The 421330-nt window shown below is 44.0% G+C and overlaps 2 protein-coding genes across 6 annotated transcripts; one reads left to right on the top strand and one right to left on the bottom strand.

Annotated features, from left to right (window-relative positions):
• Positions 1-33108: 33108 nt before the first annotated feature.
• On the bottom strand, positions 33109-47147 carry cldn2 (claudin 2). 4 transcript variants are annotated; one of them, XM_067997040.1, is made up of 3 exons: positions 47006-47147; positions 36436-37123; positions 33109-33405 (listed from the first exon to the last, which is right to left on the bottom strand). In XM_067997040.1, exons 2-3 carry the CDS (start codon positions 36992-36994, stop codon positions 33377-33379), a joined length of 588 nt encoding a protein of 195 aa, XP_067853141.1. In that variant the 5' UTR covers positions 36995-37123; positions 47006-47147; the 3' UTR covers positions 33109-33376. The 4 variants fall into 4 exon arrangements, with proteins under 4 accessions (XP_067853141.1, XP_067853138.1, XP_067853139.1 ...); XM_067997037.1 differs by lacking the exon at positions 33109-33405 and having other exon boundaries at positions 35777-37123; XM_067997038.1 differs by lacking the exon at positions 33109-33405 and having other exon boundaries at positions 35777-37117.
• Positions 47148-92278: 45131 nt separating this feature from the next.
• On the top strand, positions 92279-364091 carry nhsl2 (NHS-like 2). 2 transcript variants are annotated; one of them, XM_067997035.1, is made up of 8 exons: positions 92279-92558; positions 320284-320436; positions 331501-331634; positions 333012-333207; positions 336684-336815; positions 346783-349608; positions 350800-350941; positions 353352-364091. In XM_067997035.1, exons 1-8 carry the CDS (start codon positions 92279-92281, stop codon positions 353698-353700), a joined length of 4212 nt encoding a protein of 1403 aa, XP_067853136.1. In that variant the 3' UTR covers positions 353701-364091. The 2 variants fall into 2 exon arrangements, with proteins under 2 accessions (XP_067853136.1, XP_067853137.1); XM_067997036.1 differs by lacking the exon at positions 92279-92558 and adding an exon at positions 254280-254441.
• Positions 364092-421330: the final 57239 nt, after the last annotated feature.

The following is a 421330-nucleotide window of genomic DNA, read 5'->3' as shown; positions in this document are numbered from 1 at the left end:
TAGTGATAATGGGGGACTTCAATTATCCCCATATAGACTGAGATCTCCCACCATCAACATCCTGGGGGTCACCATTGACCAGAAACTTAACTGGACCAGCTATATAAAGGCTACAAGAGCAGGTAAGAGGCTGGGTACTCTGCGGCGAGTGACTCACCTCCTGACTTCCCAAAGCCTTTCCACCATCTACAAGGCACAAGTCAGGAGTGTGATGGAATACTCTCCACTTGCCTGGATGAGTGCAGCTCCAACAACACTCGAGAAGCTCAACACCATCCAGGACAAAGCAGCCCGCTTGATTGGCACCCCATCCACCACCCGAAACATTCACTCCCTTCACCACCAGCGCACTGTGGCTGCAGTGTGTACCATCCGCAGGATGCACTGCAGCAACTCGCCAAGGCTTCTTCAACAGCACCTCCCAAACCCGTGACCTCTACCACCTAGAAGGACAAAAGCAGCAGGCACATGGGAACAACACCACCTGCACGTTCCCCTCCAAGTCACACACCATCCCGACTTGGAAATATATCGCCGTTCTTTCATCGTCGCTGGGTCAAAGTCCTGGAACTCTCTTCCTAACAGCACTGTGGGAGAACCTTCACCACATGGACTGCAGCAGTTCAAGAAGGCGGCTCACCGCCACCTTCTCGAGCAATTAGGGATGGGCAATAAATGCTGGCCTCGCCAGCGCCGCCCACATCCCATGAACGAATAAAAAAAATATAAAGAGCAAAGAGGGGGAGGAATTCCTGAAATGTGTACAAGAGAACTTCCTTGAATAGTGTGTTTCCAATCCAATGAGGAAGGAAACAGTGCTGAATCTAGTTCTGGGGCATGAAGTGGGGCAGGTGGAACATGTTTCAGTGGAGGAGCATTTGGGGAACAGCGATCATAGTATTATTAGGCATAGGATAGTTATGGAAAAGGACAAGGAACAATCAAGTGTGAAAATGCTTAACTGGAGGAGGGCAAATTTCAGTGAGTTAAAAAGGAATCTTGCCCAGGTGGATTTGCTTCAAAAATTGGTAGGCAAAACAGTAATTTAACAAAGGTTGGCCTTCAAGGAGGAGTTCATTTGGGTACAGAGTAGGCACATCCCTAAGAGGAGGAATGGGAGGGCATCCAAAGCTAGAGCTCCCTGGATGACTAAAGATTTGGGGGCTAAATTCAATAACCCCCGAATCCGGGCATGGGGGTCACAGTGCACAATTGACCCACGCCCGGTCATTGAGATGTAGGCAGCATGTGAGATTCATGCTGCCTGGTAATTTACTTGATATCTGCAAGCAGCCACACCCAGCTGCGCTGTTGAGTTGCTGCGCACCAGCGGGGTGGGGGGGGTGGTGGAAGGGGAGGGGATGGGCGCCAGGCGCCTGATGTCGTGCGAGTGGCTAGCACCACTTAAAGGCAGCCTGCACCTCTTATTCGCAAAATGTAAGATCTGGGCTGCACGGAGTCTAAACGGAGATCAGGCATCACACACGTAAAACACAGATGCAGGTCCTGTCCCTATGTTTACAAACTGTTGAGTTATGTTGAAACACTGAATAAAGGTTGCGCACGACTGAATCCTGCATCCTCCAATCGGCACGCCAGTCCTCGCTAACCTGCCGATCTGATTTTGTACCAGGCCTGCGAGAGTGTGTGCACCAAGGTTCTCTGCTGATGCACTAGATGCCTTGATGCAAGAGGTAGACAGAAGGAGGGGCATCCTATATCCGCAGGGGGACTAGAGGCCCTTCAGACATATGCTCAAGAGGCAGTGAGAGGCAGTAAGGGATGAAATCAGCATCAGGCACAGAGCACCACAAACATGGATGCAGTGCAGGAAGAAATTCAATGCTTTGACACGAGTGATCAAGGTGAGCAAGGTCAACTGTCAAGTGGCATCTCCCACCAACTGCACCACTAGCCGCATCCACTGCTCCACACACTATACCCCCCATCACCCACATACCAACAAACTCAATCAGTACTCAACTCTTCCAATCAGATGCTTCTTCTCACCCTCATGCATTACCACCATTGCAAGCCGCACACCCACAACTCACAGGTCACACGCACTGGCAGCTATTCAACTATGACAGGCATCCAAACATTCTGCAGGACACTCACCGACACACGTCCCACTTTCTTGCAGGAGAAGGTGGCGCATAACAAAAGGCAGCAAGTGGCAGTGGCTCCATGGATAACAGCATTCCTGTCCCATCCCTGCCACTCTGCCAGTGCCCTTCCTGTTGCCTGTCAGCTAGCCAGCTCACTCCCTGTAGAGTACTGAAACTTTATTATAGGAAGATAGGAACAGGAGTAGGTCATTTAGCCCCTCGAGCCTATTCCGCCATTCAATGAGATCATGGTTGAACTGTGACCTAACTCCATAAACCTACCTTTTTTTTTTATTATTCGTTCACGGGATGTGGGCGTCGCTGGCAAGGCCGGCATTTATTGCCCATCCCTAATTGCCCTCGAGAAGGTGGTGGTGAGCCGCCTTCTTGAACCGCTGCAGTCCGTGTGGTGACGGTTCTCCCACAGTGCTGTTAGGAAGGGAGTTCCAGGATTTTGACCCAGCGACAATGAAGGAACGGCGATATATTTCCAAGTCGGGATGGTGTGTGACTTGGAGGGGAACGTGCAGGTGGTGTTGTTCCCATGCGCCTGCTGCCCTTGTCCTTCTAGGTGGCAGAGGTCGCGGGTTTGGGAGGTGCTGTCGAAGAAGCCTTGGCGAGTTGCTGCAGTGCATCCTGTGGATGGTACACACTGCAGCCACAGTGCGCCGGTGGTGAAGGGAGTAAATGTTTAGGGTGGTGGATGGGGTGCCAATCAAGCGGGCTGCTTTATCTTGGATGGTGTCGAGCTTCTTGAGTGTTGTTGGAGCTGCACTCATCCAGGCAAGTGGAGAGTATTCCATCACACTCCTGACTTGTGCCTTGTAGATGGTGGAAAGGCTTTGGGGAGTCAGGAGGTGAGTCACTCGCCGCAGAATACCCAGCCTCTGACCTGCTCTCGTAGCCACAGTATTTATATGGCTGGTCCAGTTCAGTTTCTGGTCAATGGTGACCCCCAGGATGTTGATGGTGGGGGATTCGGCGATGGTAATGCCGTTGAATGTCAAGGGGAGGTGGTTAGACTCTCTCTTGTTGGAGATGGTCATTGCCTGGCACTTGTCTGGCGCGAATGTTACTTGCCACTTATGAGCCCAAGCCTGGATGTTGTCCAGGTCTTGCTGCATGCGGGCTCGGACTGCTTCATTATCTGAGGGGTTGCGAATGGAACTGAACACTGTGCAGTCATCAGCGAACATCCCCATTTCTGACCTTATGATGGAGGGAAGGTCATTGATGAAGCAGCTGAAGATGGTTGGGCCTAGGACACTGCCCTGAGGAACTCCTGCAGCAATGCCCTGGGGCTGAGATGATTGGCCTCCAACAACCACTATCATCTTCCTTTGTGCTAGGTATGACTCCAGCCACTGGAGAGTTTTCCCCCTGATTCCCATTGACTTCAATTTTACTAGGGCTCCTTGGTGCCACACTCGGTCAAATGCTGCCTTGATGTCAAGGGCAGTCACTCTCACCTCACCTCACCTCTGGAATTCAGCTCTTTTGTCCATGTTTGGACCAAGGCTGTGATGAGGTCTGGAGCCGAGTGGTCCTGGCGGAACCCAAACTGTGCATCGGTGAGCAGGTTATTGGTGAGTAAGTGCCGCTTGATAGCACTGTCGACGACACCTTCCATCACTTTGCTGATGATTGAGAGTAGACTGATGGGGCAGTAATTGGCCGGATTGGATTTGTCCTGCTTTTTGTGGACAGGACATACCTGGGCAATTTTTCACATTGTCGGGTTGATGCCAGTGTTGTAGCTGTACTGGAACAGCTTGGCTAGAGGCGCAGCTAGTTCTGGAGCACAAGTCTTCAGCACTACAGCTGGGATGTTGTCGGGGCCCATAGCCTTTGCTGTATCCAGTGCACTCAGCGGTTTCTTGATATCATGTGGAGTGAATCGAATTGGCCGAAGACTGGCTTCCGTGATGGTGGGGATATCGGGAGGAGGCTGAGATGGATTATCCACTCGGCACTTCTGGCTGAAGATGGTTGCAAACGCTTCAGCCTTGTCTTTTGCACTCACGTGCTGGACTCCGCCATCATTGAGAATGGGGATGTTTGCAGAGCCTCCTCCTCCCGTTAGTTGTTTAATTGTCCACCACCATTCACGACTGGATGTGGCAGGACTGCAGAGCTTTGATCTGATCCGTTGGTTGTGGAATCGCTTAGCTCTGTCTATAGCATGTTGCTTCCGCTGTTTAGCATGTTCCGCTGTTTAGTCCTGAGTTGTCGCTTCACCAGGTTGGCACCTCATTTTTAAGTACGCCTGGTGCTGCTCCTGGCATGCTCTTTTACACTCCTCATTGAACCAGGGTTGATCCCCTGGCTTGTTGGTAATGGTAGATGTGAGGAATATGCCGGGCGATGAGGTTACAGATTGTGCTGGAATACAATTCTGCTGCTGCTGATGGCCCACAGCGCCTCATGGATGCCCAGTTTTGAGCTGCTAGATCTGTTCTGAATCTATCCCATTTAGCACGGTGGTAGTGCCACACAACACGTTGGATGGTGTCCTCAGTGCGAAGACGGGATTTCATCTCCACGAGGACTGTGCGGTGGTCACTCCTACCAATACTGTCATGGACAGATGCATTTGCGACAGATAGATTGGTGAGGACGAGGTCAAGTAAGTTTTTCCCTCGTGTTGGTTCGCTCACCACCTGCCGCAGGCCCAGTCTAGCAGCTATGTCCTTCAGGACTCGGCCAGCTCGGTCAGTAGTGGTGCTGCTGAGCCACTCTTGGTGATGGACATTGAAGTCCCCCACCCAGAGTACATTTTGTGTCCTTGCTGCCCTCAGTGCTTCCTCCAAGTGGTGTTCAACATGGAGGAGGACTGATTCATCAGCTGAGGGAGGACGGTAGGTGGTAATCAGCAGGAGGTTTCCTTGCCCATGTTTGACCTGATGCCATGAGATTTCATGGGGTCCAGAGTCAATGTTGAGGACTCCCAGGGCCACTCCCTCCTGACTGTATATCACTGTACCGCCACCTCTGGTGGGTCTGTCCTGCCGGTGGGACAGGACATACCCAGGGATGGTGATGGAAGAGTCTGGGACGTTGGCTGAAAGATATGATTCTGTGAGTATGGCTATGTCAGGCTGTTGCTTGACTCGTCTGTGGGACAGCTCTCCCAATTTTGGCACAAGTCCCCAGATGTTAGTAAGGAGGACCTTGCAGGGTCGACTGGGCTTGGTGTTTTGCCGTTGTCGTGTCCGGTGCCTCGTGGTCCGATGCCGGGTGGTCCGTCCGGTTTTATTCTTATTATGACTTTTCGTAGCGAGATTTTACAACTGAGTGGCTTGCTAGGCCATTTCAGAGGGCAATTAAGAATCAACCACATTGCTGTGGGTCTGGAGTCACATATAGGCCAGACCGGGTAAGGGCGGCAGGCTTCCTTCCCTAAAGGACATTAGTGAACCAGATGGGTTTTTACGACAATCCGGTAGTTTCATGGCCATCATTACTGATACTAGTATTTTAATTCCAGATTTTTATTTAATTAATTGAATTTAATTAATTAATTGAATTTAAATTCGCCAGCTGCCGTGGCGGGATTTGAATTCATGACTCTGGATTTTTTAGTCCAGGCCTCTCGATTACTAGCCCAGTAACATAACCACTATGCTACCGTACCCGTATCCCTTAATACCTTTGGTTAACAAAAATCTATCAATCTCAGATTTAAAATAAACAATTGAGCTAGCATCAACTGCTGTTTGCAGAAGAGAGTTCCAAACTTCTACCACGCTTTGCGTATAGAAGCATTTCCTAACTTCACTCCTGCAAGTCCTGGTTCTAATTGTTAGGCTGTGTCCCCTAATTGTAGTATTCAAGTATAGGAGACCTCCAAAAACAGGTACAAATGCATCAGCAGCCAGAGGCACTAATCCAGCAACTAACCTGTAAATCCTGTATAATCCATTTAAACAGGGGTTCTCAATGCTGTTTGTGACCTGTTCAGCTGTGCGAGGTTAAGACAGTGCGTTGGCTGGAGCGTTGAGTTCCAAAATCATATCTGTCCCTTTAAATCAGCATTGCTTACCGATCTAACACATATTCTCCTTTGCATGCTGCCGGCGTTCATTATCTGTGCATGCGCAAAAGCTTATTTGAAGATGGCATCTGGCACAGAAGCATGCGCATGCATTCCAGACGCCATTTTGGATGCTTAGGAGGTCGCGTAGCACCTATAAAACAGGCACTATGTGGCCCAATTAATAGCCCATAGAGATTAATATGAAACAGAAAATGGAAGCTTATGACAAATGTATGGTTCATAATACAGTAGAGAACCAAGCTGAATACAGAAAGTACAGAGGAGATCTAAAACAGTAAGTTAAAGGGGCAAAAGAGAGAATATGAGACTAGATTAATGGCTAACATAAAAGGGAACGCAAAAGTCTTTCATAAACATAAATAGTAAAAGGGTAGTCAAGGGAAAGGTGAGACCAATTAGGGACAAAAAACGAGATCTTATGGAGGCAGAGGGCATGGCTGAGGCACTAAATGAATACTTTGCATCTGTTTTCATTACAGAAGAGGATGCTGCCATTGTAGCAGTAAAGAAGGAGGTCGTAGCTATATTGGATAGGATAAAAATAGATAAAGAGGTGGTTCTTAAAAGATTGGCAATACTCAAAGTAGAAAAGTCATCCAGTCCAGATGTGACGCATTCTAGGTTACTGAGGAAATAAGGCTGGAAATTGCGGAGGCTCTGGCCACAATCTTCCAATCCTCCTTTAGATATGGGGACGGTGCTGGAGGACTGAAGGATTGCAAATATTACACCCCTGTTCAAAAAAGGGGAGAGAGATAAATCAACAATTACAGGCCAGTCAGCCAAACGTTGGTAGTGAGGAAACTTAGAAACAATAATCCGGGACAAAATTAATTGGCACTTGAAAATGTATGGGCTAATAAATGAAAGTCAGCACGGATTTGTTGAAGGAAAATCATGTTTGACTAATTCGATTGAGTTCTTTGATGAAGTAACCAAGAGAGTTGACAAGGGTAGTATGGTTGATGTTGTGTATATGGACTTTCAAAAGGCATTTGAGAAAGTACCAAATGATGGACTTGTTAGCAAAATTAAAGGCCATGGGACTGAAGGGGCAGTGGCAGCATGGATACAAAATTGGCTAAGGCACAGAAAACAGAGAGTAGTGGTGAACAGTTTTTCAGGCCGAAGGGAAGTATACAGTGGTGTTCTCCAGGGGTCAGTATTAGGACCACTGCTCTTTTTGATATATATTAATGACCTGAATTTGGGGATAGAGGGTATAATTTCAAAGTTTGCAGATGACACGAAACTCGGAAATGTAGTAAACACCGTGAAGGATAGTAACAGACTTCAGGAGAACATAGACTGACTAGGGAAATAGGCAGACACATGGCAGATGAAATTTAACACTGTGAAGTGATACGTTTTGGTAGGAAGAATGAGGAGTGGCAATATAAACTAATTTGTACAATTGTAAAGGGAGCGCAGGAACAGAGAGACATAGGGGTGCACATACACAAATCTTTGAAGGTGGCAGGACAAGTTGAGAAGGCTGTTAAAAAAGCATAAGGGATCCTGGGCTTTATTAATAAAGCATAGAGTACAAAAGCAAGAAAGTTATGCTCAACCTTTATAAAACACTGGTTAGACTTCAGCTGGAGTATTGTGTTCAATTCTGGGCACCACACTTTAGGAAGGATGTCAAGGCCTTAGAGCAAAAGCAGAAGAGATTTACTAAAATGGTGCCAGGGATGAGGGACTTCAGGTATGTGGAGAGACTGGAGAAGCTTTGGTTGTTCTCTTTAGAACAGAGAAGGTTAAGGGGAGATTTGATAGAGGTGCTCAAAATCATAAATGGTTTTGACAGAGCAAATAAGGAGAAACTGTTTCCAGTGGCAGAAGGGTTGGTAATCAGGACACAGATTCAAGATGATTGGCAAAAAAGCCAAAGGCAACATGAGGAAACATTTTTTTATGCAGCAAGTTGCAATGATCTGGAATGCACTGCCTGAAAGTGTGGTGGAAGCAGATTCAATAGTAACTTTCAAAATGGAATTGGATAAATACTTGAAGGGAAAATATTTACAGGGCTATGGGGAAAGAGCAGGGGAATGGGACTAACTGGATAGCTCTTTCAAAGACCCAGCATAGGCACGATGGGCCAAATGGCCTCTTCCTGTGCTGAAACTACTGTGACACCAACCCCATGCAGTAGTACCTTCACTTATCCATCCATCAAATGGAGACTTTGGGTCCTGAACTGAGTCATCCCTTTTCCTGCCTCCACATTTTTTTTGTCATCTGGAATTCTTTTGTCAGCCAAAAGATTTGTGCCATCCACAGATGTATCAGATAAAAACTTTGTGCCCTGCACATTTAGCCAATTCCCTTTAAGTGCCTGCTTACGACAAGCAGGAGAGCCCCACATGGAAATTCACTTCCACTGTCTTTTTCTTTTCTTTCCTTTCCTTTTGGGTGGAAGGTGGTGGGTATTATGGCATGGTGTGGCAGTGAAATGTTTCACCAACTGTTGCATGTAGCATTTGCAGCAGGATTACAGGGAGATATGGCCCTCAACACCTCCCTGACCATCACCTTACCCAATCACTTGTGCTTGTTGTCTTTCTTCTATTCTATCCCCTCTTCCTTCATTTTCCCACTACCCATTCCACTTCTAATAGCCTCCTCACTCCCATCACTACCGCTACCTTGTCTGCTTTGAAATTACCCTAAGATTGTGCAATCCAGTCTCTGAGCTCCCATAAATCATTCAAAATGCTTTCTGAAATTTTTTTCATTCACCATTTTTTTTCTCAGTAACTGCAATTTCTAATATCCAAAATAAGAATTTCAACAAAATTTTAAAAATTCAAGAAGAGCAGCTATTGTGTGTCGCATAATGTGATACCTTTAACATTGAAAATATGTATCACAGTTTCACCTATAGCTGAAGCTTTTTACTCTAGCTGGGGCTTTATACTCTAGAAAAGCATAGACTTCAGGGAGATTTAATTGAAGTATTTAAAATGTTGAAGGGACTAGACTGCATCTTTGTAGATAGACTATTTGAGCTAGATGCAGTAGGGAAACAAGGTGTCACACCTGTAAACTATGTAAGAATAGGGCTAAGTTAGTTGTCAGGAGGTTTTTCTTTACGCAGGAGGTTGTCGCCGCCCAGATAGTTTGTCGGCTGGAGTGGCGAATGCAGATTCATTGCAACACTTCATAAAAGAATTGGATGAGTTCCTCACTGTGGCCAATATCACTGCATATAGAAGGTAGCCATGATGTGGAGATGCCGGTGATGGACTGGGGTGGACAAATGTAAGGAATCTTACAACACCAGGTTATAGTCCAACAAATTTATTTTAAAATCACAAGCTTTCGGAGATTATCTCCTTCGTCAGATGAATGAATGAAAAGGTTCTCAAATCGCATATCTTATACTATAGTATAGTATAAGATATGCTATAGCATAGTATAAGATATGCGATTTGAGAACCTTTTCATTCATTCATCTGACGAAGGAGATAATCTCCGAAAGCTTGTGATTTTAAAATAAATTTGTTGGACTATAACCTGGTGTTGTAAGATTCCTTACATTTATAGAAGGTAGGTGGGACTAGGGTTTGTACCTAATGGTCACTGTGATCTCCTGAAACTTGTTTTTAATCGCTTTAGGGGATTGGAGAAGAATTTCCCAGACTTTCTTTCATTAATTGGCCTAGGGTTTTTTAATCATTTTTTTTTCTCAGGAGATTGCATGAATACTATTGGGAGGGAACACTGGGAGTCACAGTGCTTTTTTGTGTTGTAACTGTTTGGATCAGGCTCAATGGACTACATGGTCTTTTCATGTCTGTTTGTTCATTTGTTAGTACATTCATGACCAGTACTAATAAGTTTTCAATGAAACACATGCCCCATTTACCTATTTTAATATATAATAGATTGTTTTACCAGTGGAAAAGCCCTTAACACAAATTCTGTGAAACATAACTTAATAAAGGCCAATTGACATGATTCAAAGTCATGTTAATGCCCAATATAATAAACTTTGACTTCCCAGATATTGAGAAACGTTAGGAGTGTCTGGTTGAAGCATATTTAAAAGTTCCAGGATGTGGAGTGTGAATTTAATGTACATCAGCTGGTGACTATGCCAGCTGGTAACTTCCTGGCCAGTATGGATAACTGCTACTAGCCAGTGCCTTTAGTAAGTGTGGACTTTTAAGTGATTTACTCAGTGAGGTGGCATTACTAAAACTATCAGCAGCAAGTGGAGAACACTGGTCAAATTGTGTGTACTATTTGCTTGTTATAATGCTGCAGTTTGTCAACCAAGTGGCGCTGTTGCTCTGTGCAACTTTCCTCACTACAGAACCTAACTCAAAAATTACTGTTTGCAATATTGGTGTACAATGCCTAATGTGTTCCTATAAAATTTCTTTGTCAGCTTCTTTAACAAAGGAATTAACTAGTTTGTTTTAAACTGATAAATCCCCAATGGAATTGTCCACAGGTAGTTTGGGACCCTGAATACAGTTTCTGGTGCTTACTAAAATGCCACAACACCCTAACTAATATCAGTTTGTCCATTGCTGTAATACAACAAATTTACTGAATCAATATATCACATGACTGGCACAAAGTCAAAAAATTCAAGTCTCACTGATACTGAAAGATACAAGCCTCAAAGATATTGGCCCAGATTTTGCTGGAGCGGGGCATCCAGCGGAGTGCTCCATTAGTTAAACTTTCTCCCTCACCCATCAGCTCGAAAAGTTGTTGCCTGTACGTTCCTGGAAATGCGAGCTGATACCGGGGCGGTGAGGGCAACAGCCTTGGTGAATGGCGGGAGCAACAGTCTATCTCCTTAACCAATGAGATTTAAGGATTGAGAAAGAAACAGAGGAATGACAGAAAAGGAAATTGGGTGAATTAGAGTCAAATCAGGTACAGAAAGAGAAATGAAGAGGGAAAGAAAGATTGGAGCAAGAGAAAGAAAAAAGAGAAAGGAAATGTAAGAATTTTTTTTAATTGTTAAGTATTAAAAATCTCTAAATGATTTACTACCTGTACCCCAATTACTTGTGCTTCCCTCCACCCTTTCACTCTCATTAGTTCCCTACCCCTTTAGTTTCCCACTACCGATTCCCTCACCAACCATCCACTCAATTCCATTTCTGCCCCTACTTTTTCCCTTCGAACTACTCAACTCATATATCTTCCCTTCCCACTTGTTCCACTGTTACTCACCCCTAACCCTCCATCCACTCTCTCCCACTCTTCCAACAGTGAGTGCCAAGAGGCCAGAGATCCCCTCACACTCAATCAGTTTCCCTCTTTCCCTTCTACTCTTACTTTCTCTTATCTGTTTCTCTCAGAGATTTCTTTGCTTTAACATTCAACTTATTCAAAAAAAAGATATATTAGAATGAGGGAAAAAACTGCCTGTCTGCCTTTCTCTCCAATCTCAATTAGAATCTCTGTCTCATCGGGTGTAAATGATTAACATTAACCTTTTCTGTCTGGCTTCAAAATTCAATGTTATTTTCAAATTGAAGTAACATCACATGAAGACATTTCTGTCTCTGTCTGTTTAACACACTTTTTAAAGCTAATAGAACAAAAAAAAACAAAAGCTAGAACAGTTATTTCATCAGAACATTATCATTTATTGTCTCTCACACACAGACTGCTTTTTATTTTAAATAAAGACTCAATATAAAATTTACTTCAGTAAAGCTTTTGAAATTTGACTTCTTGTTCTTCAAAATTATTTGAAGAAAAGCTATTGCGTAGAAAGTGCTAGGAGCTAAACAAAAACATCCCATCAGTGCAGCTGACTATTGGTGCATCCAGGAAAATTAATTACACAACACATGCTCAGATTGTACAATCCAAATTCAGCTCAGAGGGTCACAACTCTGGGCCAAACATTAAGTTCAAACCCAAGCTTTTTGGAGATAATGGGGCCCTTCAAGTAAAAGCTATAATGAAGGTATTAAAAGACAATTGGTTTAATCATGTAAATTTGAAATATGTATTTTTTCTGATCAAACCCACAATGTGAACATTGGACATTTTACTGTTTTACAATTACTGTGGAAAAAATGTTACTTGATGAAAAGATTTCAGAAAACATTTTACGTCATTTCTGGGAACTTGGCACAAATCACAGGGTGATATACTCTCATTATAAAATAGCAGTTACTATGGGCTATAAATTTGGCCATGTAGCGCCTGTTTTGTAGGCGCTATGCTGCCTCCTAAGGTCCCAAAATGGTGTCCAGAATGCGAGCGCACGCTTCTAGTGTGATGTGCCTGGATGCCATCTTAGTAAAGGGGTTTGTGCACGTGCAGATTACGAACGCCGGCAGCATGTCAAGTAAGGAGAATATGCGTTTGATCAGTCTGCAATGTTGATTTAAAGGGATAGATAACATTTTGGAACTCAACGCTCCAGCCAACGCATTGTCTTAATCACTACCTGATGAAATGCGAGACGGCCCAGAGGACCCCCCCACCACTGCTATTTAAAGGGACTACACAGGATTTACAGGTTAGTTGCTGTATTAGTGCTTCTGGCTGCTAATGCATTTGTATCTGTTTTTGGAGGTCTCCTATATTTGAATACTACAACTAGGGGACAGAGCCTAACATTTAGAGCCAGGACTTGCAGAAATGAAGTTAGGAAATGCTTCTACACGCAAAGGGTGGTAGAAGTTTGGAATGCTCTTCTGCAAATGGCAGTTGATGCTAGCTCAATTGTGAATCTTAAATCTGAGATTGATAGATTTCTGTGAACCAAGGGTATTAAGGGATATTGGGCTAAGGCGGGTATATGGAGTTAGGTCACAGATCAACCATGATCTCATTGAATGGCGGAATAGGCTTGAGGGACTAAATGCCACTGCCACTTGCTGCCTCTTGTTATGTGCCACCTTCTCCTGCAAGAAAGCGGGACATGTGTCGGTGAGTGTCCTGCAGGACATTTGGGTGATGTGCCTTTCATGGTTGAATAGCTGTGTGTGACCTGTGAGTTGTAGGTGTGCGGCTTACAACAGTGGTAATACGTGGGGGTGAGAAGAAGCATCTGATTGGAAGAGTTGAGTACTGATTGAAAGAGTTTGTTGGTATGTGGGTGATGGGGGGTGTAGTGTGTGGAGCAGTGGATGCGGCTAGTGGTGCAGTTGGTAGGAAATGCCACTTGACAGTTGACCTCACTCACCTTGACCACTCATATCAAATCATTGAACTTCTTCCTGCACTGCATCCATGGTCGTGGTGCTCTGCGCCTGGCATTGATTTTGTCTCCCACTGCCTCTTGAGCAAATGTCTGGAGGGCCTCTTGCCCCCCCTGCGGATATAGGATGTCCCTCCTTCTGTCCACCTCTTGCACCAAGGCCTCTAGTGCATCAGCAGAGAACCTTGGTGCACGCACTCTCGCAGGCCTGGTACAAAATCAGATCGGCAGATTGGTGAGGTCCGGTATGCAGATTGGAGGATGTGAGATTTAGTAGTGCGCAATCTTTATTCAATGTTTTAACATAACTCAACAGTTTGTAAACAAAGGGACGGGACCTGCATCTGTGTTTTACATGTGCAATGACTGATCTCCGTTCAGACACCATGTGGACCCATATCTTATATTTTGCACACAGGCTGCCTTTAAGGGGTGCAAGCAACTCATGTGATATCTAGGCTGTCCTGCTGGTGAGAAGTGAGAAACTGGTGAGAACATCGCAAGCAAGCCTAGTTGATGTGCTACAATCAGGTAAGTGAGGAGGCAGCATGAATCTCACGTGCTGCCTGCATTGGAGCCACCGGGCGTGGGTTAATTGCGCACCACGCCTGGATTCACAGGTGAACCAATTTAACCTCCTGTGTGACATCTTTAATACTGATAATGCCTGCCATAGCACCACCTCCAGGTGTAGCAGGTACTTATCATAAGTTTGCAATGAAACTTACACCATACATACTGAATTTAATATAAAATAGATTTACCTAGCTTTTTACCCATCTTTGTTAAAATGCAAATAACTTTGCCCGTCCTTCCCTCCCCAAAATCTTTTATTGGCACTTATTTACATTATAAATAGATTTTTTCATCCTACCGCCTACAGTGGATTTGCAGTGTTTCCTTAAGATGTGAGTACTTACTTTGTTTAGTCTCCTTTCCCAAACCCTTTTTCTCAGTTTCTTTACATCATTATAAAGATAGTTTTCCCCTTACTTCCACCAGTGGATTTGTAATTCTTAATGAAGTTGTCATTGGTGTAACATTGCCGATTTTTCACTACTTGTGTTTCTCAGTTTTTGTGAATTTTTCTCCTGGTTCTGAATTGGTATGGTTTGTGGTGATACATTCTCGGTATTATAGTTCCACAGCACTCTCACACAAACATACACACTTAATTTGTCAACAGTAGCTGTATCTCCCGTGATACATCTCTCTCGCAAACAACCCAGTTAAAGGAAACGTTTCTGCCTCATTGTCATGTGACATGGGGTGTCATGGTAAGCTCTGGGTACTGTAGCTTCAGAAGCGAGGGGTGAAAACTACAATTCCAAAGATGCTTCTCTCTCTCACACAAAAAAATTGTCGGCAATAACTATAATCTCCTGCCCAGTTGAAGAGCCAGAGCTCTGGGACTAGAGCAGAACTGAAGCTCCAGAGTTCAGAAAGGCAGAAATCTATGTGCAGAACCTCCTTGGAACCATTTCTAATATACAATGGGTAACTTTGGGTAAGTTTAGTGTTTTATCATAACCGTGTAATTCTTATTATAAGTTGTCCCATGACAGTGTAGGACCAGCTGGTATCTTCCTATCCATCATTTTCATATGTTTGTATATTACTGAATTTATCATGGTCCCAGTTTCATTTTTGTATATATGTATCTAATTACATAGAATATACAGCACAGAAACAGGCCATTTGGACCAACAGGGGCCGGTGTTTATGCTCCACACAAGCCTCTTCCCTCGCTATTTCATCTAACCTTATCAGCATATCCTTCTATTCCTTTCTCCCTCCTGTGTTTATCTAGCTTCCCCTTAATTGCATCTACGCTAATCGCCTCAACTACTCCTTGTGGTAGCGAGTTCCACATTCTAACCACTCTCTGGGTAAAGAAATTTCTCCTGAGTTCCCTACTGGATTTATTAGCGAATATCTTATATTTGTCTCCCTTGCAAGTGGAAATATCTTCCCTATGTCTACCCTATCAAACCCTTTCATAATCTTAAAGACCTCTATCAGGTCAACCCTCAGTCTTCTCTTTTCCAGAGAAAAGAGCCCCAGCCTGCTCAATTTTTCCTGATAGGTATAACCTCTCAGTTCTGGTATCATCCTAGCAAATCTTTTTTGCACCATCTCCAGTGCCTCTATATCCCTTTTATAATATGGAGACCAGAACTGTTCACAATACTCCAAGTGTGGTCTAACCAAGGTTCTATACAAGTTTAATGTAACTTTTCAGCTTTTCAATTCTATCCCTCTAAAAATGAACCCAGTGCTTGGTTTGCTTTTTTTATGGCCTTATTAACCTGCGTTGCTAGTTTTAGTGATTTGTGTGTACCTGTACCCCCAGATCCCTCTGCTCCTGTATCCCATATAGACTTTTATTATGCAAGCAGTATCTGGCCCCCTTATTCTTCCTACCAAAATGTAATACCTCACACTTATCTATATTGAAATTCATTTGCCATTTACACACCCATTCTGCAAGTTTGTTAATGTCTTCCTCGGTAGTTGTGGTCCTCCTCTGTATTAACTATACCCCCCAATTTGGTGTCGTCCGCAAATTTTGAAATTGTACTTTTGATTCCCAAGTCCAAATTGTTTATGTAAATGGTGAACAACAGTGGTCCCAGCAATATAATATTATTGTGTAGCCTCCAAGACATTACAACAGTTATATATGCAGTGATAAAGAGAACATAGTGCAGTACTGCAGAGATAATGTTCTGTTAAAATGCAGAAAATTGTATCAAAGCTCAACAGCACTAAGCCTAGTGAATCAGCTCCATCATGACAATACATGCTGGAATATGTAACAAAACCCCGTGCTACCCAGTTAGCTTTACATGCTGAATACTTCCCATTGTTTTCCAACTAGACAAAGTGTCACTGCTGTTGATGTATGGCAGAGAATAAAATGTCTCCTTGTATTTCGTATACACAAGACTGAACGTGGTATTTTGTACAAAATTTCTAGTGCACACACAGAAAATGGGTGGAAATAAGAGGACCTCTCAGTTATATCTATAGAGGCGGCACAAGTATACATCTTATTTTGTGCAGTAACACAATATATCTTAATCTAAGTGCTCACTGTCACCTCTCTCCATTGCATTACCTTCTTCAACCAAGGAATAGGATGATCCAGCTCACAGACTTTCTCCCTGCTTTCATCAGGGTCAGCTTCGGGTGAGAGCGAGGAGTGCAATTATCTTGTATTTCATTTCATATCATAGTTGGCTGCCAGTGAGATACAAGATACTAATTCAAACAAGGTGGCTCATACCATCATCAAAACCTAAGTGCCAAGCTGAACCAATTTTTAAGGTCATTGGAAGTTTAATATTGCCTTGTATTTCTGCCAGACATTATATTCTTTATAAGTCAATAATTGTTCTCCCACCACGTTGCTCACAAGACAAAATGGTTGTGTGAGAATAATATAGTTGCTCAAAGAACTTGAACAAAATTGTTTGAGCAATTTGATTTGGTCTTGTGGTATTTGCTAATTCTTGAATGCTACCTTTCAGACAATTGAGTAATGTGATTGGTTGATTTTGTGGTTGTTGATTTATAACTATCAGTCAAGTGTATGGAACTGGTTTTGATCGGTGCTCATTTAGTCAATGGAATATTTGTGCCAAAAAATCATTGCAGTTACTTTGCTTTGTAGGTATGTGATGCCTTTGAGGTGCAGTACTATGGATATGTGCTTAGATGCAAGACATTTAATTATGGGCTCATGGCTGTGTTAAAATAGTGATGTTGATATGTCATATGAATTTCTTAATGTTCGTATGCTAATATAATTTCTATGCACACATTCTCAAACTGGTTCACAAAGTAGAACAATGTTTGGCTCCAGATAAACAGCCCAATGCAATCCCACCCATGCTGTATTGGTAGACATTCTTCATATAACTGAGTTTGTTCTCATCATTTATACTTATCATTCATCCATGAACAATGGGCATGACCTGAGATGGGGTTCTCACTAGCTTTTTCTCAAGAACCATAATCCCAACCAATGCTTTGAATGACAATTATTTTCCAGTTGTTGCACCATGGAGTGAATGGGATATGTGTCTAATTTGCGATTTTCTACACAGCGTGCTCTTTTTTCAGTCAGGCCACTGTGGGCATTTCAGGAACATTTTCCACAGTGTCCTTTCACTGGGAAGCTGGGATAACCTTGCTTCCTAATAGCATTCCTTTGCTTTTCTTAGCGAGCAAGAGAAAGGGCTGAATCTTAGCTCAGCTAACATTCCACAGCTAAGCAGACTGTGAACAGAGTTCTACGGATGTATGAAGCAGCAAGTCTGCTGAAAGCCACAGGTGAAGGGCAGATGGGCCACAAATGGCCTTCATTTTGAGTACCAGTGAACTACACTTTAGTGCAAAAACAAATTTATTTGGTAATATGAAAGTCCATCATCAGGACAGTGGTGCCAAAATGATTCCAGGTGGGGTGTACCAATGCAAGCCAGCTTCCCCTTGTGACCCATAGGGCTTAAAACTACTGTAGGCATAATATGTAAACCAGTGTGAGCCTACGGTAATCACCAACTGCTTCTAATATTCCTCATATAGTGCTGAAAGCAATGTTAATCCCATTTTGAATCAGTCCACAATACTACTAGAAATATTTAAAATTTATTACACTTTGTTGCCTTTCTTTTTAGCTGGAGATGGCTGATGTCTTGTTCTTAGAAGGGCAGTAATCTGTTGATGAGAAGTATATAACCACCCAGCCCCAAATTATTGGGTCAGATACACACACTTAGCTTCACCACTGACAAGATGCATGACTCTTGGCTCTTAGTGAATTAAAGAATTCAAATAAATGGTTCTGACCAGACACCAAAAATCCTGATTAATTCCTGCTGGTGATAAAGCTGTGGGCTTTGAGCTAGGCCTCATGTTGTTTATATTTCTAAGTTTAGGCCAGTTTTTGACAGGGAACTTGTTTAATGTTTACCCTGGCTGAGTTCCAGTTCATAGATGAATAATTTGCACATTCTCATTTCAAATGCTGAGTCTGGAAATATGGTTTGAAAAAGCTATACAATCACCAGAAACAAGTTCCTCAGAAACGAATCAGGGGAAAGACATATTCAAAAAATAGACTGAACATTTACCAGCAATAACCAAAGTGACTTAATTTACTTTATCCTGTTTATATTTAACTTAGTCCCTCACAGAGAAATGGCTGTGAGCAGAAAATGGAGTGAGATGGAGCTACATCAAGTTACATCGAAACTACAGCTCATAAACAGGCCATTCGGCCCAACTGGTCTATGCCGACGTTTATGCTCCACACAAGCCGCTTCCCTCCCTACTTCATCTAACCCTATCAGCATACCCTTTTATTCCTTTCTCCCTCATGTGCTTATCTAGCTTCCCCTTAAATGTGTCTATGCTATTTGCCTCAACTACTCCTTGTGGGCATAGATTTAAGGTGAGCGGGGAGAGATACAAAAAGGTCCAGAGGGGCAATTTTTTCACTCAAAGGGTGGTGAGTGTCTGGAACGAGCTGCCAGAGGCAGTAGTAGAGGCGGGTACAATTTTGTCTTTTAAAATGCATTTGGACAGTTACATGGGTAAGATGGGTATAGCGGGATATGGGCCAAGTGCAGGCAATTGGGACTAGCTTAGTGGTATAAACTGGGCGACATGGACATGTTGGGCCGAAGGGCCTGTTTCCATGTTGTAAACTTCTATGATTCTATGATTCTATAGCACGTTCCACATTCTTACCACTCTTTGGGTGAAGAAGTTTCTCCTGAATTCCCTATTGGATTTATTAGCAACTATTTTATATTTATGACCTCTAATTTTAGACTCCCCCACAAGTGGAAACGTTTTCTCTAAGTCTACCCTATTAAATCCTTTCATTATCTTAAAGACCTCTATCACGTCACCCCTCAGCTAAGAAAGCACAGAATGTCTCACAAAAATAATCCTGTTAAACAAGCTAAAGGTGTGGCATCATTAATAAGGAATGATATAACAGCTAACAAAAGGGTAAAATAAGAGCATAAGGGAGAAGGCAGAAACAATATGGAAAGCCATTAATAAAGAAAAGGCAACATAGTTAAAATTAGCAACTGCTATTGACCATCAGTTCTGGATGAACACGTTAATAGTGAGCTGATTGGGCAAGTGAGAAAAGTGGCAGAAAATTAGAATGCAATAACTAGTATCACAAAGGTAAAAAGGATAAACTCGTGACAGACAGAAAGGATGGGTGAATTTCAAAGAGGTAATCAGTGGTTGCTTTTTAACGCAACACATGAAATAGGGTGATTGGGCGAATGCCAAAATGGATATAGTATTCAGCAGTCCAGCAGAAATGATTAGTGACTGAAAGTGAGTGAAAAGCTTGGTCCCTAAAATCATTAGATAATATCAGATATATATCATAATTAGATCAAAAGCAATAACACAGATGTGTAAACCTTCAGAAGAGCACATTTTGGGGATTTGAGAAGAGCTCTCGGGAGGATTCAGTGAGAATCAGAACTAAAAAGTAAAACAAAAGAAGAAAATGGAATGTTTCCAAGGATATGGTAAGGAAATATGTCCCTGAGAGAAAACAGCCAAACAGCAAGACCCATACCGCAACAGCTGAATAAAGAGATCAGACATAACTTCAGGGCAAAGCAGAAATATTTTAAAAGACACAGGAAACAAAAAAGTGATGAGGACTGAAAAAGTGCAGTTAAGGAAAACTAAGGAGTATTAGAAGGGATATGACACATTAGAAAGGGAAATCAGAGAGCAAGAGGAATCCAAAGTTTTTATTAACTATGTGAAAAGCTAATGGAATAGTAAAGATCAGATAGGTTCGTTAAAATATAAATTGGGTAGAAATATCGTGGGAAATCAAGAAATAGCAGATATGTTAAATTCTTACAAGCTTTCATGATTAAAGATTATGGACAAGTCTCAGATCCAGTCTCACTGGCTCAGAAATCTACAACACAAGTAGAGATCAGTAAAGCATATGTTATGTGGAAACTCAAAGGTCAGATTTACCCTAGAATCCTGCAGGAAATGAATGAGGAAATAGAAAAGGCTCTAGTTATTATTTTTGGGAGCTCTAGAAGTAAAGGACCTACACCTGAGAACTGGAGAATAGCAAATGTACTGGCATTCAAAAAAAGGAGTGAGACACAAACCGGGAAATGATGAACAACTGAACCTAACATTAGTGTTGGAGAAATTGCTCAAGGGCAATGTCTGGGATTAAAGTTGCATGGCCCTATTTTATACAAAGATGGTAGGACTGTGGGATTGGGCTAAACCCAATTCTACTGAACTTAAAAGCAAGCCTAGCCACACAGGCCCAGCAGGATACAATCAAGTATCCCCCTTAAAGGGGCAAAACCACTAAAATTTCCAGGGAGTGTTGCTCCACCTAAACTGATTTTTAACCAAACAAAATTAGTATCGGCAGAATAAAGAGGTACTATTTTGTAATAGGCCAGTGGAAATGTAGAGCCAGACAAAACTGGGTCTACAGGGGCACAATCAAGTGCCTCCCTTTAATAGGGCAACATCACTAACATTTGGGAGGCTCTGGCCCATCTAAATTGATTTTTAAAACAAATTAAATTAAAATTCTCTGGGGTGTCCACAGACTATGTAAGGCAGCCAGTGAGCTGGTGGACAGCGCATATGTTTGTTAACTGGTATTTAGAAGCAAAGGTGGGAAAGGAAACAGGCACGGGTAATCATTTACTATTCACGGAAAGAATCCAGCAAATCTGAAGCTGATATCAAAAAGGCTAACCAAGTAGTGGGATGTATTTCAAGGGTATTTGAGTATGAATTGAAATTGATTATTTTAATTCTGTTATGAGTCATTGCTAAAAACACATTTAGAATGTATTGAATCATAGGCAACATCCTTTCAAAAGATCACTGATACATTAGAGGCAGCTTAGAGAAGAGCGACAAGAATAATTCTGGGAGTCAAGAAAGATTCAAAGAATTGAACTTATTTTCATAGAGAAGAGAGCATTGAAATGGGCATTAAACCGCAGAAAAATATAGATAATATGGCTGTAAATGTGTGTGTATATATACACACCCATATACTTATTTAACTTAAACTATGATTGCAGAACCAAAGAGATGGGTATGCAATCAACAAACCTCAAGTAACTCTACAGATTAACAGGATTTTGTTCTCCCAGACTGCTGGATATATGCAATAAACTCCCAACAAATGCAGTTATGTTAACTGATTAACTCCTTTAAAAAAGAGCTGGATCAGTATATGGTTATGAATGCAGTTGAATATTTTACTAATAAGTATACACATAAATGAATAATTACCAAATGGAAAACAATAGCGGAATACAAGTGTTCAAGGTTGTATAATGTAGGTTATAATGTTAGATTAATATTTTAGAGTTTAACTTAATTACCTTTGAGCTGGCCAGAATTTTATCTTCTTGAATGAATTACTTCTGGTTAGTTACATTCCTCACAAAATTAAATGCATTGGGTAGAGTCCACAGCAAAGCATATTGTACAAAGCATATGGAAAAAACAAGCTTGATGGGCCAAATGCCATTCCTTGTTTCCTCTACTCTTGTGCCTGCCAAATATCACCGGAGCAATAGTCTTTAAAGATTTTAGGCAGTGATTTGTGCATGCACTGGCCTCATTAGCCAGGTGGAAACTCTGCTCCTTACAAGGCCCTGTGGGAACTCTCAGGGCAGGCTGTGACCCAGTGTGAACTGGTGCTGGCAAGAAGAGGAGTTTCAAGCAAGCCCCTTACATGGTTGAGCTGACACAGAACAAACTCTTCTTCGCCCACTCCCTCAATTGCCTCCACCCCAATTATATGTAGGGCCTGCTATCCATCACAGGTTGGCTGGTCTGCAACTAATTTATGTTCGCTCATGATGGTTATGTGCAGCTTTCTGCATTGAACAGAAAATAAAGAGACCATTTGAGCTTGAGAAGGTAACACAAGGAGCACCTTGGTGAGCAGCCTACATTGTACCTAATGTGGACGAGAATGCAAGTAGTTCTAGGACCCTGTCACGTTTCAGGATTGTTTTTCTCACAGAAAGAATTTAAGAATCAAGTATGCTTAAGTGTTGAGTTTTAAAACAAATGATTTTGTTTAAAACATTCACAGGTTGCCGGTATTGAAGATGTGTGGCAGATGGCAGTCAACTTCAAATTGAGACAATGTGAGTCAATTGTCTGATCCCAGTTGTAGTGTTGAGCAAATATATTGGAATGTAGGCCAAAAGGTGAAGTTAATATTGGAATGTGAAATGAGTGCACTGGAGAAACATGGGACAAGACAGGCTAGTGCTGGCAAATACAGAATTAAAAACAGGCTTGGTAATCGACTGACTCCCAAGGATGAATAGTAATCAGAGATGGAAAGATTGGGTGATAAGGTAGTTGGCAGTGAATAATATGTGTATATGCATGTCTGACTCAAGAGCATGGAACCCAAATTATATTTAAAGACAAGACCTGATATCCTATTGGTTAACACTGACTCATTCATTCGGGATGCCCCTATTGATTTTGAGAATAGCAGGAGATGGAGGAAATGTAGCCAGTTCTATTGACAGGTCTACTGGCAAATCACTGAACAGGGAGGAAGTCAGAGGACAGCCCTACCACTTCCTGTGAATACATAGAGAGAAAATGGACAAAGAGACTCGTGAGCAGTCAGTCAACTAGACCTGGGGAGTAAGCCTGCCCTAGTGAAGGGAAGTTTGCTCTTCTCAAGCTCAGAGACAGTCAAGATCAGAAAGTGACCAGGAAAAGTGAAATGAGCCCACTAACAGGGACAGTGTGGTGTATTTTTATGATTATTCTTGTCCTCAAGGAAGGTTCAGTAGTTATCTGAATTGAGGTGAGATTTGATTGCTTCTGGCTTTTGTATATTCACTTGCTGCCTGTAAAATAAAGCAGCTTAATTCGTATCTGACCTCATCTCACCAAGTGTTTCTCAACACCATACAGGATAAAGTAATCCGTTTGATTGGGACCTCGTCCACTAGCCTAAGCATCCACTCACCCCACCAGCAGCAAACCATGGCTGCGGGGTGTACTATCTTGGCATCTCATCAAGGCTTCTTCAGCAACACCTCCCAAACTCGTGACTTCCACTATCTAGATGGACAAGGGCAGCAGGTGCATGGGAACACTATCAGCTCCAAGTTCCCCTCAAAATCATATACTATTCTGACTTCGACACATATCACCTTTCCTTCATCATCGCTGGGGTAAAATTCTGGAACCTCCTATCTAACAATACACTGTGAATGCACTTTCACCACATAGACTGTAGCAGTTCAAGAAGAAGGCCCACCATTACCACCTTAGGACAACGAGCGTTGGGTTTGCCAGCGAAGCCCACATCCCGAGAATGGATAATAATTTTAAAAATTTGTCATCAGACCCTTATAGCCAGTAGACAGAGGACAGAGTCCATCACTCTGGGCTCATTAAATCTCAAGGTTGAAAGGCTATTAAAACCCAGTGTACCACCCAGTTAACGTCACTGCAGGAAATTCATAAATGCTGTAAGATGATAAAAGTTTTATTTTCAAGTTCTGTTTGTGCAGGTATTAGAATCATAGAATCATAGAAAGGTTACAGCATGGAAGGAGGCCATTCAGCCCATCGAGTCTGCGCAGCTCTATGCAAGGTCTAACCACCTCCCCTTGACATTCAATGGCATTACCATTGCTGAATCCCCCACCATCAATATCCTGGAGGTCACCATTGACCAGAAACTTAACTGGACCAGCCACATAAATACTGTGGCTACGAGAGCAGGTCAGAGGCTGGGTATTCTGCAGCGAGTGACTCACCTCCTGACTCCCCAAAGCCTTTCCACCATCTACAAGGCACAAGTCAGGAGTGTGATGGAATACTCTCCACTTGCCTGGATGAGTGCAGCTCCAACAACACTCAAGAAGCTTGACACCATCCAGGATAAAGCAGCCCGTTTGATTGGCACCCCATCCACCACCCTAAACATTCACTCCCTTCACCACCGGTGCACAGTGGCTACAGTGTGTACCATCCATAGGATGCACTGCAGCAACTCGCCAAGGCTTCTTCGACAGCACCTCCCAAACCCGCGACCTCTACCACCTAGAAGGACAAGAGCAGCAGGCACATGGGAACAATACCAACTGCACATTCCCCTCCAAGTCACACACCATCCTGACTTGGAAATATATCGCCGTTCCTTCATCGTCGCTGGGTCAAAATCCTGGAACTCCCTTCCTAACAGCACTGTGGGAGAACCTTCACCACACGGACTACAGCGGTTCAAGAAGGCGGCTCACCACCACCTTCTCAAGGGCAATTAGGGATGGGCAATAAATGCCGGCCTCGCCAGCGATGCCCACATCCCAGGAATGAATAAAAAAAAAGAGCAATCCAGCTAGTCCCACTCCCCCGCCCTATCCCCATAGCCCTGCAAATGTTTTCCTTTCAACTACTTATCCAGTTCCCTTTTGAAGGCCATGATTGAATCTGCCTCCACCACCCCCTCAGGCAGTGCATTCCAGATCCTAACCACTCGCTGTGTAAAAAAGTTTTTCCTCATGCCACCTTTGGTTCTTTTGCTAATCATCTTACATCTATGTCCTCTGGTTCTTGATCCTTCCACCAATGGGAACAGTTTCTCTCTATCTACTCCGTCTAGACTCTTCATGATTTTGAATACCTCTATCAAATCTCTTCTCAACCTTCTCTGTTCCAAGGAGAACAACCCCAGCTTCTCCAGTCTATCCACATAACTAAAGTCCCTAATCCCTGGAATCATTCTAGTAAATCCCTTCTGCACCCTCTCTAAGGCCTTCGCATCTTTCCTAAAGTGCGGTGCCCAGAACTGGACACAATACTCCAGTTGTGGCCGAACCAGTGTTTTATAAAGGTTCATCATGACTTCCTTACTTTTGTACTCTATGCCTCTGTTTATCAAGACCAGGATCCCCTATGCTTTTTTAACAGCTTTCTCAACCAGCCCAGCCACCTTCAATGATTTGTGTACGTATACCCCCAGATCTCTCTGTTCCTTTACCCCTTTTAGAATTGTGCCCTTTAGTTTATATTGCCTCTCCTCATTTTTCCTACCGAAATGCATCGCCTCGCATTTTTCTGCTTTAAATTTCTGTCACGTGTCCGCCCGTGCGACCAGCCTGTCTATATCCTCTTGAAGTCTATCCTCCTCACTGTTCACTACCCTTCCAAGTTTTGTGTCATCTACAAATTTTGAAATTGTGCCCTGTACACCCAAGTCCAAGTCATTAATATTTATCAAGAAAAGCAGTGGTCCCAGCACCGACTTTGGAACAGATTGGACTTTAACACTGCTCTATAATATCTAACCGCAAGTAGCATTTTATGTTTTAACTTGGGTGGAACTCAAGTTTCAGATGTTTAAATTCTTTTGTAACTTTGTTTATGCTAAGTCCTGGTGCCTTAATCTCAGACTTTGTGGGTGGGAGAAGAAAGGAGAATAGGTCAGTGGTCTCCTGGAATTTGGATTTGCCAGTATTCTTGCCAGTTTATATTGGCAAGTTTCCATATATGTTCGAATTGGACCCATATTCAATATATGCTTGCTGGAATCTGGTTTACACCAGTACTAGTTCAGAATTCACAATTAAAGGCAATGGGTTAGAAATTGGTTCTTGTTTTGCTCATTTTCCAGGAGGAAAATGGGGGCAAAAATTAACAATATATATTTGCAAGTCTGTAATAGACTCATCTTATCTCTGGGTTGTTTCCATAGCAAAAGACATTTTAGGTGGATAGTCATTAGGCTGATGTATAATACCACAGGACTTTCGACCTGTCTGGCTTGGGTGGTCCTACCAGATGTTACAATCCTACCAACATAGCTTTCAGGGTCATAGGAGCCCGAAAGGCTTCCCACCACATCAAGGCACAGTCCCTAGGAAAGGTCACATTACTAGGCACTTTGGTTACACCTGGGAGAAGCACTAGAATTGGAGTAATCAAGGCACAGTTAGGCACCCAGAGAAGCATGCTGTTAGGAAAGTGTAGGATGGCATGTGCAGATTTTGGATTTTGTTGTATTAAAATAGAATGTGCACTTACGTCGTGCTTTGTTATTCGTGGAGATTAGAATCGTATAGGAAAGTGCACTTATTTCTTGCTGATATATTCAATCAGGTGATTATTATTGGCATGGTCATTTAGGAGCAAAGAGGTCTGAAGTATTGTCATGTTCTAGGATGGGAAGGATTGTAAGATTAATCCTTTATTTGAAGGTAGAGGAAAAGGAATAAAGGCCCTGGTGACAAAGGTAGACTATGTTAAACAGAACAGAACACTTCAGTGGTCAGTTGTGCTCTGATGCCATCTGTATCAGTCACTGAGGAATCCACCGAGTTACAGTCATCCTGATGCTATGCTCCAAAGTCCCAGGCCTTTTTGGAAGGTGAAGTCTTGCAGTGCACAACAGGCTGCAACTATGCAGGACATACAAGCTGGAGCATTGTGTGGAACCCCTCCCAACTTGGCAAGCTGCAAAAGAGCCCCTTTAATACCCAATGGTTCTCTCAATGACCACTTTTGTAGAGGCATGTGCCTCATTATAGCACTATTCTGCTCCTGTTTGGGCAGCTCTAAGTGGGCTCATTATCCATGGGAGCAGGGGGTAGGCCTTGTCACCTACAAGCCATCCATTGACATGATATTCTCCCTTGAAAGGATCAGAGAGGGCCAAATTGTGAAGGATGAATGCATTGTGACAATGTCCAGAATATCTCGCATTGATGTGCAAGATCCTTTCAATGTTGTCACATACAATCTGTACATTCAGGGAGTGGAAGCACTTCCCGTTGAGGAAGTTAAGGGGATTTTCTGTTGGAGCTCAAAAGCAATGTCGCCTATTATACCCTGGACCTTGGGAAAGCCAGCAACGCTGTAAAACTGGCTGGCCCTACCTCACTACTAACTTGCTGTGATGTCAAAGTCGATGAATTGCCCAGCATTCCTGTATGTCGCTCACCTGATGAATGCATGCCCGCACTGCTGCTTGGCTGATATTACACACATCCCCTGTGGTTGCCTAAAATGATTCTGTGCCATAAAAGTTGACTGCAGTTGTGACCTTCATAGGCACGGACAGAAGAGAGAGCAGTGCAAGGAGATGAGCGTGGCTGCAGATCCTCATGCAGTAGCTGGCAGAGCTCCCTTCTTGCCTCTTGGTAGAGCCAACCTTTGTAATACACACCTCCTCACTAAGGTCCTCGTTGGGCCTTTGTTGCTTGAATGTTTCTTGGGGGAAGTAATATCTTATGCAGTGCACCCTCCTTAAATGCTGCTTGCTATTCTCCTTTCACTCTAACTCCTGGCCGTCCTCCTCCTTCATGATAATGACACACAAGGGTATGATCATAGGGAGGCCGCAGCACCAGTGGCCCTCATTACCAATATTATAAAACGCTGGCCGGGGACTCAGCAGGTGGAAGGGCTAAATCACATTAGGAAACTTGAGGGGATCGATCTTGGGGTGGAAAATGTGAGTTAATAGCTTCCACCCCATTTTGCTGCACAGAAAAAAACCCACTGAAAATGGTGTGGGAATTCAGGGCTTTGGCCTTTTGCCTGTAGAATGATGCATTGAACTGGGGAGTTCTAAAGATGGTTAGAATATGGCTCTCCCAATGGGTCAGTGGTATAGTACTGAACCATACAGATCAGCAAGGTGCCAGTGTGATGCGTGGTTTCAAATGATCTGATCTCAGCCAGGATGGTATTATAGTTGGCAAGTCAGTGTCCCCCAGGTAGAGATGTGAAAATTAGCCAGGGTACCCATTTTTGTTTATTATTTATTTGCCCTGCTGAAACATCTGATTGATTTATTTGATGAAGTAACAGAGAGAGTTGATGAAGGTAGTGCAGTAGATGCTGTATATATGGACTTTCAAAAGGCATTTGATAAAGTACCACATAACAGACTTATTCGGAAAATAGAAGCACATGAGATTAAAGGGATGCTGGTAACTTGGGTACATAATTGGCTAAGGGATAGGAGGCAGAGAGTAGTGGTGAACAGAAGTTTTTCTGACTGGAAAGAAGAATGCAGTGGGGTCCCCCAGGGGTCAGTATTAGAACCATTGCTTTTCTTGTTGAATGACTTGGACTTGGGTATAGGGAGTACAATTTTGAAGTGTGTGCATGATACAAAACTTGGCAATGTAGTAAATAGTGAGCAGGATAGTAGCAGACTTCAAGAGGACATAGACAGACTGGTGAAATGGGCAGACACATTCCAGATACAATTTAATGCAGATAAATGTGAAGTTATGCACTTTGGGACGATCAACATGGAGAAGCAGTATAATCTAAATGGTAATATTTTGAGTGGAGGGGGATGCAAGAGCAGAGGGATCTGGGGGTGCATATTCACAAATCTTTGAAGGTGGCAGGGCAAGTTGATAAGATGGTTAAGAAAGCGTATGGGATAATTGGCTTTGTAAATAGGAGCATTGAATACAAAAACAAGGAAGTTATGCTAAATCTTTACAAATCACTGGTTAGGCCTCAGCTGGAATATTGTGTACAATTCTGGGCATCACACTTTAGGAAGGATGTCAAGGCCTTGGAAAGAGTACAGAGGAGGTTTACTAGGATGATACCAGGGATGAGGGACTTCAGTTATGTGGAGAGATTGGAGAAGCTGGGATTGTTCTTCTTAGAGCAGAGAAGGTTAAGTGGAGACCTAATAGAGGTATTCAGAATTATGAAGGGTTTTGATAGAGCAAGTAGGGGGAAACTGTTTCCTCTGGCAAGTGGGTCACTGATCAAAGGTCATAGATTTAAAATAATTGGCAAAAGAACTAGAGGGTAATGAGTAGAATTTTTTTCACACAGAGGATTGTTAAGATCTGGAATGAACTACCTGAAAGGGTGGTGGAATCAGATCCCATAGGAACTTTCAAAAGGCAATTGGACATGTATTTGAAGCGGACTAATTTGCCAGGTTATGGGGAGAAAGCTGGGGTGTGGGACTAAATTGGACAGCTCTTTCAAAGAGCTAGCACAGGCATGATGGGCCGAATAGCCTCCTTCTGTGCTGTAAGATTCTATGATTCTTTGATTCACATGTGGGTGTCAAGTAAGAATACAAACTGACTCAACTTTCCCCGTATCACAATTGAATTGGCTGATTACACTCATTGTCCACGCTCACACATGGAGAATAGGTACTTGGGTGAGATACTGTAATGCTGTCACTGCCTATAGTCCTGTACACCAGTGTGAATCACCTTCAGGAGAGGAGGAAAGAAAACAGGGTGAGGATATAGCTTAGCAAACGGGAGCATAGTGTAAGGCTTTTCAAATGCCGCAGAACCTGTGAAGATGTGAATACTTTAATAAAAGTCTTGCTCTCAACAGTAAGGTGCTTCTCCAGAATATTTTCCACTTAAAAAAACAGCTTTATGTGTTTGAGCTTTTTGTTTCCATTAAGGAACCTAAGTGAAGGGCCAGGACTTGTACACCATCAGGACTAAAAAGAATAAAGAAGAAGATAAGATAATGAGGAACAAGAGGAAAGTTCAACAGAGCAGTGGCCTTAATAATGTTGATAAAATAGGGAGAGGAAAAAAAGATTGTGATGGAGAGGTTATAGGCTAGAGGTGAAAAAGGTATTGCTTGTACAAAAATGTCCCTGGAGGTCTCACAGGATTCAAATAGTACATTGGCACTATCGCATTGGTGGTAAAAAGATAAAACAATCATTAATTGTGATTTTATTGATCAATTCACATGAATTGGTTTCTCATTTTCCTGTGTGCTAAATGGCTTTTCCTCTGCAATAAAACAATCCAGTCTCAGTCACAAGTCTGAGAAAGGTGATAAACCAATTTGCGAAAGAAATAAAATCCTATTGGTGTGATTGAGTCATAACTGGAGTTTTAAAAATGTTACATCAATTTAACTTGGTATGTTTCTTGGGGGTGAAAGTTGTTTATGTAAAACAAAGAGAAAAAAGTTCATAGTAACCAAATAAAACTTCCAGTCTGCATCAAAATTTGTTCATTTTAGAAGTTTCTGATGCTTTCACGTCATTTTTTAATCGCATGTCTTGCTCTATTAGAATACACTGAAGCTGTATTCATATAATCATAGAATTACGCAGCACAGAAGGTGCCATTCAGCCAATTGTGCCCATGCCAGCTCTTTGAAAGAGTTACCCAATTAATCCCACTCCCTTTCTACGCAATCCTGCAAAATTTTCCTTTTCGAGTATATATCCAATTATCTTTTGATAGTTACTATTGAATCTGCTTCCATTTCCCTTTCAGGCTGTACATTCCAGATCATAACAATTTGCTGCATTAAAAAAAAATTATCCTCGACTCCTCCCTGGATCTTTTGCCAATTATCTTAAATCTATATCCTTTGGTTACTGACGCTCCTGCCAGTGGAAACGGTTTCTCCCTATCTACTCTATCAAAACCTTTCATAATTTTGAACACCCTCTATTAAATCTCCCCTTAACCGTCTCTGCTCTAAGGAGAACAATCCCAGTTTCTCCAGTCTCTCCACATAACTGAAATCCCTCATCCTTGGCACCATTCTAGTAAATCTCCTCTGCACTCTCTCCAAAACCTTGACATCCTTCCTAAAGTGTGGTGCCCAGAATTGGACACAATACTCCAGCTGAGGCCTGACCAGTGATTTATAAAGGTTTAGCATAACTTCTTTGCTTTTGTACTCTATGCCTCGATTAATAAAGCCCAGGATCCCATATGCTTTTTTAATAACCTTGTCAACTTGCCCTGCCACCTTCAAAGATTTGTGTATGTGAAGCCCCAGGACTCTCTGTTCCTGCACTCCCAATAAAATTGTACCATTTAGTTTATATTGCCTCTCCTCATTCTTCCTTCCAAAATGCATCCAAGTCATTCTCTGCAGAGTATGTTTTGCAGTGCTGATCATTCCACTAATGATTACATTGGCTCCTAATGGTCTCCCTTCCTAAATAACAAAAGTGTTTGTCAAAACTTTTTTTTTCTATGCACTTGAGAGCATTTTTCCCTCACAAAAGATTCAATGGGTTAAAGGGAATTTTATGGCATATGTGCATTCCAGTGTTTTATTTTTATTGATTTGTTTTTGACACAGTAAATGCCTACACATTCCAGTTTTAATTGGCTGTACAAAAAGTTCCTATACAATTGCAACATGCACTCTGATTCTCTCTGATGATCTGCCTCTGATTCAAATGTATTCATTAACCCTTCCCTCCCTAGCTGTTCCATTGATCTACTGGGTAAAGGCACTTCTCCAGTGTGATACTGAACCACTCAGACAATGAGGTCTCAGGTTTGATCCCCTGTCTATGCTGATTTACCTGATCTCAGCTGGGCAGTAACTGGGCATTACAATTGGCCTCAGTGTTTGAAAGTATTGATATTCGGTGAAAACAAATGGGACTTGGCTATGATGCCCACTACGATCAACTGATCACTAGCTTGCTGACATTTAAGACTACATTTTGCGAGGTTCTCACCATCAATTAGTCTCACATATAGCCAGTGTTGGCTCCAAAATCAGGTTTTTTGACCTTAGGTACAGATTTATTTGGCACCCAATTTGGTCACTACTCTGGGACCTGCATCTGAACATATCACAGGATTCCTGTCTTTGACACCTCTAGTTCACAAATGATGCTGCCATCTGCTGCCCAGTGATCTGCACACATCTGGATCAGGGACTGCTCATCCTGTAGACATGAAGGTTGGCGTAGCATGAAGCTTTCATTCCAATGCATCCTTCCCAAGCGAGGAAAAGCAGGAGCAGCTGCCTCATCCAGTGTTGGATGAGCAGAAATTTCCTCCAATTAATTCTTGGGAAGACCAAAACCATTGTCTTCAGTCCCCACCACGAACTTCATTATCTAGCCATCGACTCCATCTCTCTCCCTGGCCACTGTCTGAGGATGAACCAGACTGTTGGCGTTGTAATTGACCCTGACCTGAGCTTCTGACCCCATATCCTCTCCATCACCAAGACCGCCTACTTCCACCTCTGTAACATCGCCCGTCTCTGCCTCTGCCTCAGCTCATCTGCTACTGAAACCCTCATCCATGCCTTTCTTACCTCTAGACTCTACTATTCCAATGCTGTCCTAGCCGGCCTCCCACCTTGCACACTCCATAAACTTGAGCTCATCCAAAACTCTGCTGCCTGTATCCTAACTTGCACCAAGTCCTGTTCACCCATCACCCCTGTGCTCGCTGACCTACAATGGCTCCCGGTCCAGCAATGCCTCGATTTTAAAATTCTCATCCTTTTTTTTCAAATCCCCCCATGGCCTTGCAAGCCCCTATTTCTGTAACCTCCTCTGAAAGAGGTCAATCCACCCATAATCTAACTGATTTAGGTCAGTCTATCTGACTTGGCGATGGGGAGGCAGGCTGGGCTTCAAGCCCCCAGTATATCTGACTAAAGATAGGCAGCCCTGTAGCTTTAATTCATGGTCTACTCACAGCAAACCTCTCCAGAAATCCAACCTAAAGTTTATCTGATTGAAAGAAGCAGCACAAGGATTCCAACCCCTAATTCAACTAAGTGCAGGCAGTCTGGGACTCTAATCCCTGGTCCATCTGTAGTGGCAAAGAGGAGTAGATTCAATAAACCTGTATCCACTCCAATTTAAGTGGTCAGTGACAGATACACAAATGACTCAAATGCAAAACAAGAACCTTGATTAGAATATTTTATTACTATCAGTAAAATATTGTTGATTACAATTGCTGATTTATAATGAAGTTTTACATTTTAAAACATTTTATACTCTTAACAAAAGTGTCAAAAAGTGAAAAAAAGTTACAAAACTACAAAGTACATTAATTTCATATTACAACACAACCTGATAAACAAGCCAATCAGCAATAACAGACGATCCCACAGCAATTTACAAAGTTTTAACAGAAAAATATTTTTAGTCCATTTTAAAATGTTCTGAAGTTAATATCTTGAAGCTCCTTTTCTTTTGCCTAGAAAAAAGGAACATTTTGATTTTCAATCGTTCAAATCAAATGTTATGAAAAAAAGGATCAGAGCTTGCAGAATAAAGTAGCGTAAACCCCATATCACTTAGAACTGAAAAGTCTTGAGAATGCTAGTCGTGGACTCAAAATCTACAGAATCTACATTATCAACTCGATACTGTTTTGTTTCCCTGAGGGATTGGTCATGAGTATTCAGTGTTGGATTTGTTGTCAGAAGGCCTTTAAAAAAATATTCATGAGCACTTAATTTGATTTTTTTTTCTGTATTTTTTTAAAAGAAGATTTATACAAATGTTAAGAAGGTACACAGGTATATTCAATTCCACATGAGAAAGGCTTTTCTCAACACCCACACAAAACAAAGAACATCTCAGCCTCTGAGCTTTGGAGTATTGTGATGGCACACTCCTGGCAAGGAGTTGAGGATTCCATTTGTGCTGTTGGAATGTTACAGAACAGATGCATGCCAAAGTACTTCTTTGATGTTTAAGAACACCACATAATATCCAAATTAGATTCAGCTATAACATGCTGTTTTTTTTAATAATGGATTGAATTGAAGACAATGGTGTTATTAGCCAAGGTGTTATTGGTTGAGCAGTCAGCTCATGTCACTGTGACATGGGAATTCCTGTGAATAAACTGTGGTGCAGGCTCTCATTATGGAATGCACATAGCATGATAGGTGCCCTGCAAAGTTTTATCTTGCCTTTGACATTATTCTGCCACCACAAAGCACAACAACAAAGGCTGAGTAATTTATGAGGCTCATCTGAATCTATGGACACGTTACTGCTTCAATAACTACACATGTATATTTGTTCAAAAGCTTAGTTCTGACACAAACATATATATCAAGCATTACCCGCTCTTCAAAGAAGCAGTCGGGCTGGAGTACAGATCCATAAGTACCAGAGCTCTCCAGTACCTCACCTAAGTGGCTATTCTTCACATGTTGTCCTGAGCAGTGAGTACTGCCAGGCTATTCAACTATAGCAGCCATCGCATCAATTCTCATCTGTCCTCACCCAGTGTGCATACCCATGCAGTTTCAGAAGAAATAATTGGACAGGAGTCTTGTTGAGTTTTTCTCAGCTAACTTCCGAACACTCAAGCCAAGTGTAGCTTACATACTGCCACCCCGGCTAAGATCAGCTAAGTCAGTACAGAGCAGGGATTCAACCCGAGACCTTGCTGGCCTGTATGGCTCAGTACTGTACATGCAGTTCAATTACCCACTGAGCCATTGGGAAGCTCTCCAATGCCACTTCTATTATGTGAGTAAAGTTTAATTTTGTGATAAGATATAATGATTATTAAAATAAAAATGGTCTACTGCTCTCCAATAAGACACCATACCATTGAACTCCTGCATCATTGTACAAATAATATCATGGATGACCAGTTCAATTAATAGAACATGAAATGAAGAAAAAATTGATATTCCACTGTTACATTCAGAGATCACGTAATTTAAAAGATTAATTATCCTTTTGTATTGTCGGATAATTAACTTACTTTTGAATAATCATCTATGGAAGGCACTTTAAGATTTCCTATGAGACTACCTTGAACTGCCTTTGTTGAATTATCTGTTTACATATATTAATTAAGGTGGGATATTGGTTGTCCTACATTGTAAGATCATCAGATACTCTTCATTGGAAAAAAAAATAGTCAAACTGTTAACTGAAATTTTTTAAAAACTAAAGCATTTAGCCCTGGACTCGGCAGGGTTGAGTAACTTAGGTGGGTAGGGGAGCAAAATTGGTAAGGGAGTTATTCCACTGACTCTCCGGCATTTGACACCACTTCCAGGACTTTTCACCAGAAGTGAAGTTGGTTGTATAATATGTCAGGCCATAAGGGATGACCTTATTGTGTATTTATAATATATAATTATTGAATAATTATATAAAATATTAAATGACATACAGATAGGGTAAACTTTGAATATTCAAATTCAGCCAGGAACTTAGAAACAGAGGATATAAATTTAAATTAACATGACAGTGGAAAAACCTATTTGCTGAAAAAAATGCTAATTGTTTAGAGCTGTCTCTCAAGTAGGAAAATAGAGGGAAATTCATTAAGGACATTCAACACGAAGCTGCTTGTTAGTATGGGAGAGTTAGTAAACTAGAGGGATGAGCTTAAATGGGCCAAAGGGGCCTTTTTTTCCCTTAACTTTTCTATGTTCATTCCAAAAAAGGCCAAACAGTATCTCATGAAGACATCTGAAAGAAAAATCTATTTTTAAAATTGTCTTGTACATTTTCAGATTAGACGCAATGCTCCCCCTTAACTCCTCCCCCTCACCCCCCCCATCCTCCCCCCCCCAACCCCCCCCCCCCCCGAGTAAAAACACATCCACAGAGAAAATCTGCACTAAAATCCATGATTTTTCCTTGGGAAAATGAAAGAAATTCATTTTGTGGCCACCTTTGCACATATCCTAAAGCTATTTCTACGATCTTTGGGCGCCCTGAGCTGTTCACCCACCATCACTCAACTTAGCAATGGTGTGCAGTAAAAGCAGGATCTCAAGAAAGGAAGAAACGATAATACTTCAAACTCCATTCTGACCAACCTGTTATACTCCAATCCTAGTAAATTATTTCTTTCAATTTCAAATACAGTGAGATGACAAATTTTTTATTGAAAAAGCTGTAAGTATGCAATCATCTGTATGCTATATGGGTAGAGGCAATTTTTAATCTTTTTCATGCAAAAGTTTTGACAGTAAAATTATGTAAATTATTCCCTCAACGAAAGCTATCGTGTTATAAAGAATAATCTTTATAATTACTCTATTAAGCACTTTCACTGCGGTCCCTACACTGTCGCTAAATACACAATTCTGAATCTACACATAACCAGTCAGGTTGTAAGAGTTGAATTCCGATTTTGCTGCTTTTGAGTGCAAAGATGCAGCCGATGCTGCAGGCATGGAACGGTTCGCTGCGTGATTCTGGTAGGACATCGGCCGTCTACTGTAGGGCTCATTTCTCCTACCTATAAATGACAGTGACAGCATTACTCCTCCGATGATGGTCAACATGGCGGCAACGACCCCGAGGTACAAGGACTCACCAATTTCAAACTTGAGGTCACCTGGAATTAAAGGGTTGTGGAAATTCAGTATCACCCCATTCATTGTCCATGCCACTGGCACCAAACCCATCAGTCCAGCTAAAATAAAGAAAACTCCTCCAGTGCCAGCAATCTTGTCTTCCAATGGAGAATCCTTGACACACACAGTGCATTTCATGCCAACCACGGAGATTGTTATAGCGAGCAAAGAGAGAGCAACTGAGATGACCATCATGGCTCGAGCAGCCTGGAGATCTGCTGGAAGTTCTAGGACGGAGTTGTAGGTCTCACATTGGAAGACGCCGGTGCTGAACATGGCACATGCCCACCACAACCCCTTCATATACACAATAGCAGTTACAACGTTTGCTCCAATGTGCGCTGTGATCCTCCAGTGCGGCATAATAGTAGCTGACAATGTCCCAACCATGCCCACTATGCACACGATCAAGGCTACCAATTGCATGGCAAAGTTAGCCATTTTGGAACTCAAAAGGTTTTACTCCAAAAAAGTAGATCTTGTGTCCTTACAGCATGCTTCCAATACAAAATTCCGCTTCAAATGTCTGTTGCTCCCGTTAGTCACCAGGCTTCATGTACCTATCTGAAACTATAAAGATTAAAGATTTACTGATAACAGCTGAAGAAATGACCTTGCACCCTCAATTACCTGGACTAACTAAGCTTTGCAAATAATAACTGTTCTTTATAGAACTTCCACAAAGAGTTGAAATTATGTTTAATTTCATATTTAAAGTCGCAAAGTTTTAAAAGGATATCTTGCTTTTTATTGTAGTGATGGTAGCAGTAACTCATTTCACTTAACTTTAACTTTAAATTTAACTTCATCATATTGAGGGTGCAGTGTACCACAGTCTGTGATGGTTGTTGCCAACTGGCAATCCACTTACATCCATGCAGCTTGCATTTAGCATTTCAACAAGTGGATTCTCATTTTTTATGTTCCAAGGAAGTGTCCCATCGGTTACCACAACTCCTGGAGCATGGGAAAACTGAATCCAATAATTTTAATACATGCACAGCATCACTGCTAACTGACTCCTGGCCCCGAAGAGAGTCCGGCTCATTCTGGCTGCGCCAGCTTTCAGATGAGACGTTAAACCAAGGCCTCATCTGCCCAGACAGATAGGGATGTCAGCTGTGGCTCAGTGGTAGCACTCTCGCCACTGAGTCAGACGGTTGTGGATTCAAGCCCCATTCGAGGGACTTGAGCACATAATCTAGGCTGACACTCCAGTGCAATACTGAGGGAATGCTGTACTGTCAGAGGTGCCATCTTTCGGATGAGATGTTAAACCGAGGCCCTGTCTGCCCTCTCAGATGGAGGTAAAAGATCCTATGGCACTATTCGAAAAAGTGCAGAAGAATTCTCTCCGGTGTCCTGGCCAAGATTTATCCCTCAACCAATATTAACGAAAAAACAAATTATCTGGCCATTTATCTCATTGCTGTTTGTAGGACCTTGCTCTGTGGAAATTGGCTGCCGTATCTCCCGATACTCAGTTCAAAAGTCCCTGCATTAGACAGGTAGGCCCAAAGTCCACCTGATAATGGGCCTCGGGCCTCAATTACTTGAGACCGACAAGCTGCAGACACCTGCTGGGCCTTCCCAGGCAGCTCATCGGCAAAGAGAATTTCAATTTCAGGCTGCTGCGTGGCATGCAGCGGCTCTCAGGTAGATTCTGGGAGAGGTGGGGGGTAGCAATCGGGAGGAAGGAAGCGATCGAGAGAGGGGCGGGGCCGATTGGGGTTCGAGGAGCTGGGAGGAGCATTCCTGCACATTCAGGTAAAGCTTACCCTGTTGGTAGCGATCTCCAGCAGTCCTTTTAAGGACCACTGGTTAGGCTGCATATAGACCACATTTTCCTGAATGAAGCTAGCCTGGCGCCGTGACCCACAATTCGAGAGCTTCCCGTGGAGGCACAATGAGCATCGGCAGCTTGTATATAACATGCTAATTAGGCCCGAGGCCCAAGTTGAAGCCAGCCCCGGGACTCTTGGTTCAGCTGCACCCTGCCTCTGCAGTGCTGAGTCTGAGCTCAAAAATATGTGCAGACGAAATTGCAACCTTCAGCTCCTCGAAACACTTTTATTGATGCCTGCATAGATACATTCTTCCTTCCTCAGTGGATCCATCATTGCTTCCCTCTTCTTCATTATTAGCTTGCTGCCCATCGATACCATCACTCATACTCATGTGGTCACTTTGCATATGTGCACCAATGGCACCCAGCTTTACTGCTTTGCCTCCACCATCAATGCATGGGGAGCTGGATACATGGCTAGAGATATGTCAGATCCAGGGCAGGCAGAAATCCCACCACTGAAGATCCGTCGCCTTTGTGGCATCCATCCCTACAGCTTATAATATGGGATGAAATTACAAAACACTTGGAGTAACAAGTGTTAATCAGGGCTATTCATCAATAATTTCTAAAAGACAGTTTGCATCTGACCAACCTTATGGGATTCTTGGAAAAAATAACAGAGAGGATCGATGAAACAGCCTCGAATTGGGATTTAAATATTAGAAGTTGGCACCAACAGGCGGGCTTGCCCTCTGTTTCAGAGGGGCATCCTGCTGCTGAGAAGGGGAACCAGACGTCAGTCTGGCCGAAGATGAGAAGGCCTGATTCTCAGCCTCATTTGCGACCCAGAACTGCACCAACACCTGCTATCAGTAGGCATGTGGTTTCACTGGGCCAATCAACGGCACATCTGATGAGATCCCTGAAGTAGCCTGGAAACACCCTCAGATTCACTTCCAAACTGCTGTGAGGACGTAAGCAGAAGAAGCATCTATCCCCCCCCCCCACAACCCCACCCAGAGTGCAATTTGCTGTGTAGTTAAAATTCTGGTGGATCCAAATTCCGCCCCATTTTCTGTGCACTCCCTGTCAGAATTACACCAGAAGTGCACGATTTCGATTGTGTAATTATTTCCCTAGGAAATGCATTGCATGTCGTTTATGTGGATTTTAGGAAAGCTTTTTGTTTTGAAAAACAGCATAGGAGACTTATTACAAAAATAATGGCTCACTGAATTAAGTGAAATGTGGTCACATGGATAATGAGATGGTTTGAGGGCAGAGAGCTAATAGTAGGAGTAAAGATATCATTGGGAGCCGTCTAATTTGCATGGGGCAGGTAGGCGCAAGCGCCAATGTAAATGCATCTCTGACACCCACCTGCCCCATGAAGCCAGAGACTCCTGCGCACACCCACCATTGCTCTGTATGTCTCAGTTCCACAATGAGCAATGTATGTACCAACTAAGCCTTTGGGCAGTTCTTGAAATCATTGATCTTGATCATAGAGTGAACAGAAGATGGTGGTCAGGAACGAGCAATACACAAAGGGTGCACAATGAAGAGGCAGAATGTGGAATAGTTGGGAGCATAAGGGATGCCAGTGTAGTATATGGGAGATGCGCAATGGGTATCAATAGTGTATAGGGAATGTGAATGAGGTGATACCGAATGAGGAATAACAACAATTTGCATTTATATATCACTTTTAACATAAAAAAGTGTCCCACAATGCTTTACAGAGAGGGGGAAATAAATAAATAAGAGAAGAGGATTCCAAGTCATTGTGGAAGAGCTAGGAGAGATGGTTAAAAACTTGGTCATAAAGATAGATTAAGAAGCCTTTTAAAGGTGGAGAGAGAAGTAAAGAGACTAAGTGGGTTTAGCAAGGGAGTTCCAGAAAGTAGGGCCAAGGCGATTGAAAGCTCCACTACGAATGGTGGGTGAAGGGAATGAATATGAACAGAAGGTCAGAAAATCATAGGGTATAAGAGAGGACTTAAGGCTGGGTTGCAAGGACTTGGGGGGATTTAAACGCTTTAGGGTCGGAGAGCAAGTTTGTGTCAGTGAGCATGGCGCTGATAGGCAAGGTGGACTTTGTGTGGGAAAGGATAGAGGCAGCTGAGTTTGGACAAGTTGGACTTTATGGAAGATCCATTATGGGAGGCTAGCAAGTAAGATGTTGCAGAAATCGATTCTAAAAGTGGCGAAGGCATCGATAAGAGTTTGGTCAATGCTGGGGTGAGGTAACGGCAGAGGAAGATTATCTTGTAGAGGTGGAAGTAAGCGCTCTTGGTGATGTATATGATCTGGGGTTTGAAGCTCAGCTCTGGGTTGAACAGCCGGACAAGGTTTCATACAGCCTGATCCAGCCTGAGCAAGTGACCAGGGGAGGGAGAGGGAGACAATAACGAGGGAGAAAATTTTATGGAGGGGATCAAAAAATGAAGGCTTTGGTCTTCAGCTTTGGCTCAGTGCTAGCACTCTCACCTCTGAGTCAGAAGGTTGTGCGTTCAAGCCCCACTCCAGAGACTTGAGCACATAAAATAGGCTGACACTTCTGTGCAGTACTGAGGGAGTGCTGCCCTATCGGAGGTACCGTCTTTTGGATTGAGATGTTAAACCGAGGCCCCCTCTGCCCTCTCAGGCGGATGTAAATGAAGAAGAGCAGAGGAGTTCTCTCGGTGTCCTGGCCAAAAGTTATCTCTCAACCAGCACCTAACACTGATGATATGGTCATTCATTTCATTGCTGTTTGTAGGAACTTATTGGCTACTGCTTTTCCTACATTATAATAGTAACTACACCTTAAAAGTACTTAAATTTGCCGGAAAGCACTTCGGAACATCCTGAGGACATGACATGGGCTATATAAATGCAAGTCTTTCTTTTTTATTCTGTTCAATTAGAGGAAATTTTGATGCATCCACAACTTAAGGTCCAACAAGCAGTCTGACAGAAAAGGTTGTGGGATAGAGCTGCGTATTGTCAGCATAGGTATAGATGCTGACCTGATGCTTTAGACGATGTCACTGAGGGACAGCACACAGATGAGGAAGAGGGCCAGGGATAGTTCCTCGGGAGACCTCAGAGGTGAGCATGCAAGTGCTTGAAGAGAGACACCGCTGGAGATGCACTGGCTATGCTGGGATAGAAAGGAATGGAACTACATACGGGCAACTTCGCAGAGCTTGGATACAGAGAACAGGCAATGGAACAGGATGAAATAGTTGACCACATCAAACTACAGTGGAGAGTTTGAAGAGGTCAAGGGATTTGAACAGGTCATTTAGCATGCAGAAAAGGTGCCACGGGTTGTCCTTGCCCTCCAGGATAATCCTGGGGTAACACAAGGATTTTGCTGAAGAGAAGCAGGCACAGTAATGTTTAACATAGTTGAGCCAATAAATGACTAAACCAGTTTTGCTCCAGATGCATTCAAATTTGCGGCCCTCAAAATTAAGGAAGCCAAGATGTAATATGGGAAAGGGCAGGGGCAGACGATAGTGAGTGATTTGATGGAATCAAGACCTTCAAAGGCAGAGGCAAGTGAGCAGTTGAGCAAGTCAACAGGGGCAGAGGTGCTGTAATGGGTGAAGGGCTAAAGGAGAGGAAGCTGGATATTTGAAAATGAGGGAGTTTGGGGGGAAGCTTTTTTCAGGGGTGGATGGTAAGGTTAGTGGAGTTCAGGGGAGGCAAGGGGAGATGGGTGGTAAGAGATGATGAAGTGATGAGAGAATGCTCTTATGGTGATCAAGACCTTGGAAGTTGAGAGGCTGCAAGGGAATGGTTGCCATGGGCATGACTAGGAGTGTTTATATGTTTATGTGAAACTGAATAGCAACGAGAGATGAAGGGACTAGTGGAGTTTAGTTGTAGGTTGAAGTCATTGAGGATAAGGAGTCACTCAGCGCTGATGTTAAGGGAGGAGGACTCATTGAGGAAGTTGACATGCAGCTTGGGAGAGGAGTACATGATCACGATTTTAAGCGAAAGGCAAGTGGAATGCTAAAGGGTTGGGAGGAAAGGCTGAGGTGGGACTTTGCAATCAGAGCTATGCCACTGCTACCCACACTGTCACCAGAGATGGAATGTGTAGCCAGGTTGTCAGGCTTCAATGGGGGGAAGAAGCCAGCACCTGAAGGCCATAGGGATATTGCAGGACTATTCAGTCTGGAAATGCATTTACATACAGTAGTGTTGTGTTGAGATAAGTATCCATCAGTGTTTCCTACCATAAAAGATCCATGCCACTATGCGAAGAAGAGCAGGGTAGTTCCCCAGATCTTCTGGCTCACCTTTATCCCTTAACCAACATCTCACAAAAAAAGATTAACTGGCTATTTATCTCATTTATTGTATTTGGGACCTTTCTGTGTGCAAATTGGCTACCACATTTTCCTACATAACAATGATGCCTACACTTTAAAAGTAATTAATTGACTGTGAAATGCTTTGGGATGTCCGAGAATACAAAAGGTGCTATATAAATGCAATTTCTTTCTTTCTTTCTTTCTTTCCCCTTGTTACCTACTAATGTTGAAAGACACACACACTGGTTGTAGGAACCACAATTAGAGTGTTGATTTTATGTAAACTGAAATCAGTTTACCCCCCATGTCCAAAGTTAAATAGAAAGCCAAATTCCAAAAGGAAATGGATTTTTTTTTTATTGTAGCTAGTATTATATTCTGAGCCCAGAGTGCACATACATTGTACTAAAGCTACAGTATTCTTCATCTGTTGCAAAATCTCTCTGTATCTAGCTAGGAATTTTAAAAACATGTCTTTCCCATCTCAGTTGACACAGCAGTAGGGATCCCTCAATTAACCACAGTTTCCCTAGACTAAGTAGGGGGGAAAATCAGCCAGGGATCCACTCTTGTTTATTATCACTGACCCTGATATCTGTGGCCATCAGTTGAAGGCAGGATTGGGATTAGCAGTAATACCCTTGATGTTAAAATAGCCTCCTAATGGCAGTAAGAAATTGAAGAGATAAGGCATAGCAAGGCCATACGGGGATTCAATGATAAGAACAAGGATTTTTAATTTAACACATTGGGAGACAGGATGTCAGTGTAGGTCAGTGAAGACAGGGGTGATGGGCAAGCAAATATAGTGCTGAGCAGGAAACGTGCGGCAATCTTGAACAATTTATTGAGGGAGGAGGATAATAGGCTGGCATTAGAGTAGTTGAGTTTGGAAATAACAAGGAAATGTATAAGGTTTTCAGCAGCAGAGGAGCTGGGGCAAGGGCAATGCTGGGCAATGTTGCAAAGATATGTGGTGATGATGATGGATAGGAGATGAGTTTTAAAGCTCAGCTCAGAATTGCACAGGACTCTAAGAGTACGAATTAGGTTTAGAATAGTTATGGAAAAGAACAAGGAACAGTCAAATGTGAAAATACTAAACTGGAGGAGGACTAATTTCAGTGAGTTAAAAAGGGATCTTGCCCAGGTTGATTGGAATCAAAAATTGGTAGGCAAAACAGTAACTGAACAATGGGAGACCTTCAAGGAGGAGTTGGTTTGGGTACAGTAGACACATCCCCACGAGAAGGAAAGGAGGGACATCCAAAGCTAGACCTCCATGGATGACTAAAGATATAGAGATTAAAATGAAAGAGAAAAAGGACGAATGTAAGGTTCATTATACAGTAGAGAACCAGGCTGAATACAGAAAGCACAGAGGAGATCTAAAAAAATAAATAAGAGGGGCAGAGAGAGAGTATGAGAATAGATTAGCGGCTAACATAAAAGGGAAAGCAAAAGTATTTTATAAACATATAAATAGTAAAAGGGTAGTCAAAGGAAGGATGGGACCAATTAGGGACAAAAATGGAGATCTTCTTATGAAGGCAAAGGGTGAGGCTGAGGTACTAAATAAATACTTCACTAGAGAAGAGGTTGCTGTCATTGTAGCAGTAAAGGAGGAGGTAGTAGCAATATTGGATAGGATAAAAATCGATAAAGAGGAGGTATTAAAAGATTGGCAGTACTCAAAGTAGAAAAGTCATCCGGTCCAGTTGGGATGCATCTTAGGTTACTGAAGGAAGCAAGGGTGGAAATTGTGGAGGCTCTGGCCACAATCTTCCAATCCTGCTTAGATATGGGAACAGTGCTGGAGGACTGGAGCATTGCAAATGTCACACCCCTGTTCAAAAAAAGGGAGAAGGATAAACCGGCAATTACAGGCCAGTCAGCCAAACGTCAGTGGTGGGGAAACCTTTAGAGACAACAATCTGGGTCAAAATAAATGGGCACTTGGAAAAGTATGGGCTAATAAATGAAAGTCAGCATGGATTTGTTGGACGAAAATCGTATTTGACTAACTGATTGAGTTCTTTGATGAAGTAACCGAAAGAGTTGATGAGGGTAGTGCGGTTGATGTTGTGTATATGGACTTTCAAAAGGCATTTGATAAAGTACCAAATAATAGACTTCTTAGCAAAATTAAAGCCCATGGGATTAAAGGGACAGTGGCTGTGTGGATACAAAATTGTCTAAGGGACAGAAAGCAGAGAGTAGTGGTGAACAGTTGTTTTTCAGACTGGAGGTAAGTATACAGTGGTGTTCCCGAGGGTCAGTATTAGGATCACTGCTCTTTTTAATACATATTAATGATCTGGACTTGGGTATAGAGGGTATAATTTCCAAGTTTGCAGATGACATGAAACTCGGAAATGTAGTAAACAATGTAGAGGATAGTAACAGACTTCAGGAGGACATAGACAGACTCGTGAAATGGGAAGACACATGGCAGATGAAATTTAATGCAGGGAAATGTGAAATGATGCATTTTGGTAGGAAGAATGAGGAGAAGCAATCTAAACTAAATGGTACAATTGTAAAGGAAGCGCAGGAACAGAGAGACCTGGGGGTGCACATACACAAATCTTGAAGGTGACAGGACAAGTTGAGAAGGCTGTTAAAAAAGCATATAGGATCCTGGGCTTTGTTAATAGAGGGATAGAGTACAAAAGCAAGGAAGTTATGCTCAACCTTTATAAAACACTAGTTAGGCCTCAGCTGGAGTATTGTGTTCAATTCTGGGCACCACACTTTAGGAAGGATGTCAAGGTCTTAAAGCGGGTGCAGAAGAGATTTACTAGAATGGTATGAGGGATGAGGGATTTCAGCCATGTGGAGAAGCTGGGGTTTGTTCTCCTTAGAACAGAAATGTTAAGGGGAGATTTGATAGAGGTGTTCAAAATCATGGACGGTTTTGATAGAGTAAATAAAGAGAAACTGTTTCCAGAGGCAGAAGGGTCGGTAACCAAAGGACACAGATTTAAGGTGATCGGCAAAAGAGCCAGAGGCGACATGAGGAAACACTTTTTTACGCAGCGAGTTGCAATGATCTAGAATACACTGCCTGAAGGGGTGGTGGAAGCAAATTCAATGGTAACTTACAAAAGAGAATTGGATAAATACGTGAAGGGAAAGAATTTACAGGGCTATGCGGAAAGAGCAGGGCAATGGAACTAATTGGATAACTCTTTCAAAGAGCCGGAACAGGCATGATGGGCCAAATGGCCTCTTCCTGTGCTGTACCTACTATGATACTATGAATGGTCTTGTTCAGAGAATGGCAAGAGAGGGAGATGAAATCAATGGAGGGAACCAAGTCTAGATCCCTGGGGAATTCTAGAGGTGATGATGTGGGGGAGAAGAAAAGCCATTGCCGGAAATGCACTGGCTACATTCAGTTAGGTGGGAATAGAATCATGCAAGGGCAATCTGATGGAACTAGATGAGGGAGGAGAGACATTGGAGAATAGTGTGGTCAATGGTATCGAATACTGTGGAAAAATCGAGGAGGATAAAACTAATAATGCACTATTGTCATAATCACAGACGATGTCATTCATGACATTGGCTTGGGCTGCTTTTGTGCTGTGATATGGTAGAAGCCAGACTGGATGGATTTGAATCAGGAGTTCAGTAAGAGTGTTAACATACAATACAGTTTTTTAAATTCTTCATCCCAGTTGCAGTTTAAAGAAGATATTTTAAGCCCACTCGTCACGTCCAGCGGGAACGGTGCAGTCGGGGTGGGGGTGGGGCGGATTAAGATGGCAGGGGAAGTCCATGCCATGCTCTAAATGCGTTCCCGCACCCCCACCACCTTAACTTACCTGAAAACAGACACAGGAAGGCCGCTCAACGCAGAGCGATGTGCATGCCATTTTAGCTGTACGCCGACTAAGGCCCACACGGTCTGCAACCCTTGGGGTTCATTTCCGTGGGTCACCATCAGTGGTCTGACCCCCTGCAAATTTCCACTCCCGTCCACTGGCATTGTTATCACCCCCACCAGCTTTGGGCAGAAGTCAGCATCGGGGCATTCAAATGAAACCTGGGAGTTAAAATCTCCTGAGCCTTACGCTCCAGGGGACCGGACAGATTGCCGCCCTCTTCGGGCCTCGCACCCTCAATTCCCAGCCCAAGTTAAAACCGGAGCTTTAGTCTTAGTTTTACAGGTAGGCTAATAGGTTACTATCAAACCATAGTCTGGACACAGATATCAATTCACTCTAACAGTAAATGCTTCATTTCTTTCCTAGTTTGTACATACCAAACTATTGTCAAACTTAATCAATATCATTTCAATCAGTTCATCATTCTTTAAGTATTTTTTCCAGGACTAATTCTTACCTTTTTTCAATACCCCTCCAGCCCTTTCGGCTCCCAAGGCTGCCAGTATCCTATACTCTACCACTTGCGTACAAGCTGTATTCAGCAGGGCGTCCCCTAACACTGTTCTTTGCTGTCACTCCCTGTCCCACGCTCACTTGGCGCTGTTATATTAGTTTCCGCCCCAGTGCTCATCTGGTACTTATTAATCAACCTCCCTAGTGCTCGTCTGACACCTTGTTGCTACTAGTTACCTCTCTTTGATTTGATTAACATACTGGTAACTATTAATCCCCTCTTTTAATTTAAATTCCAAGTGTTTGAAGATTTGCAGGTTTATCAACTTTGATATAGACACATGGCTGTTTTTCACAAGGATCACTATCCCTGCCACGGGACTCAATATTCACCCCATCCATCATTGGCATGCTGTGACTGCAGTATGTACTATTCCTAGGATGCACTGCAGCAACTCACCAAGATTACTTTGACAATACCTCTTTCACCTTGGACCTGTACCATCAAGAAGGACAAGAGCAATTGGGCGCTAAATTGGGCCGTGTAGCGCCCGTTGCTTCGGCGCTGTGCGACTTCTCGAACAACCAAGATGGCGTTTTGGCTGCGCACGCATGTTTCCAGCATAACGTGCGCCGGTTGCCATTTTGGTATAGGAGTTGCGTAAATACCGAACGCCGGAAGCACGGAAAGTAAGGAGAAAATGCGTGCAATCAGTGTGCAACGCTGATTTAAAGTGATAGACACCATTTTGGCCTTAACTCTCAACTCAACGCACTGTCTTAACCACGCACACCTGAATGTTTCTTAGAGTGCCTGGAGGACCCCCCCACTCCAGCTTTATTTAAAGGGACCATGCAAGATTTACAGGTTAGTTGCTGGATTATTGCTTCTGGCTGCTAATGGAATAGGAAGTGTTTTTTGAAGCTCCCTATACTTACTGAGAGTTCCTAGAGTACATTTGAGAGAGGTTTGGCAGGTACTACCTTACAGTTTGGAAAGTTGCAACCGTAGTTGAACAACATTCCTGGCAACGATGAGTGGTCTGCTAGGGCTCCCGCTGGGCATTGAGCATGACTGGGAACATGCAGAGAGGCCACACAGAGCTGCATGGAGAGGAAGGACAAGGAGGCACAGGGCACTGAGCAGGAGGCTGTATCCAATGAGGGCCTTCCGGGACCAATTCTCTTACTTCAACATGACCAAGGAGAATTGCATTCGACGCTTGAGGTTCACCAAGGAAGCCGTCACTGAGATCTGTCAACTGGTGCAGCCACAACTGCAGCCCCAGAGCAGGGCAAGGACAGCATTGCCTGTGGCTGTGAAGGTAACCACGGTGCTGAATTTCTACAGCTCAGGATAATTTTAGGCCTCTGCTGGCAACATGTCCAACATCTCGCAGTATGCAGTGTACTGCTGCATAAGGGAGGTCACAGACGCACTGTACCAAATGAGGAACAGGTTCATCACCTTCCCTCTTAACAGAGACAAGCAGAATGAGCGAGCATGGGGGTTCGCCCGCATTGCCGGCTTCCCCATGGTGCAGAGTCCCATTGACTGCACGCACATTGTCCTGCGTGCCCCGCATGTCAACTCGGCCTTCTTCATCAACCGAAAGGGCTTCCACTCCCTGAATGTGCAGCTGGTGTGTGAACACATGCATTGCATCTTGGAGATCGATGCCCTCTACCCTGGGAGCAGTCATGACGCCTTCGTCATGCGGCAGTCTAATGTGCCAGCTATCTTTCATCCGACTCGGCAAGTCAAAGGCTGGCTAGTGGGCGACAAGGGCTATCTCCTCACGCCGTGGCTCATGACTCCGGTCAGGAACCCACGCACACGTGCACAGCAGACCTATAATGAGACCCATGCTGCCACACGCAACGTCATGGAGCACACCATAGGCCTCCTCAAACAATGCTTCCGTTGCCTGGACTGGGCTGGAGGAGCCCTGCAGTACTGCGTTGAGCAGGTGGGCAGATTCGTGGTGGTCTGCTGCATGCTGCACAACCTCGCCACCATGAGGGACCAGCCTTTGCCACCAAGGATCGGAGAAAACCCTGAGCCAGAGGTGGAGGAGGAGGAGGCTGAGGAGGAAGAGGCAGAGGAAGAGGAGGAGGAGGAGGAGGGACAGGTGAGGAGAAGGAGGAGGGGGGGGAGGAGCCGGAAGAGGAAGTGGAGGAAGACGCAAGGGTGCAACAGGGACCACGCACCTTGTTTGCAAAGGCTCTACGTGCTCGTCTGATCCATGCCCGCTATCAATAATGTCAACTACATCCCCCAACTCACCAACAGTCCTACATATCCCACCTTTCTGCTCCCACAAGACAATCAAATCGCTTTCCATCTGATTACACATTGGTTTCCCTCTCAGCTCATCGCACAAATAAAAACCACCACCAAATGCAAATTCAAAGTCACTTTTATCAATGAATAATTGAAATTATGCAAACAGACCAGAACTATTCACCCTTGTGCATTCCCTTAGTGCCTGTTGTTCATGTGCCTTTACCTATCCAAGTGCTCCTACGAGGTGCTTCCCCAGTGGCTGGAGTATGGGTGGTGGGAGGCTGCTGGCCTTCAATGGAGAAGCGTGCAGATGGCCTTGGAGGATGACCGTAAGCAGCTCTGGACCGGGAGAGCCCGGCTTCAGACTGCACCATCTCAGCATAGGCAGCAGTCTGGCGTGGTTGGCCGATAGACAATAACAGGGGCACTGGAGGAGTGCAGGGGTGGGAGCAGGAATGCTGTCATCCGGAGAGAGGACAGCAGGTCCGTCTGCCATGGCACCACTGCCACTCTCCTGGGGCGGTGCCTCAGCAATCCTGGTGATCAGCTGGAGAATGGATTGCTGGAGTGCTGTGACGCCCTGGAAGCCCCGTTACACAGTGGTCCCCAGACCCATGATAAGCAGCAGTCTGATCTTCCATTGCAGCAGTCTGAGCATCAACCATAGCTTGTAGACCTTTGATGACATTGGTCTGTGCTGCAATGGAAGCCGCGACATTGGCCATCAGACGCTGCATCATGGTGGGTTCCACAGGTGTGCTGATGGAGGTGACCACGTTGGAAAGGATGGGCTCCAAGGTCTGTGCAAAGCCCCCTGCCAAGTTGGAGCTGGACTCCTCCATGCCCCTTCTCATTGAGCGCAGGCTTTCTGGCAGGTTTACCAGTGCACTTAGCATTTGGTGGTGTACGCCCATTAACCGTCTTCTGTAGCCTGGCCCATCAAAGTCCTCATCTGACTCCCCTGCAGCAGAACTAGTGAGGGACCTCGCCCTCCGGCGAATTGGCACCTGCGGTGTCCGTTCCCCCACCCCGGCTCCTGCGCACTTGTGCTCGGTGTCTCACCCCGTGCAGATCCCTCCTCTAACCTAACATCTAAAGGATGCGCAGTGTCAGTCTCTGAGCTGGTGGAAGTGAGTGTCAGATCGAGTGACGGTGTGGCTTCAGTGTCTCCCTCCTCCTCCTCCTCCATGGACGGTGCCACCACATGCTCTTGGGCCACTGCAATGACAAAGGGAAGCAGATTGAGTTTTGGAGCAGGGAAAGGAGCAAGTAAGATGTGTGTGCCGACAGCATCTGCAACACGTGAGTCAGAAAAGATTATGGGAGGAGGGAGATGTGGGAAATGAGAAGGAGCTTTAGATATGCAGAGACCCCCCCTTCATCGGGACCTCCAGCACGGAATGTTGTCACGGCTGCAGCGACTGCCCGCCCAATGATCTGAAGCTCTTTCTCCTCTAGGGGGGTGAGGACGTGCAAGCGTCCCTATCCACCCTCAGGTCTCTCCTGCTGCCGGCTGTTATGCGCCCCCTTCTCCTGCAAGATAGAGGACAGTGTGTCAGTGAGTATCCTGCAAGGTGTGAAGGTGATATGCCTGTTGTGGTCGAATAGCTGCCAATGTGTGTGACCTGAGAGTGGTGGCCTGCAAGTGTGGTACTATGTGTGGGTGAGATGCAGCATGCCAAGTGCAGCATTGCGTATGGATGGGTAGTGTTTGTTGGTGGGTGGGTGACAGGGGGTGCAATGCGTGGAGCAGTGGTGCAGTTGGTAAGATGTGCCACTTGACACTTGCATTCGCTCATCTTGACCACTCATTTCAAATCATTGGACTTCTTTCAGCATTGCACCCACATGCGTGGTGCCATGCTCCTGGCATTCACTTCCTGAGCCACAGCCTGCCAATGCCTGCGGGGCTGCAGCCTGGAGGGTCGCCTGCCACCCTGTGGGTACATGTTGGCCCTCCTTTTTTCCACCCCTTCCACCAGGGCCTCCAGTGCATCATTCGAGAAACATGGGGCCCTCTCTCGCACCGGTCCTGCCATCCTTGTGGCCATCTTTCCCTCCTCCTAGTGAGCTGTGCATGTCCCATTTAAAATGTTCACCTGCACCTTTAAGAGGTGCAGGCTGCTGATGATGTGCGCTGAACATGCCCCATTTCGGGCTTCCACATTCTCCAGGTAGTGGTAGTGCTGGCTGCACACAGGCATCATGGTAATGAGCAGGCAGCTTGAAATTCATGTGCAGCCTGCATAGGGGCCATTGAGCGCGGGATAATAGCGGATCATACTACCCCCATTGGAAAATGGGCCCTATCAATTTTTTTCTCCCAAGTTCCCCTCCTTGTCACTTACCAACAACAACAACAATAACTTGCATTTATAAAGTCCCCTTAACATAGTGAAACATTTCAAGGTGCAGTACAGGTGCATTTTCAAACAAAATTTGATACCGAGGCACATAAGGAGATATTAGGACCGGTGACAAAAGCTTGGTCAAAGAGGTAGGTATTAAGGAGTGTCTTAATGGAGGAGAGGGAGGTGGTGAGGATTAGGGTGAGAATTCCAGAGTTTAGGGGCTAGGCAGCTGAAGGCAGGGCCACTAATGGTGGAGGGATTAAAATCAGGGATGTGCAAGAGGTAAGAATTGAAGGAGCACAGAGATCTTGGAGGGTCGTAGGGCTGGAGGAGGTTACAGAGATAGGGAGGGGTGAGGCCATGGAGGGATTTGAAAACAAGGATGAGAATTTTAAAATCGAGGCGTACCTGGACCGGGAGCCAATGTAGGTCAGCGAGCACAGGAGTGATGGGTGAACAGGACTTGGTGCGAGTTAGGATGAGGGCAGCAGAGTTTTGGATGATCTCAAGTTTATGGAGAGTGGAAGGTGGGAGGCCGGCCAGGAGAGCATAGGAATAGTCAAGTCTAGAGGTAACAAAGGCATGGATGAGGGTTTCAGCAGCAGATGGGCTGAGGCAGGGGTGGAGACGGGGGATGTTAAGGGTGTGGAAGTAGGCAGTCTTAGTGATTAGGTCTTAGTGAATGGATATGTGGCCAGAAGCTCATCTCAAGGTCAAATAGGACGCGAAGGTTGCGAACGGTCTGGTTCAGCCTCAGACAGTGGCCAGGTAGAGGGATGGAATTGGTGGCTAGAGAACGGAGTTTGCAGCAGGGACTGAAGACAATGGCTTCGGTCTTCCCAATACTTAGTCGGAGGAAATTTTTGCTCATTCAGTACTGGATGTCGGACAAGCAATGTGACAAATCAGAGACAGTGGAGGGGTTGAGAGAGGTGGTGGTGAGGTAGAGTTGGGTGTCGTCAGCATTCATTTGGAACCTAATGTGTTTTCGGATGATGTCGCCAAGGGGCAGCATATAGATGAGAAATAGGAGAGGGCCAAGGATAGATCCATCCTGACTTCAACATATACCACCCTTGGCTTCATCGTCACTAGATCAGTGTCCTGGAATTCCCTACCCAACACCATTATGGAAATACCATTACTTTCAGGGCTGCAATGGTTCAAGGAGAAGGCTCACCACTGCCTTGATAGGGCAACTAGGGATGGGCAATAAATGAGGCCTTGTCAGCATTGGCACCATCCTGAGCAGAAAAAGAAAGGAATGATGAGGTTTGCAGTGTGATGGGGAAAACCTCCTTGAGCTGCCACACAGTGCTGAGATGCAAATTTGATACCTCCCAACAACATAACCAAGACTGGGAACTCACAATGTGAAGGATTGTAGGCAAAGAACCCTGGTTGTACACCGCTTCACAGTGAGTGATTACATTCAACTTTCTCTCATTCCAACTTTAAGGTAAGCCTGTTGAAACACAATATTCATAACATGCACAAGGCTTGTTTTACAAAATAAAAGATGTCACCACTGGAAGTGCAATATGATAAATATCTCAACAAGCTGAATAACTCATGGTAAACATTGTGATTGGAGACATTTCTCATTATGTGTCAGCTCGGCTCAGTTAGTAGTACTCTCACCTCAGAAGGTTGAGGCACCACAGCCCACGTTAGGAGATCAGCACACATAATAAGTGCCGTACTGAAGAAGTGATGCATTGTCAAAGGTGCTATCCTTCAGATCAGATTTTAAATTGATAGCTGGGGTGGACATTAAAGATCCTATGGTGCTGTTTGAAGAAGAGCATGGAGTTCTCCCAATATCTTAGCTAACATTCGTCCTTCAACAAACATCACTAAGAGCAGAATTGGCCAGGTTGTCCTTTCCCTGGTATCACCAGCATTAAGGCATTTCAGCAGGGTTTGTGCAACCCGACTGACTTGCTGCTGACCCTGGAGAATTTTAAGGGGTCAGCCATATGTAAATTCTTTTGCCAGACACCCGCCAATGTTTTTAACCATTCCAGGGAGGGTAGGGAGGAAAATTATTGATGCTGCAGGACTGTGATACTGTGGTTCCTGCAGAAGCTTAAAGGGGTCAGCTGCCACTCAGAAGCCTGAAGCCTCAAAGCCAAACAGCCAAATCTTACTGGGGAGGCACCATTCAACTTTAAATCCCCTCTGCTGGCCCTAACAACTCTGAACATGAGTGAAATGCCACCAAAGCTAACATCCAGCATAGCTAAGGCATCAGTGATGTCACTCTGCTGTAAGAATTCTGGGAATTCCACCTTTTCCCTGAGTATGTAAAACTTTGGCCATTGACCAAAATCTTAAGATAGAAGGATAGGTGAGAGGTCACCAGACGAATCAACAACACACACAGTGGAATATGGGAGAATTACTCCTTCAGACATGTCTCTGTTTTAATGCAAAACCTACAACATGTGGTCAACGATCAGCACTAATTCGAGAGGCAGTGGGCTATTGAGAGAGGCAACTGCTCCAGACATTGCGAAGCCATGCCTCGGTTCTGATGCAAAACCAATCGACACCTAGGACATGGGATGAAAAGGGAGCCTTGTGTGGCAAGTGCTCGACGATCGGAATGAATTCGAAGAACAATGGTCCATCGAGAGAAGCAATTGCAACATGATGAGAGACCATCAAAAGCCATCAAGGACTCTTAAGGACTTTGTAAGAACTGTTTAAAAAGACATGGAAGTGCCTCATTTAACGACGAAAACTATTGTAAGAGAGGGGTATATAAGTGGAAGCTTGAAACCCCTCTGGCCTTTTTTTTTGGTCTCTTGTTTTTTTGCTCTTCCTTGCTGTCTCTGGTTCTTGCTCTCTTGTTTCTTAGCTCTTGTCTCTTTTCCAGCTCTCTCTCTCTCTCTCTCTCTCTTTCTCTCTCTTCCTCTAAGTTCCTGCTTGTTTTTTTTTCCACCCGAGCTCTCCAGGGAGGAGAGCAGCTTCCAGCGAAACCAACAAACCCTACGTGAGAGAACCGGTCAACCAGACCTACAAGTGCACAGGATTGGTGAGCCTCGACCATACGTGTGTGTGTGACTCAGTACTGCACTGAAGTATCAGCCTAGATTATGTGCTTAAATCTCTGGAGCAGGGCTTGAAACCATGACCTCTGACTCAGGTCAAAGTGCTACCATTGAGCCAAGGCTGACATTTCAAAATAACTAATAGTATTGAGTGCTTTGAGGCATTTCTAAGATTTGTGATAAAGTGCGATATGTATAAGTCTTTCTTAAATCATCATAGTGTTGGCCATAATTTATTTATAACACTTGAAAGAAAAATTATTTTTAGAAGCTGCACTGTGATGTCACTTTGTAATGATGTTGTATAGAATTTTTAAATTCTGCTGGTTTTCTCCACATTTGTTTTATGTTAGTTTTGAAATGAGGAAATAAAATTGGGAGCTTCAAAGCTCCCATGCTGAGTTACTTACGAACATGGTTGAGCTGATTTGGAGAACATATAGTCAGTGTCACGCGGAAACTTGACAGTAGTGCCAACAGGAAGTGAAAACTCCTCCCCAACCCAAAAAAGTCCAGCTTTAATGATCAGTAATGCAGATGTGTTTACAGTGGCAGGATATTGAAAATAAGCATCTGACTAGAAAATTAAATCTTTCTATAAAGGGAGTTCAGTGTTTTAGTTTTTATGTCCGAGTGATTATGAATACAGTTAGGTTGAAAGCTGGGTCACTTATTGATACGCCCATAGTGGCAGTATTTAAATTAAAGTCCCATCAGGTGACATAGTGTTGTAATAGGCTAAATCCTTTCCAACAGAAAAAGAAAAGCTGATTGAGGCTAGCACAAGTACATCTTTGGAGGGCATGTCATGGACACCTATAACAAGGACCCAGGACTAAGTTCCAGGCTGAGGTAGGAGGTCATTACAACATTGTTTCCAAAAAACATTTCCCACATTTATAGATGATGTTCCTTCTTTCCCATTAAAGTTAATAAAGTCATTTCACAGTAACAGTTCAGACCAAAGGATAGTCATTATAAGCTGTGTAGCCTTGACATCACAAAGTCTCTTGGTCTTGATGGGAACTCACTCCTGGGGAGAATTTTCCTGACCAAAAAATGGGCGGTCTCTGGACTCGATAATCAAGGAAAATAATCTTAATTTAGCTGGCACAGAGGGTAGACACAATGGGGCCAACTTTCATTTATAGCACACATTGGGCGAGAGGTGGGCGGAGTAATCGCACTGTCCGCGCAATAGCACTAACGAGAGGCCCAAACCATTTTCATGGTTACGCTTCATTTGAATGTGATTGGCGAGCTGCCAGGGCTGAATGGAGGAGGAGGATGGGAAATCCATCTGAACCGAGCAAGAAGTATTCACTAAAGCGTGGGGGAGGCAATCCCGGGGGACACAGAAGGACAGCAATGTTTCTGGAGTGGTCTCCAGTGGTCCCGGGTGTAGGACCCGATTTAAATATTGTAATATTGCACGCGGGATTTATTTCTGCCCATTTCAAGGCTTGCTCAAAAATGGATTCAGGCGGGCCTTGGTGGGCCAGTGGCTGGTAGTTATTTTTACATTTTCGTACACATACTGCTTCATTTTTCATCATAAAGAGAGGGTGAGCCAGATGAAAATGTCCCCCAATGTTAAGAAGCAGTTGTAGAGTTGTAGATACAGTCATTAGAATTTTTGGCACTTTTTGGTCTGTAATGTTGATGGGTGAGGGGCCCGGTTGGCATTGATTAATTTGTCAGAAAACACTGACAGACCGGGTCTCAAAGCGCTGACTGCCAACATTAAATACTGATGGAGACACGTGATGTTATGGAGGTGGAAGAAGGCGGTCTTGGTGATGGAGCGGAAGCTCATCTCAGGTTAACGTCATGGTATTTGTAGCCAGTTGCGTCATTGGATTAATTCACATTTGTCAAACTGTTCCAGCTGAGCTGCCATAAATGGTTCAATTCTTACAGCATGTGAAATGAATGCTGGTATTCCTCAATGAAGTATCCTGGGGACAACCGCTTTTGCTGTGCACTTAAATGGCATCTGTCTTGCGTTCCGTCACTTCATAGGAACATAGGAACAAGAGTAGGCCATTTTACCCCTCGAGCCTGTTCCACCATTCAATGAGATCATCGCTGATCTGAGACCTAACTCCATATACCCGCCTTAGCCCCATAACCCTTAACACCTTTGGTTAACAAAAATCTATCAATCTCAGATTTAAAATTAACAATTGAGCTAGCATTAACTGCCATTTGCAGAAGAGAGTTCCAAACTTCCAATACCCTTTGCATGTATAAGCGTTTCCTGATTTCATTCCTGAAAGTCCTGGCTCTAATTTTTAGGCTATGTCCCCTAGTCCTAGACTCCCCAACCAGTGGAAATAGTTTCTCTTTAACTGCCCTATCAGTTCCCTTTAATATCTTGAAAACTTTGATCAAATCACCCCTTAATCTTCTAAATTCCAGGGAATACAACCCTAGTTTGTGTAATCTCGCCTCGTAATTTAACCCTTGGAGTCCAGGTATCATTCTAGTAAATCAACGCTGCACTCCTTCCAAGACCAATATATCCTTCGTAAGGTGCAGTGCCCAGAACTGAACACAGTTCTCCAGGTGTGGTCTAACCAGGGCTTTGTATAGCTATAGCATAACTTCTACCTCCTTGTATTCTAGTCCTCTAGATATAAAGACCAGCATTCCATTAGCCTTTTTGATTCAATCATAGATTCAATCTCGTAACCTATGCTTTGCTCAGAAAAGTCTGTGTTGGATTTGAAGCAGCATCCCGCAGCCTTCTGCCAGTGAGGTAAGAGGTGGAACATTGTGTTTGAAACCACAGAATATAAAGTACTTACCATTACAAACAAGTCAAATGACTCATTATATTTGGCGATAAGGTTGTATGTAAAAGCGATGAGGTGGAACTACAGTGATTGAGTTTACTGCTAAAATGTGCTGGCTTGTCCATTTATTACAGGTTATCAGGAGAGCTGGCTCACAAAGTTGCATCGGTTTAAATGCTAAATGGACAAGAGTAGCTATAAATATTTTATCTGAAATAAACGAGAGCATGTACCTTTTCCCATGGTTGTGTGCTTATTATTGTTCAATAGAATTCAAAAGTGTTCCATGTTTATAATTAACATTGAAGCAGGTACAACTTTGTGTAGACGTCAGGTTCAACCATTGGCCCAAGATACCTGTTTTGAGATTTCTTTACCAGGCCCTGCACAGTTCTGCACCTAAGCTGGTTTAAATGTTACATCCTGGAAGTCTACCAGCACTGGCATGATGTAGTCAAAGCTTCCAGCAAAAAGAAAAATACACACTAGTGATCCGTTACCCTAAAGTTGTTCAGTAAGGGCATCACCTTCCCATCTATGATTCACCTTTTCTCGTTCAACTTTGCTGTATGGGTTTCCCTGTTTTGGGTTTTGTGTCTTTTAAGCCTTCTTTTCAGCAAGTGGTTATTCTTACTGCTCAAAAGTTAGCCTGAGCAATGACTCTCTGTCCTAACTCAATCAAGGATGCAGGAATTCCTTAGCACAAAGGTCAGTTGTCTGCACAGTTAGCATTCACATGAAGAATCCATTGCAGCTGGTCACAGTCAATTTGTAAATTAAGCGAGTAGTATCTCATTCTGTTCAGAAAATTCAAAGCGTTCACTGCTGGAGCTCACATGGCAATATGAGTGTGAGCAATGGCATCATGAACCTTGTGGAGCATAGCGACATGATAAAACTGAACAGTCCTATCAGGCTGATACCTTACAGGCATCCCAATGTGAATGAATTTCATCAGTTCTTCTGGAGATTGTATCTGTCACCAGGCAAATGCATGCCCGGATGGAACCATGGGTGATATGGCAAAGGTCCTCTATTGCAGCTTGAAAGCAGCTGGTAGAAAAAAAATTGAGAGAGGTGGTGACTTTGATATCCACCAGCAGAGTTATTGAGGCTGATGGTCTGAGCTGAATGGCATCATTCAGAAGCTGGAAAAGTTTATCAATGGCCTTTTTAGTGAATCTTGGTCTTCTCATGTGGAGTTCCTCACTCAGATCTTGATCAGATCTGTACTCTTATATGCTCTTTATATACTGTACATTATATACTCTTTGTTGGGGGGGGGCACGGGGGTAACACCTACTGGCCTCATCCTCCAGAAATACTGCCTCACTCTCTTTTACTGCAATCTATTGTCCTCCTCCTCCTCCATTATTATTGTGAACAGAGCAAATCCCACAGGGAAATCCATGCTACTAACTAAGTAGCCCTTAATCTGGGCGGGAGTCGAAAATTTCCAGGGAGACTGACAGACACTCAGTAACTGTAAGAACTGTAGATTCTTTTATTTGAAACAGTTAACTCTGTTTGAATGCATTATAAATTTGATTATTGTATATTGTATATTGCCTGTACCTCTATTATTTTATCTGTAAATAATCTGGATAGTAGTTTTAGCCGGTATACAACGGTCTAGCAGTGTGGTATTTTCTGCCATTTGAGATGACAGGAGAATGTGATGGTCATCCTATCTTTTCTCCAGTAAGAAATTTATAATGATAAGGTTTATGTTTACCCAAATACAGCAGAGAATAACTACACGGGTTTTAGATCATGGGAGCCTCTATCTGCTAATGGAAAGTGTAAACAATTTTACAACACCAAGTTATAGTCCAGCAATTTTATTTTAAATTCACAAGCTTTCGGAGGCTACCTCCTTCGTCAGGTGAACGATGTTCACCTGACGAAGGAGGTAGCCTCCGAAAGCTTGTGAATTTAAAATAAAATTGCTGGACTATAACTTGGTGTTGTAAAATTGTTTACAATTGTCAACCCCAGTCCATCACCGGCATCTCCACATAATGGAAAGTGTAGTTAAGTCACAAGCATGAGGAACGGTGTTGGGAAAAAGCCTAAACTGTAACATTTAAAGCATTATATATTTAAAGTGAAAATAACAATTCTCATGAATTGTGAATACACAGCTCAGGCATGGTTGTTTAGTGTCATAAATCTTTTCTTTCCTCAAGATTTTGTCCTTTTCTCTCCTGAAGAATCAGATCTGTTAACTTAGAACAGATCGAGAATCAAACCTGGGGCCTTCTGGTCTATATGAGGAAGTTCGATATGCAAACGTTTGATTATTCTGATCAGTATTAAAATGTTTTGCACAAAAAGATCGCTGAGATTTTCCTCGGCAGTTCTATCGATCAACAGCCATAACTTTGGTGGAAGATTGTCAGAAACCCCAAGTGGATGTGTGAACAGGGTTTCCGCTGATCTTCCGCTTGAAACTATAGCGACTGATTGGGAGGTTCCTGGAGAAATTCCCGCCATATGTTATCTGATTGCTGATCTACTCCATACGTAATGTATTTTTAATTAGTCCCCTTACAGGAAGAATATTAAAGCTTATCAAAAGCATACGATGTAGATTCATCAGAATTAAGCCAGAAATGGGAAATTTTAGTTATCAGGAGAGACTTTAAAAACTGGGACCACTGGTTGAGAGGAGGATAAAAGATTTAATAGAGGTTTTTAAAATTTTGATAGGGTGAAAATGTAAAGATTATTTCCTCTGCTTGAGGAATTAGGAATGAGGGGTCATCATTTTAAAATTGTCACAAAAAGAGTGAGGAGAGATGTTTGGAAAAAATTCTTTACTCTGAGGTTTGTCGGAAAATTGAATGCTTTGCCACAAGGAATGGTTAAGGCAGAGACCATTGCATGTTTAAGGGATAATTGAATAAATATCTGAAGCAGAGGAAGATGCAGAACAATGGGGAGAGAGCGGAGCAGTCGGATTAGTTTTGGAATGCTCCAGCTAAGAGTTGGCACAGATGAGGTCAGCCAAATGGCTGTAGTTCTGTGCTGTAAACTTTTATAATTCTAGAGATATCAAACAAATTCATTTTATCACTCCACTTGTTTCATGGATAGGTTGGTCTACATTGGCAACTAGAATTTGTAACTAACAAATAACGTTTATCAATATAATCTGCACAGTCATAATAATGCAATATAGGTTATGGTCCATGATGTCCAATCAACTCCTAATGAGTGTGATATGAGTTATTTAAGTATGTTAATTATTCTTAGGAAGCTTGTCTCCCAACAGTTTGCTCTTCTGCCTAATGCACTCAAAGCCTTCCTGCCAATCCAGCTCTCTGACACTGTTTGCTTTCTCCCTTATCTTCGGTTTTGCTATTTGTCTTTCAAATTAAAAACCATGGGATGGGCATACATTGCTTGCTTTCCTTCGACTGGGTGTAAATCATAGTTTCTGTCCTGAGCAACTCCTTGGGCTATTTTTATTTGGACTAGTGGAGGACAGGTTGTTTGAATGTAATAAAGAAGGTGTTTTTCTTGAATTATGCAATATTAGTCATTGCAGGTGAAGTTGAATACATGTGGGACACACTGGGTGAGTTACTAATACATTGCCACTAAAATTTGAAGTACAGTTTGAACAGTGGTCTCCAGTATGTATCTTCAGTACATGAACTAAATCTCGAATCTCATGCACAATATAAACTGCTGTACTATATTTCCGTAAGAAACTGACTGTAGAAAGTATAAACAAGCAATGTGATTTCACAGGACAAAAGAAATGTTAGTAACGGCTTTGCTTCTGTACTCTGAAACCTGTGTATGGACTGCAGTCTGTGCAGCCAGAGCAACTACAGGGGTGATTTTAACCAGCCCACCCGGCAGAAACTGGGCGGGTGAGCAGTTAAAATCGGCCGGATGACTTACCAGCTGATGTCCTACCTGGATCCCGCCATTTTCCACTTTAACGCAAAGGCACCTATCTGAGACCGGCGGGATCTTTCTTTAAATATGCAGATCAGGGCCTGATGATGTCATTGGTCTCCGAATGCAATTTTAACTATGGCCTGAGTGGGAAAGCTATAGCACCCGCCAGTAAATGAATGCATTAACCAGTCTTTGCTTCCATAGGAAAGACATAACTCTTCCTTATGAGCTACCATGAGTTCAGACTGATAAGTTGAATAATTTGATTACGTTCTCACTTCATGGTTAATAAAGTAATACTATAGTGATCCCTGTCATCTCTACTCACATTAGTTTAATTAATAATTGATATCCAGATAGTCTTCCCCATTAACAAGTGAATAAACTAATTTCTTCTACAATTTCATCCTGCACTTAATAGTTACTATTCCTTCTGTCCATCTTTGGTGCAAAATTAAATAAAGGCATTTCCCTGGCCAAATAACTACTTTGCAGTTAATCAGTAGATTTTTTACGACCGTGATTTACTTACTATGAGTGAAACACTGAGTGAATTATTGTCTTCTCCGATAGTTTTCCATTTAATGTGTAAGAAGAAATAAACGGATACATTTTTCCACATCTGGTAACCAATCAGTATCTAGTTAGTTTCACAAAAGCAAAATAATGCAGCTGCTGAAAATCTGAAATTAAAACAGAAAATGCTGAAATAATCAGCAGGTCAGACAGTATCTATGGAGAGAGAAACACAGTTAACGTTTCAGGTCGATGATTATCACAACTGGAAGAAGTTAGAAATTTGACAGTTTTTAAGCAAGTACAGAGCCAGGGAAAAGGGAGGGGAATAGGAGGAAGAACAAAGGGTAGGTCTGTGATAGGGTGAAGGGCAGGAGTGATTAAATGATAAAAGGGGATGATGGTGCAAGGCAAGGAGGGTGGTAATGGTGACGATCCGGATTCTTTCCCCTCAGTCTGGTTCAGTAATAACTGAAGTCGAATACATTTTAAAGTTCAACACATCTTTAATAGCAGGGTTCTTAGTCTGCAGCATTGACTTGGACTCCTGATAGAGTCCCTCTATGCTGGCAGAGCAAGAACAAAAACATACAGAAATCCACACGTTTTTATACAGATGAATAGGGTTGGAACATACTTAACGAGGGTCAACACCAATCATAAGCCGGGCATAGGTTGCCATGCGAGGTTACATTATTTCCGGCCAATCATAAATCGTCCATGTGCTGATCATGCTGCTGTTAGACATCAAAGGGGATAACTTCCTCACTTTCCAACTTAGAATGTTCTTCCCTGTCCCTTCTGTTCCTTATCTCCCAACCTGGAATGTCTTTCAACTTTGGCTAAGCTCGTTCCCTATATTGATCTGCCATAAACATGGAGACATTCAGACCAGTCCTTGACTCACATCAAAGACCTATCATTGATAAGACAATGCAGGCCTGCTGACTAAGCAAACATATGGCCCAGCAGGGGGGCCAGGCCACTTGTATCAATCTCAGTTACTAACTAATTAACCCTTTCTAACCATTTTGCATTCTGCTTCTTTGCCACGTAGACATTTTAATATTTTACCGAAAACTGACCACGTAGGGATTCTCATTGGGACAAGTAAAGACACAAACAATGAGTCCAGAGGAGGTGTAAATGATAACAGCAGAACTATTAGCAGCACCTGCTATCCGAGAAAATGGGGGTGGTGGTTATGATCTGAAATTATTGAAGTCAATGTTAAATCCGGAAGGTTGAAAAGTGCCTAATTGAAAGATGAGGTGCTGTTCCTCGAGCTCCATGGAACTTCGTTGGAATAGTGTAGGAGGCCAAGGACAGAGAGGTCAGAGTGAGAGTGGAATGGAGAACTAAAGTGGCAAGTGACCGGAAGCTTGCGGACTGAACGAGGTGGTCGTACATTGTTCCAATGAAGCTCAATGGAAGCTTGAGGAAGAGCACCTCATCTTTTGATTAGGCACTTTTACAGCCTTGTGGCCTCAACACTGATTTCAACAACTTCAGATCATACCCACTGCTCCCATTTTCTTGGACTGCAGGCGTGGGTAATGGTTCTGCTGTTATTATTTACACCTCCTTTGGACCCAAGTCTTGTGTTTCTACCTGTCCCATTACCACCTCTTTTTGCCTTACACCATCATCCCTTTTTGTCATTTAATCATTCCTGCCCTCCACTCTATCACAGTCCTACCTTTTGATCTTTCCTCCCACCCCCTTTTCCCTGGCTCTGTATTTGCTTATAAACTGTTAAATCTCTAACTTCTTCCCGTTCTAATGAAAGCTCATCGACCTGAAACATTAACACTGTTTCTCTCTCCACAGATACTGCCTGACCTGCTGACCTGTTTCCAGAATTTTCTGTTTTTATTCCAGTCAGTTTTATTTTGGCTTTTCTAAACAAATTACCCTTGCCTTTCTCTGTTTGGCCTTGACGTTTTACTGGTCCTCTTTCCTAAGCACCTTTCCCATTCTGCTTCCCAACCCACAGTTGCAGATACACTTAAACCATCTTTAGTTCCATTGTAAATATTGTCTTTGGTCCTTTACTGAATTGCTTTGGTCTCTCCACAGCTGAGAGTTCCAGCTCATGCACTCGCTATTTTCACATCTGCTCTTGCCTATTGCGTTACTTGGTTCCTTGGTTCATGTCATTACCGATGATGTCAGTCTCAGCCTGACTGTAGATCATCTTCTTGAGCTCTGTTCACATGCTATGTTGGAAGGACCCAGTGCTGACTTTACAGATCGCAATCTATGCTACAGGATGCAACTCCTATTTTACACACTATTCTTGCTTGCAGACAGTGGAATATTGTTTTCTTGGGCCCAGGACTGCCTTCCTACATCAGGATGTTGCTCTATTCGAAACATTTTAAGACTTCCTCAGCTGTCACTGTAGAGCTGTTCTTTGTTGGTCCACAGATGGTATATTTTCCTCCAGTCATTCATTTTATACTCTTTGACTCCTTCTACTCACAGGCAGGATCAAGGAGACATATCCGACATCAAAAACCACATAATTTCTAATGTGAATTCTTTAGAGAGGAAATCTCACTGTTAGGACTCCTTTCAAAAATTTATCAGTTGAAGAGAACTGACTTCAGTTAATTTATTCCCAGTCTCATTTCTGTTTTTTTAATATATATTTTATTTCACAGCAAATCCTGAGCCTAACAAGTTGAGGGAGCTCACACTTAAATCATCCCTGGATTTATGAGTGCCTCTACTTATAGCAGTTCATCTCCTTCAGCAGCTAGGTTTATTAACTACTGATGATGTTACCAGCACTCACTATTTAAACAAAATATATTAAAAAGAAATTGTCAGATGGTTCAGTGGGTACTAATAATGGAGTGGAATTTCTTGTGTATTTGCGCCCAGAGATACACGTAATTGGGGTGTAAATCAAATACCCAGTGCAAAAGAATGAGGAAACTCAGACGCAAGTGTGTTACGCACATAATTCTGCTACATCCGAATTTCCTCACTCTTTTACGCCCATCTATTGATCCCTGCGCCCGAATGCATCTCAGCCCATTATTAACGCTCCGCTCCCCAGGATAAAGAGTCAGACATGCAAATTTCCTCCAATCACGCTGCTTCAAAATGGGTATAAAATTAAGCCCACAATTCTGGCCGCAGCAGGAAGCAAAGTCATTTTCCTGATATTTTACTGCGATTTTTTGAGCGATTGTTAAAGATTTATCCTCACTGAGACCTGCAATGTATTTTATTTTTCTTTGAATGGTATCAGTATAAGTCAAATTAAAAATTGAAAAGTTTCCACGATTGTATATTCTTAAACATGCTGTGCCCAATGTGCATGAATGATAGTTACATAGCTTGAAACTTTAATTTTCATACTTAAAAAGGAATATATGGTGTGAGTTCGGTGCTTCCCTCAGGCCTTAATTGTTTACACCATTTTTACGCTCCGGCATATGTTCATGCGATTCATAGAATCATAGAAGTTACAACATGGAAACAGGCCCTTCGGCCCAACATTTCCATGTCGCCCAGTTTATACCACTAAGCTAGTCCCAATTGCCTGCACTTGGCCCATATCCCTCTATACCCATCTTACCCATGTAACTGTCCAAAATAGATTGGCAGGGAATTTGGCTGTAAATAGACATCGACAAAATGGGTGGACGAATGGGCATAATTTCGGGTGTAACTTCCCAATTATGCCTCACAGGAAATTCCACTCCAATGTTAGGATACAATATGACCTATTTTCCTCTGCTCTCCTAAAAGGCAACCAAAAATGGGGCAATACAGAGGAAGAATGGGTGTCAACCCTTTGCTCTCATTTTGCTCTTGAATAACATTGCATTCAAACGCCTTCCATGGCTTATCTGGTGTCCGCACCTGAAGAGGGCACAGCAGTAAATTTCATGCAAATGAACGTCAGAGACCTCTGCACTCAAACTTCATTTAATAGAATTGGGTCCAGGTCAGGAGCAAACGGCCCAGAAAAACCTGGTGCTACTGATTCCAGGGCTGCCGTTCAGTTGGTAACTGTCTTTTATTTTTGGTCTTTTGAATAAAAATGGTTTTACTGCTCCTGTTCTTGTTGCAGGATGCTGTTAGTAATTTATACTTCGTGATGGAGGCAATGTACTTAGTCCTGTGCAACCTGCCCATGTGTGATCTGGTTTATGTGGAGGTAGAGGAGTGGTAACAACCACAGTTGCTGAAGTCATTGGCCCATCCATCTCCTGAGACGCAAGCACTGTTTCCCCATCATAGAGCAGGAAACCCCCTTCTCCCCGACTGCACATATCACTTGGAATAAAAAGAGAAGTCTCACACTCAGTCCGTAGCCCTCCTCCTCTTCCTACTGCATCATTCTTTATACCCACACTTGATATCCCTGTTCCTCCACCTACTGGTTCCACACTCTTAATAGCTCCCACCAAGGTAGACTGTAGGGGCACCCAGACAACTACATGGGGTGCTGCAGCTGTGGCACAGCAGCATGCACTCATTCACAGCAGAAGGAACCTTTAATAAAGGTAACGATCACAGACATGCAATTTACAGCATATGGCACAAAAACAAACATTTATTTAAAAACTTAACATTCTTCATCAGAAGATGTAAAGATAATAATCCTGCCTCATTACCTGCCAAAAAAAATCCTTTTGGCTCTGTCATTGGGCATTAACTGTGCTTGACCCTCTAATGCTTCTGGCACCTTTATGGCACGGGTTGCGGCCAGACATCATCTTCATTTTATGCTGGAGCCAAAAGCATACCCAGGTGGTGCCTCGTTTATTTAAACTATTTCTTAGAACAAGTTCAGTTGCTCAACTTCTGGTCTGGTGGAGCACTCTTACGGTATGTTCCACACTAATTGATCCCGTACAGTACTGGGAGAGGAAGGTCGGCCCTTATATGTATTGATGGTGTTATTTACTGGTAATCGTGGAGATTATTGTTTGATAAACTTGCAGTGGTTACATCAAAACTGCTGTCATGCACCAACTACATGAGCGTCTTGGCTATCAATGTCCCCTCTACATAGGATGCTGGAGAAAGAGGAGTTTATGTGGCTAGAACCACTGTATGTATTGGAAAAAACAACATCTGCATGGGAAATACTTGATGTGTTAAGGGTTTTATTTATTGGAATTAAGAAGGTTAAGTGTTGACCTGATAGATGTCTTCAAGATTATGAAGGGTTATGGTAAGATAAATAGTGACAAATTATCTTCTCTCTTGCAGTCTATCGTCTCTCTCCAAATTTCTCAGAATCCTTACAGTTTTTCAAACTGGGCTGTAAAATGTAAAAATTCTACCCTAAATTAATGTTAAAAATGTTTACTTTAGCATCAAAATTGTCACTGTGTTTCTTGAATTCTCCTGTTGGTTCAGCTCACAGTACAGGGTCATCACAGCAAAGAATCTCAATGAATGGGAATCAGATCCAGAGATGTATGGGTAACATTGTTCGATAAAAATTCAGCAATCGATGTCAGGAGAAAATTCTCATGCAAATAAACATTTCATGTAAATAAGTGTATTCAATTAGATCAGTTGGGTTTATATAAGAAACAAGGGAGACAAAATAGTACCTCATGCAATTACCTGGGTTCGGTAATGAAGCAATACAAATGTTCAATGGGAATGCATGGTCCATCAAACCTCTCACATAACACTGCAGTTATAAGCAGTCATGGAGCTGTAATTCAATTTACACTCTCATCATTTGAAATGACCTTTGCAACTGGTTGTAAAAGTTAATGTAACCATGGAGCAGTGATGTTACTGTTTCAGCCTGCTTGGATGCCTTCAGGAGAACAGTGCAAGTGTTGTTTTAAAGATCCTGAGAGGAAGCACATTAATCACACTCAGGACGGAAATTCACCAGAGACCAGGTAGTTAAGTAGAAGGAGCTTTACTTTTCATCCAAACCAGGCTGTACCTAAGAGTGTTTCATGGGTTGAATAGAGGAAGTCTTACCCTGCATCTAGCCAATACTGTACCTGACCTGAGTGCTTAACTCTAACTCCGATGGCCAAAACCAGAAATGAGAAAACTACTCCTTCACGGCTATAATAAATCTGCTATATTTTAGCTTTTTGCACTTCATTCCCTTGCCTTTATGAACATAAAATTCATCACATAATTTATAGAGGAAAAAAGAGGTTAAAAAGATTTCCAGAATAGCTTTGTTGTTACCCTGATGAACTCTGTCAGTCATTTACCAGTCCTGCGGTTTCTGATTGTCACATTACAAGATGTGCTGTGTCTTTATTGCATCGAAACAAGGTGGTGATGTTTACAGCTGGTTTTATGGTTTCATGCTTATAAACTGCTCCACGTTGTTTTATAAGTGCTACCATGGCTACTGCAGCAAGGTGCTGGAGAGCAACAGGCCATCATGGAACCATACCGCAGAAAGAATTCAAAGCAAGGAATTAACTGTATGCCAGGAGGCAAGGAAGGAAGGAGAGCAAACAGGCAATAACAGAGAGAAAAAATATTTTTAAGAAGATGTTATGCCGTTGTCATTATTGGCAAAGCGGTCCAGCACAGGTAGGTAGGAAGTGCCACAATACTACATACATTGAGTTCTTGATCTAACTGAAGGGAGGTGTTGAGGGCAAGCATGTGTTTTCCTCAAAAGAGGGAGGAAAAATTGGAGGAAGAGTCACCCCAAGATTCTCCCGTGCCTCTCCTAGGAGATGAACTCAGAGCAGCACTGGAGCTGGTCTCCTGCCTGCCCACCTCAGCCATGGGTAGTGTCTAGCACAGAAATACCCAAGGAAGAGGAAAAGAAGAGATTACTTTTAATAAAAGAGAATTTCAACCTCAAAGATAAATAAATGAATTATTTTTATTTTAAATATTACGAGGAAGTTTTTTAATGATTTTTTGGTGCTCATCAAGGTGAAGGGCTCAATACTGGGAAGTCTGGCGTTTTCATTTCAGGTATCCAGTGCCAACATCAAACATTCACAGGTCAGATATATCAATGGTTAACTGCAGAATGAAGCTCCCTCTACTCAGCCCCCAAAATATGCCTTCGCTTCAATTCCAGAGGAGCACTCCATACTGCACCAGTGTGACATTCTCCATTTTCCACAACAGCCATCTTTGTGACCTCTCTGATTGAGATTGCCAACATTGTGCCAAACTAGGGAAGCTTTGTGCTGTAGGCCTGTACTCACTAGACACCTCTGTGACTTAAGACACCTAATCGGAATGACTCACACCAGCAAGATAAGTGAGTGAGGTATTTGTATTTATATAGAGCCTTCATGTCCTCAGGATGTGCCAGAGAGCTTCACAGCCAATGAATTAGTTTTGAAGTGTAATCACTGTTGTTTGGTAATCAAATGCAACAATCAAGTTGCACACAGCAAGGTCCCACAAACATCTCAAAAGTACTTAATTAACTGTGAAGCACTTTCGGACATCCTGAGATCATCGAAGGATCTTTCTTTCTACATACATGCCTGCCTCTTGCCCTCTAAAAATTTTTCACTGATGTCTCATGTTAATTGTCACACCTCCCAAATCCTCCATTATTGTTCCGTTGGCCTCACTCAAGCTGCCTCCAACTTCCCTCATGCTATAATAAAACTTCATTAATGGTTTCTATTATCTCATCCATTAAGTACCTCCTCTCATCCTGCCTTTACTCCCTAGTTAACCTGACTTCTCATGTGGTTTCTCCCAAATACCTGTTATAGAGGTCATCACTCAAGGAGTCCTGGTACGGCAGATAATGAGGGATTATTGTAGTGGCACCCATTATCCCACAGGATGTGGACAAACCCTCCTGTGTGGCAGAAAGTTGCACTTGTGGATTGTAATATGACTGGATACCAAAAAGGTGCTTGTTGGTTTTATTGAAAAAAGATATTGAAAAGCAAGAAAGATGTACATATCTGAAAGCACGTTCTGCTGGATGGTAGATGAGAGGAAAAAATTCCAGTAACAGTGATTGAATCATCAGATGCTGTCTCCCCTGTCCTCCCATTCAGTTTATTAGTCAGTAGTGTCATGGCTAAAGCATCAGCACTGAAAGTGGGCAGTCAACCAACCCTGCAGGTCTGAGAGACCTGTAGCAGCGTAAATGATCACCAGTATTGGGGCTTTCTGGCTGACGTCTGAAAACAGCTGGGCTTTCCAGTCCTCGATAGTGGCCTGGTGAAAGGAAGAAACTTACCTTCTGCTGGCCACAAAATGTGCTCTGATCTGAGCAGGCTGAACTGGAGTGAGTTTCACTATTAGTGGGCACCCCTGCCAAATGGAAACCCAAGAAAATGAGGCAAAAATGTGGTGATATCACTCATACCTCATTATCTTGACATCTGCATGTTTGCATGGGAAGCCTCCAGGCAATTCAAAGAGAGTAGTGTCACAACAACAACAATAACTTGCATTTATATAGTGCTTTCAATGTAGAAAAACATCACACAAGTGGAATCAGATAAAAATGGACGCTTAACCAGGGTTGAGTTTGATAACGAGGAGGGACTTAAGGGAGGAGAGGGAGCTGGAAAGACTGAGGGAAGGAATTCCATAATGCGGGGCCTAGATGGCTGAAGGCACTGCTGCCGTGTGAGGTGACATGGGGAGATGCACAAGAGGGTAGAGTCAGAGGAATGCAGAGTTCTGTGGATGATTGTGGGCTGATGCAGATTACAGAGCTCGGAGAGATTAAAACATGAAGATAAGAATTTTAAATTGGATGTGTTTGAGGACCAGGAGCCAATGTAGGTCAGTGAGCAGGACTTGTTGCGGGATAGGATACGGACAACAATGTTTTGGATGAGCTGAAGTTTATGGAGGTTAGAAGATGGGAAGCTGAGCAGGAGACTATTGGAATAGTTGAATCTGGGGTTGGAAAATGGGAAATGGCATGGATGAGGGTTTCAGAAGCAAATGGGCAGAGGTAGAGACGGAGGTGGGCAATGTTATAGAGGTGGAGAGAGCATATGGGGTTGGAAACTCAGCTCGGGGTCAAAAAGGACGCTGAGGTAGCGAACAGTCAAGTTCAGCGAGTGTATGAAGACGATAGCTTGGTCTTTCCAATATTTACATGGAGGAAATTGAGACTCATCCAAGACTGGATCTGGACAAGCAGTCTGACAACACAGAAGTAGTGAAGGGATTGAGACAGGAGGTGGAGAAATAGAGAAAGCCTTCACCTCCTTTTCCTCTTCTTTGTGTCCAGGAAATAAGCATTTCTTGGACACAAAGTGGAGAGAAATTGTCTCCTTTTTGTCTCAGTAATAGATAGTGTCCATTGTGGCTGCAGTATTGTGAAAGTTCAGATTGTTCTCCAGATCTTTCATGTGATTCGTACATTATATCAAGAAGAATAACCAACTGAAGTTAGCAAAGTTATTTAATGTCTCATATCAAACTCATTTGAGATGAAACATTACTTTGTCAGGCTGAGTTGGTCATTCTCTGTCTCGATTTAATATACACATTACATTAATGAATTGGAAAGTAACCTGAACATTTGTAGCCAGTGACTTTATCACCTTTGTCACTAACCAACTTGAGAGGGCAATGCAATTCTGCAGAGTTTTCATCCACATTCATGATTATGGTAACTGATGCCAACTTTAAGCAACCTCCTCCCATCCCTGGTGCAGCTGGTGCTTCTGTGGCAAGAATGGGCATCAGTGCCTTTAAAAGGATGCCTTCTCTGCTTCTTTTTTGGTCAGTTATAGTGGCTTCTCTTAGTAACATCCACACATACAGTAATGTGGTGAGTGATCAGCCAGCTTTGCCTTCCTAGTGATGTTTCAGGTGCTCACCTGTCTCTTAATCGCTGCTCTGAGCTACTTTAGAGAGTTTAACTCTGCTCCTTCTCATTGGCTGGTTTACTATGTGGGACTGATTTGCACCATTTTGGTCTACAGACTGAAAACAGGATATTCATGGGTAAACCAGCAAGGGAGGTCACTGCCAAAAGGTTTTAGTAACCCAACAGTTTGCCCACGATTTGCACACAAACTGGAGTTTCTGGGCTTTAGAGTTTAAGCACCAATTTACTAGTTCATAATTCCCTTTCAATTACTCATCTAATTAAGATAACAACTTTTATTACACCAAATTACTGTTCCATCATCCTGAAGAAAAAAAACTTAATAGGGAGGGGTCAGATATATATATGGGACACTTAAATAAGGAGAATGCAAAGACACAACATGTTATAAGATAGTACTTAGTACAAATGAAGATACAGATATTAATACCATAATGAAGTAGTTTGGATTGCTGCAGGTAAGCTATAAGTGTGAATTTGCTATTGTGACTAACATGGCAGTTGTTTATCAGATTTTTTTTATACTGACTGTTCCACAAACTGAAATTGCATGACATGGTACCCTTATAATGGAGTCTAGAAATCCCAGGAGCATGCTAGGATCTCTGGGTCACTGCGCTATTTAACAATTGTTTGCAATGACAATGAATAATAAGCCTATTGTTTGTTCTCCCAACTGCTTAAAAGAAACACAACAATAAACAAAGGCTGTTTTGTGCTAAGGTGTAAAGATATTGTAAATATGAGTCATTGATAAATCTACAGCAAGGTGACGATATCATTTGTACTTAGTCAAATTGACTTTTAGATACAATGTGCAAAATTGTTTAATGTAAGGTAAGCATATGTATTAAAATGTTATGAAGTCAATACTTTGGTGTGGGGGAATTACTGTCTGCTCATGACTGAGGAAGTATTTTTGAGTGAAATGTTTGACGCGGTTGGTATATCAGTAAATGAAGGAAGAAAGTCAATCATTCACCTGACTTTACTGAATGGCTGTTAAAATGAGAGTGAGACAATGGATATATACTTGTCACTTGTATGTCAAAAACGTAACACCTCCCAAGGCACCAAAAGGGATTAAATACTTTTCTTTTTCCCATTTGAATTTTCCCTCCTCTCCTGAAGGCACTGATTCTCGCAGGAGTACAGTTCCACAGCTGCCAGCTACCCTCCAGTATCTCACCTAAGTGATCATTCCTCATGTGTAAACCCCGCACTGACTTTCATGTGACCCTGCACTGTGAGTGTCAGCAGAGTATTTGGCATGGGTTTGTCGCACTGATCCTGTTCTCACCCAGCGTCCACAGAGAATGCAGCAGGGGACGTGAAATCTGAACAGGATCAGGAACCCTGGCCAATTTTTCCCTGGGCTCCAGAAGCCAACTGTAGCACTCCAACCATCCCCCCCCAACTGAAATCAGATAACCCAGCACAGTCAAGGCATCAAACTTGAATCTTGCTAATCTATGTAGCTCAGTTACACACTCAACAATTAAGGTTTTCTTAAAATAAGGATAAGACTCCCTTTTCTTTCAGGAATTTTCTCTTGTTTCACAGTTTCTTCAGAAAAATTCTGGAAAATAATTTTTCCCTCAGAGACAGATCCAAGCTTTTATAGATGAAGCCTGTTCCTTGTCCTGATCTTGTCAAAATAAATTCAGGTTTTCCTTGGCCCAGATTTGCATTCGTCACTACAACAAAGTCTAATTACACATGCCAATCATCATATTTCAGTGTTTTGGAGGCACCATCAGAGTTTGCTGACAAAAATCAAAACAGAACAAACCCTTCTCCTCCCCCCCCCCCCCCCCCTCCCCTCAGACCCACTCCCCCCCTCAGACCCACTCCCCCCCTCAGACCCACTCCCCCCCTCAGACCCACTCCCCCCCTCAGACCCACTCCCCCCCTCAGACCCACTCCCCCCCTCAGACCCACTCCCCCCCTCAGACCCACTCCTCCTCAGGTAGAGCTGCTAATGCACCGGAATGGGCCCCTTCCTCCTCTCTATGCCGTTCCCAGCTTGTCTCTTTGTGCAATGCATCAACTGTGGTTGAATGGGCAGGTATACTTCCAATCTTTCACCAATAGCATTAGGAACCAGCTGTAGGGAGATGTGTGAGAAAATTCAGGACTCACACTCTTATTTTCTCACTCCCTATATTTAAAGTAACTGGCCTTTTTCCTGGAACAGAAAGCCTCGAACATAAGCCAATTGTTTAAGAAAAAACCAAGACTGAAATTTCTCCACTGGCTTAGTAGGTAATTACTCCTCTTGGAACTCAATATCTAAATACATCATGCAGTGTGGTACAGGGACCAAACCAAGAAAGTCCCAGGTCAATCCCTGGCCTGTGGTAAATTAGCTGATCTCTGCAGGGGTGACTGTAGGAATGTTAGAATTGGCCTTGGACCAAGAAAGGAGAAATCAGCCAGGGTTCCCACTCGTGATCACTAGTGACTCCTGCTAGAACATGTATGTGGAGAATACCTCCACACAAGAAGTTCCTATCTCTTCCTTAAGTGTACATTCGAGGACCTGCTCCCTTATGTAATTTTTTGCATATCTTCCTCATCCATACTATAGTTGGGTGCACCTCTTTCAGGGTCACAGTGACTTAACTCTTGTTCTGACCCAAACAGTCAAGAAATGGATAAGTCATCTATGGAAATATAAGAATGATCAGCCTTTGTTTAATTCATGTTTGACTATACATCATCTAAAGAATAATAGGACAATAAACCATGGCAAAGCATTTGACTATCAAAGACTTTTGCACTTATGAAAAAGAAACCGTTTGTGGAGAATAATGATTTAATATGCTTTCAAAGATTCCCATTCTATTTGGCTGAGACGTCTGCCTTCTCAGGTGGACTTAAACAATCCCGTGGCACTTTTTGAAGAAGAGCACGGGAGTTCTCCCAGTGTCCTGGCCAATATTTATCCCTCACTAAAACAGCTTACTGGTCATTTATCTCATTGTTTATGTGACCTTGCTGTGAGCTAATTGGCTGCTGTGTCCTTATATTACAACAGTGGCTACACTTCAAAAGTACTTAATTGGCTATTAAACACTTTGGGATGTCCTAAGGTTATGAAAGGTACTATATAATTGCTGGTCCTTCCTTCCTTCCTTTTTCTCTTTCTTTATTAGTGTCAGCTTGGTTTACTGTTAGCACTCACACTGCTTCCTTTGGGAACCTTAGTGTCCATATGCAGATGTCTTCAATTATATCCACATATAGGGTCCTGCACACATAGCTGGTGGTATAAGGATAAGTCCTAATGAAGTGTTGAAGAACCTGCAAATGGACATATGTCCAAACAGACACCTATAGCTCCTCGTAAATCAGCATAATATGATTGATCACTACTCCAAACGGGTGCAAGTGACGGAAGCAGTATAGCTTTAAGAAGTCATTGGGAGGGGGGGCTCCAAGAAGATTCCTATCTTCTTTTGTCCAACAACAGCAATATAACAAAGAAACATATACACCAAAAACAACAATGTACTTCTAAGGACTTCAATTGAAGAGAAGAGGCCCTTCTTGCAGAGCCCATGTAATATGGGCATTTAGACTATGGATTATCATTTAGGCACTCCATTCATTTGCATCAAAATTGGGCAGGCTCCAAGCAGCTCAGGTGCTTTCAGGTCACGTTATTGTGCACTATATACAACTCCATAGCCCTCAAGTCTCAGTGCCCAATGCACCGCACAGCAGTTTGTATTACCAGTCCTGTGGTAAAATAATGAAAATTAGTGGAGTCAGGTGATGAATCAGGACCTTATTCCACTAGATTTTGTTTGATAATTGCTCTTGTGAAACACCTTGGGACGTTTTACTACATTAAAGGCATTATATAAATGCAAGTTGTTGTTGATGGAAGATTTGGGTTGCACTGATTTCTCTTTGAAAACATCTTTGACTTCCAGAGAAATCCTTTTTGTCTGACCATTCACCATAAGTCACTGATGTTCTTCCTGCAGTTCCCATTTTCTTTGCACAATTGGATGGCATCGCCCACATTCTCTATCATCAATTAAATGGAATCTTGTCCTCCCAAGTGAGGAAACCGTACCACTGGAATTTGGCAGCAGAATATGGAATAGACACAAATTGGGACTGGGTATGGATTGTGAAGCCCTCAGCAGTGGCGATCATCATAAAGTTTGGAAAAGTAGAGATGTGCCAGGATATGGCAGAAAATGTAATCCATAGGAGCAACATTCCATTCAATAATGAATTGTGGAAGGTATTGAAAGAGATGACACTGCAAACAGTCAATGTCGGGATGTGGGAACTGGAATCCCAATTTGGATAAAATGCATAAAAATTGTAGAAAATGACAGGATTCAAAACAAAATTATGACCAGCTTTAGAATTTTTATTTTTGTTTAGTTTTATTGATGTCATGAGGGAATTACTGATAAATTCTCCTCTGCCGTTCTCATTGATGCAGTATAGAGAGTCATAGAGTCATAGAGTCATAGAGTACGGATAGAGGCCCTTTGGCCCATCGTGATATCTGTAGTATCACCAAATTAATAAACTTGTTTAACTAGAGCAAAGGGACTGTTACTATGCCTTTATCCACTCTGCTTTCCCAATGTATATTCTGCTATGACTCTTTAATATTGCAAGCACCTTAGAGATGTGATTCTGCAGTGCTGGTTCATATTGTGGAGCTAATTGACAGCAGTCTCAATAACGTAAAAATAACGGAGTATGTGTAGTAGTTTTGCTGAGGTTACTGCCACTGTCAGGGCAACGTGAAGCTGCTTCAAATATGCATCACTACAAAAGTTTCAGTATCACTTGCTTGTCAGATCCTGATCCTGAGAACATTTAAAACTTTATGTAGAATACTTTTTAATTTTATGACCGAATGGACACTCCGACCTGTTGCTTTTTATATGCAGTGGGCCCAAAAATCCACAGCTGTTCTGGCAGACTCCCACCATAAGTCCGGCACGGGTCCACCAGAATGGCTGGAAACTCAGCTAGGACCCAGATAGGCTGGGTTCCAGTCTTCAACTTCAGTTTCCTGGAAGGCCTTGTGAGGATGGAGCCTCCATCCTCCCTTACAAGACTATGAGCATAAAAGGAGTGGGGCCAGAGACCGAGATTCCGAGTCAGGAGCACTTACTCCTAAGCCCTCAGTCGGGACCCAGTGTAGCATTGGTACAGGCACACCTGGTCTTATCCGGTCTCAAGGAGCTTGTGGGGCCAGAATCCCCAAAGATTGGTGGGGGAGAATAATTTTTAAGGGGTTTTTAAAGCAGCCCCTGACACAGGGAGCCACTTGGGCTACACTCAGCAGTTTTTTGGGGAGGGGGGCCACAACAGTCCCACCCCCAATGGATTTTCGTAGCCCCCCCGCCAGGAACGCACCCGATAGCGGGTGCTAAAATGAAGCCCAATGTTTCTAATGCTGTGAGGGAATGGACACACTCATCCATTCATTTCTAACTTTAAAAAACAGCACTCCTAGGAGCAAACATCTAAATGCACCCATGCACAGCTCCTTACTACAACCTGAATGCTTGCTGCACCTTTCCTGATGGCTGAGTTTCAGAAAATACAGCAAGGCCTTGTACAGGCAGGCTGGGCCAGGAACCCAGAAAATATCACTGCTCCAGCTCCACTGCCAAGCCTGGATTCTATTAATATGTTATCAGGAGAGGTCCTGCCTCCAAATATTCCCATGGAAACCTTTGTATTGATGGTGCACACGGCCAACAGAGGCAGTGTAGGTACTTCATTTACCTTATTGCACTGTTACCTTCCCATATATCAGGGCTGCGCTTGGAAATATAACGCAGACATGCCATTAGTCTCTCTGATGTTTAATTAATCTTTGGCTTCCACTACAGAACCATCAGGTTCACTACCATAAATTACAGGACTGTTAATGAATACCTGTACAATTGATGCTCTGCATTAATAACTAACTGGAGCCTCTCTTTTGGACTTGAAGTTAATAAATACTTTTAAACTGTCTTTCATGGTTCAGTTGTGCTGAACAAATTGATCCAGAATTTAATTAGGTCACTGTCTGAAGGCAGAAATTTTGGGAAAAAGAGTCTACCTTCGCCTTCTGATCCTGTTTCTGTTTCTGTCTAATCCTCTCCTCCCACGCCTCACCTCTCCTCTGCGTCCAGGTGTTTCAATAGCTCCAGGTGCAGGGACAGGAAAATGTGTGTCAAAGGGTTCTGATGACTGAGTTAGTAAGGGTGATGTGTAACTGAGCCATACAGAACAGGAAGGTGTTGACTCTTGCTGGGGTACTAGTGTTCATTTTTGATGTTCAAACATGTGGCGCTCATTCTTTGCAAACCCTGCCCACTCGCACTGAACAGAACACAGTCAAACCAACATCCCATAAAGGGATTGTTGGATAATGTTCAGGAAAGGTCAAAAAATTTCCTGCACCTCCACAGAAAATCCTGCCAGCTGGTGCCTAACTTTCTGCTACTCCCTGATAATCAGCCTGGCCCTCCCCTTTTAAGGTTGAACTGCCAGATCAGCTCCGAGATGGGCCGCTAGATTTTCCACTCCTCCCTGATTGGCGAGCTGCTTATTGGCACTCGTTTAGCACAAGCAGCTGACTGATTCCATTCAAATGAGGCCCGACCATGAAAATAGTTCGCGCCTCAGGTGAGCTTCATTGGGCAGATGGTGGGCTCACTCTGCCCACCACCCACCCAATGAATGGGGCCACATGAAGATTGCCCCATACATGCCCTTAGATGCACTTCTCCAATCTTCCACTAACAGACCAAAAATACTTTCGTCAGATAATAATTAAGCTGCTTTATTTTGTAGACAGCCGGTGAACTACATAACATTTATAATCAAAACTCACATTCTCCAAATTCCTATTTCTCATAAAGGGGAAAAATAATAAACCATTGCTGACGATGCTTGCTTTGATCAGTCTAACATTAAAACAGGGCTTGGTTGACACTAATCTTACAATAAACTGCCTGGGCCTACCTTGCCTTTGCCTTAGCAGACCATCTCAACTTATTGACTTCACATGTGACCCTTTCGCCAGGAATTTCCTCACGGGCTCTCCAGATTGGCCGCTGTAACTTCAGCGGAAACCCCAGATACTCACGTAAACTGAGTTTCTGCCAAAGTTGTGGTGGCCGATCAGAAAAGCCCCAAGAAAATTCTTGGTGCTTGTCCCTTTTTGTCCTGTGTTCACAAGGGGTGGGAGGACTGTCTGGCTGACTTCTTCTCCATTCAGGAATTCACCAGTTAGCTCGTCAGACAAACAGCTACCTCCCTCCTAAGACTATATTCTCAGCAGACAAATCTCTGCTGGGTACCGAACAATATCATCTCAACAAGTAGTCTGAAGCAACATTATGAGAGAACGCTGGTCATTGTGATAAACAGAAAGGATAGTTGACTGATTAACATCATCAGTCTGCTCTTTGTCTCAACAGCTGCAGCATGTGGCTGTAAGGAAGATGTTAAACCTTTTGAGAACTCACTTTTATAACACAAGACTTAAACATAAGTCATTCAAAACCTTTTCCATGGAAAATGATCAAAAATCCTGAAAGGTGACCGTGATCATGGAAGCCTTCGAGCATCATTCTGAACTGGACCTCGACGTGAACTCCATCATTTGTTGCTGTCAACTAGCACTGGAATCTTAAGGCTCAGTGTGAGGTCTGGATGTGCTCAATGCACTTAACGCTATTCATCATGATCATGGGCAATACATAATATAACTAAATAGGATTAAAAATATATGTGCTTGTGTGTAGGGGAAGGACACTGACCTAAAAGGTAATTGTGTAGGTATGTTCCTTGTACACTGGGTGGCAGTGTTATACAAAAAGAGGTTTAAAATGCTACATCAGGTGACATAATAGGATGCAACCATTGGACTTCTAACAAGGGAACGTGTCACACATTAATCTGGTTAGTGTTGCTGGAGTGTATTGACATGTAAAACTGGGAAGTGGTTATTGCCATCTGGTGGCTGGATAGAAATAGAAGTTAGTAATCTGAGGAGGAAACATTAGTTTGACCCAGACGTGTAAGGGAGTAGGTACTGATAGATGGCAGCTTCTCCTCCTTCGAGCACCTCATCTTGTTTCAGCCCTCTCACAACTCCTATAAAACGCTATTGTCTATCATCTGCAAGCCCCACTCAGTGAATATGCCAGGGGCAGATTACCATGATTAGAGGGCCACCTTTCTCGTGTAAGCCTTCTGTGGAGCATTTCGATAGTTGGATAGATAAACTTAGTCAACAAGGCAGAGAAGCAAAACTATCAAATTTGTGTTAAAAATAGTCGCAAGGACATGTACAGAACGTCCATCATCACAAAAGATGGATCAGTAAAGACCCTACATTGACGATCTGAAGATGGGTTTTTACTGTTTCTGTGTGGTACAGTGCATTACATGCTGGCCTCAAGCACAGGTACTTGCCCAGCCCATACACCAGATGGTGCTATTCCAGAAATCCATAACTACCCTTCCTGTTAGCAATTCACCTTGCTGTCTCTCTATTTTAAAATCTGTTCATTAATCACTGCGCTTCAAAAGTTCAACATGACTAAAGTAACGAGATCAAGTCCTCTTGCCTAGCATGAACTATAATAATGACTATTAAGTATTGTGTATATTTTGAAGTAAGCAATAAATCACAAAGTAATTTTTTTAAGATGAATTGGTCCCTTAACAGTCTTGTCATGATTTCTGTTATTTTGATTCATCCTCAGCGATGGAACAGATATCCAGGGGGCTGCAGATACTTTTTCTCATGCCCAGCACAACAATCCAGGTCTAAAAGCAAGTCCCTGCTCCCTACAAACTGAAACTTGACCCAATGTGTGAAGTAATCTGGGTTAATGGGCTGAAGTGTGAACAATCAATCCTTCTACTAATGAAAACAGAAAATGCTGGAAACGCTCAGCAGGTCAGGCAGCATCCGTGGGGAGAAAAACAGAGTTGACATTTCTGGTCGGTGAACTTTCGTCAGTTCTGAGAAAAGCTCTTGATCTCTCTGACTAATGGACAAATAACACATGAGGTTTACTGCTGGTATCCTTGCTACAGATGATAAAGCTCTGTCCTGTTGACCTGTCACAAGCTGAGACAGTGGTCCTGGGTCATTGGCCAGTAGGTGTGCCAATGTCCACTGAATGGTTTGGTGCCCACTGATCTCCCTGGTATGTCTTCTTTTAGCTGGTATCACCATAACCATGAGGTATTGTACTTGAGGTGCTTTAAAAACAAACTAACCTTCAGGTGTAAAAACAAATGGCTGCTAATTTTTAAAATTAATTATATTAATACAAATTTCAGAAATATAGAAAAAAGGTTGAAACAAGAAACACTTCACTAAAAAGGTAATGTAAATATTACAAAGGAAACCCTTCCAAGTCTATTGGAGAGCACGGAAGAGGTCCCAGTCACAATTTTTCATTTTCGAGGTAAGAATGAGGAGCTATCCCAAAAACAATTGAGAGTGGACTGGATGCAGTCTATCCATTCACTCCACACTAGAGTAGAAGGTTGCTTGAGAAAATCATATGAATACACTAAGGATGATCACAGAACTGAAAGGTTACTTTGAGAAATATGATGGTTGTTGAATAGAAATTAACAACAGAAGAGAATGTGGTCCATTCCCAGCACTGATCTTCCTCATTTTATTTAACAAGTACATCCAGTTAGTTGAATGCAATGTCATGTACTGCATATCCCCTCTTGCTGCAGATACTGTAATACTGTTTTCCTGGAACATTTCAGAGGTGTTATCGACCACCAATTTTGTGTCAATAGCAACATTAATAGTTGCACCAAAAGCTTCTATTGCCTGTGACACATCTACAAAGTTCCGGAAAAAACCCAACAAACTAGGCAGCTGACCTGGCACTCACTAAGAGCACAAGTGAGGAAACCAATGAAGAGCTGTATAGAAAATGCTGGAAACACTCAGCAGGTCAGGCAGCATCTGTGGGGGAGAGAAACAGAGTTAACGTTTCAGATCAATGACCTGTGTAGGTGTAATGATACAGTATGAACATCCCCTTACTTCAGTAAGTGGCAAAGTTTGATGTCATTTCCAGTATGAGCATTTACAAATATCACCTTAACAATCAAGATGTGACAATGTATCAATTAGGCAGAACCAGCTAAATCAGACTGGACAAAGTGATCTGCAAGGCACAATTTGTAAGTAGGGGGGAAGCAGCTGCGTGTTGGGAGTCATTTTCAGTTGGGGCTTGGGCGGAAAACTGGTATTTGTGGATCGGCTGCCTGTTATACACCCCACCTGATTTTCCTTTCCATTGATTTCAAACTGAAAATGACCCCCGTTAAGTTGTTTTGATCCTTAAATCTATTTCTTTTTGTAAGTACCCTATGATTTTAACTCATGGCGTATTTGGGGCTGGGTGAGGTGTGTTGGCTCGGCAGTGTGTTGGCTCGGCAGTGTGTTGGCTCGGCAGTGTGTTGGCTCGGCAGTGTGTTGGAGTGGGCGCGGGGTGTGTGGTGTTGGAGTGGGCGCGGGGTGTGTGGTGTTGGAGTGGGCGCGGGGTGAGTGGTGTTGGAGTGGGCGCGGGGTGTGTGGTGTTGGAGTGGGCGGGGTGTGTGGTGTTGGAGTGGGCGGGGTGTGTGGTGTTGGAGTGGGTGTGTGGTGTTGGATTGGGCGGGGTGTGTGGTGTTGGAGTGGGTGTGTGGTGTTGGATTGGGCGCGGTGTGTGGTGTTGGAGTGGGCGGGGTGTGTGGTGTTGGAGTGGGCGCGGTGTGTGGTGTTGGAGTGGGCGCGGGGTGTGTGGTGTTGGAGTGGGCGCGGGGTGTGGTGTTGGAGTGGGCGCGGGGTGTGTGGTGTTGGAGTGGGCGCGGGGTGTGTGGTGTTGGAGTGGGCGCGGTGTGTGGTGTTGGAGTGGGCGCGGGGTGTGTGGTGTTGGAGTGGGCGCGGGGTGTGGTGTTGGAGTGGGCGCGGGGTGTGGTGTTGGAGTGGGCGCGGGGTGTGTGGTGTTGGAGTGGGCGCGGGGTGTGTGGTGTTGGAGTGGGCGGGGTGTGTGGTGTTGGAGTGGGCGCGGGGTGTGTGGTGTTGGAGTGGGCGGGGTGTGTGGTGTTGGAGTGGGCGGGGTGTGTGGTGTTGGAGTGGGCGGGGTGTGTGGTGTTGGAGTGGGCGGGGTGTGTGGTGTTGGAGTGGGCGCGGGGTGTGTGGTGTTGGATTGGGCGGGGTGTGTGGTGTTGGAGTGGGCGCGGGGTGTGTGGTGTTGGAGTGGGCGCGGGGTGTGGTGTTGGAGTGGGCGGGGTGTGTGGTGTTGGATTGGGCGCGGGGTGTGTGGTGTTGGAGTGGGCGCGGGGTGTGTGGTGTTGGAGTGGGCGGGGTGTGTGGTGTTGGAGTGGGCGGGGTGTGTGGTGTTGGATTGGGCGGGGTGTGTGGTGTTGGAGTGGGCGGGGTGTGTGGTGTTGGAGTGGGCGGGGTGTGTGGTGTTGGAGTGGGCGCGGTGTGTGGTGTTGGATTGGGCGCGGTGTGTGGTGTTGGAGTGGGCGCGGGGTGTGTGGTGTTGGAGTGGGCGCGGGGTGTGTGGTGTTGGAGTGGGCGGGGTGTGTGGTGTTGGAGTGGGCGGGGTGTGTGGTGTTGGAGTGGGCGGGGTGTGTGGTGTTGGATTGGGCGCGGGGTGTGTGGTGTTGGAGTGGGCGGGGTGTGTGGTGTTGGATTGGGCGGGGTGTGTGGTGTTGGAGTGGGCGCGGTGTGTGGTGTTGGAGTGGGCGGGGTGTGTGGTGTTGGAGTGGGTGTGTGGTGTTGGAGTGGGCGGGGTGTGTGGTGTTGGAGTGGGCGGGGTGTGTGGTGTTGGAGTGGGCGGGGTGTGTGGTGTTGGAGTGGGCGGGGTGTGTGGTGTTGGAGTGGGCGGGGTGTGTGGTGTTGGAGTGGGCGGGGTGTGTGGTGTTGGAGTGGGCGGGGTGTGTGGTGTTGGAGTGGGCGGGGTGTGTGGTGTTGGAGTGGGCGGGGTGTGTGGTGTTGGAGTGGGCGGGGTGTGTGGTGTTGGAGTGGGCGGGGTGTGTGGTGTTGGAGTGGGCGGGGTGTGTGGTGTTGGAGTGGGCGGGGTGTGTGGTGTTGGAGTGGGCGGGGTGTGTGGTGTTGGAGTGGGCGGGGTGTGTGGTGTTGGATTGGGCGGGGTGTGTGGTGTTGGATTGGGCGCGGGGTGTGGTGTTGGAGTGGGCGGGGTGTGTGGTGTTGGATTGGGCGGGGTGTGTGGTGTTGGATTGGGCGGGGTGTGTGGTGTTGGATTGGGCGGGGTGTGTGGTGTTGGAGTGGGTGTGTGGTGTTGGAGTGGGCGCGGGGTGTGTGGTGTTGGAGTGGGCGGGGTGTGTGGTGTTGGAGTGGGTGTGTGGTGTTGGAGTGGGCGCGGGGTGTGTGGTGTTGGAGTGGGCGGGGTGTGTGGTGTTGGATTGGGCGGGGTGTGTGGTGTTGGAGTGGGTGTGTGGTGTTGGAGTGGGCGCGGGGTGTGTGGTGTTGGAGTGGGCGGGGTGTGTGGTGTTGGAGTGGGCGCGGGGTGTGTGGTGTTGGAGTGGGCGGGGTGTGTGGTGTTGGAGTGGGCAGGGTGTGTGGTGTTGGATTGGGCGGGGTGTGTGGTGTTGGAGTGGGCGCGGGGTGTGTGGTGTTGGAGTGGGCGCGGGGTGTGTGGTGTTGGAGTGGGCGCGGGGTGTGTGGTGTTGGAGTGGGCGCGGGGTGTGTGGTGTTGGAGTGGGCGGGGTGTGTGGTGTTGGAGTGGGTGTGTGGTGTTGGAGTGGGCGCGGGGTGTGTGGTGTTGGAGTGGGCGCGGGGTGTGTGGTGTTGGAGTGGGCGCGGGGTGTGTGGTGTTGGAGTGGGCGGGGTGTGTGGTGTTGGAGTGGGCGGGGTGTGTGGTGTTGGAGTGGGCGGGGTGTGTGGTGTTGGAGTGGGCGCGGTGTGTGGTGTTGGAGTGGGCGGGGTGTGGGGGCTGGGCGGGGTTTGGGTTGGTGGGCGGGGTGTATGGGCTGGGTGGGTGGAGTGTGGGTTTGGTGGGTGGAGTGTGTGGGCTGGGTGAGTGTTGGAGTGGGCTGGGTGTGGGGTTGGGGGCGGGGTGTGGGGATGGTGGACAGGGTGTGGGGTTGGGGGCGGGGTGTGGGGATGGTGGACGGGGTGTTTTAGTGGGCAGGGTGTATGGGCTGGGTGGGCAGAGTGTGGGGATGGTGGACGGGGTGTTGGAGTGGGCAGGGTGTATGGGCTGGGTGGGCAGAGTGTGGGGATGGTGGACGGGGTGTTGGAGTGGGCTGGGTGTGGGGCTGATGGGCAGGGAGTGTGGGCTGGGTGGGCAGAGTGTGGGGTTGGTGGGTGGGATGTATGGGCTGGGCGGGTGGAGTGTGGGTTTGGTGGGTGGAGTGTGTGGGCTGGGTGAGTGTTGGAGTGGGCTGGGTGTGGGGTTGGGGGCGGGGTGTGGGGATGGTGGACAGGGTGTGGTGTTGGAGTGGGCGGGGTGTGGGGATGGTGGACAGGGTGTGGGGTTGGGGGCGGGGTGTGGGGATGGTGGACAGGGTGTGGGGTTGGGGGCGGGGTGTGGGGATGGTGGACAGGGTGTGGGGTTGGGGGCGGGGTGTGGGGATGGTGGACAGGGTGTGGGGTTGGGGGCGGGGTGTGGGGATGGTGGACAGGGTGTGGGGTTGGGGGCGGGGTGTGGGGATGGTGGACGGGGTGTTTTAGTGGGCAGGGTGTATGGGCTGGGTGGGCAGAGTGTGGGGATGGTGGACGGGGTGTTGGAGTGGGCGGGGTGTGCGGATGCTGGGCGGGGTGTGGGAGATCCCCCATCGACTCTGGGCCATTTTAACTCCCGGGCCTCATTTAAATATATCAAATGTCTCCCACCTGAAGCCGGTGGGAAAGACGTTAGGCATGGTGGGCGGGAGTCGGAATTCAGGTGGCTCCTGATGCCGCCATGGACCCAAGGAAACAGTCCTCAAGGGAGAAGCTCTAAAAGGGATGATTTGACCAGTGAATAATCCTTACATTTGAGTGTCTTACAGTCCTCACAGTTGCCTGAACAGTCTGGGCTTTGAGTCTGTGATACGTTCAGATGTAGCTAGCTCAAGCACTGTAATATGAATCACTGATTAACTAGCTTAACTCGGCTGTTTACAAAAATCTGTAATTTTAAGCATTATCTCTTTGTTTACAGTTACAAAATCAAATTATGTTGAAGTTAATTGCCTTTACAGTACAAGTGAGCTTTATTTTCTTGAGACAATTATATGTGTCGAAATAAAAGTCATTTGTTTTTCACTCTAATACAGAGGAAAATTGTTAAATGAATAATGATTTTGCCAAGTAATTTTATTCACTTAACCATTCTATTCTAATGCCTAATTCAAAACACTCCAACAACATTGGATACTTATGGATCATCTAGAGGGAGAATGCGGTTGGATAACCAACTTTAATATATTGCGAGATTATGACAGGCCTATTAGCTGAGTTTCGGTGATTGATGGGATTCCTATGTTGAGTAGTGTTTGTTTTATGAAATAATAAGTTCAATCTGCCGTGGATAAACGAGGAGCTAAAAGAGAGCCTGCTACAGCTTGTGGGATTGTGATCTGGCACCCTACAAGTTTGGATAATTTATCCTGGCCTAGAATTTCCTCGCCAGTTTCAGCGTAATTCCAGTGTATAATTGAGGCAAGCAGCAAAATAGGGTGGAAGCTGTTTACACCACTTTTCTGCCCCAAAATCCAGTTCCTAGTGGATATGGTCCTAAAACATAAAACTGCCCTTAATTTGGCACAAATTGACACTAAATTGTCAGTCTTACTGTGAGACACCACTGATGTAAACTATGGAAATATGCCACCCTAGTTTAGTGTGGTGAGTTTTTCTGAGTTTGGGCTGAGGTACATTATTGGGGCAGAGTCAAGCCTCATAGGATTCCAACCCTCCAGGATTGCTCTGGGCTCTCCAGGAATTAAAGGTTCATCTCCTGGACACTGCTGCAAGCAACCCAGGAGAAAAATCTTCAGGGCATTAAAATAAAATTGTGCATTTTTTTTTCATTTTCTTTGAACACTTCATTTATTAGTAATAAAAATATTGGAGATGGGGGGCGGGGGGGGGGGGAAGGCTGTTTGACTGGGCAGGGTGGATGAAGGCCGGAGGTCACGTGATGAAACCTCCAGGAATACATCTAACTAGAGTTGGCAACCCTAGAGGGAGCTTTTCTCTGAATCTAACCTTGGTATACCTGACATGGGAGAGAGGTAGTGAAATACCTCCTGCTACGAAAAAAAGGAGAATGTCTGTTTTTCTCCATAATTAATCACTGGCTAATTATATTGATTTGTGCAATTTCTTAGAATGTGTTGTCATGGAAAGAGAAATTACATCTAATTGAAATTCACTAACACTCCTCACACTTGGTGAGGACAAAAGGAGTTAAAAAAGTTTCTTTTTAAAGTGACATATCACTTTAGCCAGATTTGTTGCAGCAGTGAGACTATGAGGTGAGTCACAATGGTCTAATTTTATTAAATTGTTGCTAATTCTACTCAATGGTGTTAATTACATATATTTAAAAATTGATGAAAAGAACGATATAAAAAGAGAGGCTGAGTCATGTGGTGTGTATCTCATCACCAACACCTTTTCTGTTTAAATGTTGTGATATGACTTTATTTTGGAATGGTGGGAATATGTCAATCTGATTGCTGCTCATCCAGTGAAGATGAGCAGCAGTCACCTCATGCTGGTAGGATGTGTTCATTCGATCCTTGCTAGCCAAAGAGTGAAGAAAGTGAGGACTCATGACTGGGGATGTGGCTTCATGTTAGGGGTGGAGTATGTCAGATGGAGAGAAAGATCTGAGGCCTAGTGGTGGATGTTTAGCTTATGCTGGGATCTGGGCAGCTGAGTTTAATAACTTAGCAGGGAGGGGTATCATACTCACTTCCTGGTCTGTGAAACTACTTGCTAACGATCTATGTACTATGCCACTGCAAGGGCCTTTTCAATATTAATTAAATATAAAAGACACAACCCTGAGAGGGAACAGACCAGAGATTCGGGATGTAAACCACATTAATAGTGTGCTATATTCCAGATTTGCAATTTTTTTCTATTTGTATAAAGCATGTCTCCATGCTATAATACTCATTTTCTGATACATGACATCCTCAATATAGGATGAAATGTTTATAGTTCTTTCACAGAGGAAATAGTGGGGTCGATTTTGACTTTTGGGTGACTGACTGGCAGATCACACTTGCGTTAACGCCCGGTGAAGGCACTCAAAATCGACCCCAGTCACTCTATATAACAAGTTTCTCTGTGGCTTGTGAAAAGCATTCTAAAGAGGGTCTACCACATAATATAAATGAGAAAAGAATAGCTTGGCTTTCCATTTTCACCAGATCCTTCACTCACCTTTAGCCTCCACTTTTTTTTTCTCTCTGTCACAATATTTCTTGTCTTCTTGTCTCCCTATTTTAAAAATATTGCTCCGATGAACATTCCTTTCTTGTGCCTCCTAAAATGTAAGCTTAGCATTACCTCACCATTACATGTTGCTTTATTTGATCTTCTTTCAACCTCGACTGTATTCTGTAACATGGGCCTTGGTCCTTCAGCTAGATTTCTCTTAAAAATACAGATTGGTGAACTATTTAGGTATATCTACATTCTTTGTCTTAAACAGTTTGCTTAGGGTATGTGAAAGTAATTCAGGGATGACTTGTCGTCTGATTTTATCTCCCTCCTTGTGAGGAAGCACCTAACCTCCCTTTGCCAGCACGCATGTGATTGAGAACTTGCCCTATATCGAATTGTGGAGATGAACCCAGATTTTACTTAAAATGTATTTTTAATGACTTGTCTATATTAATGAGGTGCCATCTTCGTGAAAAATGTTTGGTAACTCCTTTTTATTTGTGAACAAAACACAATGACTTAAATTGTATAAAAACGTGTTCTCACATCTCTTGTGCATACTGTCATTGTGATTTTTCTTTTCTCTCTGCAACTAAGTTTCCCAACATTTTTGTCATTAAGACAGTGTTCTTTTAATTTTTAGCTCACATTAAACAGTTACTAGAACTTTAACCCTGGGTAAATGAATAATAAAGAAAAATGCCTTTGATAGAGCCAGTGGGGCAGGGAAGAGCTGTGACATAACATGATGGCTCAGATAAAGCAGCAAAAGAAACAGCAAGGGATCAGAGACACACTGAGAATCAGAGCTGTCAATATTGAACAGATGCTAGCAGTGTGATTATCTGGCATGAGCCATATACTTGAACTGTTGGCTGGTGCCAGAAACAAATATGACTAAAAGCGGCAAGCTGCATCTGTCACATGGGCTGCAGGGACATCCCAGTGGCATTAATGCATTCTTCTCTCCTTTTTTTCTTATGCACTTTATAACTTGTCTTTCTCTTCTTCCGACTCACTTTTTTTTCCCTCTCTTTCCCTTTCTTCACAGCCCACTGACTGTGGGATTTGGAAGTGTTTTATCTTGCTAGAGAGGAAGAAAGAAAGAGGCAACTATGGAGGTTGGCTATCCCAGCATTCATAGCAGTACTGAAATCCCTCTATCAGTCATATAAGAGTTGAATTTCCTCTTCAGCACTGGAGCATAAGGGCATGGCAGGATAGGGGCATAAGTGCTTGGCAGGATAGACGCCCTTATTGCAAAATCAAACCGGCTGCTCACGGTTTTCCATCGATTCATTGTAATGGATGTAAAATCATGAGCAGCTTGTGCCTGATTTTGCAAAAAGAGCTTCCACTCCACCAAGCTCTTATATGCTGGCACTGAAGAGAAAAATCTATCCCGTAGTTTAATAGTGGGTTAGCTTTGCCCCATAGTGATCTTTTGCTATCTCTCATTCTCCAGCAAAAGCAACCTAGGAAAACATTGGGAAGCATCAACACAGAGCAGACATGCAGGTGATGAAATCTTCAGGTGGGAGGTTCGGACTCGTGACAAATGTAGAGTACGTTGTTATGAACAGGAGAAATATTTTGCTTCTGATATTACCACTGATGAGGGAAACTCCTCTGCTGGTTCACTCGGTAAATGCACTGTATGATGTATGATTAAGCATCCAGATCAGAAATTCAGTCTCTGGTCTATGCTAAATTAGCTGATCTCTGCTGGGATTGCTACGAATTGGCCTCAGTGTCTCTGGGCGAGGGAGAAAAATGCCAGGCAGAATTCATAGTCATGATCATAATCCAGGGACTTCTGTTGTAAAATGCACATGGATGGACATCGAATGAGGACAGGATTAGATTTGTTGGTGATGCCCTCGTTGTCAAATAACCATTGTCTAAGCTCACATATGAAGAATGGTCGCTGGATGGTGTGCTGCCCACCTAGAGTAAGTGCCATGAGAACAAGAGGAGGCCATTCAACCTCTCGAACCTATTTTACCATTCAATTAGATCATGGCTGATCTGTAGCTTTACTCTATCTACCCACCTTAACCCTTAGTGCTCTTGCCTAACAAAAACATATCAATCTCAGTTTTGATATTTTCAGTTGACTCAAAAGCTTTTTTGGGGAGAGATTTGTAGATTTCCTCAAACCATTGTGTGAAGAAGTGCTTTCTGACCGCCTCTGAATGGCCTGGCTCTAATTTGAAGGTTATGCCCCCTTGTTCTGGACTCCCCCACCAGAGGAAATAGTTTTTCTCTATCTACCCTATCAAATCCTTTAATCTTCTTAAGCACCTCAATTAGATCATGTAAGGGAATACAAGCCTAATCTATGTAACCTGTCCTCAAAATTTAACCCTTTTAGCTCCGGTATCATTCTGGTGAATCTGCGCTGCACCCCCTCCAAGGCCAATATATCCTTCCTGAGGTGTGGTGCCCAGAACTGAATGTAGTACTCTAAGTGGGGTCTCACCATAACTTCACATAACTGTAACATAACTTCCACCCCTTTTGTATTCCAGCATCCTTGAGATAATGGCCAAAATCCCATTATCCTTTTAAATTATTTTTTGTACCTGTGCTATGCTAAATTAGCTGATCTCTGCTGGGGCTGCTACAAATTGGCCTCAGTGTCCCTGGATAAGGGAGTACAGTGATTTCTGTGCTTGGACCCCTAAGTCTCTCTGTTCATCCACAGTTCCTAGCTTCTCACCATTTAGAAAATACTCTGATCTATCTTTCTTAGGTCCGCAGTGGATGACCTCACACTTTCCCACATTGAACTCCATCTGCCACAGTTTTGAATCGATGGAAAACTGTGAGCAGCCGGTTTGATTTTAATCTATCAATGTCCCATTACAATGTTTTGCTCCCATTTACGCTAGATATTGTGCCACCTAACTTAGTGTTGTCAGCAAACTTGGATATATAAGAACATAAGAAATAGGAGCAGGAGTAGGCCAATCGGCCCTTCGAGCCTGCTCCGCCATTTAATAAGATCATGGCTGATCTGATCCTAACCTTAAATCTAAATTCATGTCCAATTTCCTGCCCGCTCCCCGTAACCCCTAATTCCCTTTACTTCTAGGAAACTGTCTATTTCTGTTTTAAATTTATTTAATGATGTAGCTTCCACAGCTTCCTGGGGCAGCAAATTCCACAGACCTACCACCCTCTGAGTGAAAAAGTTGACCTTCAGGGATGAGGGGAACTTTAAAAAAAAGATTGGGTGAGGCGAATTATTGACTGCCCCAAAGTTACAAATTTGTGTTGTTTGGGTAGTAAATTGCTGCACACTAAATGTAAAATTGTGTGGATTTGTTGCACAATGTTGCTCCACTCCAAATCACTTCTAGTCATCAAACATTCTCGTGAAAACTTCCCTATTTGCTTTAGAAAGGGGCATCATTCAAAAAAAAATTGGGGAGTGAATGGTGGCAGAGCGAGGACCACAAGAGTGACACACGTGACTGGACAATATGTGGTATGCTGCAAACAGCAACAACAAAAAAGTTTTGTCGAACGCATTTTGTTTTTAAAATAACGAATTAGGAGGCTACAGAAAAGACGATTCTGTAAACTGCTTGGAACTTGCAGCCCTGAAAGGGATGAAGCTATCACGAGTATACACTTACGTTACTTTGTATAAACTCTGTCTCAGACTTCCTGTTGCTCTGATGCGGGAAAGGGACTAATACTGGGAATGTTATAACATTGTGGATCCAACTCAGCTCCCTGCTTAAAAGGAAATGTCAAATTCACCGCCTCATTTACATTATATAAAAACATTCCACTGCAGTATTACAGGCAAATGCTGGGCAATCCGGAAAAATAAACGATGCTGATTCTTTATTTTAGAGAGAGCTTGTTGGGTTTGAATTCCGAATAGATTTGTACCACCCCCACATCTTATTAAATAGTTGTAGTCCCCTCCCCTCCCAGAGAAACAGCGCTCTCTGGAGGCTAGTGAAAGATCTGTCAGAAAGCAAAGAGCGATCCCATTCGCAGCTCAGGCTTGTTTTATCTTGACAGCTGTGTGATTGCATTGCACGCCTCCTATCATTTACTATTTTTAGGTAGATTTTATTTTTTTTTGATTAAAAGAATGCCTTTCTGCAAGAGGATCGTGCGCCCTGTGCGAGTTTGCCGTCTGCACGGTGAAGGGAGAACGCTGTCAGCGTTGGAGAATCTGATCGATGTGTCCAGTTTTACTTTGGGAAGTGTCCTGAGGCAGCTTTCGGCTCTGGCGAGAGAGGCGGTGAGCGTGTTGGAAGAGATCGAGCTGGAGATCGGATCTATTAGCCATCGGGCGCTGCTACTGGAGGTCAGAATCATCGGTTTGCACAGATACGTGTCAGCCCTGGCTCTCAGACCTGCTGCACCCTGTGAGTACCATGGAGCAACTTCTGTCCAGTTTCTTCATTAGAGGGAAGGGTGGGGCAATGTCTTCATGGAGAAGCATTTGCCAAACTTTCTTGTGGAGGTAGAGGATCCATGTGCCAATATTATCAGCATGGTATTGTGCCTAGGTACTGGGGCATTTTAATGTGATTTACATTATCCCACAGATACTTGAGTGATTATCTGCCAGCTCTGTGTTATTGTCATAAATGTTTAATGAGGACCGTGCACAGACTTGTGGTGGTGGTTGCAAGTTAACATTAAGAGCTATTAAAGGAATCACAATGACATATTTGGGATGCACTGCATTGATTTAAGTTAAGGAATCTTACAGCACCAGGTTATAGTCCAACAGTTTTATTTGAAAATCACAAGCTTTCGGAGATTATCTCCTTCGTCGCGTGAGTGAATGAGAAGTTCTCAAATCGCATATCTTATATTAGGCTGGGACACAATCACACCAATCAAAGGTGTCGTTGGTGTTCAGACAGGTTAGCCACGGAAAACAGTACGTCCCAGTATACTGAATACACAATGGGTCAAATTACACAGACAAAGAGAGAAAGAGACCCGAAAGGCAGAGAGAGAGAATGTCCAGCTGTATTAAAAACAGATAACTTTTTTTTTCCTGCTGGTGGGGTTACGTGTAGCGTGACATGAACCCAAGATCCCGGTTGAGGCCATCCTTATGGGTGCGGAACTTGGCTATCAATTTCTGCTCAATGATTTTGCGTTGTCGTGTGTCTCGAAGGCCGCCTTGGAGAATGCTTACCCGAAGATCGGTGGCTGAATGTCCTTGACTGCTAAAGTGTTCCCCGACTGGGAGGGAACCCTCCTGTCTGGCGATTGTTACGCGGTGTCCGTTCATCCGTTGTCGCAGTGTCTGCATGGTCTCGCCAATGTACCATGCTCCAGGGCATCCTTTCCTGCAATGTATGAGGTAGACAACGTTGGCCGAGTCACAGGAGTATGAACTATGTACCTGGTGGGTGGTGTCCTCTCGTGTGATGGTGGTATCTGTGTCCATGATCTGGCATGTCTTGCAGAGGTTACCGTGGCAGGGTTGTGTGGTGTCATGGACGCTGTTCTCCTGAAAGCTGGGTAATTTGCTGCGAACGATGGTCTGTTTGAGGTTGGGTGGCTGTTTGAAGGTGAGTAGTGGAGGTGTGGGGATGGCCTTAGCGAGGTGTTCGTCGTCATCGATGACATGTTGAAGGCTGCGGAGAACATGGCGTATTTTCTCGGCTCCGGAGAAGTACTGGACGACGAAGGGTACTCTGTTGGTTGCGTCCTGTGTTTGTCTTCTGAGGAGGTCTATGCGATTCTTCGCTGTGGCCCGTCGGAACTGTCGATCGACAAGTCGAGCGTCATAACCCGTTCTTAAGAGGGCGTCTTTCAGCGTCTGTAGGTGTCCATCTCATTCCTCCTCGTCTGAGCAGATCCTGTGTATTCGCAGGGCCTGTCCATAGGGGATGGCCTCTTTGACGTGGTTAGGGTGGAAGCTGGAAAAGTGGAGCATCGTGTGTTTGTTCGTGGGCTTGCGGTAGAGTGAGGTGCTGAGGTGCCCGTCTTTGATGGAGATTTGTGTGTCCAAGAAAGGAACCGATTCTGAGGAGTAGTCCATGGTGAGTTTGATGGTGGGATGGAACTTGTCTGTGTAATTTGACCCATTGTGTATTCAGTATACTGGGACGTACTGTTTTCCGTGGCTAACCTGTCTGAACACCAACGACACCTTTGATTGGTGTGATTGTGTCCCAGCCTAATATAAGATATGTGATTTGAGAACCTCTCATTCACTCACTCACCTGACGAAGGAGATAATCTCCGAAAGCTTGTGATTTTCAAATAAAACTGTTGGACTATAACCTGGTGTTGTAAGATCCTTACATTTGTCCACCCCAGTCCACCACCGGCATCTCCACATCTTGATTTAAGTTGTACTGCATTGCTATGTGAACAAGGTGCACTGTTGGCTTACATTTGGGAGCAATGATAGAATCATAGGTTACAGCATGGTAGGCGGCTATTCGGCCCATCGAGTCCCTGCCGGCTCTACGCAAGAGCAATCCAGCTAGTCCCACTCCCCCACCCTATTTCCGTAGCCCTGCAAATTTTTTCCTTTCAAGTACTTATCCAGTTCCCTTTTGAAGGCCATGATTGAATCTGCCTCCACCACCCCCTCAGGCAGTGCATTCCAGATCCTAACCACTCACTATGTAAAAAAGGTTTTCCTCATGTCACCTTTGGTTCTTGACACTTCTGTCAATGGGAACAGTTTCTCTCGATCTACTCTGTCTAGACCCTTCATGATAGTTCATCTCTGAGATCTACAACAATCAGCTGGGATCCTTGGCAGAAATTGTCATCAAATTGAATCATATAAGGTAAAGTGGAAGAAACCTACGTTGGAAAATCTGTCAGCCCAATTGCTAAAAGTGCTGCCTAATATGTAACTGATTCACATAGACCAGGAAGGTCACCGAGTTAGTTTGTCTCAGCCAGCATGGTGATAGGGGAGTGACAAGTGGCTTCAATTTCCCCTGTACTATGGAGGGGGGAAAAAAATCAACCAGAGTTCCTGCTCCTGATCGCTATCCAATGACCATTGTGGAAAGTGTTCAAGTGTGAATGTAAGGTGAGGTCAAGACCTAAGTTGGCTGTGATGACACCCTCCATTTGGTAAAATAGCTTGCTGACATTCTCAATCTAGGTGCACACATGAAGGATAGTGCTTAGAAAAGGTATTGGAGGGCAGCTCGATCCCAAGGAACTGTACCCAAGTGAGGAGGGGAGACATTGGACAAAATATGTGTCTTATCTATCTCTAAATCATCCATCTACGGATTGGATGGGAATATTAGTTTGAATGCCTCTCTATGCAGTTATCCTCTCCATCACCAAGACCGCCTACTTCCACCTCTAATATCGCCTGTCTCCACCCTTGCCTGAGCCCATCTACTGCTGAAAGCCTCATCCATGTTTTTGTTACCTCCAGACTCTACTATTTCAACGCATTCCTGCCTGGCCTCCCATCTTCCATCCTCCATAAACTCAAGCTCATCCAAAATTCTGCTGTCCATATCTAACTTGCTGCAAGTCCCGTTCACCCATCACCCCGTGCATGCTGACCTAGGTTAGCTCCCGATCCACCAATGCCTCAATTTTAAAATTCTCATCACTGAGTTCAAATCCCTCCATGACCTCGCCCCTCCCTATCTCTAATCTCCACCAGCCCTACAATGCTCCAAGAAATCTGTGTTCCTCCAATTCTGGCCTCTTGTGCATCCTCCACTTCCTTTGCCCCACCATTGGAGGCTGCACCTTCAGCCATTTAGATCCTAAGCTCTGGAATTCCTTCCCTAAAACTCTGTGTTTCCACCTCTCCCCCTATAAGATGCTCCTTAAAGCTTTCCTTTTTGACCAAGCTTTGTTACCCGTTCTTTGGCTTTTTGTCAGATTGCACTCCTCTGAAGCATCTTAGGACGTTTTACTACACAAAGGCACTATAAAAATGCAAGTTATTGTTGCTTAAAGGCACCGAGACGGATTTCTCACTTTGGTTGTATTTATGCTGAGCTGCCAGCCCTCCATCCTTCTCCACACTATTGTCCAATATGGACCAGTCAAGGGCAACTCTTCCAGCAGAGATGTGTTGATTGAGGTGAATAGTATAAATGAAAACCTTTACCTTTTAAAACAAAACAGCCAGCAGAAACAGCTGACGTGCCAGTTGGAAACAAAATAAACAGATAGTACTGTGCTCTTTCAGAGGGAGTGCACATAGTTGATACACACCTGCTTCCCTCTCCAAATGGGACCTGACTCTGGGATCCACTTGGTTAGACTTCAGCAGCAACTGGATCAGCTACAGCAGCCTTTGAATGACTCAAACAGAGTTGCTGAGTTTGGGCATGACAGTATCTCTGCTTCCCTCCAAAACAGGCTGACACTCCATGGAAGGTCACCAACCAAAAGCAATCACATCCTTCCCACTGTAAATATTAATGTGAACAAAAAGCAAAAAATGCAGATTCTGCAAATCTGAAACATAGAAATTACAATGTGGAAATAGTCCATTTGGCCTAACCAATCTATGTTTGTGTTTGTCCTCCACATGAGCAGCAGTTTTCATCCAATGTGCTTGCCCTGTTTCCATATCACTTTATCCCCTTCCCTCAACCACTTATCTAATCTATTGTTAAATGTTGACATGGTCTCTGCTTCAATCACTAACTCCAGTAGTGCAATTCACAGCCTCACAACCCTCTATAAAAAGGTTTCTCCTGCTCTCTGTCCTAAATCTCTTACATTTAATCTTTTTTATCTGTGCCCTTTCCCCTAGACCCCTCAATCACTGGAAACAGCCTGTTTCTCTCTACTCTTTTCCATCTCTTCATAATTTTAAATACCTCTATCATAATCTTCTCTATTCTAACAAAAACAGCCACAATTTTCAAGTCTTTCTTTGTATTTGTATTTCCTCATACAAGGCCGTATCTGAGTGAATCTACAGTGTACTCTGTATTGCTTCAACATCCTTCCTATAGTGTGGAGCCCAAAACTGCACACAATACTCCAACTGTGGTCTTGCTAGGGTTTTGTATAAATTCACAATTACATCTCAAATTTTATATTCTACACCTCTTTCCATAAAACCCAGTATTGTACTTGCTTATGTTATGATTTTGTCCATTTAAGATGCTCCTTTTAATGTCACAGAAAAAGCAAGAAACACTCAGCAGGTTGGTTAGCATCTGTGGAAAGAATAGATAAGTTAATGTTTCAGGTGTGGACCCTTCATCAGAACTATATGACTTGACCTTTGAGTAAATGGAAATGGAAGAAAGACTAAAGTATGAAAGGAAAATCACTAAACAGCAGTATTTCATTGAAGGTACCCCTGAGTGCTTAGGACATTGAGTCTTTTTGCACCATTTTCCCTTGCAATGGTAGCAGATGCAACACCTGTTTGTTCATGCCTTCCCACACTATTGCCCTAACCTGTGTGAGTCAACAGTTTACATGTGCTATGTTCACTGCTCATTGTGCAGCCTCCTTTACAATGGGGAGACCAAAGGCAGATTGCCAAACCCATCCATTCTGTCCACAGTTGTAATCCTGACTGTGGCTTGGCATTTCTACTCTCCCCTCCCTTTCCTACTCTGACCTTTGTTTCTTACATCGTTCCAAACAAGCTCAATACAGGCTTCGGGAAAAATACCTCATCTTTCTCCTGGGCATTCTGCAGTTCACTGGTCTGAATATTGACTTATGTAACTTCAGACCTTGGTTATCTTCCCCCATTTTCTCAGATGCTGGGGATGCATCTGGGCAGAGGGGTGCAATTGACATGAGGTGTGGACTCTTCAGCAGAACACAGTGCTGGCAGGAGATCTGCTCCTAGGGCTTTGCCCTGTCCTTCCTGTTTTTACGTGCTGACGAGCCTTTCTATGTGTTTCCAACATTTTTCATTTCAGTTTTTCTTATTTCTCCCATTTTCTTTTCTCCCATCTCTTTCCACTTCATTCAGATGCATTTTGGAGTGTTTTTTCCATGTATCCTCACCTTGCCTTTTCACTGCCTTTTTAAATGTCCTTTTTGTTTTTAGTGCCTTCTCAGTGAAATGATCTTCCTATATCATTCGCCAGTTTTCTTCTCATTCCAGCTTTTCAAAATCCCTAATGTAACCCATGAACTTCACTCTGACAGAACTCTTGACTTTTGCATGTTTTGTTCAGTCCAATTGAGTGGCTTGCTTTTCTTCCAGCTCTGATGAAGTGTCAGCACTCGAAGCATCAACCTGTCTTTTCCCTTTACAAATGTTGCCAGACTTGCTGCATATTTCCACCATTTGCATTTTTTCTTCTTTTATTGTCCGCTGTATAACTCGAGTAAAAGATGGGATCAGTTTCTCTTTAAATTTATTTTTAAATTTCCGATTGGCACAGCTCAATTACACAGCTGGCATTATTACCATTCTTACAAGAGCTTTATTACCATCACTACAACAGGAATTTCACATTTGTACTGTTACAAACTCTTTCCTATCACTGTGCCAGGAGTTTATCATACATTAGTGATACAGAAAGTGTGTGGTTCAAAAGAGTCATTAAATGTTGAGATCACTAAATAGTCATTTGTTTAATCGTTCAAGACAATTGTTTAGCGCTTAATCAGGACTTGCACCCTCAGGTATTGAACACCCTCAGCCCTGGGGTTGTGAACTACCTGGATTGATGTAGTCAGTCCATTCTCTCAGTAGTCAGTTCCAGTAATCACGATTACAGCTTCCTCATGGGCAGTGTGCAAGGGGAAAAGTGAAGATCTCCACACAACTCCAAGTATAAACCAGACTCTGTTTATTCTCACTTTTATATTTCTACATGAAATCCGGGAGAGCAACACTTAAGTAGTGACCCTTGACCTTCTGCTGGATATTGTGGGCCCACTGCAGACACTTGTTTTTCACACCTTGGGACTTACAAATAGTTGGGTCCCGAATGCCACTAACGGTATTGCGATCACCTCTCTTACATTGCAGTGTGCTGGCTCCTGCCACTCACTAACAATGTAAAAATGCTGTAAGATCCTGTTAGCAGAAAATCACTAAGGATATAGTGGGTAAAGGACAATTCAGTGCTCATGTTTAATCCCTGACCTGCACTGTGTTAGCCAATTTCAACTGGGGCAGCAGCTGGGATGCTATAGTTGGCATCAATGAACCTGTGCTGGGGAGGGGAAAATCAGCTAGGAATTATATTCCTGTTCGCTATCCAGCAACCCATTCTGGAAAGAATGTGTATGTGGATGACAGATAAGAAGATCATCAAGATTGGTTCTGATACCTTCTAGGGTTAAATGGAAAAAAAGAATGAAGAAGGAACTTACATTTATATAGCAGCTTTCACGACCTTAGGACGTCCCAAAGCACTTCACAGCCTAATGAAGTATTTTTAAAATGTAGTCACTGTTGTAACGTAGGGAAACCCAGCAGCTAATTTGCACACAGCAAAGAGATAAATGAACGGATTTATTTTAATGATGTTGCTTAAGGGATAAATGTTGGCCAGCACGCCTGGAGAACTCTCCTGCCATGGGATCTTTTACATCCTCTTGAGAGGGCAGACGAAGCTTCAGTTTAACGTCTCATCCAAAAGATGGCAATTCCGACATTGCAGCACTCACACAGTACTGCACTGAAGTGTCAGTATAGATTATTTGCTCAAGTCTCTGGAGTGGGCTTGAATCCACAATCTTCTGCCTCAGAGGTGATAGTGTTACCGCTGAACAAGATTGACACTTAGCCTGTCAACAATCATTTTTGCAGGCTCAAGCATGACATGTGGACATTTCCCAATCACTGGTCTGTACCAATCTTCTTGAGCTTCCAGAAAAGATCCAGGAGCCAGAAATTAAGTTGCAAATCATGAACTTCAAGCCACTGTTTGGTGCTCCGATGCTAGAGTCTTCCCTGCATTGTAAATAGCCTGGGCTCAACAGCATCAGTAGCCCAGGTAAACAATGGTGATGTCATCTAAAGGGGACATCAATCCTATAGGAGCATTAGAGCTGTAGTTTAAATGGTCGCCACTGTCAGATTGACCAATTGCTCAGTATACTGCATCTTTTATGCAGATAATGGGAGTTTTGGAGCAGTAGAAGGTACTGCCATTGGCTGATATTCTGGAGGAAAAGGATCACAAACTTGTCGACAAAGCTCTGGTACTCATGAATTGTTTTAAACAACTAATTATTGGCTATGATATTGCTCGTGTAATTTTTAAAGAATGATGTCTGTTTCTTGCAGCAACTGCATCTCTGTTTCTCTTCCATTCTCTGATTATATGCGTCCCTCTCTGTCCTTCTGTTACCTTTACTCTTTATTTCTCCCTATGGTTCTTACACAATTTTTGTTGTCTCTATATCTCGGTTTGTTTTCAACTCATTTTATCACTTCTTCTGTTTCCTTTTTGTGTGTCTCTATTTCTTATGTTTTTATGTCCTTGCCTCCTGTTTGCTTCCCATTGTCTTTGTATGACTTTCACATTTGTTTTTTTCCTGCTTCATTTCTAAGGCCAAGGGAACAAGTGGAAAGTTTAGAGAAGTATTGAGCATTGTCACATTGATTTTAAAAAAGAGAGGCAAGAAAGACTGTGACATATTTGAAAGCTAAATGTGAGAGACAGATTGCTTATCAGATGACTTTTCTTGTATCCCATTCAGAAGTATGAGAGAACCACTGGCAGAGTTTTTTCAGATGTGGAAGCAGTATTCGAATCTTGGATGGATTTGGGCTTTAGGTCAAGTTAAGGGTTGTTGAGAGGCAAAGAAAAATTATCGTGATTGAATACACAGCAGAGTTTAAGTATACAGTAATAGAAAATAGGTGGAGAGGAAATCTGTATGAGTCATGCTGTGATGATACTTGTCCCCAGAGTAACCCTCATCTTTACCGAGGTTCATTAATAATATATAATGACTGTATTACTTCCAGATGCAGATTCCCTCAGCGAATGTACATTGCAATAGTTATTTTCTCATTGTGGACGTCATTACCCACGGAGTAGACTACCACTGTGAGAAATGCTGGAGCAGTAAAAATGGATAGAAGCTGGCCCCTTGAGTTCTGTTACATGTATTGTAAGAATATTTGAATAAATGGGAATGATTTTATGAACCATAGGTGAGATCAATGGTAATCATCCTGTTATATTTGATATTTTTTAATAGCACACTGGTGGGGCTATCATTAAATCAGCTGAATACAAAAACATCTGTGTATGGTTGTTACATAACTTTGAAGGTTGTGTCAAAATAGGATTTTTTTTGTCTTTTGTTTTAGACAGTTAAGATAAATCTATTAAAATAACATGAATCAGCTGTGGCTGTATGAATTTTTTTTTGTTCTGTGGCAATGTTACTTTGTGGCTGATGGTCATGCAGATAAGTTTTATCACTATTAAATGGGAATTACTTCACCTAAACTTAACCGGTAACAAAATCCTTACAGGGTAAATAAAGCAGTGGGGGAGGACTTATACTAGTGAGGCATTGGATATCTTAGAGAATGTAGTGGAGGAGTTAAGAATAAGTAAAGTGAAGGGACAAAGGTGTCTAAAATAATAAGTTCAAGTGGGGATGTGAAAAGACCTACCTTAGGGAAGATAGGAGAGAGTTTAAGGAGAAGGGTAGTGAAGGAAAAGGTAAGAAACAATAAAATGAAAGGAGTACTGAAGATTATAAAAGGATCTGGGTTGCACTGTTTACATGCAAATGTGCAAAACATTAGAAAAAAAGTCAGGGAATTAAAGGCACTACTTAGAACCGAGGGACATGATGTTGTAGCCTCAATGGCAATTGACTTCAGTTGGATGGGCCTAGAAAATAAAAACTTCTGGCTAATTTCAAGAGAGATAGAAATGGAGACAAGGGAGGAGGAGTGCCTTACTAGTTAATGACATGATTACGGGTATAGAAAGAGTTAACTGATGATGGTGCTTAGATGGAATCTGTCTGTGGTAGAGTTAGGAAATAATAAGAAATCTGTTGCCATACTGGGAGTACATTATAGACCCTGAATAGTGGAAAGGAAATGAAGGATCATATTTGTAGGCAACCTAGAGAGGTTTGCAGTGATAACATTCATTATAATGGGGGACTTCAACTATCAGACTAGGTAGGATAAGGCAAAAATTTCTGGTCAAAACAGGGGGGAGGGTGGTTTCACCTAGAACTAGTTCCCTAATCAGTATGTTGTATGTCCAGTAAGGCAGGATGCAGAGCTAGATTTGATTCTGGGTAATAAAGCAGTACAAATAAGTTACCTTAAGGTAGGAGCACACTTGTGTAGCAGTGACCATAACCTAAATAGGCTCACATTGAAAATGGATAAAGAAAAAGTGGAGTCAAAGATAAAGACAGTGGAGTAGAAATGGGTTCTAGCCCAGATTAGTTAGTTGGAAAAAATGGCAGATCAAACGGTGGAGCAGCGATAGGAGATATTTAAATACAAGCTGCAGAAGGTATAGGTTAAATATATTCTGAGTAGGAGTAAAGACTTTGGGGGTGAAATTGATCTTTGGCACTAGCACAATATGGGCAATAGCAAATCGGCGGCTCGTTTTATACCCTGCCCGATTTTTTTTTCCATTGAAGCCAATGGAAAGTAAGATGGGGGCAGGGTATATAATGAGCGGCTGATCCGATCCCGTTAGTTTCCTGCTGGGCAGGTAAGGTTAAAATGACTTCTATGTTGTTGAATTTGCACAAGATGTTGGTTAGGCTGCAGCATAAATATTGTGTGCAGTTCTGGGAACCCTATTAGAAGAAGGGTTTTAGAGCCATGGAGAGGGCACTTTTGAAGATTTACCAGAATGATACCAAGTTATAACGAAAGGCTCGAAACTGGGGCATTTTTCATTGAAACACACAAGGTTAAGGGGGAATCTAATAGAGGTTTTTCAAAATTATGTCTGAAGTTTCCTCATAATTCTCATATCACCTCGTAATCAGTAGAGCCTTTAAATATTTGGGAGACAGTTGATTTCAGTGCTGGCTTTCTTTTTATTTTTTTTCACAAATTGTGTGCTTATCTAGGTAAGGGATGTTCATGGTAGGAATGCAACACTTCCCTTGTTTTTCCATATCTGAAGAGATTCTATTAACACCTCTGTCACATAGTGTGTGTATATCATGTGTGTCTATATAGTGTGTGTGTGTGTGTGTATATATATATATATATATATATATATATGTGTCATCTGATAGGTGATCCATCTCCACCTCTGACCCCCAACCTCCCTCTCTCCTTCACAATCTTTCTTATCTTTCTCTAGTTTATAGATGCTAGTATGGCCAATGTTTCTTTAAATTTTCATTTTTTGTTCCTTCTAAGCTCCAAATACACCATCATACATTGCTTCCTCCTCACTTTATCCACATTGGGCCAAATCAAGTCTCCTACTCTAACTCATTCTTGACCAGGACCTTAAAACTGGAATTGCTGACTTCACCCAGATTTTTGCTTCATGCTGCAATCTGCATGACTGGAAACTCAAATTTAGCGTCAACTATTCACTACTTCCTGTTTTACCTCATTTCTTTTACTCTTTTCACGCTTAGTGATGTCCTGCAATATGACCCTTAATCCTTCACCCTGATTGCTTATTTCTAGATTAGTATTACATGGATAAATGTACAATAAAATTAGTTCTGGACTACACTAACCATGTGCATCAACACTAGCCTCAGAACAACATCCTCTACTGCACCAGTGACATTTTTCCATTTCCTAAACTACCTATCCTGTGGTCACTCTGAATGAAACTTGAGAATTAACTGCTAATTGTGTTCATTTTCTACTGTGGGCCTCTGCGTAATCACAGCAACTCCTGTGATTGTCACCTAAATTCTTAAGTCCTGTTAAAGAGGTATTGTTGACCAAATCATTAGTATAGCTCTCTGCATTTAAATAAACAACAATATAATGCAATTCATGATGCAACCATAGAATTCAAGGTAGAAATAGTCATCACTTCACTTGCGCATGACATCATTGTTAATGTAAACTAATGTGACTCTCCTGATCTGTTTCCCTTTCTGAAACTGCAACTATTTCCCCCACTCCCCACCCTTGAAAGGTTTTCCTTAGAATCGTCAATGTTGGAATTTTGTGGAGGTGGGCTTTTGCATAGTTTGTAGGTCCTGTCATGCATCAATTCCTGTTTATTTTGGGTATTGCAGTCTTTAAACATCTGCATACCAGTCTGGGTTGCTTGTTATCATTCTCAAGAAAATTCGCATATTCTTTTACACACAGCTTAGTAACAGCTTTTGACTTTTGGCCCATTTGGCACACCCTACTGGAGAGAAGTAGCTCTATAGGAGTGTTCTCTGCTACATGCATCGAAATCAAGGCACAGAATCCCTGGCAAGCAGGACCAGCAAATGAAAAACACATTGGTTCTAGGGACTGGGTTTGCTCTTACACCTGGAACCTGGGTGCCAAAGTCGGCCCCAATTGATGGAATGCAAGTCTCTTTTCTCTGTTGCCTATAAGAGCCCTTTGTGAAATGTGTTTGGAGCAGTCCCTGTTCAGTTCATATTGGGTGTGGTTCCCCAGCACAAAACTGTCCCCTAATTTGAAACTAATTAGCATGAAATTGGCAATCTCACTCACAGCAGCCAAAAAAGATGGCTAATGTGGGAAGTGGAAAGTGTTCTTCATCTGGCTGTGCTGCATCCCATCTGGGAGCGCTTGGTGCTTATGTTGGGTGACCAAATATTCCATTCCATTTCATTCACCTTGTTGAGCAGAAATATTCACCACAAAAAATGTACACTGAATATGCATTGCCTTGCCTGTGCCTTATACAGAAAGACCTATATTAGGAGTTTTTCCGATGTGACAGCTTTGGTATTGGAATGGGTTAACCATCCTGCCAGACTAGACGAGCCCCTTCTTATCACATGCGCATGGCTACATGGTGTGTTGATTTTGAGCTGATGATTGGTTTGCATTCAACCTTGTGAATAAAATACATGTGACTATTGAAAACTGAAAGCCACTCTTGCACCATTGCAGTGTTAATATTGCTAACACACTCTTGTCTGAGCAAAACTGAGAAGTCTATTTAATAGTGTAGTGTTGTTAAACAGATCTGATCCATATTTTTCATTGTAGTAGATCCGTTTCATGTTTTGGTAAGACACCCACTTCATATTTGTGACAGATGCAGTCAGCTAGGTGGTTGCCACAGGAAATATTTGGAGAGGGTGTGAACGAGGAGCACATGGCTGAGGTAGATGATGCAATGAACAGCATGCACAGTATGTTGGAGCTGTTTTGAATAGAAGTATGTCCTATGTTCCTCTGTTCACTGCTGACAAGTGTCCAACCTTGTATTCTTTCACAACAGTGCTTGGCAGAGGACTGGCTTTTCAATTGCTGACATCTGTCGCCCGGGTAACCATTCTATCATCCTTTCCATATGTTTTCGAACAATATTTGGTTTGCAACTTTTTTCCATTTTTATTATTATTGTAAAGCTTTGTAATTTTGAGACTCTGTCTTCTTTTCTGAAGGATAGATGCACACATGGAACGATGAGAGATTATTTAAAAAATTTCATACATTTTCCCTATCTCTCCTCAAGACGTGAACTCTTGCTGGGGTACAGTTCCATGGGCTGTAGCAGTACCTTATTCAAGTGGCCATTTTTGATGTGTGAGCATGCCTAGTAAGTGTTAGCAGGCAACTTTTCCCAGTGAGGCCTCAATACTTATTCCCATCCTGTCCTCACCTGCTGAATATGTTTTCCAGTAAGTTTTACTGACTGGCAATCAGGAACGGGAATCCTGACTGGTTTTTACCGTCCCGAGCCTGAGAATGCTGAAGCAAATTGTAGCACCTCCGCCACTGTCCCCGGATGAGTTCAGTTAACACGGCAGAGACCAAGAATTGCACCTGGCACCTTCTGGCCTGTGTGACTCAGTGCTGAACTACATGTGGTCCTGGGCAGCTGGCAGCATCCGTATAATCCCAGCATGAGTTTCACCTACAGCAGAGGAAGGGAGAAAATTAGCCTGTGCCTTGCAGAAGCAATCTGACAAACACAATTACAGTTCAAAGTAAGATATTTACAGAATTAGATAAAAGCTTTGTGCAGCTCCACTAAAAGAAAATGTGAATGATTTCACATTGGTAACTCACAGGTGTCAGAGGTCAACAACAACAACTTGCATTTATATAGCGCCTTTAATGTAGTAAATTGTTCCAAGGTGCTTCACAGGAGCGTTATCAGACAAAATTTGACACCGAGCCATGTTAGAAGATACTAGGAGGGAATTCCAGAGCTTAGAGCCTAGACAGCTGAAGGCACGGCCTCCAATGGTGGGATGAAGGAAATCGGAGATGAAAAATAGGCCAGAATTGGAGGAACGCAGAGTTCTTGGAGGGTTGTAGGGCTGGAGGAGGTTACAGAAATAGGGAGGGGCAAGGCAAGACACTTAGGGGGTTAAATTGGTTAACCCCCATAAATGGATGCTGGGATCGCGGTGCGTGATTAACCCACGCCCAGTGGTTAAGATGCAGACAGCATGTAACATTGGTGCTGCCTGCTGTTTTACATGATTGCTGCGTGCAGCCAACACTACCTGCGCTGTTGAGTGGTTGCTTACCAGCAGGGGGCCCAGATAGTGCGACTGACTAGCACCACTTAAAGGGTGGCTGCAGGAAATGGTGGGAGTCAATGGTGAAGTGAATCTGTGCTGCAATATAGTGAAGTGTGGTGATGATGGGAACTCTGGAATTTTTAATGTGGAACAACTTGGCTGCTCCAAGTTTGCAGTTTGCATATTTTCAAAATATAAGATATGGGCCTGAACGGAGTCTGAATGGAGATCAGACATCGCACACGTAAAACACAGATGCAGATCCTGTCCTTATGTTTACAAACTGTGAGTTCTTTCAAAACATTGAATAAAAGTTGCTCACAACTACATCCCACATCCTCCAATCTGCACGCCAGACCTCACCAATCTGCCGATCTGAGTTTGTACCGGGCCTGCGAGAGAGCATGCACCAAGGTCTCCGATGCACTAAAGGCCTTGGTGCAAGAGGTGGTCAGAAGGAGGGGCATCCTATATCTGCAGGGGGGGGCAAGAGGCCCTCCAGACATATGCTCCCGAGGCAGTAGAGGACGAAGTCAATGCCAGACGTGGATGCAGTGCAGGAAGAAGTTCACTGCTTTGACACGAGTGGTCAAGGTGAGTGAGGTCAACTGTCAAGTGGCATTTCCTACCAACTGCACCACTAGCCGCATCCACTGCTCCACACACTACACCCCCCATCACCCACATACCAACAAACTCTTTCAATCAGTAATCAACTCTTCCAATCAGATGCTTCCTCTCATCCTCACACATTTAACACTGTTGCAAGCTGCACACCCACAACTCACAGGCCACACACACTGGTAGCTATTCAATCATGACAGCCACCTCACCCAAACATCTTGCAGGACACTCACCAACTCACGTCCCGCTTTCTTGCAGGAGAAGGTGGTGCATAACAAAAGACAGCAAGTGATAGTGGCTCCATGGAACATGAACCTGCTGTCCTCTCTCAAGATGACGGCATACCTGTCCCACCCCTGCCACTCTGCCAGTGCCCTTCCTGTTGCCTGTCAGCTAGCCCCACTCCCTTTAGAGTATTGAAAGTTTATTATAGGAAGATAGGAACAGGAGTAGGCCATTTAGCACCTCGAGCTTGTTCCACCATTCAATGAGATCATGGTTGATCTGTGACCTAACTCCATATACCCGCCGAAGCCCCATATCCCTAAATACCTTTGGTTAACAAAAGCCTATCAATCTCAGATTTAAAATTAACAATTGAGCTAGCATCGACTGCCATTTGTGGAAGAAAGTTCCAAACTTCTACCACCCTTTGTGTGTAGAAGTGTTTTCTAACTTCACTCCTGTAGCTCCTGGCTCTAATTTTTAGGCTATGTCCCCTAGTCCTAGTATTCAAGTATAGGAGACCTCCAAAAACAGGTACAAATGCATCAGCAGCCAGAAGCAATAATCCAGCAACTAACCTGTAACTCCTGCATGATCCCTTTAAATAGCGCTATTGCCCCCCCCCCCCCCCCCCATGTCGTTTAAGACCTGTTCAGCTGTGCATGGTTAAGACAGTGCATTGGCTGGAGCATTGAGTTCCAAAATCACATCTGTCCCTTTAAATCAGCGTTGCACACTGATCTACTGCATAATCTTCCTACTTTAGATGCTGCTGGCGTTTGTTAAGTACGTGTGCGCAAACACCTTTACCAATATGGCATCCTGTGAATGTCATGCCGGAAGCGTGTACACATATTAGACGCCATTTTTGGTGCTTAGGCGTCCATGTAGCGCCTCCACAACGAGTGCTACTTGGCCCAATTTAGCCCCCTTGAGATTCTGAGGACAGCAGCATCGCAATGGCTAAAAGTATAAAATAAAAATGAAAACCCATTGTTGTTGCCAAGTTTCAGCAGATTCTTTAACATTTGCTACAATGACCACACGCCCGGACAGCACAACCCCATACAGAGTTGAACCCCTTGTCTGCAAATAACACTTTGTTCCTGAAGTATCTGACTTCCTCTTGTCCCTTTTTTTCTTGCTTTACCTCATGCTTTCTTGCCTTCCTCTCTCCTATTCCCCATTTATCTGTTCTCTTCCTTTCCTGTATCTTGCACTTTTTTATTTCCTCCTTTTCTCCTCCTGTCCTCCTTTTTCTCCTCTCTCCCTCTCCCTTTCCTTCTTTTGCCTTCTGCTCTCTTTCTTTGCCATCTCCCCTCTCCCTTTCTCTCTCTACTTTTCCCCCATTCCTCCCCACTTAGTGTTTTCCCTTCAAATTGTTCAACAGACCCTAGAATTGCAAGCAGTAAATGTAAATAAAAGATTATCCTCAGTGACATAAATGAAGTGTTGAGTTTGAGGATGCCTTCATTTGATGCCCTTGCAATTGTTTCTCAGAATTGCGTGGGCATGAGTCACATATACTGTCTGTTGGAAGTTAAAAATCCTGTGTGCCTGTCAGAATAGGAATGGTCTGATTTTTAAATGATAAGAGAAATAAAAAACCTTCTGAGCGACAGCAATCAGAATTGTGAAAAACAACAGATTTTTCTGAATTTTTTGTTTTTTGTCTTTACAAGATATTGGAAGGCATGGATCCTGTCCTGGAAAGTATGCAACTACTTTTATTTCAGAGTGAGTGGGCCTGTTTCTGTTCAGTATTTGATGAGCTGCTGGCCTGGTCGAGGGGAGGTGGGGGATTTGCTGCAAATGCAGGTGAGGAGCTGTGTAGGAGGATGATTAGCCCTGTGAAGCTGAAGGGGGCAATGGGATGCATTTTCTCTTTGACTGCTTCTACTCCCCCTCCCCCCCCCCCTCCCCCCTACCCACACCCCCATCCCCAAGCCTGGGGAGAGGAGGGTTGCCACCTAAGATCCAAGTCCTCCCCATTTCCACTTACCAGTTCTAATAATGTCGATAAAGGTTTTAATTGCAGTTGCTTGTAGCTAGGCTAGCATGAGTGAAAGCATTAATTATCACACTTGATGCTGTCAGTGCTGACAATTTTTTAAATGGATCTTGGCAATTAAACCTATGTCCGATAGCAGATTCTGTGACAAGTTGTTAATCCTCTAGCTATTAACTTTTTAATCATGATGGCCCCTGTTTCTGTGACCTCCTCAGCTCTGAGTTACTTGTACAGATTTAGCTGAAAATGTGTAGAGACTGGGTTCTTGTCACTTAATTCTTTTTTTTCCCCAGTCATCTTCCCTCCTTTCCTGAAGGTGCTGACTCTTGCTGCTACCCATGGTGGAGCAGCCTGCCGACCTTCACTACCCAGGCTCATAGATGAAGAATGGACACTTGAGTGAGGTACTGGAGGGTGACTTGTGTCTACAGAACTGCACACAACAGGAAGTCAGCGCCTTCAGAAGGGAATTAGGGGTTACGGGGAGTGGGCAGGAAATTGGACATGAATTTAGATTTGAGGTTAGGATCAGATCAGCCATGATCTTATTAAATGGCGGAGCAGGCTCGAAGGGCCGATTGGCCTACTCCTGCTCCTATTTCTTATGTTCTTATGTTCTTATGATAGGGAGGAGATTGGGGTAAATAAATACATCTATTTTTACTTCTGATTATTTTTGCATCTACCTTATCAAATCCCTTTGATCATTTTAAACACCTCGATTAGATCACCTCTCAACCTTCTAAGCTCAAGGGAATACAAGCCAAGTTCATGTAACATGCCCTCGTAAATTAACCCTTTAGGTCCTGCTGTCATTCGGGTGAATCTGCGCTGTACCATGCCACATGATTCTAAAGAGGTTATGATAACTAAAATTAAGGTTCTATTTAGGAAAAATGTATCAATTTGTATTAATTTGAAACCAAGTTGTCCTTGTTTCTTTTGTCTGTGCTAGAGACATGAATTCTGCCGGTATTGTCCAATTGTAATTCTGAGGTAACAAGGTTCCTCGTGGAGAAATATGTGTACCTAACTAAAAATTGATACAGTGGCCTCCCTAATATTTACTACCTGCTAAGTCAGCTGGCTCACTGAGTTAGAAGGTTGTGGGTTCCAGCTCTACTCCAAGACTTGAATACACAATCTAGGGTGAATCTTCAGTGCAGTAATAAGCATTATCGGAGGTCTGTCTTTCAGATGAGATATTAAATTGAATCCCTGGCATAAAAGATCCATTGGTACTTTTCCAAAGAAGAACAGGGACTTATCCCACCATCTTGATTAACATTCATCCCTCAGCCAATGCCATCAAATCAGATTAACTGGTCATTCATTACATTTGCTGTCTGTAGACCTTGCTGTGTGCAAATTGGCTGCTGTGTTTGCCTGCAAAACAACAGTGACTACATTTCAAAAATAATTCATTGGCTTTGAATCAGTTTGGGATATCCTAGGATCATGAAAGGTGCTATATAAATACAAGTTAAATCATTCATTCTTTCAAGTTCTTTATCCCTTCTTTCATTCATTAAAGGTGCTATATAAATGCAAGTTCTTTCTTTCTTTGTTTTATTTATTTATTTCGTTGTTTCATTCCTTCTGTTTCTTCCTTTCTCTTTTTTTCTTTCTTTTGTTTCCTTTTTTTCCTGTCCAAGATGCTATATAAATGCAAGTTCTTCCTTTTTTCTTTCTTACTTCACTTGTATAGTTAGCTGCAAATTCACCATGTGTTTTGTTTTTAGAATTTAGGCAAAAGCTAAGACCCATAGTCCAGGACATCTCAAGGGCTAAAAACAAAAGGAGAGAAAATGAGACCGGGAGGCCTAAAAAGTCGGCCCCACGAATTTAGCAGTGGGACCAACGTCTACGCAGATTGGCGCAGGTAATCCCACTGCTAAATTGGTATACTTTGCACCCATTTTATGCCCTAAGAAACGGGCACAAGGCATACCCTTGAGAGGAGACATTTACTGCTTTGGCACCATCATTTACAGCCTTTGTCGCCAGATGATGTTGTCACACTGCTTGCTAAATAGGGGAAGCTATAAATGTCAACATGCTTTTAAAATGGATTTTACCAGTAAAAAGGAAAGTCCGTGATTTTAACTCTATCATTGGAGGAGTGCTCTGTAGATTAAGATGAAGTTGTTCAGAGGCCACAGTCTCCCTGTAATTTCACTGTGACCTTACCTTTTAGGTTTGCCAACAATAATAGTAAAAGAAACTCGGGAGCTGAATGAAATCTCTGCATTGCTGCTCCGAGCCTAGGACTGAGGAACATAGCGGATTTTCAGGAACAGGAAAGAGCCATTAAGTTATTAATTTATTTGTGTTATTCAGCCAATGTTGAGGCTGTTTGATCATCACTTTCCCTTTTTAAAAAATATAAAATAATGACCCATGCAGTGTCCTGTAAGTGGTGGATCCTGAGTTGTGTTTCACACTCTCTGGATTTGCTGCTGTTTCCTTTGGGTTGTTGTGTTGTTGTCCGATCCTGCTGAGATCCTGCCTCCTTTATTTAGAAGCAGGAAATGTCGAGGTTCTTCGCACAGGGTTGGAAGTCTTCCCAGATGAGCTTGGCTTTAGTACAGTACTCCTCTGGCTTTGCTGTGAAACAGATAGGCTTGTGGTTTCAGGAGGAAGGTAATTATGACATGAACACTACCTTTGAGTTGGAGCATAAGAGGGAGATACTGGGTAGTGGCCATAAGACAACCAGCTTTTCTCTGAATACTGGTGTCGAGACCAACTATCCTCAGTACAAGAGTAATATTTGAATTTTGGAGTGGAATTTGCACTGTCCATCTCTAACGCTGGCTGGACCATCACTTTTTATTTCACCGATTTTCTCCTTTCCCCTCCAGCTGACCCTTGTTCTTGGTGCATAGTGATCTTTAGTACATTCAGAAAGCATTAAGAGAGTCGATCATGTAGTTTGGATTAGTCATGTATAGAACAGACCAGTTAGGGATAGAAGGTTCCCTTCCCTGAACCAGTTAGGTTTTTCTGACATTTTGCAGCTTACCAGATTTATTGACTTCAGCTTCACAACTTGCCATGGTGGGATTTGAACTTACAACCTCTGAGTTGCTAGTTCAGTTCCAAACCCATTACACTATCTTACCCACATCATGGGCTCGATGTTACCAGGCCTGCGGGTTTCCGGCGGGTTGGGTTTCGGGAGCGTGGTCAACACGCTCGGTGAAATTAGTGGGTTGCCCGCGCGATCGTAGCAGGCAACACACTAATAGGAATCAATCACCTGCTCCTCCGGGGTCCGCGCTGCTGGTCTGCGTGTCGGGCGGGCTGCGCATGCGCAGTACGATCTGTCAGCTGGAGGCGCTCTAGTTAAAGGGGCAGTCCTCCACTGACAGATGCTGCAACCAATGGAACAAATTACAGCATGGAGCAGCCCAGGGGGAAGGCTGCTCCCGGTTTAATGATGCCTCACCCCAGGTATCATCAGATGGGGTGAGGAGGAGGGCGAAGACAGAGATCTTCCACCCGGCGGGCGGGAGGAAGCGGCCAGCCTCTGCCACCAAGAAGGCCTGGCTCGAGGTGGCAGAGGGGGTCACCTGCGCAACCAACATATCGCCCACCTGCATACAGTGCGGGAGGCGCTGCAATGACCTCAGTAGGTCAGCCACAGTGAGAACACGAAGTCTTTCCCCTACACTCCATCTGCCCCAACCCCACATCTCCTTCGGCGCCGCCAACACTACTCTGTCACATCACCCCTCATACCCACTCAAACCCCATCCTCATCTTACCTCCACCTACTCACCTCGCCAGTACTCATCCTGCCACTAACACGCGACCCAATCCTCATACAATCTCATGGCTCTATCCCATACTCGCCCTCTCGTGCATCTCCCTCACAGTCAGCCTCACTCAACCTGCCACCACCTGTGCTGCAGCCACAGGGCATGCATCACATATGTGCAGTAGGCAGCGTAAGGCAAATGTTTCGTGAGCATGAAGGGGGTGCACAAGGGTGTCGGAGGGTTTGCCATGGGTGTTACCTATATTGAATTTCAGAGCAACAAACAGCACACATTATATTGGCACCACCACTGCCATGTCTCCGCGAATCCTGTCTGTTGTGTCCAATAATGCCCGCTCCTGGGTATCACAATGAGGACCCACCACTGATGCCACCCATCGTGTTACTGCAGAGTAGGTGCAGGTGTATTTGCAGGGCTCTTCCGCGCAGACGACTGAGAGACATCGGCGGTGTACCCGGCTGCACCCTGGAAGGATGCAGAGGAGAAGTTGTTGAGGGCAGTGGTGACTTTGACAGCGACAGGTAAGCAGTTGGTGCTGGGGTCAGCCAGGAGCAGCTCGGCATGAAAGAGCCTGCAGATCTCCACGACTACATGTCGAGCGAATCTGCGCCTCTGTGTGCACTGCTGCTCGGAGAGGTCCGGGGAGCTGCGCCTCGGTCTGTGGACCCTGTGGCGAGGATAGTGCCCTCTGCGATGCGTCTCTCTCTGCGGTAGCCCTCCCTCCTGCTGTGCAGGTGGGCGTGCAACAACACCGTGTTGGGGGGCTCCACGTCTCTGCGGCGGACGGCGTGGACTGCGAGGCTGCTGGGGCTGGTCATGCTGTTCGTCCTCCGAGGGTGTCCACGCACCACCCATCTGGCAGGTGTTGGTCTGAGGGGTTGTGCAGGGTAGGTGGGTGGTTCCTCGGACTGGGGCTGCGGTTTCGTGTCGGTCTGTCCTCTGGCTTGGCGGGGGGTGGTGGGGGGCAGGGGTTGCCCTATGTGACGCGGTGGCCTCCTGCGTGGGTGAGGGCTCTCCCCCGTGGAGTGCACCTTGGCAGCTGCCACTGGTTGGAGAGAGACTGTTTCCCCCAGTGTGTGAAACACTCTGCGATGCAGGTAAAATCCCACACTTCCTCTTTTGACAGCTGATTCAGCTCATTAACTGACCTCAACAAGCAAGGTAAGCACTCTCAAGTGGAACCCCGCTGGCGTTAATTGCCTGCGGGATTCCCACCAGCGGGGGCCACGCACGCAGCCCCGCACGTCATCGGGGAACCCGGAAGTGGTCGGGATCGCGGCGCGATCCGGTCACGTGACCGCATATCGGGATTTTCGGGGCCCCCCCGCTGGAAACCCGACGGAAACCCGACCCTAAAATCGAGCCCCATATGTCTAACAACTTGTCTTATTGTTTTCTGCTCTCACTCGCCAACCTGGTGCTTACTTTATTTATAAATAGATAAAACCAACACAAAGGAGATTGAACTTCCTCACTCATTCAATGAGCTGCTCACTTACTCGGAGTTTCTTCTGACTCTAAGATCCTCATTCCAATCTCCACCTCACTCCAAGCCTCTTCACTCGGAACTCTTCAGTCACTCACTCAATGGGGTCGATTTTAGGATGGCCGTGGGGGCCGGGGGGGGCTCATAAAATCGGGGAATCCCGGAGCGGGTCCAGAGCCCGGCTCCGACCTGCCCACTTCCGGGTTCCCCAGTGATGCGTTCGGATGCGTGCGCGCGCAGCTCCCGCATGCGGGCCTCCCACCGGCAATTAAAGCCGGCGGTATGACAATTTAAATACTTACTTACCTAGTTGAGGTACTTGACAGACCTCATTGACAGGAGATTTTGGCAGGGGTGGAATTTTCAAGTCTTCTCAGCATGTTTCCTGTGCTGTGGGAAACACTTCCTGTTTAAGCAGACGTGTTTCAGCCAGCATCCAGTGGGAGATGCAAAGGATTATTTGACAGTTGGGAGAAATACCTCATTTATTGCAGCAGGACACTCTGTCACTTCAGACAAAGTTTTGGTTGCAATACCTTTGTCTTTTCACTCAAAATTATTAATTTATACCCTAATCTCTGCTGTGCAAACACACATTTACCTACTTTACGGACCCCCTCAAACTCACACCGTCAGGATGGGGGGGGCGCCATGGCTGCATTCTTCACTTCATCCGAGGACAAGCATCATCACCAGCCTCGCCAGGCACGCCGTCCACCTCTGCCACGTGGAGCTCCGCAATACAGTGCTGCGCCACAGGCACCTGCACAAAATAGTCGTGCAATTACACATACACCCACTGTAGGGTGACCCAATGGGTGGCATCAAGTGTGAGTGTTCATGGAGAACCTCATGAAAGGGACTTATTGCACAAGCCAGTCAAGAATGGCCAAGACGTGGCAGTAGTGGTGACAATAATAATATTTAATGTGAGTTGAACCAAAATCAAATATAAATAAAAAGCATGACAAACCGTCAAACACCCTTGTGCATCTCCTTTGTGCTCACGAAATCTTTGCCTTACGTTTCCTACTACTCATAAGTGATGCATCCCCTGTGGCTGCAGCAGAGGTAGTGGCAAGTTGGGTGAGGGTGATCATGAAGGAGATGCATCAGAGGGTGAGTATGAGACAGAGCCATGAGATTGTATGAGGATTGGGTTGAGTGGTAGTGGTGGGATGAGTACAGGGAGGTGAGAAAGTGCAGGTAAGTTGAGGATGAGGCTTGAGTGGGTGTGAGGAGTGATGTGATAGAGCAGTGTTGGCAGTGCAGAAGGAGATGTGGGGTGGGGGCGGTGATGTGGAAGATGGAGTGTAGGAGAATGAGTAAGTGTGTACACTTTGGCTGACCTAGTTAGGTCATTGAAGCGCTTCCTGCACTGTATCCAGGTTCGGGATATGTTGCTGGTGCTGCTGACCTCCTCTGCCACCTCGAGCCAGGCCTTCTTGGTGGCAGAGGCAGGCCACTTCCTCCCGTCCGCCGGGTAGAAGACATCCCTCCTCCTCCTCCTCACACCATCCAGTAAGACCTGGAGTGAGGCATCATTAATCCTGGGAGCAGCCTTTCCCCTGGGCTGCTCCATGCTGTAATTTCGGCTGTTTTCTGCAGGAGCAGCATTGGAGGTCTACCCCTTTAATTAGGGCTCCTCCAGCTGACAACCTGCGATGTGGGTGCGCAGTCCACCCACTGCGCAGGTTTCCAATAGGAAACCCAGAAGCCAAGGTAAGTGGCCTCAATTTCTTGCAATCGCCTGTGGAACCCACCAATTTTACTGGGCGGATTACCCACGCTCGATGTCGACCCCCCCCCCCGCTGCCAACCCGCCTCCCTGGTAACATCGGGGCCAATCACTCGAAGCTCCTCACACAAAGAGCTTCTCACTTACTTACTCAAAAAACTCATCTTTCAGATGTACTCATTCACATATTTGAGCTGATTAGAAAGAGCCAACATGGATTTGTAAAGGGTAAGTCATGTCTAACAAACCTAATTGAATTTTTTGAGGAAGTAACTAAATTAGTAGACAGGGGAATGTCTATGGATGTAGTTTATATGGACTTCCAGGAGGCATTTGATAAAGTTCCACACAAGAGACTGTTAGCTAAAATTAAAGCTCATGGAATTGAAGGCAAATTATTGACCTGATTAGGAGATTGATTAGGCGGTAGAAGACAGAGATTAGGGATAATGAGGTATGTACTTGAATTGGAGGGAAGTGACTAGTGGTGTCCCACAAGGATCTGTGCTGGGGCCTCAACTATTCACTATATTTATTTATGCCTTAGATAACACAATAGAGAGCCATATATTCAAGTTTGCTGATGAAACAAAGATAGGTGGCATAGTAAGTAGTGTAGACGGGAGCATAAAATTACAAAGAGACATTGATAGATTAAGTGAGTGGGCAAAACTGTGGCAGATGGATTTCAACATAGGCAAGTGTGAGGTCATCCATTTTGGACCAAAAAAGGATAGATCTGAGTATTTTTTAAATGGTGAAAATCTAGGAACGGTGGAGGCCAAAGATATTTAGGGGTCCATGTACACATCACTAAAATATAGTAGTCAGGCACAAAAAATAAGCAAAAAGGCTAATGGAATGTTAGCCTTTATAACTAGAGGGCTAGAATATAAAGGGGAGGAGGTTTTGCTACAGCTATACAAAGCCCTGGTTAGACCACATCTGGAGTACTGTGTACAGCTCTGGGCACCACACCTTAGAAAGGATATACTGGCCTTGGAAGGAGTGCAGCGCAGATTCACCAGAATGTTACCAGGGCTCCAAGGGTTAAATTATGAGGCAAAATTACATAAACTAGGCTTGTATTCCCTGGAATATGGATCTTTAAGGGGTGATTTGATTGAGATTTTAGGATTTTGAAAGGAGTTGATAAGGTGGATAGAAAGAAACCTTTTCTGCTGGTGGGGGAGTCTAGGACAAGGGTACATAGCCGTAAAATCGTGAAGAAGTTAGGAAACATTTCTTCACACAAAGGGTAATAGAAGTGTGGAACTTTCTCCCACAAACAGCAATAGATGCTAGCTTCATTAATAATTTTAACTCTGGGATTGATAGATTTTTGCTAGCCAAGGGTATTAAGGGATATGGAGCCAAGGCAGGTAAATGGAGTTAGGATACAGATCAGCCATATCTTAGTGAATGGCAGAACAGGTTTGAGGGGCTGAATGGCCTACCCCTGTTCCTATGTTCCCATATTCACTGTTCTTTCTGGATCTTTCACAGTTAGTATGGGGCTTAGAGAATTAGGATGACACTCTGGCACTTTTGGGATACATGTGTGCACTGTAGACTGCCTGAAATAGCAGATGTCCCTTGCAGTGACATGGAAAGATTTAATAGTATAAAAGTAACCTTCACTTATATGGCACTTATGTTCCAGATGTTATCTGCAGGCTACTGTGCTGCAGCTGGCACAAATCTACAGCAGACTGTCTTGTGACGTGGAGGTAGTGAAGAGAGGTCTCCTTTGACATGTCTAGATGAATTCTCTAAATTATGGAGTGCTATTGGAACGCCCCCCCACCCCCCCACCAAACGAATTCCCATCCTCACCCCTTTGTATTCTTCCATTTAAAATAGAGAAGGAAAGTATTGGAGTGGGGGTGGGGAAGACAATAAAGTACTAAAATGGCAGACTACCCAGCTTATGCCTGGAATAAAATGTAGCAAAATGTAATTACAAATGCAGGATAAATATAGTACTTGAAAATAACTCAACTGTGATCTCCATTTAAGAAACCTACTTGAGCAGGCAAGGTCCCAGATTGAGTAATGTCTTGATTTTACTGCGGTGAGGACATAGGATGGCACATTCGGAGCTTAGAAGGAACAACAGAGTAAAGTTCAGAGGAGCACTGTATTGCATCAAGAAAATAAAAAAGCCATAAGAAATATTGTGCTGGAGAGAGAGGTTGTAAGTTAAAGGTGAGAGTGAGATACTATTTAAACAGTTGAATTCTGTTTCCAGCATCCCACCTTTAATTAATTGACTTTTAAATGGCATTCTGAGATCATCTCTGCAGGGACTAACTGGAAGGAGTTACTGAGTTCAAGTGTGAGAGATTTAAACTAATATTACTCAGTGAAATGCTAAAATCGCAAAAGCATTTCTACTGGTGCGAATTCTAGCAAATAACTCCTCCCTGCTAGTTCCCTCAGTAATGGCATCAGCACTTACTGTTTAAAGTAATAAAAATAGAGACACAAACCTGAAGTTAACCTGAACTTTTAATTGTCTTTTTGTAGCTGAAACTCTCTCTTCCCCCATTCATTTCCCACTCCACACATCACTCCTAGTGAAACTGTGCATTGGAAACCTAATCCAGGTCTCTGGCATTGCAGCTCTGAAATTGGAGGTGTGCAGGAGTGGCCGGAGAAGGGTGACTTTGACTCCCCTTTTCCTTCAATGTGGAAGATCACAGACCTAAACTTGCCTCCTAGCTGTTCTGTGGTGTAACATGTTGGACTCCAGCATTCTGTGGCATCCCACCTCTAATTGACTTTTAAATAGCATCCAGATGGTAAGTCTCCAGTTTTTAAGCAAAGAAGAAATATTGTCATGATTCTGGATATGAATCATTGTGGAGTGCAAAATGTTATTCCAGATATTTTACAGTGATAACACAGTACATGCTAATTGGAAGAACGACAATATGTTCAACACCTTTGACCCATGTTCTGTAAGTATTTTTAAATTTAAATGAGCACTTTATACAGCTGGAAGTAATATGAATAATTATTCTGGATTTGCAAGAAAATATTTGTTGTGCTTCATTTGAAATTCTTGCTGTCAGATACAGAGGCGTCACACTGCATGGAGTCTTGTTTAGCAGAGTTTGTTGCTTTCAATGCTGCTAGAACGTAATGTCATTACCACACTTTACACTCACTCGAGGATAAGTGTATAACCTCAGTAACATGTTTAATTACACGGTCAGGTTGGTTAGCAGTTGTTTATTTCCTCACAAGCAAATGGCCAAAAAACAAGGTAGTGAATTACTTTTTCTGGCAACTTTCTCTTCTCACTGTTTCCTCTCCCATAGGTGAGTACTCTGCTGAGGTCCAGCTCCATGGATACCAAATCGCCTTTTGCACAACACCCAAATTAAAAATGTGAGCCTATACCTTGTTGGCAGGCTCTTCCACTATTGGGGCCATCACATCCACGAGCGATGCTGTCCTCACCTAAATCCACTCGGCTGTTTTCCAGTCAGGATTGCTGGATAACGAGTAAGACTGGAACTCTGGCCTATTTTCCTCCGCATTAGCTGAAGGGTGGTCAGGCCATTTATTGCATCTTTACCATTGCTCTGCCTGTGATCTACTCAGACCAGGCCAGTTGGAGCCTTCCAAGTGTTAGCTTGGCTCAGTGGTAGCCCCAGGATTTGACCACATAATCTAGGATATTTGGTCCTGAAGGAGTTCGGTATTGTTGCAGTTGCTGTCTTTGGGATGAGGTGTTAAACCAAGGTCTTGTCTATCTGTTCAGTTGGACATAAGAGATCCCATGACACTATTCAAGTAAGAGCAGGGAATTCTCCTGGTATCCTGGCCAACATTTATCCCTGAACCAATGTCGCCAAAACAGATGAAGTGGTCATTTATCTCATTAGTGTTTGTGGGACCTTGCTGTGTGCAAATTGCTGCCATATTTGCCTGCGTAATAATAGTGACTTCAAAACGAAATTCATTGGTTGTGAAATGCTTTGGAACATCCTGTGGACATGAAAAGAACTGTACATCTACAGATTCATTATTTCTTTCTAGCTACTCACTGCCTTAGCTAGTTGAGCTGTCGGGAGAGCCGGACTTAATTGTATCCCTAAAACATTTGCACATGTGGAACTTTGAGCATGCACAGTTGTTTTTCTGTATTCTGTTTATTGTGGCAATGTGGAATCTGGTCCGCAATATAAACAGGAGTGGAATCCATAGCCCAAACGCCTTGGGTGATATTACACAATGAGCTTTTGTAGCTGTTCTGCAGAACAAAAAACATCATTAACCAATATTCCAGCCAAAGATTGTTCCCTTTGGACTGTGGCCTTCAAATGGCTGTTCTAGGTACAATGGGATTGAAGGTTATAGAAAATTATAGAATGAGATGATTATATTCCCCACAGGACATAGTAGCTCCTATATTCCTGGTGAAGGTGGGGGATGTTGTCTGGAAAACAACAGAGCAGTGTTGAATTCCAAAAATAAAAACAGAAAATGCTGGAAGAAAAAATGGCAGGTCAGCCAGCGTCTCTAAAGAGAAAAGACAGGTTAATATTTTGGGTGTAACGTTTCATCGGCAGATGTGAGAATGGACGAATATTCTGGAAATTTGTTCGATTACCTTTGGGAACCAGTCAGAACTTGCCCTCGGGGCATTAAATGGGCTTTGTCGAGTCTATAATATTGTAGATTGCTCATGGTATGTGGAAGAAGCATGATTGGACAAATGACCTTGTTCCTTGGTGTTCCTATGTTCTTTATGTATGGACTGTCCTGGCAGAGTTTAAGTGACAGCTATGACACAGACTGAGTATAAATACCAATGCAATATCCAATCCAGCCTACTCTTACTTTCTTATTCAAAGCTTTGGCCTGGATTTTTACCCTGAGCCGTGGAGAGAGCGGCGGGTGGAGCATTTCCGGACGGGAAACCCGGAAATACGGGTTTCCCGGATGCCCTGATGATTTTGATGTCAGGACATCTTTTAAATTTTTTCAGCAGGTTTCCTGTGTGACAGCTAGCCAGATTGACAGGCTGGCTGTCAGGTGGGAAAGAAGCCGGGGAGCAGATGCCAGGTAAGTCTGACATTGGGGGGCTTGGGGCCGGACATCGGGGTGGGGGGTGTCAGTCATGGGGAGGGGAGGGGGTTGGAGACATGGGTGGGGGGTGCGTGGATAGATCAGGGGGTCGGAGACATCGGGAGGTTGGACATGGGAGTTGTCGGCCAATTGCCTGTGTCAGATCACGGCAGGTAAGCTTGTTGGGCCTGAAGGGAATACTCCTGCTGCTCCTGGCCCACCAGCGGTGTAATAAAGGCATCACCTGTTGATCCGGGCCTGCTTGCCTCCTCTTACATGGCGAGAATCAGAAGGCCTGGGAATCTTGGCCCACAGGAGCTAAAAATAAAGAAAGCTGTTAAAATGGACGCACACAAACTCCTTTAAAAGATTTCACTGACCGACCCGCCTCCTGAGAACGGATTGGTTGCCCGTCCCCTGACCCGCCTCCCTTAAAATCTGAAATGGGCAGTTTGGAAGCGGGTTTTACATTTTTACAATTTTTACCTTCCCACTCGCCCCTGACCCACCCGTCCTTGGAGGTTACAATTACCCCCTTTGTCCCTGTCTGTCTTGCTCCTCTCCCACTATTGTGCTACGTAAGCACACATAAGGTTCTCAGATGCAGTCAGCCGTATCGTGTTGATAGGTAGGTTGCTGAAGATGTTATTATATGTAAAACAGTTTTATTTATTTGATTTTATTCTTGCTTAGTTGTATTCAGAATGGAGCCTGCTAAACCAGGCTGCAATGTGTTTTCCATTAAAAACTGAAAGTGCTAGAAATATGCACAGATTCTTCATCAAAATCCCAGTAAAACATTCATCTATAGTTTCTGTTTTTAAATGCTGACTGACATGCTTATATTTTACTCAGATATGACCAGCGCACCACATAGCAGCTGAACTTAGTAATTAAAATGGAGAGAGGGCCAAGCTACCTCTGAAATAATCAGACTGGAAAGATGGAGAATCCCCTTGAACTGTGGACCCTTTGATAAAAGTTTTATATTACCTAGTCTGGTGTTCAGACAGTGAACACTGCCTGCTGAGTTTCTTGATGATTGCTGCTATGCTTCTCAACCTCTGAGATCACATTATTGACACAATCATTCATGCCTTCTCCAGTCAAGTTCCTGTCTGGTTCCACTCCATCCCTGAATCCAAATGTCGATAAATATGCTGTGGCACATTATATCCTTTAAACCCCCAGCTGTCTAGGGAAAGTGCTCAAGATTGCATAGTTCCTCACCTCCATTATCAGGGTAGCTGTGCAGTTGGATGACAGAGGGTGATATCCTTCTCTAGGGTAGCACCTGGTATAGTTTCAAGCCTTTTAGCCGAGTATACAGAAAATGTTACTCACAAGATGGCTGATGCAGGACCAACTTTATTTGCAGCCTGACTACTATTCAGTAGAATTTGTGATCATGCTGAATAACCACACAGTCTCTCTTCATCTCAATCTCTATTCATGTGCATTGCAATGTAGTGCTGTGTGTAATACACCATAGGTGGGTTTTTTCCTGTTAACCTACTCCAGTGCCTGTTTCATCTAGGAGCTCAAGCAAAATTGGCCAAAACTCACTAACAGGGGAGAAATAACAATTTCTAAAAACTACCCTTTTTATACACCAGTAAGAGATGAGAACGCAAAGCAGCAATGAGTTTATTTTAAAAATATAGTATTATACACTGGTTTTAGAATGAAAAAAAAATAACAGGAAAAAGCCATTAGGCCCAACAAGTTTCCTGCCTAATTGTCTTCATAATCCCTTTTCTCTACATAAATGCATCTCATTGCCTCTTGAGCTCTTTGTGCTGCCTAATTCAGTAACCTTCCCCGGTAATATATTCAAAAGCTCTATTACTCTTTGGGTGAAAACATTCCACCTGATTTCTCTTCTTACTCGGAACTTCCTAATTTTCCATTTGTGATCCTGGTATTTGAACTCTTCGCCATATGGAATAATTTGAATATCTGTCCCCTTCGTAATCTGAAAAACATCAATTAAGTCACCCCAATGTCTCTTCTCACAGGATACAGGTCACATTACTCATAACTTTAATCCTTTTTGTGTGTGCAAATTGGCTGCTACATTTCCCTACATCACAAGCGAATACACTTCAAAAAGCACGTCATTGGTTGTGAAGCACTATGGGACATCCTGAAATTGTGAAAGGTGTTGTATAAATGCAATCCTTTCTTTCTTTCTTTCTTTCCTTCCTTCCTTCCTTCCTCCCTACCCTCCTTCCTTCCTTCCTTCCTTCCCCCCCCCCCTCCCAGCTTTACTATCTGGAATTATCTTTATTGCTTGCCTTTGTTATTATTGCTGTTGCTAGTTTCTGATAGCAAGATTGGTAGAAACCAAGAGCTTATTTTTGGCACTGCTAATTTTGGGGGAGGAGTTAATAGGTCGATCACTCTTGGGCCTGAACATTTACACTAAGAAAATATGTTGGTCGTGAGAGTTTCTGGACATTAAAAAAATTCTAAACATGTGGAGTTGATAAGAAGCTGAATTGTCTTTTTGATGGGAAATTCTTCAAAATTCCATTCATTAGTGACCACTCCAAAAAATAAATGTTTCCAATAACAACCCTGGGAAAGACAACAATTACGTCTATAAATAGACAATGGGTTCCAATCCAATAGAAGAAGCTGAAAATTGAGGCTTTTGGGGTCAATCACATAGAATAAGCTCACAGCACTGCACTTTCCCAGGAATAGTGCTGCAGTGTAATTTTAACCCTCCATCAGACATGTTACGACAGCAAAATTGCAATTGTATTTAATGCCATAAGATTTGTTTATTCCCTCTGATTTTTTCCATTTACTCTCTTCTTTCAAAGGCATTGAATCATGCTTAAACTCACTTTAGCAGGCACTGGCTGCCCTCTGGTACCTGATACAAATAGCTATTCTCCGTGTGTGAACCTGAATAGAGATTGCCAGCAAGCCATTTGACGATGGCTTTCAGCTCCACCCCCAACCACTACTTTCTGCCCTTTTTGCCCTTTTGTAAAGTGCTCTTAGATGTCGTCTTCACGTGAGATACACTCAAAAAATGTAAGTAGTATGGGAGTATCACAGCTCGAGCCCAATCTTATCCTCGCTATGGAGGTGATTTTAGGAGGCAAATGCGGGTGCGTTGGGGACGGGGGGTTCCGAAAATCGCGCAAATCCCGTTCGGGTTCGGAAGCCGGCTCCAACTTGCCGAATTCCGAGTTTCCCAAGGACCCACCCGTGTGGGCGCGGGTGACGCGAAACCGGAAGCCTCGCCGGCAATTAAAGCCGGCGGGATGACTGTTAAAGAGCCAAATATATCTCATTGTGGTACTTAAGGCACTTTACCTGTGACAGAGTAAGTGATTAGAAAGATTTTTAACTTAACTGGGCGGCTTGCCCACCACTTCTGATTCACCAGGGGTGAAAGGCCGGATCAGGGAGAAAGAAACTAAATAAATTAAAAAGAAAAACATGCAATGACGTTAAAACACTAAATGCACCTACCTTTGAAACCTGCTCCGATGTCTCCCATTCCGATGTCCCCCTCTTCACCATCCCGATGTCACCCCGATCTTCCCCTCTCCTCCTCCCCCCTCCCCGGTCTTCCAGTCCAGCGCCGGGTGGCGTCTGGCTCTCTCTTCCCCGCAACCCCCCCCCCCCCCCCCCACCTTGCGTTGTAGCTCCGGATGGTAGCCAGCCTGTCAGTCAGGCTGGCTGCCGGATGCGAAACCCGGAGAGGACATTAATTATCAGCAATCAACGTGCGATCGCATCAGAAACAGTAAGTTTGGTTCATGCAGGTTTGCCTCGCGCCCAATCGCCCCCCCCACCGCTGCCAACCCACCTCCCCCGGCTAATATCGGGGCCTATATGCATGCACGCACTTTTCTTTTTTTTATTCGTTCATGGGATGTGGGCGTCGCTGGCGAGGCCGGCATTTATTGCCCATCCCTAATTGCCCTTGAGAAGGTGGTGGTGAGCTGCCTTCTTGAACCGCTGCAGTCCGTGTGGTGAAGGTTCTCCCACAGTGCTGTTAGGAAGGGAGTTCCAGGATTTTGACCCAGCGACGATGAAGGAACGATGATATATTTCCAAGTCGGGATGGTGTGTGACTTGGAGGGGAACGTGCAGGTCACTGAATAGCAATCAGAAGTGGAGACCCTGGCTGACGTTTGTTTCTCCCACTCTAACCCAGGGATGCAAAGGACAATTGTCGTTCCCTAACTACTTCCCTGACTGAGATCAGCTAACTTAGCATGGACCAGAGACTGAACATTCCTGGCCTGTAAGGTCACTATCACCGATTGCACTTATGATCTGAGCCATCGCAAAGTTATTACTTTTATAGCCTTTTAAGATTTATTTTAATGTTGAGGACAAATCTATCACATTGTTATAGAGTTTATATTTTTTAAAAATAGAAACATGTTTTGTTAGACCCTTGGATAATCCAGTACTTGATACCTTCCATTATAACTGATGGGGTTGATCTGCGTGCCTTGTATGCAAAACTGCATCAATACTGGAGTTTTAAGTGATGATAAAATAACATCATAATCAGCCTTGCTTTGGGAGGTGAGCCAATGTTACCAAAACATCCTTTAAATATTAAATTGGGGAATTTCTTGATAAAATGGCAACTACATGAATCAGGATGTCTGTGTCCAAGCTGCCATCGACATTATGCTCCCCCCACCCCCACTTCCTCACTGAAGGATGGTACTAGGATACTGTTCTGTGAGTGCCACTGTAACTGGCACCTTATTCACATGGACACTCTATATTTGTACCATAGACAATGAGTGTTGGCAGGTTATTCAACTATAGCTGAATGTCAACATCTCTTTTGCATTTAGAAGGAGATTGTGAGCCTGCAGTCTCCTGCCCTCTGTTTTCAAGGTTGCAGTCTCTCATGTGTAAGCATTGTGCCAGTAATTTCCAGCAATTTTCTTACTGGAGAATAAGATGAACTGGAATTTTGTATTTATAGCAATAAACAATGCCTTCCATGAAAACTATAGGAATTATAGTTTTAATAGAGAACTTTCAGTATTGCTATGGATGCTAGGATAGCCCTGTCTTTTGCTTTCTGTCGCTGTTCAGCAAGTGGAAACACTTGCAAATCCCACTCCTAGTGGGCAGTGATGGGAGAGACAAGGATAGAAAGGATGAAAGGGAGAAGAGAAAAAGCAAGCATTGATGTCACTTTGCAGTCTCCTGCAGCCCATGTAATGAATGCAAGCTGCTGCTTTTAACTTTGTTTACGTTTTGCCATGAGTTAATGTCATGATTTTGCCACCAACTTGCAAATGAAAATCTCACACCTTGGATTTTTTAACTGTCAGAGGAATTAAATGTGGGTGAACACCTTGGCAGTAGTGACCATAATATGATGAGGTGTAAGGTCCATATAAAAAGGTAAAAATGGACAGGGTAGATAGAAACAGGAACCTCGATTTTAATCTAACCTGACTGGCGGGAACGAGGCCGGTTCGATCAGATACTCCATTTTAAACCCTGTCCGATTTTACTCTCCATTGACTTCAATGGTTAAAATTGGGGTTAGACTTTCTCCAGTGATTGACGGATCTGGATCAAGGGGACATAGGTATAAGATTAAATGTAAGAGATATAGGATAGAAAGCAGGAGGGCTATGAGGCTGTGGGATGTACTGTGGAGTTAGTGATTGAAGCAGAGACCATATCAACATGTAAGAATAGGTTAGGTAATTGAAGGAACGTGGAATGAAGGGTTATGGAAACAGGGCAGGCACATGGGATTAGGACTACTGGTCATTTAGGGAATAAACACCAACATGGACTGGTTAGGCTGAACGGCCTGTTTCTGTGTTGTAACTTCTAAGTAACCTGATTGAATGTAGAGGAGGTTCATTAGATCAGTGCTCCAGGATTGCAGGAACTGGACCAGGCTGGGAGAAACATGATCATTCTGAGAAACCGCATGATCTGCTGTAACTGGGTTATTTTGTAGAGCACTTGGATCCATGCAGATTGTTTTGGCAATTCAACTGGCATCAAGTAAACATAAGAAGAGTGGTGCAGAGGAGGACATGAAAAACCTGGGAATTTCAACTTCTATTTTTAAAACACACTTTTATTTAAATGAATAAAACAAACATTTTGTTAGGAATGTTGGACAAATCCATTAGGGTGTAATTGTACACATGTTTGATATGTAAGTAAGCATAAGACATAAGAGATAAGAGCAGGAGCAGGAGTAGGCCATTCGGCCCCTCAAGGCTGCTCCTCCATTTAATGAAATCATGGCTGACTCTGATTTTTACCTCAACTCCACTTTCCCACCCTTTCCCCATATCCTTTGACTCCCTTGCTGATCAAAAATTTGTCTAGCTCAGCCTTGAATGTATTCAGTGACTCAGCCTTCACAGCTTTCTGGGGTAAAGAATTCCAAAGATTCATGACCCTCTGGGAGAAGAAATTCCTCCTCATTTCCTTCTTAAATGGGCGACCCCTTATTCTGAGACTATGCCCCCTAGTTTTAGATTCCCCCATGAGGGGTAACATCCTCTCAGCATCTACCCTATCGAGTCCCCTCAGAATCTTGTATGTTTCAATAAGATCTCCTCTCATTCTTCTAAACTCCAATGAGTATAGACCCAACCTGTTCAATCTTTCCTCATAAGACAACCCTTCCATACCCGGAATCAACCTAGTAAGAGGGGCAGGGTTTTTTTTGGCATTTCCCAATCGCCCTTTTAGTGATATATTCATCATAATGATACTTTTGCTTTGCCTTTCCCAGATAGGTTGAAAATCAGCAATAAAGCTATATTTTTTTTTCATTGAGAAACTCAAATGAAGGGCTCAGGCCCACCGTGCAGGACACCAAAGTTGAAAATAGTCGGAGAAAACTTGAGGTAAATCATGAAGTAGTGCTTAGGTGATGCCAAGCTTGGGGTTTGAAAGTATGAAAATTGTCATAGAGTCATAGTTATACAGCACGGATAGAGGCCCTTCGGCCTATCGTGTCCGCGCCGGCCATCAAGCCCAGTCTAATCTAATCCCATATTCCAGCATTTGGTCCGTAGCCTTGTATGCTATGGCATTTCAAGTGCTCATCCAAATGCTTCTTGAATGTTGTGAGGGTTCCTGCCTCCACAACCCTCTCAGGCAGTGAGTTCCAGACTCCAACCACCCTCTGGGTGAAAAAGTTCTTTCTCAAATCCCCTCTAAACCTCCCGCCTTTTACCTTGAATCTATGCCCCCTTGTTATAGAACCCTCAACGAAGGGAAAAAGCTCCTTAGTATCCATCCTATCTGTGCCCCTCATAATTTTGTACACCTCAATCATGTCCCCCCTCAGCCTCCTCTGCTCCAAGGAAAACAAACCCAATCTTCCCAGTCTCTCTTCATAGCTGAAGCGCTCCAGCCCTGGTAACATCCTGGTGAATCTCCTCTGCACCCTCACAAAGACTTGCATTTCTACAGCATTTCCTCACATCTTTGAGAAATGGCCTCAGCTGTTTCATGTGCAGTGAATTACTTTTTAGTCCAGTCATTGCTATGTAGGCAAAGTGGCAGCCATCATACACAGCAAGATCCCATAAACAGCAATGATGAAAGACTTGTTCAAAGGAAAAGAACGCTAAAGATTCAATTTAAAATATTCTCAATAATGGAAGTCCATGGATTCAGGATTCAGGATTTGATTGTCTTGGTTTTAAAAGCTTTCCAAGATACTTTGCCCCTTAACCCTGTCTTAACTCCCGCTAGCCTCCCACCCCAGGAGGTATTGCGATGTAATTTCCCACACAAATGTTGGGAAATGTGGTGGTGCAACTTTTAGTTTCCAGCATCAACTCCTCCTGTTCTGAAACCCGGATCTTATCTGTGGTTACACAGCAGCTGTAGAATTTGAGAGAATATTCATTGGATAAAGGACCGCAGCCAAAGTTTGTACAGAGTAACTTGACTTACAAAAACACGATAGCAGAGTCCATATGAGGACTGTAAAAATAAGCATTTTTGTCTGATGTTCTTTTCTTTCCATCATTGTACATATAGGGATAAATTTTAACCCCACGAATGGGTGGGTTGGGGGCGGGTGGGAAGGTAAAAATTGTAAAAAAAAAACTAAATCCCGATCCCAACTCGCCCACTTCCGGTTTTAACGGAGGCGGGTCATGGGGCGGGTGACCAACCCGCTCTTAGGAGGCGGATCGGTCAGTAAAATCTTTTAAGGAGGCTGTGGGCCTCCATTTTGACAGGTTTTTTATTTTTAACTCCTGGGGGCCAGGATTCCTGGGCCTTCTACTTCACACTACGTAAGAGGCCCAGCTCAGCAGGTAAGTGCCCTTATTGCACTGCTTGTGGGCCAGGAGGAGCAGGAGTGTTTCCTCCAGCTCAACAAGCCTACCTGAAGCGATCCCACGCATGCGATCAGCTGATCCTCCCCCCCCACCCCCCCCGACTGATCTCTGACTCCCCCCGATCTCTGTCCCCCCCGACGATGTCAGACCCCTCTGTTGACCGCCGACCCCAAAGACCCTGCTGATGACTGAACCCGACCCCCGATGACTCCTGACCCTCCCTGATGACTGAACCCCCCCATGACCCCCGACACCCCTGATGACAGTCCCTGATGACCCCCCGAAGACCCAAGACCCAAGACCCCCCCCCCCCACCAACCTAAGACTTACCTGCTGTCATCTGCTCCCTGGCTGTTCTCCTGCCCGACTGAAAGCTGTCTGGCGGGAAACCTACTAAAAAAAAATAAAAGATGTCCTTACATCAAAATCATAAGGACGCCCTGGAAACCAGTACTTCTGGGTTTCCTGTCAGGAATTTCCCCCTACCCCCCGCCCAATTCCTGGCTCCCCGCTGAAGTTTACCCTATGGAGTTAAAGCCAAGTCACTCAGAAAATGTCCAAGATTTATTGATACTGAACCAGATCTTATCAATTGATCTGGTATCAAAAGGGTTAAGCCTTTTACTTCACATACAACCATCTGGTGGGTTTTGTTTGTATGTTTAAGAGAAACATATTTAAATTTTATTTGTCCTCATAATTTTTTGAAAAGCATTTCTCAGATTGTCTTGTAAAATTGACTAGACCTTCTAAAGCCACCAAAGAACAAGAGATAGGCAGAGAGACTCTGTGGACAGTCAGCAAAAAAGTCTTCATAAGGTTAATATTTACCTTGCAGTTTAGTCCAACTGTTCGTTGTCTTACACCAACTTGAAGAGAGATAAATCTCTTTAAATCTTCAGTGTCTCATTGCAATTATTCATTTATCTACTTACTGTTTAATAAATCTGTTTGGCCTAAGTCAAAGTCCAATAGAGAGTTTGCTCTATTGCCTTGCAAAGTCAAAAAAGATCATGAGTGCATGTGACATAATTAATTAGCGAAATATAATAATGAGGAATTTCTGTTCCTGGACACATTACAAAATTATCTAGATATTGGAGTGAGAGTTCACCTATGGGAGTGGTCTGAGACCAGGAAAGAAACCCCAAAGTATGACAGTGATGGTGGCACAAGATGAGAAAGAACATCACTGACCGACTAACCAGCTAAATTTCAAGAATGTGGAGCAGTAGCAGACAATAGTAGTTAAAATTTTCTACAAGACTCAAAGACAGAGGTGCTGAAACTAAAGGCTATGAAGGAACAATGCAAGACTATGAAGGAACTCTGAATATATTTTTAAAAATGATCGGGATTCAGAGACGGGGTGGGGGGACAATTTGATAGGGCCTATTATTGGGCATTGGAAGTGTGTTCCACTATTAACCAGCGCCCAATGGCCTCTGCACAGGCAGGACGAGAACTTCGGGCCTTGTATGTCGATTCAATGTAATTCACACTTTCCACCAGCAGAGAGAGCCCCAATCACTTAAAGGGAGGATGTCTCTTCAAATCGCTTAAAGGTAGCCGGTACCAGTTATTTGCTAATGTGTTATTTGCATCCGTATTTTACGTGTGTGATGCCTGAATGGAGATCAGACATCGCACACGTAAAACACAGATGCAGGTCCCATCCCTATGTTTACACATTGATGAGTTATGTTAAAACATTGAATAAAGGTTGCGCACTACTAAATCCCACATCCTCCAGTCTGCATGCCAGACCTCACCAATCTGAGTTGGTACCAGGCCTGCGAGAGAGCGTGCACCAAGGTTCTCTGCTGATGCATTACAGGCCTTGGTGCAAGAGATGGACAGAAGGAGGAATATCCTATATCCGCGGGGGTGGGGGAGGGGGGGGGGCAAGTGGTCCTCCAGACATATAGCCAAAAGGCAGCAGGGGATGAAGTCAAGGCCGGGCGCACAGCATCATGAACATGGATGCAGTGCAGGAAGAAGTTCAATGCTTTGACACGAGTGGTCAAGGTGAGTGAGGTCAACTGTCAAGTGACGTCTCCTCCTACCAACTGCACCACTAGCCGCATCCACTGCTCCGTGCACTATCCACATACCAACAAAGTCTTCCCAACAGTACTCAATTCTTCCAATCAGATTCTTCCTCTCACCTGTACACATTACCACCGTTACAAGCCACCCACCCACAACTCTCAGGCCACACACACTGGCAGCTATTCAACCATGACAAGAACATCATCCAGACACACTTCTCGCTTTCTTGCAGAAGAAGGTGGCGCATAACAGGAGGCAGCAAGTGGAGTGGCATTTAGCCCCTCAAGCCTGTCCTGCCATTCAGTGAGATCATGCTGGACCTGTGACCTAACTCCACATACCTGCCTTAGTTCCATATCCCTTAATACCCTTGGTTAAGAGAAATCTATCAATCTCAGATTTAGAATTCACAATTGAGCTAGCATCAATTGCTGTTTGCAGAAGAGCGTTCCAAACTTCTCCCACTCTTTGCATGTGGAAGTGTTTCCTAACTTCACTCCTGCACGTGTTAGGCTATGTCCCCGCATCCTAGTGTTCAAGTATAGGAGACCTCCAAAAACAGTTACAAATGTTTTAGCAGCCAGAAGCAATAATCCAGCCACTAACCTGTAAATCCTGCATAGTCCCTTCAAATAGCGCTGGTGGGGGGGGGTCCTCCAAGCACTCTAGGACACATTCAGATGGTCAGGGTTAAGACTGTTCGTTGAGTTGCGTGTTAAGTGCCAAAATGGTGTATCACTTTAAACCAGCGTTGCACACTGATTGTATCCATTTTTCTTTATTTTACATGCTTCTGGTGTTCGGTATTTGCACATGCGTTAACTCCTATACCAAGATGGCGTCCAGCGAACATAACACTGAAAACGTGTGTGCGCAGCCAATACGCCATCTTGGATGTTTGAGAGGCTGTGTAGTGCCATAACAACGGGCACTACATGGCCCAATTTAGCACCCACAATATCAAAATTTGCAGGTGACACAAAAATAGGGAATGAGCGTATGCAACTTCAGATCACATGGACAAATGGCAGTTGAGGCAAATATACGTCAGATGAAATTTTAAGGTGGAGAAATGTGAGGTGACACATTTTGGGAGGAAGAAAAGAAGATATACACTAAATTTAAAACTTTAAAAGGAGTAGAGGAACTAAGATGATACCAGAGATGAAAGGTTTTTGTTATGAATAGAGACTAGAAAAATTTCTTTGGAAAAGAAACTTTGGCCTGATTTTCATACAGTGTTTACACCAATGTACAAAACTTTTCCTGCCTGTGACAAATTTATATTTAAAAAAAAACCACAGGCAGCCTCTGCAAAAAATGGGCTCTCCAGCCAGAAATGGGTAGGGTGTAACTCTGTTGGGCAAAATAGCCTTTTCTCATTTTCTCAAATTTTCTTATGATATAGAACTCTAGGATCAAACTATCAGCATTTAAAATCTTGTTCGAGCTTTTAACAAATAAATAATAACAGGGTGCTTGACTATCACAGTGCAATAAAGCCCCTAGCACTTACCCAGAGCATTCGTTTAGCATTTCAATGATTCCTTTAGCCTCCTCTTCTTCCAGCTTCTAATCATGTAAATAATTGTCATGTGTAGTTTGGATTCAGGTTGTCCTTGCAAAATTTGCTCAATTCTAACATTTATTTGCATAAAAGGATTATGATTTTAATTTCTTAATCTAGTGATGACAGCAAGTACATATATCATCCCGACCCTTGTTTTGGCTTTAGGCTTGGCAAAAGGTAACAATCCTATTACTGTTTAGTAATTGGTTTTCCAATGGGCTTTGTCGCTGGCATGACAAAAGCACTAATACATCCATGTTTCTTTATTGTCTGGTGCTGAGCAGAGGCTAGGAAAGGAGAAGTTTCAGTGTTCAGTGAGAGTGATCTCAGCCCACTCTTGCAGGTTGAAATCAAGACTCATCATCTCACTGTCTCCTACTCCATCTCATTTTCCGGAAGAGCACAAAACTGTGCATCTGCTTATTTTCCTCACTTCTCCCTTCCCCATACAATCTACAGGCTTTTAAAACCCAAGCTTAGTGTTACGTAATCACTATTTCCTGATTTATCTGATCTTCTCTCCTACTCTATTCAACCCTGGTGGTGACCTGCACCTGGGGCTTTAGCCCTTGGTCCTTCACCAAGGGTTCATTGGGTTTCCCAATTTAAAAAAAAGTTACAAAGTGCAATCGTAAAATTCCAGGTGCAGGTAGTCTCCCCCCACTCCAAGCAAGGGACTAGTTTGTGGCTTGGGGACAAACCTAACAAATGGAGAAAAAGCAGATATTATAGAATAAGTTAGAAACACAGGCCACCTAGAACTGGGACTGCTGCACAGAGGGTCTCTTCCTGTGTGAGAGCAATATCCTGTAAACATCAGATTACTGTTCACTTGTGACTTATTAGAGTTGGTGGGCGCTGTGTGTTTTGGATATTTTTAGTAACATTGACTTAGAATAACACTTTTTCACAGAAAAATAATTAATAATTATTCCCCAGAGTTCTTAATCTGTCAACAGAAAACTCGTGCACATGAATCATTCATGAATGTATTTCCAGCTGGCAGTCACCCTGGGGAATCTAAGCTGTTATTTTTTGGGGGGACCTTTCATGATTTTATTGCGTTCAGAGCAATGACTTCTGCGCAACTTGCTTGTTCGGAAGCCGATTCTCCTCTCAGGAAAGGAGAGCAAGTTACTTTAAGGATTTCCTGTCCTCCTGTATGCAGTTTGACTGCTCTGAAGTTCTACTCGCAGGTGAAAATTGCTACATGGATCCCCCAGATGAACTAACATAATTTTATTAACATCTATGGTAACACGATTACTACATCATAAGATTAAGCATTGACGAGTACGCAGGGTACTTCGTCAGATATTAACTGACAGAATTTTACTCAACTACTGCTCCAGCTGAGATCAACTAACTCGATATAGATTGGAAATTGAATTTAGTGCCACACCACACAGTGCATTTACGCACTGAGGTATCAAGGGATTCACTAACTGTTGAAATTCAGATGAAATTGCCTCCCATTTTAAACCCTTTTGCTTTGTACTGTTTTGTGTTCTCTTCCCTTTTGCCACCCTACCCGGTATCTCCTAGGCATGCATCATTCCCCACTGCCGATGGTAGCAAGACAGCCTGCACCTGGACCTTGTCCATTGCTGCTTAGTAACAAGCCATTGGTTGATGGGGAAAGAGCAGACCTCCAAAATTTCCCTTCATGTAGGAAAGCACCTAGCCTCCACTCAACAGCTCTACAACTGAGATTTCAAACTCTCTGTGGGAAGTTGCAAGTGCGAACTCACTTTTGACCATTCTGTGGTACCAGTTTTCCAACGTGTTCCACCATTGCCTTCCATCTCTGAAAGAAATGCATAGCTCGAAGACCAGACATAGTTGAGGATGATTTTTTCTTAATCCACTGGTCTGATACTAACTCATTCACACACAAAAAAAAAAAAATTTGAGTAGTTCATTCAGAAACAGTATCTTCCATTCTCACCAAGTGTGCCTGTGAATTTTCCTTGTAACGCTGCATATGTTTCCTGGAAGAATGTCAACATTCCTTCTTCTCATGCCTGCTGGCCTGCCTGATGTCTCAGCAAGAGGTTCCATATGCAACAAATCATCCAAAGTACTTTACTGTCCAGTAATCTGACTAAAGCTAATTAATGTCCAACAGTTACTTTGTAAACTCAAACCCCTTGTAATGTTTCTCAAAGATGATGGACAGTGTCATTGTCACTAGTTATTATATTGACAGACTAGTGAATTACAATCCAGTGTTTGATAAAGGACGTCCTGTTTGGGAGCATGTTTGCATCTCTAACACACTTGTTGGTCTTTCTGTTAATTGCTAGAGCTTCTCACTCAGTCTCTCTCAGCGCAGGGAATGGTGCACGCCTTTTTGAGTTTCTCTCTCTTGGACATTGTTATTAACTAACATTTTGTTGAGGGCTGTAGTCATAGAATCATACAATCTTACAGCACAGAAGGACGCCATTCGGCCCGTCGTGCCTGTGCCAGCTCTTTGAAAGAGCTGTCCAATTTAGTCCCAAATCCCAGCTTTTTCCCTATAACCCTGCAAATGAGTCCTCTTCAAATACATGTCCAATTGCCTTTTGAAAGTTCCTATGGAATCTGCTTCTCCCACCCTTTCAGGTACTGCATTCTAGATCTTAACAATTCTCTGTGTGAAAAGATTTCTTCTCATTTCCCCTCTAGTTCTTTTGCAAATTATTTTAAATCTATGACCTCAGGTTACCGACCCACATGCCAGAGGAAACAGTTTCTCCCTAATTGCTCTATCAAAACCCCTCATAATTTTGAATTCCTCTATTGGGTCTCCCCTTAACCTTCTCTGCTATAAGGAGAACAATCCCAGCTTCTCCAATCTCTCCACATAACTGAAGTCCTTCATCCCTGGTATCATCCTGGTAAACATCCCCTGTACCCTCCAAGGCTTTGACATCCTTCCTAAAGTGTGGTGCCCAGAATTGTACACACTACTCCAGCTGAGGCCTAACCAGTGATTTGTAAAGGTTGAGCTTAACTTCCTTGTTTTTGTATTCAGTGCCCCTATTTACAAAGCCAAGTATCCCATACGCTTTCTTAACCACCTTATTAACTTGTCCTGCCACCTTCAAAGATTTGTGAATATGCACCCCTGGGTCCCTCTGCTCTTGAACCCCCCTCAAAATAGTACCATTTAGATTATACTGTCTCTTCATGTTGTTCCTCCCAAAGTGCATCACTTCACACTTATCTGCATTAAAATGCATCTGCCGTGTGTCTGCCTAATTCACCAATCTGTCTATGTCCTCCTGAAGTCTGCTACTAATCTCCTCACTATTTACCACGTTGCCAAGTTTTGTATCATCTGCAAACTTTAAATTGTACTCCCTATATCCAAGTCCTTAGCAATGTTTTGCTTAAGGTTCACTCTGAGGAATGCTGCAACATGCACACACAGTGATGAGTTACATCTACAATTTCTCACACAGTGAGCTCTTGATTTCTACTTTGGGCAGTTATATGTGGAGGCTAGGAATTCTCTATCAGGAAAAAGAAAAAAAATACTGCAGGACTGGGATGGGAGGGTTGTCCTATGAGGAGAGACTGAGTAGAATGGGCCTATATTCTCTGGAGTTTAGAAGAATGAGAGGTGATCTCATTGAAACATATAAAATTCTTAGAGGAATTGACAGGTTAGATGCTGAGAGGCTGTTTCCCCTGGCTGGAGAGTCTACAACTAGACGTCATAGGGATCGGCCATTTAGGACCGAGATGAGGAAAAATTTTTCACTCAGAGGGTTGTGAATCTTTGGAATTCTCTACCCCAGAGGTTGTGGATGCTCAGCCATTGAGTGTATTCAAGACCGAGATCGATGGATATTTGGACACTTAGAGAATCAAGGGATATGGGGATAGAGCAGGAAAGTGGAGTTGAGATAGAAGATCAGCCATGATCTTATTGAATGGCACAGCAAGCTTCAGGGGCCGTATGGCCTACTCCTGCACCTATTTTTTATGTTCTTATGTTCTTAGGACTGATTGCTCTACTATAACTCTAAGTCCTGTAGCATTAAGAGAGCCTTTTTAGTGTCTGTAACTCTGCCTCCTAGTACCATTCCCTTGCATTCTTGCAATGGACAATAGATTGAAAGGAAATAGCACTGAGGAGGATGAGTCATGAATAGAGATCCAGGGGCTCTGGTGAAGGCAGAGGCAGGTTACGAGTGGCCCCAGGCTGTATTACAAGTACCTGTTTTCAGTGGCATTAGCTGAGCCTTTTGAATGTATTACAGAAAATACTCCATTCTTTTGACCAATAGAAATAGATATCATTGTGAGTCTAGGTGTATTCAAGTTCTACCACCTATTTCAAGTTTGCATGATGTGCCTCGATGTATAACTGGTCTATTCCCTCTCTGATCTGATAACATAGACCCGATTGTAAGCTGAAAAAACCTTGAGCTAAGCTACTTTTCACGAATATGGCCGAGTCCAGATGTGGAGCACGCATAGCAAAATGTGTGCAGTCAATGGCACCCTGCACCATGGGGAGGCCTGCAAAGCGAGCAAACCCTCGTGCTCACTCCCGCTGCATGTCTCTGGCAAGAGGGACTGAGATTAATCTGTTTCAGAGTGCGTACAGAGCCTCAGTGACCTCCCTTGTACAGCAGTGCACTGCAAACTGCGAGATGTTGCTTATATCTCTGGCAGCAGCTTGAAAGGAGCCAGAGCCGTAAAAATTAAGCACCACTGCTACCTTGACAGCCACAGGCAATGCTGTCCTTGCCCTGCTCTGAGGCTGCAGTTGTGACTGCAGCAGTTGACAAAGTTCAGTCACAACCTCTTTAGCGAACCACAGCCGTCTGATGCACTGGTTGTCGCTGAAGTTGAGGTAAGAAAATTGGTCCCTGAAGATCCTCCATGAATATGGCCTCCTGCTGCGTGCCCCGTGCCTACTCTTCCTCCTCCCTCTTCTTGCAGCTTGTCCTGCTCTGCACGCTCCCAGTCATGTTCAATTCCCAAAGGAAGCCCAAGCAGGTCACCCATGTCTGGATGCAACTTTGTTCGGCACACTATTTTAAATGCTTCTAACAGTACTGCAAAACTAGCCAGACCACTCTCAATAGAATATTGCAACTTTATCCAAGTACAGGAAAGTTCCACAAACATACAACTGTACCTGCAGCCAGAATAACTAATCCAGCAACCAACCTGTATCTCCTGCATGCCCCCTTTAAATAGCACTGCTGGGGGTTCCCACATACCATTTAAGTCCTGTTCAGCTGTGCGAGGTTAAGACGCTGCGTTGGCTGGAGCATGGAGGTCCAAAATGTTGTCGGCTGCTTCAAGTCAGTGGTGCACACTGATTCACATCATAATCTCCCTACTCTACATGGTGTTCGTTAGGTGCGCATCCGCAAACGCCTTTACCAAGGTGGCGTCCTGCGCACTTCACGGCGGAAACATCTCAGACGCCATTTTTAGGGCTTAGGTGACCATGTAGCGCCTATACAACGAGCGCTACGCGGCCCAATTTCACCCCTATAGAGTTTAAAATGAAGCAGAAAAAGGAAGCTTATGACAAATGTAAAGTTCATACCACAGTAAAGAACCAAGCTGAATACAGAAAGTACAGAGGAGATCTAAAAATGGTAATAAGAGGGGCAAAGAGAGAGTATGAAAATAGATTAGCGGCTAACATAAAAGGGAACCCAAAAGTCCTTTATAAACAGATGAATAGTAAAAGGGTAGTTAGAGGGAGGATGGGGCCGTTTAGGGACAAAAAAAAGAGATCTTCTTGTGGAGGCAGAGGGTATGGCTAAGGTACTAAATGAATATTTCACATCGGTCTTCACTAGAAAAGAGGATGCTACCAATGTAGCAGTAAAGGAGGAGGTAATAGCGATATTGGATAGGATGAAAATAGATAAAGAGGTACTTAAAAGATTGGCAGTACTCAAAGTAGAAAAGTTACTCGGTCCAGATGGGATGCATCCTCGGTTGCTGAGGAAAGGAAGATTGGAAATTGCAGAGACTCTGGCCACAATCTTCCAATTCTTCTATTAGATATGGGAGTGGTGCCAGAGGACTGGAAGATTGCAAATGTTACAGCTCTGTTCAATAAAGGGGAGAGGGATAAACCCGACAATTACAGGCCAGTCAGCCTAATGTCGGTGCTGGGGAAACTTTTAGAGACAATAATCCAGGACAAAATTAATTGGCACTTGGAAAAGTATGGGCTAATAAATGAAAGTCAGTACGGATTAGTTGAAGGAAAATCGTGTTTGACTAACTGGATTGAGTTCTTTGATGAAGTACTGGAGAGGGTTGATGAGGGTAGTGGGGTTGATGTTATGTATATGGACTTTCAAAAGGCATTTGATAAAGTACCAAATAATAGACTTGTAAGCAAAATTAAAGCCCATGGGATTAAAAGGACAGCGGTAGCATGGATACAAAATTGGCTAAGGGATGGAAAGTAGATTAGTGGTGAACGTTTTTTTAGACTGGAGGGAAATATACAGTGGGGTTCCCCAGGCATTGGTATTGGGACCACTGCTCTTTTTGATATATATTAATGACCTGGACTTGGGTATACAGGGTAAAATTTCAAAATTTGCAGATGACACAAAACTTGGAAATGTAGCAAACAATGTGGAGGATAGTAACAGACTTCAGGAGGACATAGACAGACTGGTGAAATAGACTGACACATGGCAGATGAAATTTAACGTAGAGAAGTGTGAAGTAATACATTTTGGTAGGAAGACTGAGGAGAGGCAATATAAACTAAATGGTACAATTTTAAAGGGACTGCAGGAACAGAGAGACCTGTGGTGTATGTACACAAATCTTTGAAGGTGGCAGGACAAGTTGAGAAAGCTGTTGAAAAGCATATGGGATCCTGGACTTTATTAATAGAGGCTTAGAGTACCAAAGCAAGGAAATTATGCTAAACCTTTAGAAAACACTGGTTAGACCTCAGGTGGGGTATTGTGTTCAATTCTGGGCACCACACTTTAGGAAGGATGTCAAGGACTTAGAGAAGGTGTAGAAGAGATTTACTAGAATGGCACCAGGGATGAGGGACTTCAGTTGTGTGGAGAGACTGGAGAAGCTTTGGTTGTTCTCCTTAGAACAGAGATGGTTAAGAGGAGATTTGATAGAGGTGTTCAAAATCATGGACAATTTTGATAGAGTAACAAAGGAAAAACTGTTTCCAGTGGCGGAAGGGTTGGTAACCAGCGGACACAGATTTAAGATGATTGGCAAAAGAGCCAGAAGCAACATGAGTGAACATTTTTTTACGCAGCACGTTTTTATGATCTGGAATGCACTGCCTGAAAGGGTGGTGGAAGCAGATTCAATAATAACTTTCAAAAGGCAATTGGATAAATACCTGAAGGAAAAACATTTGCAGGGTTATGGAGAAACAGCAGGGGAGTGGGACTAATTGGATAGCTCTTTCAAAGAGACGGCACAGGCACGATGAGCCGACTGGCCTCCATCTGTGCTGTACCATACTAAGATAATATGGTGGTGAGAATCTTTCTTTAAAAGAACTTTTAATAGTAAGTTTCCATTATTAAAATGAATCCTGATGGTTGGAGCTTCTCTTTAAAAGATTGTTACTGCCTTATTAAAGAGTATTTGGTTAGACTCAGTTTATAGATGTGGCTGGAATGTCCTCTCTCTCAAGAAACCAGCTGTGAAGCCAGCAAGCTGCAGCCATGCTCTGCTCACATTACAGGAAATGCTGCATCTACAGCAGTGTGAAACCAAGATTAGAAACAAAAACAAAAACACAGCTTGCAGCTGCTGACACAATTGCACCAATATTTAGATCTATAATGGAATATCTTGCAAAAACCCATCACCATAACATCTGCCCCTGTGATGAATCAGTACTGATTTGTGGGAATGTTTACCCTTTGTGCTTGGCCTGTGGCGTGGAGTGGAGCGGGTGGTTGGAGGAGGTGGATGGCGTGGATCAACATTTCCTGCCCTCTTAAAGCCTGTGGGGTAAATTCTTTGTGTGGGGTTCTCCCAATCTTCTGCTTTAACGTTGGTGGAAACCCTAGAGAAACGGTGTGGATGGCCTTTTACACCATTTCTTCAGGATTTCCGCCAAAGTTCTGGCAGGAGATCGGGAGAACCCCTGCAGAATTTCTACGCTTTTGTTCACGCAGGTTAGTCCGATGTTTTTTTCCGGAAGGTTGCAGAATACGTGACCTGAGGATTGTTATTTTGACCTAAGTCGGCGGTCGAGAAACCCACGGGATCGGGAGGGGCACTGGTTTCACACCCCGTCCAATATTACTCTCCATTGACTTCGACGGGTTAGGTTAAAATTGCCCCTATCTTTCTGTTGCTAAAGTAGCTGAGTGAGTGAGAGCACCATTATATTAACATTTGGGCAGGCAACTTTGCTCCTGAGCAACATCATTACAATATTAAAATATTCCTCGGAGGTTAGGCTATGAGAAAAAATGAGGCCTACTAGAAACAGAAATTCCCATTTTATTTTATGCTTTTGTTAGTAACATCAGATTAGGATTTTTAGAAGGAAAACAAAGAATACTATTTCCTTTGGACATCGAGGTTAGGTTCAGATGAGTTACAAATGTCCCGTTCTTTTTTGAAAATTAATGTTTGAAATCTGAGCAGTGGTAGCCTGCTCTCACTATGGATGTGGTCTGCTGCTATTAATTAATCTGGCTGCTGGTGGCCATTCTGGGTGGTCACAGGTTAGAAACAAAGCTTGATTCTTCTCTTCCATTGCTGGCTCATGTGCTTAACAGTAAAAAGTTGGGTTGTTTTTGGAGCTCGGGAGCTTGCCTTTATATGCAGGTGCAGCTCCATTTCAAAATTTTTCTCCACACAGTCAGCATTCCGCAATTGATTTTTACCAGATGTTACTCAGATAGCAGATTTGTGCTGGGGCTGAAACAATCACAATTTTGTCTTGCACATTAAACATGGAGGGAGCATATCTTTAATGGATCATTTTCCTGGGCAAGACTTTTGCTGCTATAATTTTTTTGAGGTAACTCAGTGGAAACTCACTGGTTATACAAGAATGATGAATTCCCTCCCCCTTTTGAGGTTGGGGTCACTTTGTGGATGAAATTCGTCCTGGGCGGGTGGTGCAAAAACGTGCGATGGAGAATTGGCTGGAAAAGAAAATCAGGCAGAGTGGGAAAAGGGGCTGCGCGATTCGCTATCACTCTTTTTGCGTTACCATGCCCCCTTTGTCTGATTTCTTGCTTCTCTTCCAGCCCCCCTCACCTTGTGAAGCTTAACTACCTTCAACTCAGCATTCCCCCAAGATGGAAGGTCTATGATCTTGACCTTTGGGGAACTACGTTCTCAAACCACATTCCACCATTCCTGGTAAAACACATTGGAGCTTCAGTCCACAGCCTTATTACATCACTTTTAAACTCTGGCAACAGCCACTTTAATGCTGCAATATTCTAGAACGACCTATTTGGACTAAAGTCTAACCAATGATTGCCTCTATTGATGCAATGTGGCAAAAGTATCAGTGGTATAAGCAAATTTTACAATTAGAGAAAAAACAAAATTCTCCTGTTTCTGTTCACCAATTTTATACCCTGTTATCAGTGAATCAGTGGTGGACATCTTTCTGGAAAAATTTCTTTTTTTAAAAAAAGACTATGTCACACTCTTAAAGAGGACAGACACTCTCCTCCTACTTGTTTTCTCCTCTTTCCACCTCTGGATATCAATGGGTTGGTGGAGTGGGCAGAAAAGTGGCAAATGGAGTTCAACCCAGAGAAGTGTGAGGTAATGCACTTAGGGAGGACAAACAGTAAAAGGGAATATGCAGTAAATGGGAATATATTGAGAGGGGTAGAGGAAGTGAGAGACTTTGGAGTGCATGTGCACAGGTCCCTGAAGGTGGCAGTACAAATAGATAAGGTTGTGAAGAATGCATACGGAATGCTCTCCGTTATTAGCCGAGGTATAGAGTACAAAAGCAGGGATGTAATGATGGAACTGTATAAAACGCTGGTAAGGCCACAGCTGGAGTGTTGTGTGCAGTTCTGATCACCACATTACGGGAAGGACGTAATTGCTGTGGAGAGAGTGCAGAGAAGATTTACAAGAGTGTTGCCAGGGCTTGAAAATTGCAGCTACGAGGAGAGTTTAGATAGGCTGGGGTTGTTTTCCTTGGAGCAGAGGAGTCTGAGGGGAGACTTGATTGAGGTGTACAAAATTATGAGGGGCCCAGATAGAGTAGACAGGAAGTACCTGTTTCCCCTAGTGGAGAGTTCAAGAACTAGAGGACATGGATTTAAGCTGATTGGCGGAAGGATTAGAGGGGACATGAGGAAAAACGTTTTTACCCAGAGGGTGGTGGGTGTATGGAATTCGCTGCCCGAATTGGTGGTAGAGGCAGAGACCCTCAACTCTTTTAAAAAGTACCTGGATCTGCATCTAGAGTGCTGTAAGCTGCAGGGCTACGGACCGGGTGCTGGAAGGTGGGATTAGAATGGGCACCTGGTTGTTCTTCGAGCCGGCGTGGACACGATGGGCTGAGTGGCCCACTTCTGTGTTGTATCTTTTCTATGGTTCCATGGCTGACAGGGCAGAATGAAGCACCTGCTTGCAGGCCACTGTTAATACTGCTGGCACACTTGGGCAACATGCCTGGTAGGGTTATAACTTTTGATTTAATTCCCCTCTCATGAGGAGATATCCAGCTTCACCTGGTGACTACCTGCAGAATATCAAAGGATATGGGGATAGGGCAGGAAAGTGGAGTTGAGGTAGATCAGCCATGATCTTATTGAATGGCGGAGCAGGCTCGAGGGGCCGTATCGCCTACTCCTGCTCCTATTTCTTATGTTCTTACGTAGAATGTAGCGCTGGTCAGGCCTGTGATGAAGTTGGAGGAAGGAGTTATGAATATTTAAAAAAAATTTCAGGATGAATCACAAACTGTGAGAAAAATAGCCACTGGAATAAACATAGCCTGATATCCAGCCCCACATACATCACATCAAAATCACAAATAGTGATATAAATATACTGAGGTGGTCCTAATTAGACCCTTGCATCCCCTCCTTCCATACAAAGCAATAAACAGAAAAATGAAGTCGTAAAGAATTTTTATATCATGCATTCATAGAGCATCTCACCTCAGAGCGAATGGCACCTCAAGCAAATGTCATACTTTAAAGTGAATATAGGGCAAATAAATAGTGATTGGCTCAAACAACCATGTGGATTGGTTTAATTGATTAAACGTGAAGCAACCAAAAAAAGGCTTCCGTCCACCAGAAGGAGAGCTACGAATCAGCAATGAGCAAGCACTTCAAATTCAGTAACTTGGAACCAGACCACCAGATGTCACAAAACGATCCTTCTTCAGTCAGATCAATGTATACTGCAAAAAAAAATTCTGACATAGCAAAAACGTTACACATTTCTGAAAAAAAAAATCTAAATTTCCCCTGCACATGTCAGCCCTTCTGTCAGGCCCAGAGTTGGAAATTTCACCTATACCTTGGTGATTTCTGCACCCTTGCCCAAATTTGATGGTAGAGTTCCATCTTCCCTGTGTTAAAAAATGCATCCTCTCCAGGAATGCAGGGGTGCATTCACCCAGTGTGAGTGCACAGGTAGCTCTCCTGATAGCTTGAGATGCCTGAGAATTATTTTGCATGAACGCTCCAGAGCTTTAACAGTAAAATATATCTTGGGATCATTATCATTTGTCATCCCACCTGCCTTGGATACAGTACTCACTACTGCTTCTTAGAAGAGGAGATTTTAGAACATTGCCACAGTATGCAAAGGATAAGATAACCTGTTCTAAGTCACAATTCCAACACCCACGCTCTGGCAAATGGCCCAATTTATCCATTTTATGTGAACTATAATTTAAGGTGTGACAGATTTTCAATTGAATTAACCTAATTTATTCGCTGCTAGATGCTAAGTGTGCATTTAACCAAGTTGTAGATTATTTTGTTGAATATCTTACATGTTTGGCTGTGAAAAGAGGTTTGATGATTTTTTTTTGCTAGATAATAAATTTAAAAGTTATTAGCACCGACACTCTGCCCTCACCAGCAATGGCACCTAGCTTCTTGCCAGCACTGACCAGGTCCATGGAAGAACATTTGGAGCAGAAGGACCTCTACTGTCTGTAATTGGAGAATGCCAAGGCAAAGAGCAGCGGCTTTTTATGCAAAGCAAGGAACGTTTCAAGTTTGAATTCAGCCAGGGCAACAGTAGGGATGCTGTGTTTGGCCCTAGAACCCCAAAGGGGAAAATTGGACATAGTTAATTCTCCCAATTGCTGTCCAGTGGCTTCTCCTGATAATGCATGTATGCAGTTATGAGGTAAGGACAGGACTTATCCCTTTGATTGAATAACCTGCCAACATCTACTATCTAGACTCATGTGAAGAATGGCCACAAGTGAGGTACTGTAGGATGCCCTGTGACCGTGGAGCCGAAACTGAGAACAATCCGGTGCCTTCGGGGAGGAGGGAAGTTGACTTCAATGGAAAAGAAAATGAAGTTGGGTGTAAAGCGGGTTACTGATTCGCTACCGCCCATTTTGCGCTACCGTCCAAGGCCAATTTGACCCCCCAACTGTTTTAAACACAGCAAAATAGCACTCAGAGTTTGTTGCTTGGTTAGGGAACTTTACAGATTGAAATGTGTTTGTCAGTTTCAGGTTGCAACTCTGAAGCACTGAGTATTGTAAAACTGTTTAGCATCTATAATGAATTGTGATGCCTGTGTGTGCTGAATTGCCATTCTTAATCCATTAATAAATAGATATATTTTACACTATCTCCCTGCATTTTGGAGACTAAGCATATGAGAATTAGGTGCTTTGGCCTAACATTGACTCCAAGAATGCCATGCTACTCCAATTATTGCTGGCAGGATTGCACTACAATAATTCTGGCAGCCATGCCAAATTGAGGCTTATTGCTCCTTTAATGTAGCTGGTAGTTGAACAGGGAATTTACTATTCCTTTGTGTCAGGAAGCATTGTGTGGATTACTGTTTTTTTAAATCAAAAAGTGTGTTGCACCAATTTCTGCTGTCCATTTAGAAGGTAGATTGTATATGTTGTTTTGTCCATTCCAAAGGTAGATTGTATACATTGTGCTGTCTGATGAGGAAGGTTATGTACATTTATGCTGTCCAATAAGAAGGAACGCCGTATATTTATGCTGTGACTAAACAGTATATAGACATTGGAGGAAGTGATATGTAATTCATTACAGCTCAACCAGAAAGTTTGAATATAGGTTCATGCTGTCCAAATAGCAATGCAACATGTTCTCTCAAAACATTTAGGGCGTGGAATTCTCCTCTTAGGGGTAGAGTTGAAATGGGGTGGAACTTCTGCCTGCCTTGCTGTCAAGAGGGGCCAGCCATTGCAACTGAGGAAACTTGTGCGGTGCTGCAGGAAGAAGGTGTGAAGGGGTTGGGGGGGCGGGGGTGGGGTGATACATTAAGTCTTAGTGCCTTGGTTAAGGAGGGGAAAAATCAGGCAGGGTTGCTCCTTCTGATCACTTTCCTGTGACTTCTTTTGGATACAATATTTTTGGTAAATCATATGGCTTAGATATGAATGGAGAGAGCAGGTTGCATTGGAAGTACTTTCTTGTGGAGCAGTGTTGCATTTTATGAAAGGCCACAGTCCCAACGGATATCTTGCTCAAGGACCACTCTTGGGAATGCTGCAGTACAGTGCACAAAGAGTAATGACTTCAAACCTGCAACTCCTCACATAGTGAATTCCCGATTTCAATCACACTACTGTGGGCAGTGCAGGCCGGATACTTCCCCACAGCAAAATAAAATCTGTGGGGCCAATAGTTCTGTTAACTAGTCACATTTTAATAGGACCCTTGCATTTGCTATATGGAATTTGAATAACTCTGCTTCCTCATAGCATTTCCTTACCTGTTTTTTGTTGGAGAAAATAGCACGGAATTCCAGTTTAGCTAATATCTCACAGCCTGATTGGCTATAAATGGAGGCCCAGAGGCCCATGGAGCAGTAAGGTCCACAGGTGAAAGGGAGGTGGGTTACAAATGGCCTCTGAGGTATTATTTATCAAAACTGCAGCAGCAGAGTAGCAGCCCTCTTTCAGTCCACCCTTTAGTTTCAGATCAGTTCAGTGCTAAAGACTTGAAAGCCATTTACAATTATTGTATCTTTTTACAATCTGAATGGTTAAGTGTCAAACTGTTGCTGGCACATTTATTGGAGCCATGGAAGAGGTGCCTAATCTAGCTGAATCCTTAACAGCGTGTATTCAATCTGCCAAGTGGTTTTTCGCTTCAACCAGATTATCCTTGGATAATGTTTGTTTAAACTACAGATAAAAGGACTAATTGGCAAATCTTTGCTCCATGTCTGATTCAATAATTCAGCAGGTCAGTATGAACACTGAGCCAAACTATGCATTTTAGAGGTGATTAAATATATCTCTGTTTAGCTGGACTTACTGTGTTTAGTGTGATCAACACTAAAAATATAAATTTATGCTAAGATTCATACTGTATATTTGAATGTTACATTTCTTATTATGATGAGAATGAATGGGAAGCGGTTTGGCCAACTGCAATTCTGCATAAAAGGGAATGAATTGGAAGAGAGGTCCTCACCCTCAACAAAATATATTAATTCTGTTATAATACAAGAAATGTCAGAGGACCTTGAGCACAGATCGGTACTGGTTGTGTTCAAGTACCAGCTTTAGCATAAAGGACTAGCAAAAATACTTAAACCTCCTTGGCACAAATACAACCAACCAGACTTGGATCCATCAGATAGAACGTTGACCTGACAGTTTAGCATGAATCTGCACTTTCATGAATAAAACAGAGGAAACATACTTCTTCTAAGAGAGGAAACACATTCTTCATCGCAGAATACCTTGAATTCAAAGAAATGGCGTTCCACTCTCCCTCTGCTCAAGAGTATTGTCGCTCTTTTAAAGGAGCAGTATTGCCATGGTAATGTGCCTGAAAGACACCTTCCCACTTCGCACCATTCTCCTCCCTCTATGGGGAAATCAGTAATACAAGGATGTAATGGCTCCTGCTATCATATGATGTTATGGGTTTATTGTTATATAAAAACCTACTGAAGGAATGAAAGCCAGGACAGATTTGTGAAAGGCAAGTCGTGTTTGATAAACTTCATTGAGTTCTTTGATGAAGTAACAGAATGGGTTGATGAGGATAGTGCTGTTGATGTTGTGTATATGGGCTTTCAAAAGGTGTTTGATAAAGTACCACATAATAGACTTGTTAGCAAAATTGAAGCCCATGGGACTAAAGGAACAGTAGTAGCGTGGTTACAAAATTGGCTAGGAGACAGAAAGCAGAGAGTAGTGGTGAACAGTTGTTTGTCAGACTGGAGGGAAGTGTACCATGCTGTCCCCCAGAGGTCGGAGTTGGGACCACTGCTCTTTTTGATATATAGTAATGACCTATGTACAGGTGTTTCAAAGTTTGCAAATGACACGAAACTCAGAAATGTAGTAAACAGCGAGGAGGATAGTAATAGACTTCAAGAGGACATAGACAGACTGGGGATGAAATGGGCAGACATATGGCGGATGAAATTTAACGCAGAGAAATGTGATGTGATTCATTTTAGTAGGAAGAATGAGGAGAGGCAATATAAACTAAATGGTACAATTTTAAAGGGGGTGCAGGAACAGAGAGACCTGGGGTGTATGTACACAAATCTTTGAAGGTGGCAAGACAAGTTGAGATGGCTGTTAAAAAGGCATATGGAATCCTTGGTTTTATAAATAGAGGCATAATGTACACAATCAAGGAAGTTATGCTAAACCTTTATAAAACACTGGTTAGACCCCAGCTGGAGTATTGTGGCCAATTCGGGGCACCACACTTTAGGAAGGATGTCAGGGCCTTACTAGAATGGTACCAGGGATGAAGGACTTTAGTCCATCCACGTAACTGGAGAAACTGAGGTTGTTCTCCTTAGAGCAGACAGAAGGACTATGGGGAAAGAGCAGGTGAGTGGGACTAATTGGACAGTTCTTCCAAAGAGTCAGCACAGGCACGATGGGCCGAATGGCCTCTTTCTGTGCTGTATCAGTCTATAATTCTATGAACAAAATTCTTACACTGCAGTGTATACAGTATTCATTGCAAAGCCACTGTGCTAAGGTGTAAAAGGTCGTGTAAATTAGGGTAATGATAGAAAGTCAGAACAATGTGCTGGTTTTGTAAGTTGCCTTTATTTAGTGTAAGATAATCAAATCCACACTTTCAGATTCCAATCAATCCTTGTTCGAATTGGTGAGTCTTGAATGAAATGCAGTGCATATTACTCCAAAGCTGGTGAGATTCTTTATCCCCTTTATTGCCCCATGTTGGGGTCCAGTTCTGCAGGTGCATGTTACCTGGTGATACCTTGCCTAAACAGACATTCTTTATGTGTGAGCTTAGACATTGTGTGTTGGAACTTACTCCAACCTGGGGAAGGAGCAGCACAGCTGAGCCAGATCCTGTTCTCACCCAGCATCTAGGCAGGGATTTGAGATGTACTGTAACATCCCCTACTCCTATTCTGGATAAAATCAGCTAACTTTGATCAGGAATCATTCTGGGACCTGCTGGTCTGCATGACTCAACGATGTGCTGACTTTTGTTACTGAGCTATCACGTAGCTATCAATGAAATTCTATGGGCAAAAAAATTCTGGCAAAGTTCACACGCGAACGCTTAATGCACTTGTTCTACATTCCTGTGCTCACTATTTTTAATCTGTTGGTTAATGCCTGTGTAAAAGTATCACACACAGAAATGTAGTCTGATCATGTTAACTGTTGGTGAATTTCACCGATCAGAATGGGGCAGAAATCGCTCCTGAAATAACTGAGTGCTCAACAGCCCCCTCCATTGTTAGAGGCAAAATGGAGGAGCAAGTTCCAACGTTCGCACATGCGCAGGGAAATCTGGAACTTGCTCCTAGTGGTTCGCCGGTGATATGACGGCTTCGAATTAAAGGGCCATCGCACGCTGCAATCAGAGAAATCATTGAAAAAGCGCAAAGTTGCTTATCTGCCCAGCTGGAAAGTAACTAATTACGCCACCAAACAGGTACGCTTAAAAATACAGGTCTAAACTAAGTTTTAACAGCGCAGTAAGTGTTAATGACTGCCAAACAACTAAAAATTAACTTTTGAAAATGTGGAGTCTCATTTCTCCTTATTTTAATAGTTTTTGGTCATTAAAAAAAAATATTAACTCTTTTTTACTTTTCCTTTCTGTCTCATTTAATTCAATTATTTCTTACCTTTTTTTGCTGTCTATAACTATTTTTTTATGTATGATTTAAAATATTGTACCTTTCAGTTCCTGATTTAACGTTCCAAGCCGGCAGAGACAGTGAATGCAGCTGTCAATGATGCTGCGATCTGATTGGTCGAGGGGAGAGATCGATCCTCTCGATTCTCCCAGGGTCCTAGCTTCACCTGAACTGACCCTGGGCTCTTCCCCACTTCCTATTCGAGGAAGTGGCTGAAGAAAAGACCACGGTAAATCTGTGGGTTAGTATAAATCTATGGAGCGGCGAGGAGTGTTGGTTCGCCACTCCGAGCAATTTCTACCCCAATTTCTGTGCTATAAAGTCATGCTCTGCATTTGTTATTCCCAGTTTAAGTTTCCCAAGTGGAAAAGACCCACTTAGATGATGTTAACAGCTGTTAGTTAGTTATACATTCACATTGAGTAAATATTTAAATGCCTATCTTACACAGTTTAGATCCAGTATCAGTGTATTACACTAATGTGAACTTTTTGGACCAAGCAAAAAAATGTAAAATAAATTGCCGTGACTGTGTGATAATTATAGGCTCAACATGCTGCTAATTTGTCTCACGTTCTGCCATATCAATTTTACTGCATGTCAAAATAAAGTGAGAACTCTCTGTGTCCCAATACAATGCATTCAACATAAGCAGCCAGTTTCTATCTAAGTAGCACCTTCTTGCAGGCTTATAGAACCATAGAATCATACAGTACATAAGGTGGCCATTCGGCCCATCGTGCCTGTGCCGGGTCTTTGAAAGAGCAAGCTGATTGGTCCCATTCCCCTGCCCTTTCCCAATAGCCTTGCAAATTTTTCCGCTTCAAGTATTTTTCCAATTTCCTTTTGAAAGTTAATATTGAATCTGCTTCCACCACCCTTATACACAGTGCATTCCAGATCATTACAACTCGCTGCGTCAAAAAAAATCTCCTCATCTCTCTGGTTCTTTTGCCAATTACCTTATATCTGTGTCCTCTAGTTATCTGGGTCCTGTATTTACAGGAAATGGTGACTTTAACCCAATAATAGATCTGAAACCCATATTTTTTGGGTCTATGATCCCGTTAGATCCAGATAGGTCAGGTCACTTATACTAGAGTGGAGACAATTGAGAGAGACTACAGTGTCTGCTGAGTATCTGTCCTGCAAAAACACCTTCCATCTCATCCAGTGACAAGCTTGTGTGCCCTTTAACTAGGCTTATTGTCTTCAACAATTAAAATGTACACAAGTTAAATAGAACTGAAATAAATGCGACACTGGTTTAATTTTTAAATTGCTAAATGGATCTACTAAATAGTGCACTTAGATACAGAATCCCTAAGGTAAGTGCAGCTTCCATTATAATTAGAGCCTCATTATCGAGGGTGTCACCACAGTTACATAAATTAGTGCATTTCACACCTAACTGAAATAACAGTCACTAATAAGAATTAGCATTAAATGTTGTATTTTATAATCACCATTAATATGATTGTTTCCTGAAAGTCCCTGGGCTAAGTTCCTAATCTCTTCATTTTTGGCTTAGTGTCCATTTTCCTTATACTTCTGTGAAGTACCTTGGAACATTTTTCTGCATTAACAGTGTTATCATAGAAAATTGCAGCACAGAAGGAGGCCATTCGGCCCATTGTGTCCGTGCCGGCCGAAGAAGAGCTGTCCAGCTTAATCCCACTTTCCAGCACTTAGTCCATAGCCCTGTAGGTTACTGCACTTCAAGTGCATATCCAGGTACTTTTTAAATGAGTTGAGGGTTTCTGCCTTTACCACCCTTTCAGGCAGTGAGTTCTAGACTCCCACCACCCTCTGGGTGAAAAAAATTCTTCTCAGCTCCCCTCTAATCCTTCTACCAATTACTTTAAATCCATGCCCCCTGGTCACTGACCCCTCTACTCAGAGAAATAGGTCCTTCCAATCCACTCTATCTAGGCCCCTCATAATTTTGTACACCTCAATTAAATCACCCCATAGCATCCTCTGTTCCAAAGAAAACAACCTCAGCCTATCCAATCTTTCCTCATAGCCAAAATTCTCCAGCCCTGGCAACATCCTCATAAATCTCCTCTGCACCCTCTCTCGTGCAATCATATCTTTCCTGTAGTGTGTTGACCAGAACTGTATGCAGTACTCAAGCTGTGGCCTGACTAGTGTTTTATACAGTTCTAGCATAACCTCCCTGCTCTTATATTCTATGCCTTGGCTAATAAAGGAAAGTATCCCATCTGCCTTTTTAACCACCTTATCTACCTGTCCTGCTACCTTCAGGGATCTGTGGACATGCACTCCAAGGTCCCTCTGTTCCTCTACATCTCTCAATATCCTCTCATTCATTGTGTATTCCCTTACCTTGTTTGTCCTCCCGAAATCTTTATCTCACATTTCTCTGGATTGAATTCCATTTGCCAGTTTTCTGCCGACCTGACCAGTCCATTGATATCTTCATCCTCACTATCAACCACAAGGCCAATTTTTGTATAGTCTGTAAACTTCTTAACCATACTCCTTATATTTAGGTCTAAGTCATTAATATATACCACAAAAAGCAAGGGAACCCCACTGGAAACAGCCTTCCAGTCACAAAAGCACCCTTTGCTTCTAGCCACAGAACCAATTTTGGATCCAACTTGCCACTTTCCCTTGGATCCCGTGGGCTTTTACTTTTCGGACTAGTCTGCCATGTAGGACCTTGTCAAAAACCTTGCTAAAATCCAAATAGACTACATCAAACGTGCTACCCTCATCGACCCTTCTTATTACCTACTTAAAAAATTCAATCAATTTAGTCAGACATGATCTTCCCTTAACAAATCCATGCTGACTGTCCTGGATTAATCCGTGCCTTTCTAAATGATTTATACTGTCCCTCAGAATTGTTTCCAATAATTTGCCCACCACCGGGGTTAGACTGACTGGCCTGTAATTACTCGGTCTATCCTTTTCTCCCTTTTTAAACAACGGTTCAACGTTAGCAGTCCTCCAATCCTCCGGCACCACGCCTGTAGCCAGAGAAGATTGGAAAATGATGGTCAGAGCCTCCGTTATTTTCTCTCTTGCTTCTCTTAACAGCCTGGGATACACTTCATCTGGGCCTGGCGATTTATCTACTTTCAAAGTTGCTAATCTCCTTAATATTTCCTCCTTCACTATGTTTATCCCATCCACTATTTCATACTCCTCCTTAAATACAATCTCTGCATCGTCCCCCTCTTTTGTGAAGACAGACGCAAAGTATTCATTAAGAACCATACCCAAATCTTCCACCTCCACACATAGGTTACCTTTTTGGTCTCTAATAGGCCCTACTCTTTCCTTAGTTATCCTCTTGCTCTTTATGTATTTATAAAACATCTTTAGGCTTTCCTTGATTTTACTTGCCAGTATTTTTTCATGCCCTCTCTTTGCTTTCCTAATCTCCTTTTTAATTTCACCCCTGCACTTCCTATATGCCTCTAGGCTTTCTGCAGTGTTGAGCTCTTGGTGTCTGATATAAGCTTCCCTTTTTTGCCTTATCTTACCTTGTATGCTCCTTGACATCTAGCGGGCTCTAGATTTGGCATTCCCACCCTTTTTTCTTTATGGGAACATATTTGCTCTGAATCCTCACTATCTCCCCTTGAATGCCTCCCACTGCTCTGACACTGATTTACCTTCAAGTAGCTGTTTCTAGTCCACTTTTGCTAAATCACTTCTCAACTGAATAAAATTGGCCTTTCCCCAATTGAGAACTTTTACTCCTGTTCTATCTCTATCCTTTTCCATAACTATGTTAAATCTAACTGAATTATGATCACTACTACCTAAATGCTCTTCCACTGATACTCCTTCCACCTGCCCAGCTTCATTCCCTAAAACTAAGTCCAGAACTGCCTGCTCTCTTTTTGGGCTTACTATGTACTGGCTAAAAAAGTTCTCCTGAATGCATTTGAAGAATTCTGCACCCTCTATACCTTTTACATCGTTTCTTTCCCACTTAATATTAGGGTAGTTGAAATCCCCTACTATTACTGCCCTATTATTTATACACGCCTCAGAAATTTGCCTACATATTTGCTCTTCTATCTCCTTCTGACTGCTTGACTGCTTAGAACAATATGATAATTGTTTTTATAAAACTACAAAAGAGTAATTGTACATTTAGTTAAAATGGGCATGGTTATGTTAAAGACAGTATTTGGCTCACCAATTCCAGATATGCCTTCCAACTCCATTGATGCCATGTATTTACAGGCCCCATTCACACTGGTACCTGGAGCTGATCTGGGACAGCTCACTCATGCATTGGCTGGACTGAAGTTAATAGTGCAGCTCTAAATTGATAGGGACAATTTACTTTCAGTACTAGCTAGGTCGGAATCTGATGCACATTTTTTATACTAGTGCCAGCACTGATTGAGGATAGCAGGGGTTAAATTGGATAAGGCCCGAACCAGTCACTGACTGCGGTTAACCCACCCCCGGTGTTACTGATGCAGGCAGCATGCGAGATTTGTGCTGCATCCTAATGACCATGAATCCCACGTGCAGCCAGCGCTACCCACACTGTTGAGTAGCTAAATGCACCAGCAGGAGGCCCAATATGGGGCGTGGCCGGCACTAGATAATGGCAGCTTGCACCTCTTAATGGGGAGGTGCACTGTCAATGGAAGAGTGGAGGATGACCGGCAGATTGGCTGGAGCGGCAAGAGAGCGTGCCCTGAGGTTCTCTGACAGCGCACTGGAGGCCTTAGTGGAGGGAGTGCAGGAAGCGAGAGCCATCCTGTATGCGCTGGGTGGCAAGAGACCCTCCAGACACCAGCTGCAGAGGCGGTGTGAGGAAATGGCCGTGGAGGTGGATGACAGGAGTATAGCAGTACGTACGTGGATACAGTGCTGAGAAAAGTTCAATGATTTGACACGAGTGGTCAAAGTGAATGAATGCAAATGTCAGGGGCACGTCCTACCAACCACAGCACTGCTCCACGCACGACATCCCCCCCCCCTCACCCACCGATCACCAACGGTGCCCATCCGTACACAACGCTGCACTTCGGATGCTGCATCTCACCCTCACAAAATAGCACACTTGCTATCCACACACCCACAACTCATAGGTCACACCCACTGGCAGCTATTCAACCATAACAGGCACATCACCCAAACACATTGCAGGATATTCACTGACACACTTCCCTTTGTCTTGCAGGAGAAGGTGGCGCATAACAACCGGCAGCCCGAGGGAGGACAGGCGTGCCTACATGTCCTCACCCCCTTGGAGGAGATGGTGCTGCGCATCATTGGGCGGGATGCCGCTGCGGCCGTGGCCACTGGTGGTGCTGGAGGCCCTAACGAAGGAGTCTCTGCAGACTTAATCCTCCTTGTTTGCCACATCTCGCTAATCCCACAATCCTTTTTGACTTGCGTGGTACAGATGGTGTTAGCACGCACGTCTCCACAACTCATCTCCCTCGGTCATTGCAGGTACCCAAGAACTGGAGCCTGCACTGTCCGAGGAGGAGGAGGAGGAAACTGATAATGAAGCTGTACCATCACTTGATCTGACACTCCATCCACCAGCTCAGATACTGACACTGCGGATACTGTAGAGGCTGGGTTAGAGGCGGGATCTGCACGTGGTGAGACACTGGGTGCAGTGGTAGGAGTGACCACTGCACAGTGTTCGTGGAGATGAAGTCCCATCTTTGCACTGAGGCCTATATGTGCCTCCACACCCACAGCAATGTGGTTGATTCTTAATTTCCCTCTGAAATGGCCTAGCAAGCCACTCAGTTGTACAATCTCGCTAAAAAAAGTCATCATAAGAATAAAACCGGACGGACCACCCGGCATCGGACCACTGGGCACCAGACATGACAAAGGCAAACCAAGCCCAGTCGACCCTGCAAAGTCCTCCTCACGCACATCTGGGGACTTGTGCCAAAATTGGGAGAGCTGTCCCACAGACTAGTCAAGCAACAGCCTGACGTAGCCATCCTCACAGAATCATACCTTTCAGGCAACATCCCAGACTCTTCCATCACCATTCCTGGGTATGTCCTGTCCCACCGGCAGGACAGACCGACCAGAGGTGGCGGTACAGTGATATACAGTCAGGAGGGAGTGGCCCTGGGAGTCCTCAACATTGACGCCGGACCCCATGAAATCTCATGGCATCAGGTCAAACATGGGCAAGGAAACCTCCTGCTGATTACCACCTACCGTCCTCCCTCAGCTGATGAATCAGTCCTCCTCCATGTTGAGCACCACTTGGAGGAAGCACTGAGGGTAGCAAGGGCACAGAATGTACTCTGGGTGGGGGACTTCAATGTCCATCACCAAGAGTGACTCGGTAGCACGACTGCTGACTGAGCTGGCCGAGTCCTGAAGGATATAGCTGCCAGAATGGGCCTGCGGCAGGTGGTGAGTGAACCAACACGAGGGAAAAACCTACTTGACCTCGTCCTCACCAATCTACCTGTTGCAGATGCATCTGTCCATGACAGTATTGGTAGGAGTGACCACCGCACAGTCCTTGTGGAGACGAAGTCCCGTCTTTGCACTGAGGACATCATCCAACGTGTTGTGTGGCACTATCACTGTGCTAAATGGGATAGATTCAGAACAGATCTAGCAGCTCAAAACTGGGCATCCATGAGGCGCTGTGGGCCATCAGCAGCAGCAGCAGAATTATATTCCAGCACAATCTGTAACCTCATGGCTCAGCATATTCCTCACTCTACCATTACCAACAAGCCAGGGGATCAACCCTGGTTCAATGAGGAGTGTAGAATAGCATGCTAGGAGCAGCACCAGGTGTACCTAAAAATAAGGTAACAACCTGGTGAAGCTACAACACAGGACTACATGCATGCTAAACAGCGGAAGCAACATGCTATAGACAGAGCTAAGCGATTCCATAACCAACGGATCAGATCAAAGCTCTGCAGTCCTGCCACATCCAGCCGTGAATGGTGGTGGACAATTAAACAACTAACGGGAGGAGGAGGCTCTGTAAACATCCCCATCCTCAATGATGGCAAAGTCCAGCATGTGAGTGCAAAAGACAAGGCTGAATCATTTGCAACCATCTTCAGCCAGAAGTGCCAAGCGGCCTCCTCCCGATATCCCCACCATCACAGAAGCCACTCTTCAGCCAATTCGATTCACTCCACGTGATATCAAGAAACGGCTGAGTGCACTGGATACAGCAAAGGCTATGGGTCCCGACAACATCCCGGCTGTAGTGCTGAAAACTTGTGCTCCAGAACTAGCCACGCCTCTAGCCAAACTGTATCAGTACAACTACAACACTGGCATCTACCCGACAATGTGGAAAATTGCCCAGGTATGTCCTGTCCACAAAAAGCAGGACAAATCCAATCCGGCCAATTACCGCCCCATCAGTCTACTCTCAATCATCAGCAAAGTGATGGAAGGTGTTGTCGACAGTGCTATCAAGCGGCACTTACTCACCAATAACCTGCTCACCGATGCTCAGTTTGGGTTCTGCCATGGCCAATTGGCTCCAGACCTCATTACAGCCTTGGTCCAAACATGGACAAAAGAGCTGAATTCCAGAGGTGAGGTGAGAGTGACTGCCCTTGACATCAAGGTAGCATTTGACTGAGTGTGGCACCAAGGAGCCCTAGTAAAATTGAAGTCAATGGGAATCAGGGGGAAAACTCTCCAGTGGCTGGAGTCATACCTAGCACAAAGGAAGTTGGTGGTGGTTGTTGGAGGCTAATCATCTCAGCCCCAGGACATTGCTGCAGGAGTTCCTCAGGCAGCGTCCTAGGCCCAACCATCTTCAGCTGCTTCATCAACGACCTTCCCTCCATCATAAGGTCAGAAATGGGGATGTTCGCTGATGATTGCACAGTGTTCAGTTCCATTCGCAACCCCTCAGATAATGAAGCAGTCCGAGCCCGCATGCAGCAAGACCTGGACAACATCCAGGCTTGGGCTGATAAGTGGCAAGTAACATTCATGCCAGACAAGTGCCAGGCAATGACCATCTCCAACAAGAGAGAGTCTAACCACCTCCCCTTGACATTCAACGACATTACCATCGCTGAATCCGCCACTATCAACATCCAGCCATATAAATACTGTGGCTACAAGAGCAGGTCTGAGGCTGGGTATTCTGCGGCGAGTGACTCACCTGAGTCCCCAAAGCCTTTCCACCATCTACAAGGCACAAGTCAGGAGTGTGATGGAATACTCTCCACTTGCCTGGATGAGTGCAGCTCCAACAACACTCAAGAAACTCGACACCATCCAGGACAAAGCAGGCCGCTTGATTGGCACCCCATCCACTACCCTAAACATTCACTCCATTCACCATCGATGCACCGTGGCTGCAGTGTGTAGCATCCACAGGATGCACTGCAGCAACTAGCCAAGGCTTCTTCGACAGCACCTTCCAAACCTGTGACCTCTACCACCTAGAAGGACAAGGGCAGCAGGCACTTGGGAACAACACCACCTGCACGTTCCCCTCCAAGTCACACACCACCCTGACTTGGAAATATATCGCCGATCCTTCATCGTCGCTGGGTAAAAGTCCTGGAACTCCCTTCCTAACAGCACTGTGGGAGAACCTTCACCAAATGGACTGCAGCGGTTCAAGAAGGCGGCTCACCACCACCTTCTCCAGGGCAATTAGGGATGGGCAATAAATGCTGGCCTCGCCAGCGACGCCCACATCCCGTGAACGAATGAAAAAAAAAGTGCACAGGAACTGGGGCGGGGGAACGGATACCACAGGTGCCAGCTCGCCAGACAATGGTTCTGCTGCCAAGGCGTCAGATGATGACTTCCATGGGCCAGGCTACAGATGATGGCTGATGGGCGTACACCACCACCACTTGGTGCACTGGAATGCCTGTCAGAAAGCCTGGGCACAATGTCAAGGGGCATGGAGGTGTCCAGTTCCAACTTGGCACAGGGCTTTGCGCAGTCCTTGGAGCCCATCCTTACCAACATGGAACGGGTGGTCACCTCCATCTGCACACCTGTGGAACCCACCATGACGCAGCGTCTGATGACCGGTGTTGTGGTTTCCATTGTAGCACAAACCGATGACATCAAAGGTCTGCACATTTCTGTTGAAGCTCAGACTGCTGCTATCTTGGCTATGGGGACCACTGTGGAACAATGCTTCCAGTGTCACAGCACTTCAGCAATCCATTCTCCAGCTGATCACCAGGTTGCGCTCGTTGGGGGGTCCTCCAGGCACTCTAAAACATCTTCAGCCGTTCGTGGTTAAGAAAGTTTGTTGGCTGGAGCGTTGAGTGCCAAAATAGTGTCTATCCCTTTAAATCACTGATCTAACGCATAGTCTCCCAACTTTACATGATGCCGGCATTCGTTATGTGCGCACGCGCGATCGCCTTTACCAAAATGGCGTCCGGCGCACATCGTGTGTGCGCATCCTTGATGCCATTTTGGGATCTTAGGAGGCTGCATAGCGCCTGAAAAACGGGCGCTACACAGTCCAATTTGTAGCCCAGCTTGTTCTGACCTTTCGACCGGAATTTGAGTTGTACTGTTTATAGTGTTGCCTGAACTTATTTGCGAGAGCGTATTTTGAGTAATGGACTCGAATTTGAGCTGTACTGGTCTTCCAATACTGGCCCCCAATCCAACCGTTTCACCACTGGTGGCAGAGCCTTCAGCCAGCTTGGCACTATTCCCTCCCTAAACTCCTCTTCCTTGTTTCCTCTCATTTCTTTGTGAAGTGCCTTGGACCATCATTGTGCTAAAGGCACTATGATAATGCGAGTTGTTACTGAGCTCTACCATATTGTGTCAGAGAGCCATTCTGTTGACAGGAATAATGAGGCAATATCAAGGAGAAATTGTTAGTTGGAACTGGTCCATAAGTCAAAGCTGGAGGTTCTCATACCAGAAAACCCAGTGTCGGTTGAGTGCATTGAAGTGCTTATTCAGTAGCACTTTACCACTCCATTGCCTCTGGTTTTGTGTTGACGCTGTGGCTTTTTTGTCTTCATTTATACCGTGATATTCTGTGAGATCCATTTACCTATCTTTCTCTCTCTCTTGCTCTTGTTCCATTATTCTCCTTTGGACTGTCAACTGCCTCTCAGCTGTTTCTCCTGCTCCTTTAAAACACCCCTGATTTCAAACAGCCAAGTGTGTAAATTTTAAAGGAAAGTTTACATTTTGAAACATAAGTGCCTCAAATCTCCCATGTTATCCTGCTGCTAGCAGCTCTGTGTGCAACTGCCTCTCAAACAGCTGCTGCGATGCCTTTCCAGTGCGTTGCATTGTGTGCTGCTCGGAGAAATCCTGCTTGGGCAGCACAACAAAAAAAAATACTTCAAAAGTTGTGCCAAACACTGAAAGCAATATTTTACAAGTTGCGAACTTTGCCCAGATGGCTCCACCACACAAAAACATTATGCTAGGAAAGGTATAAACACTGCACTACAGTGTGCAAACTAACAAAAGAATGGTCTGTTGGTTGGGGAGGCAGTGACAAGGCGGGGGAGGGGGACATGTCAAATTAAAATTTATCATTAAAACAGCAAGGAGAGTGGTTAGAAGAACTATCTTTATGTAGAGAGCTGTTGGAGCATGGAATGTTTTACCACAGGGAGTAGTTACAACAGAGACCATTGCATCCTTTAAGGGAAAATGAATAACTATTTGAAGCAGAGTTAGATGCAGTTTTGTAGAGCAAGAGCAGGGTAGTGGGATTAGTTTTGGATTGGTGTAGAAAAGAGTTGGCACACACACAATGGACCAAATTGCTTTGTTCTGTGGGTAAACTTGCATAGTAAGGCAGCGGGAACGGGCAGCGACTTAGCCCCTTGTGTTTATTTGGCCCACCAAGCCCACTTATGCCAATAGATGGTGTTTAATATCACTGTTGTAGATTGTCCTCTATTTATATAACTTCCTGAGGGAGAAAAGTTACCATGCAAAGTTTGAAAGAATGAAAACTATAAAAATTCTCCCGACACCAAAGCTAATGGCACAAGAACTCCAGGACAGCAATCAAAACCGACTATTATTCTTTGTTGCTTACTTTGCAGTGAAGTGTGTAGGATGTTAGGACAATCCTTTTCTTAAAACAAGGTTACAACAATTATATTAAGAAAACAAAAAGAATGATTGAATATTAAGTTTAAAAAATGGGTATGATTGTGTTGAAGACAATCTTGGGGTCACCAATTCCATAAGTACCTTCAAACTCACTTCCTTACAGTCCGCATACTGACACCTGGAGCTGAACTGGGACAGCTCATTCAGGTATTGGCTGGACTGGAGTACCTGTGCAAACAGTGCTGCTCTCAGCTGTTAAGTATAGTTTACTCTGAATACTGGTCAGGTTGAAATCTGATCTGTACCTTTTTATACTAGTGTCAGAGCTGATCCAGGATAGCTTGTTCTGAGCTTAGGACTAGAATTTGAGTTGTACTGTTCTCAGTGGTGTTAGAATTTATTTGGGAGAGCTTATTTTGAGTAATGGACTGTAAGTTGAACTGTACTGTTTAAATTGGTGTCAGAGCTGATCCAGGATAGCTTGTTCTAGATATCACACTGGAATTTGAGCTATATTGTGTACATGGCACCAGAGCTGATCCAGGAGAGTTTACTACAAGTACAGTTAGGTTGGAATTCCAGTTGCCCAGTTTACATTGTTATTCACAACAACATAGCTCGAATAAGAATTCAGAGTCTGCAGAGCTATGTGATTCTTAAAAAATTATCTGCATTTAGTTTATCTGTATTTAGTTGACTTTTCAAGAGGCTTGCGGTTCTTTATATTTAAGTAAGGGTCCCATAAAAGCAGTGCACCACTCTCCTCTGTATATCTATGTTCCAGCTGCCACTCTAGATCAAAGGCCTGCGCATTCCAGGTAAGTGAAGACCCAATGGTATCTTTAAACTAGAGAGTGCCGTATCAGCACAATAGGACATTGTTCCCTGTGTTTAAATAGCTAAGATGTGGAGATGCCGGTGATGGACTGGGGTTGACAATTGTAAACAATTTTACAACACCAAGTTATAGTCCAGCAATTTTATTTTAAATTCACAAGCTTTCGGAGATTTTCTCCTTCCTCAGGCAAATGTTTCAAGATCTCCTTGAAGCCTACGCATTTATACATATTGAACAATAATAAATGGTGTTTACAGACTGCCCCTGCAACTGCCCGTTGCCAAGGCAATCACCGTGTTCAGACAGAGAGGTGTTACCTGCAGAACCTCCGAATACACATTCAATAAAAAAACAAACAGGGAAAAAAAAACAGAGAAAAAAAAACACAGAGAGAGGCAGAAACATCCGGAAGGCAGAGAGAGCCAGCAAATGACCCATTATATTAAAAACAGATAACATTTGTTCGCTGGTGGGGTTCGCTGGACGGCCTCAACCGGGATCTTGGGTTCATGTCACGCTACACGTTACCCCACCAGCGAACAAATGTTATCTGTTTTTAATATAATGGGTCATTTGCTGGCTCTCTCTGCCTTCCGGATGTTTCTGCCTCTCTCTGTGTTTTTTTTTCTCTGTTTTTTTTTCCCCTGTTTGTTTTTTTATTGAATGTGTATTCGGAGGTTCTGCAGGTAACACCTCTCTGTCTGAACACGGTGATTGCCTTGGCAACGGGCAGTTGCAGGGGCAGTCTGTAAACACCATTTATTATTGTTCAATATGTATAAATGCGTAGGCTTCAAGGAGATCTTGAAACATTTGCCTGAGGAAGGAGAAAATCTCCGAAAGCTTGTGAATTTAAAATAAAATTGCTGGACTATAACTTGGTGTTGTAAAATTGTTTACAATTAAATAGCTAAAGCAGCAGTTATGCAAGAATTTATCATTAAAAAGGAAATAATGACACTGTTAAGGTGATTTAAGTCACTGCTGAAATCTGCAGATTTGCTGAGTGCAGGAATAACCTTTAGGATTTACATTGTGATACTGGATGCTATCAGTAATCTTTTTATATAGAGTGGTCTATATCAGTTGAGAGATCATTTGGAATGGGACCAGGATGGCATGTAGTAAACTCAATGGCAACACAGGAAACTAGAAACCGTGGTAGAGTCACAAAGGATTTTGTAAGATAACCTGTGGAGACCAGTTAGTGAACTCTGAGGATGTTTGCCATCAGCCAACAAGATCAGCTCATTCAACACAACATCTTCAGGTTGTCCTGGAAATACTTCTGTGATTTTCAGGAGAGCTGCTCAAAAATTGTAGACATCAAAGTAAAGAGGCCATTCATAGATGCACAGCAAAGTCGGGATGATCTGAAGTAGTGTACAGAACAAAAACTAGCACGCCATCCCAGATCAACATGGACCACCATTAAAAGTCCACCAGACTTGTGTAGTTTATGAATGACCTGCAACTGCAAAGTGAGACTGGTAGATTGATGTTAGCACATAGGATCTTAAGGTCATACCAGCCTACCTGAGATCATAGCAACCCTGTCTGAAGTCATGACCTTATTGTCTGTGTAAAAGTCACATCAGCAGTATCCTGATGTAACTCAGGATCATTCCAGACACCCACAGGCGTTTAGCATAATCCGAGTGTGCCCATGTCAGGTGAGAGATGGTCTTGTCAGGTCAGCATGTCCTGCTGACCCCAGATCAGCCCAGTAACAGCAACAGACTCCAGTATCTAGTGAATTGTACAGAAGGTTTTGAGACCACCTGGTCAAATTGAAGACATCTTTCAAAAAACAATATAATTCCACAAACTAACTTAAGCCACCTGGACCAAGAAGACCTGCAGGGTCAGTTGACCATCCTCAATACCAGTGGCACTGAAGTTTTATGTCACAGAAACCTTTCAGCCACCTATAGGGGGCATCGCAGGAATCAGCCACTTTGCTATGCACTGCTCCATTAGGGAGTAGTTAAAACTTAATTTTGCAAATCGCACATCAGCATATACTTCAGCAGTGACCAATAGAAACAACAGATGCAGCAAATGTTTTTCCAAATCTTTAGCTTCTCTGTGGTATTGGGCATCATTGATAGTATGCATGTAGCCATTTGTGTTCCCACTACAGCATACCTAAATATGAAGGGGTATTATTCCATCTGCAGGCAAATGGCTTTCAATCACCAGAAAATAATACACGTCAGCGCACGCTTCCCAGGGTTATGAATGATATTTTTAGTCTGATGCAAACAAATGGGGCAGAACTCTTAAGAAGAAGAAAGGATAGATGGCTGCCTCCTTGCAGATATGGATTGTGTAATGCAACCAAGGCTGCTGACACCTCTGCGCAATCCCTTTACAGTGCACATTTGTGCCATTTGGGATGTTATTTATTTCGATTGAACAGATTTACAGTCATGGAATTACTACTTGCTTTCCCTGTTTATTTTTTATAGGAAACTCCATATATTATGCTAGGTTTATTTTTGGACAACTCCTGATTTCTTTTGTGTGAAGAGAGCAGATGGATTATTATGTGTAAATATGCATACTTATCTATCTGGGCACTGCATTTTTATGCCGTACAATTATGCGCCTGTGTACAATTTCTATATGTGGACCTGCACAGGCAATTATACAGTGGAAATCATAGAATTCTTACATAAGATGGTACATATGAGTTTTGTAATATTCTCCAACCTTTAAAGAACCCATGGCTTCCAACCTCTCTTTTCCAAAAAGATCTGTGGTTCTTGCTGATAAGATGTTCGGACTTTCTGATTGATACTAGTCAATGTGCAGCTTTTTTTGTGACCAACAGCACACCGCCATGCAGGGGAGCTACCATGTGCCTTCACTTTAAAGAATTTGGCCATTCCAACTAACAGAAATGCAAGTCTCTGAGTGTATACTCCGAGATCAAGGATTCATCTGTAGTGAGGCCTTAGCAGCCACTAGGGTCATCACAGAATACATTACAGGTATGCTGAAGGTGTCTGGATCTCTCTTTATGGTTTCTGCAGTACAGTCCTCTGAGGGTCCTAAGGATCCAAATGCTGTCTATTTCAAAGCAAAGCACTTCAACTACATAGTCAGACCGTCTGGGGGTTGTATTCCTCCACCAGACCTGAGAGACAAATTGGTGAATTGGTTTCTTCAAGATTTTCTCTTGTGTTGTTCCTTTAAGCTGGTGCTGACCTTTCAATCCTGCAGCAGCATGTAAATTCCTACTCCCCCCTCCCCCGAATGGCAAGCTTCCAATCAGCAGCGCTAATACTGGCGGGAGCTTGGCTCCATTACTAAAATTAAGTGGAACCTGGAAACTGCGGCAGCGTCAGCTTACTTGAGTTCACACAGGTGCAAATGGTGCCCTGTTGTTATTCTGCTCAGGTTTTCACTCAAGTGGAAGCACTAGACTAGGGTCTTTTAATCCTGGGTAACATATTCCCATATATGTTTTGGTCTCTGCATATTGGGGGCTCTTTCTCACCCACCAAGAACTTTGTTACAAAGCTCCACTGAAGTGCTCATAAGAGCTTGGAACACGTGGTCACTGAAATGTTATTTTCTTACTTGCTCCTGAGCCATTCTTAAACATGTTTTGCACCACGTCTGGCTTAGTGAAATTGGGGAGATTCAAGTGGCTTGAAAAGCGTTGAAGAATTATTATTTGAGGTGCATTGTGATTAATTGATACTTATATTTAATGCTAACAAAATCTTTCTTGCAGCGGTAGCATTTTTCAATTCACTGCATTCCTGCCTTTTTGTTAGTGGTTCAGGGCTCTTAGAAAAGAAACAGGCTTCTCTTACATTTTTCATGAAAAGAGGAACTTCAGCCTCAGGACCTCTATGAAAGAGGACGATCACTGCCTGTTATTTGAGTGAGCATCCACTGATCATTTACGTGTCCTCGGGTGACCTACAGATGGGACATCGGATGCGATTTACTGTGAGAGGATGGAGAGATTGATGGTGCTTTTGACCCTGTTGGAACCAAAGCCTGTTCATGTCTCTTCAGTACAGTAGCATAAAATAAACAGGAAACAACCAATTGAGCACAGCTGACATTTTTTTGCCTATCATTTACAAATATAGAACGGTATGCATTTTGGAATGCCAATGATTATGATTTCATGGACAAAAAAAATCATCTAAGACTCATTTGCTTTCATTTCTAATCTCTACTTTTGTTCCTCCAGTCACTTTCATCCAATTTAGTCAGAAGGTTGGGACAGCCCAGAGAAGACTGTTGGTATCCCAGTTTTATCATTGAGCCAGGAAGATTCACTGGAATGTAAACATCAACCTTACTCTTTCCTTTCCATTTTCCTTGAACAATTCCTGCGCACATGATATTGGGCCTCAGACCTCATTACCATGAGACTGACGAGCTGCAGACGCCTACTGGGTGTCCCCAGGCAGCTCGCCTGCAAAGATAATTTCAATCTCGGGCTGCTGCAGATAGGCCCTGGGAGAGGGGGTGATCAGGAGAGGGGGAGAAGCTATCAGGATGGAGGGGACGGGACAATTGGGAGGGGGGAAGACATCGAGTGGGGGCCGGCACTGCAGTGGACGTGGGATGAGCACTCCTGCTCCACATTCGGGTCATTTATTTTTTTCAAACATTTACCTTTTTGGTGGCAGCCTCCAATAGTCCCCGTAAGGACCATTGGTTAGGCCGCATGTTTTCCTGAATGCAGCAGTCCTGGCGCTGGCTGCCTTCACGGCAGCCCAATTTTGCGAAGGGGGCCTCAAATAGGCACTGGGCCCGCTTTTTGCAGATGCCAAGGGGTTAATGCATGTTTCAGGCTCCAGCCCTGGATGCCTGTTTCCCTGCCTTTACCAATATGGCGGGCGGCACACATCCGGCATCTAATGCGCCCATGCGCTCCACGCGCCATATTGGATGCTTAGGCGCCTGTTTTACGCCTGAAAAACGGGAGCAGTGCCATCAGATTTCTGGGCTCTGGAATTTAACCTGGTGTCACCAAGAGTCCAACACTGAAGTGTCGGAGCTATTGGTCCACCACAGGGCAGGCTCTAATAAACTACAGGTGGACTTCAAATCATCGAGACTAGAAATGAATGAAGCAAGAATGGAAGCCAACACTATTTGTTGAGATTACAACTTTCCAAAATTCTTATTTTAAAATGCTATAGTTCCATGGAGGAGGTAAATCTTTCATTGAAAAATCTTACCACGTTGACACCAAAATAGGATCGAAGCACATGAAGGCCATTAAAACACGTTCAGACAGATTTTATTTCTGCCCGTTTTATTGTTAGACTTGTATAAATATCGCTGCGAGGCAATCTTGTAATGTATTACCTGAGTTTTTAACTATTTTGTCTGTGTATGGCACACATTTTGATTCCAGATGTTTACAGGGTATATGCACCAGCTGCTGTAAGTTTAAATGGAAATTGGATTCATTAATTTATTTCAGTTTCAATGGCATCAATTGCTTTGGGATTTTCCCCTTTTTTTCAAAAGAAATGTAGAAATGTCATTGTTCCCAATTGAATATCCAGATGTCAGCCAAGTGCTATTCTTGCTTTGCTATGGTTGTCCAGTGGCTATGGGGTTGCTCCTGGGAGCAGTAGCAATGGAGTCTTACAGGTCACATATAAGAACCCATTATGCAGTTGTGCTCGTAGTGCATATTGGGGTGAACAGTGAGTATGGGAAAAGCAGAACTCATGCCTTTTTCCTCACTCAATCTGCAGCATGCCAGGCTGAGCATTTTTAGTGCAGAGGACGATTGGATTTTTAAGTCCTGATTTTAACTCGGAGTGGGAATTGAGAGGGCAGGTAAAGTGGCAAACCACTCTGATGCAGCCAGCGTGAGGCCTGGGTGATTTTAACTTCAGGGCCTCTTTTCAGTAGGGTTGAAGGGCTGCCCACCCAATTGAGTCAGGAAAAGGGCATCCCACCCATTTTCTCTACTCAATATCCAGGAAGCCGTATGAGGCCCTTTTAAAGTGGGAATGCACCGCTTAAAGCAAGGTTGCATTCCCTGCTTTCACGTTTTGCTGCAAACTCTTAGAGTAAATGTCATTGGACCCCGCTGTGACCCCTGATATCTGTCTCAGTTTCTTCAGTCCTTTCATGTAATTGTGATGCTCATCCAGCCTCCTTATTTACCTCGAGCAAGGACTCCAGAACTCTGAGCCTGCAGCTCGGGAGCCAGGGGATGACTTTCACAGGAGTGTAACACAGCAAGGAAGGGTCAGGGAGCAGGTAGCTCTGGAGAGGTCATTAAACTTCTTCCTAAACTGCAAAGGAGTCACAGGGACATGGAATGGCACTCACTGCCACAGCCATTTCCTTTCACAAAGTGAGTGCCACATTATTGGTGGGTCAGCGGCTCCCTGCTCCAAACAGACTGTCCCTCCTACCCTGTATCTCTGTTAAGGGGACATGCAGGTCTGGCTCCCTGAAGTTTGTCACTAGTTTTGACAATCTGGCTGCACCCTTTGCTTCCAGGTTATCTGGTTCCTCCAGTGCTGCCATTATCCATTTGAGCAGCAGCAGATTTTATGTACCGGGTCTCTTTAATCCCTATTTTCTGGCCCCTTCCTACCCCATTACCCCATATCCACACTCACCCCCTGGTGTCCCCAACCCACTTCCTTCTTTCCTCCTCTCTATTCCCCCCTCCTGCTATTTTCTGCCTCCCCCTTCCCACCTCCACCCATCCCTCCGACCCCCTGCTGTCCCCAGCCCACTTGACGCTTTCCTAGTCTCCATTCTCCCCTCCAGGTATCTTTTGGCCCCTCTCACCATTGTGTTTTTGGGGCTTTACTCTACCCCAGCACTGCCCCCCCCCCCCCCCCCATTGTGTATTTGAGGTGTTGCAGCCGGTATTTACAGAGCCTGTTTGCCTCTGCCGATGTTATTTGGCCGTCCCTGCTGTTTCCGCGGGATCACTGCTGATACCCAAAGGCAGGCAGAAGTTGTGCTCCATCTCAGTCCCATCGGAGCAATGGCACTGTCAGAATTTTGGGCTCTGGAGATCAGTTCCTGAGTATTGCGGCCCACTTTAAACACTGATTATATTATAATCTTGGATCAGCCTTTTTCCTGTCTACATACAATTGAGGGACAAAGCAAGAAAATTCTGGAAGCATGTTATTTTTAGATGTTTGATTGTTTTCCCACTTTTTCTTGGCATGTTTGACTTGTCTGTATGTAGGAAATATAGTGGGAGGCAGGACACAACGTGTAGAGTACAGGAAAAGTCTGATCATAACGTGGTACATTGAGTTAATGAGTGGTGTGGAGCACAGCCTGGGAAAATTTCCAGAAACCCTAGCTGCCTTGGCCAATTCCATTGGAGAAACCAAGACATGAAGTTGCTTTTAAATGAGCTTTATCTTCATGAAAAAGTGTTTTGCAAACTTTTTTGGTGGTGGAGTTGAGGGAGCAGCTGAGAAAAGCCAAATGAGCTGTGCTTTAGAATTTATTTTTGGAAGTTGTGCTTGTTAGTGAACACTGTTGATATTAAGCACACAATGTCAGCCCAAGCACTCCCATTCTTTACTCTGGTCCCATCTGCTCTGAGCTGTCAATGTGTCTCAGCCTAAACTTTAAAGAGCACCCCCTAGTGTGACATTTTCCATTTTTCTCCACACTAATCAGCCTGTGACCTCTCTGAATAATGCTGTTAATTAGTGCCTAAGTTGTGCTGTGTGCACATGTCCAACAATAACTAGACTGAGACTGAACAAATTCAATTCACATAGAACCCTTGATCCAGCAGATGGAAGAAATATTCACTCCATCAGCCGAGGTTGGATTTGAACCCAGGTTCTAGAAGTTAAGCCTGGAATATTACTTTGAAGTGAGTTTGGTGAGTAGGACAACAGCCCGACATAGTAGGAGGGCCTTACAAACTGAAGTGACCTCTATGACCATCAGACTGTGAGGTGATCATTAGTTATGAGAATCAACCCTCTGAGTCTTTTTACAAAGTATACAGTATATTTTATCAATTTTTAATAAACCAAAGAAAAAGACTTAAATTATACATAATAAAATAAATCTTCGTCCAAAACTAATATATAATTAATGTTAGATGTGTATTCTGTAGTGAGCAATGAGAATGGCTGGTGTGAGGCATTCTGTGGAATTAGAAGAATCAAATTAAAACCATAAATAAGTACAGCAATGATCGAGGCCATTCATAGAATTATAGAACTTACAACAACAACTTGCATTTATATAGCGCCTTTAATGTAGTAAAACATCCCAAGGAGCTTCACAGGAGTGTTATCAATCAAAATTTGACACTGAGCCACAGAAGGAGATATTAGGACAGGTTTTAAGGAGCATCTTAAAGGAGGAGGGAGAAGTAGAGAGGCGGAGCAGTTTAGGGAGGGAATTCCAGAATTTAGGGTCTAGGCACCTGAAGGCACGGCCGTCAATGGCGGAGCAAAGAAAATAGGGGATCGCAAGAGGTCAGGATTGGAGGAGTGCAGAGATCTCGGAGGGTTGTAGGACTGGAGGAGGTTACAGAGATAGGGAGGGTTGAGGCCATGGAGGGATTTGAAAACAAGGATGGGAATTTTAAAATCAAGGCATTGCCGAACTGGGAGCCAATGTAAGTCAGCGAGCATGGGGGTTAGGGGTGAACAGGTGATGGGTAAAGGCCATTTGGTCCATCTTGTCTGTTCCAGTGCTGGCTCCTTAACTAGAGCTAACTATTCTAATACTATTTACTTGCTCTTTCCCAGTATAAGCTCATCTTGCCCAACAGTCCCATGTATAAAATCTGCTCTGACCATTTTTATCTTATCTTCTCCCTTTCCCAACAGCTATGTATCCATCTCCCCCTGCTGAAACAGGAATCTGGCTACTCCACATTCCAATCAAGTGTGATGGCTGATGGCTGGAATAGATTCAGTCCACATTTGCTGCATTAGGTGGAAGACTGGTCTATAGATTTCTTTGTGAATAGTTATTCCTGAAGTTGAATTTAGCTAGAGGTTTTGTTTTAGCTTGCAATTTTCTCATTCTCTTTTCCTGGTTCAGTACATCCAAAGTGACCATTGCCTTTATGATTTGAAAAAATAGTTTGTGCCCCTTTTTAGTGATCTTTTTTCAATGAGATCAGATTTCAACTCTCTTCATAGTTTACTGATCAAAGACCTGCGACCGTTCATTGATCTGGTACCATTGTTATCACCCTTCTTATGCCTTTGGATTATTTTGTAGTAAAATAACCAAAATTGGGCAGAATACTCCAAGTGTAGCTTTGCCAATACTTGTTTACAGAGTGTCAATAAGACCTCCATGGACTTCTCTGCGGAGCTACTTCTACATCTTAATATTCTGTTTGTCTTGGCAACGGCTGCCGTGCAAAGTAACGACATTTTTAATATTTGGTAAGCAAGCATATTGCAATCTTATCCTTGTAGCAGTTTTTGTGGAAATAATTGTCATTTTTATTGTGCATTATGTTACATTATTCATGATTATATTAGCTTTTGCCACTTGTTGAAAAAGCAATCCATGGCAACATTAATCTTAAAATAGAAGTGTCATTAGGAATCACTTTATATAATTTGCTTGTTTTAAGTTACACTTTTCCGAGGGACTGGGTAGCAAAATGGGTTAGCACATTCCTTTTTCTCTGAAGCATGGATTTGAATTCAGACCAGACTGGATGCATACCTGTATATCAATAGCTTAATTATAAGAATTAAACAGCATGGATTTAGGAGAAATCAAACAAAACTCTCAGCTTCTTTGAAGACAATACCAATAAAATAACCAGAGGTACTCCCTGTGATATTGTTCATTTGGGCTTTCACAAAGCTATTCACAAAGTTCCACACTGAACACTTCAAACTAAACTAAAATTTATGGGAATCCAGGATAGAACAAGGTACTGGAGAAGAAGTCGGTTAACAGGTAGGAAACTGAGAGAGTGAGAGAAGTGTTGAGTGGAGTCCGACAAGGGTCAGTGCTTAAACCCGGTTTTTAATTTATATCAGTGATTGGGATGCTGAAACTGATAGTAAACTTTCCAATTTGCAAACAATTAAAATAGAGAGAACATTAAAATAGAGAGAACAATACAGACAGGGATGCTGTTAAAGACTGGCACAAGGACTCAGATCAGTTATATAATTGAGCAAACAAATAACAAATGAAATTTATTACTGACAAATGTAAATGATTGCATGATTGGGGGAAATATGTGATATATGTATATAATAAAAGGAATAAAATTAGCAGAGGGTGATTTAGAAAGGGACCTGGGAGTAATAGTAGATTTGTTACTTTTAACATCTGGACAATCTGGCAATTAAAAAAGCAAGGAGAATGTTGAAATATATAACTAGAACTGATGAATACGTGACTACAAAGATTATACCGAGGCTTTACAATGCACTGGTCAGACCACACTTGGAATATTGTGCTCAGTTCTGGTCACCTTGGTGCAAAAAAGATGTGCATTCATTGGAAACAGTGGAGAGAAGAGTAACAAGAATGAACCCAAATGTAAAGGGGGTGAGCTATGAGAACCTCAAACTCCACAGTACAGGCAGAAAAAGATTAAGTGGCCCCTCAATCAGCTTTAAATGGCATAGATGAAGTAAACCTGGAATATTACTTTGAAGTAAGTCAGGTTAGTAGGACAAGAGAATATAAATTTAAAGTAGTGAAAGGTAAACTTAGAACAAATATTAGGAAGAACTTTGCTCAAAGAATCCTCAATATTGGTGGTATGTACATATATATATGCCATGCAATATAATAAAAGACAAATACATTAAGGGTGTTCAAAGAGCAGTTGTACGTTAGCTGAGAGAGATAGAGTACCAGAGAGATGAACAGAATGGCCTTCTCTTATGTCTCGATGTCTTTAGATAACGTATATATAAAATACTAAATGAAAAAGATAAACTGAATCTAGTTATTAATTGCAACACAAGGAGCATAGGTGTAACCTGGTAAAGGGCAAGTTCAGGATCAATGTTGGGATGAACTTCTGCAAGCAAAGAATAATAAATGGAATGGTGTTCTGCATTGAGTTATTGCTGGAACGAACTTCAGTATGGGATAATGAAAACAAGAGCTTGAAATAATTCAGGAGGCAGCTCAGTGGTGTGATGGGAGGGCGGATGATAGGTTTCTATGGAAGGATGGGCTAGATGAGCCAACTGGCATTTGTCATCTGTACTTATCTTTAAGAACAACAAGATTGACTCAAGTAGTAAAGGGAATAAACTATAAGAATTTATAATCTAGAAAGAAACCAGTTAGGGGTGACCACATTAAAGTATATAAAATATAATAAATGAGTGGCTGGTTTAAGATGGCTCCAGGGCCTTCAGCTCCCTACTAACCTCCTCTCTGTAACTCCATTCACAGCCAGCCATTGTCATTCCTTCCCCATCCCCCAGTCGCCTCTCCCTTACCGCTTAAGACACCCTGCTGCTAACAGTGGGTATATTTCACCTCAGTCTATAAATTCAAGTTAAGGCTACCCGTATAGAGCACGTTGGCCATTCCCCTGGCCCTGTTTCTTCTGAGTTTTTACCTGTGCTATTTTCAATGGCTGGAACTCTGATCACATTTGATTTCTTGGACTCCTCTGTCGTCAGGACTGCACTGCTCTGCTGGCTACCAGACTCTGCTCTGGCACTCAATCTCTTCAAGTTTAAGATAACCTGTTCCAGCCTACAGTGTCCATCCCCCACCAGCTGCTGTTACCTACTGGGCTTCTGGACTGTACTTCAGTGCACTGCTGGCTTCTCAGCTTAATTGTGCTGCTGCCTTGGGCAGAAATCTGTTTTCTCCAAAGCTGAATCTAGGATTGCCAACTCTGGTTGGATGTATTCCTAAAAGTTTCATCACATGACCTTCTGCCTCCAACTGCCCCGCCCAATCAAACAGCCTTTTTCCCCATCTCCAACTAATAAATGAATATGTTCAAAGAAAATGAAAAAAACACATCATTTTCGTTCATGCCCCTATGACTGTTCTCCTGGGTTGCTCGCAGCAGTGTCCAGGAGATGAATCTTTAATTCCTGGAGAACCCAGGACAATCCTGGAGGCATTGGCAACCCCAGCTGAATCCCATTTCTCTGCTAGATTCTGGGCTTTATTGTAACCTCCACTTCTGCCATCACTTTCTATCGAGACTGTATTGACTGTTGGACTGCCTCTATTTCAGTGCCTGGCCTGCGTCTGTGGGCTGTTACTGCTTCTCAGCTGGGACTTTTCACCCTATGCTGAGTTGGGTCTGATCCATTCCTGTTAGTTCCCTTTCTACTCTGTATGCTTCCCCCATGCTGCTCAATGATCTCTGCTGTGCTGCTATCCTCTTGCTTCCTGTGGCTAATGGGTTTGCTCCACTCATCCTTCAGAACTCCTCCGTTAACCTCGTTGAGGTGGATTGGACCAACTCCTCAAGTTCCTGGTGCTGCTCTCAATTTTGTATGCTTCTTGCTGCCTGACAGTTGTTCCTCAGACCAAGTTGCTCATCTGCACCGATCCTGGGGCTTACCCTTCACCCTCCTCTGGATCACCTGGTCTTTGCTGCTCTTGGTTCATGGGTTGCACTCCCACAGCTCCTCACACCGCAGCTGGCCCACTGGACTTGTTGCTGTGCACTGCTAACACTTGAGGCCTCTACGCACCTCCTCTGGACCCAGGGTCCTGCTGGCTGCTGGTCAACTTTTTGCTCCTCCTCAGCCCTTTGATTCCACTAGACAGCCCCCACCAGCACTTCAGCTGATGCCCTGCCCCTCGAATTACCCCTCTCCAAAACTGACTCTGAACTTAGACATTGGTTTGTGGATGTTCCAAGTAGTCTACAAGCTGATTTCATCCCACCACAAGGCCTCAAACTTTAATTACAGACTATTTCAGAATATATGCTCCCTGTACCCTGTTTACAACTGCATCATGTCTCACCTAATGTCTGCTATGGATACGTAACCCAAGTTCCTTTTGTATCCATTATAGAATCATAGAATCATAGAAGTTACAACATGGAAACAGGCCCTTCGGCCCAACATGTCCATGTCGCCCAGTTTATACCACTAAGCTAGTCCCAATTGCCTGCACTTGGCCCATATCCCTCGATACCCATCTTACCCATGTAACTGTCCAAATGCTTTTTAAAAGACAAAATTGTACCCGCCTCTACTACTGCCTCTGGCAGCTCGTTCCAGACACTCACCACCCTTTGAGTGAAAAAATTGCCCCTCTGGATCCTTTTGTATCTCTCCCCTCTCACCTTAAATCTGTGCCCCCTCGTTATAGACTCCCCTACCTTTGGGAAAAGATTTTGACTATCGACCTTATCTATGCCCCTCATTATTTTATAGACTTCTATAAGATCACCCCTTAACCTCCTACTCTCCAGGGAATAAAGTCCCAGTCTGTCTAACCTCTCCCTGTAAGTCAAACCATCAAGTCCCGGTAGCATCCTAGTAAATCTTTTCTGCACTCTTTCTAGTTTAATAATATCCTTTCTATAATAGGGTGACCAGAACTGTACACAGTACTCCAAGTGTGGCCTCACCAATGCCCTGTACAACTTCAACAAGACATCCCAACTCCTGCATTCAATGTTCTGACCAATGAAACCAAGCATGCTGAATGCCTTCTTCACCACCCTATCCACCTGTGACTCCACTTTCAAGGAGCTATGAATCTGTACTCCTAGATCTCTTTGTTCTATAACTCTCCCCAACGCCCTACCATTAACGGAGTAGGTCCTGGCCCGATTCGATCTACCAAAATGCATCACCTCACATTTATCTAAATTAAACTCCATCTGCCATTCATCGGCCCACTGGCCCAATTTATCAAGATCCCGTTGCAATCCTAGATAACCTTCTTCACTGTCCACAATGCCACCAATCTTGGTGTCATCTGCAAACTTACTAACCATGCTTCCTAAATTCTCATCCAAATCATTAATATAAATAACAAATAACAGCGGACCCAGCACCGATCCCTGAGGCACACCGCTGGACACAGGCATCCAGTTTGAAAAACAACCCTCGACAACCACCCTCTGTCTTCTGTCGTCAAGCCAATTTTGTATCCAATTGGCTACCTCACCTTGGATCCCATGAGATTTAACCTTATGTAACAACCTACCATGCGGTACCTTGTCAAATTCTTGTGCACATTTTAGCTCATGCTCCGAACCCGAACCCGAGCCCAAGCCCGTTACTTCTATTTTCTTTTATTCTCTCAGCCTTTGTAGGGCCCTTGACTCCTCTTTTCTCCTCTTCCTGTTTATGCTTGTATTTTACTTTTATTTCTCCCCCCTCCCCCCACAAATAAAATTGCCTTCTGGTGGTTTTGACTTTTTTTTTCCCATTCTGACTGTTTCTTTCATGTGTAATGCTCGATCATTATAATTTGGAGTGTGGGATTAATATTTTTCTTCTAGTTTTTAATTTAATTTTGTTCTTTCACCAGTGAGTGCTGTAATATATTATAGATGAAAGGTGTCAGCAAGAATGATGCGCACTGTTTGCTTGTACTGGCATTTAATAGGCTTCAGTGCCTTCCAATTTTTTCAAACGATAAAGGAATTAATTTTGTTTTCAAATTTTTTTAGGTGTGAGCCTTGGCTCAGTGGTAGCACGCTCATCTCTGTGTCAGACAGTTGTGGGTTCAGGACCCACTCTAGGTACTTGAGCACAAAATCTAGGTTGACACTCCAATGCAGTACTGAGGGAGTGCTGCACTGTGGGAGGTGCCGTCTTTTGGATGAGCCATTAAACTGAGGCTCCGTCTGCCTTCCCAGATGGACGTAAAAGATCCCCTGGTACTATTCGAAGAAGTGCAGGGAGTTCTCCCCGGTGTCCTGGCCAATATTTATCCTTCAACCAACATCACTAAAACAAATTATCTGGTCATTATCACATTGCTGTTTGTGGGACCGTGCTGTGTGCAAATTGGCTGCTGCATTTCGTACATTACAACAGTGACAGTATATAAATGTAAGCATTTCTTTGTTTGTTATGTTCTGCCTAGCCATTACTCTTAGTGCATCATACTTAACCAGCCACAACTGTCAACTCCGTATGCCCCATAACAGCCTCTGACAAAAATATAAAATGTTATTCTTTATAGTTTAAAGCGAGGTTTTAAAATGGAGATTAATCTTTTAATCAACTACAAAATACAAAGTGCTGCACTATCGGAGATGCTGCCTTTCAGATGGGATGTTAAAGTGAGGCCCGTCTGCCCTCTCAAGTGGAAATTAAAGATCCCATGGTACTATTCAAAGAAGAGCAGGGGAGCTCTCCTGGTGTCCTGACCAATGTTCATCCCTCAACCAACACCGCCAAAAACAGATTATTTGGTCATTTATCTCCTCATTTCCCTTCAGAACATTTGTTTGGTTGTGAACAAGGCCTTTATCATCCATGACGTCATTGTGGATAATTATATTGACATCCTAGCTTTGACTGAAACTTAGCTCATGGGTGGTGACATCTTGCCCCTTACTGAAGTGAAAAGGACTTTGCAGTTTCGACTGGGCTGAGATTGCCTTAGTCTTATCCTGATATGATGCCTGGGTCATAGCCGATGGGTCCGTCCAATTTACCTATTATTATTGAACTTTGTACAGATTGTTTACAACTGGGGTGGCAATAAGAGTCAATCGGATAATGTAGGAGTGGAGTCGTATGTACGCTAGACCGGGTAGAGTGACAGGCTTCCTTCCCTAAAGGACATTAGTGAACCATTTGGATTTTTAAGAGATGTTTATTTTTCTGGTGCTAGTCCACAAATGACCAGATTTATTAAATTCAATTTCACAACTTGACATGGTGGAATTTCTGGGTTGCTCGGCTGGTGTCATAACCATAAGGCTAAAGTCCATTGAAGGTGAGGGGTGTCATATAGAAATTATGCCATGTCAGAGACTTAAGATGATGGGAGATTTATAAAGAAGTGTTTTAATGAGAGCCGTGTCAGTGAAAGCATTGGTTATATTTTCCTGGGCTTGTTAATGGGAGTGAAAATGTTGGTGCAAGTATAAAATTGTTTTCCCTGTTTTATATTCAAACTAATTATTTTTGCTCTATTAATTATCGGAGGAAAATATACTTGTATGTGGTATAAACAAAACTTTATAATGTACATTGTCTTATAGAGAGAACATAGTGGGGGAAAATAATTGGATAAAGGCCATTTTTGGGCATGGGTAGCGTGCCCAGTGACCCCTGCGCAGTTTCATTTCATACTTTTTGTAGCTCTTACTATCTGTTTTGTGACCCTTTGTTGATCTTTGTATCTTTCCCATTCACCAGGATCTGTGCCATTTTTTTGCCTTTTTGTATGCCCTTTCCTTATGTCTTATCCTGTCCCTTGCCTCTTTAGTTGTCCATGGCTGTTTTTTTGGCAAGTAGAGTTCTTGCCCCTCTGGGGTATAAACCGATTCTGTATCACGTTAAATGTTTCTTTAAACATTTCCCACTGATCATCAGTCATTTTACCCATTAACAGATTTGCCCAGTTTACTGTGGACAGTCTCTGTCTCATCCCATTGAAGTCTGCCTTACCCAAGTCTAGAATCTTAGTAGCTGATTCACTTTTTTCCCTTTCAAACACTACATTGAACTCGATCATGTTATGATTGCTATTGGATAGATGTTCATGCACAGTTAAGCTGTTAATTAAATCTGGTTCATTACTCATTACTAAATCTAGTATGGCTTGCCCCCTTGTTGCCTCTCGGACATACTGCTGCAGAAAACTATCCCGGACACACTCAAGAAATTCACTACCTTTCTGACAGTTGCTAGTCTGCTTTTCCCAATCTATGTGAAGGTTAAAGTCCCCCATTAAGACCACTTTGCCTTTGTAACACGTTTGTCTAATCTCTGCATTTATACAATCTAGCACTCCAGAGCTGCTGAGTTATGTTAAAACATTGAATAAAGGTTGCGCACTATTAAATCCCACATCCTCCAATCTGCGCGCCAGACCCCACCAATCTGCCGATGGTGCATATTATGGAGGGGAATAGTGCCTTATATTGTGGGCAACATTGTATAATATGGGGAGGGGGGGAATAATAAGACAACATTGGCAGAAATTGGGGGGAGGGTACCATAAATTCTATGGGGAGAAACTAATAACATAAAGTTTTTAAAAAATTCTGTAAAACTGCACACACAATTCCAATTGGTATGAGAATAAAAAAGCACCAATAGCAAAACTTCACTCTATATTTATGTAGATGGTTTTAAATAAAAGCAGCCCACATGTGGAGGAATTATATAATGCTGTAAGAGAATAATGCCTGTACATTACACCACTGTGTCATGAAGTACGTGTCTCTTCTGCTACTCCCATGCTCTCACCTAAGTTCTTCTTAGTGCTCACGGCAAAGCATCTCCTCCACAAACTAAGAGTTAATTATTCTTCTACCAGGAGCAAGCTCTAAAATGTCTGAATCCTATGTTAAAAGATCTTGAGCCAGAAATCGCGGCAAGGCAACACTCACCGCAGCTCCTGTGAGTTAAATTAGTGAAAATACTTACTGCGGGCTCTGTGGCGTCGAATTGCTTGATTTCGATCTTTAAATAAAATTGTGCACTATCAACCCAGCCTATGAGCAGCGTGAGTTGACGCGCATGGAACAGTCTGTGAGAATAGAAGACACGCCCACAAAATCTGTCAGGGAGAGAAGTCATGCCCACAGATTCAGGCTGCATTGCTCAAGCAGGCAAGCAGACTTCATTCATTTAAAGTTAATATTCTGGATGTCATTGTAAATAAAAACTTTAATTTTTTTTCATAAAAAGCCAAAGAAATAATTGAATTAAATTAAAGAGACAAGGGAAAAATTAGAAAAAAAATAATTTTTTAATTTTAATTTTTTTTTTAATGATCAAAAACTATTAAAATAAGGAATAACATGAGACACCACATTTTTAAAATTTAATTTTTAATTGTTTGGCAGTCACTAAGACTAACTGCGCTTTTAAAGCTTAGTTTGGACCTGGTATTGATAAGCGTACCTGTTTGGTGGCGTAATTAGTTACTTTCTAGCTGGGCAGGTTTGCGATTTTTCAATGATTTCTCTGATTGCAGTGTGCGATGGCCCTTTAATTCGAAGCTGTCACATGACCGGCAAACCAACGGGAGCAAGTTCATGATTTCCGCGTTTTAGTGCGCATGTGCAAACCCGGGAACTTGCTCCTTCAATTCGCCATTGAAAATGGAGAGCGCTGTTGAGTTCCTCCGTTATTTCGGGAGCAATTTCTGGCCCTAATTTCAACCAGATGCAGACCAGGCTGCTTCTTGAGAAAATTTGGAATGCACTGAAAGCTGAATTCTAAGTTTATTTAAATTATTTTGTATGTTAGCTACAATATTTTTTAAAAGGGTGAATCATTGTGTTCATCAAGATGATATTTTAGTGCTGGAGAATGGAATATTTTTGTTCTTTTGCCAGACATCATTAACATTGAGTTCAATATGGGTTAGATGCAGAGTAAAGCTTCCTCTATCCTGTCTCATCAAGCACTCCCAGGTGAGAGATAGCATGGGTAAGATGCAGTGTTAAACTCTCACTACATTCGGCTAATCTTAGTTCATCCACCCAGAATCAAAAAAGGTCCCTTTCCTCCATCTAACTGAATCTAAGGTTTTTGATTCCAATACCTTACCCAGGGGACCATTCCAGATGTTGATTACACTTTGCAGGAAGAAGTTTTTCCTAACAACTCTCCTAAACTTCCACCAGTTTAATCTTTTTCTAGTATTCTTTCATACCTTGAAGTATTGCTCCAGATTAACTTGATCTGTGCCTTTTTATATGCTCTCATAAGGTCACTCTCAGTTGTCTCCTTTCAATGCTAAGGAGCCCCAGTTTCCCTTGTCTTTCCTCACAGGTCAATCCTTTAACACTGGGGATCAGCCATGTGGCTCTTCTCTGTACCACCTCCATGGTTTTGATGTCAGTGACCCAAAGTAAATGCAGTACTAAATGTGCAGTTGAGCAAGACACTGTACAGTTTTAGTATCTGCTGGCTTGTTTTCAGCTGAATAGCAACTTAATTAAGTATTCTGTTTATTGTTGCTACACGTCGATTTGGCACTTTAAGTGCCGAATCTACTATCACTCTCAGTTTCATTTCTACTTTACCTTAACTATTTCTACACAATCCGTAATGTACTGGTGATATCCAATTTTTTTTCAGTGGGTAATACCTTGTACTTCTCCGTATCGAATTTCATATGCCACTAATTTGCCCAATAGCAGACTTTATCTTCCTCCTTTTGCAGATCCCCGACTGCTTTTTCCATCTCAACAGCCACCCTCCGCCACTACGTTAGCTTAATCGGCGAACTTGACCAGTTTGCATTGGTTTCCATATCAAAGTCATTTAAGATAATTGGCAAAAGAAACAGAGGGGATATGAGGAAAATTTTTTTTACGCAGCAAGTTGTTATGATCTGGAATGCGCTGCCTGAAAGGGTGGTGGAAGCAGTTCCAATAGTAACTTTCCAAAGGAAATTAGATAAATACTTGAAAAGGAAAAATTTGTAGGGCTATAGGGAAAGAGCAGGGGAGTGGAACTAATTGGATAGCTCTTACAAAGACCCGGCTCAGGCACGATGGGCTGATGGGCTGAATGGCCTCCTGCTCTGTATGATTCTATGTAAATTAGGAACAGTTGGCCCCAATCTTGGGGCACCCCACTTCTCTGACATCACTCCTAAGTTCCTGCTACTTTCCTTCCTACAGGCAATTCCTTATTTATACCCAGGTTTCACCTTGAATTCCAATTGCTTTCAGTGTCACAAGGAACTTTATCAAAGGAATTTTGGAAATCTCAGTACACCATGTCATATACTTTCCCATCAGCCATTCTCAGGTCAAGTACCACACAGGCTAAATGCAGAGTAAAGTTCCCTCTATACTGTCTCGTCAAGTGCTCCCAGTTCACATTTAGCACAGTTGTTTGCTGACCTTCACTGGGTTCATGTTTCCTAGTGCACTAAATTCCAAATTTTGTCCTCATTTACAAATCGCTTCAGGGCCTAGCCCCACCCCACCTCCACAACTAGCTTCCCTTCAATGTCCCAGCCCACGCCCAACAGTCCTCTTACTCTGAGCACCTGTACAGCTCTCCTCCCAATGTTCCTTGCTTGGTGTGGTAGAGGTTTCAGGTGTTATGGACTGCCTCTCTGGAACTCCTTTCCTAAACCTCTTTTATGTGTTACTTCTCTTCTCACCTCCTCAAGACCTACTGCCACCTTTTGTGATTTCTGACTATTTGATCACAGAGGGATTTTGGTGCAATTTATATTAAAATATCAATATTAAGTTACATTTAGTTCGCAAGGGGTTAAAATCTGCAAAGCAGCCACGTATAGGGGGATATGGATTAAATCAAACAAATCAGATGGTGAAATGGTTCGTCCCGCATACCACTTGAACAGTGGGACCGATACTCTGACAAGAATATTCATTAAGGGTACGTCAAGCCCTCGTCAAGAAACCATCTGGGTTTACTACCCAATTTAGCCTAGGAGTTAATGATGCCTAAATTTGGCTCGCCGAACTGTCTTACTTAAACCAGTTTGGATTATATTAGCATTTGCACTACCAACCTCCCATCAAGATCTGCACAAGCTACTGAGCAAATGAATTAACCCTTTCTTACTAATTAATCGCAGTAATTCAGCATTAGCTGCTTGCTGATTATAAATTTACAGTTGAGATCAGTGTCTGAGATTAATTTAGGATTAGATTTCTTAAAAACCTGACAAATTAACAGCATGAGATAGCCAGACTTTTGAATAGATTAAAGTCCATGGGGTCGATTTTGCAATGGTGGCGGGTTGGCAGTGGGGGATGAAGGTGCGCGTGGCAAACTCGCATACACAAAACTTACCGCTTCTGATATGATTGCATGTTGATTGCTGATGATTAACGTCCCCTCTGGGTTTCGCACTCGGCAGCCAGCCTGAATGACAGGTGAGGGGGGGGGGGGGGGTGGAGAGAACGAGAGAGCGCGAGACATCATCCGGTGCTGGACTGGAAGACCGGGGAGTGGGGAAGATCGGGGGGTGGGGGGGGGGAGAGGGGAAGATCGGGGGGTGGGGGGGGAGAGGGGAAGATCGGGGAGGGGAAGATCGGGGGGGGGGGAAGATCGGAGGGGGGGGGGGGGAGAGGGGAAGATCGGGGGGTGGGGGGGGGAGAGGGGAAGATCGGGGGGTGGGGGGGGAGAGGGGAAGATCGGGGAGGGGAAGATCGGGGGGGGGGGAAGATCGGAGGGGGGGGGGGGGGAGAGGGGAAGATCGGGGGGTGGGGGGGGGAGAGGGGAAGATCGGGGGAGAGGGGAAGATCGGGGGGGGGGGGGAAGATCGGGGGGGGGGAAGATCGGAGGGGGGGAAGATCGGAGAGGGGGAAGATCGGAGAGGGGAGGGGGGAAGATCGGGGGGGAGAGGGGACGATCGAGGGGGGAGGGGGGTGAAGAGGGGGAGATCGGGAAAACATCGGGGGGGGGGTGAAGAGGTGGAGATCTGGAAGACATCGGGGGGGGGGGGTGAAGAGTGGGAGATCTGGAGGACATCAGTGGGGGATGAAGAGGGGGAGATCTGGAGGACATAAGAGGGGGAGATTGGTGAGGGAAACGTCAGACATCGGAGCAGGGTGCAAAGGTAGGTTCATTTTGTGTTTTAACTTCCTTCTATGGTGTTTTATGTAATTTATTTAGTTTCTTTTTCCCTGATCCAGCCCTCCAGGCGTGAATCAGAAGCGGTGGGCAAGCCACCCAGGTGAGTTAAAAATCATTACAATTACTTCATCTGTCACAGGTAAAGTGCCTTAAGTGCCTCAGTGAGATACATTTGGCTCTTTAACTGTCATCCTGTCAACTTTAATTGCCAGCAGGACTTCCGTTTTTGGATCGCCCGCGCACACAGGTGGGTCCCTGGGAAACTCGGAAGTTGGCGGGTTAGAGAATCGGCTTCCAAACCCGAATGGGATTGCCGCGATTTTTGGAGCCCCCAACGCATCCGCAATTGCCCTCTAAAATTGAGCCCCATATGATTATAGTTAACAGTGTTTCCCAAACTTGTATGACCATATCCTTATGAGCTGGCATGGATGAACTAATTGCCGCACCTTCCTTTGGGAGGATGGTGCTAGTTGTCTGAGTCAGAGTGATAACCCTCCGTCTGTAGAGCTGCTATCTGTTCCTCCTGGATTGTCTGCTCCTGGATAAATTCACCTTCCGCACTGGTAGCTGCATCTAGATTAGCTGGTTTAAATCTCATGTCCCTTGATTTCGGGGAAACCTGTGCATCTAGATGACACTCTATCTGCCCATATCTGGCTTGTATAGCCATACAGTCTTAATTTTTGTCGCATTTCCCTCTCTGTCAGGAATGCACTTTCTGATTTCATAGAGCTACCCCCCTACGTATATTACATAAAGGACTCCTACATCTTCCACTATAAAAACTACGACAAGAACTACTAAAACAACCAAAACTAAATTGGGAACGAAGGACTGAAAAGTGAGCAACCTCAGTGTCAAAAACACTAGATATCCTTATTTTCTTTAATTGACTAGTCTGAGTGACACATGTATGAGGAGAATTCAGCCCTTCTGATGTCAATTGCCTCACACAGGCCTGGACCTTCATTATATGTTCATGCTGTCTACTTCTGATGAGAAGAGGATGGAAAATCCAGTGCTGCTGTGCAGCGGAAGGGGTCAAGGCAGTCATTTTAGAGTTGCTTTTAACCTTGTCCGCACAGCGGAAATGGTGCAGGTGGGATGTTACAATCGGGTTTGGCAACTTCTGCCACTATCCCTGATACATTTACAATGGTCGCCATTTTAATTGACCACTTTTCAGCTTCAGGAAAGGCGTCTTGTTAGTACATTTAAGAGATATTCACGCCTGTAACGTTAGATTGGCTTTCCTTCATTGAGAACAGCAGGGATCCTGGCTGAAAAGTAGGTGCCATGGAGGGGGAGGTTTCTGATTTGAGGTAGCAATTTTGTTTGGCACTTTGATGAGCAAATCCTCAAGTTACAAAGCAGAGGGAGGGTTAGAGGCCAGTTTTGTCCCTGTCTCTCTGAAAAGCAAGGTTTGTAGTAAATGGGAGTTTCAAAACAATTAAGGAGGCAGAGAACTTTAAAGTTAACAGTCGGTTCAGTGAATACTGAATTATAAACTAAAGTTCGGCCTATATCAAGGACTAAGTTTTGTAATTTATTATTTTGATTTTATGAGGAGGAAACAGATCGAGTTTAATTGAAAACTGTATTCTGTTCAGTCATGTATTTTGTGTAAAATAAATCAATTTGTTGGTTTACAATTGGCTTTATCTCACTAGAGTGCTTATCAATCAACTGTCCAGGAGATAGGAGAAATGCTCGTAGGGCAGATGCGAGAGCACAGAATCCAGTAGACATATCAAGGGTCTCATTGTTATTGCCCCCAGGACATGCTGAGCAGTAATGGTGCTGTCCAAATTGTAGGGGACATAGTGTCTGCTTACAGGAGTGTCCATTCTGTAACTGACTGCCTGGCTTCTATTACCACTGTATAATTCACTGCCAGCCCTCTACTATCACTGTACAATCCACTTCTACCCTTGTACTATCTACTCTGTAACTCTCTGGCAGCACTCTGTTACCCTCCGTCTAATTCACTGCCAGCCCTCTATTTCTCTCCATCTAACTCAACTGCAATTCTCTCTTACTCTCTGTGAAAGTCACTGCTAGCCTTCTCTTACCCTTTGTTTAAGTCTTTGGCAGTCCTCTTTTACCCTCTAACTCATCTCCAGTCCTTTGTTATCCTTTGTCAGCCCTTTGCTAGCTCTCTCTGCCCTCTGTCTAACTGATTGCCAGCACTCTTTTTCATTCTAACTTATTGTCAGCCCTCTCTCCCTGTTTAAGTTATTGCCAATCCCTCTTTCACTCTGTCTAACTTACTGCAGCCCACTTATTGCTAGCTCTCTATTACCCTCTGTATAACTTAATGCTTGCCTCTGTAACCCTCCAACTCACTGCCAGCCCTCTTGTACTCTCTATATAATCTGGACAGAGGACTTCTGTTCTAATATAAACAGCAATAAACAAAACAGTTGGTACCAGTTTTAGATGCCACATTGTTTCTGATGTTTGAGACATTCGAGCTTGATCTAAAGCAATGAAATCGGCATCAGCCAGCTTCAGGCTTCTTTTTTATACACAATCCATATGGATTTATTTTTTCAGTCAGTTTTCTAGATGTCGGTTTTACATTAGCACTAAACCACCACCTGATAGCATTGCCAGCCCTAACACACACCAGCCATCTCAAAGCATTGATCCATCTGAGATTGATGTCAGCAGGTAGCACTCCTCTCATGTCTAGAATTTGTTAGGTATATTACTTACATCTGTTGCATGTGCTTCCTATTCAGATATAATTCCAGCTGTTTTTGTTTTCATTTTTTCCCCCTCCTCTCCTGGTTCTTACTGAGCCACAGCTCCTTGGGCAGCCTTCGTCACCTAAGCATCCATTCTTCATGTGTGAGCCTAAGCATTCCTCTACTTGCCTACTGTCTGTCACAAATCTCCCACTGTGAACTGTGGCTGCAATCAGAATTGAACCTGGGACTATCTGTTTGCCAGGCTTAGTCATATACTGGCTTTGCCCACTGACCCATCAGAAGAGCTGAGAGTTGAGTGAAGTTTAATTAACCCTGACTTACTACTAATGACAGAGTCTGGTAAACCCCCTATCATTATTACTTAGCTTGTTGCCTGTATGAATTAACCTTCTGTGATACTCTGTGTGTAGATCATGCTCACACTGGTCATTATTCTTTTTCACTTCTGCAAAATATTGCAGTTAAAATGGCTGTTGAATAATGCATTGACCCCACACAGTTGCGATCAGCTTCCAAACAGCAGGAAAACAAGTGCAAAGTTGGACATTTTACTCCCCTGGTGCGGTACTGAACCATTTTTTTAAAATTCGTTCATGGGATGTGGGCGTCGCTGGCGAGGCCAGCATTTATTGCCCATCCCTAATTGCCTGTGAGAAGGTGGTGGTGAGCCGGCCTCTTGAACTGCTGCAGTCCGTGTGGTGAAGAAAGGCTGAAATAAATCACACAGACTCACCTTGCTTTTGTGATCACTTACTGCTGTTTTAACCTGCCCCTACCCATACTCTGGGTACTTCTATAATATTGCCAGTAGATAGCCAATCATAATAACACCTCACAGATGTAAAAGAAAGAAAGACTTGCATTTATATAGCGCTTTTCACTACCTCAGGATGTTGCAAAGTGCTTTATAGCCAATGAATACTTTTGAAGTGTAGTCACTGTTATAATGTAGGAAACGCGGCAGCCAATTTGCGCACAGCAAGATCCCACAAACAGCAATGTGAAAAAGAGCAGATTATCTGTTTTTATGTGTGTCTTCAGGGATAAACATTGGCCAGGATACCGGGGAGAGTTCCCCTGCTCTTCTTTGAATAGTGCCATGGAATCTTTTACGCCCACCTGAGAGGGCTAATGGGGCCTCGGTTTAATCTGAAAGGTGGCACCTCCAACAGTGCAGCACTGGGAGTGTCAGACTGGATTATATGCTTAAGTCTCTGAAGTGGGACTTAAACCCACGACCTCCTGACTCAGGTGAGCGTGCTACCCATTAAGCCATGGCTGACACTATAACAGAAATATTTAATAGAATTAACCTTTCTTATTATAGGAGACCAACAGCAGAATTAAAATCATTAAAACTAAGAATTTGATGTCAAGTGGCAGGGCTGCTATTATGGAATCTGCAGTTGAAGGAGCTGGGCTAACCTCTTATGATTTTGGTGCGGCATCAGAGTTACCTTGAGATTTTTTTTAGGTTATTATAATCTGTAAAGTTGCTGAATGAGTGGATTCTGCTGGTGGAAATGGTGAAATTAAATATTCTAGGGATTCCTTCAATGTAAAAAAATCTTAGGACAGAATCACAGTAGATAGCCCTTTTAAAAGGCATTTATTATCCAAATCCCTTAATGTCTGTTATCCATTTTCCTCAGTGTCTCTTATCTAGAATCTCCTTTCCATTCCCCCCCTCAGGTCCCTCCTATCTGGGATTTCCGTATGCTCGCAGTGCCTCTTATCTGGCACCCTCTTCTTCCTCCAGTGCCTCTATTCTTGTCTGGAGTTTTTTTTTAACCAGGCTCATGTGTCTCTTATCTAGTTCCCATGGCGTCTGCTTGTTTCCCCCTCGTCTGTTCTGCAACAAGACTCTCAAAACACATGGAAATACATAGAAGTTACAACATGGAAACAGGCCGTTCAGCCCAACCAGTCTGTGCCGACACTTACTCACCATGGGAGCACTTAAACTCTCCTGGGTTCGCTTCTGGTCGAATTGTGCATTTGTCAGGCAATGTTTTATTTCTAAACCTCACACTATATCTTGATTTCACTTAGAGTAAAGATGCCAGTTCAACTTAAAGCAGCTCAAACCTGATATTTTTCTCTTTCGTTTCCAACTCTCAACAAAATCTCATTCCAACTGGAAATGAAGGCTGTTTTCTCCAGTTGTGTTCTGCTCTCATCGGTGCCAAATGTAAAGGGAAAATAATCAACAGCATAAATAGTTTTTAGAAATACATTTTTTATGCATTAGATATCTTTGAGACCATGATGTATGGCTGCAGTCGTTGCCAAAGTCTGTCTTTTGATCTCTGCCAGACATTCTCCTCCCAAACATTAACAGGTGCACACCAGCATTCCAAGTACTGTTAACAATTATTTCTCCACTTCTCTCCCCTGCTGTCTTGAAGCTGCTAATTTGCTGGGGTACAATTCCATGAATTCCGATGCCTTTCTTCACCTCACCTAAGTGGCCTTTCTTCATATGTGACCCTAGACGTATACTTCAAGCAGAGTCACTTAACATAATGAACTGGAGCAGCAAACATAGTTCAATGTTTTGCATCCTCCCTAGCCCCTCTTTCACAGCATCCATGTATCACCTGCGAAATTCATTTGCCTGTGTTTGCAAAGACTGTGAAACTTGTTTTCCGCTCGTGTGTTCTGTAACAAGTTGATGGGCCAAATGGCCTCCTTCTATGCCATAAATTTCTATGATTCTATTGACCAAAAGTCGTTGAAACATTTTGCAGCCTTTATTATGCTACTTACAAAGCATGCCAGAGACAGCCAGGGACTGAATATCATTACTAGAATCTAATATTGGCTCTTAAATAGTGGACACTGAAGTTGGAATGGAGTTTTAAGGGGGAACTTTAATTGCTAGGCAGGAAGCCCCCATGTGATGTCTGGCTGACACTAGCTGCCGGGCCTCATTTACATCCCACTCGCCATCTGCCTACTTCAAACAGGCATAAAGAGGCAGGCCAAGATCAGGCGACACTCAGGTTGCCCACCAGCACACAAGTAAGTTGACAGGGTCTTGCAGGTGAGAAGCAGGGAGCCCGGGGCAGCAAGGGCCCAGACTTGAGGGGCGGCTGGCGTCACTACAGTGCTTACGGGGAGCTGAGAGTTTCATGGATAGCATGTTTCAAGAGATGGTTACCCCGAGGGTTCAGGCAGAGACAGACTAGGAAGAACAGGCAGGCAGTACAGGAATCACCTGGGATTGTGGCACTCACAAACCGGTATTCAGTGTTGAATACCAGTGAGGATGTTGACACCTCGAGGGAGTGCAATCAGGATCAATTCACGGCACCGTGGGAGATTCGGCTGCATGGGGGTGGGGGGGGGCACAAGAAATGCAGTTGTTATGGGGATTCGATAGTCAGGGGGACAGACAGGCGTTTCTGCAACTGCTGACGTGAGTCCCGCATGGTGTGTTGGCTCCCTGATGCCAGGGTAAAGGACATCACTGAGAGAGTGCGGAACATTTTCAGGGGGAAGGGGAACAGCCAGATGCCATGGTCCATGTGGGAACCAATGACATAGGAAGGAAAAGGGTTGAGGTCCTGCAGTCAGAGTTTCAGGAGCTAGGGAGGAAGTTAAAAAGAAGGACCTCAAAGGTAGTAATCTCTAGATTACTCCCAGTGCCAAGCGCTAGTGAGTATAGGAATAGTAGGATAAGACAGGTTAATGCGTGGCTGGAGAAATGGTGCAAGACGGAGGGCTTCAGATTATCTATTTGGTTACAATTAAGGAACAATAGAGGAGCTGTTACATGATGGGCCACCAAATAGTGGGAAGGAGATAGAAGAGCAGATTTGCAGGCAAATTACAGAAAGATGCAAGAACTATAGAGCATTGATAATGGGGGACGTCAATTATCCCCATATAGACTGGGACAGTAACAGTGTAAAGGGCAAAGAGGGGGAAGAATTCTTGAAATGTGTTCAAGAGAACTTTCTGGAAAAGTGTGTTTCCAGCCCAACCAGGAAGGAAACAGTGCTGGATCTAATTCTGGGGAATGAAGTGGAGCAGGTGGAGCATGTTTCAGTGGGGGAGTATTTGGGGAACAGTGATCATAATATCATTAGGTTTAGAATAGTTATGGGAAAAGGACAAGGAACAATCAAATCTGAAAATGCTTAACTGGAGGAGGGCAAATTTCTGAGAGTTAAAAAGGGATCTTGCCCAGGTGGATTGGAATCAAAAATTGGTAGGCAAAACAGTAATTGAAAAATGGGAGGCCTTCGAGGAGGAATTGGTTCGGGTACAAAGTAGGCAGATCCTACGAGGGGGAAAGGAAGGGCATCCATAGCTAGAGCTCACTGCATGACTAAAGATATAGAGATTAAAATGAAACATAAACAGGAGGTATGATGAATGTAAGGTTCATAATACAGTAGAGAACCAGGCTGAATACAGAGGAGATCTAAAAAAGGGAATAAGAGGGGCAAAGAGAGAATATGAGAATAGGTTAGCAACTAACATAAAAGGGAACCCAAAAGTCTTTTATAAACATATAAATAGTAACAGTAAATGATGACACGACCAGATAGAGTGGATAGGGAGGATCTATTTCCCTTAGCACAGGAGTCAGTGACCAGGGGGCATAGATTTAAAGTAATTGGTAGAGGGGAGCTGAGGAGAACTTTTTTCACGCAGAGGGTGGTGGGGGTTTGGAACTCACTGCCTGAAAGGGTGGTGGAGGCAGAAAGCCTCAACTCATTTAAAAAGTACTTGGATGTGCACTTGAAGTGCCGTAACCTACAGGGCTACGGACCATGTGCTGGAAAATGGGATTAAGCTGGATAGCTCTTTTAAGGCCGGTACGGACACGATGGGCTGAATGGCCTCCTTCTGTGCCGTAACTTTCTATGATTCTGTGAAAAGGATAGTCAAAGGAAGCATGGGACCAATTAGAGTCAAAAGAGGAGATCTTCTTATGAAGGCAGAGAGCATGGCTGACGTACTAAATGAATACTTCGCATCCGTCTTCTCAAGAGAAGAGGATGCTGCCATTATAGCAGTAAAGGAGGAGGTAGTAGCAATATTGGATAGGATAAAAATAGAAAAAAATGGTACTTAAAAGATTGGCAGTACTTAAAGTAGTAAAGTCACCCGGTTCAGATGGGATGCATCCTAGGTTACTGAGGGAAGTAAGGGTGAAAATTGCAGAGGCTCTGGCCACAATCTTCCAATCCTCCTTTAGATATGGGGATGGTGCTGGAGGACCAAAGGATTGCAAATGTCACACCCCTGTTCAAAAAAGGGGAGAGGGATGAAACAGCAATTACAGACTAACTTGATTGAGTTGAATGAGTTCTTTGATGCAGTAACGGAGAGGGTTGACGAGGGTCGTGCAGTTGATGTGTATATCGACTTTGAAAAGACATTTGATCAAGTACGAAGTCATAGACTTGTTAGCAAAATTAAAGCCCATAGGATTAAAGGGACAGGGGTAACATGGATACAAAATTGGCTAAGGGACAGAAAGCAGAGAGTAGTGGTGAATGGTTGTTTTTCAGACTGGAGGGAAGTATACAGTGGTGTTCCCCAGGGGTCAGTATTGGGATCACTGCACTTTTTGATATATGTTAATGGCCTGGACTTGGGTATAGAGGGTATAATTTCAAAGTTTGCAGATGACATGAAACTAGGAAATGTAGTAAACAATGTGGACGATAGTAACAGACTTCAGGAGGACATAGACAGACTAGTGAAATGGGCAGACACTTGGCAGATGAAATTTAACGCAGAGATGTGTGAAATGATGCATTTTGGTAGGAGGAATGAGGAGAGGCAATATAAACTAAATGGTACAATTTTAAAGGGACTGCTGGAACAGAGAGATCTGGGGATGCACATAAACAAATCTTTGAAGGTGGTAGGACAAATTGAGAAGGCTGTTAGAAAAGCATATGGGATCCTGGGCTTTATTAATAGAGGCATAGAGTACAAAGGCAAGGAAGTTATGCTAAACCTTTATAAAACACTGGTTAGGCCTCAGCTGGAGTATTGTGTTCAATTCTGGGCACCACACTTTAGGAAGGATGTTAAGGCCTTAGAGAGGGTGCAGAAGAGATTTACTGGAATGGTGTCAGGGATGAGGGACTTCAGTTATGTGGAGAGACTGGAGAAGCTGGAGTTTGTTCTCCTTGGAGCAGAGAAGATTAAAGAGAGCTTTGATAAAGGTGTTCAAAATCATGAACGGTTTTGACAGAGTAAATAAGGAGAAACTGTTTCCAGTGGCAGAAGGGTCGGTAATCAGAGGACACAGATTTAAGGTGATCGGCAAAAGAGCCAGAGGCGACATGAGGAAACTCGGTGAGTTGTGATGATCTTGAATGCACTGCCTGAAAGGGTGGCGGAAGCAGATTCAATAGTAACTTTCAAAGGGAATTGGATAAATACTTAAAAGGAAAATAATTACAGTGCTACGGGGAAAGAGCAGGGGAATGGGACTAATTGGATAGCTCTTACAAAGAGCCGGCATAGGCACGATGGGCCAAATGGCCTCCCCCAGTGCCATAGCTATTATGATAGTATGATGCTTTCCCTGCACTCCTGCTGCTCCAGTCCCTACAAAGAAAAGTTTAAAGCTGATCTTTTTAGGGCCTCCACTTCTTCCCCGACAGGTTTTACTGAGTAGAGTGCCTGCGGCGGACGCCTCGCTCAGTAGGCCGTTACAATACCAGCGGGGTCCTGTGTACATCAGTGGACCCGAATTGGCATTTATTAATGAGGCTCCCATGAGTCAAGTGGGCGCCTCAGCCGCTGGCAAAAACCGCAGGGTTAAACCTACTGTGGGCAGGGATGGAGGGGGAGCCACTCGATTTTAACTCTGGTTCCACCCGGTTTCCGCTGGGCGGAGAGAGTTAAAATTCCCCCTTTAGTTCCGTAATACTAAATCTAACAGTGTCTATTAGGCTAAAGCTTATAAGGATCTTACTTTTGTGAGGCGATTGGTGGACTATCCCAGACCCTTAAAAACAAGCTCTTGTGTTATCCATTGACCTTGGTGTACAATTGTGAAGAGAGAAGGGGATGGATTGTGTGACTGAATATAATCTGTAAAGTGAGTGACAACCTGTAATAGTATAAGGGAGAAAATTATGAAAATCCTTCACAATTGAGAATGAGTCCCCTCAATTGGACCAAGATAAAACTAAATAGATTTAAAATTAATCCAAAGCAGGGAATCAGGCCAGGATGGCGTGTGATTTCAGAATTTAACATACAATGTATGCAGTCTGGCAGAGAAAAGACCTCACAAACTCTGCCATTTTTGCCTCCTCTCCTCTGGTGCTGACTCATACTAGCCATGATGTGGAGATGCCGGTGATGGACTGGGGTTAACAATTGTAAACAATTTTACAACACCAAGTTATAGTCCAACGATTTTATTTTTAATCCCACAAGCTTTCGGGGGCTTTCCCCTTCCTCAGGCGGTGTGGAAATGACAGTTTCGAATCCTTCGCATTTTAAGATCACATTACAATGCCTGGTGATTACTGCCCGTTGCCAAGGCAATCACAGTGAGCAGACAGAAAGGTGTCATCATATCCCGTTCTTACGCCCTAGTAAGAAAGGGATATGATGCTCGACTCATCGATCGACAGTTCCGACAGGCCACAGCGAAAAATCGCGTTGACCTCCTCAGAAGACTAACACGGGACGCAACCAACAGAGTACCCTTCGTCGTCCAGTACTTCCCCGGAGCGGAGAAACTACGCCATGTTCTCCGCAGCCTTCAACATGTCATCAATGATGACGAACACCTCGCTATGGCCATCCCCACACCTCCACTACTCGCCTTTAAACAGCCACCCAACCTCAAACAAACCATCGTTCGCAGCAAATTACCCAGCCTTCAGGAGAACAGCGTCCACGACACCACACAACCCTGCCACGGTAACCTCTGCAAGACATGCCAGATCATCGACACAGATACCACCATCACACGAGAGGACACCACCCACCAGGTGCACGGTTCATACTCCTGTGACTCGGCCAACGTTGTCTACCTCATACGTTGCAGGAAAGGATGCCCCAGAGCATGGTACATTGGCGAGACCATGCAAACGCTGCGACAACGGATGAACGGACACCGCGCAACAATCGCCAGACAGGAGGGTTCCCTCCCAGTCGGGGAACACTTCAGCAGTCAAGGACATTCAGCCACCGACCTTCGGGTAAGCGTACTCCAAGGCGGCCTTCGAGACACTCGACAACGTAAAATCGTCGAGCAGAAATTGATAGCCAAGTTCCGCACCCATGAGGACGGCCTCAACCGGGATCTTGGGTTCATGTCACGCTACACGTTACCCCACCAGCGAACAAATGTTATCTGTTTTTAATATAACGGGTCATTGACTGTCTTCCTTATCTCTCTCACTCTTTTTTTGGGGGGTTGTATATTCAGTGGCCTTTTAGATGACACCTTTCTGTCTGCTCACTGTGATTGCCTTGGCAACGGGCAGTAATCACCAGGCATTGTAATGTGATCTTAAAATGCGAAGGATTCGAAACTGTCATTTCCACACCGCCTGAGGAAGGGGAAAGCCCCCGAAAGCTTGTGGGATTAAAAATAAAATCATTGGACTATAACTTGGTGTTGTAAAATTGTTTACGACTCATACTAGGGCAGGGTATGGTTCCACAGGAATTGGTGTGTGAGAAATCCCTATGCTATCTCACCCAAATAGTCATTCTTCATGTGTGAGCATAGACAGTAAGCATCAGCAGGCTATTCATGTGTAAGGGTATCCTGAGCCTATCTTCAGCTGATGGCCACACATATCCATTTTCCAACAGGGTAGCGATCAGAAGGAGGAAGCCTGGCCAATTTCCCCATCCCAAGCCCAGCAGTACTGGGGCCAATTATTGTGGCTGTATTGCCATTGAAGCTGAGATCAGCCATCTCAGCACAAACTAGGAATCGACCCTGGAAGCTTTTGGTGCGAATGGTTCTGTTACACGATGCCTTTGTCAACTGAAAACAATTTTACAACACCAAGTTATAGTCCAGCAATTTTATTTTAAATTCACAAGCTTTCGGAGGCTACCTCCTTCGTCAGGTGAACGATGTGAAAATGAAATCCTCGAGATGAAATCGCATTTATAATTCACAGAACAATGCTTGGTGAGTACAGACAGTTTTTTCAACTGCCCGTTGCCAAGGCAATCAGTGTGCAGACAGACAGGTGTTACCTGCCAGGTCTCAGAATATACAAATCACCAAAAAAAAAACAACAAACAAAAAAAAAACCGAGATAGAGAGGTAGAAACATAGAAAAGACAGCAACTGACCCGTTATATTAAAAACAGATAACATTTGTTCGCTGGTGGGGTAACGTGTAGCGTGACATGAACCCAAGATCCCGGTTGAGGCCGTCCTCATGGGTGCGGAACTTGGCTATCAATTTCTGCTCGACGATTTTGCGTTGTCGTGTGTCTCGAAGGCCGCCTTGGAGTACGCTTACCCGAAGGTCGGTGGATGAATGTCCATGACTGCTGAAGTGTTCCCCGACAGGGAGAGAACCCTCCTGTTTGGCGATTGTTGCGCGGTGTCCGTTCATCCGTTGTCGCAGCGTCTGCATGGTCTCGCCAATGTACCATGCTCTGGGGCATCCTTTCCTGCAACGTATGTCAACTGAGACATCGAGAGAGCTTTATAAACTCTCTACTAATGAAGTCCTGTGAATGTTACAAACATGGATGCTGGTATTCTGACTGGGATTACGTCTCCTGTGTGAACTGATGTGTGAGAAATCCAGCTGTGTCTGAGTAATAAATTCGTGGAACCTACAAGATGGCCAATCAGATTTTGACCTTTTTGTAGTTCGAACCTTTTCTTTCCATCAGTGCATTTAAATCCAAATTAGAATCCTAAACTCTGGGCAATTCAGATTCAGAAAGATCTGCTGGATTGAATGACATTCAATGCAGCTATAATTTCAACATGCATATTTTCACAATTTGATTTATCAGTTTGATTAAATATTTTAATTGGATGTAGAAATCAGTTTGAACAGGCCACAGGATGTATTGAGGTGACCAGCAGAGGCTCACATAATGCTCAGGAATCCTTGTTTTCCTAGCTGTGGCACTGAACAAAAAGGGGCACTTAACGCAATCAAATGACTTTCCTCTACACACTATTTTAACAGAAGCATAAGACATTTATTATACAGGTTAATGTCTCTATTCAAATAGCAGATAGAGGAAGGTTATACAAGCACATTAAGCTTTCGTCTGCTAATATCTCCAGTACTATTTAGCCTTGTGTTAGAAAATGATTAAAATCCATTTCAGGTTGATCAGCATCTAAAATAAGAAAAGACAAGTTAATATTTGAATGTGATTATCAGAACTTGGGTCTAAGGTTTTGTTTTAATCATGTCAGCTCAGCTTCATCTGTCCTGAAGCTACTTAAAAATAAAGGTTCTTTGTTTTAAATTAGCATTCCTTCAGTTCAATTAATCCTATGCCTGTTTCTGGCTGCCATTGTGTCCAGGATAGAGCAAGATGTGAGAGAGAGCCAGTTTTGTCTTGTACATGTAGAATGCACTGTGCTTGCGATTCTACAGGTGTGTGTTGTAAATGTTTTCAGTTCACAAATTAAGGTGATGGTTTGAGGGTTCGATTCCCAGTGAAAGGAACTGGACCCTGTAAAGTTCTGCTGAAGTTTATATAATTACTTTTATTTTCATATTTAAAACAACATGGGCTAGGAATTGGGCCGTCTAGCGCCCGTTGTTTCGGTGCTACGCGGCCTCCTCAACATCCAAGATGGTGTCTTGGATGCGCACGCACGCTTCTAGAGTGATGTGCGCCACTCGCCATTTTATAAAGGGTTTAGCGCATGCGCAAATAACGAATGCTGGCAGCACGTAAGCAGTAAGGAGAAAATGTGTTCGATCAGTGTGCAACATTTTGGGACTTAATGCTCCACCCAACACACTGTCTTAACCACGACCATCTGAACATGTCTTAGACGGCCTGGAGGACCCCCCACCAGCGCAATTTAAAGGGACCATACAGGATCTACATGTTGGTTGCTGGATTATTGCTTCTGGCTGCTGATGCATTTGTAACTGTTTCTGGAGGTCTCCTATACTTGAATACTGGGATGAGGGGACATAGCCTAACATTTAGAGCCGGTACGTGCAGGAGTGAAGTTAGGAAACACCGCTACCCACAAAGGGTGGGAGAAGTTTGGAACGCTCTTCTGCAGACGGCAGTTGATGCTAGCTCAATTGTGAATTTTAAATTTGATATTAATAGATTTCTGTGAACCAAGGGTATTAAGGGATACGGGGTTAAGGCGGGTATATGGAGTTAGGTCACAGATCAACCATAATCTTATTGAATGGCGGAACAGGCTCGAGGGGCTAAATGCCACTGCCACTTGCTGCCTCCTGCAAGAAAGTGGGACGTGTGTCTTTGTGATGTGCCAGTCATGGTTGAATAGCTGCCAGTGTGTGTGGCCTGTGAGTTGTGGGTGGGCAGCTTGCAACAGTGCTAATCTGTAAGGTTGAGAGGAAGCTTTTGATTGGAAGAGTTGAGTACTGATGGAAAGAGATTGTTGGTATGTGGGTGACGGGGGTGGGGGGGATGCACATGGATCAGTGCTTGATCACGAAATAAATACAGATTAGGAAGGGCATTATCCCATCTTGATTCATCCTTTCAGAAAGATCATACAATCCCCCATTCTCATTGTGGTATCTAATTGTTTCTTAAATAATTCCAGGGTTTGTGCCTCCACTACTCTACTCTACAATTCAATGTATTGGTCACTTTCTGTGTGAAGAACTTCCCCACATCAACATTAAATTTGTCTTTTACTCATTTGAATTAAGTCCACTTGTTCTACTCTCGCAATTTGGTTTAGTCTTGAGTTTCTCTAGTTTTTCCTCATACCTCAGACTTATGGCACTAGGGATCGGCCTTGTGGTTCTTCTCTGAATTGCCTCCAGGACCTGAATGTCTCCGTTGTGTCTCAGTAACTATAACTGGACACAGTATTCAAGGTGTGAGCTGACTAGAGCACAATATAGTCTGAGCATGACTCCCTCTGATTTGTACTCGATTGTTTTGGCTATATAGTTCAGAATTCTATTTGCTTTGTTGATTATTGCTCTGCAGTTGTTGAACATGTTGAGAACAAATCTGCAGGGACTGGTAGATCTCTTTCAATACCATTCATGGAATACGTGTGTTGCTTTTATTTTTCTTCCTATATGCAGTGCTTTACACTTATCCACAGCAAAATTTCCTCTGCGATTGTCACACCCACTTACAGATTTTGTCCAACTCATTTTATATTTCTACAGTTACGTCTTCAGATTCAATTGTCCCTCCTAGTTTGGTGTCATCCAAAAATTTGTATTGAGTGTATGAGTCTAAGTCATTGATGTAAATCAGAAGCAGTAATGTTCCCTGGGGCATTCCAATCAAAACTTTCCCCAACCTGACTTGTCTAACTAGATTCCGCTGTTGAATGCTTTTTTTCTACCCATTTCTTATACATTCCCATGATTTAGCTTGAGCTTAAATAGAGGCCATCACTTCTGCAAACTCTGCTTTTGTGCACTTCAGGTTTTTTCTCCTGAAATAAAAATGTTGGAATATTGAGTATGTCTGCAGCTTAAGTTATGACATGTCTGTGTCCTGCTCTACTTTCAGTCTAACAGCATGTAGTCATAAGGTCTATATTCAGGTCTGTTTTTGATCTGCCTGACTTTTTGAAACTGTTAGTCAGCTTTTGCTGGTTTTCTAGGTTGGCATCTATGGGCCTTGTGGGCCTGAGTAATTGGAGATCACTGCAGCGAGAATTGGGACAGTATCCTCTTTACTATGGCCCTCACAGAAGGAGATCACAAAGATGAAATCGAGTCAGTGTTGTTTTCTCTTTTGTTATGGCCCTGGGCAGCTGCAGGTCACTTGGTTGCAGTGGCCTTTTGTTTCACCTCACTGCCTTAGACCAGGTGTAATGTAGAATAAATTTCAATGTATGAAACCATTTTATCTGCGTCAGTCTCTCTCTCCTTGTTAAACATGTTTTGTCCTTGGGTAAAGGGTTGGGCAGCCCAGTAACATCCAGTGATAGATTATTACCTGTGGAGGACTCAGTCTAAGACAGTTCTGATGTGGAGATGCCGGTGATGGACTGGGGTTGACAATTGTAAACAATTTTACAACACCAAGTTATAGTCCAACAATTTTATTTTAAAATCCACAAGCTTTCGGAGGCTTCCTCCTTCCTCAGGTGAATGTGGAAATGAAATCCTCGAACCTATCGCATTTATAAATCACAGAACAATGCCTGGTGATTACAGATAGTCTTTTCAACTGCCCGTTGCCAAGGCAACCAAAGTGTTCAGACAGATAGGTGTTACCTACAGGGCCACCGGATATACAAATGGCCAGAACTAAAAAAACAGATGATGTGGAGATGCCAATTAAAAAAACAGAGCGAGAGAGGCAGAAACATAGAAACATCCAGAAGGAAACGACAGCAATTGACCCATTATATTAAAAACAGATAACATTTGTTCGCTGGTGGGGTAACGTGTAGCGTGACATGAACCCAAGATCCCGGTTGAGGCCGTCCTCATGGGTGCGGAACTTGGCTATCAATTTCTGCTCGACGATTTTGCATTGTCGAGTGTCTCGAAGGCCGCCTTGGAGTACGCTTACCCGAAGGTCGGTGGCTGAATGTCCTTGACTGCTGAAGTGTTCCCCGACTGGGAGGGAACCCTCCTGTCTGGCGATTGTTGCGCGGTATCCGTTCATCCGTTGTCGCAGCGTTTGCATGGTCTCGCCAATGTACCATGCTCTGGGGCATCCTTTCCTGCAACGTATGAAGTAGACAACGTTGGCTGAGTCACAGGAGTATGAACCATGCACCTAGTGGGTGGTGTCCTCTCGTGTGATGGTGGTATCTGTGTCGATGATCTGGCATGTCTTACAGAGGTTACCGTGGCAGGGTTGTGTGGTGTCGTGGACGCTGTTCTCCTGAAAGCTGGGTAATTTGCTGCGAACGATGGTCTGATTGATGTTGGGTGGCTGTTTAAAGGCGAGTAGTGGAGGTGTGGGGATGGCCATAGCGAGGTGTTTGTCGTCATTGATGACATGTTGAAGGCTGCGGAGAACATGGCGTAGTTTCTCCGCTCCGGGAAAGTAATGGACGATGAAGGGTACTCTGTTGGTTGCGTCCTGTGTTAGTCTTCTGAGGAGGTCTATGCGATTTTTCGCTGTGGCCCGTCGGAACTGTCGATCGATGAGTCGAGCGTCATATCCCGTTCTTACTAGGGCGTCTTTCAGCGTCTGTAGGTGTCCATCGCGTTCCTCCTCGTCTGAGCAGACCCTGTGTATTCGCAGGGCCTGTCCATAGGGGATGGCCTCTTTGACGTGGTTAGGGTGGAAGCTGGAAAAGTGGAGCATCGTGAGGTTGTCCGTGGGCTTGCGGTAGAGTGAGGTGCTGAGGTGCCTGTCTTTGATGGAGATTCGTGTGTCCAAGAAAGAAACTGATTCTGAGGAGTAGTCCATGGTGAGCTTGATGGTGGGATGGAACTTGTTAATGTTATCGTGTAGTCTCTTTAGTGATTCTTCGCCGTGGGTCCATAGAAAGAAAATGTCGTCGATGTATCTGGTGTATAGCGTTGGCTGGAGGTCCTGTGCATTGAAGAAGTCGTGCTCGAACTTGTGCATGAAAATGTTGGCGTATTGGGGTGCGAATTTGGTCCCCATGGCTGTTCCGTGTGTTTGGGTAAAGAACTGGTTATCGAAGGTGAAGACATTGTGATCCAGGATGAAGCGGATGAGTTGTCGGATGGCGTCTGGAGATTGGCTGTTGTTGGTGTTGAGTATTGATGCTGTCGCAGCGATGCCGTCATCGTGGGGGATACTGGTGTAGAGTGCCGAGACGTCCATCGTGGTGAGAAGTGTTCCTGGTTCAACTGGTCCGTGGGTACAGTTCTGGGTTGGAAAAACTTAAAACATAGGAGTTTCTGCTTTGGGCACAATTGGCATTTGGGTGCAAATTGCACCCATAAATTGTGCTGTTGCATTTTACACTGAGTTTCCGTGAAAATGCATTAACATAATCACAAACGTAAAATCTGCCATGAATTAGTGCAATTTGGCTGCTTAACACAGCGTAATTGTTTCTTTTTTTTGCAATCAAAAATATTCATTGATGTATTTAAGGGATATATTTAAGAGTGGTAACTGGTGCAGTTTTATTAATACAGCTGAAAATGGGTTTATCATTAAAAATAAACATTTTTAATAAAGGTGTCCAGTCCTCCATCTGTGAGTAACCTGATTTAAACTCACTGAAAATGACTCAAAAAACTATATTGAAGCCTTTCCTACTTTCATTGATGTACAGTAGTCAGCTTCTTAATTAATTTATATTTTTCACTATTTAAGCCGTGCCTTATAGTGCCTTAGCGCCTAAGAAAACGAGCTTAATTTTAAAATCTTCCTCGAATGGCCGCAATCGACGAAAACTCACCATCCTTGTTGTTTCGAGCGGGGGCGTGGCTTGCTTTGTGGGCGGGGCTAGTTTTAGCGATTTTTTTTTTCTGTAGCCAGCGCAAAAGATAGAGAATTATGCTGGGCAAAAATTACACTCGGCGTAATTCAAAATTCCGTGATGTTTTGCACTAATTCGGCCAGAGTGCGTTGAAAAAGCCAACGTAATCTAACGGAAACTCTGGGCCAATAGATTTTGGTTAATTAGCTTTGCCTGATTCTATTAGCCAATATACTTCTGTCTTTTATTTAAATGTTACGGTGCAGCTTGAACAATCATCTTCACAAATACTCCCGATCTTCATGCAGTCAGTTGTCTGTAATCCATTGAAACTCAGGAGGGTTTTAAATTATAATAATCACACAGTTCTTGAGCCTTAGTCAGTGGCAGTAACCCTCAGGAAACATGAACAGCTCTGCTACTTTCTTCAGAGGATTTATTTCTTAAGAAGTAATTGTACAAATTTCCCTTGTGTACTACTTAAATCAGATGTTTCCGAGGCTGCAAGCTCTTCTTTAGAAACGAGAAATAATTTTATCCAATGTGTGAGATAGTGGAACAGTGTTTGGCTCTTAAGATAGAGGCCAAACGAGACAGCATTGTCACCCCCTTACTCTACACCAGTGTAGTGCTGTGTGACTGACTGACTCCAACATACTGCAGCCCATATCACAATGGCAGCTGAGCACATGATATGGCAGCCCTGCCATTGGATGACTGATAGTGCATCACTTGCTGTGTGTCTAACTGCACTGCATGATCGTGTAGCCATGTCTCTGTGTAAATAACTGATAGTTCCGTAATGCTGCTGAATGGTCCACTGACCCCATAAAGGTGCAGCCTTGTCAGTGTGTTACTGCTTGCTATCTGGCTTCAACCTCATTAAACCCCTGGCTGTCCACACAAGCTAAATCTGTTGATTCACAACCTCAGTGTTCTGCTCAGCCCTGAGCTGAGCTTTCTGTGTCACGTCTGGCCTGTTGGCAAGAATAAATTTTCTCAGACGTTCTCGTTGGATTCCCTGCCTTCATCCTTCACAAACTAGAACTAATTGAGAATTGTGCAGTGTTAGTCCTCTCTTGCACAAAGGCCCAATCTCCTACCGTCTCCTGTTCTTGCCAAGCTCTACTGAATCCCTCTACCGCAGCAAACCAGCTTCAAGAACATCACCCTGCTTTTCAAATCACTCCACAGCCTCACCACCCTACATGAAAGTTCTTCTCCATCCATACACCCCTGCCTACATCCTCCACTTCTCTGACCCTAAGGTACTGTTCCCACTCCCCCATCAGAGGCCAATTTTCAGAGTTTAGGAAGCTGCTGTCTGGAATTGTCCCCCTAAACCACTTTGTGTTCCTGCCTCTCTCTAACCAGGCCTCAGGTCTTTCCCCCACCCCCTTCCTATTGTGCTTGGTATCTATTTTTCACTTTGTAAAGTGCAGTGTAATATTCTTTTACTTGAAGTCAGTGAAATGAATGAAAGTAGTTGACCTCATGTTTGTGCAAACCTGTCGCAGTGTTACTGATTGACTCCAAGACATCTCTGTGACCAACTGTGCAGGATTCTGAGTGACTTTGTAAAAAAAATGTTTTTTAAAATAACTGCGTTAAAAGTAACCTTTGCGTTATTCCCCCATTACGCAATGCATTCTTCATACCCCTCTCTCTGTTTATTGTAGTGCCAGTGGCAGAATTCTGTTGTGGAATGGGGTCACAGAAGATAGTCAGGGAGAGAGGTAAGAGGAATACGTGAGCATTTTCTAAATACTTTCGCTGACATTCTGGGTCAGATTTTGCTGAAGAAATAACGGTGTCTGAACGACGCACGCCTCTATTAATGCGCAAATGGGCCAGCAACTTGTAGCAAGGAAGAGCTACCCCGTGAATTGCGAAATGTCACAAGTTGCTCCGCATTTAGCTTCGCGAAAACAGCATCTCGTGCTTAACCTCACTGTGAGGTTATGTGCATTTGCACATTAATTGTCCATTAAACTCACCACAGAAAGTTAAGTCTTGTCATTATCAACGTAAGTATCCTTTTAACTACGTGTAAGGAATCTTACAACACCAGGTTATAGTCCAACAAATTTATTTTAAAATCACAAGCTTTCGGAGATTATCTCCTTCGTCAGGTGAATGAGTGAAAAGGTTCTCAAATTGCATATCTTATACTAGGCTGGGACAGCATCACACCAATCAAAAGGTGTTGTTGTTATTCAAACAGGCCAGTCACGGAGAACAGCACGTCCCAGTACACTGGATATACATTGTGTCAATTACACAGACAGGCAGAAAGAAACTCAAAATGGCAGAGAGAGAGAGAGAGAGAATATTAAAAAACAGAATTTTTTTCCCCCCTTTTTGCTGGTGGGGTTACGTGTAGCGTGACATGAACCCAAGATCCCGGTTGAGGCCGTCCTCATGGGTGCGGAACTTGGCTATCAACTTCTGCTCGACGATTTTGCGTTGTCGTGTGTCTCGAAGGCCGCCTTGGAGAACGCTTACCCGAAGATCGGTGGCTGAATGTCCTTGACTGCTAAAGTGTTCCCCGACTGGGAGGGAACCCTCCTGTCTGGCGATTGTTGCGCGGTGTCCGTTCATCCGTTGTCGCAGTGTCTGCATGGTCTCGCCAATGTACCATGCTCCGGGGCATCCTTTCCTGCAACGTATGAGGTAGACAACGTTGGCCGAGTCACAGGAGTATGAACCATGTACCTGGTGGGTGGTGTCCTCTCGTGTGATGGTGGTATCTGTGTCGATGATCTGGCATGTCTTGCAGAGGTTGCCGTGGCAGGGTTGTGTGGTGTCGTGGACGCTGTTCTCCTGAAAACTGGGTAACTTGCTGCGAACGATGGTCTGTTTGAGGTTGGGTGGCTGTTTAAAGGTGAGTAGTGGAGGCGTGGGGATGGCCTTAGCGAGGTGTTCGTCGTCATTGATGACATGTTGAAGGCTGCGGAGAACATGGTGTAGTTTCTCCGCTCCAGGAAAGTACTGGACGACGAAGGGTACTCTGTTGGTTGCGTCCCGTGTTTGTCTTCTGAGGAGGTCTATGCGATTCTTCGCTGTGGCCCGTCGGAACTGTCGATCGACAAGTCGAGCGTCATATCCCGTTCTTACGAGGGCGTCTTTCAGCGTCTGTAGGTGTCCATTGCGTTCCTCCTCGTCTGAGCAGATCCTGTGTATTCGTAGGGCCTGTCCATAGGGGATGGCCTCTTTGACGTGGTTGGGGTGGAAGCTGGAAAAGTGGAGCATCGTGAGGTTGTCCGTGGGCTTGCGGTAGAGTGAGGTGCTGAGGTGCCCGTCTTTGATGGAGATTTGTGTGTCCAAGAAAGAAACCGATTCTGAGGAGTAGTCCATGGTGAGTTTGATGGTGGGATGGAACTTGTTGATGTTATCGTGTAGTCTCTTCAGTGATTCTTCGCCGTGGGTCCATAGAAAGAAAATGTCGTCGATGTATCTGGTGTATAGCGTTGGTTGGAGGTCCTGTGCAGTGAAGAAGTCGTGCTCGAACTTGTGCATGAAAATGTTGGCGTATTGGGGTGCGAATTTGGTCCCCATGGCTGTTCCGTGTGTTTGGGTAAAGAACTGGTTATCGAAGGTGAAGACATTGTGATCCAGGATGAAGCGGATGAGTTGTAGGATGGCGTCTGGAGATTGGCTGTTGTTGGTGTTGAGTACTGAGGCTGTTGCAGCGATGCCGTCATCGTGGGGGATACTGGTGTAGAGTGCCGAGACGTCCATCGTGGTGAGAAGTGTTCCTGGTTCAACTGGTCCGTGGGTGCTGAGTTTTTGTAGGAAGTCTGTAGTGTCGCGACAGAAGCTGGGGGTTCCCTGTACGATGGGTTTCAGGATGCCCTCGACGTATCCAGAGAGGTTCTCATACAGGGTTCCGTTGCCTGATACGTGATAATTGTTAATGACTGCCAATCAACCTCTCTTGTCCAAAAAGTAAACAATTATAAATGTGGGATCTCATTCCTTCAGGTTTTGAATTTTCAGAAAATTTTAAAAATGTCAAATTTTAAGTTTTTACATTTCTTTTCTTACTTTTCCTTTCTTTCTCCCTTAATCCTATCTTTTGTTCCCTCTCTTTATTTCTCTTTCTGTACCTGCTTTGACATTGAATTCACCCACTCTAATTCACCCTCCTTTTTCGTCCTTCCTCTGTTTATTTTGCAATCCTTTAATCTCATTAATTAAGGAGATGGACTGTTGGTCCCTTTGTTCACCGAAGTCCCAGATGCCCCGTTGACCTCACCACACCATTATCAGCTCGCACTTCCAGCAACTTTTAGAACCTAAACATGCAACTGTGGGTCTTACTAACAGGGCATGCTGCGAGATGCCTCACTCCAGCAAAATCTGGCCCAATGAATTTTTGCATATGTATTATGTACGTTGACATGAGTTTAGCCACTGGAGGGAACCACCATACAGAAGCCTGAGTTTAGAATCAGGTGTGTATAAGAACAGACACTAGGTGGCATTGTGTTCTAAGTTTGCTGACTTCTTGATTATTATAACTTGTCTTTTAATTGCACTCATGTGGTTGGTTGGATAATCCTGCTAGTTACTGTAAAAAAAAATCTAATAACATCCCACCCCATCAGGCATGTGGTCAATATCAGAATTACAGTACCAGATGGAGTGAATCATTGCCTTTTTTCCAGTATGTACTCCAGATGTATAAGAATTAACATTGAGACACATACATGGATTGCCCAGATGGATTGGAATCAAAAATTGGCAGGCAAAACAGTAATTGAGCAATGGAAGGCCTTCAAGGAGGAGTTGATTCAGGGCAGTGTCCTAGGCCCAACCATCTTCAGCTGCTTCATCAATGACCTTCCCTCCATCATAAGGTCAGAAATGGGGATGTTTGCTGATGATTGCACAGTGTTTAGTTCCATTCGCAACCCCTCAAATAATGAAGCAGTCCGAGCCCACATGCAGCAAGATCTGGACAACATCCAGGCTTGGGCTCATAAGTGGCAAGTAACATTCATGCCAGATAAGTGCCAGGCAATGACCATCTCCAACAAGAGAGAATCTAACCACCTCCCCTTGATATTCAATAGCATTACCATCGCTGAATCCCCCACCATCAACATCCTGGGGGTCACCATTGACTAGAAACTTAACTGGACCAGCCATATAAATACTGTGGCTACAAGAGCAGGTCAGAGGCTGAGTATTCTGCGGCAAGTGACTCACCTCCTGACTCCCCAAAGCCTTTCCACCATCTACAAGGCACAAGTCAGGAGTGTGATGGAATACTCTCCACTTGCCTGGATGAGTGCAGCTCCAACAACACTCAAGAAGCTTGACATCATCCGGGACAAAGCAGCCCACTTGATTGGCACCCCATCCACCACCCTAAACATTCACTCCCTTCACCACCGGCGCACAGTGGCTTCAGTGTGTACCATCCGCAAGATGCACTGCAGCAACTCGCCAAGGCTTCTTCGACAGCACCTCCCAAACCCGCGACCTCTACCACCTAGAAGTACAAGAGCAGCAGGTACATGGGAACAACACCACCTGCACGTTCCCCTCCAAGTCACACACCATCCCGACTTGGAAATATATCGCCGTTCCTTCATCGTCGCTGGGTCAAAATCCTGGAACTCCCTTCCTAACAGCACTGTGGGAGAACCTTCATCACACGGACTGCAGCGGTTCAAGAAGGCGGCTCACCACTACCTTCTCAAGGGCAATTAGGGATGGGCAATAAATGCTGGCCTCGCCAGCAATGCCCACATCCCATGAACGAATGAAAAAAAGACACATTCCCATGAGGTGGAAAGGAAAGGCATTCAAAGCTGGATGACTAAAGTTACAGAGATTAAAATGAAACAGAAAAAGGAGGCTTATGATGAATGTAAGGTTCATAATACAGAAGAGAACCAGGCTGAATACAGAAAGTACAGAGGAGATTGAAAAAAGGGAATAAGAGAGATGGTGCAGGAGGGAGGGCTTTAGATTCCTGGGGCACTGGGACTAGTTCTGGGGGAGATGGGACCTGTACAGACCGGACGGGTTGCACCTCAATGGAGCTGGGACCAATGTCCTCACGGGGAGGTTCGCTTGTGCTATGGTGGGGCTGGTGGGGGGAGTTTAAGCTAATTTGGCAGGGGAATGGGCACCATGATGTAGCATTGGAAAGGAGAAACGAGGGGCACAAAGCTTCGGAGAGAAAGATAGCACTAGAGCAAGAAATAGCATGGTATTAGGTAGGAGCAGACTAAGAGAGAGTACAAGAATGTCTAAGACTGATTTGCAATGCATGTTTGTAAACACGTGAAGCATGGTAAACAAGGTTGGTGAGCTGCAGGTGCAAATAGCCACATAGGAATATGATGTTGTGGCGATAACAGAGACCTGGCTCAAAAAAGAGCAGGATTGGGTTCTAAATATTCCAGTATACAAGGTGTTCAGGAAAGATAGGGAAGGAAAGAATGGGGGGGGGGGGGCGGTGGGTGGCAGTATTGATTAAGGAGAATATTACAGTGCTGGAGAGAGAGGATATCCTGGAGGGGTCAAGGACAGAATCTATTTGGTTTCAGTTAAGAAACAATAGAGGTGCCATTACACTACTGGGTGTATTCTATAGGCCACCAACTGGTGGGAAGGATATAGAGAAGCAAATTTGCAGGGAAATTACAGAAAGGAAAAGCTATAGAGTAGTGATAACGGGGGACTTCAACTATCCAAATATAGACTGGGATAATAATAATATAAGGGGCAAAGAGGAGGAGGAATTTTTGAAATGTGTTCAGGATAACTTTCTTGACCAGTACGTTTCTGGCCCAACAAGTCATTGCTGGACTTGGTTCTGGGGAATGAGGCGGGCCAAGTGGAGCAAGTGTCAGCGTGGGAGCATTTAGGGAGCAGCGACCATGGTATCATAAGGTTTAGAATAGCTGTGGAAAAGGACACGGACCACTCAAGTAAAAATACTCAATTGGAGGAGGGCCAATTTCAATGGGATGAGAACAAGTCTGGTCCGGGTAAATTGGAATGAAAGATTGGCAGGCAAAACTGTAATTGAACAGTGGGCGGCCTTTAAGGAGGAGGTGGTTCGGGTACAGTCTAGGAACATTCCCACGAGGGAGAAAGGTAGGGCAACTAAAGCCAGAGCTCCATGGATGGCAAAAGAGATAGAGAGTAAGATGAAGCGTAAAAAAGGGGCGTATGACAGATATCAGGTTGATAACATAAGTGAGAACCAGGCAGAATATACAAAGTTCAGAGGGGAAGTGCAAAAAGAAATGAGGGGCAAAGAGAGAATATGAAAATAGACTGGCGGCCAACATAAAAGGGAATCCAAAAGTCTTCTACAGGCATGTAAACAGTAAATGGGTAGTAAGAGGAGGGGTGGGGACGATTAGAGACCATAAAGGAGATCTACTCATGGAGGCAGAGGGCATGGCCGAGGCATTAAATGAGTACTTTGCATCTGACTTTAACAAGGAAGAAGATACTGCCAGAGTCTCAGTAAAGGAAGATATAGTTGAGATACTGGATGGGCTAAAAATTGATAAAGAAAGGCTAGCTGTACTTAAAGTAGATAAGTCACCCGGTTCGGATGGGATGCATCCTAGGTTGCTGAGGGAAGTAAGGGTGGAAATTGCGGAGGTACTGGCCATAATCTTGCAAACATCCTGAGATACAGGGGGTGGTGCCAGTGGATTGGAGAATTGCAAATGTTACACCATTGTTCAAAAAAGGGTGTAAGGATAAACCTGGCAACAACAGGCCAGTCAGTTTAACCTCAGTGGTGGGGAAACCTTTAGAAACAGTAATCCGGGACAGAATTAACAGTCACTTGGACAAGTGTGGATTGATTCGGGAAAGCCAGCACGGATTTGTTAAAGGCAAATCGTGTTTAACTAACTTGATAGAGTTTTTGATGAGGTAACAGAGATTGTCGATGAGGGCAATGCAGTTGATGTGGTGTATATGGACTTTCAAAAGGCATTTGATAAAGTGCCGCATGGTAGGCTTGTCATCAATATTGCGGCTTATGGAATAAAGGAGGCAGTAGCAACATGGATACAGAATTGGCTAAATGACAGTAAACAGAGAGTGAACAGTTGTTTTTCGGACTGGAGAGAGGTGTACAGTGATGTTCCACTGGGGTCGGTGCTGGGAACACTGCTTTTCTTGATATTAACGCAGAAAAATGCCAAGTGATACATTTCGGTAGGAAGAACGAGGAGAGGCAATATTAACTAGAGGGTACAATTCTAAAAGGGGTGCAGGAACAGAGAGATCTGGGGGTATATGCGCACAAATCATTGAAGGTGACAGGGCAGGTTGAGAAAGCGGTTTCTCTCTGTCTTCTCTGTCTCGACCCTTCATGATTTTAAATACCTCTATCAAATCTCCTCTCAACCTTCTCTGTGGCAAGTGACCGGAAGGTCAGGTTCACGCTTGCAGACTGAGTGGAGTTGTTCAGCAAAGCAATCACCCAACCTGCGGGTGTAGAGTGGTGATCCCCAGGGATCAGTATTAGGACCACTGCTGTTTTTGATATATTAATGATCTGGACTTGGGTATAGAGGGTATAATTTCAAAATTTGCAGATTACACGAAACTCGGAAATGTAGAAAACAACGTGGAGGATAGTTACAGACTTCAGGAGGACATAAACAGACTGGTGAAATGGCCAGACACATGGCAGATGAAATTTAACGCAGAGAAGTGTGAAGTGATACATTTTGGTCGGAAGAATGAGGAGCAGCAATATAAACTAAATGGTACAATTTTAAAGGGGGTGCAGGAGCAGAGTGCCCTGGGGGTGCACATACACAAATCTTTGAAGGTGGCAGGACAAGGTGAGATGGCTGTTAAAAAATCATATGGGATCCTGGGCTTTATTAATAGAGTACAAAAGCGAGGAAGTTATGCTAAACCTTTATAAAACACTGGTTAGGCCTCAGCTGGAGTATTGTGTTCAATTATGAGCACCACACCTTAGGAAGGATGTCAAGGCCTTAAAGAGGGTGCAGAAGAGATTTACTAGAATGGTACCATGGATGAGGGACTTCAGTTATGTGAAGAGACTGGAGAAGCTGGGGTTGTTCTCCTTAGAGCAGAGAAGATTAAGGAGAGATTTGATAGAGGTGTTCAAAAACATGTACAGTTTTGGTAGAGTAAATAAGGAGAAACTGTTTCCAGTGGCAGAAGGGTTGGTAACCAGAGGACACAGATTTAAGGTGAACGGCAAAAGAGCCAGAGGCGACGTGAGGAAACATATTTTTAGGCATTGAGTTGTAATGATCTGGAGTGCACTGCCTGAAAGGGTGGTGGAAGCAGATTCAATAGTAACTTTCAAAGGGGAATTGGATAAATACTTGAAGGGAAAAGATTTACAGGGCTATGAGGAAAAAGCAGGGCAATGTGACTAATTGGATAACTCTTTCAAAGAGCCGGTGCAGACACAATGGGCCGAATGGCCTCCTCCTGTGCTGTACCTACTACGATGCTGTGATACATACACCCACCCACATACACACACAGACATACAGTACCAAGCAGAGTGAATCGTTCTTGTTTGCCTCGTGTGTATTGTACAAGTACATGAGCTAAAACTGAGTCGCATGTGAACCATAAAATACCAGCAATGCTTTCATGTGGTGTGTACTAGAACAACATGCACGGGAGCAGCTGGATAACTGCATTTCAGAAGTGACTGCATGTTATCCCACTTTGAGTTCAGCAGGTGTATGGGGTCCATGCTGTTGGAACATGGCATGCCTGTATCCACAAGCACTTCTAAAATGAAGCTAATTACAGCAGTAAGAAAATAAATTGAACATTCATGGTTCAATTCTTCATATGAAACTCTGATGTTAACCTTTCACTTTAATGAAATTGCTTAATACAGTGAATGTGGGGAAATGACATGCAGAGAGATGATCACTGAATAACAGATACCTGGGAGTGAGCAACAGGGATAATTGAGAGTTATAAATGGTTGGAAACTCACAGAGAGCTACAGACTGAAATCTAATTAAGGGGCTCAGATAGTTTACGTATATTATATAGTAAATTAGGTACGTGAGGTGCACATTTCATTGAGGACTTTCATGGGAACCTTGCTCCTTTGGGCAAACCCATTACACAGTTATGCCTCAAGGTGGCATTACGATGGGAGTTTTTAATATTAAGGGTTTCACACCTTGTCTGTCACGGATTCATCTGCCCTGGTGTCACACAAGGTAGGTGCTATGTAGTAATGAGAGTATTATTTTAAAGTATTTGTTTCAGCTAGCCCTTCAGTCTTCCTGCTCCCTCTCACTATGGTCCCTACATGTCTTCTTTAAAATAATTATTTTCAAAAATGTAATTCTTCCAACCTTGGGCCATCTTGATGGGTCTCCGATGATGTATGTTCGTTTCATGCAGATGGCATTAACGTGCTCTCACAATTGCTCATTTTTTTTTGGAATGAAGTACACTGTTCCAATACTTCAAATTATAGACCACAGCATACAAAGCAAAGCTGAGCAACAGCCCCGACCCATGCTCGGACACCCCAGACTCTAACTTGATATCTACTGTTGAGGGTAGTGAGAAGAAAATAAAAGCATGAAGGCCGGAAATTAGGCCACTGTTATTGGCTAAATATCTTTCCAAGTTGCAGATCCCCCTTCCCCCCCCCTGTTAAGTTAAGGTTCCAGATGCCTCATTCAACTCCCCATTGCCACCACCTTCTTAGGTGGGAGATAAACCCAGGTGTGGGGAAATGAATGGGACCCCCTACAGTCTCTGAAACAGAAACCCCAGCTATGTGGGAGGGAAGACCAGCACCCTCCCCGCCCCCCCCCCCCCCCCCCACCGAGATGAAAATCCAGAACTGCTAGAGGGAAGGGGAATCCTCCTCCCACCCCATTCCCATCACTGAGGTCGTGATCCTGCTTCTGCTCCCTGGTCATTCCCCCACATTCTCCCGCTCCACTGTAGGCGCAGATCCCATTGTGGCCCTAATGAAGACCGCAAGATGAAAAAGAACAGTGGCAGTCGGAGGGATCGAGTTGACACCGTGTTCTCTTAGGACATCTTGCTGCTGGTTTTCTTCAGTCCAAGTCGGGCTTTAGGTGCCTTCTTTCATACTGACAGGATGTGGCTCCAACTTCCACCTCAGCAGGGGAGACATCTCTATTGTGCCACTACAGGTGCATGCCAGTTCCAAAATATTGGGACAGGGTCACTGCACGGCAAGCGAGTGGATCGAAGCCCTGCCCTGCTTTGCCTTGACATTCTCAGAATTGTTGTTATGTCTCTAGATTGGCAGCTGATGATTAATCGCTATCTCCTCCTCCCCTTGGAGAGTGACTAGGTTGTCAAGGTGAGAAGAAACCAATAGGAAATACAAACATACGAATTAAGAGCAGGAGTAGGCCATTCGGCCCCTCGAGCCTGCTCTGCCATTTGATAAGATCATGGCTGATCTGATTGTGACCTCAATCCTACTTTCCCATCTACCTACTATAACCTTTGACTCCCTTGTTAATCAGGAATCTATCTAACTCAGCCTTAAAAATATTCAATGACCCTGCCTTCACCGCCCTCTGGGGAAGGGAGTTCCACAGACTTACGACCCTCTGAGAGAAAAAAATTCTCCTCATCTCCGTCTTAAATGGGAGACCCCTTATTTTTAAACTGTGACCCCTAGTTCTAGTCTCTCCCACAAGGGGAAACATCCTCTCAGCATCCACCCCTTCCAGTCCCCTCAGGATCTTATAAGTTTCAATAAGATCACCTCTCATTCTTCTAAACTTCAATGTATACAGGCCCAATTTGTCCAACCTTTCCTCATAAGATAACCCTCTCATCCCAGGAATCAGTCGAGTGAACCTTCTCTAAACTGCCTCCAAAGCAATTATGTTCTTTCTTAAATAAGGAGACCAAAACTGCACACAGTATTCTAGATATGGTCTCACCAATGCCCTGTACAACTGTAGCAAAACATCTCTACTTTATATTCCATTCCCCTTGCAATAAATGACAAATGACAACATTCCATTTTCCAAATGACTGGCTTGATGAGTCTTTTTGTAATCCTGTTTATTTAAAACATAACACTTCTTCATTGACAAGTTCCTTACCTTCTCAATAAGCCCAGGGGCTGATTCAAGTTATGTTTCTAGCCCTTAGGATTAGGGCTTTGCTACTCCAAGGAAATTCTTAGGTCAGAGTTTGTCATCCTGTTTTGCCCTTTCAATCTACAGCTCCTCTCAGGATATTTCATCTCGGAAGACCGATAATGATGACAAAATCTCCATGTGCCATGTGGGGAGCAGATGTATACGGCTCCTGGCCAGCTTATCTTAAAATACAAATTACATGCTGTTGTCAAGCACTTTGAACTAATGGCATGTCTGTCTGCTTTACTGTTAGTAATTAAACATAATAGATGATGCAGAGCGACCACGTGGACATAATGGTGACTTTGGAGAGGTACTATAGAAAAATGGAGCCGGTGAGAGTTGCATATAAGGGTAAATTCAGTGATCCCACTCCCGGCAGTCAGCTTCACCCAAAGCATATGTAGGTTGCAGAATCAGCAGTAAAGTGTTGTAATAAGGCTTCCTGCTGAATTTACCCTGTGGAGAAATGGCAATTGGGGAATGTTGCATTTAAAATAATAAGATTGGAGAGAGTTTACATATAGTATAATGGAGACTGGGGGAGTCACTTGTAGAATAATGGAGGCTGGAAGATTTGCATACAGAGTAGTATAGAATAGGGAGAGTTACATATAGAATAATAGAGACTGAGAGAGCTGTATGTAGAATGGGGAGAGTTATGTATAGAATGATGGAGAATGAGAGAGCTGTATGTAGAATGGGGAGAGTTACGTACGGAATGATGGATATGGGGAGCTGTATGTAGAATGGGAAGAGCTACATATAGAATGATGGAGACTGAGAGCTGTATGTAGAATGGGGAGAGTTAGAGAATGGTGAAGAGCGATACAGCTAGGGACTGATAAATGATGGTAGGCGTGAGTGCAAGGCAGATAGTGCATCTGCTCACAGCTGTGGACTAGCCTCATTAGGCCACTGACTGTTCTATAAATTAGGCAGTAGTCCTATAATGAAAATGGAACAGCGAAGGAGTGTTTCAGACACATAGCACTGCTTTGGAATGGGTGTTGAAGGGGAGGCTACTTTTTAAAGATGAAAAAAATGATCTGCCACCCCTGCCCTGCTGTTCCTTGTCTGGTGCCCCTCCCTCATGCCAAATAATTGCCTACTGAACAACAGATAGGAGCCCTTCATTGATTGCTGGCAGCCCCGCATGTCATCAACAACATGCCCAGAGCGTCAGGTAATTATGCAAATAAGCTAATCTTGCATATACACCAAGGTCAGCTCGATTGTGGGTAGAAGCACCCAGCACTGGCACCAGTGGTGCTCTGTGCTCTGCCTATTAACGGCCCCATAGGATAATGGATTGTCCCAGTGAAAGTGGCTGAAATTCATCCCTTGACATGAAATACCATTTTGTAATCAGGTCAGCTATGCTATCCCATCGTGCTTTCCACACAGTAATATTCTTAATTGGTTAAAAGTTACAAAATGCCAAACTTCTGAAAATTGAATCATCTACCTCAGCCAGAAAAGCCCCCTTTTCCTTATTTACTCTCCTCATCAGCAATGTCTCATACACTATGCAGTCAACAAGACTGTTTAAAGGTACAAAGAAATAATTGGCATTTGTACATTGCGTTATCACGTCATCAGGAAGTCCAAAAGTGCTTTACAACCAGTGAATGCATGTTTTGAAGTGCAGTTACAGTTGTCATGTAGGAAAACATCAGCGGCCAACTTGCGCAGAGCAACAAATGAGATGGATAACCAGTTAATCTGTTTTTGGTGGTGTTGGTTAAGAGTGAAATGTTCCTTTTCTAATTCATATGGAGTCATTGGATTTTTTTACGTCTTGCCTGAGCAGGCCTTAGTCTAACGTTTCATCCAAAAGATGGCACCTCCGACAAGGCAGTGCTCCGTCAGTACTGTGCTGAAATGGAAACTCAGATTGCGTGCTTATGTCCTGGAGTGGGGTTTGAACACATAACCTCCTGACTGAGAGTTAGTACTACTAACTGAGCTAAGCTGGCACTTGCTGGGAATTGACTGATTTCATCAGTGGAGAGTGATTTTATGACAAAGCAGTCACTCAGTTGACAGGAACTGGGTGGATGAGCTTCCTTCCCTGCTCTTGTTTCAAATGTGCTTTGACACAGTGACATCACTCATGGCACTGGCTTCAGGAATGATGTCACTCTAGCCCATGTTTACCAATGGTTCCCACGTTATGTTGCAGTTTAGAAATATTATGGATAAAAATTAAGGAGCAGTAGGTCATGAAGAAACACAGCCTGCAATTTCTTCTGATGGCTGCCCATTAACCAGTTAAACCATAGAGATAAAATAGAAAAAAAATGCAAATGCAGGGAATTAGCAGGCTCATCAGCATCAGAAAAAGGAAATCATGTTAACATTTAGGGTAGAGGGTAGAGACCCTTTATCAGAACTTAGAAAGGGTGCAGGCATTTATAAATGATGAACGTGATCATCTTGCAATGAGCACCCCTCGATCTCTGCTCTGTAGAGGCCGATTCCACCCCCCCCCCCCCAGCTTCCGATACTTTTTAATGAAATCTCACTACTCAAACCTCTTTTATAGATGCAGTAGCTAAGCTCTCCAATGGATCAGATGGCTATGTGGAGTGAGACAGAGGCATTCAGACTAGATGCTGCAGATTCAAACTCTGGTTTGTGTGGAGTTAACTGATCTTAACCAGTTTGGCAATGATGAACTACAATTGGCCTCTATTTCACTGAGCAGGAAGGGAAATATCAGTCAAGGCCCCTACTGCTGATCACTATCCAGTGACTCCTGCTGGAAAGTGCCTGTATGTAGATATTGAAGGAAGACCACATGAGGCTCGGTATTGAGTTCCCATGAGTGCCCCCTACCCCTGATTGCCATTTTAGATAGCTATTCATCTTTGCTGTACCGTGATCTCCAGATGCTTCCTGTTTACATGGAAACTGGATCTGCTGTTTACTGATTGGATTAGTTTTGATCTTGTAATTGATTTGCACAGTAGCTTGATCCTAGATCACCGTCTCTCAATCTGTTAATCGGACAATGGCCCACGTGGGACTGTACAAGAACAAAAGTACAGTAAAGGTCATGAGGGAAAGGAATCAGGCCGACTGCCTAGGGATTGACAGGTGCTTTAAACCCAAGCAGGGATACCTACGTGGTGTTACCAAAGCCATGGACGATTACATAATGCACTTTAATAAGTGACGACAACAAACTTGTTTGCATAAGCAGATCAGTGGCTGAGGGCCTTTATCATGTTTAACAGAATTTGAGTAATGTGCACAATTAAAAAAAATCTCAAGAATAAGCAAAACAGATCAACGATTAAGAGATAAATGCTGGAAATCTGAAAAAACAGAAAATCCTGGAAATGCGCAATAGATCAATCAGCATCTGAGAGAAAAAAATGGGTTAAAGTTTTGAGTGGGACCCTTTGTCAGAATTTGCTTTTCTGTTTATATTTCACATCATTTAATTTGTTTTAAGAGGTGTGCCCGCTGAGTGTTGGAAGCTCACACAGCAGATCAAGAAGCAGTTCTGTCTCCCCAGTCTATTTCCTTGACATCTTGATTATCCTACTGATGGGGTGGGGGTGAGGGGAGGGAGAGCTGTGCTGTGATTCCATCTTGCAGTTGATGCAGTTGCTGCTTATGATGTCAGTGGCAGGCTTACTAAAGCATCCATCTCAACAAAGGAACTGTGTCTGCTGAAATTATCTCCGCGGAGACAATGCCTCTCTCTGAATGGTGCGATGACCCCTTGACTGGGTGTAATATAAATGCTCAGGGATATGACGAATAAAGGTTAAGGAGCTGAGTTTTGTGATAAATCAGTAGCTTAGGCTCTATGGTGGTATATTAATGTAGAACCGTGAAAAAAATTACTTTGGAATTTTAATTGACACCTTTTTTGGGATGAAAATTTAGGCTCATCTTGGCAAAAGATGTTCAGCACTGGGGACTGGACCTCTTTCCCACTTCAGATACTTCGAAATCAGCACAGCCAACTTCAGAGTACAGCTCCCTCTTCTCTGCCCCAACAATGTTCCTCAGTCACTATTGTAGCAGCACTTCATTCTTCACTTCAGCCATCCTTGTGATCTTTCCAAAAGACAATTGCCGGGAATGTCCTCGGGGTTCTCCTGCTCCACTGCTGTAACTTTGCGGAAGTTTGGCAAAAACCCTGTTTACGGCAGCGGAGTGGGAGAAGCCCTGAAGAAATTCCCAGCAAAAGTTAAATTAGTGGCAGTTTTCTCCCTAGGTCCTACACCGACTAGGAACTGATTGGAACTACCTCAAGCTCACGTAGGACATGTATAGCCAGCGGGGAAGGAAATCTCCTATCGTATCAGTCTAGGATGAAGTTGAACCCTGACTCAGAGGCTATAAAACACTATCTAATCGACTGCTCCCCCAGTTCCTCCCCACCCATTTTGTGTGTATTGTTTCTTTTTACTAGGCTATCTTGTGCCATGCAATACGCCCCAACTGAGAGGTTAGTGAGGTTATCTTCGAATAGCCTTTTACAGTATTTCTCGTGAGCTTCCTCTTGGACTACACTGCCAATCGTTGTTAAGGTCACAGCCACCCTTAACGATTCCGCTACAGGGTCATTCCATACTGCCACTGGGGACATAAGTAACAGTTATCAAACGGCTGCGCAGAGATGCATTAAACAAGTCACAGATGTATCGATTGCTAGAGCAAAAGCATTTCATCTCCTTCCTGTGGAAGATTGAGGCAGCATGTCAGGGCACTGCAATTTTACGAAGTGGCAGGATTCCCAAAGGTCCAAGAAGTCATCAATTGCACCCATATGGCCCTACCCATTCCCTTTTTCAATGCCATTATCTAGATCAACAGGAAAGGATTCCACTCTCTCAATGTGCAGCTTGTTTTCAACCAGCAGTACTGCATTATGCAAAGATAGCTCACCATGCCAGCTCTCTTTGACCTAGAAAAGCAAGTCTTTGCTTGGTTCCTGGGAGATCAGGGCCATCCTATGCACCTATAGCTTAAGATATCTGTTTCACGTCCTGAACATGTGCTGAGTACCATTACAATGTAGTCATAATTGAGCACACTATTGACATATCCAAGCTGCATTTCAAGTTACTGGATCGATTGAGGGACTTCTTTCAGTATAATGCACCTTGAGTTTCAATGATCATGGCCGTGTGTTGCATGCTGCACAAAAGAGGCATCATCATGAAGGCCCTGGAAGTGCTGAGCCTCCAAGGGCAGCAGGGAGATCAACAAGAAGAGCAGTAGGAGCAAGATGAAGAGAATGTTAGCTACAAGAGACATTCGTACCAGAGGAAGCCTTTCCTTAACCTTCACATCTGTCCACTGCAGTAACAGTCTTGCCTACATCTTCCTTCTCACCATCATCTACACATCTTTCTCTGTGTTCAACAACTCACATTCATCACATCTGAAAAAAAGCTAATTCCAAACCTTTGCCAAAACAATGTCTGCACACCCAGCAACTTTAGTGCTACTATAATTTTAATGAAAAGCCATACTTGTTCTCCCCTTGGTGCAATTGTGTGAAATATGAGGCTTGAGTCCCATCCTTGTACTCCTTCTCGGTGCTACCTCAGTGGCGGGTCTGTATGGTGGGACCAGCTGCTTTGTTACAGCAGGAGCCTCCTGGAATAGAAGTGACTCTTGTTTTACAGCAGCTAAGACCTGAGATGGACCTGCTGCAGGTTGCACCTGTATAGCTGCTGTATGGGGAGCCTTGTCCTACATCTTTCCTGCTCATGTACAGGCATTGAAGGAGTACTAGCGGGAGAGCCTGCATATTCTGCCATCCTGAGAGACTGCACCGTCATCTGTTCCATTCCTATCATTTGTCTGGGCCTGTTTTGAGGCGGTGGGGAGGTAAGTGTTGCACTGGTATTTTAAATGCATTATTGCCCTTTCCCACCTGGCAGGATGATGAAAATTGGTCCAATACTCTGCCCTAGTTTGGGTTGGCATCGCGCCTAATGCTTATGAATAGGTAGAAGAAAGGATTTAACAGCACAGGAAAATGGCTGCTTTCTACATAAATTCACCAGGTAAATTTGAGTAAGTGGAACGGTCAAAATGAACAAAATGATTTGAAAAATTAAGAGTTGATGCAAACTTTGATTGATTAAACAAAACACAAAATCAGATTAACATGGCTGATTATGGGTGTGAAAGCAGAAGATCTTATGTACTGTTTACAAGTGTCCAAGAATAATGGGGCATTTATGAAACAGTATGAGATTGATTGGAAGAACATTTCATAGTCCACAGAAACCTATTTTTCAGAAAGAGCTAAATTCAGTCAACAGAAACAAGACAAAACCGAATGAGAGAACTGGTCCATAACAGCCTTATAGTGTTTGGCCAAAAATTGTACCCTTGGTGCTTTGCGTAACAAAATGATTCATAATTGTGTTTTAGTGGGACTACAAGACAAAAGGCCGTTGGTTAGGCCTCAGGTAATAAAGTAATAACTCAGTGAGGTATAGTGAAACTGTTAAGGCACAGCAAGTAGACTGAAGGGGAGGAAATATCAATCACTTGAAACAGATTGAGAAAACACAGTGGTTGAAATATACTCCCAATCAGGATTATAAAAAGGGAGTGAAGACCCTGGAGAGACAGGGTCCCTGTGAGAGATGTGGGCGATTATATCCCAAACATTTGTATCAGGCTAGAGAAGCAACGTGCTGTATTTGTCACTGAAAAGGTTATTTCCAGGAGTTGGTTAGTAACTTTTGAGAGGGAACCCAGAAAGAATACTAGCATGTTTTACTGGGCATGATGGAAAGAAAGGGAGAAAGTCCATGCATAGTGTGACAAAAATTAAGCAATTTTGCCCATGCCGGATTAATTATTGGATTCTTTCTTTGGGTCCCAGCATGCTCAGTTAAAATGGCCAGTTAAAAGTGTGTAAGTAGAACACTATCACTTTACTGACTCTTTCTTACACGCACGGGGGGGAGGGGTGTTTAACTCGGAATGGGTTAATTTCCCACTCACCAGCGGCAGTAGGAATCCTTTGGCAATTTTAACTGCCATGCCTCATTTAAATGCCGCCTTGAATGGGTGGGAAGAGGACTCAGAGTAGCTGCCGGTTGGTGAAGATCGGGTGGCAGGGAGGGCGTGGGACAGAAGAGGGGAGTCTGGGGCAGGGGAGTCTTGTGGGCATGCCTGCTCCTCCTGGACCCACAAAAGAAAATTTCTGACTCACCTTTCGGGCCTCTTTGTTCTTCCTGACAGTTGCTGACCTGCTTTCACCAGGCAGAAAACCGTGGTTGCTTCCCCATTTAGGCCCGGGTTCAAATGCAATTGGGAGTTCCACAATTCCCCGTTCTCAAGTAAAAACAATGGTTTGCCACACAGTTTTCATGAGGACAGTATCCCTTTCCATAGGACCCAACCAAGGCAACTGTGTGATTTGCATCTATTACCAGCAAATCACAGGTGGGGACAACTGGCTCTCCCTCTGACCCATTTTTATTTTCCCTTTCTTTCTCTCCCTATGATAAAGCCTTTGGTTTCTGCTTGTTACTTCCTCACAATGCAAATCCAACACATGGAGGAAATTGTGGGATTTGGGGGGGTGTGGGGATCTATTTCACACCACTGTGTGTCACTGCACTATCATATGCTTTAAGGGAAAGCTGTTTTTAAATAATGTACACATAGGAATCCAAAATCTGTTTTCAATTTCAAAATCTCACATCCTCCCTTATGGAAACAGTGACGTCCCTGGCAGTTTTCTACTGAGTAGCACTCTACACAACAACATCTGCACTGGCTTTATGTGCTAACCCTCTGAGAACTGTAGTATCACTTTGGAAATCACCTACTGGAACCAGGGTTGGATGTATTCCTGGAGGTTTCATCACATGACCTCCTGCTTCCAACCACCCCACCCAGTCAAATAGCTTTTTTCTCCCTCTCCAATATTTTTATAACTAATAAACGAAAGTGTTCAAAGAAAATGAAAAACAACAGAGAATTTTTTTTTAATGCCCCGAGCATTTTTCTCCTGGGTTGCTTACAGCAGTATCCAAGAGATTAATCTTTAATTCTTGGAGACTCCAGGATAATCCTGAAGGATTGGCAACCATAACTAGAATCAACGATCTTTTGTGGATCTGCAGTAAATGCCTTGGCTTTTATATATCACTGGGGTTTTCATTAGGATGGTCACTTGGTCGCTTTTGGGCTGAACGATCCAGTTCTCAGTGAGCTGTCCAAAAATTTCTAAAATGAAAATTGGACACCGAAAGTCCAGTTCTTTTTAAACAGAGTTCTATTTCCCTGTGCTTCTGTGTCTTATGATGTGGAGATGCCGGTGATGGACTGGGGTTGACAATTGTAAACAATTTTACAACACCAAGTTATAGTCCAGCAATTTTATTTTAAATTCACAAGCTTTCGGAGGCTTCCTCCTTCGTCAGGTAAATGTTCCTCCTTCGTCAGTAAAACATTAACACCTCTGTGTCTTATGACACGGAGGTGTTAATGTTGGAAGGTTGTCAATTTAATTTTCTTCCTTAACAAAACAAATATCAGAACTCAAGCCATGATCATCATCCCTTACCCCCTTGTCCAGTTTTGGGCTGGCAGATCATGCTGACCCTACTTTTAATTTCAACATTCAACACCAGAAATTCAGCCCTCAGGGAAGATTGCCTACCTGCCTGCCTTCTCGGCTGGAGCAGGCAAAATACATTCTTTAAATTTTTATGTACTGAGAGTTAACGAGGCCAAGGTGAGAAACTAATTCACAATGTAAAACAATAGCTTGAATTTTCAATTTTTCTTCTACTGATGTAACTGATTAACCATTCTACTTTCACATGATAAATGAACAATGAATAATTATAGACAAATTACTCTAGTCGGTATTTAAGGGACAGGGGAACTGTATCTGTACTGACTACAGCCTGAAGATGCTAGAATGGTAGCACTGTATTGTATGGAAAAACAGTTTGAACACATGCTGTGTGGTAGCCTTTGTAGACTAATGTGGTACAATTAGCATGGATCTAAGATTTTTTTGATTATAGAACACCCCATGGGGTTGGGGGAGAACTGTTTAATCTTTTGAACAAACCAGGAAAGAATCTGTGATTTAAAAATAGATGGAAAATAAATGGGAATTACTGACTGTCGTGTTGTGGTGCATGGTGCACTGTATTATTAGATTAAAGCTTGCTTTTGAAACAGGATGGAAACTTAACAATTTATCACTGCTTTTTACTGCTGTCCTGCTTTAGTTTTCTTCACTTCTGAAAATGTCAGATTGTGTACTAAGAACCTGGTGTTGGGCACATAATGCACAAGAGGTGGTGGCTGCCTGGGAAGTATTTCAGATCACTGCTCAGAGTAGAAGGATGTCTCTGCAGCAAGGCACCTCCTCCACCCACTCTCTGCATTGGATCCCCACCCTTCCCCACTCTGTGTATCCTCACCTGGTCTCAGCACCAAGGCTCACCTGGGGGGTGATTTTAGGAGGCAGTTACGGGTGCGTTGGTGGCGGGGAGGCTCCGAAAATCGCAGAAATCCTGTTTGGGTTTGGAAGCCGGCTCCAAACCGCCGACTTCCGCGTTTCCCAGGGACCCACCTGTGTGCACGTGGGCGACCTGAAAATGGAAGTCCCGCCAGCAATTAAAGCCGGTGGGATGACAGTTAAAGAGCCAAATGTACCTCATTGAGGTACTTAAGGCACTTTACCTGTGACAGATGAAGGGATTAGAAAGATTTTTAACTTACCTGGGCGGCTTGCCCACCACTTCTGATTCAACCAGGTGTGAGGGGCCGGATCAGGGAACAAGAAACTAAATAAATTAAATCAGAAACCATGGAAGGAAGTGAAAACACTAAATGAACCTACCTTTGCACCCTGCTCAGATGTCCGATGTTTCCCACTCCGCTGTCTCCCTCTTCACCCCCCGATGTCCCCTCTTCACCCCCCCGATCTTCCTCTTTCCTCCCCCCCCCAGTCTTCCATGCCAGTGCCGGATGACTTCTCGCTCTCTCTCTTTCCCGCCCCCACCTCGCGTTGCAGCTCCTGACGGCCGCCTGTCTGTTAATCAGGCTAACTGCCGGGTGCGAAACCTGGAGATGACGTTAATCATCATCAATCAACATGCGATCGCATCGGAAACGGTAAATTTTGTTCATGTGGGTTTGCCACACACACCTTCACCCTCCCGCCACCATTGTAAAATCGAGCCCCTGGTCTCTGCACCAAGGCTCATCCTTCACCCATTCTCTGCATTGGATCCCCACCCTTCCCCACTCTGTATCCTCACCTGGATTCCTAAGATGATGCTATGTGTGCATTGTAAAAGATTAAGACTTTCTCTCTCAGGACTTTTTATGTTGCCAAAGTACAGCTGATGGCAAATGTGATTCACCTGGTTTCAGCTGCATTCATGCAACAACCCACCCGGTCCTGCTCTAGCACAGTTGAAACTTTTGGGAGTCTCCTGATCCGCTGTCAGAACCACAACGTCTGGTGTGGGTATGCTGAACACACTGAGCTTGCTCAGTGCTTTAGCAGCTTACGTCATGATGCAAAATGGCATCATGACATGGGACTGGTTCAGCTTCAAATTACCTGGTCCAACTTCTGGTTGCAAATGTGCGATGTTGCCACTATAGGCCTTTGAACCATTATCAGATGGTGCTATATGAAGACTGGAAAAATGTGGCAGGATGAATGGGAGGGGAGAGGCATGTGGGCAATGAGATCGCTCACCCTAGACCAGCACAAAATAGGGAAGTACAAAAGCATCATCTTCGTGCATTTCTCTCTATACATTGTCTCTCAAGTTTCTCTCTTTCTCTCTCCACCCACAGTATTGCCATGGTTTTTTATTTTACATACTTGATGCAGACTATTCAGTTGTCATGGTAATTGTATTCTTTAGCTGATAGAGGTCTGAAGGTTGCATTTCTGCAGCAGAGTCAAAAATCCAACAGGATTGGGTGGGGGGGGTGGGTGGGGGTGCGCTTTATTTCTGTTTATTCCAAGAATGTTACAGGTTCAGTAATGTTTGAGGTCCTTTAATTTCCCTTGTTTGCTTTAGAATACTCAGTGCTAAGAATTATGGAGACACGCTATTGTGGATAAATGCATCAGGAAAGAAGTGGATGTGATGAGAGATGATTTGGAGCCTGGAGGGTTCTGTTACTGGTGAATCGTGTCCAGTATAGAGCGGTGAGTTCCATCGTTAATCTAAAACTGCAGTAACTTGGAGAATCATTCGAGCTATTTGCCAGGTGGGGCTCATTGGTATTTTTAAAACCCAGTGTTTCTTCATTATCGTTTTTATTTCCTGTTTCCATGTGGCAATATGTTTATTGGACTAGGACAACTTTATTTTTTTTGGATTCCTCCCAAACATTGTACCTAGGTTCAGAGATAGGCTGGTCGGATATGGATGTGGCTGACCTAAAAATAGGGATTTGGCAATGCTTACCTTTTGCCACTCAAAATAGTAATTAAATGCCACCACTTTGTCATTTGAGGAGAAATCAAGGGTATGATTTATCCTGGTACCCAAGGAGCCATGACTGTCACAAAACAAGTGGTGGTCTATTTTGTGTAACCCACCCAGTCCCCAACGTGAGTTCTGTTTATGCAGTACTTTGTATGGGATTTATTTTTTCTATCATCTAATTTTTTGACTTATTGTTTGCTCTTCTTTTATTTCTTAAGAACTTAAAAATCTGTTGAAAACATAAAGCTAGGGGATGTGCAGGGTAATGGTGGAAAGATAAGGATCGCACTGACAGCAGGAGACATTTATTTAATCAGAGTCTTCAATAAGCAAAGCGGTTGCAACAGGGAGTGGCCTTTTCTCATTCCTCTTGATCCACTCTAGGCCTGTTCTTCTTTTTGTGTCACCTGATTTTATTCTCCATTGACTCCAATGAAAAGTTAAATCGGATGGGATGTAAAATCAGCGTTTGATTTGATCCGATCCTGTCAGTTTCCCGCCGGGCGGGTTAGGTTAAAATTATCCCCATAATGTATGGCCCTGAAATTCCTGGGTTGGGAGAGGGCAGAAATCCCATTTCCGCCTGTGAGAGAGGGAGTGGAAAATGGGACAATGTCTGGCTCTGCCAGGATTCCACCTTAATTTAGATCTGACCTTTAACTTCTTGCTTAGTGGGCCATGGGCAGATCTTCCACCCGCTCCTGGCCACATCAAGGGGGCATGTCGGGGGGAAATCATGAGTCTTCCGTTTATGTCCTGGAAAGGCCTCAGCGGAACTCACACCAGTTCAGATCTGCCACGAGTCCCTTTGAGGCCCCAAACAAGAATACGGTAATCAATCCCGGAGGGCATTGATTACCCTCTCTAGCATCAGAATGGCCCCCGTCAGAATCAAAGATTTAAAAAAAATTTGGTTCAGCCCATATGGGCTTGGGCGGACTATGGGTAGAATGGCAAGGCATCACTCTGTCCTAGAAGGGCAAATTTGGTCAGACCAGGTGGCTGCCACTGATGCACCCTTGCATGTGTCTTTAAGATGAACCAAAAACATCATCTGTCCCCCCAGGTAGTAGTAAAAGATCCCATGGCACTATTCGAAGAGCAGCTGGGGAATTCTCCTGGTGTCCCGGCCAATATTTATCCCTCAACCAACATCGCTAAAACAGATTACCTGGTCATTTATCTCACTGCTGTTTGTGGGACCTTGCACAAATTAGCTGCTGCATTTCCCTACATTAACAACAGTTGACTACACTTCAAAAGTACTTCATTGGTTTGGGGTATCTTGAGGTCATGAAAGGCGCTATAGAAATGCAAGTTCTTCTTTTTCAAGTGCCAGCGGCCCACCCCGCCTGTGTAAATGAACCCATTCCTGAGATTTGGAACAGAGTGTTCAGGCTTGTGCAAGAGCTGGTAGGGGTTCCACTCTACTGCACTTATGCTGGAGCAGGACCCCTGGAATTTCCAGGCCTATGTCTTGTTTCCCCCTCGCCTCCTATCCTGAAGGGACTCAACTCATGTGGAATATGGTTCCATATGTGCTGGCTGCCTTCTGGTACCTCATTCAAGTGTGAAATGTGAACCTAGACAGATGCTGATCAACCTGTGCATTTCCAGCATTTTCTGCTTTTATTTCAGATTGCCTCTGGTCATTCTGATGGGAACCTCTTCTGTAAACTCCGAACCATTAACGCTGTTCATGCTATGCATGATTTAAAATCACTAACACTTCAGCGATGAAAATAACTCATCTATTAAATATTCCTGCATGTGCAAGAGTCTAGCCTGTACAAATATAATTCTGTACTTTCACCCAGAATGGGAAGCTTTACACCAAAACCCAAAGGTACAACACATGTAGCTTTTTTTAAACCAATTCTGTTCTGTAAATATATATACCCCATATACTATGTATGGGAATGCTTTCCACCAGGATTGCCACTTGTCTGTTTTTTGAGCAGGTCAGATGAGGCATTGGCCAAACCTGCACCTCAGTGAGCTGACCTTGCAAGATAATGCAAGGTCAACTCAATTGAATATTTCTGGAGTGGTCTCAGTGCAGATTGCACGATGCACATGGAGCACCACAGGAGCTGAAACCAGTGAAAGGCTGCTGATTGTCTACAAAATGCTGCCATTTGTTTTGAGGCAGTGAGGACCTGAGTCCCCTTTCATGATCTGGCCACTGGAGGTCGAAATCAAACAGGGTCAACAAGAAGAGGTGGACCTATGAAAGGAGCACCCATCAGCAAAATTTCTATTTTACGATGCAGGTCATCCCTGAAATATCCGCTTCAAATGAGCCCTTAGCACGGGAGTGCTGCTCAGGCACTGCAAACAGCGTTATGGGGAGGATCCCTAATTTGCAATATGTTTGGGACCTTGATGAGCCTTGTCCACAATTGGTCTGTAGATTCTAGATTCCCTAGATGCTTCCACCCGCTTATCCTTGTGCTACTTCATTGGGCACAAAGTGACCCTGAAACCTCCATGCCCAGCAACACAGGGCCCTGGTGCCCAAATTTTTATTCTCAGCCACCAATAGTCTGATTTTTAAATCTAATTTTTGACTTATTTCTGTGATTTGAGCTGTGCAGACACTAATTATTAAGATTGCTGATGAATTCTCAACAACATCAAAGTTAAACAATTTTTTCAAGCCATGATCTCAGTCCCTGTCCAATCCCACTCCTGACCCATATTCAGTATAAAGGTGACAACCCTACTTTGCACATGTATAGCTGCACTAAAATGTTACGGCTTCCGACATGAATATCAGGAATACGTCTCACAAACCAGCCTTAAAGAAAATTAGTCAAAGGGGTTAATACTTAAAATTGGAGATGAGAACAGAATGGTGGCTGCATGGTTGGTTAGAGTCTGATACATTACAGAAGATGGCTTTTGAATTCTGGCAAACTGCGGGGTTAGGATTTGAATTCTCTTATACTGTGGGATTGGTTTGTAAGGTTTTCTATCCTGTGGGAATAAATTGTAGGATCTGTTGTACTGCGGGGGATGGTTTATATGGTCTCTAGTACTGTGGACAATGGATTGTAGGAGTCTTATACTGCAGGGTTTGGTTTCTAGGGTTTCGTGCTGAGGGTGGTTTGTCTGGTCATTTATACTGTGGGGATGGTTTGCGGGTCTCTTATACTGCAGATATCTGGTGTATTGCAGGGAATGGTTTGTAGGGGAGTGGTCTGCTGCAAGGATGGTTCTTGGGCCTTTTGTAGTCGGGACATCGGTTTGTGCATTGTACTCTGAAGTTTCATCACTTCTATCCATCTGAATCACAGGCTCCGATTTTAAAAGCCGAGCCCAAAATGTGTGTGAGGCCCTGCCGAACTTAATGGCAGGGTCTCACATACATAAATGTTGTTCTTTTCTCAGAACTCCTTGTGGGCCAGGAGGAGCAGGAGTGTTCTCCCACACCCTCCCCGAGTGCCTCCAGAATCGCCACCATAAATGTTGCCAGAGTCCCGCCCGCTGGCCAGATCCACTACCTGGCCAGCGGGCAGCAGTAGGAATTTGAGCGGCAGGAGGTTACAGCCGGGTACCCATGGGAACAGTCCTGGCAGTCAGTGAGAGGAGGGGTCTGGAGGCGATCGGGGAGGGTGGGGGAGAGCACTCCTGCTCCTCCTGGCCCACAAGGAGTTCTGAGAAAATTAACTTTTTAAAACTTAACTTGGCCTCTTCTGGCAAGTTGGCGCCTCTCTCCGTGGTTCTGCTGTCGGGCTCCAGATAGTACGAGACTCCCCCAAACTTTTCGTGACGATCACATCGCGGCACCGATGATGTCATCGGGCTTGAAAGGCGGCAAAGATGAAATATTGTGGAGCTGAATGTAAATCACAGTTTTTATTTCATTCAGAGCATCCTTCAAAGAAGTTGTGACATGTAAGATGGAATGGCTGGGATTTTCCATGGGTTTCATGTTGGACGTGGTTCTATGGGTGCTGTACTAGGATAGGGTTCTATGGGTGCTGTACTAGGATAGGGTTCTATGGGTGCTGTACTAGGATAGGGTTCTATGGGTGCTATGTTGGACATGGTTCTATGGGTGCTGTACTGGGACATGGTTCTATGGGTGCTGTACTGGGATAGGGTTCTATGGGTGCTATGCTGGACATGGTTCTATGGGTGCTGTACTGGGATAGGGTTCCATGGATGCTGTGTTGGACATGGCTCTATGGGTGCTGTACTGGGATAGGGTTCTATGGGTGCTGTGTTGGACATGGTTCTATGGTGTTGACCGGAAGTCACCGGTTACAGGTTTTGGTTTAGTACACAGGGAAGAGTCAATTCTCTCTTAATTCTCAATTCGCTTTATTAACGTTATTAGATCATGTACATACCGCTTATATGCCTGGTAGATATAGGCATGCAGTTTACAGCAGGTTATACAGTTTTATACTCAAATTAGGATTTAAACGCACACCCACTAGGTTTCTCTGACTAACACTCCCTGAGTATTAAGATTTAAACGCACACCCACTAGGTTTCTCTGACTAACACTCCCTGAGTGGTCACAGAATAGAAAGGATATTATATTACCCGGAAAGGAGAGATAACGCTGGCCAGGCGATTCGTTCTCTCTCTCTCGACGTAGTCTCTACGTCCCTGACGTAGGGTCCCTACTTCCGCAGTGGTTAGTCTCCGGAGTCTCCCTCAAAAACACACTGGCACCAAGCCTGCAATTCTTCAGTTTCAACTTCAAGCCTGTCTTTTCGAATGATGCTGTCTTCTCCGCTTGGCTTAAAATTCCTCGAGTGGTCAGTGTCATCCCCTGATTGGCTCTGTTCCAAGGGGCTAGGTAGCATCACCTCATTACTCCTTTTTTAAATAAGGCCTGGTGTCTCATCAAAGCTCCTTTGTCCCTCTAAGAAACGGAACGAATTCAAACCGGTTCTGGCCAGTTCAGACCAGTGACTGAACTCCAGGTCACTTCAGTTCAAAAGTTAGTGTCTTTGTTAGCAATTCGAATTGAACTCAGTAGTTTTCTGCAGCCCCTGGCCAACAATGGGTGCTGTGTTGGACATGGTTCTATGGGTGCTGTACTGGGATATGGTTCTATGGGTGCTGTACTGCGACATGGTTCTATGGGTTCTGTACTGGGATATGGTTCTATGGGTGCTGTGTTGGACATGGTTCTATGGGTGCTCTACTGTAATAGGGTTCTATGGGTGCTGTGTTGGACATGGTTCTATGGGTGCTCTACTGTGATATGGTTCTATGGGTGCTGTGTTGAACATGGTTCTATGGGTGCTGTACTGGGAAAGGGTTCTATGGGTGCTGTGTTGGACATGGTTCTATGGGTGCTGTACTGGGATAGGGTTCCATGGGTGCTGTGTTGGACATGGTTCTATGGGTGCTGTGTTGGACATGGTTCTATGGGTGCTGTACTGTGACATGGTTCTATGGGTGCTGTACTGGGATAGGGTTCTATGGGTGCTGTGTTGGACATGGTTCTATGGGTGCTCTACTGTGATAGGGTTCTATGGGTGCTGTGTTGGACATGGTTCTATGGGAGCTGTACTGGGATATGGTTCTATGGGTGCTGTGTTGAACATGGTTCTATGGGTGCTGTACTGGGAAAGGGTTCTATGGGTGCTGTGTTGGACATGGTTCTATGGGTGCTGTGTTGGGCATGGTTCTATGGGTGCTGTGTTGGACATGGTTCTATGGGTGCTGTACTGGGATAGGGTTCCATGGGTGCTGTGTTGGATATGGTTCTATGGGTGCTGTGTTGGACATGGTTCTATGGGTGCTGTACTGGGATATGGTTCTATGGGTGCTGTACTGGGAAAGGGTTCTATGGGTGCTGTGTTGGACATGGTTCTATGGGTGCTGTACTGGGATAGGGTTCCATGGGTGCTGTGTTGGACATGGTTCTATGGGTGCTGTGTTGGACATGGTTCTATGGGTGCTGTACTGGGATATGGTTCTATGGGTGCTGTGATGGACATTGTTCTATGGGTGCTGTACTGGGATATGGTTCTATGGGTGCTGTGTTGGACATGGGTCTATGGGTGCTATACTGGGATATGGTTCTATGGGTGCTGTGTTGGACATGGGTCTATGAGTGCTGTACTGGGATATGGTTCTATGGGTGCTATGTTAGACATGGGTCTATGAGTGCTGTGTTGGACATGGTTCTATGGGTGCTGTACTGGGAAAGGGTTCTATGGGTGCTGTGTTGGACATGGTTCTATGGGTGCTGTACTGGGATAGGGTTCCATGGGTGCTGTGTTGGACATGGTTCTATGGGTGCTGTGTTGGACATGGTTCTATGGGTGCTGTACTGGGATATGATTCTATGGGTGCTGTGATGGACATGGTTCTATGGGTGCTGTACTGGGATATGGTTCTATGGGTGCTGTGTTGGACATGGGTCTATGGGTGCTGTACTGGGATATGGTTCTATGGGTGCTGTGTTGGACATGGGTCTATGAGTGCTGTGTTGGACATGGTTCTATGGGTGCTGTACTGGGAAAGGGTTCTATGGGTGCTGTGTTGGACATGGTTCTATGGGTGCTGTACTGGGATAGGGTTCTATGGGTGCTGTGTTGGACATGGTTCTATGGGTGCTGTACTGGGATAGGGTTCCATGGTTGCTGTGTTGGACATGGTTCTATGGGTGCTGTGTTGGACATGGTTCTATTGGTGCTGTACTGGGATATGATTCTATGGGTGCTGTGATGGACATGGTTCTATGGGTGCTGTACTGGGATATGGTTCTATGGGTGCTGTGTTGGACATGGGTCAATGAGTGCAGTACTGGGATATGGTTCTATGGGTGCTGTGTTGGACATGGGTCTATGGGTGCTGTACTGGGATATGGTTCTATGGGTGCTGTGTTGGACATGGGTCTATGAGTGCTGTGTTGGTCATGGTTCTAGGGATGCTTCCATTGGTGCCATACAAGGATATGGTTCCATGGGTGCGAGCAGACCTCTGCTACCTTGCTGAAGTGACCATTCTTCATGTATGAAGATAGGTTCCCCCCCCCCCACCCCCGACCTGATTTCCCTGCATTTTCCACTACTGGATCGCCCGATTTGGAGTGGAGGAAAATCCAGGACTATAAGTCCACCCTGAAACTGACTACATACTTTTAGAATTGCCAACCCTCCAGGATTGTCCTGGATTCTGCAGGAATTAAAGATTAATCTTCTCTACACTGCTGCGAGCAACCCAGGAGAAAACAAAATTGTGTGTTTTTCTCATTTGGCTGGGTGGAGCAGTTGGAGGCGGGTGGTCATGTGATGGAACCTCCAGGAACACATCCAACCAGAATTGGCAACTCTTCATTCTTTATTAAAAAAATTGAAGTGGAAATTCCTCTTGGGCCCATTTTTGGGCCTGAAATGGGCGACGTGCACAGAGTGTGCGTCCAACCGGGAGGACCAAGGCTGGCCCGAAATTGGGCCTCGAGTCTCATTAATATTATTTGACTGAGCTGCTGGTGTCTGTTATGCCTCCACAGGCAGCTCACCTATTTTAAGAAGATGAGGCCCAAAGGTAACTCCCAGGAGGTGGAGTGGAGTGGTAACTGAGGGGATGGGGGGTGGGGGAGTTGCTATTGGAAATACCGTGGCATTGAGGTAACACTCCTGCTCTTTCTGGCTCCACAGGAATGATTTATGAATTTTTGTTTTTAAAATGCACCGGCTGCCAAAAAATTCAGAGCAGGCCCAGCTCCTGCTCCACTCATCACTATCCAATTTCCCAGAGCGGGCCTAAAATAGGCATTAGACCCCGCATTTACAAGGAGCCTCACCCCTCTTTGAGGTGGCTGTCATGGATGCCTGAAAAATGACCCGACCCAATAACAGGTCAGACATTTTTCAGGAGTACATTGTTCCCCAGAATTGACCCTCGTTGCGCCCATTTTACGCCTGTAAATTGGGCGGAACATGGTCCAATTTCTACCCCATTTTGTTTCAAAGAAGATTTCTTGCAGTTGAACTAGAATGAAGGTTTTTCAAGTTCTGCAGTTAAGAGATTGGGCTATACAGAGACGGTGGTTAAGTGCTTTATGGCTGGAGATACTGATTTTATTGATCTGTGAGCTGTATTCCATTGTTTCTTAGGCGATAAACAGTGATTTAATTCCTTAAAATAACTGGAAAGTAGTTTAATTCCATTGCATAATAAGAGAATTCAAACACTGCTTGTTTTCTAACTATTCCAATAGGTTTGATTACACTTCAAGATAATACTGTAACCCTGAATAGAAAAGGTCTGCCCACTTCACTTGTATTGACTTTACGTCATTCGGCTTAATAATGTTTTTTAAAAATCAGTCGAATTGAGAAAGGCTTATTCTGAGATTTGTGAGCTGTTGTCCTGCAGAGAACTGTGTGGGCAGACTAGGTTGCTAGGCGACCATCATCCACACGGCTCCAGGTTTACCTTGTACAGGGCAGGATTGTTATTAAAAGGGAAATGGCACTGTATGTGCATAGATGGGGATGATGAAGGTGGGACTTAGTTCTTGGAACAGCTGGAACAGCCTACCTTGAAAAGTCAACACAACAACCCTGAGAAGCAGGAATGTTCTACAGTAGGTGGTCGACCTGTTAGAGTAAGGTTTTTGTGATTACATTTTTCATGGGGTGGGGGGGGGGGGGTCTTAAAAGATCAATGGAAGATTTTCTTTCCCAAATAATTTTAACATGTATGTGTCCAAATTTGCAGCACCACCAAACTACCCTCATACTATGTGTTGATAGAGTGGACAAGTTAACATTTTTTTAATAAAATGGTCTTTCTGACATATATGCCAACCATCAGCATTTCACACTGACATCAGTATTTTGGGGGCAATGCTGACATAAATTAGTGCAGACTGGCATCTTACCCCCAGTGCTGCTCAAACCCGAGTCTGGCTGTTAATATACTGGTCACAGTCACTCTCTCCTCTCCATGTTCTGGCTAGTGCTAGGGCAGGGATTACTGGGTCTTTGTATAGTGCAGGCAGAAACTCTCATGGGAACAGCGGTTCCTGCCTATGGTATACATATATCCAGCAATCCCTGCACTAGGGCTAGCAGTGTTGAAGAGAGAAGGGAGGAGCCTGGTCTGGTACTTTAGCAGCCAGACTTGGGTAGGAACAGGAATGGGGGGAGGGAATGGGTAGCAGTTGAAGGGTGCAAATTGATGGCATTTGAAAAGGCAAATGGATGGCAATGAGAGGGGGAGGTGAGTGGTAATTGAAGGGTGAATGAATGGCAATGAAAAAGAAAAGAAAATGCATGGTAAGAAGGGGAGAAAGAAAGAGGCATTAAAAGGGAGAGGGAAGGGGACGGGAAGGAGCAGAAGCTGGGATCACTGCTTTGAAATGAAGAAGGAAGGAGAATGCCAATCTTAACTGAAATGGAGTGGGGAGTAAGTGCCAGCATTAATGGGGGAATAAGAGTTGATTCTGTCCTTTTACTTTTTGTATATGTCTTACAGTAGTGCACGGTATACAGATTTATCAGACAATAATATCACAGTTTCTACATTTAATTAATGTATAAATTATAAATTTTAAAATGGCTCTGTTACCTAATTGACCTCTTATGCTGTGTCAGAGTGTAATCAATACTTTGCCAGATGCACTGGATAAACTGACAGTAGACAGAAAAGACAAAAAAAGCTACAGATCATTTCATACAATTCTGAAGTACCATGCAAATACTTGTAATCAAGTATCCATTGCATTTCATGAGTAGGGACAGTTAAAAGAAAAAGCAACATTTCTTCATGTTTCCTCTCTTCAAACTGTTTTTGAGGGATTGTCTGTTTTAGAATAATGTTCTTATCTATATTTTAAAGGCTGTACTTCTAGAATCTCAAAGAGAAACAATTATTCAAACAATTACTCTCCCTCCCACCCAAATGAGAATTTGTTAGATATGTTCTGCATGTGTCAACTGCATTAGACATATTCTACATTACAATACAGCGATCTAAACAAGAGTGATGGTCAGTCATTCAAATCTACTTGCTATGGTTCTTAACAAATTAAAGTACTGGATCAGTTGATTTTTAAAACAAATTTGCATGTATCAAAATTCTATCCCTTTAATTTGGGTAAAGCACTAAGGGGCACAGATTAACTCATTTCGTAGTTGCCAACTGTCTGCTTTTTAGTGGACATCAGCTTTTCTATTCCCATTCGCGCTGTTTCGGTGGGAGCTACGAAATCAGCTGATTTTGAAAGCGCCCCAAAATCCACCACCGTGTAGGACATGAGAATCATTTAAACAGAGCAGAAAAGGGTGGGAAGGGATGTGGTCCATGGAGTGAGAGACAGCGCAAGCCCAGGGTGCCAAGGCAGTAGCCTTGGGAGTGAAGGAGACAGCCTGGGCAGCAGCCCAGGGAGCAAGACAGTGGCCCAGTCAAGGGAGTGACATTGGGATACCTATACCTGTTCCCTGCTTTATTTGGACATTAAGCTGCATTCATGTGAAATCCTGGATGGCTGGTTTTTTGAACAAAGATCTTATCATCAAAGCTGGAAGGATCTGTGCAGATGATGAATCCCATGCAGTGAGATGGTTGAGTCTCTGCACCAAGCACTAGATCAAAGGATTGCTGGCTGTAGAGTGTCAGTCACTTGGGTGGGTTCAAAAAGATCATTTGATCCAGTGTTATTAAAATGGCCTAGCACAAGTCCATATGGTAGGAATAGTTCGGGGGAAATAGATGGCAAGGTGGGGGAGGAGAATGTATGGGAAGAGGAGGGGGAAAGAATGCATGACAAAAGGGGGAATGGATGGGAAGAGGAGAGGACAAATGGATGGGAAGGGGAATGGGAATGGATAACAATGAAAGAAGGGGGACTGGATGGCAATGAACAGAAGAGGGAAGAAGGAAATGATGGGTGGAGGAAAGGGGAAATCGATGGCAATGAAGGGGGAGGTAAATCAATGGCAATGGAGGAAAGGGGCAAATGGATGGTAATGAAGGGAAATAGGGAAGTGCAGAAGTCAGGAGCAGCGTTTTGGGGTTGTCTCTTTGAAAGGGTGAGGAGTTGGATGAGTGTAGTGTGTTTGTGAACTGGTCTGGAAAGGGTAGAGTGCCTTTGTGAACTGGGGTGGTTGGATATAGCAAAGTGATTGTTGAAAATGTTTAAACCTTCCTAACCATAATTTATTGACAGATTGTTCTATTTTTTCCTTCTTAATTTAAAGTGTAATAAGGTGACTCCTGCACTTGCTACATTATTGTTTTGTTCTTTACAACAATGATTTTTGCATTAAAATGTTCTGTTACTGACATCTGTTTCAATAATTTTATGATGTTCTCAAAAAGTAAGACTATTATTATTTATATTATTATTTCATTCAGCTATGACACCTGCTTACAGGTAGACTGGCCTTGCTATGCCTACTGAGTATTACCTTCTGATGGTGCAATCAAGAATCAATTATGACTATATCAGGCTAACTTATTTTGGCTTCAATCACATTACACTTCGAAATTCTGAAAAATGTACCAAAAGATTAAATCAAAATATCAAAATTTCCTAGAGGGAAAGTCACCAGAGCTTCCTTTTAGGAAACTTTGCACTACCAAGGCTCACTTACCTCTTCAAAAGTTTATAAATCCATCATTGCAAAAATTGCACTTTTGTGTACCATAATAATGGAACTATTGGACGTAGCTGGAACTTAAGTCATGACAAGTCCATTCCCCGCTGCACTCCCATTGTAACTATTTCTTTTTGATTGTCATATAGAAGGCCAATTGGTTTTCAGAGAAAAACAAACTGAATTGTGGAATGTAATCCCAAAACAATAATAACCGTTCTGATATCCAATATAATAAATAAGAATTTAACTTATTCAGTCACCTTGAAGTAGCGACCTTGGTTATATAATTTTATTCAGAGCTGCTTTTCAGTTGTATTTTGTATTTTGCATTGTCAGCTTTTTTGGGGCTGTGTCAGTTTTTTCGAAGCTGTTTCACCAACTTTTCCAAGTTTTATAGGTTGGCATGTATGCACACTTGAACTAGACTGCAGGTTAAAAGAATTCTTGTGTGGAGTAGTAGTTATGTTAAACAGAAGATCAGCAAAAGCAGTTGAGGCTGAGGCAATTAACCTGCTTAAAAAAGAACTGACTAAGTTAAGAATGAGAATGAGTTGGTGTTTATGAGAATAGATGTAGACTCTGATCAAATACTTTACAGGGAGGTTTGTTGTAAACAATTTTACAACACCAAGTTATAGTCCAACAATTTTATTTGAAAATCACAAGCTTTCGGAGGCTTCCTCCTTCCTCAGGTGAATGTCAAGAAATCCTCGAACCTTTCGCATTTATAAATCACAGAACAATACCTGGTGATTACAGATAGTCTTTCCAACTGCCCGTTGCCAAGGCAATCAAAGTGTTCAGACAGAGAGGTGTTACCTACAGGGCCACCGAATATACAAACAACCAAAAAAACCACAGAGAGAGAGAGAGGCAGAAACATAGAAACATCCGGAAGAGAAAGATAGCAAATGACCCGTTATATTAAAAACAGATAACTTTTGTTCGCTGGTGGGGTTACGTGTAGCGTGACATGAACCCAAGATCCCGGTTGAGGCCGTCCTCATGGGTGCGGAACTTGGCTATCAATTTCTGCTCGACGATTTTGCGTTGTCGTGTGTCTCGAAGGCCGCCTTGGAGTACGCTTACCCGAAGGTCGGTGGCTGAATGTCCTTGACTGCTGAAGTGTTCCCCGACTGGGAGGGAACCCTCCTGTCTGGCGATTGTTGCGCGGTGTCCGTTCATCCGTTGTCGCAGCGTTTGCATGGTCTCGCCAATGTACCATGCTCTGGGGCATCCTTTCCTGAAACGTATGAGGTAGACAACGTTGGCCAAGTCACAGGAGTATGAACCATGCACCTGGTGGGTGGTGTCCTCTCGTGTGATGGTGGTATCTGTGTCGATGATCTGGCATGTCTTGCAGAGGTTACCGTGGCAGGGTTGTGTGGTATCGTGGACGCTGTTCTCCTGAAAGCTGGGTAATTTGCTGCGAACGATGGTCTGTTTGAGGTTGGGTGGCTGTTTAAAGGCGAGTAGTGGAGGTGTGGGGATGGCCATAGCGAGGTGTTCGTCGTCATTGATGACATGTTGAAGGCTGCGGAGAAAATGGCGTAGTTTCTCCGCTCCGGGGAAGTACTGGACGACGAAGGGTACTCTGTTGGTTGCGTCCCGTGTTAGCCTTCTGAGGAGGTCTATGCGATTTTTCGCTGTGGCCCGTCGGAACTGTCGATCGATGAATCGAGCGTCATATCCCGTTCTTACTAGGGCGTCTTTCAGCGTCTGTAGGTGTCCATCGTGTCCCTCCTCGTCTGAGCAGACCCTGTGTATTCGCAGGGCCTGTCCATAGGGGATGGCCTCTTTGACGTGGTTAGGGTGGAAGCTGGAAAAGTGGAGCATTGTGAGGTTGTCCGTGGGCTTGCAGTAGAGTGAGGTGCCCATCTTTGATGGAGATTCGTGTGTCCAAAAAAGAAACCGATTCTGAGGAGTAGTCCATGGTGAGCTTGATGGTGGGATGGAACTTGTTGATGTTATCGTGTAGTCTCTTTAGTGATTCTTCGCTGTGGGTCCATAGAAAGAAAATGTCATCGATGTATCTGGTGTATAGCGTTGGTTGGAGGTCCTGTGCAGTGAAGAAGTCCTGCTCGAGCTTGTGCATGAAAATGTTGGCGTATTGGGGTGCGAATTTGGTCCCCATGGCTGTTCCTTTTGTTTGGGTAAAGAACTGGTTATCGAAGGTGAAGACATTGTGATCCAGGATGAAGCGGATGAGTTGTAGGATGGCGTCTGGAGATTGGCTGTTGTTGGTGTTGAGTATTGATGCTGTCGCAGCGATGCCGTCATTGTGGGGGATACTGGTGTAGAGTGCCGAGACGTCCATCGTGGTGAGAAGTGTTCCTGGTTCAACTGGTCCGTGGGTACTGAGTTTTTGTAGGAAGTCTGTAGTGTCGCGACAGAAGCTGGGGGTTCCCTGTACGATGGGTTTCAGGATGCCCTCGATGTATCCAGAGAGGTTCTCACACAGGGTTCCGTTGCCTGATACGATAGGATGTCCGGGTGTGTTGGCTTTGTGTATCTTTGGGAGGCAATAGAAGTCTCCCACGTGGGGAGTACGTGGGATGCTACGGTAACCTCTGCAAGACATGCCAGATTATCGACACAGATACCACCATCACACGAGAGGACACCACCCACCAGGTTCATGATTCATACTCCTGTGATTCAGCCAACGTTGTCTACCTCATACGTTGCAGGAAAGGATGCCCCAGAGCATGGTACATTGGCGAGACCATGCAGACGCTGCGACAACGGATGAACGGACACCGCGCAACAATCGCCAGACAGGAGGGTTCCCTCCCAGTCGGGGAACACTTCAGCAGTCAAGGACATTCAGCCACCGACCTTCGGGTAAGCGTACTCCAAGGCGGCCTTCGAGACACACGACAACGCAAAATCGTCGAGCAGAAATTGATAGCCAAGTTCCGCACCCATGAGGACGGCCTCAACCGGGATCTTGGGTTCATGTCACGCTACACGTAACCCCACCAGCGAACAAAAGTTATCTGTTTTTAATATAACGGGTCATTTGCTATCTTTCTCTTCCTTCCGGATGTTTCTATGTTTCTGCCTCTCTCTCTCTGTTTTTTTTTTGGTTGTTTGTATATTCGGTGGCCCTGTAGGTAACACCTCTCTGTCTGAACACTTTGATTGCCTTGGCAACGGGCAGTTGGAAAGACTATCTGTAATCACCAGGTATTGTTCTGTGATTTATAAATGCGAAAGGTTCGAGGATTTCTTGACATTCACCTGAGGAAGGAGGAAGCCTCCGAAAGCTTGTGATTTTCAAATAAAATTGTTGGACTATAACTTGATGTTGTAAAATTGTTTACAATTGTCAACCCCAGTCCATCACCGGCATCTCCACGTTACAGGGAGGTGACCACAATGTGATAAGATTTAAGATCCATCTAAAAAAGGAAAAAGTCGGCACAAAATTTAGAGCACCAGATTAGATTAAGGCAGATTTTTAAAATGAGTGATTAAGCTGAGGTGAAGTGGATTGAGACATTGGCACACAGGACTGTGGAGCAACAGTGGAATTTTTTTTAAAGGTACAGTTTAAGTATATTCCATTACAAAAGAAGGAAACTACTAGTAGTTTTAGGATGCTATGCATAAATAAAGAGGTTAGAAACCATTTAAAATTGAAGCAGAGATCCTAAAGGACTATTTGAATAATAATGGTAAAACTAAGGGAGGATATGAGAAAATACAAAAATGTTAAGAGCGGGAAATGGAAAACTAAGAGGGAATATGAGGAAAACATTTCAAAAATCATCAAAAGGAACAGTAAAGTATTTTACAAGTATATTAATAAAAAGAAAACTGTTAAAAGTGAGGTGGAATCTTTGAGTGGAGACGATTGTCCATTTGTAGATGATGATCAAAAAATGGCAGGGTATTTTGTAAGTGCTTCACCTCGGTCTTTACTAAAGAGAAGGATATTGGATAATAGGTGTATCCTGAAGTGGTTGAGAGCAAAATGAATGATATTGCAATGGAAAAAAGGAATTTTTTAGCTAAGCTAGTTAAGACAAAGGAAGACAAAACACCAGGGCCCGACAGGATACATCCTGGGATCCTCAAAGTAGATGAGAGAGGAAATTGCAGAGGCCCCAGAAATTATGGGAATAATTTTAATCTAGCTTGCATGCCGAGTTAGGTTAAAATAACTTCATATATTTCAGGGCACTATTGAATGTGGAAGTGGGCCACGTACATTGTCTCTAAATGAATACTTCTTGGTTTACTTCATCTTCTTTCCTACTATTTTCAAATTTGGTGGTGTCCTGCACTATGGACCTTGGGCAATTGATATAACTAGTACCTAAAATACAATAACAATAGTGTTCTGTTTGACCCTTGGGCTCATTACAAATTACCTCGATATTGGGCGGGTAAAGCACATTCCAGGTCATCGGGAATGAGAGGAATACTCTGAGGTGATCAACCCAAGAAAAATATTTAGGAAAAATCCCAAAACTGCAACAGCTTCAATGCACTGCTCCTGAAAGCCCAAATAATCAAAATGTACAAAAACTTGACAAACTAAAGAAGGGAAAGTAAAACTCATGAAAACACAATTTTAAAAAAGTGAGGAACAAGAATGGCCGTTTCATGCAGTGGGTTGCTACATTGGCCTTTCACCTCTCATTTATTTATTCATTGATTTGGCACTAATTGCATTCATTGATCTGGCAATCTCACTAACAGAAGCAACAACCATGGTTGCTGTAGGAACTGGAAGTATTAAACTGGTCCAGTGTGGCAAGGAAGGGGTTTTTGAGACTGTGGTCGGGGCTATTGTTGAACCAGTGTAGAACATAAGTCCATTCAATCCATCAAGCCCAGTAGTTCCACACACAGTTACAATCTGCTCTATCCCAATCTACTGAATCTCCTGATGACAGCTTTTACAGTTTCTTCTCACCCGCTTGGTTGCCAATCAAGCAAAACTCCAGAATATCTGAATCCCCGTAAATCAGGGGTGTCCGAACTAAGCTAGTGAGCTACTTGTGACTACCAGCCCTGGCAATTGAGTCCATGGAGCCCAGGCAACTCAATCCTAGCTGTGCTCATGTTTCTTACTTGCTGTCTTGTTGCTTAACATTTGTGGGTCTGGAGGTTTGGAAAGGGCTGTTCTTAGTGCTGCTGCAAAATCAGAATACTAAAGTGTGTTAGTATCCACAGCTTGAGATAGATGCAAGTTAATGGGAACGTGGACTTAAACCTTTATAGATGGCCTACAAAACTCTATGGAGTGCACCGAAGCAGCCTACAAAGACAAAAAGCTTGGACATTCCTGTCTTATCTCCTATATTATTATCCCGGACCAGCTGCCTTTCATGAATGATGTTTCTGCAGTGCTAGCAACTCTGGAACCATTGGGAAGCTTTACTGTATATTGAGCTGGTTCTATACTTGAGCTAAGAAACCTTGAATCTGTTTCGGTTACCCCGTTTGCCCGAGTCTAAAAGCAGATAGGAGGCAGACAGAGACAGAGTCAGAGGTTGGATCATGGCTTGAGTTACAATGTTTGATTTACTTTTGATGAAAAACTCATTGTAAATCTAACTGACTGACATAAGACATAAAAGTAAGTGGAAAAATGGATTTCTATTTTCCTCAAAAAAAACCTGACCGCAATAAAAACTGAAAACGTTGGAAACCTACAGCAGGTCAGTCATCATCTGTAAAGAGAAGGGACAGGTTAACATTTCTGGTATAATCCTTCATCAGAACTGGGGCAGCTCTTTGCAAATCTAGAATCACTAACAAAATGAGAAATTGATGGTGAACAGGATGAAAGAGACCATTGAAAATCATCATAAAAAAGGAACAGGCCTTCAAGCTTCCATTCCTGGAAGAGCAGTGTCAGTGAATGTAACAGTACAATTTTTTGTTTAAAACTACAAATACTGGAAATCTGAAACAAGAACGGAAAGTGCTGGAAATACACAGCACTTCAGTCGGCATCTGTAAGGAGAAAAGAGAAGTTAATATTTCGGGTGTAACCCCTTGCCATTTCTGATGGAAGACTACACCCAAAATGTTCATTTGTCTCTTCTCTTTTCAGGTGGCTTGCTGACTAATCTACTGTGTATTTCCAGACTGATTTTGGGAGTGCAGTTTACATGTTTCTGGACAGGACGCTCAAAATCCAATCTATCCAGTCCAAAGCCAGACCGCTGATAACCCTAGATGCCTTCATTGACTATTTCAGCCAAAAGGGAGAAGAGACTTTCGCCTCCTCATTTCGGATGGATTAGATCTTAGGTCCCAGATGTAAATGAGCGATGTACTAACATCCACTGAGCCACCCAGTCCTTCATAATTCTGATTTAATTCAAAACGGAACAAATTTTGACATCAGTGTTGCTTTTGTAATACTCTGTCTGCTATGCTTGCACGGTGAGGCAGTGAAAAAGCTGAATAATAAAGTAACCTCCGCTCAGGTAATCAGCCATTAATCAGTGCCAACTTCAGTAAATTACAATGCTAAGCTCAGTATCTCCAAAACATTAATCTTTGACTTTCCAAACTGCAGCTCCCGTACTCTTCTGGTCCTTTCACTTATAAACAGAATATAAGATCACTGGGGAAAGAACAGCAGCACCATGTCTGGCTTTGGTGATGTTTAATCCCTGATATATCCATTTAGGTCAGAGTGTTTGCCCCCTGTTTTCTTTGTCCTTTCTTGGAGTCACTGATTCATGCTGGTATATGGTTCTATAAACACCAGCAGTTCCCCTGTACCTCACTCACAGGCCCTTTCTTTTTGTAGAAGCCTGGACAGTGAATGTCAGTAGCTTTTTAACTGTGAGAAGCATGGTAACCTAACCCCATACTGTCTTCACCCAACATTCACACTTTCCAGCAGGAATCACTGGTTAATGCTCAGGACTGGGCGACAGAAACCAACTGAAGCGCCCCTGGTTGATTTGAGTATTCAATTAGCTGACATTGTTTGTTGTGATAGAAGCAGTATGTTCAAAGTGAATATACATCTGACACTAAAGACACACACAGTGGGGTGGATCTTGACTTTGTGTGATAGTGTGAAATGAGTGCTAGCGAGTCGGCAGTCCATTTTTCATCTCTCCCGATTTTTATTTCCATTGAAACAAACGGAAATAAAAATCAGGAGAGATGTAAAACAGGCTGCCGACTATTGCACAAAGTCAAAATCTACCCCAATGAGTTTGTGTCACCAAGACTGAAGGAAACCATTCCAAACCTGAAGATGGTGCAGAGAAGAGCCATGAGAATGATCCCCAGCATTAGAGAATTGAACTCTGGAGAAATTAATGCCTGGAATTTCCACAGGGATTCTTCTGATCTGCCGCCATAACCTCAGTGGTCAGTGGGAACCCCAGAGAAACAGAATAAATAACTGCAGGATTTCCCCCGAGATTGGAAGAGCTCTGTAGAAATGGTTTTCAAAGAAATTGAATGAGAGGAAACCTTATAGAGCTATTTAAGATATTAATCTGCATAGCAGAGGCAAATCTGTCGTATTTCATCAAGATAAACCAGGACAGTAAGACAAGGTGACATAGCTGCGAACAGGTGGAAAGGCAAGTTTAGGACTGATGTCAGAAAGAATTTCTTCACATAAAGAGTAATCAATGTTTGAAACAGAATTCCAGACTGGCTCATGAAGGAGAAAACCTTAGCGATATTTAAGAGCCACTTGGAAGCTTTGATGGGGCAACTGTAGGTTTTTGTTTATGGGCAGATGAGCTGAAATGTTTCTAGTCAGTATTTAAACACTGATCTTGTAATCTCTGATCTAATGACTGTATCATGAGTTTTGCCATAGCAGGGACTATTTCAGGGCTCAGTTTTGCCTTGTTTGTGATTATTGCTTAAAGTTAGTGGTCTGAATGGTGTTCCTTAATGGGGAATAGGGAAATGGCGGGGACATTAAACAAATATTTTGTATCTGTCTTCACAGTAGAAGATACAAAAAACATACCAGAAATAGTGGGGAACCAATGATCTAATGAGAGTGAAGAACTTAAAGTAATTAAGATTAGTAAAGAAAAAGTACTGGAGAAATTAATGGGACTAAAAGCTGATAAATCCCCTGGACATGATGGCCTACATCCTAGGGTTTTAAAAGAGGTGGCTGCAGAGATAGTGGATGCATTGGTTTTGATCTTCCAGAATTCCCTCGATTCTAGAACGGTCCCCGTAGATTGGAAGGTAGCAAATGTAACCCCGCTATTCATGAAAGGAGGGAGAGAGAAAACAGGGAACTATAGGCCAGTTAGCCTGACATCAGTAGGTGGGAAAATGCCAGAATCTATTATTAAGGACATAGTAACAGCGCACTTAAAAAATCATAATATGATTAGGCAGAGTCAACACGGTTTTATGAAAGGGAAATCGTATTTGACAAATCTGTTAGAATTTTTTGAGGGTGTAACTAGCAGGATAGATAAGAGGGAACCAATGGATGTAGTATATTTGGATTTTCAAAAGGCATTCAATGAGGTGCCACACAAGAGGTTGTTACACAAGATTAGGGCTCATGGGGGTAATATATTAGCATGGATTGAGGATTGGTTAACGGACAGAAAACAGAGAGTAGGAATAAACGGGTCATTTTTGGGTTGGCAGGTTGTAACTAGTGGGGTGCCACAAGGATCAGTGCTTGGGCCTCAGCTGTTTACAATCTATATCAATGACTTAGATGAGGGGACCGAGTGTAATGCATCCAAGTTTGCTGACAACACAAAGCTAGGTGGGAAAGTAAGCTGTGAGAAGGACGCAAAGATACTGCAAAGGGATAAAGGTTAAGTGAGTGGGCAAGAAGGTGGCAGATGGAGTATAATGTGGGGAAATGTGAAATTATCCACTTTGGTAGGAAGAATAGAAAAGCAGAATATTTTTTAAAAGTTGAGAGACCAAGAAATGTTGGTAGTCAGAGGGATTTGGGTGTCCCTGTATATTAATCTTGGAAAGTTAACATGCAGGTACAGCAAGCAATTAGGAAGGTAAATGGTATGTTAGCCTTTATTGCAAGGGGGTTGGAGTATAAGAGTAAGGAGGTCTTGCTGCAATTATATAGGGCTCTGGTGCAACCACACCTGGAGTACTGTGTACAGTTTTGGTCTCCTTACCTAAGGGAGGTTATACTTGCCATTGAGGGGGTGCAATAAAGGTTCACTAGATTAATTCCTGGGATGAGAGGGTTGTCCTATGAGGAAAGATTGAGTAGAATGGGCCTATACTGTCTGGAGTTTAGAAGAATGAGAGGTAATCTCATTGAAACATATAATATTGTAATAGGGCTTGACAGGGTAGATGCTGAGAGGATGTTTCCCCTGGCCAGAGAATCTAGAACTAGGGGGCATAGTCTCAGAATACGGGGTTGGACATTTAAGACTGAGATGAGGAAGAATTTTTTCACTCAGAGAGCTGTGAATATTTGGAATTCTTTACCCCAGAGGGCTGTGGATGCTCAGTCATTGAGTATATTCAAGACTGAGATTGATAGATTTTTGGTCTCTAAGGGAATCAAGGGATACGGAGATCGGGCAGGAAAGTGGAGTTGAGGTAGAAGATCAGCCATGATCTTATTGAATGGCAGAGCAGGCTTGAGGGACCGTAAGGCCTACTCCTGTTCCTATTTCTTATGTTCTTATTTGCCTGTAATGCAGCGGGAAGGGCAGCTTCCCGGTGACCTTCAGTTCTTTTAATACCAGCAAGGAGAAATAGCTGCACCTCAATCATGCCTCCACATTGCTGTGATTGGTAATTTGATATGAGAAGGGTAATGTGGGAGTAAGCATGTGTCTTACATGACAGAGCAGATCACTGTTTCAGCACATTCTGGTGCAGGGTTCAAAACCTACTCCAGACAGTCCTGGCGAGTGGAGACCAGAGCTCCGGGTTGACATCCCGCGGGATACTCGCGTTCGGTGTGTGTGGGTGATCCCCCCTTCCCCTCACTGGATTGTGAGAACCCATAAAACCCTATCGGCTGGTATAATGATGATTACTGCCATGGATGGAGCGTTCATGCTGCGGCCTGTCAAACTGTTAGTCAGCCTGCGAATCCTTCCACTACTCCACACTATTCTCCAAGGGAAGAATGTGGAAATAGGAAAACAAACAACTACACCATTGCTATAATGCTTTGCTCTCACCTGATGATTCCATAATGGATCAGGTGCTTTGGTAACTATATGATGTTATCTATTTTAATTTTGGTCATTCCTGAATATGTTTTTTTGGGGGCAGTGGTGATATTTATTAAATACCATCCATGCTGGTAAACTGTTTTATGTGCTTGTTGTCCTAGTCACAGGCACGCTGAGATCTACAGAGGTGGTGAAGCAGCAAGCACTGACAGACCTCTCTAGAAAAGAGCCATATGTTTAATATCAGAGATTATATATATTAAAGAATATTCGGTGCTGCACCCACTCAGCCACTGACGAGTCTCAACAGCAGAAAGGAAATGCTGCAGCTTCCAGGTTTCCATGGAAACTTTGCAGATAATGGCCTTGGGAGCTGTTAGCTGCATCAAGAGCCTAGATGAAAATCTCATGTTAACCATCATCTTCCTGGATAAACCAGAACAGCTGAAAGTTAAGCACATCTGCAGCTATCATCTCCAGGGTTGAAAGCGCCATTTATATCATAGTACAGCTACTCCCTCCAGTGTTTTCCTCTCCACCCTTGAATGCGCTGACTCTTGCTGGAGTATGGTTTCACGGGCACCGAGCACCTTCCAGTGCCTCACCCATATGATCGTTCTTCATGTGTGAGCCTAGACAGCAAGGGGTAGGTTTTCCTCTTAATCCTTACAGTGGCGCAACTTCAGCAGGAGTTATGTTCGCCCCACCGCTGTGCCTCTGACCCTGACCAATTTTCCCAGCAGAAATTTTTTTTAAAAAGTTAAATCTCCCATCTTGCCTGGTACAAACAATCGCTCTGTAATGGATTGCATGAGGCCCATTGGTCCTTTAAAGTTTAAATCTACCCCCCTCTCTTTTCCCCCCGCCCCCCACATCGCTTTAGCAACCCTGGACACGAGGAATACACTGGTGCACCTGTGCCCAGCACTGATATATCACAGATGATGGGAAATACATCGCCTGTCATTTGTATCTTCTTCCAAATGCTTGCCCATTCTTGAGTGGATATATTGTATGCCCAATGTCACGTCCAGGCACGAATGATGGATGTGGCTTGGTCAGCACACCAGCAAAATGGCTTCCCACCAGTTTTCCCTCCCCTGCCCACTGCAGTTACACCAGAACATTAAGAACAGGAGTAGGCCATTCAGCCCCTCGAGCCTGCTCCGCCATTCAATTTGATCATGGCTGATCTGTACCTCAACTCCGTTTACCTGCTTTAGCGCCATGTCCTTGATACCTTTATCTAACAAAAATCTATCTATCTCAATCTTGAAAGCTCCAATTATCCCAGAATCCACAGCCTTTTGACAAAGATAGTTCCAGATTTCTACTACCTTTTATGTGAAATCTGACCTTGAGTGTCTGCAGACCATTTAACTGTCGAGGGCACCACAATTGAGCCTTATCCTGTTCTCACCCAGCATCCATACATACATCTAAGACAGACCATTGATTAGGAGTAGGAGTTTTGGCTGATTTTATTTTTCTCCTCTCAAGTCTAGGACAATGTAGGATTTAATGCCCCCATTGCTGCCTCAGTACAGATCAAGAATTGAACTTGTATGCTTCCTGGCTCAGTATCACATTGTGAAGTGGATTTATCCTCAGTCATCATGAGAGACCCCTCCTCAGACACAATTTTAGTAGGATTGTCTTCTCTCTCCATATGTAGCCAGTTCATTGTGATTTAAATTTAAGTTACTATTGCTATTTGCAACTCAGTTACTTAGAGGGTAAGATAGAAGTTAAACACTTGTCCACAAATGTTCCCAGAATAACTTCACAGACATTACTCAATGCCACATCCTTTATGCCATAAAGGTGTCACATCACAACACATTGTGACCGAATTAGCCTCTTTGTATTGTATTATAGTTATTGTAATTCAAGGTGATTAAAAAAAATAATTTTTCCTGTTCTACTTTGTGGTCTCTTCACGGTAAATTCTGCATTTCTCCTGGAACCGCACGAGTGCTGCACTTACCCATTTGTGTCTTGTCCCATTCCTCACTGAGAGTATGGGTAGAGCTCGCCTGATAGCTTATGCCATGAAGCACTGCCTAATGTGGTACTAAGTTATAAAGGCCAGACAAATCCCAGATTTCATTCCACGGCTCGGCTGAGTTTTTGATCTACAATTAGACTCAGCAATCCTGGGCTAGAGACTAGGAAAAGCCACCAGGTTTCCATTCCTGGCAGTGAATGTGGGACAGGATAAGGCAGTCGCTATCTAAACTCACACAGGAATAATCTCACTTGGGTGAGATGGGAAGCTATCAGTTACAACAAGTGACCAACAGGCAGATCCAACATGACAGCACTCACAACTGTGATGGGTCCAACTGCTTGATAAGACCCTTCTTCCTTGTTGTCAAGCAGCCAGCCTCTAAATCTTGTGCAGGGTCAAAGAGTGGGGTAATGGAGGACTGGCGCAATATGAAGGTACGTTGACAGCTGCCAGGAAAGTGGGTATAGACCTGCATGATGTGCTGGTGCTGATCATGTACCAGCTTCACATTAAGGGATGGCAGTGGGTTGCAGGTCTTGTTGTAAGAGGTGATGCAGGTTTGTGACAGCCTCCCTGGAGAAGCATAGCCTCCGTATACGCTGCTCCTCAGAGAACTGGAGGGCTGTGGGCCTATACACCCCATTTGGAGGGTAAGAACGTGTGCAAGTTCCTGTCCTCCTCCGTGGACTCCCTGCTGCTCTATGTGGTCCTTCCATCTGTTGCTGTCACTCCTCTTCCTCTAGCCAGAATGGAGTGGCCGAAAGGATTCCTATATTCTGATGTAGCCAGTACCTCCTTGAGCTTCCTGAAGGTTGTGCAGCAACTACAATAAATAAAAAATGATTTTGCAGCCAAATACTATGGAGAAATACAAGCAAGATGTCTACTAAATGATTCCAGTGATCTAAATTATAGCAGGTTACTGCCCCTTTAAGTAGCGCTCGACCTGGCTGTCTTCTGCCCTGTACCGCCCATGAATAGTGGGTGGTTTTAAGAATCAGCGGTGGCAGTGCCGACTCACTCCAAAATGGAATTGATGTCCTAAGTATATCCTAAGACCTCGATGTAAATAAACGCGTGAGGCTCCTGCCTATTTCTGCCAGGTGCACTGATCATCGAGGTCCGCTTGAAAATTGCATCGAGCGGGCTTTGGATGGTAAGTCGTGTTTTTTTTCTCGTTGTTTTCATTCCGCTACCACCCAGTTCATGCTGAAAACAGATGGAAGGGAGACAAAAAAACAGGGCCAGTGTCTTCATCTCATGTCCATAAGTACACTTCCAGCAGGGGTGACTGGATGGTGATCAGGAGTTTTGATCTTCACCTCCTTAACCCGGGGTTCTGAGGCCAATTGGAATCCCTTTATCACTGTCCCAGTTGAGATAATTTAACTTAACACAGACCCAGGGGGTGAACCCAGGCACTTCCTGCTTCAGATTCTCAGCTAGTCATTGCGGTAACTAGCTGATCCATCAAGGTCATCATTTCTGATTATCAGTAAATGGCATTCTGAGAGTGTCAGTGTGAAATAATCGCTAGTTTAAAACATGTATCAATTCCTCAAACTTGTGAAAATGTGGAAGCATTTGACATTAAACCAAAGGAAATCAAACACTACCGTCACAATTGTTTTGCTTCTCTTCACCGGGCAACACTATGAGGAAGGAGTTCGAACGGTGCCTCTCTCCCCCCTCCCCTCCCCTTTGTTCCTGTGGTAAGTAGGACCCATTTCCCATAGGAGCTGTCTGTAATGATGCACCCTGTTCAGGCTGTGCTGGGGCCAGCACTTTGCTGCTGGCAATCTTCCAAACGATTCAGGCAACAGAGAAGTGGAAAGGGATGAGCTGCACCATGGTAATAGGGGGATGATGGGCAACACCTATGAAAAAGAGCAACCGGGGCAGAGGAAGAAAAGAAACAAAGGTATTGTTTTGCCGTAGCATGCTGATTTCCCCATAGGCTTTCGGTGAGAAAAATATATTGCTGCACTATTTGTATAATGCAGGTAACAGACATCTTTGTTAGGGTGTTTTAACTGAAAAGCAGAGGGTTAGTGTGAACTGGGACTCTCATGTGGATTAAAAGATCGGAGAGGATTGCAGTGTTAATTTATTCTGATTGATATCGAAAATAACAGCAGGCAGCCATGTGTGATTTCTGAATGCAGCTTGTTGCTTGGGTATCTGTTGACATTCTCCGATAAAGATTCAATCGGTGTCATAACAGCCCCCATGCTCAGGTTGCTACGTGATACTCGTCTCGATGTCATTTCTGGAGAGAGGTTATTTCTTTGGAAAAAAGCACTCAGTCTGATGACCAATAAATAAATATTGATCCTCAAATCCTTATAACGTAGCCATGTGTGAAAATAGACAAAATTGTATCGGAATGTTACCATCTAAGGAACTGAATATTAAACCACCTTTCGCATTACATCATGTTTGGCCTTAGGGCTGCACCAGGTACTCTAGGTCTCCTACTGTATGTGTAACACAGTGTATGTGTGTGTGTGTTTGTTTGTGTGTGTGTGTGTGTGTGTGTGTGTGTGTGTTTGTGTTTGTGTATGTGCATGTGTGTGTTTGTGCATGTGTGTTTGTGCTTGTGTCTGTGTGTGTATTTGCGCATGTGTGTGTTTGTGCCTGTGCTTGTATGTGTGTTTGCGTGTGTGTGTGTTTGTGGGAGTTTGTGTGCTTGTGTTTGCGTGCATGTGTTTGTGTGCATGTGTTTGCATGTATGTGTTTGTGCATGTTTATATGTATGTGTGTGCATAGTACATGGATTCTCATCATTTAAATATTTCCAACATTTCCTGATTACTTGTGTTAGAAGTTGACTCAGGGTGGTGGGAGGGAGTACAGAAGGAAATATTGTAATCATCGCTTGTCAAGATTATGCAAAGATAAGGACTTTTAAAGTCAATTTAACATCAGTTTATTTTTGGGGCATTTTTCAATTTTTATTTTTCGGATCAAAGACCAGGAGAAAATTGGGGGGAACAGTTAGAGCCTAAAAACCAAGGTAAATTCAGAGAAAATCAGTTTTTATTTTGATCATCACTGAACCTCAAGAATGTAAGCAAGGCACAGTTAAATTAAATGACAGCCCCCAATTATTTACACAGTTGACATACACCACATTTATGGGCCTTAATGGCTGTTCCAAAAGTAATGTAAGTTTCCGTGATCACAAAAAACTGTCAATATATTTTAGCAGTAAAATACATTTTATAGTATTTGTGAATGGACTGTGTACTGCAAAATGTTGACAGCTTCAATTTATGGTTAAAGTATCACATCACCACTATAGTATCATGAAAACTTTACATTTTTAAAGTCTGATTGAAATATAAAATAGTTGATGCCAAAGTTTAGTTTTACAGTATGTGCGATGAACGGTGTATTGCAATCACTGTGGGCAGTGTATCCATTGTGTTAATAATGTAACGATGGTCACTATAAGGGCTCTTCAACATGTACATTATAGATATGATATGCACACATCTCCGTTCCTGATTTTTGGTGAAAAAAACAACGGAAATTTATTTCCTCAAATTTGGAAGGAAATCAGTTTTTAACCATTTCACTACCCCCCAAGAAATCTGGATATTTATCTGTGAATGTTGGTAAATAATAATTATAAAGGTCCCTGTGCATAGGGACATTAATGAGGATCTTAGAATGTACAATGTGTATCACCAATGAAAGCAACATATTTAGTGCCTGTTGTCTGTTCCAGTTTTGCTTTAAGCTTCCGGAGCTGATAATTCTTTGCTTGAGAAGGGGAGGGGGGAGGGCTGGCTATTCAGCTTGTCTAATAGGAAAGGCATGGCTTCACAAGGTCTGCAGATCTCACACAGCTTGGCCTCAGCCTGAGTCGTTGTAAAAACATGTTATATCTCCCAGCAAAACCTCGAGAAGGAAGGCACATTACAAGCGGGAAGGAAAAGGGACTGAGTTTTGACAATGGGCTGATGTGAGCTTAGTAAAACAGAGAGTTCCTGCTCACTTCCTCTGTTCCCGAGTCTACAGATTTGAAGGGAAGTTGCCGTTTAGCCTTTTTTTTGTTGTGAGTGAGCTTATGGGATCTTTTAGGTTGCTGCTGTACAATGTTGTGTTGACCACATTTCTTACATGCTGGCGGCTGGGGTGCTATGCTGTGGAGCGTTTATACAGAGAAGATGGAGTATAAATCGAATACCTTAACCATTTCTCGCAGTATGGGAGGTAGGACTGACATAGTGTGAGAGTCTAAAAGAGTGCTGGATTCTGAATTTTATTTTTAGCACAAAAAATATTAAATTAACCTCATGATTAAATCTATCACTCATGTTAATAGGACAGCTTCCACTTTATAGCATAATGTTTAATGGCTGTATTTAAAACCAGTGTATAGAGCAGTCTTAATGCTTTCATGTTGTAGTCTGAGCATATTCTATATACTCACTGCCTAATTCCCATTTTAAATTGTAATAAAGGCTCTTGGGGCATACCACAGGATGTATTGGTGATGAAGACTGGATTGTGAAACTGATGTATCACTTTTCTACTCAAGTGTGACTTTTTCAAACAAATTGTGTAGTTATAAAAAAATCAGGAAGAATCTATGAATTGGACTCTATCATCTCGGTACCAAAGAGCAGATTCTTTTGTAATCTTCCTTTTTCAGGGGGAAGGGGCATCTTTTGTTTTTTATTCCTCTTGGAATTTTATTCTGCTGTCTGATTCCATTCACAGCGAATGGGGTAGATTTTGACTTTGTGCGACAGTGTAGAATGGGTGATAGCGAATTGGCAGCTCGTTTTAGATTTCTTTTTGAAGTCCATGTAAATAAAAGTCGGGAGAGATGGAAAACGGGCTGCCAATTTGCTATCCCCCGTTTTACACCACCACACAAAATTACCCCCAAAGTGTTAATATAGCTACTTAGAATTGACAGTAATACAATTTGTAATTACCTTGAATACTATTATGTTAATTAAAAAGTTTTCCAAATGAAATCCAGGATAATGAATAGATGGTCGTGAGTAGATAACATATACTGTAATCTGATTATGATGTGAGGGCGACTGTCAAGTGACATTGTAAATCTGTGACAGCAGAATCCAAAATGTGATTCAATTACAGAAATCACTCGTATTAGCTCCTTGCTGTGTTAATTACCTTATATTTTGATCATCAATTTAATAAAAATGTAATTTGTAATTCTTAGCAGTTTTGTCCAAGGTTGGGTTTGTGAGGCAAACTGATCTTTTGAGAGCAACACAGCCTAATGTTTATAGGAGGATATTAAAGTTGCTCCCACAATGGTCCAGTGAGTAACTGCATTGTCCAGTGATAATGAGCTCTGCTGACCAAGAATGTCACCAGGTTTGAACAATTACTGGTGCTGAGCTTAACTAAAGTGGCCTCAGTGCTGCTGGGCTAGGAAAGGAAAGAATGGCCTCAATATTACTGCCCCCCCCACCCCCGACAGCCAGGAAAGGGTCCGGGGCATTGGGGGCTAAATTTTTTAAAATGGGGAATACGTCCCCAACCTGCGGCTTACACGCCCATTGCCGTTTTTACGGCGGCAGGCTCCCACAATGCAATTGGGAGTCTGATTTAAATTTTGCAGATGCCGTGCAGGTTTCCCAGGGCCGGGAAAACCCGACAGTAAAAGGGAGGTGGGAGCTGCCGGCTCAAGAATGTAAGTGCCTTTTACAGCAGTCCCCGTGGGCCAGGAAGAACAGGAGTGCTCCCCCCGGTCCCTCAAGGAAGCCTTTGGCCTCCCCTCTGCTGATCAGGGCCTCTCTCCCCTCTGCCATGATCTCTCTCCCTCCCGCGATGAGCTCTCTCTCCCCCAATCCCGAACTCTCGCTCGATCCCCCCACCAGCCCCCGATCTCTCGCTGCCTCCCCCCACCAACACCAATCTCTCGCTCCCTCCCCCCACCAGCCCCCGATCTCTCGACCCCTCCCTCCCACGATGGCCTCTCTCTTGTCCCCCCCCCCCAAGGCCCGATCTCTTGCTCCTTCCCTCCCACGATGTTTTCTCTCTTCTCTCCCCCCACCCGAGCCCCAATGTCTTGCTCCTTCCCTCCTGCAATGGCCTCTCTCCTGTCCCCCACTCCCCCCAAACCCTGATCTCTTGCTCCTTCCCTCCCACAATGGCTTCTTTCTTCCCCCCCCACCAAAGCCGTGATCTTTTGTTCCTCCCCCCCCCTCCCGACTGTGGCCTCCTGCCACTGGCTTTCTCACACGGCAGCTGACCAGCCTGTCAATTTGGCTGGCTTCCAGGCGGGAAACACAAGAAAAACATTATAATGAGGTGCTGTCAATAAATTCAGCAGGACCTCAGCGTCCCCGGCCTTGCCGGGTTTTTTCCGCGCTACCGCGCTCCCCTGCACCTGACCCTGTTCCCCATAAATATTGGGGCCAATGACTCAAGACTCCTGCTCCTCATTATTTCCAGTAACCCGCACTGTGAAACATGCGTATGTTGACATCAGGCAAGGACAGGATCAGGCTTGGCTGTGATGCCGTTGAATACTCCACCAATACTCATAGTCTGGGCTTTCATAGAAGAACAGCCACTTAGACAAAGTACTGAAGGGTGGCTGTCACCTTACCCCAGCAGGAGTTAGCACCTCCAAACGGGGAAAGAGTTAGTCTTGTATCTGCTTTTCCCCACAAATATTCTGCCACCCCTCCTCCTCTCGTGAAAGTGTTGGCTTCTTGTTGGTTATGGTTTCACGAGCACCAGGTACACTCCACAGTGGGCATCATCGCCAAGTCCAATGGGTCCACACCTGGCATCTACACACATGATGTTCCAGGAGCAGTCACTTAATAGTGAGCGGGAACAATTTTCTATTCCCTACTCATGGGTGGTGAGGCCAATTGTAGCACCTCAACTGCAGCCTGAGAATAGCTAACTCATCACAGACCAGGGATAAAATCTGGGGGCAATCTGCATGTATAGTTGAGCTGACAGCATTAATCAGCAGAGCCATCGGAGGAGGACCTTAAGTAAAAATGTGCAAGACAGTAACAGATTTCATTGGTAAAAATGATCTATCCTTGGCTCCGTCCTATTTCTCAACTATATGCTGCTCCTCGGCGACATCAGCCGAAAACACAACGTCAGATTCCATATGTACACTGATGACACCCAGCTCTACCTCACCACCACCTCTCTCGACCCCTCCACTGTCTCTGATTTGTCACACTGCTTGTCCGATATTGAATGAGCAAAAATTTCCTTGAACGAAATATTGGGAAGACTGAAGCCATTGTCTTTGGCCCCCGCCACAAACTCTGTTCCCTAGCCACCAACTCAATCCCTCTCCTTGGCCACTGTCCGAGGCTAAGCCAGACCGTTTGCAACCTTGGCGTCCTATTTGACCCTGAGATGAGCTTCCAACCACAAAACCACACCATCACCAAAACGTCTAGTTCCACCTCCGTAACAGAGCCTGTCTTTGCTCCTGCCTCAGCTCATCTGCTGCCGAAACCCTCATCCATGCCTTTGTTATCTCTAGACTTGACTATTACAATGCTCTCCTGGCCAGCCTCCCATCTTCCACCCTTCATAAACTTGAGCTCATCCAAAACTCTGCTGCCCGTATCCTAACTTGCACCAAGTCCCGTTCTCCCATCAACCCTGTGCTCGCTGACCTACATTGGCTCCTGGTCCGGGAATGCCTTGATTTTAAAATTCTCATCCTTGTTTTCAAATCCCTCCATGGCCTTGCCCCTCCCTATCTCTGTGACCTCCTCCAGCCCTACAACCCTCCGAAATCTCTGCACTTCTCCAATTCTTGCCTCTTGTGCATCACTGATTTTAATCGCTCCACCATTGGCGGCCGTGCCTTTAGCTGCCTAGGCCTTAAGCTCTGGAATTCCCTTCCTAAACCTCTCCACCTCTTTACCTCTCCTCCTTTAAGATGCTCCTTAAAACCTACCTCTCTGACCAACCTGTCCTAATATCTCCTTATTAGGACAGCTCAGTGTCAAATTTTGTTTGATAATTGCTCCTGTAAAGCACCTTGGAACGTTTTAGTACATTAAAGCGTTATATAAATGCAAGTTGTTGTTGTGTTATTGTAGTACTTGTGTGTTTTAAATATGGTTTATATTTTAAGACAGTGTCAAGTGATGCAGTGTCAGTCGTGGCTCAGTTGGTAGCACTCTCGTCTCTGAGTCAGAAGGTTGTGGGTTTAAGTCCCACTCAGAGACTTGAGCATATAATCTCAGCTGATACCTCAGTGCAGTACTGAAGGAGTGCTGCACTATTGGAGATGCCGTCTTTCAGATGCGACATTAAAACGAGGCCCCATCTGCCCTCTCAGGTGGACGTTAAAGATTCCATAGCACTTTTCGAAGAAGAGCAGGAGAGTTCTTCCCTATGTCCTGCCCAACATTTATCCCTCAACCAACATCACTATAACAGATTATCTGGTCATTATCTCATTGGTGTTTGTGGGACCTTGCTGTGTGCAAATTGCTGCCGTGTTTCCTACATTACAACAGTGACTACATTTCAAAAGTACTTCATTGGCTGTAAAGTGTTTTGGGAAGTCCTGAGGTTGTCAAAGGCGCTGCAGTATATAAATGCAAGTTCTTTCTTTTCTTTAGTTAATAGAGCATTAATGATTTTATGAAATAGAACTTGAGGTATGTCAAATCATGTTAGTGGATCTGTACAAGCTTTGAATTAATTTGTAGAGAAAATCTATTTAAATGTCAGACATATTTGTTACAAAGAATAACAGATTGCTGGAGTACTTTATGTAGCATAGTTCTGTATGAGTGGGAGTGGTGGATATAAAATAGCAGATGGCTGTGTGTTAGATGGAGAATAACATATGGCTTGAAATGTTATGGGTATAGTGTAGCTATCCTGATGGCTCAGTGGGTAAATGCCATTGATGTGATAATAAGCCATACAGACCAGAAGGTCCTGGATTCAATCTGCAGTCTAAGCTACATCAACCAATCCCAGCCAGGGCATCAATTAGGATGCTCCAACTGGCCTCAGCTCCCCTGAGTTAGGAAGAGAAAAAGAACAGGCCATGGTTCCCACCCTTCGATTGCTCTTCAGTGACACTTTCTAGAAAATGCATGTGTTTCTTTATCTGAGGATTGGGCTCGACTGTGATGCTGCTTATGGTCAAATAGTATTCCAATTCTCAATTAACTAGGATCACACATGAAAAACAACCATGTAGACGAGGTAGTGGAGGGATGCCAGCATCCTGGAATCATACTTCAACATGAGTTAGCTCTCTCAGAAGAGAAGAGAAAATTGAAAATCAAGAATAGAAGTGGTGGTGGTGTATAAACTGTAACAAATGGCTTAATGTAGGTTTCTACTGTATATATTTCATGTTTGGGTGTGTGTTACTTTGTGAATAACGGATCATCAGTATATGTTTCATAGAGATTTACAAACAGTCGGGTGTGTTAGATATGAAGTAACGAATGATTGGAGTGTTTTACAGAGGATAACAGGTGACTAGATTGTAATGACAAGACAGCAACATATTGGGGGTTCCTCTCGTCTTACACCATGAGAGTTTATACATTATTCTCTGAATATCGAGGTATGTTACATGCTTGGAATACATGCCTGTCTGAAGTATCCATTAAATACATACTGGGAGAGCTTGTGGGGAGGGAATAGTTTTGTTCTGTTGTTTTGGTGCAGTGGATGTCATGGTGAGCAGTGCCATTCACTAGGCACTTGCAGTTGGATCATGTAAATTGTACTGAAATATGATAGAATTGCAATAATTGATTTGTATCAGCTTTAGGGGAGCTCTCTTGCATGTTATGGAATTGACCTTCCCTGGTTTCAGCTTGTGCTTTAATTATTGCATTTTATTTATTTTTGAAAAATTCAGCATCGTCACTCCGCATCAAATCATTAAAAAACGTTTTTTTTGTAAAATATTGCTTCAGAGAAGCACTAACCCGACTGTTCCCACCTCCCCTCAGATCCCAGACTCCACTAGAAATGGATAACCAGTTGATGCAAAAGTAGGGCAGCATTTGGAATAAGCCGTCCTGACTATGTGCAATTAGACTGGGGTCAGGATCCCTATTTTAGGTTTAAAAAAAATCTTAGTTTACTGTAGAATCCAAAATTTCTATAAAGTGAAAAAATATATTTAAAAAATCAAAATCTCTGAAGGATGCTTGCCTCCAGTTTCTCAGAAAATAAATCTTGTGCTTTTAACATTTGTATCCTTCAGCGTTTCATGGACTTCTTGTTTTTTTCTTCCAATATGAATGAAGGAATGTTTGGTGTACCTATAGTTTAAATCACATGCCTATGTCCCACTGCACTTTCAATGTAATTACTTCATTTCACATCTTAGACTTACATTGTGGATTTTAACCCCCATTTTCTATTTGAAGCTGCCTTTAGCTCTTGCTAGGTTTCTAGACAGGAGTGTATAAAATAGGAACTTGGATCCCAGAAAATGGGTCTGCTTATTTTAAACTAAGAACACAAGCATAATTGTTATCAAGAAAATGTGTAAAGTTGATACGAGTGAAATAAAATGTTTTATGAATGAAAACAAAAATCAGAGGAGCTATTCCTGGTTTAGTTTAAAAATGTGGGGGGGAAAACAGTAGAATACAATAACTGTTAAGCTGACTGTTGAGATCTCATAAGATAGGCCCTTTAGCTCTTGGGATCTCACCCTTCCAGAATTCCAACCCTATCATCTTCCAATTACAGCATCTATCTGTTTCTTAAGTCAGTCCAGTGTCCAGGCCATCGCCACTATTTCTGGAAACCTGTTTCAGCAGTTGATCACCCTCTGTGTAAAGAAGTACTTTCTGGTGCAGGAGTCCTAAATTTACTCTTCACATTACTGAAACTGTACTCTCTTGTCCTGTTACCTTGGAATATCAGAAAGATCTCTTAAAACACTATTATCTTCTCCAAACCTTAAAAATCTTTGGACAGGCAGGCTGCGTGGCAGGACACAATCACATTTATTCCCTTTGGGCAGATTGACGTGATCAGGGCTGATTTTAACTCCGTCCTACTGCATATAGGGAGCGGTAGCGGACTGAAAATGGCAGCAGGTAACTTACCGCACCACTTACGCTGGCGCTCCGGCCACCGCCATCTTGGGTAGGGTCCTGAGATGGGCGGCCAGAGCGCCCACCTATTTCAAGCAGGATGTAACTTGTAATATGCAAATCGGGGTCCTATGATATACATGGGATCCCAATTGCTATTTTGAGGTACAAATGGGTGGTGAGCAGCCTAACCAGCGGTCCTTCAAAGACCAGGAAATGTCTAATTTATTTTGGTGGGGCCAGGAGGAGCAGGAGTGCTCCTCCTCAGCCTACAAAAAATCTCCGGTCAGCTGCCAGCGTGTCTGAGCCCCCACCACTAGGATTGCCTCCCTTCCCTGTTTTTTTGCCAGTCTGTTTGTAGGAAACGCATGGAATAGGTCTTGTGGAAACTAATTTGAACTATTAGAGAAAGGAATCCAATTCAAGGCATGTGTTATTAACATGTGAGATCCATTACTCATGCCAAGAACATCATTCCATATTGGTGAGTAAAGGTACTGTTATGCCTAGAACTTTAGTTTGGCACATGAATTAATGTGATTCTTCTTTAAATATGCACATGAAAGGGAACCATAAAATTTTAAAGTACTGCAGAAGTATCCAATGTGCATTTTCTTGGAGGAGTGATAATGTCACAATCATAGTTAAATTCTTGCATCATTTCAACAAACTGGCATTGGCTGCGTGTAGTTCCTGTTGTTTCCCAGTTTTCAGTAGCTCAGGAGTCTGAATCCAAATGGAATAAATCTGATTGTTCTCAAACTTATCACACTCTGAACGTTTGATTTTCACTGTTAAGCATCCCTACTTTATTGATGATTGTAATATGAGCAAAAGGAATGAGCTGTACTCATTGGGACAGGAAGAGAATTGGAGATGGAATCAACTGCACCACACTTGGTAAAGGCCCAGTCACAAGCTGCCTTCTTGCTGTAGAGATAGGAAGATGGTGATGGGCATGGGCAGCTAAAGTATAGAGGAAAAGAAAGAACTTGCATTTATATAGCACCTTTCATGTTCTCTGGACATCCCAAAGCACTTCATAGCCAATTACTTTTGAAGTGTGGTTTCTGTTTTAATGTGGGGAAACACTACAGCCAAATTAGAATAGGTAGTGTAGTGGTTGTGTTACAGAGAATGTGAGTTCAAATCACATTATTGCAATTTGAGAATTTAGTTTAATCAATTTTTTAAAAATCTGGAAATAAAAAGCTGGTATCAGTAAAAGTGACCATGAAACTGTCGAATTGTCGTAAAAATGGGTTCATTAATGTGCTTTAAGGACGGAAACCTGTTGTCCTTACCTGGTCTGGTCTATATGTGACTTCAGTCCCACACCTACGTGGTTGACTCTTAATTGCCCTCTGAAGTGGCTTAGCTGATACTCAGTTGTATCAAACCACTATAAAGAATAACAAGAGCCACACGGACTGCAGCAGCTCAAGAAGCAGGCCCACCACCACTTTCTCAGGGCAACTAGGGATGGGCAATAAATGCCACCCTTGCCACTGACGCCCACATCCCGAGAATGAATATTTAAAAAATTTGTGCACAGCAGTGAGATAAATGACCAGATAATGTATTTTAGTGAGGTTGTTTGAGAGATAAATATTGGCCAGGACACAGGGAGAACCCTCCTGCTCTTCTTTGAATAGTGCTGTGGGATCTTTTACATTCCTCTGAGAGAGCAGATAGGTTCCAAGTTTAATGCCTAATCTGAGGATAAAAAATAATTTAAAAGATGGGGTGGGGAATGTACTCCTCAAAAATTTATGACGATAGTGGGTTGGATCAAGGGCCAAGAAGCAGTCAGCACAAAAGTGATACATGGAAAATAAAATTTAGCTTATTAAAATGGTGCTCTTTTAATCTTTTTAAAGAGATTTGCCACCATTTTCAGTTTCAGTTCTGATGAAGGGTCTCTACTGGAAACATTAACCTATGTGATGCCCCCATGAGAAAATGGTCTGCCAACGCCCACTATCTAGGCTCATTAATAAAGAATGACCATATTCAATGAGGTACCTCGGGGCTGCTGGTATTATTGGGATATTACTTCAGTAAGAGTTGGTGACTTCAGGAAAGAACGGGAGATAATTGGAAAAATGTTTTTAACTTTTACTGTGTTTAAAATAACTTCTAATGTGATCTGTTTTATGTCCCCATTGATGTTTCAGAGGTGAGCCTGGCAATTCTCAGGAGAGTCGGAAAGAACTTAAAAAAGCTTGCATTTTTCTAACATATTTGAGGTTGCATTTTTTCACTTCTAATAAATATCTTCCTGGATAAGCAACTCAAAATGAGTAACAACCATACCATTTTCAAACCTTGCACCAAATGTATTTCTCTTGCACAAAGTACAGAAGCAAAATGCAAAGTGAAAGTTTGACTTTTTTTAGCTGCCATTGCCGATGTGGCAATGAATAAGTGGAATTTTTATTCAAGTGCCAAAACTGGAGTCAGTTTTGCGCTGTGGTCCTTTGAAAATGGACTGCCATATAAAATCAGCTATAAACAATCTAAAGTTGTTTAAGAAATCTTGGGCCTCCCCTGCCCCGGTTATCCTTCCCCCTCCCTTGATCACGATCCCCTCCCAAACCCCCTCCTAATCACTTACCTTAGTGCTGGGGACGCCTGCTGCCCGATTTTAACAGCCGGGAAACCCCTTCTCACTGACGTTTTGCTCAGGAAATTTGCCAGTGGCATGTTAATGAGGCCTGGCCGTTAAAGTCGTCTGGGCCACTCTGCTGCCGCTCTCGGACAGGCCTGCTGCTCGCTTGGCCATTCCCTCGTGGGAGTTAAACTCGACCTTCCAGTGTCAACATTAAGCACTGCCAGGTCTGGTAGATCAGTTAGATGCAGAATAAAACTCCCTCTGCTCTGCCCCAGTTTTGGAACAGGGCCTCCTATTGCACCAAATGTGACATTTTTCCATTTTCCACAGCAGCCATCCCATGACCCTCTGACTGAGATTGCCATCTGGGGGTAAAAATTATATTTCTGAACTGCAGGTTCTTTGGAGACGTGTATTCAGGTCTGCTGTGCTGGGGCGACTTTGTTTTTTAAATGAAATTGTTGTTTATTGGACGTTGCTGGGTTGCTGCAGTGCAGCAGGCAATGAATCAGTGTCGAGTTCATTGACATTGTCCTTTTCAGGGACAGCCTCACCCTCTTTTCCACTTGTAGTTTTTTCTTATTTCTTCATGAGTTGTGGACGACACTAGCAAGGTCACATTTATTGCCCATCCCTGGTTCTCCCGAGAAGATGGTGGTGGGCCTTATCCTTGAACCACTTCAGTCCTTGTGTTAGTGATGCTCCCATTATGGTGTTAGGTAGGGAATTCCAGGATTTTGACCAAGCGATGATAAAGAAACAGTGATATATGTCCAAGTCAGATGGTGTGTGACTTGGAAGGAGAACTTAAAGGTGATGGTGTTTCAGCAAAATTGCTTTTCTCGTCCTTCTCAGAGGTAGAGGTTGGCGGGCTGGAAGGTGCCGTCAAAGTAAGCTTGGTGAGTTGCTGTGATGTGTCCTGTCATCAGTACATATTGCAACCACAGTGCTCTGGGTGGTGGAGGGTGTGGTTATTGAGTCTAGTTCAAATGGATATTAATGATCTCATGGTACTATTTGAAGAGCAGGCACTTCTCCCTGTCTCCTGATCAACATTCTTCCCTCAACCAACATCATGAGAAAAAAGGATTAACTGGTTATTCATCTTATTGCAGTTTTAGGGATGTTGTTGGTGCTGAATGGCCGCCACATTTTCTTATGTAAAAATCATTGCATTTCAGAAGTAGTTTACTGTGGGAAAACTTGGAGACATTTCAATGTGATGAGACACAATATAAATACGTATTAATAGATAGAGTCCATGATAGGCGTATAATATGTGATTGGTGGAGGAGTTGAGCTGAATGGCCTTTTCTTGATCTGTAATTTCATGTGTTTTTCTGAAGTGGGATTATGCTATTTTGTTGTAAAGTCGTTTTTTTATTCTTTATGGACCCTGTTACCATGCTCCATTCCCTGGCTGAGAAGCGATCCTATTTATGACTGGCTGCCAGGCACTATGTGTCAGGACCCTAGAGAGACACTTCCTCCAGTTTTCACTCCCTTAGTTCGGTAAGTGTCAGGTATCTGCACGCTTGTTCTTACTATTGACATGACTGAGTTCAGGAATTCATTATGGAAAGAACCATGGAGCAGAGAGCCACATCCTGATGCTTTGGTGTGGTACATCGGTATCGCAGCATGCTCTATTACACCTCATAGGTTATGCCTCTTTAATAGCACATTGCCCTGACTGAGGTGGTTTTCCACGGTGAAGAACAGTACCTTGAGGAATTGTCCTGGTTTAGCCGCCATGTTCCCCCCACTGTGCATAAATACCTTGAATCAGTCAATATGGGAGACCAGTGTATCTGCTCCAGTGTGATCTTTCCAAAGTATTTTTAGCAGTTGAAGAATTATAGAGAGACTAATTACAAAAAGGCTGCTCGGTGAGCTCAATTGGGCATGGAATAATATGGTTGTGTACTGCAAATGGCTTGACATGAAATGTGATTGATAGCTAGTTAAGATAACAACAGTGCTCCTTTTACGATTGTATAAATGACATGTTAATTACTGTGAAGTTAACATATGCAGGAAACTTCTTGTTAAAGTAACATTTTGCTTATCTTCTCCAAATATTCATAGTTGCATTTCCCTAACTGTTAACTTAAGGTAAAACAGGATTCTTAAGGATATTAGCCGCCTAAACCAGCTATTTGTATTGAGTTAACTAAACTGATTTCAGTAAAAGATCTCAACGTGAAACAACTACGTCTGTGGGACCACATCCGGGAGAGAACTGCATGGATGAAACCACCCCAAGTAGTAGTACCATTTTTTTTTATTCGTTCATGGGATGTGGGCGTTGCTGGCAAGGCCAGCATTTATTGCCCATCCCTAATTGCCCTTGAGAAGGTGGTGATGAGCCGCCTTCTTGAACCGCTGCAGTCCGTGTGGTGAAGGTTCTCCCACAGTGCTGTCAGGAAGGGAGTTCCAGGATTTTGACCCAGCGACGATGAAGGAACAGCGATATATTTCCAAGTCGGGATGGTGTGTGACTTGGAGGGGAACGTGCAGGTGGTGTTGTTCCCATGCGCCTGCTGCTCTTGTCCTTCTAGTTGGTAGAGGTCGCGGGCTTGGGAGGTGCTTTCGAAGATGTCTTGGCGAGTTGCTGCAGTGCATCCTGTGGATGGTACACACTGCAGCCACAGTGCGCCGGTGGTGAAGGGAGTGAATGTTTAGGGTGGTGGATGGGGTGCCAATCAAGCGGGCTGCTTTGTCCTGGATGGTGTCGAGCTTCTTGAGTGTTGTTGGAGCTGCACTGATCCAGGCAAGTGGAGAGTATTCCATCACACTCCTGACTTGTGCCTTGTAGATGGTGGAAAGGCTTTGGGAGTCAGGAGGTGAGTCACTCACCGCAAAGGAAGACTGTTCTCTATGCCACCCCATCACTTCCAGCTTAAAATCCTGGAAAATGGCATGGACATATACACAGCCGGCAAAGCAGCTCACAAGAAATGTCCCGTTGTATTCCGTTGGATTCATGTCGGTTCCCAAGTGTAACTGCAGTGGAAAATTGAGGCTAATACGTGTGATTGTTTGTAATGATTTTGCTTGCATCGTCACTAGATTATAACAAAATCTATAAAGGGTAGATTCAGTGATTCTGTCCTCAAAAGGAGTGTAGGTTGGCCAATTGATGCTATGTTGTTGTCATCTTATCTCCGATCCTCTCCATTCAAGCAATAAACACTGCTGGGAGAGTAGGATTGCTTAATTTATTCTCATGTCAAGCTGTCTTGGGACGTTTTACTATGCTAAAGGTTCTATATAAATGCAAGTTGTTGTTGTTGTTGTTGCTGCTGCTGCTGCTGCTGCTGTTTAATGCAGTACTGCTCCAACACCACATTTTGGTTATGTTACTAGAACAAAATGGAATTGCTGTGGGGGGTTTGTTAAATTTCAAAAATTCCAGCCCTTCCAATTATATTTGAAAGAGTCATAGGGGATGTGAAATTATTGTAAAAATGTACAAACCAACAAACATGTCTTTTTGATGTAAACAGTTGGTATGTCTAAAGGGGATTTGCATTTATCTGATTTGCTACCTTATCCTAAATGTTATGAGGGAGCACATGAGTCTTTCCCTCAGGGAAATATTTGTGCCTGGATTTGCAGTCCCTCCCTTTGGGAGATATATGTGCTCTGACCAATATTTGTCAGAGCTGCTATTAGGAAGTTCTGTTTGCTTCAGTGCTGCAGAGATATATCTGTGCACTGCCTCTCAGTCCCTTACTCAGGGAGACATCTGCAATGAATGTTGTCTCTCTGTCCTTCTCTTAGGTATATAACTGCAATGACCGGCATCCCTCAGTCCCTCCCTTAGAGTGATATATATATATATATATATATATATAGGGCTAGAAATTTGGCCGTGTAGTGCCCATTTTTTAGATGCCACGCGGCCTCCTGGAGTTCCAAAATGGCGTCCAAAATGCGCTGGAAGCCATCTTGGTAAAGGGATTCGTGCACGCACAGATAACGAATGCCGGCGGCATGTAAAGAAAGGAGAATAAGCGTTAGATCAGTGTGCAACGCTGATTTAAAGGGATTGACACCATTGTGGAATTTAACACTCCAGCCAATGCACTGTCTTAACCACGACCATCCAAACATGTCGGAGACGGCCTGAATGACCTCCCACCAGCACTATTTAAAGGGACCATGCAGGATCTACACGTTAGTTGCTGGATTATTGCTTTTGGCTGCAGATGCATATGTACCTGCATTTCGAGGTCTCCTATACTTGAATACTAGGACTAGGTGACAGCCTAACATTTAGAGCCAGGACGTGCAGGAGTGAAGTTAGGAAACGCTTCTACACGCAAAGGGTGGGAGAAGTTTGGAACGCTCTTCTGCAAACTGTAGTTAGCGCTAGCTCAATTGTTAATTTTAAGTCTGAAATTGATAGATTTTAGTTAACCAAGGGTATTAAGGGATATGGAGCTAACACAGGTATATGGGGTTAGATCACAGATCAACCATGATCTCATTGAATGGCGGAACAGGCTCGAGTGGCTAAATGCCACGGCAACTTGCTGCCTCCTGTTATGCGCCACCTTCTCCTGTGGGAAAGCGGAACATGTGTCAGTGAGTGTTCTGCAAGATGTTTGGTTGAATAGCTGCCAGTGTGTGTGACCTGTGAGTTGTGGGTGTGAGGCTTGAAACAGTGGTAATGTGTGAAGGTGAGAGGAAACATCTGATTGAAAGAGTTTGTTGGTATGTGGGTAATGGGGGGTGTAGTGCATGGAGCAGTGGATGTGACTAGTGGTGCAGTTGGTAGGAGATGCCACTTGACAGTTGACCTCATTCACCTTGACCACTCATGTCAAAGTATTGAACTTCTTCCTGCACTGCATCCATGTTCGTGGTGCTATGCGCCTGGCATTGACTGCGTCCCCTACTGCCTCCCACTGCCTCTTGAGCATATGTCTGGAGGACCTCTTGCTCTCCTCTGGATATAGGATGCCCCTCCTTCTGTCCACCTCTTGCGCCAAGATCTCCAGTGCTTCAGCAGAGAATCTTGGTGCACGCTCTCTCGCAGGTCTGGTACAATCTCAGATCGACAGATTGGTGCAGATTGGAGGATGTGGAATTTAGTGGTGTGCAACCTTTATTCAATATTTTAACATAACTCATCAGCTTGTAAACATAGGGACGGGACCTGCATCTGTGTTTTAGGTATGCAATGTCTGATCTCTGTTCACGCTCCTTGCGGACCCGTATCTTACATATGGTGCAGACTATCTTTAAGAAGTGCAGATTCCTGTTATGAGGTGTGAGCAACTGAGCGAGATTTGGGCCCCCCCGCTGGTAAGAAGTGCTGAAGCTGGAGAGAACATAACAGCTGGGTCTCGATGCTGCGCTACTATCAGGTAAATGAGGAGGCAGCACGAATCTAACATGCTGTTCACGTTAGAACCACTGGACACGGGCTAATTGCGCACTGTGATTAGCCCGTGTCCAGTGGTTCTAACGTGAACCAATTTAACCCCCATCGTTCCCTCCATTATGGAGATATTTATTGTTCAGATGCATTTTGTGCAGAACCACCCCCACCCCGAAACTCAATAACATCGTGAGATCCTGAGATCACTGAAACAGGAGTTCACAATGTCACTGGGGAATTCTATTCAAATAATCTGCCTCCAAAGCCTCTAACCATCTGGATTAAAGCATAAACCACAGAAATACCACAGAAGACTGAGAGCCACTAGTAAGTTTGCCGATGTCTCCCTTTATATAACACTTATGATTAATTGACAATTCAACACCATGGTTAGGTGCTTCTGTGACCATTATCAACTGGGATTAAAATGAATCAGTCCATGGACTTCTTCATGATGGTTAATGGAATGAAGCTGTGTAGACATGTGTGGACAGTCTGTGCTTGTATGGATGTGTGTGGACAGTCTGTGGTTATATGGATGTGTGTGGACAATCTGTGCTTGTATGGATGTGTGTGGACAATCTGTGCTTGTATGGATGTGTGTGGACAATCTGTGCTTGTATGGATGTGTGTGGACAGTCTGTGCTTGTATGGATGTGTGTGGACAATCTGTGCTTGTATGGATGTGTGTGGACAATCTGTGCTTGTATGGATGTGTGTGGACAGTCTGTGCTTGTATGGATGTGTGTGGACAGTCTGTGCTTGTATGGATGTGTGTGGACAATCTGTGCTTGTATGGATGTGTGTGGACAATCTGTGCTTGTATGGATGTGTGTGGACAATCTGTGCTTGTATGGATGTGTGTGGACAATCTGTGCTTGTATGGATGTGTGTGGACATTCTGTGCTTGTATGGATGTGTGTGGACTGTGCTTGTATGGATGTGTGTGGACAGTCTGTGCTTGTATGGATGTGTGTGGACAGTCTGTGCTTGTATGGATGTGTGTGGACAGTCTGTGCTTGTATGGATGTGTGTGGACAGTCTGTGCTTGTATGGATGTGTGTGGACAGTCTGTGCTTGTATGGATGTGTGTGGACAGTCTGTGCTTGTATGGATGTGTGTGGACAGTCTGTGCTTGTATGGATGTGTGTGGACAGTCTGTGCTTGTATGGATGTGTGTGGACAATCTGTGCTTGTGCAGATGTTTATAGACAATCTGTGCTTGTGCAGATGTTTATAGACAATCTGTGCTTGTGCAGATGTTTATAGACAATCTGTGCTTGTGCAGATGTTTATAGACAATCTGTGCTTGTGCAGATGTTTATAGACAACCTGTGCTTGTGCAAATGTTTATAGACAATCTGTGCTTGTGCAAATGTTTATAGACAATCTGTGCTTGTGTGGACAACCTGTGCTTGTTTCGATGTGTGTGGACAGTTGGTTCTTGTGCGGACATGTACGAACAATCTGTGGTTGTGTGCATGCATATAGACAATCTGTAGTTGTGTGGACATATATGGAAAATCTGTGCTTATGTGGATCTTTACGGAGAATTTCTGCTTGTTTGGGTGTGCATGGACAATCTCTGCTTGTGTGAGCATTAACAGACAGTCTGTGCTGTGTGGATGTGCATTGACAATCCAAACGTGTATGGAACATAGGAACAGGAGTAGGCCATTCAGCCGCTCATGCCTGCTCCGCCGTTCAATTAGATCATGGCTGATCTGCACCTCAACTCCATTTACCCACTTTTGCTCCATATCCCTTGAAACCCTTATCTAAAAAGTATCTATCTATCTCAGTCTTGAAATATCTAATTGTCCTAGCATCCACAGCTTTTTGGGGGAGAGTTCCAGATTTCTACTACCTTGTGTGAAAAAGTGCTTCCTGATTTCACTCCTAAATGGTTTAGCTTTAATTTTAAGATTATGCCCCCTTGTTTTTGATTCCCCCATCAGAGGAAATAGTTTCTCCATATTTACCCTATCAAATCCTTTTAACATTTTATGCACCTCGATCACATCACCCTTCAATCTTCTATACTCAAGGGAATACAAATTAAGTTTATGCAACTTGTCCTCGTAATTTAAGCCTCTAAGCCTTAGTATCATTCTGCATGGACAATCTGCACTTGTGTGGAGGTGTATGGACAATCACTGCTTGTAAGGATGTGTATGAATAAGCTGTACTTATGTTGACGTGTATGGACATTTTGGACTAATTATTAACAATGACACAGAAGGGACAATTGGGTAGCACCTGCTCCCTTTGATGTTTGAAGGGTTGGAGGTTCTGCTGCAGGAACTGCATTAAAGGAGGATGGCTCTATTTGAGGCTGAAGGTAACCTCCCTCCATTCGGCTGGCTATTACTTGACACCTACAGTAAAGGCCAGCTGAATAAAAGGAGGTTCCTAGCCAAGTAAATGCAGTCACTCACATCCTTGAAACCTGGCTGCAAATGAGGAAAGTGAAATATTGACCGTCAGCATCCACTTATGGGGTCCATCAACCAGGACATAAATCTTAGTTGAGAACAACCAAACCCTCTGGGAGTTAACATTTGTAGCACTGTACATGACAATTGCCCTTTTGCACACACTCTCTTATTGAGCCTAAGCTGCATGGCACACTTTTCTTGAAGGTGGAAGGCACAACCAAAGAACAGCAAACAGATGCTGCGGTGTCGAGGCCAAGGTTGCTGTTAAAGGGTTTCTCTGTGGGGTCTGCATCCTGAATGGAGAAGACAGTACCCTTCCTCTAAGAGCAATCCAGCCAGTGTTTCTTCTTCAAATAATGCAGGTACTGTGGACTAGCGCACAATGAAGGCTTCATGGCTGCTTTCTGGACAGCAGGCGACTGAGTTACACAATGATACTTCAGTGGTCAGATACCACCTGAGCAGTGATTGATTGCAAACCTTTTTCATTCTTCAAGATCGTGGGGTTGATATGAAAAGCGCCGATACCCACATGGTTGGCATCCATAATGCCTTCGACTGAAGGGAACCTGCCACCTGTAAAAGTTCTGCATCCTGTCCTAGCTGCAGCTGATGGAGGTGTTGCCTCTCACACACACAAGTCCTGAAATTCTAATAGGACCGCTCCACCAACAGAAGATTGATGGAACAGGTGCTAAGTCTGTTCAAGTGAAGAGGCCCAGATCCCACTCCAAATTGCAGGGACTGGGTCATTTACATACTCAGGGTGAACAGCCTGTGTCTTTAAAAGTGTACCAGTGGCGCCTTCCCCAGTGGAGACTTGGAAAATGCTGTTTCAATTGTGGAAGGAAGGCGTGGCAAAAATATTTAGTCCTGCAATCTTCTGCTCCCAATGGAGCAAGCAAGCTTCTTGGTAAAGGTAATTGGTCCCCTGTGGGACTGATTACCTGTCTTTGGTAAAGTGTTGGAGTCTTCATAAAGTCCTCAATGGGACTAATGCCAGCTGTCAACTGGGTAGATTTCCCCTGAGGCCTAATAAAGGCATTCTGGGCAGAATTACCATGGTAGCCGGGGAACATCTCCAGACATGCCCCCTTGACGTAGGAAGCAGACAAAAGACTTGCCTTTTCTCCAGTTCAATTGACTGGGAAATGGCCAACTTGAAGAAATATGGTAGAATCCCGGTTTAACAGGGTTCCACCCCATTATCCAGTCCCCCATTCAAAGACCTGCCATGACTCCACCCCAATCAGAATTTTGACATGCTCGATACGTGTGTTTGGTGCAGACTGTCTGATGTGGCAGATGTCTCTTGGGGTGGTTTAGAAGAAGGTGGTAGTATGAAAGCTTCATGCTGTGGTAACTTTCACTTGCATAAGAAGAGCCATCCTTGATCCTTGCGAAGATCATTGTGTAGCAGCAGGTACAACTCGGTGACAGCCTGTCCTGTGAAGTGAAGGTGACAAATACAGGACTCCTCTAGCATGTTGAGGCACAGGGGTAGTGATGGGTATCGGCAAAACGCTTCAGGTGCTGTAGACCTGTATTTGCTGACCTTCACAAACTCCTCAACCTCATCTCAATTATAGTGCGTGATGGCGCTTTGGGATGTCAGAAATGAGGGTGTCACCCTCGAAATGAGAATGAATTAGAAGGTCTGCAGTGGCTGTATGTATTCTAGAGTGCTCTGTAAATATAAGTTTTATCTTAGTTCTTTACTTTGTTGATAATTGATGCACAGTGGAAATATTGATCTTTGCCAGCAAGTGGATTGAACATTACTTTAATGGAACGGTATATAGATGTAAGCATCTTGTGGATAAATGCAGAGTTTGATGAGAGTTCAGGGAGGCTGATAACTGGCCCATTAGATTGAACAGATTTAGGAACATAGGAATTTGTTGCATTATTGCTGTTTGACTATGTAACATATTTGTTGAGTACTCCAATAAGGGTTGCCAACCCTCCAGGATTGTCCTGGAGTCTCCAGGAATTAAAGATTAATCACCAGGACACTGTTGCAAGCAATTCAGGAGAAAAATCATAGAGGCATTAAAAAAAATGTTTTTTCTTTTCTTTGAACACTTTAATTTATTAGTTATAAAATTGTTGGAGATGGGGAAGAAAGGTTGTTTGATTGACAGTCAAGAATCATCCAATCGGGTAATGAAGAGTCTGTTTACTTTCCAATTGGCGTGGGAAGGCAGTGCGCCATGACAATGGAGATGTTGGACAACCAATAGCAGGAGCATGGGGGCGGGGCGGTTGGAGATGGGAATTCATGCAATGAAACCTCCAGGAATATGTCCAATCAGAGTTGGCAACCCGAACTGCAACCTAAGTATACAAAGTTTGGCACTCACAAGGTATTGGACCAGAACAACAACAACAACTTGCATTTATATAGCGCCTTTAACATAGTAAAACATCCCAAGGCATTGCACAGAAGCGTTATCAAACAAAATTTGACACCGAGCCACAAAAGGAAATATTAGGACAGGTGATCAAAAGCTTGGTCAAAGAGATAGGTTTTAAGGAGCGTCTTAAAGGAGGAGAGAGAAGTAGGGAGGCGGAGCAGTTTAGAGAGGGAATTCCAGAGGTTAGGGCCTGGGCAGCTGAAGGCACGGCCGCCAATGGTGGAGCGATTAAAATCAATGATGCACAAGAGGCAAGAATTGGAGGAGAGTAGAGATCTCAGAGAGTTGTGAGGCTGGAGGAGGTTACAAAGATAGGGAGGGGCAAGGCAATGGAGGGATTTGAAAACAAGGATGAGAATTTTAAAATTGAGGCATTCCCGGACTAGGAGCCTATGTAGGTCAGCAAGCACAAGGGTGATGGGTGAACGGGACTTGGTGCGAGCTAGGATATGGGCAGCAAAGTTTTGGATGAGCTCAAGATGGAGAGTGGAAGATGGAAGGCCGGCCAGGAGAGCATTGGAATAGTCAAGTCTAGGGGTAACAAAGGCATGGATAAGGGTTTCAGCAGCAGATGGGTGGAGACGGGCAATGTAATGGAGGTGGAAGTAGGTGGTCTTGGTGATGGAACAGATATGTGGTCAGAAGCTCATCTCAGGGTCAAATAGGACGCCAAGGTTGCAAATGGTCTGGTTCAGCCTCAGCAGTGGCCAGGGAGAGGGATGGAATTGGAGGCTAGGGAATGGAGTTTGTGGCAGGGACCGAAGACAATGGATTCAGTCTTCCTAATATTTAGTTGGAGGAAATTTTTGCTCATGTATGTTGGACAAGCAGTGTGACAAATCAGAGATAGTGGAGGAGTTGGGGGAGGTGGTGATGAGGTAGAGCTGGGTATCGTCAGCGTACATCTGGATCCTGATGTTGTGTTTTCGGATGATGTCACCGAGGGGCAGCATGTAGATGAGAAATAGGAGGGGGCCAAGGATAGATACTTGGGGGATTCCAGAGGTAACGTTGCGGGAGTGGGAAGAGAAGCTTTTGCAGGTGATTCTCAGGCTACGACTGGATAGATAAGATTGGAATTTACAGGGCTATGGGGAAAGAGCAGGGGAATGGGACTAATTGGATAGCTCTTTCAAAGAGCCGGCACAGGCACGACGGGCTGAATGACCTCCTCCTGCGCTGTACCTAATATCATACTATGGAACCAGGCGAGTGCAGTCCCACCCAGCTGAACGACGGAGGAAAGGCGTTGGAGGAGGATGGTGTGGTCAGCCGTGTCAAAGGCTGCAGACAGGTCGAGAAGGATTGTTTACCACGGTCACAGTCACATAGGATGCCAATTGTGACTTTGTTAAGGGCCGTTTCAGTACTGTGGCAGGGGCGGAATCCTGATTGGAGGGATTCAAACATGGCGTTGCGGGAAAGGTGGGCACGGATTTGGGAGGCGACAACAAGTTCAAGGACTTTGGAGAGGAAATGGAGGTTGGAGGTGGGGCCGTAGTTTGCAAGGACAGAGGGGTAAAGGTTGGGTTTCTTGAGGAGGGGGTGATGACGGCAGATTTGAAGGGGAAGTTGACAGTACCTGAGGAGAGGGAACCATTTACATTATCAGCTAACATGGGGGCCAGGAAGGAAAGTTGGGTGGTCAGTAGTTTGTTGGGAATAGAATTACTTGCAGCCCATTCACTGCAATGGAGTTTCCATTCATGTGCAGCCAAATAACCACAGAGTGAAAAGTGCATTCCTGTACATTATAAGTACGCTCCATGTAATGTATTAAAAACTATCAAGCAGATTTTCTTTATCATGCCTTGCTGGTTTGTCCTGTGCTGCTGCTGCAATTCATTTTGAATGCTTTTGAACACACCCCAATTCTTTCCCTGCTGAGCCCACTATCTGACAGTTACTCTGATCTTCTCAGCTGCTGTGTGTGTGCTCTCAGTCTCAGCTCATTATACTCTTTTTCATGGTATAAAGTTTATTCATTTGCTTGAACAGTGGACATTTATGCTTTACTGCTGGCTTTCTTCTTCATTATCGATTGTTGGATGTGTCTCACGTGTGTTTGTGTTTACTCTTCCATGCTCCATCCCCTCTCAATGCTGTTAATCTCAGTGTTGTTTGAAAGCATTGACCCCCCTCCCCTGCCCTTCCCTCCCATGTAAAGAGCAGGTCAATTAATTATCAACTCCAACCACACTGATCTCTGACCTCCAACAGATGCAACTCTAGCAGTAATAGATCATCGCTAATCTTTCCATGGTATAAACAAAGTATATTTCACAATTTGAGAAATAAGATGCTCTCAACATAGTCTTGTAGCACAAACCTTTCGGGAATTCTGCAAACCAGCTTCATGCTTTTCATTGTTTGATTTGAAGCCCACTGACAGGAGTTTCTGGCTTGCAAACTGAAATTTCTCCTGACAATCAGAGCAGACTGAGAATATCAAAGATAGCGATAGAAATGTGAGATTTTTTCCCCCTGCTCGTTACGAATGAGGGATGTCAGTGCTGGGAAATGGAACAATGGCCTTTTCTATTTTTGATATCAAGCGCTCCAAGGTCGGGTTCCATATGAGATTGAGAGAGAGAGAATAAAGCTCCCTTTACATTGTCCAAAATGTGTGCCTCAGCCTCAGAAGAGCACCACCAACAGCAGCAGTTTGACATCTCCATTCCCAACGTTACGACCTGTCCAAGTGATATAACCAGTTTAGCATCAATCTTTTATGAGTTGTGAGCAGTTTTGTACTGTCAACTCATGCTCACTGGGACTTGGACTTAGACTATCTCAAATTCATTAAACAGAGGACACTTACAGCTGACCACAAATACCCCTATAGTCTTAATAGAAGGCTTTTACTTATGTTATGAATGCTGGGATAACACTGCTTTCTCTCAATTTCCAGCATGAGAATGTAACAAGAATTGCAAAGCTGGAAGTTATGGGTTTATTGGAACCATTACAATGAAATCTTCCAAGGGAGGTTCTCACCAAATCTGCAAGAGATGGTAAGCCTGGCAGTGAGCCACCTGATCTCATTTGCCAAGGTTGAACAGCTCCTTCTCCTCATCTCCCCAGCAAGCTGAGACCGTAGCTTTAAGATTACAGCACAGTAAACATAATCAGGACTGTTGAAGAGATCAGCTTGATCAGGACTAATGGAACCCTATCTGAGGATCTGAGAATGGCCACGATTCTCCACAATTTCAACCAAGATCGGATGGGATCGTGGCGGAGAATGAGGCCTACTGCCCCGACCACAGGCCGCGTCTTCACCACTCACTGGAAGCAAATGACAGCAGGGGGAGGGGCCTGCATCCCAGGCTGATTTTCGTCTTGTCCACCCCACTTACTGGGGCCACCATGGGAAGGTGACATTAAGCCCCAGGAAGCGGCAGCAACAGCTCTGGGTTCCCCCAGTGGAGGGAGATGGCCACATAGCGCCCTCCCCTCACTCCATTCTGTACTCCACTTACCGTCCTGTGTAGGCCTCGGTCTCTGTCGATGAGATCAGAGGAGGGGGTGAAAGTCCCACCCAGCTGGAACACTGCCAATGGGAGGATAATCCCGGCCTGACTAGAAGAGGTGGAAAAGTCTTTAGACGGTAATTGCATTTGGTCTGTCCATCCTCACTCCTGTCCAGCAGAAAGACTCGCTTTGGTCATTCTGATTTATATTAAAAGGTTAGCACACTGTAGTTTTAAGGACACTTGATTTCCAACTCACGATAGCCCTTCTATAGGCTATAAACCAGATTTGGGGCTCTACTGGGGAGGGAGGTTCAGGTAGAAAAGGTAAGTTTAACTTTAAAGATATTATTGGATCAGCCTCCTCACACAGAGGGGGGCTCTTGGTGGGGGGAGACGTGGACAACCCTTCCCCCCATGGCATGCAGGCGCCGGATCTTATGGCTGCATGGAGCAGGTGAATGCTGGAGATGCGCCCATGGTGTACAGGTGCCTGCTGACCGCATGTAAATTAGGCACCCACTTGCTGACCCCACAAAATTCGACAGGGTCAATGCTGGAGGGCATCAGTGGGCACAATCCTGGCATAACCGGCAGCATCACCGTCCATGGATTTTCAGGCCCAGTACATTTACCTACTGAACCATCATGGAACTCAACACTGTGATCCCTGATAAATCCATCATGTTTCTCTTGGAGTTACCATGTCTGATGCTCAAGACTTAGAAGGACCCTGATCTACTGCATATAGTCAACTAAAGTTAACTGTGCTGGGTCCTAGGTCTCTCTGCTCCACTGTCAGTGGCTGAGCTTTTACCTACCACGTCCTTCACTCTGAAACTCTCTCGCCAAACCCCTCTCCCTGCGTTCAAAAGCCTCCTCAAAACATGTGAACATTTTCCCTACCTTTCCACTGCTTCCGACTTGCTGTCCTCTGATCCCCTTGTAAAGCACATGGAAATGTTTTGTTACATGAAAGGTGCAGTATAAGTGCATGTTGTATATCTCCAGTGAACTAAAGAACTGACACAAATTACAAGGACCCAAGCTTTAAATTGTAATGGCACGATTACAGTATTGGTTTAATTTGAGATGACTAAGCATGATGGTAGTATTCCAAAAGATTTACATAAAATAAAATTGCTATTCTTTCCCAGTATTAAATTAAACCACAGTGCACATCACTGTCGAGGTGCTGACACGAAGCTGACAGATTTGGCAATTAGTCTTCATTATGCAGTATGATTTTTAACCTTAGCTTTTTATAATTAGTGCTTACTGTCACATTTCAGGAGATCATTTTTGTTTAATACACTTTTTACACACCTTATTCCTTGGATTCCAGCTGAAGATTTATGTTTTGAGTTTAAAATCTTTAACCCATATGCTTGCAATGGACAGTCAATGCATCCAGTTTTGTCTTGCTCCAGAAAATGGATAGAATTAATCAACTATTTTCTGGACAGCCTTGATGTAATTATCTACACACTGATTATCTGGTTACCATAATATTTGGATATAAGTTGTACTATTTTGTATTGCAAAAATAGGCCTGAAACACAGAAAAAATGAGTGCTGGTTCATTTTGCAGATAAAAGCACCAGCTCTTCCCAGCGATAACAATAATTAGATTAATTATTAGGATCTGATTTTAAGACCATGGTCTATCGTGACTTCATTCTGAATTAACATACCAGAGAGTAACTCTTGTTTTCAGCAGTATGAAATTTTGTATCCTATCTCAGCTAACAATTTGTGCATCTGGAGTTTTGTTTATAAGGATTTAGTTAATGAAAAAGACGAATTTGCATTTCTAAAGTGCCTTGAATGTACTCAGGACATCCCAAAGCACTTCACATCCAATTATTACTTTTGAAGTGCAGTCATTTATTTATGTGGGTAAATGGATTGATCTCTGACCTAAATATGTCTTCATTGTTGGTTTGTTTGGCTAATAGTTGACTAACATGCATGGCCAGGTTTCCAGATAATGGGCCAGAATTTACTGTGAGCAGCGAACGAGCGGCACTCGCCGTTTGTAAGACTTGCCCTCGCCCATATGCTCTTCATGAGCTTCTGCACAGGAAGTTGCTGGACGTTAGAGATCCAAACAGTGCAGCGCCCTCTACAGGGCATCTGGGGCCTGTGTGAACAGAGCAAGCAACTGTGTATCTCCTTAACCAATCAGATTGAAGAATCATTAATGCGCAGCGCAGTCTGAACCAGGAAGTGTAAATTAGAATAGCGAATTCAATGTCAAATCAAGTACAGAAAGCGAAATAAAGAGAGGGAAAGAAAGATTGGATTAGGAGAGAGAGAAAAAGTATACAGAAAGAAAAAGTAAAAAAAAATGTTATTTACATTTAAAAAAAAATCTCCAACAACAATTAAAAACTGAAGGAATGAGACTCCACACTTGTAAAAGTTAATTTTCAGTGCCAGAGTGGTTGTTCGGCGATAATTAAGATTTTCCACACCGTTAAAAGGGTGCTTAGACTGGAATGGACTAACCCTAACTTTCTGTGGCGAGTTCAGTCCGAATCTACCACATAAGTACAGGAACCTCACACCGTTCAATGTATCTGAATGGTGAGTCAGACAGTGAGATGCTGTTTTCGCAAATCTGATGGAGGGGCATCTCGGACAGCAACTTCCGGATTTTCGCTTTTATCTGCGCATTTGCGCTCGCTAGAAGTTGCTGTCTGATTTGCAGATAAATAACGGTGAGTGCTTTTAGCCTCACTCTTATTTTTGCAGTAAATTCTGGGCCAGTGTGTTTAACTTTGTCATTAATATTCCATGGGATCTGTGTTTTAATGTTTCAAGAATCAGCCATGTCTTCAAAAGAATTGAAGGTTTAAAATATGAGAATCATTCAGCAGACCTGGCATAGTGGCTGATATCTGTTTGGAAGCCTCTGATTCTGCAAATTGTTTAAATGTAAATAAATTATAGTGAAGGATTTAAGTTCAAACTACGGAATCAGGTATGAAAGAAGATACATTTTCTTTTTCAAGAAAACACTGTTTTTGTTCTCAACAGCCCTTAACTCTCTAAAGGCCAACTCCATCCAAGACTTGAACTCTTCTTCTGTATATAAGGAGACTATTCTAACACCTCTCTTACATTTTTGTACAGGATACAAGAAAACAATTGCCATCTTATAAGCAATCCTTCTCTCACTTCTAGCTTCCAATTTTTCGTTCCACCACTGTCTTTAGTGACTCTCTCCATTTTATTAATACTGCTGTGGCATTTGCTTATCTGAATTTTTCTCGTCTTCCTCCTCCGCTCTAAACATGATGTACGTCCTCCATACTTTTCCTCCTTTCTACAATCCTTACTGTGAAATCAAGATTACTTCCATTGTCTCCTACTGTATCTCATGCTTTGTTTGGACTGTGGAAAACTGTGGAATTCTTTACCTTTGTCTACCCATCCTCCTGCAATCAACAGGTTGTTATAATCCAAGTTTAGTGTCATCTACTCAAACTCGGTTGTGCCGTGCTCTGCCCTGCCCTGCAATGCGGACCTTAGCTCTTCACTTAGATTTTTTTCAATAAAATAAAACTGGTCTATTATTTTGCTCAACCATCTAAAGTAACTTTATACATAACTGTGTGCAGTTAACTTGGTTCACAAGGTGCTGGTTGTTGCAGAAAGGATTACTGATTTTAACCCTAGGATTGAATTACTTTCAGGCAATTTTTGTGGTTCCCTGACCATTATTTCATATTTCTGAATGTTCGACTTCTTGTATCAATTGAATGTTGAGGTACTAGTGGACTTTTAGCTCCACATGGGTCCCTGCTTCAGGAGAGGAGAGATGAAGGATTAAAAAGCAGAAGGAAATTAGTGTATTAGAAAGTAAAGCACCATACAGTTTGGCCTCATCTGCTTGTTCAAGAGATTTGTGAAAGATCCCATTGCATATTTTTGAAGAGAAGGGGAGTTCTGGTCAAAATTCATCTCTTAACCAATACAACCAAAATAAATTTGGTCATTCATCTCATTGCTATTTAAGGGACCTTGCTGTATGCAAATTGGCTGCCACACTAACAATAGTGACTACACTTCAAAAGTAATTCATTGGTTGTAAAGCACTTTGGGAAGTCCTGAGGATATGAAAGGTGATATATAAATGCAAGTTCTTTCTTTTTCTTTACTTATATCATATCCGCCTGCAATAGGAGAGGTCTTAACTCAGGACTGTACACTCATGAACATGGCCACAAAGGACAGAAACTTTATTAAAATCATTGTGGATCCCATCACAAATTTCCTTCCAGTTCATTATTTGCTTCAGGTATGTAGAATGTTCAAGATCATGCTAGCTCTGAGTTTTGGTGTCCCAGGAGGTCAATTAAATGCCCCATTAAGTTGTGTTTGGGATGCATGTGATACTTCTTGTTATAGACTTATGGTGCCACTGTGAGACCGGTAGGTGCAGAATGCAATTCACATCCAACAATAGCCCTGTTATATTGCCTGGTTGGAATTTGGACTCTGCCCGTTACGAGAGATCACATACGTAGTTACATGTCTACACAGAACTCTACTTCTTGGCTGGTAAATATTTATGTTGGGAATTTCCTCCAGCCCTCACCCAATCGGCTGCCATAACTTTGGCGGAAGATCAGCAGAAACCTCGTTTACACGTCAATCCGAGATTTCTGCCAACCTTCCAGCGAAGTTACGGTGGTCAATCAGGAGAGCCTCCGAGGAAATTCCTGGCAATATGTCGTAAGTGCACAGTCAGGAGTGTTCGCTTTCTCAGTAACACAAAAGTGGCAGTATAACTGCATTCTAAATGCAGTTCTGTCATTACCTTGGACATTACAGGCCCATTGTAGTCAGTCCATTGTGATTAACCCAGCAGAATAAGAGAGATTTGGTGGGATTTTTAAAGTTGTAATATTGATATAATGAAACTCTCCTTGAGATGTAAAGCTTAAAAAGGGGATAGGTCATGCAATAAATTCACATATTATCATTCTATCACTGAGAACCAGATTTGAAATCGTCATTGTGATTGGACTAAAGTCCATTTTTTCTGGTAGCCATAAGGGTTGTATGTGAAACGAGTTGTAGCAGGCTAGTTGATGTGGGTCCAACAATGTAAAACTAAGTGAACTTTGGGAGTTTTTGGAATTGCCGTGAGAAGCCCCACTGAACACTCCACCATGTTTGTCACTAGGATTCCAGAAAAGACTGTGCGGGTTAAATCGGTTTACCCCCGAAAACGGGCGCGGGCATCGCATTGCGCGATTAACCTGTGCCCGGTCGACCCATTGTAGGTAACACGAGACATTCGTGCTACCAAGAACGTACTTCATGCATGCGAAGAAACCAGGCCTTCACACGACATTCGCACTTTCCACCAGCAGGGGGAGCCCGAATCTCTTAAAGGCAGGCTGTATCTCTTAAAGGTAGCCGGTACCTGTTACTTGCTAAAAATAAGATACTGGTCTGCACGGAGTCTGAACGGAGATCAGACATCGCACATGTAAAACACAAATGCAGGTCCCGTCCCTGTGTTTACAAACTGTTGAGTTATGTTAAAACATTGAATAAAGGTTGCGCACTACGAAATCTCACAACCTCCAATCGGCATGCCAGACCCCACCAATCTGCCGGTCCGATTTGGTATCTGGCCTGCGAGAGAGTGTGCACCAAGGTTCTCTGCTGATGCACTAGAGGCCTTGGTGCAAGAGGTGGATAGAAGGAGGGGCATCCTATATCCGCAGGGTTGTGGGGTGGGGGGGGGTGCAAGAAGCCCTCCAGTCATATGCTCAAAAGGTAGTGGGGGGCATTAGGGGACGCAGTCAATGCCAGGCACATAGCACCACGAACATGGATGCAGTGCAGGAAGAAGTTCAGTGCTTTGACACAAGTGGTCAGGGTGAGTGAGGTCAACTGTCAAGTGGCATTTCCTACCAACTGCACCACTAGCCGCATCCACTGCTCCATGCACTACACCCCTCATCCCCCACATACCAACAAACTCTTTCAATCAGTACTCAACTCTTCCAATCAGATGCTCCCTCTCACCCTCACACATTACCACTGTTGCAAGCCGCACATCCACAACTCACCGGCCACACACGAGCAGCTTTTCAACCATGACAGACACACCACCGAGACACACTTCTCGCTTTCTTGCAGGAGACGGTGGCGCATAACAGGAGGCAGTGGCATTTAGTCCCTCGAGTCTGTTCTGCCATTCATTGAGATCATGGCTGATCTGTGACCTAACTCCATATCCCTTAGCCTTAGCCCCATATCCCTTAATACCCTTGGTTCTCAGATTTAAAATTAACAATTGAGCTAGCATCAACTGCTGTTTGCAGAAGAAAGTTCCAAACTTCTCCCACCCTTTGCGTGTAGAAGTGTTTCATAATTTCACTCCTGGCTTTAAATGTTGGGCTATGTCCCCTCGTCCTAGTATTTAAGTATAGGAGAACTCCAAAAATGGTTACAAAAGCATCAGCAGCCAGAAGCACTAATCCAGCAACTAACCTATAAATCCTGCATGGTTCCTTTAGATAGTGCTGGTGGGGGTTTCTCCAGGCACTCTAAAACATATTTGGATGGTCATGGTTAAGACAGTGTGTTGAGTGGAGCGTTAAGTGCCAAAGTGGTGCCTATCATTTTAAATTAGTGTTGCACACTGATCGAATGCATATTCTCCTTACTTTACATGATGCTGGCGTTCGTTCTCTGCACATGCACTAAACTCTTTACCAAGATGGCGTCCGGCGCATGTCACGCCAGAAGTGTGCGTGCACATCCAAGATATTCGGGAGGCCGTGTAGCGCCGAAACAACGGGCGCTACACAACCCAATTTAGAGCCCTGTATCTGTTTGCTACTGGAATTCCTGCACCAGCAGACATTGTTAACTATTGGCTACTCGGATTCTTAGCCAGCAGACACTGTATATGCTGGCTATTGGAATCCAGCACCAGCAGATACCGTATCTGCTACCTGATCGGATTTTTGCATCAGCAAATACTATATCTGTTGTCCACTGGAGTTCCCACACCAGCAGTCAATATCTGCTGGCTACTGGAAATGCTTCTCCCCCACCCCTAGTGTGAATTTCTGGCTTGGCTCTGTGGAGGAGCTGCCACATTCCACAGCTGCAACCCCCCCCCCCCCCCCCAGTCTCCCCACACTCTCCGATCGGCAAGCTGCCTGTTGGGCTTTTTGAGTAGTGGCAGCTCATCAGTGTTACGTAGATAAGGTGCAACCATGAAGATGGTTTAGGCCTCCTGCTGGTATCATTGGGTGGACATAGCAGGTGCCCCATCCACCACCCGCCCGATTTGCACCAGATTTGAAAATCGCCCCCTATCCCTGCATTTCAGAGAAACGCATTAATAAGTGTGCTAAAATCAACACAAAGCAACTTAACCCCTTAAATTAGGAGTTACGCTCAGAGAAGGCACAAAATCTGAATGCACGTAGCATTCGTAACAAAATGGACGAGTTAATGGCACAAATAACTACGTATGGGTATGATCTTGTGGCCATTACAGAAACATGGCTGCAGGGTGACAACGACTGGGAATTAAATATGCCAGGGTATTTAACAATCAGGAAGGACAGGCAGGAAGGAAGGGGAGGTGGGGTGGCTATGTTAATAAACGAAGGAATCACTGTAATACAGAGAAATGGTATTGGGACAAAGGATCAGGATAATGAAACAGTTTGGGTAGAGATAAGGAATAATAAGGGGAAAAAAACACTAGTGGGCATAGTATATAGGCCTCCGAATAGTTGCAACTCTGCTGGAAGAAGTATTAATCAGGAAATAGTCGGGGCATGTAATAAGGGAACAGCTATAATTATGGGGGATTTTAACTATCATATTAACTGGACAAATCAAATTGGGCAGGGCAGCCTTGAGGAAGAGTTTATTGAGTGTATTAGGGATGGATTTCTTGAGCAGTATGTAACTGATCCTACAAGGGGGCAAGCAACCTTGGACCTGGTCCTGTGTAATGAGCCAGGATTAATTAATAATGTCCTAGTTAAGGATCCCCTTGGAATGAGTGACCATAACATGGTTACATTCCATATCCAATTAGAGGGTGAGAAGGTTGGTTCTCAAACAAGCGTACTAAGCTTGAATAAAGGAGACTATGATGATATGAGAGCGGAATTGATCAAAGTGGACTGGGAAAATAGATTAAACGGTACATGAGCAGTGGTGTTCATTCAAGGAGTTATTTTACAACTTTCAAAAAAAAAATTCCACTGAGGAGAAAAGGGTGTAAAAAAAATGACAGCCATCCGTGGCTAAGTAAAGAAATTAAGGACAGTATCCGACTAAAAACAAGGACATATAAGGTAGCCAAACTTAGTGGGAGGATAGAAGATTGGGAAGTCTTCAAAAGACAGCAAAAAGTAACTAAAGGATTGATTAAGAAAGGGAAGATAGATTATGAAAATAAATTAGCAAAAAATATAAAAACAGATAGCAAGAGTTTCTATAGTAATATAAAAAGAAAAAGGGTGGCTAAGGCAAACGTAGGTCCCTTAGAGGATGAGACCGGGAAATTAATGGTGGGAAACATGGAAATGGCAAAAATGCTGAACAAATATTTTGTTTCAGTCTTTACGGTAGAGGACACTAAGAATATCCCAACACTGGACAAACAGGGGGCTCTGAGTGGGGGAGGAGCTAAATACGATTAAAGTCACTAAGGAATTGGTACTCAGTAAAATAATGGGACTCAAGGCGGATATATCCCCTGGACCTGATGGCTTACATCCTAGGGTCTTGAGGGAAGTGGCAGTGGGGATTGTGGATGCTTTGGTAATAATTTTCCAAAATTCTCTGGACTCGGCAAAGGTCCCGGCAGATTGGAAAACTGCTAATGTTACACCCTTATTTAAAAAGGGTAGTAGGCAGAAGGCTGGAAATTATAGACCAGTTAGCCTAACATCTGTGGTGGGTAAAATTTTGGAATCTATTATTAAGGAGACAGTAGCGGAACATTTGGATAAACATAATTTAATAGGACAAAGTCAGCATGGCTTTACGAAGGGGAAGTCATGTCTGACAAATTTGCTTGAGTTCTTTGAGGACATAACATACAGGGTGGATAAAGGGGAACCAGTGGACGTAGTGTATTTAGACTTCCAGAAGGCATTCGACAAGGTGCCACATAAAAGATTATTGCTCAAGATAAAGAATCACTGGATTGGGGGTAATATTCTGGCATGGGTGGAGGATTGGTTATCTAACAGGAAGCAGAGAGTTGGGTTCATTCACGGACTGGCAACCAGTAGCCAGTGGTGTTCCGCAGGGGTCGGTGCTGGGTCCCCAACTCTTTACAATCTATATTAACGATTTGGAGGAGGGGACCGAATGTAACATATCAAAGTTTGCAGATGATACAAAGGTGGGAGGGAAAGTAGAGAGTGAGGAGGACATAAAAAACCTACAAGGGGATATAGACAGGCTGAGTGAGTGGGCGGAGATTTGGCAGATGCAATACAATATTGGAAAATGTGAGGTTATGCACTTTGGCAGGAAAAATCAGAGAGCAAGTTATTATCTTAATGGCGAGAAACTGGAAAGTACTGCAGTACAAAGGGATCTGGGGTTCCTAGTGCAAGAAAATCAAAAGGTTAGTATGCAGGTGCAGCAGGTGATCAAGAAGGCCAACGGAATGTTGGCTTTTATTGCTAGGGGGATAGAATATAAAAACAGGGAGGTATTGCCGCAGTTATATAAGGTATTGGTGAGACCGCACCTGGAATACTGCATCCAGTTTTGGTCTCCATACTTAAGAAAAGACATACTTGCTCTCGAGGCAGTACAAAGAAGGTTCACTCGGTTAATCCCGGGGATGAGGGGGCGGACATATGAGGAGAGGTTGAGTAGATTGGGTCTCTACTCATTGGAGTTCAGAAGAATGAGAGGCGATCTTATTGAAACATATAAGATTGTGAAGGGGCTTGATCGGGTGGATGCGGTAAGGATGTTCCCAAAGATGGGTGAAACTAGAACGAGGGGGCATAATCTTAGAATAAAGGGTTGCTCTTTCAAAACTGAGATGAGGAGAAACTTCTTCACTCAGAGGGTAGTAGGTCTGTGGAATTTGCTGCCCCAGGATGCTGTGGAAGCTACATCATTAAATAAATTTAAAACAGAAATCGACAGTTTCCTAGAAGTAAAGGGAATTAGGGGTTACGGGGAGCGGGCATGAAATTGGACATGAATTTAGATTTGAGATTAGGATCAGATCAGCCATGATCTTATTGAATGGCGGAGCAGGCTCGAGGGGCCGATTGGCCTACTCCTGCTCCTATTTCTTATGTTCTTACGTTCTTATGTAAAATAGCTTGTGTGGGAAATGGAAAATATCACACCAGTGCTGTAGGGGCTGGGATGAGGGGGTATTGTTGGAGCAGAATGGAAAGGCTTTAGCCATACTGTATCTTATCTGGGAGCGTTTGACGCTGATATTGGGCAACAAACGTGGCAAAATGTTCTCAATGCTGACGTCCCTTCACTTGATGAGCACAATCTAAAAATATCAGACCTGATGCATGATTTTGTAAATAATCGCAGCAGTCCACATAAACCCTGTCATATCAGAAAACAGTGGCAGTGGCCCAAATGTAAAGATTTCTAATTTTCCTCTTTCTACTGTTTATCGTTTTTGCAATGTATATTTTAAATATCTGAAGGACAGTCCCATGGGTTCCTGACCTAGTGACCATTCTTCACGTGTGAGTGTCAGTGAGCCTGTTCCTATCCTCACCCAATGTTTCCATCTGTAGACTTACTAGCAGAATTGACTGGCAAGCAATGAGGAATGTAAACCCGGCTAATTTTTTTTGTTCTTCTCCGTTAGCCGAGACTCTGACTCACATTGTAACTCCCCACCTGCTGCCTTGCCTGAGATTAGCACAGACCAGAGATCAGTATCACACTAGACCAATAATTATGTATTGAACCATTGAGGAAACTACATTAATCATACTTGTAATTTATGATTTTATTATTTTAAGAACATAAGAACATAAGAAATAGGAGCAGGAGTAGGCCAATCGGCCCCTCGAGCCTGCTCCGCCATTCAATAAGATCATGGCTGATCTGATCCTAACCTCAAATCTGAATTCATGTCCAATTTCATGCCCGCTTCCCATAACCCCTAATTCCCTTTGCTTCTAGGAAACTGTCTATTTCTGTTTTAAATTTATTTAATGATGTAGCTTCCACAGCTTCCTGGGGCAGCAAATTCCACAGACCTACTACCCTCTGAGTGAAGAAGTTTCTCCTCATCTCAGTTTTGAAAGAGCAGCCCCTTATTCTAAGATTATGCCCCCTCGTTCTAGTTTCACCCATCCTTGGGAACATCCTTACCGCATCCACCCGATCAAGCCCCTTCACAATCTTATATGTTTCTCGTTCTCTCGCCTCTCGTTCTTCTGAACTCCAATGAGTAGAGTCCCAATCTACTCAACTTTTTTGTTTTAAGACACACAATTAAGACTTGAGTTTACTCTGATGATAAAGGCACATGGGAATGCAAAGGAAAACTTCAGCACAGCAAGTTAACTGAAAATGATCCAGGCATTTCCAGACACATTTATGTTTAATGGCTCTGGTATTTGGAATCCTGGCACTCACAATTGACCATTTGCTCAACAATAGAATCTCTTGGCTTTGGACTTATGTCCTGATGTGAACCAAAGCTTAACGGGAAATTTAAAAAATATGTGGAATTGAAGTTAGGCCCAAGTTTTCCCAATAAGCCAAGTGGTATTTCTTACTTTTTGGTCATTGTTTTATGATAGTCTCAATGAAATGGTATTTGTGGCCCCAGTAAAGAGGTGGTCAGTAAGACACAGACTCTTGCACAGAACCTGTCCCATTTTTTTGTTTACTTCCTCACCTTTTTCTCCCCTCTTTTCCTGAAGGTGCTGACTCATTCTGGCGTAAGTCTATAGATCATAGAATAGAATCATAGAGTCATAGAATGGTTACAGCATAGAAGGAGGCCATTCGGCCCATGTCAGCTCTTTGTAAGAGCAATCCAGTTAGTCCCAATCCCCCGTTCTTTCCCTGTAGCCCTGCAAATTTTTTCCCTTCCATTATTTATCCAGTTCCTTTTTGAAAGCCAAATTTGAATAATTCCAGGGATGAGGCGCTTTAGTTACGTGGATAAACTGGAGAAGCTGGGGTGGTTCTCCTGGGAACAGAGACGGTTGCGAGCAGATTTGATAGAGATATTCAAAATCATGAAGGGTCTAGTCAGAGTAAATAGAGAGAAACTGTTCCCATTGGTGGAAGGGTCAAGAACTAGAGGACATAGATTTAAGGTGATTGGCAAAAGAACTAAAGGTGACATTCGGAAAAACTTTTTTACACAGCAAGTGGTTAGGATCTGGAATGCACTGCCCGAGGGGGTGGTGGAGGCAGATTCAATCATGGCCTTCAAAAGGGAACTGGATAAGTACTTGAAAGGCAAAAATTTGCAGGGCTACGGGGATAGGGTGGAGGAGTGGGACTAGCTGGACTGTTCTTGCATAGAACTGGTGTGGACTCGATGGGCCGAATGGCCTCCTTCTGTGCTGTAACCTTTCTATGATTCTATGAATCTGCTTCCACCATCCTTTCAGGCAGTGCATTCTAGATCACAACCACTCCCTGCGTAAAAAGTTTTTTCCTCATGTTGCCTTTGTTTCTTTTGCCAATCACCTTAAATCTGTGTCCTTGAGTTCTCGACCCTTCCGCCAATGGGAACAGTTTCTCTTTATTTACTTTATCTAAACCTGTCATGATTTTGAACACTTCTATCACATCTCCACTTAACCTTCTCTGCTATAAGGAGAACAAACCCAGCCTCTGCAGCCTATCCACATAACTGAAGTCTTTCATCCCTGAAAGCACTCTAGTAAATCTTTTCTGCACCCTCTCTAAGGCTTTCACATCCTTCCTAAAGTGCAGTGCCCAGAATTGGACACAATACTCCAGTTGTGGCCGAACAGTGTTTTATAAAGGTTCAACATAACTTCCTTGCTTTTGTACTCTATGCCTCTATTTATAAAGCCCAGTAAGAACATAAGAACATAAGAAATTGGAGCAGGAGTAGGCCAATCGGCCCCTCGAGCCTGCTCCGCCATTCAATAAGATCATGGCTGATCTGATCCCAACCACAAATCTAAAGAACACAAGAAGTCGGAGCAGGACCCGGCCACACAGCCCCTGGGCCCTCTCTGCCACCCACAGGGCATTGACCGATCCGAACTCAGCTTCATGTCCAATTTCCTGCCCGCTCCCCATAACCCCTAATTCCCTTTACTTCTAGGAAACTGTCTATTTCTGTTTTAAATTTATCTAATGATGTAGCTTCCACAGCTTCCTGGGGCAGCAAATTCCACAGACCTACCACCCTCTGAGTGAAGAAGTTTCTCCTCATCTCAGTTTTGAAAGAGCAGCCCCTTATTCTAAGATTATGCCCCTTTGTTCTAGTTTCACCCATCTTTGGGAACATCCTTACTGCATCCACCCGATCAAGACCCTTCACAATCTTATATGTTTCAATAAGATCGCCTCTCATTCTTCTGAACTCCAATGAGTAGAGTCCTAATCTACTCAACCTCTCCTCATATGTCCGCCCCCTCATCCCCGGGATTAACCGAGTGAACCTTCTTTGTACTGCCTCGAGAGCAAGTATGTCTTTTCTTAAGTATGGAGACCAAAACTGGATGCAGTATTCCAGGTGCGGTCTCACCAATACCTTATATAACTGCAGCAATACCTCCTTGTTTTTATATTCTATCCCCCTAGCAATAAAAGCCAACATTCCGTTGGCTTTCTTGATCACCTGCTGCACCTGCATACCAACTTTTTGATTTTCTTGCACTAGGACTCCCAGATCCCTTTGTACTGCAGTACTTTCCAGTCTCTCGCCATTAAGAAAATAACTTGCTCTCTGATTTTTCCTGCCAAAGTGCATAACCTCACATTTTCCAATATTATATTGCATCTGCCAAATCTCCGCCCACTCACCCAGCCTGTCTATATCCTCTTGCAGGTTTTTTATGTCCTCCTCACTCTCTACTTTCCCTCCCATCTTTGTATCATCTGCAAATTTTGATATGTTGCACTCGGTCCCCTCCTCCAAATCGTTAATATAGATTGTAAAGAGTTGGGGACCCAGCACCGACCCCTGTGGAACACCACTGGCTACTGGTTGCCAGTCCGAAAATGAACCATTTATCCCAACTCTCTGTATCCCATATGCTTTCTTAAACGCTTTCTCAACCTGTCCTGCCACCTTCAAAGATTTGTGCACATATACCCCCAGGTCTCTCTTTTCCTGTACCCCCTTTAGAATGGTACCATTTAGTTTATATTGCCACTCCTCATCCTTCCTGCCACAATGTATCACTTTGCACTTCTCTGGGTTAAATTTCATCTGCCATGTGCCCACCCATTCCACCAGCCTGTCTATGTACTCTTGAAGTCTATTACTGTCCTCCTCACTGTTTACTACACTTCCAAGTTTTATGTTATCTGCAAATTTTGAAATTGTGCCCTGTACACCCAAGTCCAAATCATTAATATATATGAAAAAAAGCAGTGGTCCTAGTACCGACCCCTGGCGAACATCACTGTATACCTTCCTCCAGTCTGAGAAACAACCGTTCACCACTACTCTATGTTTCCTGTCACTTAGCCAATTTCATATCCATGCTGACACTGCCCCTTCTATTCCATGGGTTTCAATTTTGCTGACAAGCCTATTATGCGCACTTTATCAAATGCCTTTTGAAAGTCCATATACACAATATCAACCGCATTGCCCTCATCAACCCTCTCTGTTAACCTCATCAAAAAACTCAATCAAGTTAGTTAAACATGATTTGCCTTTAACAAATCTGTGCTGGCTTTCCTTTATTAATCCACACTCGTCCAAGTGACTGTTAATTTTGTCCCGGATTATTGTTTCTAAAAGCTTACCCACCACTGAGGTTAAACTGACTAGCCTGTAGTTGTCGGGTTTATCCTTACACCCTTTTATGAACAAGGGTGTAACATTTGCAATTCTCCAGTCCTCTGGCACCACCCCTGTATCTAAGGAGGATTAGAAGATTATGGCCAGCACCTCTGCAATTTCCATCTTACTTTCCTCAGCAACCTAGCTAGGATGCATCCCATCCGGACCGGGTGACTTATCTACTTTAAGTACAGCCAGCCTTTCTAGTACTTCCTCTTTCAATTTTTAGCCCATCCAGTATCTCAACTACCTTCTCTTTTACTGTGACTTTGGCAGCATCTTCTTCCTTGGTAAAGACAGTTGCAAAGTACTTATTTAGTACCTCAGCCATATCTGCTATTTCATTCAAATAGCCATTCTCCATATATAAGCATGGATGGTGAGGCCAAGAAATTCGAGTAGCGCAGGAAACCAGGGCGAAATGGGCGTTGCAAAAGGAATGCTTGCCCGAAGATGTCAGCCCGAGGCTCGCTGGAAATTGGGCCACGGGCCTCATCTGCTTCAAACCGGCGAGCTGCAGATGCCAAATCGGACATCTCGATACAGCTCGCCGGTCGGGTCCTCTGAAAAATGGGTGAACTCCATCACCTTAGGGTGGGGGGAGGCAAATCCAAGGACGGGGGGTGTTGATCCCGGGTCGGCAGTAGCCCAAAGTATTGTTGAGGAGCCAGAAGAAGCACTTTAAGAACCGCTGTTAGGTTGCTGTAGACCTGGAAAAATCAAGCAGTGCATGTGTGGTGCATGCTCTGCCCAGTTTATGCCAAATTTGCAGCAGGGTCCTAACACAGACATTAGGACTCTGATTTGCATATTGAAGGGGCTTATTGTCAATACAGGCAGGCACCCTGGACACTTGGAAGTCTCCGGCTTCCAATTTAGCAGCCAGTGCACTTTAGAGCAGATCAGGCGCGAGAGATTGCGCCTGGAAATTGGTTCCCCCAACACTAACTTTTCGCCCATAAAGCAGGCACAACAGGGTCCAATTTCTCCCAATGAGTATCACCAGACTATTTGACAAGAGGGGCTGCACCATAGCCGAGTCTAACCCTGCCCTCACCTGATGTTCACACTTTCCAGCAAGTGTCACTAGATAGTGATTGAGAACAAAAGCACACATTTATTTCCCCTTCTCTAGCCGGGGGACACAAAGACCCTCACCACTTCTCTGTCTGAGATTAGCATAGACAAGGGATTGAACAAACCTCAGACTTGGCGTTTAACATACTGGACAGATCTTCCGTTGGCTCAGAACTACACGATATGTTGCAATTACTGGTCTAATTATTTTTCTGTGCCTCCCAGTTGTCTCTGAAGGTCTGTGCTACCTAGAACGTAATTCATCTGTTGATGAGTAGAGTTCAACATGTATATTCCTTGAGTCTTCCCGGATCAGGCACCTACTGCTTTGCCAAGCAACATGTTCTGTGGGCCATTTCTAACCTTGCTATGCCACGGCCAAGCTTATTGAGGTTTATATATTGGTACATGTACTTACCTCACTTTAGATATATATGTCACCAAAACAAGGCTTGCATATGGCTAACTCTGGGGAACTGTAATTATGTCACATGATCACAAGATAAATACAGTGAGAAAGACCAAGTTAGTTAATTCATCCAGAAAGATCCTACACTCCCCCCATTGTAACATCTCACTTCTTAAAAAGTAATCCAGGGTTTTTACCTCCGCTGCTCTACCCACTAGCCAATTCTAAGTGTCGATCACTCTTTATGTGAAGAAGAACTTCCTCACATCAGTCCTAAATTTGCCTTTTACAAGTTTGTACTGTCCCCACCATTTACACCATCCCCGCTTATCCCAGACAGCTGCCTATATCGGGCAACTGGCACTAACCATTTCCAGTACCATAAGCGTCAATTACAAAGGCGCCGCTTAAATCGAAAACAGAGAAAATTTTTTTCTCTGTTTTTTTTTCCCTGTTTGTTTTTTTATTGAATGTGTATTCGGAGGTTCTGCAGGTAACACCTCTCTGTCTGAACACGGTGATTGCCTTGGCAACGGGCAGTTGCAGAGGCAGTCTGTAAACACCATTTATTATTGTTCAATATGTATAAATGCGTAGGCTTCAAGGAGATCTTGAAACATTTGCCTGAGGAAGGAGAAAATCTCCGAAAGCTTGTGAATTTAAAATAAAATTGCTGGACTATAACTTGGTGTTGTAAAATTGTTTACAATAAATCGTATTAAGCATGCCAACTATTTGGGCACTTCAAGCAGCTGTTCACACCCCATTAAAGTGCGATTACCTGTCATCAAGTATTTTCGGGAAGTCCCACTGCCTTCAGGTGAAACTGACCAGACCGCAGTGCACTTCAGCCCTGTTCAGCTGTCCAACACTACAGGTGAAACTGCTCAGACCACTATCTCTCTCTCTCCTTCCTGTTTGAATCATTGCTGGCGCATTTAGACAGAGCGGGAAGTGGTGTGACGGAGGATGAAGGTTTCCTCCATGCTTTTTAAAAGTTGTTTCACCTGACTGCAGCTCGATGGATATGGGAGGGCAGGAAATTGGCCAGCTCCAATGGTGAACCGGCCGACAGGTTAGGTCTGGGGGAAGTGGAGTGGGGGGGGCTCGAATGGGCCCTCAGCACTCCTGCTTTTCCTGGGCTCACAAAAATAAAAACTTAAAGTTTCCTGTACTGTATTTTTAAGCGGGCTCCAGCGGTCCCTTTAAGGATTGCTAGTTAGACTGCTCTGGGCCTGGTACAATTGAGCAGAGCTTGCACAGCGCATAGTCTGCCCATTTGCACCTGAATTTTGCAGTCGGGTTCCTACAACTAGCGTCAAACCCTGGCTTACATATTTAAGTAGCTGTTTCAGGCAGGCGGGCTGCTCGCCCATTTACAAGCCCACCTGAATATTGCATGATACGGGCCTTGGCCGTCAAAGGGGCAGCCAAAGTGACCCCCCCCCCTCTGATTTCTAATTGCTGGCCGCCCATTTTTTGGGCGCAAAACGTGCCACTGTGCGTTGAATTTCTCCCCCAATGAATGGGCCTTCAGCACTAAACTCAAAATTTCCGGGGCAGTTTTTTTGAGCAGCCCCCCATTTTTCAGAGGCAAAGCATGCGACCGTGAGTTAAATTTCTCCCCCAATATTCCAACCTACTTTTAAGGACTCGCACAATGGTTCTTGCCTTCACTCACCACCCAAATAGGAACATTGCTGTCTCCAAATTGCAACAGTGCAGATTTTTCAACATCCTCCCCACCCACTCAATCTCTAGAGTATAGAAAGGAAGCTGGGTGCATCTGCTAAGCAAACCATTACATATTAACATGAGCCTTTCCAATTAAGAAACACCCAGGTTACATCATAAGGCTACAATATTGTGCAATTAGTCCAGGCACAGTTGGTACACCAGATGGATCTGAAGTCAGTTTGTTTCTCGGAAAGCAGCAACACCACACCATAATGCTCTGCAACATATTTATTTAGAGTTTACTTGAGTCATCTGAAGGCCCTTCTGTGGAGTTCTGGGGCCAGTATTACTGCTTCTGCAGGAGCCTCATTAATATATGCTAATTGGAGTCCTATGACGTACACAGCACCCTGATGCAATTGTAACGTCCTCCCGGGATGAAGTGGTACAGCAAAAGAAGCCTGAAAGGGTGAGTGTTAAGATTATTGTTGGGGACAGGGAAGGGGTTGGAACAGCCTCTACATTCCAGTTTATATGCAGTTGTGACCCTTCAGCAGGAAGGCTGTTCATCCTGTACCAGTTTCTGGAATATTCACGGAAATTACAACACGGAAACAAGCCATTTGGCCTAACCAGTGCACTACACTGGGAGTATCCAAAGTGATGGGGGGTGGGGGGGAAGACAAATGGTGCCTGACGTGCCAGGCAAATAGTGCCTGACGTTCCTCGATTGGAAGTTCTTGTCCAGGCCAGAAATGGTTGGAAATGTGTCAGAAATCAGTTGTGCCCCAATTTTCTGGCCCTTTACTCACTACGTTGGATTTCTGGCCTAAGCAGAGCACAATTTGTAGTTAATCAGCTTTAAATTTTTAGTCCACAAGTATAACTGGTTGGGAAATGGACAAGTCACACTGATGAGTAGAGGCTGCTCTTCTGAGGCTGAGGTTAAAGGACATCACTAAGAAAAAAAAGTACTTGCATTTATATAGAAAGAGAAAGAAAAGGCCTGTATTATTCAGGCTTTTTCACCCCCTTTAACTGACTGGCTGCCTCTTCTAGTGCTGCAGTTACAGTTTGTACAGCTTCAAACAGAATTTCCTCTTCTGCAGAAGCAGGCTTCCTCTTGATAGCAGCAAGCTTGCCCTGAGCCTGCCCTGAATATCAAATGGCCTCCAACCCAGGAAAATGGGTCTGGGTTATGGTGCGATTACAGCAGCGGGTAGAAGTCCCACTGAGAAGAGGAGAATCCAGCCCCAATACTTCAAATGGGAAGTAGTGAATAATGTAAATCTATTCAAAGCCCAATTAGCCATTCTTTGAGAATATTACCCTGAAGCAAATAGTTTTTACTAATGAATGGAACAGTTTAGTGTTTAGTTAATAGTGCATGAAACACCCATGGCAAGGGTCAAGTGCAAGGGAGCTCATTGCCATTTTAGTTATTATGCTTTATTTATTTACTGTAATCTTATTAAAAAAAACTTCCTCATTACTTAACCATACACTAATTACAAGCCCTTTTTGCTTCGTGGATACACATCACAGTGACACGAATCAAGCTGAAAAGCATCATTGTGTTTCGTGCACTTGATGTTATGGAGATGAATTCTCTTTGATGAACATTTATAAACGTTCCCTTCAGTAAGTATTCTATTTTGTTCAGGCCAGTAAGTGATGCCATCGAGCAAAGCTCAATACCACCAAATCAACTTGAAGTACCCCCCAAAGGGGTATGACTAATAAATAACTAGCAATCTCTCCCAGCTAAAAGTCACTATTAGTAAATCTTTTACGCAATCATTGTAAATTTTTTGTCAGTTAAACATTTAATATTCTACAATATTCACCGGTTGCAGAAGGCTTCCATGTGCTAACAATCTAAACATAAGTGAGCAGAAGTCGATATTTAATATCACTTTGAGTTTTCAATTAGGTAACCAGTTAGACCTGGACTGCGATAGACAGGATGGAGTTTGTAAGCAGGGGCTGAACTATTGAATGCTACTATATTTAATGTAGCTTTCAATTTCTTAAAAGTTATTTATTTTTTATTCAATCATGGATTATAGAGAACCCTGCAATAAGTTCAAAATTAACAAGTATGGCGGCCAAAACTGCACTATTCAGTGTCAGCAACATTCCTTAGTCTTCTTTTCTGCACATCTATTTATAGATCCCACTGCTCCTAATTTTCCTCAGCAACCACTGCCAAACACTATTGTGACAGTTCCAACATTTGCTCAGCCATCACATCCTGACCTGTTTCCTGATTGACATTATTCATTTTGCAATCCCATTTCCAATTGATGACACCAATATGCAATACTGTGCAGTTGTGTGTAATATTTCTCTTGAGTAACAATCTATGAATTGACTGCCAAGTTGTTGAGCTTCTTTGAATTTTCTGCCATTCCCCTCAGCTCTCCCACACCGGTTGAACCTACAGGGCAAACAGGTTAATGAGAAAAAGTTGGTTGATTAGGTTCTGATATTGCTTATTTGACTATGGTTGTTGCAAAGTTCAGGTCTACACTAGATAGTCTCTCAGGTTCAGTATCACCAGTTTATCCCAAAAGAGTATCCCACATTCCTTATGATAAGGAGTTTAACTTTACTGCCCAATATCTAGTTATACCACAATTTGACTCAGAGGTCGGAACAATGAAACTCTTAGTTATATGAACTGGATACTGTACACATGCAACTATGTCCCTTTCTCCAATCTTCTGGAACGCAGATTGATTAACACTTTAATGAGACGAGACCAATATAAATCAACCAGCTGGTTTATTTTAATCATGAAATAAATGAGGAGTATAACAATTATAGTAAATTGCATCTTACTTCAACTTAATTCAGCAATACTCCTGGCAGGAAACAACATAGCACACCACACTGTACTTGTTAGCAGGCTATATATATAACTTTTCTGACCGGTGATTGCTCTGACCCTGGTTGGTTCTATCTTAAGAAGGATCAGCACACTTGTCTGTCTCCCTCAACAAATCTTCTCCACTGAAATGAACCATATGCTGTCCTTTGTTCCCCAACTGAACAGGAAACCAGCAGCTTCACCTTTGACCCTTTCCCAGCTCTCCCTGCCTGAGGATTGGCCAGTATTGCTGCGAATTAAACCAGCTACTCTCCCCCACCAGTGGGAGCTCCTTGAAACTAGCTCCTGCTGAGCCCCAATGAAGAGACCATCCTAACATAATGGGCATGATTTTGACTTAGAGCCAGGAAGAGAGCTGGGGGGAAGTTTTTCAGACCCGAACCCCATAAGTAAAGTTGGCGGTTCTGAACCTGCGATCACGACCTAATTGAAGGCTAAAAATTTTACTTCCGGGTTTCACGCCTGGCAGTCAGCCTGATTGATAGGCCGACTGGCTGTTGGGTGGAAAGCCTGCGGTAGCAGGCTGCAGCCAAGGATCAGAGAGGAGGGTGGGAGGGAGAGAGAGATTGTGGGCCATGGAGGATATCAGGAACAGAGTTAGTGAGAAGATTGGGTGAAGTGTTGGTGATTGGAGATACGGAGGGGTCTCAAAGACATGGGGGGGATCAGTCCTAGGTTGGGGGGTAAGCTTGCTGGGCCAGGAGGAAACACTCCTGCCCCTCCTGGCCCACACACAGTGCAATAAAGGTACTTACCTCCTGGATCCGGCCCTTCCTTTTCACTGCCGAGTTTCAGAAGGCCCGGGAAACTCGCATTGGAGAAGTTAAATTTGATGTTAGTGTTAAAGTCACCTTAAAAAAGGTAGTTGACGGCTCTTAACGACCTTAATTGCCCCGCTAATGACCCTCCCGCTGGCATTAATTGGTTGATACCTCGGCGAGTACGTTCCTCCCACGCATCCAAACGCGCCCACATTAAACCCGGGTTTAAGCCCGTGGGGCCGGGTTGCGGTCACGATCAAAAAACCTATAATTTTCACCTCACACCTGCCCCCAACCCACCCACACTTGGGGGTTAAAATTCCCCCCAATGACTGTGGATGGTCCACTGGAAGGTCTAAACAACTTCCATTGTCTAAAGTTGAAGTGGTACATGAGAGGCACGTTTCACAAACTGGTTCATCTGGCTCAAATTCACATCTGCCAGTACCCCATGAGGGCTAAGTTTAATGTAACAATAGCATTTTAATATAAATCATATTAAGATCCTTCTGTGGAGAACTAGTCATAAATTACAAAATGTGACAGTAGTGTCTAACGTTATTCCTTTTTGTTGTGACTACAGAGCATTCAGGGTTAAAATAAAGTGCTGTTAACTGTTTTATAAAGCTGCTGCGAACATACATTACAGCTGGCTGTTCCAAAGGCATTAATAAAGATCCATAGATTGTTCCTGTGGGACAAAGGGTCATGAACATGCTACTGTCAAACAAATGTAGAATTTTTTCCCTATTCTCTCCAGAACAATGCCCTTGTAGCTGTCTGGACAAATGTTAATGTTGTACAATCACAGGTTGTTCAAAGCGTTTGGAACAGATCAGTGGGTTTCTTAAGAAGAAACCAAGCAATTCAATTCAAACATCCCATGGGCTGGACATATTGAGGATCTTTTTAAAGTAATGTAGATTTAATTGCAAGCTGTATCTGCTGTGAAGACCTAGTCAGGTATGTGAGAGAAGCAAGACCATGATTCTTTGTAATCGCTCTGAGGAACAACTCTGTCGCTAGGAGCTACCAATTGTGGGTTTATATTTAGCAGCTCACCAGTCAGTCTGAAGCTGTCAGGGGTTTGAGCCTAGGCAGAAGGTTCCATGGTTACAAGCAGTCATGTAAGAAATAAGAAAACATGTTTCAACGTCTTACGTGAGGATTAGCGCAGGAGATTTAGTCTTTGTTGTTTTGACATTTTGAAATGATCAATAAAAGTTTGTAATAAGTTAAATATACTGTTTGTTGTGTTTAATGTTCAGTAAAATGGTCTGGTGATTTGTAGCCTCAGCCTTAGCTTAATAGAGTTTATATCCTTCTGCCTTCCGAAGTCGAGGAGATCACATGGTGGCATGTGATATATTCTGGTGAGCTGGAGTGCAGTGACAGGTTTCTCTGTTTAACCCCTGGGTCTCACTATATTTATTTAGATAGTGGTTGTAAAAGGCACATTCTGGTTCACAAGGTCCACTTATGGGAATGGCCAGTGATACTCGACTCAGGGAGAATGTTTTGTTTAAAAACCCAAAATGTAACACATCTTAAAGATAAAGATCGTCATAGTTTCTGTTCCTTTGTTCACTTTACTTTATTTACTTAATAACTGATGGTTACTAAGGAGTTTTCACGCAAGGTTAGTATCATAGTATTATAATAGGTACAGCACAGGAGGAGGCCATTTGGCCCATTGTGCCTGTGCCAGCTGTTTGGAAGAGCTATCCAATTAGTCCCATTCCCTTGCTCTTTCCCCACAAACCTGTACATTTTTTCCCTTCAAGTGTTTATCTAATTCCCTTTTGAAAGTTACTATTGAATCTGCTTCAACCACCCTTTCAGGCAGTGCATTCCAGATCCAGGTTGATTAATGCAACAGCTAGGAGGCGCCATCTCTGGCTTTGGAGCTGCCATATCGGAAGCAATGAAAAGTTTGGGCTACAGCAGACACTGTACCTGGTGTAGTGTAAACATCTTCAATACAATATTTTGACATTTCTGTCTCAATATTAATAACAGGCTGCTGAAAAGCACAATAAAGCATCTTGTTTGAAGAGGGAGTATCATCACAATAAAGCATCTTGCAAGATGCTTTATTGTGATGATACTCCCTCTTCAAACAAGTTTTCCCATAAGCATTGGAAGTTTTGCAGGGAAGGCCATATATGCAGGGAAAGTCAATTTATTCAGAGAGGTACTTTTATTTAGGGTATGTGGGTTTCAGAAAGGAAATACAAATACAGAGAAAGACTTGTAAAATTAGGACTTTTTCTTTTGAGCAATGCAAAATATGGGGCTATATAATAGAAGTGTTTAAAATTATGAAAAGACGTGACAGGATAGATAGAAACAGACTATTTCCAGTAGTTGAGTGGTCAAGAATGAGGAATCGTAGATTAAATGTGAGAGATTTAGAACAGAGGGCGGGAGAAACTCCTTTACACAAGGAGTTGTGAGGCTGTGCAATTCAGTTCCAGCGTTAGTGGTTGAGGCAGAAACTATGGCTGGAAAATTCCTCAGACTACTCCTGTTCCACCGGCATTACTTCACTGAAAGTGCAGTGGAAACCCGACCTATATATTTACTCTTGCGAGGATACAGTTCATAGGAACGAAGGGCCCGATTTTAGCACCCGCTATCGGGTGCGTTCTCGGCGGGGGGGGCCTTGAAAATCGGGAAATCCAGGATCCCGAACGGATCCCGCCTCGATCCCGCCCACTTCCGGGTTCCCCGCTGACGCGCCGGCGTGCGTGCACAGCCCCCGCTGGTGGGAATCCCGCAGGCAATTAAAGCCAGCGGGATGCCATTTGAGAGTATTTATTTAGCTATTTCAGGTCATTAACTGACCTGATTAAGGGACTGTGTGTGATTTTGGATCAACATGGGACTGTTTCCCACACTGGGGGAAACACTCCCAGATCGAATGGACGTGTTGCAGCTGTCAGCCTGTGGCAGCTGCAAAGGTCCATTTGACAGTTGGGAGGTGGGGGGAGACCCTCACCCATTGCAGGAGGCCACTCTGTCACTTGGGACAAAGTTTGGCCTCCACCACCCTCCTCCTGATGGTCAAAGTCACCAACCTGCAAACTTACCCCGGGGTCCGGAGACATGTACCTACCTTGCGGACCCCCTCAGATGTACATCTTGCGGATGGGGGCCGCCGTAGCTGCAGTCATGACCTCCTCGGAGGGCGAACAGCACCACCAGCCTCGCCATCCACGCCGTCCACCTCTGACTCGTGGAGCTCCACAACAGAGTGCTGTGACACATCCACCTGTACAGCAGGAGGGAAGGCTACCGCAGAGAGAGATGCGTCGCAGAGGGCACTACCCTCGCCACAGGTTCCACAGACCGAGGCTCAGCCTCCTGGACCTCTCTGAGCAGCAGTGCACACGGAGGCTCAGAGTCACTCGACATGTAGCCGTGGACATCTGCAGCCTCTTTCATGCCGAGCTGCTCCTGGCTGGGCCGTGCACCATCTTCCTACCTGTCGCTGTCAAAGTCACCACTGCCCTCCCGAACTTCTCCTCCGCAGCCTTCCAGGGTGCCACCGGGGACATCGCCGATGTCGCTCAGTCGTCTGTGCAGAAGAGCCCTGCAAATACACCTACACCCACTCTGCAGTGACACAATGGGTGGCATCAGTGGTGGGTCCTCATAGTGATACCCAGGAGTGGGCATTATTGCACAAACCGGACAGGATTGGCAAAGACATGGCAGTAGTGGTGCCAATATAATGTGTGATATGAGTTGTTCTGAAATTCAATAGAAGTAACAACCATGACAAACCCTCAAACACCCTTGTGCATCCCCTTCATGCTCACGACACGTTTGCCTTACGCTGCCTACTGCACATATGTGATGCATGCCCTGTGGCTGCAGCACAGGTGGTGGCAGGTTGAGTGAGGCTGGCCGTGAGAGAGATGCACGAGAGGGTGAGTATGGGATAGAGCCATGAGATTGTATGAGGATTGGGTTGCTTGGTAGTGGCGGGGTGAGTACTGGCGAGGTGAGTAGGTGCAGGTAAGATGAGGATGAGGTTTGAGTGGGTATGAGGGGTGATGTGACAGAGTAGTGTTGGCAGTGCCGAAGGAGATGTGGGGTGGGGGCAGTGATGTGGCAGATGGAGTGTAGGGGAAAGACTACGTGTACTCACTTTGGCTGACCTACTGAGATCATTGGACCGCCTCCTGCACTGTATGCAGGTGGGCGATATGTTGGTGGTGCAGGTGACCCCCTCTGCCACCTCGAGCCAGCCCTTCCTGGTGGTGGAGGCAGGCCGCTTCCTCCCGCCCGCCGGGTGTAAGATCTCTGTCCTCCCCCTCCTCCTCACCCCATGTATTGATACCTGGGGTGAGGCATCATTAAACTGGGAGCAGCCTTCCCCCTGGGCTGCTCCATGCAGTCATCTTTGCTATTGGTTGCAGCATCTGTCAGTGGAGGACTGCCCCTTTAAATAGAGCGCCTTCAGCTGACAGATCTTACTGCGCACGTGCAGCCCACCCGACGCTCAGATCAGCAGCGGGGAACCCGGAGGAGCAGGTAAGTGGATCCAATTAGTGGGTTGCCTGCTACGATCGCGCAGGAAACCCACTAATTTCACCGGGCGCGTTACCCACGCGCCCGCTTGCCCACCCGCCGAGAACCCGCACCCCTGCTAAAATCGGGCCCTAAGTGTCAGTACCTTGCCCAAGTGGTGATTCTTCATACATGACCTAAGGCAGAGAGTGTCAACAGGCTGTTTAACTGTGGGGTACATAACCTATTCGATCTTGTTCTCACCTGATATCCACACACACACATTCCAGTACGAATGTGTGAATAGCGATCAGAAGCAGAACTCCTGGATCATTCTGCCCCTTCCTAGCCCACTGGCGCTGAGAAGAATTGTAGGATCTTTACAGCCTTGCCAACTGAGGTCATCAGGTGCCAAACCTGAGGCACCCTATCTCTGTGGTTCAGTTCTACATTGGGCAGTGAATTCACCAACTGAGCCATCCAGGGAGCAGAGATGAGTTTCTATTTGCTTGTGTATGAATATGGCTTCACTGTAAGAATGAAGGATCCTGAGAGAATATTTAGTGTACAAACCCCAAATCATAAGTTATTTTAAGGATACAGACGCTCACAGTCTCTATTTTTAATTCTTTTTTCTGACTTGGAGGTAACAGTTAAAGAAACTTACATATTAAAGGGTCGTTAAGCATTTTGAAAGAACTTCAATGACTTCATTCTGGAACAGTCATGTTCTTTCCATTGTTATTACAATGTACACATGATACAATGGCACTTCAATGACAGTGATGTGGTGCGCTGCTGTCATATTTATAATGTGGAGATGCCGGTGATGGACTGGGGTTGACAATTGTAAACAATTTTTACAACACCAAGTTATAGTCCAGCATTATAACTTGGTGTTGTCATATTTATAACCAGAGAGGCAAAACTAACCAAACAACTTTACTGAAGTATTGAACCCCATTCAGTCAATAGCATATTTAGAACAATCAGCAGTTGGATTATTATTAAAGGACAACACTATTTGCCTAGAAAGGTAGCATTAATACATGATGGAAAACTGCATTACAAAGAGGTAACCAGATACTCAAGGGTGGGTTACAGGCTGGAACCTAATCAATGATAGTTTTTATATAGAATAAAAAGCAAAATGCTGCAGATGATGGAAATCTGAAATAAAAACATAAAATGCTGGAAACACTTAGCATTGTAATTGAATTCTTAAAAGCAGTTATGGTTTAACTGCCATCTAGGTGTGTTTATTTAAAGTATTAAGATTTTGCAGCCAAATTACACACAGCTGCACCTTTAGCTCCAGAATAATACATTGTGCATGACATGATATAATGCTCCTCTTATTATAAAACAGTGTATCAAAGGACTTATCGTGAGCAACTACAGAAGATTTGTTTCACTCTGTCTCTCTGGGGCTGAAATTCCTAGGGACAGGGAGGGCAGAAAGACAGTGGATCACCCACTGGGGGGACAGACGTCTGGACAGAACCTGGATTTTCCAGGCTTCTACCTCAGGCAAAAGCACTAGATAGTCCAGTAGTTAGAGGAGTGGGTGAGACCAAGGACATGGATTTATTGGGAAGGGGGTGGGGAGGGTGGAATTCCTGACAGGAAACCTGGAAGTACGGGTTTCCCGGACGTCCTCATGATTGTGATGTAAGAACATCTTTTGTTTTGTGTGTTTCCTGTCTAACAGGCCGGCCTGATTGACAGGCTGGCTCTCAGTCAGACAGGAGAACAGCCAGAGAGAAGTCGTGAAAAGGTAAGTGTTGGATAGGTGGGTGGGGGGTGGGGTCAGTCACCAAGGGGCTCAGTCGTCGGGAGGCTCAGTCATCGGGGGATGATCAGTCACTGGAGGCTCAGTCATGGTGGGGGTGGGGGGTGTCAGTCACCAGGGTAAAGTGGGGGCCAGTCATCGGGGGTCATCAGGGACGTCAGTCATCGGTGGGGTTGGGGGTCGGAGATCGTGGGGGGTGTCGGAGATCGTGGGGCGTTGGAGATCATGGTGTGGAAGGGGGTCAGAAATCAGGGAGGGGGGGTTGGAAATCGTGGGAGGGTGGGGGTCGCTGCAGGTAGGCTTGTTGGGCTTGGGGAAAGCACTCCTGCTCCTCCGGGCCCACAAGCTATGCTATAAAGGCACTTACTGCAGTTTCAGGCCTTCTCGCCTCCTCTCACGTAGTGTGAAGTAGAAGGCCTGGGAATCCCAACCCCGAGGGGTTGAAAACAAAAAATCTGTAAAAGTGGAGGCCCGCAGCCTTCTTGTGAGCTTTTAATGAACAACCCCCATCCTGACAGCGGGTTGGTCGCCTGCGCCTCGACCCGCCTCCGTTAAAACCGGAAGTGGGCGGGTTTTAGATTTTAAAAATTTTTACTCCCCCCGCCCTGCCCCCAACCCACCCGTTTTTCCCATTTAAAATCATGCCCCAGGGAATTCCCGGGCTAGCCTGGTAATTTTGCCCACTGTGTTCTTGTGCAGTCTAATGAAACTGTCGCCAACTGAGTGCTGGTATGAATTCCACTGAGGCCCTAGGAGAAGTCCCAAAAGGTTGCAAGACCAAGATAATAAATCCTGACGGGGAATTTTTCTTTATTTTTGGCACTGGAGGACCCTGTGAGTCCCTCAAGTGGGGCAGCGGTGTGTCGGTCCCAACTTCTCTCGACAGATCAGGAGGGCGCCTCTGATGCACCCTTACAGGCACGGGATCCTCCCCCTCCATAATTAATGACCCCATCCGCGCAATTTGGGATGGGGCCTGCGTCCATCTCCATGGGTGGCTAACAGTTCCTCTCTACTGCACCTCCGCTGGTGGAGATAGAGTTCTGGAATTTTGAGGTCACTGTGTCGAGCCTCTGCACCACCTCTCTTTTTCTTTCGGGTTCTCACTCTATCCCAGTCTGTCTTCTTTGTGTCTTTGTTCAAAAATGAATTTGAGGGCTGCACTCCTTGTACAGAGTTACAATTTAAAAGTCAAGTGGAGAAAAACTGATCTAGAAATTGCCCACGGACTAAAGACACAAAAGACAGCAAAGGGCCCAAACCTGACATACTTCACAGTGGAATATTAATGGAGGGGGGGGGGGCGCAAATAAAACCTCTCATTTTGAGGAAGTCACTAAATACAAAATATGACAAGGGACTGGAGAGGCAAATGTGGTGCCATTTTACGTGGAAAGAGGTGACTAGCAGGGTATCACAGGGATCAGTTCTGGGCCCATTATTGTTTTTGGTGCATATTAATGATTATAGGAAGAGTTGGTAATAAAGCTCTCTATGTTTGCTGATGATACCAAATATGAGAAGAGTAATAAATAGTAAGAAACAAGTGGACTGGTTGCACAGGGATCTGGACAGCTTGGGAGATTTGGCATAAAAGTGGGAGATGTTGTTTAATGCAGTGAAAGGAAAAGTTATGAAACTGGGGAAGGGAACCAAACCAAGGGAGTTCAAAATAAATGGGAATATTAACAGGATATTAACAGACAGAGGAATCTGGAGGGTTTTGTGAAAATCACCCTTAAGCTGTATGCACAATGTGTAGATTTGGTGAAAAAGGCAAACAGAAAGTGTCAGTTAGCTGCTACATAACACTGTCTACACCCATCAGGAAGTGATAGCTTATACAAACCACTGGTCTGCAACCACACTGAATATTATATACTGTTTTGGACACTGTGCCAGGGGGGGCATCATGACCTTGGAGGGAGTACAAAGTTAGACAACTAAGTTGGTAAATAGGATTAGGCACATTAGGCACCGTATTGGGTACGGTGGCATAGTGGTTATGTTACTGGACTAGTAATCCAGAGGCTTGGACTAAAATCCAGAGTCATGAGTTCAAATCCCGCCACGGCAGCTGGCGAATTTAAATTCAATTAATTAAATAAAAATCTGGAATTAAAATACTAGTATCAGTAATGATGGCCATGAAACTACCGGATTGTCGTAAAAACCCATCTGGTTCACTAATGTCCTTTAGGGAAGGAAACCTGCCGTCCTTACCCGGTCTGGCCTATATGTGACGAGTCAAGCAACAGCCTGACATAGCCATACTCGCGGAATCATACCTTTCAGCCAACGTCCCAGACTCTTCCATCACCATCCCTGGGTATGCCCTGTCCCACCGGCAGCACAGACCCACCAGAGGTGGCGGTACAGTGATATACAGTCAGGAGGGAGTGGCCCTGGGAGTCCTCAACATTGACTTTGGATCTCATGGCATCAGGTCAAACCATGGGCAAGGAAACTTCCTGCTGATGAATCAGTCCTCCTCCATGTTGAGCACCACTTGGAGGAAGCACTGAGGGTAGCAAGGGCACAGAATGTACTCTGGGTGGGGGACTTCAATGTCCATCACCAAGAGTGGCTCGGTAGCACCAGAGCTAGCCAAGTCCTGAAGGACATAGCTGCTAGACTGGGCCTGCGGCAGGTGTGTGAGCGAACCAACATGAGGGAAAAACCTACTTGACCTCGTCCTCACCAATCTACCTGTCGCAAATGCATCTGTCCATGACAGTATTGGTAGGAGTGACCACCGCACAGTCCTCGTGGAGATGAAGTCCCGTCCTCGCACTGAGGACACCATCCAACGTGTTGTGTGGCACTACCACTGTGCTAAATGGGATAGATTCAGAACAGATCTAGCAGCTCAAAACTGGGCATCCATGAGGCACTGTGGGCCATCAGCAGCAGCAGAAATTGTATTCCAGCACAATCTGTAACCTCGTGGCCCGGCATATTCCTCACTCTAACATTACCAACAAGCCAGGGGATCAACCCTGGTTCAATGAGGAGTGTAGAAGAGCATGCCAGGAGCAGCACCAGGCGTACCTAAAAATGAGGTGCCAACCTGGTGAAGCTACAACTCAGGACTACATGCATGCTAAACAGCGGAAGCAACACGCTATAGACAAGGCTAAGCGATTCCACAACCAACGGATCAGATCAAAGCTCTGCAGTCCTGCCACATCCAGTCGTGAATGGTGGTGGACAATTAAACAACTAACTGGAGGAGGAGGCTCTGTCAAACATCCCCATCCTCAATGACGGCGGAGTCCAGCACGTGAGTGCAAAAGACAAGGCTGAAGCGTTTGCAACCATCTTCAGCCAGAAGTGCCGAGTGGATGATCCATCTCGGCCTCCTCCCGATATCCCCACCATCACGGAAGCCAGTCTTCGGCCAATTCGATTCACTCCACATGATATCAAGAAACGGCTGAGTGCACTGGATACAGCAAAGGCTATGGGCCCCGACAACATCCCGGCTGTAGTGTTGAAAATTGTGCTCCAGAACTAGCTGCGCCTCTAGCCAAGCTGTTCCAGTACAGCTACAACACTGGCACCTACCCGACAATGTGGAAAATTGCCCAGGTATGTCCTGTCCACAAAAAGCAGGACAAATCCAATCCGGACAATTACCGCCCCATCAGTCTACTCTCAATCATCAGCAAAGTGATGGAAGGTATCGTCGACAGTGCTATCAAGCTGCACTTACTCACCAATAACCTGCTCACCGATGCTCAGTTTGGGTTCCGCCAGGACCACTCGGCTCCAGACCTGATTACAGCCTTGGTCCAAACATGGACAAAAGGGCTGAATTCCAGAGGTGAGGTGAGGTGAGAGTGACTGCCCTTGACATCAAGGCAGCATTTGACCGAGTGTGGCACCAAGGAGCCCTAGTAAAATTGAAGTCAATGGGAATCAGGGGGAAAACTCTCCAGTGGCTGGAGCCATAGCTAGCACAAAGGAAGGTGGGAGTGGTTGTTGGAGGCCAATCATCTCAGCCCCAGGACATTGCTGCAGGAGTTCCTCAGGGCAGTGTCCTAGGCCCAACCATCTTCAGCTGCTCCATCATAAGGTCAGAAATGGGGATGTTCGCTGATGACTGCACAGTGTTCAGTTCTATTCGCAACCCCTCAAATAATGAAGCAGTCCAAGCCCGCATGCAGCAAGACCTGGACAACATCCAGGCTTGGGCTCATAAGTGGCAAGTAACATTCGCGCCAGGCAATGACCATCTCCAACAAGAGCGAGTCTAACCACACGTTGACATTCAACGGCATTACCATCGCCGAATCTCCCACCATCAACATCCTGGGGGTCACCATTGACTAGAAACTTAACTGGACCAGCCATATAAATACTGTGGCTACGAGAGCAGGTCAGAGGCTGGGTATTCTGCGGCGAGTGACTCACCTCCTGACTCCCCAAAGACTTTCCACCATCTACAAGGCACAAGTCAGGAGTGTGATGGAATACTCTCCACTTGCTTGGATGCGTGCAGCTCCAACAACACTCAAGAAGCTCAACACCATCCAAGATAAAGCATCCCGCTTGATTGGCACCCCATCCACCACCCTAAACATTCACTCCCTTCACCACCGGCGCACTTTGGCTGCAGTGTGTACCATCCACAAGATGCACTGCAGCAACTTGCCAAAGCTTCTTCGACAGCACCTCCCAAACCCGCGACCTCTACCATCCAGAAGGACAAGAGCAGTAGGCACATGGGAACAACACCACCTGCACGTTCCCCTCCAAGTCACACACCATCCCGACTTGGAAATATATCGCCGTTCCTTCATTGTCGCTGGGTCAAAATCCTGGAACTCCCTTCCTAACAGCACTGTGGGAGAACCGTCACCACACGGACTGCAGCGGTTCAAGAAGGCGGCTCACCACCACCTTCTCGAGGGCAATTAGGGATGGGCAATAAATGCTGGCCTTGCCAACGACGCCCACATCCCATGAACGAATAAAAAAAAAAGCTGTGAGGAAAGACTACAGATACTAGTGATGTTTACACCAGAGCAAAGGCTACTTAGGTGATATTATTGAGGCATTTAAGATCTTAAAAGGTATAGATAAATTGGATCCCAGAGAGATGGTCAATATTAACACGAGCTCTTGGACAAGGAGGCACAAATTCAAGCTTAGATGAGAAAAGGTGAAAGCACAGTTTAGAGGATGATGAATATGTGGAATTGCTTAATCAGGGAAGCAATTGAAACCAACAGTGTTATAAATTTCAAGAGGGTGATGGATAAGTTTTTGGCACACAGGTCAATTAAAGGGTATGAAAGAGCATAAAGTCTCTGATCTTTGGGAGCAGCCCAATGGATAGAAATGGTCTTTTCTGATCCTGTAAAGTCCTGTGTTCTTCAGGACATTGGGACATATCGGGGAGAGATGATTGTGGATTATTTGAATATATCTAGTGATACATCATGGGTAACTATGATCTCCTGGAGCTTGCTTGATTGTCTTAAAGCAACTGTCCAACTTTTTGGAGCTAGGCGCCAGATAGGTGTCTTGAAAGCTATGAATGATTTTGCAGAAATGTCAGCCTTGAAACACAGAAAATTGAAATATCCCGATGCATAAAAATTAAACCACCATACACAAAATTTACAAGACATCAGGGGCAAAAAGAAGCAAGTATGCCCATACTGCACCACATACCAATAAAATTCAAAACCCCCCATCCACACAAAATGCCAGCCCTTCCCCCCCGCCATGTGCAGATGAGGCCCAGGTGTTAAAATACCCCAGGTCTGTAATCTGGGCCTATGAGCGCACTTTGTACTCATCCTACCTCCCACCTGTCCAAAGCTCGTTGGGAGTTAAAATCGACCCCATTGCTTCTGTGCTTTAGTGTGTGAAAGTATGTAAACATAGACAGGATTGGGGGAGTGGGGGTGAGACATCCAGCACCAGAAGGTCATTAACTCAGGGAAAGTTTTGTAACAGCCAGAGCAGAGGGTTAAGTGGCAGGAATTACCTGATTGTGATATTGATGTCAAGGAGAATAAAGACTATCTCAACTTCACAGCTTTTCTCACTCCTCCAACACTCATAAATCATTGAACAGTAACGTAACAGCATTATTTATAAGTCACATAGGACTATTTTTAGTTGGAGGGGGCAGACCCCTGATATGTACTGACCAGAGCTTGAACTCTTTATCAGGGCAGCTTTATTTAGTAGTTGGATGGAGAAGGGGGAGCACTAGCAGTGACTGAGGTATTTACAACACTGACACTTGGAGACACACCCTTCCCTTCTGAAAGTAAGATAAAGTGGTTAGATCCTCTTTTGTTAGAGGGGTGGGGTAACATCTCTATACATTTTCTATTTAATAAAAAAGCTCCAGGAAACGCCAGATGTTTGAGGAACTAAACGACTTGCCTATCCAACGGACAACTCACTGCACATGAACCAAACATTCTCAGAGAAGAGTATTCTGTGCCAGCTGAGGGCTGGGGCATCTTGCTCTGCCGTTTGCTGATAACCTGCATTGACACATTGTGCGACAAATAATTTAGGTGTGAGCGGGAGGAAAGGGGTTGCTGAATTGGATCACTGTGAAGGTTAGTGGGTAAACGTGCTGGCTGATTAGTCATGGCTCAGCAGGCGTTCCCTGTATGGCGTTCCTTTAGTGTTTGTATTCTATTTTGCTTTGTTTACTCTATTGTGTCACTTAAAGCAGAGTGTTTTGTGAGGTATATAAAGTGAGGTATCTGCAACCTTTTTGCAATGTTGGATGACTTTTTAACTTGTTAAGTTTATTTTTTTAAATGATTTGCTTAAACTTTTTTTAAAAATTACACTGTTGAAATTGCGCAGTCCTGTATAAAATGGCTGCTGTAGAGTGAGTTTAACCCTCATGCGGCATGAGAAATTTTGGGGAGTACTGTTCCTGGTTATTCCAGGGATTTTAACTACCCAGTGTTTCCCAGTGTAGCGGGGATACCCCTTTAAATTTTCACTCCTCCTAGAATCACAAAGGAGGCATGTGACATTTTACTCTTTACACATATTAATATCACTTCACAAGATTGATTTGGATAAAGAAGCTTCTTTGGCCCATTTGATCTCATCCTTCCAGAATATTAACCCGACCGCCTTCTTATTATAGCACCTAGCTGTTTCTTAAAATTATTTCATCGTATTGGTTTTCACCTCCCGTCCTGGTACCCTGTTCTGGCTGTTGATCATCATCTCTGTCAACTTGGCTCAGCTGATAACACTGTCACTGCTGAGTCAGATGGTTGTGGGTTCAAGACCCACCCTAGGACTTAAGCCCACAATTTAGGCTGACACTTCAGTGTAGTGATAAGGGAGTACTGTCTGAGGTGCCACCTTTCAGATGAGATGTACAAATGAGGTCCTGCTCAGGTGGTTGTAAAGGATCCCATGGCACTTTTTGAAAACAAGCACAAGTTTTATTGGGCAACATTCCTCCATCAACCAATACCACCAAAAAAAACAAAATAACTGGTCAGTCAATTTGTTTGCTGTTTGTGTGATATTGTGTGCAAATTAGCTTCTGCATTTTCTCACATAGAGTGACTAAACATCACAAGTAATTAATTGCATGTGAAACAGTTCAGGATGTCAGAAGGTGCCATATAAATGCAACTTCTTTCTGTGTGAAGAAGTGCTTCCTGGTGTCTGTCCTAAATTTGATCTCAAAACCCGAAAGTTATCTCCATATGTCCTACTGGTAATTAAAGGAAATAATTCAAATAATTTGGCAACATGACCCTGCATCCTGTTTGCTTTGTTTATTACCACTCCATTCTGTTTGGACATGGTAAGTGATAAGTAAATCAACATCCATGGTCACTTTAAAGTTTTCCTCCTGGCAAGTTTTACCATACCCATGGAGTGCATAGGGGTGAAATTGGTTTTGAGCATAATATTGAAGTCAATGGAAAAGAAAATCAGGCAGTGTGCAAAATGGGCGGCCAGTTCGCTATCGCCTGTTTTGCACTACTGCCTAAGAGCAATTTCACCTCCCATGTGTCTATTTTTGCTTCCAATATTCATTACCTTGCATTTGTCCATATTGAGCTTGATTTGCCATTGATCTGTCCAAGTGCCAAGCCAGTCAAACTCTCTTTGTAAGATCTTAGCCACTTTCTCTATGTTCTATCCAGCTTGGTGCCACATGCAAACTGAGACTGGTGCCACATGCAACTTGGACTGAGACTGCAAATATAAGTCATTTATTAATATCAGCAATAGGAGGTGATATTCCTCCCCAAACCTCCCCCATTTTGTCTTACTTTTCATATAATGGGAACAAAAGTGAATGGGGCTAATTTTCCTCTTTAGTGCTTGGGTGTAAAGAATTGCCAGGGTGTAGAACATGTGAGAAATTCTGATGGGGAGGACTGAAGAAGATAGTTGTAAGGGGAGCATGGCCAAAGTGGGGGGAGGTTTTGAGTGGGTTACTTCAGGGGTTTGTGCTGGGTCCCACCCAATTCTCCATCCATTCATTTAACCGTGGATTTACCTTCACCTCTGGGCTTTGGGATCAAATCTTAGATTAACACCTTGAATGTCTTGGACATGTACTAATCCTCATACCTGATTTTCTGGAGAGTAGGTATCTAATACATTTCAGTACTGGGTCAATGAGGCTTGGAAACACAGTCGATCCTGTTGTAGACGCAGGGAATCATTTTTTGTGTTTATGCTGCTGGCAGGTACTTAAAATGAATCGAAAGATCATGGGTGGTCCTGCCCCAGTTTCCAGATATGTGTGGATGGTGGCTGAGGCTCCCCACTTGTAATAGTTATGTCACTGAATATTTTTCACCGTAACACACACTGCCCCAGGTTTGTGGGGTGGATTGTATTCCTCACTCCTTTGAAATGAAAAAAAATAGGAGATCGGGTGCATAGTGGTACATTTATGTTCACCTGTGGGCTCTGGGGTCAAATCTAAGACTGACAGGCTGAAAGTCTGCTCTCTCTGCCAGCTGCGAGATAGATAGAGTGGGTTTGTGGTGGTCTAAATCTAGTTTCTAACATGCATGAATTCATTGCACAAAATTGCCCAGAATTTAGCTCGAATCAACACCTCATTTGCAATCTCAGTCAAAGGCAATGAAAACAATTGGTCAATTGTTGTTAAGCCTGGCCGCCATCTCTTTCCAGGTGCGGTGGACTCTGGGAGAGTGTTCTGGAGTGCCAAGCAGGACAACCCTCCCGTGGCACACTCATGCAGAAGCATCTCCACTTTGCCACGTGCCCACAGATTAGTTTTGTGCCTCCATATTGCACTTGCTTTCACTTGGCAGTTCTTCCCCCTCTCCCTCTCCCTCTCCAGTCTTGTGAAAGGTTGGAATGCATTTTGAGCCTTTCTAAAGCCAGTAAGAATTTCCTTCCCCCTTGTGTGGCCACTTACCTTTAAGTGGCTGCATCCCTTTAATCTTCAGGTAGGGTCATTTTATAGTTCACCCATTCAGGTATCTGCCTGCACAATGATGAGTTGATCCCACAGAATTGAAGCCAGTCAGCTAATTGCTCAGTTGGCTAACTTTGCGCGAGCAGCTAGGCATTTAAGCGTAGACTTATTCTGGACTGCAAAATCAGGTCTTCCAGTTATTTACATGCTGTCCTGAACTGTTTAAAACATCAGCAAAAAGGATAAATACCAACAGCGAATGGTTGAGCTGAATGGCCTGTTTCCATGTTGTAATTTCTGTGTAATTCTATGTAAGACTGTGGCTCCAACAACAGATAGAAGCTATCAGCCATCACTCAGTGCTAGTGGAGAATCAGATAGCAAAATAGCAAAACAGCTTTGTATGGAATTAGGAACAGACCAACAGGAATCTAAAGTATCTGAACTGGCCTAAAGTTTGGGTGATAAACTGATTGGAGTGTCTTTGGATTTTAAATTGAGCTTGGTCTCTCTGTAGAGCTAAGCATCACCCTGGAATGGTCAAGATGTGATGAGTTACAAAGTTTAAAATAACTTACTGATCTCTAATTCCACCAACGATTCACCTGATCTCTGGCTGGAAGGGTTTGGTTGTAGATTTTGTGAAGGAATCGTTTATTACTCAGGCGTGCTCCTGTTTGTCATCATGACTGTGAAAGAAGGCAGGATATTAAATTACATGGAATCACTGCAGTGCCAGAGACATGACAGAGAGGTGAGCTATTCCTGCTCAGTGAGTCAAATCATCTTTCCACATGGTTCCAATTTTGTGGTTGTGTTTTGGTCTCTGATTTAACCCCACCACACTGCTTTTCTGCTCTTTCGTCTTCCTGAGCTACATATCTCTTCCAGCAACAAGAAGGCGAGCGCAGGGAGGAAAGTGCTTGGATGCATATAAAAGGAGTGATTGTGAAAATGGACAGATGTGTATAAAACGTATATCATAGAATCATAGAAGAATCATATGTGTGAGATAAGTTCGATTTATAGGAAGGAGTGAACGTGAGGGGATCAGAGATGGAGTTTGCCTTGTGAGGGCCACATGAAATGGTTCGGTTTGGAGCTCCTACATTTTATGAGACAGTGATACTAAATACTATCTACTTAATCTGGTGTCTCATCTGTTATTTGAGCTTTGTCACCTGTTTATTTGCCAACTTTTTTTGAAATAAAAAATAAAGACAATTGGACGAGCTAAAAGAAAAGAATCCATTGAGGTAAAAAGGAAACAAATGACAGCTCAGTCAGAATCTGTCTGAGCAACACACACAATTTAATTTGTGTGTGCGTTACACACACAGGTATCTTTAGTATTTATATCCTACTATTATTTTCTCAGGCACTTCAGCGCAGTGGGAGCCCACTATCAGACTAACGGCCCCAAAGGAGTCACAGCTCACACTGTGAACCAGCCTGGGAAAATGGCAGCTCCTCGGCCTTTACCTTGGCAGAAGAATTTTTTAAAAAGCGCTGAATTTAAAACTGGGACTGCTTCTCTCTTAAGAACTTTGGGCAAGTGGTGTGAGGCAGTGGCAGAGACAAGATAAATTAAAAGGAGACCAGTAAAATTTACAGGCGCATTCCTGACAAAAGAAAACCTAAAGGGAGATATCTGGGGGAAGAAAAGTTAAAAGGGACCAGGATTGACAGAAAGAAAAGAAAAAGGGAAGTACAACTAACAAATTAATAATGGACCTCGAGAAGGAGATTTTGTAGATGAGGCCAGGTGAGATAAACAACAGAATAAAACTCCATAGGTGTGAACTCTAACTTTCTTTTGTCGAAAGGAGGGGCTTTTATGATCAAAAATACAGGCAACCTTAGAAACTTTTAATCATCTGTAGGGCATAGTCTGTAAGTGGCATGTAGGTCATAAGATGTATTTGTTGTGGGATGTTTACATATTAGAGAGCCAGATATTGTAAATGGGGAAAAGATACAAAACTTGCTGTTTATCAAAAAGTTAAAGGAAAAGGTTATGCTTTAACTCAGAGAGGATGATACAGGAACCAAGGAGCAAATAAATGCAAGAGAATTACTGAGAATGAGTGGATGATACTGGATAGTGGATAGTGGGAGAGAAATTGGACACAGAACAGAGCCAAAAAGCAACAATTTCATGGTGCAGTCTTTTGTGCCACAAGGACGCCATGAAATATGTCCGACGTCGGACGATTTTTCAGGCATCCCTGGCCACCTGAAATAGGTGTTAGGACACTTACATATGATAATTAGGGGCCTAACACCTGTTTTAGGACCCTTCTCCTAAATTGGTTGGCGCTGAGCAGAGCAGGCTTCTTCAGCGGTTACTGTGACTAAGTAGTGGTCGCCAACAAAACAGTAAGTTTAAAAAAAAAATTTAAGTTTGATGTGGCGCCAGGAGGAGCAGGATGCTGCTCCCGGCTCCACAGCATTCCTGAATGCAACTACCGGCTCACGATTATCCCCCCTCCCATTGTCCCTCCCCCTTCTCCTGGGACTTATCTGAGGGCCACTGTCGTTTAGGCAAGCGATCGAAATTAATCCCCTTGAAATGGGCAAGCTGCCTCTGGTGAATTAAGGACAGAGGCCTCGGGCAAGCCTTGGGCCTCCCAGTTCGGGCATGCGCTATCTGTGCGCCATTGGTTATGCGTCCAAAAATGGGCCATAACAAATTTCTACCCCAGGAAATAGATCTGTGAAGTGGATGAGATAGCACTGGATCTGAAGGATGAATTAATGGGACAATGTGTGTGGACTGGTACAAACAGGTACAAATTCACCTGGAAAAGGTGACGAGTGCCGAGAGAAATAAGGATATTGGATGGAGTAAGGCGGGAAAAAGAATCAGGAAGGGTAAGAAAGCCTGTGATCAACTCAGGAGGTTACAAGTAGCGGGCACTGTCCCCTAATGAAGAAAGAAACCATGGCATAGAGGAAGAAGTAGTTAAGAAACCAAAAGATAACGGGGACAAAGATGCAGGATTTGTAGTCGTATGAGACTGCGTGGGGAGGTGGCTAGACATGTGAGTTGTAAGGACAATGTTTCCTACATTACAACAATGCCCACACTTCAAAAGTACTTAGTTGGCTATAAAACGCTTTGGGACATCCTGAGGTTGTGAAAGGCGCTGTATAAATGCAAGTCTTTCTTTTTTCTTTCGTTATAGGATGGTGAGTTGTTTACATGGAACTAGAGCTATACACATTGAGGAAAGATTTAGGAGGGCTGCTGAAGGGGACAGGAAGAGACCTATTAGTAGTGGTCCACATAGGGGTAAGCAACATAGGGAGAAATAATAGTGGGTCCTTAAAAGTCATGCATGTGAGGATCGCCTCAAAGTTTAAAGATAGGGCATGGAGACCGAGCCTCCTGTTGTTTTGTAAAGGAGGGGAGTTCAGCAAGAAAATTGAGGATGCAAATAATTTATTGGCAATCTGATGTGAAAATAATTATGTTGCTTTGACAAGTAACAGGGAATATTTACAAGACAAAAAGGAATGGTTGAGGAGAGATGGGCTGCACCTAAACAAAGCAGGAACAACAAGACTTGTGAGCAACACTAAGATAACATTGAGATCATTTAAACTAGATAGGCGAGAGGAAGGGGGAGCTGGAAATTAAATCCCAGACAAGACTGATCAAAGAGTGGAATATACCACAGGCAAGTGTAAATACGGTAATGCAAGGATGTAATGGAGTTAGACACCAGGAAATGGCAGAGGTAGGTTGAAATGAGGATTTAAATCTACGGGATATACATGACCAATTAATCTGTATATATGACCAATTAATCTGTTTATGGTGGTGTTAGTTAAGGGAGGAATATTGGCCAAAATATCAGGAGAACATATTGCTCGTCTTGAAATAGTACTTTGGGATTTTTAACATCCATCTGAACAGGCAAACAGCACATTAGTTGAACAACTTTTTCAAAGGTTAGCATTTCTGTCAATGTATTTAAATCCTGGAGTGAGACTTGAATTTTAACCTGATGGGAGTAATTCCAAATGAACCAAGCTGGTATTACAGGGCCAATTTCCATATCCGTGCTCCTAGCACAGAGCCTCATCTGCCAGAAGTGCACATCAGGAAATTGCAGGTGCATTGCCCATGATTTTCCATGGTAGTGCACCTGTGATTTCCTGATATCCGATGCTGGTGGCTGAGGCTCCATGCCAGGAAAACATATTCAGAAACATGGACGCCAAAAGATTAGAAAATGTAGCAAATAAAATGTAAGAAATGAAAGTTTTATGGGGAAGGCAGGAAGATGTCCTCCGAACACCCCTAGAAGATAAATCGTGTGGCGACAGTATTTGTATTCCCTTCAGAAATTTCTAAACCCACGGTCTCAGCAAAATGCACTTTTGTGTACTTTTATTTTCTTTCCCTGCAATGCAAGTGATGGAGTGTTGGGTATAGCTTCAGGTTAGGTTATGACAAGCTTGTGTACTGCAGCACTTTCAACATAACTACTTGTTTGCATGCCTATACTCAGGGCTGTTTTTGAGTTGTCAGCATTTTTGGGGGTTGCGTCAACATTTTTGAAGCCTATGGTCCGTTTTTGCTAGTTTTGTAGCTTGGTATGTAGGCGCAGGCCTGTCTCCATTTTTTGCAGACTAAACATGGATCAGTTGGGGCGCTTTGCAGTGTCTGCAGGCCTTCAAAGAGCATTAGGTAGATAGTTTATTGCTTGGTGACATCTATTGCCTTCTGCTGACGGACTCTCAGTACCTTAGTAGCAATGGACTGTTCATGTGGAGCAACCTGACATGAGAGCCTGGTGCTTTAATTGTCCTGTTGATTTATACAGTGCACCAATAGTTACTCACATTACTGTCTACATCAGGGATCAAAGATATTTCAATACAAAAGTCTAATCAAAGTCGGCATACTAATTGAAGCTTTGCAGTGAATGTCTCTGTCGCAGTGTGGAGTGAGTAAAGTCTGTATTTGAACTCCAGCCACATTCCTTAAATACTCCACCACAGCCTGTTTTATGTCATGACTTTTGGTTTTATATCGGTATATATATATATATATTTATTTTTTGCTTCAGCTGGATCAAACTTGGATCAGGAGAGTAAGAGGACTGCCCACTTCAAATCGTCATGGCAACAAAATGTAAATGTGTTCAGCTCCTCATCCAGACCACCCTGTGTGGAGGAATTGCATCAAGAGGCCCAGCTCAATCTCCAGTCTCTGCTCCAAGGTATGAACAGACTTCTGCAATTTAATAGCATGACTTGTGATTGAAACAGTCAGATTAAGAATTTAAATACAGATAGGCTGTGTAATTTTTAATTAGAAGCGAGAGAGTGGCTCTATATTGTCAGCAGCAGCCAAATCTTTGTGTTTTCCATTGTTGGCTCCTCCTCTCCTGAAGATGCTGACTCTTGCATGTGCTAGCAACCTCTGGTACCTCACCGAAGTGGCCACTTTTCATGGCTGAGCCTAAACAGAGAATTTAACAGTGAAGGTCATCGTGGCCATGCTCATCTTGCCCTCACACAATGACCAGACGTTTTCCAGCAATTGCTTATTTTCCTTTCTCTGACTAAGGGGTCTTGAACCCAATTGTAGCACCTTCAACTCCTGCCCTGGTAGAAGCCAGATATCAAACTTGGGACCTTCTGGTCTGCATGACCGAGTACCAAATTAGACCGCACCGATAATTATGATGTAGCCAAGGCTTTAATGGTGGACACTGATGCTTTTACATTATAATGTGTAATGGATGGTTCTTCTACAGTCCGTTGCACTTGTAAATATAATTGACTCAGCCTAACTTGTTTCAGAGACAGCAAAGACTCTTTTTTTGTGGGACTCATGATCTGCTACTAGAACCCTTTGTAAACTTGAGCTCATCCAAAACTCTACTACCCGTATCCTAACTCGCACCAAGTCCCGTTCACCCATCACCCCTGTGCTCGCTGAATTACATTGGCTCCCAGTCAGGCAACACCTCGATTTTAAAATTCTCATCCTTGTGTTCAAATCCTTCCATGGCCTCGCCCCTCCCTATCTCTGTAACCGCCTCCAGCCCTACAACCCTCCGAGATCTCTGCACTCCTCCGGCCTCTTGCGCAACCCCAATTTTAATCGCTCCACCATTGGCAGCCGTACCTTCAGCTGCCTGGAATTCCCTCCCTAAACCTCTCCATCTTTCGACCTCTCCTCCTTTAAGTTGCTCCATAAAACCTACCTCTTTTAGTCACCTGTCCTATTATCTCTTTAAGTGCCTTGGTGTCAAATTTTGACTGATAATGCTCCTGTGAAACGCCTTGGGATATTTTTACTACGTTAAAGGTGCTATATGAATGCAAGTTGTTGTTATTGTTGTAGAACAGTGACTACTTTGGCTGCTAAACACAGCAGCCAATTCAGTGCATCAACATGATCCATTGTGACCCAAAATAATATCATGAAATGAGCATATCAACACACTGCACTGGCTCAGTATCAATTTCCTGGCTCACCATTACCGGTTTCTTAGCCAGGCCCACATCTGATTCTCAGGGGCCAATTTTGAGAAGGCAATAAAAAAAAACATTTGTTGGTTTGCGAAAAACTGGGTCTCTGTGAATCAGGCCAACAGGAGAACGGAGTATAGAACAAGATAAAAGCAGAGAGTGGTGCACAGAGCTAAGGAGCCAGGGAGAAAATTGAAATAAAAGATGCAGTGTCCTAGCTGTTGAGGGGAAGAGTGAGGAGGATGGAGAGGAGAGGAGAAATAAAGGAATAGTTTCACCTCATTTTCTTTGTGATATTTTGACATGAATTATGTCACCGTAACCAATTGTGCAACAAGCAAACACCCAGACAGTGCCATTTCAACACAGTTGAGTAGCAAATAACTGTGAGCAATGTTATCATAAAACACTTTACACAGAGGCATTAACCCATTTAAAATAAACAGACTAAAGCCTCTGTTAAAATCATGAAGAGAGGACTCTGATGAGCATTCAAGAAAAAATTTCACTGACGGTCTTTTCTACCCTCACATATGTAACTACTACACCAATTGAATTAAAAACTATTAGATTGGCAGCTATTTCAGCATTGGTGGCTCTTGTGTTCCAATGTTTGTGGTTCTGTCAAGCAGAAATAGCTTTTAAGTACAGACCTGAGGAGCTCCCCCTGCTGGCTGAGTGAGTGAATACACTAAATGATGTGGTAATAAGCCATGCAGCAGCAGCAGGAACAACACGAACAACTGGTCAAAGTGGTGGGTATTAAGGTGGGGGTCAGTCTTAAAGAAGGGGGGGGAGGTGGAAAGGTGGAAGGTTTTTTTTATTCGTTCATGGGATGTGGGCGTCGCTGGCGAGGCCAGCACTTACTGCCCATCCCTAATTGCCCTTGAGAAGGTGGTGGTGAGCCGCCTTCTTGAACCGCTGCAGTCCGTGTGGTGAAGGTTCTCCCACGGTGCTGTTAGGAAGGGAGTTCCAGGATTTTGACCCAGCGACGATGAAGGAACGGCGATATATTTCCAAGTCAGGATGGTGTGTGACTTGGAGGGGAACGTGCAGGTGGTGTTGTTCCCATGCGCCTGCTGCCCTTGTCCTTCCAGGTGGTAGAGGTCGCGTGTTTGGGAGGTGCTGTCGAAGAAGCCTTGGCGAGTTGCTGCAGTGTATCCTGTGGATGGCACACACTGCAGCCACTGTGCGCCGGTGGTGAAGGGAGTGAATGTTTAGGGTGGTGGATGGGGTGCCAATCAAGTGGGCTGCTTTGTCCTGGATGGTGTTGAGCTTCTTGAGTGTTGTTGGAGCTGCACTCATCCAGGCAAGGGGAGAGTATTCCATCACACTCCTGACTTGTGCCTTGTAGATGGTGGAAAGGCTTTGGGGAGTCAGGAGGTGAGTCACTCACCGCAGAATACCCAGCCTCTGACCTGCTCTTGTAGCCACAGTATTTATATGGCTGGTCCAGTTATGTTTCTAGTCAATGGTGACCCCCAGGATGTTGATGGTGGGGGATTCGGCGATGGTAATGCCGTTGAATGTCAAGGGGAGGTGGTTAGACTCTCTCTTGTTGGAGATAGTCATTGACTGGCACTTGTCTGGCACGAATGTTACTTGCCACTTATGAGCCCAAGCCTGGATGTTGTCCAGGTCTTGCTGCACGCGGGCTCAGACTGCTTCATTATTTGAGGGGTTGCGAATGGAACTGAACACTATACAGTCATTAGCGAACAGCCCCATTTCTGACCTTATGATGGAGGAAAGGTCATTGATGAAGCAGCTGAAAATGGTTGGGCCTAGGACACTGTCCTGAGGAACTCCTGCAGCAATGTCCTGGGGCTGAGATGATTGGCCTCCAACAACCACTATCATCTTCCTTTGTGCTCGGTATGATTCTTGCCACCGGAGACCTTTCCCCCTGATTCCCATTGACTTCAATTTTACTAGGGCTCCTTGGTGCCACACTCGGTCAAATGCTGCCTTGATGTCAAGGGCAGTCACTCTCACCTTACCTCTGCAATTCAGCTCTTTTGTCCATGTTTGGACCAAGGCTGTAATCAGGTCTGGAGCCGAGTTGTCCTGGCGGAACCCAAACTGAGCATCGATGAGCAGGTTATTGGTGAGTAAGTGCCGCTTGATAGCACTGTCGACGACACCTTCCATCACTTTGCTGATGATTGAGAGTAGACTGATGGGGCGGTAATTGGCTGGATTGAATTTGTCCTGCTTTTTGTGGACAGGACATACCTGGGCAATTTTCCATATTGTCGGGTAGATGCCAGTGTTGTAGCTGTACTGGAACAGCTTGGCTAGAGGCGCAGCTAGTTCTGGAGCACAAGACTTCAGCAGTACAGCCAGGATGTTGTCGGGGCCCATAGCCTTTGCTGTATCCAGTGCACTTAACCGTTTCTTGATATCACATGGAGTGAATCGAATTGGCTGAAGACTGGCTTCTGTCATGGTGGGGATATCGGGAGGAGGCCGAGATGGATCATCCACTCGGCACTTCTGGCTGAAGATGGTTGCAAATGCTTCAGCCTTGTCTTTTGCACTCACGTGCTGGACTCCGCCATCATTGAGGATGGGGATGTTTGCAGAGCCTCCTCCTCCCGTTAGTTGTTTAATTGTCCACCACCATTCACGACTTCGGACGGGAATTCCAGAACATGCGGCCGAGAAGGCACTGTCACCAGTGTTAGAGCGATGGGAGGGAGGAACGGGGGGGGTTCTGGGAGATTGTAGGGCTGGAGGAGGTTACAGAGATAGGAAGGGGCAAGGTCATGAAGGAGTTTAAACACAAGGGTGAGAATTTCAAATTGAAAGCTTTGGGGAACTGGGAGCCAATGTAAGTCAGCAAGGACAGAAGTGATGAGTGAACAGGACTTGGTGCGGGAGAAGATATGGGCAGCAGAGTTTTGGATGAGCTAAAGTTTAAGGAACATGGAGGATGGAGCATCTCATTGAAACTTTTAAGATTATTCGGGTGCTTGACAGGGTAGATGCTGAGAGATTCTTTCCCCTAGCTAGAGAGTCTAGAATTAGGGGGCATAGTCACAGGATAAGGGGTTGGCCATTCAAGACTGAGATGAGGAGGAATTTCTTCACGCAGAGGGTTGTGAATCTTTGGAATTTTCTACCTCAGGGGATGCTGAGTCATTGAATATATTCAAGGCTAAGATGAATAGATTTTTGGACTCTTGGGGAATCAAGGGATATGGGCATCAGGCGGGAAAGTGGAGTTGAGGTCAAAGATCAGCCATGATCTGATTCAATAGCGGAGCAGGCTTGAGGGGCCGTATGGCCTACTCCTGCTCCTATTTCTTATGTTCTTATGGGAGGCTGGCTAAGAGAACTTTGGAGTAGTCAAGTCTGGAGGTGACAAAGGTATGGGTGAGAGTTTCAGTAGCAGATGGGCTGAGGCAGGAGCAGAGGTGGATCATATTACAGTAGTGGAAGTAGGCGGTCTTTGTGATGGAGAAGATATGGGGTGAGAAGCTCAGTTCGGGTTCGAGATCGATCAAGATGCCAAGGTTGCGAACATTCTGGTTCAACCTGAGACCGTAAGCAGGGAGGGAGAAGGAATCAGCGGCAGGGATACAAAGTTCAAGGTGGGAGCTAAAGACGATGGCTTCAGTCGCCCCGATGTTTAACTGAAGGAAGTTGTGGCTCCTCCAAGACTGGATGTCGGACAAGCAGTTTGACATCACAGAGGCAGTGGAGGGATTGAGAGAGGTAGCTTTGTGTGGTGTTAGTGTACAAGTGAAAGCTGACCTCATGTCTTCAGATGATGTCTCCAGAGTTGGAGATGCTCTGGCTACAGATTGATAGGTAAGAGTGGAACTAAGTGAGCGTAATCCCACTGATCTGGATAATGGAGGAGAGCTGTTGGAGGAGGATAGTGTGGTCCAGCCTGTCAAAGACTGCAGCCCAGGAAAGTCCATGGTCTGTGCAAAGATTAGTTGATTTCAGATGGGGCAGAAGTAAAGGTGATCTCAGCATCCCATAGCTAGGGAGGTGACAAAAAAACAACCAGGATTCCCAGTCTGATTATTATCCATTGACATCTGTTGGAAAATGCCTGTAAACTGGATGTCCAGTTTGGACAGGATGGATCTTTGGATCTTGTCTGTGATATCCCTGATGCATTGGTAGGCCTATTGATACTCAGGCCTCGATTTTAAAGGGAGGGTGGGTATGGTGTGAGCGAGCTCCAAAGTGGACAGCACACCCAGGCGAGTCCAGGGATTTGGTGGTCTGGCCGATCATAAAGGCAGGGTCTCATTTCCATTAAGTTTACCCGAGTCCTGCCCGAATCCAGCCAGATCCATTATCTGGAATTCAGTGGCAGGACGGAATAAGTCAAATAAGTGGTGGGGGGACAACGACTCTAGACATGTTTGGAGGGGTGGTGGCTAACCCGTGGCAAGAGAAGCCCAAGGCTTCTTTGTGGGGCCAGGTGAAGCACTCCTGGTCCTCCTGGCCCACAAGGACACCTAAAAATAAAATGAAAAGACTTACCTGCCTGGGCATCTTTTGGCTCACGAGCCAGCTCCCGCCAGGTATGTCCTGCTCACCTGCTCAGGCCTCCGAACTAAAATTGCAGATCGGGTCCCCATTATGTCATCAGGCCCTGATCTGCATATTTAAACAAGACCCTGCCAGGGTATCCCACTTGTCTGCTCAAAAGGGAAGGTTAACATCGGGACACAGAAGGAAGGCAGCGGGATCAGAGGGGGTAAATCGTTGCCCTTGTTTTAACTGCTGGTTTCCGCCAGACGGTGGCGGGGGGTGGGGGGGAGTTAAAATCAGGACCTCAGTGTCAAGTCTCACACATGAAGAATGACCACTTGGATGAGGTGTCAAAAGGCAATTGGGACTTGTTGAACAGAACCACAGCAAGAGTCAGGCCGCTCGGAGATAAGGGGAGGAAACTATACCAAGCTGTGTGTGCCGATATCTGAAAGGGTGGAATTGCACAAGAGTGTTATTGCTTGTTCAACTATCATGATTTCAAACCTCATTTTCAGTCTGCAAGCGTTGCTTAGCATTTCATTTCCTCTTTCAGGATACATGTCAGTCATATGGTTACTCCCTCGCAATGTTTACTGAACTGATCGTGTATTAACACTTCCTACACTGCTTGCAATTTTGCAAGGGGGTTTTTACATCCAATTTTCTCCCCTCCTCTCCTGAAGACACTGAACTACCCTAAGTCTATGGTTCCACAAACACCAGCAATTCTCTGATACTTCTCCCAAGTGTGCATTCTTCATGTGTGAGCTTAGACAGTGCGAGTCCATTGATTATAGCTAAAACAGATTATCTGGTCATTATCTCATTGCTGCTTGTGGGACCTTGCTGTGCTTAAACTGACTGCCGCATTGCCTGCATTACAACGGTTGTTATTGCATCAGCATCCCAATATAAAGGCTCCCAACTGTTAACACATAGAAGCAGGCAACAGCATTGCAGGGTCAATATCCCTCTCAACACATCAGCTGGAACATAAGGCCATTTCTTGGAGAGTTGGGCTAAGAATAAAGATCTGCACATGTCAGGTACTAAGGAAATGTGACATCAACTGCTGTGTAGATCACAAGAGCTTCCTGCGGGGATTGTACCTCCCAGTGGTAGCATGGCTCAAGTAGGGAGCACAGGATGGATGAGAAGGAGGCAGTCACAGGTAGGAAGCTTCATTTCACAATTTACAATATCCATGCACTGCTCTGCCCCTATTCTTATTTCTTTCAAACTGAAACAGTTACAAAGAAATAATGTTAGCATTTTTGTATTTTGCTTTCCTATCTCATCTAACTTTTTAAATAATATTTTTATTTAAACTGCGAGTGCTGTCGCTAGTAGGGGAACTGGCTGAGAGAAGAGACTGAACCTTGACAGCATAAGAGAGTTGGGTTAACATCTGTGGAGATACAGTTAGCAACACAGGCTTCTGGCTGGAAAGAATTACTGAACCTAATGTTGTGAGAGAGTTAGATTAACATCATAAGGGATATAGTCTGTAGCACAGTTTGCTGACTGGGAGGGGTTAAAGATGCCCAACAGCACAAGGCAACTGGATTAGGATCAGGAGGGATATAGACGGTATCACAGAGTGCTGGATGAGAGGAGTTAGTGAGCTTGACAGTGCAAGGGAGCGTTAGTAATATTAGCAAGGTCCATACAGGTCAACCTAGTAAACTGACAAACAGCTTCAAAAAAGCTGACACTCAAGAACAGCTCTGAATACAGACCTATGACACATGAAGACAAGGGCCTCGATATTAACGCCCCCCATGACAGGCTGGCGGAGGTCAGGGGTGCGGGGTTACACGCTTAAAAACGCGAAATGCGACCCCAACCCAATGCGTGCGTGCCCGCCGCTATCTTTACCATGGCAGGTAGCTTGCCGTTCCCACAGCCTGATTTAAATTTAACAGTTGCTGGCCGGGTTTCCCAAGACTCGGGAATCCCAGCAGCGAAATGGAGGCAGGAGTTGCTTGCTCTAGAAGGTAAGTGCTTTTTATAGCACTCATTGTGGGCCAGGAGGAGCAGGAGTGCTTCCCCGGCCCCTCTTCGGCTTCCCTTCTGTCAATTGCGGCCTCTCTCTAGCCCCTGCTGCGATCACCCACCAGCACCCCCCCCCCCAAGCCCTGATCTGTAGCCCACGTTCCCCTCCCGATTGCCGGTGACCGTCCCCAAGGATCCCCGAATGCAGCCTCCTGTCGCTAGTTTTCTGCCCGGCAGCCGGACAGCCTGTCAATTTGGCCGGGTGGGAAACGGAAGAAAAAAAATTATAATGAGGCACTGCCAATAAATTTAGCAGCACCTCCGTGTCCCCGGCCTTGCTGGATTTTCCCTGCGTTTCCCCGCACCCTCCCCGCAAGTATGAGGGCCAAGGAGGTGCAATGGAACATAGGCTTGACATTAACCTGCACTGCAGGTAAACCTGACATTCCACCACTTTTATTACAATACACAAAAGCACTTTTAACAGCAGTAGTGATTTTGAAATTATTGAAGGGGGTGTGAGTTCTGAAGACAAAATTATTTCTTATGGGGGAGTGCCCCCTCCACAACATTTGATTTTTGCCACCTGATTTGCTACATTTATAAGCATTCTGGATTCTACTGAGTGTGAATCTTAGCCTATTTTTTAAATTAAGTAACACAGAGAAGCTCAGTCCAACCCCACTTCCTATTTTATTTCCAAATCGTGGCAATTCCACTAGTGCAGTGATAGGAATTAACAAATAAAGCTAATTAATGCACTCACACGAGGGAACACCCACCTTATCTTCCCCCACAAAAAAAAACTGCAACCAGCATTGAAGAAAATAAATCTGCATACAAGATAAGATTCAGGCATGCCCCAGAAAGTGCCTTTAGAGGAAAATAAAAAGCTTTTAAAAGCGACATTTTAGCAGCGTATTTGAAATATATAAAGGGTAGATTTTCCTGGGCAGTTGCTGTGAGGGGACATTTTGTGTGGAGTGCAATAGAAGTACATTCCTTCAGCCAGGCTGAAATTGCATGCGATCTTCCTGTGGACCTTCATTGTAATGCAGTAAGTGGACATCAGGCACTCTTGGAAGCACACAATTAGTGGAAGGCCCAGAGGGAAAGGAAGTCCAGGTGCTCTTCTGACCTTAAAGGCAGGAGGCTCATTAAAGGGGCTGGTGTACTAGGAGGCCCAAGCAAGAATCTGTTATGGATCTTTGGTTTTTTGATATGCTGCAGTTTGTGGAAGAAGGTTTGTGAAGCCAAAAGCTGTTCCTGCATCGTTTAGAGTGTTTAAATGTATTGCTCCCTGAAGTGTTGAGGGTTGCCAACTTCGGTTGCACACATTCCTGGAGGTTTCATCATATGACCGCCTACTTTCAACTGCCCTGCCCCCATTCTCCCGCTATTGGACACCCAACGTGCCCATCCTCACAGAGCACCGCCTCCCATGCCAATTGGAAAGCTGATTGGATGATTCTTGACAATCAGTCAAAACAACCATTTTTCCCATCTTCAATATTTTTATAACTAATAAACAAAAGTGTTCAAAGAAAATGAAAAAAAGCACACTTTTCTTTTTAATACCCCATTGATTTTTCTCCTGGGCTGCTCGCAGCAGTGTCCTGGAGATTAATCTTCAATTCCTGGACACTCGAGGACAATCCTGGAGGGTTGGTTTGTTGTAGATTTTTTAAATGTATTGTTAGCTGAAACTTTGTCTTGAATGTATCTGCTCTTCTCCTTGCTTTTCATGTTCCATTCCCCTTTCATGTCTTACTGGTTCTCTGGTAGGTGTTGAAGTCAATGGAGAAGAAAATCAGGCGGAATGTAAAATGGGCGGCTGATTACTCTATCATCTGTTTTGCGTTACCGCCTGAGATGAATTTCACCCCAAAGACCTTTCTTGGCAATACCAGCCTGTCCCTCAAAAGAAAGGAATTAAAAATAGAGCTTGCACTTATGTAGCACCTCTCACGACTTCAGGACATACCAAAATGCTTCAGAGTCAATGAAGTACATTTTGAAGGATAGTCATGTACTAATGTAGGGAAATGTGGCAGCCAATTTACGCACAGCAAGGTCTCACAAACAGCAATGAGACAAGTGATCAAATAATCTGTTAATCTTTGTGACAAAGAACACCTAAATGGCAGCTCTGGAAGCAATAGTGGCAGATTTTTAAGGGAGCAGTCTGCCTCTGATCTACACTGGCACGATTACAGGAAATCTTTGTGCAGAAGCCTCCAACATTCATTTATTTGTAATTTTAATTGCTGCCAACCCTTTAGACCCAGTCAGTGCATCTACCTGAAAAACAATACAGGAAATTCAGGGGGCAGTGCTATTCAGGAACAGAATGGGGGGAAAGGATTAACACAAAATGTTCCTGTTTTTCTGGTGCTATTTGGGGACCCAGCAAAATCCACCCTTGTAACTTCTTTGGGAACAAACACTAACTAAACACCTATAACTGGGACTCTCAGAAACCAACAGCACATTTTGACATTCTATGTCTTGCCAAGTCCCCCACCATCAACATTTTGGGCTCACCACTGACCAGATGAACTGGACCAGCCATATCAACACTGTGGTCACACGAGCAAGTGGTCACAGGTTGTGAAAAGTGCCTCACCTCCTCACCCCTCAAAGCCTCTCCAGTAGCTAGAAGGCTCAGGTCAGGAGTGTGATGGAATACTCACCACTTGGCTGGATGAGTGCAGTCGCAACAACACTGAAGAAGTTTGGAGATGTTAATTATGCCCCTCTCTCCTAAACAGTAGCCAACAGTAGCTGATTTGTGATTCCAGCCAACTGAAGTTCGGTGTGACTATTTTCAGTGGTTTTCAAGTTTTTAAAAAAGATAATTGGAGCTTCAAGAAACATTATTTTAACCATTTAACGTAGGAACTCTGTTGCAAACACAGTATTACAGAAGGTGATCTGATTTTGAGGGATGGGTGTACTTACAGAGTGTCTGCAAATGGGGAGTGGTTGGGCTGCCCGAGACCACTGGAGAGTACATAAGGTTTTGTTTGCTCGAGTCGTGAGCTATTGTCTCCTAACTTCATCATTGCTAAGCAACCAGCCTTCATCAGTGTTCCGTTTGCATTGTCACTCAGACAACTAGCAACCTTTAGACAGTCAGGAATGAAATCATTATTGTGACACCAACAGCAGAGACCGATTCAGAAAGACTGACTCTTAAACTTTGAACTGTTTGGAATCTCAAATAATAACAATCTGTTCCAGCTCCTCCCCACCCCAGTCCCTCCCTGAAATACTCCAACATGTTAAAATGTGCCTCTTTCTTTCAGAAGGGTTTGGTGAACCGACCATAGAGAACGAAGGGGCTGCAAATACCTTCGGACACAAACCAGCTCTCAACAGAGAGGCCATTCCTGACAGCTGTCCCAGAAAGGGGGAGAAACGGATGGAATTTGTATTGATGGTAAGATGCCCTTAAAGTACTATATGGTGTATTACTGAGATTATAAAATACAGCACCTCTTATTGAGGAGTGTGTAAAATACAACATATCACAAAGCTGCAAGATTTTTACATATAAAGATACTGATGGAGCAACTCTCTCTTGGTTTTGCTCTGAGCCAGCTAGGGGAAGACAATCAGGCTGATTGCTGTCTAATGACTCCTGCTTGAAAATGTCTGCATGTGTTTGTGTGGATATTTATGAGGACAAGATTGTGCTGGGTTCTGATGCCTCCTACAAACAAATAGTCTGCTGACAGTCACTGTCTGGGCTCGATGACTAAAATGCCATCTGGGTGGGGAACCAAAGGTGCCTTGTGCTTGTGGAACCACACCCAGCAAAATGGCAACTTCAACTTAGAGGAGAAGAGAAAAACATTGAGAGAAAAAAGGGAACTTCACAGAAAGTAAAGAGGAATTTGGTAGGTGTCAGAGTGCTTATCTCAGTGTATATGATAGGTGCTTGTTTCAGTGTATATCAGATTATACTGGAGAAATAATTTTGCAGTTTGCTATTTATGGCAAAATCACAAACCTGTGTGTAAAGTAGTTTTTTCGATTTGACTATAAGTAGCAGTGGAAATGTTTTTTTATCTTTAGTGAGACAATATAGCAGAGATTGCTGCTGTTGTTTCTTTTTAATCCTCTGATGTTCCTCTTATTTTGCTCACTGATCGTCCAAGGTTATATCACTGGCCCAGAGGCTGGGCAACTAACCTGCTTCCAGAGCCTACAAGTGCTGCTTTGAACCAGTGCCCAGCGTGGTGAAGTAGTTCAGTAATATAAAGTCTGTGCTGAAGTAGCTGACCACAGCTGGGCTTGCAGTAGAGTTACTACAATTGCCATCAGCATCTTAGGGATATGGAGTGCAAAAAAAAAATCAGCCAATGTTCCTTGTATCTGATTGCTACCAAATGACTCCCACTGGATACTGTGATTGGTGGATGTTGGGTGAGGACAGGTTTGAGTTGGTGAGGCCCCCACAGTATGTCTGCTGACAGTCAGTGTCTGGATCCAATTGGCTTCTCACTCAATGCAGAGGTAACATGGAGTTAGGGTGACCACCCATCCAGTATTGAATCGGAAAATCTGGTTTCACCTGGTAATTTTGATCATATTTGGTTTGGACAATGGGCACCGCAGCTTTTCAAATGCCCCACACCAGCCAGTTAGGGTCTAGACAAAAGTAATCACCTCAATTCATTACAAGGGTTCACCCTGGCAATGTGTTTTGAGAACTCTTCATCAAACACTGGAAATTGTTTGAACCAGTGTTGAATTTTAAAAACATTTATTAAAGATAATTTTTATCTCTGGTTTGTATGTTTCGATGGGTTAGCCAACCACAAGATCAAATAGTGAGGATGAGACAACCACCATTGGTATAAGACCACAGGAATTATTTCTGAACACCCCAACTACACCGGATAAACCACCCAGGTGGATCCAGGCCGTACCGCAATCAACACCAGAGGAAAAGAGGTGGCACCAGACACGGACTGTTCAGGCGGATCTCGTACCCATCAATGTGACTGGTATGAGGCATTCCCTTTTACATTTGTCACAGACACACTGCTTAGTAGAGGCTGGGCGTGGGGGCAGAGTCAAACAGTGCAAAATGAAGCTGAGCAGCAGGGTTGATCATTGCAACTGTGGCTGGAGATAAGATCAATCAGTGCAAGTGTGGAGCCAGGGATTCAGGGTCAATCAGTGCAAGGTGGAGATGGGGGATCGGGGTCAATCAGTGCAAGGTGGAGATGGGGGATCGGGGTCAATCAGTGCAAGGTGGAGATGGGGGATTGGGGTCAATAAGTGCAAGGTGGAGATGGGGGATCGGGGTCAATCAGTGCAAGGTGGAGATGGGGGATCGGGGTCAATCAGTGCAAGATGGAGATGGGGGATCGGGGTCAATCAGTGCAAGGTGGAGATGGGGGATCGGGGTCAATCAGTGCAAGGTGGAGATGGGGGATCGGGGTCAATCAGTGCAAGATGGAGATGGGGATCGGGGTCATTCAGTGCAAGGTGGAGATGGGGGATCGGGGTCAATCAGTGCAAGATGGAGATGGGGATCGGGGTCATTCAGTGCAAGGTGGAGATGGGGGATCGGGGTCAATCAGTGCAAGGTGGAGATGGGGGATCGGGGTCAATCAGTGCAAGATGGAGATGGGGATCGGGGTCATTCAGTGCAAGGTGGAGATGGGGGATCGGGGTCAATCAGTGCAAGATGGAGATGGGGATCGGGGTCATTCAGTGCAAGGTGGAGATGGGGGATCGGGGTCAATCAGTGCAAGGTGGAGATGGGGGATCGGGGTCAATCAGTGCAAGGTGGAGATGGGGGATCGGGGTCAATCAATGCAAGGTGGAGATGGGGGATCGGGGCCAATCAGTGCAAGGTGGAGATGGGGGAACGGGGTCAATCAGTGCAAGATGGAGATGGGGGATCGGGGTCAATCAGTGCAAGGTGGAGATGGGGGATCGGGGTCAATCAGTGCAAGGTGGAGATGGGGGATCGGGGTCAATCAGTGCAAGGTGGAGATGGGGGATCGGGGTCAATCAATGCAAGGTGGAGATGGGGGAACGGGGTCAATCAGTGCAAGGTGGAGATGGGGGATCGGGGTCAATCAGTGCAAGATGGAGATGGGGGATCGGGGTCAATCAATGCAAGGTGGAGATGGGGGAACGGGGTCAATCAGTGCAAGATGGAGATGGGGGAACGGGGTCAATCAGTGCAAGGTGGAGATGGGGGATCGGGGTCAATCAATGCAAGGTGGAGATGGGGGAACGGGGTCAATCAGTGCAAGATGGAGATGGGGGATCGGGGTCAATCAATGCAAGGTGGAGATGGGGGAACGGGGTCAATCAGTGCAAGGTGGAGATGGGGGAACGAGGTCAATCAGTGCAAGGTGGAGATGGGGGAACGGGGTCAATCAGTGCAAGGTGGAGATGGGGGATCGGGGGTCAATCAGTGCAAGGTGGAGATGGGGGATCGGGGTCAATCAGTGCAAGGTGGAGATGGGGGATCGGGGTCAATCAGTGCAAGGTGGAGATGGGGGATCGGGGTCAATCAGTGCAAGGTGGAGATGGGGGAACGGGGTCAATCAGTGCAAGATGGAGATGGGGGATCGGGGTCAATCAGTGCAAGGTGGAGATGGGGGATCGGGGTCAATCAGTGCAAGGTGGAGATGGGGGATCGGGGTCAATCAGTGCAAGGTGGAGATGGGGGATCGGGGTCAATCAGTGCAAGGTGGAGATGGGGGATCGGGGTCAATCAGTTCAAGGTGGAGATGGGGGATCGGGGTCAATCAGTGCAAGGTGGAGATGGGGGATCGGGGTCAATCAGTGCAAGGTGGAGATGGGGGATCGGGGTCAATCAGTGCAAGGTGGAGATGGGGGATCGGGGTCAATCAGTGCAAGGTGGAGATGGGGGATCGGGGTCAATCAGTGCAAGGTGGAGATGGGGGATCGGGGTCAATCAGTGCAAGGTGGAGATGGGGGATCGGGGTCAATCAGTGCAAGGTGGAGATGGGGGATCGGGGTCAATCAGTGCAAGGTGGAGCTCAGGGAACAGGAATTTCATGAATTTCTAATTATGCTGGTGGCACCTACTGGAAGAAATCGGTACATCAGTTTGTACAGATCTGGGCATTCGTGAATAGTCTACATATTTTGCTTTGTACTCAGTATTTCCTTTGCTTTTCGCTCATCTATTCTCCCCAATTTTCTCCCCATCTGAGGGTGTTGACTCCTTGACGGGGTACAGTTCTACAGGTGCGAGTCAACCTCCAGTGCTTCACCCACGTGATTATTCTTCATGTGTAAACCATACTGACTGTTGGCAGGCTATTTGAACAGACGAGGCATCACAGCTGACCCTCGTCTGGCTTCACTCCTTGTCCACACATACAGTTTCTAGCACAGGTTGGAAAGGTGCAGGAACCCCGGCTGATTTTGCCCTCCCTAACCCGGAGGCATTGAGACTGATATGGTGCCCCTAACACCATAGCTCAACAATGACTGGGGACCTTCCTGGTCCGTATGGCCAGCTACTGACTGGATAAACTCACTGAACCATCAAGAAGGCGCCATTGCTTTTGAAAAACACCCATGCGCCATGATATTTACTTCTTCCAGATCTTGAACAATGATAAATATATTTATTTGTGAAAGAAATCACATTTCTAATACATTAGTTTTGATAATATTTGCTGTGATCTTGACTGGGTGCATGACAAGAGTTTTGTTAATAAACTGCATTTTTTTTTAATATGTTGTTTTGTCTGAGTTCTATCCATGATAGGTAAAATATAATTATGGGGACTGGGTGGAGCCATGAATTAGACATTGACAGTTAATCTTTGGGACCTGGGTTCAAATGCAGACCAGACTGATGGGATGAAAGTCTTCTCTGTAAGGATCATATGTTAAGTGAGTTTGAGTGGCCCACTGATACCTCACCCAAGTGACCATTCTTCATATGTGAGCCCAGTGTCAGCAGGTAGACCAACCTTGGAGGGCATCACAGCTGATCTTGTATTCACCCAGTTTTCCATTCATGTTACTGGATAGCAAACAGGAATGGGAATCCCAGCTGATCTGTCCCCCTCCCCAGACTAGGAGTGCTGAAACTATCTGTAGCAACCCAACCAGTGTCTTGACTGGGTTCAACCCTGAGACCTTTCCTATTCTGTACCACATTCGAACATTTAATTACCAACTGAAGCATAGAGTGCTATTCTTTGTAACGAGTGAGTCCATTTCAATCATTAACAAACTCGCATGGAAAAATAGCCTGCTGACATTTACTGATGCACGGCCACTTGAAGAGGTATAGGAAAAGGAGTAGGAGGTATAGGAAGGCTTTTAGCACCCACATCCCAGAAAGAATCAGTTCCTTCAATACAAGCAAGGGAAAAATTAAGAGTAGGCAAGGACACCAATGCCAGATACACCTCATTTGTAATAATATGGCTTTGAGGAAGATTCACTTGTTTTTATCTTTGCTTTTGTTCAGGGGAGACCTTTGAGCGGCACGCGAGCATGCGCCACTCTTTGTTCAACACAGAGACCGCGATGAACCCAAAGAGTACCCTGAGGAGGAGGCGGACAATCACTGGCTTGCCCGAGTCAGCTCAGCCTCAGCAAGGTGAGCTCCCCTCTCTGATCAAATCCCTATTTTATTTTTGCTGCATTCCTGTACATTGAGGAGTCGAGATTAATGTTCATACAGCTCAGTTTGTGGGTAATCATTTTCCGTTGCTGGAAGTGCCAGGTGAAGGACCAGGACCCACAGGAAAGACACTATTGTGAGGAAATTGGGAATTTCTGTCTTTAGGTTTTATAAAATTCAAATAGAATCCAAAATTCGGCAGTTTTATTTGGGACGAGAGGTGGAGTACTTCTGGCATAGAGGGCCACAGATATGCCAGAGTTAAAATCATAGGATCATAGAATCATAGAAAGGTTACAGCACGGAAGGAGGCCATTTGGCCCATCAAGTCCATGCCAGCTCTATGCAAGAGCAATCTAGCTAGTCCCACTCCCCCGCCCTATCCCTGTAGTCCTGCAATTTTTTTCCTTTCAAGTACTTATCCAGTTCCCTTTTGAAGGCCATGATTGAATCTGCCTCCACCACCCCCTCAGGCAGTGCATTCCAGATCCTAACCACTTACTGCGTAAAAAAGTTTTTCCTCACACCTTTGGCTCTTTTGCCAATCACCTTAAATCTAAGTCCTCTGGCTCTTGACCCTTCCGCCAATGGGAATGGTTTATCTCTATCTACTCTGTCTAGACCCTTCATGATTTTGAATACCTCTATCAAATCTCTCAAATACTCACTAAATACCAATGGAACTGGAGCTATGCCTCCCCCGGAATGGAACATGTATACAAATGACAGGAAATCAATGGCAAAAGCCTCTGGCCCACAAATCCCACCATTTGAGGCAGAATTGCACCCAACATAAGCCTACAGGAAAGACGAGTAAGGTGCCTCCATGACTTGAATACCAGGAAGTGGTTGAGTTCACAGACTTTAACTGTCCACAAACCCTGGACTGAAATATCAGCTTTGCTTGGAGGGATTGGAGAAAACTTTTCTCAGTTGTGTTAGTAGAACAGAGTGTCTTCGATCAAACATCTCCAGCATTGCTGTTGTCACACAATGGCTTACAGGTGTCAAATGTCTCACTTCTTGCTTATTCATTGTAGAAGTGCAGTAAGAATAATCAGTGAGTGTGGCTGGACAGTAACTGTGTCTATTTACCATCGTATAGGGTACAAATTCCAATTGGTGAAGTTCATGTATGAATGCTTAATACACTTCTGCTACGTTGATGCTATTTTCACAAAGGCATTAAGTTGTTTATTTTTAATGCGTTAACACCTGTGTAAAAATAACACACACAGGAATGTAATATGAACACATTAAGCATTCTTATGTGAACTTCGACAAACAGAATTTCTATCCTTGGAAATGTGACTCAACATGCTACCGTGTTAAAATTGGCTCCACTCTGAGCTCTGTTTAAGATTGGCGAGCACTCCATCTAGTGGATAAAGTGGTTAACGAACTATCATACATTTCATTGCTGATTTTCATGAATTTTCTGCTTGTACACGTCTGAGGACAAACAGCAAGAAAAAGAAAAATACTGCATAGATTGGAAATCGAAAACAAAAACAGAAAGTTCTGGAAACACTCAGCAGGTCAGGTTGTGTCTGTGGTGAGAACAGACAAGTTTTTTTTTATTCGTTCACGGGATGTGGGCGTCGCTGGCAAGGCCGGCATTTATTGCCCATCCCTAATTGCCCTCGAGAAGGTGGTGGTGAGCCGTCTTCTTGAACCGCTGCAGTCCGTGTGGTGACGGTTCTCCCACAGTGCTGTTAGGAAGGGAGTTCCAGGATTTTGACCCAGCGACAATGAAGGAACGGCGATATATTTCCAAGTCGGGATGGTGTGTGACTTGGAGGGGAACGTGCAGGTGGTGTTGTTCCCATGCGCCTGCTGCCCTTGTCCTTCTAGGTGGTAGAGGTCGCGGGTTTGGGAGGTGCTGTCGAAGAAGCCTTGGCGAGTTGCTGCAGTGCATCCTGTGGATGGTGCACACTGCAGCCCCAGTGCGCCGGTGGTGAAGGGAGTGAATGTTTAGGGTGGTGGATGGGGTGCCAATCAAGCGGGCTGCTTTATCTTGGATGGTGTCGAGCTTCTTGAGTGTTGTTGGCGCTGCACTGATCCAGGCAAGTGGAGAGTATTCCATCACACTCCTGACTTGTGCCTTGTAGATGGTGGAAAGGCTTTGTGGAGTCAGGAGGTGAGTCACTCGCCGCAGAATACCCAGCCTCTGACCAGCTCTCGTAGCCACAGTATTTATATGGCTGGTCCAGTTAAGTTTCTGGTCAATGGTGACCCCCAGGATGTTGATGGTGGGGGATTCGGCGATGGTAATGCCGTTGAATGTCAACGTGTGGTTAGACTCTCTCTTGTTGGAGATGGTCATTGCCTGGCACTTATCTGGCGCGAATGTTACTTGCCACTTATGAGCCCAAGCCTGGATGTTGTCCAGGTCTTGCTGCATGCAGGCTCGGACTGCTTCATTATCTGAGGGGTTGCGAATGGAACTGAACACTGTGCAGTCATCAGCGAACATCCCCATTTCTGACCTTATGATGGAGGGAAGGTCATTGATGAAGCAGCTGAAGATGGTTGGGCCTAGGACACTGCCCTGAGGAACTCTTGCAGCAATGCCCTGGGGCTGAGATGATTGGCCTCCAACAACCACTACCATCTTCCTTTGTGCTAGGTATGACTCCAGCCACTGGAGAGTTTTCCCCCTGATTCCCATTGACTTCAATTTTACTAGGGCTCCTTGGTGCCACACTCGGTCAAATGCTGCCTTGATGTCAAGGGCAGTCACTCTCACCTCACCTCACCTCTGGAATTCAGCTCTTTTGTCCATGTTTGGACCAAGGCTGTAATGAGGTCTGGAGCCGAGTGGTCCTGGCGGAACCCAAACTGAGCATCGGTGAGCAGGTTATTGGTGAGTAAGTGCCGCTTGATAGCACTGTCGACGACACCTTCCATCACTTTGCTGATGATTGAGAGTAGACTGATGGGGCGGTAATTGGCCGGATTGGATTTGTCCTGCTTTTTGTGGACAGGACATACCTGGGCAATTTTCCACATTGCCGGGTGGATGCCAGTGTTGTAGCTGTACTGGAACAGCTTGGCTAGAGGCGCAGCTAGTTCTGGAGCACAGGTCTTCAGCACTACAGCTGGGATGTTGTCGGGGCCCATAGCCTTTGCTGTATCCAGTGCACTCAGCCGTTTCTTGATATCACGTGGAGTGAATCGAATTGGCCGAAGACTGGCTTCCGTGATGGTGGGGATATCGGGAGGAGGCTGAGATGGATTATCCACTCGGCACTTCTGGCTGAAGATGGTTGCAAACGCTTCAGCCTTGTCTTTTGCACTCACGTGCTGGACTCCGCCATCATTGAGAATGGGGATGTTTGCAGAGCCTCCTCCTCCCGTTAGTTGTTTAATTGTCCACCACCATTCACGACTGGATGTGGCAGGACTGCAGAGCTTTGATCTGATTCAACTTGATTTGCCAAACCAAAGTTGCCGAAAATGTAATGCTATCTCCGAATTTCGAGAGGGCTTGATTTAAAAAGATGACAGAGGACTTGAATTGAAGAAAACTGGAATACCTTTCAGTTTACTCTAAAGTTGCAAGTGTCAAAGTGGACACAGATTTAACCCTGGAAAAAATAAGGGGCCTCAAAACAAATCAGGCTGCTTGTCTGGACGGCAGTTACCTGAGAACGCTCAAAAAAGGGGACCCGTGCTCAATGAGCCCTTGCTTATGTATTTAACGGCTGGCTAGTGTCAGGGATTGCTGCTGTGTACTGAAGAGAGGCTCACATGGTATCAATTTTCAAAAAAGGCAACATGTCAGAAGCAGGAAATGATAAGCCCATTAGTTTGAATTCAGTTATAGGCAAGTTGCTAGAAGGGCTGATTAGAGATACATTGTATGACCATATGGCCGGAGAAGAGGTTATTGCAGAGTCTCAACATGGCTTCGGGAAAACAAGGTCATATCTTACCGAGTTACTAGATCGGTGGATTGTAGGGAGCTCAGGTATTGTATACCTGGATTTTCAAAAAGTCTTTGACAAGGTGTCACGCAATAGGCTACTTTACAAGATAGTGTCCTGTGGGATTGGCATTCAGATCTAGGGTTGGATAAGGAATTGGTTGAATCCTCGTAGACGGAAGGTTGTTATTAATGGTAGTGGTTCTGCCTGGAGACTGGTTACTGGTGAAGTCTCGCAGGGATTGGTGTTACAACTGTTCCTCTTCACAATCTTTACTAATGATCTCGATGAAGGCTTTGGGGGAACTGCCTGCAATTTCATAGATGATACAAAGATTTGTGTGAGCGCTAGGATAATAGATGAGAAAACCCAACTACAATCAGACCTAGATGCAATGGGGGATAGGCCCACAACTAGCAGGTGTCACTTAGTACAGATAAAGGCAGGATTCCAAGCTGAAGACTGTTGGCTGGGATAAGACTTAGGCGCAGCAGCAGCAGCAACAACAACAACTTGCATTTATGTAGCGCCTTTAACGTAGTAAAACATCCCAAGGTGCATCACAGCAGCGTTACCAAGCAAAATTTGCCACATAAGGAGATATTAGGACAGGTGACAAAGAGTTGGTTTTAAGGAGCAACTTAAAGGAGGAGAGGTAAGGAGGTGGACAGGTTTAGGGAAGAAATTCCAGAGCTTCGGGCCTAGGCAGCTGAAGGCACGGCCGCCGATGGTGGAACGATGGGGATGCGCAAGAGGCCAGAATTGGAGGAGCAGAGAGATCTCGGAGGGTTGCAGGGCTGGAGGAGGTTACAGAGATGTTACAGTACATGCATCTCTAAAGCTTCACGACCAGTGAACCAAGGCTATAACAAAAGCAAATAGAGTATTAGGATGTGTTGCTAGGACAACCCAATACAATATTTCTATCCCACTGTTTCTCTATTCTCCCTATGTTTGTTTTTCCCTTTATACCTGTTTCTTTGATATCATTTGTCACATATAGAAACACTCAGCGGTCTTCCTCCAGCTGTGAAATACTCATTCACGATTTTAGAAGACATTTTTTCATTTTCATGTTGCTGCATCTGCTCAGCCTTTAATATCTTTTCCTGCATTCAACCACTCTGAGTATAAGTACTTTGAGTACAGTTTCACAAAGTGCCGATGGTGTACTGCTTTGCCACCTAATGTTGACTGGTATGTATTACAGTGATATAATCTGAACTGGCTGGTATTCAGGAACGCCACAGTAATTCACACAGTTTCAAACAGAAACAGTGGGGCCAGTGTTAGTCCCTGTTACACCCCATAAACATTTGCAACAGAGCAGAAAAATAAGTGGAGATTGGTGCTGCTGGATCTCCACTCACTTGTGTTTGGTGGGTATTTCTATAGGCTGCATATAGTGACATCACAAGTCCCAGCTAGAATAGAGATGATTGGGTAATTCCCCCATCAATCATGCCTGGAGACCGCACTGCTGTAAATGACTTAGATTGGTTTTACACAGATAATTTGTATGTGACTATCCTGCACTCACTGTATTTTGCTGGAGAAATAATTCAGCTTTTAGCAGGAGACTTTTGGTCATGAGAGTTGTTTGCTGTAGTTCATAGAGACTCTGTTTAAATAGACTCTGTTTGCTGAGCAAATAGACTCTATTTGCTATGCTGTTTAAATAGACCTTGCTACTCTGTTTACACAGACTCTATTTGCTACTCTGTTTACATAGAATCTGTTTGCTACTCTGTTTACATAGAGTGTGTTTGCTACTCTGTTTACATAGAGTGTGTTTGCTACTCTGTTTAAATAGACTCTGCTTGCTACTCTGTTTACATAGACTCTGTTTGCTACTCTGCTTACATGGAGTCTGTTTGCTACTCTGCTTACATAGAGTCTGTTTGCTACTCTGCTTACATGGAGTCTGTTTGCTACTCTACTTACATAGAGTCTGTTTGCTACTCTGTTTACATAGAGTGTGTTTGCTACTCTGTTTAAATAGACTCTGCTTGCTACTCTGTTTACATAGACTCTGTTTGCTACTCTGCTTACATGGAGTCTGTTTGCTACTCTACTTACATAGAGTCTGTTTGCTACTCTGTTTACATAGAGTGTGTTTGCTACTCTGTTTAAATAGACTCTGCTTGCTACTCTGTTTACATAGACTCTGTTTGCTACTCTGCTTACATAGAGTCTGTTTGCTACTCTACTTACATCGAGTCTGTTTGCTACTCTGCTTACATAGAGTCTGTTTGCTACTCTGTTTACATAGACTCTGCTTGCTACTCTGTTTACATAGAGTCTGTTTGCTACTCTGCTTACATAGAGTCTGTTTGCTACTCTGCTTACATAGAGTCTGTTTGCTACTCTGTTTACATAGACTCTGCTTGCTACTCTGTTTACATAGAGTCTGTTTGCTACTCTGTTTACATAGACTCTGCTTGTTACTCTTTACATACAGTTTGCTGTAAGTCCTGTCATCTCACCCCACCTCCAACTCATTGGCTAACACAGTGGTGTCAATAGACACAGTGATTTCTACATGTACGTTTCAACAACATCTTGCATTTATAGAGCACCTTTAACATAGTAAAACGACTCAAGGCGCTTCACAGGAGCATAATCAGGCACGGAGTTGGGAGTTGATAGCATGTTCAAGGACTTTGGAGAGGAAAGGGAGGTTGGAGATGGGGCGGTAGATTGCAGGGGCGGTAGATTGCAAGGACAGAGGGGTCAAAGGTGTTTTTTTTGAGGATGGGGTGTGATGATGGCAGAGTTGAAAGGGAGGAGGACAGTGTCCTGAGAAGAGGAAACCGTTTACAATATCAATTAACATGGGGGGGGGGGGGGCAGGAAGGGAAGTTGGGTGGTCAGCAGTTTAGTAGGAATAGGGTCGTGGGAACTGGAAGTGTGTCTCATGGTCAAGATGAGCTCGGAGAAGGCATGAGAGGTCCCAGAAATGGGTGAGGGCCTTGTTAAAATAATCTAATGTAGCAGAAACAATGTAATTTTGAACCCCGTGTCATTTGCCAATATTTACACTGAAACATAGAATTGTATAGAATGTACAGCACAGAAACAGGCCATTCAGCCCAACTGGTCTATGCTGGTGTTTATGCTCCACACGAGCCTCCTCCCACCCCTCTTCATCTAATCCTATCCACATACCCTTCTATTCCTTTCTCCCTCATGTGTTTATCTAGCTTCCCCTTAAATGCATCTATGCTATTTGTCTCAACTATTCCTTGTGGTACACATCTTCATAATTTTACCCATATAAAATGACTGACCAGTGTTGCGAGGCTTTGCATTGAAATGGAAAAGAATTTATGGGACAGACAGCCTCGTTCAGGAGCAAATGCAAATTATTTTTTCACTTTTTCTAATTTTATTTTTGGTCAATTTGTACGTGAAGTGGGTTTGTAGGAAGACTTTCAGTTTTTGAAAGCATTTTACATCTTGAGACATTGGGTGAATCTTTCTCTTTACATGCTACTTGTTGAGTATGGTAGCACAGATAGAGATGATCAAATTCTTTATAAAACTTGACATAATGATGACCTGGATGCAGACATTTTATGTAGGATCCTCCCTGCAGTAGCATCATGATGTCACCAAAGAAAGTGGAAAATTCTATACAAAATGGCTGCTTCCAGCAGCCTCTGTCCAGCAGTTGCAAAATACAAAATCAGGAACCAGTACGTGTACAGAATTACGTTACAATTCAGAACAATTATAACTTTACTTTAAAATGTAATTATAATATTTCTGAGTCTAAACTAGGTTGAATATCTTTGTAATACAACTGAATTCTCTGTTGCTTTTTGGTGCCAATTTTCTCTGCTCATCTCCTGAAAGGACGTAACAGGAGGGGATGGAGGGGGATTTCCTTCGGCCCACCATTGGTGGCCGTGCCTTCAGTTGTCTGGGCCCCGAGCACTGGAATCCCATTCCTAAACCTCGCCGCCTCTCTACCTCGCTCCTCCTTTAAGACGTTCCTTAAAACCTACCTCTTTGACCAAGCTTTTGGCCACCTATCCTAATATCTCCTTCCATGGCTCAGTGTCAAATTTTGTCTGATAACGCTTCTATGAAGTGCCTTGGGACATTTTACTGCATTAAAAGCATGTAAATGCAAGTGGTTGTTGTTGAAGAGAAAGAGTATGGGAGAGGAGGAGAAACTGCACTTTCTTTACAGCCCATAGAGTGTGCTACCTGGGGTTTGTTGTGTTTGGAATGTTATTTCTGCCACAGGGAGATCGGGAAAACTTACCTGTACTCATTTTACCAAGTCTGTCATTCCAAGGAAAGGCTTGCTGCAGTGCCGCATGGTGGACAAAGTTAGGAACTGTACTGCAATTTCACAGAAGAAGCTTAAGATCAGTTATGCTACGCTATTCGCCTCAGCTATTCCTTGTGGTACATATCTTCATAATTTTACCCATATAAAATGACTGTCCAGTGTTGCTAGGCTCTGCCTTGAAATGGAAAGGAATTTATGGGACAGACAGCCTCGTTCAGGTGCAAATGCAAATTATTTTTTCACTTTTTCTAATTTTATTTTTGGTCAATTTGTACGTGAAGTGGGTTTATAGGAAGACTTTAATTTTTTGAAAGCATTTTACACCTTGAGACATTGGGTGAATCTTTCTCTTTACATGCTACTTGTTGAATATGGTTGCACAGATAGAGATCATAAAATTCTTTATAAAACTTGATATAATGATGACCTGGATGCAGAAATTTTATGTAGGATCCTCCCTGCAGTAGCATCATGATGTCAATAGTCCTATAACTTTAGCTGTGCTGTCACTTTAATTAACAAGTCATTTATGTTGCTCTAACAGCGTCACCTACAGGCACAACACATTTAGAATATTGCAACCACACACTATTTTAATGTAAAATAGATATAATGGCCCAGAAATTGGCCAATAATGGCGAGGCTAACAGCGCTCACCGTTATTTCGGGGCAAATTGAAGAGCAAATTCTGGCGACTGCACATGCGCAGTCAAACAGGGAAAGCCGGAACTCACTCTTCCTGATTCCCTGCTGATCTGACAGTTTCGCATTAAAGAGATATCGTTGGTTGGAATCAATGGACCAGCGTGAACTTGCTCTCCTGCCCAGCTGGAAATGAAATAATCTCGCCAGAAAAAAGGCACACTGAATTATATCGGATCTAAACTAACTTTTAACGGTGTGGTAAGTATTAATGGCTGTCAAACAACCTGTCTGGCACTGAAAATTAACTTTCTCATTACTCCCGACTTTAATAGTTTTTGGACATTTAAAAAAAATTTAAATTAAAAAATGTTAATTTTTTATTTTTTCACTTTTTCTTTCTGTCTCTTCTTTCTCAGTCTTTTAATCTTGCCGTCTCTTTATTTTACTTTCTTGATCTGATTTCATTGTACATTTACTAATCTTATCTGACATTTCCTGGTTCTTAATTTGCGCGGTTTGTGAATGAGATTCACTTCCTGCTTCTCACAGCGTGGCTTGCTTCCAGCTGATTGGCTGAGGGGAGAAAGAGATCTTTCCCTGCTCTCACAGCTCAGAGAAGCCTGGGATTGACCACTGCACTTCTTGCAGGTCTCAATTAAAGCAAGTTGGTGTCCAGAAGCCCGCAAAAAGTTTGAGGGTGAGTTAGTTACTTACGAGTGCCAGCGACTTCCGTTCGCCACCTAGTGCAATTTCCGGCCCATTATCATTATTACAAAGAAACCCATGGCTTGCATGGATCTTGCAGCTATACAGTGCTACGCTAGTTATGCTTCATTTATTATATGGAGCTTCTTTGAAATGTTCTAACAAATGTCATTTAAATCAAAGGATCCAGTGTTAGCAGTATTTGCTTGCGATTCCCGCAGGTAATTCAAACGTGTCCAAAGCTATATTTAAATTTTTTGTGTCATTTAGGAACACTAAAAAGACTCAAGCTGTGCTGCTAACTAATGTCCTCTTATCTACATACAGAGTGTTCATCAGGTTATTTTGTTTTTCGTTCTAGGTCCTTCAACAGAAGGTTGCACATCTCCTCATGTACTAGTGAATGCAGAGGCAACCCAGCGTCTCTTTACTTTTGATGAAGATATGAGCGTTGCCAATGGGAAAAGAGACTCAGTCAGCAATCTTGGATTGGTACAGTGTTTCCCCACAACTCTCAGGAAGGTACATAGTGATCTGGGCCAAATAACCAACGCAAATCTATCTCAATCTTCAGGGAATATCACATTCACAACGAACAATACCCAGATGATACATGCGTCTCTAAGTGAACATAGTTTCTCTTCATTTAACACTTCTTGGGATCAAACGAGAGGATCTAGTTTTTCTTCTTCCTGGAACAATTCGAGTGGTGTAAACCCACCAAACTCTATGTCAATGGAAGCCATGCATGTTGATGGACATGCTCCAGTGACATTCAGTCAAAGTTACCGCAATGGCCAGTCTCACACACAGCGTTCAATTTGTTCCTCAGCTCAAAGACAATTGTTGCCTCATGCTAACATGTCCGATCCAGGAGGACCATGTCATTGCCCAGATAACCACATGGAGAGTCATCATTCTTCCAGCAGAGTTTGGAATGGCAGCAATTTGATGAATGCTCCTCACATTTCAGATATGGCTCTATCTGTGTCACTTCAGTGCTTGAAACATTCTTCACAGTGTGACTCGGGGCTATCACTGAATGCCAGCTCCCATCCAGAGTGTAACGTTGCATTATCAACATTTTTACCAAGGGAAGGCCAAACACAAAATACCAGAGGCCCTGCAGTTGGCTCTTTCTCATCAGCTCCAGGGGAAACAGCAGTGAGAGCTCAGAATCTTAAAGATATAAGGACTAACCATGAACAAATTATAGTTTACACGACCAATGACCCAGGTGAAGAAAAAAACGCAAACCTGGAACTCCCAGGTAACTTTAGTACAGATACTTGCAAGTTCCGTGAGCGATCACTGTCAACTCCAACAGATTCTGGTTCATGTTGTTCATCAGATGCTATAAGATGCTATGATTCCAAGTGTTATGACCACTCCCGGCGACATAGCGAAAATTATATAATGCGTTATCCAAGTGCCAGTTCAGAGGACAGCCAAAGTACTGAGAATGTATCTGTGATAACAGATCAGGAGGGACCACAGAAAACAAGGACTCGGTCAAGAAGTATCTCTCTGAAAAAGCCAAAGAAGAAGCCCGTTCCACCAGTGCGTGGTGTCTCTCTGAAAAAATGTGGAGCTGCTCCTAAACTTGAAAAAACTGAGCCAAATATCTCTCCTAGAGAAAATAGACCGACAAAGCTCTTTCTCCCTTCAGAGAAGCAAATAGTTCAAAGTGAATCAATAGACAGCAATGAATCCAGTGGCTTTATATCAGATGCCCGTTCCAGCTCTGCTACACCCACACTGAAAGATGGAGAACCCATACGGTACTCAGAGCATTGGTTCCTTAATGACTGGAAGTCCAATGATCCATACCGATCATTATCAAACTCTAGTACTGCAACAGGTATAACTGTGATTGAATGTGTCAAATCTCGGGGCAGTTCCGAATCCTTGACATCTCCATCTATTTCCAGAGCTACAACTCCATCCCAGTTATCTGTGGAGGCTGAATCTAAAATGTCTTCTCCAGGGAAGCTCCCTGGCCTGATGTCACCATCCAGTGGTTATTCAAGCCAGTCAGAAACTCCAACATCTTCTTTCCCCATGTCTGTTTATCAAGGCCCTGTACCACAACCAGGTGGCAAAGCAAAGCCCAAGGTGCCAGAGCGGAAGTCTTCATTGCAACCAACTTCACCTAATGAGAAGAGCCCAAAGTCAAAGCGTGTTTTTGATTTGCCCATTATGCCACCTCCTCATTTGGACCTGTCAGGACTTAAGCTATCTTTTAAAGGCAAATCCAAAACAAGCAGACGACACTCTGATTCCTCAAATAGTAATAAACCTAGCCAGAAACCTAGCCCTAACCAACCTTCTATGCCGGTCATAACACAGACTGTTTTGGAGTCAGTACGTCTTCGCTCAGTCAGCAGATCAGAAACTGAGGATAATGTGGATATTTTAGACTCACCACAGGAAACCCATACTGAATCCTCTGAAACACCCCAGAAAAAAGTCCGACCACCTGTTGCTGGAAAGCCACCAATGTCAAAAAGGCCTTCAAGTATTGTACTGAAGGTTTCTCCCACTGAGCAGACATCTCCTGTCGCTTCAAGACCTTCACCGGCTACTTCAAGAAAAAGTCTTGTCACTGTCTTTAGAAAGGTTGGGGTAAAGAAACAAGAGTCTGTAGATGACGCAGCAAGTCAGAAACCTTTGGCATCACCAGAAATTGCATCTGCTCAACAAAATTACCCTGAAAGTAACCACACAAGTGAAAAACAAACTAAAGGAGCACCAGGCACTGCAGAAGAGAGTCAAAGGAAAAGTCTTGCAGAGCTAACCAGGAGTTCCACTCAATGCATGGAGAAGAAGAAAAGTAAGACTCCACCACCTGTCCCTAAGAAACCAAATGTGCTGATTGTACCAACAAACACAGCACACATACTTGTAGTCACAGACAGATCAGAGCGGAGTCCATTACACAGCCCAACTGCCACTCCGGATTTCAACAGTGTAAATGCTTCATTTACCAATGTTACAGTTGGGGCAGACAGAAATCTGAAAGCGACCAAGGTGATTGCGCCACACGATCTGAACATTGGTGCAAGTATAGGGACTATACCAAGTACCAGCATTCATTTGGAGGAAAGCAGGAACAAAGAATACAATGATGGCTTTGGGATATGCCAAAATATAACACTGAGCACTTCTCCGGGTCAGAATCCTGCAGGTATGTGAGACGTCAGAATAGAAGCTGATTCTTTGCAAAGTAAAAACCTATAGATTTCCTGCTGCTGGGTGCTGTTGTAATGGCATGAACTTTGTGGCTGGTAGTGGAAAATACAATTTACACCACTACAATGGCACCCAGAACTCCATTGACTTTGCACCGTGGTGTAGTTTCTAGTGGGTATGGACCAGCGTTGTAGGAGGCACCCACCTCAAACAGGTGGGTAATTCATTTAAATATTCATTTTGGGGTGGGAACATCCTGAATGCTATTTCTTGACATTTGCACATGCAAGATGTCATTTATAAAGGACATCCATGTGAAACATGATTGCTAGAGAATCAGCTGTGGTTCAGAAATGCTACTTAAACTGGTGTTAACAATGGAGCTACTGGGCTCTTTAAATGCCCCTCCACATTCTCTTCACCATCTGAACAATCCTGGCTACTCATTTTACATGAGTGAGAAAAGGAAACAGCGCAAAGGATGGGGAAATGAGCGCCTGCTTTTTGTGGCTGCTGGGTAGTATGGTGGAAAATGGGACAGGTGGAAAAGTGAGTTGCCATCCAGTGCAGCGGATCCTCATCGCATTTCCCGATCGGGTTCGCCCAATTTCCCCTTGCTTCAGGGTCAGCAGTCTGCTCAATGATGGCTATATTGGTGTTGATGCTGATCCCATTCTACACACATGCCCTTTTCAGCAGGATTGTCTGGATAGTAATCAGGAGCGAGAACTCTGGCTAATTTCCTTCTCCCAAGATGAAGGCTTTGAGGCCATCTGTAGCGTACTGACTGCTGCCCTGGCTGACATCAGTTTATTCGGCACAGACTGAATATCAAATCTGGAAACCTCTTGGTCTGCATGGCTCACTACCACACGGGGCAGTGAATGTGCCCACTGAACCAGAAGAGGTGTTTGGGTTGGGAACACGGTTGCGATCAGACAGTGTAGCCTAGATGTTCCAATGTAGGTGCAGTTTAGACTTGACTAGCTAGTGGTGGTGTCATTTTTTGTGTTTTTTCTGCCTCTCTTAGTTCAGATTCTTTGGCGTCTGTATTTTGGATTCTAATGACTGCTGGTTAACAGAACTGAGCTGTGATCTTATCCATTGACACACTTGCAAATATGCTGATTTTTTTTAAAGTCTCGGTGTCTCCCATGATAGCTCAATCCTATCACATTTTCTCTAGACATTTCCTTGAATCCAAATACTAAGCAAAGAAGTCCCACAGGTGCACAGAGCGGAGACACTGTAACGGAGTATGATGATGATGTCTTTGTCTCTTCAGGCACCCAACGCTCCACTGAAGATCTCTTCACTGTTATTCACAGGTAAGAGAAAAGTTAGAGGTAGCTTCTGACATGTGAGAGGACCTGAGTGAGAGTAAGGGATCAAAGTGAGCTCCCCTGATGACTTAGCTGATGAAGGTCATGATGATTTACTTAGTCTATCTGGAGTTTTTGCTGATCTTCCACCAAAATTTTGGCAGCCGATCAGGAGAACCCCTGAGGAAATTCCTGGCGCTGATGGCATAGATCATCATTAACTGACTGGAGAATGTTATACCCCACTGCAGTGAGATTGTCATTGATTAACATTACAGTCCATTACAGTGGGATTGCCACTAACATTACAATCCATTACAGTGGGCTTGTCACTAACATTACAATCCATTACAGTGGAATTGTCACTGACTAACATTACCATCCATTACCATAAGACCATAAGAGATAGGAGGAGGAGTAGGCCATTCGGCCCCTCGAGCTTGGTCCGCAATTTAATGAGATCATGGCTGATCTGATTTTTATCTCAGCTCCACTTTTCTGGTCTTTCCCCATATCCTTTGACTCCCTTGCTGATCAAAAATTTGTCTAACTCAGCCTTGAATGTATTCAATGACTCAGCCTCCACGCTTTTTGGGATAAAGAATTCCAAAGATTCATGACCCTCTGGGAGAAGAAATTCCTCCTCATTTCTGTCTTAAACAGGTGACCCCTTATTCTGAGACTATGCCCCCTAGTTTTAGATTCCCCCATGAGGGGTAACATCCTCTCAGCATCTATCCTATCGAGTCCCCTCAGAATCTTGTATGTTTCAATAAGTTCTCCTCTCATTCTTCTAAACTCCAGTAAGTATAGACCTAACCTGTTCAATCTTTCCTCCTATGGACAACCCTTCCATACCCGGAATCAACCTAGTGAAACTTCTCTGAACTGCCTCCAATGCAAGTATGTCCTTCCTTAAATAACGGCACCAGAACTGTACACAGTACTCCAGGTGTGGTCTCACCAGCACCTTGTAGAGTTGTAGCATGACTTCCCTGCTTTTATACTCCATCCCCCTGGAAATAAAGGCCAATATTCCGTTTGCCTTCCGGATTACCTGCTGCACCTGTATGTTGACTTTTTGTGTTTCATGTACGAGGACACCCAGATCCCTCTGTACTGCAGCATTTTGTAGTATTTCTCCATTCAAATAATATTTTGCTTTTTTATTTTTCCTCCCAAAGTGGATGACTTCACATTTTCCCACATTATATTACATCTGCCAAATTTTTGCCCATTTGCTTAACCTGCAGACACTTTGTGTCCTCATCGCAACTTGCTTTTCCACCTATCTTTGTATCATCAGCAAATTTGGCCACAAGACACTCTGTTCCTTCATCCAAGTCATTGATATATATTGTAAATAGTTGAGGCCCCAGCACTGAGCCCTGCGGCACCCCACTAGTTACAGATTGCCATTTTGAAAATGACCCTTTTATCCCGACTCTTTGTTTTCTGCTAGTTAGCCAATCCTCTATCCATGCCAGTATATTACCCCCAACACCATGAACTCTTATCTTGTGCAGTAATCTTTTATGTGGCACCTTATCGAATGCCTTTTGGAAATCCAAATATACTGCGTCCATTGATTCCCCTTTATCCACCCTGCCCGTTACTTCCTCAAAGGACTCTAATAAATTTGTCAGACACGATTTCCCCTTCATAAAACCATGTTGACTCTCCTTGATTGTATTATGAGTCTCCAAATGTCCGGCTACTACTTCCTTAATAATGGATTCTAGCATTTTCCCAATGACAGATGTTAGGCTAACTGGTCTATAGTTACTTGCTTTCTGCCTCACTCCCTTCTTGAATAGGGGTGTTACAGTGGGCTTGTCACTGACTGACATTGCAATCCATTACAGTGGGCTTGTCACTGACTAACATTACAATCCATTATAGTGGGATTGTCACCCACTGACTGACATTCTAGTCCATAGCAGTGATCTGAGAGTGAAAAATAAAACAAAAATCTAAATGTGGACCTAATTAAAGATTCACTCTTCCTGCACACACATTTGAGCCAGCACTGTGCCCATTAGGGCTGCTTGATTCTGTAATGACATTGAAGGATCAGAATAATTATTCTTTTATAAATGTGTTAAATAATCAATGACTGAGATCCAGCATTCTTGTATCATCTAGCATTATTTTCCCACACTATTACATTTCTGAAAATGAGCCTGGGAAGGGAACACTGCATGACTTTTTCTGCTCCCTAGCCTTGGGGATAATTGCATCTTCCCTATTGACACCTCGGCTGAGACAGACTAATTCAGCAGAGGTGAAACCTGAGGCCTTGTCTAAATGGCTCAGTATCATGCCGCATGCTATATTTTTCCTACGTGCCAGCGTTCCATTGAAATGACTCGAAGTCTGCTTGTTAGAATTTTATTTTGTGATCTTTTTTCAATAGGTCCAAGAGGAAGGTGCTGGGATGGAAAGAGCCTGGGGAATCATTCAGTGTCAGACATGTGGCTGTTTCACCAATCAAACTTCCCGCAACACCTCCCAGCAGTGGACTCAAGCTTTCCCCCTCAGCTAGTGGAAGTGGGTCCAAAACCAGCACCAGCAACGAGAACTTTAAGGCCTTATTGCAAAAGAAGGGCAGCAAGCCTGCATCTGGCACACGGATGTCCGCAGCTGAGCTCCTGAAAAGCACCAACCCGCTTGCGAGAAGGATTGCGACAGAGTTTACACAGGAGTCAGAAAGGTGCCCGCCCATATCAGAGCCAGTCTCTCCTGAAAACACTACAAGGTGTTAGAGCTGTACCAATCCTTGAAGAGCAAGTCGAGGAGGTTAATGTTACTCTATCCTGTTGAATGTACATTTTTTAATTTTGCCCTACCAATGGAGCTGTGATCTAGCCAGAAGGAAGGAGGCAGCTTTGCACAAACCCTGTGAACTGCAAGCTCGAGTGATGATGTGTTCTTCATTTGGAAACCCACAAAAATTTGAAAAATTTAAGTGACAGATTTTTGGTGCAAACAATTTGTTGGTTCAAGAACTCAGAGGAAATTGCTCAAAGTAAGATGGAGGATGCAGCATGGCCTGATTGATCTGAGGCTATTTTTAATTAGACTGGAAAATCCTGGAGCATTATGAAAATGTACAGCAGACGAGCTTCATTCCAGCCTGGCAATCAAGGTGTACTAAGGCCTTATTGGAACTGAGCATTTAAAAGAATGTTCCATGCACGATACTAGGAGCAGCCCTGGTTAGGTTCTGTTTGTAAATTTTACATGCATCTCTAGTGATTACTGCTTGACAACTGGTAACCAAACCAGCAGTACACTGAATTTGTGTTTTTTTTTTAACCTTTGTGATATGATGATTTCTTCCCAGAGATCTCGGGAGACCTGCAAACTCTGATCCAAGATGTTCATATTGCAAGAAACTTGGGGAAAAATGACATTATTAGAGTTAAGCTTCAGCTCCATACTGCCACTGGGTCCACATTTACTCTGTGAGTCTCGAACCACAACGAGGCTTCAGGAGAAGGAGGATTTTTCTTTAGGATTGTAAAATAGACAGCTTTTGCTCTGTGACTGAGAGACTATGCCCATGTGCACTGAGGCTGAAGAAATCTTTTCTTGCCTTTCCCCCTTCCCCGCATCTTCCCTCTAAAGAAAGCCATGTTGTTTTGGAAACAGGAGTAGAGGCAAATTGCAGGGTCCAGCAGGCACATTGCTGAGGTCTTGAAACTGGCTAGCAGTATGCTGATTGTTTTGACTATTTGCTTAAGAAGCAGTTGTTTGCCTGATCTGTAATGTTTATTGGAATAGTGCCTCCTATTTTGTTGTTAATTTTATCAATATACTGTAATATGTAATATGGCATCAATATATAAGAATTGTTTCAAAGCTTTTCTGAATTAGATCAAAGGAGAGAACTTTGAATTTGGAAGCTTTCAAAAGGACTGTGTGCTGCCTTTACCATCGTGTACAGCATTGACCTGAATGTAGAAACTCTGGATTTCTTTTAGCCTTGGTTTGAGCTGGTCTGCTGTTACCCCACTGGTTCTAATCAGACATATTTTAAAATATTTCAGAAACTCTTAGCCCTTGTGTTTTTTCTTTTTATATTTTATTTTATTCACAAGGTAAACAAAGTCTGTTTAAAATGGAAAGTGAACTGCGCCTTGAGGTGGAAACTTCTCATCCCAGATCCTGAGCCAGAGCTGGATTCATCCCAACCATAAGCAGGGCTATGCCCGACTGAGCCCACAGCCAGTGCTGTGCTCCTCTCAGCTCAGAACCTGAGCTATGCCCATCCTAGCTCTGAGCCAAGGCTATGCTTGTTTTAGTGCAGAATCAGGGCTGCACCTGTCTCAGCCCAGAGACAGAGTTGTGCCAATCTCTGCCCATCGCTTTGTCCATTCCACTGTAGAACCAGAGTTGTGCCCATCACAGCCTTGAGCTTGTCCCGGTCCACAGTCAATATCCCTGCACTGAGCCAGAGCTGTGTCCATTCTGCTCTAGAACCAGAGTTGTGGCCATCTCAGGCCTGAGCCAGAACTCTGCCCTGTGGCACCACAATTACTACAATACTGGCAATAACTCCATATATGGGAGCATGAGGCAGAGTATTTAATATACAAGTTTCCAATGTTAATTATAAATCTTAATAGAGGTAATTAGAAGGCTTCATAGAGCTTTCTTATTAAAATCTTTTTGCTCCTATCGCTGAGGACAAGCTGAATCCCACCATCCCATCCCCCCATACATGCCTCCCAATTCCTGTGTAAGTCTCATATTTTTTATCTCAGGTTACTCTGTCTGGAGGAAATTCAATTGGTTAAAGAGTTAAATATCTCTAATTAGTTTAAAATATATTGGTAATGATAAAACTCTCGTCTTCATGATTTGTACAGGGTGAGTTATCATCCTGAGTGAGTTACACGTTATCAGTCAATTTATTGAAGCTTTCTGTAAATATTCATATTTTACCTTATTCTTGAATGTATGAGATTCCCTCCCCCCAAAGCGTCACGCATTGAGATCATCGACATTTCTTAACCAGACTGTGCTAGTGATGTCGATGTGGGGATAAGCAATCGAATGCACCTTGTGATAATAGCCATGTTCCACCATGTCAGAATGCAATGAGCATTTGGCCTGCGAATAGTGAGAAATGAGCGCACTTAAATCGGGAGGACTCCATCGCTTTGTGTCCGTGATGTCTTGCACTTAAATATTTGAAATGAATTGTGCGCTTTAAAAGTGACTCAGGAAATTGAGAATAATCTATAGTTATTTTTACATATATTAGAAAATGCATTTCCCTCCCCCATAGCGTAGAGCGATAAATAAATATTAATTGTATAATCTTTCAGGACAATCATTAAAACTATAACTTGAAGCAAATTTTATTTCAAGATAGTTTTTCTTTCTCAAACCCCTTTCCACCCCCTTAAAAGATTCAAGAAACAAGGTTAAATCTGCTCGGAAACACATTAGTTTCAACTGAGGCGAGAAACAGTCTTGAATTTAAAAATTATATTTTATAAGTTTTAAAATCTTTCCCCTCTTCTCCTAAGGGTGCTGTTACTGGGGTACAGTTCTACAGGTGCCAGCATCTTCTGGTACGCCATTTATCACATTTGAGCCCTGAGAGTAAGTAGGCTAACTGACTGTTAGGGGCACCACAACTAAACTTGATCCTGTCCTTACCTGATATCCACACACACACACACACACACAATTCCCAGCAGAGGTTACCGGTTAGTGAGTGGGAGTGGAAACCCTGGCTGATTCCTCCTTGTCCCAATTCAAGGAGACTAAGGTCCATTGTAATGCCTCACCTCTGAGGTCAGCTTAGGCACACGGGATCAAACCTGGCACCTTCCAGGTCAGTTTGGCTCAGTACCACACCATATTGTTCATTTATCCACTGAACCATCTGGTGAACTTTTTGTTAAAAATAAAATATTTTCTCCCTAGATTCCCCTCTAGTCTCCACCAGAACATGCCACCAGGCCTGAGCGAGTGGGCATGACATGAACTCCTGGGCTTTTACTGATACAGTTCTATACCAGCTGCTTAGTAGCATCTGTGAGAGAGCAGCCCCATCGTGACTGTCTTTCTGGTTTCTCCTCATTATCTATAGGGGAATCCTGGAACTTAATGTGCCGAGTTCTATTCCAACCTGATATGTAACATAAACAAATCTTAACTTGTTTCAAAAACAATTGAAGTGAGACATGAAACTGGAGAGATTTTCTGTGCTGCTGATTGCAATTTTAAAGTATTGTTCTTTTGAAAAAATTCTCCTGGTTCCATTCCATTGCTGCCCACAGTCAATCATACCCATTCATGATGTCTCTAGAATTGAATTTTATGATGTTCTATTCAAAAGGGCTGCTTCTAAGCTTCCTCTAACTAGCAGTTTGAAAAATACAATAACTAAGGATGATTTAGATACAATGGTAAGTGTAGAGATATCTCCCTTTAAGAATATAAGAAATAGGAGCAGGAGTAGGCGATACGGCCCCTCGAGCCTGCTCCGCCATTTAGTAAGATCACGGCTGATCTTCGACCTCAACTCCACTTCCCCGCCCGATCCCCATATCCCTTGATTCCCTTAGTGTCCAAAAATCTATCGATCTCAGCCTTGAATATACCCAATGACTGAGCATCTACAGCCGTCTGGGGGAGAGAATTCCAAAGATTCACAACCCTCTGAGTGAAAGAATTTCTCCTCATCTCAGTCCTAAATGGCTTACCTCTTACCCTGAGACTATGCCCCCTAGTTCTAGACTCTCCAGCCAGGAAAAACAGCCATTCAGCATCTACCCTGTCAAGCCCTTTATAACATTAAGGAATATGTGATGATTCAATAGAAAACACTTCCCCCTTGTGGTCCCTATTACCAAGCAGTCAGGGTGCTCTCTGACTACCACGAACTATCAGGAACTAAGGAGGAACCTGACCAGGATTGACATATCGGGAGTAGGTCTTAAATATTTCAGTCAAAATCTTCGGTACCATAATTTATCTCCCAACACTTATTGTGCCATCCTTTCCAAGTCATCATTAATAGTTGTAAGATACAGTTGTGAAAGTGTTTGGAAAGTAATTAAACTTGTTAAACTCCATTGTTTCATAGGTTATATTATTTAGTTGAAAGTTAAAAGTCAGTGGTGTGACCTTTTTTTGAAAGTACTATCAAATATTGATTTTTTTTTATGCTTTGGCTGAATATATTTAGAAAAGAAGGAAAGGAACATCTATAAATATGTTGTTATCATTACTGTTTAATTATTAATTTCTGCTTTCTTTATTATTGAGTAATGTATGTGAAGGATCAAGACCTGAAGTGCCAAGTGGGGTCAAATTTGAAAAGTGTATGAGAAAAGACAGGCTAAATCAAGAAACAGTGTTTAGATGATGGCAAGGGTAGGTTTTAAAAGCCTATAGACTGCTGGAGGAAGTGGAGACTGAGAGAGGTGAGGAGTTCCACAGTTCTGAGGTCTAGGGAAAGAATGAGTTAAGAGTAGAAGGTAGTACAATAAGTCTTCATTTCAGCATTACATCAGACCACCCCATGACCATCACATACTTGTGCACAATGGCCACAATATGACATAATTTAGACACTGAGAACCTCTCAATCTACTTTGTGGGGGTCACACATAAGCAATACAATAAAATATTTCAGACCATGATACTAGTAGACTCGTTAATAGATTTTCACATTGATGGTATGGTCTTCAGCAGTCCATTGGGCAGATGCTGGGAAGGAGGAAAATCTGAGGGAGGATTGAATCAGGACAGTCCCACAGTCCTGCCAGTGACATCAGATACACTGCCCGTTACACCCAGCACAGGGTAATGTTCCAGCTAGACACACTGCCCGTTACACCCAGCACAAGGTAATGTACCAGCTAGACACACTGCCAGTCACATCCAGCACAAGGTAATGTACCAGCTAGACACACTGCCAGTCACATCCAGCACAAGGTAATGTACCAGCTAGACACACTGCCAGTCATATCCAGCACAAGGTAATGTACCAGCTAGACACACTGCCAGTCACAACCAGCACAGGGTAATCTACCAGCTAGACTCACTGCCAGTTACACTAAATACAGGGTAATGTACCAGATGGACACACTGCTAGTTACAGCCAGTATAGGGCAATGTACCAGCTAGCTACGTTGCCAGTTACACTAAATACAGGATAATGTAGCAGGTTGACATATGTCTGTTATGCCCAGAGTTGCGTACTGCACAAGGCAGACATCAAACACAGGTAGCCATTCTGCTTATTATATATTAGTTGCACATACTGCCAGTTAAATTTAACACAAGCTAAAGTACCAGGTGGACACTGCCAGTTACACCCAATACAGGTTAATGTACCAGGCAAATACACTTCTAGTTACAGGCTGTACAGGATAATGCAAACACACTGCCAGTGCTCTATACAGGATAAATCATATGAAGTGACTGTTCTTGCACAAGGATTAGAGCTGTGAAACTAACTCAGTGCAGCAATTCTACTTTGAAAAATATATATTTTAATTTTAAAAAAGTTTTTTTTTAACAAGCAAATATCAAAGACCATTGTAGGAGCCCAGCGATAAAAGTTGAAATGCCCCCCAAGTAACTTGGAATATTAGTCATGGGAAAAGAAGCACTCTCGATGACATCGTGAATGGGGACAGTGCATTATGGGTATTCATGTTGTCAATGGGCAGAAGTTCATGATGTTACAGGAAAAGCAGAGCTACAAAAAATGTCTGCTTCTAGGCTGCTTTTAAGCATGCAACAAAGTAAGTGGGGTGAGTAATGGATATTGATAAGTGTACATGTGTCTCTTTATATGCTTAGGATTGTGGAGTAAAATCTTTGCCTTTAATTTGATGCTGTGGATTGTCTAACTTACCTTCTTAAAAATGTATGTAATTAAGTATGTGTTCAGAAAGAGGTTAATTAGTACTAAATGATAGTTGCACCAGAGTCATTCCACAATCTTTTTGTGAGATTATATATTTCTCTTCAATTATTTCTGTTCCATAGCTATCCAAGGCTTTTTGTTGTATTAGAGAGTATAGATGAGTGGAACTTGGGGTTGCCACTTGTCCACTTTTTGAGCATTGTTTCTACTTTTTCCACTTTATCTTATAATTTGTATCAGAAGCAAAATCAGCATCAAAACTCAAACCATCTGGACTTTGGACATAATAAAAGGTGACATCTCACATACCATTGTGTCCATGCAGCTGGGAGACTCATGTTCATGGAATCATAAAATCTTCCAGTGCAGGAGGAGACCATTCCTGTGCCAGCTCTTTGAAAGAGCTATCCAATTAGTCCCACCCCCCTGCTTATTCCCCTGCAAATTTTTTCCTTTTCAAGTGTATATTGAATCGCTGTTCCAGAACTCAGTGGACAAATCGCATCCCTGTTCCAGAACTCAGTGGACATGCTTTGCACTGTCATGTAGTGTGCCTCACAAATAATGTCACTATTTGCTAGTTTTTTTTAGCAGTTCTGTGGAGATAGATGAAAATCCCATATTACATTCAGGCCATTCCCCATTTTCAAATTAAGCATGCGATTGGAGTTTCTGAGACATGTCCTTCAGTTAATTTTCTTGTTTATTTGTCTGGATTATTGCTTTCACACTCAAACAGTCTGCTGGCGTTAGGGTGCTTGTGGAACACTTGAGGTATTAATGGTGTAGATATAAGCAGGTTTTTTGACTTGGACTGTGAGTGTAAAAGGGCACAGGTTCAAAGTTAATCAGCCTCAAGTGGTACTAGAGATTAGAACAAACCTTTTTTCTGCCAGAAAGCTGTGCAACAGAATCCTTGTAAAAGCTGTTGATCCTGTGGCAATTAATCCCCTCAAAAATAAAAGCTGAATGAATATCTGCTTGGATGCAGAATTGAAGGTAAGGGGGGAAAGTATAGGCTGAGATGATAACTCCAAGGGATGCAGTGGGTTCCTGTGTTGATAGGAGGAGGGAATGTAGCGTCTATAGAGATACGATTTGGGCATTTAAGTATAATTTTCAGTACAGTGCCAATGAGCAGACCTCATTCCACCCCACAACCAGGAAATGCAGTCCGTGGGCCAGGATTAACAATTACTCTTAATTGCACTGAACTTTATGTAGGGATCCACCTCCTTTAAGTGTTGCAAGTATCAAATGTAAGACCTATGGTCATATGGGCTACAAACCTGATATTAATAACAGCATAAATTAAACATAAGGAAAAAAATAACAGCTACAGGTCCAATACCTCGCAGCACTTTCTGGAATAATATGTGGTAAGGGTTTAGGTTTCCCTTTTCAAATTCCTCTTGCAGTACTGAGACAAACGCTAAGAAACTGAGGGGTAGACTTTATGCATTAGTGCTACTGGTGCAGAGTCTGTGCAGTGGGAACACATGTCGAGAATCTGCCTAGTCAGTGCCCCCGCACGATTCAACATTCAACAAAGTTCACAGAAAAATTCTGACAAAGCTGGACCTCTCTCTCGTCCATCTTTAACCAATAGCTCAGTCAGTGAGTCCTTTCCACACATCACTTTCTCAGATTGTACAGATTTTGTGGAATTAGCCGATTGGCCTTTTCTCATTCCATGATTTATTTTGTCCTTAAAGACTGCAGATAAAATTGCGACCACCCCTGAACTCTGACGAAGTTCATGGGGTCAGTGGACCTTGTGATTAGGCCATTAGAGGATTGTGGGGACAAACTGTGGTGCCCCCTCACTGAGGACACAGGTAACACCAGCTGGGTGGGGTGGGAGCTGGCGGGTTGATGCATCCCAACCCAGGAAAAGGAATCTGGCTGCCCCGTGCCTATGTGTTGTAGGGAGCCCCTTTAAAATGTAAAAAAAGAAATCACTTAACCTTCAGGGGTCCAGGTGGGCCCCACTTCTGCTATTGACCAAGTATTCTTGGTGAGGCCAGGCATACCAGCACCGATGGAATGCTGGGTTCTGACTGAGAGTCTAGTAATGGGAAATCCTGACTTAGGGAGTGCCTGCCCCCCCCCCCCCCCTTACGTCATTGGCATTGTAGGGGTGAAACTCACCCTAAAGGCCGAGAACCTGGTGTATCCTGTATGGCCGTTTCAGTGGATTTATGCAATGCTTATGGAGGATTCTGCCAAATTATGGGGCCAGCTTCTGTAAACCCTTATTAATTGACAGTTAATTCTTCTGGCAACTCAGGGGTGCTAACACACTACAACATGGATTGGTAGCGTGCTGGTTCTTTTTTTGCCCCCCCCCTCCGTCATGATTCAATCTTCCCCATTTTAGACTTTTTTCAGGCAAGAGAATGGGATGGGATAGAAGTGCTGCAGGAAGGAAGTGTATTCTACTGAATAATTATATAACCTTAATTCCCTTAAAGGCAGATATGTGTTCCCTTACTGTGGTGGCCTCTGCCCCATGCTACTGTATTTCATGATGTATTTCATGATATCTCTAGCGTGTTCAAGAACACGCTAGAGATAATGTGAGAGCAGCAGAATTTCTACTGCAGCGAATCCATGAATAGATGGTGCCGCTGTTACCAAAGATTTGTGAGGTCAGTGAGTGGAACTTCATGGTATCACATCAGAGGATAGTTCTGTACAACATGGCTGCTCCAAAACTGCATCGACCCAGCAGTTTGGAAACAAAACACAATAACAAGAGACAATGGAGAAAGATCAGTAATTGTACAGGCATCTCTTTCTCTCTCTTCAAAACATTTGGCATTATTTGACATTTTACTGGGTAAACATTTTCCCTTTGAGATTTACATGAATGTGACATGATCTTTCCCACTCTTGTCACTAGTTTTGTAAAGGTGAAAGCTTTTGAAAGATCAGATCTACTTGTTAAACTATTATAAATAACCTTGATCCTACTGTACAATAAAACAATATGATGTGCCAAACCTAAATTCCAGAGCTGACAAATTGATTTCCCACTGGCATTGTGAAATGTTTCTGTTCCATTTCATTTCATATGGGGGTGGGAGAGTGATAATTCTGTTGTTTTATCTTTCCTTGCCTTGTGCCTCTCTCGGGCAACCTGCTCTCAGACCTCTGCCACTGGTACTCTCGCCAGCCTATATGACGAGGCATATATTTTATCTCTTGGATAAACCGAGGCGGTCATGAGGTTTCTGATGACATAATTGCTATGCCAAACATGTCTTCTGTTCTAACTTATGCTTTGTTTTACCATTTGAAAAAAAAACAAAAAGGACTGGGTGGCACAGTGAGTCAGTATTTTTCAGTTCTGGGTTCCAATCCAGGTGAAAGTTTCCTCTACCTGCCAACTAAGTAAAATGATTCTTGGCAGTTTTAAAGGGGCAGTACCTTCAGGAAAAATAATTTGGCAAATCTGTTTCATTTGATTTGAAATAGATATATAATGCACACATATTTAAATTGAGTTGAAACACACTATTGCATCACTTACAAGAGAGACAATGACAAAAATGCCACACAATTTTTCTGGCCTGGATTCTCCTTCTCCCAAAATGTGCTACTTTTACATGAAGATGTAGCCCTTTGACTGAATTCTTAGTTGGTATGTGCAGACAGAATGAAAGTACCCTTAATTTGGCACTGCTCAACACAAATTGGCGACTTCTCTCAGAAGCCATTAGAGATCAAAAATCTCTCACGAGTGCAGTAAGGGATATTGTTCTGAGATTGGGATTAAGGCACATTATAGAGGGAACTTTAATCCACATACACTGCACCTGCACAATCTGAACTGAACCAAGAATGTTTCCATATATAGAATAAGATTTGTTTCAGAATATATATATATATTTATATTTATATATATATATTTATAGCATGGTAACCTTGTAGTAAAAACAAATCTGTCTAACCTCACAAACCCTGGAAGGTGTACGCTTTGCTGTTACCAGAACTCCTTTTATAGTTTATACCTGGTTGTCAGTGCAGATGAAAAAATGTAATTGTCTTATTACATGTGAATGACATTTAAAATAAAGACCCCGGTTTGGTTGTAATGTATATCTATGTACACAGATTCTGTATCTTTATGCTTCTGTACATTTGTAAGCTTGGTGTTCTGTAAAATATTTATTTTTTTGAGTACGAATGGTTGGACTTATCCTGCTGTGCAAAGATTGCTTTGTCAATAAAATAAATCATATAATTTCAGTGGCCGTATGGAATGTATTTTTCTCAGTTTGACTTGTATTAATGCTCAAAAAAGTGAGCTTAGAAATTGGACCTTGCTCGAACTGGGGCACAATCCCGGTGCAGCGCTTGATGCATGCGCTTAATGAGGCCGGTGGCAAGACCACGTCAAATTGGTTTGCTGTGGGTACCATTCACGGCCCCAAAGGCATCTCGCCAGTTGCATGAGGGCAGTAAGATTGGCCAGCTCAGATGTCAACCAAGGACCCGAGGAGAATCTGGGACGGTGGGTGGGGAGAGGGCGGGGACAGGGGGGCAATCAGGAAGGGGCAAGCGGTGGTCGGGAACAGCCCGTAATTTTAAAATGGATCCAGGAGGAGCACGCCTGCTCCTTCTGGCTCCACAATAAGGTAAGTAAAAATCCTTTCAGGTAGCAGCCTTCAGCTCAGTAGGATGCTTTGGTTTGGCTGCTGAGCACATGAAGAAACTGACAGAAGCATGCACGACGCATGGAAATCTTATATAAAAGCACCATGGGCAATTTACCAGTTATAAAGAAATATTTTGTTGAAAAGTTATTTGTCACCATATAAAAACTGAAAAAAATCAGCAATCTTGCAAAGGTGTGGCTTGCATCTGATTTGCAGACCTATTGGGAATAAAGTGATGATAGTTCTCCCACATAACCAACCAGCTGCTTGCAGATGTACTTTTGTTTTTGAAATGCAATTAATTCTACGTGGATATTGTTTTCTGATTAAAAAACTGAGTAAATAAGAACTAATTAACTTGAGGTGGATGGCCCAGTATGTTGATAGTTCACCAAGCAAGGAATGGTGGGAAGCACTTTGTGCCCATAGTCCCTCACACAACAAGTCCTCAAACTCTACTGGGTTGTCAGGGGAAAGGACGGTATCAAGCAGAAGATGGGGTTTTCTCAATAGGGAAGTAAATTTGGAGGGTGAGATATACTTGGGTCATCTTATAACGCACACTGAAAGTTTAGTCACCTAACGTGCCGATCACCTCCTCTATATTATATGTGGAGGAACTAGAGAAGTTGGGATTGTTCTCCTTAGAGTAGCAAAGATTAACAGGGTGATTTAATAGAGGTGTTCAAAATTATGAGGTGTTTGGATAAAGCAGACAGCGCAAAACTGTTTCCACTGGCAGAAGGGTCGGTACCCAGAGGACACAGATTTAAGATAATTGGTAAAAGAAAATCTAGGGGGAAATGAGGAGAATTTCTTTTACGCAGCAAGTTGTTATGCTTTGGAATGCACTACCTGAAAGGTGGTGGAAGCAGATTCAATAGTAACTTTCAGTAGGGAATTGGATAAATATTTGAAAAGGAGAAATTTGCAGGGCTATGGGGAAAGAGCAGGGGAGTGGGACTAATTGGATAGCTCTTTCAAAGAGCCAGCACAGGAAAGATGGGCCAAATGGCCTCCTCCTGTGCTGTATGGTTCTATGATCCTGTATTTTTAATTAGAATACACTGCAGTGAGCATGGCGGCAAATCGGAAGTGGAGCAGCCAATGTTCCATGGTGACTGCACAAAAACTTACACTTATGGATCGAAGATCTCTGGACTTCGTCTCAACCCTACCCTTCCAGAAAGGATGATTTGCTAAAAGTAGAACCAGACCATTCCACTTAGGATCATAGAAAGGTTACAGCGTGGAAGAAGGCCATTCAGCCCATCAAGTCCGCGCTGGGTCGACGCAAGAGCAATCCAGCTAGTCCCACTGCCCCACCCTATCCCCGTAGCCCTGTAAAATTTTTCCTTTCAAGCACTTATCCAATTCCCTTTTGAAGGCCACAATTGAATCTGCCTCCACCACCTCCTCGGGCAGTGCATTCCAGATCCTAACCACTCGCTGTGTAAAAAAGTTTTTCCACATGTCACCTTTGGTTCTTTTGCCAATCACCTTAAATCTATGTCCTCTGGTTCTTGACCCTTCCACCAATGGGAACAGTTTCTCTCTTTCTACTCTATCTCGACCCTTCATGATTTTGAATACCTCTATCAAATCTCCTCTCAACCTTCTCTGTTCTAAGGAGAACAAGCCCAGTTTCTCATGTCTATCCACATAACTAAAGTCCCTCATCCCTGGATTCAATCTAGTAAATCTCTTCAGAACCCTCTCTTGCAATTCTTCCTCAAAATCATCAGTTGAACACTCGGTAATTGACCACAATTCATTGTACAGATCTTTGATTATTCCAAGGACAACTGCAAGGCTAGTTCCACATTTTCTAATGAAGATGTTCATGATAATAGAAGCCGTACAGGAACTGTTGAATTGCTTGTCATTAAGTCCTTTTTTAAAAAAAAGTGTTCAACTGGTCATGAGCCATGCATTTTGACAGAACTTTACCAATATCAGTGCACAACCAAAAGAGGGATTGTCCATTAAGGTGATTTGACCCAACTTTGATGGCTTTCAATACTCCATTTCTGTATCTTTATCATCCACAGGAAACCCGTCAAATCATAAAGTAGCATGTACAAACTTTCGATGGCTGTCTTCCTTACAACATGTAAGAATATAGATATGTTTTTACATTATTTTTATACAGAACAAGCACATATAGATAATTAAATAAATAAACTAGATGAATAATGTGAAGCTCAAAGGGTTGTTAGGATTAAAACATTTCGGGGGTTATTTTGGATAACCCCCGAAAACGGGTGCTGGGACCGCAGTGCGTGATTAACCCCGCCCGGTCGTAGTGATGCAGGCAGCACGTAACATTCGCGCCACCTGATGATTTGAATGATCGCTGCGTGCAGCCAGCATTACCTGCGCTGTTGATTGGCTGCACACATCAGCATGGGGGCCTGATATCGGGAATGGCTAACACTACTTAAAGGCAGCCTGCATCTCTTAAAGGGGAGGTGGATTGTGGCTGCAGGGAGTGGTGTGAGAAGCGATTCCTGGGCTATGATTCTTGGAAAGATGACTGCGCCTGTGAGAGAGAGTGCACCAAGGTTCTCTGATGATGCACTAGAGGCCTTGGTGCAAGAAGTGGAGAGAAGGAAGGGCATCTTATATCCGCAGGGGGACAAGAGACCCTCCAGACATATGCTTAAAAGGCAGTGGGAGGAAGTAGCAGATGAGGTCAATGCCAGGAGAATAGCACCAAGAACATGGATGCAGTGCAGGGAGAAGTTCAATGATTTTACACGAGTGGTCAATGTGAGTGAGTTTAACTTTTAAGTGGCATCTCTTACCAACTGTACCACTAGCCTTATCCACTGCTCAATGCACTACACCCCCCATCACCAACCTACCAACAATCTCTATCAATCAGTACTCAACCCTTCAAATCAGATGCTTCTTCTCAACCTCACACATTACCACTGTTGCAAGCCGCACACCCACAACTCACAGGTCACACACACAGGTCAATCATGACAGCCACATCACCCAAACGTTTTGCAGGACACTCACTGACACACTTCCCTCTTTCTTGCAGGAGAAGGTGGCACATAACAGGAGGCAGCAAGAAAGAACTGGAGGAGGACAGGCACGCCTACATGTCATAACTCCCATGGAGGAGACAGTGCTGGCCACCATTGGAAGGGCCATCACTGATGGCATGGCCACTGGCAGCACTGGAGGTATCGATGATGGAGGTCTCTGCATACCTAATCCACCTTCTCACTTCCCACTTCTCTCTCATCCCACAATCTTTTCTGACTCATGCAGGTGGTGTAAGTAGACACATCTTACTTTCTTCTCTCCCCTCACCACAACAGTCAGTATGGTACGAAAAGACATGGGGGCCGATTTTTGGATGGCCGAGCGGGTGCGTTGGGGGCGGGGGAGCTCCTAAAATGGCGGAATCCCGGAGCGGGTTCGGAGCCCGGGCTCCAACCCGCTCACTTCCGGGTTCCCCAGCTCCTGCATGCAGGACTCCCGCCGGCTTTAATTCAGATACTTATTTAGGTAGTTGGGGTAATTGAGAGACCTCATTGGCTGGAGATTTTGGCAGGGGTGCAATTTTGAAGGATTCAGTTCCTCTGAAGAATCGCCCTCCGCCGTCACAATAGTCACTGAAGGCCCTGTAAGAGAACAGAAGGCAATATTAAGCATGATGACAGATGTTGTGTTGCTGAAGATGGCAAGGCATGTTAACATCATTTGCTATTGTGAGTGCTGAATGTTAAAGTTCTGTCACCAGCCGTTTGTCGGGTGGCAGTCTGGGCGTCCCCGACGGACAGGCACTCGAGGGTGCGGCTCAGTTCAAGAGCCTCCTGCTCCGCGTCCGTGAGGATGACCTGATGTTGCGGCCACCCTCCGGTCTTCGCCCTCTCCCATGCATTCTGGACTCTCTTCTCCTATAAGGGGAGAAAGTAGAGCGGCGTGAGTGAGGGATGGTGACGTGGCCAATCGCTGAATGCATTGGTTTGGGTGAGACTGACCGTGAAAGAGATGCATCAGAGGGTGAGCATGAGACAGAGCCATGACATTGTATGAGGATTGGGTTGAGTGGTAGTGGTGGGATGAGTACTGGGGAGGTGGGTAAGTGCAGGTAAGTTGAGGATGAGCTTTGAGTGGGTGTGAGGAGTGATGTGATAGAGCAGTGTTGGCTGTGCTGAAGGAGTTGTGGGGTTGGGATGGTGATTTGGAAGACGGAGTGTAGGAGAATGAGTAAGTGTACTCACTTTGGCTGACCTAGTTAGGTCATTGAAGCGCTTCCTGCACTGTATCCAGATGCGGGATATGTTGCTGGGTGCTGCTGACCTCCTCTGCCACCTCGAGCCACGCCTTCTTGGTGGAAGAGGCAGGCCACTTCCTCCCGTCCGCCAGGTAGAGGATCTCCCTCCTCCTCCTCACCACATCCAGTAAGACCTGGAGTGAGGCATCATTAAACCTGGGGGCAGCCTTTCCCCTGGGCTGCTCCATGGTGCTGTGTGGTTCTTTGCTGCAGGATCAGTCATTGGAGGACTGCCCCTTTAAATAGGGCTCCTCCAGCTGACACCCTGTGATGCGGATGCGCAGTCCGCCCACTGTGCAGGTTTCCCCAGAAGCCACGTTAAGTGGCTTCAATTTACCCGCGATCGCGTGGGGAACAGATGGATTTTACTGGGCGGGTTACCCCCCGCTGCCAACCCGCCTCCCTGGTAATATCGGGGCATGAGATCTCTCATCCCTGTCTAGCTATCTGTTCAAAGAACTGGGGGTCATAAAACACCCGATAGTGTTGCATCCAGCAGGAAGTAGAAAATGGTATAAAAAGAGCTACAACATTTGACTCAGTAGGACGTGAGGCCAAGTCCGTGAATAGGCTTTGATAAGCCATTCTCGTGATTTCCCCTAGAAGTTCCCTGCACAGACATTTTCACACATGAGGCAGATGTGTACTGTTCTGTATAGAATGTTAAATGATGAATATTTTGAAGAAAGAATAAATGAAGTTAATTCTCAGATATATTACTGACTCTAGCTTTACGAAACTGTTAAAAGGATAAGGAAGGAATTATTCCAACATATCACATGATGGATCTGTGCATTAAAGCACCATGCATCCAATAATACCCAGGGATGGAACATCCTTGTCAATGTCACATTTTCGAGGTAAAATGTCATTAGTTCTAAAATAATCTCTATTTCTTTATCTCATTCATAGCCTTTGTGGATTGTATCCAAATCGCCATGATCTTAAATATAGAGAGCAGCCTGTCATTTAATAAAGGCTCCAGTTTTATGAGGGATACACAAGCATCCATGGCAGACTTTCAGACGTAAGTCATCATTGTCTCTGTTGGCTCAGCCCTGATGGCCTCCTGCATGTAGATCAGCAATTCAGTGTACTTGGTGAATTTGTAGATGAGCTTTTCTCCATTGGATTAGATCGTCCGGTTAACAGAGTTACAGGCCCCAAATTGGGAGGGGGGGTGGGTTCTGCCATAAATCCATCTGAAGACCAGTAGAACCACCGGGAATGTAGTGGAAACTTGATTGTGCAAGAGTCCTTGCTATTTCTGAGAGTTTCTGGCTACCTTGTAGGGGATGCAAACCTTTCCTCACAGATTCCTATTTTGATGTTTTAAGGAATTGTGAATGTTTGAAAGTTTTTGTTTTGAAACTTACTCCCTAGCTTTTCTAATAGTCAGACATAAAGTTTGACTGCTGTATGTCCTAGCTGCCAACAACTTTATTTGAAAAAGGCCATCCCATCGCGTCTGTATTGCCTATTTTCATGTGGTCACAAGTGTTGTGATGTCTTGTAGCTCGAACTCTCATGTGACCTGCTAAGTAATGACTCACTGGTGACGATGACTTCATAATTGCTGAGTTGGTGGGTTGATTTTAAATTGCATTTAAAATTTTCAAATTGGTTTTTCAAAAAGCCAATCACAGATAATGCATATATAAGGGTAGATTTTACAGATTAGTCCCAGTGAAAACTCCTGCAGGGGTGTCCTGACCTCAATGTCCCAAATTTCCAATATATGCTCCTGATGGGTAAAGCTCTGGACTGGGAGTCTAGATTTGTATAAGTTTCATGGGTTCAGGCATAAAAATATACAAAATAATTCATAGCCACACCAGTGTGAATTGTAATCAAATTATAGTTTTAACTTTGTGTGTTGAAAGTTATTGGGCGGTGTTTCTGCTGAAATGGTCCATTATCTATCCTTTTTATATCTACACAATACATTTTTTCCTTAAAGTTGTCTCACTACCAGCAGCATAAAACATGGTAAAATTAAAGATTTTGTGTCTCGCATGGGTTTTTTTTATTCGTTCATGGGATGTGGGCATCGCTGGTGAGGCCAGCATTTATTGCCCGTCCCTAATTGCCCTTGAGAAGGTGGTGATGAGCCGCCTTCTTGAACCGCTGCAGTCCGTGTGGTGAAGGTTCTCCCACAGTGCTGTTAGGAAGGGAGTTCCAGGGTTTCGACCCAGCGACGATGAAGGAACAGCGATATATTTCCAACTCGGGATGGTGTGTGACTTGGAGGGGTACGCGCAGGTGGTGGTGTTCCCATGTGCCTTCTGCCCTTGTCCTTCTAGGTGGTAGAGGTCGCGGGTTTGGGAGGTGCTGTCGAAGAAGCCTTGGCGAGTTGCTGCAGTGCATCCTGTGGATGGTACACACTGCAGCCACAGTGCGCCGGTGGTGAAGGGAGTGAATGTTTAGAGTGGTGGATGGGGTGCCAATCAAGTGGGCTGCTTTGTCCTGGCAAAGTATTATGGTCCATAATACTTAAATTGTGCATCACATTAAAAATGTCTTGATTGTCTCAAAATTCCCAAGAAAAAAAATCAAGAAACATATTAACAATTCACTGTCTGTTGCCAGTTTTTTTCTCAAACTTCTTTCCATATCCTTTAAGTGGCCTGTTGCTTTCTTGCCTATCTCTTATTTAACATGTTCTTTGACGCAAGAGCAACACAATGGAATATCCACTATATATTATTAAAATCAGTTGGTCTGTCACATGTTCCGTTGAAACCCCCTATGTAAACACATCCCTATTGGATTTTAAAGTTTAAATGTTTCCATACCTACCTCTTGCATTTGTATATAACTCTTTTCCCTTGATGTCTTCAATGGGCCAAATCTTCCTGGAAAAGTAACAGCGAGTTCACAACGCACACAATTATTAATGTGCAATTCAGCCAGAAAGTTCAGGGGATTAAGAGCTACGCTGTGAGTTGTGACTCTCCAGAACTTGCTGGTCAATTTATGACGCTCCGCCATTTGCATCTCACAAACGGCATCTCGCCCTAAGCCTCCCCGTTATTTTTAAGAACCTGCTGGATTTGCACATTAGTTGCCCATTAAACTCGCCACAGAATGTTTAGGCTCAAAATTAACAGCGTAAGTACCCTTTTAAGGATGTGATGATTGTTAAAGCAATGCCAATCAATTTCTCTGGCCCAGAAAGGGAACAATTTAAACTGTTGAGTCTCATTCCTACAGGTAGTAATTTGTTCTTAGAGATGTAAAAAATTTCAAATTTTAGGTTTTAAAATGTTTTTCTTACTTTTCCTTTCTGTCATTTTTTTCTCTCTCTCTCTCAATCCAATCTTTCTTTCCCTCTCTTTATTTTTCTTTCCATATCTGACTCGAATTCACCCACTCTAATTCATCCCCCTTCTTCATCGTTCCTCTGTTTCTTTCTCAATTCTTGTTGGCTAAGGAGATAGACTGTTGGTCCCGTCGTTCACTAAAGTCCTAGATGCCTGTTATCAGCTCGCACTTCCAGCTATGGCACACATTATATTCGAGCTGAAGGGTGTAGGAAAAAGTCTAACTAACAGGGCACGCAGCGAGATGCCCCACTCCAGCAAGATTTAGTCCATTGTCTTGAATAGGATTTTACAATTAATATTGCAGTCTGTGGGGTTGAAATATTTATTTTTATTCTTTGTGTCTGCAGACAGCTGCAATTTCTGGCCACTGAGTGGTGCTGCAGACCAGTCATTCCCTGCCCCCCATCTTTTAAAATTTTCAGTTGTTTATCTTTTCCCCTCCTGGTTTTATTGCCCCAGTCCCCATTCTATAGCATTATATTTTTCTTGCCTTTGTTCTGTCCCCACAGGCAGATGATCCATGGGCTGTTCTGCAGCCGTTGGTTTTTGCTGATATCTTGTCACGAAAGTACTGCTTTTCTATGGCTTTTCCCTGCTGGTGGAGTTATCCACAGCTGTTGGTTGCTGCTGTTAGTGCTCTGTATCTCCTCCTAATCCCCCGAGAACATTTTTCTGATGGCCATGTATGGGTCAGTGATGATCACATAGTCCATGGCCACAGATGGTCTTTAGGTCCAGACAGAAAAGGTAAAGAAGACAGTAAAGACTTTGGGGTGGTAGTAAGGGACACTTGGGGAGGGTGCGGAGGGGGGAGGGTTAGCGGAAAGAGAGAAGGAGACAAAGATACAGACTGAGGGGACAGAAAGAGGTGGATACTGGAGATAGAGAAACAGATAGAGATTAGGAGGGTAAGAACTAGACATTGGGGGGACAGATAGAGAGATAGACTGGGGCAAAGGGAGAGTGATTGGGAACATGAATGAGATTAGCTGCAGAGAGACATTGGGGCCACACATTGTAAAACATCGTCAGGCACAGAGAGAGAGAGAGATTCAAGGGTTAGGCAGAATGAGAGAGCATTAGGGGATCAAAAACGATGATTGTGGGGATTGAAAAAGAAGTTGAGAGAGAAATTAGGTGGACAGAAAGATAATTGGGGACATAAACAGAAAAAGAGGTTGCAATGCAGCAAAAGACTGATATGCAAGAGATAGACAGAAAGAGATTGAGCTGAAAGACAAACAAATAGAGATGCTGCACACAGCTCAAAAACTGTCTGGGAGGACAGTGCAATCAGGAAACGGAGATACTGTAGATACATTGGGACACAGAAATAAACATCCACAAGATACAGACAGATATAGATCAGAGTGACACAGAGAGCAAAATCAGGCCACTAGCACACCAAAATATGTGGGCAAAGATCAAGTCAGAGACAAATACAAGAGGGGTCATTTTAACCTAACCCGCCTGTCGGAAAATTGATGGGATTGGGTGCGACGCTGGTTTTACACCTTCCTGATTTTACTCTCCATTGAAGTCAATGCAGTCAGTCAACTCCATGCATTCACCACCCTTTGCATTAAGTAGTTAAATCTAAATGTTCTTTTCACTCTCTCCCTTCTAAGATTGAGGCTATGCCTTCTATGCCTATGTTAAACATGTTGACATTTATCTTGCCCACAACCTTTAAGATTTAAATAATTCAGTAAGCTCTCCGAGCCGACTCTTCTGTGGGGCAAACATTCCAAGATTCTGCAACCTCTACTCATTACGCAGGTGCTTAATTCCTGGATGTTTTTCTCAGTGAACAGAATCGTACATAGTACTCTAGGTGGGGCTGGATCAGCATTCTGTACAAACTGAAATCATTTCCTGAGATTTGGGCTCTATTTCTCTGGCCCAAGATCCTATTTGTTCTCTTTACTGCTGCTGCACATTAAGGAGATGGTTTTAGTGATTATTCACCAGCACCCCCAAATCCTTTTCCTGTACCATGTCCTGTAGCATCATAGAAAAATATAATACAGAAGTCTCCCAAAATATTCTGCTAACTTCATTGTTTATAAGTATTGTGCTAATTCAGTATCTTGTGGAATCATTTGGCTTCTGTGTATCAATGAGGTTCTAAATGAAACTGATATAGTTTTAGATGAGCTCATTGGTCTGACATTGTGGCATTTTCTGCCTTTCGTAAGAGATAGGAGAATATGGTGGAAATCCCGCACAAACTCTACTGAACTACATATTGGTTACCAGCCTGTACACTTACTGAAGTACTCCTCTCTTGCAGCAAAGGAAGAATACATTTTTTGCCAACCATGTTCATTTTTGGTCCCTGGTGTGCAGGATAAGCAGGTTGGAGGCTCTCCTGGGGTGTGCTCTTGGGCTTGGTGAAATCATACTTACAAGTCGGGGATGTATAGCATTGCCGGGCAGGATGCTTCCTCCTGCTAACCCATGTTTCAGCTTTGCGATGTACCCGGATGATTCTAGAGTAAAGGCGTGTGATGTTCGTTGGAATAATTCACAACGAATGGAAACTGCATGGGATTAACTGCAACCTACAATCTAATCGAATTTAAATTATTATATATTTACTTTAGGATTTCAGTTTGGACAAACCAACTGTTCTTTTTAGTAGTGACCTCCACCTGGAGTGGGAGGAACTTGTAACTGCTCATGGTGACATTGGGATTGACAGAATCCCACCAATTACCAGTCTGTTGTGAAATGGGACAGCCACTGAAGGGAATGTCTGTTAATGCCCATACTGTATCATTACAGGTCAACTACTGTAGTTTAATTTTTTTTAAAGAATTTGGGCAAAAGAGGAGAGATGTCACTAACACAGGGGAATTTCCCCAATCTGTGCTGTGCTGTGCTGAACTGAGCTGCTTTATCTGTCAGGCTGGCAGTGTGTGTGTTACAATTAACTTCAGTGCCCCTGGGCTGGGGGAAAAAAAAATCAGCAGTGTTCCTGGTCCTGATACTATTCAGTGACTCGTGCATGTGTGTGTAAGAGAGTAGCTTGATGACAATCACTGGTCCAGGTTCGTGCATGAGGTAATGTAAGATACAAGTGCCCATGGGACCATATCTCAGCAAGACTCTATGCCTTCAGGAGAGAAAAGGGAGCAAGCTCTCACTTAAAAATAGCTAGACAAGTATAGCCCCTTTTGGTAACTAAATGTGAGCTATTTAAGTCCATTTGGAAATAGAGTGTAATACCTCCCACTAACTGTGATGTGCAAGTAATTTTGCTAAGTGCATAAATATTAACTATAGGGCCTAATTATCCTCTCCTATTCTGCATTTACTCACTAAATCATAAAATGATCAATATGTCTCGATCAAAAATGCTTCAGCTGTAGGGCCCCTAGTACTTATTAGATAGAACCACTGTCTGGTGTGGTACTGAGCTGTGAAGATCAGAAGGTCCCAGGTTTGATTCCTGGTCTGTGATAAGTTAGCTAATTAGGGCTAGGGTTTCAATTAGCTTCATTGCCTCTGGGCGTGCAACAGAAAAAATCAGCTTGGATTCCTGTTTCTGTTCTCCAGTGACTCCTGCTGGAAACATGGATGTGTCTGCCTTTTCAGGAATAAACATAATCAGGCTCAGCTCTAATGTCCTGTTTAAAAAGTTTGTATAATGTTTAATCACGTTTCGTGAAAATGTCTCAAAGTACTTTATACATAATGGGCGTGATTTTAATATGCCGGCGGGATGGCAGCGGTGGGTTGGGGGGGGGGGTCAATGGGCGCGCGGGAAACCCGAAAAATAAATCCCTACCTTTCCTCACGCGATCGCAACTTAATTGATGGCCCTTAACGTGGCTTCCAGGTTTGCCGTCTGAAAACTGCGTAACAGGCGGACTGTGCACCCGCATGACCTGCTGTCAGCTGGAGTGTCTGTATTTAAAGGGCCATTACATCAATGGCTTTTGCTGCACAAAGGAGCAATCAGGCAGAATGGAGCAGCAGAGGGGCAAGGCGCCTCACTTGAGGTGCTGCTGGCCAGGGTGAGAAAGAGGAGGGAAATATTGTACCCGGCGGATGGGAGGAAGTGCCCTGCCTCTGCGACCAAGAAGGCCTGGCTCGAGGTGGCTGAGGAGGTCACCAGTAGGAGAAACATATCCCGCAATGCAAGAAGCGCTTCAATGGCCTAATTAGGTCAGCAAAAGTGAGTACACTTACTGATTCTCCTGCATTGCATGATATACATCACCCCCCCCTCACATTCTGCACTGCCAAGACTACCCCATCACATCACTCCTCACACCCACTTAAAGCTCATCCTCAACTTACCTTCACTTCCTGAGCACTTCCTCACCTTCCCATTTGTGACCCCCCACCACTACCACTCACCCCAATCCTGATCCATTGTGATGTCTCTGTCTCATACTCACCCTCTGATGCATCTCTTTCATGGTCAGCCTCAACCAAAGCAATGCATTCATCGGCTGACCACTTCACATTCACTCACTCACACATCTGTACTTTCTCCCCTTCTAGGAGAAGAGAGCGCAAAATGCACGGGAGAGGGCGAGGACTGGAGGGGGGCCACAACAAATAGTGGTCCTCACAGAGGCAGAGGAAGAGGCCCCTGAGATCAGCCACACCCTCGAGTGTCTGTCTGTCGGGGATGGTGAGACTGACGCACCACAAACATCTGGTGACACAACTTTAACATTCGTCACACACAACATGAATTGATGTTAAGAATGATTGGCATGTTGAACATCTAAGTATGCTCAGCGCAACATGACACATCTGTGATGATTCTTAATATTGCCTTCTGTTCTCTTCCAGGCCCTTCAGCGACTGGTGACGGGAGAGGGCGATTCCTTAGAGGAGCTCCAGGCCTCTGAGGACGCACCATCACATCTTAGTGAGCCATCCACCAGTGCAGATGCTCACACCTCGGTGAGTCCTAGTAGTCAGTTAGTTGGTTTGGCACCTGATGAGTCACCCCATACAAGTGAGCATGAGAAGACACTGGTGGCAGGGGCAGCGGTGGAGAGTCCGTGTCGGTGGACACACTCCTTCCCAGGCTCTGCTCAGCTGGACGCCGATGCTGAATCCCGTGGGCCATCCTTTAAAAAAAGAATGATCGAGGGACAGCAGCACATTTGCGAGGTACTGGAACAGATGCCACGCATACTCTCCACAATAGCGCAGAGGATGAAGGAGTTCAACTCCTGCATTAGTGGAATGGTGGCACAGGTACGTGCGGGAACATCTGAGATAGTGGCGCAGGTAAGTGCGGGAATGTCTGCGATAGAGAGAAGGCTAGCCTCCATTGAGCTTCAAGCATGGCTCACAAATAAGGCCATTCAGGCCCTGACAACGGCCGTGTCGACTCAGGGTGAACAACATTCTGGCTCCTTAAATGGGCAGACAGATACTTTACAAGTGGGCTTACAAGGCATCACACATGTCCTCCAAACTGTTCTGCAGCAGTGGGAGTGATATGGCCCTGGCCCAGGAGAGGGATGATGACGAAAGGGGACATGGAAGTGGGGACGCCACTCAAAGCGCTCCCACATCTCACCCGTTACCCCCCTCAACCAGTCCCCACAATGCTGCCTCCTCTCCAAATGGCCGAATCTGTCCCTGCACGGGTGCAGGTGGATCAGCCTTTGGCTCCAAAGCCCAGAGGGCGTAGGCCTAAAGCATCTCAACAGTCAGGGCATGAACATGAGCAACCCACCACTACCTTTCCTGTAGCCGCAGGGGATGCACCACGTAGAAGTAGTCGGAAGCGAAAGGCTAAGGTTTTGTGATCACGAAGGGTATGCACAAGGGTGTCTGACAGACTGTCATGTTTTTCATTTATATTTAGTTTTTGTTAAATTCACATTAAATGTCATCATTCTCACCACTACTGCCACCTCTTGTCTGTTCTTGACTGCCTTTTGTGGTAGCGCCCTTTCATGTGCTTCATCATGAATGGCGAGACTCGATGCCACCCAGTGGGTGCGTTTACATTGGGTGTACGTGTAGCTGTAGGACTGTTTTGTGCTGGGTGGGGTGGGGCGGGGGAGGCTGGTGTTGGCGGTGCTCGTTCCAGGTGGTTTGTGGACTGGACTATCCTCACTTTGCAGATGTCCTTATAAGAATTGGTCAAATATTAGTGACTCCCTGGCCTCACGAGCAGCCAGGTGAGCCGCTGCTCTGCCGATGGGTTGCCCATCCTCGTCCTCCTTCTCCTCAATGTTGATGGCAGATATGGATGTTGGATGAGGGCATGGAGCCTCATCCACCGGTAACCTCTGTGTTTCGTGATGTTATGCAGTATGCAACAGACGTCTGTAATTCTACCCACTCTCGCTGGTGCGTATTGAAGCACTCCCCCAGACCAATCTCGGCACCGAAATCGCATCTTGAGCAGTCCTATTGCTTGTTCAATGACAGACCTGGTGGTGATGTGACTGTCGTTGTATTGATGCTGTGCCTCGCTAATGGGGTTTCTCACACGTTTCATGAGCCGTGTCTGCAGGAGGTTTCCCTTGTCTCCGAGGAGCCAGCTCTTAAGTCTGTTTTGTGCGTGGAAGAGGGCCGGGATGTTGGATTCCCGCAGAATGAAGGAATCATGGCAGCTGCCAGGGAATCTGGCACACACGTGAAGAAATCTTTTCCGGTGGTCACGAACGAGCTGCACGTTGATGGAGTGATAACCCTTTCTGTTGATGAATAGTCCTGGCTCGTGTGGAGGTGCTCGGATTGCTACGTGAGTGGAGTCAATTGTACCCTGTACCCGTGGGATGCCAGCCAGATAGTGGAAACCCACTGCCCTCTCTGTCTGGCTGAGGTCGTCCATGGGGAAGTTGACGTGGTGGCATGCCCTGCGAAACAAACCATCCGTGACCTGTCTTATGTACTTCTGGGCAGACGACTGAGAGACCCCGGAGATGTCACCGGTGGCACCCTGGAAGGATCTGGAGGCGAAGAAGTTGAGGGCAGTGGTGACTTGAACTGTGACGGGCAATGCGATGCCACCAGGCCCAGCTGGGTGCAGCTCAGCATGAAGGAGCGCGCAGGTGTGTGCGACCACCTGACGACTCACTCTGAGCCTTCATAGACACTGCTCCTCAGAGAGGTCCAGAAAGCTGAGCCTCGGTCTGTAGACCCTCTCACAAGGGTAGTACCTCCTGCGTTGTCAGGCCCTCTGTTGTTGCCCTCTCTGCTCTTGTGCAGATCCCTGTGGTGCACCTCTGTCATGTGGAGCTGCAGGTGGCGGAACTGCACACCGTGCCTGCTGCGGATGGTGATGTGCCTCCTCCTCGGATGTACTGGTGAATGTAGCCATTGCCCCCCCCCATCCTGATGGTATCAGTTTGAGGGGGTCCAAAAAGTAGGTAAATATGTGTAAACAGAACAATTCTGAGTGTGAACCAAGAATTGTCAGTCTACACACAAAGATCTCCCAGCCAAAAGTTTGTTTGAGAGAACTGAGTGCTCTGCAGCAATAACTCACCTTTTATTCCCATCTGTCAAACAGGGATTTACATAGCCAAATGGCTGCTGGCTGCAGCCTGCCTAGTTTCCCATGACGTGCTTCACACAGTGCGGGAAGCACGTTGAGGCAGCGTTTAAATCATTTCCCTGCATCAATAACAAGATTAGTCACCGTTCAACAAGTTTAAATAGATTAATTCCAGCTTTAAATACCGAAAGCCGGCAGGACTTCCAGCTTCCTGAAGCGCACGTGCACCCAGATGGGTCTGAGTCGTGCACGTATTTCAGTGGGTTGGAGCTGAGATTCCCTCCCGTTCCGGAAATCCCTGATTTTGTTTGCCACCCGCTCCCAACACACCCGGACTTCAAAGATAAAATCGTGGCCAATGAGTTACTTTGAATGCAATGACTATTGTTTTGTAGTCAAATATGGCAGCTGTTCTATGTATCTCACAGACAACATTGACCTGGATCACCAATTTATTTTTGGTGGTGGGGACTGAGCAAGAACACTTCGCACGGACACTGGGACCACTCTGTGTTCTTTAAATAGTGCTGTGGGTTGTTTAATGTCCACCTGAACTACAGAAATAGGCAGACAGGACCTTGGTTTAGCAATACATCTGAAGAACGGCACCTCCAACGGTATTGCACTGGGACGTCAACTTAGATTTTTGTGTTTCAGTCCTGGACTGGGATTTGAACACTTGCTGACTCTACTGTCTAAGTTTACACATAGAATGAGCACTTCGGAGGCCTGCTACTGGCTGAGGGTTAATGTCGAACTTTTACAGTTGAAGTTAGTGCCTCAGGAGATGAAGGAGGGAAGTGGGTGTGGGGGGAGGGGGAAATAAGTAGAGATCATTTGATTATTAAATAGATAGCACTTTAGTTGTTGCAGCTGAGAGCTCAGATTAACCTGTAATGAGTGTCCAAGTTTGATCCTGAAGCATCAGTACTGAACCTATTGCATTAACAACTTACTGTGGAGTCTTGTTATTGTTTGCTATCTGGTATTCAGCCAGATATTGCATTATCGTGTGACGCACAGAGCTCTATTTATTCCTAATGCTATGCCATCTGCACCTTCATCCAACTTTCACCACTGTCATGAAAGTGCAGGAAATTCAATTGTTTGATTCAGGGCTGACAACTTTAAAGGGTAAGTTAGAGCAAAGAGGCAAACATCAATTGTATGTCTATCAAAACACAGCAGAGACGAAGAGCATATTTAAAGGGAAAATATGTTCTACTGAATTGCTCCCTAATGTCTCTATTATAACAGCAACATTCTGCACTGTTAATAGTATATCTCAGTTGCCACTTGCTAGCATGTTAGAGGCAGCCTTGGAGCAGACATTTTGCATAGGGCTTCTCCTTATGTAATCTCATGAATGGAAAGTGTTGTCTTGGATTGCTGTTCCTATTCATGCTGCAAAAGAAGTGGAATGGAGCCTAGTCCAAGAGGTGAAAAGCTAATATGCCAACACAGGATGACCGCCTTAAACACCAAGGTACATTAAAGTTCATTTCAATCTCTTTTTGAGCAAGGACTCCACTCTCAAAATGGCTGCTGAGGCTTCGCACAGCTGTGCACCTGTCTTTTAGTTTGACTCAGGAAGATGGTCACCACATTCATTGTATTAGAGTGACATTTCTGCACTGTACAGCGCTGCTGATTATGGTGCATAAAGCGGTACACATTTCTAACACATTATTATCCATTAACAGGAACAATGCAAGAAACTGCATATAATTCTTTTAAATGCTACCTCCTTTCCTGCACCCATTCTTGGGGTGGTTCAGGGGCATGGCTTTTGGAAGATTTTGAATTTTATATTTAAAATGGTGAATTCTGTTTAATTTCATAATATTTGTGTGGTTGCCAACCATCCACGTTTTGAGCAGACATCAGTTTTTTTTCCCGGTCCTGTTCCTGTGGCAGTTCCCAAACTAACATCTTTGGCTCTGGCTGACTCATGCTCCATAAATCATATACTCGCCTCTCTGCACATGTGCTGAAGTCATGTGCACATGGAAGAGGTGAGTTGTTATGCTTAATGGGGTGACTGTCAGCCAGAAAGGCTGTTTTAGGAGCCACTGGCGAACAGCGTGAATAGATGTTGATTTTCTGGCATCAGAAATCCTTCGCAGTTTCTGAGTACGCTGCTTTTGTATACTCTGCTGAGTATATCCAGCTTTGCACCCTATGCAGTCAAGTGATGGAATCAATGCAACTGATAACACTCAGGGCAGCAGCAGGAACAATAATTTTTGTTTTAAAAACACACGTGGTTTGGTACCTCAACTTTACAGTGTGTGATTTTAGGTGAAGTCTTTTTTTTAAAAAGGTCCCGGGAAAAATGCAGGGAGTTGAAAACCTGGCATTTTCAGAGAAAACTTAGTGCCTTAGATTTCTGATGGCCCTGTTCATAAAATGCAATTCAAATTTCTTACGTAAAGGGGAGCTAGCTCACAGGTAGTGCATGGTGGCCACACTTAGGTTTTATTGTTGTTGAGGAAAATCCTTTTCTAAGCACCAGATTTTAAAGCTTTTAAGCAGCCACTTATAATCCCAGCCACGACAAAATTGCATTCCTTTGCTTTGTCCTCACACTGCTCTCAAGTTAGAAGGCACTGTTGTCAATAGCCTGAAGATTGGAAGAACAATTAATATGAAATTAGAGATTGAGTCTTTTAAAAAAAAGATTGTTGGATGGGTTAAAGGGGCAGCCTTTCAAGTGACCAAATCCTAGAATTTTACAGTACAGGAGAACATTGCTCCATTGCACCTGTGCCAGCTCTCTGAAAGAAGCCCATTCCCCTGCCCTTTCCTCATAACCTTTACATTTTTCTTTTTCAAATATTTATCCACTTGCCTTTTAAATTCTACTATGAACTTCCTTCCACCAGTGTTTCTGGAACCTAACAAACCTCTGCATTTAAAAAAAATTCTAATCCCTCACTTAGTTTTCTTGCTAATGGTCTTACATTTATTCCTTCTAGTTACGGCAGACAAGCCAGAGAATTCGCAAGGAATTTCACCCCCTATATGTTTATAAAATCCGTTGCTATTTCTGTTATTGTTCCCTACCAGTCTTCATGCTCCCATAACCTTTATAATCTTTTTTGCTTCCCTTCTATGTGTTTTATAAGCCATTGATTGTCCACTGGCTTATCTGCCAATTTTTCTTTCTCATTTATCTGGACATGTTCCCTTTTTTATCTTCTTGAAGTTTGCTTTTCACCCACTCAAGTATTATTGCCTTTGACTATTCCTTCTCCTTTTTGATATTTATGTTGAATCGATTAAATTATGGTTGATGTTTCCATCATGTTAAAATGTAATTCTAGAGTTAGTGCTCCCGCTGCCGACAGTACATTATCAATGCAAAATTGCCCATAAGAGAGAATTAAAGACAGTAACGGAGAGAGATGGGAGGAATATTGCGTTTCTGTTCAATTAATGGTAGGTAAGGAATCAAGAACCTAATGATCCTGAGTGCCCTTCAAATTTCAAACCCTAATTTGCCATTTAAGAGATTAAAATACACAATTAAAATCAAGTTGCTTGAAGTTTGTTCCAAGCTTTACTATATTTCTCCCCAGCTATTATAAATTGGGAAGGAGCTTATACAACTGGAAAAATAGTAAAGAAATTCTTACTTGAGAGACTTTAAGAGCAAATAAGGGCACATGGAGGTATCCAACTCCAAATTAATTTTCCTTTTAAATTTAAAACATTTCTTTCCTTCAGCAGCAAAGGATACAAGAAAGCTGTTTGTTTTATATTAAAAATCCCATTGTGCCAAATCAGGGATTTGAATCCTACGATGTGTATGTGTGTCCATAGGCTTCCAGCCACCTATAAATCAGTAGTTTTAAAAAACAGCATTTTAAAAAATGTTGAAGTTACATTTTAAAGAGGATTCTTTTAGTTTATTTTGCTTGTAAAACCTTGCGTTAGAATTTTTTTTTCAAATGGTAAAGATTGGTTCAAACCCTGGTCTACTATTCAAAAGTTAAAAAAAACCGAACACTTAATGAATTCTATGGGCTGGAACTTGCTCCGACTGGCGTGGCAAGGCTGTCCGCATATCCGACTATGAAGAAACTTACCACGTGGTCTCCGACGCCCACTTGCTCCCTCTTCAATTTGTTTTTAAGTTTAGCGCAGGTTCATTCGGATCTGATACAGTCTGTGGGAATGGAAGACATGTCCACAGAATCTGTCACGAACAGAAGTCACGCCCACAAGCAGGCAACTAGAAATCATTCCTTCACAGTTAACTTCTGTATATTAGTTTAAATAAAAAATTAACATATATTATTAAAAAGCCAAGCAAATGATTTAATTTAATGAAATTTACAGAAGTTAAAAGTAAAACAAATTTTTTTTTAAATTTAATTTTTAAAACTTTTTAATGATCAAAAATATTAAAATAAGAGTAATATGATATTCCACATTTTTAAAATTAAATTTTTTATTATTTCGCAGTCATTAACAGTCATTGCGCTTATAACAAGTAGTGTAGAGCTGATATTTACCAGTGTACCTTTTGGTGATGTAAGTATCTTCATTCCAGCTGGGCAGATGGGTAAGTTTACAAATGTTTAATAATTTTATTGATTGTAGAGTAGGTGGCCCTTTAATTCAGACCTGGTAAACCGCCAGCAAACCAATGGAAGCAAGTTCATGATTTCCTGGTTTTAGTGCACATGAGCGCATTCATGAACTTGCTTCAGCCAGCGGAGAGAGAGGACACCACTGAGGAATGACATCCTCGGGTGAGCAATTTATGCCCCATTATGTTTACTTTAAATTGCTACTATTCTGGACATTTGTCAGAAGGTTGTAGGTTCAAGTCACACTCCAGAGACTTGAGCACAAAATCTAGGATGACATTCCAGTGCAGTACTGAGGAAGTGCTGCACTGTTGGAGGCGCCATCCTTTGAATGAGATGTTAAACCGAGGCCCCTTCTGCCCTTTCATAAAAGATCCCACGGCACTATTTCGGAGAAGAGCAGGGGAGTTCTCTCTGGTGTCTTGGCCAATATTTATCCTTCAACCAACATCACTAAAACAGATGATCTGGTCATTATCACGTTGCTGTTTGCGGGACCTTGCTGTGCCCAAGTTGGCTTCCACGTTTCCTACATTACAACAATGACTCCATTTCAAAAAGAGGAATTCATTGGCTGTAAAGCGCTTTGGGATGTGAAAGGCACTATGGGCGCTAAATTAGGCTGTGTAGTGCCCGTTGTTTCGGCGCTACTTGGCCTCTCTGACTTCCAAGATGGCGTCTTGGATGCGCAAGCATGTTTCCTGCGTGAAGTGCGCCAGACGCCATCTTGGTATAGGAGTTTGCGCAGATTATGAACGCTGGAATGATGTAAAGTAAGGAGAAAATGGCCTCAATCAGTGTGCAATGCTGATTTAAAGTGATAAGTCCCAAAATGGTGTCTAACTCTCAAATCAACGCACAGTCTTAACCCCGACCATCTGAACATGTCTTAGAGTGCCTGGAGGACCTCTCACCGATGCTATTTAAAGGGACCATGCAGGATTTATAGGTTAGTTGCTGGATTATTGCCTCTGGCTGCCGAGACATTTGTAACTATTTTTGGAGGTCTTGTAGACTTCAATACTAGGACGCGGGGACATAGCCTAACATTTAGAGCCAGGACGTGCAGGAGTGAAGTTAGGAAATGCTTCAACACGCAAAGGGTGGGAGACGTTTGGAACGCTCTTCTACAGACGGCAGTTGATGCTAGCTCACTTGTGAATGTTAAATCTAAGATTGATAGATTTCTGTGAACCCAAGGGTATTAAGGCATATGGGGCTAAGGCGGGTATATGGAGTTAGGTCACAGGTCCACCATGATCTCACCGAATGGTGGAACAGGCTCGAGGGGCTAAATGCCACTGCCACTTGCTGCCTCTTGATATGCGCCACCTTCTCCTGCAAGAAAGCGAGGCATGAGCCTGGGTGATGTGCCTGTCATGGTTGAATAGCTGCCAGTGTGTGTGGCCTGTGAGTTTTGGGTGGGCGGCTTGAAACAGTGGTAATGTGTAAGGGCGGGAGGAAGCATCTGATTGAAAGAGTTGAATACTGATGGGAAGAGTTTGTTGGTATGTGGGGGATGAGGGGGTACAGTGTGTGGTGCAGTTGGTAGGAGACGCCACTTGACAGTTGACCTCACTCACCTTGACCACTCATGTCAAAGCATTGAACTTCTTCCTGCACTGCATCCATGTTCATGATGCTGTGCGCCTGGCATTGACTTCGTCCCCCACTGCCTCCCACTGTCTTTTGAGTATATGTCTGGAGGGCCTCATGCACCCCCCCCCCCCCCACCCGCCCCCGAATGTGGATATAGGATGTCCCTCCTTCTGTCCACCTCTTGCACCCAAGGTCTCTAGTACATCAGCAGAGAACCTTGGTGCACGCACTCTCGCAGGCCTGGTACCAACTCAGATCGGCAGATTGGTGAGGTCTGGTGTGCAGATTGGAGGATGTGGGATTTAGTAATGCGTAACCTTTATTCAATGTTTTAACATAACTCATCAGTGTGTAAACATCGGGATTGGATCTGCATCTGTGGTTCACGTGTGAGATGTCTGATCTCTGTTCAGACTCCATGCAGACAGTAGACTGTTATTTTCAGTAAATAATAGGTAGAAGCTACCTTTAAGAGATTTCTAAAAAACATCTTCCCTTTAAGAGATTGAGCTCCCTCTGGTGGTGGAAAGTGCAAATTGCATTCATTCCACATGCAAGGCCTGGAAAGGAACGCTGACTGCAGGTAAGTGCTCGGGTGGGTCCAAACTTGCATCTTGCCTGCCCAGGGTCCGTCGGGCTCGGGATGTTCTAACATCGCCCAGAACGGACTCTTAATCAATTTTTACCCCTATAGGGTTTTGGTTAAATTTATATTATGCTGTTGACATAATGTCAGATTCAGCAGACGAAAGGTTAATTAACTCTCTGATAAACACAAGGGGCATGATTTCATCGGGGGTGCGGTGGGAGGGGGTGGATTTCCTGTCGGGAAACCTAGAAGTATGGACCTCCTGGACGTCCTTACGATTTTGACGTAAGAACGTCTTTTATTTTTTTATTGACAGTTTCCTGCTCAACAGGCCAGCCTCATTGAGAGGTTGGCCTCAGTTGGACGGGAGAAGAGGAAGGAAGAGGACCTGAGGTAAGCGTTGGATGGGAGGGGAGTCAGTCATCGGGGGGGGGGTCAGTCATCGAAGGGGGGCTCAGTCATCAGAGAGCTCGGTCATCGGAGGATGGGGCTCAGTCATCAGAGAGGGACTCAGTCATCCGAGGTGGGGCGCGGGTCAGTCATCGGGAGGGGGTCAGTTATCGAGGGGTCATCGGGGGGTCAGTCATCAGCGGTCATCGAGGGGGTCAGCCATCGGGGGGTCATCGGGGGGATCAGTCATTGGAGGGGGGACTCAGTCATTGAGGATTGGGGGTTGGAGATCGTGGGGGTGTTGGAAATCGTGGGGGGGGGGGGGTCGGAGATCGTGAGGGTCAGGGTCGGGGTCATCGCGAGGGGCGGAAATTGTGGGCAGGTTCGGAGATCTTGGGGTGTCGGAGATCGTGGGGTCGGTGGTCATCAAGGGAGTCGGAGATTGTGGGGGTTCATCAGAGATCATGGGGCTCGGGGGTCATCGCGGGGGACGGTGATCGAGGGGCGGTTGGAGATCTTTGGGGGGGGAGGGGTCGGAGTTTGTCGGGGGAGGAGGCCCGATCGCGTTTGTAGGGCCGCTGCAGGTAGGCTTGTTGGGCCTGGGGGAAGCACTCCTGCTCCTCCGGGCCCACAGCTGTGCTATAAAGACACTTACATGCAGTTTTGGGTCTTCTCGCCTCCTCTCACGTAGCTTGAAGGAGAAGACCCGGGAATCCCAGCCTCCAGGGATTAAAAACAAAAAAATGTCAAAATGGAGGCCTGCAGCCTCTTTGAAAGCTTTTAATGACTGACCCGCCTCCTAAGAGTGGGTTGGTCGCCCGCCCCTGGCTCCCCCCCAACCCCGTGAAAGCCGGAAGTGGGCGGGATGGAGGCGGGTTTTAGATTTTTTTAATTTTTACTGTCCCCTGCCCCCAACCCACCCGTTCTTCCCATTTAAAATCATGCTCAAGATGTTTAGAATGTTGATTAGGACAATTCAGTGGATTAGAAAGCAATCAAATTGTGTGCTTTTCACATGTCACATTCATTTTGACAGAATGGGAAGCCATTGAGCACACCCAAGAGTATTTAGCACCCTGGGGTTAAAATGGGTTTTCATTCAATGGGCAGGGGAGATTTACTAAACAGCTAATGTGCTTGATGTGAGCTCCCATAGACAATGTGGGTTAAAATTTCCATGGAGGTTCTCCCAGTGTAACTTTAGTGGAAGATTGGTGTAAATGGCCATTTCTTCAAAGTTGTGGTGGAAGATTGGGAGAACCTCTGCAGAATTCTACCAGCCAGGCTGCTGTGAACTCCCACACCAAGGGCAGGGATTTCTTATTCAAAGTGGTAACTTTGACCTGCAGCTGCACAAGCTCTGCGTGTCGAGGGAAGAGTTAGAGCTCAGCCTTTCTATCTCTCTCTCTCTAGAAAAGTAAATCTAGAGCAGTTTGAGTTTGGAATCGAGAGAGAAATTGCTTGCTAGTCAGTGAGGGAAGCTGTGACATGCAAGCACACAACCTGTAAGAGAAAAGAGTAGTGCTAGTTAATTCAGTGACTGTTAACTTCTGAGTGAGCTTAACCCATAACAGAGGCAGAGTCATGTATTTTGTTATTCTTGGTATGAGGAGTGATAGCAAATAGATGAATCTCACTGTGAAACTGTATTCTGTTCATTCATATATTTCATGTAAAATAAACCAGTTGGTTCACAATCAGCACCATCTTACTAGACTGCTTTTCAGTCTGCCTTCTGAAGAGATAAGAGAATGCATGAGTTGGCCCATGCAAGGTCACAGCATCCAGTACACACAACAAGGGGTCTATCGTTACGATCCTGAATTATTTAACTAGATTTTGGGCAGTAAAGGTTGTATCCAAACCATAGGGGTTACAAGGTCTGCTTATGGAAGTGACTGGAAATACTGAACCTGAGAATCTATCTACTGTGGACCCATGAAATGTGTAACAGTATATTACTATGTTTGCCATTTGAGAGCTCCACCTTTCAACCTGCTTTATCCATTGACATCTGTGATCTTGCTATTTCTTCTGATCTGAAATGTAAATCTCTATTTTATTGATACTATTATGGTCAGTGTGTCTCTGAATTTTCCTCTTTTGTTCCTTTAAGCTGCAAATATGCTGCATTATGTGTTGTTCCTCCTCCCTGCATCCTTTCTGTGTCAAAATTAAGATTCAGTTGTTGGGGTAGTCTTTCCCAGAATCTTACTACCTTCAGTTTTCCTTTCCTCCTACAACGTAAAGGCTTTTCAAATGATAGCTTGATGTCAACTAACCATTACATCCAAATTTGCCTCATCTTCTGATAATACGAGCTAGCAACTAAATTTAGCAACATTAATTCAGTTCAAAATTTCTCAGTCTTCCCTCCATCAGGTAAACAAGTCCTTGTAAAAATAATTTTAAATGTTGTAACTCTGTTAGTGCAAGTACTGGTAATAGTATAGTCAAACTCCCATTTATCAAAATGGCCATCTTGTGATTTCACTTAAGAGTCACATTCACGCTGTAGTTTTGAAAGATAGTTTACTTCAACACAGGTCAAGTTAGAGATTCTAATTTACAATTGAGGGGGAGCAAAACTCTTTAAAATGATCAATTATTGAATATTTAAAATAGATTCAGAGAAGAGAAATGGAATTTGGAGAGGAGTTATGAGAGAGACTCTCTGAACTGAACCTGTTTTTAGTGGACAAGAAATGATTGCGAGGGGACGAGATCCAGGTCTTTAAAATACTTAGGAGAATACATAATGTGAATGCAGAAAATGTGGACCATAATCAAAGACCAAACAACAGCTATATAAGGATAATTTTTCCACCGAAATTGAAACATATATGGAATAGATTTTCAGCAAAAATGCATGATGCTGGATCAATTGACTATTTTTAGAACTCGGCTGGATAGATATCTAATTGAAGGTTATTGGGACAACAGTGGACAGGGGTAACAAAATAGTCTGTCAAACTTGATAGCTCTTTGCTGCTGGGACCAAGAAATTGGCCCAGAATTTGCTTCCAAAATAACGGCAAATTTAATGTACATGCCCATTATTAATATGTAAATAGTCCAGCAACTCGTGGTGAGGAAGAGATACCCCATGAATTGCGAATCGCCACAGGTTACTGGACGATTTGCGCCCCTCCGCTGTGAAATTCGTGAAAATGGCAGCTCGCCCTCAACTTCCCCCTCAACCTCCCTGTGAATTTCAGGAAGTTGCTGGATTTGCACATTAATTGGCTATTAAACTCGCCGCAGAAAGTTAGGGCTGGTAATTAACAGCATTAGTACCTTTTTAATGAGGATATTTATGTTCCTGCAATGCCACTCAACCTCTCCAGCCCAGAAAGTGAACAATTTAGACTGTGGAGATTCATTCCTACAGGTAGCAAATTGTTGCTAGAGATTTTTTACATTTAAAATTTAAATTTGTAAAATGTTTTTCTTACTTTTCCTTTCTGTCTCTTTTTTTCCTCTCTCTCTTACTCCAATCTTTCTATCTCTCTCTTTATTTCTCTTTCTGTATCTGATATGACTCTAATTCACCCTCCTTCTCCATCATTCCTCTGTTCCTATCTCAATCCTTAAATCTAATTGATTTAGAAGATAGACTGCTGGTCCCGTCATTCACTAAGATCCCAACAGTTCCGTTGCCCTCGCCACTCTGTTATCAGCTCGCACTTACAGCAACTTACAAGGAAAAGATTTCTCGAGCTGAAGGGTGAGGGATAAAGTCTAACTAACGGGGCACACTGCGAAATGCCCTGCTCCAGCAAAATCTGGGCCATTGTCTTTTGTGGAATGCAACTGGCCGGGGTTAAATGATATGGATGTGGGGGGATATTCTGGGGCTGGATTTCCTTTAATGATCAGGGAGTTTTTATTCAAAACATTTCCTGAGGAGATTAAATGGTTGGGGCAGAATACACAAAACGGCAGATTGGACATGTCCTGTGGAAGGAGTGGTCTTAATGACCCACGAGCTTTTTTAACTCTGTACTTAGGTTTTTAGAATGACTCTGAAGACACTAAAATATTAAAACTTTATTACTTCTACTCACATGCCTGTCAACTTGAGTTTCTCATGAAGGATTGCACACGCTGAGTCTGTCATAATTACAATGCATTTGAATACTTTCCACTGCTCTGACATAATTACACTTTAGAAGACTTAAGTGGAGACTATCTTTAATTAAATTATATTCAAATTAAGAATTTTCAGATCACATGACCCAATTCAAGTAATGTGATTGCAATCTGACCTCTGTTTCTACACTGTGCAGACCATAAAGTGTACAGGGCTGCTAACAGTTGTCTGCAATAAACTATTTCTTCACCTTGATGATGCTAGGTTAAAGAAGATGATTTTCAAGTCTTTTTAAGCTTTGTTTTCAAGATCGGATATACACTGGAATTTTGAACATGAACTGGTCCTACAGTCTACAAGTGTATACAGTTACACATACGTGTAGCAAGAGCACACCTGACATTCAGCAAGTAGAGGCTAGAAGCGTGCAGGTTGCTGGGGGAGGGAGAGGGTTGAGGGGTCACTTTCCTGCCAGTGTAGAAAATGCTGTTGCAGAGGCTGATAGTTGGGGGGAAGAGATTTATGGGGAGTTTTAATGCCATCTCTCCTTCACCTCCTCCTCCACAGATTGGGAAAGGTTTCACCATAGAAAGATGCACTGAAGGGTGGCCAATGTTTGTAAATGTTCACCCTCCAGATGTAGTCACTGGAACATGAACAAATCAGCAGAAACACAACCAATCCACCTATCTGAGGTAAAAAGAGGGAGCTGTGCAGTATTTCTGAATCGTCAGAAAAATGGCCCTTCTAAACCACACTACTGAATTCTGGGAAGACTTGAAGTGCTAATACCAGAATTTTGGTAAAGGAGACAAGATCTTGCAGTGAAATACATTTTGGAATTTATTTAGTAGAGGCAAGAAGTAAAAGAACAAAGAGGTAATGATAAATTTATACAAGACAATGATTTGGCCACAAGGTACCATGTGCAGTTTTTGGCAACCCATTATAGAAAGGATATTAAAGATTTAGAGAGCGTATAGTGTAAAGGATGATATCAGGAATGAGAAACTATAGTTATGACAAGAGACTTGAGATCCTGGGAATACTTCCACTGGAGCGGAGAAGGTTAAAAGGAGATTCAGTATTTTATGATTATGAAGGGTGAATAGAGAAAGACTACTTCCTCTGGATGGGGAGTCAGTGTCGAGAAGAGAGGTTAGGGAAAGTTTCCTTACATAGATTGTTTTGGAGGCTAGAATTCTTTGCCACAAGAAATAGTTGAGGCAGCTACATCTTTTGCAAAAGGTAATTACAGTTCAGGAAGGCCATTTGGCCCATCTTAGTTCATTAATACAGAAAAGTCCTAAAGTCCCCCCAAAGAAGCATCTAATCATTTATTTAATGATTCCACGGTTTGCACCACCCTTACTCTTTCTGGGAATCCATGTAGTAATCACTCATTGTGTGGGAGAAAAAACTTCCTGATATCTGTCCTAAATTTGTGTTATACTTGTTTGAATCTGTTTCTTTATCCTGCTCTTACAATTTATTTTTAAAGTAATTTTCCAGATTCAACTCTTCTTTCAAGACTGAAAAGCCCAATTTTCTCCAGTCTTTCCTCATAACCCGGATCTTTGACAATAGGGATCAGTCTCATGGCTCTTCTCTGCAATGCTTCCAGAATTTGAATCTCTCTCTTGTCCTGTGACCAGAATTGGACACGATACTTAAGGTGTGGTCTGAGCAGAGCACTATACAGTTTGATCAAGACTTCTTCTGAGTTGTGTTCTACTGTGTTGGCTATATAGTTCAACATTCTGTTTGTTAGTTCCTTCTCTGTATTGGTTGAACACGTTGAGCATTGAGTCCACTAAGACTCCTGGGCCTCTTTCAACTTTATTATAACTTTTTTGACACCATTTGTGGAGTATGTGCGTTGCCCATTTTTCCTTTTTGTGTGCAGCACTTTACACTTGTCTGCAAGAAATTTCATCTGCTATTGTTCTGCCAACTTGCATATTTTTTGTCCAACTCATTCTGTAGTTTCTAAGCTTCCTCCTCTGATTCCACTGTCCCTCCTAGTTTAGTATCATATGCAAATTTGACCAAGCAGAGAAGACTACAAAGCAATGGGAAGAGAGCAGGACAGTGGGATTAGTTTTATTTAAATATGATGTGGAGATGCCAGTGATGGACTGGGGTGGACAAATGTAAGGAGTCATACAACACCAGGTTATAGTCCAACAGCTTTATTTGAAATCACAAGCTTTCGGAGCTTTGCTCCTTCGTCAGGTGACTGTTGGACTATAACCTGGACTAGAACCTGGTGTTGTACGACTCCTTATTTAAATATAGTAGGTGAGTGAACAATATTCAGTATAAAACAATGAATCATACATTTCTATACTCTCCTCAATGCATAAAGTAATAGATATGGTGCACACTTTGCCTCAAAAAATAGATTTTAAACAGAAGTTTACTTCCTGTAACTTCAATCTGACTGAGCCTCCCTGTTGTGTTGGCACAAAACATCTCCTGGTTGCAAGACTGAAACACTGACTGTAGACTTGCTTATTTTTCCCTCCAGTATTCTACTGTTCCTTGTCGGGTCCTGACATGACATGTTCCATAGGTAAGATTACTCCATTACCTCACCCAAATATGAGCCAAGACAGAGGGTGTAATTTTCATTGAGGGTAGGCAGAAAACTGGCTGGGCAGATCAGCCACCCAGTCAATGAAGTCAATGGAAAGGAATGTCAGGTGGCCCTTCTGCAAATTCCCCAGAGTATCAGAAGGCTGTTTTACCATGGGGGGCATCACAGTCAATTGTAATCCCATCCTTGTCCAGTGTTTGCACACTTTCAAGCCCAGGAATTCAACTGGATAATGATTGAGTGGAAACTGTAATTTTTCCCTCACTAAAAACAAGAACAAGCTAGCCAGTAATGATACACCATGGATGAATAAAGAAGTAAGGGCAAAATTGAAACTAAAGAAAAAGGCATATACTAAGTACATAGACAACAAAGGAGAGGATGACCAAAGGGAATATGAAAAGTTTAGGAAAGAAGTTAAAAAAACAATTAGGAAGGCAAAGAGAAACTATGAAAAGAAATAGTAAAGCATTTTACAGACACATAAATAACAAAAGAAAAATCAGGATAAGGATAGGGTCACTGAGGGATGCACACGATAAACTGACAGGTATTGGCTGCGAAATGGCAGAAATATTAAATAATTACATTGCCTCAGTATTTACCAGGGAAACTAGCATGGTGGGCATGACATTAGAAGAAGAGATCAAAAAAGATATACAGACATTTAAAATAGAAAGGGTGGAGATAATTAATAAACTAATGAAACTTGGAGAGTATAAAACCCTTGGTCCAGATGGATTGCATCCGCGCATATTAAAAGAAGTTAGGGAAGACCTAGCAGAGGCACTATTACATATATATAAAAATTCATCAAAAAAGGGAATAGTGCCAGAGGGCTGGCAGAGAGCTAATGTGATTCCTATATTTAAAAGGGGAGATAAAGAACAATAGACCAATTAGCTTAATGTCAGTGGTAGGAAAGATAATGGAATCTTTACTCAAAGATGTAATAGAAAAACATCTAGAAACTGAAAATATAATAAAGAATAGTCAGCATGGATTTCAAAAGGGAAGGTCATGTTTGACCAACCTATTGAATTCTTTGAAGAAGTAACAGAAAGTGTAGACAAGGGTAACACAGTAGATGTAATATATTTGGATTTTCAAAAGGCCTTTGATAAGGTACTGCATAGTAGACTTGTGACTAAGGTCAGAGCATAAGGAGTCAGGGGATCCAAAAGTCTTTTATAAACATATAAATAGTTAAAGGGTAGTCAAAGGAAGCAAAGGACGATTAGGGACAAAAAAGATCTTCTTGTGGAGGCAGGGGACATAGCTGAGGCAATAAATGAATACTTTGCATCCATCTTCACTAGACCAGAGGGTGCTGCCATAGTAGAGAAGGCAGTAGCGATATTGGATAGGATTAAAAATAGATAAAAGGTGGGTACTTAAAAGATTAGCAGTACTCAAAATAGAAAAGTCACCCGGTCCAGATGGAATGCATCCTAGGTTACTGAGGGAAGTAAGGATGCAAATTACGGAGGCTCTGGCCACAATCTTCCAATCCTCCTTAGTTATGGGGATGATGCCGGAGGACTGGAGGATTGCAAATGTTACAACCCTGTTCAAAAAAGGGGAGAGGGATAAACCCGGTAATTACAGGCCAATCAGCCTAATGTCGGTGGTGGGGAAACATTTAGAGACAATAATCCAGGACAAATTAAATTTTTGGCACTTGGAAAAGTATGGGCGAATAAATGAAAGTCAGCACAGATTTGTTAAAGGAAAATCGTGTTTGACTAACTTGATCGAGTTCTTTGATGAAGTAACGGAGAGGGTTGATGAGTGTAGTGCGATTGATTTGGTGTATATGGACTTTCAAAAGGCATTTGATAAAGTACCAAATAATAGACTTGTTAGCAAAATTAAAGGCCACGGGATTAAAGGGACAGTGTCTGCATGGATATGAAAATGGCTAAGTGACAGAAAGCAGGGAATAGTGGTGGACGGTTGTTTTTTAGACTGGAGGGAAGTATACAGTGGTGTTCCCCAGGGCTTAGATCACTGCTCTTTTTGATATATATTAATGACCTGAACTTGGGTATAGAGGGTATAACTTCAAAGTTTGCAGATGACGCGAAACTCAAAAATGTAGTAAACAATGTGGAGGATAGTAACAGATTTCAGGAGGACACAGACAAACTGGTGAAATGGGCAGACACATGGCAGTTGAAATTTAATGCAGAGAGGTGTGAAGTGATGCATTTTGGTAGGAAAAATGAGGAGGTAATATAAACTAAATGATACAATTTTAAAGGAGGTGCAGGAACAGAGAGATCTGGGGATGCACAGAAACAAATCTTTGAAGGTGGCAGGACAAGTTGAGAAGGCTGTGAAAAAAGCATATGGGATCCTGGGCATTATTAATAGAGGCATAGAGTACTAAAGCAAGGAAGTTATGCTAAACCTTTATAAAACACTGGTTAGGCCTCAACTGGAGTACTGTGTTCAATTCTGGGCACCACACTTTAGGAAGGATGTCAAGGCTTTAGAGAGGGTGCAGAAGAGATTTACTAGAATGGTACCAGGGATGATGGACTTCAATAATGTGGAGAGACTGGAGAAGCTGGGGTTGTTCTCCTTAGAACAGAGAACGTTAAGGGGAGATTTGATAAAGGTGTTCAAAATCATGAACCGTTTTGACAGAGTAAATAAGAAGAAACTGTTTCCAGTGGCAGAAGGGTCGGTAACCAGAGGACACAGATTTAAGGCAATCAGCAAAAGAGCCAGAGGCGACATGAGGAATCATTTTTTTACGCAGCGAGTTGTAATAGTCTGGAATGCACTGCTGAAAGGGTGACGGAAGCAGATTCAATAGTAACTTTCAAAAGGGAATTGGGTAAGTATTTGAAGGGAAAAAATTTGCAGGGCTACAGGGAAAGAGCAGGCGTATGGGACTAATTGGATGGCTCTTTCAGGGAGCCGGCATGGGCACGATGGGCTGAATGGACTCCTGTGTTGTACTTACTATGATACTATGAAGTAGCAGAATGGATAGCAAGCTGGCTACAAAACAGAAAACAGAGAATACAACTAATTATTCAGACTGGTAAAAGATGGGATATGGTGTTCCACAAGGATTGATGCTGGGACCACCGTTGTTTACTATTTACATAAATGATTTGGACTCAGGAATCGGAAGCACAATTTCAAAATTTGCAGACAACACCAAATTGGGGGGTGTAGTTAGTACCAAGGAGGACTGCAACAAAATACAGGAAGACATTAATAAACTTGCAGAATAGGCGTGTAATTGGCAAATGCATTTCAATATAGATAAGTGTGAAGTATTACATTTTGGTAGGAAGAATAAGGGGTCACATACAGCTTGGATAGTAAGAGTCTAAATGAGGTAGAGGAACAGAGGGATCTGGGGGTACAGATACACAAATCACTAAAAGTAGCGATGCAGGTTAATAAGGCCATAAAAAAGCAAACCAAGCACTGGGGTTCATTTCTAGAGAGAAAGAATTGAAAAGCAGAGAAGTTATGTTAAACTTCTATAGAACCTTGGTTAGACCACACTTGGAGTACTGTGCACAGTTCTGGTCTCTATATCATAAAAAGGATGTAGAGGCACTGGAGAAGGTGCAAAAAAGATTTACTGGATGATGCCAGAACAGTGGTTATACCTATCAGGAAAGATTGAGCAGGTTGGGGGTCTTTTCTCTGGAAAATAGAAGACTGAGGGGTGACCTGATAGGGGTCTTTATGATTATGAAAGGGTTTGTTACGGTAGACATAGAGAAGATGTTTCCACTTGCGGGGGAGACCAGAACTAGGGGCCATAAATATAAGATAGTCACTAATAAATCCAATAGGGAATTCAGGAGAAACTTCTTTACCCAGAGAGTGGTTAGAATGTGGAACTCGCTACCACAAGAAGTAGTTGAGGCAACTAGCATGGATGCATTTAAGGGGAAGCTAGATAAACACATGAGGGAGAAAGGAATAGAAGGATATGCTGATATAATAAATGAAGTAGGGAGGGAGGAAGCTCGTGTGGAGCATAAACACCTGCATAGACCAGTTGGGCCGAATGGCCTGTTTCTGTGCAGTACATTCCAGGAAATTCTATGTAGTTCAAGGGCATTGAGAGCAGTTGTAGCATTCTTATTGCTACCCCAGCAGAACCGGGGATTAAATTTGGAATTATCAGTCATTTTTAGACAATTATCCTGGAGAGTATAACTCTGTTCCGCAGTGGGCAGTGTATTTATCAATTGTGTCATTTTGTTTTTAGCTGTGTCCAGCATGCCATTTGAAGCTAACAACAGAAAGGGTGATGCAGCTTGCTGAGGACAAGACATGTCCTGGAGTTCAAGTAGACCTCTGTGGCACTTACTGCTGGCAGGGGGAGGAAACTCTCATTGTATCAGTTTGCGCTGGATTCAAATGCTGATCCCAGAGGTAGAAGGGTAGTATTCTAACCCACTTGTCAGCCAGGCTTCCAGAGAAGGAACATAGGAACACGGGAACAGGAGTAGGCCATTCTGTCCCTCGAGCCTGTTCCGCCATTCAATTAGATTATGGCTGATCTGTATCTTAACTCCATCTACCCACCTTGGTTCCAAAACAATAAGAATAATTTGCATTTATATAGTGTCTTTAATGTAGTACAACGTCCCAAGGTGCTTCACTGGAGCATTATCAAACAGAATTTGACATTGAGCCACATAAGGAGATATTAGGACAAGTGACCAAAAGCTTGGTCAAAGTTGTAGATTTTAAGGAGCGTCTTAAAGGAGGAGAGAGAGTTAGTGATGCAGAGAGGTTTAGGGAGGGAATTCCAGAGCTTCGGGCTTAGGCAGCTGAAGGCATGGCCGCCAATGGTGGAGCGATTAAAATCGGGGATGCGCTTGCTTAATAGTCTTGCCTAACAAAAATCTATCAACCTCAGTTTTGAAATTTTCAATTGGCCTAGCCTCAACCAATTTTTTTTGAGGGGGGGAGAGTTCTGTATTTCCACCGCCCTTTGTGTGAAGAAGTGACATCACCCTTGAATGACCTAGCTCTAATTTTAAGGCTATGCCCCCTTGTTCTGGACTCTCCCACCAGAGGAAATAGTTTCTCTCTATCTACCCTATCAAGGGATTCCTAAAGGTCACCACATGTACTCTGGAGTGTACAGGATACCATGTGGCACATCCTTTGGAGCAGAGAGCTCTGAATTCTTGAGATATCAACATTGCTGACAATTGTCAAATTAGAAAGGCTGGTGTCTTTGAGGTTGTTTTTATGCTGTGGCTTTTCTCTCCGTTTATTTTTATCTGTTTCTTTACTTCATATAAATACAAGAAATTGCTCTGTTCCTGTCAAAGAGTTTGACAGCATTTCCTTTCTAACAGAAAGAATGCTGTTTCTAATATTTTTAGGTAAGAATGTGTTTTTCTTACATAAAAATATTAGAAACAGCATTGCAGAAGCCAAGCTTGATTGCTGCTTAATGTGAGATGAGTTAACCAGTTACTGCCTTAACTGGTCAATTTATTACACTAACCATTTCACCATTTTTGATATAGAAATGCATATTCTCAGTATTGATTTCTAACCGGTTTACTTATTGATGAGCACCCTGTTCCTAGAATCCATTCCTAAGACACAGATCAATTCCATTGCCTTTCCAATGATGTAAATGGATCACTTGTAATGTGTGTGTCCATTAAGAGGCTTATGTGGTATGAATGGGAAAGTCAGTTAAAACTCATCCTTTCATCTCTGAGATCTTCCCTAATTTAATGAAAAATTCCTTTCTGTGGCTGCAGAGATCATACATGCATACATGAAATGAGTTTGGGGCATCTCAATCATGTTCCTATTGGGCATGAGTCACATGCATAACTATCCATAATTCAACATTAACTGTATGAAAGTGGCAAAGGTTACCAGGATGGCTGGTGTGAGAAATATAACTGCCACACAGGTACAGAACAGGGTGCTTGTAACACAGATCGGCCCAGAATTTGCTTAGCCAGTCAATGAACAGCGCCCGCTGTTAGTTAGACCTGCCCTTGCCTGTTTAGTTTCCATCAGATTTTGCACTGCAAGTTGCTGGAAGTGGGAGCTGGAAACAGCACGGCGCCCCCTATAGGGCATCTGGGATCTGTGTGAACAGGGCCAATCAGATTGGAGGATTGTGAAATGAACAGGGAAATGTAAGTTAGAATAGTGAATTCGATGTCAAATCAGGTACAGAAAGAGAAATAGAGAGGGAAAGAAAGATTGGATTAAGAGGGAGAGAAAAAAAGAGAAAGGAAAAGTGAAAAAAATATTTTTAATTTAAAAAAAAACTCCAACAACAATTAAAACTGATGGAATGAGACTCCACACTTGTAATAGTTAATTTTCAGTACCAGAGGTTGTTTGGCAGTAATTAAGACTTACCACGCCGCTAAATAGGTCACTTAGATTGAAATGGACAAGCCGTAACTTTCTGTGGCGAGTTTAGTTTGTATCGACCGCACAACTACAGCAACTTCACGCCGTTCAATGCATTTGAATGGTGAGGCAGACAGAGAGATGCCGTTTTCGAGAAGCTAATGGTGGAGTGGCACATCTCGGGCAGCAGCTTTTGGATTTATGCGTTTAACTGCCCTTGTCTGACATTGCTGTGTGATTTGCGCATAAATAACGGTGAGCGCTGTTAGCATCACCCTTATTTTGACAGCAAATTCTGGGCCATTAACTTCAGCAATATTAGTAGACTATCACTTAACGTATTCGTATGATACTCCTATCTCTGCTACTTTAGCAGCAAGGTTAACTACTTAAAATAAAAGAGCCAATGGCTGTATCAACATATACAAGAAGAGTGCATTCAAAAGTTCATTTCCTATTATCACCAACAGTAATTCTTAGGCTATTGTTCTCTCCCCTTCCCCACCACCATAGATTTTAGAATGGGAGAGAGATGCAAAGAGGAAGAAAACCTGTACTGGTTCCCATGTAGGAATCTTGGGGATTTGGGGACGGGGGTGGAATGGGCAGTAATTGTAGTGGGCAGGAAGATAAAGCCCTTTCTGCTTAAATTTTCAGATATTTTTCTCCACTCTGGTGGTGACAAGTGAGAATGATAGGCACTGAGAAAATAAAGACTGAGCAGTGCTCCAACTGTAGCGGAGACAGGAGGGCACATTCTTTCTTCCTTTTGCATCTCAAGTTCAAATTTAGTGGCACTACTTTGCATTTACGCTAGCTCTTGTCTGACAGTATTTATAAAAGCCTTTGTTGAGCTTCCCTTGTTGGCTCAATAGGTAAATGTACCACATGGTGCAGCATTGAACAATATAAAGGTACAAAGTCCCATTCAGCATTAAATTACCTGAGCTCAACTCACCAGAGGAAGTGCTGGAACTATTAAATTAACCTTGATATATAAATGCAAATTCTTTCTTTGATGTTCGTGGGCCATTCAAAGAATTAAGCAGGTGGGGATTCGTGCTTCTAATAGATAGCCAGTGACTGGAAATGCACGTACGTGAATGTTAGATGTCAGCAGGTCTGCGATGCCCCACCCAAGTCAAATGGCTGTTGGCACTTACCATCTTGCCTTATAATGAAAATGGCACTAGGGCAAAGTGACTGTAGAGTCATACCCTAGCATAATAGGAGGGGACGAAAGTGGAGATACAAAAGTTACTTTTCCCATTTGCAGCCTCAAATAAGAGAGCTACCCCACCCCTTTTCTGGTACATTGCAAACAATTAACATTGGCCCAGAGCAAACCTTCCATTTTGTGCAGTTTATTTGTAAATGGTTGAAGTGTCTTTGCCAACTTTTGTAAATGCCCATTTTCAGATAAAGAGCATTTGGCACATTAGCTCAAGCTGTCTGCATATAGACTATAGTAAGGAAAGCACTGGCACTCCACTGATAGACTACAATCATCTACTGGAATAGATTCAACAAGGAAATAGAAAATTGCAGCCAGTCTAGATTGTCTGAATTTTGTTTTCCTAGAGGATCCCTAGAGAAACCTAGTTTTGACCTTGGTGCTTTCCACTGTTGCTTTTTGTAAGTTCAAATTTGAATGCTGTTCCATTTTTAATCAGCAGTTTGTCACACAATATTACGCACTGGCCCCACAGTGATTTAATTAAAAGATCTAAGATATTCACTGAAACCCATGACTCTCCAATAAATCTAACTTTAATTGTATTGATAATCTCTCATCAATGTAACTTTTGTACACTGTTCAGTTGTGAATTCCTAATACATTGCTGTGCCCTCAAGCCTGGTTTGGCCTTAATTTAGTCAGGTTTCATGGTGAAAGATGTCCTTTACATTACTTTATTAGTTTTAATTAATGCACATTGCTACAGTTTTATACTGTAAACATTGCTCTGTTTATACATGTCTTGTGTGATCTTCTGTTCAGTCCTTTGGATCTTCCAGCTACCTGTGTAATACTGTATTGAAACCTGTGAATTCCTATTTCCTTGTGTAACATTTCTGTTACCAGATCAGGAGTTTACCTTTATTGCCCAATATCTAGTCATACAATAATGTGACCTGGAGCATTGTGGGGGGTGGGGGGGATCTGTAACAATGAAGCCTTTTGTTAGATAAACTAGATACTGTAATTCCATATGTCCCACCATGTGCACTTCCTCCATCTTCTGCTTCACTTCATGAAGATGTTAGTGAGATGAGGCAATTTATAAATCAAACTGGCTGATTTGATTTACAAATAACAAGTGAATGAACAGAGTAACATTTATTGTAAATCTCACCTTAACTTCAACTTATTTCTGCAACCATCCTCGTAGCTCAGAAAATAACAAAATATGTCAATCTAGTCCAGATTTTAACTCCGGATGGGAGTTGTGCAGACGGGGGCCGAGGCAGACATGAAACCATCTGGCCCTGCGCAGCCTGAGGCCTATGAGATTTGACTCCTGGACCCCAATGACGCGCTTAGATGTGCACGCAGCCCCCACATGCGGGACTCCCGCCGGCAATCAAAGTTGGCAGGATCCCACTTAAACCAATTAATTGGATACTTCAAGTCGTTTGCAGACCTGATTGGGAGGATATTTTAGGAGGGGTGGGATTTTCACCGCAACTGAGCTTGTTTCCCGTACTGGGGGAAACATTCCCAGTTGAAACAGACGTGTTGCAGCCACCAGCCTGTGGGAGCTGCAAAGGTCCATTTGACAGGTGGGGGTGGGGGAGACCCTAACTCATTGCAGGAGGCTACTCTGTCACTTTGGACAAAGTTTGGTCTGCACCACCGCCCTCCTAACACAAAAATTCACAAACTTGGAACCTCAAATCCAGTGTGCAGACACATTTACCTATCTTGCGGACCCCCTCAAACGTACATCTTCCGGATCGGGGCCGCCATAGCTGCAGTCATGACCTCCTCAGAGGACGAACAGCATTACCAGCCTCGCTGGCCACACCGTCCACCTCTGACACGTGGAGCTCCACAACACAGTGCTGTGACACATCCACCTGCACAGCAGGAGAGAGGGCAACCGTAGAAAGAGATGTGTCACAGAAGGCACTACCCTCGCCACAGGGTCTACAGACTGAGGCTCAGCTTCCTGGACCTCTCTGAGGAGCAGTGCACACGGAGGCTCAGAGTCGCTCGACATGTAGTCGTGGACATCTGCAGCCTCCTTCATGCCGAGCTGCCCCCGGCTGGCCCGGGCACCATCTTCTTACCTGTCGCTGTCAAAGTCACCACTGCCCTCAACAACTTCTCCGGATCCTTTCAGGGTGCCACCGGGGACATCGCCGGCGTCTCTCAGTCGTCTGCACAAAAGAGCCCTGCAAATACACCTACACCCACACTGCAGTGACCCAATGAGTGGCATCAGGTGTGGGTCTTCATGGTGATCCTCAGGAAAGGGAATTATTGCACAAACCAGACAAGATTTGCAAAGACGTGGCAGTAGTGGTGATAACAAATTTTAATGTGGTTGGCAAAACAAACAAAACTAAATGAAAAACATGACATTCTGTCATACATCCTTTGTGCTCACAAAACCTTAGCCGTACGTTTACGGGAACCCCTACGTGGTGCTACCCCTGTGACTTCAGCAGAGGTAGTGGCAGGTTGCTCTTGTCCATGCCCTGACTGATGAGATGCTTTGTGCAGACGCCCTCTGGGTTCCGGTGCCCATGAGTGCCCCTCCAAAGACTGCTCCACCTGCACCTGTGCAGGGGCAGACTCGGCCACCTGGATATGAGGCAGCATTGTGGGTACTGGTTGAGAGGGGGGCAATGGGTGAGACGTGGGAGCGCTTTGAGTGGCGTCCCCACTTCCATGTCCCCTTTCACCATCATCCCTCTCCTGGGCCTTCTGGCATCTTTTCTCCTATCAAGGCAAAACACAGAGAGGCGTGATTGAGTGATGGTTGCATAGTGACCCACTGCATGCATTGATGTGGGTGGGGGTGACAGTGAGGGAGATGCATGGAAGGGTGTGTGTGAGACATAGCCATGAGATTGTATGAGGATTGGGTTGTGTGGTAGTGTTCGAATGGGAACTGGGGCGGTGAGTAAGTGCAGGCAAGGTGAGGACGATGGTTGAGTGGATGTGAGGAGTGATGTGAGAACGTTGTGGTGGCAGTGCAGAAGGAGGTGATGTGGAAGACGGAGTGTGGGAGAATGCGTAAGTATACTCACTTTGGCTGAACTGGTTAAGTTATTAAAGCGCTTCCTGCACTGGACCCGGGTTCGGGAGATGTTACTGCTACTGCTGACCTCCTCTGCCATCTCGAGCCAGACCTTCTTGGTGGCAGAGGCAGGCCACTACCTCCCGTCCGCTGGGAAAAATGTTTCCCTCCTCCTCCTGACCCCATCGAGCAGCACCTGGAGTGAGGAGTCTGAGAACCTTGGAGCAGCCTTGCCTCTGGGCTGCTCCATGCTGCCAATTTGGTTCTTTGCTGTAGAAGGAGCATTGGAGGACTGTCCCTTTAAATAGGGCTCCTACTACTGACAGCCTGTGATGCGGGTGCGCAGTGCACCTGCTGTGCAGGTCTGCAATGGGAAACCCGGAAGCACGTGTATGTACCTTCAATTAGGCTGCGATCGCGTGCGGAGCACACAGATTTCACTGGGCTCATTACCCACGCGCCCAGTCGACCCCCCGGTGCCAACCTGCCTCCCTCCTAATATCGGGCCCATTATCTGGTCACTATTTCATTGCCGTTTATGGGACCTTGCTGTGTACAAATTGGTTGCTGCGTTTCCTACATTACAACAGTGACTACACTTCAAAAGTACTTCATTGGCCATAAAGTGCTTTGGGACATCCTGAGGTTGTAAAAAGTGCTATACAAATGCAAGTCTTTCTTTCTTTAGTTGATCCTGGTCAAATAAATGCTCTTCATGTGGTATTCAGTTTTGCTTGTTAGATTATCCAGACTGTTCCTTAATTAGTGTTAATTTTTTGTTTGATTTTGCAAAAGCTCTTAAAAATTCCGTCCATTTCATTCACAGAATGTTATGTGTTTATGAATTATTCAATAAAAGATATTAAGAAAATCTATGTCAAAGCCTTCAGGCATTTGATTTGTTCAAATTTAAATCATCTTTTGATCTAGTGAAAACAAGAACATTTGTAATTACACTTAATGTTAAGGAGTGTGATGGAATACTCTCCACTTGCTTGGATGAGTGCAACTCCAACAACACTCAAGAAGCTCAACACCGTCCAGGACAGAGCAGCCCACTTGATTGGCACCCCATCCACCACCCTAAACATTCACTCCCTTCACCACCGGCACACCGTGGCTGCAGTGTGTACCATCCACAGGATGCACTGCAGCAACTCACCAAGGCTTCTTCGACAGCACCTCCCCAACCTGCGATCTCTACCACCTAGAAGGACAAGAGCAGCAGGCACATGGGAACAACACCACCTGCACGTTCCCCTCCAAGTCACACACCATCCCGACTTGGGAAATATATCGCCATTCCTTCATTGTCGCTGGGTCAAAATCCTGGAACTCCCTTCCTAACAGCACTGTGGGAGAACTTTCACCACACGGACTGCAGCAGTTCAAGGAGGCGGCTCACCACCACCTTCTCGAGGGCAATTAGGGATGGGCAATAAATGCCGGCCTCGCCAGTGACACCCACATCCCATGAACGAATGAAAAAAAACTGTGCTTCTCATTCCCCTCTATGGCTCAGTGAGTAAATATGCTATCTGCTATCGTACTGAGGCATAGGGTTTGACTTTGAAAGGGCGGCAGGATGGCAGCGGGGGCGGGGGGTGGGGGTGTCAATGGGCGCATGGGTAACCCGACTAATAAAATCTTACCGTTTCCCATGCGATCGCGAGCTAATTGGTGGCCCGTAACGTGGCTTCCGTGTTTGCCGTCCAAAAGCTGCGCAGTGGGCGGACTGCGCACCCGCATGTCAGGCTGTCAGCTGGAGGAGCTCTATTTAAAGGGCCATTGCTCCAAAGGTTTTTGCTGCAGCAAACATCAAAAAACACAATTGAGCAGCACAGGGGCAAGGCTGCTCCAAGATTTAATGATGCCTCACTGCAGCAGCTACTGGCCGGGGTGAGGAGGAAGAGGGATATATTCTACCCCACAGACGGAAGGAAGTGCCCTGCCTCTGCCACCAAGAAAGCCTGGCTCATGGTGGCAGAGGAGGTCACCAGCAACATCTCCCGCACCTGGGTCCAGTGCAGGAAGTGCTTTAATGACTAACTAGGTCAGCAAAAGTGAGTACACTTACTGATTCTCCTGCATTCCATGTTCCACATCACCGCCACCCCCCCAACTCATTCTGCACTGCCAAGACTACTCCATCACATCACTCCTCACACCCACTTAAGGCTCATCCTCAACCTACCTGTGCTTCCACATTGCTTCCTCACCTCCCCATTAGTCACCCAACCAATACCACTCACCCCAATCCTCATCCAATGTGATATCTCTGTCTCATATTCACCCTCTGATGCATCTCTTTCACAGTCAGCCTCACCCAAAGCAATCCATTCATTGGTTGGCCACTTCACCATCACTCACTCACACATCTGTTCTTTCTTCCCTTCTAGAAGAGAGCGTAAAATGCACGGGAGAGGGCGAGGACTGGAGGGGGGCCACAACAAATAGTGGTCCTCACAGACGTAGAGGAGGAGGCGCTGGAGCTCAGCCACACCCTCAAGTGCCTGTCCGTTGGGGATGCCGAGACTGGCACCCCACAAACGTCTGATGACACAACCTTAACATTCATCACACATAAAATGAATTGATGTTAACAACGCTTGTCATGTTGAACACCTCAGTATGCTCATCGCAACACGACACATCGGTGATGATGCTTAATATTGCATTCTGTTCTCTTACAGGCCATTCAACGACTGCAGTGATGGCAGAGGGCGATTCCTCAGAGGAGCTCCAGGCCTCTGAGGGCATACAGTCACATCTTAGCGAGCCAACCACCAGCGCAGATACTCACACCTCGGTGGGTCCTAGTCCTCAGTTAGTTGGGATGGCACCTGGTGAGTCATCACACACAAGTGAGCACGAGCAGACACTGGTGGCAGGAGCAGCTGTGGAGAGTCCCCGTCGGTGGGAGTACTCCTCTCCAGGCTCTGCTCAGCTGGACGCAGATGCTGAACCCTGGGGGCCATCCTTTAAAAGGAGAATGATTGAGGGATAGCAGCACATTTACGAGGTACTGGAACAGGTGCCATGCGCACTCTCCACAATAGCGCAGAGGATGGAGGAGTCCAACTCCCGCATGAGTGGAATGGTGGCACAGGTATGGGAAGGAATCTCTGAGATACTGTCACAGGGACATGAGCAACTCTCTGAGATAGTGTCGCAGGGACGTGAGCAACTGTCTGAGACAGTGTTGCAGGTAAGAGCAGGAACGTCTGCGATGGAGAAAAGGCTAGCCTCCATTGAGCTTCAAGCACGGCTCACAAATGAGTCTATTCAGGACCTGACAACGGCCATTCGGACTCACAGTGAACAACATTCTGCCACCTTAAACAGACTGACAGATACTTCAGAAGTGGTCTTCCAAGGCATCATACATGTCCTCCAAACTGTTGTCCAGCAGGGTGGTAGGAGTGATGTGGGCCTGGCCCAGGGGAGGGATGATTGCGAAAGGGAACATGGAAGTGGGGACGCCACTCAAAGCACTCCCATGTCTCACCCGTTGTCCCCCTCTCAACCAGTACATGCAATGCTGCCTCCTCTCCAGGTGGGCGAGTCTGCCCCTGCACAGGTGCAGGTGGAGCAGTCTTTGGAGGAGCCCTCACGGGCTCCAAAACCCAGAGGGCGTAGGTTGAAAGCATCTAAGCAGTCAGGGCACGAAGATGAGCAACCTGCCACTACCTCTGTTGCAGCCACAGGGGATGCACCACATAGAAGTAGTAGGAAGAGAAAGGCTTAGGATTTGTGATCATGAGGGGCATGTACAAGGGTGTCGGACAGACTGGCATGTTTTTCATTTATATTTGTTTTTTGTTATATTCACATTAAATGTAATCATTCTCACCACTACTGCCACGTCTTGCCCATTCCTAACTGGCTTTTGTGATAGCACCTTCTCATGAGCTTCACTATGAACGGTGACACATGATGCCACCCATTAGGTCACTTTACAGTGGGTCTATGTGTAGTTGCAGGATTGTTTTGTGCTGGGGAGGGGGGCGGTTGCTGGTTTTGCCGCTGCTCTTTCCAGGTGGTCTGGGGACTAGACTCTTCACATTTTCTGATGTTAGGAGAACCGTTCACATATCAGTGACTCCCTGGCCTCACAAGCAGCCAGGTGAGCCGCTGCTCTTGAGAATACCTACGAGGTGCCCCTCTAATGAAATGCATATGTAGTAAGCTTTCAGTAGCTCAATAAGATGCCTCCATAACAAAATGGCAGTATGGTAAACCAAGGGTTAATATAAGTGGGCCATTTTGCTAGCTAGAATTAGAACAATGAGCTTTTCAAATGAGTTTATCATTATCATTCGTTTATGTTATTAATTTCCTGTATGAAAATGTATGCTTTATTATGAATCAAGCAAAGCGATATGATAAGCTGAATTCTGGGGTAAGCAGGTGTAGGGAGTGTTGTTTTGCAGCTACCTAATGAATGGATCCTTATTTCGGACAAGGTCGAAAAACATCCCAGGCCTGAGATAAGTGAGACTCCCTTTCCTGTGACCTACGTATGAACAGGTATCACCTGTGAGTGGTCGGTCATTATGTCAGTTAGTATGGCTTGCCCAGACTCAGCTTATGATTGGTTTTAACCCCTTGCTACTCATGTCCCTCCCCACTCTGAAAATGTATAATTGTGTGAACTCTGACTGTGTAATTTGCCTGTTCTGTGAGATTGACCAGACTCTGTCAAGAGTTGAAATCAATTCTATAGATCGGGCCAGCTGCAGCTAATAAATTGTGTTAAAACTTTCAAGTGTATTCGCTTTCAGTTTTTGCTGAACCAGACTAAGAGTAAAGAATCCGGTATCGTCACTCTGACCATGGGCTCGTCTTCCTCCTCCTCCTCCTCCTCAATGTGGATGGCAGATTTGGATGGGGCCTCCTCAAGCGGTACCCCTCTCTGTTGCGCCATGTTGTGCAGGACACAACACTCTACTATGATGCATCCCACTCTGTCTGGTGCGTATTGAAGCGCTCCCCCAGAACGATCAAGACACCTAAATCACATCTTGAGCAGGCCTATAGGATGCTCAATTTAGACCTGGTGGCGATGTGGCTGTCATTGTATCGATGCTGTTGCTTGATGATGGGATTCCTCAGAGGTGTTATGAGCCATGTGTGCAAGGGGTATCCAATGTACCCGAGGAGCCAGCCCTTAAGGGTGTTCGGTGCGGGGAAGAGGCCCGGGATGTTGGATTCCCTCAGAATGAAGGAATCGTGGCAGCTGCCAGGGAATCTGGAGCACACGTGAAGAAATCTTTTGCAGTGGTCACAAACGAGCTGAGCGTTGATGGAGTGACACCCCTTTCTGTTGATGAACAGTCCTGGCTCGCGTGGAGGTGCTCGGATTGCAATATGAGTGCAATCGATTACATCCTGTGCCCGTGGGAAGCCAGCCACAGAGTGGAATCCCACTGCCCTCTCTGTCTAGCTGAGGTCGTCCATGGGGAAGTTGACATATTGTGAGGCCCTGCGAAACAAATAGTCGGTGACCTGCCTTATGCACTTGTGTGCAGATGACCGAGAGACCTGGGTGATGTCACCGGTGGCACCCTGGAATGATCCAGAGGCGAAGAAGTTGAGGGCAGTGGTGATTTTAACAGCAACAGGTAATGAGATGCTGCCAGGCCCAGCGAGGAGCAGCTCGGCATGAAGGAGGATGTAGATGTCTTCCACCACCTGGCAACTCACTCTCAGCCTCCGTATGCATTGCTCCTCAGAGAGGTCTAGGAAGCTGAGCCTCTGTCTGTAGACCCTCTGACGAGGGTAATGGCTCCTGTGACGTCGCTCCCTCTGTTGTTGCCTTCTGTGCTCTTGTGCAGGTCCCTGCGCAGCACTGTGTTGTGGAGCTCCACGTGGTGGAAGTGCTCGCTGTGCCTGGCGAGGATGGTGATGTTGCTCATCCTCGGAGGTGGTGGTGAATGCAGCCCCCATTCTGATGGTGTCAGTTTGAGGGGGTCCAAAAAGTTGGTAAATATGCGTAAACAGAAGAATTCTGAGTATAAACCAAAAATTTTCAGTTTAAACACAAAGATCTCCCAGCCAAAAGTTTGTCTGAGAGAACTGAGTGCCCTGCTGCAATAACTGACCTTTTATCCCCATCTGTCAAACTAGCTGCCGGCTGAAACACAACTCCTTCACCATGGTGTGTTTCCTACAGTACGGGTAACATGCTGAGGTTGAATTAAAATTGCACCCCTGCCTCAATCGCCACAAAATGAATGACTTAAACAAGATGTCAGTGTTTAACTAGTGTCCCGCTGGCTTTAATTGCCGGTGGGACTTCCAGATTTATTAAGCGCGTGCGCACACAGGTGCTCCTGTGGCAACCCCGGAAGTTGGCGGGTTGGAGCTGGCTTCCAAACCCGCTTGGGATTTTCCCGATTTTCGCATCCCCCGCCCCCAATGCACCCGCAATTTCATTTTAAAATCGGCACCATAGAGACAAGAAGTTTAATGCCTGCTCAATGCTGAGTTAGCTGATCTCAGTTGGGGCACTACAGCTGGCTTCAGCACCCATGTTAGTGCAGGGAAAATATCAGACAGGGTTCTTGCTCCTGATCACTATTCATTTAGTTGCAGGAAATAGTGCATGCACACATTGAGTCAGGGCAGGATTAGGCTCAGCTGTGATGTTCCCATAGTTGAATAGCCTACTGACATTCACTATTTAGGCTCATGCATGGGTGAGATACCAGATGGTGGCTGGTACCTGGCACAAGGAACTACTTTCAAGTGAGGGTAGAAAAGGGAAGAAAACCAACATTAAATAATCAATTATCACTCTGATTTAAAAATCCCATTTATGTAATTTAACTGCAATTGTCACTGTGCAAATATAATGGGTAACACATTCATTTGTGTTGATTACCATTAGATTGGAAAAAAACAGTCTCTCGTACAGTAAATAGTCACCAGGAAACCTCATTTCTCAACTTCCTCTCTTCTTTAGTAAACACTGCTTCTGCAAAGTTAATGACTGTTGCCTTCAATCTCTGAGGATTTCTCAGTCCGATTGGTAGCTGCACACCTCCTGCCCTCTCTATCTTGCTTGCAGTGTGAAATTCAATTGTCCTAGGGTCCTCTCTGGAGGCTGCTGTATGCTCTTAACTCTCTGCCTCCTATTGTGGGAGTGTGAGAAGCAGTCCAGATAGATACCAAACGCCCAGGCATCAGAAACTAAGCAGTGCCACCTGACCAAAATTCACCGATACAACTGCAGCAGAGAAAGATGTTGAGGAGGCAGAGATAAAACCCTCTTGGTTGCTTTCTTTTCTTGAATTACCATATTTATCTGGCACTGTCATCGCTCTTGTGTTTACAAGGGACAATCCTTGCTAATTCTTGTCTTGTGAACTGAAGCACAAAGATGGATGATTCATTATTTTTTGACAATCCGTTATACTATATGGTGAGTCAAAAATGTTTATTTTCTATCTTTTGACACTCCAAGGTCTGTGGTAAAATCTATGCATTGCTTCCAAACTTGTGTTCTGGCACACAGTACATCAGTCCTGTCGTGTACTTTCTAGCTTCATGCTCTTCAGATTTCTGAAGTAATAACTCTGTGTGAAGATTCAATGTCACCTTTGTAATCCTATGTGTTTTAATTTGACGGGATTGATGTGTACATCTGGTGTTGTGTTTCTCTGAGGTGGTGAAGTAACTCAGAATTCATAAAAGGAATGAGATGTGTTTTACTAAGGTTGAGCTTTGGGATTTAGGAATCAATTGATGTGCAATTTGGAAGCAATCCTGATGCAGTTCAGACAGTTAAAGCGGATCACTAGCCATTTTAACCTGAGGGCTGAGCAGGAGAGCAGTGGTGGCTTGTCCGCCAGGCCAAACCTGTTGGGAACAGCAGCCAGGGCCAGAAGAGATCCAGCAAGGTAGGTTTTATAAAATATATATTTTTTAAAGTTTCCTTGTGGAACATAAGGAGGAGGAGTGCATGATTGCTTTTGTTTAGGCACGCAATGGGCAGCCTTGCCTGGAAATCTGATGCCGAGTTAGTCCAGTGATTCAGCTTGCTTGTATCACAACACACGTATACTGATGCACTGAACTGGTTTAGAGGGTTTAGTCAGCCAACGGGGAAGTCATAGTTACGATAGCAGATAGAAAAGTGGGTAGTGCTGCCGTTGGTCGTCTGGAAGCTGGTACATTTATATTTACAAGTGCCATTGACCACACGAAGCCTGCGAGCTGGAAATCAAGCACTGGAATGAAGTAAACATGTCTTTCATGGTTTGCTTTGACATGGGTCTGAATATGGAGATGCCGGTGATGGACTGGGGTGGACAAATGTAAGGAATCTTACAACACCAGGTTATAGTCCAACAGTTTTATTTGAAAATCACAAGTTTTCGGAGCTTACCTCCTTCGTCAGGTGACGAAGGAGGTAAGCTCACCTGACGAAGGAGGTAAGCTCCAAAAGCTTGTGATTTTCAAATAAAACTGTTGGACTATAACCTGGTGTTGTAAGATTCCTTACATGGGTCTGAATAATCAGCGGGTTAAATAGGGCATTTCACTCACTGATTGAGTCAGCACCCTCAAAGTGTTTATTTTGTTGACTAGAAAGTTTGTTTCACCTACCACGGATAATAACACCTGTTTTTCACTGAACAGTTTAGTCATCCGCACTGAATGTGCCTGATGGCTGCAAGGCATTCTGCTAAATTGAACGTTTATGATGCAGGAATGTTACTACAAGTGCTAAATAGTTTCTAATTACCTCTATACCTGTTAAATAACTGGATCTGTTAATTCACTGTGCACTATATTAGGAGTGTTCACCTTTTGGAGCCATGGGCCTGATCTGTGAGTCACAACTACTGTGTGGATCAAGTATGATTAAATCACTTGAGTCAGGCAGAATAAAGTTTAAGCACATTCAACTCCCAATCTATTTTCCACCTCTCAGTCATTGGACCATGGCACCTCCTTTACTTCTGTCTCTCACTCCTCCAGTATTGTTTCTTTTGTTCCCTGTCTGTACCCAATTCTGTTTCTCTCCCAATTCTTGCACCTCCTTCACTTTCCCTTTTGCTCTTTCACTCTTCCTGTCTCATGTGTTCTCTCACTCATTCACTTTTCTCTTTCTTTCCCTGTATTCATTTTCTTTTTCTCACTGCCCCTTTACTTTCTGTTCTTTCTCACTCTTTTTTTTCTCTCTTGCTTCCCATCACTTTCCCCCTCTCTCCCTTCATTCACTTTATTTCTACTTCTCTCACCTCTTTCACTTTGAATCTCCCCTCCCTCCCTCTCTTCACTTTTTTCTCTCTTCCTTCACTTTCTCTCGCACTCCCCCTTGACTGTCTCTTTCCTTTCACTTACTCTCTCCTTATTCTTTCACTCTCTCTCATTAAGTTTATCCCTTTTGCTAGTCCACTACATGACTCTTGCTTGCTTTCTCTCACTCCTCCTTCAATCCTCTTGCTCCTCCACTTATCTCCCCTCCACTTTATCACACTCTTTCACTTTCTTTCTCTTTCCTCCTTCACCTCATCTCCTTCCTCCTTTGCTATCTTTCCTTCTCTATCCCTCCCCCTTCCATGGTCACATCCCTTTCCGCTCTTTTTCCTTCTCTCTTCCACACTCTCACATGCTCTTCCTTCCACACTCTCAATCTATCTCTCCCTCCCTCTCTCACCCCTTCCCTCCCCCCCTCAGCCTTCACTCCCTCCCCCTCTCTCTCTTCTCCAACTTCTATTTTTTCACTCTGTCCCCTTGCATGGTCCTCCCCCCCCCCCCCCCAGAAGAGGCCTTATGGGGCCCAGAGGAGCAGGAGTGCCCAGTATTTGAAGACTTGAACAGTTCCTGTGTACTTAGATGTCCTCCAAACACTGAAGATTTGTGCTTAGTCTAAGTGCAAGTTAAGTTTGTGTCTTCAGCAATGCTCCATTAACCAGGTAAGGCTGAGCAGGTAGATTAGTGGTGACAAGGGAGGAGCAACAACGGGCCAGGCCATGGAAACTGATTGGCAATGACAAGGCAGGGTATGGGATCTTGGCAAGAGTTAGGGCAAGGCTGATCCTCCCTGTCTGCCATATATTGTTCAAATATAGCAATTCAAGGTCTGTGCAAACACACTGAAATTAAACAGAGCGTAACTATTCCTGGAAGCTGAGTGCCTATAAACTGCAGAGAGCAGTTTACAGATCTTTTACCACAGCCTAATGAATCAAGCACTGAGCAATTCAATCAAAGTCAAAGCACAAAGTACTTCACAAAGCATTTATCTTACATAAAACAGACCCTGGGCTTTGGTGTGGTCAGTGCCTGTAATCTGACAATGGGTTCATTAGACTGAGTCCACTTACCATTTAAAAACAGATAAATCAGCCTGGGTTTTCACTTCCTGATCACTATTCAATGATTCATGCTGGCAAGTGCATTTGTGGAGCTGTCAGATGAAAACAGGATCAGGCTTAACTTTGATGCCCGATGTAGTTGAATAGTCAGCCAAAACTCATTGTTTAGGCTCACATGTGAAGAATGACCACCTGAGAAAGAAAGCAGAGGGGAGCTGGCACACTTGCAATTGCTCCCAGTAAGAAGCCAACACTTTCAGGAGAGGAGGGGAATATATTGGTAGAAGAGAGTGGAAGAAAAACAGCAACTGAAACGTATATTTATAAAGTGCTTTTAACAAAAAAAATCCCAGAGTGCTTCACAAAAGGGAAGATAGATAATTGCACCACGTCAGAACTTTGGCGTAGAATTTTCGTAGAGTTTCCCCGATCTCTCCTGTCGTAACTTTTTGGAAGATTGGCAGAAACAGTGGAAACAGCCATTTACAGCATTTCACCGGGGTTTTCACCAACGTTCTGATGAAGTTACAGCGGGAGATCGAAGAACCCCCTGGAAATTCCGGGCATCCGTGTTTGAATGCTGAGCTTCTGTGAGGGATTCTATCCGTGTTTGAATGTTGAGGTTCTGTGAGGGATTCTATCCGTGTTTGAATGCTGAGCTTCTGTGAGGGATTCTATCCGTGTTTGAATGTTGAGGTTCTGTGAGGGATTCTATCCGTGTTTGAATGTTGAGGTTCTGTGAGGGATTCTATCCGTGTTTGAATGCTGAGCTTCTGTGAGGGATTCTATCCGTGTTTGAATGTTGAGGTTCTGTGAGGGATTCTATCCGTGTTTGAATGCTGAGCTTCTGTGAGGGATTCTATCCGTGTTTGAATGCTGAGGTTCTGTGAGGGATTCTATCCGTGTTTGAATGCTGAGGTTCTGTGAGGGATTCTATCCGTGTTTGAATGTTGAGGTTCTGTGAGGGATTCTATCCGTGTTTGAATGCTGAGGTTCTGTGAGGGATTCTATCCGTGTTTGAATGCTGAGGTTCTGTGAGGGATTCTATCCGTGTTTGAATGCTGAGGTTCTGTGAGGGATTCTATCCGTGTTTGAATGTTGAGGTTCTGTGAGGGATTCTATCCGTGTTTGAATGCTGAGGTTCTGTGAGGGATTCTATCCGTGTTTGAATGCTGAGGTTCTGTGAGGGATTCTATCCGTGTTTGAATGTTGAGGTTCTGTGAGGGATTCTATCCGTGTTTGAATGCTGAGGTTCTGTGAGGGATTCTATCCGTGTTTGAATGCTGAGGTTCTGTGAGGGATTAATATAATAATCTAGTTAACAGTTGCCAACATGGATTCGGAACGGGAAGATCATCCCTGATCAACCTCCTTAATTTCTTTGAGGAAATGACATTGTAGGTTGACTGTGGAAGATCCTACAACATAATGCACCTAGATTCCCAAAAGGTACTTGGTGAAATTCCACATAAAAGGGATATTAATCAAATTCAAAGCTGTGGGGATTCAGGGTAAACCTCGGCAATGGATAAGAAGGGTAGAAAAGAATAAGTACTTGTTAGAGGAGTTATGTTGGGGTGGTGTGAAGGATTGAGTGGGGTGCTCTAATGGGATATTGGAACCACTACTGTGTCTCATTAACAGAAATGACCAGGACTCAGAGCAAATTGGTCAAATTTGCTTCTGATAAACTGAGAGGGGCAGTGGAATGGGAGGAAGCAGCCCAGAAATTACAGAATGCGTTGGACAAAATAAATATGTTGGCAGAACAATGACTGATACAATTTAATCCAGGCAAGTACAACATGCTGCACATAAGAAGGAAAAATAAACAACATACATACTTCATGGGTGGTGTTGAAATAGCTAAGGATGAAACTGAAAGAGGCCTAGGAGTCATGGTGGATTTGATGCTCAACATGTCCAACCAAAGCAGAACAACAATTAACAAAACCAATAGAAAGTTGAACTATCCAGCCTAAACAGTTGAATATAAGTGAGAGAAAGTCATGATCAAACTGTATAGAGGTCTGATCAGCCAACAGCATAAGCACTGCATCCAGTTCTGGTTGCTAAGGCATAAGAGAAACATTCAAACATTGAAGGCTGATCCCTGATATCAGGGGTCTAGTTATGAGGTATATAAGATAGTTAAGGGTATGGAAAAGGTAAATCCAGAATATGACTTTAAAATAAAGTGCGAGAGTATGACAAAGGGACTCGGGTTCAACTAGTAAGAGGCAAATTTAGAACTGATATCAGGAAATCCTGCTCAATGAGAGAGTGATCAACACACAGTAGTGGAGGCGGAAAGCCTGGAATCAGTTAAAAATCAATTGGACGTCACAATGGGACACTGTAGGGTGCTTTTGGATGGATGAATTAAAATGGGCTGAATGGACTTCCTCATCTATAATTATCTTGTGAATGCCAGTTAGATAAAGCACCAATGAGAAAGCTGTTTAAGCATTGAGGGTTTTTATGTGAGTTGCATGTAATATTTAACTACTGTCCTCAGATCACCCCTCATCCTTCTAAACTCAAGGGAATACAACCCAAGCTTCTGCCACCTGTCTTTATAATCCTTTAAGCCTTGGTTTCATCGTGGTGAATCTGCGCTGTACCCCCTCCAAGGCCAATATATCCTTGCTGAAGTGCGGTGCTCAAAACTCCAGATGGGGGTCAGACTAAGGCTCTATACAATTGAAGCATCAGGAGTATGATCAAAATTGGGGATAAGAAGCAGTAGCACAAGGGTTAAACTCTGAACCTGGTTGTTGAAGGGTTTGTTGGAGATTCTTTGGCTTATGGTTGATTTCCAAATGATATATGTTAATTTTCTTTTGAAACTATTAACAAGCTGATTTCTAGATTGGATGAGGGACTGAAAGTCAGTGCATGCACAGTGCCTCTCCATAAATTACTAATGAGAAGGCAACGGGATCCTTAACAACTCCTAATAAATAAAGCGTCTGAAAAGGGCCAGGTGCCACTGAAAGACCTCAACAGTGCTAGCTATTCAGGATAGTAGTTAATATTACATGTGGCTGTCATAAAGAATTATTCACAGAGTCCTGAATGCTTAAGCTGCTTTCTCAGTGGTGCTTCTATCTAAATGACATGTTGTGCTTTTTCATTTTATAGTTGCTGCCTTGGGTCCCCTCCTAGCTTGAGCATTGCTTGTGCAATGTTTGTGACAGGTTTCACTTATTCTCACTCAGATACTTCATTAATTAGCTGTCAGTCAAGTGAAGCTCTGTCTAGCAAGGTTAGAGCACAGTGGAAGGTATGAGTAACATGTCCAGATTGTTCCAGTGAAGTTAAGGGAATAGTTCAGGTTAAAGCTCCACAATGGTCATATCCTCAAGCATTTGTCTATAAAATTCACCCTGAATGAGTCAGTGCTATTATTAATCAATCAATGGGTTTATTTTTAGTGCACCACATAATGAGTTGCATAAACCCATAGAATCATAACTCTCTGCCCCAAGTAAAGTATTCACTTTTTCCAATGGAGATCAATAGGTCTGTTCTAGGAAGTTGTGGTTTGTATCTAGACCCTCCTGAGATCCTACCAATCCCAGTGATGCACCATGAGTTTAGTGGGGTGTGAACACAAAATCTAAGACATGAATCTATTCATAATCAACAAAAGGGAGAAAACATTTTCACAGGTTTACTTGCCTAGTTCATATTTGGAGCTTAGAGAAAAATATTTTGGGTCCTCTCTAGGCTACTACAGTTTTAAGAATACAGGAACACACAGCATGAAACAAGAAAAGACATTCAGCAAATGAAGCCATCCCTTCCACATACCAGGTACAACCTGCCCTTTCACAGACTTTACTCCATTTATTTAACCTGAAGGAAAATTCAGCATAATATCACTTTGATCTGCAAAGTTCCAGTAAGCCTTGCAAGGAGGAAACTGAGAGGGCACCTTATGGATGTTAAGCAGGATTTTAAAAAAGGTAAATGCCTCGAAACTAGAACAGGGCACAGGATCAAACTGGTGAATGATCATTTTAAGACAAGTATCAGGAAGTTCTTCATGCAAAAGGTCATTTCCCCTAACTGTTCTACTGCTTGGCATGTGCTTCTCTGTGAAGCACCTTGGGACAGTCACTACATTAAAGGTGCTATATAAATGCAAGTTGTTGTAGCACAGCACTCTTAGTTAGCATCTCTAGGTTAGGTTTAGTACTCCAGAGACTGCACTGCAGGATTCTGCTTAGTGCGCCAGTCCCACTGTTAATTTTAATCTTGACTAACCCGTAATACTTTGCCAAGAAATACTATATTTAGTTGAGGTTTGATACAGTGAATAAGAATCAATTTAGAGAACACTGTATACAGACCATTGCAACATTCTCTTGCTAGCTAAGGATTGCAACTGATAACAAGGTACAAAAACAGTTCACATATGTTCAATCAAACTTGTAAACTTTGAGATGGAAAGAGAACATGTGGTCACTCCTTCTCTCCACCCCCTTTCATCTCTGCTACTGTTCCCTCTTCTATTTTTGTCATGTGCAGAACCCATTGTAAATATTGGTTTTAAAGAGCTGCTCTATTGTACATTTGCTTTGCATTTCTGTTGGTTCTGCACTGATAAACTGAAATGCCTCAGGTCACTGGAAGGCACTTTATGAAAGCACTTTAGTGATGGTGGGTTGGGCACATCCTGCGTTTGCTGAACACATTTATACAACAGACGGTGTTGTAAACACCACCTTCCTGTCTGAGCTTGTAACATGCATTACGATGACGTGTGTGGCCAGGCAGACAATAACAAGTGAAAAGCAGTTGTTTAAAGATAGCTTCAATAATTCTAATTTTGCATCACTTCATTACTTTGCAATACTTACCTCTGCCCGTGTATCTCGCACTTGTACTGTGCCCCACCTTTATATTAGGGTAAAAAATGTCAAAACCCTGCCACCTGTGGCTTATCAGAAAATCATGGGCAGTGCCTCACTCCTCTCCCTTCTGTAATGTGCCATTTCTGCTGCAAAAAGAGAAGGCGAGAGTTAGTGAGTGGCTATTGAAAAGGAAAGTGCCCATGTGTGGGGGTTTGGCATATGCTGAGAGATGGAGAAGAAGCAAGATGCAAGCAGGATTGTGCACTGTTCAATGGAAAGCAAGTGACTGGAGTGTGAAGTGAGGAAAGAGTCATCTGAGAAGTTCCTGGTTATGCAACTGCTACCATGTGAGAACAAAATGCTGTCAGTGAATCCCAATGGCACACCATACCACCTCTCATTCTCATTACACACACACACACACACACACACCTCTTGCCTGCTTGGGATTGGTGGTGAAGGATGTGATGCAGGGGAGGGAAATGCTCAGAATACTGGGGGAGGGAGAAGGCCTGTTGGCAGGTGTAATGCAGAGAGATGGAGAAATGAAGAGGTCTGCTCACCCCTGCTGCTCTTGTCAGGTTATTGAAGTGTTTTCTGCTTTGAATCCAGGTCCTAGGATTGATGCTGCTGGAACTCACAAGCTCAGCCACCTCCCTCCAGGCCTGCTTCATGTATGTCTTTGGAATCTTCTTCCATTCCTGGGAAAGAGAACATCTTTCTATGCCCTGACCTCTTCCACTAGGGCCACCAGGGAGGTGTCAGCAGACTTTGAAGCAGTCTTGCGACTCATTTGGAAGAATCAGCTCTTTACAGCTGTATTAGACAGCAGCCTAACAGAAATGTATGCAACCTCCCTTTTAAGAGGTATGTTTGTGCTTTAAATAGCCCTCAGGGTGCCTGCCGGAAATCCCACCCTGCAAGTAGGCGGGCAGCCCTTTCCCAATGTGATCAGGTGAGCAGCCCACCAATCAGAGTTAGCATTGACCGGGCCTCTCACTGATGACGTCGGGCTGTTTTCACATTCGCCCTGCCCCCTGTTCGCCCAAAACTATGAGCTTTTGCACGGCAACTTCCTGGAAATTAGACAGCTAAAAAGAATGGCGCTCTCTACAGAGCATCTAGGACCTGTGTGAACAAAGCAAGCAACTGTCTATCCCCTTAACCAATCAGATTGAAGCATGCTAATAAACCACGCAGAGACTGAACCAGGAAGTGTAAGTTAGAATAGTGAATTTAATGTCAAATCAGGTACAGAAAGCAAAATAAAGAGAGCGTAAGAAAGATTGAATTAAGAGACAGAGATAAAAGAGACAGAAAGAATAAGTTTAAAAAAAAGTATTAATTTTTTAAAATAAAATCTGAAGGAATGAGACTCCACACTTATTAAAGTTAATTTTCAGTGCCAGAGCAGTTGTTTGGCAGTCATTAAGGCTTACCACGCCATTAAAAGGGCACTTACATTGAATGGACAAGCCCAAACTTTTTCTGCCAAATTTAGCCCATATGCATGGCGTCAGTGCAGGAACTCCATGCTGTTGCATTCGTTTGAAAGTGGAACCAGCCAGTGAGATGCCATTCTCACGAAACTTACGGAGGAGCAGTGTATCTCATTCAGCAACTTCCGGATTCCCCCGTTTAACTGTGCATGTGTGCTTGCTGGAAGTTGCTATCCGATTTGCACAGAAATAACGATGAGCACAGTTAGCCTCGCCATTATTTTCACAGCAAAATCCGGCCCATTGTTTCTTCAAGGGATATTGTTGGCCAAAGAATTGTTTCATGAAACAATTGTTCTGAATTTAGAGATAAAACATTATATTTAGAAAACTGCTTTGCAAAAGTTCCTAATGTAGTAGAGGTAGTGTCTGTTGTAACACAAATGTATTCAGGTTCAAATATGGTAGTGTTGCAATAGACCTTTTGGGAACTGAGCATGCCAAACCTCCCCAATGTGGCAGTAGTCATCAAAGAAATTGTTTATGTACTTGAATGCTCGTTGCTACTTCAACATTTTAACCTTCC

Source organism: Heptranchias perlo, chromosome 15 (assembly GCF_035084215.1).
Source record: "Heptranchias perlo isolate sHepPer1 chromosome 15, sHepPer1.hap1, whole genome shotgun sequence".
NCBI lineage: Eukaryota > Metazoa > Chordata > Chondrichthyes > Hexanchiformes > Hexanchidae > Heptranchias > Heptranchias perlo.
This window is presented reverse-complemented; position numbering and strand designations above follow the sequence as displayed.

Excerpts from the sequence above, each read along its gene's own strand:
- cldn2 (XM_067997037.1), bottom strand. The coding sequence starts at position 36,994 with ATGGCTAACTTTGCCATGCAATTGGTAGCCTTGATCGTGTGCATAGTG.
- nhsl2 (XM_067997035.1), top strand. The coding sequence starts at position 92,279 with ATGCCTTTCTGCAAGAGGATCGTGCGCCCTGTGCGAGTTTGCCGTCTG. Across the intron at positions 331,635-333,011 it reads GGATGGAATTTGTATTGATG|CCAACCACAAGATCAAATAG; the intron begins GTAAGATGCCCT and ends TCGATGGGTTAG. Across the intron at positions 350,942-353,351 it reads CTCTTCACTGTTATTCACAG|GTCCAAGAGGAAGGTGCTGG; the intron begins GTAAGAGAAAAG and ends TTTTTTCAATAG.